Source organism: Drosophila teissieri, chromosome 3R, assembly GCF_016746235.2.
Source record: "Drosophila teissieri strain GT53w chromosome 3R, Prin_Dtei_1.1, whole genome shotgun sequence".
Classification (NCBI taxonomy): Eukaryota; Metazoa; Arthropoda; class Insecta; order Diptera; family Drosophilidae; genus Drosophila; species Drosophila teissieri.
The window spans coordinates 24789235-25348399 of NC_053032.1; the positions used below are offsets into that span (position 1 = coordinate 24789235).

Genomic DNA, 559165 nt, shown 5'->3' on the forward strand with positions numbered 1-559165 from the left:
GAGCCGCATTTAGCTGCATATATAGCCATAACTCATGTCCCACAGCGTTGCACAACGATCTCCAGAGCAACGGTCAACTGCGGGGTTAATGAGGTAACTTATTCAAAGCGATAATAGCAAAAGAGATTCAACTAAGAACTGACAGAATTTTACTCGTAAAATGAGAATTCTGCTTTAATAAAAGAGAACTAGCAAAAAAGAGATCTCACTTTACTGCACTGCATCATTATCAATTATTTTACAAGAAACCCGGCAACAAGGTGTTAACTGCTCTTATCAAAACAGCTGATGGGCAAAGCTTTGGTCAGCCACACACAAGCCGAAGCTTTGAACCACAACAAAGGTGTGATAAGAAAGCTCAACAGGGCGCATGCGTAATATTCGGAGAGCGAGCGAAATGCCAGTGAAATGCCAGCGAAAGCTCAGTAACAACAGCCAGTGACGATGATGGGCTGAAGGGCTGCAGAGAAAGGGGTTCCACAGAAAGTTACTCATATTTTGTTTACTACATGAGTAGTTACAATCGTGTTTATTCTCTGCCGGGAAGCGACGACGTGAGAAATTTTTTATTCGGCTGAGTTTGGGAACTTTGTGGCGACTGCGAAATATGAGCCAGTTACTGTGGGAACTGGTCACATTTCCGTGGAGGAAAGTGTTCAAATTGCAGTGGGTCGGCCAATTAAATAGTTGATTTCCTCATTAAATTATGCAAACTACGAATTGCTATGCATAAAACTAAAATAATAATTATCGAAAGGAAAACAACTGAAACTAAAACACAGTTTATTAAAACAGGTAATAAAAACTAACCATATATTAAATGCTACCAAGATACATTTACTTAAAACTCGTGATTAGTTAAGTAAATAATTAGCTACCTTTATAACTTAAAATAGATAAATGTTTGTTTGAGTTTTCTAGCACGTTCTTTAAGATAGCTCTATCTAATCGCTGCTGTTTACACATAAGTAAATACTCCTAATTGCGGCGCCCCAAGATCTGCCACAGATATAAACCAGATGCACGAGCCCATTTGTCGGCTGCATTCCTTGCACAGATCATTAATCAGCTGATCGAGTCGATCGGTAACTCAATCCGCTGCATTTCGAAGACACAACACTTTATTTATTTATTTAAAGGCGTGTTCCCTTCTAGAAGGCTGCATTCCCCGCCCCAGTGATTGCAACTATTTATAATACCCGCTGCTGCTCCATCTCTCTCTCTGCCAACTAAAATATATCCGTGCACAGATATCCAGATATCCGACTCTCATGCGTCGGTTTCGCACATGAAAACACGTAAATACGTAAACAAAAGCGTACCATCTTCGCCCCCGATAAACAACAAACAAATGGGTATTTACTCTCTCTCTCGGATGGAGAGAAACTTCTGCCCTTTGAATGGTCGCAATACTCAAATTCTGTTCGAATGCTCAGCGAATTTTCTCCGCTCATTCGCCCGCATTGTGTGGCGAGTGGAGTGGCCAAAACAATCAAGTGAAAGCGCTGAAATTGTATTGTATGTTGCGCCCAGCCAGCTAGCTCATAAACACACAGAGTAAAAACACAGAGTCGAAAAGTCGGTGAAAAACTTTCGTCGGATACTGTGATACTGTGATACGGCGATACCACTGTGTGCTGCACAAGAGCAAAGTGCACGGCGCACCACGGCGGAGAGAGAGTTCACAGCTCCCAGCTCCCTGCTCGCAGTTCCAAGTGGCAAGTGCCACCAAGTGGTATCTGAAAATTATTTTACGGAACTAACGCAGACCCCGGGGCCTCGAACTCAGTTTCAGATTCACAGTCACAGTCAGTCGCATGCGAGAGTCGCTGACGGGCGGAGCTGAGAAAAAATTCGGAATCGCAAACGGAATCGCAATCGGAATCGGGAATCACACAAATCGGAGACGAGAAGATATATAGCGCATAGACACTGGCACTGAAATTCCCGAAAGAAAAAATGTGCTCGAGTAGAAGATGTGCGAGTCGGCGAGTGTTCAACTACATAAATCGCAGCGGAATCAAATGAGTTTTATTCAATCAACGAAGAAAGTCCGCCCACCAAACGGAAGTGCTATATATATATACATATGTACATAGATTGACTTGCGTCTGCCAGCAACGACATCCCGTATAAACTAAGCGAAAAGGTAAAAGCGAAAATGTGTGTGTATATGTATGTATATATGTATGTGCGGGGAAGTACACGCCTTTTGGGTGCACCGAAGTGAAATGCTAACTACGAACTGCTTGTAGCCCAAAATGGCAATGCATATATTTGGTTGCCTTTCCTAAACTAAAAGAAAAGGGAAGTGTGTGTTTTGCCAGACTGCCAATGGTTTTTTCAGTCATCAGCCATCAGCTATCAGCTATGAGTGGCGGAGCAAATGTGCGCTGGGCTTTGGGCCAACTTTGCGTAGGGTCAACATCCTTTGACCCAATTATGGCCAAAGGAACTGCACAATCTGTGCTGCCAATTGGCAATGTGTCCTTCTGTTTTGTTGTGGTTCCGTCTGGTTGGCTGGTGTCAAGCCGTTTATAATGCGCCTCAATTTCCGTTTGCCTTTCCTTCTGGGCCTGGCCTAAACGCATACCCAGTAATAAACCCCCCTCCCCCGCTCCCATTATCCTTGCTTGCTGCTGACACGCCTCAGAGTTTTGCAAGCGAAAAATTATGAATAGCTTGTGGGGTTGCAGGGGGGGGCTTGGATAAGGACTCTGGGGGGCGCTAAGGACATTCGGGGGCGGGGATGCGGGTGTAGTTGGTGGTGGGCGCGGCAGAGCAGGCGCACTCCTTGCAACTCTCTCGTAAGCTTTCTCGCACGCTCTCGCGGCAACTCTCCGCGCCAGGACAACCTTTCCACCACCCCCAAGGATGTGCCTAACCTACCTTTTGTTGAATTCCATTTTCATAGTATGTAGTATGATAAACGGCCTGTGGTGTGTGTGCGTGCGGCAGTGTGAGTGTGTGTAAAACCGCTGTGGGAGTGTGTGTAAGCAGGTGATTATCTGTTGCCGTCGTGTATTTATCTCATTGAGGCATTTCAATGTGGAATGCAGCCCGCTTTTAGGCGCTTTCAACGTGCTCTATCGCGTTATATGGCGACGAGTCCTTAAAGTCGGAACCATGGGCATAATATGGAGTTATTCTGCGCACAATTTACGCCCAGTCAATTGTTTAATCAACAAGTGACTGATTCGTATCTGTATGTCACATATCACAAGCTGCAAAAAGTGTAAACTTTTGTATACTGACGTGACAGCGGATATGGCTATAATTAGAAATGATGACTATTATTTTTACAAGCTTCAGCTTTACGCGAGGTGATATTTCAAGTGTTGCATGAAAGTCGGCTAGAATTATTAAATGAGTAATGGCTTGGAATTCACCTTACTTCATTGCATATATCAAGAATGTATGAAACTCCATTGATTTTGTTTCCACTGTCACATTGTGAGCAGACATTACTGGCGTTATCTGCATCTCGCAGATGCAATGTGGAATGTGTCACGTACATATCAAAGATACTCGAAGATATTCCAGCGCGTGAGAAGCACTTCATCAGGAGCAAAGCTCCACTCGACACCCACTGACTTCCAATCCCTCCACCAGACCACCCACTCTGCACACCACCCACCATCCTCCTCCACCTTATTGTGCAATTTTTTTAATGGCAAAGCCTCTGCCGATTGAGAGCTGCGCCTGAATGGGCGGTTGGGAGGTTGGGCGGTGGGTGGTCGGCTTAAATGGAAAGACGGGCTAAAAGTCATTAGGGCTAAGAGGAGAAAAGGCCTGCGAAGCCACAAAAGCCGAAGGCGTTTTAATGAAGCACACTTGACAGTCATAATTCATTTGCAGCAAATCAACTCAGGACAGGCAGGACAGACAGGACCGCTCTACCAAAAGGTTAGGTCTTGTCTTTTAGCGATTATAAGTGCAGGGAAGTCCATTAATGGAAACCCATTAGCACACAGGAAGAAAACATTGTCGTACAACGTGAAAGGGTGTGCTTCTTGTTGGGGGTTTTATCATTAAAGCATAGCGTATTTTAACTTTTGCTTTCATGAAGTTGTAATATAAAATATATACTTATATTTCAGCCTCTTACGACAATGGGCAAGGATCAGGAGTTCCTGGAGGCGGCGCGCAACGGCAACATCTCGCACATCGAGAAGGTGCTCACCCAGAAGGCGAAGAGGGCCGGACCGCTGGCCAGTTTGCGTCATGGCACCGGGGTGAATGTCCAGGACAGTGGTGGCTACTCCGCCCTGCACCACGCCTGCCTGAATGGCCATGAGGATATAGTGCGTCTGCTGCTGGCACATGAGGCCTCGCCCAACTTGCCGGACTCCCGGGGATCGTCGCCACTCCACTTGGCCGCCTGGGCAGGAGAAACGGAGATTGTGCGGCTCCTGCTGACGCATCCCTATCGACCGGCCAGTGCCAATCTGCAGACAATAGAGCAGGAGACGCCACTGCATTGTGCGGCCCAACATGGTCACACGGGAGCACTGGCCCTGCTGCTGCATCACGATGCGGATCCCAATATGCGCAATTCCCGCGGCGAAACCCCACTGGATTTGGCCGCACAATACGGCCGACTGCAGGCGGTGCAAATGCTCATACGTGCCCATCCGGAATTGATAGCACATCTGGGCGCCGAATCCTTGGAACGGGGCACACCATCACCATCGTCGCCAGCATCGCCCAGCAGAGCGATCTTTCCGCACACCTGTCTGCACCTGGCCAGTCGCAATGGGCACAAGAGCGTGGTGGAGGTCCTATTGTCAGCCGGAGTCAGTGTCAATCTGCTGACTCCTTCGGGAACTGCTCTGCATGAAGCGGCGCTGTGCGGGAAGGAGAATGTGGTCAGGACACTGCTGAAGGCTGGCATCAATTTGAATGCCACGGATAATGAGGGACGCACGGCTCTGGACATTCTGCGCGAATTTCCGCCGCATGTCACCAAACACATTGTGGCTGTGATCAACAGTACGTATGCGTAATTTACTCACTCACTCATACACTCGTGTTTGCCTTCGTTTGCATTTAAAAGCAGTGCATTAATACTGTGTATCAAGCTAAAGTAATATGCACGCAGAGCTGACCCAATTTATACCTCATGCTGATAATGAAATGCATATAACAACAGGTCTTTTGTTGTTTTCTGTTTCGTTGGAAGTCTGATTAACTCTTAAGTAATCACATAAGAATGCCTGTATACCCTTTACTCAGATTTTATACTTAAAGGAATATTCTTAAAATACATTAAAAAATTCAATACATTTACTCTCATATTTGTTAATATATTCTGTAATTTTTTTTATTAACTAATATTTCTGTTTCTTATCCTACAGACTTCCGTAACCAAATGGATACCGATGAGGGCGACGAGGTGATCTACAGACAGCACTCAGGACCACCGAATTCCGGACGTGGCCAGAGCAAGCACCATTCGCAGCAACAGCCACCACTTAGCAATCACTACCATTTCAACTCGAACAATCACTTGCTGAATCACTCGCACTCCATGCAGCAATCCGGATACACCAAACAGCGACTGAGTGCCGGAAACGGTGGCCCGTACAACGGCGGCAAGTCCTTGGACAGTGCCCTCCAGCCGGAGGATCGTTTCTACCAGGATCTCAACGCACACTCCCCACTGCATAGTCAGAAGTAAGTGAAATCCTTCTATCTAAAGAAAATTACTATATATTTTTAAGTACACTTCTTAGTGAAATGGGTGGTGGCTACAGTGTGAGTCCCTCCTCATCGCTGAGCAGCTTTGAGCCGGCCTCGGTGTCGCCCCGCTCCCGCTGCTCCACTGGTGGCCTTGGCCAACCCATGCATATGAGCACCTTTGCACCGGCTGGTCCACCCAAGAAGCCACCGCGGCGCAACCTCTCCGTGTCGCCAACTCACGCCGGGCCGGGCCAGCAGTTTAGCTACAGCTCACCATCCAGTCAGAGCCAGAGTCAGAGTCATGGTCATGGTCAGGGCCATGGCCAGAACCAGGTGCGTCGCCAGCCGGCCAGCGAAAGTCCCTACTCCCATCAGAGCCATGGCAGTGTGGGCGGCATGAGTTTCGATGAGACTCAATTGAGGGAGCGCCAACGGAACGATCGTCTTTATGCGAGTGCCAGGCAGAGCACACGATCCGCCATCGCCGGCGGAATGAGCCTGAGTTCGAGCAGTAAGTTCTGGAGAGGATTTCAAGTCGGTTACATCGTATAACTCTATTTATTACAGATGACATGTTGGACCGTCAGTGCAGCAGCTCGGAACTGAATAGCGAGACGAGTGTGCCCAATTCTAGTGGCGATTCCCCGGCCACCAACTCCATGAAGCGACCCATACCAGCTCCTCGAAGCTCGACCACCAAGCTGTCCAAGGAGCTCCTCAAATCAGCCGAGAGTGCTACCCTCAAGTCGTACAATCCCAATCGTAAACTAAAACGCAATCGGAACAGCAGGTGAGCTATGAATGTACTAAGTTAGTCTAAGTTACTTACGCTTTTCTATGGTTATTAGTATGAAACTGGTACTTAAGCAGTATTTTCGAATATTTCAGTGGTGCAAATGGAGCTGCCAAATCCAACGGCGGTGCTGATGAGAATTGCGAGGCCAAGCAGCAGATACCCAGCAGCCCCACCCACTACAAGCAGCCACCCACGCCGGATCACCCGCCGCCGAGCTCCAGCCAGGCGGAGCGGACCATCCACGAGCGGATCAGGCCACTCAGCCAGGAGTACAAGCGCAGATCCGCGCTGCTCCAGCTCCAGGCAGCCCAGCAACTTATGATCGAAACGGGCTCGTCGCCTTCGAAACTGCTGCCCACGCTGAGTACTCCGGGCTATGATTACGATGATACGGTTACGGTGGTGCCACGCTGTCCGGCGCCATCCTCCGGATCGCTGAGCTCCAGCATTTCGTGCTCGGATCACAGTCTCTCCCATTCCACGGACTATGTGGAGGAGTTTGTCAGCGATGTACCCTTTGCAGGTTTGTTGAAAGGCGCCTCTCAGCAGCTCAAGGAGCAGCCCGAGGTGAAGTTGAAAATCCAGGAGGAGAACAAGCCGCAGCAAACTTTGCCCAGAGTGCGTCCTCCCATTCCCACCAAGCCAGCGATACCGGAAAAGAAGTTCGCCAAGCCGCCAACCACACCAACCAATCAATCGCTGGAGGCCAACGGGAATTCCTCCAGCGATGTAGTAATCAAACCACCACGATCCCCTTCCAAATCACCGAGCAAATCCTCAAACAAATCGCCGGCCAAGTCGCCAGGTAAATCGCCAGCCAAATCGCCAGGAAGTGGTCATTCGGCAGCAAGGAATTCCATCAATCTTCTCAGTCCCTTCAATGCGGAAGAGGCGCGCAAGAAGATCTCCGAGATTATCGAGAACTTTGGCAGCGGCATCCTGAACACCAGCATCACGCCCACCCACGACATCGAACTGGACTTTGAGGACATGGAGGTGCCCAACGAGCGCAGGGAATTGGCCACGCGTCTCCGCGCGGCAGGATTGCTGCATCTGGAGCGGATACTGTTCGAGAACGGTTATGATAACTACAAGTTTGTGGTAAGTGCCTCAAGTGGAATTTATTTGGTTGTTTATTGAGCTAATTGAGTTGGGTTTCTCTTGCCAGCACAATGTCTTTGAGGAGCCCGACATTCCGCTGCTCCACATTCCCGAACGCGATGCCCCCAAACTGCTCCGCTTCGTGCAGAGTCTGCCGCCGGCAGAGTTCCAGCCACAGGTGCCAGTGAAGACGCAGCAGGAGAACAAGCAAATGGGTGTGGCCACCCTTCAGCAGTGGCTCAACACCATTGCCCTGCCGGAGTACCTGGAGTTTTTCAAGTGGGTACCACCACAAATACCTCCATGACCACCCCACTTCAAACATTTTTCCTGTTTATAATAACTTGCAGTAAGCATCTGTACAACACCATCGAGAGTGTGTGCGGAGTGTGGGATGTGGAGCTGCAAACGGTGCTGGAAATCAACAAGCTGGGCCACCGGAGACGCATCCTGCAATCGCTGGCCTATATCCGCCAGATGCGCGACAGTGACTCCAAGTCGCAAAAGACGCCGCTGGGCGAGAACAATGAAACCAATCAGCTGACAACGAATGGCAATGGAACTGCCAGGGAGGCACCAACCCGGTTACCCGCCAATCCCGTACATCATCGCAACTCCATCACTGGCTATCGCAAGAGTCGGTAAGATATGTTCACTAGATTTCGGGAAACACCTTTCTCTAAGCCAGATGTTTTCTATGCCTTCAAGACCCGCACCACCACCGCCGGCTCCGCCAGCCAGGAAGACAGCCGCTCTGCAGATACGGGCTCCATCGGAGCTACTGCTGGGTCTGCCGGCCAATCTTAGGACCACCGAATGGCGCCACTCGGCGCAGACTTTGCTCAACGAGCACATCAATTACGAGGTTCAAGTAAGTGTGCAAGCGATTATAGAGCTTCCTTTGCGTAAAAACGCGAATTCTTAAGCAATACAAACAGTGCCTCAAAATAATAATACTAATATGCTATACCTTTTGTACTTTTTTGCCTTGACAGTACCTCGGCTCAACGGTTGTGAAAGAACTACGTGGCACAGAGTCCACCAAGAAGTCCATTCAGAAGCTGAAAACTTCGGCTGAGGGTGAGGTCAAGTTGGGGTCACCACTCTCGCTGGCAATTTGTCACCGTGGCGTCGAGTTCAAGGACGTGAGCACTAAGGTGGGTGATTTGCAATATTAATGTAGTTTGTGAAAAGCCCTTACTAAAGGTGGTATATATGACACAGCGCACCATTTGCGAGCACGAGATTCAGAACATCAATTGCGCGTGCCAGGACTCGGAGGACTTGCGGCACTTTGCCTACATAACCAAGGAGCAGGATCTGCACTACTGCCACGTTTTCCTGGTCGAAAGCACTGTGAGTATAAATGCTTGATTGCCGAGGAAACTGGACATACTAACTCCTAACTGTTGCAGGACCTGGCCAGCGAGATCATCCTGACTCTGGGACAGGCCTTCGAGGTGGCCTATCAACTGGCGCTGCGCGATGGAATCTCGACCACGCCAGCACTGCTCCTGGACAATGGAATGCTGCAGGGCGAGTATTGTGGCGGGAAATAGAGCCAGGACCTGGCCACAGGAAAGCAAGCACAGCCGACACCAGCGGCATCACTCAGGCCAGGTCACAGTCTCAGTCACAGTCTCAGTCGCAGTCACAGTAACAGTCACGGTCGCAGTCACAGTCGAAGTCGCAGCCTATGCGCCAAACTATTTTGCCTCACCAACTATGGGGCACTGTTCAAGTTGTAGTTAGAGGGAATTTTTTGTAAGGCAACTAGTAGTTTTGTAGTCCTTGCGCATTTGACTTTTATACGGGAGCGGGAAAATGGGGGTTTTTTTCTAATTATTTAACTATTCAAATGGCCAAAGAAGAAAGAACAAACTACAAACGAAACGAACAAGAAAGACTCACAATCAACAAAAGGCACAATTTTTTTATTTCCAATTAAGAGAAATGCACCAAATACAAAAATGAAGACTTTATTAGAGCTTCATCAATTCCAAGTTTAACAGAAAGCTTTCCTTTCCAATCGACTAAATTATTAGAACATTTTGCAAAGAAGAATCATCATTAGAACATTTTGCAGGGGTAACAATTGCATCCCGATTCCAAAAACATATTGAGATATTGCATTTATGTGGTAAACAAAAAACGATAAACAATAGTAAATGAAAATGTTTTAGCAAATTTTAACATATTAAAGAAATGGAAAATCACGTTTGGCGTACGAGCGAGCAAATTAAAAGATATTGGCTTATTAAAACAATTTTATTAATGTTGAATGCTAAAGGCAGAGAATTAAATTGATACAGAATTAATTGAAAGAGCAATGCAAAATCATATCCCGCATTCATGAAGATCTATAACCTATTGGCTAATCACATTTACCATATATTATACATATGCATATATACATACGACTAACTCTAATATTGAATATGTATGCGTGTTGTTATATAATTTTTAATTGAATATGTAAGCGAATCGAATCGAATCAAATCAAAGGACAGACAACGCATCAAGTTATAAGCAGCGAGTTGCTTACAAAATGGTAGAAATGTATTGACGAGTCAGCCGCATTTGAAATATGCTTTTGAGAATATTTTACGAATTTTAAAAATAACTTTTAACTAGTCCCTTAGTTGTTACGTAAGCATTAATCAAACCACACGTGTATTTGCATTTATTCGATTGTAAAATGTGTTTCTCGTTTGAGGCCAGGCCTCGTTGTTATCGCTATCATTTCGACTTGATTTACGTAGAATACTTATGTATTATGTAATTATGACTTTGGATCTAGAGGCGTTTTCTCGACCCCTTTCTATCGATGTATGCGAACGCTTTAAATGTTAGCCTGCTTGTGGTACAAGAGATTCCATTGAGTACCTACCTAATCAATACAAAATCGAAGATTATTACAAATAAAAATACAAACTCATCTTAATCCAACTTTCTCTGGGCAGCAGTTTGTTATGCCATAGACACGCGCACACGGAAAATAAATCAATTTTATTAAACTATATATACAAAACTAGTACTCAACCAGCCTAGCCCATAACTAAAGAAATTTAATAAAACCACAAAACAAAAGCAAAAATCCACATATATACGACATGCAGATTGCAAAGTTGTGACAACGCAAATTCAAAATTTTCAAGTGTTTATCCGCAGCAAAAAGAATGAGCAAAAACTAAAAATGACGGAAAAATACTAAATAAATACATAATTAACTGAGGCCACAAGTTGTTTAACTCTTAACTCTTTTTTGTTGGCGGGGTCAGGCGGCAATTTAAACGCCTCGTGATGTCAATTAAGGCCCACTTTCCCACAGGCCACGAGATCCTCGGAGCCAGAAAGAAGACAAGAATTGCTGGGGGGAAAATCAGGGGGAAAAATCAGGGGGAAAACCTCTCGATCAGTTACACAAAGGCAAACGCGTAAATGCGAATTTAATGTGAGCCGGTTTGCGAAGCGGCGCGTTGCCTTGTTGGTTTTTTCTCCGGCTAAATGCGTTAACCATTTGATCATGCGAATATTAATTGGCTCTGGCCAACACCGCAGCGCAGTTCGGGCCTAATGTTGTTGGCCATCCAATCGAGGCGAAGATTCAAGCCAGCCAGAATGACGTCGCATCGTCGTCTCGAACGTGAGCTTCACATTTTGTCTGCCAAAGAGGCAAGTCGTGTATGTGAATATTATGAGCCACGAATATTTAAGACCTTTTACCATTTGAGATAAAATCTGTTGAAAATGATTTCGCGCATAAAATCTGTAAGCGATTAAATATTAAGCATGGCTATGCACTTTTGATTAAATCTTAATGTGTTATTAATTTCCATGCTAATTGGAGAGGTACTCCACTCAGAGTCGACTGCCTTAAATTTGGTTACTGGTTTTTTTAAAGCTAACTAATTCATAATAGTTATTGATTTAAAAAGTTATTAGTTTTCAAAACCATATATTAATGTAAAAGTACCACTTTTCAGCAAAATTATTTGAATAAATTTTTTGTTAATTGGCATAAATATTTTTGTATCAAAGAAATATATATATAGTAGCCATTATCTTTCTGTTACCAATCGTGTCACGAGTGCATCGCTGGTCGGCTGCATTTGATGCCTCATCTTGAGCCAACGGCTTAAATTATTGTCTCTGCGTCTCACTCGCGTGCAATTTGTGGCGCGCAGCTTATCACAATTTCATTATTATTTTTATTATTATTATTACAATTACTATAGCTATTGCCAGCATCGGGATGCCAAAAGTCCCCCCCTATCAATGGCCATTTCACCGTCTGTGCGTTTATTTGTAATTGAAATTGCGTGACTTTATTCTTTGATTTCGCTATTGGCCAATTGCGATTGCCATTCTGGCCGTAATGTGCTTTTTGCGTACGAGCTCGCGAGTCCAACCTGTAAACTTGCACATTTTGGCCTCTCATCCGGTGATTTATGCCTCTAACGGCGCACAATAAAGCCCAGAGAAATGAACAACAGAAACCAAAAAACAAAAAAAAAAGCATCTGGCGAGCAAACTTTGCCGGCGAGAGCTTTCATTGCGCTACTGCCAATGCTGTTGGCCTGGTCCAAATGCCAGCAAGCAACGAATATTTGCCCAGCCCTTGACAATCTCAAGTTCCGCCCCTGTGGGGGAGTATGTTTGTTTTTTTTTTGTTTTTACCAGGGGGGTATTAACTATGTGCATACATGGAAGTGGAAGTGAGCTGGTGAGAAGCTTTCCACTGCTTGTTCTGCCCTCCAGTTGTTCCTGAGCGCCGGCTACGAGTTGTACCAAAAAAACCGCCAGACGCCAACAAAATGTGGTCAAAACGAAAGCGTTTTAGGTGTGAACATTTGCACTCAACTTGTAAGTTTTCGCTGCGACAGCTGGTATTTGTTTCAAGACAATTAAAATACTGCATTTAAAACTATTTTATAAAAAATTAATTTTTTTAAATTATTATTTATTATTAAATGAAAAAGAATTTTAAAGTGTATAGTCCATGCAAGTAAAATAACCAATGAGAGAGAAAGGCGAGCTACAAAATTTGGTCGCAATTCGCCGTGAGCTTTGGTAAAAAATCGTTTTCCTAACAGGAAAATGACTATTTCATTCCAAAGGAAAGTTGGTAGTTGTAAGTGAGTATAGCCAATAAAATGATGATAGCTTCGTTGGTTTATCACTTGTATAAACAGATTTATATTTTCCATCAAATACTATACAGTAAAGAAATAGAGATTGAATTTGGGCGCAAGCTTTCGCACAGTTTTCCTTGGAACAGAAGCGATTTTCATTACCGCCACAACTGGAGAAAGCGAATGGAAGGCACATTTGTTGCCTATTAGAAAAAGCCTACATAACGCAATGGCCTTCACATTTACCCAATTCGTGGGGCAGGTAACAAAAAGCTGTAAAAAGGTATTAATGAAATACTTATTCCCTTTTTTAAATAAAATACTTAAACTTACCCTTCCGCTTTCTTGCACTCTGAACTATTGAGACAAAAAGTCTCAAAAGGCACAATAACTCTATAGGCAGTTCCATTTCAAAATGTGCTCTGAAATTTATTTCATTGGTTATTTATACTCTTTACAGCTAATGGAAATGTGGTCTGAACTACACAGGACTTTAAGAACCAGTAATTTCAATTAAATAGTATATAGATTTTTATTATATTCAAGTAAATAATCGTAGAAAAAGCCATTCAATTTCCATTTTTACTTCTAGGAGCAGCTATACGTAGACGACCTGACTTTCGAGCCTTCTTCCAGTTGTGTCTGCCACAATACTCCATGCAACTGTCCTTGGTATAGAAAAGGTTACCATTGCCCCCACAATTGGAGTAGATGAAAGGAAGGCAATTGGATTTTTTGGTATTGTAGAACCAGAGTTTCCGGCGGCCCCTGCACTTTCCGTACTCCGAACTTTGAAGGCAAATCTCTGCGAATCAGGACTAATGTCAGTTGATTTATGGTTAAGATAAGTTATAGTTAGCAAACTTTTGCGTATAAGGTATTGTTCCTTTTCGTACTGCTCCTGTAGGGAATCCGACTCCATGTCGACAGCCAGGATCCCAGCTGCCAGGCAGAAAATGCAAATTATTGTGAAACGCATCTTGGTATTTGATACCAAGAATATGAACAAGAACCTGGACACAAGCCTTTTATATAGCCAATGGAGTGCACTGCAGAAAAAATAGAACAACTAAAACAGCATAGCTAGCAAATAAAACTGTCAAAATCCTTATAGTTCATCTTAGACCTTCTCTCAGTGTACTGTCATAAAAACACCTGATGTATTGTTTTCAAAGAATAATTTTCGCCACCAACTGTTTTGCGAAAATAATGTGAAAAGTGTTTTGGGCAAAACGTATGGGAGATCGAGTAATTGCACAATGTGTAATCGGGTGGACAAAAATTATGCGACCGGTTGGCGAGCATGCGAATTCAATTAAATTTCTCAATAAATTACAAGTGCAGAAAGATACATACATACAGAAAGAGAAAAAAATGTGTAAAAATAATCGCACGCGTTTGCACAGGCGCTTCAGTTCAGTTCAGATGCATAAAATATCTAAAAACCAGCTAACTGGTCTGGGCCGGCATTTAAACCGGTACTTAGCACCCCGCTCGGTGATCTGTAAACTGTGATTACGCAAGTGCAAGTGCGGTGCAAGCGGCGAACACGAAAACATCACCTTAACTCACCTGAGATCGCCCGAGATCACAGCGACGCACATCACACATACGCCGCGTTGTACGATAGCGAAAATCGCAAAATGAAAATCCAAATGAAAATGAAAATGAAAACATCGGAAAAACGACAAACGGACAACGCACAACTGAAATTCTAGATCAAGGCCACGCCCGGCTAGGCCCATAAATATAAATCCACATCGCCTATCAATGTGCGTTGGCACACGCAAAATGCGTAAACTAGTTTTTTGCTTTTGGCTCCAGGAGATTACATGGAGCGGGAGGATTACTGGGGGCACCTCGCAATCAAAGGAAGCAGTGCGTCGTCGAAACGGGCAGCAACACGATAAATTGTCAGGCGAATGCATTTTGTCACATTTGGCTATTTTGCATTTGTAAATTACAAGACAAAACACTTAGCAGTCGCCCAAAGAAAATTTGGGTTGCACTGGCACTGGCACTGCACCCAATTACACATGAAAATGTAGCTGAGTTTTTTGCTTGTGGAGCGACTGCCAAATGTGGAGCACTTTTGCTTACTTAATTTATTTATTAACAGCAATTCTTGGAGTAACAGTAGCTTAGAAAAAACTATAAAGGTTTACGAGATCTTTAGTAGTAGAGATACTTAGATACATTTTAAACCCAAGATACTTTTTTGAAATTACATGTGTTACTTGTTAATAACTTTTTGCAAAGTAATATTTTGCCATTTTAGACCAACAAACAAGTAATTTTTCTTCATAGCCTGATACCTATTTATTTGCGCAAAACTGTGTCTGAACACAGCAACTTTGTAAGAAGTTTGTTTGGAATACTATACGACTGTTGTTATTTCCGAAACGAATTATGGTTGAAATGCCAAATAAATTATGAAAACATTTAATTATTTTCAATGCCAGCAAATGGATTTTTCCTTAGGGTTCTGATTCGAAAGCAAACTGGGCCATTAAGTTATGGCACAGCATTAGCCAAGTGAGCAGCATTGGCCTTCGCTGGAGTGTCGGCCTTCTATAAACAAATAATATAAATTATTAAATAAATACAGTTAAGTTTGGACTTGCGGCTGGCGGCCATGACAATTTGCACTGAAACCTTTAACCGAATTGATTGCACATAATTTGAATTATTTAAATGTGGCATTTGACTTTTCGCGCCACCTCGCAATTATGGTCATTTGGAATTGACCCTTGGGGCTGCCAAGGCCAGGAAGTTGGCTTATCGCCACCTTATGATTGATGACAGTTGGCTTGCGAAGCTGTTTTTTTTTTTTGGTTTTCATCCTGTTATTTTCGGCTGACACGCAAATGAACCACATGGAAAATTGTGCAATTATTGCTAATAAAAATGTTTATGAACATTACCTGTTACCCGAGAGTCCGCTACACCGGCTAGTGATATGAATCACCATAAATCTAAGAGCGGTATAAATGTTTATCGCAATTTTATAATCATCCCCAGTCCAGACCTGGCCAAAAGCGACCCAAAACAGCTCACTCTGCGTGAATTGGCCAGATAACTGCGCGTGAGAACTGCACTCGCATATGAATAGTTGAAAAGTGATGTATCCTCGAGATACTCTTTATTTTACAGTTTAACACCAAAATATAAACTTATAATCTAGATTAGTCTTCTATTACAGTAATGTCTGTGATATATAAAATCCGATGCATTCGCATCAGTAACTTGTTTCGAAACTTCAATAAAGCCAGTTGGTTCGGAAAAGGCAACTCGAAGTAGAGTATGCAACATAGTTAGGCTTTGGCCAATTCCGTATGCGTTTTATGATAGGGAAATTTTTACGGCAGCGATTGGAATGGCTGAGGATAGAGAGCCAGTCTGGACGAGCAGTGGGTTAATTAGCAGGAAGCTGGTGGAGGAGGAGGAGGAGGAGGAGTAGGTGCCCCACGACGAATTGCGGGGCAATAACGCATCGGAATGGCCAAAAAAGCTTAAACTGCAGCAATGGAAGAGGCATTGGTGGAATGGAGTGGAATGGTATGGCGTGGACTGGACTGGATTGGCCTGGCCATTGGCATTGGTAACGAAATCCGTTGCGGACATGTCCAGGACTACTGGCCTCTGGTCGCCTCTCGACGACGTCATGGTTAATTGGGCATTCAAATGTCAAGTTCAATTTTGGGCCACATTAGCGTTACCTATAAAAGGGCCGTTCGCTGTGCGCTCTGCATAAAATGAGATTTATTGTTGCATTTTTCTGCTACTGGTGGCAATGGTCCGGTGATCTGGGCCTGGCCCAAAAATAAACAAAAAAAAAAAACAATTGGCCAAAGAAGAAACTCGTTGCCTTGGCCGCCGCCAGTTGTTTGCCTTTTATCGTTTTTGCGCCATTGAATAATTCGCAAGCAGGGCATTTGTATAAATTGGAATATTGTTAGAAAAAAAATGCAAGTAAAATTTGCGAATTGCATTTACATTTGGGATACTTTTTAGTTATTTATTTATTTATTTTTCATAGCCATTGGCTTAAGTGCGACGTTGACGTGCCACTTCCGCTTGATCTAATCGAGCTCAAGTTGGACTGCTTTTTTATCAGCTCTCAAATGCTCGAAGTGCATATATAAAATGCTTGCAATTAATTTCAGTTAAATAGCCTGGCTCTTAACTATTCTAAGTGCAGCCAACTGGACCACCGAAAACTGAAATAAAATCAATAGAAAAAAAAACAAAACGGCTCAGTGGCCGACTGAGCTTTAAGTCAAAAGAAGTATTTCGGCTGCAGTGGTCGGGCATAAATCAAACGATAAGTAAATTAAAAGCCATAAATTTGCAATTAATTTTTAATTTGTGCAAATTGATAGCCATCAACGTGTTGCAACTGCCAATAAAAAAATTATGCCAAATAAATCATGAAACCTAACAAAAATCCGTGATCTGACATGGGAACGCCTTCAAATAGTTGGACGCAAATTATCAAATGAGTGTAAAAGTATTGAAGGATATTTAAGAAGCTAAAAGAAACCAGATTAATGTCGATAAGAAAAGTACAACATGATATGGGAAAAGTAGTGAAAAAACGACTTTTGATGTATTAATCAATGGGAAAGTCTTAATTAAAGTAATTACTTCAAAGGAAGTTGTAATATAAGAAACACATATATATTATATTATTATAATTGCGCAAATAAGTTGAAAAATGTTTGGCTTTTACTGTAGCAATTTCCCAGGATTATTTCTATTTTCATGGCATTGCAATTATGAATTATACGCCAGCGTTATCATCTGGCTTCAAGAAATTCGTCTTAGTCAGGCGAAACAGCGGGCCAACAATCAAATTGCATTAGCCGTGGAGTCTCTAGTTGATCTCTCCACCATTTCACGCATTTCAAGCCATATAAAATGCCCCTGGCTACAACCTACGCATTGTGGCCAATAAACAAAAGTGTGAAGGTCTCGCGGGAAAGGTGCAACACGAACTTGTGACCCTGAGTGGACTCTGAGTTGCAAGTTGGCCATCCTGCTGCTGCTGCTGCTGTTGTTGTTGATGCTGCATTGAAGTCAGCGAACATTATTGGATGTGATTAATTATACTGACATTAATTCGGCTAATAGAAATATATCTCGTTGCGTTGAAAATGATGTTGACGTGATTGTAATTGAAGTTGTTGGCCCATGGTGTTGTTTCTGTAGTGCCTGTTGTGCCTGAATGGCTGTTGTTGCCTTTAACCTGGCTGTAAGAAAATTGCCTTCGCCGCTGCGTGCTGTGCAGTTTATTGCAAATTTGTTTGTATTTATGATAATTGATGGGAAGAAATGGTGAAAAGCGCTTATGAAAATACATTTTGGCAGCGCGCATTTATCAAAACGATAATTGGCGACTGTTTGTATCGCCGTTGTTTGCTTTCACGCCACCTCCGGAGCCATCGGATAATGATAAGGCCAATTGCATGGCATAGTCACTTTTTTTCTTCTTTTTTTCTTTTTTTGCATTGGGCCCGAAGTGCTAGGCCATTTTGAGAAAGTTCTGTGGGGTTGTGTGCCAACAATTAAGCAGAAATGTCCGGGCCATATAATCAACTCGACTCGAGCAGCGGCCTGAGTTATTTGCCACGCAACGTCAACGTATTTAAATCAATTACAAACAGCAATTTGCCGCCAGCCCCAACACCCCTCCACCCCTCCACCCCTTGCCCCACAATCAAGGCATGCGTTTGTATTACAGATGGGATGACAACCAGAAACAAGCTGCATGGCCACAGTGCACAGTGGGCCAAAAACGATGCCTCTAAAGGCACTTGAAGTATTCTGAGATATTCTGAAGTTATTCTGAGTAAGTTTGTTTCTTTCTCACAAAGTTGGATTCCTTCTCCAAGTTAGCAATTAGAAATGCACTTTTTGTGGCATAATTGTGCTGGCATGCCCACAGTGCGCTGGTCGTGTTAAGTACGCGTGAATTAATGTGTTGCCCGAGTCAGTTCGTCTTTGCTCTCGCGGGCAGCATCTGCCCCAGTCAGTTGGCCACGATTGCGGAGATCGCGCTGCCCCCCTTTTGAGCCAAGAATTTAACAGCCAAAGCGCCGCCTGGCCAGGCTAACTGGCAGCCTGGTAAACCAGGCGTCGCGTAATTTACGTCGATTTGATGTTGCCAACATAAATTTATAGCGCGCACATTTTTCGCCAACGATTTGTTGCAAGCGTCGCCTTCATGTTGCTGCTGCTGCGGCTGCTGCAATGTCGCTGATGATGCTGCTGCATGTTGCTGCTGTGCATCTTGCTGCTGCTGCTGCTGTTGCTGTTGCCAATTGCTATTGCTGCGCTGGCGTGCTTTGATTTCGCAGAGCAGCAGCCAACGCAAAAATGTCGCAATACAATAATGAAAAAGCAAGAAAACTCATGTTGGCATGCGGTGGTTGTTGGATTTTTCGCAAGCAACATTTCTGCCAGAGATTTTTATTGACTGAAGAGGCCGCTGAAAATTAAGCAGCAACCGACTTTCCGAAGAGGCGCCTGCGTGCATGAAATATAGTGCTACACCGAGAGAAAATCATAGATTACCATTTCCATATGGTAAACTTCTGCAATGGAATGTATGTTTTTCTCCAAGTGCACTTGTGGCACATGTGTGCTTGTGTTGCATGACATGTTCGAGGAGCAGGAAGTCGTTTTGCGTTTCGGTTTGCCCCGTGTTTTGGCCACATTTATGAGTTGCTCACGGCCTGCCAGTTGCTGGTGTGTTGCAAGCGGCTGGCAAGCATGCAACGTGCCACTTGTTGCGGCCCAGTCGCTGGGCCAAAAGGATAATGCCAAATATGTTGAATAGTGATGATAATGCCAAAACAGAACCCATCCCTATGGCGTACTAACCGTCGGTGTCTAGGCCAACAAATGATGTCATTAGTGGCAGCTACAGCACGCAATGGGAAATTAAGAAATTAAGTGGCAACAGTTAGCAACTCGGCGGCATGTTGCTGCTGTACAATGGCCGGCCGATGTTGCCACCGATGTCCCGAGGGCAGCACGCCAGTCTAATTGCAATTGGATCAGAGATCCATGCAAATTGTTTTGCCATGCAAAATAGCTGGGAACTTTGTATATAAGTAAGTAGCTGCCACATGGAGGAAGTTACCAATGGCTGGATGGTGGATGGTGGGTGATGTTTGGGGGCACAGCTCCGCCTTACCAATTACAGGCTAGATACGTATTGCCAATTGACAATCGGGGTTGATCGCAGCCAAGAGCGAGTGATTTATGCACCGCACCATTTAAAGTCCGCGGCGGTTCCATAAACAAATTGTCGCCGTGCTCTCTAAATGGCCATGGCTCTCTGCCGCTGCCATGAAATTGAGCTGTAATTGAATTGCAGTTGCACTCAGGATATTGGCCACTATACGATGGGTTAGGAGTCCACCTTTGTGCGGAAAATAAAATAAGTTTCATGTTTCAGAATTTGTTAAGTCCCTCTTTAAAACCCAAAATTGCAATTTTAAGAATGATAAAATATATTCTTTCATTGAAAATCCTGCTTAAACTATTTATATTTGTAATATATGCATTCATAATTATTTAACAAAACTTAAAGCCATAGCATTAAACAATTGAAGTTGATACTTCAATTTCTTGCCACAGTGCAATTGTTGGCTCATTCGATTTTTTGGCCATCTTGCAATTTATTGCACAGCATTTCACAATTAAAACACCGACCAGCGAGCCACGTCATTAGTTTGGGCCCAAACAAATATGGCACACAACTGTGTTGTGTGTGTGTGTGTGTTTGTTACGAATTCAAACATTTTAACATTTGTTTTGGCCCGCTGATAATTTGCTGACTAGCTGGTTGGCAATGCAACAATGTTGTGTCGGCCCAAAAACATGCACCCATTTGCCCAATCATTCCAGTGGCTGGCAACAAGATAAAATAGTATTAACTATATGTATGCAAGTATAGTAACGTAAAAGAGCACACTTTTCCAATGGCCTGGATGTTGATCTATAATTACAGAAAAGCGAAAACTGAAAACTGAAAACCAAGGATCGAGGACTGAGGACTGAAAGCCGAGCCCAAGTATAAATATCATTGTCAAATGCGCTTTTAATTGATGTAGACAGGCAGCGAACACATTGGACAGCCGAGCTGGACACTCGAGTTGGCCAGGCTCAGTCGATCTGACAAGCTCGCATTAGCAATAAAATATCTAATTGGAGTTTTCCCCCCTCTCCCCATGGAAGCCCCCCCTACCCCGTCGGATTGCCTGGGCCAGATGAAAATTTCATTTACAAGCTGGCCGGGGTAATCGAGACTTTTGTTTAGTTGAGGTTTCTGTCGCTTTTATTTTTTGTATTTTTTTGTATTTTTTGCTCGCCATTCGTGTGGCTCTATAACGTGTACCGCTCTATAAGGCGTGATTTATGCCTTCCCCTGCAAATTTATATCGCTTTTAATGAGTAATTTACACAAAATTGCATTAATTTGGCGGCCAAAGCCCAGACGCACGACAAGTCATGGCAAATTTTCTGACATTTCCTTGATTTATTTTCCCAAAAATATATAAATAGTAGAAAAACATCCAAATGGTAATTAAATACCTGTTGAGATTTTTTCGTAATTGTAATTGTTCAATTTGAATTGACTTCATTCTTTTGGTAGGCCGAGCTACCAAGAAAGTGTTTGCCAATTAACGCAAACATAGCTGGCCAGTTGACCAGTTAGTTGGCCAGTTGGAAAACTTGGCCTGTTGCAATGATTACCATATGCGAAAGCAGTGCAAAGCCCGTGGAGATGATTTAGTGCCCCACCATCTACGGCCATCTACAACTACCCATGCGAATGTATATATGTATGTACGTATGAGCAAGTGTATCTGCGGGATACACATTTTAATTAATATGTACAAGCATCACCTAATGAAGCCGCTGCTCCAGACAGCCGGCCAATACGTGACCAACACGGCTGTCAAGTATTTTTGGTATTTTTACAACACCCAAGCTGCCACGCGAGATGCACTGAAAAAAACAGGGATTTTTAATTGCTAAAATAACTAACTATATGCTGGTAAAGTAGTTATGTGGAAGAATTCTATAAAGAACATATAACCATAGCCAAGATAGAAAGTATTCATTAGTAGCTCTTGAAGATCATCAAAAGTCTCTATTTATATGGTAAATAATATTTCTATTTTATTCTATTTTGTTTATCAAATGATGTGTTATAATTTCCAGTGTATTAAATCAGAGAGAAAAGATGGAAGGCATTTCCATAGCCACTGCGAAATGCTGGAAAATGGTGCGAATGCGAATGCCACTGCAAGGTGGCTTACATTATATGGCCAAAACACCTAAGGCCATGATTTATAGTTTGTGGTAAATTAAGAAATTAAAATGCTTTTATGGCCAACTGGCCGATCCGCAGCTTCTGTTCGCGGCTCAAATACCCCGCATCACACCCCTCCGCCGTTTTTGTCAGACTGTCGAGTTAATTGCCAAAATGTTTGATTAGATTATTTCTGTGCAAAAGCCGCCCACGCCGAATAAAAAATGAAAATTAAAATAAAAATAAAAAAGCAGCCCCCAGAAAAACACAACCACCCCCAATAGCAAAATGATTTTCTTAATTAAAATTTTGGTTGCATGCCAGGCGCAAAATTGTGTGGCTCAAAAGGCAGCAAATTGTTGCCAGATATTAATGTGGCTTTGTAATTGGTTTTACTCCAAGTCCAAGTCACGTTAAGTCAATTAAGAGAAATGAATTTTCGTATATGAACGGATTGGTTGGATGGATGGATTGCGATGGTGTAGCAATTGCATAATGCCATGTTATGCAGTTGTAAATTGAGTGAGAAAACTTCTCCAAAGCGCCGCGTGTTAAGGGTACATTATAAATCAAAATGGTTTCTTCAAATTAAATGCATACCTAATTATGTAGATATGTGTATATGAGATGCTCAAATATTCTAGCTGCTTATAAATGATTTGGAAATAGGTTTCATTATTTTAATAAATTGAAATTATGTAGTGTAGACAACTCTTTGACAGTTTTGCGATAACGTATGAATTTGTTTAATGGCATCAAATTTACGCAACTTCTTGGTCTAGAAAGATAGCAATGTAGCCAAAGAAGATGGCGGTGGAGAAACCTTGGACCACATTACCATTTAAGCTCCATTAGCAGCGCCAAATATTCGAGCACGATGAGTTTAATTGGTTCCCGAGCTGGCAGCCAGTTGAATCGAAGATGCAGCAACTCGGCGACATGGTAACATGGTAACATCGCCACTGGACTTGCAACCATGTTGCGCCATCCACTTGTTGCCAACGAGGCGATTGCCCGTCCAAATTTGGACCGCTCTGCGTTTGCGCCGCTCGAGAACAAGCTCGTTAAACGTTTTCCTATTGCAATTGCGCTATAAATTCTACCAAAAATGCAACTAATGAAGTGTTATGAAAGGTGATCATAAATCGTTGACTTCGATTGCCCATCGGCAAGATGCAGGGGATCAGCAGCCCATACAGACCCGCTTAGAACAGCAATGAGATGAGAATCGTAAGCTCGATGAAGAAGCTAAAGCGCTTGAAGCTTATCACATGCGACAGATGTCGATGTCACAGACGCAAGTTCAATGATTTTTGGGCATACCCTGGAATTAGCATGAGAATTTCAGTACTTTGTACGCACCGCAGTTGTTGAAAAACTAATATAAACTTAACTAAATAATTTGTTACTTAAAAGATATATACTTGCATAACAATACCCAATGGCACCTCTGTTATGTACAACAAGCAATTCATTCCCAGGTATCAATCAGTCGACTTCTAAACTTTCTAAACCTTTTCTTATCGCCATTTCATTTTGTGTGCTTAAAAATTTACATATACATTTATATGTCAATCGCCGCTGTGAGACAACGAAATGGAAAAATGTTATACCGATTTCAACCTTCGGCGAATCAAGATGTTACCCAAAGGATGGACTCCTTTGCTACTCTTCCTGCTTGTTTCCACTGCCTGTGTCATCCAGGCATCCGTGGCAGCTAGTTTCTGCACCAAGGCAGATCAGTGTGCTCTGGAGGAGGACACCAAGACAGTGGCAGATTCGGTGCAAGCGCGCTACGATCACACCCGCATCTACCAAGTGGAACTGGCCAGCGAGGAGCACGTGCGCATCTTTCAGGCTCTCGAGCAGGCCAGTGACTCCTGCTCCTTCATGGGTCATGCCCGACAGCCGGGTCAAAAGCTCACCATTATGGTGACGGGTGCCAAGGTGGCGGACTTCGATGACCTGGTGCACAGTTACAATGTGACCCACCGGGTACTGAACCACAATTTCCAGGCCCTGATCGATGCCAACTATCGCGACGTGGCCCCCGAAGACACCAAGCCCGATGAGTTCGACTGGAAACGCTATCATCCGCTGGAGAGTATCAACGCCTGGCTGAGGAATCTAGCGGAAACGCATCCCGCAGTGCATTTGGTGGATTTGGGCAGCAGCGCCCAGGGAAGATCCATTCTGGGCGTGAAGATCGCCTTCGACAACGAGAATCGAACCACTGTCTTCGTGGAGAGTGGCATTCATGCACGCGAGTGGATTGCACCGGCCACGGCCACCTATATCATTGACCAGCTGGTGAACTCCAAGGATCCAGCTGTCCAGGCACTAGCTCGCTCCCAAAACTGGTACATTTTCCCCAGCGTTAATCCGGATGGATATCTGTACACCTTCAACGGCGATCGCATGTGGCGCAAGAATCGAGCTCTCTTTGGCATCTGCCGTGGCGTGGATCTCAACCGGAACTTCCCATTTCACTGGAACGTCACCGGAGCTAGCGGAGATCCCTGTCGCTATGATTACTCGGGTCCATCGGCGGGCAGTGAGGTGGAAACCCAGTCGATGATCAAGTTCATAGAGGAACGTGTGGTCAGTGAGCGCATACGTACATTTTTGGCGCTGCACAGCTACTCGCAGATGATCATGTTCCCCTACGGACACAGTGCCGAGCGTGTGGACAACTACCAGGATCTGACGGAGATTGGTCAACTGGCAGCGCAGAAGATCAAGGATGTGAGCGGCAGGATCTACAAGAGTGGCAGTATCTACGAAACCATCTATCCCTCGGCAGGTGGCTCCAAGGATTGGGCTCATGGCCAGCTAAAGATACCGATTACCTTCTCGTACGAGCTCCGTGGACCAGCGGACAGCGAGGATCTGTTCATTTTGTCCGCCAAGGAGATCGAACCCACCGCTGGCGAAGCCTTCGCCTCCATCCAAACGATCGTGCAGGAGGCAGGCAAACGTGGCTATTACCAATGAGAGCCCTAGTGGGGGCACTAGCTGCAGCTCCGGCTCCAACTGAAATACCAACATCAACTAGAAATCCGAATACGAATCCGAATCCGAATCCATGCACCAGCACCAGCACCATCTGATGGGGATGATGATGATGATAAATGTCGTCTGGCCTGGCAGTTCACATGAAAAACACATTACGCGCCATCGTTTCTTAATGCTAAATAATGATGGCAAAATCATGACACAAAACCTCATAATAATGTTGGTAAATCAAAGCAAATATAGTCAGACTCGAACAACCTTACAGAAATAGTTGCAGGCATTACAGTTACGATGCATTGTTATAATACACTACGTTTGGGGGAGGATCTTATGGACTTTGTGATTGGTGCGGTAATTCGAGTAATAAATGGAGGTAATAAAGGAGTTTTTGTGGAATAATGGGGCATTAATAAACTATTTACAGGTGATGCTTTTCAGAAAAAGCTAGTAAGTAACTTACAAAGCTGAAGTAGAAAACGCGAATTCTTAAGCATTTGACTTATAGGAACTAAAACAATATAAAAACGGTTTGAGCTAGCATTATGATTTGTTTTATGTATAATTATAGAGTATTGGAGCAGCTGACCTACCCGATTTAGTTGGATTTGTCAGAACGGAGCCTGGCAGCTGACAGGCGAGTTATGAACCTGCGCAGCCTCGACAGACAATATGCATGTTGCACTCTGGCGCACAACTGCAACATGGACTGGCAACACCAGCAACACACATTGCCGCCGCCGACATGGCAGACTTGTTGACGGCAATTGTCGGGTTTTTGTTTTGGTTTCGCATTGTTGTTATGGCCATTATAATATATATATGTAGTTAGTAGGAGAGCTATGCCTGCCACACATGCCCCACACTGGCCGGTTAATAATGTTGCTGCTGCGGGGATGCCCGTTGTTGTTGTTATTGCTGCCGCTGCTGCTGCAGATACTGATGTTGCTGGCGATATTGATGTTGCCATAATCACGATCTAATTTATTTACAAATTGTGTTGAAATCATACGTTCAAAGTCGTGTTTAAAAGGTTCTTTATGATTTATGCCAGCGCTGAAATGCGCCGCAACTACAACAATGGACAGAACAATTGCCGGCTGGGAAAATATTTCTCACAGTCGTCGCAGCGACGCGATTGCCTGCAAAATTTGTATTCGTCTGCTTTTATGTGCACCTAATTGATTGGGGCAAGTGGAGGAGCCAGCCAGCCAGCCAGGCAGTCAGCAAATGCAACCAGGAACTGCGGCGGTTCCTACCACCAGCTAGCTAATTTAGATTTATGGCGCAAATCGCAACTTGATGCGTGATGCCGCCGAGACAAGCCGCCTGTTCCTCCTCCTAAATTTGCTCCACCTCCTCATCTGACCCAAGCGGCAGGCAGGAGGCAGGAGGAGTGTTGCATGTGGCCATTTGTCATCGGGATCGAGGATCGTGTGCTGCAGCTGCGATTTCAGGCCGCTCCAAACGGGCACGAACTCTCGCCGAGTGCAACAAATACAAATACAAAAAAAAAGGAATAACAAGGAATCTCTTTCTCCCGCGCCGACTGTTATAATCGCGCAAATGTTGATAAATTGAACGATTGCTGATTTTCACGCTGCAATTGCCCGGGGCCGTGTCACTGTGCCAGCTGGGAAATAAACATATCAACATGATAAATAAGAGGAGCGGGTTATCAGCGGTCCCAGGAACGCGCGCAGTCACACCGGACACTCTCATGTTGCCCGAAGGACAGCCTCATAAATCAGCGGGCAACTGGACAAAATGTGAGCCGTTTTAATCGCTGATTTCCGCTTCACAAGAAATGGATATATAAAATGCGCCAAGGCGATGCGAAACAGGAAAGTGAGATGAAGTCGGCGAGCCGAAGTCATGATACCCTGGACGGTTTTTAAATGGATGCCGATACTCTATTCTACAGACATCAAAATTTAGATCAATCGATCTCTACAGTTAGCATATTATCCTTCTATGTTTGGGATATTCATCTAATTTCAAATTCTAATTCTGATAAAATTGGATATTATGTTCTAGTAGTAAATAACCACCATTACAATTTTAAAACAAATAGTAAATAGTTGCAAAAGTGAATGATTTAACCGACTCCTAGCCTGAGTTCTATAAGCTATGCTCATCTTACAGCCAAGTGGTTTTGGGAAACAGGTTTGCATATCGGACAGAACGGACAACTTTAGGGCCGACCCTCGCACTCTACACTGCACTGCACAAATGGGTTATTACTTAGTGATTTTGTTTATTGAATTATGTGTTTTTGTTTTGTTTCTGTCGTTTTGTTGTATTTGAGGGCAACTCTTTCAGCTAGTCGCTCATTGGATGAACAGTAAAACTAGGTTTACAAAACTTTCGCCTCGGACAGATCGTCCAGTGGCTTGCTGGGCGGGGGGATCTTGTACTCCGTCTCGGGCGTCTCGTAGATCTTCTCCTCCTTGGGCTCCACAACGGACACATTGTCGGGCAGCGGCTTCTTGGGGCCGATCTTGTTCTTGGGATCGTAGGGCAGCATGACCTTGACCTTGATACCGAGCACTCCCTGGCGCAGGAGCACATGACGGGTGGCGGTCTCGACGTAGTCGTTGCACGGATCTCCCGAATGGATCATCAGGCCATCGACGAACTTCATCGACTTGGCACGCTGACCACGCAGTTTGCCGGACACGACGACCTCGCAGCCCTTGGCTCCGGACTCCATAATGTAACGGAGCACACCGTAGCAAGCACGACGGACGGCCAGTCCTCCGGTGAGCTTGTACCTGAGCGACTCAGCCTGGGCAATGGCGCACAGACCACGAGTGGCAACCTTCTCGGCGTACAGCTCAATGCGTCCGGTCTCGAAGTTGAAACGCTTCTGCACCATGGCGGTCAGCTCCCGGATGCGACGGCCCTTCTCACCCAGCACCTGCTGGGTCTTGGTGGCCATGATGATGATCTCAGTGCGGGAGGGGGTCACACGGACCTCCACGCCGGAGTAGCCATCCTCGGCGAGTTCGCGAGTCAGGAACTCGTTCAATTCAGCCTTGAAGATGCCATCGGAAACGAACTGTATTTGGGGGAAGAAGGAAAACCATTATAATCCGCATTCCATATCCATTGCACATAAAGCAATCTGCCTCCTTGTTGTTGTTGTTTCACCACGCGTTGTTGAGCTCCACAATTTTTTTTGGGACGCCCATCTGCTTTGAGGTTAACTCCGAAGCCGAGGAGTTTTCGCACTTTCCGGCCGGGTTTTTCACACAACTCCGGTGAAACAACGAACGTACGGACACTGCATTACATCCTGGTGCCAATCGTGGCTCGTTTTGCCTCATTTACCTTGCGTTTCTTGGAAATCGGAAGGGTCGCATTCATTTTGACGTCGAATCGGAAACGTGGTGCGCAGAAAAGAAAGATGCCGGTGTGACCGCGCGACAGACGGTGAAAAATACCATGCGGCCTCAAAATAAATACCACTATATACCAACTCGGTTTTACAAAATTACACTTATTCACTTTTGAATTTAAAAGTTTATTATCATTATTTATAACTTGAAATATTATTTTACTAATTTCTAATTCTGCTTAATCTTTTCCGACATTAATTCACAGTAGTTGATATAGCAGACATGGTTCGTGAACTAGATTGCTATTAATTTGTACACAAACCACCAAACGTAGACTGTCAAAAAAATTTTAAAATTTTAATCAATGTTTTTTGAATTTTATAATAAATTTGACTCCAATAGGTTTCATGATTTTACATTTTATTATTTTACCATTAAAAACAAAACAAAATTCTAGTTACAATATGCAAATCCATTCAAGTAAACTATAAAAACGTTTAAAATTTTAGCAAAAAACTGTTTTTACAACTTAACATAATTTTAAAACATTCAAATAAAACCCCTGAAGTGCAAATAAATATAAACCGACGCCAATAAACTAAGCAGCGTTTAGAGGGGGCACACTAAATCGTATTTCGTATATATATTTGTAAGATAACACTTTTAACCACGACATCAGCACGACAATATTTCAAGGCTGGCTCAGTTGGATAGTTGCGAGTTGGACAGGTTCGAGCTGTGCTCCGAGTCGGAGGAAGGACCTGGATGCGATGGCGCCTGTTGCTGGTGCTGTTGTGGCGCCTGCTGCTGCTGGGAGTGGGAATGGGGAAGGTGTGAGGGCTGCTTCGGCTGGATGGCGGTGCCCGATTCGTAGTTGATGCGGATCCATTGGCCTTCCGTGTTCTCCTTCCACAATGTGACATTGTTGTCGCCACCGGTGACGGCAAGAATGTTGCCGGTGGTTGACCACGAGATGCTCCACACGGCATCTTCGAACGTGTGCAGCACCGTCGAGGTCCACTGTGACAGATCCGCGTTGCTGCTCCACACGATCACATGACGATCCTGCGAAGCTGTGGCAATCTGCGACCGGGGCAGTCCGATGTGCGCATTCGGTATCTTCTTGGCATCCCACACACCGTACTCCGTGTTGCAGGTGAGCACCGAAACCGAGCCATCCGAACTGGCGCAGGCCAGCACCAAGCCGTACTCGGATGGCGCGAAGTCCACAGAGTTCACCGAGGAGTCGTGGTTGCTGTATTCGTAGCTGAAATGCGGCAAGCACAGTGGTTAGATGTGGCATTCTTTAAATGATAACGGCAGTCTAAACATATGTATGACATGGCGCTCTGCTACCCTGCTTTCTCGGGCATAAGGGAGTGTTTAAGTTATGACAGTTATGCTACATAATAGAGCCGAAGATATATAGATATTTTAGAACAAGATCTGATTACTTTCAATGACATGATTTAAGCTATTGTAATTGAAATTTCTTTTTTATTTGTTTACTTTAATATGCTACGGCCGGCGAAGGAACAAACAAAAAAGGTTTGGCATAAATATTGAAGCATTCATGATTTTCAAATGTATTAAAGTATTTCTTTCATTTATGGACCTAACAATGGGTATTCTCTAGTCGATTCCTTGAACAACAATCACTTTGTTGGTATGGGTGTGCCCGTTTACTTACAGTTTAGTCCAATCCCTGGGCGTTGTGGACTTCCAGACGATCACCTTGCGGTCGTAGGAGCACGAGGCCAGGATGTTGCCGAACTTGGGATGTGCCCAGGCCACCTGCCACACGGGTCCCTGGTGTCCCTTGAGCTCCGCGAGCGCCTTGTTGTTTTTGCGCGAGTGGAAGATGCGGACGCTGCCGTCCGAGGAGCAGGTGGCCAGCAGGAGGCCGTAGAAGTCCAGCGCCGCATGGTGGACCATGTCCTCGTGCTCGGTGTCGATCTCTTGCAGCAGGCTAACCATCTTGCTTGAAATCCGTTCGTCCGGTCGCCAGATAAATTGATTAAATGCAAGTCGTGTTTTTTTTCCGGCGCTTGACGTGGAACCTGGACGAGCAGTGTGACCAGAGCGCGACAGTCACACATCTTATTGGCCAGATGGTCACTCTGGTCCAGAAACGAATACAAAATAATTTAATGTCGTTTTTCAGTTAATACTATTATTTAAGAACATATTAATCAATGATTTATATTAATCATAGATGTTGGCTTTTGTGTACAGCTCAGGCTAAGTTTTGGTACACTTTAAGTGCAGTTTTGGTTTTAGTTACAAATTTATTGTACTCTAAAAGGACTGACAGAAACTAGTCGCTGAAGTTAATTTACGTTGTCATAATTGAAAATTGCAAAATTTTGTATTACAGAATGTTTGTTTTATTTTCGATAGAGAAATATCATTCTTACTAAGAATGCTAGTAACTACTCTTGTTTGAATTTATATGACAAAGCTGACAAATTTAAGATTAATCAAGATATGCGCTTATCAAATACCCTTACTATTTAAAAGCTTATCGTAAAACTCAATTACGATACTATTGCATACACCTGTCACGCGCCCATCACCAACACCAACTGCTATTGTGAACTGACAATTGTCACTTTTCCGCACGAAAGTTAGCATTTGCCAAGATAAATAAGGTGAAAATGGGATTTAAAATACATAGAAAAGGATTGAGGGAGTAGAGATTGAATACTTGTTAAAGTACCTAGCAAAGGCAGCTTGAAAGCCGCTTGGAAAACGTCGCAACAACAAATCGTATTACATAACCTTTTTAAGGTTACCTATGAAGGAGGCCAAATTATGCTGTTCTAACAAAGATCTAACCATTCCAGATGCTGTCGCAATCCCTGCTGAGTGGCATGCGTGTCCTGCGCACAGAGGCTCGCCGCAACTTTGGCATCGTCGCCCCCGCCCTGAGCAAGGCCTCCGATCCCATCCAGCAGCTGTTCCTGGACAAAGTGCGCGAGTACAAGCAGAAGAGCGCGTAAGTTATGGATCCTCATACTCCGCTGAAGTGGCTCTAATCCATGTTTTGCTCACCTCGCAGCGGTGGCAAGCTGGTGGACTCCAATCCCGATATCGAGCGGGAGCTGAAGACCGAACTGGACCGTGTGGCCAAGCAGTTTGGCAGCGATGGCAAGACCGACATGCTGAAGTTCCCCGAATTCCAGTTCCCCGATGTTAAGGTGGACCCCATCACCCAGGCCCCCCAGTAGAGATCGCTCCTCGCGAATGAGTTAGTGTAATTGCTTTAAGTTCAGCTGCCCACAAGAACCGCGGGCGCGTCAACAAAGATCAATAAAATCGGGAAAACAACAAGCGATGCGTATGCGAAAGCCATTACAAGTGTGTGAATCTCAATGGATTATAAAGCGCGTATATCCCTTAACGCAGACATAGGATTGTCATGTTATCAGTGTTTATAGCGTCGAATTAATGGTGGCATTGATTTGGCATGACATGAACTCAAAACTCATTAAAATCTATTCAAATTCCATTATAAATATAATTATATTTAGGATCAAAACTTACATATAAGCCCTAGGATATACAAATAAGCAACAAAAGGACCTAGCGTGGCGTGGTCAGCGCCTGATGCACAGTCTGCTGGAGCAGCTGCATCTTGTGGTTGCCCGCCACCTTGTTGAACGTGCTCAGCAGCGTTTGGATGTCCTTGCCGCTGATGAGGGGCACAAAGTTGCCAGCGCAAGTGCAGAACTCGGCAAGATTCTCGCGCTTGATCTCGCTGCAGCGCGCACAGCGCAGATCCTGCAGCACATAGGACATCATCTTGCGCTGCAGGGCATCCAGCATCCTCATCTCGATCTCCTCGTTGTCGTAGGCCACATAGCACTGCGCACACAGCCAAACGGGTCTGAAAAAGCCAACAATCAATAATTTGTAGTACATTGTAGTACTGATTTGTGCACTCACACTCCATCTTTCATGGCGCGATGCTTGTCCTTGCAGAGATCCAGATCCCTGCAGTGATTGCAGGCCTTGCAGATGACCTCGTTGATGATGTGACTGTCGCAGGGATCCTCCCACTCAGCCAGATCCGAGAACTCGCCAATCCCCACCAGACGCAGCATATTTCGGCGCAACTCATTGATCTGCTCCGCCAGCGTCTTGTCCACGCTCAACGCCTTGATCAGAGTGCGGATGAGTTCCAGTCCCGGACTGGGCTTGCCCTTGCCGTAGTTCTTGTGCAGCTTCAGGATGAAGTCAAACGCACAGTGGGAGATGTCCTTGATGGCCTGCTCGGTGGTCTTCTTTTCGGCCAGCGATTGCATGAAGAGGGTCAACAGGGATTCAAACTTCTCGCGGCACTCGTTTTCATCGGGCAGGTGCTCGCCAATTGTCCAGTTCAGCTCCAGCGACAGCTCGTCCTCCTGATCCGGATCCTGCTCAGCCTCGTTGCTCTCCACCGGATCTCGGTTTTCCGAATCCTCCTCTTCGTCCTCCTCGTCGTCTGGGTTGCGTTCCGAGTCGCGTATCATTGTGGTGGAAACTATTGAGGACACTGTCTCATCAATTCCCTTTGGCAGCTTTCCCCTGATTCCCGAAAAATTCGCCTGGTCCATCCAGAGCATGAAGTTCCAGCACTGCTCGAAGCTCAATTGGATGGAGTGGAACATCTCCTTGTTCCTCAAGCTCTGCACAATGTAGTCCACGTAGCCCAGGGCATCGGAGACGGTTTTCTTACCCGAGCTGAGGATAATCCTGTTGAAGTCCGCATAAATAATGGTGGCGCCCAATCGCTTAAACTCGGCAATGATGCGCAAGAACATCTTCCTCATCAGATTGTTCAGAGATCTTCGCAGCGCGGGATCATAGAGTAGTGCATTACTGGAGCGCACCCAGCGATAGAAGTGCACGATCTGGAAGTCCGAGAAAATGTTCCTATTGATGGACACCTCTCGCAACCAACCATTCACCATGGAGCGCATCACGCGGAAGGCGGCGGAGCAGAGCGCCGTTTCATCATAACTTGGCAAGGTGGCCGCCGGCACTGTGCCAATCATCTCCTCCAGCGAGGCCTGCGGCATCACATCGAAGGTGATGGCCGAGGAGGCGCCCTCCATTTCTTGAATCCGGGTCGATTGGAGCAGGGCACTCACTGCCAGGCTGTCCAGAGCCAGCTCCACGCAAACGTCCGGATAGAAACCCGCCTTGTTCTGCACCACACTAATGCTCTCCTCGAATTCCGCCAGCAGCCGACTGTCGTCCGCCTCCCGGCCACCCAAATCGGGCCTGGTACTCGCCGACCACCACAGCACAAAGTTATGCCGCTGCAGCAGCCGAGCGAAGAAGAGATCCGCGCCAAAGAGCACAGTATCCGGCGGCATGTTGCCAATGGGCACATGGAAGTAGCGACACTGGTCCAGCATCAAATCGAGCACATTGTTCAGATTCAGGAAGTGGCGTATCACTGCCCTGGCGCCCTGACGCTGCCAATCCAGGCCAGAGAGCAAACTGGCATCATCGGAGATGTGGATCTGGGCCTGTGGGAACTCCAGCAGTATCGGCATGGCCAGGCTGAGTTTACGCGCCGCCAGCGCCGTTTGCAGGCACAGAATGGTGGGTCCCTGGTGCTCCTGCTTGTAGGTGGTCAGGGCGCGCTGAATGTGCCGGTAAATCTGCTTAACATCCACCTCTATGAGCACCTCAAAGGTGTAATCCTCCACGGGAATCTTATCCTGCTCCTCGCGCGTCAGATTCTTGAGCAGAGCCAAACGCTCGGCGGTATACAGTTGCCGCATGTTGGGCATCTGATTGGCGCGCACTGTATCCAAGGCGAATATATAGGCCTTCTTGCTGGGCATCAGGATCATGGACCAGATCTCCTTCTTGGCCGTGGGTGTGTTGTGCTGGTAGAGGTAGATCTTGCGCAACCGATTGTTGGCACTTGCCAGATACTTGACCTGTGTCTGTGGGCGCTGCTCCAGCTGCTCGATGCTAAACGTTTCCAGATCCTTGGTGGCCAATTGGGCCAAGCGACGTGCCTCCTCGCGCTGCACGCCGCAAATGCAGCCCATGTCCATGAGGGCGCGGAACTCCAACGTCATCTGCGTCTCGTAAATGCCCTCGATGTCGGGCGTGGCCAGATCCGCCAGCATGCCCAGCGAGTTGTCGCGGAAGAGCTGCTCGGGTACACTGTATCGGTAGAGATTGAAGACAGGTCTGGATCGCGGCAGAACTCGGTTAACCTTGCGCCACAGTTGACCCTCCTCCGGTGGAGCGGCACTCCGCTGATTTACGTAGAAAATCCTCGGCACCGTCAGCTTGATCTTGTGCAACTCCTCGCCGATTAGGGCCCACACTGTGAAGTGGCCCAGGTCGTCGACGGGCACCAATTGTACGATCTGCCACGGCTGATCCAACAGCGTGCGTTGTGCTCGTCTCAGGAATCCGCCCAGAGTGGCGGTGGAACCTGTGGCCCTGACCACCGGAGGTTCTTCGCCTCGAGTTCGCTTGCTGGCTTGGCGATTGCGCTGGCGCTGATCCTGCTGCCATTTCCATTTCTTCTTCTGAAATCTCACCCACTCAACGATGCTCTTTCTGGTCTCGCCGATCGGCGGTGGAGCGCCCAAGGCCTGACGCCAGGTGGTGGCCTGCGGCTGTGCCTCCTCCCCATCGTTCTCCTCCAGCTGGACCCGCTTTCGCTTGGTAACTATCGGACAACCGGCAGCCCCCTCTCCGCCATCTTTACCCGCCAAATCTTCCATATCCGCCAGCTTGTCCTCCTCTGTAGTGAGAGGTTTTGGCTTGGGTCTGCTGGTGAACATCTCATTTATGCGGCGCTGCTTGAGCACATCGTTCTTCTCCAGCATTTTCTTGTGCAACCAATCCGGATGCTGAACCCTGGGCACTGGATTGGCCAGGCCCTGCAGTGCCGCCGGTATGGTGATGATCTTCTGGATGGTGCCACCCAATCTCTCAATGTAGTAGTTCCAATCGAGCACATCGCGTATGTCCGCATCGCCCATGGTGTTATCCTTAAGCCAGCGACGCAGGTGATGACGCCGCACACTCGGCTCCGATTGGAAAATGGCCAACGGAATGGCTCTCTCGGTGACGGGTGCTCCTTCGGGTTTCTTCGATATAATGTACTTACAAGCCAGGCCCGCATCCTTGACCATCTGCTCGCCCAGGAACTCGGCCAATCGCTTGGCAGTGGAGATGGACGTACTCTTTTGGGCGCCATACTCCTCCAGCTTCTTGGACATGCTCTTGTTCTCCGAAATGAGTTCGAAGAGCTCAGAGTCGGGCAGATTGGAACCTTTGCTGTAGAGCACATCCAGCCAGTAGTCCGCCACCTTGGCCACAGATGCGTAACACTCCTCAAGCGTGCTGCCTGCGAGGAAAGCTTCGAAGACGGAACTCTGAAAGTTTTTGATCAGCTGCAGTTCACCACGTCGCTTCACCTCGAACCCCTTGAGTTCGGCCAGTGAGCCATCGAAGTTAAAGACGGCATATCTTTTCTTCAGCTTCTTGCCCTCCTCCTTGGCGGCGGGCAACACCATGGCCAGGTAGGGTCCATCCACCTCAAAGAATATAGAGTTCTCATCGCGCACATCGTACTTGGGCAGATTGTTTTCCTTATCCTTCCGCAACTCGTGGTACTGATCGTTGGTAAAATGATCTTTCACCATTGTGTTCAGCACTGCATTCGGATAGGATATGTTGATCTTCTTTTTCTTCTCATGGCTCGTCTGAATGGTAAACTCCTGCGGAAAGGAGCCCGGTAATATACACCATATACCATCAGTGTCCAATTCCAGAGGGCGACCAACTCGCTCGATGATCTCCCTCGCCTTGGTGATGATGTTCGAGCCAGTGAGGCACACAATGCCGGCCATAGGCATGGAATGCCAGCGTGCTCCTCGCCTCATCACGTAGCCGTAGAAGGAGTTCAGGATGCACTTGTGGGCCAACTGCAGGGAATCGTAGAGCACCTCCCTGCCCTTGGCTGCCTTGATCTCAGCCGCATCCCCAGAAGCCACGGCAGCATTCACCGATGCCTTTGCCACTTTGGTGAGTCCTTTGTACTCGTACCGACGATCTCGGAACGCGCGCACTGTGTCCACATAGAAGCTGTTCTCCTTCTGGCAGATGGTCGAAGTGCGCGTTTCCAGCTTGGTTAGCTTGGTCTTTTTGTAGGCCTTGCGGCAGTAATCCGTGAGTCGCTTCTTCTCGTACGCCGCCTGATCCTCCTTGGACAGCTCGTGAAAGGCACGCTGTGGTCCACCAGGGAAGAGGGGTGGAAACTTTTCGGTCTCCAGCTGCTGCTGGATGCGCTGGAACTCGTTCCTGGAGGCGGGCAACATCTCGCCGCGCCACAACCAGTCCATGGAGCGCTTGCACCGAACTCCCGGCTTGTTGAAGTCACAGGCGGCACAATCCAAGTCACTGACCATGGCCGAGGGCTGCAGGCGATTGGTCAGGATAATGTTGGGGTACATGGCACCCACATCCAAGTGATAGATGACCGGCTGCTCTAGGCGATTGGGTATGTCGTGCAGACCCTGCAGTCCCTGCACAATCTCCTGCCGCACTTCATCCAGATTCAAGACCTTTTCCAGCGGAATGCCCTCCTCCACTTCGATGGCATGGCGCAGCACCGCATCAACCTGCTCCTGGAGTTGCTTAACCATAGCAGGATCCAGACGAAAACGGCAAGGGATGTCCGCGCGGAAGACGCCCGATTCCAAGGCCTCCACATGACCACCCACATAAGTTTCCGAGTCCAGGACATGTCCCTCGCTGGAGAGCTTGTTTAGCTCGCTCTGATGCTTGTTGGGATACACAATCTGGGCATGGTAAGCCTCCACCATCAGCAGCGTTTCACAGAGCGTACCGGAACCCTTTCTTAAGATCTCATCGGGCTCCATGGGAATAATCGTGTTCAGGGCGAAGATAAATGGATGCACATACTTCATGTACAGATAGTAAGTGGCAACCGCATCGGATACAGAGTAATTGGCCAGCACCTGGGGCTGCTCCACGGCCATGCGGCACATGTCCTCCGGATCCAGTTCCACGGGATCGTAGCGTAACTTCGCCTTGGCCACCGCCTTTAAGCCTTGAGATCCAACGGGCAAATAGGAATCTCGCTTCACCCAACAGAGGCAATCCATGTGTATAGCGGGACGACTTAGGTAGTTGCCATCCCGCAGTTTGGAGAAGCCAATCTCTTGCTTCATGTCCAGGTCGTACACGGCAGCGCGCGTCTCCACGAAGGGCCAATCGAAGAAGTCGCCGTTGTAGGTAACTATTATGTGGGGACGCACCTCCATGATGTGATCGAAAAAGCGCTGGAGCAGCTGCATCTCGTTCTCTTCGTTGAATACTATAAAGTTGCCCTCGAACTCCGGCTTGGGTGTGTACTCGAAGTCGTCCACATTGGAGGATATAATCTCGCGATTGGTTATCAGGTAACCCTGACCATCGATCATGTACGAGATCATCATAACCTGATCCGTTTGGGCATCGGGAAACTTCAGCGGCAGCTTGGTGGTTTCAATATCGAAGGCCAGAACCACAGGCTCGGGTCTGTCCAGGATATCGGGTCGGCAGGTGATGGTGGGCAGTTCCACGCCACTTCGGCACCTGATGTTGTACCACTGGCCACAGAAGATGCGCAGATCGATGGACACTCTGACGTGATAGGGCACATCGTGCTCCCTTATGTCCACAATGCAGTCCATGTAGTCCTGCTGCCTCTTGCCCAGCGCGGCATCCTCGGACCCTGCGGAGGACTGGGCCAGCGAGGTGGCCAGCATTTGCATGTAGTATGTGTTGGATTTCTGTCGCTCCTGGTTTCTCTTCACCGCCGACACGAGTTCCCTTCGAACCTTGGTCATGGCTGTTTGATTGAGAAACGATAGCTTTATGTACTGCTGCTGCAATCCGGACAGATGATTTGGCAGATCCAAGTCCTCCTTGGTGATGTGCTCCAGTCCGGAAATCTGGCCGGAATACTTGCGACCCAGAAACCGGGCCACCTCGAGATGCATATTGTCCTCCGGTCGGATGAGCAAGTACGGCTGATAGGCGACCGTGCATTTGAAGCGGGAACCATCCATTTGGATGAAGAACAGGTCCAAGGCGGCAATCAGTCTCCTGTCCTCATCCAAAACCTCGTTCTGCATTGGACATACCCATTAGTACCCATTAGTTTATGCTTTGATGGCGTTCCCCACTTACCGAGTGCATGTTGATGAGGTAGCCCGTCCGCTCCTGGCTGTCCTTAACCCGATCGAAGCCATATTTCGAGTCGATTTTGTCGTTCTCCCGCGACTGACGATAGCCCGCCTCATTGAAGAAGTCGTCGCTGTGGATGGGATTGGGAATTCTCCTGTTTAGCTTGAAATCCACGGACTTTCGCCACTCACCCTTCTGTGCGATTCTCGCTGACGAATTTACCCGTATTTTGCAGCACTTTGCTCTTGCCGGAGTCTGCCATTTCCGTGTTGTTTTGCGGAAATAAAGTAAATAAATGTAAATAACTTTGTTGCCGCCAAAAATCTGCAACCTCTCTGAAAGGTACTAACGCGTTTTAGAGAATACCCGCATTTGGCAGTTGCACAGCACTGGAAAGTTTGATGGTAGGCGCCAAGTTGGAATTTTTTTTGAAAAGTTGTTCATCAATCAAAAACATAAAAATCATTATAAATTTATTAAATACAAATGCCACTGGCTTAAAGATTGTGTTATGTATTTTGTAAATGTAAATGTAAATTATGTAATATGTAAATATTATTTTTTCTTTGCTGTCCTTAGAAATAAACATAGATAGTTGTTGAACTGTTTGATTTATGAGTTAGTGAAATCTGAAAAAATCCCTAAAGGAATACATTTTTGTTTCTTTTATTACCGTTTGACCATTTATGCTTTAATTCCCGTGTAATGGGCATTAAATGCCCTATTTGTTGTCACCCAAAGGACAGCTGCTGGCCACTTGAACCGGCCTGTTGGCCATGTGTGCCCACTGCGCCTTTCCCACTGCTGAAATGTGAACTTTTTTCTACTAGTTCGCCGCTGCAATGGCATCATGCAGTCACGCACACAGGCGCATTCATTCATAAAAATCCGGCTCACCTACACGAGTTGTAAGATTCCAGCGCAGAGAAGCGAACGAGAGAGAGCGAGAGAGCGGCGCGCATGCGCTCTTTAAGTTTTTTTTTCGCTTGTTGCACTTGTCGCCCCCCTTCTCATGTTTTTTTTGTTTCAGTTTTACCTCAGTGGCAGCAATTAAGTTGCAGCAGAGGTTGACAATCAGCCATATTTTTATTGCACGTGTTTCGTTATGCAAGGCTGGTTAACTTTTTTTTTTATGTGTATACTCTCTCCCTTTGGCCGGGAAAATCGGGAACGCCGTCAAGTTTTGTTATCCCGAATCTTATTGCCCTTTTTCTGGGTGCAGCTGGCTGTTGTTTGACTGCCGCCCCTGCACTTGCATTCGCTTATGCTGTGTAATTTGTTATTTATGCGAAATGCGTTGCCGGAATATAAAAACATTGCAGTCGTTTCGGTTCCAGATCGCCGCTCTCTGTCGCACCCACTCTGCGCACACATAAACCTGTTTTTGTTTTTGATTTGCGGGAAAGAGAGAGAGAGAGAGAGAGGCTTTCGAACGCACAGTGGTTGTCATGGCCACGGTGGGAAAATAACTTCACTTTTTTGGGGGTGTCCAAAGGTATTTTCCCACACAATGTGTGCAAACTTTTATCATTAATCAAAATTGAAACGAATTTCAAAATTTACATTCTATATATTTAAGAGGGAAAAAACTATCCAAATTTGGGACGCATTTGTATGACTACTATTAAAGAGATTCAATATTTTTGAAAACATTTTACAATGTAATTTTTATTTGCCTAAAATTTGTATTTATTTTATTCATTTTTATATATATTCATAGATTTTTATGTGGAATATACATAAATAAACGTATTTCTATCAGTGTACACACTTGAAAGACTTTGAGTTTGCCAAATTTTAAATTTATTTGGCTTTATTATTCCGCCCCCTTTGCATATTTTATATTTAAATATACTAGCACACTGTTTAAATGCTTGCCAAAAACGATCGCCCGCACAACCACACACACATACACACGCACACCCACACACTATCTCACATATTCGCACTTACACTGAGTTCTGAGCAAGCAGATTTTTTTTTAATTTGTTGCTATTTTTTGTCGCTGCAAACACTTTGTTTTTGCTGCTCAAAATATGTAATTCTGATTTCCATTTTTTGCCTGCGCCCATGATGCACGCTCTAGTGCGAGTGCGAAAGAGAGGGCGCGATGGAGGTTCGCCCACGCCTTTTCGCTCTCATTCCAGCGATCTCTGGTGATCGAGTAAAATAGCGAATAATGTTTATAAGTCAGATTGAAAGAACTCTCGATTTTCATAATTTGCGATTTTTGTTATCACTTGCCAGAGCAACAAAAAAAACATATCAATCTTAGCAACGGCGAGAGAGAGAGGGAGAGACACAGAAAGAGCGAATGTGCGTCGGCGTTGACGTCAACGCTGCGTCTGCGTCTGCGCCAACGTCGGCGTCGCTGCCGCCTGTTGCCGCCATCGGTCAGTCTGTTTTTGTCTTTCTTTCGGGCAGCGTGCACTTGCGCTACGGTAAATTCGATTTGAATGAATTAAATGAATCAACTAACAAATAAATAACAAATGCAAAACACTTTGCAAGCCAAGCAAAAACCAAGTGTGTGAGTGAGTGCAATAGCAAAGCATCAAAAGATCTGCGCGCGCAATATACAGCAAAGTAAAGAAGAAGGCAAACAACAACAAAAAATCACAAAAAAAACACGGTTCAGAAACAGAGGAAACCAATTTCTATATACGAAATCCATCATAAAACCACAAAAATCTCCTCAAACATCGCGTGTGCGTGCCCGTGTGTGTGTGTGCGTGTGTTTGCCAGCGATCCGTCGGCCTTTTTTCCGTTTGTTTCTTTTCGCGTCTTATAAGCCGAGCTAAACCGATCCCCGATTTCTTCTTCTTCTCGAGTTGTTCCTTTCGGTTTTCGGCTTTCGGTTTGTCGGCACGTAATCCCTCTCTCTCTCCCCCTAATCAACCTGCTGATCCCACCGGAGGGTTAAAACACACACATATATAAATATATACACATATATACTACAAGTACGCAAAGAGAGAGAGAGAGAACGGGCGAGAGATAGTCATCGGTGCTGCGAAGTCCATCAAGATTGTGCGCCTAATTTGAAGCTGTAATTAATTAGGATACCCTAATAAAAAGGCAACCGAAAGACGGTCTTTAGAACCTTCAGCATCCAGCATCCAGAACCTAAAACCCAAAACCCACAACCAAAATAATCAAGAGCCCAGTAGCCCCCGCCTTCTTGTTCTCGAAGGGGCGCTATTTTATTGCCCCGCACCGGTAAGCAAAGTGAAGTGTTGAAAAACAGTAGTTCAAGTATTAGTTTTTGTTATTCTCCCTGCTACACTCGGCATAAAACTTTCAAACTTTTTTCCTTAAATAAACATTGTAAGTCTTTGAGGATTATTAGCTATTGGGTTGAGCTACAGTTTTGAAACAACATTTCAATATCTTTAGTATCCTAGAAACTTGCAACACATGTTGAATAATTTATAGAGTAGTCATGGCTCTTTCTTTCGAGTGTATGTAAACCCTTTCTGTGTTGGTGTTGCCTGTTTTCTTGAATGAATCTAGGAGAAAACTGGTTTGGCTACCGCTCGGTAGATCCGCCGATCTCGCGATCTCGCCTCGATTCAGGATTGCTGCCTCTATAAACTCGTTGTTGGCCAGGCCGACAGAATTTGAATTGGTTTTTCTACCACATCATAGCCAAGCTAGTTAGCCGCCTGTGTGCGTCTGCGTGTGCCTGTGTGTGTGTGTGTGTGTTTGTGTGGGGCACTTCCACAACCCTTGTGGGAAACACGATCGAAATTACTACTGTGTTCCTTTTACAGCTTCCGGTGCCGCAAATGAGCTTCGCCTGCCCCTCGATCGCGTTTCGAACCATAAGGCCATCAATCCATGGGGTTTTGGTAATCGAGAATGTGTGAACGCTATTTGATTAGGGCCAAGAATCTAGCACAACGATCGCATTAGACAATTAAGTATCAATAAAACCGATGCACGGGAGTGCTGCTCTTTTGACCTTTGGGTTTTGAAGAATGCATAATTGGTGCTTTCCTGTCTGCACTTTGTTGTGTTGCCTGAAAGGGTTTCAAAAGGATCTTACAATTTGGGTTGTAAATTAAAGTAATTATTAGGGGAAAGAAGATCAAAGGATAGCCATGAAATAATTAAGCACATGAAATAAGTTATATTTTTTTATTGATCAATAAGACTTACCATATATCATCATCATCATTGCTGTGGTTATATTTTAGTTGGTATATAAAGTTAATTTTTATCGCAAGAATCCAAGTCCACAAAAGATAATTTAAAGAGTTACGATCATTGAACTACTCTAAAGATATGTTAAAGATTCCTCGGGCTATTCGAGAATACCAATTTGCGAGCAAAATACACAAGGGAATGATAAGAAATTATTGCCATAATCGCTAATTTGATGTGTGACGATCGTTGGATCATAATTGAGCACAGCTCCCGGCCCCCTCTCTCTCTCTTTGCCTGCCCAAGCGTCTCCCCCTAAATGAAAGACCAGTTCAAGATCCTTTTCCATAAATACCCACAGACAATTACAGTTCAGTGGATCTTCTGCGCACTGGTTCGTTGCCCCATGCCACGTTAAACTCGGATTCTGTGCCCGGACCGATGCTAAAAGTATCAACCTGCTGCAGACAGGCCGAGATCAAGATCGATCCCATGACAAGACAAGACGACACACTCTCACACAGATACTCCAAACACACACGGACACACACACAGATACTCCGCACAGACACATGCACATGGAGTGTTCGGCGACAAGAGATAGAACACATGTGCACAGGCAGGCATCTCGAGGATCATCAGCGGATCGCAGATCCCTTCTTTCCAACCAGCGAGGAAGAGGAAAAAAGGGCCCAGGCGCTGGGAAAGAAAAGAACAGCGACTAAATGTGTATTCTACCGTTACGTACACACCGAAAAATTGCACCCCTATTTGTTGCCGCTGCAGGTTTGTTGTTGCTGCTGTTGCTGTTGTTGTCGTCTGGCCGAGGAGTGCGCACCATATCAAAAGATCATATTCGTTTACAATCTGTTCCTTGAGCATCTGCTGCGCCCAGACCCAGACTCTCCTCCAGACCTCAAGAACTCGGACTCCAGACAATCTACTCTTTTGGTCCACTTACCATGGGTCCTCCCAACAACAAAATGTTGCTCTTTTCCAGGGAAAACATATGCTCCGAATTTCGCTTCGATTCAATTCGATTCGTGTGGTTTTTTTGTTGTCGCCCTCCCTCACTATATGTACATATATGTATATAATATTTTATTTTATTTTTTTGTTTCGGTTATCTACGTGTCTGGGGCGATAAGGTTTTTTGTTCAGATAGTTTTAGCGATTGCGACTCGTTTTTGGCACCCTGCCGACTGATTTTTTGGTGCTCGAAATGCTGCCATTCGAAATTGGTTTTTGAAACATGTGCCACTTTCTGGGAAACTCGATTTTACCCCAGCACTTATCTGCATTTGAGGAATTTGTTTTCAAACGAATGATTTGTTAAGTTGCTAGTCACAACAAAGCGTGGAATTCGCATGGAAATATTTGCGGATCGATAAGAACAATTGTCAAGTCACTTTTAGTTGATTGACTAAATAAACCCTAAATTAATCTCCGCCACTTGGAGGTCTCAAATTTATTTTCTCCTGACTTGTTTACTTGGATAATCTACGTAGAATTTCCTTGCAAACGTTGTGCTTTTACGATCTCTGTAATTGCTGTATAAATAATGCTTTGGAAAATAAACTAATTTCATTCACAATTATTTTAGCTGAATGCAATAACTTTTCATAGCCAATTTTGAGTGACTATAGGAACTGAAATATACGTATTTGCCTCGGGCCAAAAGCAAGAAATCAATTGGACTTGCCAAAAGTTGCCAATTATCTTGGCCACTTTTATGCGTCAATGAATTATTTTCGTGTGAAAAGTGCACTCAGTGCACTGCTGCCATATTCAAAATCATATGCAGTCGAGTTCTAAATATACATATATCCACTGAACTGAAAATGCATATAGATTGTGTGCAGATTTAGTAATGCTGCTCTGTGGTTTCTCTTATTGCTGCTCTACATCCAATTGATTGCACTGGGGCGGCCAAAAGAAACTAGGAGAGAAATAAATCAACTTTTTGTGAACTGCAGTCGCTGATTTTGTTATCCATTTAACTGTTGATTAACTTAAATTCGTTTTTAGTGCACTCACTTGATCCGCACACTCAAACACTTATATATATGTATATAGGCAGTATATATATATTGATTTATATGTGTTTATATCTGGTTCTTGTGAACGTGAATACATAACTGCCCAGCTGGGTGTTTCAGTTGATCGGCAACGACCACGGACAAAATCAGCAAATCAAATCGAAATTGATTTCGCAACAGCTCGAGCTGTTGAAATTTATGCAACGCTTTCTCATGACGATATTGCCCTAGGCAAAGGGGTATTCCTTTAATTTAATCAAAAGCATTTTATTATACATTTCATTACTCAAAGCGCTTTATAAGGGCAATGAGCCAAGTAGAGCAATTTATAACCACAATATCGTTCTGAAAATCGCCTTAGAGCTGCTAAAAGTTAAGTATACTCGTATATTCGGTTTTCCCCCTTTTCCACGCGTTATTTTGGTTCAGTTAGATCAGCTTGAATTGCTTCAACCCATACATATGTATATATGAATATATATATACCGCCGATTTACATACATACATATGTGTTCGTACATGGCTGATAAGGCGGATAGATAACTGTTGGCCACACATTCGCCGAGTGCCAAAGAACGAGAGCGAAAGAGACGGACTTGGGTGGAAGCGTCACCGATGCGACGACAGTATCTACACATTTGCATAACGTATCTAATTAGGCAGCCAGTGCTCAAAGATACTCCTCAGATGTAGCTTGAGATACTATATGTATGTATGCATATATGGTGACTTGGTGACTTGGGGGCGTTTACCGTAGCCAAGAATAACATTTGCTTATCAAGAAGTATCAAAGAGCAACTCAATCTTATGCGATATAAGTCGTAGTGCTATCATATGTAAAGATTACAAGATTCTTTAAAAAATTAAAAACCTTTTATTTAATATACAAACCTGTAACATTTTGATGGATGTGACCGTTTTTCTGTAACTGATCCATCTCTACTTCAGAAACTTAGTTTCATCTTCAGTTTAGTATATGCCATTAGATTAGGTTAGACTTTCTGTCTCCATTTATCACTAAACAGCTTTTATCATTGAGAGTACATTCAATGTAAATATAATATATTTAATGCGTAATTTCTGAACATTATCGCAATACCGCGTTATTTATAGTGGCTTCTGGCTGGGCAATTGTGGAAAGCCCTCATGAGAGGCATTGGAGATTTCTGAAACTGCTCCTCTTTTCTCTGGGGCTTATCTAGCCCACTTCCGGTGATAACATTTTCTAAGATTTATTGTTATTCACTTCGGATTTGTATGCAATTACTTTTAATACAGCTTGTAGTTTAGGGAATGACCGAATCTAGTGCAAGCGATACAATGCCATAAAGACATGGGCACATGGGAACCAAAGCCACCAAATGGGAAAGATTCAGGGAAAGAACCTGAAGCAATCCGTGTGATCTTCCTGCCCAAACTCTTTGTGGCGACACTTCAAAGTAACTTTTCGTGTTTTTTTCTTTGAAACTCACATCACATCCATAGCTCGGTGATCATCAACCGCTGCTTGGCTAGGGCAAATATTTGAGAACTCCAAAGAGAACGAAACGGAACGAAACGAAACCCATTAGAAATATATTTAGAAAATTGAAACCCTTTGAATTGGCTGTGTGCTGTGTGCTGTGTGTGGACCTGGTACATCCTATCCCATCCAATCCCATCCAATCCCATCCTATTCGCCCCAATATGATGGATGCTGTGTAAACAAAATAAAAGCGTGCTCATATGCAAACTCTGCCCCGTCGGCTCCTTTTGTTGTGGTCTATCTTAAAGGTGGCGGACACTTTTGATGTTGCCCCGCTTCGTTGGGTTGTTGTTAAGAAAAACAAAAAAAAAAAAAACTGTCATAATTTCTACAGTCAATAGAGCTGGTGGATTGAGCCAAGAAAGAGGTGCGAACGCCAGAGTGGGAGGTGCCAACGAGGTCTAATAAAGCGCACGGGGGGCGGGGCGGTGAGGGTGGGGGGAAAACAAGCCAATAATTGAGCGATAATTAAAACACCTCACGCCCAGACGCCGTAATAATTGCAGCGATATGTTTATTGGCCAGCCAGCTAATTGTTTGTTTTATTAATTCGATTTTTTTTGCTCTTCTGCAGATGCCTGCGCAATATGGAATTGGCGATTTGTAAAACAGATCTGTCTGCCACGAAATTTATGCTGCCACCCGCTCTGCCCACATCAGCGACCATTGGTTCAACGTCGGCGGTCGCCTCCACGGCCTCCCATTTCCTGGGCAAGGCGACCCACGAGTTCATCCATCTGAACGCCATCAACGGACACCTGTTCAAGTCGCCGGTCAGCAGTCATCACAATTCGCTCGGCAGTCCTCAGTCGATCCTTAGCCAACTGAACGGCATTGGCAACAGCGGCAGCCATTCGGGCCAAGTTAGCACCATGAGGCTCAAGAAGAACCGCAAAGTCACCTTTCTGTCCAGCCTAGTTGAGGTGAGTTGGGGCATTTCACAATCGTATTAAATTACATTGTTAACTGAGCAAATTTCACCAACCAACCAACAAGTGGGAGTAAAGTGTCTTAGTTCATGATTGCTGTAATATTAGATATCTAATTATATTTAAAATACTTAATCTAGGCCAACTTAATGATGACTAGTAGCCGCCTAACTGCTCGGCAGTTGGCTTATTCAAAACTAGGTAGCAGTGACTGCACGTCGTTGATCGATGGCTGCATAAATCTATAATTTCTATATATAACTACCAATAACTACCAATAAGCGAATTTGCTGATCAAGTGATCGATAGGCTGTCCATCGGCTTCGTTTCTATGCCAGTTTGACAGCCACTGCAGTGGGAGTCCCAATGACAGAGTGATTCCCCATCGCGAATGCAGATCACGTAGATCGCATTCTAAATTTGGTAGACCAAACAAAAACGCAATTATTATGTATTATGCTTTGTTGCGTTTTTATTCGCAACACCCTGCTTTTCGGCGGCGACTTTGCCATTAAGTATATTGTATATTTGATGGAATAATCTGTCACTGATCACTAATCATCCAACGGGTGATACCCAAAGTGAGGGTGTAGCCAATTCGTGTGCATTCCATGGGCATCTTTTGTGTAGGCCATCTTTTGTTTATTCGCCATAAAAGCGATAAGCGTGCCACTTGGCTCATGACGCATCTGCATAGACAAAAGGCAGAAATTGGGAACTGCTTGGTAACAAACGCCTTGAAAAGTAGGAACCTCAATGCGAAACCGTCCAAAGAAAGTGAAACAGGCAACAATGGCATCCAAGATCGTAGGGCTTCCCTCTCCTTCAGGCAGCTTGTACTTAATAATAAGCTTACCCTTTCTGATACCCTTCCTTTTTATGACATCTTTGGCTATGCAAACCAGTCATTCCTTTACTTTTTTCCACTCCCTAAAATCCCAGAGTAACTAATTCTTCGGCTATGCAAACCAGTCATTCCCTTACTTTCCCACTCCCTGGACTCTTTGTGCCCCCCAAGAAATTGACGACCGCTGACGGGTAACGAGTGAAGGCATTTGACACATCGCCTGCGGTAAGCATATCCGTTGGCCCGCCGAGCCGTTGACCACTTTCATCCGGTCTTTCGGGGCCAACAGCCTGACCCCCAGCTGATCCTTTCCCCGCTGCCCTGCCAAAGCCCCAAAAAAAAAAAAAAGACAGAAAAGGACATGCGCATGCGCAGTCGCTTGGAAAATGCAGTCAGGTAATCCGATCTGGAGTGTCTGGCCTTTAGAAGGAGCCAAGTCTTGGGTTTCCATCACTCGTCCAAAGTGCAGTAACGTAACTGAAGACTTGTGGATCGTAGAGCTCCAAAAATTGGGTTCCAATTGGTGTGAGTGTGAGTGAGTGAGTATGTGAATTCAGCTGGGATTCGCTCGGCAATTGATTACGATACTATATTTACGGAGCATTCCGTTTGACTACTGTGACCTCCATTATCATTAATGGCGGACCCGCAGACGCAGACGCAGTCCCCTCGGTTTTGAGCAAGTCAAACGTACAATTCAATTTATTAGAACGCGTTCAACACGATCGGTTGGACCCATGGCACAACATTGGGGCAGTCCGCCGCAGCCTGCCACTTTCAATTGCCGGGGCAATCTATGCCACGACTCTGCGCTATTGTATCTCTGATTATAATGCCCACCGCCGCCGAGTCGAGTCGAGTAGAGCCTCAGTTTTACATTGCACACACACACACTCGATTTGTAATTGGGTAAAAGTGGCTTGTTTATAAATATGTACAACACACAATCATGGATGCCTCTTGTGTTGACTGTTTGCTCATTGTGCTGCAGCTGGGGGGTTGGGCATAATGGGGGTGGCAGGTGGAGAGTACCTCTTGGGGGCGAAGATTAAAAAAAGAAGCAAATGGCATCGGGGGAATTGGTGTTGGCCAGGGAAACAAACAAACAAAGATCGTGCTAATTTATTGCCTACTAATTAAGCACCAATGTCAATCAAAGCAAAGGATCTGCAGTTTAAGAGAAATTAAAATGGATTGCTTTTAGCTAAGAAAAGCATGGTATGTACCATGAGTAAGCAGTGTAATGGTTTATACATTGAAAAGTAATGCATATGGAATGCCAATCGTTGAAGGAACTCTAATATGACATCAAAATGATTTATGTGTAAAAAATAAGTTTATAGAATTATGACGACAACCATTGAAATACAAATTAGTCAGTAAATGAATCAGTCTTGAATTGAAAGCTAAAAACCTACACTAATAAAACAATTTCCTGTTCTTTGCAGTCGAAAAATATATTCATCAAGGAGGAGCCGATCCATGGATGCAAGGATCTGTGCAGTTTGTCGGATATTTCAGATCAAGAGGCGTCATTAGGTGAGTGAAAACCCCATCGTAACTGTGCCAATATATCATATTATATACGGATTGTTTACATCGGCCAAGTGCTAACCCTATTTGCTATATCGGTTTCATATGGGCTTTATGACTCTTTTTTTTCTGCTCTTTCACTTCATATTTTGTTTGTTGAATGGCATTTCGAGGTCTGGCGAGCTTTTTGATAACAGATTTCCAAGAAATGGGAATAATTGAAGAGCAAAATGTTGTTGATGAGCAAATGTTCAACAATTATATAGTTGCGGAGCGTAATGGTCCTATCTCGACTCACATACGTGGTGTTTGTATATCTTATGTATATTAGTCAGATAGATTAGCTTTGTTTATATACATATGAGGGCAGATATTCCATAGAAACGGAATTATTGAGAATTATGAATTGTTTTCCCTTAGCTCATTAAATTGCACGACTATTCATTTAGTTTATTTACCTTACCGGCTGAAAAGAAATCAATGAGGTGAACAAATATTTCATAAGTTTATAAAATTAAATACAGAATGAATTAATGCAGAAGGATATGTGGCAGTCGTCGCAACCGATCAATACATGGCTCAGTTGCTTTTGCGACTTTATTATTATTATTTTTGCCTTTTGAACCGCGCGATAAAATGGCAAAAACACACTGAGAGCGAACGGGCCAAATAATTTGGCGATAAGATAAGCCGACAAAAGCGTGTTACTGCTACAAAAATAAAAAATAAAAGAACTTGAATAAAAGGGAATAATGCCAGAGGAAGATATAGCCATTGTGTGTGTGTGTGTGGGGGATCGTCTGTGATTATTATTATAATGTAGTCGTTGAAACAAACATAATTCCCAAGCATTCGCATAGTTGGTTTAATATTTCAGTGAAAAGTCACGTCGTTTGTTTCCGGTGGGCCCAGCCCCCCGTTCCTGAACTCCCAATCCCCACTCCCCACCTATCCCCATTCCCCACTCATCCCCACTCCCCACCCAAATGCCCCTCGGCGAAGTGCCAAGTTAACTTGCGGACACATATTCATTCAGTCAGTCACTCCCTCACTTATTCATTCAGCCATTCATTCACTCATTTGCTCCTTTAAATGCTCCCACAAATGGAAAACGCACAGAGATCTCTGCGCGCGGAATACATTTGCATTTGAAATACTCTCAAAATAAATATATCTCAAAATGTGCAGCGCTACCTTTTCCCTCCCTCCGCTGCCCCTGCTGTTGCTGCTGCTGCTGCTGCCGCTGTCAATCAGGCAATACGTCAGTCATTCACTCACTCACTCACTCTGCCAACTCTTCGTATACGTAATGTGACAAAATATCGTTGTCGTTGCTGCTGCTGTTGTTGTTCTTGTTGCTGTTGTTGTTATTGTTGCTTTTCGTATGGCTTGTGTCTAGTATATTTTATCTATTATTTCACACACAGTCGCGGGGCAGAAAAAGATTTCATGTATCGGACAACGTTTTATGGTAATTTGTTATGCATCTTTTGCCCTGTTGTTTGCGAAGCGAGAACAATGTACCGAGTATGTGTTAATAATGGGAATTTCTCGGTTTTTTTTTTTTTTTTTTGGATAGTACTTAGCTTTTGGGGTATGACGATAATGCCAGTTGGAGCACGATGTCGCAACCCAAACCCAAATTTAATATCTCTCAGAAGAGCACTGCATTCATTTGATGAAGATTCTCTGTGAATTAAAAGAATACAAAATAATTGTCAAGACATGAAATATAATACTTTAATGAACAGTATATCTTTTAAATCCATTTTTACCGCAAAGTTAAGCCGTCTGAGATTTTACAAAATATCTCACTGCACTGCCATATGTCCAAATCGGTGGGACTAAAGCGATTTGAAAGCTATTCAATGTTTATAAAAACAAATAATACAAATCTGTTTGGTGTTTTTTTTCTTTTTTGGTTTTTTGCCGTGGCCCAAAAATCGAGGCAGTAACCGAAAGAAAAGGAACCCGAAAACGTAAAAAGTATTTATGTATTTATGTCTTATCGCTGCGTTGAGATCAACAAAGCGCAAACAATTTCAATGTCAACGCAAACCCAAGACTAAAGTCAGTGCCCAACTAAATATACAAATGTGTGGTGTGCGAAGGGTGGACCTCAGTTGGCTGTAAGAATGGGGATTGTAAGTGTGCACGATGGTCTTCTCAAATATCACTCATACGCAGTGGTGGCAATGGTATACATTTAAATTGTAAATATATTCAAATGAATATATGACTTAATAAGCAGCTCGCAGTGCCTGGGAAAAGTCTAAAAAACAGCATTGCTCATACGCAGTGTGGTACTACATGGATAAGCAGGGGTCACATATTTGGTAATTAGTTTTGGCAATTAATTAAGTTGTAGTTTCTGGGAAGGTCCACCCCATTGCGCCTATATGGTAGCACATACAACGCTACATATCTGTGCATGTATTTAGACATATGTATGTATGTATATACGTACATACATACATTTGTTTGTGGGACCCAGGCGAATCCCTTAGCGAACACAACTGGCAGCCTGAACTTTTCGCTCGTCGCTAGAAGATCGCGGCCATAAAATGGCAACAGAAACAAAAAAATAAATATAAAATCACAAAAACTAAAACAGAAACAGAAAGGCGGAAAAAACGGGGGAAAAAACATGCAAAAACGGCGACAACTGCGCAGATGCTGAATGGAAAATGGGGATGGCACATAAAAAAAGGGGGAACATCGCGGGGCAGAAGAAGCAGAGAAAAGATCGGGAGCCAGGCACGTAAATTTAGTTTACATTATGCGAACGAAAGATACACTTAGCATAAGGGTCGCCCTGAAATCCAAAAGTATTCAAAATGCAGGAAAATGTGTGAAATTAAATGAAGAAAGAATTTGTAGGAAAATTCAATGATGGATAAAAATCTATAATGTACCTTGAAAATGTATTGCAAATGCCATTAAATCTCATGAGTAAATAAAGCCTAAATCTTAGAGATTTTCAAAAATACGTCCTTATTTTTTGCTAGTGTATGCAAAAGGCTGCCCTTATTTTAATTATACGCGCACACAGATGCAAAAGTACACTCACGCACGCACACTCCCACGCCGTAATCATCTCTCATTAATCATAAACTTGGAAAATAACAAGAAACAAAACGAAACGAACCAAATGAAACGAAACAATAAATAAAGCAAATTATATTTTCGCTTATTAAATATGTGCGCTATGATTTGTATAAAAAATATAAAAAAAAATGCAAATTCTCTCCGCCAGGAGAGTGGGAGAGTGGAGATCGGAAGAGAGCCTGGCGTCGACGCTGGCAGCGACGTTGACTGCGCGAGCCCCACAACTTTCATTCATTTTGCTGCTCATTTCATTCATCCCCGCGCTGCCGACGTCGCTATCGGCGTCGCTGCTCCCCAGCGCTCTCCCGCTCTCTTTTTGGGGGCTCTCGCTCTCCAAGAAACACGTTCGTTTTCATTCATACTCGCCAGGCAGCAAAAACAACAAAACTAGTTGGTTCTCGAATAATAAAACGAAGAGAAAAAAAAACAACAAAACGCAAAGACAACCAAAAAAGAATTAAAATGCAGTTGATGAATGGGGGAATGGAAATGGAACTGGGATGGGGAGTGGGAAGTGGGGAATAAGAGGCAGCGACGAGTGGATCTTGTTGCGCTTGTCTCCCTTTCTTCCACGGCCGTTTGTTGTTGTTGCTGTGGTTGCTTCCTCTGTCATTGGGGCTTGATGTTTGTTTCCTTCCTTTTTTGCGTGTGCCTGCACTGCTTCGTCCCCCTCCTTCGATGCTGCTCTTCCTTCTTCCTCTTCTTCTAGGCTTGTTCCTGCAAACCGGCTTCTTGCTCTTCTTCTTGCTCTCCGGCTTTGTCTTTGGGGCTCCTCTTTTATCGCTGCTCCAGCTTCTCTACTTCTTCTGTCGCTGCCCGTGGGCGCGTCGACTTTGGCTCGAAATCCAAGTGCAGTCGTCGTTGCCTTTCCATACCCTGCAGTGTAGGGTATTATGGTCCCAATAGGATTTTGTTACTTTACTATTTATAAGATTCTGAAAATCATGAATATTTTGTATTTAAAAAAAAATAGTTCTTTAATTCAGCAAATTGATATTTTTAAGACTTTGGTATATAATAATACGGTTTATACGGCTTTATACGGTTTAATACGGCTAGGGTATCTGAACTTCTACTGCACAAAGTTCTTCGCCATCCCAGTTTTGTTTTCATTGTTTTTGTGTATTTGCTTTGATTTTTAGCTGTTTGCTCTTGGACCAACTTCTTATTTATTCATAATTTGAACTCCCCTCCCTACCCCACACACCCCCCCCCCCCCCCCCTCCATTCCGGGCACCACCCCCTTCCAGACCACCAGCCCCCCGCTCATCACCACTCCCCTTCGCCTCCACTCGACGCACAATTTGTGGGCAGCTGCTGCATATGGAAAAATGAAAAACTGGAAAACGAGTTGCCAACACACACTTGCTCGTGTTTCTGATTTTAAGTTTTTTGTTTTAATTTCAGTTTTTTGTTACCTTTCAAATTTCTTGTTCACAGATCTTCTTTTCCCCCCGTCTTCTGTGGTTGTCGTTGGTGTTTTTTTTTTTTTGGGGTTTTCGTCTTTTTTTTTGGTTCGTGGAACTGCTGCGTTAACAACTTATTGTTGTTGCTGTTGCGGTTGTGCTGCTTCTACAATTTTTCATTCATTCATATTCAGAGGTAAACACATACACACATATGTACGTACATACGTACGTGTGTGTGTGCTATGTGTGGATTTGTGCGTTTGTAGTGGAATATATCGCCTGTTTTATATTTCATATGCACGCCACTTTGTACTCACTTACTATTTGTGATTTTCGTTTTGTTTGCTTATTTCACTTGCCTTTTTATTAATACTTTTTTTTTTTGTTATTTTTTTGTATTTTCCTCTGTCTTGCCTTTAGTCGGGTTTTCGCCTGATTTTGCTTTATTCATTCATAAATTTTGATAGCCCGACGTTGAGTTTTGTTGTTGTTTCGCCTGGAATTAATCGCGCGAGAACTTTTTTGATTCATTTGAATTGAGGCCTTTATGGCGGTATAATTCGATGCATTATGGCATTCGTTTTAGCCCCAATGATATTTTCATATTTTTTCAATTTTATGCAGCTAATGCTTGGATAATTTGTTCTCGAGTTTATTGCTGATTTATGAATGCAAAATGATAAATTAAGTTGTGCCATTCATTTGTACTGTAATGCAAAGCAATTAAACAATTCAAGTTGTAAATTAAGTATTCAAGCATTGAGCAAGACTTTTGAACCTAATTTCTCTCCGTGTAGATATGCAAATATGTAAATAGCTTACAAAAGACATAGAGACTTTATCTAATCACGTTCCCTCAACGTTTCTATTTTCATTCCCATTCATTCACACCGAAAACAATGTTATCAAAACAAAAGCGCGTTTCTCTCGTTTTTTTATTACATGCACATGTACAATACATATATGCGTTTTTTTCTGACTGTGTAGAACGGATGTGTCTAAATTGAGTGCATCCCATGGACAAATTAGCAGCATTTATTGTAATAGTTGCAGTTGTTGTTTCTTGGGATTTTCCGAGCCGCCATAAAGCCCAGTTCATGGCTAATCAGCACGCTCCGAAATGTTGTAATGCCGCAAAGAAAGGGCGAAATCATAAGAAAGCAGCAGCAGCCGAGTTAATTAAGCCATAAACAACTGACCCAGCACAATAGTCATAGTCAGGGTGAAGAACTTATCGGGCAACCCTCGCACGCGTGCGACCTTCACCAATTTGAACTCTACCAAACGCGAAACTCACTTTCCATCGCCCCAAACAACTTGGAGCCCAAGAAGTAACCAATGAGGTGGACGAAGAACAAATATTTGTGGCTGGCCGATAAGAACTGCTCGTTATCGATGGAGGTGGGGTTTTTTTGGGCGGTAATATGGGGAATATGGGGGGAGGCAAACAATCTAATATTATAATGCACTTAGCCTACACCTTGAAGTGTCGGGAACTGAAAAGACACAAGGACCACTTCTCCATTGCCAGTTACAAAGTGAACAAGATGATAGGGGAATGTGAACTTACACAAATTGCTTGCACCAAATTAACATTACAAAAGAAGCAAGGTAAGGGTATTTGGTAGACCGACCATTTAGATTTAGCTTTTCGTTAGAAAGAAATTCTTTTGTTATCAGCTTTCTATTCAATAATTGCTGATGCCGTAAAACTATTGGTATAAATAGAATTCAAGTTCCTTATCAAATTCGGTATGTGTAGTGTACTTATTTTCGAATTTAAATTTAGGGTTGTTAAATATAAAAAATTTAAGGGGATTGTGCCTTAAATTATTGACTTTGACGTGTATTATTTTTAAAGCTGTTATATTTTAATTAGGTTTAAATAATTCGTTATATTTCTAGTTTAATTTTCTCTTTTTTTTTATATACATGATTTCTACATAACTCAGTGGCGACTCCTGTCGGCAAGTAGCAAACTAAGAGTGTGTTAACTTATTGCCTACTTTGCAGCGCGGATACGAAATTGAATACACAAAAACTATTGCATACCACGAGGGGAACTTAATTACATATGTCTTAAATAAATTATATATGTTTACGCTTTTATATAATTTGAAGTAAATTAAAAAAAAAAACATTTTCAAATGAATAATATATCAAAGATATTAATAAAAAACCAATTGGCAATGACAGACTTTATGTAGCCTTGGATCTGAAATACGCATTTCATTTAATGATTGCCTCCTACAACAGAAAAACTACACAAGTTTCTGCATTGCCTTTAAAGTAAATCGTTTAAAAACAGAAACTTGAGCGCGTGCCATAAACTAATTATTTGATAATTTAGCCAAATGAATAAAAAGCGAATTTTTGAAATCCACTTTTGCCCATTTTGGGAGCAACTCAATTAATCATAAATGCCAAATATGGAGCAAAAATACATATATCAGTGGCGAAAAGGAAACCGAAAACCCATTAGGAAATGCTGCAAGACGCGACTAACAAATATGAATCAATTAATGCAACAAAAGGCAACCTGTCCACGCACAAATACTCGTGCCAACCAACAAACAAACTAACTCACACAGATGCAGATGCACTCGCATCCAGATTAGATGTGTGGGGATGTTGGGGCAACAAATTGCGGCAATGGAAACCCGTTCTTGGGACAGCTTCAATTGCATTTTATGATTTACCAACCAGCCAACCGAACGATCGAGCGAACAGCCGCGCACTCGAGCTCTCGACCAATTGATAATGCAATCGATGAAAAATTGAATCATACAGGATCTCGATCCATATAAATATCTTTTTGGCAGCAGCAGCAGCAAAGAGGGTCGGATGAGGGGGGGCGCTGTCGATTGGGAACACCTGCCTTGTCATAATGATTGTGTCTGCACAATTTTCCAGTTGCCTGCCCCTGGCCCCAGTTGGAAGAAACTTTTCCAGGAGTAGTGCGTTTTTGGTTCTATCGATCCGGCGATCGAATGCGATCGAATTCGAGCGATGATCATCAATTCAAGCGTGTCCACCTGGGCTCTTGTAGCTATCACTTTTTCATTTATTTTTTATTCATTCTCTTGGCCAATTTAACGCTGCTGCTACCCCTTTGGCCAATTGATAATTTAACGCTTCAATTGGCCCAAAATGTAGCGGGCTGCCTAAAACAATGGGCCATATTCATACACTCGTATGTGAATTGGCCCATTGCCCTTTGGTATAAAGACCCTATTTTCTGCCATGTCATAATTTGTTCAGCATTTTAAATTAAAGTTTTCACTCTTCTTTGAGGCTCACATAATGTCTAATGGGTTTTTATTTTTTTGTGTCTTAATGGCTTTTCTGCAATTGTCATTTGAATTAAAAGCCGCTTCGTTGCGCTACTTTTAACCCGAATAATGGAACTTTTAACTAAGTCCATTGGCAGATCCTATCCTATTAACTGGGTTTTGTGATAGAGAATGAAGTGGCAAAGTCCATCAATTGGAACCGTTTTTCGTTATAAGCCGATCTATTGAAAAGTTTTAATAGAGCAATTTCGAACCAAGTACTTTAATTGTTTCTACTATAAATGTATGTTTCATCTTGAATTATTTGCCAGATAAATTTATGTAACTGCCCAAAATGTACAGCTTTATTTCGGATATCATCCCATAACTTTCGAAGAAGGAGGTTTTTCTGATTTGTGCACAGATCACGCAGCTAATCAAAGTCTGTTCAAATGGCGGTCCATAACTAACATCTATGTAGATCCTCAACTCTTTAGCACCCCCCAAAAATCAACGTACATATCTACGAACAGTGTCGGCGGCACTGGCGCTTTTGTGTCTATTCGAACCGAAAATTCTCTAAACAAAAACAATCGATAAATTTCCATAGAAGATTGCTGCAAGTGGCCGAGTGGCTGAGAAATTTTCGGGAAGCGGGAATGGAGCGGTTGTAGCGCCATTCGCACAGTGGGTTACCTTTGATGCCCGGCGCAATTTATCAACGCATTTTATTGAGTGTTTTCGTTGCTCGCCTGCATTCGAAATCCTCGCCGCCTGATGCTGACCATAACACCCACAATCGATTCGATTTGAATCGCCTCGAATCGCTTCGCACTGAATCGGATCTGAATTCGGAATTTGTGCGAGAATCGAGAGTCGAGAATCGGTGACTGGCACTCGAATTTGTATATACAAGCGGGAATATATTTATATAAGTACGTACAGTGCGGGATGGTTACTTAGTTTGTTAAGGCCTAATCAATAATTAGTTCTCTTAAGTATAATTTACATATGATGTGAAAAGAAATGGATAAAAGGGTAGCCTTTTTACCCTCCATCTCTTAAGCTCTTTGATGTTCATCTAGCTTGATTTAGTACTGTGCCTCGATCACTTGAGCATAGCAGCCACACAGTCATGGCACGCACTGTACTTGACTTTGTATATGGTGTGCCTAAGATCGGAAGTTAATTTATTCGAGGGTTAAGCATTTAGTTTTGTTTATTTGAAACCCGCAAGATTTGTGGCTCTCCACATAAATTTGTTTGTCAATGCACCTTTCTTTGTGCCCCACACACCCCCTGCCCCCCCTTCCTTTCCCCCCAATATATCTAATTTTCTTTAATTTTTACCGTTGGCTGTTGAAATCCATTTAGTTATATATTTTAATTGCGTTGGGTTCAGTTCAGTTGTTTAGGTAGCCGCAGCATCGGGCTGAAGGAGTGTGAAAATTGTGTGGCTGCAACTGCTGCAGCAAAAGCAACAGCAACAACAACAGCAACAACAACAGGAACAGCAACAACAACTGCAACAAACATGAAGGGGCAATATCATCAGTCTGTACTTGGTCCGCTTATTTTAGCCATGGCTAATGCCAACAAACACTCGACTCGATCGCACGCAAGCTGCAACTGCGAGCAGGTGAAACTTTTGCCGATTCACAGTCAAGCCAGGGGAGGTGATGGTGGTGGGGGGGTCAGGAGTTTCGGGGGAGGGGGGTGTGGAGTGTCTATTTGGGGGAGTGGGCAGGCGGCTGGTTGGTAGCAGTTTGAACAGCTGACCAAACCGCTTTTGTGGCGGCAGTAAAACACAAAACTGGTTGACTCGACTCTATGGGTCCTGCTTTCGGTTGGGGTCTATCCCCAATCCCCCTCTGATTCCCGGCATTTCCCCACCCCCCCCTCGTTTTCTGGTATCTCTCTATTAAAAATGGTCTAATGATCAATGCTTTGGATCTAGCCGGTGCACTAAGAACATGAGAGGTGCCTAAATCTAGAAATTAATAGTCAAAGAAGAAGTAATTCCCTTTGAGCACAAGCTATTCCTATTCTAGACTTGATTTTATAAAGAATCAGGATCTATTCTATCTTATGAAGTCTTATTTAACTTTCATTCTTAGTATTGGTAGCATTTTTGCTCACTGCATTTTATGCAAATGCCGCAGCAGCCGGGCCAGTCTAGGGTCCAGTTTGAGCATCCTCGCGATGAGCGTTGTGGTCCTAGGGTTGGCAGGCCAGGTGCTAAGATAAACCCAGTAAACCCGGGGCAAGTGAGGGGGGTGATGGAGGCTGCAGATCGGGAAGTCAATCCAGTTGTATGGCACCCAGCGTGGGCTTATTACCAGCAACAAATTGCATCTTCATTTCGAGCTGCAATCGAAGGGAAAGAGTTATCACCATGACCCCAGCCTCCAGTCTCCAGTCACCAGCATCCAACAGATATCTATAGTAACCAATTAGGTGGCCAACAATTAAGTTAATGCCGTGTGGGCTTCCTCGTGGCGCCAGTCGTTGGTATCTTTTTAAAAAAAAAACAATTAATATTTTGCCTCTTTTGGGGCTTTTAATTCGAATTTTATCATCTGCCACGCAGCGGGATGGCTAAAAGTGCCTTCCGTCACACGTTCCGGGGCCATTTTCGAAATTCAGTTATCAATTAATGGCCAAATATATTTGTTCAAATAGAAATAGGAAAACCAAAATGCCGAAAACGTCGAGACAAAATGTTTTTACAGCTTCTGATACATTTCATTTCAATTTAATTCATTTCGATGCGTTTCGTTTCGTTTCGTTTTTTTTTGGCATCTTAATTTATTCAAAGCCGTTACCAAATGGATACTTAAGGCCACCACGCGATTGAGATAATGGTGTCTTATGTGAGTTCCTTTTTTTGATCGGGGTCTTGAGTTTGAGGTTTCACTCAGGTTTATTCCTCTGCCCCTGGAGTGTGTGAAAGCTATTAAAATTATTGCCGGGGAAATGGGATATTATTTAGAAACGGGTTTAGTTTTATAGCGCCAGCTTACGTTCTGAGAAGAGTCGAAGATCTTCAATCGTTTGCATTTAGTAATCAGTATGTATTTTATAGTTTGTTTAATTTCCATGTCACTTGAGTCCATCATCTGGATTCAATTGAGCTTCAGTGAAATTTCCATGGACATTTTCCCCCTCTGGCAATGCAGGCCAGCGATCTTTACTACGCTGCATTATCATTCTGGTCGCGCTTCGTAATGAATAATTATTGCTAATTGATGCTGATAAAAGTGAATTTATGAATGCGTTTCTGCCGCTCTTGCGGTCACTCTTCTCTATCAATTAAATTGGCTCGACTCGGACCTGTTTCGATCAGCCATCAAAGATGAATGAAAAGGCGAATATCCTATTTATACGCAGCCATGAGAAGTGGCTAATTTGGCCTTGCCAACAGGCGAGAAATTGGCCACGGTTATCTCTGGTTGGGCCAACTCTCGAATAATATACGATATTTGTGTACCGAGATGCGTCACTGAACTGAACTGAGCTGAGTTGAGCTGAGTTGTTGTCCGATAAAGAGGAAAAACAAAAGCAAATTTTCATTCATGATTCAAGATAGGCCGTTTGCGAAGGCTTCGCTTTGGCGAGCGAGCGAGTGAGTATCTGACTCTGAGTATCCGAGTGCGCGGGACTTGTGTATATGGACTATAATCTATCTGCATGGCAGGCACACAAACAAAAGATACACGCGCACACACATGGAGCATATTTAATTTGAGGCAAACTAGCAATGATTAGGAACATCCGGTTTACTAACCGAAAAACCAACCGAGCAACCGAACAGCCGAGCAAACGAATCAGCGGAGCCAACGACGAATCCAACCCGGACTGTCCAGGCTGTCCCATTCCCATTGAACAGTAGCTGCACTGCCAGAAAAGCCATGAACTTGCGTAATAAGGGTAGCATATACTAAGGTAAAAAGCCCACACAAGGATGTACATCATGAACTTACATCTCTGCATACAATCAGTTTAATCAATTGTATCCTTACTCAATAAGATCTACAGTCTTACCTTATCCTTTTGTAGTATGCACTAGTATTTTCTCGCAGTGCTTTTGCGACAACAGCCTCGACACTAGTCCCATTCAACTTGATTCGTTCTTACGAGTATATGTCTACGCCACCGTCACCATCATCATCATCAACAGAAGCTACAGAAGCAACGTGATGATCATCCGCCGTCGCAGTTGGGGCATCATCTTCATCATCGTCTCTTTCAACTGCTGATGGTGAACTGCTGGAGTTGGTGGAGCTGGAGACTCTGGGGGGATGGGGAGGGGGAAGGGGAGTGCCGCTGTTGGACACTGGAAGCGCCATCCGTCGAGGCCAAGCCTCTTCAGTCTCCGTTCTGGACATAAAGCAGATAATAATGTTGTTCTTGTTGTTCGGCTCTGGATGCTGTGAAATCTTCTGTTTGGAGTTTGAATTGTGTGTAATTTGTTTGCTGGCTACTGCGCGGCTACTGTATTTTCCATCGCAGCCTCCGCCTGAACATCTCTACACGATCATTTCGAGATCGGGCTGGTGATGGGGCATGGTGATGCGGAATGGGGATGGCTATGGCTATGGGGATGTGTATGGGGGTCTCAAGAGGAGGGCTCTTTGTTTGTTGTAAGCCGCGACAATCGACGGCGCAACTTCAGCGCAGCTTCAGCTTCTCTTTGGAGCTGCTCTTTGGGGATAGCCACCACTGATCCGATCGGCATCCAATCGCTCGTGTTTATCTTGCGCTTTAAAATGTGGAGTGGAGTCTACCCACTCGGACTCCTGCCCCATGTGCATGGATGGGTTTTAACGTGCAGCCGCTTCCTTTCGGTGCTTCATTAAAGCTGTGGGTTATTGGGGGAATTTTCTTTGGTTACGCTCAATTATTGATATTCATATTGGTAAATTAAATTAATTTGAAGTTGAGAGCTTTAAAAACTCGCTCGAGCTGCAGGAGATTTAATGCTTCTCGGGGTCCTTGTTCCTATTTATATTCTTCTAAATAGGCGAGTGGTCGGTAATTACGCATTTTTACGATGATTACGATGGGTTAGTTGATTGGTTTCTGCGTGGATAGCTTTTGAGAGGAATAAAGGCAGAGAATAAGATGAACTTTGTCAAGAAGTTTACATTCTCACAGCTTAGTTTGCAGATGAAATCTTCTTCCGTTTATCCTAAATACAAATTGGAACAATTCCCGTTTCATTCATTAATGCCAAGATATATCCGTTTCTTTGCCAAATCGCTGATTAAAATACTGAACTTTATTGAACTTTACTTTATTTCCGATTATGATCCGTTGTTTGCCCCTCTGATTGGGTGAGTGACCGCATTAATAATGGTTGAAATAACCCCAAATGCCGCTTCCCATTGATATCTGCCTATCTAATTTATGCGTTAACCATTGATTTGATTAGGAGGAACTTGTGAAAACATCAAACCGAACTTCCCATAGCAATTAAAAGCCAATTAAGACGATACTCGTATCATCCCATCATAATCGTGGCAAACATTTGCCAATACACGCAGAACGAACGAACTAGTTTTTATTTGTTTTTCGATTCCAATTCATTTTTCGTTTTCTCAGCCACAACAGGTCTCTGTGGGTCTGGCAGTTTTCTACACATTCATTGATTAAAACAAATTGATAATTAATAACTTCGATGGGTGCAGACAGGTAAAAAGCAAAAACAACCAAACTAAAATCGAGCGGAGACGGAGAAACTAGTTTGGCCCGGAAACATATCCTGTGTCCATTAACTGTTTTACGTGCTTGACAAACTTCCGCAGTTGGGGGGAAAAAAAAGAGTTTGCTTTAGTTTTTTTTCTCAGCCCACTCGGCTTCCTTTGCTGCTGCTGCTGCAGTTGCTGTTGCAGTTGCTGCTGCTGCTGCAGTTGCTGCTGCGGATGCTGCAAATAGGTTGGACCTGGGCCTGGCCTGTCCCGTCGAAAACCCCACTTGACCACTGCAGTTGCAGTTTTCTAAGCCGATTTGAATGTCAGATAGATGCATGGCCGTATTGCCGGGCAGCAACTTTCGCATTTCATTTGGCACGGTCTCGAGCTCCCCAACGCCACCACATCATTCACTTAGCCTCGCTTTGCACTGCTCAATATCTGGCCAGTTGATCGGCTCCCCCAGCTCTCCATGCTCCATGCTCCATTCTCTCCATGCTCCAAACACCCAGCTCCAAGCTCCCAGCTCCAAACTCCATGTTGCAGCTAAAGTCCGAATAGAAACTGCTAACAAACCCGAAAAGAAAAAGTTGCATGCGTTTCTGCCATGACTTTTTTTTGCATGGCTTGTTTCCTTATCATTGGATACCATAAACTATTCCTGCGAGACATAAACGACGATTTTATAAAGGAACCTATAAACTATATTATTATTATAAGCAGCATCCCTGAAAAGTAGATTTATAAAGTAATTAAAGACAGTTCTTGGTTTATTACCCTGTTTATTTATTAAATTATAAACATGCTCTATAACTGTTAGCTCTTTATTAGAAATATTCTTCTTAAAAGCTACTGCTGATAGTGAAATGCTTGGAAAGGGTATTTCAGATTCGAGACTTTTCCGCCTGCATGGAAATTTGTTGCGTTTGTTTTAAGTTTTTTCTCACATTGACCGGATGAGCAGCTGCTGGGGATCAGGTGAGGATGAATATAATAACATAAACCCCAATATCAACAACGCCAGCGACGGCCGATCGATCGAATGAAGTGAACTGAACTGAGCTGAACGAGTCGAACTGACGAAACCAGTTCCCATTGAGAAAACGGCGAATGGCCTGGGGGGCCAAAGGAGGTGGCTGGCGGAGATCAGGGGGCTCCACCGGCCACTACATGAATTAATCACCATTCGTTCGTTTGTAGTGGACCGATGGGGAGATCCAATCCAATACAAACCAAACGAAACCAAACCGATCCCAGCGAGCGGAGCAGCGGCGGGTGGCTAGTGGACTTGGTGGACATGGTTGGTGGAGGAATGGAGAGATGGAGGGGTGATCTTGTGGACTTACGGACTGGCATTAACCCAGCATGTGCGGATGTGGATGTGCGAGTTTTCCAGATCAGCGGATCTCCCCGCTCTGTGTGAATGGAACCGTGAGTGTGTGTGCGAGCGTGCCAAGATTTTATGAATGAAATGATCGACAGCTGAATTGCAAAATCGTTAAACAACGAAAAGCTCCACTCGCTCGCGCTATAGATATTAGATATTTGTTGCTGCTCTGGGTGTCCATTGATCCAACAGGTCGTCCATCCAATCGCATCCCATCACTTCGCATCGCAACTGATCATCACGATCACGATCGCAATGATCATAATCATTTTAAGCATCATCTGTGGTCGACGTCAACGTAGCGCCGATGGAAATCTAATTTCTCTTAATTATATTGCCAGCGATCTTGCAGACTTAATGAGTGTTGATTAAAATTTCGCTGCTGCTGTTGTTGTTGTTGTAACCCCATGATCTGGCTCGAGATTTATGGCCATGCATATAAAGTTGTATATATATAGCCGTGGATGGCCATAGATTTATTTGTGATTTCCTTCGCTGTCAATTGATAGTTTTGGCAAAGATTTTATGGGAGTTCGTTACGGAAAGAGCTGATTCGTTGGCCAGTCAATTAATCAATCAATCGTTTCAGTATTACACCTCTTTGGAGGGGGGAATTACTGATTGCAGAGTTGCTGATTTGTAAAGCCAACTTTTCTTTAGTCCATTTATGTTTAAAAATCTGCTTAAAATCGTAGAGCTTTGCACATGAACTGTCATAATTTGTAACATCATTAAAAATGGAAGAAATTGGAAGCGTTTTGCCATAATTTGCATGATTGAAAAGATGAAAGAGAGAAGTAAACATATATGGTTAACCTTAAGTGCAGGCTCTACGTCATACATGCCACATATAGGCCATATAACCTATACTTAATGATCGGCTCAGATCAGCAATCACTTGCCTAAACATTTCCTTTCATAAAACACTCATAACATATCTTTTCCGAAGCGTTTTTGGAAGCATTCGCTCTATATATAGAGTGCCGATCGCGAGTACGAGTATGTCGATTGCACTTCAAACAGTTGCCAAAGTGTCTGTTTGATATCAGACATTCGGCGATGCCTTCCGTTGCAAGCGCGGCATGTTGCACGTTCCTCCCCGATCCCCAGCTTATTTCACACCTTGTGGGCATTAGTACGAACCCCGCAGCACACCCCCTAACCCCCTAACCCCACCACACACCACCCGCTATTAACAACCGAGTGCAATGGCAACAAACACGGGAGTCGAGCTCTTTGATCTTTGATCCAAAAAGAAACACCATCACAACCCCCACCCCCCAAAGAATATCCCCAACCCCCAAGACAACTCATAATTAGGGGAAGAGGCGGGCAGGAAGAACAATCGATAGCATATAGTACATATATAGCATATAGATAACCCCCACCGATCATAAACTTTAGTTTTTGTGGGATATTTTGTTCTAACATTTTCATTGGGCCTTTTTCCCCAGTTTGTCGTTTGATGTTTTCCCCCAAAAACGGAAAATAAACAATGTTTGCAACCGGGAATTTATTGTGCCAAAAAAATAAAAAATAAAAGAACTGCGTTCATATAAATCGGTTTAGATAATATGGTATTCGATGTGGTAGTACACACAATATATGTATATTGGTAGTGTGTTTGTTTGTTTGTAAACATTGACAAGTTCCGTTGAAGTTGCGATTGCAGTAGTTGGAAAATTTGGTAAATTTCGAAAATTGAAAATGCCGCGCTGTCTGTTTCGGTTTTTCTCAGCTTTTACCAGCTTTTTATACATATATATACATACATACATATATCTGCTGTTTGTGTTCTTTAATGTCTGGGCGTTGTTTTTCTTGTTGAAACAAAATACCCATAAAAATTTGAAAAACACCATTTTTTTCCGCCGTTATTTGCTGCCTTGAATTCGGTTTCCTTGGAGCATATTAAAAATGAATTTATTTGCTTTTAGCCAGAATAACCAACCAATTCGGGTATCTGGGACATACGATTGATCTCAGTTCCGTTTGGCATTGTCTTGCCTCTCTTTCGCACCCAGTGCCGGCATAGTGCTCACCCGCTCGCACTCGAAAATGTGAGAGTTTTCGTTTGATCATCAAGTTTATGGCTTGCAATTGTTATTGGGGATTTCCACCGATTGACTTTGGCCTGTCCATATAAATTTGTATTCTCCCGTTGATCGTTTGCTAAATAAACATTTTTACACGCTGCTGCTAGTGTGGATGGAAAAAACAACAATAGCCGGCGATAGCTGCCAAACGTTTCTCACTTTCGAGTCAAATAATTGCGGCCATAAAGTTATGTCGGATACATATATGTACATACATACATATATATATTGTCTGTTGGTAATTTTCATGTTCTCGGAAGTGCATTTCAAGCGGAACATTTCGTAGAATATTGTGTAAAACATACTTTTATCAGCACAATTTTGGTTAAATCAAGTTACAGTGTAAAAGTATGCTTGCACTTCTTGCTTTTGGTTTTTTGGTTGCAGATAACCAAGTTGGCACAAAAACACGTTCATAGTTAAGCATTAAAAAGCGCAAAAAATTACAGCACATCTTGAAATATGTGTAACTTGCATCACGAAGTACAACTCTAGAATGCGATCCTTAAGTTTCCCAAGATCTTCACTAATATCTTATACAGATCTTGTCGATCAAAATCTCCACCGCACACTTAAAGCTCGGTCAATTTACTGGATTCGTTGTAAACTATGAAAGCTGATGTACCATTGTGAATAAATGCAATTAGACAAAGTGTCCGTCCATGTCCGCCCACCATCAATTTAGAGAACAATTAAACAAGAGATCTCGAAAAGGAGGCTGGTGAATTGGTTTTGTATGTATGTTGTGAGATTTCCATGGGCTAATTGAATGAAATTAAAATTGAAAGAACCAAATTAAAGACAGCACTTGGCGACACAAACTGCGAGATAGGGGAGCCCAAGCTCGAAATGTTTCCTAGAAATTCCGACTTTATCGGCCGAAATGAGTCATGAGGCAACCATGGCCTATCTACTATTAGTGAGTAATACATATAACATGTGTACATAGTCTAAACACAACTATCGCTGGGTCAAGCTGTCTGAGGACTTTCGAGGGCTACTAGACAGCGGGTTGCCTTTGTTATCAGCCATTGGGTTTCACTACCTGTTGCAGTGACTCAGTCCAGTTCGAGAAATCCAGACAGCGGCGGCGGCTCCCCTTCGAAAAATCAGCGCAGAAATTATTGAAAGGGGGAGACAAGATCTCCGCGCGGCTTGAGAAATATATTTTTTTTGCCGAAAAAAAAACAAAAAAAATAAAAAACAATATTAAATGGGGGAAAAAAGAGAAACCGAACAGAAGGAGCGAATTTTGGACTGATTTTTCCCACGCCACAGACGCCAAGCGAGTAGAGTCCTTGATGGTCCGCAGATTCAGTGGCAGTGGAGGGGGGGAGGTGGGGGTCAAAAGCCGCCAAAGGACGCAACAAGTCGGACATGACCGCAGCGAGGAGAGGGTATGCGCGGCCTTTTCGGGGATCATTAGCAGGTAAAAGCTGCAGGACACAGACATATTGTGTGTTAATCTTTCAGCAGTCGGCACTCGGCAGTCTGTGTGTGAGTATCTGTGTAATTTGAGTCTTTTTAAACAGCCCATTTGGAGCGCAGAGCATTAATATATGTTTGCATATGAACTTGTGTATTCGAATCTGTCAAAATAACACAGCGAACAATTCAAGTTCAAGTGCGTGGGAATTTTATTTTCTGCGAATTTCGCTTTCCATCCTCACGATGGCACACAAAGGACGTTCCAAAGGGTTTGAATGTGAAGAAGCAATTAAAATTTTATATATTCGGGAATGTTTAATTAAATTAGGAAACTAACATTTGAAGTTGTTAAGGCGTAATGTTTTGAGTGCAATGTAACTGGCAATGTATCATCTTCTGATTGATATTATTATTGCAATAAACCAATTGAAGACCCTTCACTTTCATATCCTGCTCAAAATTTCACTCTGTTGATTTTGGGATTTTCTTCGCCGTTTTGCACCCTTAATCCCTCTTCAAATGCCATAAATATAATCCGCTTTATAAATCATCCTCTCGTGCAGTTGGCTAAATAAATATTCCCATAATTATGGAACACACCTGAGGTGCAACACTTTTCATGTCCATTGAATGTCGAATGGGGGCTACTACCGACTGCCTACCTACCAACCTTTCAAATTGGGCAATTAATTTGCGTTTCCCTGCCCTTTGCCGACCATAAAAAAATAAAAAACAACCAAGGAGAAAAGGAGATGGGATGGGGAATCGGTCAAATTGGGTTCGATAGTTTTGCACCCTGTAGACGTGACGCACTGCATCTCCACGCATCTCGAAGAATCTCAACTGCAGCATGCAACTCACTCACACACACAGTCGCACACTCACACATGCCATTTAAGTGTTGAGTGTGTAATTTTATATTTCCGGTGTAGTAAGTTTCGTACGACAACTCCTCGCTTCTTTCTCCTTTTCCCCCCCATCTTTACCAATTTTTTTTTATTTTTTTTTTTTCCACCAGGGTCGCAGCTCTCTCGTCTTCTTCTTGTTAGCCAGCGCACTTCTCTTTTACACTTGCTGCGCCCCCTCTCTTTCTACTTCTGCTGTTTCAGCTGCAAATGTGCAACAAGAAGCAGCCGATCGTCTCGCTGATTTTTTCTTATATGGCCTTTTATTTTTGTTGTATGCATTTTTTTTCCTTTCGAACGTCGTCGACAACACACAATTCCTGCAATTATTTTTATATCGAAAACTCCCCCCACACACACACAGAGACACACACACACAGAGACACTCACTCCCCCTTTTGAAGAGCCCAACTCCAAACTCCTCCTGTCATGCATACGTACATATTTATTTATACTCGAATGTGTATTTTGTCGTAATTTGGCTGCACATTATTTGATTTATTTGCTTTCAATATAATTTTCAGTTGGCCTGTCCGTCTTCCATTCTCTTTCCATTTTTTATCCAGAATTTTAAGTTTGTTTTCCTCGTTTTTTCCTTTTTTTTCCCGATATTAAGGAAACTTAAGGTGCATTTACGGAATTCGAAGAAATCTTGTGATCTCGAGAGCTTGCAGACCGGAATATACGTTTGCGCTTTAAAAGTTCTTAATCAAAAAGAAAATATAAAAAATGTACTTTTAAAAAACATATTACTTATGCATTTATAAAATATGTTTAACTTGAATTATAATAAAATACATTTGTTACTTTATTAGATTTATATATATGATGTTGCAGGGTATTTTGTGTTCTTAAGCAGACCGATGCATTTTGCGGCTATGCTTTTTTTATGTTGACAACATTTTCCAAGAACTTGTCACATTTTGCCTCTGTTTGAATTTGTATTTATTTAATTCCTCTGATGACGCCCCTTTTATTGACTTAATTTACGATTTAAGCACTAAATGAGAAGCGTTCATCAAACCCACACACTCGTATACAACTACGTATACCTACGTATATATCCTCACATACAAATTCTCTGACAATCGAAGTTAAACTGTTGGAATTTCCATCAAATTAGTTGCCTTGTTTGGCCCGAGGTGCAAATCGTTTATGGCCGACTGCATGTCAAAGGACCTTCGAAAGATGGTAGCACTGCTAGGAGACAGAGGACTCCTTCAAAGACCTACATATACCACAAACGCTTTCATTAAATTCTAAATGTATAAAGGTACAGTACCGGGTATCGATTGCACTATATATTTTGCCATAATTACACCGCCATCACTGGGAATCTGCTGCCTGCCCATCTGGTCTCGATTGCATCTCGTATCTTTTCGCCTACCCAGCAGCCCATCATCGAGACCGCCCAGGCTAGTGGAAGGCGGAATATTATACAATTTAATAGAAGAGCTTGGGCAGAAGAGCAGCCCACCTCCAGGGATCCAGAGTTGAAGTCGAAGTTGGTAATGAAATATCTAACGACCGGAAGTCAATGGCAAATACTTAATAATGTTGTTCGCTGCCTTTGTGGTTGCCAGTTGTTGTCAGTTGTTGTCAGACTTTCGATGCCTGCCTTTTGGCTTTTACTACACTTGGGGAAAGCATTTCTTAAATATATTTTAGGCCATCAAATATTGTTAAATATTTAACACATCAAGAGACTGCTTTTAGAGACACTTTATTTTAATAAAAGTTTCAATTTCACACTTAAATTCTCCACTAGTTTCTAGTCAGTTTTTCCGGTGCAATTTCGCTTGGAAGAAAATTGCGTGCCGCTTGTTGCGCCTTCAGGTGAACTGAGGCAAGGTGGAAAGGTGAACGCTAAGTGTGCGCTTCAATTGCCTTTGATTCGATTCGATTCGTTTCGATTCGAATCGACAATCAGGCACTCCATTAAAATTGAAATTTCTCCGGTTATCGCATAACGATAACGATCTGATCACAACAGGAAACGGAAATAGAACTTCACTGTTCTCGCTTACGCGCAGAAATACGCCGATCGCTTTCACACATTTTATGAATGAACTTACTTGGCGGCACACTCGATGCTCATATGTTATCGGGAGGCAGGTCTGCAGCTGATAAGATGTAATGGGTTCAAAAATAACCTGCACTAATAAATTTCAGCTAGCACTTCTTTCGAGTCCCATTTCTAGGAATTGCGATAAGATTTCTCCACCCTCGTGTGCTAATTGCGCAATTACTCACACTTTGAGATTGGCACGAGTCCACCCACGAAACGCAAACAACCAACACAGTGTTCAATCTCCATTTACGTAGTGCCCGATGAACTAAGACTAAAGTGGGTGCCTGGTACAAAATGGTCTTATATAGATTGCCATTTCGTAGCCATAACGTCTAGCATTAAAGGGATCTGTACTTGCAATGCACCAGCTTCCCTTCCGTGGACTACGTGACTTCAATATCGCCGTTGAGTCTGAGTCTTTACTCGTAGCAAATCTAAAAATAATCGCGAGTTTATTAAAAAGTTGACTGGCATAGCTCTCGATTTTCTCAGCTTTCCTAGTTGATAAAGATGAAAACAAGTGGTTAGTAATGTTTCAAATATTTGCTTAGATTCTTGTTCCACTATAAGTATAGAAAGTCATAAGCTTATGAGTAAGTACTCCATGGATTAAGCCTACCTCCACTGCAGAGATGCATATTTATCAGCTAAATCAAATGCCACCCAGCGCAAATATAAATATTAAATAAATTAAATGAAATTAATCAGAACTGAAGTAATCCGAGGCAGCTCAAGGGGAATCTCAGCTAGAATTAAGACACCATGACGTGTTTGTGGATCTGGATGTGGATGTGGATGTGGATCTGGATGTGGATGGGTCCATCTCGTGATCTAAGAAGACAGCAGACAGACGGGCGGTGCTTGGAGCTTGTTGCTTGGTGGTCGGCGTGATTGACCCATTTCCAAGTGGAGCTGCAAAAAGTGAGGCAACTAGGAGCGAACAATGAACACCTCGTGTGATTGTGATTACCAACCGCAGCGCATCGACTGGAGTGGAGTGGAGTGGCTCCAATTGAAAGATCCCTGGCCATGTGTGTGGCCCAGAGGTCCACAAAGGTGCGCCAACTTGGATGGTTGGATCCCCTCGTCGACTTTAGACGGATCGCATAATGAATTTCGAACACGCACAGACGTTTTGTAATTTCGAGTTGTAAGTGCTGGGCTTTGAAGTGCCTCGCGTCTACTTCTACTACCGACTACAAGTCATAATAATTGTTATAATACATATGTATGCAATGCCAAATATGTACGGAGCCCATACTCATGGCTATGAGAAGTCATTTCTTTAACACGCAGCCCACCTTGGGACTGAAACATACACTGAAAGAATTGAAAAACTTATTCTATGGGTTAGGAAGTAAGCATGTTGATGTTATATAAAAAGTAAAAAAATAGAAAGGAACTGAAGATGAAATATGTGTATATAGTCTAATAGTAATGCTTAATATCATTTCATTAACTACTTGAAGATGCTAGATAATGAAATGGATTTCTCTGGATCATTTCTGACAATCTGCCCAAGTAGATTAGTTATTTTTTCCGGTGCCGTTCAGGTAAACGTCGTGGCGTAGATAAAGCCAAAGGGTTTCCCCTGCATTTGTCGCCAATTATGCGGTTTTGTGATAATGACCAAATGATCTCCCTTCCCCTTCCCCTTTCCCGTCCCCTTTCCCTTCTCCGTCGCCGTCGCACGTAATTTCAATTCATTCATAGACGTAAAGCCGCGGAGTCAATGCTTCGCGTCCCGTCTCGTCTCGTCTTCTCTCGTTTCGTATCCCATTCATAAATTTACCTGGTCGCGTAGTCATCATAATAATAGCTTTATCTTATCCTCCTCTCCTTAGCCCTGGCCACCTTTTCTCTCTCTTTTCCCCGCTGGCCATTCGGCATCTAGCCATCTCGCTTGCACCCTATCAATACATCGAACGGAAGCAGCGGAAGCGGCCTCTGTCGACGTCGACGTCTCGATCGATTGTTGTTGTTGTTGTTGCTCCTATCGCCTGAGGTATTGTATCTTCGAAATACGAAGCGTTCCCTTACTACAATATCGGTGTCTTCTTCTTTTTTGTTGTCTGGAGTTTCTTTGGAGAAGAATGCGCGTGTGAGGCAACACAAGAAATTCATTCATAAATTGCCTGTGTGCCTGGGCATTTTTTTTCTTCGAGTCATTGCAGGGGGCAGAAACATGAGTAGATTTGCCATATGTGCTGCACAATCTGGTTAAAAAATTACGAAAAAGAAAAAGATACAAATTATGATCAAACAGGAAGATAGGAAGTGCACCAGAAACTCAAAAAGCAAGCCACTTACTGCAATAGGATAAATAAAAAATACATATAATAATTTTTAAAAACTTGTAAAGTTTAGTTTATTTTGTTTTAAGGATCACAGTTGTTCTCTGCTTTCAATTTCATAGTTATAAAAGTAGTATTCTCTATCGAATTCATTTGAACTCTAGATCTTTTTAGCTTGTAATTAAACAACTAAACAAGATTTATACTTATTTGTAATGCCGACTTTTTGAAGCACTCTTCTATGTGGCGCACCTGTTACACCCTGTATAATCGCACATTTGGTCACCTGTTGCTAATGTTCCGAAAAAGAGTGCTGCCTGCTTTATTTGTGTTTGTTCTCTTTCTTGCATTATTTTTTGCTTTAATTTTTTCGTGTGTCTGTGTGTTTTGTTATTTTTTTGTCTTTTCGTTGCCTTTTTGCCTTCTACTCTCGGCTAAACAAACAACCTGGCGTTGTTGTTTTACTAGCTGTAGTTGTTGTTGCTCTTGTTGTTGCTCTGATGATGGCCGTTTCCGTTCCAAACACACACGCACACTTCCACTCACACACACACACACAGACGCCGCCGAGAGAGCGCACGCACGCACACACACGCACACGCATCGTTTTATGAATGAATTCCAGTTCGTTCCGCAAGAGGGTTTCGAGATTTACGAGTTCCGTTCCCACTTGTTGCGCTCTCCGGCGCTCTGTCTCTCTTCGCTTCGCTCGTTTTGCTTAGGATATGCAGCTACAGCTACGGATACGATCGTTTCGTTTCAGTTTGGTTTCACAAATCCAGCAATCCGATAGATACACAGAACGAACGACGAGCGAATTACAAAATATATTTTTCCGTTTCGTCTTTTGTTTCTATCTATTGCATTAAAAATAAGAACAAATTTCAATAAATCTCAAGAAAGGAGTCCGTGTGTGTGTGATTGTGTGTGTTTGTGTGCATCTGTGTGTGCTCTGTAAACCCGTTTGCTAATGCTGACAATCTGTTAATGGCTAAATGGTGCTGTGATATATGCAATTAACGTTCAATTACCACAATTAAGGCGCGACAATTGCACGCCCAAGATACATTCGTATCTGACGGATTCGAGCGCTGTGAAAGGGTCGCGACTTTCACTGACATTTCGGGTCAAGATTGTGCCGCACCAATCAATTAAGATCAATTGTACGATCGCCGTCCCCCTTTTTAACCCCTGACACCCAGTGCGTAAACAAACACTACATACTACATACGTTCAACAAGATCTCAATTGGCCCGACTATGACCAATGAGTGGATCGATTGGAATGACAGTCGGATGCTGCCGCCGCTGCGGTCGGCAAACTATAACCACCACCACCAGACCTTCTTGCCCAACAATTATCAGTGCTTTACGGGAAAATTCCACCTGAAGGGCCAAAAGCTGCAGCAGCTGACCACCAATCATAGCAAGCTCAAAGGTTCGATAAAGTTTACAGTCCGCTCTTTCATAGTTTCTTATCCAAAGCAAGTTTTAAGTTCTATTATAATGTTTCTCTAATGCTGTGATTGTTTTTGTGTTTTACAGAAGTTCCCACCACCTTGCCACCCCTCACGCCGGGCACCAATCGCAAGGTCAACGAGGTACTGAAGGCCTCCTTCGCCTCCTGGGAAAAGGAGGTGCAAAAATACAACATAACCAAAGGTAAGAAAATATATAGAAAGTGATTTGATAGGTGCGACTATAACTTATACATAGTTCATAAAAATCTGAAGAATTCGCGTCTCCGTCCAATTCCTTGTTACAATTGAGTTACATTTTTCTAAATCATCTTCCTCAATTCCTGCTGACCGCTGAATCTTTCAGCTTGAAGAACGTAATCTTAATTATCCTAACTAACCGTGAACTATCAATTGGAGTTCCGGCCCGAGTGCCAATGAATATTAATAGTTTCCCACAGCAATAACAAAGTGCGCTCCCACGCCTAATTAAGTCGCCACCGAGCTGGAGGCATTAGAAAACGATTAATTTCCATCTCTCTATTTATATATACATATATATTTCTATTCCTATTTCTATTTCTATTTGTACTTACACTCCCCCTCAACGCTTTCTTTGTATTATTTCCCATGCAGATCCGCGTGAATGGACGGAGGAGCATGTGATCTACTGGCTCAACTGGGCCAAAAATGAGTTCTCGCTGGTCTCCATGAACCTGGACCCCTTCTACAAGATGAAGGGCCGTGCCATGGTCGATCTGGGCAAGGAGAAGTTCCTGGCCATCACGCCGCCCTTCACCGGCGACATACTGTGGGAGCACTTGGACATCCTGCAGAAAGGTGAGTAGAGTGTAGAGTACGTGAGCCGAATGCCAGTGCGCCGACGGCAAAAAGAGTAAGCCCATAGTAAGAGCCATAAACATGGACACGACTGGCGCCACTAACGAAATTTACCTGCCCCAAAGAGAACCAGGTGGCAAACGGGGCAAACCGAGGCAAACCGAGGGAAACTGAGGTAAACCCAAAACGGAAGCCTGTCTAACAAAGTCAAGGAGTCCATCATGGTGGCTGGGGTGGCTCTATTGGGTTGCCATGGAATGGGCGGCGGTGTGAACCGGTTCTCTGACCTGTTGAACAGTCTCACACCCTTTATATTAAACTTTTTTTTGTACTTCTGAAGCTTCCTGTCCAGGCTGAAATTCGATTTGAAGTACAGGTCGCAGTTAGCCCACACTTAAAACAAAAACAATGTTTTCCGTGAATTTAAATAGAAAGTTTAAAGCTTAACACAGATACATTTTCTCATTATTGCACTAAGCTAAGCGGATTTATAAAAGAGATTGTAGAAATGCAACTCGTTCTGTTTGAATTTGCTTATTTGTATACTATAAAGTTTGAAGTTGAAACTCAACTGTATGGTTGGGGATGCCTGTAGAAAAAATAAACTCATTTGGACAGTATGATTTTTATAATTTATTGAGTTTGGCCCGCTCTTAGTTTGGGTAAAACCCCATTAGTATTTGTATGCAACTAACTCAATTTGTTGTCCACCTTTTCACCGAACCCCTTTTGCCATTTCGACAAATTTCAGATTGCGAGAAACCAAATGAGGACATTGTCCATGGCAATTCCTTTGAGTCGGCCACCACGGCCTCGGTCTGTGGATCGGACCACCAGGTGGCCAATTACCCCACCGAGCCGCCCGCCAACAGCAACAACAACAACAACAACAACAGCAGCATCAACAGCCGCCTGTCCATGGATTATGTGACGTCGGCGGGGAACAGTGATAACAAAAACTTCCACCGCGCCACGCCCCACTCCCACAACGGTAAGTGAAGCAATCCGAAAGATACTAATTTGGGCGTATTCATAAATATATACACACACTTAATTGAATCGAAAGTGAATGTCCTTCAGCGATGAGAAGGTGAGAGGCTTGAGTCGTAGTAACCGTCGTATGTAATTCCGTTTCCGTTTCCGATTTTTAAGTAGTACATCTTATCAATCAATACGTATTATTTCCTTCTACAATCAAATGAAGTGCTTAGAAATGCAGAACTTCAAGTGAGACTTCAGCAATTCCAAAGTGCTTGCTTATCAAGCCACTTACAAAGTCGCCTTTTTCGTGCAGCTAATTGCCCCTTTGAGGAATCTATTCAAGTTATTAAAATGCTTAAATGCCCCATTGCTAAACATCTTATCATTAACTAAGCATATGACACTTGGTATTTCATTGAAATTTCCTAGAACTGCGAAGCCATAAACTTTACAGATGCATGACCTATAAAGATATGATGTGGGGGCTTGGTTTTGCAAAATAAAAATAGTTTGCAATTGATAAGAAAATTGCCTAACTGCGCCGTAAACTATTCGTAGCAGATTTCATTCAGTTTTCTTTTCATTTGGCCAAAGACTTTATGAATGGCCCAAATCATTCAGCATTCCTGAACGTAATGCCCCCACGTAAAATTACACACAATCGATATTGATATTGAAATTACAACGATGGATGGGAGATGGATATGGGAGCTCATTAAGCGATCACTTTTATTTATTGCACATCCTCCATCCTCCGCACCGATTTGGCCAAATGATGAACAGTTGTTTGGCATGTGTTTAGTGCATCCGGCGCAAGACTCTAAATCACGAGCAGATCCATAACTAAATTCAAATTGAGAGCCAATTTAAACAATTCATTTGCACAGATACAATGTTTTTATTATATCTTTGGCTTCCTTTGCGTTGATATCTGTGTCTTATGGGGGGATTGCAGTCTTTAGTGTATCTGAGTTATATTTCTGTGATTTTAATTTATTTATGTGAAATTGAAACGGAAATTAAATTTTAAAACAAATAGCGGCCTGTCTGACGGTGTGAGCTTGGCGCCAGCGTAGGCAGCATATCTAAATATCTATTTAAATTGTTTACATATTCAATGGCATGAGGGGGGTCTTGGAGTATGAGGAGCAGGAGGAGGAGGAGGGGTGGAGTCGACGCCAGGGCACAGCTTGAGATTGAGATACATTTATTTAATGCGTCGCCGTACAAATTGGAACACAGCAGCAACATCATCACCACCGCTGCTGTGATCACCATCATCATCGGGCTGCATTGTGCTGCGTTTTTGTGCTGCGTTTTTGTTTCTCCAACGAAGTTGCAGTGTCAAGATGATGTAGTATGCGATACACATTTCTGTCTTATTATTAATCAACTGACCCCCAGCATGGACACGTCGTCTGCACTTTGTCGATGCTCCAGAGAAACCACGACCACTCCTGCCATTCCAATAAATTAATTGAATTTATGGTCTTTGACACATTATGACCATAAATGTTCAAACATTCACATATTTACATATCCCAGTCGCAGACGTGTGCGCGGCTAATGAAACAATCAATTCAATGGCCAAGTCAAACATAACAAACAAGAGGCACTGCATATTTTTTGGGACTTTTAAATACTCTTTCTTCTAGTTGCTTTGTAGAGTGATATGATGCTTATGAGTCACGCATGAAGCTTTCATGACACATTCTAAAATATTTGTTTAAAATTTAGAAAGATATTATTTTTCTGCATAAGTTGAACTAACTTGAGTAAAATTCCCAAGATATCTCCTAGTTCTTAGCACAACCCAAAAGTCACCAGCAATGTCATAGTGTGATTGGACACATGTAAGTCCAGCACGATCGTTTCAGTGGCTAGGCTCTGGGCATCAAATTGATTCAATCATTCGCGTGGTTGTTGTGGAAGCAGCCCCTGTTGTCAGCATTGTTATTATTTCAATCTTGCGGATAAGCCACCGTCGTCTGGGTACCGGACCCCGTCCACCAAAACCCAGATAGTCATTGTCCCTGCTCGGCCCGCATCTACGGAAATTATGCGACTCCAATCGGATTGGATGGGATCGGATCGGATCGGCGTCCAGTGGTTTGTAGGCTGGTTTTCTTAATTCGTTTCGATTGTCTTTTTGTCAGTCATTAATTTGCTGCATTTGCATATTATTGATGTTTTTTTTTGCCCTCCCCGATCATTTGCATACAAGTAGTGTGGCTTACTCTCTCTGTTTTGTGTGTGTGTGTGACTACGACGACGAGGGCTGTGTGAAAAATTGATTGACCCCAGCTGGAGAGGATTGCTATAGAAGATTGCCGAGAGGGGTCTTTAAGTCTGGGATCCTAAGTGCGTGACTTGTTGACACTTTTAACCCGGCTCCTGGCACTTAACTCCCAGGCTAGGCTCCCTGCGACAGGCAATTATGCAGATGAGTGCCCTGCGTTTATGGCATCCAGGTGTGCCTACTTGGCTTAAAAGCAAACCAAAAACTACAAAAAAAAAGAATCAAATAATAAGCAAAGCCTTCACAACTGGGCCTTAAAAGTCAGTCATTAAAAGTAAAAACAAATTATGATTAATTACACACATTAAGAATCGAGTTCATGCCTTTGGCAAACGAGTTTCCAAATCTCCGAAAATAATAAAAACAGTGTCATGAACACGCTTCACTTTTGCTATGGCCAACGAACTGAGTCTTTTCCCATTTTTACTGTGTATTCTTCATTTAATTTGACCCTCCCACTGGTGCAACACCTACAAGCGAAATCAACGAAGCGCAAAAAGGCTGAAAATGTTTCAAAGTTTCATCATCGCTTCAAGATTCACGATTCACGACGAGGGGGAGTTGAATGTGGTAGTTGAATGATTTACGGTGTTGCACTTTAACACAGCCGGAATTTATGCAGAAGTCGGTCGGGTGGCTATACGTTATTTGAGCACCCTCTTAAATATATATTCCTCCATTCATATGGAAAGTATGTTACGTTTAAATGGTCCCTGGCAATTATTTTCATACGCATTCGATCAATTTGCAGTATCTAACGCTTAGTCAGCGGGTTAAAAATCTTTGCGCACATCGCAGATACAATACTGCACAGATACATATGTGAGCTGGTTGGCTGATTGTTCGACGGACTATAGACTATAGACCTCATCATGACCAGGGTCTTTCGATGTTTTGGTTGAGAGCGTATCTAGGCTAGTGTATCTTAGATATTTGCACGCAAAATTGCCGCTGCCTTTTTTGGTTGTTTTGTTTTTTTATTTTTCCAGCGTCTCCTTTATTTCATTGTTCTGCGCCTCCTCCTCCGAAACACAGTTTGTATATATGAATCTGTTCAAATTTGATTTATTTTTTTTTTGTTTTACACTCGTATGATGTCATTAGGCTGTGGAACGAACCCTTAATGAAACCCAAGTCGAAGTGGAGAGAAATCAAGTTTATTTACCTCTGGGAGCTCTGCGGTGAAAATCCATTTTCAGTCGGCAGTCCATTGTTCCACTAAATTTAGATTTGCGAAAATCACCAAGCTGTATGGCTGTATGGCTATTCCTATTCTATGATTTGGCCATTCATGAAGTTTTAGTATTCGTATTTGCTTTTATACCGCTGTTTTGTTTTCTGTGTGTTTTTTATTTCTACATAATAAAATGCCTGATGCGTGAAATGTTTGTCCAAGCTTGAAGAGTTGCCATTGTTGCCTCTTGCCGGCTGTTGATTCATCATCGCTATCATCATCATCATCATTCTCATCATCATCATTATCATCATCATTATCATCGTCGCAATATCGTAGCTCCATATAACCTCAGCCCAGGCAGCCAACCAACCAACCGACCGACCGATCAACCGACCATAGAACTGTTTCTGTTTTCAACCTCTTTGGATGCCCCGATCTCTGTTGTTGTTGTTGTTGTCGGTTGCCTCACAGAATGACACATTTAATGCACATTTGACTTGTAGATCCATCCGACTGAACAAAGCACCTCCAATCCACTTCACTCCACTCCACTCCACTTTAGTCACATGTCTTTGGAGTTCTCGCATGTGACAGTTGGTAAATTCTCCATCTCACTAGCTGGCCAGGCCTACGTCAGGTTTAGTTACAGTTTGTTGGTTTTGAAAATGACAATGGAATGACAATCTTTCAGTTCTCGTCAAGACAGACATGTGGCAGACAGTCATCGTGCGAGGTGTTTTCACTTTCATTCGGCAGTGGTTTTGATGGCAAATTTATCGCAGAATATAAATACAACATTTCTATATCTAAAAACACTGATAATATGGTTATAAATAGAACATTTCTACTTGTTCTAACCAACCACTTTCATCTTTAATTTTCTTTAAAAAAAATGCTAAAGTCATGCTAAATGTAGCAATTTATGATAATATGTTTAGCTTGAAAATTTAATAAAAGATTAGCCCACAAAGCGAAACCATTTTCGATGTTTCCCGGAATTTAGAAAACTCATAATTATACAGTAGCCCGAACCTTAAAAAACAAGCGAATACATAAGCGGCACAGAATTATCGGGAATCCAGTTCATATATGAAATTAAAAACCTACCAAGAAGAAGGCGGCGATTCGAAGCCAATTACCATACAATGTGAGGCCAAATGGGAAATATGATCACCTCGGCTTGCTGTTTCATACATCGACTTCATTTGCGGCTCCAACGTATTAATTACGCTAAATTCAACCATTAACGCAAGATAGTTTTCACCTCCCACAAAACTTGTGGGTCCAACAGAGCAGAACAACAAAATTAGAAGAATAGTTATAGTAGATGTGTTCTTACTCTGCGCTTTTTGGGGCTAAAGAAATCTGTTTCGATACGCAACATAAAACCTAAAGAGTCATAACATGGGGAATTATGTTGATTGCAAATTTGTTAAGGTCATAAAGTGGAATTTCATTTTTAATTTCAACGCCATTGTTTTGCAAATGCACAGGCGAAGAAGAACCAAAACCAGAGCCAGAACCAGAAGAAGAAAAAAAGAAGCATATTATTAAAGCATTTAGCGGAATTTAAGGCAACCCACTTCAGCCTGAAGTCCGCTTTCAGTGCCAGCAAATTAATCATTCGCCCCGTTGGCAGCTGAGGTGGGAGGGGGCGTGGCAGCGCCTTGAGGGCCAGAAATCACATTGTCACTAATTAACATAGTCGACGCCGTTGGGAGTTTTTGGACTACGACTACGACTACGACTACGACTACGCGCCTGCGCGCTTCGCTGCTCAGAGCAACTGCTACTGGAGCTCGGCTTTATGGCGGAGTTATAATACAGTGTTGTATGCTGATGGTTAAACTGGCGGTGGCGGTGGTGGTGGTGCTAGTGGTGGTGGTGCTGATGGTGGTGCTGGTGCTAGTGGTGATGATGATCTAGGAACCGCTTTTTGGGGACGGGCTGGGGGTTCCGTGGGTGCCAGAGCGCAGAGAGCTGTGAAAAGTCAAGTCAACGTTTTCAGTTTTCTGCTATTTCGCACTCGTTTTTATACCCAGTTGTGTGCTTTTAGCCGAGTTTTAACTGTCATGTGTATTGATTTGCTATCTTTATGATTTTAAGCACAATTAAGCATGATAAAGCACATTTTTACAACTAACTAATGTTAACCCTGGAACATATTTGTTGAAATCAAGGTCGAATTTGAAAGGATATTTAAATAAATATATACCATTTGTTTCATAAAATGATTACTTTTTTGTCTTTTCTAAGTTATAACTAAGATCCTAAGTACCTCCAAGTTTCCCTTGCAAAACTCCCTGGTATCTGCATTCTTTAGCTCTGTTTCTACTTCTGTGTGCGTTTGGCTGCATTCTGCGGTTGGTCCGCTGAGTGGCTTGCATAACACCACACACCACACACCACACACTACACACCAGCCACATCATTCGGTGGTGCAGCCTATGTATGCATACATTTATCTATCTTGCGCGGATTTCGTTTAATTTATTACCATATTCAGCTGAATCCGACGCGCAGCCAGCCAACCGACCGACATTGGTTCTAATGCGGCCTGCACTTAACCCCTTTTCAGCCCCCTCCCCCCTCCGCCTCACACCCCCGCGCCTCACCTGAAATTCAAATGGGATTCCAGGGCAGAGAAGTGAATCCGCGGATTGGAACTGTTGCTGATGTTGCCGCTGATGTTGCTGCAGGCACATCAACAACAACAACAAGAACAACAACACCATTGTTGCCGCCTGTCGACGACGGCGGCGGCGTCTCCTCGAACTTTAATTTTTTACGTTTCAGTTCTGTTCTTTTCTGTTTTTTTTTTGTGTTTCTTTTTTTTATTTTCGTATCTGACTCTGATGTATTTCCATTTTATTTCGTTACGTACGTAGATGTAAATTTACGCCATAGAAAAGCGTTACGGTCGAGTTCATTTAAAACAAAGAACGCTCAAAAGAACAACAGCAACGACAGCGGTGTATAGAGTGTATATGTAGAGGGAGAAAAAATTAAACATTAAATTTGTATAATGCAAAAGCCGCTAATAGTATGGGGGAGTATGGGTGAAAGAGAGGCTCGATTTGGATTTGCTTTTGGAGGCCCGAAAAGGCAACGAACGTAACGTACAAACGAAAGAGACAAACTGCATTTGATTTCAGATGCAAATGCATTCCATATAGAATGATATATGCATCTGTGCACTTTGGGGTGGCGCACTACCTTGAACTATAAAACTCGGGCTGACTTATGGGCTCAAACCGTGTGAGAATGCGTATATCTGTGCTAGATAATCTGTGCCCCATAAATATTATTATTATAAACCAAAAATGTTGAACAAGTTTGTTACAAAGTTTGTAAAGATAGATATTAAAGTAACCTGCAATTATTGGATAAATCGATACAGATAACAAACTATGTATCTTAAAGGTGTAAAATATAATCAAATTAGCGTTCAAGCGCCTAATTATTTATTTTTTACTGCACCACTAATTTGACTGTATTTCACTATGGGTATGGCTTGCAAATTAGATCATAAATCGCGACAAAAAGCTATAATTAAATGGTAATAATACATTTAAGAATTCTTAAACTCAGGCCGGAGGTTTGCGGGTGTGGGCAATTAATTTGCAATCAACTTTCAAAACTCTGTTTGCAAAGCGGCGACGAGGCAAAGCACTTTATGCATCATTAAGAATTAGGCAAACAAAAAGCCGAACGACAAAATGGAGAAATAGCCACATAGATACAAAAGTATCTTTGTATCTGGAGGCTGTGCCAACCACAGCCAGCGACTTGCCCAACGAGCGAACGCCAATTCATAATTATTAACTCGCTGCAAACGGCATACGAGTACAAACGAATCAAATAAATAAAATCAAATCAAATCAAATCTCGGAGCTTGTTGTTTGTCTATCAGACCGCTGGAGGGGAAGGGAGAGGGGAGCCATGTAAAGAACTGAGCTGAACCAACATCTGTTGGATGAATGGAGCAAAGTTGAGTTAGGTTTACATATTATATGTACATACGTACAAGTGTAGGAAATCTGAAAAGCCAGGCAAAAGCCGGTTGGGCGATCGACTGAATGAATGGCCCAGCCAGCGAGTGAATCAATGAATGGGTGAATGAGTGGCGAATGAATGAACTGTAACTTGTTTTGGATTTGCAGACAATCTGCCAAGACTCGAAGACTCCAAGCCAGCAAGACTCGGCTCCAGGCCTCCAAGAGACCCCCATCTGTAATTTGGTTTACCTCTCTGTTTTTTTTTTTTTGTTTTTTTTTGTATTATTATTTATTTCGTTCGCCTTTTGAAAAGAGTTCACATGAGCGACAAAATGTTGACCGGATGTGAGGCTGCGTTTTTTCTATCTGCCCGCCTTGTCGCTCCTTCGCCTGTCTCGCTCGCGCTTAATTATATTATTAAAGCAAATTTCAACGCTAAAAATTAATAACTCTGATGAAATTATGTCTCAGTCTGTGCCTGCTCACACTGCTGCTCTTTTTTTGATTTTTCTTCACCTATCTTACCTATTTTATGGCTTCTGAGGACATTTTGTTGTTGCCGCAATTTCCGTTGCATTTGCTCGAAAATATCCGCCTAACCTTTGACCTCATCCTTTCATTCATCCATCTACCCAACGATTTCTTAGTCTTAGAGCGACCTCATCGCGATTAATCGGCTGTCAGCGCCTTGGCAATTTCCTTGCATATTTCCGTTTTGAGGCGTTTTTCCATTTTCCATTTTCCATCAGCTTTTCTTTCGTTCGTTTTCTCCACTGCAAGATTTGCAATTCGTGTTTATTTACTTTGGCGCGCGGCGAACAGGGGGTCATTTTGCAATTTTCATTAACAATTTCGGTTTTTGATTTTTGCGGCCGCGTGTGCGCTAATTGAATTGTGTTGAAAATTTGTTTTCTCCTTTTGAATTGTGGGGGGAATCACGCGCGATTGATGAGAAAATCAATGGGCATAGAGAACTGCAAAGAGATTCGCCAAAGGAAAAAAAGAATTATGAATGAGTCATGGCTTAAGTCTATCAGAAATTTACATTAATTTTAGCTATTAAAAATGAGTTATATTTAATTTTTCAAAACAGAATACCTTTTGAACACTTGTAATTCCCGAAAACCATGTTTCCAACCTGTTCACTTCCGGTTGTAGCTGTCGCCACTTGAAAAACCTCAAAGCGACACGAAATTATGATGCTTAAATCAACAAACAAATACTCGAAACCAAGATAAATCCCAGGCAGGGAAACTAGTTGTCCTAAAACCACCCTCTATATGCTACCTCTATAAAACATAGCTCTACTAACCCAAAACCTTGGGAACTGACAGGGAAAACAACAAAAAGAAAACATTCTGGTTGCCGCACTTGTCGCCGCGCAGACAAATAACGAAATTATATAGAAATGCAATTGGTAGATGGGAAATGCAACAAATCGGAAAGGGATGTGGGCGATAAGGGTGCGTGCACAGAGAGAAATATTTGTTTAATTATTTTTAAGAAAATATCTGCTTTTTCTAGCTAAAAAGAACTATAAATGGCCAAGCTTACGCCTTTTAAAGTGCAGTGTTTCATACTGATAGTTTAGTAACTAGTATAAAGCATTGTTTTCAGTGTAAGGGCGCGCACTCTCTTTTCGAGAGGGTGAGCCAAATTCCGTCAGAGGGCAGCAGCTAATGTTGCACTCTGGTGATAGGGGGTGCAAGTGGTACTGGTGATGGTGGTGGTGGTGCGATGCCTATCAGTGGATGCAACCACCGTGCACAGGACCTGTGTGTGAATGTGTCCTGCGAGCTGGTTGTCCTGCGACTCCTGGTTGTGCTGGTTGTGCAGTTCGTGTAGTTCGTGTGGATTGCCCACATTTGTGGCAATCATTTGTCCAACTCGAACACCTGAGTTTCCAAAGTCGGAACGTGGGAAAATTCTCATTTCACCTCATTTCCAGCCCCGCACACCAGCGGCTAATGCAATTTGGCCGGGCTCAAAGCGAACTCGTAAATTCTGTGCAAAACTTGAACATTTCTCAGTCTCCGTTAATGTTGCTGCTTTGGCTTTAACTATTTTCTGTATTTTCTGTATTTTCTGATCTTTATCAGTTTGAGACCTGGCTGCCCTGCTTAGTGGCTTCTCTCTCTCTATCTCTCTCTTACTGGCTTTTATTCATTTTCATTTAATTTTCACATCGTTATAGCCATTGTTGTTGTGTCATTTATTTGCCTACATTTGGCTGTTCTCTCTTTTTTCGTTATTTTATGTTTTTTCCAGACTTGTTGTGGTTTTTGTTTTTGTGTTTTAGTCGTATTTCAGTACGGGTATCTACCGCTCTCTTTGTTTTAAATGCGTCAAAGTGTAAATAAATTTGAATTTTCAGCTTGCTTTAGCTTTAATTTTCGAGACCACCCCACCGCACTCTCCTCTTCCCCCGCCATCTTCTTGCAATTTTAAAAGTGTCGAGCCGCTTTTGTTGTTTTTGGCTTTCCTGAGCTGTCGGCTTTTCGGCATTTTGGCGTTTGATCTGTGCGCTTGCGCAGCTGATTTGTTTATATTTTTTCTGTCCACGTTGTTGTCTCATTGTTTCATTCGCTGCTATTTGCCCTTGTTTTTGTAGTTGTTTACCCGAGAGGTTTTACTCTATTTACTTAGTCCCTAGTAAGTATCTGTAAGTATCTGTAATGCCCCAAAGTTGTCCACTCAATGCCCATAGATAAGAGATGAAAGTGTTGGGGCAAAAGCGGCTTACAAGGTGTTTTTCTTCAGTTTTGTTTGATTGGTTGCTATAAAGCTTGTGTAAAAACATCGCAGGTATTAATAAACAGATGATAAATATTTAAAAATTAGTATTCTATGGTGGGTTGTGAACCAATTGGAGTTCTTATGTTCAAGAGATGATATAATGAGCATTTTGTTTAGGAGTTTACATACATGACACATTCAGTAAGTTAATTGCTACACATTTGCCACCTCTTATCGCCATGATCGCCTCGACTTGTTTCATAATTAGTGCACCGTTTAAAAGTTATGGGCCATAAAGCAATAAACATTGCCACCACCCCCCACCCCTCGCAGCTCTCCCACGCTCCCCTCCACCCTCACAAGTTGTACGTGTCCTTTAACGAGACATTGCGACGCAATCAGCCGGAACTTGCCTCCTGCATTTGTTGTGCAATTAATCAAACATGAAAATTTAGTAAAAAAGAAAAACGAAACTATACGAAACTATATAAAGTTAGTTGGTGCAGCGTGGGAAAGCGTCAACTACCGCGTTGGCCCAACAACAGTTGAATGGCAATTAAAAACTCATTGCATACGTGGTGTGCAATTAAAAGGGCTGCCCAGGATATCATGCCATTCGATACCCACTCCCCCGAAAAAAGAAAAAAAGGTGTATCCCAAGGATTGGCAAAATGTTTTATTGGCTTGCATTATTCAGCTCGTTGTGTTCGCTTTGGTTTCGGTTTCAAGTGAAAAATGAGCAACAAGCAGCAAGGTCGTCCCACAAAGGACTGCCCGCAGGACATTTCGATGAATCAAAGCAAAAAAAAATACAAAAAAAAACCAAAAAGGGCAGAGGGAAATGCGAAATGAACAACAAGCAAATGAGTAGACAACATCCGGTAATTTACTTCCTTTAGTTCCGTATCGATGCACCTTGAGATTCCTTTCTTCGGCTCCTTCCAAGAGCAGTTCAATGCCTCGCCAGGGTAGAGATTTCACATTTTATGAATGAAAACTGCAAGAACAATGCGGCGGCGCGGCGAGGGCACAAGTAAATTAGGCAAGCCCAAAGTGGCCCGGCAGGTAGATTCCCTCTTCCCTCTTCCCTCTGCCCTTCCGATCTTCCGATCTTCTGATCTTGAGATCCATAGATGCCCGGGCTCCGCATGTCGGGCATTCTAATATCCCTATATCGCTTGACTGCATCTTGTTCACCAGGAGTAAACACACACACACACAGAGTGGAAGGGGAGGAGAAGGAGTAGGGGCAGAAAGTGGAATAAGGAACAAGGAAGAAGGAACCAGGAAAAGGGCAGGAGGCAGGAGCATGGAAAGGGAGCAGGAGCAGGAGGAACACAGGCTGCCTGCAGTTTCTCACACTCACACTCACGCTCATTGTGTGGGCGATACCTGCAACTGTGTGCGTAGGCTCACACACAATCTGACCAGGGCAAAGCTACACGGCGAGAAAAATGTGTATATGGGTTAATGCACTGAACGTGCGGCAGCTGTGCAAGTCCATACTTATCTTTAACTTTAACTTTAAATTAAATGAAATAACATTTAAAGTTTGAATTACTATTCATAGTCTTGCTGCTTATTAAGGATGTTTAATGTGAAATCAAAGATTTACTATTTTTTGCAACAATTTTACCTTCTATATAGAATCTTTTATTGCAACTGCCCGATTATTTTTGGTTCAGTATAAAACTGGGAAAAAAAAGAGCGAACGCAGTCAGCGGTGCACAACAGTTGTCCCTCGCTACAGCAGCAACACATGTTGTCGCTGTCCAAAATTCTGTCGACGCACGCAGTTTTTTCATTACGTTTTTTTTCCCCCCTATATGTGTATATGGCGTATATATGAGCATTTCTCCCTCGGCCCTGATGTGAGGTTGCTTTTGTTGGCATGGCGATAGTCGGACAGGTGCAGAATACACTGACATTTAGTCAGCCGCTTGAGTTGCAACTGCCACACCCCCGCAGCTCTCTCGAAGGCTCACACTCGCACTCACACTTACTCGCATTCGCATTCACATTCACATTGAGGTTCACATTCAGTTTCAGGTTCAGGTTCAGGTTCATTCGTTTGTGCTTTGCGGTACACTAGCTGTTGTTGTCGTACCGCTTGCCGTTGTTGTAGTTGTTGTAGTTGTCGAAGGTGACCGCATGCCACATTTCGGGTGCGTTGTTGCCGCGCAGTGGGAAATGGCCATAAATGAGCCATTTAGCGAGTCACTCTCTGTCTTCTGGCCAACTGTTTCCTCGGCTGCACATCTGACAAACTCAAGAAACACCCATACACACACATGAGCACACAGATAGAGGATCCTGGATGGTTGTAGGTCCTGATTCTTCAATCACTTGATGGCCAACATGATCATTTCCGGTTTAACGGAAAGTGTTGCTATTGATCTTAGATCTAATTACAGCTGCGATCCCCCTCAGCGATCATCTTGTGGCGGAGAATTAGGACACCTAGGCATATATGTGCCAATATCGAGGCCTCTACATGAAAAACATTTTCAAACAACTATTGTATAGTTTATCGTCATATGTGAAGCACACATCAAACAAAGATCCTGAATCAAAGAACCCCTGATTTATGACCCAAATAGCCAGCAGCAGCATCATTTCCGGTTTCGGTGAACTGATATTAATGATGTAAGATATATATTGATTGGATGTCAGGGAGTCTCACGATCACTTTAACATGATCAGGCAATGAAAGAATAAATTAATGATAGATTGGAATATTAAAGATCCTTAACGGATTTGTATTCCTAGTTCAAAACTAAGACAAACTAATCTAAGCCTTAGAGTTTGCATGTCTTTAACAAGTGACAGCATCAACATACTGAACACAGATACACATCTGTCACATTAGAAATCAGTTTCTCACGATCACTCAAACCAGATAAGGTTCTCGAATGTGCACTTGATCTGCTCTATTACCTGAGTATTGGTCGATGACAAGATCTTCATTTAAATGCACTATCTGTTGGCCATATCTTTTAGCAGCATGATCGCCTAATTTGCGCTGCCAAATCTTAGAACCTGACCCACAATCTTGATCCACCTGTCGTGAAGCTCCGGTTTCCTCCTTCATTTCCCAGGCAGCATCGGTTAGTGTCTCATTTTCGCACAAAAGTCAGCCAACTTCTCAGTTTTCAGACGGCCATTTGATCGATCTCTGTTCAGATCAGATCTGTTCAGTTTAGATCCCAGATCAATGACATCCGCGGCATTTAGCAACTGCAGGATCATATCCTACTTCAGCAGCCTCGATCGAAAACTAAATCAAGATCAAGAGCACTTGGCAGCGTTTTGCTTAATCAAGATCGATAAGTACATACCCAGTACATATACGAGTACTCCTCATATACGTACGTACATGTGTGTAGAGTGAGTAGAGATCTTGTGGCCCAGCTGCACATGCGTTGCCATGTTGCTATCAAAGTATCTGGTTTCATTTCCGCTCTTCTCGGCCAGGAGCTGTGAAACGCATGCGGATCTCGAGATCGTAAGATCGTAAGATCGTATGAATCCAGCGTTATTATGATTATTGTTGTTTGTATTTAGTGTGTGTTGTTTACGGCTCCCAACAATCAGAGGTAGCTAGATAGCCGCTGCTGCTGCTGAGATCAGTGTTTATTTTGTTGTCAAAATGCAGGTATTCTTCCCAACCTGAAATTGCAGTCGAAAGATGTGGGGAGGGGGGGTTGGGGTGCGTTTACATAGAAAATTGATATTATTCTTGGCCGCTGCACGGAAGCATCAGCTTCAGAACAGAACAGGTGGGCAAGGTGGTGGGCTGGATGGCATAGTAGCTCCAAGGGGGCGTTGCTTTTGTAGGAGGGGGGAAATGGGCATTACTGGGAGCTGTAATTATGATAGTATGCGTGTCAAAACATCAGCAGCAGCAGCAACAACTACTGGCTTGTGTTTACGATTTCCTTCCGTTTTGCAGCCTAACAGTTTATTTATTTATGCGGCTTGTCTTCTAACAGGTTCTCTCTGGCATTTCGCCTCTCACTCACTCACTCATTCACTTACTCACTCGCACTCACTCGCTCTTTCGACCGCCTCGTCTTTTAATTGATATGCCTCACGCGCAATGCATTGACATCCGATTTACATTAGCGGGATGGGGCCGGAAGTGCTTGCAGCTATATGGTACAAAGCACAGAGCACAGATCCCAGATCACAGAGCACAGGGCTCAAGGAACAGGGAACTCGGATCACAGAGCACAGGGCTCAAGGAACAGATAACTGAGATCACAGAGCACAGGGCTCAAGGAACAGGGAACTCACTGAGATCGTTGAGAGTGCAATTTGCACACGTGCAATTGGGTAAGCGAGATCTCCTGGCAGGCAGGGATCATCCTACTCCAATTTGATATCAATTGAATGGCCGCTGATGCTGATCTCGAGTGTCAGGCGACAGCTGTTGGCAGGCCAACAGAATGCGAAGGAATACCTAGATTCGGTGGTCTTTGTTCTGCCCGAAGGCGCTTCCTGCAACTCCTCCTCCCCGAGATCCTTATTGCATTAAGTGTGTAAGCCTTTTGTGCGAGCAGAACGAGTTTTAATTGAAATTCAACTGAAAGTATGAAAGTATGCTTATTCCATTTTGCTCCTTTACTTTGTTTTTTTTTTGGCACACACCATCTTATTATTTGGTGCACAGCAAGAAAAGGTTTGAGGTAATGCCATTTCAAATTGAATAGGAATATTCATAATTCCCAATTATTAAGAAGATATTGTTTAAAAGACTAAATGCTTTCTTTGTTTGTCTGGTATACTTTCAAGTTGAATAAATGTAGTTATGCATATTAGTTTGATCTGATTTCTCTGCGTGTGCATTTATTCAAGACAATGATAATTATTATGTTAACCCTTGGCTGCGAACGTGTGCGTTTTCGGCAAGTAGGATCTACAGTTTACTCCCCTGAAGACGAAGGTGAAGAGGAAGACTCGGCTTGTGGTGTTTTGTTTTCCTTATCCCTTTTTGGTGGAGAAGTGTCGCCGGTTTTATGAGATTGTGATTGGTTTTCTGCTTTGGTGGTGGCTTTTCATCGGGTTATGTGCAGCCCCGGGGAGGAGGCGCAATGGGAGGAGTGGCAGGGGCAGGGGCAGGGACTGGGGCTGGGGTTCGATGGTTACGCTCGCTCCTCTTCAAAATGTGCGCACGTGCTTCAACCGGAAATGGTCGTAAGCGAGGCGCATCATCTATCTCGCTCTCGGCAGCAGCCCCTCTCCCTCGCTCCCATGGCGGTAGCTCTGCTTCTTTCACTGCGTTTTTTGTATTTCCGCTTGTGTTTTTTTTTTGTTTTTTCTCTGTGTGTCTCTATTGTTCTCCAGCACTTTGCGCAGCAAATCAAAGTGGAAAAAAACAAGAAGCTAACGAAAAAACAGTTTTTTTAAATATATTTTACATTATAAATATGATTGTGCTGCATGAATTCTTAAGTGGCCAAAAAACCAGAAAGAAGCCATCCTTTTGTGGCCAACACCAAAGATGGTCAACAGCTGTTTGGCTTTTGGGGCTTCCTTATGCGTATTTATTATGTATGCCGTTAAATTGGCAACTTTGTTTCGTGTAATAACCCCCAGCGCAGCGCAGCGCATAACTTTTGTGCTTTATCAGCGCGCGGTGCATTGGAGTTTTCCAAGAAAAGACGACCACTTGAGGCCATTGCAATGGCTATCAGTGGGCTGAGAATCAACAAGCGATTCCCCCGCCGATAAGAGCAGCTGCCCCCAAAGCCTGATAAGCGAAAAATCCACCTCACCTACGCTATGGCTGCTTTATGGCGTTCAATATCATTATCCACACGCAGCCATGGGGATCTATCTTTTTTTTTCCAAGTGGAAACGTGTCATTCTGGATTTCACGTTTCGGACTCGTATTTAGCCCGAAAATCCAAAGCAAATTGTCATTGGCTAACGGACAGCGGAAAAAAATGCCCCAAAACACGTTTCCAGAGCTATGGCCACCATTTTTTCTTATTTGTTCGCTGTTCATTAGCCAAAAGCAAAAAATTATTTATATAATACATACAACATATGTGTATCTGAAAGTGGGGCCCACGTCAAAGACACGTACGCCTTCGGTTTGGAATAGTTAACTAATTTTTAATTTCTTGCTGCTCTGTTTTTTTTTTTCTTCTATTTTTCGTTTTAATTTTATTTGTGTTTTTTTTGTTTTTGGCATGATCTCATCGAGCGAATGTGTTTGTGAGAGGCGGCAGCCAATCCCACTTTGGCTCATTATGCGAGTATCTGTGAGATACATTTGCTGTGTGGAGCTCGCTGATGATGATGTGCTGCCCACTCGATCATCATGGTAATGATCGCCAAGAGCCCAGCCAACAGCCAACTGACCAGTGGGCCGAGATACTTTTGTATCTTTTTATTCCGTTCGTCGCTGCTCGCTGTCTTCTGATTTGCTGAGGGCCATTTTGACGGCTCTTGCGAGTTGGCGTTCTTAATGATAAAAAAAAAGAAACCTAATTTCGACTATCCACAGTACTGCTGCGGAAAAACACATCTTGAACCAAGAATAATTCGTTAAAAAAGCTAATTTCATTTGATAAGAGCTAAAATTCCCCAGAAACAATAAAACATTTGAAACAGATAAGAATTTTATGCAGAATATTTTGGTTTGGAAACAAGTATTTTCGGGTAATTATAACATGTGTTTAGGCTTTTCTCAAAAACGCTATCTATCTGATATAAAACATATTAAAATATGTCGATAAGCGGCGCTTAAGGTTCCAATTCAACAAGTAGTATTTGGAAATCATTCACAGAAACAAACGATTAGGGAAATGAAAATATATTTAATAGTTTTAATCTTACGAAAAACATTTGTAACATATAAGATGCTTATATAGAATATTTTCTGGGTTTAAGCTTTTCTCAAAAGCTGATATTATTAAAATATTGCGATAAACTGAACTACGTTTAAGGTTCCAATTCAACAAGTAGAACTACGAAACTCTTTAAGCAAACGTTTGCCACAAATGCGCAGCGGCGGGCCATTTAATTTAAGTCGCCGTGGCTTTTTTTTTTTAGTCACTGCCACTAACTAAGAGAGCAGTCGATGGATGGCTGATTGAGCGAGAGCGTGTGAGAAACACCCTGTGAAAGTATTCTCGATTCTGGACTCGACTCGATTATTATTATTTGCCATTGGCACATTCGTATCTGTATCTCGGTATCTCGGAATGCGAGGCGAAGTCGGCGAGCCGAAGCGCACACACGAAGCGGTCTCTCCCACACACGGCCGCACGAGTGCGAGCGAGAGGTGGCGCGGCCAGAAAGAGAGAGCGAGTGCCGAGCTGGTCGGACGAACAGCCAACAACCCGAGTGCAACTTCAGAGCAACTTCAGTTCTTGAACGGATGTCGAAGGTGGCGGAGCTGACGTCGCATGCTCATTGTGTATATAGTAAACCCCACCATCTCTATACAGTACCATACCATACTCTCTAGTGGTCCCAACTTGATCTTAACTCGATCCCTACGTACGGCGCATTCTTTTTTTATCGGCGTCAAATACATAGTACACAATAACGATAAAACAAAACGAAACGAAATAAATGTGAATTTAAGGAACGGGAAAAACAACAGCAAACATACTGATTGTGTAGCGCGGCATGAAAACAATGTACATATACTCGTAGTTACGATATGCGCATTAATTTATCGCCCGTGCCAGAGCGACGATCGTGAAGTGCTCACAATTAATTGCCATTAATTCGCAAAAGTGCTAAGAATTCGCGACGGTGTGTGAACTGCGAATTCCGCAAATATATATTTCAGTACATATATGTATAAATATATCTGAACAAGTGCGATCGTAAATACACACATGGTGATTAAAAGAAATCACGCAAATTAAGCAGGGATTTTGGTAACATCACACCCTCATACTTAAAACTTATCAATTGTCCGGCGGACACTCCAATTGATTAGGAGGACCCGCATTCAAAACACAAAAAAAAAGAAAGAAAAACCAAATTCATAAACCACACAAAACGACCAAAAATTATTCTCTGGGGTCTGGACAAACACAAACTGACAGTGCAAAAATTAAAATAAACCCCCCAAGCATCGAAAGTGAAGTGAAATCAATTTTAATACAACTGCAAGTACCACCAGCATAAGGGGACACTAATCCATTCGAATCCATTTGAATCCATTCGCATCAATTGAGAGCTGATCCCGCAGATTTGCCCATAGTTCCAGAGTCAATGACGTGCACTTTGACCAGTGGCGAGGTGGAGTTTCCGTTTTTGAGTACCGATCATTTTGAAGCGAAGAAATGCCGCCCTCTGCGTTTTTAGTGAATGCCAGCATAATCAGTGCCGCCAACGCCTTGGACAGCGATAAGGAGCAGCAGCTCCAGGAGCATTTCATCAATCAGAGTCACTTCACCACCAACACAACCAAGACCACCAGCACCAGCAGCAGCAGCAACAATAACAATTGCCACACGGCGCCCAACTACAACATGGTACTGCAAAGCTATGAGAACTATCCCAGCTACCACCTGGCTCAGCATCATCATCATCATCACCACCACAGCCATCACAGCCATCCGCATCACCAGTTGGCGCAGCAGCCAGGACTGCACAGCCATCACACGATGCAGCAGCAGCAGCAGCAGCAACAGCAGCAGCAGCAATCCCTACTCCTGCAACAGCAGCAACATAGCCACCAGCAGCAGCAACAGCAGCAGCAACACGGATACGGATCATCGGCTGCCCAGCTGCCCCATCATCGTTTATCCGGCGGCAGTACGGGCAGCACCACCACCACCTCATCCGGCTCCAGTTCGAGTGGCTCCACGTCGAGTGCCTCCTCGCAGGGATTCGCCACCGGGAGCGCGACTGCGAGCAATCTGGTGGGGGCGTTGAGCAGCTCCACGGCTGCATCGCTGGGACTGGGGTACTTCAATGATATGGCGCCCTTTGTGGGCGATGCGAATGCCTACTACACGGACTCGGATGTCAACTTCTTTAGTTCAGGTACAGATACAGGTCAGCAAATATTTACCGACATCAAAAACGGTGCTTTTAATTACGATTGCTGGGGTGTGAAAAGGCAGCAAACCAGAAGAAGACGCGTTGCGGTGGCATAATTAAATTCGTAATTTGTTTTTAAGTGTTTGACACGCAACAAGTCGGGGTGGCTAAGGGGAGGGACTGCGACATACACGCAGCGAAAAAGTTAAGCTACTTGGTACTAGTAAATACTATGCTTAGTTTTTACTGCAGAAAAATAATTCTAAATTGAGTTATAACTGTAAAGTTAAATTAAGTTAAGTTAAAATCACTAGTTTCTTCAAATGTATCTGAAATATTCCTTGCACTATCCCCATTTCGCTGCGTGCATCAGATTGAGCTGGGTGATAAGTGGCTTGTTGAGCGCCAGAAGATGCCCCTGTGGCCGGCCTCAGATGTATCTGGCAGATACGGATGCTCTTGCGCTCTCTGGAGGCGGCACCTAAAGAGGCGCTGCCAACTCTTTGGCCAGCCAACGGGGGGCTGTATCTGTATCTTTGTGTCGCTGTATCGCTGTATCTGCGAGCGAATGGGAATCGAAACGAAGCGCTGTGAAAGCTTTTTATTTCTTTGCTGTGTGCGAGCGGGACGGCTAGAGGGCTGCGCGTGTGTGTGTGGGTATGGGCCAACAGGTTTTCGTGTATCCCACAGATACACGAGTGTACGCGTACATCGAAATGTGTTAAATTTCGCTGTATTCGCAATTAATGTAGCGTGCACACCATTAGATCGGGGTTGTTGTGTCGGTGTGCGTGTGTATCTGTGTGCTCTGGGGCCTGTGCTTGTGTGTGTGTGCGCTGTGATTTTGATTGGTTTTCGAAGTCTTTCGCTCGATTGAGAGACGCCCCATTTCTATGAAGAGCATTTAATTGAAATTGCGAGCAATCTGTAATCAATGTGTTTTGGCGTGTGAAAAATGTATCTATCTTATTTCCCACGATCAATTTGTTGCTTTCTATAAACTTTCATATAAACTTTTATATTTTATATCTCAATGTATAACTCAGACTTCTCTGTTATAAAAAAGAGAATACTATAGAATTATTATAGTCTTAATTTCCAAGTAATACAACGTTTCATTAAAAAGTTCTCAGAACTATGATTATCAAATGAGTAAATAAACTAAAATGAATCGGATCGTTTACTGAGTTTACTTAAAATATAAATATGGGTATTCTAGCTGAACTACTTTGATTTTCTAAATACTTATTTCATGTCGTAAGTGGATTGAGTGGCCACTGATTATACTCATACCCATATCCATACCCATATCCATATCCATAACAATGTCTAATCCAATTACCATCTCTTATTTCGTATCGCTTGCAGGCTACAACACCAGCAACACACACGACCGCATCAACAGCAGCCCGCCCCCGCAGCAGCAGCAATCGCAGCAGCCCACTGTCAATGGCAGTGGCAGCGCCAGCAGCAACAACAACAACAACTCCATGCTACCGCCCGCTGTCCAGCAGAGCAACAACAGCAACAACGAAAACAACAACAATACCACCAGCAGCAGCAACACAAACAGCAGCAGCAACAACAATAACAACAACAGCGGTGGCAGCAACAATGCGAATGCGGGCAGCAATAACAACAACAATAACAATAATAACATTAACTACATGGCCACCATGGCGGCGGCGGCGATCTTCCAACATCACCTCAAAGAGGAGCCCGGCACCCAGAACGGTAATCTTGGTGGCTATGGCGGCAGTAATAGCCAGAACGATCCCACGGATCTCAGTAGTTACGGATTGCCCGCCCACCTGGCCGCCTATGGGGGTGGCAGTGGCAGTGGGCCAACCGGCGGTAGGAGTTCGGGCGGCGGCGGCGGTGGTGATGAAAGCGATTATCACAGCACGATCTCGGCGCAGGATCACCAGAGTCAGCAATCGAGCGGGGGGAATGGCAGTGGTGGAGCCAGCGGCGGCAGCACCGGGAACAGCAACGGTTACATGGACAGCAGCTCGGAGTTCTATGGCACCTACGGGGGCAGGAGTCGATTCCACGACGCCTATCCGCCGGAATTTACGCCCTATGATGCCCAGCCCTTCCAGTCGATGGGTCCCCAGCCCACGGCCATGGATCAGTGGGGAGCAGCACATGCCCACCAGCATCCGGCAGCGTACATGAGCACCTTGGGCCTGGATAAGGGCCTGCTGGGCGGCTATACGACGCAGGGCGGTGTGCCGTGCTTCACGGGCTCGGGTCCCATTCAACTGTGGCAATTCCTGCTCGAGTTGCTGCTGGACAAGACGTGCCAGAGCTTCATCTCGTGGACCGGCGATGGCTGGGAGTTCAAGCTAACCGATCCCGATGAGGTAAGTCCATTCGTAATATAACTACTTTTGATTGCCTAACTTACACGTATCTATCTTAATCAGGTGGCTCGTCGTTGGGGCATACGTAAGAACAAACCCAAGATGAACTACGAGAAGCTGAGCCGCGGACTGCGCTACTATTATGACAAAAACATCATCCACAAGACGGCTGGCAAACGATATGTCTACCGCTTTGTCTGTGATCTCCAGAATCTAGTTGGGTAAGTAGTCGACAGAAGTAAAATAATCCCAAAACTCTTATTAATAACATATATATTTGTATATACAGACACACCCCCGAGGAGCTGGTGGCCAAGTACGATCTTAAGATTGAGAAAAAAGATGTGGACTAGCAGCGGAGCAGCGGAGAAGCTGCCTAAGAGGGGAACAGTTCCAGGAGAACTGCGCTCCCAGCCACGGATTGTACTCAACCAACCGCAAAATACTTTCGAGCGTTATTGTTTACCAAGCGTGATGTTAGCTTTTAAGCAGCGACCCCCGATCTGCGATCTTGCAACGAGATTAAAGTGTTGGCCAACTCCCCAAGTCCCCCAAAAGTCCTAACTTCCCACACAAACAACAAAAAGAAAACCCCCCACCCACCAACCTGTCAAACCGATTTGCTTGTAATTACCGTGTAAAAATTAGACTTTTAAATTAATTTGAAATTAATTTAAAATACTTCAGATTTAGTTGTAAGCCGCCGATCTATAGCAAGAGAACCAGTTGAAGAAGATAAACCGAATTAAATTTGAAATTCTGTGTGCAATGCGATGATGTTTCTTCGTTCTCACATAGTCTGTAGAAAGATGTCAGCTGCAAAGGATCGAACGTTGATAGAGGCCATAAAGCATGTGTCCCAAAAGTGATATTAGAGCGCAACATTTTGTTATACTTACATAATCATTTTACCCGCACGGGGCACCCCAGAAACATTTCAAAATCATGCATGTATATAGCGATGACGATGTGTATGGCATATAAGTAGGTCTCTAGTATTTATGTTGTATGTCTAACCTGTAATCTGTGCTACTGGTACAACTAAGTTTTCCACTTCACGAGCCCCTCTCTTTTTTTTCTCTGTACTTCTGTGCGCTTCCGTGCGATCCCAAAAGTTTTAAACGTAAATCGGCACAACAGTTTATCATGTTTCATGTATGTATGTATGTATATGATGAAACATTGTTATCGTCTGCTATCTGTATACTTATAGGCTATTCCTAGATACATAGGATCCATAGTGTTTCCCTAGTGCGTTAATCGACAGTTCAAGAAGTGTTTATTACCTAGTATGTGTGTGTATAGCTATTAACTACTTAAGTTTAGCTCGTAGATGCATAGCCACGTATTACACCCATAAACATAACGTTATATTGATTACATAGATACACATACATTTGTAGAGCAATTTTAAAATATTGTATTTATACAAGCGTACATCGTAATATTAAAGCTACCATTAACATTGCTAAGATAAAACCAACAATAAAAGAAAACCAATATGAAAATACAACAGCAATCGTAGTTCTCTCTGGGAAATATATCAAACTGATCGAAAATCATCAAGTATTTCACTCATACGTTTTTCTTCCAAATTCGAATTAATACCTCTTTGTGATACGTTTGTGTACAATAAATTAATTTTGCATTATGCTTCGTTATGCGGAACGGCTTCTTAAAGGGGTTTATCCCCTTCTGTCCAGGCAAGTATTACAACGTTACGCACACCAGGTGCCCGAGAAACTGAAGAAGGTCGAAACGGACAAGGACCCAGAGTTCTCGGAAATGGTGCTGTACTATTACCACAAGGCCGCCCAGACCATGGAACCGGCATTGCTCAAGGAAATGGAGAAGTATCCGCATATGAAGCCGGAGGAGCGTCAGGCTCGTGTCACCGCCATCCTGAATCTGCTCGGTAGTGTCTCCACCTCGGTGGAGGTCAATTTTCCCATTGTGCGCAAGAATGGCACCTACGAAATCATCAGCGGCTATCGTTCACATCATGTACGCCACCGATTGCCTCTCAAGGGCGGTAAGTGTGTCACCATCTCATCCACTCGCGAATTCTTTAGCAACTAAGGTGTTATAGGGATCCGATACGCTCTGGACGTGAACGAAAGTGAAGTGAAGGCCCTGGCCGCCATCATGACGTTCAAGTGTGCCTGCGTGAATGTACCTTACGGTGGATCCAAGGGCGGAGTTTGCATCGACCCCAAGAAGTACACGGTGGATGAGCTGCAGACGATCACACGGCGTTACACGATGGAGCTGCTCAAGCGTAATATGATTGGTCCCGGCATCGATGTGCCGGCGCCCGATGTGAACACTGGGCCGCGTGAGATGAGCTGGATTGTGGATCAGTATCAGAAGACCTTTGGCTACAAGGACATTAACTCGTCGGCTATTGTCACCGGGAAGCCCATTCACAATGGTGGCATCAATGGTCGCCATTCGGCCACGGGCAGAGGCGTTTGGAAGGCAGGCGACCTCTTCCTCAAGGATAAGGAGTGGATGGATCTGATCAAGTGGAAGACCGGTTGGAAGGACAAGACGGTCATAGTGCAGGGCTTTGGCAATGTGGGCTCCTTTGCCGCCAAATATGTGCACGAGGCGGGCGCCAAGGTCATCGGCATAAAGGAGTTTGATGTGTCTCTCTACAACAAGGACGGCATTGATATCAATGTAAGTGGCCCATCAATTGCGAAAGTAATTAATCATTCTTTTCTAGGACCTTTTCGAATACACGGAGGAAAAGAAGACGATTAAAGGATATCCGAAGGCTGAGGAGTCCAAGGAGGACTTGCTGATCGCCGAAGCCGATATCCTGATGCCCTGCGCCACCCAGAAGGTGATAACCACCGACAATGCCAAGGACATAAAGGCCAAGCTGATTCTCGAGGGCGCCAACGGCCCAACAACTCCATCTGGCGAAAAGATCCTGTTGGATAAGGGAGTGCTCCTCGTTCCCGATCTCTATTGCAATGCTGGCGGTGTAACCGTATCCTACTTTGAGTACCTCAAAAACATTAACCACGTGTCCTATGGCAAAATGAATTCCAAATCCACATCCGAGCTAATCATCGAACTGATGAACTCCATTAACGAGTCCATGCAGAAATGCCCCGATAATGAATTCGTACGTACATCCTTACCAATGAGTATTATTGATTTTAAAAAAAACCCTATCTTTACCCCTTCAGCCGCCTATATGCCCCAATAAGAAACTGAAAAGGATAGAACAATGCACCACCGAGGCGGATATAGTGGACTCAGCTCTGCAAACCGTTATGGAATCTGCGGCACGTGGCATCAAGGAGATGGCCCACAAGTTTGAACTGTGTAACGATTTGCGGAGGGCCGCTTACGTTTGGTCCTCCTTCAAAATTTTCCAGGCCTTGGAAAGTTCCGGCATCTCTCAACAGTAGTGATTTTCACTGAAGTACATATGAAATTCACAGTTTTTTATTGCTTGCATAGTAATTTTTAATATTTGAGAGTTTCAATAATAATGTTTAAATAAAATATTTACTATTTATTGACATAGAAAATATGCATTTATCTGAAAATCGACAATGGCAACAAAATTAGAGCATTAATAGGGATGGTTTATAGCTTTTTAAAAATTTAAAAGTTATGTTTTAAACTGAAGAAGCATTGATGTAGAATATATAGGCCACATACGCCTTGACATACTATTCATATCTTATTTAAAGTTTTGTTTAACCAACATACTGAAACTTTTTAAAGCAAACATACAAACACGAATAAACTGCTTGATGTGCGTTAAGTCCCCACTTATACATATATATATTTAGTGGACCTCAGTTTTGGGTCACTGATTAAGGAAAGCATTCGCCATGGAGGAAATCAAGAAGTTCGACAAGGTTGCCTTTCTGGAAGGCTACCTGCTGAAGCACAAGGAACTGGGCAAGCGCCAGCGCGAGTACAAGAAGATCCTGTCCAGTAAGCTCAAGACCCGCAAGGAGACCATCATCGAGGCCAGCTATGAGACGGCCATCGACCAGCTGGGGGAGGAGAAGAACGATCTGCGGGCCCAGATCTGGGTGGCCAGTGGCACAACACACAAAAAACAGAACAATCGCTGGCTAGAGCTGATACGCTGCCATGTCGAGTGCCAGGAGAACCTGTCGCAGGACATAAACTCGCTGAAGACGTCTATTTCCAACATGGAGAAGGAGATAAGTCGCATGTCCAAGCAAATATATAACCTGAATCGCTTAACCATTCCGGATCAGCAACATCAGGCCTATGTGATGAGGGCCCGGAAACGGATGACCATTCTGGAGAACTCCCTGGAGGTGGGAGTGCGTCAGGAGTGCGGTTTCACGGCAGCCAATGCGGATCTGCGGGAGCAGCTCATCCGCATCCTGAACCACCGAACCTTCTTTAATGATTCATACACCAAAATGGTGCAGAAGCTGAACAGCGAGAAAAAGTATCTCATCGATCTGATCGAGTACGCACTGAATACCTTTGATGGCTGCATTGAGGTGTACGAGAAGATAGATCTGTTGACCAAACGGGAGGCCAAGGAGCGCGATATGAGGCGTGTGGAGATGCAGGGTATTATGCGCAAGGTGGCCGCCGATGGTGACAACACCGCATTCCTCAATTGCAAATCCAAGCCCCGCGAATTGGCCGACTTGCAGCCCAAGGAGTACAAGCGAAGGGACGAATTCCGACGGGTGCACAACAAGAAGATCAATCTCTACAACTCGGTGCTGCAGAAGATCCTCCAGTATACAGACTCCAACAACATGGACGAGGTGATCGATAAGTTTCAGCAGCAGGAGAGTCTCTATTACTCGTTCTTCAACTATGCCAACGAAATGAGCTACCACATAACCATGCTGAATAACTCGGTGAATCGCCTGTTTGAGGATATTGTGAACCTGAAGAAGGATAACACCAACACGCTGCAGGACCAACTGGACCAGATCTCCAGCCTGGAGAACAAGGTGCGCACCAAACAGGAATCCAACATGGAGCTGCACAAGGCACGGGAGAACAACGATGCCCGGCTGGAGAATCTACTGCAGGGCGTGGAGACAGTTTGCGATATGTGTTCCATCGATGCCAGTCCGCTGACCAAGCTTCTGGGTGACCACGCCCATGTCAATCTGGTCAATGTCAATCGATTCCTAAAGCTGCTCGAGACCAGGGTCCAGGAGCTGACGGCCAGTGTGTATGTGATGGAGCGCCAAGAGGAGGGTCGCTTCGACTATGTGGTCAAGCAGATCGAGAAGATCTGCGAGCTGCCCACCGATCTCAATGACATTGTGCTCACCCAGCAGTGTCCCGAGTGTGCCGAGGGCGAAGCCTTCAACATGGATGAGGGCGGCGATGGTGTGCTCGTCCACACGGTCACCGAGGCCAAGAAGAAGCTGTACGAGAAGGTCACGCAGCCGGAGATGCAGTACCGCCTGCACAGCATCAGCCAGTGTCGTCTGCCGCGATCCCGCCTCCTGGCCGCCAAGCGCAACATGTAGTCCTGGAATACATGCTGCAAATCGCATGTCCTTTTTTTTCGGTTTCAAATATGCATATGTGCAACATTTTGCGGTTGGATATCTATACTTTGAATCGTGTGAACCTCGTGTTTCGGTTACAATTACAATAAATTCCCAAGTTAACCTTCAGCATACAACTAAAATCGGTTTTTTTCAATTCATGCTATTATCTTTATAATTAACAACTAAACATATTAGCTACAGATTCAATGGTGCTAGTTTTTTGGTATGTGGAATGCGTTAAATACTTTCGAGCGTTGGTGATGGTACAAGCTAGTAGATTCTACGGATTAGTTCCCTCTAGGAACTGGTCTCCTTCTTCTCATCGCCCAAGCCCAATCCGCTGATCAGGCCGCCAAGGAAGCTATCGACGATGGGATTGCCACTGCCAGCAGCGGCGCCAGGAGCAGCACCAGGAGCGGGTAATGCCGGGGAAACTGGAGCAGCGTTGGCGGTTCCACAATCGTACATGCGATTCAGCTTCTGGATATCGAAGTCAGAGAAACCATTCCGCTGGCCCATTTTCTCGGCGCTGTTGGCTTGCTGCGGATGCAGAAATAAGAAGAGTTAAATTGGATCCCAGAGTCTTCGGTACCCTTCTACTCACCATGGCGAGAATGGTGGGCTGTCCGTTGATGGAGAAGGCGTTCTTGGAATAATGCATCACGCTGCCATAGTCGTAGGGCACCCCAAAGGCCTCCGTGCGAGCGGCCTTTTCGAAGTTGTTCATCGCCGACGACTGGACATTGTTGTACTGGATGGCCACATAGCCGTCGCGCTCCATGCGGTTCTGTTCGTGGAGGAAGCCAAGGGCGTGCATCAGCTCGTGCATGGCGGTTCCTGGACGGCTGAGACAGCCGGGCGACTGCAGGTTCACCTCCTGCTTGCCGCCCACTCGACCGACGGAGGACCAGCAGCCGGAGTTGTCGCCGCGAATGGAGATGTAATCCCTCTCCGAGCTGCGCTTCACAAACCGAATGCACGTCCGCCGATGGTACTCAGCAATGGCATTCTCGATTGTGGCCATATCCCTGGCATTGAAGCTGCCTCGGATTTCATAGGGCACCACACCGTTTGGCCAACGGGAGGACTGAGTGGGCAGGCCGTTCTTCATGATCAGATCCGTTTGCGGCACCAGCATGTCACCCTCCAGGTAGCTGCCCAGCTCCTCAGGATTCATCTCATCTGCATCGGCACTGAAGTTGCCCACACGATTCGCCGTTAACTGCTCATCCGGTTTGCCAAAGAGCGCCGTTCCCAATGGTGTCAGATCGATGATGTCCTTGCCGACAGTGGGTGGTGCCTCCTCGACTCCATTTCCAGGCAGCTCGATGACCTCCGTGTCATCAACATCATCGTAGGATACATAGGGCAGCGCTTGGCAGGCTGATAGAGCCAAAGCTAGGACTAGAAAGACTTTGTGGTTCATTGTTATTCTTAAAAACCGCTTTTGTTTGAGTGATTGGATTGCCTCTTGAGTGAATGGCTGGAATGGAACTGTGCCGAGTTGTGGCCTGGTCGGGATTTATATATTTTCCAGCATAATCTCGTTGCCAACGCTTTATCAAACTTCGCCGGTGGCGGTGGCTTTCATATGCATAAACATGTTTTCCACGAGGAAACCTTCAACGGAGCTGCAATCGTCATCGCTGGCTTCTTGGTTTGTCACACGCTTTATGGCCTGGTAAATATTTGGCCAGCACTCTCGTTAAGCGGTTATACATATGGGACTGTGTCTGCTTCGCTATTGCCATAAAGTGTATCAGTAGTTTGTTTGCATATCCAAAGTTTAACGACTTTATACGTAATTTTTCGCCCCCACAGCGATAACCGATAAGCACTATCGCGGCGACCTCTTCTCTTTATGGATTTATACCGCCTGCTGGGTAAAGATATTCCGGAATAATTTGCCGGCTATTTGGAGTGGAAAGACACGCGAAACACTTGTATAATTTGAATCTAGGAAACTTTGTTCTACGCTAAATAAATCTAACCCAATGACATTGAAAAAGTTCAAGTTTTGGTTGCCGAAAAAACTTTGGCGTACGTGCTTATTGAAGGAAGCAAACTCTTTTTTGGTTACAACTTTAGTTCCTTGCACAGGCTAAGCTAACTTTAATTATAATTATATGGTGTAAAAGTTACAGAATGATTGAGAGAACGTGGCTAGAACCACTCGGGGCTGGCCGTACAATTATGATTCAAATGAGACTTTTGCGTTTTCTTAAATACTTAATGTTATTCACATGGCGGCGACTTCGATTGATAGTGGGAAAAACAGAGCTGAAAAATCCCAAGACTTTGCTCATTAGCCAGACGACAATATACAAGCATAAACATCTGTATTTGCTCTGGCCACGAATTAAGTTCAAGTGCATGGCATATGTTTGTCTGGCTAACAATCGAAGCTAACATTAATGATTGACATAAGTTAGTATAAATGTTTTCTAGGTATCGAAGCTCATTTCCACTACCATGTTGGAGTCGGAATTGGCGAATTCCTCCTCCTCGTCGAACTTTAGCTTCATCCCATTAAACTTGTCCGAGTTTAACACCCGGCGACTGTTGGCCGTGATATTCTTGGCCACATCTCGCAAGGCGGCACTGCAAATCTCATCAATAGTGGCCGAGTCGTCCATAAGGTCTTCGATGCAACTCTTTAGGATGGTAGACGTCACAATGCAGTCTCTGTTCAGGGCCAAGCTCTTGTGGAAAGCTTCGATGGCAGGGTCTAGATTTCCTAGTAGAGCATGTATAAATCCTATGGAGGTGTATGTAGTAGGACTCTGCGGCTTCAAAAGAAGTGCCTGAAAACCAATCGTTGAATTTCAAGGATAAAATATTTATAGTATATAGATATACTCACATATTGAAAGTTGTATAGAGCTTCCTCGTACTTATGCACCTTGCGCAGCGAATGACCTAGGTTTATAAAAAGCGGTTCCCAGCGGGATGAGATCTCCTCGTTGTTTGTCTTTGCCCGCTGCTTCACAATATCCACGGTGCACTGGAAGATTGTGGCGGCACCGTCAAAGAACTCATACTCGTACTTTATCACACCCAGCTCATGCAGTACATATACATCCAGCGGAGCTATATTCATAGCCTGTAGGAAAAACTTCTCAGCTAGCTCAAGGTTTTTGGTTAGGCCGCACTCTACGCCAATGTAAAGCAATGGCAGATGACAACCTCGCATCAGTTGTGTGGCCTTAAAGTAGGCCGCCATTGCTTGCTCGTGCTCGTTCTCATTGGCAAAGCTATGACCATAAGCTAGCCAAGCGGGGCCATAAAGTCGGTCCAAAGCAGTGGCCTTGGAGAGATAACGCCGGGCAGGATCACTTTTGCCAATCATGTCGTAGTAGCAGCCCACCGCGTACCAAGAAATCGCCTTGTCGGGATAACGATCCACCAACTTGTGGGCCACGTAAAATAGCCGATTAAAGTCACCATTTTCCACCAGGCAGGCAATCTGAATGGTCAGTGCATTGTTATGGAAGGGATCCACCTTAAGGAGTCTGCAAGATAAACCAAACCAAAAACATTTTGATTCAATATAAGTCTTTTACTCTTTTTTTTATTTCTACTTACTCATTAAGTATTTTCAGGCACTGTTTGTAGTCGCAATCGTAGAAACACTTCTCCGCCTCAGCGGCCATTATGTCCGTACTGCGCTGTACTCGATCAAGACATTCTGCGTAAGGAATTAATGTGTCCGTGTCGTGATCCCGCGATCGCCTTCTACTGGAGGAGTCGAACATAGACCGATGAGAGGCATCAATAAGGGACGAGGCCTTGGAGAGACTAGTTTGTAGAGAGAATGTGGGAGCCTTCAGATCTTCCAGGACTCTAAAATGAAAAGCCATTTTAAAATGTACAAAATACAAGGCAAATCGGTAGAACTGACTTCTGAGCGGGCGACATGAACTGGCTGGGTGTAAGCGGCACCTTGACGGCGCTCACCTTGGGCATTTGTGTGTCTGACGACCCAGTCTGCTGCACTCGAGCTGTAAATTCCTTGATAAACTGCAGTATATCAGGATTAACAATGGGAGATATCTCCTCAGCATTGCGTGCGGAAATCAACTCGTAGTACTTCTTTAGGCGAGATTCATAAAGTTTCAGTATAAACTTGGCATCAGTTTCGCTGGATTGTTGTGCCAGTGGCAAATGGTGCATTAGCTCAAACTCTGCAATGAATATACTGAGTATACATATTCAGTAAGAAGTTGTGTGCTCACCTTCCCAAGCCATTAGCATTTCGTGTTGCACCAACGCCTCCAGAGCCTCGAAGCAGTATATGGATTTGTGAAGGGCCTGAACATAGAAATCCATTGCCATGCCGCGATTGTCCAGTGCTTCGTAAACCTTGCCCTTCATCAGGTAAATGGATGATAGCAGTTCATTTCTGTGATTCTCCTCGCCTCCAAAGACACTGTTGCTTTCCAGATAGCAGCCACTGCCTGCATCCACGGGCTGGTTGATCAGCGATGTGGTCATCACTTCCACCTCCACATTCTGAATTACATTGGCCGCCTCCGTGAACTCCTTGGCCGCATACAGACTTTCCAGGAGCAGGTTAAAACACGGCAGTGAGTTCTTCTCCAGCTTGTGGTGCTGTATTGTGTGGGCAGCACGATGGTATTCCCCCAGTAGGTACATGCACTGCGCCTGGTAGTAGATATCCCTGGGCTCCTGGCCACCAAGCACGGCCACCTTCTCTGCCCAGAAAAGCGCTGTGGAGTAGCGACGCTAAAAATGGAATACAATTTTCACTGAGGCTCCGCTAGCCGGCATTTGGTTTTCGGTCTTACCATGTCTATGAACTGTTTGACCAGCTGCCGGTACAAGGCCAGGTCGATGTGATCATTGGATGTGTCTGTACTTGTGTTTTCTGCGTCCCCCGGCATTTTTTTAGGCAAAATTTTATTTTTGTTAGGAATTTGATAAAAGTTCTCCGCCGCTGGTATTAACTTATTTGAGCATGTCTGGCAACGCTGTGCAACACAGCTGTGTAGTTGCCATTCACTGGAAACAGTTGTTTACGCCACTGAAAGAAATTAGTTTGCAGTTAAAACTATACAAATAAGCTAAAATTAATAATCTTAATAAAAATATTATTTTAAACCCCAACTTGGATTTTTAATATAAATAATGCAAATATAAATTAAATAAGTTACTTAAATTGTTTAGCCATTTTTGTCAACTATATTAGCTGCTTTTTTTCAATCGTAAGAACACGAGCGCTGTCAAACAAATGAGAGCTTTTCGGTTCAAGAGAGCGGTTGCATGCGGTTGGTTCGACAGAGCCTGGCGAAAAAGGTTATTTAAGCAGCGTTGCAGGCCGTGGCCTGCCCATAATATCAAAAAATCCCGACAAAAATTCCAAAAGAAATGATATCACGGGATGATATTTAGTTTGTTCTATTAATTTGTATTGCCGCGGCCGAGTCCGCTGAAATTTAAGGCTCAATTTTTTAATTCGAATTAAAGCGGTGCCATTCAACAGTCGCAACAATTTTCAACAATCAAAATAGTTTAATAGTAAAAAAAATGCATCCGTGAGTGAGGAGTTTTGGCGAAACAGCAGCGGAAGGAGACGAAAAACGGCGAAGGGCGTGCAAGGCAGAAGTAACGGTTCCTGGCGGCGTGTGTGCGAGTGTGTGTAAAAATGTGCTTGCCGGACGACAAAAGAAACGGGATGCGATTGCGGGTGCGGAATTAAAATTAAATTCACACGAATTTATGTGCTAGCCGCGTGTTTTTGCGAATCCTTGGTATGTATTAGTGTATCAGTGTTAGCCGGCACTACAAAGTGTTGACCGAAAATCGGTGCTGTGTAAATTAGTTGGTAACAAAAACTAAAGGAAAACAGGGCAGCGGCTCATTTTTCGTTCTCTCTCATTCTCACCGTGCGTATTTTACAACTTTACAACCACATACTACTAGTATGTGCCGTTGGTCCTGTTTTTCTTTTTTTCTGTTGCTCACGTCATCTCTCCAAAACTACATACAACAATCAATCGCCGCCTTAGCCACTCAGAGAAAAAGAATCTCGAAATGCGGGGTTTTGATTTGCGAATAAAATGTAAGGTGTGCATAGTATACTTATAGATTGTTTGGATTGTCCACTTTCAATACAAAAAAATATAAATAATGAAATTCGTGGGAGTATAGCAACTTTTGTTTCTGTGTACACACTTATTCTTACTACCCATTATTCTACGCACAGAGCGCGAGAGTGAGATGGAGAGTGTAGAGAGAGGGCGAGACAGGGCTTGGCCCCATCTCCATTTTACAACTCCAACTTCGCTGCCACTGCCACTGCTCATTTCATGCTGATTTATGGCTCTAATAATAGGTTCGTTCAACACACAGCTTCCGAAAGGATTACCACCCAAAAGGATAATGCATAGTTTGTGTTATTGGCGGCCATAAAAGGGGACTTTTAAAGTAAACGACCCTGGATTACAGTTAATTACAGTTAGCCGGGGCCAGCAGGCGATGGAGTGCGATAGAGAGAGACGGAGAGAGAAAGGGAGGGATACGCCTTGATCGATTTACGGCATTTAACGCTCAAGTGCGTACGCGTGTGTTTTCTTTAAACTCCAGTGACTTGGAAACTACAAAGAAGTGTACTCTTATTATTAATTCATGCTTATGATATTTTCAGGCCTTTGGAAATTTGCATCGTTGACGAGGCGGAATGAATCGATGACAATTTGCTGCTGATACGGCCACATCTGCCAGCTGTCTTGGTTCGCCTTCGCCCCCTCTCGCTCGCTCACTCGCATTATCCTGTGGAGCCCCAATAAACAACAACAAAAAGCAGACTTCTTGCCCGAGGCTCGGCATCCAATTCAAACTCCAACCAGATCCAACTCGAACTTGAACTCAAACCGCAGCGAACTCCAACCGGAAAGCCTGCGCAGGAGTGAAAGAGAAAGAGAGAGCGGGAGAGAGAGAGAGAGACGGTGCGCGACCAGGCTCTCCGCCGGCAGTAGGAGTAGGAAAGGGAAAGGACGAGAGGCGGAAGTGGTGACATCTGTTTTGCCGCTTTGTCAGTTTGCGGATGCTGCTCCTGCCGAACACGAACGAACGCGAACGAGCACGAACGAACAGGCAGCGCAACGTGAACAAGTGTGGAAATTGGAATTTTTATTCAAAACAATGCCCCTGCTGCAACAGGTATGTAAATAATAATAAAACCCATTCGCACTCCAGAGCGGTAATTGAAACGCTCACGTACGAATAAAGTCGGATAGAGAGACAGCGCGAGAGAGAGAGGGAGAGAGAGAGAGAGAACGGGCGTGCGAGTGAGAGAGCGCTACATCAGCTGGCTTCTTCAGCTCACCTTCCCAATTGGGATTCGTGAGTGGCTGGCCCGGGATGATCCTAATAAGATTAGTGCCCAACTTAACGCCTACACTTCTGAGAGTTCTTTGCACCCCACCACCCACTGAAACACCCCCCATCCGTCCACGTCTGTTGCACATTATGAGTAGTTAAATTCGATTAAACTTGCGGCGTTTTGTGCGCCAGACACTGCTGCGCCTCCTTTTCGTCCTTTTTGCCGCCGGGTGGGCGTTTAATTGTACTCTTTGTTGCGCAAAATAGTTGCGTGATTTAATTTCGCTCGCCTTTATATGTTTTTTAATTCACTTAAATGAGATGATTCGATTAGGACACTCGGCGGTACAGAAAAAGCGCAGAGAGCAAATGGAAGCTCCGTAAAAGCGGAAAAATACAGAGCTTAAGTTGTTGGACACGCTTTACAAGTGCTATTATTTGTATTTCAAGATTTGTATGTCTTAAAATATTCGTAATATACCAAATGATAATCATAAAATTCCAATAGGACTACTAACATGGCAGCTATTAGCCTCTTATCGCTCGTAATATTACTTGTCCCTTCATGGGTTTTTCTTGATCCTCTGGAAAATTAATTATCTGCCTGACAAGCCGCTTCATATCAATACACATCAAAATTATGTCAGATGCGGCAATTGCCCTTCACCCCCAAATGTGAATTACATATAATGATTACGATATCCTTTATGCTGATACGCACATGCTAACCATGATAACCATGCACCCCTCCGACCTCAGACTTGATTTAAGCGATCCTAAAGCGACTGTCAATATGTGTGACAGGTTTTTTAAGACGCTTCCCCTCGGCGGAGCACTTGGTCCCATTGTTGGCTACGCCGCCCGTTTGTATCCTTGCCACGTCTTCCGCCTTTTGCAAAAAGTTGCTCATTGTCGACTGTGACAGGAGACCCGGACTCGTCTATTGCTCATCATTCAGGCATTTGACGACAGACGACGCACAGGGGTTGAGGAAAAGCCGCCTTGACTACGTCAATGGATTGGGGATGGCTTTCAAGGAGGCGGAGATGGGAACGGCGGACCTGGAGGAGTAGGAGGAGGAGGAGGGTGCTGTGCTGCATCCATGGCCCGAGTTGGCTGACAATGGAGCTGCGCATTTGTTACAATGTTTACACAAATATTTAAGGATAATCCGACGATTTCAAAGGGGTTATTATGCAATTTTTCTTCTCATTTTATTGTGGCTGCCAGCAGCGGCAGCAAAATGGTAGAAAAAAGATCAAAATAGACCCAACTGAATAACTAAATGCAAAATGTCAATTTCGTCGTGTAAGCAGAGTCTATCCCCCTTGCCGTATTGCTGTACATTCATATTTATTTGCTGGTAATGTCTAAAATGCGTCTACTTCATGCCAACGTGGCGTATACTTAATGTCCTTCTCCTTCCCTCGTATTATTTATATATTTTTTGCATTCATTTCGCATCCATTGCGCCATTGCCTGCTGTTTAAAATGCCTATAAATAATGGTGGGGGCCACAGCGGAAAATTTGTCGGTCATAAGAAATGTTGTACATTTTATTTGCCATTTTAAGCCGTAGGATGTGTGATGTCCTGCTCTGCATACGTCCATATCCTGCTGTGACATCGTTTCGTACAGCATTTTCCTTTATTGTCCTTGGACCCAGCGTCTTGGTTCACTCTCCAAGTGCAGTTCAGTGCAGGTCAGTCCATCAATGGCTCCGGGGAACTGTTAAAAGGATCTTTTGGCCTAAGACATCAGCAGTTTCTGTGTAGCAAGAAGTCTGGCGTAAGAACTTGCCAACATTACTGTATTGTGCATAAATCATATACAATGACCAGTGGAAAATTTAAGCACCATAAAGTAATGTTTAATGGTAAACTTTTAAGGAACTTTACTATTAAATTATAGGGGAAATGGTTTAAGCAAACTAACCAACCTGTTGAGTGCACACGCCCATGAATATTTCACTTAATAGTATAATTAAGTGTATACTTGGCCACTTTCCCTAAACGACTGCCTGCAATTGCCAGTTATTAGCCGTCTCAAATTTGATTGCCAGCGGCCAAATCATTGGCATTATTCAAAACCCAAATTCGAGTGAATTCGAGTGGTGAAGAGTGGGCGGCAATCATTTCGAGCAAATCATTGTGCTGGGCGGTGGCGGCATTAACAGTTGGTTATGTACACTTAAGTATATGCCGCAGGCCAGCTCGGGATGTCCAGGCCGCCATTTCCATTTCCACTCCCACACCACCACCCCCCTCGCACTCCGGCTACTGCTTCTGGTTCTGATCCTTGGCAGACGACTATTGGAATGTCTCGACATTTCGCGCAAATGCCAAAAGTACAAGGCGGCCAAGGCGTCCTCCAACAATGCGGTGGCAGCAGCCCCAGGGCACATCATTAAAATGTCGATACCAAGCAAATCACACGCCCGCCGCCAGCGAGAAGGATAACAACCAAGAAAATATCAACCATGGTGCGTTTGTTGCACTGCCGCGTTTTGTGGATTGTGCATTGGGTGGCAGTGCTTGGTATTAGGGCGTAGCCCATTGCAATATGAGCCTCTGGCATTTAACAAAAATGAGAAAAGAATACAACAAACAAAAAAAAAATGAAAAGGAAAACAAAAAAGGAAGAGTGCGGAAAATGGCAGAAAAAATGGAAAACTGAAAACAGAATACGAGTGCAAAATTCAATTGAATTTACTCCGCCAGACGTTGCACACACTACTGGGCTCAACTAGCATTTAATGCATTGGCAGTGGTGCGGCATGCGTGGTTGTAAAGCGGCACCGCCGACACCACCCGCCGCCCATCGTCCACCGCCACCAGTACCAGCACCACCCCCTCCCTTTGTGACCCCCTGAACTCCGGCTGGTGCACACCATTATTGTGGTTGAGCGGATGACGAAAGGTGGCCTGGCCGAGAGGGTATCAGGCCTTTTCGGCCAATGGAATGGGCCCGAGGATGCGGAATGAGGGGCCAGGGGGAGGGGGAGGGGGATGCAGGGTTGGCGGTGGCGGTGGCATACACACAATGCTGTTGCGTTATCATTAAAAGCGAACAAAAATGCGGCAAAAGAAAATAGAAGCAAACAGCAATGAGCAACAGCAACATCCAGTCGGAGCACCAACAACACCACCACCAACAACAACAAATACAAAAACAACAATAAAAGGCAAACCACAAAAGGGCAGCAGCCAGTTGGAGTCGCCTCTTGTTTTCTATATCCTCGCAAAGGCTCGCAGCAACTCTGTTGTGGAGCGTTTTGTGAAACGCCCGTGATGGAGCAGTTTTGTCCTTGCGAACTGCAGGCTGCAACCTCTGTTGTCAGAACTTGTCACGAAATAAGGGGACTATAAATTACCGCTCTCAATTGCAGTGACTAATTTATCTGATTTAGCCCACAGGACTAGTATTAAATTATTAAATATTATTAAAGTCAGAGCAATTTACATTCGATGCGATGAGTTTGCATAAATTACTTTTTTCTATACTTTGTATAAAGTCCAGTCAAGGACTGGCTGTATTATGACTAGGAATTTGTTGAATTAGTTTACTAATCAGCATAGGTCATGCCAGCAAACTGTTTTTTATAAAGACGTAGCATATTTATGAGGGCAGTCTACATTTAAAATATGGAATAATTTATATTCAATTTCTTTTTAGTTGTAATTTTTGCATTTCGTAATGCTAAGCATCAGTCAGTCGAGATCATTTTGGGGCTGAAATTGAAACTGTGTTGTGTTTCTGTTTTTAAATAGGCCCGGAAAAGTTGTGCCTTTTCGCCTCGTGGGCTGCCTAAAAAATGTGCAGCATGCACCCCCCGCTGGTGGCAGCTTCTGCTGCTTGCACCACCTTCATTTGGCAGGAGAAGCTGGAGAAGCTCTAGCACCACCACCAGCAGAAACAGATCCACAGATCCAGCGGCAGTAGCAGTGGCAGATAATACAGTGCGGAAAAAGCGCGTGTTTTATTTCCACTTAGCACTCACACAAACGTGCATGTATTGAATGCCTGTTGACGGCTGCTTGGCCCATTCCCGTTCCCATTCCGCCTCCTTTTGAAGCCACCGCCTGGCCGCCTATCCGCCTGTCCGCCTGGCCACCACCCACTGGCGCCCCAGAGAAACAATAACAACGGCAACAATGCTCCGAGAATCGGAAATGTTGCCGTTGAAACTGAAATGTCGCTACGCTTCTCTCGTTTGTTCGCCAAACGGAGGAGGAGGGCTGGCTACGCCCATGTAAAGGCTGGTGCTGTCAGTGACTTGCCTGAATTACGATATTGTTATTATTAAATGGATGGGCTGCATGCGAAAGGAAACTGCAACTGCGACTGACTTCGCTGAAAAGAGGATGAGGTGGAGGCTGAGGTGGAGGCTGAGGTGGTGGTGGTGCTGAAGGCGATGGAGAAGGGAGGTACTGCAGCCTGCAGCCTGAAGCCAGCGAAGACGTCTGCATGCGCTTTGATAGTTGAGTTCTGATCCAGAAAGGCATTTAATGTCTTGTTTTCATATTGCACAAAACAGAGGACACAAAAACAAGCAGGCGAGCACACCCATGGAAGGCATGCAGTTATGTAAATATGATGGCGACACATCGCGTAGTCAAAGCTGATGAAATGGCACTCGACGACATGCTCTCAAAACTCAATTTAATTTGCCCAGCCATTGGCATTTAATGAAATGCACAGCACAACACAGCACAGCACAGTTCAGCCCAGCTCAGCTCAGTACAACACAACACAACACAGCACAGTACAAGGCAGCATCTGCAGGACGAAGTGTGAGGAGTGGGAGTTAAAGGCGAAGGATGAGGGTGAGGATGAAGAGGAGGATTGGGGTTCAGGATGCTGGATATGTAGGCGCAGCAATTACGTGCCACTATATCGGAAAGCAACGCCAGGCTCTGCTTGCTGTCCTGCAGGCATTTGCATCTTATCGAATCCTTGTGCCACCCACCGACTCCAGCCGGCCTGCGGACAAAGTTCGAAGTCAAAGAGCTCGAGACTCCGGTGAATGCTTTTTAATTTACAAACATTAAACGCTTTCGCTGTACGCCGCCACTGCATTCTTGGGCAATCCACTTTGTTGAACTTTTACAACACGTACACACATATACAAATGAGACTTATAAACATTAGCACAGGTTAATGCTGCTCAATACCCGATTTTTCTATATCCCCAGGGGTTTTAATTGAAAGTAGGTTGAAAATATTACTTTAAAGTTCCATTTTGCGTTAGAATTAAACCTAGCGACACTGGTATTGGCTTCGCAATGACCTCGTAATTTGCCAATTGTTTTTTGGGGGAAATAAAAAGTGTCGTAAATTGAGTTGCATTTACTTGATTTCCCCCTTGGCAGTCGGGCAATCGTTTTTCTTGCACCCAAACCAGCAGCTTATAGATCAGAGCTCCATAAATTGTGCATCCCGAATCCTTTCAGGGGATTTAAGCACTCGCCACGTAATATGCAAACACTCTATTACCGCTGGCAAATTCAAATGCATTCGGCCATAACTCTTATCCTTTATGGACTTGCCAACGTCGCTGTTCCCGCCGCTCGCTGCTCACTGCCCGCCTTGCGATTCCGTTTTCGCCCACAAGTTGGCAACATGTAATCGGCCATAAAAAATTACAACTGTGCATTAACCTCTGGCTGCGGTCACTGGAAGCGGGAAACGGGGCGGTGGGCAAAGGGAAATCGAAACGAAACGAATCGAATGAAGTGGCCCTTGTGAGAAGGATGCAGGATACAAAGGGGGCACGGGGCAAGGAGCAGGAAGGGCAATGGCGTCGACAAGGACAACGTCGTTATTGAACGCTTATCACTACATGCCATCAAATTTTAATGCCGAAAACCCCTTTGGGGCCGGAGCACCAGAAGCATTGGAAAAGGATGGAAAACAGGAGCAGGACATCTAATAAGTGTTGTAAGCGATGCAAACATAATAATTTGTATGACTTCTGAAAGCAGAAACTTGTAATTTTACAGCGGCTCTGGCCCCGGAAACGCTTTCCAACCCACTTCCAACCCCCCCACTCTGTACGTCGACCAGCATGACCACATCATGTGTGTGAGTGTATCCGCTAAAATGCAGGCCAGGCCCAGGACGAAATCCCAGCCAGACCCAAAAGCAGCCGAGGCAAATCGCTTGCCAAAAAAAAAGGAAATGCAAGAAAAGCCCAAGAAAATGGCCAACGGGGGTAGCAGAGGAGGCAGAAGTGGGGGAACACAAAAGCCAAGTCCAATGGACATAGGATAAATAACTACTGAGTTATGGGTGGAACGGCTCCTTGGCCCCTTGGCCGCTTGGCTGACATTTTCGGATCGGACGCAGAGAGATGCCGAATATCTCCATGTAGCCATCAGCTGGCGGAGAGTGTGGATGGGGATGTGGATATGGAGAGAAGGAAGCACGGACACAGCAACGCCATTGAATCAAATTTTGCAAATCCTCGACGGCAAAAGACAAGTCTTAGGAGGAGGAGGAGAAGGAGCTGAAAATGAAGCTGGCACTACGATATAGGGGAGGTCCTGCAACCGGGGGGCGAGATCCTTGGAGGTGGGGCGTACGGAATAGAGCAGTCAATAGGCCAGGGTGCAATCTATGCGTGAACGGGTGGTTAAGATTTTTTGTCGTATTCAATTTCGTTGTTTATGGGATTTTCCCCGGGACGAGCGAGTAGAGTAGTTGGTCGGGTATTGTCGCTGGACTGAGCTGTTTCTATTGTAAAGTGGGAAATTGAAGTTTCGTGTGCAGCTAGGTGGGAATTTCACTTTTACACAAAATCTTTTCAAGTAGTAAACGTCTATATTTCATTGATGCATAATACTTTTACATTTTTAAAAGCAAGTCAATCGATTTGAATGCATATTCCTAAACCTTATATTTTAATACCAGTTTTTTACTGTCTGGTCATTGAAAAGGGCATCTTCGCTTTCTTTTAAGGGCGGCGGCCTTAGGATTCTCGTTAGTCTCTTTGACGCCTTTTCTATTTCCGCCAGCGAAAGCTTTTAGCGTCTTACTGGTATTTCGGACGACGGATCTGGGGAGGATGTGGTTGCGGATGCGAATACGGATGTGGTTGCGGATGCGGATACGGACGAGGACGCGGCCTCGGCATTACAAAATAGCTTGAAGACTATTTGTAATTTGCATTCATTGACGCCATTTTTTTTATCGCCTGCCACAAGTTGTAACTGTGGGCGTGCAACGGGCGTGACGTATGTAGGCTAGAAACAAAGTCTGAAATCTCTCTCTCTCCCTCCCCCCACAAAAACACACACATATGGGCCACAATGCCGCCTCTCAACGGAGCCGAGTTGTCCGGCACATCCCCGCATCCTCCTCCATTCATCGTGGATAGGAGGATGTGTGATTGCCGTGCGTGCGTGGGTTCGGATGTTCGTGCCATTTCCGACTTTGCACGTACCTTCATCAAGTTGTCATTCAATTTTTAAATCCATAGCAAGTTTTGTACTTAACATAGTTGTGACATCTTGACAAAGACTAAGGAAGCCGTCGACTGTCGCTCCGTTACCGGCATTCAAAACTTGCCAGCGGATGAAAGTTCTTTTCGTTCCCCCGCCACTTGTGTCTTGTGTCGGTCCTTTATGTTGCGGTATAGATCTTTAACTTGTGCCCCTTACTGTTTACTGGTTTCATTTTGGCCAGGAAAAGCGCATCATTTCCACTCGCTGAACATATGAGCAAATGAGTTTTCGCAAGTTAATTTAAGTTCTTATGGAATTCTTTGTCTGCCATAGATCACCTGATAACATTGTGGCGCTGCTGATCGGTGTAAATTACATGCCTTACCTTCTTTACTTTAAATAATGCAGATCCATGCTTACCTCCTAAAGTTGCCACATTCATTTCACTAACCTACTAACTGCCACAGGCCAACAAGGACTCGTCCGAATCCTTTTTAGGTGACTAGAACAACTCTTTCGCACCCACTCAACAGCTGACCGTCAACCATTGACCGTCGTCCTCCGACAGAGACTTGTTGCCTTGGCTTTGGCACATTTTGCTTTATCCACATCTCGTCTCCCAGTCCTCGTCATCCATGCCACATAGACACACTTCCTTTTCCCGTTTCCGATTGCTGTCATTCGTCTCGATTCGTTGGCTTTCATTCCGTTTCGTGGGCTGCATTAATCCGGCGTAATGAGTTGTACGCCATTTTGCGCTAAATTGTTTGGTGAGTGCCTGATAACAATATTTGCACTAATTTGGCATTTTTAAGTGTGCTCCACTGACACTTGATGCGCTTTTAATTGCGCCCAGGCGCTCGAGAGTGCTTCAGAGGAGAGCGAGGAAGATTCGGAGGAAAGTGCGACACAAGGGTCGGCTGCTGTGGGTGCTGTGTGGGTGCTGCAAACTGCTGAAAAGTGGGTGGTGGCAAAACTGTGAGGGCGCGAGAGGGAGAGGGAGTGGCATTGTCTCCTTGTGGCTGGCCTCGTGCGGTTGCCACATTGTTGTTGCCCTCCTCTCGCCCTTGCCGTGGCGGCGTGTGGCAAGAAATGTGAAAGATAAACGATTCATTAGTTGCTGCTGCCATTGGGTGGGTGGCACACCAACAACTCCTTCCATCCGCATGACACACCTAAAAAAAAAAAGAAGAAGTAGACAGAAAGACAATAAAAGTTTCAGCAACTGTCGTCCGTTTTTATTGCGATTGCATTTCAAATCTCTTGCTTGATGTCATCGTTTCTACAAGCACCTCTATCGTTTCATTTCCAGTACGACACCCCTGATTGCTCCGGTTCTGGTGGCAACATGCGAGCCCTGAGCGGAGGCTCCACCACGGAGCTGCTGCAGAAGCACTCGATAAGCTCCTACCTGGACCACCACCAGCAGCAGCAACAGCAACATCAGCTGCAACTGCAGCACCACCAACAGCAGCAGCAACTGCATCACAATCTGCTGGACAGATGCAGCGACGATGGATTGATATCCTTCATAAACGGTGAGCTTTACGACTAGAAGAATATATAAATAAAGTCCTTGTAGAGAATCATTAAGATCTAAAAGACATACAGTCAAATTCGTGTAATTACTGAAAAAACGGTAGATTATTCTTTTACTTTGCTGTCAAAACTGTTGGACGCAGGAATGTCGGAACACAATAGAAAATATTTCAATAGTTTTTTACTTTTAGAAGTCGGCACACATAATTCGTAGACACTGTCATTAATTGTTATTAACTTAATTTAATCATACACCCCTTTTTTCCATTCGGACTGCACCACCGTCGTTTGCAGCCAAAAAAATTTGCATTTACATTTCCATTTCAAATTGTCACAACTGTGCCCGCAAGAAGCGCAAATTAAATTTTACAGTACCAATCGAAATTTTAAATAATATAGGCCCCCCCCCAAATTGTTACCGTCCAATAAGCAAGCGCAGACGCAGTAGCAGTCCGTTACAAAAGGCCAAAATCGAAGGCCACGATTCCATCAGGATCAGTACATCGTACATACAAAGCCATGTTGGGAGTCGAGAAGCCATATGTGGTTGAGCCAGCGATGGCAGTAACGCAGGACTCGTTTGAGTTTGGCAGCAACGGGGATGGTAGCCCGCCCAGCAGCGACAGTAGCCTCAGCAACACACACACAAGCAGCAGCAACGCCAACTCGAAGGACCTTGGCAGACTGACTACTGGCGACGGAGACCAGAACTTGGCCGAGGAGCACAGCAGTGCCAACAGCAATGACCAGGGCAGCACGGACAACACAAACAGCAACTGCAGTACGCTTAATTTATTAGCAGTTTTGTCGAATATTTGCAAAGTGCTTGAGGGGCAATAGTTTTGATTTATTGAGGGCTGGGCAAACTGTGCGATAATTGTTGACATTGTACTTACTTACCCCCCACCATCTTTTTACCATCCTTTCACTGCCTGCAGATCCAATCACACTGAACGATCTACTCGGCTTGTGCGGCGGCAGCACTGCCAATGGAGGAATGGTCGGCATTGGCCAGACCCCATCGACATCAGCGCCGATACTGGGAGCAGGAGGAGGAGGTGGAAGAGCAAATGGAGTTACAGGAGTGGGAGTTGGAGCTGGAGCTGGAGTTGGAGCTGGAGGTGCATTACCTGGGTCCGGAGTTGGATTGAGCCAGAGTGGCGGAGGAGGAGGTGGAGGAGGAGTTTTGGGACAAACCAATGCCTCGGGCAACCCATCGGCGGCTAACCCATCCGCCAGCTTCGGTGGCAACGGCAGCAGCAGCGACGTCAATAATCTGCTGCTCGCCAGTGCCGCTGCCGCTGCCGCCGCGGCTGCCGGTGATGGCGTTCAACTGTCCGCCAATGCGGCGGCCTACGCTCCGCTGACGCCCAGCTCCACTCAGTCGTCGGCCTCGCCGGGCACCAAGTCCAGTTTTGACTACTTCCAGGTAAGGAGAGGTGTCGCCTTTGCGAAGTCCGCCCGCCCGGTTGATGCTGTGGCCCACGGGCTGTGACCTTTAACTTCTCTCTAACTGCACTCAAATTGCACCGAATTCTCCTAACTTTTTGCTTGTACTCTGTATCTATCCCCCGAAAAGCCCAACCTGTATTTCTCGCACGGTGGCCGTAACCGTCTTTTGATTTTCTAACTTTCCCCTCTGTCTATGTCTCTGTGTGTTCATGGGTGGGTCGAGAAACAAGTAATTTATTCAAATTAAGAGCCACATGTGGCAAGTTTAGGTCGTAGTTATACAAGTTACAAAAATAATGTTATTTAATGCAAAATACTAGACATCTCTTATAGTAATGTGTTATCAAATTACATTGCTTTTACTATTTAAATGGTAAATCAAAATGGTAAACTCTGCATTTGTAAATATTTGTGAAGATAATCGACCCACTCTGTGTTTGTCAAATGAGAACAACCTTGCAAGGACTTGAGCATGCGAAATACCTTTACTATAAACAACAATAAGATCGTAAAATAAAGAGTCCTTCATGGGTATACCAACTTCGTTTTAGCGAAGTTATCTGTTGTCGTTACCGTTTCCTTTCCTCATTTTAATTTATTCGTTTGTTTCCATTCTTTCTTTCTTTTTGGGTGAATTGGCGAACTTAGTTTGAAAATGTTGCACAAAGTAACCCACTTAAGGCTTTCCAAAGAACAAACATCAGCTTCGATTGCTCTGCACCCTTATCGCCAAGTACGCCTACATCTATTTACAATCGCTCCTTTCACAGTTCACCTTTAGTCAGGTAATAACCGAAATATGATTATGTGGCACTCTCTCCATTACTTGTACACTGTAATTAATCGTCTTCCACTTGCAGCGACAGCAGCAACTCGTCCAGCGGCATTGGCCTATCCATGGACTCCATCAACATGCTCTACCACAACCAGCAACAACAGCAGCCGCAGCAGCAAGGTTACTCCAGCCTGGGCAACTCCATGGGCAGCGGATTGGGACTTAGTTTGGCCAACGCTTCCACACGCTCCAACTCGCCAGAGAGTCAGAACAGCAGCCAGTCAACCACTGAACCCAACCTACTGGACATGATTGTAAGTGATTCAAATGTATCAAGGTGGAAATATTACTAGTGGGAATATTATTTAGCCTATGAAGATTATTATGTTCTTAAATTATTTATTTATTTATTACCCAAATTAATGAAGCCAGCATAGATTTTTCTTTCATTTTAAAAATAATATTCGAAGGCGTAGGTTTTTAATACAATTTATATTTGTAGATTTTTCTTTCTTCAAAATTGCAGTTAACAATAGGTATAATGGCTAAAGTTTTACATGTGGTAAGACCAATTTCGTAGCCATATAATCATATAGGACATCCTCTAAACCATTCTATAAGACGAACTATTTTTTAGCAAATGAGTAATATGTTGCTTACCTACTATCTTTTAGAATTTGCTGTCTGTAAATAGCAACAAAGTGCAGCATCAACAACACCATCATCAACAACAGCAGCAACAACAACAACAGAATCAGCAGCAAATGCAGCTACAGCAACAACATCAGCTGCAGCAGCAGTACGTCAACCTAAACAGGAACTACGAGCAGATAGCTGCCAATTTAGGTAGCCAACAGAATGGCTATGAGCACAACGGCGTGGGTGTCGGATCTTCCAGAGGTGACTGCCTTAGCCAGTACAATGTGGAAAGCATCGGCAGTGTGGACATGGAGCTGGCCAAACTGCAGAATTTGCAACGCATCAACACGCTAAAGCTGCTGCAGGCCCAAACGCAACAAATGCCGCTGATCAATCAGCTCCTGCAGAGCTATGCCGGCAGCACCATAACCAGCGTCGCTGGAAGCAATCTGAGCAGCCTGATGAGCTCAGCATCGTCACAAGTGACAGATATGTCGGGCTACGTTGGCAGCATAGGAACCATCAACGATAGCCACCTGGATCGCGTGGCCAAGTTCCATAGGACTTCGGCTGCCTTGTGCGATGCCACATGCACATGGAGTGGTCAGCTGCCGCCGCGTTCGCATCGTATGCTCAACTATTCTCCCAAGGTTTTCCTCGGCGGGATACCCTGGGATATTAGTGAGCAGTCGCTCATCCAGATCTTCAAACCGTTTGGATCTATTAAGTAAGATTATATACACACTGCTAAACCTACTAGTCAGTAACTAAAAATCCGTAATTCCGCAGAGTGGAGTGGCCCGGCAAGGAGCAGCAGGCGGCTCAGCCCAAGGGCTATGTTTACATCATATTTGAGTCGGACAAGCAGGTTAAGGCGTTGCTTTCGGCCTGCGTGGTTCAGGTGGATGACTCTCACAGTGGTAACAACTACTTTTTCAAAATCTCTTCGCGGCGTATTAAGTCCAAGGATGTAAGTGCACACCAAAGTACCAAGGGAGCCACATTTAATACTTCTCCTTTTCAAGGTTGAGGTCATTCCGTGGATTATCGCTGACTCCAATTTTGTGCGATCCAGCTCCCAGAAACTTGACCCAACGAAGACCGTGTTTGTGGGCGCCCTGCATGGTAAACTGACTGCTGAGGGCTTGGGAAATATCATGGACGATCTTTTCGACGGCGTGCTGTATGCTGGTATTGATACGGACAAGTACAAGTACCCGATCGGATCGGGACGTGTGACTTTTAGCAACTTTCGCTCCTACATGAAAGCTGTCTCGGCCGCCTTTATCGAGATTAGGACCACGAAGTTTACTAAGAAGGTGCAGGTGGATCCCTACCTAGAGGATGCCTTGTGTTCCATATGCGGAGTGCAGCACGGTCCCTACTATTGTCGGGAATTATCGTGTTTCCGGTAAGTTTAATTAATTAATATTATAATACTTTATTTTCATATATTCAAATATATATTTACAGATACTTCTGCCGCAGCTGCTGGCAATGGCAACACAGCTGTGACATCGTCAAAAATCACAAGCCCTTGACACGCAACTCCAAGTCGCAGAGCCTGGTTGGCATCGGACCATCCGCGTCGACGGTTTCGTTATCCTCCTCTGGCCACAGAAGTAACAGTGACAACAAGATGGGGAATGGTCCGCAGTATCAGCACCAGCAGCAGAAGCACCATCAGCTGCAACAACAACAGTCGCAGCCCCACAATCTCAACCAGATGGGAAACTCAGGAGCTACCAATGCCGCTGCCACACCAACGTTAACTTTTCAGCAGCGGCAACTTATGAAGGAGCGGCAGCAGCAGCAGCAGCAGCATTAGGCGATCTAGACTGCTACGGCTTTTATCCGCACCGTTTTAACGGATGTTTCTGCAATCTAATGTGCGAGACTTTGGACTTTTAGGCAATGTAGAAATATGGCGGAGATAGTTTTCTTGCAGCCGATGGAGACCCGGGCTCATCATCGTCATTATCATTGTAAACACAGTTTTATTGATGTGTATATTAGATCGGTACGATACGAAGCTTACACTTTCGAGTTTCCTTTAAGGTAATTAGTGTTAGACGACTTCCCCAAACCGAACACCCTCGAATCGAAACAAAAGACCCCCATTCATAATATTTTTTGATAATCATGCTTACATATCAGCATTTGGAGCTGGCATTCGAATGCTAAACGAATGATACATGAAATGAGCAATTTCATTTACTCACACCCCTCATACAAATACTACTCAAGTTACTTTTTGGCTAAGAAAGCAGTTATTAATTCATAATTTGTAAATGTCTAATTTTAAGCGAACGAAACCGCGCGGCAAATGGCTATTGAACTTGAAGGTATCTCGACCAATTTTCCGCGCTGCGAGTTTAGAATCACGATTTTTGTTATGTTTTGCGCTATTACTGAGGAATTTTATGTAGTTTCTTTTTACATAGCCAAGCCCCCGACTCGAGTTAATATGATATTATATTATTTGGATTGTCCGTTAAGCGTTTATCAGGGAATTTCAATTTTTAAGAAAACATTTTAAAAATTGTAAATTCGTTTAACTCACCAGTCCCCCAATTTTTGTTACTCATTGAATTGTTACACACCTGAGTTATTATTATATATACTGTTTAGTTTTTTTTGTTTCGCATTAGCTTTAAGCGTAATCCTTGTGAACATTAACGCAATGCCTGATTGATTGTTGAACTTTGTTTTAAGCATTTATCATTCTTTGGCTTTTTTGGCTGTTCCAGTTTTAGAGCTAATCGGCAATAAGCATATAATTTATGTCTACATTATTTTTCATGTATTTTGAGAAAGGATCTCTCCAGCGCTTATCTAGAAAACTATAGAAAACACACAAAATGTATGTATACAAAAATATTACATATTGTACATTACAAGGCTTTATATAATTTAAATCTTTATAAGTTTGTAAACCTACACAGAATAGGAAAAAAATTACCTAAGTCTATACCTTAAACGCGAATTGATCACTAAATGATAAAGAACGCAAACACGTATTCACCAACAAAACAAATATACAAAACGCTATTGAATTCGCCTTGGTTTCATTTGGCATTTCTTAATCCAAGCTTCACCCAACTAAACACTAACCTGCGCTTCCCATGCTAATTGTTAATCTTAAGAATTAAACCAAGTTAAGATACTTAGTCGAATATCAAAAGTTAAATTCAAACGAATTTAAGCATAAAAACAATCAAATTACTTTACCAAGCAACTGAAATACTCCAAAAACCAAAAGCAACCAATGTAATCGAGTAGTTCAGACTTTACGAAACTAACGCGGCGGGTGTTAAGTGACATTTTAACGCATTACTACTCTCTAGGCATAAATTGTTTTTAGCATTATCTCAAAACATCACACACTCACACAGGCATTACGATGAACCTACAGGGATTTTATGGTAGTCTTCGAAAGAATCAAATATGAAACCAAGTAATTATAACAATAATTGAGGGACGAGTGTTAGCAGAGGGGTGCTAGACAGCTGCAGACTAGTTGAATTTGTTTAGTTATTGATGGTATAGATTTGCGGGAATAAGCAATTTTTAATTAACCAATACGAGAACTGTGGACGGATTGCGGGTCTAGGGTAAACATGGATGCCTCTTAGTGTAACGGTTTCTGTTGTAGCGCCTACCTAGCTTAGTTTTCTTTTGGCCAGGTCAGAGGATCCACGGGAAATTCTGGCCAGCGCCTGGCCGGTGTATAAGTAGCAATAAACCCACAGCCAAAAACCCACAAGTGCTGGACAAGTGCATTGTTACTAACCATTTACCATTTACCTAGCTATACTCACATACATATTGCCTTCGATTAGGAGAGAGGAGAGAGAGAGAGAGAGAGGAGAACCCAAGCAAATCACCCACTTAAATCGCTTTAATGCCAACCACAAATCAAAAAGCTTATTGACTACTTTTAACGCAATGTATGTACTGTATATTCCACATCCTTTGCCTACCCAGCGAAACCAGCCTGGAAATAAGTATAGATCATAGATTGTAAATGTATATCAGGGGTCGCGTGGCATTACAAGATCAACATTTAAGACTCCACCACAGATCCCGAATATGATGACCCACATATACATATATTTTAAAGACGAAAGTTATGAATGAATGAATGGGAATGGGAATGGGAAATACCTTAACCTAAGCTAGAAAAGCTGTATAGATATACAGATAAAATGGTGCTTTAGCTGAATTATTAGTAATCGTAAGACTTACCTTGATAGGGAAACATAAATGCTCCAACTGCAACAGCAAGAGAAGACCTTATTTCACTTCACTCATTGGATAGATTCACATTTTTTAGCCTTAATGTTTATTAGGTGGGTGTTGATAACAGAAAACAGTAACATTATTTTATTGATAGAACCAGCAAAACGTTTAAAGCCAAAGCCTATTGGAAACAAAGTGTTTTTAGCTCGCAAAAATCATGCTCACATTTCAAATACACATACACTAACATACCAACACTAGCACACAAATATACACACACACACGCGTACATATTCGTGAAACAATTTTAAATAACTATACAATTTACCATAGTTTTATTAACCAAATGGAAGAACAAATGAAGAAACGCCCAAACAGGGCGACTTTTAAATGGAACTTTTTAAGGCTATTTCGGCAAAAAATTAATTGGCGACCCAATCTCGATCGTATGTTACACAGTTTTACTTTAACGTTTTTAACGCTTTTACAAGCTTAAGAGCCAAAGATAACGTGAATTTTAAATTAACACATTAACAGCATGTGTCAGGCAAACAGTTTTAAACTTTTCCATACTGGCTTTTCCATATATTTTTATTTAAAATTACATTTTCTTTCCTATCGAAATAAACTAAAACTAATGAGCAGATGAGGGAGATTAAACAAATGTATCAAAGATTAAAACCAATATGTGACAAGACACAAGAAAATAAAGTTTAAACGAAATGTAAAGGAACCAAAATCGAACGCTTCCCACGCAAAACCGATAATATTAAATTTTAGCAAAGTAAAAACAAAAATGGAACATTAAGAAAAATATGCAAAGCGTACTTAGGTAACAATATATATATAAATAATTAACAATCCAAATCCAAATACATATATTTCAAAAATAACACATATTTTACTGACGCAAGTCATCTGATTATATCCATACGTCTACTTTTAAGCCATTCTACACTATACAGAGTAATTATTTTTAAACTCAGCTAAGGTGCAAATCAATGAGGAAGTTCTATCGATGGAGGAATATCTTTACTTATGCCGATATCTCTAGCACGCATTAACTAACCTATTCTGTACTCTAAACTCTAAACCATCATACTACTCGTATTCGAAACCCTATACCAGATATTTTTACTATCGTATTACTGATGTACTGTCAACTGTATTCAAAGACACAAGCGAACATGTGAGACACATTTTGGGGGAACATTAGCAAGAACTTTGCAAATTGAATTTTAAAGCAACAATATTTGCCCGGCAAATATGTTAAACTTAAGCGTAAACCAAACCTAGCGTGTAAGGATAAGAATGCAATAAGAACGGTTTTTAAAAAGACTATTATACAACCTATATATATATAAATATATATATATATATATATATACACCAATGAATATATAATAATAATTCAGAACGGAATACTAAGCTTTTAATGCAATAATCAAATACCACATATACTATATACATACACGTACATATAAATATATTTTAATAATTACTTGCGGGGCAACCAAATTGAGTTAAGAGCCCCGAATTCGTATACTGTTATAGCAGAGGATGAGAGGAAAGGATATTTAGAAGAATATTTAGTAACGACCGTCGTCCTTTACCCCCAATATAAGGGGGGTTTGGCGTTGGTCCGACTAATTGATTTTCCCACCTTATATAGGAATATAAACAAAAATTACTGCAGTGCCATTTTAAATAGCTTCCGATAAGAATAAATATATACATAAATATATAATGCAAGACGTAAATTGGTACATAAATACCTAATACAGTTGGTCCTTAGTCCTTGGAGGCGCCTACAAAAGTCCCCACTTCTTCTCTATGGGAAAACCGTACTCCAAATTGGAAGATTACCGCATATACAGTATCCCCAATTTGGAAAATCTTACAGTTTTCCTGTAGAAAAGAGTTGGAACAAACATTTGGGAGCCCAACCAATCAACTTTGGCCACTGTTCATGCAATATAAATACATACAAATATGAATATATACCTATTTATGTACTAAATAATTATTATATATTGTTATGAGCAAGAGTTCAAATTGCATTATGGTTATAAAGAAATACAGATACACAACTATAAAAGCAAATGGAACAAAGTTGAACATATTTTGAGTGCATGAACTCTTTTTGGGAACTTTTTGAGGCTTTTTTTTTGTAAGTGAAGCGAAGAACTTCGATCGAATATCCAATGATACTAATAACAAACAATAACAAAAGTATAAAAAGTATATAACTCATGTAGCTAGGTATATTATCGAAAATTAATAAATCCCAAAAAATATCTATATCAAAATAACAAGAATTTTAATGAACCCCGTTACATAAAGAGCAAACATAAAGGCTAAAATAAAATGATAAACACCACTTCATTCATACTTCGTACATCTAAAGAGCTTACCAATGGAAGCAGTCAGTCAAGCAAGAGCAAACTAAAAATGATAATAACTAGTAATTGTTAATATTTATGCGCTTGCGACACACAACAAGCAAATAAACTATGTACAATGAAAATATATTTACTAACGAATGTTATTTTTAACCAAAGCCACTGGTCAGATCTTGGGCTCCAGCCCGAGTAACTGTTCCCCGGTCCCTCATGTAATCTATAAATCCAAGTATTTAAACTGAAACCATGCATAACGAGTATAATATCAGACATATGAGTATTTTAAATATGCCTAAGACACATTGTATACAATGACTGCTAAACCGACAGACAAATCGTTCGCGTGAACGACAAATAATACGAATAACTCTGGTAATGAACCCTCGCCAGAGGGCTGACAATATAAAGGAGCGAGAGCCTGTACATTAAGTTAAACATTTTGCTGGCTACGAATGGAAAATAACAATACACAAACTGACATACATGTATGGGAATCTAACAACACACAATAAAAGAAGTAACAGATAATAAAGGACACACAGACCAAAAACTCTTGTTCTACCATTATTCAGCGTGTATTTTGTGCTTCTTTAAAGGACTTACAGGCTAAAACACACTTGCGAGTGCCGTACAAAAACGATTACCGACTAGCTTAAAATTCTGTTCAACAAATACGAGTACACGGATTGCAAATACGAAGGCGCAGCGACTACTTGTTCAGTCTTCTCTTGGCAAAGATCTGGTAGATGCCCAGGCCAGCGGATAAGGTGCCTATAGCGCCCACCTGCAGCGTGGACAGCTTGCCTCCCCACAAATATCCTTTGGGCAGCGTACTGACGGCGTGCACAAAGTCGAGTGAGATCCGAGCGATGGACACCATTTCCAGGCGGTGCTTGGTCAACGTTTTCACGTCCAATCTATGGGTTTTGGAAGGTGTATTAGTTTTCATTGGAAAAGTCATTATACTTTTAGGGGACCACTTACTCGTTTACATTTTTCGTTCGGTTCAGTTTGTCCTGATTCAATGAAAAATTACGCATTGTCCTCATAAGGTTAAGGTACACCGAAAGAACCCAGAATATGGAGTTGACATTGTCCCAGTTATCCGCATTCTTCACATCCACAATCTTGTGCTCGGCCAGCCAACACACCTTCTCGATGGGATAGTAGAGCAAGTCCACGATGTTGGCCGTCACACCCAGCACTTGCATCACGCGATCGGGCTCATTCTCGCCCAAGCCATACTCCAAAGCATATTGGATCATGGGTATGTCGTCGATGAGGCGCAGGGTGGCTCTCGCACCAGAGATCTTGGAGCTGGCGGTGGCGTATCGCTTGGCGAGATCCGGATTCCGCTTGGCATGGTAGCCGGCCACCAGTTTGGCACTGTAGCACAATGCCTTCATCACCTGAAAAAGGGTAGTTCATTTCGTATATTAAAAAATTGTTCTGCGCATTTTGTTAAGCCTTGTGTTTACTTCATCACGAGAGTTGGCATCGCTGTTTACCTTTTGCGTCTACCTGACCCCAATCGCCAGTCAGCCCTGCAATTTGTGGAATTGCTTGGTTGTGACAAACAGATAAAATACTATCAGCGATAAAAGGAATACAACGAATGCCACAATCATCTCGTTCGATGGTCGCCAGTGGAGTGCTCCTGGTCGTCCTGCCGCATGGGTATGGGTTATGGATAGTTTCATTGTTTACCCATTAGTGGTTCAGTTTGCTTGCTTTGCCATCAATGAATTAATTATACGATTTGGTGAAGTATTAATGTCGCTACTCAGAAGGGAGAACTTCTAATACCTTACAGCCATATAATATATTAAATATATATTTTTAGGTAAATATCCGATGGAAACAAAGCTTTAATGAATATTTTACCATTGCTAAAAAATTTCGATCACTGTTTTAGATAAAATAATATATGTAAGTACATCAATCAAGATCTCTGTTTTCCCTGAGCCTTATATACTCCTTGAAAGGGTATACAAACTGGCGGTGGTGAAAATGGGTGGATCGCGTGTTTCCCGATGGGCTGTGGGCCAAACAAACCTTTCGCTCATAACGAATTATCCGCTTTATCTGGCAGCGGGTTAAGGGTTTGCCGGCTATAGTATTGAGCATTATCTTGACGCGATCGCCGCTGAACTGCGACTGATAAGCGCAAGGCGAAATACATAATCCATTGCGAATATGAAAGAAGTAAGGCAAGGTCCAAACTGCGGTGGTTTCCTTGTTCGAGACCCCCACAGACCAATGCCAACTTCGATGCCACAACAACAACATGGAAAACCTGTTGGTTCAGTTTCGATTTCAATCGAGCCCCTCAATGGACCAGTCCCCAAAACGGAAATACATGGAAACCCGTCAATGTGCCACGATGCATTTTTTAAATTTGCTAAAACACTCGCTTGGAAACGTAAACAAAACAGGTGTGTGGCCAATTAATTGGAAATTTACTCGGTGCGGGCGTTGTTTCCACCCTTTTATGTTACCTTATCTCGCCCGCCATAGGAGTCGATAATATCACAGAATTCGTTCACAAACTTTGTAGTACTGCCCATAATGGCTCGTTTTTCAAGAACAGGTACTGTTTTATATCAGGCAAAAACTCGAACTGAAACACAAGAAATTGCGAAGCGCGGTCGGGAATCCAACAACACAAACAGCTGACTTTCATCAGTGATGGCGAAAGCCAAATAAACTAGCTATCTCAAGTTAGAGAATAAGCTAAAAAAAAAAAGCCAAAGAAACTGTACATGTAAGGCAAATGTATTGTAGCTTATTTAAAAGTAAACTCATTTTTATATTTTTAAATTTTTTTTATCAACTTATGGAATTATCAATGGTGTTATAAAATTAAAAGCTAAATGAATAGCCAAATGGCCAGCACTGAAGAAAACAAACTTGATACAAACAGCTGTTGCAGCCGCCTAAAATCGATTAATGCATATCGATAGCACAGCCCATCTCCACTGTCAGCACTATAATCGAACGCATATCGGACGCACTGCAGGACGGGATCAGGATACGGATATAAAGACGGGTTTCAGCGAGGATAAGACGCAACGATGAGCCTGCCCAGCGCCAGCAGCCACGCGCATTCTGCCTCGCCCGTCTACACTAACAGCAATAACAACAAGTCGAGTGCGAGCAGCAAAAAGACATCCTCCAAAAACGATTTGCTACGCTGCGCCGTGGGCCTTTTGCTAAAGCAGAAAAACTACGTGGTAAGTGAAGGATCCCCCAATATCCAATTCCACAGAGTGTTAAAGTATTTAAATCCGTAGAGCAACGAGCGATTTCGGCGCTCGGATTTTCTGTTGCTGCAAAACAAGCAGCAGTTTGCGGTCAACAAAATGCTGGACACGGATTTGCACGGCGGCAATAGCTTCACCTTCTCAAATGTCCAGGTTATCACCAACAACCAGCACACCGTGGACCAGCAGTTTGGCCGGTTCTCACAGTTCGTGGAGGCCCAGGCCGAGTCGCTGCGCCTGGAGATGAAGCGCTTTTATGGACCCATGCTGTGTCATTTCTATCTGGATCTGCTCAAGGCTCGCGAACCGCGTGGCGCTGTGGAGTTGTTGCGCAAATACGCGCACTTGGTGGCCCCCGTTGATATGTACGATGCACCACCGCCCACCAAGATAAACGGCTGCTCCACTACGGCCAATGAGTCCACTTTTAACATACGCTTCGCCAAGGAAGCCCAGGACACTGGCGACACGGAACTGGACTACTTCATGCGCCTGGTGCAGATCCTGAGTGGCTACACACGGCTGGAGGCAGCAGAGTCGGACGACACAGTGGCTCATTTTCGATCTTCAAAGTACGAACTACATACTACAGCTCTAGTTGTGGATAGGATATGCGTTTATCTCCAGCGGCGGGGCCATGTTTTAATTATGAACCTACTCTACACCTGGCTGCATGTCCATATAGTGGAGAATGAGCAGCGCGCCTTTAGCGAGGATCACCTGCTTGGCTTGACGGATGACCTGGAAGGTGAGGATGCTGAGGACGATGCGGTGGCCAAACCAGCAGTATCCCTTAATACCCGCGGAGACATAAAACCAAGCAAATCAGTCGCTGAGAAGTCAAACCGAAAACGACCCGCTGAGGAGCCAAACATAAAGCTAGAAACAGACATCAAACAGGAGATAGATCAGGATGAATCTGCGGAGCCTAGCAAATCACAATTGAATATAGACGCGTGCATGGACACCCTTAAATCGGCCACTGAACAGATACTCAAGTCGCAGGTGGAGTTGCCGCGATTTCTCAGAATCAGTGAACGTTCGCGGGGCCTCACCTCCGCCCACCTGGATCCCAGTGAGTGCCACCTGTTGGGCGGCTTCGACAATTCTGCCGTACAGCTTTGGCAGCTTAACCAGAGCAACTGCCGCGGCAAGAGCCTATACAGACGCTATCCGCAAATGCAGTGTCCCTGGGAGCTGAACAACTGCGTGAATGAGGAGGAGGAGACGGAAGAGAACAGCGGCGACGAGGATGTCAAGTGCTCTGAGGAGGAGAGAAGGGAACGCAACAGGGCGCGACATTGCAAATACACCGACAATTCCTAGTAAGTTAATCGTCCACGTACAGTATTGGTTTCATTTATCACTTTTAATTAACTAAATTTCATTTTAATTAGCAACGAATACGGCGGCTTGCAGCTGCGCGGTCACACAAGAGGAGTCACCGGTGTGCGCTTCTCCGCCCACTACCCACTCATGTACAGCGTGTCCAAGGACGCGACCATGCGGTGCTGGCGTGCCCACAACCTGCATTGCGCCGCCATATACAGAAGTCACAACTATCCAATTTGGTGCTTGGACGAAAGTCCAGTGGGCCAGTACGTGGTAACGGGCTCCAAGGATATGAGTGCGCGCCTCTGGTCGCTAGAGAAAGAACATGCGCTCATTATTTATGCTGGACACACGCAGGATGTTGAGGTTAGTCGTTTAACTTAAAATGTCTTAGAACTTGCAGTTACAAATAAAATGTTTTCAGTGCGTTGCGTTCCATCCGAATGGCAACTATATAGCCACTGGTTCGGCAGATCACTCCGTCCGTCTTTGGTGTGCAACGAGCGGAAAACTGATGCGTGTCTTTGCCGACTGCCGTCAGGCGGTGACCCAGCTGGCCTTTAGTCCAGATGGAAAGATGTTGGCCGCCGCCGGAGAGGAAACGAAGGTGCGGATATTCGACTTGGCCGCCGGAGCACAGCTGGCTGAGCTCAAGGATCACTCGGCGAGCATAAGTTCTCTTTCCTGGAGCACGCACAACAGGCACTTGGCCACAGCCTGCAACGATGGTACACTGCGATTGTGGGACATCAAGAAACTGTCTCCCATGAGGTTAGCTATTTGTGGAAACAACGTTGCAATTTGTACTTATTTATGTTTGCTCCACAGCGACAACAGTAGTGCTGGAAGCTCGTCATCAGCTACAACGAATCGTGTGCTTACTCTCAATAGTTCCTGCCAGCGCTTGGTCGATGTTTTCTACGGGACCAGCAAGACGCTTTACTGCATCGGCACCTGAAGAAAATGGATAGAGGTGCAGACCGAATTTTGACTTTCTAATGACTTATGTTTGAAAATAATTTATTTGTAATAAGTCTGTATAATATTATTGTTACTACCGTGTGAAACAACTCTTTTATATGAATAATTCTCTCGATACAACAATCCGTGATGTCGTTAAACAAGATTGATCTTTGAAAGCTACGTGGTTTTGTTTCTATTAGCTTTCTAGTGGAATAAAACGAGTTGGTTACAGTGTAATGCCTTTAACTGCATCGCCTACTGGTCACAGCTAAAGAATTTCTTTCAAAACAAAGACATGGCATAAGTAATGAGTGTTAAAAATTTGTAAATACTAAAAGTAAGACGAGCATTACAGTTCAGAGTAATCGAATTTCAATTTTGTATTTTACCTAATATTCTAAAATTATAACAAATATGATGGTGCAGTTAAAGTAATTTTTTTCTAAATATAATATGAACATTTCACCCAAAACTAAAAATTTGCATAACTAAATAAATCTATAAGTATCAAACTAAATATAGAACTTTTAGATTGGATTTAAATAGCGATGCATTTAAAGACATTTGACTGTTCTTCAATAATTTAGGTAGTTCCATATAGGTTTAGGATTGTGTAACATACATTTATATACAATTATTTAGCTTGGAACCTCTATGATTTTGGACATACGCACAGCCCTTTTGGACAAAAGAACATTGAACTTAATTTTAAATAATGTTGGAGTGATCAGCAGTCTTCTGATCGTAGGTTACATGCAATTAATCAATTGAACAACTATGTATAATCAAATTTCATAACTTATTTAAATGAGCTTGTCTACGACCCAGCGGGATGTAACAAATACGTTATCTTTATCCAGTTCGCTTACATATAGATACTTATACAGCGTAATGAAAGTGGGGAGAACATGAATAAATAATAAATAGCATGCATATGGTACGCATGTCGACAGCAGCATTCGCATTCCACAGCACACTGGGTAGCTGAAGGCCTAGTATCACAGTGTCTTGTTATGCAGAACCAAAAGTTCTTGCCAATTAAGTTGGGAGATAATCCCACCGTGAATGCCTCATAGATCAAGGTTGCTGCTTCTGCTGCTGCTTAAGTTGTCGCTGAATAAGTTGAGTATAAGATTGTAGCTAACAAGTATAAACGCATCTATCGCTTAAGACGTCCGCGCATAAACTGCAAGGTCTTCGCCATTAGAGGTGCCTTCTTAGAACGCGCTGGACCAGCTCCTTTTCAATAAAGAATAATACGTAAGTATCCATCTTCACCTCTATCATTAGAATACTTACCCACTTGGGCCGTGTCTCTTGTAGCGGCCAGCACACGTAGTCGGGCATCGCCCACCTTGGCTGCATTTGGAGTCACGCTGGACAGGGCGGCCACTCGGGCGGCTGGAGTGGCAATGAGTTTGCCCTTGGTTCCATATTGCTCTTGCTTGCGTTGCACACTGCGCGGCGGCTTCACCATTGAGTCCACAAAGGCCAATTGGGTCTTGCGTACAGGCGCCTCGCTGATCTTTTGCGATGCCTTGATGCTCTCGGCCAGAATGCTAAGTTTGCGATCCTTCTCCTCTTGGCAGCGCTAGAAGGAAATAATGTAGCCGGCTTAGTTGATGCATTATTAACAGAGGGGTAATGTGTCTCTACCAGGAACATTTCGCGCCACGTTTCCATCTCTTCACGGCGCTGACTGCGGCAGTGACGTTGGACATGCTGCTGCCACAGGACATCACTGTCATCCATCAAATAAGGATTGTACTCCTCGAAGTTGAGCAGCTGCTGGGGAGTGGCGCGCTCCAAGACGGGACGAAGGACCTCAAACGGCACACCGCCCGTATACTCCAATGCTGAAAAATGATAAAGATGGTTATCTACATTCGATGTCCTTTAGTGAGCTCTTACCATCAATATTCTTTTGCAGCACGCGGGTGCAGAGATCAAAGAGGGAAGGTACCTGCAGAATTTGACCAGTTCTCACACCCGAGTAGATCTTGGTGCTAATAGTAAGGAAAGTTGAAATACTTTGTGCAAAGCATTATAAAATCCCAGCTCACCGCATAGTTTTGGAGGAGATGCCCTGCGCTAGAGCTTCTGACTCATTAAAACGTGATGCTTGCGCCTTATGTGAGCCACCCTGATTAAAGACGACGTCCATAACTGTCTGATTTAGCGGCAATGGCTTGTAATTATTGGATATGGTGGGCAGTTCTAGTGCAATGTTTGGATCCAAGGGCTCCAGCTTAGCCGTCGATGCCAGCAGTTCGGGTTTCTAAAGAATGATCATGTGTTAACACGACTCTTAAAACTTAATTTATACTAATTACTTTGGTGGAAGTCGGTCGAGTGCTGGCGGAGAACGCCTCTCTGGATGATCCAGCAGTCGCGGGTGCTGTCAAAACTGACGAGGAAGGGGCTGTAGTTGGCTTGGCGACAAACTTGCTCTTGCTGTTGCTGCTGCTCTTCTTGCTGCTCATGGGCATGTTGAGCAGACCAAGAACATCGTCAAAATTGGCACCCATGCTGGAGTCAAAACCATCAGCGGAATCTTCCTCAGACTTCGATTTGACTTTTGGTATCTTGGCCTTTTGGGACTCGTCCTCGTGGCGTTGGGGACTATGGGAGCGCTTCGATGACTTGGAGGACGATGACTTGTGTTTGCTCGACTTTTCCTTGTCCTTGTCCTTGTCTTGCTTTGACTCGCTGTGCGAAGTCTTGTCCTGAAAAATATCGTATGAAGAGATCATCTTGCTTTGATCACAAGGAAAGCTTACCTTTTCGTGCTTGCTTTTGGTGTGGTCGCTCTTGTGGCTCTCGGATTTGCTGCTCTTGTGACTGCTACTGGATTTGCTGGAATCCTTTGACTTGTGCTCGCCATTCGACTTCTTCTCTCTGTGCTCCTTGGCCTCCTTGTGGCCCTCCCTGTCTTTGTCTCTATCCTTGGACTTGTCGTGGCGACTGCTCTTGTGCTTCTTATCCGAGTCAGACTTGCTCTTGGAGTGAGATCGGCTGCTGCCGCTATGCTCATGCTTGGAGCTCTTGGCATGCTTTGACTTGTGCTTGCTGGTGTTCAGGTCCTCGCCGCTGGATGAGTTGCTGCCCTTGTTCTCCTGATCGGGATCCTCATCGCTGGACTTGGACTTGCCCGAGTCCTCCTCGTTGTTGCTGGCTGTGGGCGTTGTTGCGATCGAAGGATCCTCCTCCGCCACCATGGCCTTCCACTTGGTTACCAGCGTCTTGGCCGCCACGCCAACTTCCCCGCTGATCTTGCGCAGGGCATTCACCGTCTTGCCAATTCCCGTCTCCTGCAGGTGCTCGAATTTGATCGGCAGGTTGAACAGCTTGGTGATGCAGTGCAGCAGCTGCTCGGCGTTAGAGCAGGTAGCGAAAGAGGTGTTTTAGAACGATTAGCAAAAGAACGTGCGAGTGAGTGAAAGGTCAGCGGAAAAGAAGAGCGACTTGAAGTCGCGAAAAGTGACCTTGGCGGGGGTACATATGTATGCAAATTTCACAAGGTTAAGTAAGGGAAAGCCAGGTCAGGTCAGGTACATAGGGGTGAGGGTACATGGCTAGGAAAATGAGGGAATTCATTGAAAAGACGATTGTAAGCAAGGGATCAAAGGGATGCGAATGCGATGCGAACAGAGAGTAATAGCTCACCCGTTGCTCGTCCTCGCCGTGCTTCTCAATGCTGCGCTGGTAGTGGCGCACCACGTCCACCAGATTGCTGGTGGAGGCCATCGCGTCGTCTCAAGCAATTCCGCACGAAATTAAATGAAAAAAAAAATGGCACGCAGGCAGACTTTGTCGTCTGTTCCAGTTTTCTTTCACACTTTCAGTTTTCAGGGAATCGAGGTAAACACACGCACGCACGGGCCTACACACGCACAGGCACAAGTGCGCACACACACACACACACGCGTAGATGCCTCCGGTCGTGAGGCAATTGGTTTTAAGTTATTTTCAACAGCATTACGGGCCTTTATAACAATTTATTCGACTTTTGCTTTTGCCAGGCCAGCAGCGTTGGAAACTAAATGAGATTTGCTTTTGACGGCGTGGCGTTTGTCAACACTGGCTGAACCAGCTGTCTGCCAGAGTTGCTCTACGTGACAGTAGGCTTGTACAAACATTTGCTGAATTCAATCTACTTTTGTTAAATTATCTTTACAAACTAGAAATAAAATTAAATTACTTGTTAGTTACGTTTTACTACTTTAGAATTATTTTGATCGTGTTTACGTGTTATGCGGCTACTCTGGTCACCATTGTTATCGTTTATCGATTGTCCTTCCAACAGCTGATTCCATTTGGCGTCTTTTTGGTTTTGGTTTGAGATAATCATTGTTTTGGCGCCTTTACTTTTAAGAACCTAGGATAATCAGTGAGTGTTACTGGGTGCCCAAGATGTCCGACGACGACTGCGATATATTCAGTGCTGCTCGCAAGCGTTTTCCCGTAAAAGGTAGGCTTTAAACTGAAGAAATACATGCTTTTAACTTACACCTTCCCTTTGCCAGCTTTGCCCAAGGAATCCTACAACCTTAGCAATGATTCCTTCTCCAAGGAGGTGGACTACGATTTCATTGAAGACATCCCCAAGAAATCAAATAAGACCAGCAAACGCAAGCCCCCTGCAGCGACGCGGGAAAAGCCACAGAAAACTGAGGATGGTGCTTCGCCTCCGAAACAGAAAAAACAGGAGGCTGTGGAGCCAGAAAAGGATGAGAGAACCGAGCGCTCCCTGTCACCGGTATCCCAGTTGATATTGGAGATGGAAAAGAAAAATGCCAACGATGCCGCGGATGTGGAGAAGCATGCCAAAGAAAATGATGTTGGTCCTGTGGCCAGACGCACGCGGTCATCGCTGAATAAGGCGGAAATGGCGCCACCAACTGTGGCAGCCACTGTGGATAAGCCCACACAGGTGAAACCAAAAAAGCGCGGTAGAAAAAAGGGAACATCATCGACAATCATCAACGTGGAAACTGTGTCCGCTTCAGTGGTGTCCTCATTGGCAAACATTGTGGCTGTAAGTTGGAAATTTCCAATAGAGATCTTAGGTATTTACATAACATCTTTGTAGAGCTTAAACAAGAACAACGAAAACATCAGCAGACGGCGGACGGTGGCCGAAGTTGCAGCCCGTTCCAAGGTGGTGGACAGCATTGATCTGGTTTCAGCGGTGGCTCCGCGAGTGGAGGGCTTTGTAAGTCCTTACAAAGGAGTTAATGCTACCCAATAAGGCTAATAATAAACTATGTTCTTAGGTTAATCTCGACTCTGAAGGCGAGGCTGAAGCACCTGCTGCCGTTGAGGAAGAAAATATTTTTGACAATGCCAATCCCACCATAGAAGTAGCTTTGTCTTGGTAAGTGATAACAAACTGGTCTTATTGCACGATTAATATAAATATTTATACGCAGGCTTGGCGAGATCCAGATGTATAAATTGCGGCAGCATCAAATGTTCAAGCATCTGTTCAAGGAAGTGGCATCACGCAATGGGGTAGATGAGAATGATATTTCGGTGGATATGTACTACAACTTCGTGGGACCCGAGGATACGCCTCACAGCATTGGTCTCAAATCATTTCACACGCTCAGTAGGTGTCCTCTGTTCATAATTATATTTGTTTTTGTAAATTACAAACCTTTTTAACAGCTGGCCATCCAACCAAGTCCCATAATAACGTAGCTGCCAAGAATGACAACAATCCAGAAGCTCTTAGCAGGAAACCCAAAAAGTTTCAAGTCAAAGTCCAGGCGGATAAATGGAAGAATCCCTTGGTGATGCCCATGAAGAAAAAGGATACTTTCAAAATGTTATATATCAAGTGTGCTGAGGAGCTGAACTGTGATGCCCGACTCATTAAGTTATTGTAAGTATTAAAATCTGTGAAAAGTAGATAGAATCCACTGAATTGGAGTTGCTTTCAGTTTTGACGGTGAGTTGCTGGATCCGGAGGATACGCCCAAAAACCAGGATATGGAGGGCAACGAAGTTATAGATCTTAAGATGAAGGTTTAAATTTTTTTAGCAATTTTCTTAAAAGCAATTATTATAATGTTATTAACCAAAAGCTTATTGCTGTGCAAGATTTCTAGTTATAGTATTTTATTGTTAAAAGTGTCTATGTATGATTGAATGCTTCTACTTTCCTTTAGCCCCAATAGATTGTATTAAGTGTAAAATAAAAAATAGTTTTATTTAATCTAAGGAAATTCTTCCTTTCGTTCGTTGGTAACTCAGGAAATTCCCTTACATTGCATTTAAAGAAAACACAAGCGTATTCACACTTCGACTAGATCAGCGCAATTTGTCACCAAGTGGAGCAGCGGGCAACTTCCAAAAACCCTCAAGCATTCATTATACACCCCTAATATTTTGTTTATCTAGCATATAGCGCACTCACACAGCGCTGGAAACAGATCCCAAATGGTTGTTTATATTGACAGGAGGAGAGCGGATGCTGTTGTGGGGGATGGTTTGGGGTGGTGGGCAGTAGTTGCCTCCTGCCACCGGCTTTTGCTCCCTCTCTCTCTCTCTCTCTCTGTGGCTCTCTCGTTGCTCGCTGTTCCTCATCCTTGTGCAGTTTTCCTTGGAATTTCAGTGCACAAATTCTGACACACCAGGATAATACTCTCTCTCAACGGAGAGCAACTGTGAGAGGAAAGCTCTGAAGGGAAAAGCTCTCGCCAGTTGAAGGGAATTTCCTCACTTCGCTTGCTTTTCAATCAGAAAGAGTTTATCCTTCGTGCTTGATGGACGCAACATTTAATTCGCGCTTCTTCTATCAAACAAAGAAAACCAAAAAGTCATTTTCAATCGCATGAAACTCATTGTTATTGAACTCCGTTTGTTTTCCAATTTGTTTAACCCCAATTCCGCCGCTCGTTGTGTGTGTTTTTTGTGACGAATGCAGTGAAAATCAAATGAAACGTCGTATATTATATCGTGGTATACAAAAGTGCTGCTCTATTTGGCGCCCAAAAACGGAAGGATACTCGTGGCTTTAAGCATCAGCTCTAGGTAAAAACACATCCTCCTACTCGTGTTGTTTGCATAGCCGCTTTGTGTGCCCTCGGAGGCATTTGCTCACTCCAGCCAGGATATCCAACCATCCGACCATACAACCATCCGACCATCTATCCATCCATCAGAACCGCTGGCATTGACAGTGACGACTGACTCTGACAAATGTGTTTGTCATGTTTACCTTGTGGCTTAAACAAGTTAATTGCCGTGCGCCAGACACAAAAACCAACAGTACACATGAAACAGCCAACTCCTTCCGGCTCCGGCTCTGGCTCCACTCGTACATGTGTCCATCAATTATTCAGCCCGATTGTGAAGCATTAAATATTGAAGCTATGTCCTGCTTATGAGCTAGAAGATCGCACACTCCTCAATCACGCTACATACTTACATACATACGTGCATAGCTACACAGTTCATATGGGCTGGTGCTAAAAATAAAACGTGACACCTGCAAAAATGCTGTGCGTACAGCCAACCAACCCACCTTAGTGAACCCAGTGAATCCAGTGAACCACCCAGCCTAATGGCCTTGGGACTGAGCTGGGACGGTGGACGGTGCCTGTTACTGGCTTCAAATGGGACTCTGAGGGCTCTCGATTCGGCACTGATTGCTTTAGTCGGCAATCAACTGTGCGCCAACCACCCCACCACCCACCCACACACACACACTCACATACACAGCGTCCAGCCAAACGAGTGACCTTCAATTTGCCTTGCATATGCTCGAAATTAATAATGCCAGATTCACCTAAAAGCTTTGCACAAAAGCTGCACAAATGCAGCTGCGTAAAAAGTTGGCTGATGAGCAGGGAGGTGAGGGGTTGGGAGGGGATTGTGTACTATCATAAAACATCCGCTTGGCCATTTTTATTTATATTTAGCGCCGTGCGACAGACCGGAAGTAACGTAAAACGTAACAAACGACACATTGGGGCACAATTTGCACACGTGTCGTATGCGCAACACTCATACACTCATACACTCACACACACACGCAATGGCCAAGTTAACTATTTTTGGCTGCAGTGTCCTTTTGGCCCTGGCTATGTACACAGTATGTCCTGGCCGCTCCTTTTTCGGCTGCTTTGTATGCAACGGGCGCAACAAGCGCAAAAAGAGGCGAAATCACAAAACAAACTGACGCCATTTTGCCATTAATCCCGACCACTTTATGGCCAGGCCACCAAGCAAACTTTCCCCTTTCCGGTTATACCCTACCAATTTCGGGGTACTTTGGTGCACTTGGGAGATGTTCTTTTGATTAAAAAATGCAGATATCCATGGTGCTTAAATCAAATCATCAGTTTTCCAAGTGATAATTGTTGGTAAACAGCCCCAACTAAAATGTATCTTGGATTATTGTTTAATAATGTGTGTTGTACTGTAGTGTCCTTCTGTTAAAAATCAAGATTCAAAGCTTTTCATTTTCAAAGAAGTAACTTTAAATTAAACTCGAATATCACATCCATTTATTGCTTACCCCTTAAAATCTAGAATACAGGGTATCCCCAGAACGTTGCTTCACTTTCGACTTCGGCTTACATATGTATTTCTTTGTTTGCTCTATTCATTTTGGCTTTTTTGCCCTTTGTTTTTTCGTCCTTTGTGCTTTACTTTGTAGCGCCATGCTTATTTTTTGAGTTGGTCCTGACCCCACCTCCCCCCTCCCCCTCCCCCGGAATGGAGGAGGATTTGCTAATGGCAGGAGCGTTTTGTGGCCAGCGCTGGTTACAAGTGCTTCAAATGGCTGAAAGGTTTATGGCCCGTCCAGTTGCGAGTTCTCCGGTTCACCCGGCTTACCAGGTCGCCCTTCCTATAGTTCTTTATTACGTTGTGTGTTTTGCCAAACAGCAAACACAATTGCCCAGCCCCGCCTCGACTTTTGTTTCAAGTGCCGCCCCATCAAATGGAGTGGCCATCACTCGGTCTCCGGATCCGCATTCGCATCCGCATCCGCATCCGCGTATTCCCTGCTCGATTTAACTGGGTCTAGTGCTGGGTCCTAATCCTCAGGGCTCTTAAAAGTAAGCTGCACTGGGCGAAAATATGGAATAATATATAGAGAAAATTATAGTAAAGTTTATATTTCTAGATGGCGTTGAAAAGGAATTATTCTAAAACTGAATCATATAGTTTTGTGACATATTACTAAAAGTTTGCACCTAAAACTTAGAAACAGCTGATATCCTTTGCAATTTAAGTAATCAAATAAATTCGAATTTAAGTGCCATAGCATTTTTCTCAGTGTACTCGTGCATTGAACTGCTGTGGCGCACCTCTTCGATACTTTCTCGCTAAAGGAGAGCGATGGGAAGTCCCTGACCAGGCGGCTCCTATGGCTCCGTTGGCTTCTTTGGCTGCTTCGTGCCCGTGGATGCCTCTTGCAATTACTGTCGACTAGGCAACCATGCACCGCCCACCAACCACCACCCACCGCCCACCTCTGGGCCACTGTTCACATTTGATGTGCATTTGCATTCGTGGCCCTCCGGCTATCGAATGCTTTTTAGCCCACGACATTGTCATTGTTGCAGCTCGCCTTTTTCTTCTATTACTCCTTTTTTCTAGCCGGGCCACAAAGGACACTGGAGTGCAACCAGAGAGGAGGGTGGTGGAGTGCGAGGGCTTTTATTAAAGTTTCGTTTTGTTTGACTGGCACAACAATGTCCTGGCAGCGACACCCGCCGCCACAAGTGGCGACATCAGTTGCAGGCTCCAACTGCTCCTGTTTTTTTTTCTATTCTGGCCAGCACCGGAAGTTGCAGTCTAACAATAAGTCGAAGAATTGTAAATGTGGGAAACATTTCAAATATATATGTTCCTGCCCATTTCTTATTAATTCCTGCGCAGCCAAGTGGAGTCTGCAAATAGATCTTCTGAAACTGGGACTGATGGTTTCTTTTGTCCGGCAAAAACTGAACAAAACTACTTGCATTGTATTGTTTGCTTGACACAGATAGCTCTTAGTAGATACTTTCTTCGTTTGGTATGGTTATCTTTAATTCTCTCTTTCACTTTACAGAAAATTACAGAAGGACATTAACACCAGGAACTGGACCAATTTTAGACCGAAATACGAATAATCAAGCACAACAATCAACTCTACTCACCGACCTTTCTAGTCTTCTACATACCCGTTTACACTCGAAGGACCTTTTGTACCGTCCCCCTTTTTGGATAAACATATCGCTGGAGAGGAAACACGAGGAGATAGTGCCCTAAAACCCGCACCCATCCACCCGATCCTGCTGCCCCCGTGATCCACGACAGGATCAGTCGTAACCCCAATAACAAATACCCTGTTGACCGTTGCGTGCCCCGAGGCAAAAGGAATCCAAGACGGCGCCACTTAAACCACAAGCCTATAAAATTGGCCGAATGTTATGTTGTGGCTTCTGCTGTGGCAACATGTCGAAGCGCGATTACAAAGTGGCCACCACGGATGGCATCGAGCTGGAGCCGTTGGGCGGCGAAAAGTGCGACAAGGATAAGGACAAGGACAAGGAGAAGCAGACGAACGGCGTCACTTTCGGTGAGTATCGTTTCTGAAAATCTCCCTAAAGCATCTTCCTGCACTTGCAATTGCCTGGAGCATCATAAATAATCAAAAAAAACCAAGTGCATAATTGCACTTGTGCATAATTCGACGCTTCACGCAATTTAAACACCTCTTGCCTGCCAATTTTGGGCGTAGCCATTCGCTCCTCTGGGATTTATGCATCCAGTTGTTGCCTTAATTACGCCGAATGCAAAACAAAGGCATTAAGAATGCCACGTCCTGCAGCCGTTACTCATACGCCTCGTTGGCCAGAGGCAAAGTAAATGAATGTCAGCAGCAGCATGCAACCCCCTCGTTACTTGCCACCATGCCCCATTCCCCATTCCCCCTTTCATTTTCAACATATTTTTGCATTTCCCTTCCGCCGGCAGTCAAGTTTGCGAAATTTTCCGCCCTGACAGATGTCCACCGGTTCCGGCGGGCTGCTCCGGACGGAGAGACAGACGGATTGGCGGTTGGGTAGGCGGCGCAAATGTTCCCGAGTGCTTCTTAGGCTGTCGCCGATTTTCAACCATTTTACGCTCGTCCGGAGTTTGGCAATGCTGGGAGCATTAATCCCCCGGGGCCATCGATTGTGGTAATGGGATTTCAATACAGGATTTGACTGGGAAATCAATTCTGAATTTAGAATTCAGCGGAATTCAGTGAAGCCAGGAGTTGATAGGACTGTAAAAATACTCTTATTACTTAACTTTAAAAGCGATATTTAAGAGATAAAGAAAGCTTTACTTGGTATGCTACCCAAAAAAGTATGCTATCATTTTTGTCTATGTAAAGTAAGTAGAGAAACATCTCTATGTTGATTATTTGCCTCAAGACACAAATAAATAAAGGAAAACTCCTAATTATCCTGTATTTAATGACAGCTTAAGGCAGCACAAGTAACTATATACATAAAAAGGACTAAGATATTTTTTCCCATGCATTCCCTCCTCATCGTCACTTTCAAATCAGTGTCACGGGAACAGGACGTGGACGTGTGCTCGTGTCCCAGCAGCCAGTCGAGCAATTAAGGATGCACAAAGTGGAGTAACCTCTTGACTCACAGCACCAGCAACGGTGTGTACTTTAAGGGAATCCAGCTTAACCTCCTGGAGCCATCAGGTTCACGTAATGCCAACGATATTGGTATTTGGTTGAATATCAGAATGAGTTAGTGCATATGATTTCTATTTAACCCAAGGAAAGTGACATATATCTAAAAGTAACAGCCATGTATTACTTGCTTACTGCGAATGAGGCCTGAAATCCTTTTAACCCCCAGCGATTTGTGGCACTTCTGTGATGTGGCGTCATTTGGGACGGACGCCCGTCAAAGGGTTAATGGTGGAACAGGCCCACGAAGGCGGCTGATGTTGATAATTGCAGGATGCGTTGTGTTGATTGCAGGCTGAATGGGCTCACACACACGCAAACACGCACACACACACGAGCACTTGGGGCCGGGGCTTGACTCAAATAAAGAAATCCTGCCTATCCTGGACGGCATCAGCGAGATAAAATGGGTCCACAAGAAACAATTGAAGCGGCAAGAGCCTTGCGCTGCATGCCACCGACTTTCTGCATCCCCCCCCCCCCCCCCGTTCCCATTCCCAACATAGATGTTTGTGGGTGAGTGAAAGTAAAGGATACATATGAAATGAAATGTGTTTTTGGGTCAGGCAACTTCAAACTCAACCAGAAAAGTGGAAGCGACAGGAAGAGGGTCTCTACCAAAAGGAAGATGGAGCGGATGAGAAGTGCGACTGGCAAATGGAAAATGGAAAGCGGAAAATATGAGTAACTGACAAGCGAGCGGGCCAAGTCAACCCGTCAAAACGTCCGGGCGAGCAACAATTTATTGTAGCGAAATGGCGCAAGCGAAACACAATTAAATGCAACTACAAAGGACACAAGCATACAGATCCCCCTACCCCTTCCCCTCCCCCCGACCACCCACTTCACCCGTTTTTCCCACCACCCACTGGGCGCGTAATTAAATGGAAATGGAAAATATGGCCCGCGGTCCCCCTTGCAACACAACACTGGTACTTGTTGAGGCACTTGAAGTCCTGCCAAGCCGCGTGCATTTGGTTGCATTTGTGCTATATAGCATACCCTTGCCCAGAAGGGCTTCTATATATAGTCCTGCGCTGCGAGGAAACCAAGCTGAGAGCAGCGACATCACAGCCTACCAAAGTAACTTCATGGAACCTATCATAGTTGCAAATTTATAGAGCACTTATATGGAGCATGGCATGGAAATGGGGAATGTTTGCGTCTGCCATGCTGAAGAATCTTACTCTAAAGAGATCAAGAAAATGTTGGAAAATTTACCAGCAAGAAGTGGAAGAGTATCCTTTGTGTGCTAGCTAGGCTGAGCACTCCTTTCTGCACAATTAGTTCGCCAGCGGGATTGATCCGCTTCAGTTGAGCCCAATGCCAATCAAATCGATGGCAGGCGCTAACCCCACATGCCAGTCCCAAGACCCACTTATCGGGTCGACCACTTGGGCGCAACTCCTTCGATTGGCATTATTTGCAATGTGCAACGAGTCTGCAAGTGGTCCTCGAACACGGTCTGCCAATTAATTAAAACATAGCAAATGCCTCAAATTGAGTGTGCAAATAACCCCAGCCGGACCTCAGTCTGCATTCTTCTTATCGCTGACTATGGAATGGGAAGTCGGATTTAATTCAGATTCGTTTATTTCAAAGCGTGTAGATAGAATTGTGATTACCAGACATCGCATTTGATGATGGGATTCAAGCCCCCCGTAGATTGGGGACAATTAAAGGCCTGTCCAAAGCCCCGCAGGTTGGCAAGCGTTTGATGGAGACGAGTCCTATCCGTATCCTGGCCACCGAAGTCCACGTACTCCTCATCGCCAATCAGATTTTGGGCGTAGTTCAGGAAGAACAGTTGCTGTAGCGGCAATCTGCTAAAGCTGGGCTGCAACTGGCTGAACCTGGAGCCCATGCCGAAGTAGGCCTCATAGGCCAGCTGAAGAGCCGACACATCGAGCACTCGCTGGTCCAGATAGTCCGTGGAGTTTCCATTGAGGCAGTTAAGGGCCGCCACATAGTTCTTGTTATCACTGAGGTCCAAGAGCGGCGAGCTGGGATTGCCAGAGACATCGTAGACCAGTGCCTCGGGCAGCAGGGCCTCCAGCATCTTCTGCAGGATCATGAAGCCCAGGAAGCTCACCTTGAACACATCGTGGCCTTGGGGCACAAAGTAAGGACTCTGCAGGACATCGGTGGGCAGTACAATGGTGTTTTCTCGCCTCACGTAGAATGGCTCCGGATTGTTGGTGGCTAAGCTGTCATCCAGGGAGTAGTAGGCATTCCCCTTGGCCGCAGGCTGATCCAATAGCTCCAGGTTGCGACGAGCGTGGACTCGTAGGACCTTTAGCTGGGCATCTGCATAGTCCTGATCATTGGCCAACTGTAGATCCCTGTAGAAGTGGGTCACAAAAGTACGATGATCTTGATTGCTGGGCTTGTTGCCCAGATTGAGCTTCATGCCCTGGATCTTCTCCTTGACCTGAGCGCCCTGCCGACGGCTCAATTTCAATTTGTTCGCGTCGATCCTGTTCAGCAGCGGACCGCGCACCGCATTGAAAAGATCCTGGACTTCTGCATCCAGGTTCGTGGTGTACCTGCTGTCGTAAAGGAAATTGGTGCCGAAAGCCATGTAGGCGCGCACATCCTTGACACATTCAAGAGCTCCGTTATCCTCGTCGCTTTCCATTGTGCCCTTCATGAAGCGGGCAAACTTGGCCATCATGTACGTCGCTATCACCTCGGTATCGTACGACTTCAGCAGTTTCTGCAGCTGCACAAAGTAGTCCACATTCCTGATTTGTACCTCAAAGTTTTCGGGGAAGGTGCGATCAAAAAGAATGGAGAGGTACCACCGCCACTCGAGTCCGTTCTGGCTCTCCAACTCGCTGAGGGTCAGATCATCGTTGGGTTCCTCCTCCCCTTCGGCCAACTTCCTAATGGCAAACTCCAAGCGCTTGATGCTCCTGGCCAGCGACATGGCTCGCACACGGGACACACCCAGGCGTGTCAGCAGCTTCTTGGTGTTGAAGTTGTTCTGCAGCTTGTCGGTGGCGTAGTCAAATGTGGGTCTCTCTATCGTAATCATGTACTTGCTGCTGTCAACGAAATCCAATTTCACATTCAACTTGACCAGCAGGTTATCGAAACCATAGCGTCGCATCCGTGCCAGCGTCAGCATCCAATTAAACAGACTTTTTGGCCAGGCCATTCGCGACTTGTTGAGCTGCGGCCAGGGGTATAGGTAATCCGGACGCACCAGCTCCAGGTAGTGCTTCAGCGAGCGGGACTCGTTGGTGGCCATGCGACAGGTCTGGTAGAAGCTCAGCACCTTGGCCTCCACGCTGTGCGGATCCAGACGGCTCTCCTGGGCGCTGAGCGCTTCAAAGATGGCGAGGTATCGTTCCTCGACCTTCTGCTGAATCTCGCTCAACACCTCGCTGTAGGTGTCATTCTCGTGCTTGTCCTCGTACTTGCCACCGGCATATTTCTGAAAGTCCTGGCAGGGATCCGCCTCGCTGTCCATGTAGCCCAGCAGTCGGTTCACGATCGCATCGTTGGGATCTGATGCCGATGGTGATTTAGCCTCGGCGGTGGCCAAAATCACCAGGAACGTAATCCACTTGGTCGCTTTCGATCGCAGCATCTTCAGTCGCGAACTAATGGAGCCGCCTGCTGGCGCGCTTCCTTTAAAGGCATTCTGGCTAACTGATAGTCGAGGTCACCAGATGGACCCCTCGATTATCTGCCGCAATGCGTGATAGGCAAGGCGATGGTGAATTGAAAATTAGGTGACATTGATAAAGATGGCTATTTACTCAGGGTTATGCCTGATAAGATTTTGCGAATTGTATTACGTCATTACTTGCATTGTATTTAAATGTTTAATTCAAGTTCGAGGTTTCTACTATCAGTAAATGTCAAGTTTTTATCTCCTTCTCTGCAGCATGGCACACGATCGTTTATACTTCGATTTCCCTGCTCGAAGTCAACATGCCCCTTAAATGGCGCAATTACAAGCATCGATTACAAGTGCCACCCTCCACTGACTTTTGGCCAAGTGTTTGCGCTGCAGCAGTGGCGGTAACAGCTTAAATTTATTGATTGCTTCATAAACAGCGATTATTTAACCACCGCATTTCGATCCGTGCTGCAATGCCCCACAATGCCCACTGCCCCACTCCCCCTTTTTTGCCAATTACCCTGCCCCAACGCACAGTCTGGCTAACACTTGTGGCCATCTTCAACCAGTTAGGACACAGAAAGCGGGGAGGGGGTCACTTCCCTTTAGATGCTCAATGGGATCAATATGTGCCCGTGTTTGTCTGTAGGGTGGGTGGTGATTGTGGGTGGTGATGGGTGGGTGGGTGATTGTGATTGTGTAGCACATGACAAGTCACAAGTGCGGCCAGTAAATTTGCATGCGACAGCAAATACTCAATGGTCGGTCACAGAAAGCGGGAGGCGAGGGGGGACATGGTGTTGACTAACTCAGTTAGCATGGGGTGTGTTGCTCGGTGGCGGTCAGAGTTGAAAAGGGAAAACAGCAGAATCGAACCGAATGCTCGGGCAATGTGTGCAGCGACTTTTGTCTCAAAGAAGTCCAATTCCGCACCGGTTGCACTTTCGGTTGCACCTTACACTGCTCAGAGGTATACCAGCTATGTCATAATAGTTGCACTTTAAGCTAATGCTAAAAGATTAAAAAATGCCCAGATATAATAGAATTCCTATATATTAAGATCAACTGAATCAAAAGTTTTAACTAAATCAAAAATCATTTTTAAAGAGTATGTATCTTCGTTATAATAAACTTGCAAGCAGATTGAACAGTTTTAATTAAATCAAAAATCGATTTTGAAGAGTATTTATCTTCGTTATGATCGAATTAAAAGTTTGTCCCTGCAATTGGAACGCTTTAAGCCAACTATGCGACCAGCGAAAAGAGGGCGTTCGACGAGGCGTGGCACCGCCTAATGAACACGATTCAGCTCGATTCGGTCGACAAGCCGCGAAGGGAAAACTTTACACTAACGTGACGGCGAATTTATTGAGTTCAGCCGGCGTTGCCAGCGTCGCAGTCAGTGGTTTGGGAAATTGGGAAAAACTGCAAAGGAAAATGGAAGGGATGCGGGCACAAGGAGCATCCCCAATTTTTCCGGCAAGTCACCGCGAACCGGTGGTGTGTTTCGTTTTCTTTGTATGTGTATTTATATCCCCCCCAAAACAAAAAAAAAAACCATAAAAAAAGAAAACTTTCGTCGCATTGCCGGAACAAAGAGGCGAAAAAGGGAAAAATGAGATTTCATTTGCCGGCAAACTTCCTAAAGCGAATTACCATTTACGTTTCGGCTTTGTGCTCCATTTGTTGATTGTCCTGCCCAGTTGCCATGCCGGCCTAAAAGTAGGCAACACGGCGCAGCATCAGGAATCCTTAAATTCCAATTGGAACGCCGTACGACAAAAAGCCGAAAATTTAATCATAAAAATCGCATCCCCCGAGGTTGTAAACTCTAATGATTTTAATGACAAATTCTCCAACACGTCAACGAAATAATTATAATTATATACATAAATCAACTGTTATGTAGCAGGGAACTCATCCCTTAAACGGGAACATCTAATGATGAGCCGCTGCCAGATTGAACTATTTGGCCAACACATGATAAACAACACAACATGGAGTGGCACAACAAGAACAACAACAAATGATTGCATGTGGGCGAAATGAGGGGGTGGTGCCGGGGGGTTGTGGGGTCTTTTAAGGGTTGCTGCGCTATTGATTCGCCTGGCAACACTTCACTATAAGCTTTTCTTTTTGTACCCCGGCACTCGGGAGTTCAAGGGTATGCCGAAATCGTGGAAATAGTTTTGGGGATTAAATCCTTCAATTTAAGTAATATAGTTAAGGAAAAGTTTATCCACCTTACATTTGAATTGTTGCATATCCTTTTTAAAAGCCTTACTATATAAACAGAACTGTTTACTTAAAGGGTATTTAGTAGGTCCATAGCTTTCCTACTGGTATTTGTTTTTGGTTGTATCAAAACAAAAATCCAATCAGCGGGAGGATATAGAGAGAAGGGGAGGGGTTGGGTGGTACATCAAACACAAGGGCTCTCCAAAGAAATTTCATTTTCACTTTTGCAGGTGAGCAAAGCTCAGAGAGGGAGAGCGAGGAAGAGAGAAAGCAAATTAAGAGCGGGTAGACATGCGCAGAACTTTCTTGGGGTTGCCACCTCCCATCTCGCAGGGTTGCTGCACGCCGTTTCGCTGCGGCAGCATCCAGTTGGAAAATGTACGCGCACTCAAACGCATCGAAAAGCGCGTGACAAAAGGCGGCGTTCGCAAAAGGAAAGGACACTAGCGATTCGGTGTTGACTAAAGTGCCATACACACTCATACACACACATATACGCAGGCGAATGCGTCGCGTGCTGCCCCCCTTAACCCCCACCTCCCTCACCCGCTGTGCGTGTCTGTGAAAGAAAGCAGAAATTGCCAAAAAATATATATATACATATATAAAGAAGGAAGAAAGTGTAGTGAAGGAAACCAATTGTTGGCTATAAAAAAAGCAGCCAATTAAAGTGTTTAATTTCGAGTCAAAGCTCCGAGTAATTAGTGTATGCACTTCTTTATTGATCTCTAAATTGACCTTTTTGCCCAGAACCCACTTCGAAAAAAAAGAAAAAAAATCAGCAACAAACCTGTCATTATTCATTAATTGGCTAACTGAAATGAAATAATAAACCGTTATGCTCTGACGCCAAGTAAAATGCAACTGCAGCTGAGAACCGCAATTCAGTCAAGTGGCAACAAAGCGAAAAAAGGGAGCAGCTGAAGGCGAAAAAGTGCGAAAAAACGGGGGAAAGGTGTGGGCGAGGAGGGGATGGCGGTGGAGAAAAGGAGAGCGGGGCCAGCTGGAAAGCGCACTATTGACATATATACGCGCAGATTGGAGCGAAAGAGAAGAAGAAAATCGCCGCATAAGACAAAACAGGAAATTCACTTATACACGCGCACCAAGGAAAGGAAATTCGCGCTGTTGAGCTTTGCATTTTGACATTTCATTTCAAAACACAGGTTCCAGTGAGAGCGCTCCAGCCGCTCACTCATACTCACACTCACTCTCTCCACTCTCACTTCCAAGCTCTTGTTCTCTTACTTCCATTTCGCTCTCCCTCTCTCCTACCCGAATTCTTCAGGTCTTTTTTTTCGTATTTTTTCTTTATTTTCGCTGAGCAAATGGGAATGTAAACAAATGCCAAATGGCGGCCGCGTTAACAAAAATGAAATGGAATTGTGATATATGCATTAACACGTTTCTTGCGTGGCATGTGGAATACACAATTGGAAATGGCTGCAGGAAAAGGAGAGGGCAGCTACATAGGTGCAGTCACGAAGACAAACAAAGCGGCAGGCACAACAATCGCATTCGTTCTACTTGGAAATTAGGATTAGGTCTCGTTCTGACATTGACATTAAACAAAGGGGGAAAGCCAAAAGCAAACAGAATGCGAAACCTCATTAAAGACCAATTTGGGCAACAACAACAACTGGCTGACGGCAACTAAATAGTTAGCAAATGTTGTTGACACCCACGGCACTTTTTATGGCCATAGTTTTGTCTGTTTTGTTAGACGATTTGGTTAGGGAAAAACGAGTATACATTTCATAACTTTTTATGACAGATTTAACGATCTCAATTTGTACATCTACGTATACGCGATTTTATGCATTTACAATGTGAAATCCATAGCCTACATCAGGGGTGACCTAATGGTATGTTAAAAATTAGTATCTTTTTCATTAACATTCAGATATTTACTGAAATAATGCTGAATCGTTTTACATACTACAACCTAATTCATACTTCATAGCTGGTATTTTGATGAAATTTAGCTTAGCACCAATAAGATAACAACCCTGATTCACAGCCACCTTAAAGCTGTGTTCTTTAACTAAATCTTACCAATTGGCAAGGCTTTCCAATTTGCTTCGGTTTTGTCCAAAATTGCCGTTGCTACGCCCAACAAACCGTAGCCGCAAATTATGCCTGAATGATGCTACAGGCGGCCAACTTCAGATTCAAGAGCTCCTCGAAGGCAGACGCAGCGCGGACATTAGACATCATATACAAGCATACAGCATCCTCACAAAAGCCGGCTACACAGATGAACCGAGAGTGAGAGAGAGAGAGACGGAGATAGGCAGAGAGAAAGAGACGAAAGCATATTTTTTGGGGGGTTGATTTTCGGGCGTTGAAAGCGCTTTTCACTAATTCAATGCGACATTGAAAACAGTGAGCTTGAATGCGAGAAGTGCAGACTCTCAGAAAAGGGACCCATCGACATGGACATGGAATTACGGACGGACGGAGGCGGACGGAGGCGGGCAGCCGTAGTCTGACTAGACGGAACCGGAAGGGCGTCAGCGTCTGGCTTTCGGCCAACTTGGGGTGGGGGGTGAGGGTGGCGAGAGGAAAAGCCGGCTGAGGAAAAGCCAAATGAAAGTGCTATCTGCATAAATTATGTATGTATATTTCTGGTCGCTCGATTATCAACTCGTCAAGGCGTCTCAATTTTTGGCAGTCGATTTAGTGGCTAAAGGGTGCAAAATGAAAATTCCATGAGCACTGAATCATAAAAGTACGCTTCCTCGTAAAATATTCATCGTTCGGTTCAGGGTTCTATAAAAAATGCCTTAATACCTTAACATAAAAAGAGTATTTATTAATATTTTCGGCAGCCCGATTATGAACTCATCAATGGGGCATCACTTTTTAACAGTAGATTTATTGGTAAAAGGGGTGAGCACGGGAAAAGCCAAAAGCAGAGAAATCCAAAAACCGATTTCGGCCATTGGTGGTGAATAAACTATGAAGAGCACGTGACTGGAAAAAATGAATGGGGTTCTGGCAAAAGGGTTCGACCTGTATTGGCCATAAAGTGATTGTGATTTCCCCCTTTTAGAGCAAATAAGCCGGCAATTATTTGCGGTGTACCAGATTTTCGAGAGTGTGTGTGATTCAACGGGTTCGCTGCGGTCTCAGTTGCGATTTCGAAACCAAATTCGTTTACGGCCACGGGTTAGCAAGCGTACGTATTGGCCGGAAGACACAGAGACACCGGCCCCGTTAAGATTTCGGTCGTCGGCGGTGGTCAGAGAGGCTCGAAGATTTGGCGTCGCGAGCGCATCGAGATGACAAATGATCCGGACCTCGATGACTGTGCCTTTCTATCCGGTAAGTTGGCTGTCAAGGATGTGGCAAGGATGTGCCAGAAACTATTAGGATGTTGGACATGCCTATACTTAAAGGCCAAGCTACAAGTGCGATTTACATAAAAACGTAACTCAAATTGATAGTTTATAGCCACCAATAAGACAAATATCCGTATATGCTAATAGAAACAAATAAGGGAACACAAATGTAATTAATCATACATACAATTTGGTGTTGATGAAACTTATGATTAAAGAGTATGTTCCTTAAGAAAACCTTTTATTATATTTGTGAGCCCTACACTTTGATGATTTTTCATGCGGTAACCAAGCACTCAATCTTGAGTCTGTCATTTTTTCCCTTGTAAACTGACCCCCATTTTGTGTTATTTTTTGGTGGAGCTGCACTCAACTCCAGTGGCAATTGCAACGCAACCCATCCGGATGAATTATTTGCACAGCCCCACTGTGACTTTTATGCGGAGTTTAATTACATTTTGGCCGTTCTTTCTCCGTTCCATTTCGACAGGTGGCGAATCGAGCGGCGGACGGCAGACGCGCACCGGAGTGGCCGTCTGCTCACAGCGCCGGGCTCTACTTGTGGCCGGAATCGTGCTCGGCTCGCTGCTGCTGACGGCCATCATCATCGCCTACGCTGGACCGCAGAACGGTAGGTTTGCCCCGTGCCCCATGACCCATGCCACCAGATTCGTGCCCCAGAAGGCGGCGCCATTCTCACACCGTTACGTTACGTTACGTTCTTTTCTTTCACTTCCCTTTTACGAGACTTTTTTCGACCATGTTCACCTCGTTCGTTTTTCGTTTTCGCCCCCCAGAAACAGAAACAGAACAGAACAGTACATCGAGTGGTTTGGGGTCACCCTTTGTGTTTGTTGTTGTTACTTGATTACGCCTTTATTGGGGGCGACAGGATATGTAGTCAATTGGACGGGACAGAAAGGCGGCTTCAAAGGGGTTCACGAAATTTGACAGCTTTAAAATGGGTATTCAGTTTGACGTGAATGGAACAATAGAGCAATGTAATTCGGTTTTCTGAATGGATGTCTCTAGCATAGGAAAAGGGTTAATATGGCTTTTAAAGAATATGGATGAGTCAAATAGGCGAAGTAATCAGTCATATACGGCATAAAAGAAAGCCACAATCTATGCAATTCTGTAGATTAAAGTATTACATTAGAGTTTGAAAGTAAACATTTTCAAAAGGATCTTTAAGGTGAATCTATAAGGATAAGAAGCATTTACCTCAAACAGACTCGTTCCAAGTATGGGTGCACATACGATTGAGTCATAAATCAACGTGTCGTGGGGAATCATGAATAATGTAGCCCATTCTCGGTTCGAGCCAAGTATCTATGACTAAAGCCGCCTCAAGGTTCAGAGTTGCGGCCCAATAAATCCGTATAAATGGTAATTGAATTCCTTGACCGGCGGCGATTGAAGCGGGCCATAAACCACGTGGGCAAAGCAATCCATTTAGAGCCGAGTAATATGCTTTTAACCATATTAAGTGGGACCATAAAGGAATCATCCGCTATTCGCGTATAAATAGATGCAACTGCAACACCAAACCCCACCGCAATGTCCCCAATGGATCCGTAGGCCTCGACCTGGTATTCTGTGTGCCGCCGCCTGGCGAAATTGAATGGCAGAATTATGCAAAGTGCAAACACTCACATGCTCGCGGGAAGTTTCTGTTGCATACTTAATGGGGCTAAATGCATTGGGGGATAATTGCATTAACTGTCCAGGGAAAGGGAAAACAAGCCGCACGAAAGTGTGTTTGTTTGCGGCTTGGATTGGTGGAGGAAATGTGCACGGACACATGTCTGGTGGAAAGTTAATTTTCCACCGCCGCGAGGTCGATTATCAATCAACATTGTCCACCATGTAGCTTTAACTTCTGCTTCCGCCGATCCAATTAGACAGTTTGATCAGCTTTTACATACACATTTTCCACGACCCTTCTATCCAGTATATATATACATATATATATCCATTAATATATCTATTTGATTTCGTGATCATCGTTTGTTTGTTTCCCATTTTCGTTTCCTTTTGCCTTCGACTTTGTATACCAAATGTTTATTATATATATATATGAATCTTTGAAAAAATATGAAATATTTCTCTTAAATGCTTGTTTGATTGATTGGTTAAAATGTGAGTAACAATTATGCCAAAACCTGAATACTTCTGAACTGGTAAATAGCAATGACACTCTATTTAATCCTTCGGCATGTTGATGTCATTGATCATCCGTTGTTTCTTACGTATACTTTTCTGTTTTTCGTTATCTGTATACTTTTCTAACTCTAGATGTTAGATCTTTTATTGGCTTTATTTCGATTGTGGAAGAAAGGTTAGATTGTTTTTGAATAATAGTGTCCATTGTAAATACGAAATATCACTGATCACTAGGTATTCGTCGTTCCGAAAATTGAGTTATATACTTTTAATGAGAAATGCGTCGAGAAATTGCACTCATACTACTTTTTTAAAGGACATGTACATTTTAGGTACAATCTATATACACACACCAAAAACTTTATATAAATAGACAACATATTTTCGGGTGAAGTTTTAAATCTTTGTTTTCTCTCTTGTTATATGAACTTACTTCTATTATTTGAGTTGATAATGTGGTAGATTTTTAAGTTGTATTCCTGATGGCTTATGGATAATATTTGTTAGATCTTCCATCACTTCCACAGCTATTGATATGACTTCATTCGAATAATCGCGACATTCAGCTAGAAAGATATCCCATTTGTGAGCCACCCCATTTGAGTTCCGTTCACCCCACTAGATGTGCTAATGACTTGAACCGAATTCAATTATTAAACCGATTTACTGCTAGCTTTTCTTTATGCTAACCCCCAACCCCGTCTTAGATGATATACCCCTTAACTCTCTCTCTCTCTCTGTTGATTGTGTATAATGCAATTTGCTTTAACGAACTTAGCTACGAATCCCCGAAAGAGTCGTTCGCGAATAAGAAGAGTAACGAGTCCTACAATGCAACCGATACTGATTACGCACGTTGACTATCCTTGCAGACTGCTCCTGCGGATCGAAAACGGTGTCCGGTTACGAAACGGATGAAGAGAACAACACCCAGCCCTTCAATCCGATTGCCACTAACGGGGAGCCCTTTCCCTGGCTGGAGAAGATGCTGCCCACCAGTGTGCGACCGCTGCGGTACATGGTCACCATCCATCCCAATCTGACGACACTGGATGTCAAAGGTGAGTCCACACTCAAAACGTCCAGTAACAAAATGCTTGCATTTAATATTTTCAACTGTGCTTTTCACCCCCATTTCGTTCGATGATGATGATTATAATTTGATTGTCTGACACTTAATTCTTATACTTTCCACTTTTATGATTCCGTCTGGCCAGGCCAAGTCACCATCGATTTGCATGTGGAGAAGGAGACCAACTTCATTGTGCTGCACATCCAGGACCTCAACGTCACCGAGAAGGTAAGTCATTACCGGATCTGTTCCGCTGCCATGCAAATTAAGCCAATTAGCGTCTGGCTCGAGTGCGTCCATTGATTGCATTCCCCGTTTCGATTGCAGGCCATCGTGACCCCGGGCCCCAAAGGCTATGCCCTCAAGATTGTCAAGGTGCTGGAGTTTCCTCCCCGACAGCAGCTGTACATCGAGGTGAAGGAGAGGCTCAAAAAGAAGTCCAATTACACCCTCAATCTTCGCTGGTACTCCAAGCTCAATCCGGAGCCAGAGGGCTTCTATGTCGACCAGTACGAGAGCTCCAATGGCGTTGAACGGTAAGAAGTCCCCATTGAATGCCTCTTTTGGTAAAGTAAAGAAATAAATGTATTTGACTCATATCATTTGTCATTCCAGATTATTGGCTGCCACAGTTTTCCGACCGAATGGCGCAAGAAGAGCATTTCCCTGCTTCGATGAGCCGCACGTACGAGCACCGTTCCGCATCTCCGTGTTCCGCGATCGCTTCCACATCGGACTGTCCAACTCCATAGTGCACACCACCGAGGACGTAGGCTTCTACATGGGCACAGGATTGGTGCGTACTAATCGAAATGTGTACGAATATAATTAAAAGTTAATATAATTATGTGCCTTCCACAGCTGCGCGATGATTTCATAGAGACTCCACCACTGCCCGCCGATGCGGTGGCCTGGGTGGTGAGTGACTTCCAGCGCGAATCCCTGCAGCCCTCAGCGGCATATATTCCCACGACGCCAGCGCCCCCGGGATCCGGAGTGGGTGGCAAAAAGTCCGCCCAACTGAACAATTACACGCAGCTTAAGGGCAAAAACCCGCCGGTACGAAACATCACTGCCCTCACTCATTCACTGAATGTCAACCTGACGCCACGCCAAAACCTGACTGTTGTTCAACCCACGACGACGACAGCTTGGCCAGTGAATCTCAATGGGAACGGAAAGCCAACGAATCTAACATCACTTTCCCAGTCCACGGGATCGTCGATAAAGAGAGCTCCGTCGTACACCTTCTATGCACCCAGGGATCTGCTGATTCGCTCCTCATTCATTCTGCACACTTCAAGAGACGTTCTCGAGTATTTGCAGACCTGGTTGGATATCAGTTATCCCCTCACGAAAGTGGACTTTGTGGCTTTGCCTTCCCTGGATCGTAACATGATCTCCTCGCTGGGATTGGTCACTTTGAAAACCTCGTTCTTAACGGATCCCAGTTCAATAACCTCTGAGCAATATCAGTTCAGTGCACTTCGCATTGCCGAGGCGATGGTAAGGCAGTTCTTTGGAGGAATCACTTCGCGAAAGGTGCTCAAGGATGTCTGGTTGTGGGAGGGATTAATCCAGTATTTGGGCATCCACGCCTTGGCCCCGCTCCAGGAAACCTGGCCCTTGAGGGAAATGTACCTTCTGAAGATGGCCACCGCTGCGTTGGATATCGATGCCATTCAAGGTTGGGATAGCATCATGAACGGCACCAGTCACGATGGCAACAATGAGGAGTTCTTTGTTCAAAAGACAGCGGCCATATTCTCCATGCTGCACACGGCCATCGGTGAGGATCGATTCAGGGGCTGTCTGGGCTCGTTCCTTAAGGTGAATCGATTCCGGACTGCTGAGCCCACTGATCTGTGGACCATTTGCACGAAGAAAGCCAACGGCTCGAAGAATATCAAGGACATGATGACGCTGTGGACGCACCAGCCTGGCTTCCCCCTCCTCACGGTCACCAAAATGGGCAACAGCATTTCCATCTCGCAGAGACCTTTTCGACCCGCGGAATTCCTGGCCATCCATGACGACTCCTACGATGGGAATAACTACAATAAAACGACGCTGAATGCCACTGACATGCCCAGCACAGTGGCACCCACCACACAGGGTAGTAAGCATAAGGTGGCGCCGCACATGAAGTGGATCTTCCCAGTCACCTATGTGACAGATATCAACAACGTCAGCGAAACGCTCTGGATGCAGAATGTGGATGGTGAGTTCAAATAACTCTATATAAATGAATAAATTATTTTAAATATTTCTGCAGTAACCTTCAACGTGCCGGAGAACGTGAAATGGATCAAAGTGAATGCCATACAAAACGGCTATTACCGAGTGGTCTACAATGATGATAATTGGGCAAGTCTGATCGAGGAGCTGGCCGCCAATCCCAACCGATTTACCAGCGAGGTGAGCTGCCAAAGATACTCAAATGGGAAATAGCATTAACGAAACTACATCTTTGTATTACAGGATCGCCTGGGTATGTTGTCGGATGCCTTTACGCTATGTCACGCCAATCTGCTGCCCTGTGAGATCACCATGAACATGATTCAATATCTGCCCAGTGAGACGCACTACGGTCCAATGGCCTTGGCATTGAGGCATTTGGAAAAGTGGCGACGCATCCTCAAGTACTCGGAGTGCTTCCTCATGCTTAGCGAGTTCATCAAGATGAAGATATCCACGGTGATGGAGAAGGTCGGCTGGTCGGATGACGGAGATGTGGCCACCAGGTAAGATGGATTACAATAAAGTCGTAGGAAAATGTTTAAAATGTATTATTCTTATTCAAGATTACTGCGTCCCGAAGTGCTGTTGGCATCGGTTCTGTGGGAAGACATCGACAGCATCACCAAGGCGAAGAACATGCTAAATCAGTATCTTTACTACAATGGCACCGCCATTCCACCAAATCTCAGAGAGGTTAGTAACGCCACACATCTCTTGTTCTAAAACTAAGTAATAACACTTTAAATGTATTACCAGGTGGTTTACACGGGCTCCATTCTATCGGGGGAGTACATTTACTGGCAGCATTGCTGGGAGCGCTTTGTTAACCTGCAGCGCACATCGGAGACATTCGTGGAGCGGATGCAGTTGCTCCGAGCCTTGGGCAGAACCAAGGATGCCTGGCTGCAGAACCGCCTGCTATCCCACGTTACCATGCTGCCCACCGAGGAGGTGGTGCAGGTGCTCAAGGCGATTGCAGGAACGCCGACGGGCGGTGCTATGGCCTGTCGCTTCCTGCAGGCCAAGTGGTTCGAGCTGGAGAAGCGCCTGGGACCTGGAACAATCAGTTTCGCCAAGGTCATATCGGCCATCACCCAGTACGGGGCCACCAAGTTCGATTACGATGAGGTATGTTTGTGTATTTATTGTAAATATTAAACATTTAATAACTTGCATTTCCCCATTTTCAGCTGAAATCGCTGGTCCATCGATTTGGCCGGGGTCATGGCATGTCGGTGCTGAACATGACCTTGAGCAGCGTGGCCTCCAACGTGGAGTGGGTGGCCCGGTCACAGACGTCGCTCTACAAGTGGGTGGAGGGCAACCTGCACTCGCACCGATAGAGGAGATAGGGCATGCGGAGGTCCTGGTCACAGTTCTCTCTTCACACTCATTTGTAATTATGTTCCTCTCTCAGACACGAATCTTAAGTGAGCTTTGATTTCGCCAAGTTAACTAACACAATGGATCTATGTACTCTTTACCATATCATTGCCAATTCGATCGATCTCCTTGGTTTTCTCTGTAGCTAACCTATGATTTTAGTATACTTAATGCTAGCCAACTTAACTGTAAAATACGATTGCTATGATCAAGCAAACAGCTCTTATATATGTGTATATCTATCTATCCAAGTGGAGAAAACCTTTTCTAGCACATACGAACGTGTATATCTACAACTGAACATAAGGATATATCTATATATGTATATTGTATATGTATGTATATTTTACAAACCAAACCAAACAAAACAAAACCAAAACATATTTAGAGCAATGGATAATTGTAGATTGTAAGCGAAGAACAAAGAACAACATATTTTTTCATAAAATCTAAAACGTAACAAAAGAATCCCCAGAATCGATAAACTAAATCGCCTATGAATGCATTCTAGTAACTGTATAGCATATGTATATTAGTATTAGTGAGCATTGCGCTCGTGTGTGTGTCCGTGTATGTGCGCATCGAAATATCACAGAAATCTTCCTTTTGCCCAAAGATTATGTACTTAAGTACCCATATATACTCTATGCTGCCTGGCCAAAAAAACCCATTAGTAAATAACCAAGACCAAGTTTTAAATATCTTTTGATTTCTAAATGTATTTTAAAAGTCAGTGTTAGCTTCCAGTCAACAATTTATATACATACATATTATGTCAAATCAATAGAATTTTGTCTGAATGTTCATTACATATATTTTCATATATTTCAAATGCTAGTAATAATTTTAACTTGAAATAATGCATAAATTTCGAATCCAAATCAGTTTGAAAACAAGTTTTGATCAGAAAGATACGTTCTGGCAATAAAAAACATGTCGGCGAATCGAAATATTTATCGCTAGGCCAATTAGCTTAAAATCTGTTAACGATATCGTATGGCTGCCATAGTAATTAACTGGTCAAAATATCAGTATGGTGCCATGAACTACATAATGAATGTAAAGTTCGCGTCTATCAAGCTCTAGTGTGTGGTCTAAGGTCAGGCAGGCAGATATAACTTAGGAAATCGAGATACGACATACCAAATAGACACCCCATATGTACATACATGGCATACATGCTGTAGTTTGCTAGCAGAACAAGACATGTTCAACACTTTTTATTTACGCACTCGCCTATCACACTTAAACTGTGTACCAGATTACAACGTTCCGACTAGTGTCTTATTAAAGACATTTTACCATCTAATTTACTACTTAACCATAACGCTGCTTATCATTTGATTGGCGTTGGAACGCCGCTCCCAAAGATAGCCAGATTATACAGCCCGAAGTGTTTGTGCAAACCGAGGGAATCCGTCGACTTCTGACCACTTATCACTACGGTTCCATGGCACGCCGGTTTTGTCATTAGAAACCAAAGAAACGTGTAAAAGTTGAGCCATTTGAGCAGACCGCGATAAGAAAGTGCCATGCGACTAGATTAGCTTAGTGGGCGACATGAGCGTAGATGGGTCAGTTATCGAGGGACGACATTTTTCAACCATCAGAAAGAAATATTAAGCTATCGAGGAAGCAGAAGCTATACTTTTGAATACTTTCCATAAGAGCTAACACATGAAATATCAATCGCTCGAAATGGTTAAGCAGGTTCAGAGTTAAACCTTCAACCGCATTTGACTATGCTAATTTGTAAAGGTGTATTTGCATTAGGCCATTTGAGATCTTTGATTTCGTTTTTGGGAGGAATAGGTTGATTTGCTTGGCTAAGACACACTAAGACTAACTCAAAGATACTCGAAGTCAATCGCTCAGAAACCCCGAAACTGTAGAAACACGGTCAGAAAAATAAGAGAGAGGGAGAGAGGGCAATACCAAATGAAACCAAAAATAACTTTATTAGCGACAAAGTTAGATCACAGAGAAAACACAAAAACAAGTTTTGGAGCGATTTTACGGATTTTTGACAAATGTATAAGCCAAACAAGCAACTAAAAATGAGAAACGAAAACAAACCGAAATAGAGATAATACAAAAGGAACACAGAATAACAGAGATACTCAGAGCCCAGGAGAAAAAAACAAAACAAAAATCGGAGAAAATTAAGAAAGTTTGTCAGATCAACGGACTAAACAATGTTTGTTTTGGTTACAATAGCTCTTTATTTCATTTTTAGCCCATTCATCGTCTAAGTGCATTGTACAATGCATATCCGTCCACAGCTTTGATTGACTTACAACATCTCATTTGGGTTCCATTAAGTTTTCCAAAAACAAACACACAACCTATCCCCAATCCGTTCCTGGCGCCTAACCCCGCTTTTGTCCTGGAGTTGAAGAATGGCCTTTTCGAAATTCAAGGATCAAATATCAATTCTAGTTAATTTTATTAGACGAAATTTTTTGGCAATCGGCATCAGTTTATACAAAATTAGTAATTATGCATTGTCTATTAGGTTTTATGTAAAACTTCGCGTATGGAAAATAAAAAGTGTATCTAGAATGCAATGGAAAGCAGGCAGAGCAACTCTAAAGACGTAAACCAAATTGTATGCTAATGATATATACACATCTATATATAAATATATATTTACATAATATAGTTTAAGTCAAATGGGAATATTAATAAAAGCGATAACTAATCTGTAAATATCATGGTAATATAATTTCACTTGCTCGTGGTTCAATGTGTGTGATCCGAGGAGTGGGATGCGTGGTGCGGTGTGGGGTGCAGATAACACCTAGATAAAATAGCCATCAGATAAAATAGCCCAGGGTGAGGTGTGCGGGGTGACCCAACACACCCAACACACCCTAACATCCCATGGTTGTTTCCGAGGGTACCTGTTTAGGTTCCACCATGTGGATACAGCGCAATGCCTCTTTTGCATAAACGCGGTGGAAACAGCAGAGCACATCCTCAGAGCACATCATCAAAAATTGGAAAAAAAAAAATTACATTTTTTCTGTAAACACAGTTCGATTGGAAATTTAGTTACAATTTCAACGAGATATTACATTCCATATTTGGACCAATATTTCGAATGTTCTGATCAAAATACTGAAATTTAAATCGCAAAAACACAGAAAATCAATTTTCGGCCAAAATCCAAAAATCATCATCAAAAATTGGAAAAAATTTGAAAAAAAAATTTAATTTTTTTTGTAAACACAGTTCGATTGGAAATTTAGTTACGAATTCAACGAGATATGACATTCCATATTTGGACCAATATTTCAAATGTTCTAATCAAAATACTGATATTTAAATTGCAAAACACAGAAAATCAATTTTCGGCCAAAATCCAAATATCATCATCAAAAATTGGAAAAAATTTGAAAAAAAAATTACATTTTTTTTGTAAACACAGTTCGATTGGAAATTTAGTTACGAATTCAACGAGATATGACATTCCATATTTGGACAAATATTTCGAATGTTCTGATCAAAATACTGAAATTTAAATCGCAAAAACACAGAAAATCAATTTTCGGCCAAAATCCAAAAATCATCATCAAAAATTGGAAAAAATTTGAAAAAAAAATTACATTTTTTTTGTAAACACAGTTCGATTGGAAATTTAGTTACGAATTCAACGAGATATGACATTCCATATTTGGACCAATATTTCGAATGTTCTAATCAAAATACTGATATTTAAATCGCAAAACACAGAAAATCAATTTTCGGCCAAAATCCAAAAATCATCATCAAAAATTGGAAAAAATTTGAAAAAAAAATTACATTTTTTTTGTAAACACAGTTCGATTGGAAATTTAGTTACGAATTCAAAAAGATATGACATTCCATATTTGGACCAATATTTCAAATGTTCTAATCAAAATACTGATATTTAAATTGCAAAACACAGAAAATCAATTTTCGGCCAAAATCCAAATATCATCATCAAAAATTGGAAAAAATTTGAAAAAAAAAGACATTTTTTCTGTAAACACAGTTTGATTGGAAATTTAGTTACGAATTCAACGAGATATGACATTCCATATTTGGACCAATATTTCGAATGTTCTAAATGTTCTGGCCAAGACCCCGAACAGGCCCCGCACAGCCCCGCACAGACACCGCAGCCCAGAGCCCGCACCATGTAGCCCGCATTTTACATTTACATTTTTTTTTTACGTTTACAAATTATTTCCAACTTGTTTTGGTTTAATTTTAGTTAGATGTACCTTGATCTACCCAGACCCCGCACCCCGCAGTCCAGACCCCGCACAGCCCCCGCAACCAAGACCCCGCACCCCGCAGCCCAGACCAAGCACCCCGCATTTTACATTTTACATTTGACATTTTACATTTGACAGCCCAGACCCCGCACCCCGCAGCACAGACCCCGCACCCCGCAGCCCAGACCCTGCACCCCGCATTTTACATTTTACATTTCGCAGCCCAGACCCCGCACCCCGCAGCCCAGACCCCGCACCCCACAGCCCAGACCCCGCACCCCGCAGCCAAGACCACGCACCCCGCAGCCCGCATTTTACATTTTACATTTGACATTTTACATTCGACAGCCCATACCCCGCACCCCGCAGTCCAGACCACGGAGCCCAGACCCCGCAGCCCAGACCCCGCACCCCGCATCCCAGACCCCGCAGCCCAGACCCCGCACCCCGCAGCCCAGACCCCGCACCCCGCAGCACAGACCCTGCACCCCGCAGCCCAGACCCCGCAGCCTAGACCCCGCACCCCGCATTTTACATTTTACATTTGACATTTTACATTTGACAGCCCAGACCCCGCACCCCGCAGCCCAGACCACGCACCACGCAGCCCAGACCCTGCACCCCGCAGCCCAAACCCCGCACCCCGCAGCCCAGACCCTGCACCCCGCAGCCCAGACCCTGCACCCCGCAGCCCAGACCCTGCACCCCGCAGCCCAGACCCCGCACCCCGCAGCCCAAACCCCGCACCCCGCAGCCCAGACCCCGCACCCCGCAGCCCAGACCCCGCACCCCGCAGCCCAGACCCTGCACCCCGCAGCCCAGACCCCGCAGCCTAGACCCCGCAGCCCGCAGCCTAGACCCCGCACCCTACAGCCCAGACCCCGCAGCCCAGACCCCGCATCCCGCAGCCCAGACCCTACACCCCGCAGCCAAGACCACGCACCACGCAGCCCAGACCCCGCACCCCGCAGCCCAGACCCCGCAGCCCGCATTTTACATTTTACATTTGACATTTTACATTCGACAGCCCATACCCCGCACCCCGCAGTCCAGACCACGGAGCCCAGACCCCGCAGCCCAGACCCCGCACCCCGCAGCCCAGACCCCGCACCCCGCAGCCCAGACCCTGCACCCCGCAGCCAAGACCACGCACCACGCAGCCCAGACCCCGCACCCCGCAGCCCAGACCCCGCAGCCCGCATTTTACATTTTACATTTGACATTTTACATTCGACAGCCCATACCCCGCACCCCGCAGTCCAGACCCCGCACCCCGCAGCCCAGACCACGCAGCCCAGACCCCGCACCCGCATTTTACATTTGACATTTTACATTTGACAGCCCAGACCCCGCACCCCGCAGCCCAGACCCCGCACCCCGCAGCCCAGACCCCGCACCCCGCAGCACAGACCCCGCACCCCGCAGCCCAGACCCCGCAGCCCAGACGCCGCAGCCCGCATTTTACATTTTACATTTGACATTTTACTTTTTACATTGATCTACCCAGACCCCGCACCCCGCAGCCCAGACCCTGCACCCCGCAGCCCAGACCCTGCACCCCGCAGCCCAAACCCCGCACCCCGCAGCCCAGACCCCGCACCCCGCAGCCCAGACCCCGCACCCCGCAGCCCAGACCCCGCACCCCGCAGCCCAGACCCCGCACCCCGCAGCCCAGACCCCGCACCCCGCAGCCCAAACCCCGCACCCCGCAGCCCAGACCCCGCACCCCGCAGCCCAGACCCCGCACCCCGCAGCCCAGACCCTGCACCCCGCAGCCCACACCCCGCAGCCCACACCCCGCACCCCGCATTTTACATTTTACATTTGACATTTTACAATTGACAGCCCAGACCCCGCACCCCGCAGCCCAGACCCCGCACCACGCAGGGTGCGGGGTGCGGGGTGCGGGGTGCCTAGATCAAGGTTCATTTAATTAAAATTAAACCAAAACAAATTGGGAATTATTTGTAGCAATCCAATAGTAGTATTGCATACCTTCAGGATCTGACGGAAGACGTTGATCAGCTGATCGTAAATTTGTCGTTGCATACATTTGGGCTGATGGATGGTATGAGCCGATAGTGAATTTTTGTTTTGTGTGCGTGGTTTTGTGCGGGGTGCGGGAGTATTCATATCAAAAATCGCATGAGAGATTCCATATCAAAAATCGCATGAGAGATTCCATACCAAAACCGGTCTTTTGATCCGAGTTCTGTTAAGAAAATTGATAAATTCTGGATTTCAGGAAACAAAACAGAAATGTCAGTGTTGGGTGTGTTGGGTGTTGGGTGTGTTGGGATAAAATATCAGCCAGACAAGTTAAACCTCGATTAACTAACCGGCAGGCAAATTTACTTCCAGATTTAAACCAAACCCACCTCCAGATAAACAAACCCCCAAATAAACTACCAGCAGATAACTAACCTCCAGATAAACTAATAGAAACGCTAGGACGAACTACCCACCACATGAAATAGCCAAGGCAAATAAATCCCGACATGAACTATCTACACGATAAAATAACACAAGACAAATCAACCAATAAGCTTAGATAATCTAACGCCCAGGCAAATTCACCCACCCCCCCCCCCCCCCCCCCCCCCCCCCCGATAAAGAAACCTCCCGATAAAATAACTCCCGGTTAAAATTACTTCCCGAAACATTATTCCCGTATAAAATAACTTACATACATATAAACTATAGCCCAAATTACCCCCAGAAAAACACACCCAATCCTTGGACAGCATAACCGCCATAAAATGTAACCGACAGATAAATTAGCCCCCAGACAAGATAACCACCTGGTAGTGATCTGGAAACTTGATAATTAAGTTCAGTAGTAAATTAAGGCAAAAGGTAGCAATTTAAATTGTAAGTAATGCCGATTTGGTTACAGCAATCGTGGTGATAAGCGCGGATCAATAAAGGCAATTCATAGTGCCAGCAGTCGCGACAAATGCCGTGATTCAGACTCTCAGCGAATTGGCGCCGTCGAGCGGAAGAAGTCGTTTGAATACCGCAGGTGTTTTAGCGGATCAATTAAGAAGCTGCCGCTCACAACAACAATAACAACAACAACAACGAGGGCGCAGCACTTGCCCTGCGCTATCTGCTCGCGATTATTTTATCAGCCCGCTGGGGCCTCTAGCCCCCTCCTTTTCCCTCTTCCCCCTCTCCCTCTCTCTCTCCCTCTATATCTCTCTCCCTCTCTCTCTCCCTCTATATCTCTCTTTCTTACGCTCCCCGCTTTTGTCGCTTCCTCTTTTACGCTCTGTTTTAGTGGCGACGCGAACAGCTGAAACGGCGAGCGGCGACCATCGGCTTTTCAGAGTTTTTGTCAGTGTTTTTTGAACAGCCGTTCAGTGAATAACAATCGACCAGCCATTCGCTCGCTCGCTCACTTATCGCACCTCCCTCGCCACCGCTCTGTTTCTGCTTCTGTTTCTGTTTTGTGGCCCCAACCAGCTGATATTGTGGATGCTCTTAAGTGCTTCGTACTACACGTCGTATACGTAATATCCGACGAGGCTCTCTTTTTATCGAGCAAGTGTTTCGTTTCGAGTGTGGCGCGCTTTTCCAAAAACCAAAATAAAAACGCAAAGTTTTAAACTTGCAGGTTTGAAGCCTAGGTAAAAAGAATGAAATAGTTGAATAAATTACATTTACGGGTGCGAAATAATTACACTTAATGCCGGACAGTTGAAGGGGCACAACAATTGCGTCGTTAAGCCCGTCAAGTTAATTTAAGCCCCACCACACACCCCGTGGAAATGAGTTTTTGTGGTGTGTGGCAGTGTGAGTGCGCGTGTTTGCCAGAGTCTGCGTGTGTATCTGTGTTTTGGCATTCTAGGCATTCGACCCAATCAACAAGTTCAATTTAATAGTAAACTTTTGGCTTTTCCTCCGCATTCGCCCGCATTGCAAATAATAGTTCACATATGTATATATAGAATATTTCTACGGAAATTTTGCGCAGAAAGCATTTCGCATAAATTTACCGGCATGTGGTCATCAGTGCTCGTTCTCTTAGGCTCTCTTCAGCCAACTCTTGAACAACTAAAACCCAAAAGCCTTATGTGTATATTGACATTAATTACCTGGCTGTGTGCGTTTTTTGCTAATGATAATGATAACGAAAGTTCCACTTGTTCCTCCTCGGCAATTAAATAATATTGAAAACAATCAAATGACCGTGCTACGCTTCAGAGATTCCAAGCAATATATACAAGTGTTTACAAAAAATATATACCTACTTGGTCAACAAACCCCCAATTGAGACGCCTCGTCTATTATTATGTGCGGCTGCTTCTAAAGACTTTGTCACGACATTTTCGTTAGTTTATTATTAAGTATGTACATCCCCCCACGCGAATTATAAACTCAAACTGCATGACGATCCCTAGCCACTTGCTGGCTGTCTCTTTCACGCCCCTCGCACTCTCTCTTTCTCTCGCCCACCTGTTGATGGGAGATTGTCAGGTAATTGCTAAAATCAATATGTACCGTGTGTGCGGGGCAAAGAATACTCGAGATCGGCCGAACAACAAGGCTTGTTTTGAACTTTGCCTGCTTGCCTGTTTGGTTTTTAGCTTTTTTCTCACATTTTTTCTCGCATTTTTTCCTGAGTTTTAATTATGCCCAGCGTTGATTCGAATTATAAACTGCGTCAAGGCATCAAACGACAGCCTCAGACGACGACTGCGACTGCGAAAACAACAAGCAGAGGGTATTTATTAAAATCAAGTCGGGGAAATCGACTTACACACGTGAAATCAGCAATACTCTAGCTTTATTGAAGAGCAGTACTCGCAGACAAAGAAAACTTGTTCTCTTGAGCGATTGTGAAATCTTACTTTAGAAAATATACACCTAACTATCTGCATAATCTACTAGATCCTTGTTAAGCTGACTAAAATATTTGCTACAAATCAGATTTTGATATAATTTGATTTATTATCAATAATATTTCTTGAAATATATCCGAGTTTATTTATTCATTTTCATTATTTGTATTCTATCTTTCTGACAAAATGTCTCGAGAAGCGCATCTTTTCCTCTCCAAGAGTATAGCCACTTATAAAAACCTAAAGAAACTGGTTTTGTTTTTATTATTTTTCTCGACTCGAACAGATTTGCAATGTTGACTTGGTTTCGGGGAAAAAACCGTTCGATATTAACAAAGTTTGTATTGTGATTTCACTGTTTACTAATATGAATACCTGGACCAGGATGATTTGCATAATATGCTCAAGATATGGCATTTACCTAAGCACAGGTGCAAAGTACATCATTTGATTACATGGATAGAAAATTTAGCAAGATCTTCAATGAAATTCAGTCTCGTAATATCTAGTTTCTATTTCTATTGATTGGCTATATGCGATAACGATCTCACTTGACAACTCAATTAAGTCGTTATTATAAATCAATATTATTAAGCACTAGATTGTTCTTAATTACCTTGGCTTTAATAAGCTCAATCACCTCTTCCCACAACTTTTCCTAAAGCATTAAGTTGCCAAAAAACTAGCAGTTCTAAATCGCACTTTGTAACTTACAACTTTCATCGCCAGTTTTATTTTAGCCAGACGGCTTTTGTTACCAACCCAGACATCGTTTTCCTCCGCTTTTGACCACTTCTTTCTCTCTCTCCCACTTCTTTCAGTACCTCAATCACATCTTCAAAAAAGGCAGTGCTCTGAACCGTCGAATATAATCATTCGACTTCAATTGTTTTTTGCTTGCCTTTGTACTTGGTTATTTTTTCGCACATCAGGTTGAGTCATGGCACCAAACGAAAGATCACAAGTTTCCGAACTGTTAGCTTTAACCATTATTCAAAGCGTCGGAATGGTATTCCCAGAAATTCTTAAATCTAGCGAAAATGCCCTTCAATCACGATTTGCTTAAACAATTATAGAAGCCATTTGGCGGGTTGCAAACTTCAAAAATAAAGTATAGATATAGTTTCTATAGATAATATGTTCATATAGACAACCAAAGCGTTAAAGGTCACAATCGTAAATGCTGTGAAAAAGAGTAAATAGATAAACTAATTTATCAGTCTACAGATTGTATTTGTAATGCCGATTTATAGATTAAAAAATAAGTATAATTCTTTTGACAATTTCTATAACGAACATATCGATTGAGTTTATTGCACTGACTCGTGTCAATTTAGAAGTGCGACCAATTTCACTTAGTTTATGATTCATTTATGGTCGCAATCTAATCGGAAAATTCAACGTGAAGCATTGGCTGATGTAATTTGCATGCTTTCAAGGCGGGGCCCACTGTACCGTGTACAGGGATAACTACCATTAAGAAATCCCTCTATCGTTAGTGCTAGGTAATACATTGTTTCCAAATCAACTGATAGAAAATGAATGTCGTTTCCACATGGTTATCTTTCTGTACTCGCGTGGGTGTTGGTGTTGTTGTCGGGCGTCTACTGTACTTATCTGCGTTTGAATTATTGTGAATGTGTGTTATCTTTCCAATAAATGGCAAATAAAACAAACCATTTAGGTTTGCTATATCTCATTTTTGAATTCTACTAGTCGCAGTTTGCTTATCAGTATTTATAGCTCGTTTACAGTGAAAAATCGATTAAACGACTGAAATAAACTGAGAATTCGAGGAAATTATAAATAAAAGCACACTGCTTGATATGATTAATTAATTCATGATTCTGACTAATAAAATATATATTTGTTATATTGAAAGACACATTTTCGTACTGTTTTTGATATAAATATCTTCCTTGAATGCTCGTGATAAGTCGAAAACATTTGGTAAGCACTGTTTATGTTTCAAGACGGAACAGATTTATTGAGTTCAAAGCCACCGTCCTAAAAAAAGCCTATTCAACCTGGTGACCTATCCTTATCTGCGTGTGTTCGCTTTCGTTCCAGTTGACATATTGACTCATCGCCATTCGTGCCAGCTGATAAGCAATCATGATCGACTTAGAGGACCTGCCCCGGCTGCAATCCTTGTCCCCGGCAAAGGACATCGAAGATACCTACCACCAGACCCAGTTGCAGACGCCGAATCCCAAGAAGAAGGTCACCGTGCGGGTGCCCATTGGACCACCCTCGAAGTTGGCCAAGTTGATTAAGCCCACGGTGGCTTCCACGCCCGCTGTTTTGCCCACGACCACGCCAGCCTCTCTGGAGACGCCGCCCACGCCGCAATCGACGAGCCCAGGTAACGCCAAGAGCAACATTTGGCGCGGTGGCTTCCATTTTACCACTCTGGTAAGTATTGAAAGGGTTTGGGCTTAATTACTTTAACCAAATGCCAGCACAAATGCTCCCAGGTCAGGCATTCGAATTCGAAGTATCTTTCAGGACGCGTTATATCTCTAAATTGCCCCCATCAATCTAAATTAATTTTTATGTGCAGGTCTTTCAGATAGATTGATAGTTTTCGGGGCATGTTTTTCAATTCACGTTGTGGTTAATGTACATATATTGTTTATTTAGTAAGTTCGATGCAATTTATTAAATGTTCCTGTCCATTTGTTAAATTAATAGCTGCAGGTAATGAAATCTATTAGGTATTTTTACAATATCTGTTGTACATACATACATATGTTTGCGTAGTCAAATTTGGATATAAAAAAAATGTATTTGATAAAATGGTTTTGTTTTTAATACCAGTTGAAATTTTTTGTAATCTCCAACTAGTTACAAAGTTACTATGCAACTTAAGTGAACAATTTGCATGGACACGTGTTCAAAGCGTGTAAACATACACCATATCTACATAAAGTAGCCTTCTCTTAATATTTATAATATAAGTAAGTTACTGTTAAGGTATATATGTATGTTCTTTGTATTTTTAAGTTATTCTATGTAAAAGAAAATAATTGTGCCACATAGAAATAACAGGTAGGTAATAAAGATAATTTTGTCCCAGAAATCTACATTTCTAGCACTCCAAAAAAGCTCTTGCTGCCACTGTTAGCTAAAGCTATACTTAACATTTCTGTTAAAAGCACAACGATTATGGTGAGACCGCACTCGTTAGCCCCGAAAAATAACGCAAAAGCACAAAACTCAACAAAATCGGCTCCAAAGCGCCCCACTGGGCACACTTGATGAAAACACCGCGCTGAACAGACGTTTTTTGCCTCAAATCTTTTGCGGCCGCAATCGAAAATTGCGACCAATTTCGACGGCGGAGAAATTGCCAAACGCGGCGTAACAAACAAAACACGTTTTTGAACCTCACCACGTAGGTACGGCGAGAGAGTAGCAAAGCGGACGCGGCGATAATTTGCCAAATAACAGTGAAAGAAGACGCGTAAAGGTGCGAAGTACACGCCGCCAAAGTGTGTTTGTGTGAGTGTGTGCCTGTGTCTGGCTGCGTGTGTGTTTGAGTGCCGGAACAACAAATGAAAAAGTTTCGTTTGCGCGTTAAGCAGTACAATTGCGAAATGTTGCATGCCCCACTAAATAAGTGCAACTCATTGCGGGGTGGTGCTGCTGGCGGTGGTGGGTTAAAGTCAAACAAAACAACAACGACCAACAGGCTAGCAACAACAGTTATTCAGCAATCGCCCCCTCTTGCTCACGCGCGCAGTCTCCCTCTCTCACTCACTCTCCGCCGCTCAGCTGACAGAATGCAATCGAGAAAAACATCAAGTTAAAAAGAGTAGGAAAAAAAAACGAAAAAGAACTCGCAATTTGATAAATAATTTGTTGATGCAAAACGCAGAGCGAAGGTTGAAATGCTGCCGTTGCCGGTTATTCTCCGCTCATTCTCGAAGCTTCCATATTCCGTTTTTTCTATTTGTTTTGCTCTCCGTGATTCTCAGCAAAGATTCAATCATTTTGCATTTAATTAATTGCATTAATTGTGGGCACAGGCGAAATTGGAATTGGCAAGAAAAAACAGCAGTTTTATGCTTCAACGTGTGCGTGTATTTTTTTTTTGGTGTGAGTCAGAGAGGCACGAGAATCGGGCGATAAAAGCAAACAAAGGAATAAAAAGCGATGTGCAGGCAAAACACATGAAAATATTAGGCAGTGCAAGAACAACAAACGAAGCGAAAATATTATTGTTTTAACCCTTGATGGACTTGCAAATTTTGTGTACCCTAACGTAGTTAAGTAATTTTACAGCGGTGGCTTACTTAAAGCTCTTGATCACATAAAAATCACTTTAAATGCTAATTTGAGTTCATTTTTTGTTATTGAAAGAAAGTGAGCTTACAAAGCACATTCTTAGTAATAAACACTTAACCGACTTTTATCTTATCGGTTATAAATAATTTTTAAACAATTTATTAGTGTAATCAAATAAAATAACTACTTAGGACCATTATAGGGTTAACACATGCATAAGTGACGATTTCACCACGTAAAACGGCAAACACACACACACACGCACACATACACAAAAGTGCGTACCAGACGGCGAGAAAGAAGCAGCAGCTGTCATATAATCAAATAGCAATTGTTATAAATAATTAATGGCGCTTGAATGCAAATTGGTTGCAAAAGAGAAAGTTCAAGGACGCACACAAGCAAAATTTATATTTTAAGTTGTTAAATAAATAAAACGCGTGTTTTGCAGCAATTAAAAGTAAAAATCGTAGAAAGTGAAACATAAACAAATAAGGTGCTGCACAGCAACAAAAAAAGAGTGAACGGTAAACAATAAACCATCATTCACCATTGTGTGTGCAGCAGTTAAGAAGAAGCAGCGAAGAGGAAAAGAAGATCAAGCAGCACCAGCAGCAGCAACAATAACAAGCAGAACATTTACTGCGCCGCAGCTTTTTTACCGTTGTAGTCGGCTCTCATCATCCAAAAAAATTTTGAGGTGAGTGCACTGCAATACACCCACAAGCATACACACACAAGAACCCTCTCTTGCACGCACATGCACACGTCATCTCTACCCCTCTCTCTCTCTCATACACATTCACACACACCTTTTCATTGAGAATTGAGGCAAAGTTTGGATTTCTGTTAAAATGGCTTTAAACAAAGAAAGTTTATATCGTAAAGAATTGAAAGAATTTCGCACACAGTTTTTTCGGCCGTCCTTGAATTGGGTGCTTCACTTCGCATTGCGCACATTTCAAACGCTCGCGAAAGACCTTGAACAAGTTCAAGTTCAAAGCCATTTCGTCTGGGTCTGGGTCACTCCTTCCCCTTCACGCCCTCCCCCCCATTTTTCGGGTGGGCGGTTGTCTGTTAACCCGGATGAAGGGGGGCGGGGGGGTGGAGGCCGGACAGGATGGGCATATTTAATGCGTTGTAGATATCAAACTGAATTTCGATAGAATAGCAAGCACATTTCTGATAATTCGATTCTTGACCTGCTTAATTGCCCCTGAAAATCAAATTGCTAAACATCAAATGCTAAAATAACGAAGGTCGTCATCATATCAAACTTCCTAGGCTATCCACTTTGGTTTCCTGAATCTTATCTTTTTATTTTTAGTGATTACCAAAACACACTATGCATTTCTGTACCAAAGCATTCTTTATCTAACTACAGAATAGGTCAGTATTCCCGCACATTTACCACTTCAAGTTTAAACAATAAAAATAAGGGAGTTCCCTAACTACTAATAGCTCTCATATCTTTTAAAATCTCTTAAACATATTACTTACCTTGAGAGTAGAAAAACATCTTTGTGAACTGTTGGTTAAACTTAAATAAATTCTGAGTATAATCGCGATGAGGGAAATCTTAATTAATAAATTGTGCTTTTAATAAAAGACGTTACGCACCCGGAAGTTGAACTTTCTTTGGTGCACTTCCTCGTGCTTAGCGATTTATAAAATCGACTGGCAAACAAAACAAAGGCCGCACCACTCGAAACAAAAGCATTTTCATTTAACATTCAAACTGCATATATGGCCATGCGGCAAAATCGCATATAAACATATGTATCTACATACAATGTATGCATTTTACACTATTTACATACGTACATACATACATACATATAAGTATATTTTGCAAATCGTTATGCTTACTAATTCCATTCTATTTGTTGTCACATCTTGATTTGCTTACAGAACGAACCCGAGGACAGCCATCAATTAAAAGCGAAGAGCATTGGAAAATCGAGGAACGGCAGTGGAAACTGCGAATTTTCAGCTTTTTGCGCAGATTTCGGAACGCCAAAGCGGAGGAGCAGAAGAAGGCCGGAAGGCGGGGTAAGGCGACGTCATTGAACGCATAGATCCCGGACGACGCAGCCGTAGAGCTGTTGTCCGGGACGGAGAACAACAAGAACAGCGGAGAAGGAGGAGGAGGTGGAGGAGGCGGGCGGAGGACGGACTACGGACTACAAGAGTCACCCACGCACCTATTCTCTCAAGTATCGAAACCTCTTAGAGCAACACAATGATCTCAAACAAAAAGTCGTACGCCATGAAAATGCTGCAGCTGGCTTTGGCCCTGAGTCTGCTGCATTACAATCCGGATTATCTGCTCCATCGCTGGGACTCGCAGCTGGAGCTGGGCACCCACGGCGATGGATGGGAGCTGGAGATGCTGCGCACGGTACACCGCCTGGATATGGACCAGAATCCGTATGGCAATCGCAAGGGACTGAGTCCCCGGATTGAGGATCTCCTGAACTTCGACGATGACTCCTTGGGCGGCCTGGCCAATGGCATGGGCGAGTACAAGCTTCCACCGCGATTCAATGGCAGCACCTTTGTAATGAATCTGCACAACACCACCGGGAATAGCAGTGTCCAGACGGCCGCTCTGCAGGATGTGCAGAGCACTAGTGCTGGAGCCACTGGCGGTGCAATGGTGGTTGGTACCGGTGGTGCACCCACGTCTGGTGGTCCAACCAGTGGTTCAGCATTGGGCGAAATCCACATAGACACCGCCTCGCTGGCCGCTGGAAATGCCAACCATTCGCTGCTGCATCCAACACCTGAATTGGACACTTTCCTCTCGCCACATGCGCTGCAGGATCAGCGTTCCATTTGGGAGCAGAATCTAGCGGATCTCTACGACTACAATGATCTGAATCTGCAGACTAGTCCCTATGCAAATCTACCTCTTAAGGATGGCCAGCCACAGCCACCGAACAGCTCTCACCTGGATCTCAGCTTGGCGGCGCTTCTACATGGTTTCACCGGCGGCAGTGCCCCGCCCCTGAGCACCGCCGCCCTCAACGACAGCACACCACATCCCAGGAATCTGGGCAGTGTCACAAATAACTCGGCTGGCAGGAGCGATGATGGCGAGGAGAGTCTCTATTTGGGTCGTCTGTTTGGAGAGGACGAGGACGAGGATTACGAGGGCGAGATGGCCGGCGGAGTGGCCAATGCCTGCGAGGTGGAGGGTCTGACCACCGACGAGCCCTTTGGCAGTGCCTCCTTCGCCAACGAGGTGGAAATCGGAGATGACGAGGAGGTAACCCCAAAAACACTAGAAAAAATCAAACAATGAATAGTATATTGCGTTAAGGTATGTTCATCTTAAGCCGAAATACGAACAGTGTCCAAACCAAAGGTGCGCGTTAGATGTAAGCTCTACTTTTTGTTAATGGATTCAGTTGACTGTCGTTTTCTCCGAGTGTAGTTGTAAATGACTTTGATTTGACTGATTAGAAGGCACTCAAATGGCACCACCAGCAGACCTGTGCTTCGGTGTGTGTTTGTGCCCATTATCAAGCAAGCAGTGTTGCTGAAAAAAAAAATGAAAAACCATTTTGCATTGCTAATGAAGATTTGCGAACCCATCGCTTGACCCATTCCAGTCCAGCGCCAGAGTTCTCCCCTTGGCCGGCTGCCTCTCCATTTCTAACCGTTCAGCTTTCTTTATAATTATAGTTTGTAGGTTTCCCCGCCGCCAATCGATATTCGAATGTGGCTTTCTGTCATGATTGGTCACCTTGCGTGCGGCGAGTCTGCCACTTTTTCGCCTTATCAGCAGATAAGGGTTTCAACTTTGTTTACACATCAGCATGACTATTGCCACGGTTATCCACTCATACACTGTTGCAATTGCTATCTGGGTTGATTCATCTAATTGGCGGATTAATAGAAATCGATAGAGAATGATAGGTTGATTTATATCTGATATATACGCTGCACGAATCCCAAGTCATTCTGATAACGTAGGTTAATCTGCAAGAAGTATTTCTTCACAAGACAATACTTATCTTTTGTTTGGTTTAAATTCTTTTTTTCGAACCGTGCGCAACAACTTTCACCGTCACTCGTTCCCAAAGTTTACATATTATATGCAAACACACAAAACAAGCGCGGCAATTAGGTCATTAAACGCTTCGAATGCGCAAAAACCATTTTAACTGGCGGGAGAAAAAAAAAACAAAGATGATAAATTCGAAAAATGTGCAAAGGGATTTTTGTGAATATTCAATTAAGCAAGGAGTTAATGGGCAATTTATTAAATGAGACTGCATATTAACGAGCATTTGATAAATCATACTTTAAATTGGGGATTCTTTCGGCCAAAATGGCGAATGCAAACGCACTTTCCATATAGGGGATCATACATTTGTTAAATCGCTTTAATGGCATACCAATTGCCATCTATGTGCATGCGATTTTATAGATATGAATCTCAGATTGTGTGCTCGATTTGTATTTATTTATAAAAATCGAATTGAATGTCGGCGACAAGTGTGCGGCGATTTCATTATTTGTTCTTGTTTTTTTGCACTCCTGATGCTGGTTGTGCGTTTGCGTTTGCGTTTGCTTTTTGCAAATTGCAATTTAAATATGCATAAATATTTATACTTGGCCTGGCCAAAAGCGACAGATCGGGGGAGATGGGAGATATGGCCGAGACAGGAGCGAGATGACTAACTCGGTGTTATTTTCGATTTATTCAGCCAGAGCTCTTTGTTGCTGCAGCAACACACTCGACTTGCCTGCAATTCATTTTCGCGATTTTTATGTTCTTTTTTTTTTCATTTGGTTGTTTTGCTTGCTTCCAACATGTCACGAATGTTTTCCATTTCGACCGATGACGGTTTTATTTTTTCACTCCGACTGACTGACTGACTGTATGTTCTTGAGAGGAGGCAGCAGCATATAGAAGACATACATAAGTATGTGCTTTTGATATGATCTAATTAGCTGCACTCGGCATTCGCATTGCATAATCATCGCACAAAACTGGCGATAAGTGCTTCACTTTTGTTCTTTGTTCTTTAGCTGTGATGAAAACGATGGAGTGCGAAACTTCCGTCATTTAATTTATAAGGGGATGTGATGATCAGGTGTTGAAAGATACTTTTAACTCAAATCAGGAAAGTTTCTCTTCTCATTTTGTTTAAAATGCCTTTGAAAGTTTCCAGTAACTGACTTTGATATATGGGTGTTATATCTTATAGTATATACCAAAGAAAACTGTCATGGACTTAAGATCTCCATAGCAGCATTTCTTGTTTGGTAATTGCAACTATAGTTCCAGCTGCTCGCCATTATGCCATCAACGTATATGGTAACCAGCTCGGTGGTTCTTCACCCCCCACAAAGAACCCTCCATCTTGGACGCAGGTGTATCGGTTGATGTGTCACCTTCTCTCCGCAGAGATCAGCTAGATTATGTCTACCTGGTTTTACTGTTCTCTCGGGTGAGTGAGGTCGCCACATTGCGTACATATGTGTGTGACCTCAACACGCAGGCTGGCAAAAAAGCAAAGGCAAAAACAAATCAGAAATGAAGCTCACAACACAAAACTCCACTTTGTTGAATGTCGTCTACCTCGCCGTCTTTCGTCTTTCCACTAATTGCAAGTCTACCGAGCTTTGTAGCTTTTTACGTTTCGCTTTAACTCATTCGCTTATAGTATATATATGTATGTATGTATGTATACACTCGGTCAGCGATTTTTTGCTGTTGTTGTTGTTGCTTTGGTTGGGTGTTATTTTTGGGGTCTCGGTCTCGCATTTTGATTGAGATTCAGAGCAATGAAATAAAACTCGCCAAAAGCGAGCACAAAGATTCGTTGAACTTCGTCGCTGTTGCCCTGCCAGTGGGTGTCGTGGAGTTATGGTGCAGTATATGCATTTCAAATCCTATAAACTAAATAGTCGCGAGTTTATTCCCAAAAAGTGCAAACTGCGTTATACGATGAGCCGTAATGATGATCTTTTATATCATCTTATATACTAGATGCATGTTAATAATTTGAAATTCAACATAGATCATACATTTATTATCCAAAATGCTCTAAATATACTATTACAGGTGTATAGACTTATCGACTGTATCCATATGAAATATGTAACTTTTTCGATTGAGTCACGGCATCTCAGTTGTCGTGCCTCCGACTCTCGCCGTCTCTTTCGCTCTCTATTAACCATTTTCCCTTATTAAGTCACTTAATAATAGCTCCACTATCATTCGTTAATGCATTTCTAATCTCAGTGTATTTGTGTGTGTGTAAAAAGGGGGTGGGCAAGGAAAACTTGAAAACAAAAGCAAAGAGGAAAAACAGCTGATTTGCCGGCATTTTTTACACACCACACTTTTTGCAATTCACTTTACATTCAGCTCGCGCTCTCTTCACCTCATTTCAGTAAGCTAAATTCACCGACAGAAAAATTCACCACTGACTCGAAAGCTACGTAGTGGAGAAATCAACCCACCACTAGCTGAGTTACGAACCAAGTGCTTTGCACACCGATATCAACTAATATCGAAAATTAATAACACGTATTATAATCGAAATTTAAAAATTGATAACGTAATAGTAGGCTGAATACTTGAACATTTAAATTGCTGATAAGGACGAGTAGGTAATCTACTTTTAAGGTTGTACTTGTTGTCTGACCACTTGGTTTCGCTTGCTTAGGACTTATCAGTCGCTGGTTGCTGGTTCGAACTTTTCGAAATTTGTGCAAAACAAACTTTATCAATTGAAATTAATCAAAAGAAAAAAAATATATACTTTATGAGCCCCTCCAAACTGCTAATCAGCAGACACATTCTCGAGCGCAACCAAACGCAACTTTCAGTCTGCGTTATGCCGATTTACAGTGAATACCTTTACCCGAATCGTCTGTATCGCCCCAAAGAAAACAAAATCGTATCGAGCGGAAATCAATTTTCAATCGTCTACCAAAATGTGTCTCAACGAGGAGTACAAATATATGCACATTTACCTAGCGGTCCGTCTCCAACTTCCTATATCTAGCCATTAATCTGTGTTTACTGCGAACAAACTTTCTATTCACATGGCCGCAGTGCAAAGTGCTGGCGAATAAGTTAAAAAAAAGTTATAAAGAAAAAAGCAAATATATGTAAAGGCTGCAAATTGAAAAATAATTTGCCTGTAATTACGTTGCATTTTCCCACTTAATTACCCTGAGCCAAAGAAGCAATGAAGAAGCATTCACTTGGATATAAGAGTTTCTACATATACAATTTGTACTTCTATTATTTTTGCCTAAAATTTTATTTCCCACAAATTTTGTTGTTTAACTGCCATAATTAAATACAGTTAATTATGGTTCGCAAACTTCTGACAAGTGCCGGTGCCATACACTTTTCAAAATTAACGACCTAGAAACCTAAGAAACTCTAAAAACAAGTTTATATTTGCCTGTGGTTTATGCGAGTGTGTTATTCAGTGAGCAAAAAGTTCAGATGTCAAATTGATTATAAGGTGAATAGAGCGGCCAAATCGACCTGAGCTTGAATCGAAATTGATAATTGCAGGGAAAACCGTTTGGATGACACAAATGAACTGTTATTAAGGCCTAATAGCTCGCCATTGTGGGGTTGTTGAAAACGCAAACCGCAAAACAGGACACTTCACTTGAAACACAGGGCTTGAGCAATCCGTCAGATACAAGTGAGCACATGCACGAGTAGATACATACATGCATACACAAGTCGGCATTGTTGGTGGTACACCATCCACAATCCACAATCTGGCCAAGTCTTCTGAGGGCTTGACGAGCTCATGATTAATATGCGCCACACTTGCTGGCCGCATTGGGATCTCAAATCTACTTACTTCTCTCGTATCTTGTATATTGTATCTTGTATCTGGTATCTGCGATTGTATCCCACAGATGCGATGCTGAAGTGATCGCTCCGTTCGTGCTGCGCTGTCAGTTCAGGTGTCATCAGAAAAATCTTTTCGCCGAGGCTTTATTAATGACTCTTGCTAACCTGAGCCTTTCCTTTCCCCTTCCCCCCCCTTCCCTTCCCTTCATGGTGGCTTCCTTTTGAGGCCCCTGTCGCTGTCGCTGTCCCTGTTCTTTTCGCTCGCTTACTTTCTTTTGCTTTCACTCGACTTTCATCATTTGCCGCCCCTGCAGGATCAGAAACTCATTTATCTTGCTATAGCATTTTGTGCATTATGCGTCGGTCAAGTTCTGTGGTCAACTTAATGGTTCAAAATCGGCTCAGTTAAGCGGACTAATTGCCGCCACAAGCGGTTACAAGTGTCAATATTTTGATGCTACATGGGGGGGCACAACAGCAACTTGATTGATTGTCACCGATCGCTGGTTGCTGCCTCGCACTGAAGCATTACTCAGTTTTATAGAGAACTAAATAGCTTGGGTATATGTGTGCTCAGAATTCCCGCCTCTTATCTGCCACTTATCAATGCTTGAATTCGTCAGTCGCCCGATTTGGCCGCTCATTCAAATGGCTGTCTCGAGAGCGGCCCACGTGTCGCTGGCGGAACTTAAAGGTTCAGCGAACACCACAAGGTCGTGGAGAGAGTTTTCCCGGCCCTAGCGATAAGAATTGGCCCATAAATATGTCGGCGGTTGTACATATGTGGATCAAGGCATTGTACTAGTTCTGAAATCTATGAAAAGGGTTTCGCGTTTGGCAAGTATTGTAGTTCATTGAACCCTGCGATCATGCTCCTAAGTTTTCATCTAATTCTCATCTGAGTCGCTCTTTTCCCTACTATCTCTTTTCCGGAATTTCCAAGTTATATATCTTTATTTTCGTTTGTGCTGCTCCAACTGTTAAAATGTCACGTATTGCGCGAAATTCTATAAGTACAAGATAAGGTCGTATTTTCGACCCCAAGCGATAAGAACTGTAACTGGCTACACTGTAAGAAGTCAGATATATGTTGCATAAATCTATTAATATTTCTTTACCCTTTGTTTTACCCGCCCTGGGAAAGTAAAGAAAACTTTAACGACGAAAACTCCATTCAACTTTGCTCTAAAGTTTAATTAAAAACCAAGTTTCCAATCAACCGCCTTAAATAGCTATATACCTATATGGATATGTATATGTGTGTGTTTCAAACAACCCTCCGAAATGGAGAAAAAAGTGTAATAATGAAATGCCAGCAGGGGAGGATTCGGTTTTTTGGGTTTCAGCTGGGATCCCGAGACCTTCTTCTTTGCTCCGCTCAATTTAATTGCTCATTTCTAACGAACATGCGCAACGCACAGCAGCACACTTTCAGCCACAGTGGAGCTCCCAGAGGTTGAACTATGAACACCAAATTATTAGTAAATTTACAAGCTAAAAACTTTAAATCATAAAAGAATTAGTACTATGTTAATATAGTTTACAATCAGTTGCTTATGAAGATATAACTTTTTCAAAACGTGATTGCTTGTAATTTACTTTCTTTAACCTTTCTTTTTATTCCCTTAACTTTGTATATCTAATAATTCTGAATCGTCTGATTCGATTTATAGAGGCTTCACTGTATTTACGCGCACTTGGTCCCTGGGGAATTGGCTCTGCCGCCGCTCCGCCAGCTGCGCAGTCGACGTCGCTGTCAGCGTTGGCGCGGCAGCAATTGATTGGGCTCAACACAGTGGCCCTTAATTTCCCCCGTCGGTTCTCAGGGGTCAGGAGTGCAAGGGAGATGGCAGATGGCGAGCGGTAGTGCGGTAGAGCGGCAGAGCGGAGACCAATGATGCCGCCGCCATATTCTGCTGACTAATCCAGGAGATAGGCGTGGCCACAATGATTGATTACTTTTTGTGTTGCCACTGTGGAAAAGTCCAAGAAAGCCTCACGAAGGGCCGACCCAAACGCGAGGAAAGCGGGCAAAGAAAATGCACGCTACGGGAAAATGTCACACGAAACAAAAACCTCGAAAAAAAAAAAATGAAAACGTAGAAGGGCAAAAAGATTTCAATTAAAACATCAGCAAGTTCTATGGCCGCACTGCAATTGTATTGCTGGCTGCTAATGTCGACCATTATCCTGTGATTATCCCTTCAGTCCAATGGATATTATGCCTCAGCACCGAGCACTCTGAATTTTACCTGTTTTGAAAACCCGAAAACGGTTTTGCCAGGGGCTTAAATGTGGGCGACAACGCCCCCGGTTGCCGGGCCAAGCCCAAGACTTGACTTGGCCAAAAAAGAAAAGGATTAAAGTGGTTTCGGCCAGCAGCGTTAATAATGCATCATTAACGCTATAATTTGAGCTCGAATTCCTCTTCTTAGTCACTCTCTTCCACCGCATGAATTGGCAGAATTCGACCAAACATCTTCATTGGCAAATCAACGGCGAACCAGCGATCGACTTATGATGCTCTTTCAAAAGTTTTCGCCAAGTGTATGGCCCGCTCTTAGCTGGCAAATTTACAGCCGCAGAATATTGTTTACAGTGTGGCGTGGCAGGCGGCGGTTGATAAGAGATCCGGTCTGGCGTTCGTTCGCTACGGCGTAAACAAGTCCCGGGCCGCAAAGCACGCCGTAAGAGAATGCTTCGGCCCCCCGCCCAAGTTCCGCATACGCCACCCCCCCTGGAATCGGTGTTATGAATACTTTATGGACCCACTAACTGGACTCTCTGTGCTGTGCCATTGATAAGATTCGCCACTATCGATCGCCGTTGGCCACAGAGCGAGCACTCTTCGAGAGGCTTCCGCGGGTTAAGGGAGCGCTCGATGGGCTGTGGGTTATGGCGCGGATCTGATAACAAATTGTGAAATAAGAGAATCTATATGTAGGTGCCACTGGGCTGCCAGCCTATAGTGCTATAGTACACCTCGTGTTATGTGTTATGTTTAGTGCCCAGGTTTACAGCACTATCAATTCAAACGTGACAGCCAGTCGGATATAATCTCCAAAGTGGCATTATGTCTTACAGTTCATCTGTATCTTGTATCTTAAGAGAGCCCAGTACAAACTGGATTATAACTCTTAAGGAACTAGCTTCCCTACTGGGTAATATGTTCTTTAATAGTCCTTAAACTTTCAGGATAGGAGCACATATTATTATTCTTATTATTCTAATAAAATAACTTACTATAAGCATTAGTCTTACACTAATTCATTTGTTGATATAATTTGAAACTGGCAGTAATATAAGACCATAACTAAGTGCTTGTGATAAGTTAAATTCGTAGAGTATCCACGGTTCATCGCTGTCCATAAAGCGCTGACGTAGTTTTATCTATGCAGAAACGACTTTATCAGCTGGGGCGAAATGTAAATCGACATTATCACATTAAGTAAAGCGGCGCGAAGTGGGGAAGAGCAAAGAAGAGCTGGCGAGGTGAGGTCCCCCTTATGGACTATGACTCGTGGGGCTCTGGGAGCCTTCAGTCTCTCTTTGGAAACTAGCAAATGCGGATGACGTCGTGATCGGGATCGTGAATAATACAAACAATATAATATAAACACCAGATAGACTGAAAGTGCAACTGAGATAAACCAGTTAGAACCAGCAAAACAGTTGATGAACTGCATAGTGATCCTTGCGAAGGAACAGTGGATATGAGAGTGTTTATACACAGGAACTTTATGGTCAGGCATTTGTGCTAGCAATTGATTAAACTTTTATCTATATTATCTATTGAGATATTGAAGTGCCAACTTACTGACTGGAATTTTCGCTTGCAGGAGAGTGAGATCGCTGAGGTGCTCTACAAACAGGATGTGGATTTGGGCTTCAGCTTGGACCAGGAGGCTGTCATCAATGCCTCCTATGCCAGCGGCAATAGCGGCGCCACCAACGCCAAGTCGAAGCTGGAGGATGAGGCCAAGTCCGCGGATCCTTCTATTTCGTCGGAGTCCAGCGGCTCCAAGGACACCAATGTGGGCGCCGAGAACGAGGCCAGTGCCGCCTGTGCCGACGATATTGAGAAGTTGAAAGCTCTGGAGGAGCTTGAGCAAGATAAGGTAAAGTGAAGTAAAGTAAAGCAAAGCAACCTTTCGACCACGATTTACATACGGAATTTCACAATATTTACAAAGAGATAAAGCCAAAGTCGAATCGGTGATGCTTATCTAACAGCTATCAAAAGTGGGCGGTAGCTCTAGCCCTCCATTCCATACATTTTATCCAAACTAATTGTGTTTTTCCCCCCGCAAACAGGACAAGGACACTGAGAACCCACTGGAGGACATTACCAATGAATGGAACGGAATACCCTTTACCATCGATAACGAAACTGGTGAGTAGCAGCTGCAATTACGAATCTAGTACATCTGCGATCTTCTGCTGGTTACATTTGGTCCGTGCGTATCTTATCTAGGATAATATAATTTCACTTTCAAAAATAACACGAGATAAGCTCTGCAGCAGCAGGAGATCTCTTGGGGGACAAGAAGTAGTTACAGATATATATCAAATAGCACGTTTCGTTGTTAGATAAAATGAATTAAGTTGGATTAAGTTGGCGTATTTTTAAGTGTCTGGTCGCCTAATTATTCAACTTATCCACCTGATTGAAAGTGATTAAAAAGTAAGCATAAACTGATTTTGTAATATAGAAAAGATATTGCTTTTAATAATACTAAAACTTGGCAAAGACTGTCAGTGGTTTGCTGATAACAAAGGGAAGTAACGAAATAAGTCAAAAGAAAATGGCCTGCCAAAAAGATGGCGGCTGCTCTAATATAAACGAAAATTGATTATCCTGGCTTTGTTGGGGTTGGAGTTTTCTTATCCAGCGGGGGAGGAGGGGTGGCATACTAAAACATATTGTATTTCGTATTGGTGTGCGTGTATTTTCGAGACGTTTATAAATGAATGTAGGCATTTTGAGTTGACAGGCACGAAAATTAAAAGAAAAATGAGCTTTTTTTTCGCTCGAGTTGTGTGGCAGCCAAAGCCACCCACTTCCACATCCACTACCACTGCCACTGCCACCATCACCACCACAAAGGCCAGAACCGATGGCTGCTGCTAATCTGCCACAAACCGCGCCTCCCACCTCCCCCCCTTCCCATTTCCCATTTCCCAGGCATCAGCAAGCGGCTGCCTTTCAAACAAACTTTGACACGCACACGAACTTTTATTATTAACCGTGGGGGAGCTGGAGAACTCATGACTTTGTGGTGGGAGGGGAGGCCGAACTCGTCTGGGCCTCTGAGACTGGGTCGTGCCGCCTTTTCTGGACGGAATGAGACCACGACTGCTGAGCCTTTGTGTCGAAGGGGGAGGCAGGGCAGATACCGAATCCAAATCCAAATCCGAGGCAAAGGCAAAGGCAGTGGCAGTGGCAGTAAAAGTAGCTGCCACCGCGCGTCGCGTCGCCTCGCATGCAACATTTTTCTTTTGAAAAATGAACGAAACATGATTCGCCAAAAATAGCAAGTAAGAGCCAAACACACGAACTCACAGAAATAAATATATATGTATATATATATAAATAATATATGTATAGAGAAAGAAGTGCTATGTACACCATATGGCATGGAACTTGAGTTCCGGTGGGGCAGCAAACGGGGAGGTACGTGCTGCAAGGTCTCAACTTTGGCCTATCAGCTGTACATACGCTGATCAATGAGCCGAAAACAGTGAAGGAGTCCGAAGAGGGGTTATGTATATGTCCAAACTATTTTTGAAAAATAACTTACCTTTTGGAAATTATCGATATTTTTGACTCCAATTCGAAAGGGGAATACCATATTTGAGTTAATATTTGAAACGGCCTTACTAAAATGACTAATCAAAAATGGTACTTGGTATCGATACCTCCTTTTCTGTCAACTGCGTTAAAGTAAAAAGTTTTGTGGCATAATTGCGTGTCCTTAAATGAGGAGTGTGTATATATTTTAAAAAATTACATTTCAAAAGTGCGCTTTTAGAAACCTTGAAAGTAACCAATTGGTATTTAAGACGTCTGGTTATGGAACTTCATGAATGTTCTCGAACCCTCAAAAGAATCTCAAGTAGTAAGTTACCTTCATAGCGATGCAATTGACTATAATGATGCATTTCTAAAGTTTGAGGGTCTAGATTGCTATCCCCTTCCGGCTGAGCCGCTGTGTTTACCCTCCTCCTCCTCCTGCTGTGCACTTCCTGCCTCATCCCCTGTGGAACTGGCTCATTGGGCTGGGAAAACGAAGCAGCAGGAGGAGGAGGGAGGAGGAAAAGTAGCTTCTATCCTGCCCCTCGAGAACGGAAAGTCGCAAATCGCTGGCCACCATTTTGTGTGCCAGTGGAATAAGGGAGAGAAGCTGAGGAAGAAGGGGCAGCAGCAGCACAGCAGCCACCATATTGGATATGTTTCCTATTCACGAGCATTAAGCAGCAGCTTATATTGATTGCTTCGTTTGGCCATTTATTAAAAATCCATTGATGCGCACCCAAGTCCGCTAGATAGATTCATATCGCATTCACACGCACACTCGCCATTGTCTGAGAACGAGCCCGGAGTTTTTGGGCCTCGATCTCGGATTTGTGCGTATCCAAATTCCCCACGGATTGAACCCAACGATTTTCTAAAGTCCACAGCCTTTGGCGGCATTATCTGCCATTGTTCGCCCTTCGAAACTATAAACGAGCAAAATGAAAGTCATTTTTCGGTTGCTGTTTCAGTAAATGGTATTTCATTGCCTAAACTATTGAACAGAGTTTTAAAGGAAAAACTCATAAATTCCATCGTTTGCACGTTCAGGTGCTAGGTTTTAGAGCCGTTGTTCCTGACTTTTCACAAGTAATTCATCGTTAATTTCGAGCCTTCGCAATGAAGTTGTAACCATTCGACGGGCGACATTTTCCGGGCATTGTCCTGTCAAGGTTGCCTTGTCATGAGGGGCATGTGTGTTGCTCATTGCCCTTCTAGGATCTGAAATCATGGCAATTAAGTTGCAAGTAGCCCTCGGTTACTCGTTCGTCTCGCTTTTTGTCGCCTGTCCTCCAATCAGCTTCGTTTGTTTTCAACAGTTCTGATTTCTGATTTTCTATATCTAGCTGTCTCTCTGTTTGTTATATATACTCGTACATATACATACATCTCCCAATGAATCACAAATCTGATTACATTCGTTGCCTTTCAATTCGATTGGGTTTGTTCTTTTTCCACCTTTTTGTTATTTGCTCTTTTTTTATTTATTTTTTTTATTTAGCTTCTCAGATCGTTGACAACTTTTGGAGCAGCATGACTTGGCCAGAAGTTCGGCGTGGTATCGCCGAGAAATGCTCTTATTCTCAATTATGCTATAGATATTTTGGTTTTGATTTCGGTTTTCGGTGGCTTAAATTCCATTATGCAATCAGTTAGGCCGCTCTGGCTGCTGCCAAGCTACGCAAGTTTATTGACCACTGGTTTATGGAGAGGGGATTTTCGGTGGGAAACATGAAACTAAATTCTATTAAGTTTTTGAAAGGCACGTTCGTAGAATTCTTGGGCAGATAGTTTTATAGATTCTTAAGAAACCGTTAAGGAACTGGGCTTAAAAAATGATCGATCTAAAGTGAATAGTTAAGATACTTAACTTGCTAGAAAAGGATCATTTAATTGAAGTGAGCTGTGCTCATCAGATAAGTAAACTGGAGTTGTTCTTTCATTTCCCGCCCATCGATGGGCACATCTGGTGCAGTGGCGGTGCACCTATCGAGGATCCCTATTCCGCATCTTTCTCATCTGTCTGGTGGCCTTCCTTGACCCGCCTCTTCCACTCTGCGCCCTGCTGTTGTCTGGAAAAGCGAGGGAGTGCTGGAGGAGATGGTGCGGACCGTGGAAATTGTTCAAATTCTACGTGGTCAGCATTACGCTACAAATTTACAAAATGAGAAAAGAGAGGAAAAAAGGGAAAATTTACATGCTGACAAAATAACAAACAGACAGGGCAGAGGGGCATCGGCATAGGTGCGAGGGGCTGCAGTCCTGACCGGCTTTATTTTTGGTCTGGTCTGGTCTAGTCTAGCCTGGCCTGGCCTGGTCAACGATATTTTTTTTGTGCTGCATAATCGTATCACTTTCAAGTGTTTTCGCGTTGCGCAACCTCAGCCGGCACCTTTCTATGTCTCAGTATGGCCAAAACTAACTGAGAATTGCATAATAAAAACAGACATATGAACCTACATAAGTTCGATGTTTAATTAGCCAGTGTAGTGTAGTGGCTAAACTATACTTGACCCATTGAGTACGCATGTGACTTTAAGGATGATGAAAGTTTCTCATTTTCAACGCTTGTGTTGCCCAGTTACTCCAATTGATTTTCCAATGCTGTGCTATTCAAATGAGGCTATTCAAATGGGTAGCCAGCAGCGAACTCATTCATAAGCTTCATTCAGCTTCTTCGGATTTTTTGATTTGGTGATTTTGTGGCAACTCATTAACAACAAAAAGTGGCGTAAAGTACAGATAATGTTGCCCACCGCCACCGCCATCTACACACATGTCTGTTAACAATAGTGCTGTACCAGCCCCCCTTCTTGCCCAAAATCTGACTTGGCTTCTTTTAGCAATTTCATTGTTGACACTATCCGCTGCCGCGGATCTGTCCTGTCATAATTGTTGCTCACTGGTTTTCTGTAACAGCGATTGCTCTTCTTTCGAGGATAGTGAAAAGTCATTGGCGAATTTGAATTCAATACCAGCAAAACCTGCACAAATACACTTATTTTCATTGTCGCGATGCGTTCGTGAAAACTGTACCTGTGTTGCACATTAAAGTGTTGGAAAACGGCTTGTAAAGCAACAACTGAGAACGAGTTTCCAAGTTCAGATGGCAAACTTTCAGTCTAGGGAAAGCAAATTGAATGTTAAATTTAAATATGCTTTGTTACCGAAAATGTTTTAAAACAGCCTTTGATTGTCTTTCACCGGATACGACCCTGCTTCTCTCTAAACCCCCTCTAATCTCCCGTAATTATTTTCTCAATCAGCATCGGCTTCTTTGTTATTGTTTCTTCCTTTTTTTGCGCCGGCAACAATTTAAACTAATTAAGTTGTAATAAAGCACTCAAGAAAACGCTCAAAAAAACCATTGAAGAGAAGAAAAAAAATGATTAACCAGGCGAGTTTTGCTTGTTCAATATTTCTGTGCTCTTTTTCCTACTGTTTTCTAGCGGCGATGGAAAAAAATTATACAAGCATCCAATCGAAATGCCCCCTCCTCACCTTGTTGATGATGCTGCTAATTTTTTAAGACCGAACCCCGAGCATTCAGCAAGCAATTTGACTTTTTTCCCTCTATTTGCTGGATTTTTGGTATTTTTGAAGTTTGAAGTTCACCAAAAGCGTTTTTTGGGCTCTACGGTGTTGGCCCGGTCTATTAGTTCAGTGGCCCATTAATGTGCATATTGCCTGCTCTTTTACCGACTCTCTTTTGGGTGATTCCATGATTGCGGTAATTGTGTTAATTTTTTTTCGGTAAATAAGTGTGTGTGTTTTCATTGGGCGGCGGTCTGGAAATCGTGCGGCTTTAAAGGCTGTGCATTTAGTTGAAAGGTATTGGGGTCAGTTTAAAATTGCAGCTAAATTGTGTCATATTATGCAGGAATTAAATACGTGTTTTAACACAATTAGCATGTTCATGGAACTAAAGTAATATCTTATAAAATGGAATTTTAAAGACAGAAAACTAGATACATATCGTTGTGAAACATTTACCCAAGCTCCTTTTATCAAAGCATTTTATCATTTGGCATGTCACAACCCCTCAAAAAGCGAGTCAAACAACATCGTCTACAGTTTCCTTCCTATATTTTATAAATAAATTGTTAACATTCTTTGTTATATTTGAGAAAAATGGCGGAATCAGACTCGGGAGAAAGTACGTCGTCGGTGTCCTCATTCGTATCCCGCTCGTCGGCGTCCTCGCGATTGAGTGAGTTTGTGGACGCCAAGACGGAGCTGCAGGATATATATCACGATTTGAGCAACTATCTGTCCAGTTTTCTAACCATTTTGGAGGAGAGTGTCCTCTTGCGAGATCGACAAATGCTGGAGCACCTGTGCGCCTTCTCCAGCAGAGTGGAGGCCATTGCCAAGGTACTGTCGCGCGATCGAATGAAGGTGGCATTTTTTGGACGCACCTCGAACGGCAAGAGTGCCGTGATCAATGCCCTGTTGCATGAGAAGATCCTGCCCAGCGCCATGGGCCACACCACCAGTTGTTTTTGCCAAGTGCAGGCCAATGGCTCTGGTGACACCGAGCACGTGAAGGTCGAGCAGCAGGAGCAGCACATGGAGCTGAGTGCCCTAAAGGAGCTGGCCAGTGCTCATTCGCCCAGGGCCCTGAAACCCTCGACGCTACTGCAGGTGAATATGGCCAAGAACCGCTGCTCGATCCTGGATTACGACGTGGTTCTGATGGATACACCTGGCGTGGATGTCACCGCGCAACTGGACGACTGCCTGGATAGCTACTGCATGGATGCGGATGTATTCATCTTGGTTTTGAACGCAGAGTCAACGGTTTCGCGCGTGGAAAGGCAGTTCTTCAAGGATGTGGCATCCAAGCTCTCGCGGCCAAATCTCTTCATACTCAACAATCGATGGGACAAGGCCAGCAGTCTGGAGCCGGAAATGGAGCAGAAGGTCAAGGATCAGCACATGGAGCGCTGCGTCAACCTGCTGGTGGATGACTTGGGTGTTTATGCCAATGCGCAGGAAGCCTGGGAAAGGATCTATCATGTCTCAGCTTTGGAGGCCCTGCACATACGAAATGGTCACAATCCGAAGCCCACGGCACAAACACAAGAGCGATATCAGGAGTTCCTGCGTTTCGAAAATGATTTTTCGAATTGCCTCGCTGAGTCTGCGTTGAAAACCAAGTTTGGGCCACACTTGCTGAGTGCACAGAAGATTTTAACCCAGTTGAAATCCACGCTGATCAGTCCTTTCATAGAAAAAGTTAGTCGTCTAATAGAGGAGAATACGGAGAGGAGAGCAAACTTGAATGCGGAAATGGACGACTGGGTAATACTAATGCAAGATGACAGAGAAGAGCTGCAGATTTGGTTCGAAGAACTAACTAATATGACACAACGTGTGGGTCAGAGCGTTCTAAACGACCAGATCAACACATTAATACCCTCGGCTGTGTCATCCTTCTCGCACCCATTCCACCCCGAGTTCCCAGCTCAAATTGGTCTCTATCAACGCTCTCTAAGTGCCCATTTGGATGAACTCCTTGAGGATCGAGTGCTGCAATGCCTCTCTATGCCACTGCAGGAAAAACTATTCCAAATGGAGAATGAACTGGAGCTTCAGACCACCGACAAATCGTACAACTGGCAGGTCATCTACAACGCGGATTGCCAATCCTATATGGCTGACTTTCAGCCAGATCTTAGGTTTATGTTCTCCCTGGGCTTTACTGCCCTGTGGCAGCGTCTCGAAGGAAATATACCACTGCACGCAAGTCCATTCCGAATGCCAAAGTTGCACAATGGCCACAAGAAATGTTTGCCATTGCCACCTTTGATACACGGCAACCATTGGCAGATGCTGGCATCGTTGGTCAAGTCCAAAGGTAGCTTTGGAACCGTATTGCTGAGTGCCCTGGCCATCCGCTCGTTCAGCTGGCCAATCGTGCTGATCCTTGGTGGCCTCGTCGGATCCTTTTACCTCTACGAGTACGCCGCTTGGACGACAGCCGCCCAAGAGCGGAGTTTCAAGAGGCAGTACGTCAGGCTGTTGCAACAACGTCTGCGGGCGGATGTGCAGCAAACCGTCAACGGGTTCGAGTTCCAGTTGCAACAGCACCTGGCTAAGGTCCGAAATGGCTGGGAGGCCAAGTCCAGTGAAACGCTGAGTGACCTGGAAGTGAGGACCGCCGAGCTGACCAAGCAAATAAAATCGATGGAGGTGCTGCAGCTGAAGCTGAAGAAGTTTCGGGACGAGGGACAGCTGCTGGCCAGTCGATTGGCGGAGTTTCAAGAGACCTACTTGAGCAAGGGCTGCAAATTATGAGAGGGTTATAGCAAATTCCAAATGTTTTTAAAAGTTTCCACTTTTTTTTGGGTTACCTAATTATTTATTGTAATTCCGTTCTTTTACTTTAAAATTGCTATGTTCTTGTTTGGTTATTTTAAAACATTAAACGATTATGGTCTCTACCGTTTTAAAGTTACTTCGTACCACGAGAGTCTTAGCCATGCAAATTTAAACAGTTTTTACTGCTGTTGACTGTTTAAATTACTTGATTAGATTGTTTTTCCTTCCTCCTAATGGCTCACACGCACACACACACGCACACTTTCTCACTGAGCAACATGCACATGCTGGGAATAAGAACGAGAGAACCAGTTTTGGCTCTTTTTTCTGTTTTTTTGTATTGTAGAAAACATCGGGCTTAAACAAAGCGTCCATGTTGAAGCGGCCAAAAGCAAAAGTACAACAGATACAAACAGGCCAAGCTGAACTCTAAGCTCCGCCCCTTGCTCACACACACACACGTACACACTCATACCCAAGCAGTGCGAGTGCGAGTGCGCATGAACAAAGGCAGCTCAAAACGGGGAGGAAGTGCATACGGTTGTCTCGCTCGCACGCATGCACTGGGTCCGCACTGAGAGCGCCATTTCTCTTGCGCCACTGCCGACGTCGACGTCGACAGCGAATGGCGGAGCTGCGACCGCGGCAGAGGCTTGAGCAGCGTTTTAGAATCGTATTTGAATTTTTATAAACGCTCGAGAAACGCTGGACGCTTGACGCGCGCGCAGAAAATCGCATAAGGGTAAAACTATATATATGTGAATGGATAATAACGCCACCGACTTCTTCTTCGTGGGCGTGGACAAGCAAAAAGGACTCTGCTCCGGCGAAGATTCGTTAACAACTCTGTGAGCCCGGCAAGGTGACGCGGCATTCCGATTCCGACAGTTCGAATCGCTCGTTCTGGCCAAGTCAAGTGTTTCGGCTCTTTTTTATGCCATGCCAATTAGATGATTTGAACATATTCTTGTTCGACTGTACACACAACTAATCATCAAACTGTGTCAAACATTAACCAAATTTTGTAAACTATTACGCGTCTGCATTTGTGCAAAAGATATACTACAACAAAAGCAAAAAATAAAAAAAGTGAAAGTTACCAAATCCAACAAAAATACATACCAAGCTCCCCATACTCAAGTGACCATTGTGCGATTCTAAAAAAAGCCCCTTACAATAATCAAAGGCATTGCAAAATAACTTAAACCCATTTTCCACACATACAATCGAATTGTGCAAAGCACAACAACAAAAAAACCAACAAAAAAATCAAACATAAAGACAACACAATACAAAGTCTGTCTGCAACGGAAACGGCAATATCGAAGTTGCGATTGGATTGCTTTTGCTTTGGCTGCTTTTAGTCGGCACGCCATTGTTGATTCTGCAACATTTTGGCTGTCAAAACGTTACATAATTGTCAAAGTGTTTGGCCAAATATCAACAACAATCAGCGCTTTATTGCAACGATTTGTATTCAATCTGCTCACAAAAGCCAACTACAACGATCTTTGCGACAATCAACGTCGAAAAAAAGCAACTAAAACAGCCAAGACCCATTTGACTTTGGCTCTACAGACGTTTGTGTTTCTTGGATTATAAACGCGAATAGTTCACAGATATCAACGGCGTCATCATTGCAGCATCCCTTGAACTAATAAACTAAACTAAAGGTTCGTAATGGTTCACTCTTTGTTCGATCATAATACCGAGTGTAGAGCTCTAGTATTGGCGCCCAACGTGGGGTGGAAGTTGTTGGGTAGATATGCAGTATTCTCTTTCTTCTATTTCGTTCTATTTCAAACAATAATTGTTTTTCTGTTTGTTTTCAATCTCTACTATAACCACCATTATTAGGACAAGTCAAGCCGTATTTACCGCTTCGATTAGGCTTATAATCTGAACAAACATAAGGGTAAGGGTACCGCCCAATACCACCCCAAAACTACACTCGTTGTCACCCCTGTGACCATATCAAGTAGCCGTCGGTGTTTAGTGCTCAATCAACCCCATTAGCGGCTCCATTACGGAACGCTCCCACAGTATTCCTCACTTCCTTCCGAGCGAACTTCCTGAAAGGTAACCGAAAATTGAAGTACCCACACTCGCATACCAATATGGTCAAACAATGCGTGGCCCCATCAACGCCTTCTGTGAGCCTTGTCGCCTAATTGCTGGTGACAGTTGACAGTTGCTCCTGGCCAACCGGACGACTAAACAAAGACCAGCACACGAACCCGAGTCTACTAATATTTTCGTTATCGTTTCGGCCACAATGCGAGCTGCGAGCTGGAAACCCACGAAACGAGAGGCAAACAATCAGCCCAAAGACCAAAAACGATAAGTAAACAATTCGAAACCCACACGAACGCATTCCAAAATTAACGGACCACGAATTGTTACCAAACGAGAAAAAAAAGGAAAAAAGAAGTTAAGCAATGAAGGGAGAACCCTAAAATAACAGGCTATAAGCCAGCAAGCCGAAAAAAAAACATGGCCAGAAGAACAGGCGAGAAGAGAAGAGAACAGAACAGAACGGGCCCAAAATGGTTGCGATGGAAATGGGAAAAGCTGGCGGGGGAATGAGTTGTTTTGTAACCAATCGTAAGAATAACAAAGCATTTGCTAGAATTGTGTTGGCCGGGCCCACAGAAGAACCACCAAACTGTTCCATCTCTGGTGTTTATTCTAATTTTTTGACCCGACTCAAGTGCCCCGGTAAAGGTCGTCGTCGTCGTCGTAGTCGTCGTCACACCACTTGAGTCTCTACTCTTCTCTCCTTTTGGTCTTTCTCGACCAAGTTGCGCCCTCATTTGAGCCTTTATTTTTTCGGGTTTCCATTTTGGCTTTATCTAGATGTGTGTTTGCCCACCTTGGGCTCTCTGCGTTTTCCCTCTTCGTGGAACTCGATGCGATGTTAAGTAGTAATTTTCTGATAATATCCAATACCCCCACTCAGTTCTTGACTTGGTTTGCTTTTTCCCGAGAATTTCCCAATGCAAATATTTGGCTGCCATCAATATTTGAGCAGGAATCAATTGTCTGCGAGTCAATTGTAAGCGATACACTTGAGGGAAGCTTTCTCATTGTTGTGCCTCGAGTTTAGTTTGTGTTTAGTTTGCCATATCTGGGAGCTGTCAAAACTGATCATCAATTAAGTGGAGATGGGGAATGGGGGTGAGACCGCAGGGAGCTTGGGAAATCGCTCATTTATTGCAATATTTCAATATTTTTCAGCTGCTTCCGTCAGTCGGTTTGTGAGTGAAGGAGATCTCTCAAAGATCACGTTTTTATGATTATGATTAATGATCGAGTGACTCTAGTTACTGTCCACTCTGTGATCTCTCCGCTGATCTTGCGAACTCAGTCTCGGTCTCCCACAGGAAAGTGCTACTGTTTGGGACGCTCCTTATTTACTTTCCTACTTTCCTGCCCCCCTGTGAACCTTTGAGCCTTCAAACTGTTTTTGTAGCAGAAAATTGATCACTCTCTGGGGAGTTTCGAGGCAAAGTGGGCGAGTATAATAGGGCATCCAGCTATTCCATTCAAATGATCAAAATATTTTCCCATATTTTCCATGCTATGATATGCTCACAAAGACATTAGCTCTGGGGAAATTGTAACTCCAAAGGGAATACAGTTTATTTATTACAAATATTGTGGGCGATCAAAAGATTGGATGCTTCCAATTCCTGGTAGTAGTAGGGATAGTTTTTAAAACAACAATACCCAAAGACACAGACCATTTTGACCAGAACTAAGAGCAAATCGTGAGGAGTTGGATTATATTGTTAAATGTTTCATTCTTCTTACTTCAGGTGAATACATTCGCTTGCCCCTGGATGAGTTGTTGAACGACGTACTCAAGCTCTCTGAATTTCCGCTCGAAGACGAGGTAAGTTCAATGCACCCCATCCATGGCTTCCTAAATCCCTTATCGACTTCTCCGCAACCACGTAGTTATCCAACGATCCGGCGGCCTCCACTTCGCAGGCAGCTGCCGCATTCAACGAGAACCAAGCACAGCGGATTGTTTCGGAGACCGGCGAGGATTTCCTCAGTGGCGACGGCATCCCGAGCAAGCAGCGCAGGATCGGAGCGGAGAACAAGGACAACGAACCGGAGAAGGTGGACGGCGATAGCTTCTCGGTGAGCGACTTCGAGGATCTGCAAAACTCCGTGGGCTCGCCCCTGTTTGACTTAGATGAGGACGCCAAGAAGGAACTAGTCGAGATGTTGCAATCAACGGCTCCGCCATACCACCACCCTCATCCGCACCACGGCCACCCTCACGCTCATCCCCATAGCCACCACCATGCGTCGATGCACCATGCCCATGCCCACCATGCTGCCGCTGCAGCTGCCGCCCACCAGCGTGCTGTGCAGCAGGCCAACTATGGCGGTGGAGTCGGTGTCGGTGTGGGCGTGGGCGTTGGCGTCGGAGTGGGCGTGGGCAGCGGCACGGGCAGCGCCTTCCAGAGGCAGCCAGCTGCCGGCGGATTCCATCATGGCCATCATCAGGTATGTGTGCATCGATCGTAATCCTCACCACAGACAAAAAGCAAAAAGAAGGTATATTTATTTATAATTTGATGCGGATGCTCGGTTCAAGTGCTGCCATCCGTCGAGCGCTCCACATACTTACATGCATACACGTGTATGTACAGCTGCGGTCGAAATAATAGGGACTTTGAATAAATTCTTGGGTTCTAAAACAAACATATTAGATAATGTATTTGTTCAAAAGATAAATTCTGTAGGCAGAAATTTCGTTATATTTTACTTGGAAGTTTGTAAAACTTAACCAATCAGTTTACAGAAGTTTAAATTATTATTTTTAGCATGATTTAAAAACTAAACTTTAACCATATGACTCATATATCAACCTCAGTTGTACAAGCTGGTGGTGTATACATATGTATTCATTTAAGGATCATTTGCACGTCGCTTTCGTTATTCTTGGGCCGCTTCTCGTTCTGGAGTGGCTCTTTTCACTGTTCGGTTTTATTATTTGGTTTTTCTTTTTTTTTTTTTTTTTCGTTCTTCGTGATCTGCCTTCCATTTCTTCTGGCTCTTCACGTGGTTTGGCCTCGTCCGCCGACCTCCTTCCTCGCGTTCTGTGCTGTTCTGAAGCACTTGATCTTGGGGCTGCTCTCCTCAAGAGGAGCCGTGTTGTTGCTGTTTGTACAAAGCTTCAAATCTGGTTGTACATATGCTCCCCACCTTGCCGCCAATGTCTCTCCTGGCCCGAAAGTCAAACGCTTTTATTCCGTTTGCAGCCACAAGTTCGTCAATCAAGTTCCCAGTCTTCAGTCTTCCCTCTCTCCCCTGAACTCTTCAATCTTCGCCAGCTTTTTAGCCTCTTCTTGACGGACGAATTCTTGTATTATTATTTTTTGGCTTTTGTTGTAAGCGCTCATCAAAAATGTACGGCAACAGCTACAAAATCATGGCAGTGAGGCGAATGCGAGCAATGTTGAGATAATATATACATATAACACACATACACATAGTCTCCCATCTTGGTTTATACCTCGACTGGGCTGCTTTTCAATTTTGTTACGTTTTCTAAAGATTTTTCTTAACACGTTTCTTTTTTAATCTCATTGAGTACTGATCTTGATTAGGTAGCTTTGGACTATGAAAATTTGAGATACATATTTTCTGTCAGAGATCTCGTGTTTTGAATGAATAGAATGTTATAATATTGCTTTCTGCGGAGCCAATAAAACTAATCCACCGCAAGTCTGAGTCGCACAAGTGCTTCCTCAATGAAGTGCTTCCTGAACCTGTGCTCAACCTTTGACCTGCCTGCTCTACCCGAGAAAGAGACGGCCATAGAGTGGACAAAAGAGACAGCAGAAAGCAGTCACGAAGTCAGCGGCAATTACCGTAAAGCCATTTCGCCGGTAGCAAACTCATGAACTCAGACACCAGCTCGCACAAAGGGAAAACCACAGTGGTCACCCCGAGTTGGTGGATTAGGCCTAGTCCGGCGTGTTTGATGTGGTCCGTTCAGTTAGTTTTCCCCTACGGTTTTTGTGAATGCCAGCGGGTTGTCGGCTCTCGGCACTTGGCAAAGCCATTTAATGAGCCAGATGATCGGTTATTCGCAGGATTCCGCAGAACTGCAGTCGGCCCAAATCCTTTGCCGACTCTCTGGGGAGATTTGCCAGTTGCCATTTGCCATTTGGAAGATTCCGTTCAACGGAAAGTGTCATTAGGCGGCTTTGAGCTTTGTTTTTCCAGCACTTCTTGCAGCTTGATCCTAGCGCGAATAATCATTATGCAACTTCCTGATCGCACTCGATTTGCCACATTTGCCATTTGCATTTGCATTCATTGATGATGTGCCTCATTGCAGTGGCTACCTGTGCCCTAAGGTGGCTAGCTATCTCTGCACCGCGAGAAATTTCGTAAGAAAAGCATCAAACTGCTTCAAGGAAAGTTAGATGATTGACAGAGAACTATAGCTATGATTGATGTTTGAGAATTCTTGCCAAATAATTGTTTCATTTTATAACTAATAACTAATATCTAATTGCAATCAGTAAGCTAAATTTTTTGGCAGTGAGGAGTGCGAAGTGGGGCGGTGTTTCGTTACGTAGACTTTTTGCTGGGGGCCTGAATATTTGCATTGTTTCTTTTGGCCTCTTGTCTCTTGGCTCGCAACGCTTGCAATGCGCCACTTGACTTTTCCGCATGGGACCGAAGTGTTTATTGAATTCGGTGGCACTTTGCCGCGTCGCCTGCCCTCCAATTTGCCGCTCCACCCCCTCCCCCTCCCCCCTCGCAGCAGCTTGATTGCATCTTTTGAGCTCCGCTCGGCGGTAGCCCCTGCAATTAAATCCCCATTTAGCGCGCGCGAATTACAAAAAAAAAAAAATTTATCTCCTAATGTCCGTCCCTTGCCCCCGCTGCCCCCCTTGCCCCCTAATCGCCCCTTTGCACGGCTTTAATTATGTGAATTTTAAATATTTGCAAAAAGCTTAGCGCTGCAAAATCAGCGCAAAGTGAAAAAACAAAAAAACTTTATTAATTATTTTACAGCATCTCTGTTGTGCTGCGTTGTTTTTCTTCGCTGTAGTTTTTTCCCTGCCCAACTTTTTTGTATTTTTTGCTGCTGTACGATTTTAATTCAATTTATGTAAACAGTTTGATGGCTGCGGAGGCTTCAGTTGCGCCTCGAACTGCGAAACTCAGACTGCGGCTGTCATGGGACTCGATTTGTGCACACACATAAATCAAGTTAATGACAAAAAAACACACGAAACTACCGCTCAGGTGTGATGGCTGGTTTCTGGCGGGGATTTGCTGGTCGTTGGTGGTTGGCAACAGGGACCAAGTGGAATCCATAATCTATAGAATATAGTAGTTCAAGTCGTCTGACGTCGCCGAATATCGGTGAATCCCGGCTGGCCATTGATGGATTGGGAATTTCGCGGAAATATGTTCAGCAGCTATCGAAAACAATGTGTTTGTTTTGAAGATTAAACAGCCATTTTGGGAAGTCGTTTAATTAAAAATAGGGTTTTCTTACTAAATGTACTTGTAGCTTTTAAATTTCCATTTAACTTTATTTTGAGCATCAATGTTTTTGAGGAATTGCCTGCCATTAATAATAATTGTGTATAAATGTGCATCATATTTTGTATAAATTGAGCAAAAATGATCAATGAGCTTTGAGGTAATTTACGGTTCATTTAAAAATAGTTAGTTGTCTTATAGGTATTATTATTCACAGTGAATAGCCAATGCAATGTGATTATTTGCACATTAAAGGGGAACTAGAAAAGGCACCTACTTGAATTAAAAGAACTAGAAAACGTACTTTCTTGAATTTAGAGAACTAGAAAATGCAGCTTCTTGAATTTAAAGAACTAGAAAATGTACTTTCTTGAATCTAAAGAAAAGCCGCTTCAAATTATAATCTTAATCTAGCGAAGCCCGCATGACAACCGTTAATGGGATCGGCAATAATGAAAAACTCTTAAATGATAGTAATTCCCCCTATCAAATATGCCATCTAATGCACCTACCTCCCATTTCTACGCCGTAACGGTTGAGGTTGAATTAAAGGTTCCGAAGAATCGATTCTTGTGCCCACAAAAGCCCCTAGACGATCGCACTCTCGATGCATCCAGATCGATGCATTACTGCATGTGTGCAGTAGTAAGGAAGGAGATGGAGATCGGCTACCGTGTCTAAGTCGGCGGTTGGATTTGTTTGCGTGTGAAGCGTAACAAACAATGGCCAACACCAGAAGTTAATGACAAGACAGTGACAATTCAAATTACACATGCGCGATGCGCGTTGCGCACTCACAGATACAAAGATACCAAGATACAAAGATACGACCCATACATACAAGCGATACAAGCGACTGCAACTGGCTGAAGTGAACGCCCAATGGCTCCTACCTACCTGCCACCTCCGTTTTTGGTCTGCCACACATACACACATACCTGTTTGCGTTTGCGTTCAGGAGCGTGTTGAGGCATTCATTAGATACACATGCGAATGGTGAGATACAGGTTGTTTGCACACACACACATGGTTGCATCTCCTCGGAGTATCTGTGTGAGTTGCCTTGGCTACTGTCATTCCGTCAGTCAGTCAGTTGATGCTGGTCAAACGACAACTCAACGTCAACGCGCAAAGGAGTTCGATCCGAATCCAGAATTTGGATTCTTTTGTCGGAATAATCGTTTCTCGGTTTCTTGGTGTCTCGGTTTCTCGATTTTCGATCCGTATCGGCAATGTCAGTGTCAAAGTGCATCAGCATCAACGTCAGCCAGATATAGGTGTCCATCGCATCCGAAAGATCTTAATTGCACGCGGCGGCGGCATTTAGCATTAAGAACAAATTGGTGCCGCCAAAAGGAAGGGAAGAGTCGAGTCGAGTCGATAAAGGATCGCAGTTCGAGGAATATTGATTATTATTATTATTCGAGTGTGAGTGTGAGTGATTCAGAAGAGAGTCAAATATGAAATAATAATACCCTTGCGCATTCGCCCACGCCACGCGGTGGCTGCGGAATTAGTTGAACAAATAAATAAACCCACCGGTAATTAACAATAACAAAAGGCGGCCTAATGAAGTCGTAGTGGTAGTCTCACGATCTCCGGCCATCAGTCAGCCCAGTCAGCCAAGTCGGCCCAAGATGCCCAGACTTACAGAGCCAGCTTTTTACAGAGGAGTCTTAGGAAAACAGAAATATAAAAGGGGCAGGGGGGTAAAAATGAAAAATAAAGAAAAAACTGAAACAAAAATACAACTGGCTAAGACCGCTGGCTGAGCTGCCGCGAACCCCGAGCACTTGTCAATTTGAAAGATACGAATTTCATTTCAATTCCACATTGATCGATCTGGCAGTCAAATCGCCAGACCGATACATTGTGCACGTTTTTTGGCTTTACACACCGAGAGTCGTCGACTCTGATTTCGAGCTGGAGTTGAAGTCAAAGTCGGATGGCAGAGTGCGGAGTTGGAGACTCTGACAGCCGGGAGATTGTTACTTGTAGCGCAATTTGAATTCGGTTTATTGTCTGGCCGGCGCGGCGCGTTTCTAGAGAATTCCCCTGGCGGATGATTGATCGGTTATTGAGTTATAAGTTTCGTAATTCCGAACCCTTCTCACCTTGTTAATACATCAACGCGGCTAAGCGACGAGCGCCGTATTAATCACTGTCTTTAACCACCACCTTCTCCCCCTCATCTCCCCCCTTGCAGAGCCGCATGCCGCGTCTGAATCGCAGCGTTTCGATGGAGCGTCTTCAGGACTTTGCCACCTACTTCAGTCCCATTCCCAGCATGGTGGGCGGGGTATCCGATATGTCGCCGTATCCGCACCACTATCCCGGCTACTCCTACCAGGCGAGTCCCTCGAACGGAGCACCCGGCCCGGCGGGCCAGCATGGCCAGTATGGCAGTGGCGCCACTGCTGCCCTGCAGCCACCGCCACCACCACCGCCGCACCACGCGGCCATGTTGCACCACCCGAATGCCGCACTGGGCGACATCTGCCCCACCGGACAGCCCCACTACGGGCACAATCTGGGCTCGGCTGTCACCTCCAGCATGCACCTGACCAACTCCAGTCACGAGGCCGATGGAGCTGCCGCTGCTGCGGCCGCCTACAAGGTGGAGCACGATCTGATGTACTACGGGGTAAGTGGGATGCACCTCAACTCGCCATGCAGCGTCTATAAACGTTGATTCCCTTAGAACACCTCATCGGACATTAACCAGACGGATGGCTTCATCAACTCGATTTTCACCGACGAGGATCTGCACTTGATGGACATGAATGAGAGTGAGTATTCTGTTTATATAGCTTTAAAATTACGAAAAACTAAAAATTACAAAATATTGTAACAAGTTTATTAGTTAGATGATATATGTTACCTACCTTAAGTTTCTCTCAGTGCTGAGCTTTCTGCTTGCCAAAAAGTTCTCTTGAATGATGAACGAGCTTTGGGTCCGTTAAGTGGATTGCGCATCGGTGCCGAATTCCCCATCCACTTACCGCGAGCTTTCACTCAGAACAAGCGGAAGAGCGAAAAGCGTAAAGCGCGTGCACAAGCGACTCAAGCACAGATCAGATCCACTCGGCCCATGAGCTTTTTTTACAGTTTATCATTCTTGCGCGATTAGCATACAAAATTTTGTACAATTAGTTCACAGTTGAGTGTTTAGAGTAGAAGGGCGCGGAGCGGGCGCTCAGGTTTCGCGATTGCCACTCACTTGCGATTCAGACGACAACCAGCGAAAATAACAACAAAAAAGCACTCACTCAAGAGGCAGGGCGGAAAGCAAAGCGAAAAGAACAGAGCGCGAGGCAGAGGCAAATCAGTCGAACACGAACAATCGAATACGATAGTAAAGTAAATATTAGAACCGACGCGACTCGAAAATCCATTTAGCCATACATATCTACAAATATATATATATATATATGCAGTAAATATCGCAACGCGCAACGTGCCGTAAAGTTAATGTAATTAGCATAACCAATTTGATAAAATAATGACGCATTTCGATTAAGTGTAGCAGATATACCAGCTACCTATGCACATATAAGTAGCTATATAATTCAGCTCAGTGTGTTTTTTTAAATTCGACGAGTGTCGAGCGTTCTGTAGCGCAGCAGCATCCCAAAAACGGTGAACGGGCAATCCAACAGGTGAGAGTGAGTGATATCGGGGAAATGGAAATGGATCGGAAAATGCTCTGAATCGCATGAGGTAGTGGGTGGTAAGGGGGTGGTGTTATTTTCGGTGTTGCCAAAAACGAAAGAAGAGCGAAAGCCCTCAGAAATATTTCACTTGTGACCGCGTAACAATTTTTTCATTAGTCATGCCGCACGGCGATCTTTGTTGCTGTTTTCTGATTCCGTTTCTGATATCAGCGGAACGTTCTTAGCTCTCGCTCTTTCGCTCTCTCTCTCTCTCTCTCGGGCAGTTTCCCTACCGCTCCCACTCCCGCTGTTGCTGTCGCTGCCTAATGCCCGCTCAGCAAGTTTTTTCTTTTTTTTTCATTTCGTTCATTTTATTATTCGCCCGCCTGTTTGCTGTTTACTATTTTTAAACTGCTGAGTCATCGCTATTCGAAACAATAACGTTAAAAAAAGCTCAGAAGAGCATAGGAGAGTAGTGCTAATATCTTGAATAGTTGTTAATGTCTGGACGCAGAATTCCAAAGGAGTTCCTGGTGGAGTTCACGTTCTTCACGTTCTCGTATATACGTAACGTAAGTGGGTTACGTCCTAACGAAACAAAGACGTTCCCAATTTGGATTTTCATATTATTATTAAGCTCTTTATTTTCTGCACATCATGAAACGTGTCACTGGCTTTAACGGTTATCTTTATGGTTTCCCTTATGTCTTGCGTTCAGTTCGTCGCTGATAACTCTCCTGCACAGTTACAGTGCACTATCGCTATAGAGAACCCTCACTCTTTACTGTTATTATTTCGATCAAGTTGATAATGCATCTGGGAAACCTGAAGCAAATAGCGCTATAAAGATCATGATTAAAAATACAGCTTATAATTGTTAAAGGTTCATAAAACAGAGCTTTCGCTATAGGCAGAGTGCGCCGTAATCTTATACGTGCTCATACAAAGTATCGCATTTTGTCAAGTCATCAATGTTTATGGTTTAAGCTTTGACCTTGCTCACAGAGGGTATAAATACACGAGAGCTCGCACCAATCAGCTTACGAATTGATTTGTCTAATTAGTTGCAGGCGCGCAATAATGCCAGATTGCACATGGAGATTATGTGTTTTTGGTTGGATCAGAAATTAAAAAATAAATATGTTTATATATGCCCCTTGGGCGTGTCTCATTTTCCCCGTTTAGACTGTGATTAGATATACTCGGGGGCAGCAGATCTGACTCCTTCTTATCAGCAAGATGTGGAAAAGTGGCCAGGTATTTGCGAAACGCACACGCACACGCTTATTCCTTATCGCGCTAAGATAAGATAAGTCCAGTGAAATATAGAAAATGACTGCACAGTTTTTAGTACCTCTGCTCATTCCGAGCGGCGAAACTGAATGCTGAATGCTGGTCGTAAATTTGTGCTGAATAATCGAAGCTGCGAGTGACTCAAGACGACGTGTCTTGCGATAAGGGCGATCCCTAATCAACCCCGTCTACTTGAAGTGGGTCAGGCCAAAAGCAGCAGCACACACCACTAGTTGGGAAACTAGTTCGATTTCGATCAATTGAGAGGATAGCCTAAGTGAATATTGCACTCGTAGTGTAGGTATTTCCATCACACGATTGTAGCCATAAACAGATATGTATTTAGTTCAATGGAAAACTTGTTAAGTTTGGTGATAGCACCTTAAGTATGTACTTTGATTATGAGCTTAGGTAGCTTACTTTGAGGTAGTAGGATTGCAGCCCTTTGGCTCGCTTTAGTGATTAGGGCATACGATTGCAATGAAGTAACAGCTTATTTAATAATAGACTCTATTAACTAACCCACTATCTTTTTAATTGCAGGCTTCTGTCGCATGGTTGACAACAGCACCAGCAACAACTCCTCGGTTCTGGGCTTGCCCAGCAGTGGACATGTTAGCAACGGCTCCGGTAGCTCGGCACAACTTGGGGCGGGAAATCCGCACGGTAACCAGGCCAACGGAGCGTCCGGCGGCGTGGGCCCAATGAGTGGCTCAGCTGTGGGCGCTGGAGCAACAGGAATGACCGCCGATCTCTTGGCCAGCGGCGGTGCAGGTGCACAAGGCGGTGCGGATCGCTTGGACGCGTCCAGCGACAGTGCTGTCAGTTCGATGGGTTCCGAGCGAGTGCCGTCCCTCTCCGACGGCGAGTGGGGTGAGGGCAGTGACTCCGCCCAGGATTACCATCAGGGCAAGTACGGTGGCCCCTACGACTTTAGCTACAACAACAATTCGCGGCTTAGCACCGCCACACGTCAGCCGCCGGTGGCGCAGAAGAAACATCAGCTGTACGGCAAGCGGGATCCCCATAAGCAGACGCCCTCGGCTCTGCCACCAACAGCTCCACCAGCTGCCGCGACTGCAGCCCAATCGCAGAGCATCAAGTACGAGTACGATGCTGGCTACGCCTCCTCGGGAATGGCCAGCGGTGGAATCAGTGAGCCAGGTGCAATGGGACCCGCTCTATCCAAGGACTATCATCATCACCAGGGCTACGGCATGGGAGCCAGCGGCAGCGCCTTTTCCGGCGACTATACCGTACGACCATCGCCCAGGACTTCGCAGGATTTGGTGCAACTAAATCATACCTACTCGCTACCCCAGGGAAGTGGATCCCTACCCAGACCCCAGGCTCGCGATAAGAAGCCTCTGGTGGCCACTAAAACCGCTTCAAAGGGATCGAGTGCCGGCAATAGCAGCAGTGTCGGCGGCAACAGCAGCAGCTTGGAGGAGGAGCATCTGACACGCGATGAGAAGCGCGCCCGATCCCTGAACATACCCATTTCGGTGCAGGACATCATCAACCTGCCCATGGACGAGTTCAACGAGCGCTTGTCCAAGTACGACCTTAGCGAGAACCAATTGTCCCTGATTCGCGACATTCGTCGGCGTGGAAAGAATAAGGTTGCTGCTCAGAACTGCAGGAAACGCAAACTGGACCAGATCCTGACCCTCGAGGATGAGGTGAACGCGGTGGTGAAGCGCAAGACCCAACTCAATCAGGACCGGGATCATTTGGAGGGCGAACGCAAGCGCATCTCGAACAAGTTTGCCATGCTGCATCGTCATGTCTTCCAGGTAGGTGTCACTCAAATGCAGAACTGCATGGAATTGATTTTAATATACTAATTAATTTCTCTATCTTGCAGTACCTACGGGATCCCGAGGGAAATCCCTGCTCGCCGGCGGACTACAGTTTGCAGCAGGCTGCCGATGGCTCCGTCTACTTGCTACCCCGGGAAAAGTCCGAGGGCAATAACACGGCTACGGCTGCCTCCAATGCTGTTTCGTCGGCCAGTGGAGGAAGTCTGAATGGCCATGTGCCCACACAGGCGCCCATGCACAGCCATCAGAACCACGGAATGCAGGCGCAACATGTGGTCGGTGGGATGTCGCAGCAGCAGCAACAGCAGCAGTCGAGGCTGCCTCCACACCTGCAACAGCAGCAGCAGCATCATCTGCAGTCGCAACAACAGCAGCCGGGAGGACAGCAGCAGCAGCAGCACCGCAAGGAATGAAAGTACCTGTTGCGAATTGCCGCAACTAAGAGTTGGTTCACTAGTTTCCAGCGCGGGCAGCAGCATCGATCCGAGCAGCAGCAACGACAACAGTTTGATTACCGCTACGACATGTTGAACAACAGTTATCTGTACTACTGAGCGGCGATTTGGATATTCTTCTTCCTGCATGTTGATGCCGCATGTTGCTGGCAACACTCGATGCACCTGCTGCTTTCGGCCCATTGGAGCTCTTTCATTTATCGCACCAATCCTCCCATTTTAATGGTTTACTCATTTAGTCAGCATGATTGTTATTTATTTTTTAATTAATTGATTATTTGGACTCGTCCAAGTCCTTCTTGCGCGCTGTTGTCCCTTCTGGACAGCGCATGCGAAGCCTTTTACTTAATTGCAATTACTAAAAACAATACTTGTGATAAAACAGCTCTTGAACTCCGAATTGTATGCGCTGCGAAGCGCTAGCTGACAGAAAAATACGCAGAAACAGATCCGAAAAGAATGTAATTAAATATGCTTCAGATGAATTTGTAAATCAGTAAACAAATCACATTCACAACCAATCCCACACATCCATTTCTCATCAACGCGTCGTCCAACAATATTTGATGGTGAAACCGCTTACATCTCTATAATATTAGCTTGTAAAATATGAAAACATACGGATGGATGAAGAGAAAAAAATGTATAAAATAGACGATAGGAAATCACACACAAACACAAAACGATTGTAAAGGTTGGAAATATTGCTGGACATTTCATGAATTACGGGCGTAAGACACTTACTTGTAAGCTATCATCTAGTGAGAGATCTACCACAGCGGTAAATAGTTGTAAATCGTTCTAAACTCATAAGGCATTTATCAAAATCCCATACACAAAAAATAACACAAATTAGCCTATCACGTCGAGCTAGCCCATAGCATCTGTAAATACATAATTTAATCTTAGCTAACATTTAACCAACCAGCGCTAGGCTACGGAAACTAAGAGTGTGCTAACACACCTCAAAGAAACTAAAGAAAATACTAAAAAAAAAAAGGAAAGAAACGAAAAATTTAAACAAAAATAATGGCTCGTGCTAGAGCATACCGTTAACTGTCTTTGAAACGGTTTAGTAGATAAGCGATTAAGAGATATTAATATTTAATATTCTTAAACATGTCCTACAGCATAAAGAGTTTAACTTTAAACTAAGCTACAGCTACAGATACAGATACGATATCAACTTAAACAAATCCGATACGAAAACAAAACGTAGATCTATTGTTAATATAGGCATATGTATTTTAATTGTTGTAATGAATTTCGCGCACATTTGGAAGTCGATTGTTGCAAGTCGAAATCGAGAACTACGAAATTCAATAAAAATGCGCAACTTTAATAAAAAGATTATTTGTTGTAAATGGAAATTGAACTAATTACCTACTAGTGTACTACTACATAACAAATACATAACAAGAAACCCCCTTCGCATATTCTATTAACATAAATTGTGGTACGAGAAGTGCTTAGACACCAACAATGTCCTTGATGCGCTATCGAGAGCTTCCAAGGATCTCTGAGCACCTTTGACCAATCCCTGTACTTGTATGTCGCTATATATTTGTGTATGTTTCATATGAGAAATTTGTATGCTTTAAAAATGATAAACTTTTCCTCAGCTAAACAAAGAACGTCAAAATTAAAGAAAAACACTACAAAAATATATCTACTGACTTTTATTATTCTTTCTGTAGTGGTTGTGCGAATCCCCAGATTATGAAACTATAATCTTAAAGTGAATCATTTCATCCAGTAGCCGGAGAATCCCAAATAAAACGCATCGGTTAGTTTCTGTTCTTTCCATCTTATGGTATATTCACCGTCTTTCATTTTCACAATCTGGGCGAAGCTTAAAAATAAAATTCATATATCAATCACTCACATACTCATACAATTTTATTGTCCACTCATTATGATAATTGAAGCTCTTTGTTTTTGAAACAGTGTATCGAATAAAATGTACATTTTCTATCTCATTGCAGTTGAGTAATGTTAAACAGTAATCGGGTTAAAGGGAATTTTCAATTCCGCTGCGTCTTCGCATAAATTTCATGTTCAGTGAGCCGTTTAAAGATTTCTCTAGTTGTCTAAGTTGCAGCATTTTGGTTTCCGGGTCTCACATCTTACTTTGCGTTAATATCAATTTGTAACTTAACTATAGTAAATTCAACACAAGTAAAGCTAACAACGTGAATCATTCATCAGCTTAGCCTAGACATATACAATCGTTTCAGGGTTAGTAGTAAGTAGGTGCTAGGTGGTAGGTAGGTAGGTGGGGTAGCAATCAGATTGCCTCCACTTCAGCAGGAAAGGGGGGGATTTTTGAGGGGTGTTCACAGCTGCAGCAGCTCTATGGCTATGACAGATGAGCTCTCCATGGAATTTCGCTTAGCTTAGTTTGAGTTAGAATTATGTTGGGAGCCTATGCTTAACTAGAATACAACATCAGCTAACTGACGCACAGGGCAGGGTAGCCAGCCACTCAGTTAATAATATCAACAAATGGAATCGATGGGCAGCTGATCCTGCTGATCCTCCTGACGGCGGGGATTTGACTTGTGTCTGCCGCCGCCGCCGCCTCCTCCAGAACCGGCCACAATGGTGATGCCTCCACCGGGTCCGCTGGCAGCACTTCCTCCTCCTCCTCCGGTCAGCGTGCTCAGGCTGTTGTTATTGCTGTAGTTGCTGCTGTTTATGGAATTACCGGAGTTGGTCTTCTCGTTAATACTGGATAGGTTGGGGATGCTGGGCGCCGTCGTCGTGATGGTCAGGCCGCCCATGGTGAACGAAGCGCCATGCTTGTTGTTATTCAGCGGCTCCAGCTCGCTGGCCAGCACGCCGTTGGGTATGGAATGGGAGCGGATCTGCAGGCGTCCAGAGTCGAGCGATTCATCGCTCGCCGGATCCAGATGATCCACCGAGGCGGCGGAGGCGATGCGCTGGAACAAGCTGGCCGAGAGCGTGCGATCCGCAAAGGGTGCGTTAACACTCTTGGCGCTCCTCGTGTACTCCGACTTGAGCTCGTCCAGCTGCTTGGCGCTGCACAGCGGCGTGTCCACGTCGTAGGTGTTGTTGAATAGCGTGTAGTCCACCTCGTACTCGCCCGTCTCCTTGCGGAAGGACACCACATTCACGAAGCGATGGCCCCACAGCACCTCCGAGGGCAGGTAGCTGCTCCTCGCCTGCGTGGTCATGCCAGTGGACTCGATGACACCCTCTGAAATCGCACAGCTATTAGTTTACATTTCTAGGAAGGAAGGGATATTAGGAAACTCACCCAGCATAACCACCACTTCGAAGCGTTCCTTCAGCATATCCGAGGCGGACAGCATGTACAGCGGACTGTTCCTATCGATCTTGTGCACTATGGTCGTGGGCCAGATGAACATCAGCCGATCCTCGCCGCCATCGGCTCCGATGTGCAACTCCTGCTGGTAGAAGGGCAGCACCTCGCCCTCCTTCGTCACCTTCTTGCGGATGATCTGGGCCCGCACATGGGCCTCGATGATGTGCGACTTGCGCATGTCACCCACGCGAAACATCAGACATGGCACTCCATCCCGGTGGCAGATCACAGCATTGCGGGAGAAGAGCAGCGTCTGGGCACGCTTCTTGGGACGCGACAGCTTGGCAAACACAATGCCCACCATGAAGGCCTGGATGAAGACGCCCGTGATGCACTGGATGCACATGGTGAATATCGCCTCCGGGCACTCCTCCGTCACATAGCGATTGCCGTAGCCAATCGTCGTCTGCGTTTCCACGGAGTACAGGAAAGCGGACATCATATTGGAGACCTGCGTCACGCAGACCGTGTGCGTCATGTTGGCCACCAGATCGGGCGACTCGTTCTTGAGATTGGTGTACTCCAGATCATTGTGCGCGTAGGCGATGATCCACCAGATGAAGCCAAAGAAGGCCCACGAGAATACGAAGCTGGCGGCGAAGACGAGCAGCGTCCAGCGCCACTGGGCGTCCACCAGGGTGGTGAAGATGTCCTGCAAAAGGTAAAAAGTTGAAACGTTAGTATCAAAAGCTTATAAAGGAAACCACATTTGCCAATATTTGTGGCACTCATGTACAGCTGCGAAAAAAAAAATAGCACCACTGGCCCAGTAAAACTTTGAATAAGTCTCCTACCTACAATTTAGGGTTTAAAAGGAGCTGAAATACCTTTTTAGAAAGGTTAAACAATTCACTTTTTAGAAAATAAAAAAAAATCACAATTGTTCTATGAATTCTTAACTTATTTAAGGAACTTTATGAAAAGTGACAAAATTAGGCGAAAAAAATAATAGCACCACTTCATAAAAAATGCTTTAAACATAAAATATAAACTTAACAGTAAAAAATTCCTTAATAACAAGTGATTGTATATTAAAACTACGCCCATCCCATTAATTTAATATTTGGTAGTGTATCCTTTATTAGAAATAACAGCTGCGGAACGTTTTGGCATGTAGTCAACCAGGTCCTGGCACCGTTTGAGGGATATTTTGCACCAGGACTCCTTAATTATACCCAAAGTTATTCGTTGTTAGTTGGCTTTGAAGCTACAACTGCTTTTCTCATATCTGACCAAGAATTTTTGATGGGATTACGGCTTGGGGACTGTTCAGGCCAATCCAAAACAGGAACAGATTTATTTTGGAACGAATCCTTGGCTTTCCTGCGGGTCTACTTGGGATCATAGTCTTTTAATTGTATTCGGCAAAGGGTAGCATCATCGTCACCAAAATACGTTCTATGAATTCTTAAAATACTTTCGACACACATTTTATTTTGGAATTCCGCGTGAGAAGCACAAATCAATTTACATAATTGCCGCCAAAGTCGCGCGGCGACAGGCGTTATGCAAACCCGCCAAGGAAGTCTAAATATACATATACCCCACAAATCGAACGCAAGTGGGCCGGCAACTTGTAGATATTGCAACGCCCTGCCACGCCCCCGTAACTCCCGCCGCCCAGCGCTCACCTGCAGATAGCGACGCCGCCTCTTGGCCACATTTCCCTGCACAACGTTGCACTCGCCGTGCTTGAAGACCACACGTTTCCGAACACGCCGCGAACTGAAGCGTGTCTGCCGGTACCTGAAACGGAACAACAACATTTAGATTGACACATTAGTGGTGTGGCACAGAAATAGATGCTAGCGGTTTATTGGGTAAGCCCTCCTCGGATTGCGGATTTCACTTTCAAGTGCAGCGGATGGCTCTTATCTATTGCGGAGACGTTTACACAATCTTCAAGGGGCTTAAAAGCCCTATGAATATTCGCGTACCTAGTCTATTTGCATTTCTGATAAGAGCCCATTCCTTATCAGCCACTATTTTTTAGGCTTTAATATACAATTGGCAACTTAGCAGAGCTGGGTTTGTTGCAAGGCGTTCTATATATACTTAATAGGATTTATTTTTAACTGATTAACAATACAATTCCACCCACAATTCGATAATAAAAAGGAATAATAATATACAACCTTGGATGGTTAATTGTGGTATAACAATAAGAAGGAGAACAGAACTGGGCACAATGCACACACATACATATATCGGATGATTATAGCCGGCCTTTGTTCGGTTTGATAAAGGATGGCAACAACAGGAAGTGGGAAGACAAAAACCACTGACGCCTGTCTCCCACCGATAATACCAATATATGCAGTTATCAGTAGTGCGGATTATATAGTATTAAACGACTATCTGATTGATTTACCAAATCATAGCCTGGAGCAATATGCTCGAGAAGCACACTACGAACACCAGAGCGATAAACAGCAGCAAGAGGAGCATTTGGCGATTATCAATTGATGAGATATCGGCTACCACAGGGTCACACATTCGCCACGAACTGAACTTTGAATACCCTGGAATTTGGGCAGTGCTTTAGTTAGAAGCATGGAAAGTTTGGGGATTGTCAGTTGCTGATACTACGAGTACCAGGTATGCGCCAGATCACTTGACAGAGCACTTTCGGTTTATAAGTTGCTGATACTACGCGTGCCAGGGATCCGGATCCACTGGATCCGCATGCGAAGATTATGAGGAGACCGTAGTCGAATTAGTACTGAGTGGACCATCGGAGCGGATCGGCAGTAACTGTAATTTGTATTAATCGCTAACTGTGTAGGGCACACTCTTCCCCAAGCAGCTGACTTTTGCAGTTTGCGGTTCACTTTGCTTTACTTTGATATTTACATGTCCATTTATATTTCGTATTCATTTCATTTACTCGGTTTATCAGCTCGCTCTGCTTTGTGCACTGAAATCCACTAGGGTATTGTATGTATGTACGTACACATATGCAAAAGTCGCCACACTCTTTGGGGAACTGAGCTTTACAGCGATTATCAATTGTTCCAAGTGGAGCTTGAGCAGATCGGAGGAGGTGAAATCCATTCAATTCCAGGGCGAGAGGTGAGAGGTGGCGATAAGGAGGCACTAATGGCACGATGGAATCGAAAACTAATTGAGCTGCTTGCGACGAATGGTTTCGAAATGGCTATTTGTTTGCCATCGATCATTAACTATAATTGCATTTAAATCGGATTTTTATTCCAAACTATAAATACCCAAACAGTGGTTATATTCTTGAGATATATGATCTTAAGTTACAAACTAAAAACTGGATAGAAATATCTGGACAAATATTTCATTTAATAAACAAGATTTATAAATATATAAAAGTATATTATTTTATTGACTAATTGTTTGTTTGGCGAAGTGTTTACTTTTTGCTGATAAGCAAATCATTTAAATAGCCACTGTTGTTGGCCAATAACAAACATTATCTCTGAACAAGAGTAACAACATTATTAATACTTGTTATTTTGAATGCTTTAGATTGCTTAAAAGTTCGTATCAAAAGTCAAAAAACATTGTGGTTATGCGTCATCGAAATGTGAGTGATTTAACATGTACATGTACATGTACATGTACAACCTCATTAAAAATAAATGAATAAATAAATTGATAAAACATAAATGTGAGAGAAATTCTGAGAACAATGATATCTGCCAGGTGAAACTCAGCCGAAATTCGTAGAAATCTCCGGGCGACAGCAGTGCCATTAGAGTTCGTTAGTTTAAATCTGATGTTTCGCTCATGCAAATAAACCGGCTCCATTGTTATTGTTATTATTTTGTTTATAATCGCCTCGTTTTTTTTTTTGTGATTTTTATTTTGGTTTGCCAAATGCAATAACCGGTTGGCGACTAAGGGGTGAAGTAGCAAACAAGTTCAATGGAACAGGCGACACATATACTCGTCTGTATATGTATATGTACATATATAAACTAATGCGTCAACTCTCTCATGATATCAGCTCGTATTTAAGATTTGCAAGATAGGGAAGTGAGTGGGAAAATGACGAGCATGCGAACAAAGTCGTATTACATACGTATATTCAGGGGAACTCTAAGCAGCCGGAGGCCAGATAAGCGCTCCTTGGGTTATGGCCTGCAATTAAAGCTCAGCCTGTGAGCTAATCGAGGCAACTGAAGCAAAAACGTGAAAACAGAACTAACCTTGGTCAAGATGAACTTCGGCGAAAGGTGGGGAGGGCTGGAGGTGATGCCCCCTTTTTTGGGTTGCTTCAATGGCATTTCAAATAGCTGTTCAATCAGCTGGCTATTGGCCAACAAATTGTTTGACGAGTGCACTGCGATTGGGCCATCTGCTAATGCAAGTTTATATAGCGAAGGTGCAAATAAGTTGACCATGGTCATGATCATAATCGAAACCGATCTGTGTGTGTTCAGCTCGTATAGCAACAGCAACTGACGTCATTGATCTGGCTTGGATCTGGCGTTTTATGGCCCAGAGGAAATGCATTCTGTGGAGCTGTGCTATACATATACTATACTATACTATACTATGAAGTGCATACAGACGACTGGCTGCAATTGCCATCCATAAATCATGCTGAGACAGCCAGACAAACTTACAACACGTTTCGTAATAAAAAGGCGTGCTGAAAAGCAACTAAATCCGGAAGCCCCAGTAACCTTAACGAATGATGATTCAATTTTCCACCTAATCTATTTAATGCTTTACGCTACGATAACATGGATACATTTATTTAACGATGATTTACCTTTACAAAACGTACTGTACCTGCACTTCTGCTGGGTTCTCTTGCTTTGCCAAATTGCAAATGGCAAAAGTGAAAAGAATAATTATGAATTTGCATATATATGAGAATATTAAAGATGTCAACAGACAATTTGGCCACTCAGCTAGTTCGTGCACATTGCTAGCCAAAGTGGAAAAAAAACAAAGGATTGTGGCAAAGAAAACATCCTTTCGTGCATCTCAGGTGAACTTTGATCAGAAGGCATTATATATAGAACGGATACTGTGGATATTGTGTGCATACATTAGCAGAGGTTGCTGTATTGCCAAGAAGCAAATGGAAATGCCTTTCGGGCAAATATTTATGCCGCCTTTGATTAAACATTATAGATCCGATTGCGCAGATGCATATATAGTATAGTATAGATACTGTATGTATTTATGTACAGCTGTGCACATGAACTTATGTATAGCACTGAGATCGTGGCGGGTTTCAGCTGTTTAAATAACCTTCAAGGGTGACTACGTAAGCCATTATAAAACCAGGTAAAGTTATGGAATGTGAACTGTAGACAGCATAGGTTTCTGTTCTGTAGAACCGGTACCAGAATATAGATATAGAATAAGTAATTTTTTACCATTAATCATATAATACCTACATATAAGCAGTACGACAAACCACTTTACAGGGTGTACTGTCAACTCTGAAGAGCCAATCACTTATTGAAAAGCAATGTTCTACAAGAGTTGCCCAATTTCACGCTCACTTTGATCAACACTCTAAAGCACCTAAGTGATCATCTTCCTAAAGATACCCCCATCGATGATCGATCTTGTCCAGCTGGCTGTTACCTGAGGAGCTCCTCCCGCCACGACTGCTCGCTGGAATGGGTGGCTCTGTAGACGATCATCGAGAGGCGACTCAAACTGCGACGCAGCTCAGACATCTTGGGGCCTTTGATGGATGATGTGCGGGTATGTATGGGATTGTCCGGGGATTGCGAGACTTGTTTGAGCGAACAAGGCAATACTGTTGGTTGCGATCAATTGGTTGCTGTTCTTTGCTTGTTTTAAGCGAATTTATAAAAAACACAATCAAGAGTGTTCTCTTGCTCTAGTTTGTCATTGTTATAAAAATAAAGCACAGGCAGTGTTTCAGCAGAAGGCGACGACGTGCCGAACAGGTCAGTAAATCACAGAAGCGAGATCTCAGCATTTCGAGGGAGTTGCGTTGCAAAGATCTCCGTTTGTCAAACTTTCAATTTGCGCCACATTTCAGCCGGTTAATTAACTTGTATGCCGCGTAGAATTTCACGCCTTTTGTCCTATTTGTTAAATAGTTCTTTTCTTTTCGTTTATTGTTTTTTGTTTCTGTTTTTTGTTAACGTTTTGTATCGGTTGTGTGAACTGTGCGATCGAACAACTTTTTGCCAACTGCTCGACGAGCAAATTGAAATTCGCCCTCGTCGCGCTGCAAACAAAATTCAGTGTTGATATTAGTACCGCTGCCAGTCCCCTCACCCCCTTGCCAATCCCCTCACCCCCCTCCCAATCATCAATATACATGTTCTACGCTCACTGACAGCGGATTGTACAGTTTTGTTGTTGGACGGCCGCCTCATTTACTCATTTCACCTAATTACACATGCATGTACTCGTACCCGTACTCGTGTGTCTGGTAGCTATAAACAATTGGAATGCCAGTTCCTATTTATCAGATACCCCGCACACATACAGCCGCACGTGGGCTATCGTTTTGCCTCATTAACCGTGTTTGCCCGCGATTGACACATGCCACACCTGATGGAACCCAATTGATCACATATTTGCATTATGCCCATATAGCACATATAATATAGAAAGATTTTACTATTGTGCGTCAATTCGATGATGGGAAATTTTGCTTTTCTTAGTTGGCGATTTAATTTGGAAACGCAGAAAACGACCAGGATCGCCAGTGCCAGATATATATGCATGTATGTACTATATGGCATATAGAATATGCTCCGACTTATCCCCCATGAACCGGTTCGTTCTGCCAACGCCTCGCACTTTGCTCGTTCGAAAATAGCCAGAATTTCCCGCATGGGAAATACCAATTGAGATCGCTCGCAAGTTGAATGAACCAATTTTGGGTTGGAGCGGCTCGCTCTCTTGCTGAAGTTGGTCTGCCAACTCGAGTGCCCACTGTCATCTACACTGTATCTTATCTCCGCCGAAAAATAGTCCAAGGCAAAAGTAAAAGATTGCTGACCGAAATGGAAAGAACCCGCCGTCTGAGCCAATAAGACCCATGAGTAATTTCTTACAGTGAACTGCGATTTCCCAAAAACAACTTCCACCGCTTATCAACCAGTATCCAATGACGTCAAGGCTGTGACGCATCTGGCCGGTAATCGCCACCTTTGTAGTCAAGTGTTGATATTGGTGTAAAGATATACAATCTTATAAACATGGCCGGACTTATTTAGTGGCGACCATAACTATGACTAAACGTTTGACAGTCCAAAGGAAGTGCGGCTATTTTTGGCAGCAAGTAGTCAGCAGAAGATTCCATAAACTTATGGAAAAATCATAAAAGGCCAAGTGACATAGTTGTGAGTTGCGATAGGCAGAACCTTGTGGGGCTTGAAAGTTCACTGACTTAGCCTCGAAAGGCTTTCTTGAGTTTATGATGCCTTAAAACTAGAAAACTAAGCTGACAAGATAAACATAATCTATGCAAAGTCTGGTCGCAGATCTTTTTACGTTTTAATATGATAAAATGTTTTGCGATCAGTCACGCCGCATTTTGATATGAAATACCAATAGCAAACTCGTGGCTCGCAATGGATCGCTAAACGTTTATAAGCCTCATTATCTGCAGAATTTCCCCGGCTAAATCTTAAAGGAAAACATTAATTTTAGCACCCACAGAGAGATATTATTAGCTTTGTAGTCACGCCGGGATCGTGTGTCTCTGGTAAACCAGAGCAAATAAATTGAGCAACCAATTAGCAAGTCTATTTATCAACCGCAGTTTGTTAGGATATATTGCCGCCGATGGCGTCTAGTAAGTTTCCACCTTGAATTGCGATCTCAATTAGTGTGCAAATAAAGGAATTAAGCACTCCTTTCTCTCCTCCTCCGCTCGCAGTAAATACCAAACAGATGTCTCGGTGTAAATATTAGCCAGAAAATGCGAAACTGCAAAACTACGGATATTTGCATATGAAGTTATCGGTGAAATATTCATCATTAGCTGGAAAAGTATCCGCTGTGTCTCTGTCATGGTCGGCAAGCGTGTCTCAAGTGAGTCATTTGGCACAACGCGAATTGTGTAAAAGTTCCGAGCCCAACTCGAAGATACAACCTCGATTCCAGGTGCTAATTGGTGGTTCATTCGGAGAAGGGGGGGGGGCCTTATCATTCGCAGTTTCGTTTATCTGCCGCAATCGTGGCCTGTGGCGGCACACTTGTAAATAATGCCAAGAAGAGTACACAAGAAATAAACTGGGTAAATATTATGGCCATGTGACAAACGGACCGCTCTTGTCAACAGTTTATTTCGAAAAAGTTGCCCAAGAAATCCCAAAAAAAAAAAAACAAACAAAAAGGAAAAAATGGCTAGAAACCATCAGCATGCGCCGCTTGTTAAGCTAATGATTACACGCTTTCTGCATCCCAAAAATGCTCGACGTACAGTCTGCGCAAAAGGTGCGACGCGATCATCAGTTATGGCACTGGAAAGTGGCTTTTATTGTTGAAAGTTCCGAAATTGGCGGAACATTTACTGCCAATTTATGGCAGGGAATTAAATCGCAAGGCTGTCGACTTTTACTTTTACTCCAATATGAATGGCTTACCAGTATTAACTTGCATCTTTCAAGTACAGTCTATTCAAAAGGTGTACCTTGTATGTATCTTGAAAACTTTGTGACAGTTAATTGCCTTAGTCGGCACAGCTCTTGCTCATTAAAGGAAATCTAGAGTCAAATATTTATTTAAATAGAATTTTCATAACGCCCTAAGTCTTGACCTTCTTTGCGGTAACACCCCAAAATCCCCAGATAAGCAATTTCCTGATATCTTTTTTTAACGTTGTTTATCTTTGGCGGTTAGGCCCTAATAGTTATAAATTTCGGCCAACACAAATACACTTGAAGCTTTATAAATTGTGCAAACAAAGAAGCGTGCAGCGAACTCGAATATCTTAAGGCTTTAAACAGGTAGAAATCCTTTGGCAAGCCCCAATTGTGTTTTTTTTTTGTTTTTTTGGTTTGGGTCTGTTTGTGGCATATCGCCAAATTGGTAAGTAAATGCACGTTAAGCATTTCTCACCCGGCCTCCATTTTATTCATAAAGGTAAGTGCCGGCATTTAAATTCCACAGGCAACACGTGCACAGGAAGAAAATACAGTTGATATGATGATCTATCTAAATGCTAAGCTATCCTGTGCAGAATATATAAACAGGTAGTTTAAAGGAAACTGTAATGATACATTTTAACAATACATATATAATATAAAAGATTACTAGTTAGCTATCGACATGGCGAAACAAGTTGAGTTTGTATCTTTTTTCTCTGTGCAGATGGATGTGAGGGAGACAGGGTCACGTCACCCGGCTTCCTGTGTGAGAGTGAGACAGAGGGCGCCGGAGAGAGAGAGCTCCCTTGGGGTTTGGGATTGGTGGTTGGGGGGGAGATGGATCCCAAACACATGTGCCACTCTTATACGCAGACAGCAGCAGCTGATGCAGCAGTTCATTATAAGAGTTCGGTTGCCATGCCATGCTCATTACACACGCCTTGTTTTGTTTTGTTTTGTTTTGGTTTCTGTTGGCCGTACTGTACCCTATATGCCACACATACCACATACCAAATACCACATACATCTCACGATGCGTCGCCTTGCTCTCTGCTCTGTCACAAGTTCACTTTGCTCGCGAGTTCAATGCAAGCAAACTAGTTTCGCTGCCATTTGTTATGTTTTTCTCTTGTGGCGGCCAGCACGTGCTGCTTCTTCTCGCTTTCAAACAATGCATTTGGAAACCCGTCCATAAACTCAATAGCCGCATGTGATAAACGAAATCGTTTAGCTGGGGGGCACTTAAGCCAGGTTTTTACACGGAGCCAAAACAGAGTGTTGTTTACTTCGAAAAGATACATATGTGGCAACAGTTCAGTGACTAATCGCTTAGTCATCTAAAACTATTTATGGTAATTGCTCACCATTTAAGATTTACGAGGGTCGTTTGATAAGTCCGTGACTTTTTGAATAAAATATATTTTTTTCGTCAAAGAAGCGTTTTATTTCTCAACATAATCTCCTTTTAGCTCTATACATTTAGTCCAGCGTTTTTCCAATTTTTTTATTCCTTCCAAATAATAGGTTTTCTCAAGGCCCTCAAAATAGTCGTTTGTTTCTGTGATGACCTCTTCATTTGACCCGAATCTCTTACCGCCGAGCCATTTCTTCATGTTTGGAAACAAAAAATAGTCACAGGGGGCTAAATCTGGAGAATATGCTGGATGGGGTAGCAGTTCGTAGCCCAATTTATGAAATTTTGCCATGCTGACTACACACGTGTGCACCCGTGCATTGTCCTGATGGAACAAAAAATTCACGAGATCGTCTGCTTTCAATGCCTATAAAACGCAAACCAAAAAACGCAGCTTTCTCAAAATTTTACAGTCAGCTGTTAATCGATAACTGCTGACAGGAGCAGTGTTGTATTTAGAGCAGGTGCGCGGCAAATACAAAAAGTCACGGACTTATCAAACGACCCTCGTACTATAATAATATTCTAAAATTCGTAAGAAAATTCTAGCTATTCTAGTACTTAGGTGTATTTTTGGTGAGTGTACAGGTGGCACTACCAACTTACTCATACATGGCATCCACGAGATCGCGCTCCCAGGTCATCAGACGCTTCATTATGGCCAAAAGGAATTTCGTGGTGTTGTTTGGACGTGAGGATTCCGATTCTGGGTTTTGGGGCTTTTGCACTGGCACGCGCTGCTGCGTTGTGTAACGTGTATAATGCTATGTAAATTTGCTGTTTCTGTCGCGGCTCGGGGATCTCTGTTTGGTTTTTATGCGATGGCAGCAACTGAAATGTAACGGCAACAGCGACGTCGGCAGCGATGTTCAGTTGACAGCTCCTCCACCACCAGAAGCAGAAACAACAACGAAGCGAAACTGTGCGCGGCAGCCTTGGCAACAATTGCTGTTGTTGTTGCTGTTGTTGGTGTTATTATTTATAATTTGGTTTTGTAGTTGTGGTTGTTGTGTTTATTACAATTATGACGATTGAAAACAAAAGATTCGAGCACTGTTCAGATTAACTTTAATACTGTTGGCAAAGCGGATGACGTTATCGTTGGATAAACTCGTGTGTGAGGCAGGTTTCGGTTGCGGGTTTTTATTTTTGCGAACTTTTTTGTTTTATGTATTTTCGATATTTATGAGGCACTTCTCTCCTTTCTTATTTTTTTTGGTTGTAGAGGGTGCTCTTTATCACAAATGCGTTCTTTTTGTGGTGGGAAAGGCGAATATGGTTTTTATTTTGAAGTAAACAAAGGCGAGCATAATTCGTTTTCGAAACAAATCGCTGCAGAGAGCGGTTGCACAGTTAGTTTCGAGTTAAAAAAGTGACACTTTGTGGCTAACGGTGAACGTGGCTAGCGATGACAGAACTGTTTCTAACGGTGTCTTTTCTACCACTGCGCCAATTGTGGCACGAAATGCGTTTTAAGTAGCTCCCTGCTGCCTCTCTTTTTGGGGATCTTGCGAGAGAGAGAGAGAGAGAGCTAGCGAGACGAGAGGAGAGCGAGGAAGAGGAAGAGCGAGACGAGAGCGCGGCGCAGGTGTATAACTTTCTGCGAAGACGGCTGAACTCAAACTGAAACGTTCGGTTGACAGCTTTGTTGCTTTTTATTATTTTGAGTTTAAAGTGGAAGACGCGATAGCAGCAAAACAGCAATGCGGCAGCACAAGCACAAGCACAGCCCCAGCAGAGCAAAAGCAGCGGCAAAAGCAGCGGCATAAGCAAAGGCAAAGCAAACAAACACACACAGAGTGACAACAGCGTGTTGCTAAAATCACACATACGCCCGGTTGGCAGGCACTCTCAAGCATGAAATACAACAGCTGATAAATTCAGCTCACTTCTTTTGTTGCGAGAGATTAACGGCAGGAGCGCGCGAGAGAGGGAGAGAAGGAAAGAAGGAGAGGAGCGCACAACAGGAAGAACTCTCCTTGTGCACGGAGAGAAACAAGAACTCTCTAGCTATTAACTATTCTTTCATTCACCATTAAGTTGCAACTACAGCTGTTGCATTGGATAGTACTATATATGTGCTACTTTGTAGTTATTTAAAGCTAGTATTAAACTTTTCGCTCTCTGTAGCACTTAATTCGCCCTTAAATCAGGCAATTAACGTCCCGAATTCGCCGCGTGTCCATAAACAGTTACATCGCCTGACAGCCGATCGTTTTCATAAATCGCCAGAGACAAAAGACACTTAAACAATAAAGATATTCATAAGTCGGAAACTGGCGGGCAGGCAAGCTAAGTCGAGTGTACGAGTGACAATCGAGTTTAAAGATTTTCGCCAATTAGCGCGCATAAAACTCAATTTATAACTGCAGTTTCATTAGTGCCATCAATGTGTGGACATGTGTGTAAATATTTATATTTATGCATACCATCCGCCATCAGACAGACAGCGAAATACTAATATCTGCACGTCTGTATAAATATGTGTATATTAGCCACGATATGCGATAATCAAATCGAGCACGCCTGCTTATTCAATCACCATTCGTTAGGTGATTAGCGGCCCTCCAAAAAATAGACTCCGTATCTCTGGTGTCCACAAATAGATTCAATAGATTCCGCATGCGATGCATGTGACTCCTGACGAACATCCCGTTGAAAAGTTACGTTTGCGTTTGCATTGCGACTAATTTATTGGCGGCTCTCGATTGCCCTGATATTTGATATCAGCGCTACGACTTTGCACACGACCAACTCGTAGTCTTTCCAATCACCTGCTGGACTCATGGCCAAGTCAACAGATGGCTCAAGCCATCAAGCACACACTCCTGCTCTCTGCCATTAAGCTCAAGGATCAACTAGTGCTGATTGTGAATGGTAATCCTTTGAGCAGATGTCATTGCAAAGCATTCCCCTTCAGACAGCACTTACTTCTTGAAGTTTCACGTAAAACTCACTAAACGATGAAAAAGTCGAATACGGATCAATTCATCAGTCAACCCATCATTTCAGTTCATTTACATTTTAAACAGTCTGCTGTAAGGTATTAACAACATGATTTTTAAGTTCGTACGACACTTTAGTCTTACATTGATTGATCAGAATAAGTTGAAATAATAATCTACTATAGTAAATTGCACGTGCCACAAGGTAGCAAAACTTATCTAAGAAATAAAATTATAGTACTAGGCATCTTTGGTCAGATAGGATCCTTAAATGCTATAAAACATACGAAAAAGTTAACTTTTGTAGGGTAACTTAAAATAGCAGTAATATTGTTTAGGTACAGTCTAAGTATTAGGTGAAAAAATGATAGCTGAAGTTACCCCTTATTTTGCTAATTGCAGTGGGTTGCGAACACCTAAATGTTAAGTGTAAGTACTTAGAACCGCTTGTAAAGCGATTAAATAATTCCAGTTCTTTCCGCAGATCAATTTACAGCGTATAGTATCGGCGATAATTGACCGTTCGAATCTTGCCCAGCCCACTGCCCACTGCCAAGTGGTTGGTCACAATCATCGGGTCGTTGAGCGGTGATTCCGCGGCGCCTTATCGAATGGATCTATCATCATAAAAATAATTAATTTCCCTGAATCGTGAGCAATCGGCTGTACTCGAGCGCGGACAGGCTCGAGTGGCGCACGATCGGCGACTATTGGCGACTATTGTCGCAGTATTGGCCAAATCAATTGTTGGCGGAAATGAGGCAAATATCAATCATACGCACCGTGTGCCGCAGACCAAAGATTGCGCTCCTCAAAAGAAAGTGTGTCGCATTGTGCTGCAGGGCATTAATATCAGCATCGAAAGCACTCAATTTCTATTAATAGAGGGTGTGTCCGTGAGTGGCAAGCATAATTCTTGGCATCCACATAGGAAATTCCCGCGGATTCTCGCTTCTGGCATTTGGCCAGAATTTTCCGAAAAAATGAGTGTAAACCTTAGCAACCGCCCGTCGAGCAGTTAACACGTTTGTAATTAACTTATGGGCAAGTGAATTAGTGGACTGCCAAATCGACAGCGAGAATTCGAGGCTCCGCGGCGGCGCATTATGCAAATTTATGTCAAGGCAGGGGCAGGTGCAAGTCGTTGACTCGGTTATCGTTGGACACTCGGTTATCAACGGCTGGTTCGCTGGGAGAACGTTCTTATAAACTCATAAACAGCGTGGAGTTTGCCACGGCATTAATGCTCGGTAAACAGACACATGCGTAATGTCAGGGGCGTTCATTGCGGCACGGGAGGTACACAGTACACAGATACCTCGGTATCTGTCTCTATTCCCAATTAAGGCAGCCAGCATCTGAATCAGTATCTGCACACATGTGTATAGCACATGTACTATCTAAATCGCACGCTGAGCCAGAATCAACAGGCGGAAATAATATTTAATTGTCCACCCACTGTCGGTGCTCAAATCAAAATAATTCAATTTTGTCATTTCAGGCAATCAAGTCAAAAGGTTTATCTCGCTCTAGTGACTCGATTCTCGGTTCTCGATTCTCAGTTCTCAGGTCTCCATTCTCAACTGACCAACAGACGTCACCTCCATTTGCATATCAAAATCACATATGAAAAACAAGAGTCTTGAGAAAAAGGCCACAAAATCCAGTCAGGGGGAAGTGCAGCAAATGCTGTTTGTTTACCGACAACACATTGCCATCGAGGTGTGTGTGTGGGCACCGATGAAGTGGATATATTCGTAGTTGTGGTGATTGCATGACTGCAAGTTCTTGGAAATTTCCAGTAAAATTCCAAATATTGCTAATAGTCTACTCATGTAGAGCATTGCTTTGATCTTGCATCGCAAAGAGCCTCTTGCAATCAGTTACACAACCAATTTACACCGAGGAATGAGCATTTGGCCATTTAAGCCACAAAGGATAACTACAAATAACTCACGCTGAGATTCCCAAAAACATTCCATTTGATTGTTAGCCAGCTTGAGTCCAAAGTATTTTGGGATGCAAATAAATAAATAAATTGCTACATAGCAAATTTCTTTCGCTAATAAAGTTTGTTACTTAATATTTACCTAAAATTAGCGTAGCTTTGGTTACCAAGAGCATATGAAAGACACCCCTTGTTTTATAACTCAGCTCTCAACAGGGCGTATGAGTAATGAAATATTACTCATACGCCTAGTGGGCCGCAACTTCAATGGTCTTATCGCACTCACCTCGTAAGTGGGCCGGGCGACTCGCTAACCGCTTTAATGGATCGCCGGATCTGCCGATGGAAGCTGCCCAGGAGGGACTCCTTGCGGGAAAGTTGGGTGCCACTGCCGCTGGACTCGCCGCCGGTGGAATTGATGTTGGAGGCGTAGGTGGAGGTGCGCTTGTAGGTGTCCTCCAGGCAGACGGCACTCTGCTCGCCCGGAGCTGCAGGATTGGTGGCGGCCACCAGTTGATCCACGTTGAGGGGTGTCGTCTCCTTGGAGTCGTTGTTATTGCTACTGCTGCTGCTGCTGTTCATCTTGACTATGATGGCCTTCTCCTTCGCCATTTCCTTCTCCTCGGGCAGCAGCTTGGCCCAGGCATTCTCGCCCACCAATTCCGATTTATCCACTATCATTTTTGGCATTGACTAGTTACGGCTAATATGTAGTTACGGACTAACTAACTGGCTGCACTGCGATATCTTTGGTATATATCTCGATTGGTCGCCGACTCGAAAATGGGTGAAATTATTCGTTATAAGGGAAAATTTGAATAGCTGTTGAGGGCGCGTTTCTTTTGCAGTCTGGAAAAGTGCGAGCCAATCATGGATGGTTCTTTGCTGGCGGCCACGTTGTTCTCTGCAACCGAAATGGAACGCGAATGCGGGTTAGACTTCAGTTACAGTGCACATATATGGGGTTTAAACATCTGGACTCTATACTGGATACTGGGAATTGTCACACCGCCCACATCTTATTATAAAGTTCACACTTTTCAGCGTTTTCATCTCGCTTTCCGCTTTAAAGGCTTTAATACACTTAACAAACTCCTAAAGTTTATTTCAATTTGTGGTTAGACAATTCGTGAATTGTACGAACTGCGGTTTTCGTTCATTATCGTTATCATTATTATCATATCGTGTTGGGGTGCTCGTCTCGAACGGGACCAACTGGCGATCTGGTGTTCTACGGCCCTACGGAATTTGCTATCTCAATCAATCAAGTTTTCAACGGAATATTTTCGGTGGCGGGACTTTTCGCAGACGGTCATAATAAGTTTATGAGTTTGAAACAACATAAAAATATTCACATATTTTACTATGTAAACAGAAACTGTCTAGAAGAAAATATATATTTTATTGCATTATTACTACTGCTAACTAGTTATTAAGTCACATTTCATGTGTTTTTTTTGAAAAACTTCCAATAAAATTCAAAAGAAATACCACATAATATTCAAGCACTTGGTAATGTTTTGTTCAAGCAGCTTGAGCTCATGACACACTCAAAAATAATCAGCATAAATATTTGTTTAATCTCTAAACACAAATTCTGAATCATTCGGTTCACTTCAAGTAATTTATACCTTTATGTTTCTATATATTTTTATTTCATATTCTTTTCACACTGATTATCCCGCTGTTTTTCCCACTGCGCTCAAATATTTTTCAGAACAACTTTGGCTTGCAATATATGGAATTTAATAAACAATTGCAAAATATACTGTCTCGTATTGTTTATAAATTTTCAGCCAAATGAGATGGCGACCGGAGCTTATGCTCATAAAATGTATGAGCGATAATTTGTTGTATGCTTTTGTTGGAATATTTCCATAATTTCATATTTCAGCGCTAAGCTTATTTTTTTGTTTTTTTTTCGTTTTTTTTATGCAAATTATATGAAGTCAACATTTTATTTTGGGGTTCTCTGGTGCGAGCGACCATAAACGGGAAACACATAAAATAATAACAATGACAACACAAACCGTTTTCACTCGAGAGTTTCCCCAGAAAATTTGATTTCTTTTCTATTTTTCTTTTCTTTTTTTTTGTTTTGTTTCAAAACTAAAGCCACACAATTTTTGGGAATTATTCCGTAGTTCACGCGAATTCTTGAGCATCCACGAAACGCCCGCGACTTTCGTTCGAAACTTTGGAAATTTCGAACTGCCAACCGCGAAACGCGCGATTTTCGAAGTGGACCTGCTGTGGACGAGACGCGTTGGAGACTGGCGACTTATTTTGGTTTTGGTTTTGGATTTGGATGTCGGATTTCTGATTTTGGACTCGTCTCGTTTGCTGCTCTGCTCGCGCACGCACGCGCACAACGTGGGAACAAAAGTGCGAGCGGGATGGCCGACGGCTGGGGGGTAGTGGGCGGAGTGTTTGCGGGGGGGAGGGGAAGGGGTGGTAACTGAAGAAGAGCTATTACCGTTTGTTTTTATTTAAATTATTATAGATGTTTTGCTTTTGTTGTTTTTTGCGCCACCGTTGTGAGCGAGCGGCGTTCGCAAATTGACTTGGCGCTCGAGTGCGCGTTGCCCGTTTTATTATCCAAAAGCGAGCAGCAACAACAGACGCCGCAGCAGCAGCACCACCAGCAGCAGCAGCCGCCGACGCAGCAGCAGCAGCAGCAGGAACAACTACAACTACAACTACAGCAAGCACGAGCAACCGGTAGCGTCATCTAGCACACACAATTCTGTTTTTTTTCTGCTGTTGTGTTTTATCGAGTTGGCCAAACGAGGCGTCGCTGCTGCTGCGGCGCTTGCCTGCTTGTTGCTTTTGCTTTTTGCGCTGCCGCCGTGCTTTTGCTTTGCTTTACAGCATTGCCAAATCTGTCATAGGTTCGCCGGCTGCGCTGCCGCTGCGCTGCTGGCGAACAGATGTTGGCGCCATGTGATTGCCGGCAGAAGTTCCACAGAGAAAGCGGGAAAAGCGGGGGGCGGGTGGTGAAGTGGTGGGCGCAACAGGTGGGGAATCCTTTAAAGCACGTTTAAGGGCATTGCAGATGTCTGCTGTTTGCTGGCAGTGCGCAAAAGGAGATTCCTATCTGCGCCAGAGACGTGGTGAGGATTTCTTCAAAGGGGTTCGTAGATGAGGTATGTTTATATTTGTAATATTTTCCATTTCAAACTGCTAGAAGTAAACTAGTTGAATCCCCTTTCGCGCGCCCCTGCCTGCTGCCAATCAATCAAATGGCAGCAGTAGCAGTATCGTAAATTGACAACAATGGTTGCGACCATATTAACATCCCCCCTGGAAAAGTTCACCCTGATATATGGCCCAGTGATAAAACAATGTCAGCTGATGGTGTCGCCCACAATTTGCATCATAAATCCATCACTTCTGCCAGCACCTTCTTCTCTGGTTTAACATCTCAATCGCTATTTTAAGGAGGAATAGATAGTATGATACTTAACTAGTTTAATGAATCATCTTCACTATCAACACTATCTAAGATCTAAATACTTATAATTACACTTGTACTTCAATTTTGTATATTGCTATTTAGAAACACCGTAACTGTTATATATTGCGTTTTCTTGCAAAAACGCTTGCGTTTTCCCCCATTTTCTCTGTTTTCCTCAAGTGAGCATCTGTAGATGGATGTGAATGTATCTGAACACACTTTACACCTGTGCAATTGTGCTCCGAGCTGAGCGAATGCAAACACAATCAGTGCAAAGTGCACGGTGTCACATGCCCACAATGGGTATGAATAGAAATGGAAATAGCCAGCCAGTGAATCATTGTGTATTCACTTTGGCTATCTATTCAAAGTGCTCACTGTACATGTAAAGCGGCCATTACGATAAATGGGTAATTGAATAGGTGTCCGCAGCATCACGTTTGCAATTTCTGTTTCTGTTTCGGTTTCGGGTGAGAATAATGTAATAAGTTGACCGTGCCCAATTTAGAGTCCCATAGAATCATGAAATGGTACTTGTTAGCCCCATAGTATTTGATTTATAACTAATTTTAGCTTGCACAGCACGTGGCTCGGAGATCATTAAAGTTTTGCTGTAAACAAAATGAAATTTTCGAAAAGCAAATGGGAAGTTAAACAGAATAATGACTTTTTGTTACGGCGAGTGCCATGGAAACAAATAAAACGCAACACTATAGATAATATTTACCCATTATAACACAACTTACTGTTGTCAAGGGATTGTGTAAAAGATTTTTTTTCTCTGTGCATTTTCTGTTGTTATCCCTTACACATGTCATAATTCCTTGCAAGCGGCTTTCATAATATTCTGTTACTAAACCACGAAAATCCATTTTCAACATAAACGCATCCTAATGCACAGTTGACCTCTGATGACGTCAATGCCTTGATATATTTACCCCAAATTTCTTCTGCATTTGCGTATATAGAAACGAATCCCACACACAAGATTAAATATACATTTCTTTTGGAATGCCACTGAAACTGCCCTGTCTAATAACTGGCACATTGCGGTGAACAAATGCTCAATTGCCTTGGATATAAATCTTGTTGTATAATTGCGAGGAAAGGGAACACTTACAGCCGGAAAATCAGTGTTTCATGTGCCTCTGTTTGCCTTTGCGTGGGAGGGCAAAGAACACGAACCAGTTTCAAGTGTGCCAATTAGGTATTCCAACTCAAGTCTCGACTCCCCCAAGAACTAGGTATTCCAAGTATATGAGACTCTGCGACATGTGCTAAAGTTGAGCAGCACTTGTGTACACTGGGCATTAAATGCCATTTAATTCCATTGTGCAAGGAATTGTATAAAAAGTAAATGTAGAAGTGGGCTTTGAATAGTACTTACAAGTCAGAGGAAAGCATATTCGAATGTTGCATCATAATGGCATATTTAGCAGAATGCTATAAGAATAGCATGCTTTAATAATGGAATCAGGCATAGGAACATATAAGTTTTTAAGCTTATTAAACATATTTTAGTTAATTACCCAATTTAACAACTAATTTTTACTGTGTACATGTAGCAGATCTATCATCTTCTTCCTCAAGGTCACGATTAAAGGGCGGAGAAATTCATGAGCTGTTGTTTTGGTAAGTCGCTCTTGAGCGAAACCATCAGCCAAATTGAATTATTTGCATGAGCAGAGACAGACACACGTGGCTGCCACACGTGGCTGTGCTTGGGGATAATGTGAGTGATGTGCGCTTGGGAGTCCTGTCTTTGGTCCTTCGAGTTTGAAGTAATCCCACGACACGCTCCCCTCGATTTCGTGTTGTTCTGCTGCAGTTTCCTTTTAATGGACGACGACCCAGTTGCGAGGACCAATGGCGGTTATTTTTAGCCAAGTTGCAGGTGCATTCAGGCCTTGGCTAACTGCATTTGCCGCTGGCCAATAAATAATTACGGGCACGTACAGCGGATCTGCTTGATGAAGGGGGTGGTTGGGTGGCATTGGGTGGCATTGGGTGGGTTAAGTTCTGCGAAGCCCAACGCATGTCAATGTCATTGCGTGCCCAGCATGGAAAAGTGGTTTTTGGGGCCGGGGGTCAACCTGCTGACGTCCTTCGATGACCTCTGGCCGGCCAATGAACTGCAGGTTGCATGACACACAGAAGCACAAAAGTGGGCTAACCGCCATTTGCATGCCAATCTGGCCAGCGGTGACCTAGGATGCGTTTGGAGCCCCAAAGAATATCCTTCTGCAGTCGGTACGTGCCGCAGCTGCAAGGAAACCACACAAGGCTCACCTCGTCCAGAAATAAGTAAAGGTATATAAATAGCGTGAGCTTTTAAAAGACGTTCTATTACCTGAAAAGTCGAAGATTTATTGGCCAAACAAAAGACTAAGCCATCACAATTAATTCCGCAGAAGAAATGGTGTCTTAGGTTAAACTCCGCGTTCTCATAGTGCATCAATCTGTTTTTGTATTTATTATTTATTAAGTGAAGAATCCGTACATCATACATCAATCTATGAAATCTTACAATGCATTTAAAAAGAGGAGTTCGCCTTGAAGTAGGCAATAGTTTTTGAATAGCGTACTTTTACCCTTATTGGACAAGTTAATATAATCCGTATTACTTAAACGATTTTTCTTGATATCTAAGTTATTTCCTTAACTATTTAAGGAAATGACATAATTATTATGGTAAAGAATGGAAAGGATTCCTATATAGTAGGTTTTATGTCAGGTCCCGGTTAATCAGGTCTTGAGGGTGGTGGCCATAATAAAACGATAATCTCTGTGCACTAATGGGAAATTAATCACTATAGGTTTATTAGGTTACTCTACAAAGTTTAGACAAAGTATTGTGTCCGATTAGCCACTTCCGGCGAAGGTACTTTCGTTTATTAGCCCAGTTGCTTCGAATCTCAAGTCCTTTCGACTGCTATCAGCTGATAGTGCCTGATATTGTGTGACGTTAATGGCCAGTCCCTGGAAGTCGACGAACTGTGCCTAATTAGCTGCCAATGGGCGCCAGACCGGCCAAATCCCCAGCGCCCTAATCCAAACTTATCTGGAGTGTGCTGTTTCCCCTTGTGACTTAGCGGTCACTTTAATGTTAAAGAGCCATCAAGTGGTGGCATTAAGAGCTCAGTGCACTTTTATGATCTGAGAATCTACTATAGCTGACTCAAGTGCTGGCATTAAGATCTTAGTGCACTTTTATGATCTGCGAATCTACTATAGCTGACTTTGAAATGTATGATCCGAGAATCTACTATAGCTGACTTTGAAATGTTAGTAGCGCGAAGGCAGCTAGTTCACCCAGAGTTCCATTCACGAATGAATATTATCAGCTGAAACGGGGGGTTTATCCTCGGGCAATGTTTAAACGGTTATGACATCGCCGGTGTTTTGGCTTATGGTAAACTCCAGTAGGGAGACATCTGATGGCTTCCATGTCACGCTGGTCAACAAAGCTGTCCATAAATTCTGCCTCGCGACCGCACCGGGGGTTTTACGCTATCACATTCCTATCAGTATCTTGTATCCGTATCTGGAGCAGTATCTGTATCTGTCGCTGTATCCGTATCTGTAGCTTCACCTGTTTCTGTAGCTGTATTCGAATCTGGATCTTTGCTGGCGCATGACTCCTGTTGACTCAGCGCGACTTTCGCTGGCGGATTCGTGCGCAAATATTATTTACGACAGTTGACATTGACTTATCTCCTCCAAAAAGGGGGTTATTTGGAACTATAGCTATGTACTATGTGGGATCCATGTGAACTTGGCTGTGACTGGGGGTAAACTGGATGTGTTTGGCCAGGTCTAGACATTAGACTGCGACAGTTTATCTAAAATGGGGCTCTATTAGCCAGGAAAAGGCAATATTAGATCATGACATGGGAAGCACAACCACATATTTGCTATAAAAACCTAATCAAAATATTTAAATAATTTAGAAATAAGTAGAGAGATGAAAGTGACTGCCCACAAACTGAAGATAATATAACAGCGTTGCTGGCTTAATGGCTAGCCATTCGTTAGCCGTTGGTATCTTTAATTAAGTTAGTTTCTCTTATTTATGGCTGTTTTATTTGATGTGCTCAGCCATCCCTCGTAGGAAGTTGAACCCGGCAGCGATTCCTGCCATCTATTGTCCTCTCCAGCTCATTAACACACACTCATTAGGGCGGCCATCCTGTTGTTTTACGGCCCACTTTGACCCCGGACGGAGAACAATGGCAATCGAAGTGGGGGACAGGAGCAATAATCCATCACATGTCACCAAAGTTATTTCGAGTTCGTCTGGTGACCGGCATTTTCTAGGGCAAAATAGCGAGATTTTCCAGGGTCAGGAGCAGAGGTCAGCAATAGTTTAGAGTCGGATTTGGATTCGGTTCAAAGTTGAGTGCTCCCAGGGAGTGGAAATAAATCGGCGTTGATTGCCCGAAACTGATGTAACCGACCTGCCGCAACATCCGAAGGATACACCAAAGGATACAGCGAAGGATACAGCGAAGGATACCCGTGATTCGAGAGGCAGAGAGTGCGTTAAACCCACCTCGTGTCTTTGACCGCCACTCCTGGCTGATGGATGTGAATTTAAATCCACTTAAATCCACTGAAATCCACTTAAATCCCTTTACATCGCCCATGCAAACGACTCCCTTGTATGCAAATCGGATAATGGATAATGGCTAATGGCAGCACACTAACCACTGAATTACAATATAAACAGTGTGCACGGCATTTAAGAGATTCGCCGTGGGCACTTCCAATAAAAGTGCCCCTGGCCAGCGACTTATAATTGGGAATCGATGGCCACAAAAGCCTCGAGTGCGCTAGCATTTTCCTGGAAGTGAATCGAGGGGGAAAACTTTCCGCAGCTGCACTCAAAGAAAGCCAATAAAACTTGGTCAACTCTCGAGTGACGATCAACGTGTTTGTCAAGGTTAAAGCGAGTCCTATTGCTCCTCGAACGAGCCAATGGTGGGGGAAACTGCAGTCAAGGTCAGGCAGGATGGGTGGTTGGGTGGTTGGGTGGCTTGGGGTGAGGTTGGCTGGCTTTGGAGCCAAGCAAACAAAACGGTCGCCCATGGGAAGCGGATGCCCCGACAAGGCAATTACCATAATTGCCGTACACATGTGCGTACAAGTTGGCTGCAAACCGATGATATGCATGCATACATAAGTTCAGCAGCTTTGCTTCAAGGACACACTTCCGATGGCACCGAAAGGATTGGGATTGGGATTGGGCTTGGGAGTTGAATTGCAAATAGTTTCGCCATTAGTTGTCGTGCAATTTGCATGACCAGCATCCGCACACTAATGAGCTATGTATGCGACGAGACGCACATGTCAACCTGTCGAAGTGGTTGTGGTATATTGACCCGATTCCGAACCGAACTTGGCATAATTCTCATCATTCGCATTATGTTCATTATTTTCACGCCTTTCTCGCTGTTCGCGCAGCTGTTGGCCACTTGGATGGGGGCCAGTTCTCTGGCAGACCAGAAACTTTGGCTAGAACAAGACCAAAGCGGGCTATTTTGGGATGCCGCGATTTTCACTTGGCAACAGCATCTAGCCAAGCTGATCGAATAACCATACAAATGACCAAGTGACCAAATGACCAAAACACAAATATGGCGTCTTCTTTATCGCTCGCAATTATTTATAGACCAGCTGGTTTTAACTGATAACAGAGGCTGGTCTCAAATTTGCATGATTCACAGGCAAAGCAGTTCAAAATATTGGATAAGTGTACAAATTCCCTTTTCATTGCTTTATTTTTAGGTAGCAAGTCTGCTGTGGGCCAACGTTGCGTATGAGTAATGTTAGATAAGATTATTAATTTAAAGCGAATGTAACGGCAAAGCTGTATGGTAATCTGAGTACTTGTTAAATCTTTATGGGTCCTAAAGGCTTTTCTTATGATTAAGTGATGGAATGGTACTTCCCCGCAGTTTTCTGTGACCTCTAAATTAAAATAGGTGACCAAATGCGCAATATAATTGTGAAATATTGACAACCAAATCGTGAATGTCAATGAAACTTCCCAAACGATTGATTTGTAGTATTCTAAATTTATGAATTGCTGGCAAAATAACTTTGGTAAGGAAACACCCGATCCCCTTGAAGTCAGCTGACCCGCAAATAATCTTTGGCTATAAATCGAGGGCGCGGTTTTTGAGTCAAGTGTGTCTATAAAAATCACGACGTTGATTGGAGGACTTTATCGGTCAGATAGCTCTCCCCGAATTCCACCGTCTGGCTAATTACACATATCTAATCTCACGGAGTTCTTTTTCCAGCTACTGATGTGGTTAGCTTTAGACTTATTACTATACAGTCATATAGCCATGTCGCCCCAGTCATGCGACCAGATATTTCTGCCTCGCGTGGTTGCAATCTTTATGTCCAGCTAAAATTGGATGTTTGCTGATCACTTAATGCCCCAAATGACACGGCTTACGGCTTGTTTTTGTATGTCACGTTTTATGGGAATCATATTATTTAAAAAAAGGGATTAAAGATAGACTTTTGCTATTATTATCTGACTATTGGTATCAAAGAAAATGTAATTTAGGAAAGCAATGTCAGTTGCTTTCTTATCATAAACCTATTGAAGTAGGCATAGAGTTGACAATCCCCAGTAAAATATAATTGAGACAAGATGATTGCCAAGCTGCGCAGGATTTATCCCAGTGGAAAGGCGGTTAGACTTTCCAGCGAACAGTGCTGCTCCAAGGACCTGAACAGTGCGGAAAAGGACTCCAATGTCAAGGTTAGCTAATTGAAATCCTTATCCCAAGTCCACTTAATTCCCCCCCAGAAAATGCGAGCCGAATATCTCATCGAGCGAATGCAGCGGCTTCTGCTCTTCCTGACCGTCTTTCTCCTCTTCCCCGTGGTGATCTTCACCGCCTTCAAGTTCCTGGTAATGGAGCCGCTGTACGGGATCAGGGATAACAATGTGACGATTGGTTCTGGCATGGCCACGGTGATAGTGATGCATGTGCTGGTCACGGGCTATATCCTGCGGCTGGTCTTCATCCAGGAGTTCTCGAGCATGGAGAAGCTGGAGGTGTGGGCCGAGTGGGAGGTGCAGTTGCCAGCGCCCACCCAGATGCATGGGCCAGTGTTCATTGTCCTGCTGCTGATGTCCTACTGCTTCCTGATCATTGGCTTTCCCATAGCCACCTTCTTTGCCCTGAAGTTTGTGGTGCTCAAAAGCTTTGCCCACATCGATGCCGATATTATCTCGGCCATTTGCACCGTAGTCGCCGTTCATGCAGCAGTTGGCTTTTTCATTTACCGCGCTATCTATGCAAAGAGTGCCACCGTCAAGAGCACCAAAATATCGCTGTAAATAAATTGTATCTCTACCTTTTGACCATCTTCAATATAGCAAATGTACATCCCAATACTTTCTTCTCACACAATGGTTGTGTATATAACTCAAACACTTCCTGCTTTCATCATGTGGCTGACATATTTCCGTGAAAATCGTATTGGGCAATGCAAAAACACCACCCACGCGATGATTTCTGTTTGGGTTGAAAGCAATATGAGTTGGAAACGCATTTCAGCTGTCACTCGTCCATCCCGCGATTTGGACTTCTTGACGGGCACATGTCCAGCGATTTCTTGGTGGACAAAGAACGACTGCAGCCTAAGACTTTCCGCATGGAAAGTTTACGCGACATGGCCAATGCCAACTTTAAACTGCACAACGTGATCTTATTTATTGCCCATATCGGCAGATTTTTGTCAGCTGCCATAAATATATCTAAATATTTTTAAAGTCTTTGACGACATTGAAAAGTTGCAGGTGGATCTTGTGGTTTAGGTGCAATAATGGCCAAGAGAGAGTTAAATTGTAACGCGTATTATTTCTATTGAAGCAACTCTTACCATTTCTTCCAGTAGATTTACGACTTGATAGGGCAGAATTTCTGTGGTGACAGTTCCATTATCCATCTGCCAGCAGGAATTAGCTTAGTTTGATCCTAATGCAACGTGAAGATGAGTCTTTACTCGCATTGACACCCCTGTGATGGGCAATTAAGTGCTTGGACGGCCATAACAAATGTCGCTTTATTGCCACATTTATGCGATGCACACGCGGCGACACTAACAAGGCACAGAAATATCAAGAAAGAAAACAAAGGCCCGCCGAGAAATTCGCATATTTATTTGTTCTAGATGAATGGCCGCGTATATTGTAACAACTTGCAGTTAGAATGCTGTTGGCCCGAGCGCAGCTAGTGGACTGAGTAAACAAACAGTTGGCAGCAAGTAAACAAATGGCTCAGAGCAACAGGTCCGATGCTGTCCAGCATCTTGCCAGGCGCATGTGCGGAAATTGCGGGAAAAAAGACCGATAAATCGCTATTTTAAGTTAAAAACAAGCTTTAACTAAGTGAATTAACTTATATCTATCTGATTGGTAGCGCTTTAAAACAAATAACTAAACAAATAAGAATCTTTCAAATTCAAAGTTAAAATTGAAAAACCGTTAGTGGGCTGTCATAAGGGATAAAAAAGGATAAACGAATGGCAGCCTCACATCATCGGTTGCGCCACCTAGCGAGCTTGAGCCGAACTGCAGCGCATAATCCGGCAGATGTCGCCACCGCAAATTCAAATATAATCGTTACTTATATTTGTAGCCAGCTTAACTATAAAATATTTAACAATATTCAACAATATCTGTAATTTGAATCACTTTTTCCGAGAAATTCGTATCACTAAATGTTCAATCGATCCATAGCTGCTCAGTCACAAGTTGCCTGGTGTGAATTTCTCATAGTAAGCCTAATAGTAATCGAAAAACAATAAGCCAAAATGTCGATGATGTTCAATGCGGAGTGGGGCTACCTGGAGGCCCTAACGCGTGGCTTCAAGAACGGCATGCTGAAGCACTCGGACTATCTAAATCTAACCCAGTGCGAGTCCCTCGAGGACGTGATGATCAGCATCCAGGGCACCGACTACGGCCTCATCTTTGGCGGCGAAAAGTCAGAGCCATGTGTGGAGGTGATCGAGCAGTGCCTGAGGGACCGCCTGCTGCAGCAGTACTCCTACATACGCAGCCATTCGACGGAGCCGCTGACCACCTTCATGGAGTTCATACGTTATCCTTTCATGATCGATAACGTGGCACTGTTGGTCGCTGGCCTGAACAACCGCCGATCCATGAAGCGGCTGCTGAGAATGTGCCATCCGCTGGGCGAGTTCGATCAACTGGGCGCCATCGAAGTGGCCACCAATTCCGCGGAGCTCTTCGATGCCGTCCTGATTGACACGCCCATTGCTCGGTTCGTGCCACCCGATCTGCCCATGGAATCACTGCGTTACCTCGACGTGGAGATCGTGCGAGCCCATCTGTACCGCTCTTATCTGGAGAGCTTCTACGACTATTGCAGCCAACTGGGCGGCAACACCGCCGGCGTGATGACCAATCTGTTGTCCTTCGAGGCGGATCGTAGGACGATCACAATAGCAGTGAACGCTATTGGCAGTGATATCAAGTAAGTATCTTGATGTAATTCTGAAATTCTTTCACTCATATCATAACACTCAGTCCAAAGGATCGTCTTAAGATGTTCCCCACCTGCGGCTACCTGCCCAAGATAGCCTTGGACGCCATGTCCTCTTTGAATGACGCGGAAAAGATAAGGGATGTGTGCAATGTGTTCGACGGCTATGGCAAAATGTTCGACAACTTGGAGCGCGACACGGACGGCATGATCACGCTGGAGGACCGCTTTCTCATGATGGAGGCCAAGAAGAATGTGCAGACCTTTCTGCAGCAGTACCACTTCGGCATCTTCTACTCGTTCATCAAACTCAAACTGCTGGAGTGCCGCAATATCGTCTGGATCAGCGAGTGCATTGCGCAGCGCCAGACGGACAGAATCTATGCCTACATTCCCATACCTTTGGACTAAGAACTTATTTCCGTTCCTTCTTCGCTGTGAAATGTTTTCCGTTCCTTTTGGTTTTAAATCTTAAATGATAGTTTAAGTTCAGGTTTTGAAGTGTTATAAATAAAACAGTTTAAGTTCAGGTTTCTAAGTGTTATAAATAAAACACAAGCATCACTATTTAGCATTGAACTGTTAACACTTGTTGCAATTTTGTTGTAGTGCATTTGAAAATTGGCGCCAAATTGATTTCGATTGGTTTGCGTCCCAGCTAACCGCCACCAGAGGTGTGTGTATTTGCTAACCAATCGATATCAACGACATCATCGAAATGTATCGATAATAATCGACTTAAGGCCATCGATGCCAGACGCAGTGATGTTTTTTGCACATCACTAACAACGATGTTGGCAAATGAAACGAACAAGCTGCTGCTTTCCTCGCAGCAGGAAAAGCCAAATCACTACACGTAAATAGATGAAAACTAATGCAAACGATGTTTGAAGTGACGTGCCAACTCTCTGCGTACCGTTTCAGCTACCTGAAGGAGTTCCGCGTGGAGCAGTGCCAGTCGTTTTTGCAGCACAAGTGCAACCAGCATCGCCCCTTCGTCTGTTTCAATTGGCATTTTCAAAACCAGCGTCGGCGTCGTCCAGTGCGAAAACGCGATGGCACATTCAACTACAGTGCGGATAACTATTGCACCAAATACGACGAAACCACTGGCATTTGTCCCGAGGGCGATGAGTGAGTAGAAAATATTGTGAAATCCCTGGGCTTCCAATTCCCCGTGAAATCGCTGAACGATTGCAGCAGTAGTCAGTAGTGGAGGAGAAGGAGGATGAGACAGCAATAGCGAACGACGTAGTATTTTTTTTTTGTTTCCTCTTTGCGCTCTCCTTCCTTCGCGATGTGTGTGTATCTCTTGTCTTCGTGTTTACAAACAAAAACCAAGGTGCGGGTGTGTGCAAGGGGCTGAGGGGGGCGGTGGCAAGGGGGGCTTGGCGTTGTCTGTAAAGCTAAAAGTGAAAATGTAAGTGCGTATGTGGGCGTGCTGATTGGGGTGGTGGTTGTTTTGGCTGTATCTGTGTGTAGGCGAGGTCACCACCGTGCAAAAGTGAAAGTGATTCCAGCTCTATTGGGCTAGCAAATTCTTATCAGCATCCGTTTTATGGTGGTTGTTGCTCTCTTGTCGCATGTATGTATACATGCACAGACGCGCACACACACAAACACAGCGACGCACAGACGAACGGCATCGCTACAAGTGTGTGCGTCATTGTTTTTATTGCGTTTCGCTTTTGCGTGTTTTCTTCTCCGTTTATTTTGATTTTCCCCCGGCAGCTTCGAAATGTACAGTTATTGTGGCTGGCGAGCTTTGGAGAAAAGCTCGGCGAAGCGCAAGAACGGGCTAAAAGTAAAACGCAATTACGCTCTGCGAGAAACAACAAGAAAGTCTGAGTTTATGACCCAGACTCGAGGCCCGACCTCTGACCCCGACCCCTGTTCGATATATTATTGTTGTAGTCTTCTTACAGGGTATAAACGGGTATACACCTGCGTAGGAGATGGAAAGAAAGCGGTTTTAGTTTGGAAAGTGAAAATACTAAGGCTAAAACTATTCATTTGAACTATAAAAATCAATTAAAAACTGGGGTACTTATAGATTAAAAATATATTTATATAATCTAGGTATGTTTAAACATAACTAAAGGTTTTCGATTGAAGATATAAAATGTTATTTATCTTAGTTTTATTTCAAATTAATGGGTATCACATAGCCCGTTCACTTATCCTTAGCGCATGCTTTGACGTCACTAAAACTCCCTTTCTCCCAATTTAGATGCCCCTACTTACACCGCACTGCTGGAGACACCGAAAGGCGATACCATCTGCGCTACTACAAGACATGCATGTGCGTCCACGACACCGACAGCCGTGGATACTGCGTCAAGAATGGACTACACTGCGCCTTTGCCCACGGCATGCAGGACCAGCGCCCACCGGTTTATGACATCAAAGAGCTGGAGACCCTGCAGAACGCAGAGAGCACACTGGACAGCACTAATGCTCTGAATGCCCTGGACAAGGAGCGCAATTTGATGAACGAGGATCCCAAGTGGCAGGACACCAACTACGTGCTGGCCAACTACAAGACAGAGCCCTGCAAGCGCCCACCGCGCCTGTGCCGCCAAGGATACGCTTGTCCACAGTACCACAATAGCAAGGACAAACGTCGCTCGCCCAGGAAATACAAGTACAGGTGAGCTTTACCCTTGAATTCATCTTAAAGTCAGTTTTAAACGACGATGTACCACTGCTTCAGGTCCACTCCTTGCCCCAATGTCAAGCACGGCGAGGAATGGGGAGAACCGGGTAACTGCGAGGCCGGCGATAACTGCCAGTACTGCCACACACGCACCGAGCAGCAGTTCCATCCGGAGATCTACAAGTCGACCAAGTGCAACGATGTCCAACAGGCCGGGTACTGTCCGCGCAGCGTCTTCTGCGCCTTTGCCCATGTGGAACGTAAGTATAGAGGATTCGCTGTGCTCCACAACCAGTTGTAGGGATTTCTTTAGGGCCGAGTTCCGATTTACCCGTTCTAACTTTATGTTTGTCTTCTACTCGCCTCATCAATCAACCCGCAAATCTGTTTCAAACTACCTATCGAATCCTTGAATCCATATGCATCAATCAATGTTTGCTCGGTGTTGCTTGTCCATGTAACTACTCCCAATCCAAATAAAGCATGCTCAATTGACGAGAAGGCGCGGGATCACACGGTGTCCCTAAGCGAGCTTATTTCCAATGCGTATCCTGATTTAAAAGCCCAGGATGCGTTTCAAAGGGGCGATAATGTACGTATTACCGAACCAATACACTCACCCAAAATAACGCCATCGATTTGCATCGCCTAAACCCAAACATACTACCACACATCGTTTGCCGCTCTAATCCAGCTAACCATCATCAACTAACTGCTTAACACCGTCAATAAGCCATTTAATCATGTGTCCTGCTCTCCTCGATTTTTCTTTTCGTTACGTTCTCTTAGTTGTTGAACATTGATGGTAATAGCACCAATAAAATGTTGGTAGACGCTTTGGAAAACACAACAAATTTCAGCAAATTTTTAAGTTTCTCACGACCCCTGGACAGTCGTTGTGAGTATCCAAGAGTCCTGATATGCGTACGCCTAAGTTATACACTAGAATTACGTTGGTTGTGGACGATGAATGTCAGCGCTAATATAGCAATTGCCTCGCCCACTTGCCTAACTGAAACTCAATAATTTTTTGTCTTCACTCTTTGCAAGCAGCTTGCTCACTGGACGATCCGCGCGAGAACTCATTGTCGGCGAGTCTGGCCAATACTAGCTTATTAACACGTTCCTCGGCGCCAATTAACATTCCTAATACGACTCTAAATAACTCAATTAACGGTAAGTTATCAACGGCCCACGAGTGCCAACTAATTGCTAAAGCTAATACCCATTCCATTTGCACAGATTTTAACTCAGGTGGCTTCGCCGTCAACATTCCCAGCAGCTCGCTCCCCTACAGTCCCACCAACCATGCCAATCTCTTCAACGTGGACGCCTTCAACTATGGCGGCTCAAACAAACTCAGCAATTCCCTTTCGGCCACCCAGAATGATAGCAGTCTCTTCTTTCCGTCGCGCATTATATCGCCTGGATTTGGTGATGGCTTGTCGATTAGTCCTTCGGTAAGGATATCCGAATTGAATACCATACGCGACGACATCAACAGCAGCTCGGTGGGAAATAGTCTATTTGAGAACACTATTAATACGGCCAAGAATGCGTTCAGCCTGCAATCTCTGCAGTCGCAAAACAACAGCGACCTCGGCCGCATCACCAATGAGCTGCTCACAAAGAATGCTCAAATCCACAAGTTGAACGGACGCTACGAGGACATGGCATGCAAGCTAAAGATCGCGGAGCTCCATCGGGATAAGGCCAAGCAGGAGGCGCAGGAGTGGAAGGAGCGCTATGACTTAGCACAGATACAGCTCAATTTGCCAGCAGAGCTTCGGGACTTGTCCATACAGAAATTGAAGCAATTGCAGGTTAGTCGCTATATTATATTTCCAATTTAATGGATCTAACATGCTGCCATTTTAGTCAAAGCTGCGCACCGATTTGGAGGAGGTCGACAAAGTATTATATTTAGAAAATGCCAAGAAGTGCATGAAGTGCGAGGAGAACAATCGCACGGTAACTCTGGAGCCGTGCAACCACCTGTCTATCTGCAATACATGCGCTGAATCGGTCACCGAGTGTCCCTACTGTCAGGTGCCGGTAATAACCACACACACCTAGAACATGTTTTATCAGCAACAGGACCACAAGTGGCCCTTTGGCTGAAAATCGGATAGGAAAGGGGATTCCGATAGGATATGAATGGATCATGGGGATCAAGACCGCGAACAGCATGACAATGTGGTACTCACAAAGCAAACTTTAGTCATAAGCAAAACGTTGAAACTTTTGATCAGTTAGGATTTGACACAAGCCTACTACTTGTGCAAGTGGCAAGGAATATATAATTTATATTTTCAATCTACGCAAAATATGCAAATTATCGTCATGAATATTAGCAATTACTAGGCACAAACTATTAATTGAATTAGATAGCAACTCTAAGCAAATAAGTATATAATTTTATTTTTGTTTATTTTTTCTCAAATCGAATACAGGAAAAAACATTTTAAATTGATTTTTTACTATGCTTTATGTAACCAACTCTTTTAATTTTGTTTAATATTCAGTGTTTAGGCATATATATTTTCTAATTTACTGCACGAATTTGCAATGTCTCATTTATTTTTTTTTTACCCACATATATTTGTGTATCTCTATATTTGTATTTAAATATGCTACACTTTCAGTCATATTGTACTTTTCACTAGTATTACATAAGAAATTATGAGAACTAAACCATTACAAGAGGTAATTGGTTGAAGGATATAATAAATATATAATATATTAATTTTTCTAGACACTTTTAGCAATTGACTATTAACAAATTTATAGAAACCAACAAATTTAACAATATATTGTCGCATAGAAGAGCAGAAAACAACCACAAACAAACAAATACCACCAGTGATTTTATATAAGCCGATTTTCAAACTGTATTTTTTATGTATGTGTTTCAAACTTGTGAAAGCAAACTACAACTAAAAGCCAAGACAATGGTCATAAAATCAATGTAACTGACGGGTAATCAATCTTAGTCAGTACTCAGCCCTTTTTTTTCTTTTTCCAAATGCACAAGAGTAATTATAGACGTTGAAACGAAAAGTAACTAAATGCGACGACGCTTTTCCTTATCAAAAAGTAAATTTTGTTTTCTGAAAACCAAGTTGAATGTATTAAGACACTTTGCTTTTATTTAGGTTTTGGTGGGTGCAGCGTATGTAAACCAATGCCATTAACCAGTCACAAAATTACAAACTTACGTATATTCTCTATTAGGTTACTTTGTGATTTGTATAGTGCTTTAAGTACTTACTTTGCAGTTGACTTCAATCTTCATTTTACTTTCATCGTCTCAACTGGACGCTTCCAATTTAGTAAAAGCAAAAAATGAATCGTCAATGTCAAAACGTAATATTTAAGTCATATAAAATCAAGCATTTGGCTGATGGTACAAGAACGAATATGAATAGATATATATTTATGGAAAATTTGAACGCAGATTCGATGAGTGTGATGTAGAAAGCATAAACAATAAAAGTAACTCGATACAGCGAAATGAACAGAGTTTAATGAAAATGTTAACCAGAGTTAATGTAAAACCGTCTTCAAAAACCATTGTATTTTTCTGGAAAAATCAAATTATCAAATGTAATCAATTGGACAATGTTGAATGAAACTGAAACGTGTTGTTAGCTAGTTGAGTTGAATTGATAAAGATGTAATCAAAATGAAACTGTTCTGGAAATGAATTGAATTGAATATGAATATGAAATGAACATAGGCATTTATTGGAAACAAAAGCAACACTATGAATATATACAAATGAAAAACTGAAATATATTATTACAAAGCTAACTAGGAAAGGCAGCGCAAAGGCTCTTATCTCTGTGTGTGTTTGTACTGTGTTTTTTAGAAGCCAAATCAGCAAGAAATACAAATAATTAATAAATATAACAATAAACAAATGTGTGTTAACTTATAAATGCTTTAATAGTTTATGATACAAGTGTACACAAAAAAACTAAAAATCACGAGAACAAATGATGAGAAAATTGGTTTTATAATGGAGCTGTTGAGTCGCAAATCTATTGTGTGTAATACCAAAACTAAACTGAATGCATACCTCTCTCAGAATATCCTTGACTCTCATCAACGGGCACAGTTTAAAGATTTGCTAATTTACTTTATAAATCTCCACGATATACATGGGATGTCTATCGACCTACACGTTTTTCAACCCCATTCATTCCAAACCAACCAATGCAAAGCAAAGCAATTTTACAACATGTCAAGAAATCCATTTCACGCCATCTCAACTGTGAAGAATTAAACAGAAACCAGATCGAAAAGTATATGTACGTTACATACATATATATTTATAGATGACACATGTATTTTGTATACGCTACTGTAAGAGTGATTTTTATGTGATTTTGAAACTACTTGAATATGTGATCCAGAAATATATAAAAAACAAAAAGAACAAAAAAATACAAATATTTATATATATTAAATGCAAGCTCGCGACAGCAAACAGCAATAAAACAAATCAAATTGTAAACCAACTTGACTTTATGTACAACAACAATGACGACAAGCAAATATGTTGTACTGCTCCAGCTCCATTTAGAAAACAAAAGGCAAGAGAAGAAGGAATTTGGTAGTTGAAGAGATATGGACACACGTAGAATACTTAACAAATTGTCAAATGAACACGTAGACCAGAAAAAACATCAAAATTGTAATGACAAACCAAAAAAAGAACAAGTAAATAAATGTCTAAAATATCTAATTGAATTAGTAGCTAGCTTATAGGGTTCTCAAGTGAAAATTTACCAAAAGGAAATACAAACGAGTAACAAAAGCAAAGGCAATTACTTCTCTAGCTCTAGAACTAAGAACAAATGTTTGCTACCAATTGTTTCAACTAGTTAATCTATAATAAATTAACAAATTGTAGAAAACTGTAACTAAAGGTTTAACAAGCATAGCAACCAACAAAAAAAACATGAAAACTCTGAACACCGAACAGGAATTTTAAATATGAAATCGCGGAGACCGAGCAATTTGCAATCGAAAGTACTGTCTAGTATTTTAAACTTGTCTACGAATTATGAATCAAATGGATATATGCAGTTTTGTGCGAACCAAGCCCACACAGACACACACAATAAGTGAAACACGATGAACTAAGTGGAATCAATATAAAAAGATTTTATTTTTTTTTCTAGAATACTACAAATGTGTGTCAAGACCTAAATGAATTAAGCAGAATTTGAAACTTTTACTAGAAATAACCGCTGAACTAGATTCGAACAAATTCAACAGCTCTGTATAAGTTAACTTACAACTAGCCTAGGCTATAGGAAATATGACAAATATATTAATCTATATAGAATATCTATGCAAATTTTATATCTAACTTGCGGTTCATGTCTCGGCTAAATCTCACTTCAGTTATATCAGTTTAAACTTATTCATCATTTCTTTATTGGCCCCCGTTTATATGGGGATCGTCGAATGATATTAATATTGATGCACCGATATTGGTCGGATGCAATAAAGCTCTTGACTTATACAGTTTCTTATCGGGGATTTATTGGCGCGGAAACGCGGTCATAGCAATTAAATTTATCACTTGCAGTATACATTATACATTAAAGTACGTTGAACATCCCTTGATATTATAAAACCTAAAGACCAAAAACAATATTTGCTTAACGATGTTAATTTGCTTTATTATTTCCTTTTTGTAGTGACTCGCTTTATTTCCTCGCCTCAACGGGCAATGTTGTGTGTTATTGCTAAAGTTATTGTCAAGAGTGAATAATTATATATATTTAGAGAGAGACAGAATCAAGAAATTAGTAATTGTAATTGTAATGTTTAAAATGAAAAACAAGATACAAACAATAGACTCGGATTCAAAAACACCCTTCCACATTGTAGAGAATGCAACCTTAACAAATCAATTATTGAACTAGTTATGCCCACAGTGGATATGAATGAATACAAATATTTGAATATTTATATACACATATTACGTATTACCTATGGATAGCATTATCAAATTATTATCAAGCAAATTGTGTAGCAATTTAGTTATGTATTTCGAAAACGAGAACAAATGTTTGTCCAAGGCGACCACACAAAGCAACAAAAGCATCTGCCTCAATCCGAATATACACACCTCTATATACATACTTGTATTTACGAACCTAAGTGTTGGCAATAATCGAGCGGACAGCAGGAGTTTCTATATAGGCATTTGCTATGGAGAGTTACTACTATGTAAACTATGCAATTAACAAATTGATAAATACAAATTACTATTTAAAAGAAAGATTAATAAAACCGTGTTTAAAGCAAGCCACTCTCCCCCTTCACCGACTTCCTTTCCTAATTTGCTGATGAGAATGCCGCAATTTTTGCCCAGTTCTCTTTCCAATTCTTTTTTTTTTTCGATTTTTTTTTTATTTTGCAGTCTGCAGACAAGACAAAGCCAAGGCGCTTGGTTCCCATGCGTGATTTCAATCTGGCCCAGCCACACAACCACAACAAAGAGCAGCAGAGAAGCAGAGAAAAGGGCAATATAAAAGGTAAAGGCAGTGCAACATCGGCATCAGCAGCACAAAACTCGTAAGAATTTTAAAATGCACGATAATCGTTCAGTGATAGCTAAGCAAGCCGACAATGCCCCGGCTGCCTGCCTGCCCTGCCCTTGCACTGATAAAAAATCACCTCCCCAATTCGAATTCATTCAGTTTTTCTATACTAATATAAAAAATCCTTTTTTTCCGAATTATTATGATTTTCTTAATTTACGAAGATATCTTTAGATGTTTTTAAAATTGTGTTTACTAAACACATTTTATTAATCCACAAATTAGTTAATCCATGCATTCTGGGTGGTCTCCCCCTGCAGATTTATTTTGTCAGTGCATCATCTCATCTCTGCCACTGCCACTTTAACCTGAGCCACCGAGGTCCAGGGAGCCAGTTTGAAACAAGGTAGGATGCTGCCGTTGTGTTGCTGTTGCTGTTGCTGCGATATCGCCGCGTTCGCGCGTTAAACACAAGCGCAACAATTTTTATTCTGTCAGCGAACGCGTGCCTGTATTTGTGTGGTCCCGGCCTCAAACTGGACTGGACCGTGGCTCCATGGGCTCCTGCTGCCTGCTGCCTGCCATCCTTACCATTCCAACCACCTCCACCTCCGCCTCCATCTCCTTCCTCTGCCTTCTGATCTTGCGTGGCGATCTCACGCGCTTGCGCCTGCGCCGAGAAGCATTGTGAAGGAGCACACTGCAGTGCAAACTGGCGGGCATATCGGTGGTTGTGGTGATGGTTAGCCAACTTGCCCTGGTAGCTCGCTGGCTGGCTTATAAATAGGTTTTATGAGCGCAAAAGTGTTGCCATTTTTCATGCTGGCAAAATGCATGCCACCGACCCGCCGCCACCATTAAACCAACTATTTTTAGATGGACATTTGCAAGGGCGGCCCGGCGGAGGAGATCTGCATCAGCGTCAGGCTTTCGCCTCGATCTCGATTCGTGTCCATGTTCTGCAGTGTTTCGCACGCTGCACGCTACACGCATTTCCACTCGAAACTTGTTCTCTGCGCCCGCTGCCATCGCTTCCCCCGCCGTGATTTGTAACACGATACATTTCGCCGCCGCCGCCGCCGACCGGAGGAGTAAGGGTGTATATATAGGACCTACGATCCGATCCGATCCCATCCGATCCGATCCCTGCTGCTTCTAATGCATTTTTCAGCTCTTTTGCATCGCGACTGGGTCCGAGATCAGCTCATTAGGCATTTTTAATTTGACATCGCGCGCAATTTATGTGGGAATTTCACGGCGTGTACTTTGACTCATCCCAAAAGAGTCGCAACGAAACGAAACGAAACGAAAGACTTAGGCAGCGAACTTGGCGCGCCAAGCTCTGCTCAAAAATCAATTTTCAATTTGCTGCAGTTGGTCGGGTTGGTGTGTGTGTTGGTGCGAGGGGAAAAGGCACCGGACGAGACGGAATGGGGCTCGTGTGACTACCTCTGGGCCCGGACTGACTGACGGACTGACTGACTGCCTGCCGTCCTGCCTGCAACATCCGCAGATCAAAGCCAAGCGATGGAGTGCGCAAGGCGACCCCAAAATTGAATGACAAGGAGACTGGCTTGTTAGTGGGACAACGAAGCGATGCATGCCCTTAGAAATTATAGTTGGTGGCTTTAATGAATATTATTTATATTTTTATATATACCTTGGAGTAATAAGGCAGGATATAAAGGATCACTAGTAAATCAATTATTTATATAAAGTAGTTAGCATGAGCTTACAAACCAACACACCAAAGTGTACATGCCACTGGAATAGAGTATCGTAAATCTATTTAGCCGGCACAGGCGTTGACGTTGATGTTGGCCCCAACTTAACGAAGTGTTGCTCGACGGTCCCCGCCCTCCGGCCCTCCATTTAACCCCTGGCTGCCGGCGGTCTCTGCATTCCGCGTGCGGTTTTTGTGGCCGGGCGGCATTTGGCCACGAGCGGCGCATAACAAAAAGGGAGTACTGCCTGGCTGACTGTATTGGCATTTCGAAATTGAAAACCCTGCGAAGATAAAAAAATGTGCAATTTTCTAAGACCCTAAAAGCACTTGAGAGGGAACAGCTTTCCGATGTTTCACCTATGATGGTGTTTTACGTGCTGTTGCTGGTCATCAACTTTCCATAATCGGCGCGCAGACAACAAACAACTTGAGCCTTCGACGCGGCCCGCCCGCTGGGTACCGTCCACAACAACAACGATACTAGCAGCAACAGCAACAACAACAACAACAACAACAACAGCAGCAACAATAACAACAAGAGCAACAAGCGCCACTTTGCTGTCAATTCAAAATGATAAAGCAAACAAATATTAACCCACTCCAAGTGGACGCATGTGGCTGCCGTCTCATGGCACTTTCTGACAGCCCAGCGACACTCGAGTCGTTCCGATCCGATCCGAGCCAAGCCGAACCGATCCCGGGATCTTTCACTGAGACTCTGGGACTCTTGGACTCTGGGACTCTCGGACTGTGGGAATGTGCCACGGCCTGCGTCGCCGTCGTTTCCCCACATTCAGAAAGACACACACTCGCCTTGCCACGGCTTAAATGCTGTTCCAGGCCATAATGACTTTTAATTTTTATGGCACTGGCTGCCGAGGATGCCGATGCCGATGCAGCAACAGCAACAGCAGCCGCAGAGCTTAAGTCGCATATAATTCAAGTCCATCAACGCATGCGCTTCACTTGACCACCGCCATGATACACATTTAAATACGAGAGCCCATTCCCCTCGAGAAAATCCCCCTTGAACTGTTCGCCTGTCGCCTGCACGGCCACTTGAGAGGGCATCCATGTGACTCGTCTGCGTCTGGACTGAATCTATGCAGCTCCTCCAACTCTCCGCACTCCACGAATGTGGATCTCCAGATGCGCGGTGCTCGGTGCCCCGATGCTCGATGGTCGATGTTCGAGAGGGCAACAACGGCTCAGCGTTGTTTAATATTTTAAGTAAGTGCTGCCGCTTGGCTTGTGGTGAGCATGGATGAAGCTCGATGGGATTGCTATTCCTTCTAAGATGCAGTCCAATTTGTTAACAACGAATCAGGAGTGCGGGCCCTTGGGTCGAAGTGGGTTATAACCTTTGAACAACAAAGACTACTTTCTATTAAGTAGTCCTGGGAAATACACAAAAACTGAACTTATTTGTTGTAAGAGTTGCAATATATGATGTTTCTGTACTTTTATAAACAAACCGTAAATCTTATTCCCAGAAAATGATGTCAGTTATCATAGTATAATTTTTTTCCACCGAATAACTGGCATATGTTTCCATATCTGCCGACATTTGATTTGTGTACTGATTTGGCAGGAGGAACATTCCGCACATTTAGCTGCATTTTTGCGGTTTGTCTCGTGCAAAAACTGTTGACCAAATACGCGCCGCATGTGGCCGAAATGCCTTTCCTGTTCCAGCCTCCTTTTGGGCCAGTGGGCACTGCTTACTCACCGTGTTCTCGACTGCTGCTCGGCCGTTCGACTGCTGTTTAAACCGCATCGATCGCTGCCAGCTGATAGCACAATGGACCCACTGCACAATGATAACTATGCCGCTTACGACTTTTTGACTCTCGTGCCGGTCAGGATCAAAAGGAGCCCGGTTGACAAATGTTTGTGTACACGCACACACTGAAAGACTGAGACACTTGGGATGAGACCCTTTTTGTGCCCAGTTACTTGGACTCTGGCTGTGAATGTTTATGTTACAAGCCCCCGGCCCTTGCCACTGCCCCTCTATGTTTTGCTCCTGAACTGAAACCATTCAGTGGCTGTTCGTGCCTTTGTGGTGGCGAATTCTCGGGAATACCGGAGGCACATCCATCCATTTGCCTAATTTCTATCTCGGCAGCAATTCCCCAATGGCATTTCACTTAGATTTATGTGAATTAAACAGCTTGGACACAGCCACTTCCCTTCCCTTCGCTTGCACGTCCCAGTCCCAATCCGAGTTCGAATCCCTGGTAGCCGTAAATGTCAACATCCATTAGAGACCTCAAACCGTTAGTGGCATTTGTCGCACGCTATGAGGCAGGCCGAAAGCAACCGCCGCAGTCACAACACAAGAGTCTCACAACTCGCAGCATGATTGAGTGCCTGATTCTCGGAATCAAATCGAAGAATCGAAATCAGCATTGACTTCATATGAGAGAACTGAACTGTGCCTGTTTCGATCGTTGTTAGTTTGCTGTTGAGGCAACGAGCCATTTTAGCTGCCATTAACATCGGGCCATAAACAATATTAATATTCTCGTAAATATTAGTTGGTATCAGTTATTAAATTACCGCGACCTTCACAGCAGATAACCGAGCAAACCGGTGCGACGGGCCAAAGCACGCGTTATGGCCATTATTATTTGTTAATTATGTGGCCGCTCATGGTTCTCTCTAATGCCAGAGCCGCGCGACTTGTGCAGCCAAAACAAAAGACTTTGGCAACAAACTTGCCAGCAGCAGCCACAGCTAGCTCAGTGACCATAAAGCACTTCCAAAATTCAATGAACCCCAAGCGAGAGCGGCATAGTTGTGGAGTCACAATCGAAATTGGCCTTTAGATACTCTATATGACAAAAATTCAGTAACGAAACTGCTTACCTTTTAATGGTCAATTGCACTTTCTTTAAAGTGCCTTAAAATACCTTTAATCAAGCTGATCGTTTTATATTTTAAATTAAAAAGTAAGAGAATGGCTTTTCCCCCCTCATCCACCCCAAATCACATTACATAAGCCACATACCCGCACCCCGGGAAAGCGCATAAAAAAAAAAGAAACAAAAATTCAAGTTTCATATCGATGTTTTATGATCGAAACACCAACGAAAAGTAAGAGAAACAAAAAGAGCAAATCAGCCGCAACCCATGGCGTTGGTGGGAATGGTGGGATCCAAGCCGAAAATCATCCGCAGACCAGCAGGAAGGGATCGACGAGGACGTAGAGGTGGAGATGGAGACGATCCGGGCGAGGCAGCAGCAGCAGCAGCCATGTTAACAACTTCCATTAAAAGAAATTAAAAGCAGACGAAGACGCCGTTGGATGCGGACGCGCCATGGCGCACAGAAAATGGCGTTCCATCTGCTCTTCGGCATCTGTCCATGGATTCCATGCCGCGTTGGAGCAAAGGAGCAGCTTGCTGGGCTCTCGAGCATCCAGTTGGCCAGCGAATGGTCTGGATATTTCCGGTACGTCTATCTGGAGGCTCTGGCCCACGGAAAAAGTATTTATCTTAACTTGGTAGATGAGTAATTCCGTTGATGATATAGTTTCTCAACATGAAACTTCTCCAAAGTTCTTTAGAAGTGGTATATAATGTTCTTTGTATCTTAATAATAAGTGATCTTAATAATAAGTGGTGAAAGTACTATAAAAGACTAAGCATTTAATTTCTAGAATGTTTTTTTTATAAAAAACTGATATTAAAACAAATCGTTAAGTACTCATATAAAAAACCAAATTTTATGTACTGCCTGAAAGCAATATTTTTTGTATCTTTTTTACATTTTTCCCATGCAGCAACCTGTAGGTTGCCATCAAAATTCAATTTCAGCTTAGAACTGTCTTCCCATTGATATGCACATAAATCAATGCTGAACGAAATCTAATTACAGAAACTAATCTGCGGCTTTTTATCTCGAAGGGCCTGCAAAAGCATTTTTGTTAGTTTATTTATTTAGTGCTTTATTTTTTTTTTTTTAGCTTTTTAGCTCTTTTCTGTGTTTTTTTTGTGAGCAGTTTCGGGCAAGAGCTAAGAGCGCGATCTATATGATCGTGATTATGAGGCCCGCTGGCCGTCTCGCTTGCTCCACGGTCTGCGATGCCATTTATTCATGCTCATTAAGTGCTGGAGCGATTGTTGTCTGCCCATGGGATGGCCGGGGATGGCTCGCATCGGTCTTCGCATCTGTGGCTGGCTTGTTCGCGGTGTGTTGTGTGTTCATTCACAAATGAGCGCCTTAAGCAGCTCCGCCCCACAGATACAGATACATTTACAGATACAGATACAAATGCAGAGGCCCAAACTCACACGGACACACACAGCGGCGAACGTAATGAGTTCGCAGCGCATACAAAGAAGCCAGAAATTTATGTGGCAGCCACATAGACTCTCGCACACAGACAAACACACACACACACACGGACACATGTGTGTGGATGCCCCAGCATCCAAGCCTCGTATATCGAATACCCCCGCCACTTCAGCTTCTTCATCTTTAATTTGGTTCCGTGTATCTTGTTGATGGCGTTTTGCCTTCTCTTATATCTTTTGCCGCCACGACCAGCTATTGAATGTATTTCTTCTGTATTTCTCCTCATTCGATTCGTCGTTTTTATTTTTCTTTCGTTCGATTCATTTCGGTTTTTGTCGAAATTATGCTATGCCTTGCATTCCAGAGCGCTACCCAAAAGGAATAATGATATGCCCTCCCCCTTGGAAGCCGTTAAATGGGCAGGTGCACCTTGGCCCTTGGTTCTAGCCCGTTGGGAAGTGACAATTTCTTGGGCACACACTGACGGGCGTATTCCACGATTCGCGCTTGCCAAGTGACAGTGCAAATAGACCTGGTGCAACCGCAAAAAAATAAAATAAGAAAAGAAAATATCTGGAAAAGACCCAAAACAAAAGATTAGCGCTTGCCACAGATCCAGGTTCTGGATGTGCGAAAAGGCTATACTCGAATTGGAGATTTCCCAGTACGGGGGAATTTTGTATTAGCCAAAGTCAACAGAGATAGAACTGCAAATTTATTGATCTCCAGAGAGCGGCATCAAATCGCAACTTAGTTATTTGCTGTGCACAAATATAAGGTACCTAATTGCAAATTGTATTTGCCAAAAACGTTATCGGTTTTTTGCAATATATATAGACATATTTGCGATTATTGACATGGCGTTGAACGGAACCGCTGGCGGAGATTAATTTCCTTCGTGAAATTAAGCAGTAATTTGTAGGTCCTATGGCGATATCTAATCGGAACATGGTCACTTCCTGAGGGGGGCCATAATAGCAATGACTCACTGAGTGGCATACAGTAAGCTCGGAGCCTTTGGTGGTCACACACTACTCTTTAGTTGAAGCACCTTTTCCGCTCAGCGAAGATTGCCAAACGGAAGCAGCATTGAACTTGCAGCGCATGTACTCCACATACCATGCTATATACCATATAGTGTGCATATATATAAGGCTGCCCAGGAGTCACACAATACACAAAAAACCGGAACATTATTAATTTACAAGCAATAAAGCGAAACGAACAACAAAACGAAGAAAGGCAACGGAAAAAAGTGAACAATGAGTGCCGGAGATGGTCGGGATGGAGGAGTTGCTGGGCCAGAAGCGGCTAACAAGCCACAAGAGTCGAGTGAGGAGCAGTGCAAGTGTTAAGAGAAATTGCAGTTGCAGTTGCAGTTGCAGTTGCAGTCGAGGATGCTGCAGCTCTTCTGCACACAAACAACACACAGCAACACACGGACGCACACCAGCACATCGAATTGGCAACAGGCACACACTTTCATCCATGGCCATAATGGACCATGGACCACACCACTCCATACCACTCCATACCCTGCCATCCAACATCTGTTGCCAACATCGCTAGTACATAAGAGCCGAAGACCCAGCCAGCCACACTAACACTAGCAAGCCAGGCTTGTGTGAGTGTGCTGCATCAGCTGGTTGTCCCGCTCGCACATACACCGCGGCAAGGCAGCATAAAAATGAACACCAGAGTCGAGCGATCGTCGAGTGGCACACGCACACCATCAGCACTCGGAATGAACTCGACGGAGTGGTGTGTGTGTGTGCGCTGAAAGGCCTAGGGTTCTTGAAAGCACCCTCGTACTCGTACTCATACTCATACTCATACTCGCACTCGTATTCGTATTCGCCGCCGTACTCGTACTCGCACTCGAACACTCTGCGCGCACGATACTCCGCTCGGAAATGTCATTTGTCAATCACAGTGCGAGCGCAACGGTTGTCCGATCCGAGAGCTAACTGCCAGTTGAGCGGAGTTAACAGCGGAACAGTTAAGACCGTAAGGCCGTTAAGTCAGTTAAGTCAGTTAGGACTCGCCTCAATACCGACTCAAGTATTTTGATTTAGCCAGGTTAAATCCAAATAATACCATAAATCTACACAACAAACGTGTCGCCAAAAAAGCGTGTCAGTGTGCCAAAAGTGAAGTGCTAAATAACCAAAAATAAATAAAAAGAAAATACAAAATCCAATCAAGAGAAACAGCAAACAACGAGTCTTAGACAAATCATGGATAACACCAGCTCAGTGCCTTGGGCCAGTGCCGCCAGTGTCACCTGTCTCTCCCTGGACGCCAAATGCCACAGTTCCAGCGCCAAATCCACAGCGAGCTCCATTTCCGCAACGCCAGAATCGCAAACGATGCGCCACATTGCGCATACGCAGCGTTGCCTCAGCAGGCTCACCTCTCTCGTGGCCCTGCTGCTGATCGTCTTGCCGATGAACTTCAGCCCGGCCCACAGCTGCGGTCCTGGCCGAGGACTGGGCCGTCATAGGGCGCGCAACCTGTACCCGCTGGTGCTCAAGCAGACCATTCCCAATCTATCCGAGTACACGAACAGCGCCTCCGGGCCACTGGAGGGTGTGATCCGCCGGGACTCGCCCAAATTCAAGGACCTCGTGCCCAACTACAACAGGGACATCCTTTTCCGCGACGAGGAAGGCACCGGCGCGGATCGCTTGATGAGCAAGGTAAGCCAAAGCCCTATACCCTATACTATATAGTATAGTAGCCACAATTTTATAATACATCATAGAGAAATATTCGCTTATCGGAATCATTGTGACAAAGTGACTTTGGGAATCATGAGGGAAAACCAAAATATTGACTGAGTAATCTGTTCGTGATTAATCAAAAATTACTTACACAATGTTCAACACTAAACATTGTTACCAACGTTCATTAAGTGAAAACCCAAAGGCTTGAGCAAAATAGGTGACTAAGTCTATGAAAAATCATGTGCGATCGCCACACCAAATGGAACTTTTATTGCTTGAATAGTAAACCACTATTTGATATAGGTATTACTTAGTGATAGAAGTAAGCCTACTTTGATGTAGGAACCCAATGAAATGTGTGTTAAATTAGCTGCCATTTTATGGCAGATATTGTTCCGAATTCGTCTGCAATATCAGTTAGCTGAGTTCCGATTTGCGGCTAGGCTAATTCCGCGCTTATTGCGCACTGCACTCACATTTTGCCACCAGTGGCCGCAAATTCAATTGTCAAATTAGCGATCGCCTATCGCCGGCACAGTGCTCCATAGAGCCTATCTAGCGATCGCCCGATGGCACGAGATTGTGCCACTCAGTTCCCATTGATAAACGCTACGTGGCGTAAAAGTGCGCAATCATTCACTGTGGCGGGCATTGGCTATTTCACCAACTTTATGGTGGCGATGGGCCATAAACCAGGGCCCGAAATATCGCATTAGTTTTGAGCATTGGCCATTTATTTGATTAATTATGCATCTTATCGCCGCACTGCACTTGTGTGGCCAGTGCAAAAAAACAGGAAGCCCGATACTCGACGAATCCCAGATAGCGACTGAATTCCATCGAACTAAGCCATAACTCCGCAGAGCCGCCAAGCTGCAAAGCCGCCCGAAATCCAAACAAACTGGGCGCGTTCAACAACCTCGAGCCCAATCGATCCCCGGATCATCATTGCAAATACATAGTTTAAACAACATTGTGTACGCTCCACAAATGCGTTTCCCATTTCGCGCTGCCCAACAAACAGGGTATCGAATGCGGGGGATTACGAGCCCAGGTATTTATCAGGTTTTACTCGCCCTGACCACTGACCACACCGCCCACCCCGCCCACCTGTCCACGCCCCAAAAGTGGAGGCACGCGAGCATTTGCCGCTTATCGCCGGCGATTGTGTGATAAGCGGACTGCAGCCAAGTAGCCCGTTCGCCAATACACGGATACTATCTCCCAGATAGTGACTCGGTATTTGCCAACATGTGTAGCTACATGTTGGCACTGAAAGAAACTGGGTGCTCTTGGGATAGTACTACTTGCTAGCCAGTTTGTTATAAAAGTTAGTCATCTCTCACCTATTTATTATAATACAATTTGTCTTAAGATGTAGAAATTATTTTAGGTGCAGGCACTTGTAGGTTGCCAGTTGCGCTATATTGGTGGCAAAAAATGTGTGCTAAGACACCAGCTAAGGCGATGAATAGCAGTATCTTATCGCCACAAAAAGGGGCAGGGGCAGTGAAAGTGGAGTGGGTGGCGGTGGGATGACCACTCGGTTGGCGGGGGGGGGTGTGAGCGGTGGTTGGGTTTCAAAGTGCGAAACAGCTAAAACAAGTGCGACAGCATTTCCAATTAGCCAACATTGCATTGCGGCCCACCACAGTCATGCCCCCCTAAGAGGGTCGACTTTGAAGTTGCTGATATAGTCGTATATAATCGGCACGCTTCCCGTGGACGCAGCAGCTTATCTGCGCGTTACTTTAATGAAATTTTAAGTGGCGAGGTGTAAAAATAGCCTTGTTATTGATTAGCGCCATAAACGAGCTATTAGGCATTTATGGCGGACTTCCATTTTCCTTGGCCGATTTGGTTCTACTTGTATTGAACAACGGACCACTAATCAGAATTGTGGGAAGACAGATTACGCCTGCCACCCGACAAATAAAGTTGATTTAACACCATAGGATAGCGCACACAAGTGTTACAATGACTTTCAATTCGTTGATTTATTAGTCAGTGGTTGGTGTTTTCGCCGAATCGCTTTGGATCTATCAAATCTGATTTTACTGTACTGTGAAGTGCAAACGCATTATCGAAACAGTTGCTCGCCGGCTAGAGTTTCACGTGGAAACTTCAACCAAATTGCATTTGGCAACTGCCACGCGCCCATCGGGGGATTCTAAATGGTCGCAGCCATTTCAGATGTTACCTTGAATTTGATATGCAATCAATGGGTATCGCAGCCTTTCCAGAAACTGGCGAACAATTAACAGTTGCTCGCACGGCAGCACAATCGCAGTGACACCGAAGGCCAAGGTCCTTCGGGCGATTGACTACAGGGCCAAGGACACTCGGCGCACATAAAAATCCTGTTGTTCACGGCACAAATATTTACAACGGCAACTGTTCCGCTACCGAAGTCGTATACCGAGTATTTCCAGTGACATTGAGATTTTTTCTCAAATTATACAAGGAGCATGGAGTACCAGCAGAGCGCGACTAAAACGCATTTTATGTGGATTTGGATCTGGCTATCAGACCGAGTGACTTTGCTGGCCGCTGTGCGTGAATTTCAGCTGCTAAACAATTCGTTGTGGCCATTTAAAACGCTCGCAAGGCGGACTGCTAACTGCGTGGCCCTGACTGTGTCTGGGTGTGAGTTGCACTACACCCGCAGTTGTTGCATAAACAAATTGCGAAATTTCAGCAGTCGCTGTACAATGCAGCTCCTAACCGAAACGAACAAATGCATCGTAAAGTGCCGGAGCTTATGACAAGTCATTGGCTCAGGTAATTACGGGCGAATGTGTCTAGGGCAACACTTTTCAGCCTTTTCAGCGCTGAACCGATGTATCTGCATCTGTATCTGTATCTGTGGTATCTGAAGCTGAATCTTGAATGCCACGGGATTAGACGAGCAGCAGAGCAGCAGAGCAGCAGAAACCGCAGCGGACAGATGGATATGGATGTGGACAAAAGAATGCGTCAAAAGCCGCAGCATAAGTTCTAAAATTTCATAAATTGTAGCAACAATGGGGCTGAGGGCAAAGCCAATGGGTAATCCGATATGATTATTGACATGCATGCAGCAGTGCCTCAGTCCTCAGTCCTCAAAGTCCAAACCCCAGCTCCTCGCTCCCTGATCTTCCAGACATGCACATCAACATCTCCACCACCAACATCAGCATTCACCATCAAATCAAATCAACTCCACTCAAATCAAATCGAAGTAAGCCCTCAGCCGAGCCATTCTAATAGAGCATTATGACTCAAAATTGATCCTATTATGACAAAATGATAAAAGACCTAAGACAAAAAAAAAGACAGCAATCGCTGGGTGGGATGATGTCAGAGCTTCAGTTTCATTTTCCCTTTGCCAAAAAAAACCAACTAAAAACCAAAAAAAAGGAACTCAAATCAAATCACGTCAAATGCTGCGATAAGCAAACATCAGCCAATTTCGTGGGAACATTCCTGCGGCCAAACAAAGTAATCAAACTTATCAAACAAACATCAGTCAGCCAAAGTGGACAAATCGTCGTCTCTCCGCGAAGAGTCCCCATATATCATCATACTATATAGCCATGTATATACAAGTAGACGATGTGGATTCGCACTGTTTGTTTGTTTGTTTTGCTTTTGTGCGAGATGCTTTTATATTATTATTATTAATCAATTTGATACTTTTACGAGGGCACTCAGGCGCGAATGTTCAAGGATTTGTTGCCCCAAAATGCCATCGATATTTGCCTTTTGGATCTCCTGGCTTTTTGCTTTATTTGCATAAAACTTTTATGAACTTGCGCCGCGAGAGGGAAGAAGATCGCGATCAGAGATCGCGTCGCGGCTATCACATTACTGCTGGGCGAGTGACTCACATTTCACATGGCTCCTCTGCTGCTCCGCTTCCATTCCTGCAAGTCATTTTGGAGCGGGGCATCCGGAGATCGGGAATCGGGAATCGGGAATCGGGAATCGGGGATCGGGGATCTTGGAAAGGCACCCCTTACTATACCTCGCTGCCCCATCAGTGCCAATGTGCGGCTCATAACTCATCATCAAAGTTAATCACACATCAGGGATTATGGCGCTTATCATTTAAGACCCGGCCCGAACTCGGCTCTTACCTGACTCTTGGCCTCTCCAACCCAACTGCCAACATCCAACTGCCAACTTCCAACTCGAAGCTCCAAGCTCGAAGCTCGAGCTCCAAATGACTTTTTGCTGATCGCCGGGGGGACATTAAATGTGGCAGGCAGGTGGGGCAACGGGCAATAGGCCACAACTGAGATTTAATTTACGATTTCTGCAAATTAATAGCATTTAATTAATAACAATAAAATGACGCCTTCCCCTTATGGACATTTATTTGACGCGTGATTTACGAGCATTTGTAATGCGTTTTTGGGTTTTTTTTTTTGGTTTTGTGGTAAGCGGTTGTAAGTAAATGGAAATAGTAAATGGAAATTTGTAATTTGCATTTTTTAAGTGGGAAATTCAATTACTTAGGAAACTGGGCTTATCTACCACCCATTGACTTGAACTTCTGGCAGAGTGGTAAAAATTCAATTAGCAGCGATACCGAACCCTTAATCCCCCATTAATCCAATAAAGGTTTCAACTTTTTAATGCCCTGCCATTTATAAGGGGAAACAAAATGCGAAAACAAACAGACAGGACAGGAGCAGACTTCGGACCCCAGATGATCTCTCCAGATTCCGTAAACACAGTGCCATTCGTTTCCAATTAATTAAAACTTCAGACTTTTGCTGGCCTTATTTCTTCTCCCATTTCCCGATTTCCGATATTTGATTTGATTTTTGCGCTGTAATAATTGCGCTGCCAGCGCATCGTAAACAAATCAAAGACCGCCGCTAATTCTAATGAAGAGATGACGAGCTGTGAATAGATTGGCAACACAAATAAACAGAATGCGATGGAGCTGCGGATTGGCATTGCACTTGAATCCATCAGGGGATCCATAACACCATAACAGTTTGCCAATTAAGTGAGGAAAACTGTGCGCTCGAGTGGGCCACACAGGGCGCTAAAAGGCCCGCTGACTGATGGCAAGGGATTCTGGGATTCTAAGATACTGGGACTCAAGATTCGAGACACGAGACAAGACTCCAGAATCCGAGAAACCCTAAGTTGCCACCTAAGTGGCGGCCCTCAAGTGGCCCACCTCAGACCCCGTTGACACACATATCGCATATAGAATACACACACATGTGTGTGTGCATATAGGTGGGTGACGTGATTTCTTCAGAGTTTCAACTTGTCTTTTTTCGACTATATCCTGTGTCGCTTCCTCAGTTGTAAGTTTTCGCTTCCTCTGCGATCTCAATCAGTGCCGGGAATCAAAGGATATGCCATATCTGCTTACACCATAGAGCACGTGCATCTCAATATATTCACATATATGCTGTATATATGGAAAAAAAAAAAACAAAAAAGGGGTGACTCCCCTGGCAGCCGTAACTTAATGCGCACTTGAATTATGTCGTTAAATTGTGTCGTTTCCTAATCGTCGGTTTCCCTGGGGTACCCAAGTAATCCGAGACCCTCGCAAAAAAGCCCACATATGGGAGATGGTATATGGTATGCTATGGTATGGTATGGTGTGGCATGGTGGACATGGGCTTTGGGATGGGCAAAACAAACAAAGCCCCCGAACTTGTCTCCGGCTGAGAGCGGGCTATTAACTCGACCTGACTTGGCCAACTCGGACCACTCGCGTCTTGACTTGGACTTGGACGCGGGCTAATGATGATGAGTGCCTAATAATCTTCGTGCCATAATAATTTCGCCCGACCATTAAGAGCGTCAAATTGGCAGCCAGCCAGCCAGACAATTTAAATCAATAAAACTGCAGTCGCGCGTCCATTAAAAACGCATCAGAGGCGAATAAAATGGGCGAGATATATAATAAAAAACATAAAAAACACAGAAACCGAAATAGCCAAAATCAAATGCAGTTACTCCTCCACCCTCCCGCATGTAAACAAAGAAACACACAATGGGGCGTGGTCGGATTTTCGGGGATCTCAGATTTTCCCCTTTTTTTCGGGGTAATGGCTGAAGAAAAGGCAAAATTCACACCTTGTTGAATGTCTAATTAATGCAGCTTTCCTAGGGGGAGATGGCATGGGTATGGGTATGGGTATGGGTATGGATATAGGTATCAGTATGGGTATAGGGATTGGGATTGGGATTTTCCGATACACCGAGTTGCCGGGGCACGGGCTTATTTACACTTGACGCTGTTGTCTAACGGCCACTTACAAGGCACACACATTATTTAGCCATCTTTTTGGGCCGCCGACGCCGTGTATCCGTAAATGTTTACCTTACGCACCCGTCGGCAAACGAACTTGGACGGCGGAGTGCCGAGTTGCTGGGAGTTCGTCGTCGTCGTCGTCGTATGTGGAATATGGGATCTGCGGAGAGATCCCAGTTTCGAGATCCCCGAACCCAGATCCGAGATCTCAGAGATCTGAGACGGCCGTTGTTTGTACATTGCGCGTCCAGCGCGCATCGATTCGAATTCGAGCTCAATGCATTAGCATGTTGGGTAAACATCGTTGGCAGTGCTTAAGACAAAAGCGTTTGTCTTTCCCCCAACCATGGCTCCATGACTCCATGACTCCATGGCTCCATGGCTGCATGGATATATGGATATATCCAGCGATCCTCTGTTTGTCGTTACGCTTTTGTGCTCATTAGCACGACTTGGCTCTCGCCTCTTAAGTCTAAACTCTCGACTGGTTAAGCCTTTTAATAAAGCAAAGTTGCAGCGCGTTGGGCAAATATCATTGAACTCTTCTCGGAATGCGGCCTGCCACTGCCACTACCGCTGCCACCTCAATCCCACAATCCTCAATTTGCCACAGGGCCACAAACTGTGTGACAAATTTGGCCGCCCTGTTTTGGCCAAATAATAGCAAACAGTTACCGCTACAGATCCACACCTCATCAAAACATCAGCCCGTGAAGGCAAAAACTGATCGCTGTGGTTTGCCATCAAGTACAAAAAAAGAAGAAAAAGAGAAGAAAAGGATCTCCGTGTCGCAAATTGATTTTACGGCTCGCATTCTGTTTGCCCACAAAGGCAACATCCTGTCACCCGGACTCTGTCCGTTGATAATTGATTTTGTGGCTGGCTCAATCTTGAAGACACTCTGTTGCCGGTCTGCGTTGAGTCTCATGTTTTTTCCTTTTCGAATTTTTGAATTTTTGGGATCTCAAATATTTGCATAGACTTGTTCGAATCCTTTTGCTGCTTGGCTGGCATTTCATATCCACTAAAAAGAAATCAAATGAAAACGAGCCGACAAACGGATGAGCACCCACCACATTGGCAAACAAAGCGTAAGCATTTTCATATTATCGACAGGAAAAACAAAGAGTGAAAAGGGAGAAAATAAAAGGTCTATCTGCGAGCGTGGGTTAGGGTCACCATCGACATCATCGAGGGTCAGTGTTTGAACTGCGCGTAAGCATGGGCAAATAAGCCTTTGGCCAAAAGGGAACTGGGCAAACAAGATCGCCTGTTTGTTGAGGTTGCAGCAACAGGTTCAAAGGATGCGGCCAAAAAGGGCAGACTCACAGAGCCCAAAAGGTACGAATGCACTCGGAAAAATCCTGCCTTCTTTAGCTGGTTATTTTTTGTGCCAAATAGGTATTGGTATATTCTTGTTATCTACAAAGCTAACGTTGTTAATTGAAAATTCGATTGACAATATTCCCTCACCACTTTTGTCTAAAAAATGTAATCATTTCACTGTCAAAATGCCCAACAATTTTCCTGAGTGCACTAAGTGGGCAAAATGAACGCGCTGTGCCCTTTGGGCCACCGAAATGAACGCCCGCATGCCACGCCCCCCCGACAGCACTGTAGCCATCCCGCTCCCTCGTGCGTGCTGCGTGTGACTCAAACATGGCGTCTGGCTATTAACAATACCTAATCGATCTCTCCGTTCTCTGCCCCTTTCAGCGCTGCAGGGAGAAACTGAATCTGCTCGCCTACTCGGTGATGAACGAATGGCCCGGCATCCGGCTGCTGGTCACCGAGAGCTGGGACGAGGACTACCACCACGGCCAGGAGTCGCTCCACTACGAGGGCCGAGCGGTGACCATCGCCACCTCCGATCGCGACCAGTCCAAGTACGGCATGCTCGCCCGCCTGGCCGTCGAGGCCGGATTCGATTGGGTCTCCTACGTCAGCAGGCGCCACATCTACTGCTCCGTCAAGTCAGGTAATTGTCCACATCGCTTACTTAATCGCTGTTTTTATATGCATTATATGCTCATTTTTCATAGTAAATAGTTTTTTTTTAAGTTAGGTAACAGTTGAGTCGTTAATATCAAATGCATACATCATGAATATTAACAAACTGTGACTCATAGTGTTATGATATTAAGTTAATAAGTTCATAAATATACTTCCGGCTTGATAGAGACAAATATTCACCACTTTACTTAGACTGCTTGAAGTTAGTGCAATCCGTAGGATGCAGAAAGCCGTGTCCGAGGTGCTGGGTAATGGGTGCTGGGTGATGGGTGGGCCTGGTCAGTTAGCCAGAAGTGACACTAACAAGCGTAATTTCGCATGTTTCGTACTGGCGATCGCTAAGCTGACAGGCGTTGGCAAATTTCAGCCGCTCGCAGCTCGCAGCTCACAGCTCACAGCTCGCCCTGCACATCGCATCCGTCGAATTGGCCACGGCTGCAGTGCCAGTTGAAAAGACTCGACTCTCGAGATCCGAAAGAGGAAGAAAACGGCAACAAAGTACGAAAACCGGACTGGCCAAGTGGATGGTCTGGGGTACGAGGACTGGGGACTGAGGACTGGGGACTGAGGACTGGGGACTGAGGACTGCGGACTGAACCCGAAAAGTCGGCTCCAGAGGCGGCAACCACCACTACTAACCGCATGGCTGTTGTTTTGACATGTTTAGGTTTGCGCCTGTCAAATTAAACGAATTGATGATACGACACCCAAAGCGTTTCTCAGGCAGCACAAACTGGCCAAGATTGTTGGGAGAAGCAGGCAAAACGGGCAACAGGCAAACTGGCAACTGGCAACTGGCAAACTGGCAAAGAGGCAAAGATGAATTAAATGCCGGGCTAAAACCTGAGCGCGGGCCTAATTGAAAAAAAGCAGACAAAAAAACAAAAATACACCGAACGGCCAGCAAGTTAGCATCATCAGTTAAGACAAGCCTGGCCGTCAAAGTGTGTATCCGTGAGCTGCCATTATGGCCAGCAACCAGTTTTCCCCGAAACATAACGAAACTGCCCCAAAGACCGAGAAGAAAATGCTTTCGGCCCGTTCAGCCAACCAAAACGGGCCAAGACAATTAAGTTTTCTTGCCAAGATTTGCTCTCTCTCTTCGCTTCCTTTTTGTATATTTCATTTTCTTCATTTTTGTTGTTTTCTTTTGGTTTTTTGCATTTCTTTAGCGGCTCTGGAGGGATTTTCCCTTTCAAGTTTCCCACACATACGCGTACAGACAGATAGACACTTTGGGTGCGACCGGCTGTCAGTTGTTCATTTAATTTCCATCTACAATTACAAGATGCCACGCCTCTTTCCCACACACGCAGTCGAGTCACAATATTGTGACTTTTGGTGGCGGCCCATAAAGATTGCGGCAGGACAAAAGGGCGAGTGAAAAGGAAACGGAGCCGAGTGTCCTTGCTCATTGATTCTAATTGCTTATGAAAGGAGCCGCCAGGCTTTGAACCAACATCCTGCTGTCATCCTCCCCCATCCCACTCCAGCGCTCTCTCTCTCTCCTTGGGCAATATCAAAAGGTCGGCCGACGGACGAACAACAAGTGGCAAGCAGGTCATCATCCAATGCCCATCCTGCAACATGTGTGTGCGTGTGGTCCAGCGGGTCCTGAAAGCCATGTGTTTGCTGGTTGCTAGTGCTGCTGCTAGCTATCAATAAATTACGGGGCGATTGATTGCTGATAGCCGGCTGCACATAAACCACGGGCTTATGACAGTTTTGGCACAGCATTCGCTGCGCCTCGAGTTCGCTGCCTAAGTCTTTCGTTTGTGGGGCCTAAACGGCAGCAGCAGCAGCAACAACAGCAACAGCAAAAGCAACGACAACAACAACAACAGCATCGGCACGACGACGAAGAGTAATGGCTGTAAACCTTTTTGTCGACACTAATTTTTTTTTTTCGTTTTTTTTGTTTCGCTCTTACCAATGTTGCTGCTGTCTTTTGTTGTTGCTGTTGTTGCTGGTGTGTCGCGCGCGCGCATTAAAGGCCCCAAGCGCGTGTTGTTGTTGCATGTTCATGTTAATGCTGTCCAAACGATCAGTCACCAAGCCAACAACAACAACAGCAACAATAACAACAACAGCAACAAGAAGAACAACAACAAGAGCAGCAGCACCAGCTCGGCTGTCCTCTGTTTTGTAATAATTTATCAGTTTAGTCTTCACAACAAAGATAAAATAACGATAATTTTAACCACTTTAATGGTTTATTAATTTATGACCCTTCAAGTTCCTCACTTTCCACTCACCGCCAACAACGAAGACGGCCTGAGATTTTTCTTGTCCCTCGTTTTTATTTTTGGTCTCCGTTTCTGTTTCGGTTCCAGTGCCTGCTTTTGGTAGAAGGTAGATTTCACACCAATTTTTCTTGTTACTACCGCGCTTCCTCTCCATCTCCCCTGAATCTTTTGTCCATTTCGTCTGTTCTTTTCGGTTCCCGATTCCGATTCCTACTCCGATCCCCCAGCCACATTCCCCTTTGCCATCGCCCCATCGATTATGGGTTTTATAGACCGCCAGCCATATGTATTTAATCCGATTTTTATTGTTTCTACACTTTTGTGTGTCCGCCTGTCTCTGTTTACCGAAATGCATCAATGGGAATTTCGGGCTGGCCACTGGGAAGGTGCATTTTCTTTGGAATTCCAGCGGCAGCGGCAGCCGCAACAAGGCCACTTTATGGCCGCTCATTATAATAAAGCGCACGGTTAGTGGTCGCATTTGGTCTGGAATTTTTAATTTGAATTTTACAAGCAGCATCGGCGCTTCGAGTGTGAAGGCCCCCAGAGAAAGTTCTACAAAGTGCATCCCGTGCATTTTCCAGATGCATCTGGGTGGGCCCCCTCTCCCTGCAATCCGATACCCATTAATGATGATTAATGTGGCCTGCAGTTCGATTATTGTTTAGGTGGGTTGCAGCATGTTCGGTAATTGCCAACAGGTTGCCAAAAAGGTTGGGAAAACAAACCACAAGCTGCTACCTGGCCCATCCCCTTTTTATTTCATATTATTTCTTTGCATTTTTTTTTCCTTGGGATTTCTAAGCGGCTTTGGCTCGAGTTCGGCTTCGGATGTGGCTGATGCTGATCCCACGGCTAATCTTGTAGGGAAAACAAGATCACAATTTTTGTGCAAGCCGAAACAAAAACACGCCGACCGCTTGTTATTGATATGCCTGGCAGATCGCAGATTGCTGATCTCCGATCTCGGATCTCGGATCTCGGTGCTCTGTTCCACGAGATCGCATTATGTTCCTGGCTTGTTGGCGAGCCGCAAAAGGCAGTCCTTTCAGTCCTTTCGGGCCCATTGTTTCACATTGGGCTGCAACGGGCCAGCCCCGGATCTGTGAAAACCTTTTTGACTTGTTGGGCTTGGCAATTGGATGCTTAACGCCAAATTAGATTAGCAAACTAATGCCATTACCTGGGCGGCCCTCGGTAACCAAACAAGCAATCTGCAGATCAGCAATAGTGTTTTTGATTTTAGATTGTGTAAAGTACATGAACACCCTTGCTAAGAGATTAGAAAACTTTAAATTAATCATGAAAATACCCTGGTGTTCAGTATTTATTAGATGCATTTAAGCTATATTACAATAGTATCCAATAATTTATTTGAAATTCGATTTTCTAACCGAACTCTTTTCTTTCCTACTTGCAGATTCGTCTATCAGTTCCCACGTGCACGGCTGCTTCACGCCGGAAAGCACAGCGCTGCTGGAAAGTGGAGTCCGCAAGCCGCTCGGCGAGCTCTCCATCGGAGACCGTGTCCTGAGCATGACCACCAACGGACAGGCCGTCTACAGCGAAGTGATCCTCTTCATGGACCGCAACCTCGAGCAGATGCAGAACTTTGTGCAGCTGCACACGGACGGTGGAGCTGTGCTCACCGTGACTCCGGCTCACTTGATTAGCGTTTGGCAGCCGGAGAGCCAGAAGCTCACCTTTGTGTTTGCGGATCGCATCGAGGAGAAGAACCAGGTGCTTGTCCGGGACGCGGAGACGGGCGAGCTGAGGCCCCAGCGAGTCGTCAAAGTGGGCAGTGTGCGCAGTAAAGGCGTGGTGGCGCCATTGACTCGGGAGGGCACCATTGTGGTCAACTCGGTGGCCGCCAGTTGCTATGCGGTGATCAACAGCCAGTCACTGGCCCACTGGGGACTGGCTCCCATGCGCCTCCTGTCCACGCTGGAGGCGTGGCTGCCCGCCAAGGAGCAGTTGCACAGTTCGCCAAAGGTGGTTGCCTCAGCGGAACAGCAGAATGGCATCCATTGGTATGCCAATGCGCTTTACAAGGTGAAGGACTACGTACTGCCGCAGAGCTGGCGCCACGATTGAGGAGCAATGCTGGCGGAGCGATCCTGATCCCAACGATCCTGTATTGTATTATATCCTGTAGTTATGTATATGCCTAATGATTGATGTATTTCAATGTTGAATATCGTTAATAATCGATCGATACTATTTATTTACCACAAAAAATCAAAATCCCACACACACAAAACACCCCACCCAAGCGATAAAGCAAAGAGCAAATGAGTATGAAATCAAAACGATGCGAAACGAAGCGAAACAAAACGAAAACACTGTTAAATGTCCTTGACTTATTGTTTTTGCAAACATTTTAGCTGTAAGTAGGCAATCCTCGGCGCAGATCCTAAATCAACGTGAGAAAATCAATCGGCAAACTCCCGGAGAACACAGACGACTGTTACTGTATATTATCATGGAATTGAATTGCATAATTTATTGAGGTGCGGCGGCGAGTTCATGCCCTTTGATATAATATATATCGTACTTTGTATATAGAAGAAGCATTATAGTGACTGAATATTTTATTGTAATTGTGTATATAATACTTAATAGTTAACTGCGTATTTATACTTAATATTTAATGAAATATAATGAAATTGTTTGATATATGAATGTGTGTTTTTAATCTACTTGAAGTTTCCCAAATGTGACTTGCACTCGATGCTACTGTTGTAACTTTTCAAATATTTGAAGTTCTCCCGCCAGTTGTCTAGCATAAACACGGTCACACTAAGGGCAGAGTTGCCAGCCTCGAACTACTAAGCTGCAAAACGCAGCTGAGCGGATGGCCACACCAAGACTATCGATAAGATATCGGCTAAGCCTGTTGATGGTTGCTACGTCCCTAATTTGTATTTGTTTGTATTCAAATGGTTTTATGTTTCATGTTCTAAATTGGCTTCTTGGAAAGATTACCAAAGTATTAATCATTCCGAATAATACCCAATCAGGTGTCTGGCTGCCACTCTCCGAAGTTCCTGCGCATACAACATGAATGTTTGTCGCCTGTGCTTGGCAAAGGACGCCAACTTTCCTGTTTTCGGCACAAATGGAACGACTGCTCTGCGGGTAATGGTCTGTACATCGCTGGAGATCGAGCCCGGAGACGGGCTGCCACAGCACATATGCACCGTGTGTCGCCTCCGACTGGAGGAAATGCACTGCTTCCGACGACGCTGCCTCGCAGCCGATCGGCGGTTGAGGCGCCACAAGGCGTTGCAACGCCAGGGCGTCAAAAGCAAGCTAACCGAATTGGAGGAGGAACGGAGCTCTCTGCGCGATGTGGAAGGATGCACGCCCACTGCCTGCTCCGAGAACAATGCCCAGTGGCGCGTGCAGGCTGCCCAGCTCATTCGCAGCGAGATCGACGCCTATAAGAAGGAGCTGCTCAGCACTTGCAAGCAAGCGGTGCGGGCGGATATCGAGCTGGAGCTGCGGGCGGAACTCGAGGAGGTCGTCATAGCCGAGGCGAAGCAGCAGTTGCGTCTCAGTGTCCTGGACGACGTGTTCGACGAACTGGAACGCTACTTTGTGCGCAAGCGCAACGAGGCGTCCTACGAGATAAAGTTGAGCTCAAGCAGTCAGCTGCCTGCTGACCAGACTGGTGGTTTCTACGAAGCAGAGTTAGGCGAAGAGCTAATGGAGCAGAACGATGATAGCGTGGTGGAATTACTGGGTAAGACCAACCGTTCTTTCACAACACCAACCTATATAATCAAACCTAAATTATCAATTTGTACACTTATTAAATAGACGATGAACCAGAGGCCAGCAGACAGCCAGCTGCAACGCCACTAGTTGCCGTGCCCATGGTTGAGATCAACATGAACGATCCCCAGCTAAGTCATCTGCGCGACGACTTTAACAAGGACTCCTTTCTGGATGCCTACAAATCTCCTTTAAAGGATGTTCAAACCCAATCGCCCTGCCGCAAAAAAATCCGCTTTGTGAGCCCTAAAAAAATGACCGAGACCCTCTGTCGTAAGCACAGCTCCTTCAAGAAAGCAAGTCCCAAGTCTTACGCAGATTTTAATAGTTGTGTGCGCTGTCGTCTCAGAGGAGCGGATAAGCTAAAAAGCACCGTCACGTAGCCAGTAAAAGTCCGCCAACGAATTTACATGCAATATGTATTGAAAGTGTTCTATGTATTACTACAGTAGTTTAATCCTCTTTATTATAAGAATACTACTTTTTTTTGTGCACTAAGCTAAGCCATTACCATTTTTAATTGTCATCGTCTTCTTGAAATCGTCAAATATGCATTTCATATGCCATCCAATCCAATACTACGGTTTTTAATGCATAGGATTTTAATAAATATCACTCGTTATGAAAAACGTTAAAGCCTATTTTAGCATGTATATCTATAAATAACTTTAAACTAAAAGAAATAAAACAGGAATAGTCTTATGGATCGTTATGGAACCAAAACAAAAGCGTTTTAAATTGTATTTCAAATTTTGTTTTTTTATGAACAGTGTGTTTTTGCTTTTGCTTCGAAAGTAGGTATTTTTTGCCGCCCAGTCTGCGGTCACACTGCTTGCGATGCAGAGACGCCACCGAGTAAATACGTTGATTTACCAAAAATAGACGACTCTATGGACGCGCTGCCGTCGTATCCCGATTTGGCGACCCTGTGCCGCCTGTGCCTCAAGGAGCACCAGGATGCGTACGCCATCTTCGACGAGGACGACGCCCAGCTCTCGATTCCCGTGCGCCTGATGGCCTGCGTCGCACTGGACGCCAAGGCGACGGATACTCTGCCGAAGAGGATCTGCCAGGAGTGCCGCTACCAGCTGGAGAAGTCATTCCTCTTCCGGCAGCGCTGCCAGTGGGCGGAGAAGAAGCTTCGCAAGCATGTCCGGCTTCTGGGGCTCGGAAAGCGAAGCCGCGTCTTCTCCAAGGATCCGGACGACTATGACGAGGACGAGCTGGAGTTCGAGGATTCGATAGCCTTCATCGAGGCGCAGGACAAAGTGCGCAAGTTGGAGGACGAAAAGTGGCGAGACGAGTTCAAGGAAGAACAGACAGCGGAAATGCAAAAGCGGTTGGTCAAATCTCGTCTAGAAATTCGAGCGAAGCTGACCACCGAGCTGCGAAAGGAACTGGCGGAGGATGTGCGCAGTGAGGTGCGCAAGGAGCTGGCCGAGGAGGTGCGCACCCAGGTTAAAGATGACCTGCGAAACGAGGTTAGCGAGGACATACGAAAGGAGCAGCTGGCCATGTTGTTAGGCGAATTGGAGGTGTATCTCACCGAGAAGAAGGCCGGTCGCTGGGAGTCCTTGGATGGGTCCGAGCCGGAGTTTAAGACGCAAGCCAATGAAGATGACCCCACCTCTAGGCCAAAACTTAAATCTCTTCCGAAGCGACGCCCCAGCTTGGTCGTCGCCAATCAAAAGGTGATACAGCCCTCGAAGGATGCAAAAGAAGAAGAATTTATATTGGGGTGCAATTCCGAACCCGTAAATACTAGCGATGTAAACATCGATGGCCTCGAATTGGAGGAGGAAGTGCCTGCGGATAGTGGTGAAGATTTCAGGGAGATCAACATGGTTGGATCAGGGGATGTAGTGCACACAGATAATGGAGAGATCTACATCATAAACTCCGCTAGCTCGGAGGATCAAAACCAGGACTCTACTCCCGAGTTTGACCAGGACAACGGAATAACCTCCTATAACAGTAAGTGGGTATATTTAAAAAAAAAAGAACAAATAAATTCTTACTTCATTAAACTCTTTGCATAGTCAAGGAAGATGGCGAAATTCAGTTCAGTGGCGAAAAGCCAGAGGAAATAGAAGACGTGGTGGTGTTTAACCTGGGCGAGGAGATATCTCAGGAGCAACAGGTCTTTAGCTTCCACGAAAATGTCATTATAGTGGTAACTAAGCATATGATTTAAAATTAAACTCAAATGTAACTTCAATCCTGCTATTTATAGGAAAAGGAACAGAGCGATAGAGATGAGCAGACGCCCCTCAAGCGAAAAAGGTCGAGTGAGTTGGTGTTCAAGCAGGAGTCCAGTTGCCCACAACCGAAAACCGGGCGCATAACGGACACGGTGAAGTCGTTCCAGTGCCATTTGTGCCCGGTGGCCTTTCCTACGCAGAAACTACTGACGCGCCACCACAATACCCATATTAAGGGCTTGAAAAGTGGAAAGGGCGGCACGCTAAAGTGTCCCAGCTGCGCACTGCAGCTCTCGTGCGCCAGCTCCCTCAAACGCCACATGATTATCCACACGGGCCTGAAACCGTTCAAGTGCAACGAGTGCGAACTGTCCTTCTCCCAGCGCGAGGTGCTTAAGCGTCACATGGACACCCACACGGGCGTAAAGCGCCATCAGTGCCCACAGTGCTCAAGTTGCTTCGCCCAGAAGTCCAACCTGCAGCAGCACATTGGCCGCGTGCACATGGGCAACTCTCGGACGCACAAGTGCCATCTGTGTCATAGTAGCTTTTACCATGTGTCGGGCCTAAGCCGCCATTTGGTCACCCACGCTGGTGTCATGTTCTCCTGCAAGCAGTGCGGGCGACAGTTCAATGATCGCAGTGCTGTCCAGAGGCATGTGACCACAATGCACAAGGTGAAGAACAAGCTCACAGACTACATTTCCGAGACGAACGAGTTTAAAGCTGTGTCTTAGAATAGCCCCTGGACATGTTTAACCATTACACCACCGGAGGTTGGACCATAATGTTACACCTGAATAGATCAACTTTGATCTGAATATTTTACAACTTTATTCGCGAACTTAGAGTGCTCACAACAGTTGGCACCAAATATCATCAACATGATAGTGTTAAAACATTTAGAAACATGCAGCGTTAAACAGTTTAGCAAACAAATACAAATCGGAACATTTGGATCAGCTCTGTAACAGGATACCATATAGCTAGACGTACATTTTACAATATCGTTTAATAAATACCACATAAGACGATGTACAATTTGATAGGCAAATATACGTATTTTTAATAAACTCAACTGCTCTACGAATACTTTAATCTTAAACTAATCGCCAAAAAAACGGGACTCAAAATGCGCCTAAGAGAAAACGAATGGTCTTGCCTGCCATTCGCATGCAAAATGCAATGAATAATATTTTCTTGTATAATCGGAAGCGCTTTTCAAATGAGATTACCAAGGGAAACAAGCCCGCAACGACATCCATAGAGGTCGAAACCGTTTAACATTCCTGGTTAATGCGTTATAAAGCCAATAACAATCCAATATCACGCTATCCTACTAATCGGAACAATTCCCATAATATCCAGTAAGTTCCTAGCTCTGGCGGCTCTTGTGCCACTGCTAGTCGGAGTTTGTAAGCGAGCTGCGCTGCGATTCGAGTGTATTTGAGTCATGCCGCTGGCGCAGAACTCGCGTCTGGCTGGCTGGTAACTTGGAGAAGTCCTTCATCACGTTCTTGTACGTCTCATCTTCCCCATTGTATTCGTCGTTGGGTCCAATCTCGTCATTCAGTTGTGTCAATCGGAGTCTAAAACAAGAATGGTTATGTATCTCCCGGACTGAAGCTCGGTTATCCTACTCACAGTGTTACAATGTCGGCGTTTTCCTGGTCCACCGCAATGTCCAGAGCCTTCTTTCCGTCACTGGAGGAGAGGTCGTATGCAGCCTTATGCTTCAACAGCAAATAAACCTGGGCGATGTGGCCTTTGGCCGTGGATATGTGCAGGGCGCTGTAGCCCATTTCGTCCACAGCATCGATGGCGGCTCCGTTAAGTAGCAAAAACTCGCAGGCCATCACGGAGCCGGAGATCACGGCCTGGTGCAGGAACGATCGTTGCCGGTCCTGGGGATTTTTCCACATCTTGTCGGCCCCCAGTGCAAAGGCCATGCACATCACTGGCAGATTGTGTACCACCGAAGCCATGTACAGCAATTGGTTGGCGTCTAGCTGCGAGAAGGGCAGTTCCAAAGGCGACTCCACATCCGACTCGCCATCGGTGCTCTCTTGATCGCTGCCTAGAATGCCGGGAGTCTCTAATCTGTCAAGAGCCAGGTCATCGCCGATCACAAGCAAATCATCGCGTGAAATGCTTAGTGACATCGAGGGAATGTTGATGGATTCATCATCATCGTCATCTTCCAACTCGTCGCCGGTCTTGGCTGTGTTATAGATGCTCGGATCATCGCTCAGCGTTTTTGGGATCGGGCGCTGCTTCTGCCTTCGTCGAAGTTTCTTCACCGCCCACTTTCGAGTGCCGCCCAGCGACAGAGTGGCCCGCTTCGCGATTCCACTGCCTCCACTCTCTCCGTCCTCTACCACGCCACCACTGTCTATGCTCAGGACTTCGGCTGTCTCGCTGGCCAGCAGCTCCTGCGGTTTGGGCATACCGCAAACGAACCGCCGCTCCACGTACTTTGCCTTGATCCAAGCCTCGCGCACTCCGATCTCGCACTGCTCCGTGGGCTTTTTCAGCGCACAATCATCGCCAATGCGAGCCTCATAGATGCGGTTAACCACCTCGTTGCCGAGCTCCATCATTACCTTCACGTTCTCCGACTCCCAGGCATCCAGCGTCAGGGAACGCACCTTGCTGTAGTGCACGCCCAGGCTCCTATGCACACCGGAGCACTCGATGCACAGTGTGATGCCCAGGTTAATGGAGGCCCAGCGTGGTTCGGGGCTCCTGCAGTCACAGCAGTATGCGTTTCCCGGTATTTTCAGAAACTCTTCCCAGTGGCTGCAAAGTGGAAACATTTTCGTTATGATTAAACTGCATAATACGAGTGATTCAAACATACATTCTACGCTTTGCGGGCAGAGAGTTGTTGGGTGTGTTTGTCGATTGTGGTCGCGAGTGATGCGTGGAGTCATGCTGTATGGCTGCACCTATGCTGTGCTGTAGCGCGGAAATCCACAGGGAAAGCATGTCGGCGGAGTCAGCCTGCAGGATGTGAGATCTGCAAATAAGAAGAAAGCAATTATTATCGTTATCAATGACAAGTAAAGCATGAAATACTCACTTGGTCGGCGAGATGACCTCGAAGCAGAAACGGCGGTCGCCCTCGTTCACCGGGCGCACGCTGCAGATGCGCAGATCCTCCTCCATGACCGAAAACGAGTCCTCGTTGCTGCGTTTTCTGCAATGCGAATCCAAATCACTTCAGCGTACGGCCACAACACATCACATTACACACCACAACAAAAACATCACAAAAATCAAAAGTTGCAAACGAAAAGAAGACGATTGATTAACTAAGCAAGCAGATGGGATGGCATACGTATGTATCTGAATGGACTAAATGAATAGCAGTAGTAAGGGAGCGTGCACCCACCTATAAACAAGCTGGTTGTCGCTGAGGTAGAACCATCGTCGGCACCAGGTCTTGAAGCCCTTGGACTTCTTCTTGAATAGATAGCCCTCGATCTTGTTGGATGTGCTGTTGGTATTCGAGTCGCAGTAGCGATTCACGCTCATATGGCGATTTTGCATGGCCTTCTCTAGCTGCTGATAGTCCCCGCGCAGAGCGTTCAAATCCTCGCTGATATTCTTGAAGAACTCGTCAAAGTCGTTGCACAGGTCGAAGCCCTGGTGGTAATAGGTCACGCACGCCTGATAGTAATCCAACAGCTGCCGAAATAAAAAAGAGCAGAGGAGACCACCATGAAAACGTGCCAAATGCAAAGAATAGCAGCTATTGTTCTCCACCCTTCTCCGATAGCGGCACACCAGCTCCACGCACTCCCGATAAACAACTGAGCGAATTGGCCAGCGCACCGACTGACTCAACATGCTGATCATTGCTTTTAGATATGAGACCCATACATGCTTACATTGATATCACAACAGTGACGTCATAGCAATAACAAATCACCGCATGTTATGTACTTAGTGCATGTGGGGCACTTCATTCATGGCAATCGAAAGCCGATAAGCAATATTATGATTGGCCCCTTGCCTTTTCTTACCGTGGATAGTATTGAGGGGACCTTGCGAGCCTGCGCCAGCGTTATATAGTTGACATAATCCAGAGCGGTGTGTTGGAAGCACGATTTGGAGGCAGAGAGGATATTGGCAGCCTCCTGCATCTCCTGCGGTCGGTTTTTGCTGGCCTGCAATGCAGACAGAAATCAAGGATAAAGCTACAGGAATCATCATATCTCTATTACTGCAAGTCAAGCGTACCTGAGCGTTTTTAATCAGCGCATTGTCGTAGCCTTCGGAGACCTTGAGAAAATGTCCCTTGTAGTCCTTCACCTGGTTTATGTCGTCCTTCACGAACACACTGAGATTTTTAAGCACCGTGCGACTAGCCTGATCTAACAGGATGGTGTGGAACTTGTTCATCTCCTGAAAAAACAAACAGGACACAGGGTTTATATAGCCTATTAGGACGGCACTGAAGCGCTAACCTGGAAGCAGTGAATCAGCTTGCCCAGCGCATTGTGCGCGTTCTTGTTGTCGAGAAAGTGCTGCTGTAGATCCCACAAGGACATGGCGAAGGCGCTAAAAAGACGAAAATATGGAGAATCGATGCCAATGAATATGAATGAGGTAGGATAATGGCGCAGTGAGTTGTTTACCTCTGGTTCTTGACATACTCCTTGCCCGAGTCCACGGCCACATTGCACAGCTTGATGATTTTCTCCAAACGCTGCTCCAAGTGCTCGATGTCGCTCTCCTCCTTGGACACAAATTGTCTGGGGGGGAGGACGAAAGCGAAAAACAAATCGAAAACGTTAGCACAATATCGTCGAGATGTAAACAAAAGATGGGCATCGGCTTGAGTAAGCTGGTGATTAAAATTGCCTTTGACTGGCTGAGCAGGGTAAATATAATCTGCTCGCTTAATCAAAGAAGTTATCGCTGGGGCTCTTACACTCTCACTCCGCCTCTGTTTATGTTGACACTTTTAATTTATGTGGACTTATTAAAGCGCTGTTTGCTCTTCCAATTGAAGACGAGTCGCCACGAAATAGGGAATACCCCCCTCCCCGGGGACAAGTTTTTGTATCACTCTGTTGCGTCTTCCTCGGGCTTTTCTCGCCTTTTCCCCTGTGTCATCATCCATCGATTAGTCGGGCACTGCTTTTGTTTTAACTTTGTATTTATTTTCTTGGACGTACTCTTTCCGAGGCTACATGCTAATTTCAAATGTTAGTCTCTCTATTGCAGCAGTGTTTTCATTCTGAGCGTTGTTTCGAAAAGTCTGTTCTAAGATAATATTTCTATAACTTGCTGTTTTTATGCTGAACAAATTGATTTTGAAAACTGTATCTTTAAATATGTGTTCGTCATTCAAGAGATTAGGCGAATGCGCAATAGTTTAATGTTTCTGATAAAAATTATATAGTTTAATTCTACAGAAAACTGGAAACTAGTTTAATCTCTAATACATACTATGTACATATGTATAAAATTTCTATACTTTTGGGGAATATGTAACTGAAACGTTGTATATATCTACAACGAAAATATCTGCCTAGTTCTGGAGCATTCAAACTGCCTTACTTTACAGATCTTAAGCCGTATTTCTGATATTTCCTATTTCCTATTTCCCTATTTGTTATTTGCAAGGCAGAAATGTTTGCAATATGATTCACATGGTTTATTGTAGTGTACTTTGGATTCGAACAGCCAAGGTCAAGTTCGTACTTCTACACTTGATAAAAAAAGTGCAGAAGAACCCAAGATAGTCTTCATTTCCTGTTTTCCTACAAGTGAAGCTGCAGCAGCAGGTGCTAAAAAGTGGGGAAGTTGGGATGGGGCTGTTGGGCAAACAAGTTATCGCCGCTTTTGTGCACCGTTTTACGAGGGAAAGCTTTTGTCTTTGGACACGATTAGTGGAGAAGCGGCAATTTGGGTGAAATCTTATCAATCAGCGGCGAGCATGGAAGCGTTTGCCGACGGAGACGAGAGCATCGGCAATTTAATTGCGGAAATTAAGGGGCAGGCACATTCCACAGTGCTGACGGGACAAAGTTTGTTCGATGGATGATTAAGCCGCGTTTTCAGGTGCCCCTGCTGGGGGTGTACGCGGTGTAGGAGGTGGGTTCTGGGTGGTGGTGGTGCGGTTGTATCTGGTTTTGGATAGTAACCAGTCACGCTACATGAAGCAATTCAAATCTCAGTCGAAAAGCGACTTGCAATGGGAATTCAGAGGGAGGGGGGCGGGGCTGCAGCTTATATCCACCTGAATCTGGGAGAATCCTTCAGGCACTCCTCGAACTCGATGGTGGCGCGCATTTTGGCCACCACGCACGCAGCACCTGCACTGCACTGTTGGCTATTTCGCTCCGCTAATTGAGGCCCGTAGATCTTTGTTGGCCTGTTGCTGCTGCGCCGCTGCTGCTCTGCTTTGCTTTCCTGGCTGAAGTGGGGATTTCGATACGCGATTTTCGAGGGCGGCTCTGTGAGAACCTAATTGCGGGCAGCCGGAGCTATGGGGATGAATCGCATCCCTGGCAATCGACGGCCACACACGTTGAGCACTGGCCCTAATTAGCGAAACTCGCCAATTTACGCGATTCGGGGCCAAATTAACCAAATTTACACAGCGCGCAGAGACAACAAATTAAAACGTCTCACTTTCTACTCGAGCAGATCGGTGTGCCCGCACTCGATGCGAAAACAAATCTAGCTGCTACGAATGGTCACACACTTTGGCGGGCTTTTTTGCTTTCGCTGATTTTTTTATTTAAATTGTTAAGTTTAAGCGCATGATATAAGACTTGATACTAAGGACTTATTCTTTGCTGTTTTTCATTTAAAAAACCTGTAATCAGAAAGATTTTGATGTAAAACCATATAACTCTCTCAGTTCTTATTGTTAGTGTTGCGAACTTTCGTAGCTAAGAAGTAGCCCAATAGCAACTTCAAATTGCTAACAGAACAGAAAGTACAACAAATGTGTTTTCTAACTTCAATAAATGTAGTTGGGCCAAAAACTGCTTAAAATATAAATTGGTACATTTTAAGAAAACCAAATTAACCAAATCTGATTGAAGCTGCCGCTAGCCAGGCCAAATCTAGCTACAAAACAGATCATCTGACAGCACCGCTGGATTTCGGGGTGGCCGCCTTTTGCGATAAGAATGCGAAGCCAGTGCTGCACAAGGCCATTTTTCATTTCATTGTTCTGTTCTCTTTCTGCTGGTGCTGTTTTGGTTTAAGTGCAATTATCCACACAAGAACGCACCGAAACCCGATGCACCTGCCCCGTGCGCCAAGTGTGGGAGTGCCCAGTGCCAGTTTCATTTATAAAACTATGAGTTTCGCACGGCTACCAGCGCCGCTGTCCGACTGACCGATCAGAGTCTCACGCCCCCTCATGTGTTTACCCCTTGCCCAGCGTTCTATTTGCGTTTCGTGTCCGCTTTAAATCGCCTCATTTGCATACAACTCGACGACTTTACGTCACAACTCTCTAAAATCGGAGGAGGAGTGAAACACGCCCATTCCCGGAGGAAGCATTAGCCCGGACCTGTTTGGAATCCAGAATGTGGAAGTGCCACAAGTGCGGCAAACCCGTTTACTTTGGTAATGCACCCACACTCATACGCACAGCGATCCGTAAATAACTTGTAAATTATATTTATTTATGCCCCGCACAGCGGAACGTAAACAATCGATCGGCTACGATTGGCATCCGGAATGTTTGCGCTGCGAGGAATGCGGCAAACGCTTAAATCCCGGCCAGCATGCTGAGGTAGGAGCATCACCTGTTAGTCAGCCGATCATGTGATCTTGATACATCTTTGTTTCCCTTTCAGCACAAAAGTGTGCCCTACTGCCATGTGCCCTGTTATGGCGCCCTTTTTGGACCGCAGCTGTTTGGCCACGGCACCCGGGTGGAATCCCACAAAAGCTACGGGGTGAAGGGAGCCCAGAAAGCAACCGGAGCTCAGGCCAATGGCCCGCCACTCCCGCGTGATCACCTGGAGTCCAAGCTTAAGGTGCAACACACCATACGCAGGCAACCCATATCGCATGACTCACTAAATTCCCTTTTAATGGGCAGGTCTACAACCAATTCTACGACAACAAAAGCCTGGAGATACGCAGCCGCGAGGTCAACAACCGGTTGGTGCTGGAAGGTGCGCTTCGAGTTTACTGGGGCGTGCAGGGAGTGATTCACCTCAAGGAGGACGATGATCAGCGCATCTTAGTGCGCAAGAGGAACTCTTGCCGTGTATCCAAAGCTGCCAATGTAAGTTGAATTTATAAAATAACAAAACGCAAATAATGCAATTCTACCCACAGGAAAGCAGTTCGGATAAGGAAAACGAAGCTAGCGAGTCGCTGGCTCCGCCCACCACCACCACAGCCGAGGTCGATCAACTATCCACGGATGTTTCCCTTTCCGAGAGCATGACGTTCGACTCCTGCAGCCTGAACGAGATCTCCGAGCTGCCCACTACCCCAGAAGATGCCTCGGCCAACACCACAGCCAACAGCAAAGAGCAGACCAATGGTAAGGTGTGCAATGACGACGAGGATACGACGACGACGGACTCATCTGGTACCCTGGTGGAGGCTCCTACGGCCAGCACAAGTTGTGTGTCAAACACACTGCCTTCCAAATTGGACCATCTGGAGAAACTGGATTGGGACGACATAGACGATCTGCTGCAGGTCGAGAGACGTCACAACGACAAGGATCGTATTTACGAAACCATGCCGGTCAAACTGCCATCGTCGCAATCCTCCAGCGACAGTTCGCCTAGTAAAACATCCACGGAGACCACTACGACCACTGAATCAAGCTCGACCCAATCGGCATCAACAAACACCACCAGCACGGATGATTTTATGACCGCCACGGGATCGTTGACCGCCAATACCAATACGCAGAACACCACAACGGTGTCTACTACTGAGACCTCCCTGGATAACTACGAGACTTGCGATGACGCTACCCTGAAGCCCATTGATTTCGAGGACTTTAAACGAAGTGTCCACCAGGACTATGTGAATGGGGCCAACTCGTTTACAGAGCCCAATGAGGGCACCCTTAAGCGTAATCAACCAATTGATCCCTCTCGCATTCATGACTCCCTTAAGCTCTACGGCGAGAATTCAGTGATGAGCAAAAGCTTTAATTGTGAGCATGCGTTGCGCTCAATAGATCCCACTTTAATTAACGACACCATGAATCTGCGCAGCAGTGTGGGCTCTCCTCACTCCGCACAACGTCAGTACGCCTTACAGAAGAGTGGATCGGCCACAGTAACCAGCAGGGATCAAAAGAAGCCATATCAGCAGGGGCGGCAGTTGTTCGAAAAGGGCATCAACCGCTCCAAATCGGGACCCAGCTGTTTTGTGTACTCCGACAGCGATGACGACGACGAGGCCACGCTGCGTCCCCAACGTTTGGCCACCATTAGACGCAGCGACATACCACCCCGGTACATTCAAATCCAGATGGACTGTTATCCCAAAGAGAATGTGGCAGCTGCCAGCGAAGGTGAGTCCAGTCGGACAGATGGTCCTTCCATAACCAGTGGAGCAGCTGCCGGTGATGAGCTTACGCAAACCGAGGATTTGTTTACTGCGAGCGAGGGCGTTGATGCTCCAGACGGAGAGGGATCGGCTGGGCTGCATGTGACGGAAGATGGAGTCGTGCTGAGAAGACCCCCGCGCACTGGAGCTTCTGCCATTAAGCGACGCAGTGGCAATCGTCGGTGAGTTACTCAAATTTTTAATGAAGAAATTGAGTTGTAACTCCAAGTTGTTTATCAATAGTTCTCGTACCAAGCTGAAACGTCGGTGCTCTATCAATGGCCACTACTACAATCGGGAGACGTCGTTTTTCACGCCGCCCTACGGTTCTCAAATGTCAGTGTGGGTCTCCTCGATGGTGACCACCACAGAGGTTATCAACTTGGTGCTGGAGAAATACAAGGTGGACAGTTCGCCGGGCAACTTTTCCCTCTTCATTGTTCGCGACAATGGTGAACAGAAGCGTCTCAAGGACGACGAGTATCCCTTGATAACGCGCGTCACTTTGGGACCTCATGAGGATGTGGCCCGCATATTTTTAGTGGACTCTCGGAAAACTGATGAAATCAGGCAAGTTAATACAAAACTTCTCAACTGAAGTTCGCTCACTTTATTGTTGGTTTTCATTTCAGTAATGAAGTTGCTCAATTTTTGAATTTATCTTTGCCCGAGTGCCGTGCTATTCTGGAGCGCTACGAACAAGAAGTTGACCGGGAAGTGGCCAAAATAAAGGAAAGGTGGGTTCTTTAAAATAATGAAACAATCGAAAACTTTGCATTGAATGAATTACTTTTCTGCAGATACGCCGAACTGCGTCGTCGTATTGTGAGCCGCATGGAATCTCTTAAAGTGCATTTGTAAAACGTAAACGGAATCTCTGGCATAAGATCAATTTTTTATTAGCCATAACTTGAATGCGGCCAAAAAGAAGTGTCGGCAGCAGCGCAGCTAATAGTATTCACGTTTTTATACAAGATATATATATTTTTATGTAGGATCTAGAGAAAATTACGAACTAGCAACATTAGGCGCCCAGTGAACAAAAAGCAGCTGCTGCACGTCGCAAATACATATATACATTACGTTTAGGGTTCGATTCTTCCCAGCCGAAACTAACAATCAATTCCAGGCATTTCCATTCGTTTAGAAAGCGTTTAAGACTTGTAACTAACCAAAAAATAATTATTAATCCACCACATTACCATACAGTTTTTGTTTTATGTTAATAATCAAAGCATGTGCTTTATGCAGTCACGTTAAAAGCGGTGTCATGTATCTATTGTACAATGTTTAGCTTTTAAGCCGTAACATGAAGCACAGGTCCTGCTAGTAGCGTGTAGTCGAAAGCCATTTTATCGAGTCATTGAACAAATGTGTGAAAATCAATTTGATTAGCAATTGCAATGCCTGCGAAACAATAACAATAACTGTGCACATACTACATATTGCATAACATGGACTTGTTGATTGAAAATCATTTGGAAATCCAATAAAATGAACATTTTACAACAGAATCGCCGCCTCTTTCTGTGACCAGCCAAGCGGAGTTTAAGGCCCCATGGTCGCCAACAAATTTCGGCAACTAACGCGCCCCTAGTGCAAAAGGGCGGACCTGAAGGCGGCAGCAGCAGCAGCAGTAGCAGCAGCAGTAGCTGTAGCAGTAGCAGCAGCAAGTGTGAGCCGAATATTCAAAAAAAGGCCGCAACCGGCGCCAGCCGTCCGTGCCCAAATGGGGATCAAGTGGAGGTGGACGCCAGTCCCCCACACACACACACACACTCACACACACCCACACCCACAAGAGAGGAGGCCAACCGATGCCCTGTCCTGGCCAAAGCAGCCATCAAAGCACAAGTCAATGATGCCATTATAATAGAGAAACGACGGAGGAGCAGCGCGGAAACGGCGACGAGGACGAGGACGAGCACGAGAACTAGGACGAAAGTAGGCAAGCATAGGCTCACTCACATAATAAATGCACACCCCACAGCGGCACAGAGTGAGTGTGTGCGTGGCTATTAATTTGAAACTGACAGAGCCTACGGGCCCCCATTCCGGCTACAACGTGGCTGGGACTCCGCAACTAGAGGGCCTCGCTCGCCAGCTTTGGCCAGCGTTGGCCAGCCTTTGAGACGCTCTGATGCTGACGCGTTAAATGGTTTTGGGGTTTCCCGGCCAACAGCAGCCGCGCTGGCCCGGTCCAAGTGTGCCAAGCGCCAATACATAAAAATCAACAGCCAGCGACACTCGAAAAAAAGGAGAACTCAAGTCCATTTGGGATGCGAAGTCGCATTGGGCGCCAGTGGCAGGTTCACGACCCGCTGCCTTGGCTCCAGCAATTATCGCGTAAGAGCATTTCGAGTCCGCATTCCAGAGCTCTGGCAATGCTGGTGGCCCTAAGAGAGTCCAGAAAATCGATTTTAAGCCATTTCTAGTCGCTGTCTGCCTTGTTGGTGGTGGCATTCTGGAAGGGACTGGCAGTTGTTGCGCCAACGGCACGGGGATGGTGGTGATGCCAGAGCAAGAGAGAGCCAGGACACATTGCGCATACGCAGTGGGGTACACTGGAAAAACGGCTGGAGAAGTGTTTGTATGGGATATACTTCCAGATGCTATCGCTTAAAGCTTTTAAGTGTTTAAAAATATGAAAACTTACTACTTCCATATACGTAATTATTTGGAATTTAAGTTATTTTAAAACCTAATTCAAATGATTCATTGAAACTTAATTCAAATGATTCACTTTCGTCAACTGCGCTGTGACAACCCTGCTGCTGTCCAGGCATTCCAGCGACTCTCTTAGCGCATCCTTCTGCGCTCTTAGCCCTCGGAGCTGGTGTCGCAAAATTCCAATGGTGGCTGTCACTTGGCAGCTCGTCTCGAAGGCGCTCAGTTTACGTTTCGGCCGCGTCGCCTTCAGTTCCCCAGTGTTTCGTGACCAGGCTGCACTTCATCCGCGGAGGCGCCTGCGATTGCAAGAGCAAACACAGAAGCAGATTCACAAAACAGAAACTGGAGAAACAGAGCCAACTCATTGTCATTCATAGCCTAGCATAGTTGCTGCGTGATTGTGTGTGCGTGGTTAGCGGCAGTGCGTGTGCGTGAGTGTGCGTAAAACCGGAGGCGTCTGTAGTTTTCCACAGGACATCGCACCAGCGATTTGGACTAGCGAGTGCGCTTGAAGCACTTCCTCCATAGCCACCGCTGACATCTCCTGTTCCTGTTCCTGTTTCGGTTCCTGTCCCCCGTTCCCGGACGTCGACCATGAAGCACTCGCCGCTGATTGCCAGCGCTTGTCTGGCGCTGGTGTTGATGTCATCCAGCCTGATTGGCAGCACCGAGGCCAGAAACAAGAAGAAGTACGTCGGCGAGACGGGCGGCGATTTCGAGTTCATCGATGAGGTAAGTCCCAAATGGCTTTACGGCTATCCAAGCTATCCAAGCTATCCAGCCCCCCATTCATTCACTGTCTCCGCTTTTCAAAGACTCGGGTTCCCCGTCTGAGTCTCGGACTCGTCTCCGCCTCCCAGTTTGCCACTCTTCCTGTCTGTCTCCTACTTAATACGCCTTAAGCTGACTGCTGACATTTGCCAACGCTTCGAGGCGCAAGTGTGCGGAATGCACCGAGAAAAACTCATCCATTCCATCTTGATGTCAACTGCTAAAAGGCGCTTTTAAAAGATTATGATCTACCTATGTATATCCCCTGTACTTCAAAATCTTTTAAGAAAAGCTAAATAATCTTAGCACTCCAGTAAATCCATGTGAGCGTTCACCATTTACCAGCAAGCTTAAAAACAAATTGCTTAATTGTTTACAATTAAATCTGATCGCCATAATTGGATTAAATCATAGATATTATGTGGCGAAAAAAAGGCAGTTTTTTCGATGCGTTCGAGGACATATATAACGCAATTGCGCTTTTATTTGCCCAACTTTTTGTCGCAGGCCGTCGTTGCTGAGGTTTCACACCAACAACTTCCGGTCGTGTTGTTTGTTTTTTACGGCTCTACGTTTGCTGGCCCCAAAAAGCGAATGCGACGTGCCAATTACTCACGCAAATCCGATTTGCAGTAGCCATAGAGTTCCCTGAGCTCCCGTCTCCGAGGAGCTGACCCGGCTCAGCCGGGCTATCGTTGACTCCCCTTCTTGTTCAGGTCTTTAGCACGCACCTGTCCCGGATATCGGAGCCGATCCAAAAGCAGGCCCAATGCAAGATACCATGTACGAGTGCCGGGCAAAATGTGGGGGAAAATCAATAGCATTTGGCATTTCTGTTGTCGTTTGGCTGCGCGTAAACTATGAAGTAAGCGCTAAGCTGCTTTCAGTCGCTCTGCCCACACGCACCACCCCCCGCCCATCCGAAAGCCACCCAAATACCACCCAAAAGCCACCCAATAACCACCCAGAAACCACCCCATCCGCCGCCCCATCGATGACTGTTAGTCACAGACGCAACGTCGTCGCTTTGTTTTCTCGCCCATTTGCCTGTGTTGTTTGCCAGGCGCTTTGCTTTCGCTCCAGCTTTTCTTCGCTTTGGACTAGTTTCCTTCGTTTTTCACCCATACACTTGAAGGGGGTATTTGAATATTAGCACTAAGTTTGCAACTTTCTTCATGACCTGAGTAAATTCGTTTGTAATTGGACTCTTTATGCGTTCTACTGAAATCACTGAAGTTGAAATTTCTCCTCAAGGTGTCTTAAAGTATGCAATATGATTTTTCACACTAAATATGATCTCCACTTTGCTGCATACTTTTAGGCATCTTAACAAGAGTATTCTTCTTCAGAAGGAAATTGAATATGTTCACTTTTCTTGGAACAAATTTGAGCCAGCACGACTAGGGTGTCTATTTTTCGGTGCCCAGAATCTGGCTTCCTTCTTTTTCTTTCTTTCTTTTTCCTTTTTTTATTTTCTTTATTATTGCTTCTTCTATTTCGTTTTGTGTGTTGTGCTGTGTTTGTTTTGTTTGCCATTTTGCTTTTATTTTCCTGCGTTTCCGTCCCCTACCCCCCTTCCCATGACCCACCGAAAGCATTTGTGTGTGTGTGCTAATAGTCTGCTGAGCAAGTGTGTGTTTCTCGACACATACACACACACAAACACATATACGAACACTCAGTTTAGCGGCCTTCAAGCAAAATTATTGCGAATCGCAAAAGTTTCCATAGCAAAAGAGGAAAAAATTCACGAAACAAGGCATTCGAAATTTTTGGCAGGCACCACATACGCAGAATTTTAAACAGTCTCCAAAACGAGTCCACATGTGTCCTTGTATTTGTGTTTTTCGTGCGTGTCACCCATACAAAGAGCCAAATAATTTACAGCCTCAGCTTTTGTTTCTGCATAAATTTCACTTTGATGTCCTCAAAATCTCTTTTCGCAGCCATTTTTTTACTCCTTGCGCTTACTTTTTATAAGGTCTAATCGCACATTTTTATTTTCTCGCAATAAATTTGACATTATATTTCACCAACTTTTGGCTTTTCAAGTATTTGCAAAACGGAATAAATGATTTGAAAAGTTTATATAACCGAATTGTCTGCAGTTTACGGGGAATGCAGAATTTCACAGATTTCTGTGACACTGCATTTTCGACACACGCGACCGGAACTTTGTTAGCCCCCCTCGATTGGCTTTTTAATTGAAAAGTTTGCGGCAAAAGTCAGAGTTTACTTGCCACCGAGTTCAAGACAAATTGTGGGGCAGAATCGCTTTCGGCTTAAGATTTGGGCAAACATCTCGGGGAAGCCTGGCCGAAAACAGGCGTATAAATAAATGAAATCATATTTTGTGTATCCCAGGGTAATTTGCTCGGTTATCTGGCAGAAAGGCGGAAGTAATTCCCGCCAGTAGGAAATGGCCTGAAACCTGAAAGTATAAAAGTATGAAAGTATGCCGCACAAAATAAATAACCATAAACAGTTGACGTTAATCAAGCACAAAGGGCGATGGCTCACAGATATGTACACACGCCAAGCTGGGAGATTGGGCGTAGGATGCCATAGAATTTCGTTATGATTTATGCATGGTATACATTTCCATTTCCATTACCATTTCCCGGTCCAATTTGGATTCGTTTTGTAAGTCTTGCATTAGTCGTAAAAATGATAATAAATTAGCTTAGCAGCCTTGGAATTCGCTTGATGTGCAGACATTTCCCTCTGCCTGTCAGCTAAGCAATAATCCCCACTCATTCATAGTTTTCCACTCCCCCCCATCCATATGGATAATCAGCCAGACAAACTGGCACTCAGAGCAACTGGCTCTGAAGTCTGCAAGTCAGATGCTCTTATCCATCGATTACGAACAAATGATGCTGTGTGTTTGTCAGCACAAAATAAATCTTTGCATTGTGCATTTTGCGATTTGAGCGCTGGGAAATTGTGAAGTTGTCTGCAGCATAAAATAAAATGGGGAATAAACTAGAAATAAGCTGAGGCCCGGGGCCCAGACTTTGGCTCCGTATCTCGCACAATGGCCGTACGTTCACACTGCGTATGCGTAATGTATGCAAAACACAGCTCCCTTTGCAGTGCTGTGTGCAAACATCTCAGCTGTTGGCTTCTTGTGTGTGAGTAGGTGTGTGTGTGTGTGAAATAGCTGCCAGGCGCATAAAGTTGATATGCATAATTTTGTATAAGCGCCACTTAGTGCTGCACACACTGTACTACATATAATCCGCAGACACACCTCTATACTTTACCCAGCAGGGCAACTGGAAGTAAAAGAACTAAATCAGAATGTGGCAAAATTACAGCTTTACTTGTAGATCTAACACCTCCCCTTTTGGCCAGTGGCTTAGAGTCCATTTTTATGGGCACTAGATGGATAATGTCTGGTCTCAGCATCCGTTTGACCTCCGTGTGTAGTGCAAGTTATGCAATAAACTTTTATGTTGTCAAACTGTTGCATAAATTGCCAGCACGCAGGCGAAACTTTGCATCATGCTAAATAGGATCTCTGTTTGTCTGTTTGTGTGCAGGGATGTTGTGCTGTGTGTGTGTGTGGGTGTGCACCAGCAGGGACATCATGGCCCGAGAAGTTATAAAAACGGCTGTAAAAGTTAACGACATAAGTATTCGGCTGTCTGGCTATTTGGGCCCGGCATTAGCACCTATTTAGGGTGCCCGGAATCGCTCCAAATGCTGCAGCACTCAGCCGGAGCTTAGCGGAGTTCAGTGGTACAGTTCAGTTCAGTGTTCAGGTGCGGACAACAAGTTCTCATTCGGTGGGCACTTCGTTGCGTTGGGCTTTCATTAGCATTGCAATTGCTATAGCTACCATAGGACCATTCCCACGGTTGCCCGGCTAAAGAGATTTGCATATTGCATGCCAGCAAACCGAAAAAGCAAAAAAAGCAGCTGAAATGTCTGCAACCAGCAATTTTCTTGCCTTTTGTGCGATGCAAAATTTCCCAGGAGTGACACAGCTCCTGCTCTGAAGAAAATATGACTCGAACTAGACATACCAATTTCTCTGTTCTTCCTCGCCAAAAAAAAAACCAAAAAAAAAAAATCAAAAAAATAAGAAACCGAAACGAGCAGGAAAACTTATGAATCCGCTGCAAACTTTACTCACTTTACTCGTTTATTCACCGGCCCACGCCCACACCCACATACACGCCCACACCCACATCTACGCCCACATCCACGCCCACTTATCAGGCTTGTTGTGCATTCCGCTTTCGTCTGCTTTATGGTCTCCCCTATCGCACTGTGGCCTGCGTCCTTGCCAATCGCAACCCCATCCTTAATTTCTTTGTGGCAGGAGTCGAGTCCTGCACGTACACATTAGCAAATTGCCTGCATGTGCGTGTGTGTGTGCGTGAGAGCGTTGAGCAATGTCTACACGGATACAGCGACTGCCTGCGAATGGCAAATGGCTGGCAGCTAAGGTTAAAAACCACTGCAATCGCTTGCACGCAGAAAAAAAGTAAATATCAAATGTATGTGCACCGAAGGAATTAGCATAAAATTACTGTCCTGCAATTAAAAATTGTGATTTAAAATCCATGGAGAATTATAGATGATTAATACCCATTTTTATCTTGCCATTTTTAATGGCCCATAATTGGGAACTTCAATAATAGATTTCGGAGCCAACCATTAAATGAAAAGCTCCCCTCTTTTTTCTGCGCCTGTAATGAGCAATCATGAACACGTAATGCGATAGAACAGCCGCAGGATGCGAGTGTGGTTTTTTCCTTTGATCATCAGCGCTAATTAACCGCTTAACTCGAATTCGGGGCAAACGTATTTGTTCCGCCTAAGAGCCACTTTACATGGTTTCTTCCTGCAGCGGACCCCCATGTTTCATAAATCTTGCACTGCGACCCACCCACCAATAAGACAAATTGGTTTTGAAGCAACAAAACTTCGATGTCAGCTAAGGCGAAACTAAAATATTTTTACCCCGAAGGGCGAGCAAAAGTTGAGCAAACTCATTTTTCACTTTCATATTGTTGTGTGGCAGGCTCCAAACAGCTGGAGGATTTGAAGCAGGATACTCCTGCAAGCGGCCATTGAGATCCTCGTACATATGTGTGTGCCACTTAACTGATTATGTAAGACGAGCTTTCTGCTCATGTGTGTGGTTGTCAGTTCTTGTTTGCTCCAGCAACATCTGTATTTACTGCCGGGCAAATATTAAATTTTCATAGCCATGGAACGCAGGAGCCATAGAGCCATAGAGCCATAGAGCAGCCAAGGATGCCTGAGACAGAATTGTGCAATTTTAATTAATAGCTGCAGGATGATGGCCGAACGGGTTGGTTGGTTGGTCCAGTTACGATATCTGGCCACATATTGCAACTAATGAGTTTTCGAGAGGTGATCCCCCATACCAATACCACGTTGAAGATGCGAGCCGGTCGCCTGTCGCCTGGCCTATCAATTACAAGTCGACACAATGGCCAGATATTCGGCAGCATTTCGATCGGGGAGTTGGGGCATGGGGGCTTTATGGCAGCTAAGCACATGTCAAATGGTATGTCGCATGGTCTGGCGGTTGAGTGCCAGCCTGTTAAGCTGTCATTATTTATGGCCCCAGGACTCAAGGATTCAAGGACTCGTGGAGCGTTTGCTGACAGCCGTCTCACTGAGATTTCGGGCACGAAGAAAACCGTAACAAATTATGCATATTAATTGGTTGTCTGCGGTTGACACAAAAGCCTAGCAAAAAATGCCCTGAATGCGTAATGGTATAATGAAGTTGTACGTCAGTAAAAAGAATTGCATGTCATTTTAGTGTCTGCTTTTTTAGTTAAAAAATATATACATATATATACAGAAACAGCATGGTCTTTATGTACTTTGTCCTTTGTCGTTGATTTAAAAAGCCCTTGCATGGAAAAAAGAAGCGAAAAGTATTATAATGAAAACGCTTTCCACTCGAAAACGAAGTCAAAAGATATCCTGCGGGCCCACACAGCGTATACGTAATGCGTGATGCTGGCGACCTTGTTTCTCCACTCATTTCTCGCAGACTTTCTGCCGTCGCGACGGCCATTGGCTTCGGTTTGCCCTTGCCCTTACACAAATTTGCCCAAAAGAACTCATCTTGATATTGACTTTGTTGACGAACATTCCTGACATTACAATTTGCTATATTAAATTTCTCTTCATGTTGTGATTGGCATTTGACATGGCCAAAATGAAGCTCATGTCGCTTCGCGCAGCCGGATTTTTCCGGTGCCAAAACGCCGAGGAAGAAAGGTTGATTTAATATTTCAGCTGCAAGGTGCCATGGAAAAATTAAAAGCAAGATAAAGGGATTCGGCATGGACGTTAAACGGAACGACTTTTTGGGTGTGGTGCGAGGTCCTGAGGTATGGCGCACATAAAACTTTCTGCCAGAGACATTTTCGGCGTGTGTGTGTGTGTGAGTCTGTGTGTGTGTGCACGCATTACCATAAATAAATTATAACGTTCGCTACTTCGACTGTGAGTTTATAGCTTGTATGCGATAACTCTCACACACACACAAGCACACGCGCACACACAGAGACACAGAGAATTTAGGATCCTGGCGAGAGAGCAAGACACAGCGAACGAGAGAGAGAGAGAGAGAGAGGGAGAGGGAGAGGAAGAGCGAGTAAGGAGCCGTGAATGTACGAACGAGCAGGGAGACAGATAATAACAGTTGGCAAGTTGGTAACGAAGAGCCGGGCAGGATGTTACATCCTTTGGATCCCAGCCGAAGGGATGCGGAAAGGGGGAGGGGGGGAGCGTCCCACATGCAGGCGATAATAATTTACGGCACAAAAGCAAAACACAATGCCAAATACGAAACGTTGACTAAGGACATGGAGGAGTACAAAACTTTTTATTCCTACGAAATTGCAGTCGGCCGCAAAATGCCGCATACAAATTATGCAATTAGGCGGGGTACGTGAACGGCCAAAAATTGGGGCCAAGACGGATATTATGTTCTTAAAATACTTAAAAACTAAAAGCTCAGCCCCGAAGTTTTTCCGCCAGTTATCAAATTCAGAAAATTGTCTCTGCCGCCGCCAACTCAGCATTGAGTTTCCCCAGCACTGAAGTCTCTGCGAAATAGTCAAAAATCCCTGACAAATTGTCAACGAAAGTTTGTACTCGCTCTAAAAAGTTGGCTCCAGGCAAAGTTTTTGCAGGCTAACTGCTGACAGTTGTAAAAATAATATTGCGTATACGCAGCGCTTGCCAATGACGAACTGCTGCCTGTGGGGTAAAAAAGCAAACACTGTAAGTGAAACGGGTATGAAAGTAAAGCCCATTCTGGATGGCACACAGGCGGGCCAAAAGTTTTCCATTCAAGTTGCAATTAGCTGGGCCGAGGAGTCTTAGAAAACCGGAAACAGACAATGACAAGTGGAAAAACAAGGTCTAAAAACTTTGACAGCCTGAACAGAATCCTGGCTGATTGACTTTCTGTTGGCAGAAAGCCCAGCCAAAGGCACTTATTTTTTTGTTTTTCTATTTTATTAGTTTTGTTATCGTTTTGTTTTGGGAAAACATTGGCATACACTGCTTCAGTCCAATCACGCAGGAAGGGAAAATTACATTTTTATTCCAGCTTCATTTTGCATATTCGTGGCAAATTCAATTGCAGCTGCCGCCGCTCCCACTTCCTGTTGCACTTTGTTACTCCGCGGCAACTGCAACTCCGCCCCAGCCACTGGGAATGCATTCCTTTGCTCCGTTTCAATTAGATAGCGACTCGGCACAAAGTTTATGCAAGAATTTCACCGTATCTGCACGAAAGTCTGTGCAGCAGCCAAGTATACAAAGAAGGAAAAACAAGACCAAACAAAAACAGACACTGAAGCTGAGACTGAGACTGAGGCTGGAACAGCAGTCGAATATACATACTTATTTCTCGAAAATAACGAAAATAAACGGAACGGCGACTGCAAACACAGCGAGCAGGCCAAAAAGGGAATAAAATGCCAGGGAACGGAAATGAAATTGCAATTGCTGGCCCGCACAGACGACGATGACGACGACGCACTATGGGGCGAACGACCACTTTTGGTGGAATAAACCCATTTTTTAAAAGTCGTTAAAAAAATTTGTTGTAAATTGAAATGTATTCAAAAAACATCAATCTATCATGTTGCGTACTTGAAATTTTAAAAGAGGGCGCCACTGTTCAGTGAACAGCTGTTTAGTCAGCTGTTTCGTTTGCGCTGCCACACCGATAAACGAATTTTTGTTAATCGCTGAAAAATCTTTCAACTTTGAAGTGACAAAAAGTGCATAAACAATTATCAAAATTGTTACTTATAACATGAAATCCAATCCTTGTGGTTTGTAATATGTGTTTGTGATCGTCAAATGTTGAAATTAATTGTGGTGTCCCAATAATCTTCTGTAAGTTCTAACCCTAATAAAACACAACTTTTGTAGTGTATTCTAATTTTTAAATAGAGCTACAAAGTGAGTCCGGCTCTCTCCGGCTCTAAAACCTGTTATATGTTGTAGAGTTATCAATTCTTAGTATATGCTATAAGTATAAATGCACACTTTTGCACACTTTCTCCAAAATTTAACTTTTAAGGGACTAACCTCAAAGTGAAAAACAGCAAATTGTTCGAGAAATAGAAAGAAAAGACGACGAGTAATGCAAAAAATAACGCCCTTTTTAGTTGTTTTAAAGCTTTAATTCGTGGATGGCGATGAACGATAGGTGTGAAACATAAATATAGTTATTACAATAAAATTCTAGTTCCGTAAATTTTAGGTTTTTTGGGAAACATTAGTTTTACAAACATATTTATGCTATTTTAAAGAAAAAAACTGTGAAGCAAGAAGAAAAACTTCAATATTTTTTAAAAACAAGATAAGCAACCCCCAATTGTTACTTTATTGGTTTATTTAAAGATTATATTTTAAATTTTTTAGATCAAAAAATTTTTTTCTGTACACTGAAAAAAAAGTTGTGTTGTTTTTTTTTGGTTGAAAGCAAAACCACGCCCATTTTTTCTCAATTATATTACTATTTTTATCATGAACATAAATAAAAAAACAGAACTTAAATATGTTGCTTCGTTCTCGAGTTATTAATTAATTCCTCAAAAAGTGGTCGTTCGCCCCATAGTGCGACGCCGAGTCGCGAAGCGTTGAAGCGCAGCCGAGGGACGCAGAAAGCCAAGTTTGCACTGCTTTTGCATGCTCTGAGCTGTTTCTGTTTCTGTTTCTGTTTCAGTTCAGTTCAGTTTCAGTTGCGGGTTCTGTTTCTCTTGCCTCGTTTGCCTTGACTTGCCCCGCTTGCCCCGTTTGCCCCGTTTGCCTTGACATGCCTTGGCTTGACTTGCAACGCCATTTCCGCCACGGGCTCATATTGCGCCCTGGCGTATGCAATAAAGTTTGCTCTGCCACAGCGAATGCAGCAGCAACAGCAGCAGCAGCGAAAGAAAAGATGCTGTTGTCGAAATTCCAGCTTTGACAAGGAACAAATACAAATACTTACCACATTGCTCGTCTCCAGCGATTGTTACTACTTTGCATTACCTTTCTGAGCACCAGCATACCTTACTCAGTGCTAAAATATACTAGTTTTTAATAATTTATGTACTACTTAGTAGTTTCCTCAGTTGGAATAAAAGTTTATCAATTTGTTCCAATTTTAGCTTAAAAATACATATTATTTTACTTAGAAAGTCCATATTTTGTGAGTTACGGCTCTTGAAAGTCGGAAACTTTACGCTGTGAAGACAAATTATAAACAATTAGTCGCCGAACTGCAGTTCCTGCAACTACTAGTAGTTAAATAAATTTCCACAAGTGCAAGTGGAAATTTTGCCGAAGAGACTTTGTGGCAGAAGTAGACGCTTGACTCCCAAGAGCCATTTGCACAGCCAAAACCCACTTTCACCCCTGAAGCCTGAAGCCGCAAGGGCTTAATCAGGCGCAACTTTTTAGAAGAATTTCGCCGGCAGTCCCGCTCTCCTAATGTCGCACCCGCACAACCGAGTACTATACATTTTAGTATATATAGTAGAGTGGGGTATAGTATAGTATGGTATAGTATAGTATAGTATATATAGGAGATGGCTGTGTGGCGCACAGGAGCTCATTAGTTGGGCGGCAGTGGCGCTTAAGCTTAAGCTGCGAGCGTAGAAATGGCGCAGCTTTGGCGCTAAACAAGTTAATTAGTTTGCCTCTCTTTTTTCCGCAATGGCTGGAGTTAAGCTTAACGACAAAATAAATTATTTGCCTCACACACAAACACACACACACACACACACACATAGATGCCTTGGAGACTTCAATTGACTTTATTAAGCGTGTGAGTGCGTGTGGGCGTGCCTGCGCCTTAATGACACTTTTCAGTCAGCTGCCGCCGCTACAGGACGTGGTCCTCCTACTAACTCCTAACCCACGTTTATTATCCCAGCCACAGGATGCGGATGCTCACTCTCTTCTGGCGCGACACAATGGCAGGATGTGTGTGTGTGCGTGGTAAATGGGATCTCGTTTACGGCCTGACTTTGATCTACGGCATATTAAACTCCACTTGGAGCGCTTTATATGCTCCACTCTTTTTTTCTTCACTTAAAAATTAATTTTCATGTGGCAACGGATGAACCTGCCGCCTGGTCACCTGCGTGGCCCACTGTGCAGCTGTGGCAACATTAGAAAACAAGGCGGCGGCAATTGCCTTTGTGTCGCATTAGAACACTTTGCTGTCCCCAGCTAAATATATGTTGTACATATAATACTTGCGCTGAGAATATGGCCACACAGCTGAGGTCGAAGAAATAGGCACACGAATTTCTTTAAACCGGAATCCCTTTAAGGCAAACATAAACATGTTGGAGATGAGATATATTATATATATATGAGATATATAATATAGCATATTAGATGATTAGAATTTTGAAACATTATTATTATTGTAGCCTTTGCTGTGCTACAGATAGCAGCCCTAGCTCGTTTAGTCTGGGATTTTAATTGCATGGCCATAATGTTGAGATCCTGCCATTTCGGGACATCGAGCCGCAGCAGTCACAAGTAAATTGAATTTAATTAGGAACGAGTTTTTCATTGTGATTGTTGGGTTTTATTCGTCATAAACTTCGGATGGCAATAAAAAATCGAGGCTGCTGTCGAAATAAATGCAAATGTGAAAAAGGAATAGGGACCAAGAAATCTTTAAAGGCTCTGAAACTTCTGCGTTCCCCTAATTAGTGTGAGTGGGCCATTAAGAATTTCGCTCAGGTTCGGCTTAAGGTTTGGCATCGAGTGTGGGCCAAAGAAATTAAAATTGAAATGTAAAAGTTGCCAAACTTTCCGCTTCCCTCCCCCCGCCGCACAAACATCATGGAAGTTGGCGGAAATTTAAAATGCAAAGTAGAACGCGGCGAAAAAGAGAGTAAGCCCAGAGCCCAGAGCTCCAAGCCCAGGACCCAGGACCCAGAACCCAAAAACCAGAACCAGGAACCCAGAACTTGCTTTCAAGTGGGTCCGTGGCAGGTGGGCTGCGAAAACTTGCTGCATTAAGTGCACTCTGCAAGGACCAGACAGCAGGCGATGGAGGACGAAAATAGAAAGCACAAAAGTGGAAAGGACGAAGAGCGATGAACGAAGGTTGCAGGTTGGAGGACGAAGGTGAGGTGGACTGTGCTGTGCTGCCAACTGCCACCGGCTCATTAAAAGTAAAAATGATATGCATTAAGTTGCCAGCGGTAACGCGAGCGTTAAAGGGCTGGACATCGTCGACTGCACTCATTATGCCAAACTGGCGCCACTAATGGTCAGTGTTAATTGCGTGGAAAGCATTTGGAATGCACACCATACACTCCCCCCGAAAACTGGCATTCGCCTGATAAATTGTCATAATTCCGGGCGCTGGTCACACAAAGGACACGGGTGGCGAGATGGTGGGATGGTGGCATCTCTCCCTGGACTGCCATCAATACATATTTCATTGCCCTGACACATGCATTAACATGTCTAATCGGCACGCACGGGTCACAGTTGCAGCCAGGACACAAATGGCCAAAATGGAGGGGTGCAACAAGGGCGTGGGGGGTGTGGGGGGAGTGGTGCGTACGAAAGGGTCCTTTGGACCTTTGGAGAGCATGTTGCCATTATTCATTCTGCGGCCCCAGCATAATTTATTGCCCTTGGCACCACTCACATGTCAGACATTCCGAAGTGCTGCCCAACTGACAATTTGCAGAGACTGACATGCAGCAGTTTAACTTAACCCCTGACCCCCCTTGCTGCGCACCCAAATGGCGGGGGCCTTAAAATTTATTTTGTTTGACTAACTGACAAAACTCACTACCACCTGTCTCGTCCGCTTGGCAGTTGTGTCTCGCAAACTCGCTCTACGATGCTGTCACATCGATGACAGCCCTTAGTTCAGCGCGCAAGCTGCCAAATGGTGGAGTGGGCAACGGGGCGTATGCGCGATGCGCCGCCACTGGATGGAGCCGAAATGAGTTCGTTTTAGGAGACCGCCTGGACGTACTCGTTGTGGTCGAGCGCCAGTATCAGTACATGGTTGATGGAAGAGAACCCGGTGGGCAGGGATCCAAAGTTGTCACATGACAGGATAAACAGAGGCTTGAACTTTTAGTCCTTTGTGAAGTAGAGAACCAGTCTGGTTTGCCATTCAGGATGAAATTCCAATCTATGCACTAAGTAGACATTACCTCACCCAAAAGGTTCGTTTAGGTGGATTTTATTGGGACCAAACACACCTTCGTCTAGACAAAACTCCAAGTTCATTTCCCTGCTGCAATTTCCCTAAGGTAAAGTAAATGGTTTCATGCTTGGTTTTAAATTTTTATCTGGTACCTCGTAATTGCTTATCAAGAGAAGGCGGTGTTAAAAACCTTAAAGTGTTTGGTTCAACAAAGTTTATTGCTGTGACTGATTTATCTTTATGAATACTCATCATTAACTAAATGGCATGACTATTAAATGTGAAGATACGAACATTAAACTTTCGGTACATCCACACAGTTTTATTGGACAAACAGAAGACTTTGGCTAGACTTCAGCGAGACCGGGAATAATCCTCTTGTACACCTGAATGCCATTCAAATAATCATTAGCCCTCAAAAACTCATCATGATCATGGATTAGTACAGAGGTATTTACGATGGGTGAGAAACCAATTGCAGGGGTTCCCTGCTGGCGAATAAAACGACAATCGGTGACTCCAAAACACACTATCGGCTTAACTTTCAGTCCTCTGAAAAGGATACAAGTATTAGAGATTCTCTATTTGACACACGGTTGACACACACTCACAGTTCATCCAGAGCGGCTTTCAAAGCCAACCAAAAGGGATTCGAATCATCCAGTTTGGTGGGTGCCACATAGGCCTCTTTCAGAGGGAACTCAATATCAATACCTCCACCTGCCTCCTCGCACCAGCTCCGAATTTGCCGCTCGAAGGCAACCAAATCCAGGGTTGTGGATAGACGCATGTCAAAAATGGCCTCCAAAAGCGGCGGAACCACATTGCTCTGCACTCCGCCACTCAACTGGGTGAGATTCACCGTGGTCACATCACCGATGCTGAGGCTTTGGTCGTTTTTCAGTAGCTGGATTTGCGACTCACGGAACTCCGTCAGCTTGTTCAACACATAGTTGAACTTAACTCCGGCAGTATCGGGCAACAATAGAGAACCATGACCGGCAGTTCCACCAACTTTCAATTTGAGTACTGAAGAATGGGAAGTTTCAATCAACTGATGTGAAAGCTGTGTCACTCTACTCACTCCATCGTATACGCTCGGCGTAGAACAGGTGATGAACATCAGAAGCACTAGTGCAACCCTCGTCCAGGCTGAATCCCACATTCATTTGCTTGTAAAAGTCAGTTTGAACGAACGCTGCCATACCATCGATGCCTCCAATCTCCTCGTCGGGCACAAAGGTCACATACAGCGTCCTTTTCGGCTGAAAGCCATCAGCCTTCAAAAGGCGAATAGCTCCTAGGTACTGAGTGCCCACCGATTTCATGTCCTGAGCACCTCGTGCAAAGATCCTGCCCTCCTCATCAATGTCAGCGGAGAAGGGTTCATGGGTCCACTTCTCGGGGAATACAGGCACCACATCCATGTGCGAGTTTAAGATTATTGATGGGAGCTTTGGCTGGCTTCCTTCCCATTTAATGATCACCACAGGTTTGGATTTAACTGCTGGATATACTACTTCCACGGGAAGATTGAGGGAATCAGCCTGACGACGAATAAACTCCACACAAGCGGCTGAAAATGAAAAGTGCTAATGCTTTCAAGGACATTAGAGAATAAGGACCTTACTGTAATCAATATTGGGGTGCACAGATGGAATTCGCAAGTACTCCCGGAATATTTGAATTTCCTCGTTCTTTTCCCATTTGTCGGCACTCATCTTGAATATGAAACGTTGGAGTGATAAAGCGGGAATAAGCTGCTAAAGGCATCCGCTGGCTTTATATGCTGTTGGATTGTACCACACAAGTCATTATGCGTATATGATAACAACATCTTTATCAAAGAGCGGCACATCTCTTCGAACTCTGATGACAATGTTCGTCACTGTGGATGGCAGTCAACGTAGTGAAAACATGTACATATATTACTCGTAACTGATAATCTGCCACAGTACACCGATCAGAATGATTTAAACTTCATCAAGACAACAGGAAAGCGAAAGCTGAAGAATCGACATTAAAATAGCCTTTGCATAACTTGGAAACTGATGCTGGGATGATCATTTTTGAATCAGTTCTTAGTTCTGGATGAGATCCTAACAGTTGAGATTGCTCTTTAGCTCCCAGGTGTTCTGTTCCTCCTCGGCTTTTGTAATTGCCCTTCAGATTACCAAACTTTTGGTATACTAGAATTCATGATTTTATTTCTTCTGATAAGATTACTCTCTAAAAGATGAAGATACGAAGCACACTTTAGTAATCAGCCCATCTTTATTATAACAACGATCCATCCATACAGTTCATACATTTTTTTAAACTTGTGCTAGATTGCGAATAATCTTCTTGTACACATCGATGCCATTAAGATAGATGTCAGCCTGCAGAAACTCGTCGTGGTCATGGATCCGCATGGTGGTGTGTATAATGGGTGAGAATCCAATGGCCGGGGTGCCCTTTTCCCGAATGAAACGACTGTCGGTGGCGCCGGGACAAACGATGGGATGAACCTTCAATCCACTAAAGTACCGAGGGATTTCGATTAACTATCATAGTGACTATTAAACTGGCACTTACAGTTCATCGATGGCGGCTTTGACAGCTAACCAGTAGGGATTCGAATTGTCCAGCTTGGTGGGTCCCACATATGGTTCCTTCTGGAAGAAATCAATTTCAATGCCGCCACCCGCTTCCTCACACCAGTCGCGTATCTGTTTCTCAAAGGCAACCACATCCACAGTAATGGCAATGCGTATGTCGAAGACCGCCTCAAAAAGCGGCGGCACCACATTGCTCTGCACTCCGCCACTCAATTGGGTGAGATTCACGGTGGTCACATCGCCCTTGCTGAGGCTGGAATCTCTGGCCAGGTTCTCCACTTGCGAGGTGCGGAACTCAGTCAGTTTGTTGACCACATAGTTCAGCTTGACTCCTGCAGTGTTGGGCAGCAAAAGCGAGCCATGGCCAGAAGTTCCACTGACTTTCAGCTTGAGTCCTGCATAAAGCGAAATGGTAATGTTCCCAATCCATCATCATCATCTCGTTGAGTAACTTACCCCATCGCAAACGCTCGGCGTAGAACAAATGATGCACGTCACTTTCACTAGTGGCGCCTTCGTCTAGGCTGAATCCCACATTCATTTTCCTGTAGTAATCCGTCTTGACAAACTCCGCCATGCCCAGCTGGCCACCGGTCTCTTCATCGGGCACGAAGGTCACATACAGTGTCCTTTTCGGCTGGAAACCACTAGCTTTCAGCAGGCGAATCGCTCCTAGATATTGGGTGCCCACCGACTTCATGTCCTGAGTACCCCGCGCAAAGATCCTGCCCTCCTCATCGATATCGGCAGCGAAGGGATCGTGAGTCCACTTCTCCCGGAACACGGGCACCACATCCGTATGGGAGTTAAGAACAATGGACGAGAGTTCCGGCTGACTTCCTTCCCACTTAATGATCACAACGGGTTTCGTTTGAACAGCAGGATAAACCACCTCAACAGGAAGATTTAGGGAGCTGGCCTGACGCTTCAGAAACTCCACACAGGCAGCTAAATAATTGTATTTAAAACACATATATTTAATAATTAAAAACATATAAAACTAATCCTCACTGTAGTCAACATCAGGATGCACCGTTGGTATACGCAAGTATTCCCGGAAAATCTTAATTTCCTCGTTGTTTTCCCACTTTTCCGAGCTCATTTCCACACTCTTCTGTCGTCAGCAACTGAGCTGCAACAAAGATCGTCTGTGCTTTTATAATCGCACTGTTTGCTTTCATGTTTATGGACAAGAAATTTAAATGCTTATCAAAAATGTGTGGCTGCGATAGTAACGCCCTTATCTGTAAACCACACACGACTATTATCCGAATAGTAACCTTATTTTTAGGAGCTTTACAAAATAGAAATTAGTCTATTGTGTTAATCTATGTAACCTTAATAGAAAATAAAAATTAGTTCATAATATATTATCTTTGTAACCTCAACCTTTGAAACCTCAAGTTCTGGGTAAACTGTCATGTTCTAAGTAAATCAAACGCGATTCGCAAAAACAGTAATTTGCAAATTTGTAACAAATTCAATTCATATGACACAGCTTTGATTGATGGCCTTCGCGTTTCACTAATCAAGTGATTATTTCGGCTTTAATGGGCTTCGGCGCCTTCCAGCTTGCTATCTATAATGATATAGCAAACTATAGATACATGCATTATCAACTTGCGGTCGCAAGGATAGCAACTTGTACTTTTCAGATACAGGTTTATTAAAGTATTCGTTTAAATCAGAGGAGATAAGATAAAAAGCCAGGAAGTTTTCTACTAACTTATAACAAAATCATCAATCTTTATTTTGATAAGGTTTTCAGGTATTATTTCGATTTGGTTTTCAGACATTGGCTAGGTTGCTCAGAATTTTCTTGTATATTTGAATGCCCTTCAAGTAGGTGTCGGCTCCCAAGAACTCATCGTGATCATGGATGCGCATCGTGGTGTTTTTGATCGGGGAGAATCCCAAGGCTGGAATGCCCTGAGCTCGAATGTTCCTGCTGTCGGTGGCACCGGGGCAGACAATGGGGTAGATCTTAAGGCCACTATAAACAAAATAATCGTATTAGAAGTGGGTTTTTGTGGAGCATTCGATTCAGACTTACAGCTCATCGGTGGCAGCCTTGAAGGCCAGCCAGAATGGGTTGGAGTCGTCGATCTTGGTGGGTGCAACGTAGGGCTCCTTCTCGTCGAAGGAGATCTCGATGCCGCCACCAGCCTCCTCGCACCAGTCGTGGATCTGTTTCTCAAAGGCAACCACATCCAGGGTGATGGACAGGCGCATGTCGAAGACAGCCTCGAAATGAGGAGGCACCACGTTGCTCTGGACTCCGCCGCTCAGCTGGGTGAGATTGATGGTTGTCACATCACCGATGTTAATCGTCTGATCCGTGGCCAGCCGCTGAACCTGCGACTCGCGGAACTCCGTCAGCTTGTTGAGCACATAGTTCAGTTTCACGCCGGCAGTGCTGGGCAGCAACATCGAACCGTGTCCGGAGGTTCCACTGAAGTTCAGCTTAAGACCTACCAAACAGGAGATATAGTTTAGGTGCAAGTCTTAAATGGGGGTGAATGACTACTCACCCCAGCGCATGCGTTCGGCATAGAAGACATAGAACAGGTCTATTTCACTGGTGCCGCCCTCGTCCAGACTGAAGCCCACATTCATGTTGCTGTAGTATTCCGTTTTCACGAACTCCTGCATGCCCAGCTCGCCGCCGATCTCCTCATCCGGCACAAAGGTCACGAAGAAGTTGCGCTTGGGCTGGACACCACTGGCCTTGAGCAGGCGAATGGCACCCAGATATCCCGTGCCCACCGACTTCATGTCCTGCGTACCACGCGCAAAGATCCTGCCCTCCTCATCGATATCGGCCGCGAAGGGATCGTGGGTCCACTTATCGCGGAACACGGGCACCACATCCATGTGCGAGTTCAGAATGACGGAGGGCAGTTCCGGTTCGGTTCCCAGCCACTTGATGATCACCACGGGCTTCTTCTCCACTGGATAGATGACATCCACTGGAAGATCCAGGCTGTGGGCCTGCCTCTTCAGGAACTCCACGCATTCGGCTAGAATTTAAGATGTACGTGAAAGGTGCTGCCAGGAATTCCTTGGGGAATCCTTACTGTAATCCACATTGGGTTGCACCGTAGCTATGCGCAAATATTCCCGGAATATTTTGATTTCCTCGTTGTCTTCCCACTTTTCGGCGCTCATTTTGCGGATATGTGTTCGCTACCAGTTACCAAACTCGACTGTGCCAAAGTTGGCAAAAAATGAACTTATACAGAAATTTGTGTGTTCTGTTATTTTGGTTTTATGGCCTTGGCTTCGAATTTTTATCAAATAATGAGTTCGTTATCAACCTCGGTTGTTATAAAAATGATAACAGCGCATATTCTTGTACAAACCTCTACCAAAACAAATGTCTGATAGCAAACGGTAGCCTAATTCGATAAAGTTCACATAATACCAATAAAATTTTGCCACTGGTGTTTATGGTCTGTGGACTACGGTAATTTATTATAATTTTTATTTGGCGTGAAAAAACAGAATACATAGTAATGTAATTATTCGTAATAACTGTGTACGAGTATGTGCAAAGTACAATAATATTTTTGAGAACGATATCAATGACAGTGACGATTTATTGGATTCGGATATTAACGAGGGCAAAGTCCATGACATATACAGCTGTTCTGAAATTCGTGTTATCAGTGATTGGTTTTCATTTAGTTAGAAGCAGATATGGTTTGAAGTAGTCACACCATTTATACATTTAATTTTGGTCTTACACTCATCGACCCAAAACATTACTCATAAGAGATAAGACCCAATGTAGCATATTGATTTCCATTTACGAGTGGAACGTGCGGTTGAACGTTCTATGAATCAGCAATGGAGGGGATCAGCTTCCTGTACACCTGAATTCCGTGCAGATAGGTGTCCGCCCGCAAGTATTCATCGTGATTGTGCAGCAGCACCGGGGTGTTGTTGATGGGCGAGAATCCCAGGGCGGGAATCCCCACTTGCCGGACGTAGAAGCTATCGGTGGCGCCGGGAAAAACTCGTGTGTGGGTGCGCAAGCCTCTGCAATTTCAACAAATTTAGAAAGCGAAACTGCACAATCTCTGTTTACCTACAGTTCATCCAGTCCCCGTTTGAAGCCCAGCCAGTAGGGATTGGAGGCGTCTATCTTGGTCACCACCGAGGGGCACTTCAGCGCGAAATCCAGTGCCACTCCACCGCCGACTTCGTTACACCACTCGTGAATCTGCTTCTCCAGCGCATCAGCATTCTGGTTGATGGCTATGCGAATATCGAAGGTGGCTTCTAGTACCGGGGGCACCACATTGCTCTGGACGCCACCGTGGAGTTGGGTCAGGTTCAAAGTGGTCACATCACCAATATGCAGGGAAGAGTCCTCAGTCAGTAGCTTGACCTGGGTTTCTCGGAACTTCATCAGCTTATCCATCACATGGTGAAACTTTTCGCCAGCCGTGCTCTTGTGCAGCAGCGATCCATGACCAGAAGTGCCACTGAATTTAAATCGAAGTTCTATGGAGATGGAAAAGGGAATCAGAAATTATTACTCCTCGTACAAGTGGGAAACTTACGCCACAATGTACGCTCGGCGTAAAATACAGGATAAGAGTCATCCTCACTGGCGATGCCCTCGTCCAGGCTGAAGCCCACATTCATGGCCTTGAAGTAGTCGCCCTGCACGAATTCAGCCATGCCCATCACTCCTCCAGTTTCCTCGTCGGGCACAAAGGTCAAATACACAGTCCTTTTTGGCTGATAGCCACTGGCTTTGAGTGCACGGACTGCAGCCATGTACTGACACCCCACGGACTTCATGTCCTGGGCACCGCGTGCATAAATCCGGCCCTGGGCGTCTATGTGGGCACCGAACGGCTCATGGGTCCACTTTTCGGGAAACACGGGCACCACGTCCATGTGCGAGTTCAATATAATGGATTTCAGCTCGGGATGCTTGCCCAGCCACTTCATAATCACCACAGGTTTCGAAGGCACAACGGGATAAACCACATCCACGGGGAGATTAAGGTTGCCAGCCTGACGTTTTAGGAACTCCACGCATGCAGCTGCAAGGGAAAGGAATAGGGGAAGGATAAAAAAGGCAAGGAGTGGAAAACAAATCTTTACTATAGTCCACATCTGGATGCACCGTGGGAATGCGTAAGTACTCCTGGAAAATTTGAATTTCCTCGTCGTTCTTCCATTGTTCCGGGCAAGTGCACATTTTGAGTTGAATGCCCCGCGGTTGTAAAGAGACTGACTTGTAATGCAGCGTGTTGTTTGGTTTGAAGTCTGAGTGTGGATTGACTTAATGGCATTATCAGTTGTTGACTTTAGGCTACTTGATTAGAAGCACCCGCAATTCACGGATTTTAAAGTTTGCGGTAACAGCTTTATTTTATCTAGCAAAGGCAAGATAGTAAGCCGCAGATGAATAAGTATTCAGGTTAATTGAACGTCCTTTTTTGCTCACTACTAATGGAAATGGCTTATTTATTCATACATGGTTTGTTAAAGTGGGTTTTTACAAGCCTGCTTATGTAAAGCTATTTCAACAAACATCGACAAAGAAGTGAAGTATTTCATAATGGAATTAAGTTCGCTAAGCATCAGCAACGGCAGGTATGAGCTTCTTGTAGACCTCAATGCCGTGCAAATAGGTATCGGCTTTCAGGAATTCATCGTGGTCGTGCAGCAGGATGGGGGTGTTGTTGATGGGCGAGAATCCTAGAGCTGGAATGCCTGCGTAGCGAATATAACGACTGTCCGTGGCGCCGGGGAAAACTCGAACCCGTGTCTTGAGGCCACTGAAGGAAACAACAAAGAAGGATATTAGAGCCATGCCTTTTGTAAGAGCTTCTCATACTTACAGGTCATCGAGAGTCTTCTTGAAGGCCAGCCAGTAGGCATTCGACGAGTCAATCTTTGTTGGCTCCACAAAGGGGTTCTTCATCTCGAACTCCAGCTCGATGCCACCGCCAGCCTCCTCGCACCAGTCGCGAATCTGCTTCTCAAAGGCAGGTATGTCCACGGTGACGGCAATGCGGATATCAAACACAGCTTCCAGCAGTGGGGGCACCACGTTGCTCTGGACTCCGCCCCGCAGTTGGGTGAGATTCACAGTGGTCACATCGCCAATTTCGAGGGATGAGTCGTCAGCCAGTTTTTGCACTTGCGACTTGCGGAACTCCATCAGTTTGCCTACCACATAGTCCAGCTTCTCGCCCGCTGTATTCGGGAGTAACAGCGATCCGTGACCAGCAGTTCCACTGAACTTGAAACGCAGATCTGTTGGGAAACAAAGCGATTAAATTACTTGTGTAATAGGGCTGTCTAAAGCAAACTCACGCCAAAGAGTCCGTTCGGCGTAGTACAGAGCGTAGGTTTCATCGGCACTGGAGATTCCCTCGTCGAAACTGAATCCCACGTTGAGTTTCTTGAAGTAGTCGCTCTTCACCAGCTCCCGCATGCCCAGGTGGCCGCCGACCTCCTCGTCCGGAACATAAGTGAGATAGATGGTCCTCTTGGGTTGATAGCCACTGGCCTTCAGCGCTCGCACTGCTCCCAGATACTGGGTGCCCACGCACTTCATGTCCTGCGATCCCCGGGCGAAGATGCGACCCTCTGCATCCAGATCGGCACTGAAGGGACCGTGTGTCCACTTCTCCTCAAAAACGGGCACCACATCCGTGTGCGAATTGAGAATGATGGAGGGCAGCTCCGGCTGGGATCCCTGCCATTTCAGCACCACCACGGGATTCTGCTCGTTCACCGGATAGATAACCTCCACGGGCAGGTCCAAGCTGGCAGCCTGGCGTTTCAAGAATTCCGTGCAGGCGGCTATAAATAGCAGACACATTTTATGGCAAGGTCATAAAGATCAGGGCGCTCTTATCGCAGCCTCATAAAGATATAAGTCCATTGGAACTCACTGTAATCCACATTCGGATGCACCGTTGGTATGCGAAGGTATTCGCGGAAGATCTTAATCTCCTCGTTGTTCTCCCACTTGGCGGTACTCATGCTGCACTCTATAAATATAAATAATTAGCCGGCTGATAACAAATCAATTGAGTTGTTTGTTTAAACAAAGAGCTGTAATCAGCTGATCGGCAGTTCACCACTGCGGAGACCACACCTTTCTCAACACTGGCTCGTCGACGACTGTGCGATCGTGGTGAGAAGCGCGCGTTTAAATATCTGCGATAAGCGAGCGAAAGAGAGGGCATGACAATAAATCAGAGCTTCCTAAACCTAATTTCTTATCTTTCGGTTTTGCCTATAAACTGTTTTATCAGAAGCACTTGTTTGCTTTGTAGATGGTTAATCTACACTTCGGTAAATATGACTTGCAGTTAACTATTGCTTTTAGAGAGATATTTAGTGGGATATTCTGGGAAACTCATTTTAAATGAATTTTATTCAATTGATTACAAAAGAGACATCTCTTAATAGAACCTTCTAACTTGTCCTATATTATTTCGAAATCAAACTGCATTTTGCAGCTCATAGCACAGTGAGTGAATACCTATTCCTGTGCCATCCAAACTGGTAGAGACTCCATGCATTGGTGAACATTCTACCATCACTTACTAGTACATGTGAACCCACTTTAAGGCTCATTTACTTCGAATTCCCCCTGGCTGATGGATTTATTTGCCTTAAATGGAGGCGAAAGTGCTTAGCATTGCTTTCGAGGCAACAGGATTGCTGCATTGCTAGATTGCTGGATTGCTGGATTGCTGGATTGATGGTGGCCCCATTTGGCCCGCAGCCAAGATTTCCGATTACTGATGAATCACATTCCAATTCCAGTTGATTTGTTAATCAAGATGCACTGCACACGTTCGCACCCACACGCCCAGTGGGCTTCCGGGTAAACAAGTTGCCGCTCCTCGGGCTCCTTTCAGCCACTCGAATCCAATTCAAATCTCGCATATTAATAGTGTTCCTGCTGCACTGCGTCTGTTGTCCCAGTGTGTCAAAAGTTTGTTTCACATTTATATTTCACGCTTGTTGCCATACAGAAAAAGTAGGGGGGAGTAAAAAACAGAGCATTAAAGCCCTCTGATTTGTGTGCCCTACACCCAGCTAGGCCAAAGTTGATATTGTTTTAGTGTGTGTACTCACAAAAAGTCATTAAAAGTTCATTAACAATGTTGCTGGGATTTTAATGGCGCACCAACAGCAACAGCAGCAACTACAGGCTACACATGTCTGCATTTTAAATAACATCCAAGCCCCACACTCGTTCAAACGCCCCCCTTCAAGCTCCCCCTATTTACAGCGTCACATAAGTCAAATAAATACACAAGTTTCCTGCGCACAAACACTCGTTCGGCTGCACAGTGGGACAAAATGGCATAGTTCGAATGAAATGTCACTTGGCAAGAGTCTATAAAACAGTAGAGAAGCTTATGTAGATCATTCTTAGTTGAATATATTCAACTATGCCAAATTATTCGCTTTTTGCCCATGGTGACTTGGTTGCGCGCCTGTTTGCTGTTTGCTGATGTTGCTGCTGAGCTGACATGTTGTCGCTGGGCAAATAAACTAAATGAAAATTTTGTATATTGTAACAATTATCCGGGCAACGCCGGAAACTGTTTGCGTTGAGCACCCAAAACCTGCTGAGCTGCAGAGCTGCAGGGATGGAGGCCCGAGGATATATCCTAATCCGTTATGGGCGCATTACCTGGCCAAAAAACGAAAAAAAAGCGAAAAAAACAAAACGACAAGAGAACTGATATAATCCTGCACTGCCATTTACCATGTCCCTCGGCCCAGAGCGAACATTTTCTTTTGTTCGAGCTTTTTGCATAGCCCGTGGCAAAAGTTTCGGTGGTATGGAAATATGGGATGGGAATGGGAATTGGGATGGTGGCGGACTGACAGCTCAAGGACAATCCGGTGGGCATGCGTTTGCATCGCCAGGAGAGCTTCAATTTGTGTGTGAGTGTGTGTGTGTGCCAGGCATTAGGTGGAACGAAAAAAAGGAGCTCAGCTCTTGGCGAGCACTTTAGCAAACTGCACTCACAGTCGACATCGATATAGAAAAAGTGCTGGCCAACAGTGCGTATGCGTGCTGCTTACTGCCTGCACAAGGCGAAAGCACTCGAAACGGTTTTTATTCACAACTTGTGCGAATGTCATCAAAATTGCGGACCACTCGGCCTGCAAATTGGATGCACATCCATAAAGCTGCTGCAAATGCAATCGCAAATGCAAATGCAAATGCGTCTGTAAAAATTGTATGTTTACTTAATTAGCAGTCATAATTTAATTGATCGACATTTATCGCTTCGTTAAAGATAATTATTACACATACTCGCAATAAAAAAAAATCCCCCGGTTTTTATTTCGATTGTTAAGCCTCGAATGCACAATTCCCATAATTCAATGGCCTCGAATGCTGTTTGCTTTGCCAATTAATCGCATTCGTCGTTCAATTATGTAGCTACCAATAGCCAGATGCAATAAAGCAAATCAAATATTTATTTAGCTGTACGTCTGTGGGTGTATATATTACAATTTTGGTCAGATGCATTTTGGACCGGTGCAAATAATCGGCTTTGCTTCTGCATAAATTACATTACATTCAAAACTTGGTACTGAGCTGCACAGCCTCATCATCACCATCCAGTGGGGTTCTGTATGGGTCGAACATACAAAGTGTGGCCCAGTTGGAGATTACAAGCAAATTCCATATGCTGAGCAACTTTTCGATTTAATATTTCATTTGTTTGGATTTTGCGATATTCAGGAGCAGTAAACTTCTTACTTAAAAGTAATGGTAATATAATCGTAGCATACAAATAATAATCATTTCATCCAGCTTCTGTGTTATGCATTTGTGGGAAAATGTGCTAGTAAAGAGAATAAGTTTTATAACAAGGCAACTGGCAAGTAACTAAGCCATATGACTGCTAGCATTTAAGTCTTAGATTAAGCCTTACTTATGGTTAAAAGTCGTGCTATTTTGTTTGATGAAAGTGCAGCCGAACGAGTGGAAATGAAATCAGCCGAGGCAGAAATCATTGCATACTTACGAGCGCTGAGGGCCTCAGCAAAGTGCTGAATCTCTATGAATACGAGAACCAAAGCGTTGTAAGACCGATAAGAAGGCAACAGGCATTGCACTGGGCAATTACAGAGAACAGAGATTACAAAACCCAACGACATGAACAACAACACAAGCAGCAACAACAACCGCGGGCCAAGGCAGCGCCATCAAAGCGCAAAGAACACACAAAAGTTATGATAAATGCAGATGGAGCACGGCTAACGGCGCTATTGCCTGTCATTTCTCATCAGCGCAGTTCGACAGGATAAGAAAGTGGGCGTGCGACTGCGAGTGGGAGTGGCAGTGGGAGGGAGACACACACAGCGGATAGACAGAGAGGGCAGCAGCAACAGCCGACTTCCGGGTGCCGCCGCCATTTTGCACGGCTGTAATGGCTGCCAGGAAAACGCAGGGTGCGCCGTCTGAATGGCCTGTAATGAAAATGGGAGAGGGAATGCCGCTGGGCGGGAAAAGCGGAAAATAAAACATGATTTTTGCCTTGCTTTTATTTTCTATTAAGAGCGCAGCAGTGAGCACAGCACCAGCACCAGCACCACCATTCCCAGTTTGCCCCCTTTTGCGTGAGCGATGAATTGCAATTTGCTAAGTTTTTGTTTGCTCTGTCTGGGAGTTGCTGATGTAACTCGGAAAAACTTCATTTTCCGCTACTTCATTCGGGGTCTCTGTGTGCTTGTTGGTGCTGGGTGGTAGTGGATTGTGGATTGTGTGGGGTAGTTGACAATTTCTTGTCTGCCACTCCCGGTTTTGCACTTTCTCCTCGAGAGGCGGACAGCTGGTCGTGATGTGTGGCAATGAATTGCAGTGCCATTTTGCCAGCTTTTCCCTGCCCAAAGCCAAAGGATTTTTAATTGTAACTGCACAGGGAAAAATAAGCAATACGCTTAAACCAACGAGCGTTGGGTTATTTCAATGCCGTGGATAAAATATGGAATTCATGGATAAATAAAAATTGTTTTTAGAAAAAGCAACTAATAAAATGGTAGAATATTGTATTTAAGGAATGCCGTAAAAAGCCTAACTCATTTTAAAACTAAGCTTATAGAAATTCCCATATCACATATATAAATGAAAAGGATTCTCTACTCCTCACCATTAAACTCTCCCCATTTGCTGTGCACAAACCACGTGAGTCAGCCCGTCGGATTCGGAGTTGGCCAGTGTCATTTCCAGCTATCTGGTTTCCTGGCGAGCTTGAATAGCTGCAAACTGGCCAACTGGCAAACCGGCAAACTGGCAAAATGGGCAACTGGCAGCTGGCAAACTCGGCTCCTTCCTGGCAATCACATCACCCCCACATTCATATCCGGATTGGGATCCGCAGCAGGACTCGGGACTCGCCCTGCTAATGACCGCTGCTAAGTGCCTCGATTTGTGCAGTGCACTCCGGTCGAGCAGAACTGCAATTAACTAATTGATTGAACTATTCAATCGGTGAAAATGCACGCCACTTTGGGGGCGGCAGCGTGTGACTGGGCGTGGCCGGCTTATTAAAGGATTGGCGTTTACGGAGCGAGCATTTAACGCTCGTCTGCTCTGACTGCATTCAGTGCCATATCTGTGGCCTTTGTGGCGTGGCCCGTGCCCATTGCTCACTGGGAGTTGAAAGCTTTTAACTGCCCTCCCCCCCACATTAGCAGCTGCCAATGGGGGGGCGTGGCTGTGCCCGCATAACACAGTGAGTCCGGTTCAGTTGAGTTCCTATTTCTGGCCAAGTAATGCCTGACTGACTGATTAATGGCCACAGCAGAGGGGCAGCACCGAAGGGGCAAGCAGTTGCAGCTGCCGAATGGCACATAATCGATTTTCCGTAATGCATTTAGACCCGCTGGCTTCCTTCATATCCGGAATCCCTTCAGCATCCCAGGGCATAACTTTCCACCTTTATCGGGCACCAGCATCTCTCACCTTGGGCCGTGTTTATGTGCCGGGATTTGTAATAAACTTGTTCCAATCTCTGAGCCACACCCACACCCACACTCCCACCCACAGATGCACGATTCCGGCTACCAAATGCAGGACATAAAAAATGCCAGCAATCAGATGGTTACCACTCCGCCACGAAACAATCCTCCGGAGTGTGGCTTTTTGTTTGGTTCTTTTTTAGAGTGCTCGACGTGGTCTGCCCTTTGTTTATAAATAGGAATTGCAACCATGTAACCGAGTGTATCTCTTCCACATAGGTAAGCACATTTTAGTGGCCTTTGTTGGCCAGGACGGTGCCGCAGTCCTTGCACTAGTTGCAATTTGTTGCAGCCTCGATGCTGCTGCTGTTGCTGTTGCAAATGTTTTATGACTGCAATGCGGTTGGCTGCCAGCTGCCAGCTGCAAAATGCATTTATGATGCATAAACATAACGGCCAGGCTAGGCCTTTCCGGGCATCACGTTCCATTCCAGGTGGGCCCGGGTTTATTGTCCCACCGCCATGAAACATGGAACATGAAACATGTTACCTGATGCTCCGTGGAAAATGCGGCTTGCCATGGTTTATTTTCATGCACGAATCACATAATTCTTTTTATTGCTGTTTGCAATTTTGCAATTTACCTCCCAGAAATCGGTGTGACATCAGTTTTGACAGCTGACCGTTATGGTAATTTAATTAACCATTAAAATGAGATTATGCTGTAATTTATGCATGTGACAGCGGCATTGACAGTGCTTTTAATGAGTCGCCCATTACTAATAAGTCCCTTCCCCTGGTGGCGGATGGTGGGGCATATGAGCAATTAACTTGCCCACTCCCAGTTCCCAGTTCCCAATCACAATGCCGATGGGAAGCCAGGGGGATTTTCTCCTGACTTCTGATGACACTTTTGCGCCCAGCCGAAGAATGCAATTTCCTGGCCCAAAGTCCGCTCAATCTGCACTTGGCTTACGACACTTCAAAACTTTTGGCCTCGGCTATATATTGATGGATTCGGTTGGATTCGGCCCGCTGCCTGCCGGGGAACAGCCGGATTCGGCTACGGAAATGTGCCAGCCCAAAGTCCGGACAGGCGGCTTAGGGGCCATCCGCCGTGCTGTAATAGTAATAGGAATTGATTTACCATTTTGTGTGCACGAAAATGTGCAATTTATGTGCTCAGTCCCCATCTGACTCAGCATAGATAATAGCACGGCCGGATTGGGGACACACAACCATGCACCCCACTATATACGAGTATATATCCATCCGAATCCGAATCCAGGCGGACACATAAATCCCGGCAAGCGGGCAACCGGGCAACCGGGCAACTGGGCAACTGGGCGACCGGGCTAATGCATTTTTCAAGTGAAGTGCATAATTTAGGAGCGAAGTCAGTCAGTCAGTTGGTCATTTTTGGGGGCCTGCATTTAGCATATCAATGGATGCAGTGCCTCGTTCAATCCTGATCTCCTGCACACTCTAATTGCCGCAGATTCCCGCAGTCCCGACCACGTTCATATTTTATTGATTGACTGGGGAGAAGGATGATCGGAGGAGTTGGCTGTAACTGGAGGAGGCTGAGCCACCGCATCATTGGCAGTCATCTGATGTCCGCTGAATAATTTACAACAATTTTGGGACGAGCAACGCCCAGTTGCAATTCCAATTTCAATTCCAATTCAGATGCGGCCGCAAAAAGGCGAACATTTGCGATTTAATGCGAATTTTTGCTCCTTTTTGGCCGCGCTGATTGCCGAATACTGAATACCGAATGCCGAATGCCGCAATGAGTTATGTGCCAGGGGATAGAAAATATATGGCCATCGATCGATTCGGGCTGGAATCGGTTTGAATTAATGCATGAGTGCAAGTTAAATGGAGCACAAAGGATTTGGGTCCGGGCTTAAGCCGTCAAACGGAGATGTACATACCTACAGTAGAGTAGAGTGAAAAGGATATCGATTTCGGGGGCACGCCCAACTTAAAAATTACATTTACATAATGCAACCGAAATTGACATTCCTCCCTCGCAGCTGCAGAAGCGGCGAACTCAAGCAACCACTAAAATGTTTCTTATTCTAACCCTTGGCAAATAATAAAAAATAGGGGAAAATGTAACGAAAAAGAAATCGCTAGAAATTGCAGAGGCAGCGGCGGCGGCTACAAGAAAACAAAAGAAGATGAAATAAGCCCGCAACGAAAACAAAGTCGTAAATTCAATTTAAAGCTTGACAGATTGCCACAATGCGGCGAAAAGGGGGCGGCCACCGCCTCGGAGGGGCCGAAGGGGCGTGGCAGCTGGTCGGAACAATGCAGCTGGCTGCAGTGGTTGGTGGCAACAACACAAAACTGGCGTCAGTAACAATGCCGCCATTATCTTTCGCCCAGCAAGTCGCGCACAATGTTTCCCTCAGTGCAAAAGGGAGGGAGCACCACTCGCAGGACTCACAGGACTCACAGGACTCGCAGGACTCCCACTCAAGTCGTAGTTCTCCCATTTCTCTGGGGGACTACCCAAATTAGGGTCAAGTTTTCGATGGAAGGCGCCGGTGGTGCTCCACCACCAATTAAATGGGCTTTAATAAGCCCAGCCACTTAAACAGCCAGAAGTCTGGCAAAGAGGTTAAACGGCTGGCAAACTTTTCGCCCTGCCACGTTGGCTATGGTGGCTATGTGGGTGGTGCTGGATTCAGCTCGTTGCTGGATGCTTCCCCAGTGGGTGGTGCACATCTGTGGGTGGTGCTTGACTTATCCGCCTGGCTGACTGTGTTGCATTATGTTTCACTTGCAGCTGCTGCTTTGACCCAGTTTAGTGGGGCATTTTTAAAAATGCCCTGCTGCTGGCTCATGTCACCGTGCTGCCTTTTGCACAGCTGTGTGTGTTGTGTTGTGTGTGTGCAAGTTTATCACGCGCCCCCCGTAAAAAAGCCACAATAAGGTCAATCGCATGGTCAACGCCAGCGATAGCGGCACCACCCGGCATCCGAGCCACCGCTTTTTAGCACCACCAGCAGCAGGAGAACCACCAGCACCACCAGCACCACTAGCACCATCGACACCGCAGCAAACGCAGCGCAATTAAAGCCAACAAACAGAGCGCCACAGAAGCAGCCGCACAGATTGCCGCCCAGGCCAATCAGCGGAACACGCCGCAGATCCACATGCCCAGACACTGAAAAAAAATCAAAGATATTTAGTTAAATAAAGTAGAATCAGTTCAAAGTAGCTCTACTTCTCACATATCAAAAGTATATATGAAAGCAATAATTACAACCATTTGTGTTCCTTGATTTCATTAGACACTTTAGTGGATTTATTCTTTGAGCAGCACCAATTGGTTTTTTCTCAGTGCATTTAGGCAGTGCAATCAAGGGCGGGCGTATTAAAGCTGCAGGAGATCCCGCTGCGATGGAGAGCCTCAGCGGCATGTGCCCTAGGATGTGTGTGGGAACAGGGGCTGTGGACCAAACTGGGCGAAACTTGGGGAGCGGCATCGGCTAGCAGGATGGAATGGCTGATGAGGAAGGTTGCAAGCCGGGGCGGCAGGAACGTTGCGGCCGCGGCCAGGAAACGCGCACAAATTGCGTTTTAACGCATGCAAATTGCCTGCGTCCACGTCCAGGACGAGTTTATTGCATTACAACGAAGGGCGAAGGACGAAGGACGAAGGACGCGGGGCGGTGTTTCGAGGGCGGAGCTGGGCGTTTTGTTGCCAGTGGACGGGATGTGTGTCCCGCAATTGCCACTTCGCACTTGAGCGATTTCGCGCTCCAATCGCCGGCCACTGTGTGTGTGTGAGTATGTATGTGTGTGTGGTGTGCGTGTGTTTGGGTGCATCTGGGCAGAATGTATATGCCAGCTGGAAGCTTTCAGCTGTTTCTGTTCAGTTTGTGCCGCTCCTGCTGTCGCTTTCATTAAGCCAACTGACAGCGGCGATTGCAGTTTCCGCCGCTACAGCGAACTCCCAATAAAATGGCCAGTGGCAAAGCTGTCAAGTCCGTGTGAGCTTAATGTTGTTTCACTTATTTTTGCACATTTTTCACAGCCTATTTTCCACGTTTAACCAGCTGTAGCTGCTATTGCTGTTGTCCCAGTGGCTGTTGGTGGGATATAAATTTTATAGACAAGTTAAATATTATGCATACGCACCATTGCACTTAATAACATTTCGGTTCGCCTCACAAGGCCCAGTGTAATGGTGTGTGTGTGTGCTTTGGCATACACACACACACACGCACAGCTTAAGCTGCGTGCTGAATTGAATTAAATTAAAATAAATCTGCAAAGAGTCGCATAACTAAGCAAGTCAAGAATATGCCATAGTTTGAACATGCAATCAGATTTGCATATGTTCACTTGGACATGAATTTCCCTGCTAGGCAGAGATGCCTCTTCGGATTATACACAGCAATTTATGTTTCCATGCCAGATCGATTTACATTTTTTCCATGCTTTAATCTCTGTGAATTCCCATGCTAGTCGGCACCATTTGTTGTCATAACAGATGAACTATTGATCATCATTAGAAAGGCACACACAAACTCACAGATGTGAAACTCCCCCGTCACGTAACTATTTTTCTCCTATGACTCGATACTGTTTGCTCTTCAACTTTCCCCCTGCAGTGCTGTGTGTGTACTGTTGCTATTGTGTCCTAAAAGTCCATTTGAACTGCCATTACGCATACGCCCCGTGTGCGCTTGCTGTGTGTGTGTGCTTGCTGTGTGTGTGTGTGTGTGTGTGGATGGCAGAGAACTGCAGCAAGCCACCGGCACTCTAAGTGCACCCGGTAAACACCGGGTATTTCAGCACCCGGGTGTTTGTAGACACTCTATTTTCAGCAAAGACAAACACCCGGGTGTTTTGCCACCCGGGTGTCTTTTGCTACTTGCACAAAAACACCCGGGTGTCTGCTGAGCAACAAAATTTAGGGTGAGTGACGCGCAAGCAACGATCGGCCGCAGGTACTTTTCTGTATGCATAAAATTTGTATGGGTGGAAGCGAGACGGTCTCAGAAATGAAGGGTGAAAGGGAACACCCAAGAAAAAGGTCGTGCACATGTTTTTGCGTTTTGATGTATCTAATGTCCTAACAAAAAACCAACTTATATATTATTAAAAAATATATTATATATTTTATTACTTAATTAACACTATTATATTTCTATTGTTTTTTCGCTTGTTTTTTTTATTATAAAATTTTATTTATTATAAACTTGTATTATTCATTTTATAAAATTATAAATTTATTGAAGCAAATATTCAAAATTTTAACAAAGCAAATAATATAATATATACAAAAGAAAAGCCTATTTTGCGTTTTTTAAATTTCTGTAAAAAGAATGCAAAAAAAGGAGGCGATCTTCAGATTTTGGGCATAATATATTTCGTTTTTCAGGAATTTTGCTACCACAGGCACTCGAGTGTCTACCAGACACCCGGGTGTTTGGCGAGACACCCGGGTGTTTCCGAGAAATAAATGAGTGTTTTTGCCACTCATCCCTTTTTGGGCACTTGCCTTTTTCTGCATGTTTGCCTTCCCTATCCTTCGTTATGAGTGGCGAGTGTGATCGGTACCCGCTACCTAGAGTGCCGCATTGATTCGGGTGCGCGCACACCAGGGTGCCTGCAGACACCCGAATATTTTGAGCGGGTGTTTGCAAGTACCCGCCGTGACCGGCGTGAGTGGCACCCGATACCCAAATTTGTTGAGTGTGATTAAGGTGGCAAAAAAGGCTACCCATGCAGTTCTCTGGTGGATGGCTCAGTGAGTCTGAATGGGTTGCGTTTTGTGTGCATGTGTGCATTTTGACAGACGTCAGCTCAGTTTGGCTTGTGTGTGCGCTTTGCATTTTTTATGCATTTAAATAACAAAATTAAACTGGCAAATGTTTCACATGCAATTTATTGTACCTTTCCCCTCTCCCTCTCTCTCTCTCTCTTCCAGATAAACAAAAACACGCAGAGCAGCAAGAATCTGGGCGAGCACAAGCGCTGGATACACGATCCCTCGAGTGAGTAGAGCCAAGCAAAGGACTTGCGCACCATTTGGCCCCTGGCCACGGTCAATTAAGTTGTCACAGGACAGATATGCACAGACACACGAGTGTATATACGCAGTATGGTATGACCTATTAATAAATTTAATTCGCACGCCTGCAGGTGACCTTTGCCGACCGCTGAACTGCAAGAAGCGTGAAATCTGCCTGCTGGAGGACGAGTTCAGTGCCGTTTGCGTGTCGAAGAAGGAGCTCCACAAGAATCGGTAAGTGGTAGTCGGGGGGTCATTTTCATTTTTCGCCCCAATGAGCCAATTAAATTGTGCGGTCCGAGCCGAAGGCCATCTAAACTTAAGCACCAAACCCATGGCAAACCATTACACATTCCAGTGATGAGATAATCACCAAGGCCAAGTACTTGGAGGAGGAGGCCAAGCGGCGTGTCAACCAGCAGGACAACCAGGACAGCCAGGACGCGGAGGACATCAACAACGACGACGAGGACAACAGCAGCGATGGCAGCACCAGCAACTCCAGCCCCACGGGCCCCAACAATGCCCAAGCCAGTGTCCAGGGCAACGAGGAGACCGACGACGAAGATAAGAGCCTCAGTCTGGGCGACGACGACGAGTCCAAGGAGGACGATGTCTTCTATGAGAACAGTATCGCCGCCGGCGATAAGCAGCAGCAACAACAGCAGCAGCAATCACAGCCTCCTGCAGGACCCTCCGTTATTCAGCAGGACGACGACGAGGAGTTGGAGTGAGTACACTTGGAAAAATTCTTATTAAAATAGTTATTGCGCCTACTCACCAGTTCATTTCGATTTATAAATTCCTAACTTTAAATTTTAGTTTTAAAACATAAGAAAGATCCTTTGTGTATATATAATGCTCAATACAATTTATTTTTCGCTCTGTAACATTCGAGTGTTTAACTTTTGTGCCGATCCTTTTGTGAGATTGCCTTTGAGTGGGATTTTACATTTCATTAAGCAAATTCGCGTCCACAAAAAGGGTTGGTGGATGACGACGGCGGGCAGAGGGTCACCTTTGGCATCCGGACCACCCGTACTCCGTACTCCGAACTCCGCCTGATTTCCACGGTCGCCATGCTAATAACAAATTGTTTTATCGTGTATAAAAATTCCGCAATAAATTCACAGTGCTACAATTTTTAGCACGCAGCCTTTGGCCCGTTTTGGCGTTGTTATCGTCGTTGGCTTTTTTGGTGTTTGGTTGTTTGGCTGTTTAGCTGTTTGGATGTTTGGCTGTTTGGATGTTAGCTGGTAGCGGTGGCACACTTCTGGCTGAATGGTTCAATGGGCCGCAACGACAGCTTTACGGCCTTTACCCTTTGACGCGTGCCGTCGTCGGATCCCTTGACTTGTTCCGTGTTATCGCTTTGACCCTAACCCAAATTGTGGACTGGCACGCGAGCAGTGCCTCCATGCCATGCCTCCAAGAATGGTCCCAAAAAGGGCAGTGCCTTGGGCCATGGAGGAGCTGGATCAGGTGTGCCAGCGGCAGAGCCCGGAAAATGAAGTCAAAGTCGAGTCGGTGTCAAGGCTTGATTGGCCTGGGCTTCCACGGGAAAAGGGTTGTGAGAGGAAATTGTTGGCAAACGGCAAACAGTCGATTTCCTTTCGAAAAATATTCGGTAACATAACACGTAGTTTCTCGCACATTGGCAAGGTATTTTTATACAAAAATTATCAGAAATATTTGCAGCCTTTTTAAAACGCATAAAGCATTTTATCAACGCAATTGCTTGTTAAAGCTTTTATTAAATATATTTCCATTTACCTTAGTACTAAAAAAACGAAGGTGCTTTTTGCCGAGTATACTTACGCATTTAATAATTCAATTTAATGAACTTACTCTCCTTCTCTACCAAATTTATAGAATTTTGCTATAAATGAAATGCTTTTCTCGAGGACCAGTGAAAACTCTTTAAGCTCCTCGAATTTTGTTTACCCGAAAATTCCAACCACCAGCAAACTTCTTGGACTTCTGGCCCACATCGAAATCCTTTGAAATGCAGCCTCCATTCGAGTGTTATAAAAATGTTTTCGCTTCTTGTTTATGTTCGTCGGTTTATCGGTTGTGTTTTTGTTTTTGTTTTCAGAAAGTTCAATTTTGTGCCTGACATTTTCAGAATGTATATGTAATGGCAGGAATTGTGAGATCCTTTGACGTCCGAAATGAAAACTGAATTATCGGGAAATTCTTGCATATATGAAGAGCGAAAAAAGTGCTGCTAGTAAGGTGTTGGATTTCATGCTTTCATGCTGATGTTTTTTTGCTGTGTTTCCTCGGGCGTCTGTAATTGAATTAAAATCCACTTGGCAAACAACTGCGTGGTGGGTGGTGGTGGGTGTTAGAGTGTAAAAATCAATCTATAGGCAAATCACGCGCCCGACCACATTCTCCATTTTCATCCATCCAGCTCCCAGCGATGACATTAACAATGGCTTTTGACATATTTTCCCTCTACTTTTATGTTTACGAATTTTCCTTTTCAATTTTGCTTTCACCAATATATATTCCCCGCTTTGCATACCCCACATGTGTATCTATGTCAATGGCATGAAATATGAATGTGTCACGAAGCCGTTGGCAAAATCAATAGTTTGAGCCATAGCCATCTACCCATCTACCCATATAGCCATATAGCCATATAGCCACAGCCAGAGCATTTGCCACTCATCATGGCAGCAGGAGCTGCTCCAGTTCTCGTCTTTCCATTCAGGCGCAACTCAAACAAAGGACCTGCCTCAGTAAAAGGGTCGTCATCGTCATGGGGGGGCACTTCTAATAGACCAAAATGCGAGGCAACCTCCACAATACCCAATACCCATACCCATACTCATACCCATACCCATACCCAAACCCAAGCACATCCAGCTGGCTGGAGATGGATACCGAGTTCGGGCCATAACTCATGTGTGAGACGCTCATTGTTTGTTGCAACAATATGCCATCGCACAGTGGCCCAAATGGGAGTATTAAAGCGGTAGCTGCCTTGAAAAATATTACTATTTGATCATAAAACTAGTTATTCCATTTAATGACTTGCTCGGTAATATTTTCTCCCATGGTTTTTTGTGACTTAGTTAGGCTAGGTAGAGATTTTCTTTACTGTAAAATACTAATCAATACTCATATATATTTTTAATGTACTATCTCTAAAAATGATATGATGCTTAATTGGCTTCTGCTGCCTGCTATCTGCAACTCCCTACAAAGTGATGCGAAGAATCCGCTTGTATGGGGCACATACCATGGTTTAGATCGCACCTCAAGCTGCCACAACTCAGCTATGTGAGCGAGTGTGTGTGTGGGTGTGTGTGTGTGGGCGGGGGGTGTAGATGTGATGGCCTGTTCCTGGCAGTTATTCGAAACCACTGAGCTGTTTTGTGGTCTGTGCTCATGAAGCTGTCGGCTCCAGCCATTTTAGCAGGTGGAGCAGCCGCTCAAAGGAAGACCAACAGGATGGCGAAAATTCGGTCGACGCTGGGTTGGGGCTGCAAAATTGAAAGCAAATATTTGAGTAAAAATTTACACATTTTTCACAGAGACACGGAGGCGGCATTTGATGGGCAATTTGGTCAAAGCAACCGCAGATGCTGTCCAGCAGGACATTCAAGATGCCAGCGGCATCGGCATTGGCATCAACGACGTTGGCGTTGTCATTGGCCAAGGATCGCATTATCAAATTTATTCGGCTCACTATTTACTGTTGGTCCTAAGAATTTTCATTAAACTTGTATAAACAAGCCGGCGAAGAGGGACAAACAAAAGCGAACAGGGAAGCCTGCAAAAGAACATGCGAGAGAATTTTTAATTAAAAGCAGTGAAAACACACACACACACAGCGGAAAGTAAAGGATATGCATATCCGAGAATGTATTTACTTTGGTTTTGGCCATTGGCTCGTTTACATTGGCACTGCAATGAAATTGGACAGCTTAAGAGACCCATATGCGGATACATGTGGAGCTTTATGACAAATTCAGATGTGTTTACATTTTATTGAATTTTCCATTATTTTTCTCCGTTGCTAAACAATTTTTTGGCCAAGTCTGGCTGACATTTATTTAACAAACGCATTATAGTGACAGGCACATAGAAAAAGTGTTGCAAAGCCGGGCTTGACCCGAATAGTTGGTGAATTTTCAATTAATGTTTCCTTAAATTATAAAACCGAAAACCCGACGAAATCCACTAATTAAGAATGCCAAATTGGGGCAATTAGGCAAATTGCTTTTCATTCATTTGCAGTCGGCGTAGTACAACCAAAAACAAATGTGCAAATTTTATCTGAAGCCAAACAAAAACTTCAAATAACAGAGCCCAAACAAGGGAGAATATATGTATATATATATGTCTAAATAATATTTTGATATAGAGGGAGAGAAAGTGGTGGCGAATCCACGACAGGCCAATTAAAGCGACATCGAAAAGGATAAAAATTCTCGCGGAAACCTTTTTTTTACTGAACTGATGGCTTTTGACAGTAGCAACCAATAATTGGAGTAATCGTTTTGTTGGTTTTGTTTATTAAATGGAAAAAGAAACGCTTAATTGGAAGTAGGGTTGAGCTGTTCTTTAGAGTTTAAAAGTTTCAAAGATGATTGATTGACGCCAGCTTAAGGGTCGCGGCAATTAAAAGGGCATCAATTTCACGAATCACAAGGATAATGGTTTTGCTCCTAATGGATTCCACTCATTGCTGGAATGGAGTCATATATATGAAACGCTAAATTATTTGCCTTGCCCAAGTGCCTTTTGTTTGACGCTGGCAGCTTAAATATTTGCTCAAATTATTAAATAAACTTTCGTCCTGCGCCTCCCTTGCCCCAATCCGCTGGCCAATCTCATGGCTCGACTGTTTGCCTGGGCGTGCGTGCAGCGCATTTTAAATAAATATTTAAATAAATGTATAAGTCAGCCCCTCTTTCCACCTCTCACCTGTCCAACAACTTGGCCACCGGAGCTGGGAATGTGTGGACAAAGGCGCTACAGAAAAATATATATAAGAAGGGGAATGGGGAGAGGACACAGAATTCATTTGCATAAAAATTAATTTTGCATGTCATCTATTTGTTGTCGTGGCGCCCCTTGAGTTTTACTTTTCTGATTTCAGACGGCATTCTAACTGCGCTCCTTTTTTTGTGTGATTTTCTCTTCCCTGCTTCATCCTTGTAGCAACTGCAAGCCGTGTCCTGTGGCCAAGCCGACGTTCCTGTGCGGAGCCGACAACAAGACCTACTCATCACTATGCAGATTGGATTATCACAATTGCATACATTCGACGTCCATACGGATCGCCTGCAAAGGATTCTGTCCCTGCAAGGGTGAGTCTACCCTATATCCTCCATATCCTCCATTCCCGGCCATAACAAACGGACTAAGACAAATAATACGGCCTTGCTGGGAGCCGAATCAAATGCTCCGCATAATGAGCTCCAGCCTGGCAGTTGGCCAGAGTCGCAGGACTCGACGAAAAGTACGAAGGACCTCCCTTAACTGCAAAATAAATTGCATGCATATTTTGTGACAGCCTGAGTCGCCGCCAGTTGCTTGCCCATGAAAGTATGCTGCAAAAAACTGAGCCAGCGGCCAAACGCGATTTGTTAGAGGGGATTTAGCATTCCCCACTTCGTTGGCAATTAAAAATTCCAATTACCAAACAATGGCTTCGGCTTTAAATATATATTTTTGCCCCGGCACATCACTTGTTAAATATTTAATAGGCCGGCTAACAAGTAGCCGACGCCATTGTTCCACCGCCCATTGTGCCCGAAAGGGGCCCGAAAAACCACTCAGTCAGTTCAGCCAGCCACGTTAATTTTCAATTTTGTGCTGGCCGGAAAATAAAGCAAAAGTAGTGCCTGCAAAAAGTTGGTCTGCTTCAGCGATTTTTTTTTTGTTTTCTGACCGCCATTTTGCCTTCTCCACCGCCTCCTGCAGAGATTGTCGATGGAAAGCGGCTGCAGCGCATCTCGGGCTACAACAACAAGTACAACAAGAAGATCAGCCTGGACCAGCAGCAGCAGCAGCAACAACAACAGCAGGCCTACAAGGACAGCAGCAACAACAACATCATGATGAACAGCGGCAACATCATGGGCGGCAACAACAACGACTTCAACACGATCATGAATGTAAGCCAATGGCATACACCTATACATGTATATGTACATGCAACAAAGTGGAATTTTGGTCTCCTTGCAGGACAAAGAGGACAATAACCGGCACAACAACCACATCAATGCCCAGTACACTTTCACGCCCGAGGAGATCAAATATGACAACAAGCACTACAAGTACCTCAAGTACACGGCCTACAAGAAGGTGAGTGAGTGGGTTAGCCAGCTATAGATATATTCTGTAGTATCCTGTGGCATGTATCTCACGTATCGAATTATTTGGCAATTGGCAGGACTCCAAGTACCAGGAGGACAAGCACAAGATGCGCAACTACAACGAGGTGGTGGAGAAGCAGCAGCAGAAGTTCAACAAGAACAGCAACTTGAATGGTGAGACATTGCCCATTAACACAGAGTGCATGTGGCACACATTTTGGCTGCCACTTGCGATCTGCCTTCCACTTGTTACATTAAGTTTAAGATAACTATTCCCTAAGAAATTGATGTATCCTTTTGATTCCACAGCCTATCCCTCGAAGTCGGCGGAGTGCAAGCCGCAGCAACTGACGGCGATTGGCAACCGGCTGCTGGACTGGTTCTCGGTGATCATGGCGGACAGCAAGAAGCGGCGCCAGCACAGCCAGAAGTCGAAGGCCCACTTCCCGCCCGCCTGCAAGACGGAGGCCAAGTGGATGTTCGGCCACCTGGATTTGAACAATGATGGGCAGCTGTCGCTGCAGGAGATGTACGACCTGGAGCACGACCAGAACGAGCGGTGCATCAAGCCGTTCATCGACACCTGCGACTTGGACACGGATAGCTCGATCAACACCAGGGAGTGGTGCAGGTGCTTCGAGAAGACGGATCGTCCGTGTGCCGCTGTGCGCCGGAGAATCGCCGGCGACTTTGCAGGTGAGATAGGTACAGGTGGACATTTCTCTGGCTACATAACACTAATACTTCTATGTTCTCTCTATATATATTCGTATGAGTTGTGCTGGGGTCCTGGGCCTAATTTATGTATATTCCCTCTACCCCCGAACAAACATCAACCTATAGTAAACAGAAACCAAAACAGTTATTAAAATACTCGTACAATTGAAAGAAAACCAAAGACAGAAAACCTAAAACGAGAAACTAGAAACCAAACGTAAAGCGATTGTAATCGCGCGATGAGTAATTTGGTTTCATTGGGTTTTCGTTACCTTAACTTTCACTTTCACTCAGCCGCCTCTATTGCCATCTCTTTCGCTGCCTCTCTCTCTCACTCTCTGTCTCTTTCTGTCGCGCTATCTGCCATCTCTTTCGGACGGCGCTTTGTTGCCCGCTTAGTGTTTGTTTGTCTGACACTCTTTGCTCCTACTTTACACGCGTTGGAAACCTTTTTCAAACTATAATTAAGCGCCTGACAGCTAAATAGAAACCCTGACACACTTACACTTACACACTTTTGTTGAAAACACCCTAACACACACATACACACACTCTAACACACAGCAGTTAACAGAAGTAACCTTTTTTTCGCGCCGCTTTCGTTGCCAACTTTCGTTTTGCGCTCGCTACCCCGTTTTTTTCTATATCTTCAACTTTTAAGCCAGCAAATTAAACACTTTTAACAGCAACACACAACTTTTCCGTAACCTCTGAACCCCCTTTTCCAACTCCCCGCTGTAGAAACCGCCACTGTCCAATGCTTTTTGTGTTTGCCTTTTTGGAAGACCCCCTCTATACTGTACTATATATATATTTAAATACGCAAACCCAACTATATAATTTCTTATTTTGTTCGCCCGCCACACGACCCAAAAAACCCGAAACCCAAAACAAAATAGATCCAGCAACAACTTGCTTGCGCCGCTTCTCACCAAATCTAAAAACTAACCCACCCATTTGTGCCCCACCAAGTTGCCCCACTAAAACGTTGCGCTTTTCTCTTCCTCTCCGGCGTTTGTTAACTAATTAGGAGCCTACGCACCGGACTGCGACATCCAGGGATTCTACAAGCCCACCCAGTGCCACAACTCCGTGGGCGTTTGCTGGTGCGTGGACAAGCACGGAGTGGAGTTCGCCAACACACGCACACGCGGCAAGCCCAACTGCGGTGAGTACTCCTGCCTGGCTAGATGGTTGGGTTTGGATTTGGTTGGGATGGGGGGATGGTTGGATAAGTAGGATGGTTGGGAGCAGGATGCAAGCACTTAACCCGACCACTTGGCGGGGGTCATAACAAAGGGCCCGCAAAGTTGCAAAAGGCCATAATCAGCGGGGGGGAAACGGTGGAAATGGGTTAAGCTGGTCAGTTGCCGCACTTAGCCCTCTGTGCGCGCCAACAACTGGCGTTTCTGAAACACACACCCGAAAGTGGCCAGCAACACAGTTCACACACAGTTTCCTAGCAATCTGACCAAACTCAGTTTACAGCAGAAGCCAAACCATTTAGCAAAAGGCTCACATCAAAATGGTATTTAAGACAGAAAGTGGAAAGTTGTGGTCCAAAAATAGTACCAAATTTAATCAAAGCTTAAATATAAGTGGTTATTTTTTTACTGCATCAAAAGAACCACATTGCTATATTTAAATACTATTTTCAAGCCCATAGACCCTAATACGGAGCACTAAGACCACCGATTATGCGGAATAAATGCTCATGGGCAGGCAATAATCCTCGGTGGTTTGCATTCGCTGCAGTTGGTAGCCGCTGCCAATTAATGCGAAATCCCGCTGGATGAAATAGTCCGGCACACAATACTCGTGTTTCCTTAACGATTTCCGTGGCAATCGAACTGTGTCAGGCCCACCCACGGCTTGCCACCTGAGTCCGCCACCGGGCCCATCCAACCGGATTGAAATATCAGCCTTTAAGCCAGCTTTTATGGCCCAGTGCTGAGTTATGCGCTGCCGCAATGCTCCTGCCACCTAACGGCATCGAGAACACCTCGCACTCCGGTGCGTATACGTAATCTGCTTATCTCTGCCGCCCCGTTTACTTGTCCCATCTCCTTGCATTCCCGGGCATCCCGGGCCGAGCTGATTTAACCGAGCACTTAAGGTTGTTAAAGTTGTCAGGAGCACACGGACAAGTTGGTTTTGGTCAGCGCGGACATTGCGGGATGCAGGGGATGCAGGGGATCGGTAATTGAGTTTTCCTATTAATATCGCACATACGCCATGCATAACACATGAAATGGCAGCACTAAAATTACAAAGAAGGGCGCTCTGCGGCTGACCGCCGCATAGACATGCATGGCGATGGCGATGGTATGGATTAGTGGCGGGAAATTGGAGGAAAACGGGGAGAAGCACCACATAAATTCCAGCACACATTCTAATTTCATGTCCAATCCAAACAGAGTCCGTGGTTAATAACGCCGCATCGCTCACATCCGACGACGAGGACGAGGGCGCCGATGACGAGGACAGCGCGGAGGGCAGTGCCGATCAGATGCTGGTCTTCTAAGCGAACCCACAGCTCCTCCAGCAGCTGGGGCAACCGATGGCGATGACCGTGGGCCCCGGCGCATCATCCAATCAGCGAGCTAGCGTTATAACAGAAAATTAATATTATTATTATTATGATTGCAAACAAACCCGAGAAATGTGGAAGTAAAAGCAAACGCAGCAGCGAAAACCCAAAACCCAAAAACAGAAACATAAATGTGCAGTAGCCAAGTAAGCGTTTTTGAATAGAACTACGAATAGCAAACAGCAGAAGCAGCAAAACTCACTCACACACACACATACACACACATCACGCCATCAAGGATAACCAAAAGGAGCCAGCAGGACGCGGAAGGAGGGCAAAACTGTAGCATAGTTGAAGGCGCATCGCACGCAAATTGGCAAACCGCTGATGCCAGCAGTAGAAAAAAAGAAAAAAAACGAAAGAGAGAACCACCACATACTCACCCATCCAAGGCTCAAGTTATTTTCCCCCTTTTTTCGGTCAATCAGCACAGCCCAGTCAGCCACGATTTTGCCTTTGTTATCCAACTGTTGTTTGCACGGATGGGTGACCTCAGTTATAGCCAGTAATCCGTCTATTTTGGCCTTTCGCAGCTGTACTAGATCCCCTATCCTCTCATACACACGTCCTTCTCTGCTTTCGCGACACACAACACACGCTAAGAATTCCGCCCAAACAAAAAATATATTAAAATTTATGTGATAAGTTTTTGAAATGAATGAGAGTACGAACGAGGAAGGCAACTGTCCATCTGCTAGCTGCGAGTCCAGGGCGCTCAGGATCAAAGGATCGCAGGATCTTGAGATATTGGGATCTTACGAACTTAGGATCGTAGTATCTTTAGGATCGAAAGGTCGAAGGATCATAGGATCGTGGGATCGAAGGATCTTAGTATCTTACGCTTTTATGAACGTAGAATCTTAGGATCGTAGGATCTTAGTATCTGATGATCGTAGGGTCGTAGAAGTTCAGAGAATGGCTTCGGTGGAGACACAGGAACGTGTGGCCAAAACGAAAGTAGTTCGAGTGGGAATCGAGTGGTGGGCAAGTGGCCAACTCATAGTTGCATATGTACGAAACATAACCGCGTTCATTTAGTGTTACTTACCAGATATATAGTGAGAGATCCGGCGCTTGCAAGGCTTCGTCAACGTCGGCTAACCAACGTCGTTTGTATCAGCACCTGCCAGGGCAAAAGAAACTCAGCACCTGCTTTTACGTAAACCGATTGTCAGTAACACAGTAACACCCACTCGCCATTGAAGCACTCCAGGATCTGGGAGCTAAGATTAAAATTTCCACACACTCGTAGGACATACGACATTAACGTAAGGAAAGGACTCGGCAAGAGATTCGATAAATGGCAATTCGCTTATACATGCATATATAAATAAATATATAATATGTTTACCGTGTAAGTATATAAGAAGCATAATTAAGTGGCAGCAAATAGCAGATCGTCGAACCGTAGCTCATCCCAGATTTTTTTAATTCCGCCCTTTGATATTTTCCAGATGTGAAAGAGTAAAAAAGTAAAATTGGAGTTTTAAACACACATTTATGAGCGTGGAGGAAACACAAAAAAAAAAAACAAAAAAAACATTGAATGCTTGCAAAATGACGAAATTATATAGCCAATTGTAGTAAACAAAACCAATGCATATAACAAAACCTTTTAATTATAGCAAAAATTTATAACCAACAATGAACATTAATAACAATCATTTGCGATCAAGCGAAGAGTGGAGAAAAGTATCTGTTTTCGGCTGCATTTAAAGCAAAGAGCAAGAATAATAAAATATAACTGACTATGTACTACGATTACGATTGTATTTATGTATGTATTTATTAAAATGCGAAACTGCATTAATTCTAGGAAGCCATCACAGTTTTAACCCAATTTACAGACCTTTGGCACTACATCTTCCTTGGCAAATATTATAATTTCTCTGCATTTCCTGTTAGTTTTTGTCTGCTCACAAATACCCATTGAATCATGGTCAAGATACGTAATGCATTTTGAAAACTTTTACTTGATTCGATAGCACAGGTTTTCGTTTCTACCAACTACGATTCGTTTATGTACGGAATGATGAAATCAATAAATATTATTTAATGCAATTCAAGTGTTCACTCTTTTCTTCTCATCAATCAATCAGCAGGTAAAATATCCACTTTAGTGTGGCTAACTACTTTTCTGTTCGCATTAAACAAATTGTGGAAACTTGTGACATTTAAGCTCGGTAACAACGCAAAAGCGACAAGAATGCGAATGACTAACAATAAATTTACGAAGCTAATTTTATGCGCACACAAGCAGCAAAAAGCCAAACAAAAAGTTGGCCAAAAGCGAGAAACCAGAAGAACTCAACGAGGGCGACGCGCAACAGGCGCCCAAAACAATTATGGCACAGATTTAAATAAATTTCAGTTTGCCGGGGATGTCTCGATGGCTCTTTTCGCTCTTTTCGCTGGCGGGGGTCTAAATGGAGCACACCAGTTCACACGCTAGTTGCAAGCGGACCCCACATCGCCACATACCCATCCATACATCCATACAGCCATACATCCATATAGCCATACAACCATATAGCCTTATAGCCATATAGCGGTGTCAAGGGTGCCGAAAGCGGCGGCAACTTTGGAACGCCGTGCAAAACGGAAGTTCTCGGCGACAATTAGGCAACACACACCACATCTATTATATACGTAGCATACTATATACTCTGATGTGTGCCCCGGCAAAGTTGCACTCGCATTCTAAGTCAAGTCGGTTAGTCAGTCACTCAAAGTTCACTGCTGCACTGAAAGAAGAAGATGTAAGTATTAGCATTAAGTATAAAACTGGTCTCAAAAATTATTATTATTATTTTATAACTAGCGAGAAGGTAAAATTCCATTAAATTTGTATACTTTTACTGCTGTTACTAACTACTTTTAACGATATTTAAACTGCTGTTTTTACCAATATTTATACTGCTGTTTAGAACTACCTTTACCGATTTTTTCTCTGTGTAATCAGTTTGCTTGTGTTTAGATATTTCACTAACTGGCTCCGGCTAAATATTTGGCTACATCAACAATCCCGGCTGAGTCTGCGTCGGCTCATTTGCATAATTCTGTGAAGCAGACAATGCGACAAGTTGCACTTGCAACGCCTGGCTGCACGGCTCGAGCAGCTGCATGCCCCTTGTGCGAGACGGAGACGGCATGGTCTGAACCAGGCCAAAAGGCTTTCATGTCAGCCATGGCTGCAGACGGTTTTGTTTGGCGGTTACGGGTGCTCCATTGTTCCGGCTACGTCCCCCACCCGGAACAGCCGTGACTTTTTGGCATTTTTAATTAGTGCTTTTGATATGTGCGCTGGCTGCTGCCACTAGTTTGTTGCATGCAGTTGGTAACTTTTATTTTTATGCGTCATTCAGGCGTCGTCACTTGGCCCCTGTTGTTGTCGACACCACGCACATGCCCACTCGCTAGTTTATAGTTCAAGGTGAGCATACGTAAGAGTTTTGTGGGACTGTTAAAAAAGCTGGAAATAAGCTGGTAGTCCTTTGTGTGCGGTCATAGCGTTAAAAATTTAAGCCAACCCCACTCGTCCTGCGACGATGTTGCTGCAACTTTCTGGCTTCGTGTCGTGCCACTGAATGTTTGACCCCTTTATTTATTTTTTTTTGGGTGGCACTGGCCAAAGGTCCATGGGTGCCGGAAGAAGGGGGAGGGGGAGGGTGGCGCCACTCTGCAGGGGCGTGTCCTGCAGCTGCTTGCAACGGGCAATTATTGCGCAGTTATTGCATGTCGTGTGCAATGCCTATGAATTATTACGTATACGCAGTGTGTCCACGGCGAAAGCGAAAGTTGGGGCGGGGCGGTATTCATGCTGCAGTGGCTCATAAATTCAATGAAATTGCTACAGTTTTTATTTGTAATGACCGGGCCTGGTAAGTTTACATCATTCTTTTTACTGATTAAGTGGCTCGGCTTTAATTATTGAAGTAAAAATAATAGTTTGAATTTTAAAAGGAGTTTTGCAGTAATTGTATAAGTTTTAAATGTAATTTTGAAAATGCAAAGGCTAGTGATAGCAAGTTTACAAGTACTGTAAATAGAAACAAACAAAGGCCAATTAGAAACTAGAAGAATGATAAGCTTATGCAGATAGCCCACCACATTCTGAACTATTTCTCAAACCTCAGGCTCTGCCATTTTCGTCATCAAATCCGATGGTGTTCATTAAATTAGGTAATCGCATGTGCCCTTATGTCAACCATATCGCCGCTCAACCAAGACATGTCGGTCGCTGAGGTCGCAATCGAGATATAGAGCGCCTCCGACCTTGGCCAACTTGCTCCACGTTGGGCTCCAGCTCCAAGTGGCAACCGCAAAGGTCACGCACATTTCGCCATTGCGAATCGCATGCTGCCAATGGAAACTGAATTGCGGACCTGGGGGCCCTTTGATGGCGCTCTAATTAAAGGCTACCTGCCACTAATTAGCGATAGACAATCGACGGGGGAACTCGGGCCATTGGTCGCAGCCACTTGGCCCAAGAATGGGGGCCAACGGCATTGGATGGCCATTTGAAGCAGGTCGGAAGCAACAGTTGCAGGGGGGAAACAAACGTTGTCAACGCCAAAACCACTGAACTGTTAAAAGTGCCATTGAATCCAACAACGATGCTGGGCGCAACTGTGCAAACAAACAAACTGTCGGAAAGACAGCAGCAGCACACGGGCATGCATGGCTAGACACTCGGAGTCTGTTCGATGGATCCCACCTGAGCTGAGCGGAGCTGAACTGAACTGAACCGAACTGAACCGTGCCCCCAGATGCGGCCCCACCCTGCCGCACTCTTAGGAACCCCCAGCCCTTTGCACGCGCTAAATAGTTTTGTTTATTGCACATTGAAACCGAGCCAGCGAGCAATTCGGTGGCAGCTCCGCGCGCGACACACTCCAGCGATCTAATCAGCAATCTCGACGACGACGACGTCGTCGACCAGGCTGACATGGGATTTCTCATACGCTCGGTTAGCCGCGACGTCGACGCTCGATCGAATATTTTCCCAATGCACTGCGAGAAAATGTGTACATAAATGATACTTAGCTCAAGTTAGTAGTACACACAATGTGAAAAATATTACTATTTATTTTCTGCCAAATTGTATAAACTATCTTTCTGAGTATACATAAAAATGGCTTAAATTAACTTTGGAAGTATACACGTTTAAACTCAAAGAAATATAAAAATGTATATTTAAGCAACCTGTTGAAGTGCTATTAAAATGCATATGATAGAAAGGTATTTCATTCTGTAATGATATTTCTGCTAAACAGCTATACAAATATTGGATTATGTTCCTCTACATTTCGGTGTAATTTGTGTTGTATGTTATATATCTGGGTAGTGTGTTTCCCGCAGTGTACCGCTGCGTCACTGCACATTCGTATCATTTACATACGCAGCATTTCGGCGTGAGTCGCCGAGTACCAGACGCTCTGGGGTCTCTGGGTTTGGGGATGGATCTCGGATCTCGGAGCTCGGAGCTCGCGACTGGTGATCTCTCGCCTGGGAGCCCAGATCAGCGTCGGCTATTTGCAAGTGGAGAGTCGCGCGAGTCGGACGTGCAATCGCCGCATAGGAATAAAGTGTGATAAGAGTGAAGCGAATGAAACAAAGTGCACTTGGCTAATGGAAGTGGTGGCAAAAGTCAAAGCCACACGATATACTCGTGCTCGTATTCAAAAACAAATAGCTAAATAATGCATAAACAAGCGGGTTTGCAGTAATTAGCACAGCGATGCTGCTGGCGGCCCACATCTGACCCACATCGGGAAATCGCTCTAATTTATATTTGATGTCAAGTGGTCAGTGAGCGTGGCAGGATAACACGATAACACGTAAACAGGATAACAGCACACTCCTGGCTCATTTGCATTTGCCTACCAGTGCGAGTATATGCAAATAGTTCGATCTGCAGGCGATTGAGTGGCCAGCAAAGCGTGCACGTGCCGAAAGTGTTGAACTGTGCCAAAAACCATAGCCAGCTAACGGGCAAAAAGCCACCGAATAAATGGCCCTTGTTCCTCGTGTTCGTGTAATGCGTCTACGAGTTTAGAGCGTGTTCTGGCCCGAGAATCAATTAAAATTTATTGCACGAGCATGCCAAACAATTCGCGGTTGCAGCCACAAAAACGCATCTGAAAAACAATGCCACTCCAATCATTTGTGACCGCCCCCCGGCTATGCAAATTAGCCATTGCAGCGATTTCGCTAATGCTCCACCTAAATGCAAGTGGTGAGTTCTCAGTTCGCAGTTCGCAGTTCTCCGTTTTCAGTACTTAGTTCTCGACCGACCTCGTCGATTTGGCTAATATATGAAATCGAAAATGGGAAAACCCCGTTCAGCACTCTTAGCCGCTTATACCCATGATGATGCCAATTCAGAGAGCGTTTTGAAGATGCACTCGCACTCGCCATTTGCATTCAATAGCAAAGCGGGTAAATGGAGAAGCAAAACCAAAACTGAATAGATCAATTTACAAGTCGCTTTGCTGCCTGTGCATGTCAGCTGCTATTACACATTTATTTATTGGCAAACACCCTGAGAACGAGTTTCCTTAGGTTTAAGTGGGAAAATCACCCATTGGAGCCCTTAACCAAACAACCAACTTCTGGGAAAGCAAAAGTGGAGAAATTAATTACTAAATATTGTTTTATCTCTATAAATAATCACTTATTTCCTGATGTTTGCAGTATTATATCTTAGAATCATGTAATGCTTAGGATTAGTATTTCAATTGTAAATTCAGCCTTTTAAATAGTTTTTTAAAGTAAACATTCCTATTGGCAATCTCAGACATTCCTAAGCCCCCACTTAAGGGTTAATCCCGCTGATGCTTGATTGATTTTCTCATTGCTCAGCTATGCATAAAAATATCAAATTAATTGATGAGCACAAGCTCAGCTACCAGGCATACCCATCGAGTGGTAATCAATAGGCGATCCCTATTATGATTGAAAAATGCTTTGGTTCCCAGTCATGCGCATCCCGTTGGACTGAAACCCACATTCATGGCACATTCCGTTCTGCCCCCCAGTTGCGCTGCTGCTCAAGTGTCCGCTGCACCAGTTGCAGCTGCAGAAGATCGTCGGATTCCGGCCACCGCTGGAGTATCTGAGCGAGGGCAATCGGATCTACGGCCCGGAAATGGTGGGCAACTCCAAGGATCATAACCGCGAGCAGGAACTTCCGGTCAGCCAGGTGTGCTGGCGCATCTGCAACGAGGATCCCGACTGCATCGCCTATGTGCATCTGCTGGACACGGACGAGTGCCATGGCTACTCGTACTTCGAGCGAACCGCGCGTTATCTGGCCATTTCGGGTGAACTGCCTCTGGTGGCCGACGGCGAGGCCGTGTTCTACGAAAAGACCTGCCTCCGCGGTGAGTAATCCCCCAACAGCCAACAGCCAACTGGCGGAAGTGGCCGTGATCCGCCCCTAATCCATTCCGACCTTGCAGTTCCCGATGCGTGCCGGGGGCGTCTCTGGGCACTCACCAAAATCCCCGGCAGCACGCTGGTCTTCCACGGCAAGAAGACCATTCCGACGCTGGTCACGCGGCGTGAGTGCGCCGAGCGCTGCTTCTTCGAAAGCCAATTCAGATGCCTCTCCGCCTCCTTTGCGCCCTCGTATCGGAACAATCGTGAGCGGTAATTGACTGTTTGCTGTTTGCTGTTAGCTGTTTGGTTGTTCGTTGTTGGCGGTTGCCGGTTGTCAGTGGTTGGTTGGTTGTTGTAGTTGCTTGTTGCCCGGACAAGTTAATAGCCTTTGTTGTGCATTTTTAATGCATGGCCGAGGCTTTGCGCCGGATTATGACATCACTCGAGGGTGGTGATGGGATAGGTTAGGACAGTTCAATCATTTCCAGCGAGCTTACAGCACAAATTCGAATTTAGTAATTTACAGCATAGTTCTATGTTATATCAAAAGACGTATTAGAAAAATTGGTAGAAACTAAACTATGCTCTTTTCGAAATAAATAACGACAGTATTCAAAAATGTCACAGAATTAAATATCCGAATTCCATAACAATAAGATGAGTCTATTAATATATTAGATGTTATATGTACACTTTGTATAGCTTTGAAAAGTGAGATCATCCGCAATTAATAATATATTTTTTAAATTTTAACTTTACATATATCGGATTATTTTGAAATAGCCGAAATTGGAGTATAATCAATTCCGACTGGGTCATATTAATCACGTAGCATAACATAACCCTTCATAACCTTTAACCCTTGTTCGCAGTTTCCGTGGCGAGGCGGGTCCTGGCCAGCGTCCGTCTCCCCGCCTCGGCAGGTGCATGCTGAGCGACAGGGACAAGACCGTCCAGCCGGACGCCTTCCGCGCTGCTCCGTACGACGAGGAGTACATGGAGAACCAGTGCCACGAGCGGGCCGTCGAAAGTGACAGCTGTTCCTACGAGCTGTACGCCAACAGCAGCTTCGTCTATGCGGAGGCCAGGTATCTGGGCCTCTCCCAGAAAGAGGTGTGTCCGCCGCGCTTCGGATGTCGCGCATTATGATTGTAATCGAAATGGATGGGGGGGTCGGATGAGTGATTGATGACTTCTACCTTCGTGTTGCAGTGTCAGGCGCTGTGCTCCCACGAGGCGAAGTTCTACTGCCAGGGTGTCTCCTTCTACTATGTGAACCAGCTCTCGCTGTCCGAGTGTCTCCTCCACTCGGAGGACATTGTGTCCCTGGGTCCTCGAAGCCTGAAGCTCCGCGAAAATTCGGTCTACATGAGGAGGGTAAAGTGCCTGGATGGTAAGATCTTCTGGAAATGTGGTATAACCAATCTTAAGCGTTTCCTTTTCCCGCAGTCCGTGTGTTTTGCACCCGGGATGAGATGTCCATCAAGTACAACCCCAAGGACTGGTTCGCCGGCAAGATCTATGCCAGCATGCACTCCAAGGACTGCCTGGCCCGGGGATCCGGCAACGGGAGTGTCCTGCTGACGCTCCAGATCGGCAGCGAGGTGAAGGAGAACCGCTGTGGCATCCTGCGCGCCTACGAAATGACGCAGGAATACCAAAGGTATGGTTAAGTCTATTATAATACAACTTTCCTTTTATTATATCTCTTATATTGTCTAGAACGTTCATATCTGCCCTGGTAGTCATCCAAAACAATCCCAATGTGCAGACCCAGGGCGACCGGCTCATCAAGGTGGGCTGTATACAGAGCAATGCCACCACATCGCTGGGCGTTTCAGTACGGGACAGCAGTGTGGATGCCTCAGAGCCTGTGCCCAGCGCCATTGCACTGGAGTCCTCCTTGGAGTACGCAGAACAGTGAGTTTATTCTTAGTTCTCTAATCCTTTAAAATCCATTTACTATCTCAATTGGTACCCGCAGCATGTTCCCACACGAGGGTGTGGTGCACTACAACAGCAGCACTGGCCCCCATCCGCATCCCAGCATCTCACTTCAGATTGTGGATCTGTCGCACCAGCACGAGACCAACGATGTGCAGATTGGACAGAACCTGGAACTCCAGATTGTGGCCGAGTATAGTCCGCAGCAGTTGGCACAGCACATGGAGTTGCAGCTGGCACCACTACCGGACTTCCGTGCTACCTCGCTGGTGGCCAAGACAGCGGACAATGAGAACTACGTGCTGCTGATCGATGAGCGAGGCTGTCCCACGGATGCCAGTGTGTTTCCCGCTTTGGAACGGGTGCACACAGCCACCAGGAGCATGCTGCGCGCTCGCTTCCATGCCTTCAAGTTCTCGGGCACAGCTAACGTAAGCTTCGATGTGAAGATCCGCTTCTGCGTGGAGCGCTGCTCGCCCAGCAACTGTGTCAGTACATCCTGGCAGCGGAGAAGGCGGCAGGCTGAGCAGCCAGAGCGAAGACCGGAAGACCTACGAGTTCAGAACCCTGTGTACATCTCCACGGTTGTGGATGTTGCGCCACAACAAGACAAGAGCAACTACACCAGAGCGCAGGAGGAACTGCCCCTCAACTACAACATTCGGGTGCACGGTCCGGACCAAAGCAATGCCAACAGTTATCTGTACGGCGAGCGGGGAGTGCTACTCATTGCTGGCATAGACGACCCGCTGCACCTAGATAACGTTTGCATCAACCAGAGCCTGCTGATTGCACTGTTCATCTTCTGGCTGATCTGTCAAGTTGCCCTGCTCTTCGGCTGCGGCATGGTGCTGCAGCGCTACCGCCGGCTGGCCAAGCTCGAGGATGAGCGTCGCAGGCTGCACGAAGAGTACCTGGAGGCGAGGAGAGTCCACTGGGCGGACCAAGGCGGATACACACTCTAATTGTCGGCTGGAACGCAATGCGTACAAAATGCATCTTAATTTAATAAACATAAATCTATTCAAATCTTACAAACGAGTGCAAACGATGAAGAGTTCAGGAGTTCTTCTTGGGATGGTAGTGCTCCCACTTGCGATGGTTTAGCGAGTTGAAATCCGGGCAGTGGTGAGCGATTTTGCGCAAGTAGTCGGACAGCTTAAGTAGCTCAGTGTCCGTGCCGCGGTTGAGATGGGCCTGCCGAAATGGGCGGATCTTTAGGCCGGACTTGGGATTCATCAGGAAGTTGCGGCGGATGTCATCAAACATGATGGTGTTGGTGGAGCTATATTGCTTGTACAGGGCCCAAATCACGCCGAGCGGCTTCACATCCACCACACCGCGCTCCGGCACATGAACTGAGATCATGGCGGTGGAGTCCAGGTAGAACATCACCTTGTAGTTCTCGTTACTGGCCACGCCCAGCAGGCGCATCTTCTCCTCGATCCAGCGCATGCTGGTGGCGGACCAGATGACGATGTCGTAGTCCTCGTAGGCGGAGGCCAGAAACTCGTGCAGATACGGACGCATTAGCTCCGTGCCCGTTTCAGCCGGCGAGCGGTGATCGAATAGGGTATAGTCTATGTCCAGGACAAGCAGCTTCTTGCCCTCACGCGGCGGTGCTAGTTCCTTGATCTTGTAGTCTCGCACACGACGCTGCACCTTGGCCAAATAGACAGAGGAGTGCTCTACGGATTCCTCGCGTTCATCGGCGTCGTCGAAGTCGTCGACCACCTCGCCAATATCATCCGGCAGGCTGCAGGCATCCTCAATGTCCGCCTCCGTGGAGCCCACCATCATAAGCTTGAAGTTGGGCTTCAGCTCCAAGGCGCTGATCTTCACATTGTCGGCTGCTGTCTTTCCTGCAAGTCATTGGATCTTACAACTGAAATTTCACGAACCTAGGATTTACTTACCTTTGTACTTCAGGTTCAGCAGCTTCTGGCGTTCGGGACGCACCTGTGTCTTGCGGAATATCTCGTGGCGCAGCACTTCCACGGTGTCCTGGTCGGTGAGGTCCACCGGGTACTCCTTACCGCTCCATTTTACAATCACGACCACTTCCTTCACCTCCATCTTTGTGCCCAGTTGGTGCTTATTTCGCTATAGATCTATCACACCATCAATGGTATGGCAAGCTAGTTGGACAGTATCCAGTCAGTGGTTTACAATAATGCACCTCAAAACTATTAACTTATTTTTTAGATGACCATATAAACAGATTCACCAGTCGAGCTGTCAGAAATCGATAGTTACTATCGATTAAGACGACCGGCGTTATCGATTGCAGTTGGTTTACAACAAAGGCATCAAGAAGAGTAATTTTTTGATTACGTTTTCCCAGGTTTATTTATAAACAATTTAAATGTTTCAAATGAAAACATATCTTGCAAGTAATTAAATACATGCGGACATGAGGAATGTCCCCAATTTACCAATAAGCGATTGTTCCGCCACTGCATTGGCCACACTGGCCACCAGCTGAAAACAAAAAAACCGATCGTACAGCACAAATTTAGCTCGAAAATGGACTAAACAAAGACAGCGATCCGGAATCCGAGCGGAAACAGAGTCTGCATGAACTATCTAACGATCCTGCTGTGCAACCGAAAACCGACGATGCTCTCGCGCCGGAACAAGGAGAAGTCCCAGCACAAGGAGGGCGTGGTGGGGAAGTACATGAAGAAGGACACCCCACCGGAGATTCCGGTGATCAATGTGTGGACGAGCGACCAGCGTGCCAAGAAGAAGTCGCTGCAGCGCTGTGCGAGCACCTCGCCCAGCTGTGAGTTCCATCCGCGCAGCTCGAGCACCAGTCGGAACACCTACTCCTGCACGGACTCCCAGCCGGACTACTATCATGCGCGACGGGCCCAGAGCCAGATGCCCCTGCAACAGCACTCCCACTCGCATCCCCACTCCCTGCCCCATCCCGCCCATCCGCATGTGCGTAGTCATCCCCCCCTGCCGCCCCACCAGTTCCGGGCCAGCAGCAACCAGTTGAGTCAGAGCAGCAGCAACTACGTGAACATCGAGCAGATCGAGCGGATGCGTCGGCAGCAATCGTCGCCTTTGCTGCAAACTACATCATCACCGGCGCCGGGAGCCGGTGCGTTCCAGCGCAGCTACTCCACCACCCAGCGGCAGCATCATCCCCATCTGGGTGGTGAGAGCTACGATGCAGATCAGGGCCTGCTCAGCGCCTCCTACGCCAACATGCTGCAACTGCCCCAGCGGCCGCACTCGCCCGCCCACTACGCCGTCCCGCCACAGCAGCAGCAGCATCCCCAGCTCCACCAGCAGCACGCCTCGACGCCGTTTGGCTCCACCCTGCGATTTGATCGTGCTGCCATGTCCATCAGGGAGCGACAGCCCAGGTACCAGCCCACTAGGTAAACTTAATTTCGAATTACTTAATTTTAATATACAGAGCTCGATTGATAAAGGCGCTATTGATAATAAAGCAGCGCTTGATCAGCAGAAAGGGAAAGTGAGGAGGCTTAGGAGGTATAAACTAGAATTTGTATAGTTCATGTACGAGTCAAAAAGCGCTGACTTTAATAGCTAATTGACTGCCCATTCTATTTATATTATTATCACTTTAAAACAATGACAAGCACAATTTGCCATTTTCGGAAATTTTATTATTCAAAGATTTCTTAGAAGATAATAGAAATACGAAAAAAAACAAAATATACAAAACGGCGTTTTCCTGGAAAAATATTATAATAAGAACATTTTTATGTTGTTCGGAACTGGAAATTTGAAGAGTAGTTTAATATATTGGCATATATTCAATTGCACCTTTTTTAAGTACATCTTCTCTTCTATTTCCACAGCTCTCCAATGCAGCAACAACAACAGCAGCAGCAACTGCAGCACACGCAACTGGCACCTCACCTGGGCGGCAGCTACTCCAGCGATTCGTACCCGATCTACGAGAATCCGTACCGTGTCAACTCGATGCGCGCCACTCAGTCGCAGCGATCGGAGTCGCCCATATACAGCAACACGACGGCCTCGTCGGCCACGCTGGCCGTGGTTCCACAGCATCACCATCAGGGTCACCTGACGGTGCCATCTGGAAGCGGGGGTGGATCCCTGAGCGGCAGCGGTCGTGGCGGTAGCTCTGGCAGTGTTCGCGGCGCCTCTACCTCAGTGCAATCTCTGTACGCCCCACCCCGAACTCCGCCCAGTGCAGTTGGCGGAGCGGGAGGCAGTGTTAATGGATCACTGCAGAAGGTACCATCACAGCAGTCGCTCACAGAGCCCGAAGAGCTGCCACTGCCGCCCGGTTGGGCCACTCAGTACACGCTACATGGCCGAAAATACTACATCGATCACAATGCGCATACCACGCACTGGAATCATCCACTGGAGCGGGAGGGTCTGCCGGTGGGCTGGCGCCGGGTGGTGTCCAAAATGCACGGCACCTACTACGAGAACCAGTACACCGGGCAGTGCCAGCGTCAGCATCCGTGCTTGACATCCTACTACGTGTATACGACGTCCGCGGAGCCACCGAAAGCGATTCGACCGGAGGCGTCGCTTTATGCTCCACCCACGCACACTCACAATGCTCTGGTGCCGGCCAATCCCTATCTGCTCGAGGAGATCCCCAAGTGGCTGGCCGTCTACTCCGAGGCGGACTCCTCCAAGGACCACCTGCTGCAGTTCAACATGTTCAGCCTGCCGGAGCTGGAGGGCTTCGACAGCATGCTGGTGCGGCTCTTCAAGCAGGAACTTGGCACCATCGTGGGCTTCTACGAGCGCTACCGGTAAGTGAACAGCCCCATTTTCCGCTCCGAGAAGCTACTACTCTCTTGTTATGCATTTCAGTCGCGCTTTGATACTCGAGAAGAATCGACGTGCCGGCCAGAACCAGAACCAAAACCAGTGACCAGGTGACGACTGATTCAGACCACATACTCGCCAGCAGCTATATACATCATAGTGTCCTGTAATCGACCTTTAACTTATTTAACCATCGACTCATCGCGAAATCAGTGTCTTAGACAAGACCAGACGAGAAGGTGCCAAGCAGATCCATGACATGATTTAAGTGCCTTGATTAAGCGTAGATGTGCTACGTTCTATATACCCTTAATGTGATTTGAGCTTGGCGTTTGTTTGTAAAATGTGCAAATTAAACTGGTTTACTGATCATCTTACCTGCCCAGCGCAATTGTAATCGACGTGCAACGTAAACCCCCACAGGTATTTTACTTTGACTTCAACTTATCGCCGGATGTTATGGAAAAATTCAGCCCCAGAAGTGCAAATAAAGAGCAACAGTTGGTGGCCAAGTCTTACTTGACATGGCTTGGCACATATTACCGAGTTCCATGCCAAGTTTTCGATTCGCTTGCAAAATTATGCATTGGGCACAAGTGGATCGTGGCCGATTCTGCATCGGCAAAAACAAAGAGAGCTCCAATAGAAAGTGAATCTTGTGTTTGTTTTCGTTTGGCTACGCTTATTTTCAGTCGCCCATGGAACGCTCGTCTACCATTTAGTTGAACTTGATAATTCAGAGTCGTCGTCCCTTATCGAACCCTAATAAAACTTTACTGGCACTCCTTCTGCAGTACCCTCAAAAACAGTTTCTACTGCTGATAAGAAGCTTTTCAATTCTTGTTTGGAATGCTCTTTTAGGCTGCGAATTCAGCTTGCATTAATCGAATGATTTAGCTTATGGCTACAGTTTCATATCTTTTGTTTCTTCTAAAGACCAAGAGGAAGTCATTTCATGACTCGCTGAATTCATTGACTATTATTATATATTTGGATGTTTGGTATGACTACTGTTTACCCCCAAACTGTGAGATGCAATTTCCCTTACATTTAATTGATATTAAAATATCATAAATAAGTAATTAATTTTTTGAAATTGTATTTTAATGCGTTTTCTTTCGGCAACCTGTCGAGTCAAAACACTTGGCTGTTCCCGACTGAAGTGCCCACCTTTTCGGCCGATGGGTTCTCAAGTGCAAAAATAAAGTATAATGAGACCCAAGAAGCGGCGGCGGTCCGCTCTCGCTCCACTTGTTGTTGTTGCTACCGTTGGGGCGTCGCTGCCGCTGCCGCTGCCAAAGTCGGCGACGACGTCGACTCCACCGCTCCAATATTTAAACGGATCCATCGGATCGCGCACTCAGTTGCTGGAGAGTCGCCATCGCCATCATAGCATTCCACTTGTAGCCATTGACAGTCGCCTAATCGCCAGTTGGACACATTGTTTAACTTCATTTTTTACGTGAGTGATGTGTTCGCAGGCGATCATGCATGTAGCTCGGCAAACAAACTGTTCTAATCCGTGTATCTTTATCTTAATCCAAATCGGGCGGTTTGTACAGATGTTTTGCGCTGGCCGCTGAAACCTCTGTTTTCCCAAACGCCAGTGAAAGTTCTAATCCGGCTCAAGCAGCCGCATAACAATAGTATCTCGTGCGTGGAATCATGAATGAATGAGTGTCTCTGGAACAACGGGCTTTTCGAAACCCATTTCTATCACAAGAATCCAACTGAAAGTGTTTGCTGAACTCTGCCATCTAAACTCAAGAATTAATGAATAACTTAAAGTGTGTATATAGTATATAAATCTTTTATCTTAAAATAGTTGAACGGTATTAAATGATATGATACTTGACTTTAAATACCCCTTGTAATTTACCACACTTACTAGATCGGCTTGTGACTGATTTATATAGAACCAAGTTCACCGGCGGATCGTGACTTGCGATTACAATGCGCGCAGTGCATTGCCCAATCTATTGATTATCTGCAACTTGTGGCAGACTGCCGCAATAATTCGAATCGAACCGCTTGACACTATCAGCTCCATTGATTGAGATAAGCCCGTTTCTCACGCGGTGTTTTACACTTCTTCGCAATCGCCAAGTCACGGCCCTCCCCATTAAAGCCCCCTTGCCATATAAATAGTATAAATAGTCGGGAATCTTTTGGTTTTACGATCGGCCGACAAAGCCGTGTATATTTCCTGCTACGTCCAATAGACCATATAAAGTGGGTGCTACATCGTGTGCCGTGCGAAAGTGTGCTCCAATTGCAAAGTTGTAACATTGAGCGACATTTGGTGAAGGTTGCCGACTTTTATCTCGACAAAAACACACGAATTCCAGATGAAGCGAGCGTGTGCGTAGATTGCACTGAAAGCTTTTTAGAACAAATTGCTTATCGAAAAACGTATACTATATCATTTTAATTTGGGCCCCTTTAACATATCATACTCCTCTCTTGCTGAGCTGCTGTAAGTGGGGCATCCATCGAATCGCAGTATACAGCAAGGTGGCAGGAGCTGCATTCCACACTCCCTAGATATCAATTTCACCCGTCAATTGGTCAATTGAAGTAATTCACAATTAAATCAATACCATGTAGGGCTTCATTGAAGAAGATGCCAGCAGGACTGGTAGCTCATGCATGAATAAGAAGACGTCCAACGAAACCAGAATGGACCTCACTCTGCTGCTCCTCCTGGCCACAGGTGAGCTTCCCATTGCCCAACGTCGCGATCCAGAAATGCGGTTTGATAATGAGGGAGTTTCTCCTGCCCACAGCTGCCCTGGGAAATGCCCAAACCAGTCTGCTCACCGTCGATTCCCATGACATCACCGTTCTGCTGAACACCAGCGAGACTTTTCTGGTCTTCGCCAAGTGAGTTGCAATTGCAGGGAAATCCGAGCGATGTGGCGTCATAACCGATGTTCTTATTACAGCGGATTGCTGGCCACTGACGTCCCAGTTACGCTGGGAACGGATTCGGAGGATTACTTGCTCATCGATCCCGCGTCATTCGTGTATCCAGCGGGCAGTACGGGGAATCAGTCGGTGGTGATAACTGGTCTTAGAGCCGGCAATGTCAAAGTGGTCGCCGATAGCGATGATGAGCACAAAGAAATGTGAGTAACTTCTCGAACTTCGCCGAGTTCTTAGGAAACTGAATAGAACAATCCATTTGTTCCAGTGTAAAGGATGTGTTTGTTCGCGTGACTGTGGCCAAATCGAGAGCTTTGATATACACCTCCATCGTTTTCGGCTGGATTTACTTTGTGGCCTGGTCGGTGTCCTTCTATCCGCAGATCTGGAGCAACTATCGCCGCAAGTCCGTCGAGGGCCTGAACTTTGACTTCCTGGCCCTCAACATAGTGGGCTTCACCCTGTACAGCATGTTCAACTGCGGCCTCTACTTCATCGAGGATCTGCAGAGCCAGTACGAGCAGCGCTATCCGCTGGGCGTGAATCCTGTGATGCTCAACGATGTGGTCTTCTCATTGCACGCCATGTTTGCCACCTGCATTACGATCCTGCAGTGCTTCTTCTATCAGGTAATCATATTGCCAATTTTCCCAACTTTCAATGGCCTTATCAGCACAGTGACAACAATTGCTGAATTGAACACTAATTGCCATCAATCAAAATACCAATTAATTTGAGTCACAGTGGATACTTTTGATATGAAGCGCAGATAACATCTATCATATAGTTTTTGATTTTTAATTATGGGTATAAAATATTTCGTTGAACTTATGCAGAGGGCGCAGCAAAGGGTGTCGTTCATTGCCTACGGAATCCTGGTCATCTTCGCCGTGGTCGTCGTCGTGTCCGCCGGTTTGGCCGGAGGCTCCGTCATCCACTGGCTGGACTTTCTGTACTACTGCAGCTACGTGAAGCTGACCATCACCATCATCAAGTATGTGCCGCAGGCTTTGATGAACTATCGCCGGAAGAGCACCTCGGGCTGGAGCATCGGGAACATCCTGCTGGATTTCACGGGAGGAACTCTGAGCATGCTGCAGATGATCCTGAATGCCCATAATTACGGTAGGAGATGTCCCATCATCTATGAGTCTCGAATGAAATTGAATATGGTTTCCAGATGACTGGGTGTCACTCTTCGGGGATCCCACCAAGTTCGGACTGGGTCTGTTCTCGGTGCTCTTCGACATTTTCTTCATGCTGCAGCACTACGTGTTTTACAGGTAATTAAAACATTCTGTGTACATAAAACTCAATCTAGGACTCTTGCATCTCCACTGTACACTTATCATTGCTGTGCTGTTTTCCATGTATCCACAGGCATTCGAGGGAGTCCTCGAGCTCTGACCTCACCACTGTGACGGAGGTTCAAAATCGATCAAATGAGTCGCCGAGCGAAGTGACGACTGAGAAATATTAGAGCTGCATTATCATATGTCTGCTGTAGAGAAAGACTTTTGTGCCAGTAGCGCTTCTTGTACATTTTTAGAACTGTAAATATATTGTACGCCATAGCTTTGTATAATTCGAGTGTTTTAATTTAAATATAATAGTTTGGCTTAAATTGGAACAGCGAATAAAAGTTAAAATATTATTCCTTTTAGGAGTCGCAAATCTTACGGTGTTTTGGTCGACCATTCAAAGGGCTATGCTGTGAAACCAATTTGTTGTTTGTGGCATGTAGTTTGCAAGCAAATAAACAGATTAAAGTATTGAACAACTTTCGAAACAGAAATTCAAACTTGCCGCATTATGGGCATCACTGTTCGTTCGCAGCAAAGTCTTAATCGATAGCTCATCGATAGCGATTTACGTGCTGAGGGCCCATAAAGACACCCAAATTGTGGATAGTCGACAACCCTGAAGCACGCCAAATTTTTGCAAAAAACACGCACCTGCTAAATAAAGTTTATTTAATTGAATGCGCAGCCATGAGTCTTCAAAGGTCCTCGTCGTTTAGTTTGACTTTTAACCAGTAAGCGGATCTGCTATTTTCGGACTTACCCAACCAAATAATGCCGCACGTTTTTGCAGAAACACTTCGATTGTTTCGCGTACCAATAGTCGCACCGTTTTTGGAGCTTACGGGGAGTTCCTGGATCTGTGGGATATCGGCAACGAAGTCTTCGCAGAGCCAACAGCTCGATTCTCCAGCAGCGGAGGTTCCAACTTGCCGCAGAGTTTCGGGGCCAACGGATATCCCAACCAGATAATGCATGGGGAGCAAGCCTCTGGAGGATGCAACATGGCGCAGCTTACCAACAATCTGGAAAACTCAGGCAACAATAATGCCGATGCCAATAATAACATGAAAGCATGCAACAAATTCATCTGCCACAAGGGGTGAGCAAATTCAAAACACGCGCTCGATTCGATAAACATCGGCTGCAACGATAGTTCGCGTTGCGTGGCGAATGCCAAAATCTAAATCGTCAGTGGCCATACGATTCGGTAGTTTTTAGCGAATTTATTCTAATATTTAGCCTCCTTCCCCGACCGATCGCTTGATCAGATATAGCTGATAGACATGTATATATCACAGCCAATGTCGTGGCACAAAGTCAGGTACAGTGCGGCCACAAACTGAAGATCAAACCACACAAACCATGCATGTAGCAACACGCTTGTACTTGCATCATTCACGCAAGCAACTTGTTTGTGTTTGTTCATCTGGCTAAGGCGCAATTTGTTACTAAGTTTTATTTCAATTGACACTGCAGCACCGATTCCGAGGATGAAATCCAGGTGGCCAACGAAGCCTCCTTGGGATCGGCCGACTCCACAGTGGAGGATATGAAGGAGGACATTGAACAAACGGTGGCGGTATCGGGATCGGAATTGTGGGTACCTGGTCACAGGTGGTTTTCCTGGTTGCTAACTCTCACTGTTTTTATCCTTCCAGGACCACGGAACCCATGGCCTTTTTGCAGGGATTAAACGTGAGTTGCGCTGACAATCTGCGAAACTATAACTTGCTAATTTTTAAATATTATTCTCCACAGTCCGGGAATCTGATGCAGTTCAGCCAGGTGGGTAACATCGATAAGTTAGTACATCTTGAAGCGCTGGTACAGATCGGCCTGCACGAGGATCAGCAGGAAACTGGCCACCGCCGAAAAGACATTGCTGATCAGTCGCATGTCCAGCTCGATTAAGCCCAAGGGCTTAATCTGGTACTTGGTCACCGTGACCAGCATGGTGAAGTTATGGACTGCCTGACGATAGCGACAATCCGCATACTGCAGGTTCATCTCCTGGAGGATAACTGCCGATCTTCGGGTGGCCACCAACAGGTGGTTGCACAAATGCGAGAGCAATGTGATCTCCGCCAGCGAGATGAACAGGAAAACCAGGTTGATCAGCGATCCAAGTCCATCGTACGGCTTGCCCATGATGAAGGTGTCCGCTATGGCGTAGTACAGACTGTAGAAGCCCACCGTTATGCCGAGCAGGTTGCAGACGAGCGACAGAATCATGGACAAGGACATTGGAGTCAGATACTTTCCGGAATGCACATATATCAACCTATAGCGATACGCCAGCTGGTCCAGTTCATCCGCCAAGGTGCAAAATCGCTGCATGCGATAGTATTTGGTGTACAACTTTAGCTGGTCCTTCCTCTGCAGCAGATTCACCTCCTGCAGCTGTGCATCCAGCCGTCTGTTCAGTGCATACAGCATCTCCTTCACCACCACCATTGCCCCAAAGTAGCAGTTATTCAGAAGATTGGAAATAACCAATGGAAATAGCCGGTACAAGGTCCAGATCAAGCTGATCTCGGGATGTTGCCGCCTCTGTTGCAGTATAAGAGCCACTTCAATTGTGAGCGGAAAAACAACGGTCTTGACCAGGGCCAAAGCTATGGATTTGTATAGCGACCTGCTGTCCAGACGTAATGTTTTTAGAGTCTCAAAGAAGGGCACTCTGCTCATCATTTTGGCCACATGGTCACTGATTAGCATCTGTGTCACATAGTTAATAACGGCCACTATGATGTTCATATAGCTGTACAAAGTGGTGGCGTCCTTCAGGTTGATCTGGCCCTGCTGGTAGTCCTTGTAGATCTGCCGTCCGTAGACCAAGCTGAATGCAGTTGTCCATAGCGAAGCGAAGGCCAGATAGGCCTTTGAGAAGCGGAATCTCTCACGACGGCCCGAGCGATATCGATTGGCCAGGAGTCCAAACGCGGTCATAAAAACAATCAGCGTGATCGTAAGGAATTTCACCATACGCCGATGCGCGTAGTCGCTAGTGAAGTCCATTTTTCTGGAACAATTAATGAAAACTGTGTGTGCATTTTCCGCAGCATAAATATCAGCTTAATTGTTTTCCAACCATCCAACTGATGGCATCTAGAGGACCTGTCAAGTGGCCCGACACTATCTGGACACATCACGAAACGCATGTATTTCGCCGGCCGTCTAAAAACCAACTGAGCATGCGTTGCGTTGGCCACAACAAAAGAGCAGAAGAAGCGTGCGGGAAGCGACATTCCTTGCGTGACTCAGCTGGTGCCTGCAATTTCATAAGAGCAACATGACGTCAAAACGGCTTTGTGGTTCACTTTCAGTTAGAGGACAGAACAAAACACTCTTATCTATCCGATTAGCAGGGCACACTCCTACTTGTCGTCACCGTTCAGCGAGAATTGCAAGCACTTGTGAAAAAATAGAACAAAACAAGTCGGCAGTCCATTTGTAATTCGAGCAAGTTGGAACATGAAGCTCTATCAGCTTTATGAGCGCAAAGTGTGAACCCTAATATGATTCTAGGCAAAGTTATCATTGAAATAATATGTTGTTTTTGCTTACAGCAATCCGTGCTGCGCGAGATGATGCTGCAGGACATCCAGAGCCAGGCGAACACGCTGCCCAAGCTGGAGAATCACAACATCGGAGGCTATAGCTTCAGTATGGTTTTGGATGAGCCGCCCAAGTCTCATTGGATGTATTCGGTTCCGCTGAACAAGCTCTACATCCGGATGAACAAGACCTTCAACGTGGACGTGCAGTTCAAGGCTAAGATGCCCATTCAGCCGCTTAATCTGCGCGTGTTCCTGTGCTTCTCCAAGGATGTCAGTGGTCCCGTGTTGCGCTGCCAAAATCACCTGAGTGTTGAGCCTTGTAAGTGGATATTATAACACAGAACGAGCAGCAATATTTAACTATCATTTGTACAAACCTTCAGTGACTGCCCATAACGCAAAAGTCCGCGACAGCTTGCTGCGCAGCGAGAATCCCAACAGTGTCTATTGCGGAACTGCCCAGGGTAAAGGCGTTGCCGAGCGCTTTTCCGTGATAATTCCTTTAAACATGAGTCGCTCTGGGAACCGCACTGGGCACGTGCGCCAAACCTTGGCATTCAAGTTCGTTTGCCAAAATTCGTGCATTGGGCGCAAAGAAACTTCCTTAGTTTTCTGCCTGGAGAAAGCATGGTAAGGCTACAGCAGATGCTCCAGAAGCTTGGAACAGAACTTAACGTGTTTTCCATCTTGCAGCGGCGATATCGTGGGGCAGCAGGTTATGGATGTTAAAATTTGTACGTGCCCTAAACGTGATCGCAACCAAGACGAACGCCAGCTCAATGGCAAGAAGCGCAAGTCCGTAGCGGACGACACCGATGACGCTGAGCCGTACGTAAAGCCGTCGAAAGTCCGTCGGCGCAGTGCTATAAAGATGGAGGAGACGGAGAGCAATGACAGCCGAGACTGCGACGACTCAGTCTTAGAATGGAACGTGTCGCGGACACAGGATGGCGAGTACCGTTTGGCCATTACGTGCCCCAAAAAGGAATGGCTGCTGCAGAGCATCGAGGGCATGATTAAGGAGGCGGCGGCTGAAGTGTTGCGCAACCCCAACCAAGAGAATCTGCGTCGCCATGCCAACAAATTGCTGAGCCTGAAAAGTAAGCAAACTAATCGGAAGACTAAGAGATTAAGCTTTACTTACCCAACTTTCCTTTCAGAAAGTGCCTTCGAGCTGCCATGACTTTTAAGCTGGTCAACAATAACAAATGTATAATTTACACTAAGAACCGGTCAACACCTTTAAAATGTGTTGCATCTGTGAGGTATAGCTATAAATCTCTTAACTTTGTATTAGTCCTTGTTCGTGAGGCGTTTAACGGTGATATTACTATTTTGGCATGTTCGATGGCCAAAAAGAAAACATTTTTATATTTTTGATAGCATACTATTGTTAACTATAGTTGTATGAAACTACGTAACTTTTGTCTACCACACGGAATGAAAAATGCATACTCTGTACAAATAAGCCAAAAGTAAGTTGATTAAAGAGAGTTGTCATATTTTTTTGCAAACGGATCCTCGTGGTGTACGCCAATGCACAGACCCTACTGTACCGCTACCGCGGAGCACATGCTATGCGACATGTGTGGCTTGTGTGCGGTCAATGCTCTCGGGATGCAACTCAGCTAGCTAGCTGCTAATATGTCAAAATTGCTGGGCCGCATTTACATACTTTATATTTATACCCGTATCTGCACGTCTTCGGTTTTAGTTCTATGCTTAAAAAAACAACCTCAAGCAGGGCGCATGCGTTGCGCCAGCGTTGCACATGTGCGAGGATGCAAAAAGTGCAAAAAACACCAGATGTTGACACTGTGCCGCAGCTGCAGGCGACTTTAGCTTTTGCCACATGCGGCAGCTAAATGTTTACCCTAGCCCACCGATCGCTGTTCATTGACCTAGGGCAGGGCATTAAGTATGCCCCAATCGTAACGGAATGCTAGCCTCCGCGGCCAAAATTCAGCCAAAGCGGATGCATCGACTTCCATTTGGGGCCAGTCCTTTTTTGCCCGGCTGCCACTTCCACTTCTTCGGCCCGCTTACCAGTTTGGCACCTCGAAAATGGGTCGACCAAAGTGCTCAAAACCCAGCGGAGCGACTCACTCAATTCTCGTTCGACGAGCGCCAAGAAAAGTGGTTTCTGATTCGAGTTGAGTTCAATTGTGATGAGAGACCTTTCTCCACTGGGAACAAATATGAACTCAAGTTGTGCTGATACATGCAGCTTTGTGCAACAATAATAAAATATGCAAATATTTCTGTAATACTTAAACCTTAAAGAGCAAATAGAAATGTATCATATTTTGTTTATTAACTTAACCGAATTGTTAAGTCTGATAGCAGAATGTATAGAAGGTAAATGCACTAAAGTGAGATATCACCCACTTCTCCGCATGAACTAAGCTGTATGACTAAGCTATAGTTATTAGTGTAGTTTTTCTCCAGCGATGCATTCGCCCAAGAATCCCAATTAAATACATTTCTTCGATTGGCGGGTGCCAAAAGGTTGACAATTCGAAAGTGGCGCACAGTGGAAGGCAGTGAATCATAATTAACATAATTATTTCGGGAAGATTCTGAGACTCGTACTAGCAAGAAGAGGTTTATCATGTTAGCCAGGCAGATACCCCATCTTTCCGGACCAGATAAAGGGAAAGCAAACACGGGAGGGTTCTTATCGGCGTTGATCTTCATCCGGCAGTTCCCACTGTGCGCGTGGGGAAAACAATACAGCCAAAGCCTATAAAAAACGTAAAAAAAAAACAGAAAGCCGGGCTACGAAGTCAGGTGAAACGCAGTAGCTCCACTCGCGCCACTTCCACTCAAAGGTGCTACGCTGCCCACTCGAATCTGCAGTCGTAGATACGAAAACCAGATATCGTCGAGCGCCCGGCGATCTTCACTCAATGGGGGGAATACTGCCATAGAGTCGAAAGCTTGTACACGTAGTTTGGCACTCGCAGTCGCTGGTTGGCGTTTTTAGTCTGCTGCCTGATCTTCGACGCGCTGCAGCTGTTTTGGAGTCGCCGCGAGTGCCATATCTGCTTTGACCGCGAAAATTTCTCGGCTAAAAACAGAGATATTTATATACATACTCATATATATATATCCATATATCCCGCACATATTAGCCAATTGTGAGTGCAACAAGCTGTGAGTGATGGTGGAGACGGCAACGACAACTACCATAACCCGCACCACCACGGCCGTTCCGGCTGGTGCAGTAACGGTAACTGGACCCACTGCCTCAGCCACGCCCACCGCGACACAGGCGGCCGCGCAGGCGCATCGCAACGATGAGACCACCCGGGCCATCTTCAATCTGAAAGTGATCATCTTTCTGCTCCTGCTGCCACTGGTCTTGCTGGCCGTCTTCCTCAAGCACCTGTTGGATTACCTATTCGCGCTGGGACTGAAGGAGAAGGATGTCAGTGGCAAGGTGGCACTGGTGAGTTGCAATCGAGTGCTCATTCGGGCTAACAAATGGCTGCAATGAACGCCTGGCAAATGAGCCATTAATAAGGCAGTCAGATACACATCGGACTTGGGTGCACTTGGAAAATGCAGTAGGCTTTCACGTTAATCGTAGCATATGTGGATTATATTGCCATAAGATGTATTTAGGGTTCTGGTATGTAAGCTGGCATCATGTGAATCTCTGTTCCCTGTATCCGCTTCTAAGCGATCTTGTATCTTGTATCTACTTAGCCAACCAGAAACGTCACGCACTTTCCTTTTCCAGTGGCTGCCTCCGGTTTCCACGCCCACCCTCGCCACACCCACCTTTTCCCCATTCCCGCTTTTCTTTTCATTTTATTTCTTCTCGTTTTTTTTTTGATGTCACTGCCATTAGGGTGCGGTCGATCGCTTGGTGTGGTGTTATTAATGTAAATATTTATGCGTTTGGTACCCAGCTTGGTTAGTTGGCCAATTGTTTAGTTGTGTCCACAGAGACGAGACTTTGGTGCCACGGTCAGCTAATGTGACATAATTTCGCTGTAAGCGCTGCAATCAAAGTGAGTCTCCATCTCCAGCTGAAGTCGTGCTCATGGCAACCATATCGCGCTCCAAAAATCACATATGCATCTTGGGGCGTCGAATTATGGAAAAGTCAATTACCAGGGGCCACTGGACAAGGTCAAGTGATGATTCGGATCCGATGGTGATGCTCCATATCGTAAAGAACCTGATCGAATTCAGAACCCATTAGCATGCTTTTCAGGCTTTTTATCGTGGGCGTGTGCCGGCCATAAGCGTCTCACGTAGCGCATTAATGATTCACAATGGCCCGACTTTTGTTTTAGTCTCAGCTTTTTCGATCGTTCCCTCAGATATGGTTTTCTCAGATACAGATACAGATACATACACAGATACAGATAAAAATACAGATACCTTTTTTGTTGCGGTTGCACAGCGGTATTTTCGGGTGGCAGGGACTGGAGAATTCCCATGGAAACTGTTAGCAGCAACTTAATTATAAGATTGACTTTCGTTGATAAGTTCTATTGACATCATTGTTGCGGAATTCGAGTTATTTCAGCTCTAAACGATCCCCTTTTCGACTCCAAACTGGTTTTGCGTGTGTCGCTATATTTATTCCAAGATGAACAGAAAGAGCGCAAAAATGCAAACCTCAGGAAGTTCACTTTTGTTTTCAGTCCGGCAAGCGAACGCTCTCTGTTGTTTGTAAACAACCACAGAGTGTAGAAGTTTCGGAGGGCCAAAGTATCTGCAACTGGGAAGCATGCCGGGTATCTCTCAGATGCGTAGATAAAACTCAACTACTGTTGCCGCTGTTAATTTGCATATGATATTGAAATTCTTCGTCCGCTTCATAACCACAACAACTGCGCATTTGTTATTGTTTTTTTCCCCTTGCCATATGGGCTAACGTGCCAAACTCTGAATTGAACTCATTCCGGGTTACATTCCGGGTTTCGATTCAAGCAACCACCTACCGCACACCCAAAACGGCGGCTGAGGTCACCCAGTGCGCTTCAATTACGGTCAAAAGTCACTCAATTGTGCCCCAGAGGGTCGGCCCACCGAGCGTATGAGTAATGCCATTCATAAGTCGCCTCTGCCGCTGCTGCTGCTGTTCACATAATTGTCCGTAAATGAGGTTTTTGTTCAATGCGAAGTCACATTAGCTCGAGTTGATTGTTTGCAAATTAAGCTAATTAATTTACCTGAGTATACGAGTGCAATGTGAGTAACCTGTGATTTAAACCCAGGTGACCGGCGGAGGCAGTGGCCTGGGTCGCGAGATCTGCTTGGAACTGGCCCGACGTGGCTGCAAGCTGGCCGTCGTGGATGTCAACTCCAAGGGATGTTACGAAACAGTGGAGTTGCTCTCCAAGATTCCACGCTGCGTTGCCAAGGCCTACAAGGTGAGCTTTCAAATTGCTTCGCTATTCAATGGTTGCCTTACGAGAATTTGTATTCCAGAACGACGTGTCATCGCCGCGCGAACTGCAACTGATGGCCGCCAAGGTGGAGAAGGAACTGGGTCCCGTGGATATTCTGGTCAACAATGCCTCCCTCATGCCCATGACTTCCACACCCACCCTGAAGAGCGATGAAATCGACACCATACTGCAGCTCAACTTGGGCTCCTACATAATGGTGAGCGTGTGCTTCTCTAAATTGGGAAAACATGAAACTTGTTCCTTTTGCAGACCACCAAGGAGTTCCTGCCCAAGATGATTACGCGCAAGTCCGGTCACCTGGTGGCAGTAAATGCCTTGGCGGGTAAGTCTACTTTGGCAACATAAGTCTGTGCCTCTAAGTTGATATCTTACATTCCTGATTCAGGTCTAGTTCCGCTGCCAGGAGCGGGCATCTACACGGCCACCAAGTACGGAATCGAGGGCTTCATGGAGTCGCTGCGGGCTGAGCTGCGATTGTCCGACTGTGACTACGTGCGCACCACGGTGGCCAATGCCTACCTGATGAGGACCAGCGGCGATCTTCCACTGCTCAGTGATGCGGGGTAAGCAAAGCTATAACCGACTAGATCCCTTGCTCTCATGTGGCTCCTCCATTTAGCATTGCAAAGAGCTATCCGGGACTGCCCACTCCATATGTGGCGGAGAAGATTGTCAAGGGCGTGCTGCTGAACGAGCGCATGGTGTACGTGCCAAAAATATTCGCACTTAGTGTGTGGCTGCTCAGGTGAGAATTGAATTAGCCCAGGTATCCAGCGATTATTCCTAACGATTATTGTTGTCGCCTTTTGCCGCAGACTGTTGCCCACCAAGTGGCAGGATTACATGCTGCTCCGCTTCTACCACTTCGATGTGCGCAGCTCCCACCTGTTTTACTGGAAATAGGGGCAAGAGAAACATACCCATACAGAAGCATTTACGCGAAGAACTCCTGTTTGTTTCCCATTTGCAGTTCTTAATTCAACTGTTGCTTACGCTAGGTGTACATGTTTAGCTATTTATACGAATCTTTAACTTAAATTAAATCTATATCCTAACATTAGAAATACGCCTGCTTGGCCATTCCCATTTTATTTCTATTGAGCCGAAGCTTCTCGGAGTAGCACATCTTCTCGGACTGCTGGACGCAGGACCTGCGTTGGTAGTGCCAAGTGTAGTTCAAGGGACATCGATGGATCAGCTTGGAGCCACTGGAGCAGTAGTAGAAGTAGGCGCAATGCCGGGGATGTGGCATAAACCCATAGACTCCCTCCTGGCAGTTGATGATGTTCTCTCTGGATTGCATACGGTTGCAGGACACAAGATGGGCAGGAGTACAGGCCTTGGCCAGTCCAGCTCCTTCGTAGCACACCATGTACGGATAACAGGGTCCGGCATTGGGTAGAAGTCGCAGGGTAATCGCCAATGGATCCGCTTCCTGAGCTGGTTTCGTAACCATCGAAGGGAATTTGGTGGAGGTGTCTACAGGATCATGGCATCGCGTCACCAACTTGCGATCCAGGCAGCGTTCCAATTGCTCATCGTAGTAGTGACCATCCAAGCACTCGGCCTCAAAGGATCCTGGACCGGCGCAATATATGTATTTGGAGCAATTACTAAAGCTGGCCACGTAAACTCCCAATTGTGGGGCACTGGCACACTCCTCGAATTCCAGGGCACCGGTTCGGTGACCCAGCAAGGTCACCAACATAATTGTTAAGAAGGTTATAGCGCTCATTTCTGTTACTACCGAAATACCGGGTTGACTTCTGTGGACTGACTTCATCGATGATGGGTTGAAAGTAATTGTGCATGTGCGCCAACTGATAAAGAAGACAAGTTATTCCATCGATTATTGCGGTGGTTATCGTCTAGTAGATACCGCTAATGAGTGCGGCGGAGTTACTGCCACGCCCACTCAGTCTGGTCTCGGTAATTTGCATTTTCGCTGCATACTTCGCAGCGGTGAAGCTGGAGGAGGATTTAATGATACCACACCGCAGCATAATGCTCGACTGGGCGCAGTTCAATAAAAATTGAAAACGCACTCAATTCGCAATTAAGTGTCGCCACTTCCGCACGGACAAACGGACGGATAAACGGACATACGGACGGACATACGGACGGATGGATGGTCGACGAGCGATACCATTCAGCCCATTCAAACCATTCAACGCAGCCATGCTCATTATTATTTCCATCGTCATCGTGGTCGTGGCTTGTCGGAGTTAAGCGACGGCCATCGATTTAATATCCGATGAGATATTCATAACTTGCAATTAGGTTTGGTGGCTCTGCGCTTTTCCACGCGCCTGCGATTTACGTAAATGATTGCGAAGCTGATTAATGAAGAATTACCAGGGCAAATGGCTGGGATCTGTGGGCATTATCCAATTGCCCAGCTACCCAACCACCCAGCCACCATATACCCCACTACCATAACCATGGCCATAATGTGCAGCGCTGTCATGGGGCGGACTTCAGTGTTCAGTGCCAATTGCGCGCATATTAAAAGTTGCATTAATTGTCAATTAAACGCAGTCGAGTGCCTGTTGCCAGCTGGCACAGCAGCTTTGTGGCATAATTTTCGGCTCAATCCACATATCTGATTAACAGGTTATACCGCTCGGTCTAGGTCTATATGCCATGCACCACCAGATGCCGCTGCCACACAACAAAAAAAGTAGAAGAAAGGACCCCATATGGTGCCGACGCGTCGGCTCAAGTGATTAAGTGCACGACGAGATCTTCAAATGCAGTGCAACATGTGCACAAATACAAAACACACACACACACATAAGCACACATACTCTGGTTCGAAATGTAAATTCTAATTAAGATTGTGGAGGAAGACCCCCAGCACCTGATTCATCCGCGTCCGCGGGGCACTCAATGCGCATTGCGCCTGCGCAGCCGCGCATCCGAAGATCTATAAAAATAGCTCACTAATTATTTGTGTGCTAGGGTTACAGTTCTCATAAAAAACAAACAAACTGTCGGCCGTTTTATGGATCTTCTGCCGGCCTCAATGCCCCCGCGAAGTTTCTCGATCCCCATTTCGATTCGAAGCAGAAGAACTAATCGCTTTTCAATTCTTATGCTCACTGCAGCATCAAAGGTTTTCCATATAAAATGTACATAAATTTATTGAAATATTTTGCGCATAATTTTCGCTTTTCAATTCTTAAGCGCACTGCAGCATCAAAGGTTTTCCATATAAAATGTACATAAATTTATTGAAATATTTTGCATAGTTTAGAAATTTATTCCAAGCAGTTTGCCCGCCTACGCCCTGGCATCTGGATCTCCGCATCCATCGTGCGGACCCTGTGCCGCCGGTATTCCCGAGCTGATTAGCCTCCGAATCTCGACCAGAACGCGCTCCGTTCGACTCTCCAGGTTGTCGAGGGCGGAGTTGAGGGCGTCCAGGCTCGAGTTGACTCTGGCCATCAGACGCTCCGAGTTGTTGGTCAGTTCCATGAGGTCATCGAAGTTGCTGACCTGGCGACTCTCCATCGAAATCCCGTCCAGTTCCAGCTGCAGCTGCTCATCTGTGCTGTCCATCAGGGCTTTAAGGGCAGGAAACACAACTTTCACTTTCAATTTGGAATTTTTTCACCCAAAATCATGACCAAAATAGTTTTGGTTGTTATTTTCTGCCGTGCGATGAGAAGTGTAAAGCAAATTTAACTTGGTTTGTTTTGCTATCAAACATAATTAAAGTTGCTTACCAAAAACCGATTTAATTTAATTGAAATTTCAACTAACTGGCTTTGGGTACTTTTGCTTTTAACGGAAAATGTGAATTATTAAGTATATTTTATTTAAACTAAGGCACCTGTAAACTCTGATTTAATGGGTATATTAAATGAGCGAACTTGATGCAGGGCATCAAATAAAATTAATTTCTTGTACATGGTTTTTGGTTCATATTTCATATGAAAGTAACTTTGAATAGATTTGAATTAAACTATAGATGTCCAGGTAAATAAATAAATAGCAAAATGTTTGCCCTTTCTGAAAGAGTATTCTTCGAATATCGATACTAGTTTTTAAATAGATTAAATGTTTGGAAAAATATTTTCGCCCAGGGCACCTGAAAGTCCACTCCACTTTTTAGACGACTGTTTGTTTTGCTTTGTTTGTAATTGGCGACCTATTACAAGAGCTACACTCGTTCATTTCATTAAACCCATTTACAAAATGGCTTTGTCCATTATTTATACATATCAATTATAAATTGTGCGCTGCGACTGCGACTGCAATATTCATATTCACTTGTCAAAATGTCAACTCAAAATAGAATATTTATGAATTTTTATGTGTGCATATCGGTCCGTGATTTGTTTGTTTTACGCTCTCTTTTCGAGAACTCTTTGTTGGCATTCAGGATTGGGTTGAAGTAAAACAAAAAAACCAGCAACCAACAACCAGCCACCAGAAAAGAGGAAAATGACAATTCAGCCTATAAATACGCTGCGGCAACCGAAGTTGAAATCAATTTTTTTGGCCCCATACTGCGGTGGTCGCGTTCCCCCGTTTCGGTACCAAAAAAATTGGAGTGGGCTCCACCGAGTGCGATGGCGATGGCGATGCCACTATTTAGTTAGCCGCAGAACAAGGTGCCTCAATTTATTTTTAATTGAATGCAAATTGAGCCAATCGGCCGCCCGATGGCTGTGGTTTCTTGCCCAACGATGCGGTCTTTTTCGGCTATTAAGAGGATCAAGATGCAGCCTCTTTCTGTTGCTGTTTCATCTGCTGGCTTACGCATTTTCACTTAATGAATTTTCATTCAAAGTGACTGCAGCAAGGATGTGTCGTCCTGGTTGCGAAGTGAACTTCCACTCAATGGCCACACTCACTGGCCATTAACCGACCTGTTTTGGTCAGGAGCAAAAAGTATGCCTCTGTGTTGACGTTTTCTTTGTGGTTGGCTAAAATCTGTTATTATTGCCATTAAGCAGGCTTTTGTTGTCACCGCTCCGGCCTTCCTTCGTACTTCTACATACATACATACATACATGCATATGCATTTTCCCTGCCGATATCCTTCACTTCGAGTGGTTGCCTTGTTGCCTGGATTTTCCTGCTCTTTCCCTGGCTTACTTGGATCTGTTCTTGAGGTTGTTATCGGTTGGTTATTGAATTTTCCGCACGCACTTTACAAGCCCTAAATCTAAACGGCTCAACTTGTTGCCGCCGCCCAGTTTGAATACGTTTTTGTTGCTGGTCGTCGTCATTAGTTGAAAAGCGCTTAGTTTGCCTCGTTTGTTTGCCGAAAGTCTCATTGTTGCCACGTCTTTTGCTTTTGCTTTTGCTTCGGTTTCTGTTTCTGTTGTTGCATTACGCAGCCTGTTGTTGTCATCAGGTTGCACTTGCCTTCTACACTGTTTTGCCTAAATAAAGGCATATAATTTATGTGTGTGATGGTAGTCCTGTTCGTTGTGCATACGCCACGTTGCCCGTGTCCTGTGTGCTTATGTATATCCGAGCGGAGAATACTAAGTGAGCTGCAGCTCCATTGTGGTGCAAAAACTTTGTCACGGTGTGCAGGCTGCTGCCACTGGTTGTGGCCATCCTGGCCGAAGGACACTGCTTTGGAGGCGATTGCTCAGGCAGGACATGTGTGCCCCGCATCGCTGCCCTCTGCCCGTTATTGTTTTCCAACTTTTCACTTTGGTTATGAGATGTCCGAGCGCCGCAGTCAGTTGCACGCTCGCCTCCATCAGCGTCGTCTCCATTCCGCTGACCACAGTGGCAACGTGGACTTTTTGGCCAAGCTGGTCGTGTTCGTGCCCCGAGTGGCACACACCGCCAGAAAATGTTGTACGAAATAACAGATAGCAGTGACTAAAGGTAACTGGTTAGGAAATGGACATACCCCAATTCGTTAATTCCCCCCTACACTTCACAACTTTTTATAATTAAGTGTAGTGAAGCAGAAGACTTGCTTATTATCACTGAATAATCTTAGTGAACATAAATGAAGTTAGGAATATTCATATACCCATTTCGAAGTATAAATCCGCAAGACTGTAATGATAACTCAACATTTTCTTAAGCTTAAAACTTGACATGTATGCCATTCATCATAATAATCCCCTCTTTTTGCGCAGTGCAAGGACGTGTGTGCTGGTGAGTGCTGCTATGCTTATATCCTGCGGCTTAAGCATTTGTTGTTTTACAACGTTTCAGTCTGTTTGCCAAGTAAATAAAAGCTGTTAACTAGTTTTCACACACCAAAGCCGAAAAGGTGGTGGGTGGGGGCTTGGGATCGCATCGGATTGGGATGGGTTTGGCTGGGATTACATGGTTGGGTTTTTCCGAGACGGGCTGCAACACGTGCTGGACACTTTTTTGCTCGGCTCGTCCTGTTTCAATTCCTGTTCCTCTTCCCGTTCCCGTTCCCGTGCCTCGGCCTGTGCCATTCTAAATGCTTTTGTGCGTAACACTCGTGTATGAGCAATTATTTAATGCCGTCCGCTTGTCATTGTTGTCTTTGGGCCCAGAGTGTTGCCTTTGTCTTGGCCCGAACAGTGGAGCCGTAGTAGTAATGGCAGTGGCAGTGGGCCAAGTCAGTTGCAGCCGAGTTGTCTTGCCTTGTCTGCCCCTTTTGTGTCGCTCATTTATTTGTGTTTATCCTTTCGCTTTTAATTGCGGCTCCGTCCTGCTCCGGCAGGACCCTCCCACCACCACCACCACCACCGCCGCCCTTTGTGTAATTACAAGTGTTTGTTGTGTAAATAATAGCGTTAGCTGCCTGGGCCGAGGACCATCGTTGACGCATCGTTTGCATGCTCAGTTAATGCCGTGCATCAGGACATGCCATCCTCTATCCTCCATCCTCCATCCTCCATTGTCCCTATTCCATCGTCTGTGTGCTTATCTGTGTGTGCGAATACGTCTGTCTGTGGCACGGAAAATTAATTACAAGAATTAAGCAGCGCAACGCCCGATCTGCCGGCATTGACACAGGTGTTGGCCGCCCGCCGTAACGTATTTTCCTAGGATAATTCCCACACAGCTCGACAGCCATGTGCTGCACCTTGAACTCGAACTTAGAGTGCTGGCAGTGCTGCTGCACGGAGGAAAATTCAAAAGACTTGAATCAAGTCAAATATGGGCAAACTACTACAATTCCATACACAGTCACTATGTAAAATGTAATGCCTGCGCTTCTAGATACCCTTTAAAACTATAATATAGTTTCTTAACATTTCTAATGCCTATACATCGATCCAATTTTTTCGTGTGAAAACCCTGAGGAGCGCTGGAGGCGGGACATTAATTCATTCACCTAGAGACACTTACATGTGGTGCCCATTAGCCCAGTGCCACGCCCCCGTGAAAGGCGAATGCCAGCGAGCCATGCGACGCCAAAAATTTCCATTTCGTTGCTTGAACCGTGCATAAATATGTCAATAGGGATTATCCCATCCCGGGCGGCAATAAAATCTTCGGGAGCTATAAAAAAAAAGAAATAGAAAATAAAAATGAAAATGGAAATGGGGAAAAGGAAAACCTCAGCTAAACAAACAGCAGTGGGAGCTGCAACTTGATTATCCTGGCAACCTGCCGCGCATTTTCCCCCCGCTGAATTATGACATTCGACTGTCAGTGGTGGGTTCAAGTGGATTTGGGTTAGACGGCATCCATGTAGCTCGGCTGCTCCTGGCAGGCGTGAGAATGCGTTATCCTTGCACCTAAACAAACACATTCGTCGTTCGGCTGCATCCTGACGTAGCAGTAGCTGCATCCTCGCATCCTCGCATCCTGGCCGGGTGTCATGTTGCAGAATGTTTTCGATCCTACGGATTCTTGCGCATTACACGACCGGCTAATTTATTTACTTTACGGCCCGCGGTGCACTTGTTGCGTTGCTGTCTGTACTAAACTAAAACACATGTTGCAAGGATCATAATCGAAATGGCCTGTTATCCGTGTCTCATTATGTCCTGCACTTGCTGCTGTTTCTGCTGTCGCGGTAGCACTTCAGATTGGTGTTGACAGCCCCGCTGAGAAATTGCCTCGCCTTTCTCCCATTCCACCCTTTTTTTGAGTATTTTTTTTATTTTTTTGGTGCCTTACAAGATTCCTAAGCTCTGAGTGCTCGACATGCTAATGTGAAATATTACAAAACTAATGGAAAAAACGGAGAGCCATGCCATCGAGATTAACGCGTTTGAGCACTCAAACTCCTCTCGACACATCTCCTTTTCGTCCGCCAGCTGCGGCCCGGGAATCTCATTCCGTTTCCATCCTGCCAGCAGTTCATCCGTTCATCCTTTGCCGTGGGAAACTCCGGTGCACAGGTTTAACCACCACTAATCCTTTACCTTAAGCACTTTGCTACATTTTTTGTGCGTCTGTCGCTGCGCAGTGCAGTCAATTGGGATGATTTCCCCTCGAGTTTGGCTTTTTTTCAAGGTAATAAAGTGAATTGTGTTTAAATTGCAGATATTATGAAAATATGTTCTTTATTCAAGATACTAAATAAATTACAATAATTATAGAAATCCTTAAACATAGTAACTGCATATTCAACAGCAATGAAATAATAAAGTTATAATTTATCGATCATTTCATAATATTTTATAATTGAGTATAATATATATATAATTCCAATATAATCACAAACTTGGCTAGTTTTTTTTGGGTCTCCGAGTTGGGCAGCACTAGCCAATCCTCCACTCCGCCGTCAGTGTTCTTTGAGTACCCTTTGAGCTGGAGCTGAAGTGTTGTTGGCGGGACAGCGTTGAGTGGCACGGAGTTTTGACAATTAAGGGGGTCGCAGGAGGAACCCTCGAGTATCGGTATCTTTATAGCTTGCCACCGCAGATAGGGATGGCAAATGCAAGGGATGGGGCAGCCAGTGCCATGTGCTCCTCCTGCTCCTGCTGCTGCTCCTACTGCTGCTACTCCTACTGCTGTTCCTGCTGCTGCTACTCCTACTGCCACTCCACCAAATACGCAGACGCCTCGCCCATAAATCATCGGAGTCCAATAGCCGCAAAAAAGTCGCATGCAAAGCGCGGCGGCACCACGTGCACAAAGTGTGACCCGATTTTGGCAACATCCGACGGCGAGTGCTGCGCTTAAATAAATACAAAATTGCATCACGTGCAGCGGAGTATAAAGTAGTGCAAAAAAAAGAGAGCCGCTGCCAGTCCTCGTCCTCAGTTAAGAAGTAGGATTCGTAATTGCGCCAAAATGCATGGAAATGAAGCCAAGGAGGAGAATTCCAGGCCGCATATGTGTGGCTAAGAGGACGGGGTTGGCGTTTTTGGTTTTTGGGGTCGTTTTCATTTGCAGTGAACCAAAGCTATTCCGCCAGCGATCGACACATGCCCTCGAGTGCGCCAAGTGCAATAAATTGATACAAAACCAAAAGTGTCGCAAGTGCGGGCTCAGCGGGGAGGGGGTGGTCGAAGTATGGAGGGGGGTGGGGCTGTTCGGGTGAAGGTTGCACGAAGGGGGTTAACCTGGCCGATGGCTGCACCACCTTGGCCCGGCTAAAACTCTATTAAAATGCCATTGCCAGAGCGCGAGAAGAAAGGGATGTCATGGGTAATATTCTACTAATGCCTGCGGTAGCGACTATTGGATACCCTTTGCTGTTAGAAAACAAACTCCGACATACCTCGACATAGTTGTAAAAGTTATAAAACAAACTGCAAGTAATAAACTATAAATTCTGCTTTATACATTGTCAACTTCTTGTTATACTCTGATGAATCTATTTCAGTTTTTCACAACTATAGTATATGTACACCTTAATTATTTTATCGCCCAATCACGACGGTATATATAATACATTGTTTTTACACTTGTCTCAATCGGTAATATTTTCATTACCCTCGATATTAATGGCAAGCTTTATCGAGCAGCTGAAGCACCCAGCAAAAAACTGAATATGAAATATACGTTTTTTCACGAATCTCGTTTTTGTCGCTCGCTCTCTGTTATTTTTAACTAAAACCACAGCCGGCACTCGCCCCAACCCCCTCCATTTTCCATCCCCCCGTCCCCCTCAAAAAATATAAAATTATCCTTTGGCTGTCTATTTTGTTGGTACTCCCCCCATACGTTTCTATATGTGCATATATGTTCTGGAGCTACGATTTGTTGCCGCTGCCCGTATTCGTTTATGGATATCCACTTTATTGTCAGAAAATCATTTTTTCGCTGGCATCGCGCTGCTTTTTTCCGTTTTTATTGAGCTGCAGCACTGTATCACTGAACGCTGGTGTAGGTACACTCGAGTGTATGAGTGTATGTTTGGATATGTGGAGCTCCGCTCCACTCCACTTGTAGTTGTAATGTAGTCACAAAAAATTGCTTTTATTTATTACTAATGGGCTGGTTCGGTGCTTGGTGTTCGGTGCTTTGGTGCTCGGGTTCTGTGCGCTCTGTGATGTGAGCATTACTTACCGCGACCGCGACTGTCTCATCTGTATCTGTGCAGGAGGTGACTTTTGTGTTTATTTGCTGACAATGCCCCCGCCTGCTCCAGAGCTGCCAAACATTTTTCGGGAGGAGCTGGGGCTACAGGGGTTGATATAGGTGAGTACGAGTGTGCATATGGTAAATGGGCGCTTGCCACACGTTCGCATTCATTTGGGGGAACTCCGCTCGAAGTCGCGGCTAATTGCCAAACCCCGCGAACCGGGTCACTGTGGACACACTCGAACTGCAATCTCGACGGCAAGCCAGTTTTGCCGATCGATCCGCTCGAGATTCGCGACTTGCGATTCAATGCGTTTTCAACATTCTCTCAACTCGGTCGTGGCTTGAAGTAAGCGGAATAATGTCGGAAGCTCTACGAACCACTTGGGTAAAACTGCAGGCCTTCGTCGCACTGGTCGGTTTCGCGGCCATAACGCCACTACTCATTTTGGTAGCACTTCTCAGTCGACTGATCGCCAATCTCTGCTGCTGCTCGGCGCCGAAATGTATCGAGGGAGAAGTGGCCGTGGTGAGTTTGGGCCAAAACCATGAAGATGAAGATAGAGATGGAGGAAAACAAAAACCAATAATAACAAACTTTAATATAAACTTCGCTGTGGAAAGCGTGTTACATGACGGTTGAGAAGTCAGTGAATCGTATAAATTTCACACAATGTATAGATATTTTGTAATATGAGCGGTGTTTTTTGTGCTTGTAATCAGATTTTGTGCTTATAAAAAGGTTTTGTGCTTATAATAAGATTTTGTGCTTCTAATCAGATATTCAGATACAAATGCATATGCCACTTTTAACCTTCGAAAAATCTAATGAATTTTTATAAAAACCGTAAGAGGGTCAATGGTCACAGACATTAATCTGCTCTTAAGTAGAAAATTGCATTTTTTAATTCGCAGCAAAAGGTCTGCATCCATTATTATTTCATTTGGCAGAATTTAATTTGGCTAATTTGGCAGCTTATGTATACAATTATATTTCCATTTGCTCACACTTATTGACTTTATTCTAAGTGATCGTTTTTAGTTTAAATCCACTTACAAATGGAAATGGGTATTGTGCAACCGTTACTGTGATTTATTGAACATGTAATTAACTGAAATTACCGGCACAATTTGATTCGAAAAAAACATAGATTAATTGATTCAATTATTGACGTAAAATTAGATCGGGGTATCTGCACCGTGGGACTAACAAATGATTCTACTTTAATATATTAGAAAAAAAACTTTTTAAATTAACATTCATTTAATATTTTACTCAGATGTCGTAAGATTTCGAGTTTGTCTGCAACTTTGACTATAAATTCATTTTTAAGAAGTAGCTTTCACATATTATATGAGATAACTTTATAACTTATAACTTTTTAATTTGGATTTGATGTAACCTAATTAACAATTTTAAATACATCACTCATTGAAAAAATTATTGCAGTGTTGTGTGTGTCTCTGTTTCATTAGCTTGTCATAACTTAGAAATTGAGTGATAAGCTCGATTGCGTGCCGTTAGGTCAATAACTTGCAATGACTTATATAATCAGTATGTTCATCTCGTTACGATCTACATACATAGGTCACTGGAGCTGGTCATGGACTGGGTCGTGCCATATCCTTGGAACTGGCAAGGAAAGGCTGTCACATCGCCGTGGTGGACATCAATGTCTCCGGAGCGGAAAGCACTGTTAAGCAAATCCAAGATATCTACGGGGTTCGCGCAAAGGCCTACAAGGTACGTTTTTTATATGCTTATATATTATATATATCCCAGAAGTATTTATAAATGCTCTATAATTGCCAACAATTATTTCATTAGCCACAAGTAATTACCAGTTAATTCAAATGCAAATTTCCTAGGCTAATGTCACCAGTTACGGCGAACTGGTTGAGCTGAACACCAAAGTGGTTGAGGATCTGGGTCCAGTGACTGTCCTAGTCAATAATGCAGGTCTCATGCTGCATCGCAACATGATAAATCCGGATCCAGTCGATGTGCAACTTATGATCGATGTTAACCTTACGTCGCACTTCTGGGTGAGTTGTCAACAAACAAGTTTTCTTAATTAGGTAATTGAAATACTATAAATACTTTTTCTATATTCTACTCAATAAAACTCTAACATACTCTCTGTATATAATTAATACTACTCAATAGAACTCTATCATACTCTATGTATATAATCAATACTACTCAATAGAACTCTACTCTATGTATATAATCAATACTACTCAATAGAACTCTATTATACTCTATGCATATAATTAATAAATTTACTATCTTTCCCTTAGACCAAGTTGGTTTTCCTGCCCAAAATGAAGGTACTGCGCAGAGGCTTCATAGTTACAATCAGTTCATTGGCAGGTGCGCAACTTACCATCAAATATCTATATTCCAGGGTATATGACACATCCGATTGTGCACTCGTTTCAGGTGTCTTCCCATTGCCCTACAGTACGAGTTACACTGCCACCAAGGCGGGCACCCTGGCCCACATGAGGGCCCTGCGCATGGAGATGGCTCTGGAGAACCAGAAGGACATCCATGTGACCACCGTGCTGCCCACCTTCCTGCGCACCAACAGTGAGATAACGCAGCTGACGGACTCTATGGGAATCGACGCACTATATCCTCTGGTCACCGGTGAGGAGGCGGCCCATCGAATCGTGGCCGGCATGTTGAGGGGTGAGGCGGAGATCACCTTGCCGGGATTGGCATCCCTGCTCTATCGACTGATTCATATTTTCCCGGCTGACTGGCAAGATCGAATGATTCTGATGTGCAGCAGCAGACGATTTAAGCAGCTGCGAGATGAGCGCTCCTGATGAGGATTCGTCGGCGGGGTGGAGGTGGATAAATATATAGTCCGGTTACGGAAAAATAAGGAATACATGCTCTACTACACCGGGGGGCTTACAGGTGGCGGCGCTGCTTAAAAGCGTTCCATTAAAATCCGATTAAAGACACTTTCTGCGGCCGACTGGTCACGGACAACTGGCCACAGGCTCCGCCGGCTCCACGGGCTCCACGGGCTCCAGTCATGTGTATTTCATTTAATTTCAGCCAGCATTGCTTTAATTTTTCCAGCTCCGTCTGGCTGGCGGAGCCTGCATTTGTCAGTTGGCAGGGGCGGCGGAAAAGGGGGCGGAGTGCCATCAACTTTTCAGCACTCCCACTTTTCGGCCCCTCGTGCTGAATCTCATTATGCAACTTTTATGGGGTCATTGAGGCTGTGTGATTTATATATTTTGCAAAATTACAAAAAATATAACACCTCGTGAAAGGTGGAGAAAAACTACAGGGCTTTAGGCGCTTTCCACTAAAATATTCAGGGTTTTCAGAGCAATGCGGTGCAGAGTGGTGCATATGCAAGCGTTTTTTGCCACTTCAAACGAAATTGTTGTCTAATAGGGTCGAGTGAGATCCATTAGGAGAGAGTGGCTTGACAGATTGTATTCTGGTTAAAACGAATCCTTGCGCACAAAAAACGAGAAACGGGCTAAGAAAACGTAGTCTTTTTGTTCGCCTCGCAGTTCCTCTTTTGTTCCTTTATCTTTATGCTGGCGAAATTAATGCAACACATTAAGAGAAATATTGCAACAGTGCTGGTGGCGCGGCGGCAGACGAGGAATTTTCCATTTTTCTTATTTTCCTCAACGCGAGCTTTTCACACACACACACAAACACAGCAGCACAAATTTACTGTATATACGTAGGTATGTATGTGTGCAGCATGAATTTCTTGCATATTTCCACGTTTTCCCTCATCTTTGGCTTCGTCCTGGCGCTTTTATTTTATTTATGCTATCACTGCAACCTGATATGCTTTAGCCGCACACATACGCACTGCAGGATACTGCATTTATGTGGAATTCCTTTCGTGCTGCAACTGGCTTTTCTTTCTGCGCCCAGGACATATGCATGGCAACTTTAGTGAAATTAAGAAAAATATAAAAAGACATTCCGGCAGTAGGAGTAAAAGTAGCAGCAGCAGCAGCAGCAGCAGCAGCAGCAGAAAGAAACGCTTTAGGAAAATGAAAAAATAATGCAGCCAAATGCAAAAATAACATCGGAAAATGAGTAAAAGTCCCAGGGACCTGCCACTTGGCTTTTCCGGCAAGTAAGAAGTAACTAGAGAAAATATTATGTCAGCAAATCAAATCGATTGTGTGGGAAAGCATTAGTGGAGCACTCAGCCAAAGGGCTCCCAATCGCAGTCTCCCCTCAGCTTTCCCCTTAATTCCCAATTAAAAAGCCGTTAATGATGCGTTGCAACATTACAAGTTGCAACCCCAAGGGGCACAGACGTGTCGCCTGTAACGCCTCAATGGCGTCCTGATTGAAAACTCCAATGTGGCACTGGCACTCGGTTCCGCCCCCGATATTCCACTTCCAATTTGGATTGGGATTCGTATTCGGATTGGGATGCTGGTTTATTGTTTGTCTTCGCCACTGACGAGCACTTTTTAATTTCGATGGCTTGTCGGCGGACAAACGAGGCATTTCCGCGTGTGATTATCGAGATCCATGGGGATACACTCGCATCTACATATGGATATGGGAACTTGGCTGCCGTCTTGCGCTTAATTATGAGCTGCGAGTGAAGTGCGTGGGAAATCGGAAAGAGTTCCTGTCCCGGAGAGAAGCAGTTGTTATTATGTGGCACCTGTGGCCCCTTGTATCCATTCACATGCCGATTTACAGGCACCCGTAATCCCATGGACATTTCAGACTTGGGCAATCGAGCAGTCACATTGGTGAGCAGTCCATCAGCTGCGTACTCGCGAAATGAATTTAATGAAGAGTTGTATGTCCGTGTCAGGTTGCTCACAAAATTTCATTTGCCGCGTTGCATGCACACTCGCATTCGCATTCGCATTTGCATTTCCATTTCACACATCCGGATCCGTATTCGGATCCCATTTTCGCTAACCTTGCTGCGCAAAATGACGACTTTTGACTGTCGGGCGTCCAAAACTAATTAAAATGCTGACCAGGCCAGCAGTTCCACGTTCCACGGCCATTGCCATGGCTAATGCGAATGTAACTAATTTTGATGGTCCATTGATTTTGGGTGCACCAAAAAAAAAGCCAACAAAATGTCAAATAAATTAAAGAAGTTATACCTACTAGCTTATTTAGTATGTTGTAATGGTAATATGTTAGCATTTAAAAAGTTACCACATGTATCCACATGTATTTTGTGTACTTCCCTGCCATTTTTCGCAGTGCATGCAAAGGACTAGCCTCCTTGTTTACGAGAATTTCACAGACCTGCTCCTGCCGCGAATTGCAATAGGATACGGTGTGCCTGGGGTGCATAAATCACATGTTTAACTAATTAAACGATACAGTAAATAACGGTCTATGGCCGGTCAGGGGTTTAATGAGTAGACAAAATGCCACCGTAAATGCGAACTTGAAACGCCCACGAGAGCAGCGATCGTAAAAACTCCCCATTCCCCATTTTCCATTTCCCATTCCCCATTCAGAGATGCCCCCTATGCGAAGAAGTAATCATAAAAATTGCATATTAAAATTCATTCGGGGGGCGTGCACTGCCTCGGTTTTCCTTTTTAGTATACTTCTTGGATTTGATTTTTTTATTGTGCGACGCCTTTAAAATGTTTATAAATACAGTCAATTTGCTGTCAACTTTTGAACTTGCCACATGTGTTCGGCTTCGGTTTTCGAGCTGTAAAATGTCAAGGGGTCAGCGGCAACGACAACGGCTCAGCTCATTACAATGCAAACGACTAACTCGAATATGAACTAGAGTGAGTGAGTGACACTCACTCCATCCATCCATCCAGCGAGGCACCACAAATCGGTTTCAAATCGAATTATGCTAAAACACACACATATCGCCGCGATAGCGACTACTCCGGCATGCATGTCAACGCAATCATTTGACATTTTGACAGGACATCGCGGGGAATGAGCCGGGGGACTTGTGATTCTGGATTCGGAATTCTGGATTTTGGGATCAGGGAGCCTGGGTGCGGCAGGATAGTTCAAGTTGAATGTCGCGCCTGCGCGGCTCAAGTTACAAATTAAACAGCCACGACGGCGGGATTTTCCATTTCTCTTCTTTGGCTAAACAAAATCAAATTACCGCCTGACAAATTTACTTGTTGACTGCGATGAGTGGGTGCGGTGAATAAGTTGTGGGCTAAACACCTACAACACAGGAAAATTGCCGTTTTTCCGCTTTTCTTTGGAGATCTTTTGACTTCTTGCCAAGCGAAAATTACAATGGCTATTCATCTTTCCCTATTGCTTTCTAGGGTATAAGAAATATCTTGCCATTTTAAATTAGTTAATGAAATCATTTCAATAGAGATATTATAATTGAACATTAACTTTAAACTATAGTTTACAGTATCTTAGTATTTTATAATATTTAGTTAGAAATTTCCTCGAAAAGATAATGATTCTATTTTGACAGACAATCACAGCACAACCTCAACCTCAACCCTTTCCCTTGCTGCTTTATTTATTTATTTAAAGACAGTCCCGAATCCAAAGCGCACACATGATGTCTGTGATTGGAAATAAACAAAGCAATAACCATTCCGTATAGTTTCCACAACAGGAATTACCCCAGATATGTTCTATGTTCTATGGTCTGCAGTCTGTAGTTTGTAGCCTGTAGTTTATAGTGGCATCCCAAAATGCGACCCATTGCCACATCAGCGGCTCACTTGATGGAGAATGTGGAGTAAATAAACGCGACCATTTGCAGCATTGTCAAGTGGAAAATCATTGACAAATTTTTGAACCCAGCCGCCATACATATAGTACCCTCAACGTGAACAAATACACGAGTGTATATGTTTACATATATATGCATATATTTATTTATCCTCGAACCGGAGAGCGGAAAGCATAAAGTTAAAAATTTCATTAACAAATCGACACAGCAGCGCCTCATTACTTGGCAACAAATAAATTTTATTAAGTACGCCCGGTTTTATTTACGATGCTTTACGATTTTTCATTAAAGCCATTTGCTGGCTGGCATGCCGCATAATTTCCACCCGCTAAAGTTGACCAAACCAAACATTCGGTATTCAGTATTCGGCATTCGCCACTCGCCATTCGAGTGTATCCATTAATGTTGCGGCTTATTTGTTGCACTGCGCCAAAGGAGTATTACAATCTGATCGAAATAATGTTTGCACATGCACGGCACAGGGCAAGGGTCATTCAAGCTGCTGCTGCTGCTGCTTCTGCTGCTGCTTCTGCTGCTGCTTCTGCTGCTGCTAATTAATTGGCTGGTTTTCCGATCAGCAATTTTCCACAAGCTCAACACAAATTGCCGGCGCGGGGTGGTGATTCACGGCACTCGCACATTTAATTGAAATCGAATCCGAATCTTGGGCCAGACAAATCATAAATTGGACGACAGCAGCGCTGCCCACGCACAAGAAAAATTACCTTAAATCTGGGAAAATTGATAATCACCAGCGGAAATGGCCGAGTGTTTTCCCCAGAAACGTCGCCGCGCGTCATCGCCACTCATAAAAACATCAACTCGCATTGGCATCAGGTCTATAGGTCTTGGCCAGAAACGCGACTGGGATGCACTCAAAACAATTATCAAAAATCTACAAATCTGTACTCTTCAACATGAGATTATGATAATTGATAATCTTGGGGAAAACTATTTAATTCGAGCCATTAGAATGGTTTAGTTAACTAGTGATTACAGCTTCATTCAGTCATTAGTTTTCCTCACACTACATCTCATTTTCTCCCTGTGCACTTGACGCGAAAAAGTGCTGCCAAAATCGCCTAATTTTAAGAATGATGTAAGTTGTCGCAATCGTGCGACAACAAAGGCGCTGGCCGCACAGTTTTGGCCAGCAGCCCAATCTTTTGGCCAGCCCTCCGACCGATTCGCAAATGACGAGCGCGCAAGTGGCAGGAATTGTGTGTTAAACGTTTCTGAATTGACTTGACGCGTTTCGGGCCGAGAGCAGAAGCCCCCAAGGCAGGGGCAGCTGCCAACCTATGCCAACCTCATCCAGCCCAGCCCAGCCACACCGATCCATTCCCAGCCCCAACACCCTGAAATACAGCAAAAACCCAAAAAAGAACAAAAAAAAAGAAAAGCGAGTCGCCACAATCATCGCATTCGGGTGAACGTGCGCCAAATCGCGACGCTTGCCAAAAATCATAAAAAATATATGGCGATTATAGGGAGATGGCATCATTTAATGATGAAGTGCCGCGTTGGGCCAAAAAAAAAGGGATTGGGAATGGGAATGGGAACATGGAAATGGATGTGGATGTGGATGAAAGGAAACTGACTCATGCTCCGGAAACGTCACTATCGCAATTGCAGCCACAATGGGCAATGCACTCGAGAGGACCTAGGACAATGCAGCACTTGCATGGGGCGAGGGGAGCAAATAGTTTTGCAATTGCATTTTTGTGGCGTAAATTAAAAACATATTGTCAGGCATTAGCGGACGAGCTAAATGCGCTAAAAATAGCGCGAGGAGAGCGCGATCTTTGAGATACATTCTGCAAGATGCACTGGAGAACAGAGTGTGCGATGCATGCGCTATTTGTCGCACTGGCAAATGAGTTGCCACAATAAATATAGCCCATGTACTCGTATGTAGTACAGTACTTACGCCCGCCTGCTGCTTCTGATTTCGACTGACTCTGTGCAGCAAAAAAAAGAAGAGAAAAACAAAAATTATGTGGCAATAAAAAATAGTGCTAAAACATTCGACAGCCTAGCTGCAACTGCAACACAAACAAGCAGCGGCAGAAGGGCATCGCACACTTGCACACCATGTGTGCAACGTGCAACAACAAGATCGCACAGTGCACAGTGCAGCACCAGCAGCAACAGCAACAGCAACAGCAGCAGCAGCAGCACGGCTGCAAATGGAAAATGGGCGGGGAAATATGCTGGAGCGGGGAAATGGGCTGAGGATCCAGCAGATCACCACGCCGCACAGCGACACTGCCACGGTCAAGTGCACTGTGGAAAATGCGACGATGTGATGGGTATACGAGTATAGCAAAATCAAAGTAGAGAGCGGGATATAGCACTTGAGTTATATATTTTAATATTTAAAAAAGAAAGTATTTATAAGTTTCAGCAATAAATTATTGTCCATCTAGTCTGTCTTAGTAATTGGAAACTTGGGGAACTGAGATATGTTAAAACGAATTCAGGATCTTTAAATCCACATTTTCATTTCCGTGCTCAAATGTTCAAACTTCTTTCTTAGATGAAATTTGGTTACTTATGCATAGTTTCTGCGTTAATCTATGCATTTATTTAAAATATAAAAGTGCTCTAAAAATTAATTTTATATATTCCTGTAACATTTCACCTCAGTAGTTCGTTGTAATGCTCCCATTTGCCACAGGGCACTTGTAGCTCACGCATAATTTCTATACGCAAACATAAGCCTAAAATAACAGTATTAACAAGAACAACAACCACAGCGGCAGCACTGCGACTAAAACCAGAGGAGTACAACTACACCAAAGACCGGGAAAACCTGGGGAGGGAGGGGGTCTTAAGTACAGGGGGTGCAAGGGGTGAGGTGGACTGCGGCAGCGGCGGTAGCACATGTGCGTGCCAAAGGCGAAGGAAAAGCGGGCAGAGATCGCCCAGATCTGCGTCGACTGCGACAGCGGCTGAGGCAGTGGCAGCGGCTGAGACAGAGGCAGGATCCAACGCTCCACGTTCCCGCTCCCGATCCCGTGCCCCCTCCCTTGGCCGTAGAACATCCCGTTCCGGGCGTTTAAATAACGTGCGGCAGCAGCTCTCCGGTTTATTGTCAGCCAGATCGCGGTGGCGTGAACAACTCAAGTGTTGAACTAGAAACTAGAAAACCCTCGGATTTACGTGTGTGTTTGAGTGTTTGATTTTCTTGGGATTTCCCGCGTTCGGTGGCCGTAAAATACAAAAAGAAAACCAACAATTTATTGGCAAGCTTCCCAGACAACTGCCGGAAATGCGAAAGTGAAAGCGGCCGGCCAAGAAGAACGGACGACAGCAAATCACCAGAGACAGAGCCACCACAATATAGTATGTCATCCTCGCTGAAGACCAGCCAAACTGGCGGCATGTACGTCAAGACGTCGGCGATTCCGGGGATTTCATCGATTTCTGGCAAGGAGGCGGCCAGTTGCTACGGCGGCTTCATGTCGCCCCCGCTGAGTGCCAATATTACGGCCAATAATGGGGAGCGGGAAATGTTCCGAGTGCCGGGAGCCAAGGTGGAAACGAGTGGCGGCTACGCCTGCGGTGAACTTCAGTTTCCGGACTTCTCACACCTCTGCTTTGCCGCCGAGACACCCAACTCGGTGTTCAGTGACTGCCACAACTATGCCGGCCAGGATCAGCAGCAGGATTCGGATCAGGATGACATCGTCTGCGCAGCGGCGGAGAACACGGGCATGCCCTATCAGCAGGGACAGTACACGCAGCTGAATCGCGAGGACATCTTCCGCTTCGAGCCGGAGGACATAGCGCGTCTGACGGGGGAGTCTGAGCTGCCCGGCTTGCTGCAGCATCCGCAGACGCCGTATACCCCATATACCCCGTACACACCCTACACACCCTGCAGTGCGCAGAGCAGTCAGTATGCCGTGCAGGCGGCGGCGGCGGCGAGTGACTCCATTAATCTGGATATCGATTACTTTAATTACGACGAGATTAATTGCCAATCGAAAAACCAATCACCGTGCTCATCACCGCATCTCGACGCCTGGCTGAACTTCAATCTCGGCGAGATTTCAGCGGCCACATCATCGTGTGCCGCATCCCCCAAGTTGGGCAACGTGTTCGAGGAGCAGGTCAAAGAGGAGGCCTCGCCCGCCAAACTGCCATCGATGAACTCCACCTTCGGCACCCCCAAATGCATTCCCATGTGCGCCAGCAACTACGAGGACTACGCGAATCTCTACCAACAGGGCTCGGGCTATTCCACGGAGAACTACCACAACAACATGGCCCAGGCCATCGAGAAGCCCAATCGCGAGCACAAGGCCATCTGGACCATCGATGAACTGGACGAACTGATGCTGGGCGAGCAGCAGCAGTTCTATCAGCAACACTTGCAGCAGCTCCACTTGCAACAGCAACAGCAGCAGGAGCAGGAGCAACTGCAGCAGCAACAGGAGCAGGAACAGCAAGCGCAGTGCAGCAAGGACGATCTGGCCAACTATCTGTCGGATGAGTTCATCAAGGCCGAGGAGTTCCGGAACCTGGACAGTGACGATGATGAGAACTACAACGAGGAGGAGGATGACCTGGACAACGACGTGTTTGCCCCGCCCACGGAAAGTGATCCCAAGCCGGATTCCACCTGCTGCGATCTGGAGGCGGAGCCCGAGAATGAGGCCGTCCCACTCATCTGCCGCTGGACGGGATGCGACGAGGAGTTCCCGCACCAGCAGGCCTTCGTGGAGCACATCGAGAAGTGCCATGTGGATGTGCGCAAGGGCGAGGACTTCTCCTGCTTCTGGCTGGACTGCCCCAGGCGCTACAAGCCCTTCAATGCCCGCTACAAGCTGCTCATCCACATGCGAGTCCACAGCGGCGAGAAGCCCAACAAATGTCCGGTAAGGATAAATAGATTTTACCTTAAGCTATCCTTGTAGAATATTTTGCAACTTTATTCGGTAGTCCATCAATTGAGTTACATGTGTATCTTGGCTCTGTTTACCAACCAACCTTTTCCATCCCACATAGAATATCATTTTTCAAAATCAAACAATAGATTTGGATTTTATCCATTTTTTTCCCCCTGGCCGCAGCTGGCGCATTTGTTTATGCGTCCAAACAAGACTTTTCCGCCGGAGGATCCCATTTTGTGCGTTTCGCTCTCCTTTTTGTTTGTAGTATATAGTATACCATCGTGGATGGTATGGTATGGTATGGTATGGTACGAGTATCATGCACGTGTTGACATTTGATGCGCCATCGCTGGGATGATGAATTGTGCGGCGCAGGGCAATCACAGAAATTGACAGGGCGAAAGGGAGTGAGAGAGCTGCGAGGCGGAATCCACAAGCGGAGTCCACTTGAAATGGAGTTGCTGCTAATGTTATTAGGGCCAACACTCGCTACATCTTCTATCCCTGCCTTTTGGCATGCTCTTTCATTTTGATTTTTGAGTAATTGATGGATTCTTGCCGGCCTTTTTTTTCGATTAAAATGGCTCGGACATCATCAACTTGGCCCACTGATGCTGCTCCAGCTGCCATTTGCCATTACACATGTTTCCGTTTCTGTTTCTGTTACTGTTGCTGTTGCTGTTTCTGTTGCAAAAACGTAATTTGCCCGCCCTTTTCAGGTGGAGTGGTCGAGTGTTGCGAGTGGGGCTACGTGCAACACCTGCGGGCATCGGCGGCAACCGAAACATCTGCATCTGCTGTGAGGTCACAATTTTATGCGTCCTTCCAGTGCCTCATCCTCATACCTTTATACCTTTATACCTTTTCGCCATTCCTTGCACCCCCTTGGTAATTGCAATTTTCGATGACACCTTTCCACCTTTTTGTTTTTCCATTACAGTTTCCCGGCTGCAATAAAGCATTCTCGCGTTTGGAAAATTTGAAAATTCATCAACGCTCGCACACGGGCGAGCGGCCTTATGGCTGCCAGTATAAAGGTTGCCTCAAAGCGTTCAGCAATAGCTCGGATAGGGCGAAACATCAAAGGACCCACTACGATACGGTGAGTATCCCTCTATATGCTATGCATATGAGTGTGGCTGTATAAGTGGGTGGATGTGGGTGGCTGGGTGCGGGATGGGTTGGCCTTTTCTCTGGGGTCCCAGCAATTTGCAGTGCGTGTCAAAAGGAAAATGAAGAGCTCGCGGCGGCCAAAGATGCAGCTGGGGTTTCCCGAGCAGCGCTGAGCGTTGAGCGGCTTTAAGATTTAATGGACTCCAAGGCGCTTAGCGGCCCAACCAGGAGGCACTCTAAAAAAAGAAAAAAATAAAAAGGAAAGGGAATGGGAAAGGGAAAGGGAAGGGAAATGGACGAAGGAGCCACTGTTGCTGCTGCCAGCATGACATGTGCACATTTCGCATTTCGCTGCCTGAGTGATTTATAGTTTTGCGTGTGTGCTGTGCTGCGCTGTATCTGTGAGAGCGAGCAGTGGCCGCTGGCCAAAGTAACAGCAGCTGGAATAGGAATACGAATCCGAATAGGAATCGGAATCGGAACGGAATCAGGGGAGGGGGGCGCAGGAGGGGCAGGGTGCAACAGCAGCCGCGTCAGCGCGTACGACAACCGGAAAAAAGGTCAAAACCAGCTGAAAAGGCCAGCGCTTTCGGCCAGCAGCAATGGCCAGAATAGCCAGAATGGCCAGAACAACAGCAGCAACAGCAACAACCGCGGCAGGCAAATCGAATAAACTAAACGAGTTACTTTCGTTGCCTAGCTGAAGGGGCAGGGCAGCCAATCAGGATCACAAAAGGATACAATGTGTGTTGGCTCGGCGCGGCTGCCAATGCCAGTGGCACACTCAGAAAAATGGCTGCTGCAAATAGGAGAGTTATCCGAATTTAGGTGAAAATGGTTCTATCTATCTAAAAAGAGTTCATAGTTATGACAAAGGTGCATTTTTGATAAATATAAAGCAGTAGATCAATTACAAAGCTTAGAGCACTTTAGCATAGAGTTTCTCGTCCTTAGAGACAAAGCTCCAACACCAATGCCCTTTTCCGAGTTAATAAAGGTCCTTTTTCGAGTTAATAAAGGTCCTTTTTCGAGTGCACTGCCATGGCTGTTGTCGCTTTCGGCCAGCGGCTGCTGCCTGGCCAGAATAAACAAAATGCAGCATGACATTTCAAAACGATTTGACTTGGCAAATACGCTGGCCCATCTGTTAGCTGCTGTACGTTTGTATGGCTGTGTGTGTGAGTGCCATGTGCGGGTGTGTGAGTACCATGTGCGGGTGTGTGTGTGTGGGTATGAGTGTGAGTGAGTTAGAAGCGCCTGCAGGGCGAACGGGAGAAATCAATTGCATAGTTTTCGGCATCGGCATCGGCACTGAGCCGCTGCGGTTTGATGCGAATTCGCATCTGAGGCAAATACTACAGTACTAACGCAACGCTCTACCGATTCTCGCTCTATTTGGTACAGAAACCGTATGCCTGCCAGCTGCCAGGATGCACCAAGCGCTACACGGATCCCTCCAGCCTTCGCAAACATGTCAAGAACCACGCGCTGCGCAACGCCAATGGACAGCTGCGCCGCAAATCTGCCGGCGGCGCCTCCGTACCGCCCTCCGGTCCAAAGAAGGCGGCCAAAACCCGCCGTCACTCCGAGTCGGCACTGGTGCAAAGGGGCGTGGGCGTGGGCGTGGCAAGTGCTTCGGGGGATCAGCGACAGCACCGCAGCAATAGTTGCAGCGAGGCGTTGTTGCTGCAGCAGCAGCAGCAGCAACAGCAGCAGCAGCTCGACAACGACAGGACGACAGACCGCAGCAATTGCGGCACCGGTGTTGCAGCTAATAACAATTCAATGAACTTTAATGAGTTGTCAAATTGCATTGTCATCATCGAGCACAATCAGAACGCAGGTCCTGCAGGACCTGCAACACTGCCAACCGCAACGGGTACAACAGCAACAGCAACGGCAACGGCAACAGCAACATATGGCAGCGGCAACATGGCGCCCGCACCGGAAACGGAAGTGCTGAGCGTTTGCAGCGGCGGCAGCAGTAACAGTAACAGCAACAGCAACAATAACCGTTACAATGCGAATATTAATCAATTAAGCGAACTCGAGCAATTGCTGACGACGGCGAAGCCCACAGGTACGCCAGCCACAGCTGCTAATGGAATTAGCCTGGCCAACAACAATGGCCGCGCCAATGGCGCCAATGGCGACAGCAAATGCCACTTGAGCGAGTTTGTGTCGTTCGAGTACGTGACTAAATACCTGACGGATGTCTACGAGCCGCCATGCAAAAGCCCACAGCCACAAGCGGCTAATTTCCATTTGCAGCCCGAGTTTGACAGCAGCTTCGACATGCTGGACTTCCCACAGTTCATTTAAGCTAGCTTACTCCATAGATTGTAGATTGTAGACCCAATTAAAGATGCCCACCTGGAAAAGTCAGCGATTCAATGCCCAAAGATCTCAGTGCCTGAGCCCTTATAAGAATGCCTACCATTAACTAAGTCTCTATACGTGTACATATATAGTATATATCCTCTTAAGTAGTAGTCTAAGCCTCGCCAAAAGAAACGTTCCTGAATTTGAAAACATAATCCAGTGATTAGTCGCGTCTTCCCAAAAAACTCTTACCACTCGTATATTTAAGTAGAATACTCTCGGCTAAGCACTACTGGTAATTGGATTGTTAAGGTTTGTCAACAAACTTATTGACCACAATAAATAATTTAATTTGCATACTTTTTTCTCACCTAATGCATTTGAATATTAAATTTGATTTTAAATATTCATTTTAATCACTTGGCAAAACATGCTAATGTACGTTATGGAGTACAAAAAAAGCCAATGAAAAGATTGTGGGCACTGTTAATGAATTGGATTAAAACGCATTAAAGCGCAGCTTCATAAAAGTGTAAGTTTAACGAGTGCAGGCGGTTTTTTATTGCAGATCTGTGTTTTAAAATTATATTAACTTAATGGCTTTTTTTGTGTGGCTTAAGTTTGCATCGGGCGTTGAGTACACTGCAATAATTTTAGAATGTAATTCAATTTCGAGAACCTTCAGGCATTAACCCTTTGAGCGGCGATAAAAACCCGTTTTAAATCCCCAGCTGTATACATAATTCCTGTTAACGCTCCGTGATTACGCCTATCCATTCGATTTCGATTATATATCTCACACCTGGCCATTTCTGCGGAAAATCGGACCCAACAACACACAACAACACACAGCGACATGCACAACATGCTGGGATTTCCGTTTCATGTTTGCCCGCCTGACTTTACTTAATTGCTCTGCATTCAAAAAATAATTTACAACGTCAGAGCGGCGCATTTATGTATGCACATAGTTAATTTATTATTCGCCTTTAACACATTCTCAGCTTTTTCATTTATTTGTTTACATATATCGAATTAATTTGCATTGCATACTCTCGTATACAATTCATAAAAATCGGCTTAAGTCTTAAATTAATTTGGGTTCAGGTCGCGCACGGATTGCAGTTCACTGCAGTTCAGTTCAGTTAAGTTCAATGGATTAAATCGCTGCTACTCGTACACTCGCCTAATTTGATTTAAATTGTAATTTAGCCCCTGCATTACATGATACCCCGCATATACTGGAAATAACCGGGAGTGCTGGCTGTTCTGTGTCTCATTAAAAATGATCGAATTAAGAATTAAGCCTTGACATGCTCCTCAGTGGCCACGAGTGGGAAAGTGTTGCACTGTCGATGCAATTTTAGTGACTTAATAAGGCCCGAATGGCCTCTTTCGTTAACTGGTTGCAAATGGCCATGGTTGCGGTGCACAGCGGGCTGTTAATGTGTAAACAACTGCCGACATATCAATGAGCAAAACCGGGGGGCGGATGCTGCCAAGGGGGGCGTGGCCGGCAGTCAGGCTGCGGAGCAGTCAGGCAAAAATAAAGTGGCCAGAAGCACGGCCCCGTTAAATGAGCAGTTAACATTGCCCGTTATGAACTTTAATATTAATAACCATTTATGCTTATGACAGACAATGAAAGCCGTGCGCAAATTTACTTGCCGCTGCCGCAGGCCCTCTTCCCCTCGAATAACCCACCCCTCTTGGCCATCCCCATGGCTCGCTTCTGTTTTCGCTGTTCAACCACGGCCCTAAAATGCTTAGGGCGGGTGGTGCAGAGGGGGGTGGTTCAGTGGTGCAGTGGGGGGTGGTGCACTATGCATTTAAAAATGCTGCAAGTGTGTTCCAGTTAATATGCAGACCGACACGGGTCTTCATTACAGCCCGCAAACACAGACAAGGACATAAACACATACACACACACACACAGACACACACTCACTCACACACACACATGCAGAGAGGGAACTGCAGGGACAGCACAGCGTCAACAAAATAAACAAAAATGTAAAGCAATTAAAAGCAGCCCGGCAGAACACAACGGAATATCCCACATAAAACATGAGCAAAGGCATGATTTTGACTTTTTTGCTTGCTTACTTTCTATTACTCCTTCCCCGACTCCCGAAATACTCTCGCATACATACCCTGTGGCAAAGGATATGCCCCATTCTTGAAGGGATTATCCAGAAATTGAGTTAAAAACGTATACTTGATTTTATAAAATGAAGGTTAACTTGCTGATTATGTGGCCAACAAAATGTAGTGTATCCAACTGTTTAGCTAATGAAAATTCTTTTGAGTCTAGGTTGCTAAGGATTACATTTTCAGAGCTATAATTCCAGTGTGTGACTTTCTAGTTTATTTTTCAATTCCCAACAATGAACACTTCAAATTTGTCCCCAGTGCCAATACACCCCACTGCTACCCTCGCTTGCTGCTCATCGAAATGACTGCTGGACTGCCTGCTGAGGGCTACAAGTGGTCATTGGCTGGCTCCTGGCGCTCCGTTCGAGTGCGGATTTTAGTTGGATCCGAAATGAATTTTTTGCTTTTGAGGTTAAAGGGCAAAATCTGTGCAGCTAGGCGTCGGCGAACACAAGCGGATGGCAGCTAAATATTTACAAGCGAGTCCAACGAGAACACATCCGCAAACAAAAAGCGCAGACAGAGGGAAGCACAGAGGAGTTTTATGAAAATGGCCATCCCATGTACGCATACATGCAAACGCATGTGTGTGTGTGTGCACATAACCACATGGTGGCGCAGTAATTGTTATGCCAAAGTACCGCTCACAATTTATTTTTGTTAATCAGCAAACGACCATTTCAGCCAGCCACGCCCACCACCCAACGCCCACCATCCAACGCCCAGCACGCGTGGCAAGTGGCAACAATTCGACAATTATGTGGCATTTCCACTGCTGCCCCTCGCTGTTCGTTTTTATTTTAATTAAAAAGTCCCCCGCCAGGATGCAAAAAGCGAACAGGTTCGCGGATTCCCACACCTGCAGGTCGAACCAAACCAAACCAAAACCAAAGGAAAAAAAAGGAAACCCATTCCATGTGTTAGAATTTTTGATATTTATGGGCAGTGGCCACTGGTCGGTGCAAAGTTACAGCCCGATAAGCATCTGCAACAGCCGGAGGCACCAAGGGGCACCAGGGGTCACCAAGGGGCACCATGGGGCACCATGGAAGGTGCCCCAAAAACCACCGCCCACTGCAGCTGTTGTGGCGGAGATTTTGCAGATTTTCGGTGCGTTGCGACGGTTTGGTTCGCAATTATGCAAATCGAAAGATCGCCACACAGCGATATCCGGAAATTCCATGCATTTACAATTTTCTAATCAATGGAATTATAATTTTAATTTCCAAGGCTGCGCGCCGTGGGCGATGTATCTTTTTTTTTGGCGGGGGGAGCGGGTTCTGGTTATTATTATTCGCCACGAAAATGGTTTCATTTGCTGTCGTTTAAGGGCTGCACTTTTCGATTTAAAAGAGCTGATCCGGATGTTTCAATTAATTGATTCGCAGTGTGAAATGTGTCACTCACATGTCGGCCATTGAGTCGCTTTGTTGCCTATTTACAGGCGAATGTGAATGTGAATATGAATGCAATTCATATTCGTTTTAATTTAATCAGGCTCTTGCGACGTCGCTCAACCGTAATTAAGTTTCTTTGCCGGGGCCAGAAGCTTTGCCAGCGCAGTGGGAAAATATAAAAAAAAATATATATATCCTTTACAGAGCCCCCGAAACGGCGACTAATGCAATAAAAGATGGCCGCAGCACGTTTTTTAATATTTAATTAAATAAATAATTCCCATTTGCCGTTTGCCAGTTGCCAGTTGTCGTTTCAAATATTCGAACGCACGAATTTAAATATGGAAATACTTTGCACGCAGCCGCTTGCATTTCCGGTGGGCGACTCGTCAAACTTTTCTGCCCGAGATGCACACACACACTCATACACCACACACACACACACATGCAGCATGGATGGGCAGAAAGTTTTCCCTCGGAGTAATTAGAAGACTTAGTCCCCTGCCAGGCGCTCTTTGGCTGACTGCTTAAAATGCTCTTTTGGCGTTAAATTTATGACAACCGCACATGTTGTTTGCCAGCTAGAAACAATAACAATAACAGCCCGCCCGGGGGCAGCGGGGGGCGTGCAGCAAAAAAGAAAAGGGGGCCAAAAGGGGGGGGGGGGGGGGGGGCAGATCGCTGAGGGGCGGGGGAGGGGCGGTGTGCAGAATGCTCGTTAGAAAGTTTCTAAGGTTGCGGCCGCACACGAAACAGCTGCGCCGCCAAAAGGGAAGAAGGATTCTCCAAATTGTTGCACGCTTTCCTTCGCTTTGGGGCGGTCACATTGTTGCTAAGCTATACGCACACACACACACACACACACACTTTCCACAGACGCTCTCTGTTGCAGGCTGATAAGCTGCACTGCAAGAAAAAACAGAGCTTTGAGGCAGGCTAATAGGTTTACAACTTACTAACCCAAATGAGGTAACAACTATGGGTTTCTTTGCTCTGTAATTCTAACAATGAGATTGGCGCAAAAATTACTTCTGCTCTATAAATCTTGAGAATAAAGCTTAGTAAAATGCTAAAATTTAATAGTTAAATTTACAACCAAAATCTCTCTGTTTTTGAGCAAGTGCACGCTGGATACCCATACCCATACGCCGCGTGTTGCACTGACGTGACCTCCACTTGTGCGGCAAGTGCTCGAGTGGGCGTGGCAGAGAAATTCCCGCTCCAAAGTGAATTTATTGTTTTTACCATTACCACTTAGCCGGGCCCGTGCCCGTGGCCGAAACTTCGAAGCCAAAGAGCCGTTTATTTTGATGCAAAGCCAGAACTTAAACGGCCAAGGATGCAAATTGAAAGGCGATGGAGGAGCGATGCTTTAAGAGCTGAGAGCCCGTGTTTACCCAAGGTAAATTGCACTCGATAATGAGTGCTTCACATTAATTAAATAACCAATAGATCGGTCTGGGTTTCCCATTGCAAATTATGCCGGGAGTGGGGGAAAATGGGGGGGGGGAAATTGAAAGCACAAGCACACTTGTCGCGGTTTTCGCAGCGATTTCTTTTACCCGCGACAGCGAAATTAATTGCATTGCCGCGCGGAGATTCACGTGGAGGAGCACTTGTTACGGTTGCCATTAGCGGTGCCATCATCATCGACCCTCGAAATCGCTGTAATTTCCAATAGATAATGAAATGCAATTAGAAAATGTGGGGTGGCAGGGTCTGAGCCTGTGGGCCACAAGACTTGTGCAGAATGTGCAACAATAACAGCAATTTAAACAGGTTTTCCCCGGGCGAACGCGCATCAGACGCGCATAATGGCGCATAGAAGTTTGTAATTAAAGTTTGCCGACTCTGCCAGGTGGCGACACCACGGGATACGGCCGCTTATTCCGGCCATTCCGACTAATCCGCGCCCACAATGCTGCACCGCCATCAGAAGTGGCAGCAACAGCAGGAGCGGCGGCAAATCAATTTCTGCATCGCACTCGCCACGGATCTGGACTACTGACTATGGACTACGGACCACGGACTACAGGCTATGCACTGTGGACTCCGGCTTGGACTTGGTCTTCCGGCCCGGGCTTTTGTCGGGCACATCAACAAAAGCAGAAAATAAAATTCAATTAACGCGCTTAAATTAAACTGCCACTTCCTGTTTTGATGACATTTTCATGGCAGCCCCGGCTCCGGCGAAGGAGCAGCGGGTGGCTATTCTGCAGCGATAAGAATGCGGTTTGGAGCAACTGGCTCCTGTTGCTGGCGTGGCTCGCTGCTTCATTGGTGGTGCGGTGGTTCGTCCTGCGTCAATATTAAATGGTAAACGGCCGGCATAATGGCTGTCCAACTGCGGCTGTCATAATGGGACCACCAGGCACCATCAGGAGCCGCCAGGCACCACCAGGCACCATCAGGAAGCAGGGACAGGACAGCTTCCACGCCTGCTCCCGATGACAAATAAAGCTCATTACGCGCTTGTCCAGCATCCTTCATCCTTTGCTCCTGATTGACCTGCATCTGCGCGTGACATCGCCGTCAGCAGTCATAAGTTGCACTGCACTGCGAGAAATGTTTCTATTCTACACTTATATAACTTACTTCTGCATACTCCTAGAGACCATTGATCATTTGCACGACATCCCAGTTCAATTGGCTTTAAATATTTTTATTCTTTTGTTGATGACTTCGAGACTCGCAGCTATCGAGCGAAACCCCCCGGATGCAGTGCGCCCGGACTTCATTATCGAGCTGCACAACTCGGACGCCAAATGACACAAAGTCATTGGAGCGTTCAGGAGTGATTCAATTAGAACTCAACTTGGCCAAGAGTTGAACTCTTCGCTGCAGTTGGCTGGACCAACTTCTTTGCATCTCCATCCTGGGCCTTTGTCCCGGCCTGACACCCATGCAATTCCCTTTGGCCGGGTTCGTTTCTTTGCGCGATAAGCAACTTTGGCCAAGCAACTGGCATTTAATTTAATTAGAAAGGAAAACAGTGGGGCGGAGCGGGTGAATGGAGGAGGCGCCTGATAAGAGGATGCTGTTGATTGAGATGGCGGCGCTCAAAGCAGACGGAAAGCGGATTTGTAGCAGCAGTTCTGTTGGAGGTCCTTTGCAGGATCCTGTGCATCCTGCAGCTCGCAGGGACAGCGGTACATCAGCACGGCCGGCTTAGTTTGGACAACCTGCTGGGGCAAATCTCGGCTCGGAGTGACAGGAGGTATGCGAACGGGTTGCAATCCACAGGATTCAGAAGATTCATTGATGCCCGGCCTGTCGGAGGAGGATGGTGGAGAAGGTGGAGAAGGAGCATGCAAGGCTGTGGCGTAGTTGTGGCTGCTGTCCGTTCCGGATTCCTCGTCAACGCCCTCGGCATTCGGCTTAACTCCTTCCTGCTGTAAATCATTCGTCGAGAGTGAAGGATGCGCCGCATTCCCGTCAAGCGTGGCATGCATTGTTGTCCTTTCGGGGGGCGCGGCTGTCACTGGCGATGTCCCGGCCGGGATTTCACTGGAGTCGCCAGCGACATCCGTGGCACTAGTCCGCAGCAGGGTAGCGGCATTCGTGGCACTGAGGTTGTCCGTGGAGTAGGCGCAGCCCTCGAGCAACTTGGTTAGGAACTTGTTCGTTGGCAGCACGGGCCTGCGCTTTCGCCAGGTGTCCTGTCCGGTTATCCTGTCCGGTCGCCCCCCCACCACTGGCCGTGTTATCCCGGCAAAGAGCTTCTGCCGCAGCCTGTTCTCCGTGCGGCACATCTCGAAGGCGTTGGCAATGGTCAGGAAAATCTGCTCCGCCAACAGAGCCCGCCGGGGAGTGTAGAAGTCCCGGCAGACAGGACATCGCTCCGAGCGGATGCGACAGTCCACGCAGAGCAGGTGTCCGTTCTGGCACTGCATCGCCGGCGGAGAGATGGTCACGCCGCAGACAGGACACTCGACGAGGCGCAGGATGCTCTCCAGCACGAGGGACAGGCGGCGCAAACTGGTGGGCATGGGGGCGCAGCAGATGCTCTATGGATTTTGGATTTTGGAGAAAACCCATGGGTCAGCAGGATTTTGATGGCGCACGGATAAGTTAGCCATGGCAAAATGGCTTAAATAGCTGAATAATAGTTGAAAACACTCACATTGTTATTACAGTCCTTGTCACACTCACTGTTCCAACAGAGAATTGTGACGCAGTCCTTTTGACTCTTGACCATTTTGGCGATTTCAGACACTCTCAGGCCCAAAACATCGTGGCCATTTACCTGGAAATTAAGATTTATATACTTTTAGAGGAAATATCTGGTAGTAGATAAGCTTAGATTGCAGAATAATGTTGTTATTTATTATAGGAAAGAATGGCCGTGCAGAAAACAAGAATCAAGTATCTAAATATCTGGTTTCGAAGAAAACGAATGGCCAACTCATTTCCAAATTCCGCGCACTGCTTGCAGCTGTATCGCGCGCACTGCTTGCGGATGTTAACCTCAGCGAGCACTGTTAACGCAATGGGCTGTTATCCGTTATCTGATAACTCATGTTTGCTGTGAATATTTACTCTGCGCTAATTAATCTTTGTCATCAACTAGTCGTTCTACTACGTTCGAGTTGTGTCATTAGTTTTGGGGGCGGGCGTTGCATTCGCCAGCTGTTTCAAGTGCCCACTGCCCCCTCCCCACCCCCACTTCACCTCCCACAAAGGTGCTGAATAAAGCCGATGCCGAGCAATTAAGTTTTACTGCATTGCTATTTTAAGCCAACAATATCCACGAAGACCAACAAAGGCGGCTACAAAAGCGGCTGCAAAGTCCAGACTCGGATATACAGTCCAACTTCCACAGCTCAAACTATTCAAGTTTGTTCTTGAAAATTCAAATCACTATACTGAAATGCTTTCCTCAATAGCATTTTTTTATACTGAGTCACAATTCGTACAGATTTCAGAAATTATTGACTTGAAAACTCACAAAAACACTTAACTAGCTTTACAGCAAAAAGGCGTAGGTAATTTACTTGCACAAGTTTTTCTTTCAACTAGGGAGATATTAGAATTCAAGTGTGTTCTTCAATCCCTTCCTCTTTCTAGTCAAAGTTGCATGCAGCTAGCTTCAACATAGTTGAGCAGCCGAGGAACGGTCACAATAAGCCTTTAATAGGTTTACAAAGTAAATTCCCCATCGATATATTGTTAGTTTTGTAACTGAAGTTCAGGCGCAGATAGAGTTACCATTGCAGTTGGCCTGCGCTCATTTCTGCAACTGGAGGAACTGAAAAGGGGTGGCACCAACCTGTGGCACCCACTTCTACCACTTCTACTCACCTCCAGAACACAGTCGCCGGCTTTCAGGCCGCAGAAAGCGGCAGGTGTGCCGGCTGCCACCTCGCAAACCTGTCGGTGTTATGGGGATATGGTAATTAGGTGGGGGGCGTGATCTCCAGCCGTTGGCTATGCGTATTACCCAGGGATAGGGATCCCACTTGCTGCGAGTCAGCTGGAATCCGTAGTTCTCCATCGCCGGTGCGGCCCTGGGGATCCTCAGCAGTCGCACGGAGGAGCCAGCGCCAAGCTGTCCATCTTCGCTGGGTGGGGCCTGAAATCCTCCCGATGATTTCCTCATTTCAGGCTGGAAAACTCACACACAGGTGCTGGCTGGGATCGTTGTGAGCCAAAGTAAAGTGCGGCTAGCGAGCGACGTGTTCAACGAGCGCTCTCAGTTGGCAAACTGTTTTTCGTGAGTCTGTTGGTTTTTTTCGAGCCAGCTGGCGATATGTGGGCCGGCTGAAAAGTTGCCGAGTGGCGCTGCTTTTGGGCCGACGCAATCGGCTACGACAAACATTTTGGCCAGCTCCCCAGCATCGCCACACTTAACCCCTTCCCCAACTTAATGACTCTGGGCCATCCGCCAGCTGACGTTGGTGTTGTAAGTGCTCGGCGCCAAAATGTGGCTGCGGTTCAAGATCCGAGATTCGAGATTCGAGTTCCGAGATCGGAGATCTGAGATCTGAGCTCCATGATCCAAAGCTGACAGCCAGCTGAGATCATGGAAATTCAACTTGTGAAGCTAAGTAAATATTTGAACTTTCGGCTGGCAGCGGTTTTTGGGTGCGCTATAAAGTTGCAGGTATACACATTGTGACACCTTCGAATATACTGAATAAACAAACGAGTTCTTCAGCGATTAAGTCATGGGGAAGTTGCTCGATATGGTAAATATGGAAAATAATAACTTTTGGTTCGAATGTGCAGCCTGCTGTAAATGTGCGGAAGTGAAATCGAGAACATGGCTAAATGCAATGGCTCTTAAATTAAAAACACACAGTAAAAATATTGTGTTTGTTTAAAGAGATTAAAAGTATGAAATTAAATGTACCAAAACAGCGCAGACAAAGATAAATAACCAATATAAACTGAACAAGACCTGCAAATGAAGTGTTAAATTGTATATTTATACAGTTGGGTTACAGCCTGCTCAAATTGTAATCAGATAAAATCGCTATTAGCAGTAATGCACACGAAACTTAATCAGTTTAATTCCCATTTGTTGGCTTTAAAACTTTTGCGACTGTGTAATTAAATTTGAAAATAAACATCACTATTTTTCGGCTTAATTGCGTGTTGCGTGTTGGCAGTGCCAAATGGCCAGTGCATTTGCGATTGAGTGGCCGGCCGGCCAGCAAGTAAACCAAAATATTATTATTCGAAATGCCAAAGAAATTAAAACAACAACAACGACGACGAGTGTGTGTTTGGCACCACATCAGGGTGTCAAGCTGCGATAAACATAAACAATGGGGCCCTAAATAAATAATCGGGCCTAAAACCAGCTCGTCGATTAACCCTAACAATGATAACTGATGCAAATTGGCAGCTGACAAATGGATTTGGCATGGCCAACCAACCAACTCAAACCAAACCATAGCCATCCGTTTGACTTTCGCTTTTTTGTTGTTTCGTTATCGCCGGTTTAACTGCCATTGAGGCGGTAATTTGAGTTTGGCGCTGGTCGTCTGAAACATTGGCCAAATAGCCAAATAGCATTGAAATTGGTAATTTCATTAAAATTTGCGCCCAGCAACACTGACCCTGGGCTTGGTGTTGTGGTGTGTGTTGTGTGTGATTCGTTTTTGGCTTTTCAATTTGCCAGTTCAATTAGATTTAGCCGAATTTATGTGGCACACAGAAGCGCGCGGCAGCCAAAAGCCGTCAGCAGTGTCAAAATTAGAGAATACTTACCCAGGCAACAACATCAAAACTCATGTTTCCCGTACAGCCACCCACCTAAAAGGTAATTGACTTTTATTAATCGGCCGGCAATTAGGCCGGGCCCAAAGGCAAATGGCCAAATTCAAGTGCAATTCCGCCTCTCCAATCTATTGCCTCTCGACTTGCTTGTGGCCAATGGATGCGGTTTCCAATCACCAAAAAAAAAAACAAACAAAAACAAACATTCAAAAGCTCGCTGGAGCTCGGTGCAAAGCTCTGCCCACAGGTGGCGCTACGTTTGAGCCAAGTTAGGAGGTCTGCTGGTCAGCTGTGCAGAAGTCGAGGCTCAGTTTCTTCGCAACTGGCAAGCGGTTAAGTGCGCAAGCGCCGCAAGTTCCGCTGGAAAACGCGAAGTGCGAAGCGCCGGCGCCAAAATAAAGTAATTACGATCGAAAATCATCAAGCGTGGCCGAGAGTTGTGAAAATTGATTAACCAGCTGGCTCACAAATCAAAAAAAAAACGGTGGAAACAAACGGTGTGTAATTGCTAACACAGCGTGGAAGGGCTAATGGCCCAAACGACCTTACGCTCACCCCACCAACTGCCAGGCCAAGTTAGTAAGCGTTGCCTTAGGTCAAGGTCCAGCTTAGATCCCAGATGCCCAAGCAGCAAAAGGCGCGAAACGAGAATGAAAACGCGGAAGTGTAACGCACAATTATAAACGCATTTGCTGGATACTCGCATAATTAAAAGCGGCAAACAAGTTTGCTTCCATTTCCTAGCGCCCGAGCAAACAAACGGCTCTGAATTGAATTAGAAACAGCGCATAAATCATACGTATTCATACGCAATGCTTGCGCAAACACTGTGCGAAAAAGGGGGGCCGAAGCGAAGGCAACAATCACGTTCCAATTGGAATTTACACGGCAGTGCCACAGTCCCACAGTTCGCTAATTGCAGAGCTGCAGCGTCAATGGCGCATGCGCAACGCTTTTGGCCCGCTTTTGGGTTTCTGGGTCTCTGTCTTTGGGGCTTTTTATTTCGGTTTCTTTTATTTTTTTCAGTTTCTTTTAGTTTTTTTCAGTTTCTTTTAGTTTTTTTTTAGTTTTTTCGCTTGCGGTTTCTCTCGTGTAATTGTGACGCAATTTTCGTGCGAGTTTGTCTTAGTCTCGCCTCGCCAGTTTTGCCACTGACTCAACTCAATACACTGAAACCGAAAGCGGCCATCAAGTCGACTACTTGCAAGCAGTGTGCAATGTGCACCACCTTCGGGCGATTCAGTTGCAATTCACACGCGTTTAAGCTCAGTTCGCTTCCTACACTCGTTGAGCTAAAGATTCGCAGCGTTAACTTTACGGTATAAACATGGCTGTGGGCAATTAACAATTGAGTTTGGACCTTAATTGGAGCGTTACCAGTGGCAGTCATCCTGCGTTTTGTGGTCAGCCAATTGATGCGCTTCATTGGCCTGCAGCTGAAACAATGGAGATTCTTTTCTTTCCATTGGATTCGTAGTGGAATTAGTAGTGGGTGCAGCTTTAACTTATTGCTGCGGTTTTGGCAACTAATTAAATCGAATGCTGAATGCTGAATTGCCCTTACAAGGGATAGCACAGCGCTGGCTGATGGCCAGCTTGTTGTTCAGTGATTGCTTTAACTACGGCTGTGCCCACTTCAATGAGCCGACGTCATAGCGATTTCATGGCCAATGTCAGTAGAAGTGAAGTGAAGTGATTTGAACAAGTTTGCCATACTCGCACTCGAACTCATGCTCATACTCATACTTAAACTCAAACTCACATCTGTATCCGCGTGCGTAGACAGCCGAGGAGGAAGCTATAAATTCCCAATCTGCTCCAAGTTCTCGAGTGCAAGAAACATAATCAATTTCGCAGCGAAAATCTTCTAAACTGACAACCAAGCGAATCTGACGACTTCGATAACGATTTGTGACTCAGCTAAAGAATTTCAGTCCGTAGAACAGCTGCTGAGTTCTGGTTAATACAAAACATATATAGTATATATATATGAGTTCCTGCTTGGCTTTGTTGCTTAATTGATTTTCCTTGGTGCTAAAAAGTTTGAAAGAAACCCTTTCTATTTGGTTTTTTCTATTTGGCTAGGCTCCGCAAAACTTTTGATTTATGTGCGCAAATTTTACGCCTGGCAAACGTGGCGTATGCGTAATTACGACCACTTGGCACCGAAACTTTCTGGCTAATTAATTGGGCAGCGCCTCGAAGCTGCCGAAAGGTGAAGGAATCGCCCGTCGAAAGGTGCAAATGATTCGAGTGCCTGGACTGGAAATCAGAGGACTCCGGTCTTCGGTCTCCGGCCTCAGGTTGCCCCAATCACACACACTCGGGGGCATAATAAATGCGGGTGTGTACGTGATGGGCATGTCAACTAGAGTTGGGCCCCCTTCGCCAAACGAAATAAAACAGTTTGGCAACATTTCTCAAAGCTCCCCTCCCCTCGTCCAGGTGTTTATGTGTGTGTTAGCCCAGGTAATTAGATGAGCGGCGAGTGGGGTGAGTGTGTGCGTCTTCGGTATTGAAAATTGACCAAATTTATGTGCGACCTTGTGGCTTAAGTGGCGCTTTTGATTTCAATTCTCTCTCTTTCTCTCTCTCTGTTGCAGGCAAAATGCTTCAGTTGTGCACCATCTACGCCTGCGCGAACGGCACCTTGGGCCTGAATCTGAGCCGTGCCCCCTGGGATCCGTATCCTTGGGTCAGCGGGGTGCAGGCCAAGTCGAGTGCGGAGAGGGGCGGAGTTCGCATGGGCGACACCCTGCTGGAGCTGAATGGAGCCGATGTCCTGGGGCTGAGGATCAGTGAGCTGGCCAGTCGGCTGCAGGATCACTGGCAGAGCGGCGCCGAGGTCGTGACCCTGATGATGTGGCGCCAGCAGGCGAGCATCGACCCAAGTGAGGATCCTGCCGAGGCATCACACGCTGTGGTAAGTAGTCGCATGTGGCATGTGCTCTTGAGTGCCCCATATAGTTGGCCTAATTGGGCCGAGATGAGTGGCGGAGTGTGCCATTGTCTTGCATGAGTGCGCCACTGAGCGTTACGTAACTCTGATTGGCTTAATGACTGCTACTGCTACTGCTAATTAGTAATTCGTAATTCGTAATTAGTAATTAGTTTCTGCAGCTTGGTCCGCTTGCTTAGTGGGCCTGCTGCAGTTTGGCGGGCAAAATAATGGAGCCCCATTCCAAGGTTACTTGGCACAGAATACAAAAAATGCCTGATTAGTCTGCAGCAAATAATTCATGCATAACCGCACGTAATTGTAATTGACTGGTCATCAATTGATATTTACTTAAACTTAATTGCGTAAAGAGCGGCTTTGTTGCACGGATTATGAGTTCAGATGCGGCCTTTACATAAGTCAAATCGAGTTATAAACTTTATATTGCTGCAACTTAAAGTGCTTGTGCTCTGAAGGTTCTCCTTCATTATTTATTGTTTTTGTTTTAAAATCAATTCACATAATGATTGCCAAATATACAATATCAAGCCTCAAAGTCACACCGCAGGACTTTTGATTTGCCGAAAGTTTCTCAATTAAAAAGTCAACGAATGACCTGCTCGTATATTTGGAGCACAAGTGTATAGGTAAAGTGAAAACCCAAGGTAATCCTTGAGGTGTTCAGCCGTGCAGATGTCCTGGCGGCATCGGTGTAGTTGCAAATTGTTTATCTGCCAACTTTATTAAATGCAATTGAATCGAAATAACGCAATTTCGTTCTCGACACATTATGTGTACTTTATTACAATTCAATTGACCTAAATGTCCTCGCCGAGGACAGTCCAAATTTAAGGCCAGCCAGGACATTCGCACACACACACACATAGCACACTAGTGCAGCTGCTACACAGGTGGTTGGCATGGAAAGTGCATTTCAATCAATGCCGGAGGCATTGAATCACAGAATGTGTGCCAGATTGACCCGTTAAACAGATTAAACTTGCAACCGCACTAGGCCATAGGACATTATGAGTCCTTCCCATGCAGGCGAGCCTCACGATTTTGATTATCGACTGCTAAACTGAATGCAAATCGGCTTAAATCAAAAGGCTTTCATTGGCAGTGGAGCGTGAATTATTAACGCCACCATGTGGGCCGCCCAACACCAAAAATGTTTATATAATTAAGTGCAGGCGTCGGATCAATTTGATTGAATTTCCCGAAGTGTCGCTTAACCTTGAAGTGGCATCCTTCATTTGAGCGACCAGTGATTCTCATCGCTTCTCTTTATGTATTTGCAGCAGCACGGCATTAATCAACAATCGCTGCAAAAGTTTGCAACATGCCTGCAACATATTTCCCAATTACTGGAGTGTCCTGTGTGCCTCGAGGTAAGTGCAACGAGGGCGCTGCGGGATGCGATATGGGGGATTGGATGATGGGTGGTTGATGGTAAATGGTAGATGGATGCTGGGCCATAAGGACATTCCGCTGCCTGCATGTGCATTGCATATCGATGAGGCTGGCTTTAGTTTTAGTTCCAGTTCTAGTTCGTCATTATCTAACTCAGCTGGGCTCAAACTCTCGGCCCAACTCGCTCGAAACTTAGTTGGCCAGTTGGCCTCTTGTTTGCCTTTGTGAGCCGCCGCTGTCAGTCTCACTTTGAGAAAAATTTCTAAATATTAAATCGAGGTTATATTTTCACTGCATCTCACTGCCATTTAGCACTGGGCATTTAAAGTAGCTTGAAAGCATTTTATGCCTGGCTCTGCTTACATATTTCGACCTATTACTATTCTTGTACTGTAACCTATTCATAATCCAGCATATTACCCAGTTTTTTGTTCAGTGCAATGCTAGTTCCATTGGCAATCCCAGTGCCATCCTCTTCCGGGGCTGCGTTGATTTGGCTGCGCAAGTTTGTTGCTAATCACTTGACTGTATATAAAGTTTGCAACGTCGGGCTGCCGGTGATTGCGTGCCCCATGCTTCGTGCCCCGTGCCCCCGCTTGGCAGTTGCCCACGTCCATGGATCATGCCTCCTGCGCTGCTCCGCTCCAGGGATGCCAGGATGCGGGGCTGCTGGGATGCCAGGATGCTGGGATGCTCCTCCCTGCCCCGCAGGTGTGCCAGCTTTGTTGACTCAATTACTCAAACGACGCACATGGCCAGATCCATGTTGCAAGTTAATAGCCGTCGGTTATGTTGCCTGGCCAAGTTTTTTATTCGGCCGACTGCTTGGCTGTTTTATTTTGGCCCATATTCGAGTAGGTTTTTTGATAAATGTTTGCCCTGCCATGTGATTTGATTAGTTTTGCACAATATATACACATCTATGTTATATACACGGCCCATGTGATTGATTATGTCGTTTAAAAATCAAATATTGACGATTAGTGTGTGTCGAGTGAGCGGTTGAGTATATGTGAGTATGAGTGTGTATGTGAGGGAAGGGTGTGTGTGTGTATGGGTGTGGCGGAAGTCAGTGTGAATAATCGTGTCAATCGCCTGCGGGCCAGCTTCTGATTCTGATTCTGATTTGGATTCAGATTTGGTCGTTTTTGATGCTTCGCAGCGCAGAGCTCGTTGTGCATTTAAATTAAAGCTGCTGCCGAGGGCCGGACTTTAAATTTATATTTATATTTATGCATTATATGTATGCCCGGCTTGTCAGCAAAAACATAAATTTAATTAATTAGACAAGATAAAGAGTGAGCAGACCGGTGAGCAGGGCACCAGGCACCCACCCATTTCTGGGTTTCTGGCCATTTAAAATGCAGAGTTATTTTCAAATGAAATTCTCGCCTGCAGCAGCACATCTCGTTTGCAGTGGAGTGGAGTGGAGTGGAGTGTCAGTGTGTAACCATAAATTAAGCATGTGCCGGGCGGGTCAGGACGGGCAAGGACCGGGAGCAGATATCCTGGACACGGCCACGCTGCAACGCCTTCAGAGCTACAGAGCTTCGCAGTTGGCCACAGAGCAGCTTGAACTCCACTTGCAGCTGCACTGAATAATTTGTTTATTAACCCGAAATCAGTTTATCCTGCTCCGTCCTGCGGCTGAGTTGCCAAAGAGAGAGAGAGAGAGAGAGAGAGAGAGAGAGGGAGCGAGCGAGCGAGAGAGAGGCACTAAGAGTCCTTCGGATTTGGCCATTATTACTCTGGCACGGAGCTGGCATTATATTGTATTATGAGCACATTGCCATGTCCTTTGCCATGCACGTGTGTGTGTGTGTGTGTGTGTGTGTGTGGTGTGCTCATGTATGCAAACACGCACACATGTCCATTAAGTTATTAAGGGATTTGTTTTGCTGGATTTTCAATAGTTGTGCATCCTCGATTCCCTCGAATGCTAATCGCCTGCATTAGCCTGCATCCAGTTGGATAAGGATGGCCTATGTCCTTCCCTTGCATCCTTTGCTTTCCTCTGCTTTCCTTTCCTTTCCTTTCCGTTGCGTTGCGTTCCCAGACGTTCCGTGTTTGACATTTAATCGGGCATGAAATTGTTTTTGTTTCATTTAAATATGCATAAATTTGCAGGCCATTTAATTTTCATAAATCTTGCAAACAAACAGCTCGGCTCTGGCACTGGCACTGGCACTGGCTCTCCTGATGGCATTATGATTAATTCATTTTCGATCAGCCCTGCGGCGCTTTAGTTAATTTAAGCAATATAAACTGGCCAACTCAACGAACGAGTAAACTTGCAGTAGAATCAATACTGCTGATATAAAACTGAGGCCTTTACAATATGCCTAAAAGCATGCTATGCCAATTTCGATTACTCGGCGACAGATGCCGAAAAGTGGGCCAACTCACTAAACCCACTCGGTTCTGGCCATTTCCGCCGCCACTTGCAGTTCCACATCCAGTTCCCCTTTCCCCTTCCCCTTTCCGCTTCCCCTTTCACTGCCACTTCCGCTTGGCCATTTTGTTTTCGCTCAGCTGCATTTAATTGATTTCTATCACTAATTGGAGTCTTTGTTTATGCATGCTGGGGTATTAAAATTAAAAGCATTTGCTCATGCCATTTAAGCCAATTAAAAACAATAAAAGACGAATGGCATTAAAAATATCTGCCACACGTGCATGTTCCTTAAATCCCTATTATTCTGTTTGTCAGACATGCTTAGAAATCTGGCCAAGTTGCTGTACCTTAAACTCTATATACACTCAGAAAATATCTAGTCGTTAGTTCTTCATCAATCAAACCTATACTTGAAAAGTTATTAAACAGCTTGGCAGTGACTTCGATGCTACGTTAATGTGCAACCAATTTACCTGGCAGTGCACTGCGTTCCTTATCTTTTGGTTTTTATCTGGTCAGATTGCAATCGAATCGTTTTACATTTGTAATACTTCGATTGCAGTTTTGCCAAATCGCAGCAAAAACTATGAAAGCTGTAGTACAGAAATTGTTTCTTTATTCAGCTCGTTGCAAAATTTATGTTCGCCTGCATATTTACAACAGTTTTTGGCCAAATACACGCACAGACAGCCAGAGACAAAAAGCTTTGGCCAAATATGTAACATCGATATACATATGCACTCGTGTATTTATGTGTGCATACAGCTCCTTTCGTCCTTTAGTCTATTTTTCGTGCTCGTATTTTTCGTATTTTTCGTATTTTTCGCAGTTTTATTTTATTTGGTTTTATTTTGTTTTTCATATTTCCGCATTTGTGTTTTTGTGATGGACCGACTTGAAATGCGCAAAAGTATTTGGGTGCGCATCAAACACAGTTGTATTATTTTAAATCCGCTTGCAATATTTTCAATTTGATTTTCAATTTAAATGGAAAGCTTGCTGCGCAGCATAATACATTTTTCATGTCGATTCCTGTCGAGAGGAGCCATCCTTGCTGCACTGCATCTCCACTTGAGGATGCCGAGTTCAAAGGGGGAGGTCAGACCAAGAAGCAAATGTGGGCAATAATCAAATTTGGTTGCCGTTTGTGCATTACGAACGACAGACTTGAAATTGATTTTTGCTCAAATGCAATTGGGGAAAATCATAATGCAGCAATCAGGCTGCTGAGCTCAATATCAGCTCATGGGCACGTCGGCCTCGATGGCCATGATATGTATGTATAATTAATTGAAATAATTCCCCCTCTAAATAATTACTCTGCCTCTCTTTTTTATGTTCACCTCTTGCTTTGTGGCGGAACCTGGTAAACTGGCAACGGAATGGATCGGAAATCAGGTCATCAAGCCACCTGGCTGGCAGTGCTGCAATGGACACGTGCTCTGCAATAATTGCCGCAGTCGCTCCGTAAAGTGTCCTGTGTGCCGCGTTCCTTTGGGGCCGAGGGGCCGCTGTCTGCTGTCGGACAAGTTGTTCACCCTGCTGGCGGAGAGCTTCCCCTGCGACGGCGGTAAGTGCCACTGCTCACTGCTCACTGCTCACTCTTTAAGGACACACATTCGCGACTTGTATCCACTTAGTCCGGGTCTGAAAGACAACCCAATTGGTGCTGTCATTAGGCAACAGATGTCTAATGTTTCTAGCGGGTCCTTAAATGGCCAAAAGCGGAGGTCTTTAGGGGGCACAGTCTGCTGATGACTTTAATACAACTTATTATAACAACTTATATACCTTCAATGTCAGGCTATAACTATTGGGATTTTTTAAATCCAATTTGCAATAATTACATTTCATTCGATTGAACTTTAGTTCAAAAGGCATTTCATTTCGGGGGCGTTGCTGTTTGTAATGCAACACCCTCTGGAAATAACCTTTGTGCCCGCCTCGCTGTAATTTATCCTGCGCCAATGGCAACATCCTGGCTCGGAATACTCATTTGTGTGGGCCAAAACTTTGCGACGGCGGCAAGTGTCAATGTTTCACTTAAATCTCGACCGAGATGCGGCGCAAATGAAAGAAAAATGTGACGGGAAAGCGGAGCCGAGTCAAGAGTGCTTGAAATTGAGCGCAATGGCTCATCTTCGCTTGTTGTTCTTTTTATGGCATAATTATGTAACATAAATTGCTAAAGTTTTTCGTGCTTAGCTGCGTTGCCATCTTGCTGGGATTGTTGTTGCCGCCGCTGCTTTTCTTGTTTTTCTTGCTTTTCTTGTTTTTCCTGGTTTTCTTGCTTTTCCACTGGGCGGCTTCGTTTAAAGTTTAGCCGCCCCTGTTGCCATTTTCAATCTGTGTCGGCCAAGTTAACTTGGAGTGAAGTTTACAGCGGAGGTAACAAGCAGCAACAGAATTTTCCGCCGTTGTCTGCATTTGTTTTTCCTTGTTGGTCTTCATTTTTTGCCACTTTTCCCGCACTTCAGGGTCCTTGGCTTTGTTTTCCCCAGATTATGCTGTGCTTAGTGCGTTTTTATTGCTTCTACATTAAGTGTGCATTCTTTATGATTCGCCTGGATTCACCCATAGTTCGCCCATAGTTCACCCATTTTTATACAGATGCAGGTGGGTACGTGGATATTTACTTACTTTCCGCTCTATTTTCATTTGCCACTTGAGGAAGTTCAAGGGAGTTTCAAGTCAAGAGACTTGGATTTGGGGGCAAAACACAAACGAGCGCAAATGGACAACTTGCGTGGATCTGCAGCTGCCCTAGTTGTATTTATTATATTTACATTTCGTACTTTTTGTAATGCTCCCCCTTCTTACGGTGCCTCTTTTCAGCGAAAACCAACAAGGTGACTGCCGCCCAGGGCCATGGAAAGCTGAGCAGCGTCAACAAGTGCACAAATGAATATCATAATCAACCGAAAATGGCGCTGGCCAAGACGAGTTCCGGCAAGTCCAAGTGCGGCAAGCAAATCTCCAGGCAACTCGAGCCAGCTCTGGTGGACCAAAGTCCTCGGGAAATCAGAAGGAAGAGCTACGACGAGGGGGAGGGGGAGGCTGTGCTGCCACGTTGCACGCTGATAAAAGTGCAGCATCAGGAGGCCGCTGTCGAGCACTTTTCGGGGGAAGGTCACAACAATATGCTCGTTAAACCAAAGTTAAAGTTGAGTAAGAAAAGTTGGCGGATTACAGGGCCAGATCAAGACGGATTGCGCTGCGATGAAGTTGCCACCATAAATAATGGTGGCCAGGTGCAGGAGCAGCAGCACCAGAAGCAACTGGGGCATGAGGAGTCGGCCAGCGGCGAGAGCGAGTATCAGAATTATCATTGCCCGACTGGGAAATCATGCAGCAGCCACAGTTACCAACTTGGCCAACTTGGCCAGCCAGTGGCCAACAAATTGTCAACAGTCGCGTTGCAGGATGCGGCAGTGGAGGACTCGGGCGGCGCATCCTTATCAGCGGGGAGCCATAAACAGGCGCCGGCAGCCGGAGTAAATCAGGTGCGGCCACTGGAGGCGGGTTCAATAGGTCGGCGGGAGTGGCAGTTGCTGCGACATTTGAGCGGCGACCACCGGCTGGCCGTGTTGCAAATCTACGGCACGTTCGGCGAGCGGTTGCATGTCCGCCCCCAGCTGCCCCTGGAGGGCGTGGCTTGCCTGCGGCTGAGCGAGGACTCCACCACTTTTGGCCACGTCACTGTGCACACATTTTTCTTGGCTGTCATTGCGATCGGCGGCGGCGGCGGCGACGGCGACGAGCACGCCGTCTTCCTGTGGCACCTGGACCCCCTGCCACATGGACCTCCATTCGAGACTGTCATCGAGACACAAGGCCACCGGTTCGTGGGAGCTGCCCACTCGCTCCGGCGCAGCTGGCCGGAGATTAGGGCATCCGGCCAGTTCCTCACCTGCCGCAATCTGGCTGCCACGTGCGAGGTGACCATCAGAAACAGGTAGACCGCATTATGCACGAAAGACTGCTTCCAAAACTTAGGTATTAAAGCTAATTAGGCAATTAGGTAATAAGGTAATTTAGTAGTTCTCGTGTTTGAGAGCTTTAAGGCAAAGTTAAGAACTGATGGCTGCAAAAGCGGCGATAGAGCAAACCAAAATGCAATGAAAATAAAATGAAACGTGAATTGTATGCTTTGTAAATTATATTTGCATTTTTTTCCATCGGCCGCGTATTTATACGAAAAATGCAAAACGCAATTTGGAAATGTGTTTAATTTGCAATATTTTTAATTAATAAAAACATTTAGAAATGTGCTGGTCTGGCAGTTCGAACCCATAGATGCTGCACAACCCATAGATGCTCTACAAAAGAATGGTTTGATATGGTATATGCACACTTTTATGACAAAATTAATACCTTTCACGCGGCACATAACATTTTTGTGGAAATGCCATGACCCATTTCGAGAGTATCTCCATTAGGCCTTGCGTCCTTGTGTGGTGGAATAATAATTCCGATGTTTGTGCAAAAGAAAGCGAAAAACTGAACACTGAAAACTGAAAACTCAAAACAGAAAAGCTGAACACTGAACACTGAAAACTGAACACTGGCAACTGGTAACTAGCGCCTGTCTGTTTGCTGCCTCCTGATAATTGACTTGCATGCAAATTAATGTTTTTTGCGCGTGGGCGTAAATTGCTGGCCTGTCTGACAAACAGTAAACACGGTCAATGCAGCGGCGAGTCATTTTCATCAACGCGGTATCAACGCGGTGCTGCACTATACATAAATCTCTGCCCCATCGATGTTTACCATATTTAACGAAAAAATTCCAATTTGATGCAACAAAAATCACGGCACTGTAACAACATGTGTGTGCGTGGCAAATAGAGCGAGCCAGTTTTATTATCCTTTTTTTCCAGCACCCACCTCCTGTTTGTTTTTGATGAGCCATCATCATCATCATCGTTATCATCATCATCGTTATCATGGTCGTCATAATGGGCATCTTATATATGTACTGAGAGTGCGACTGCAACTGCACACAGTGCAAAAAAGTGCGTGTGCATAGTTAAAATAAAATAAATATTTTCGCCGAACGACACTTTTTTTGCGCTTGCACGTGGCGGCTGATGAGGAGATGATCTGACTGGAGCAAGGATAATGGCGGTGACGTCACAGCGATTGGTTATCTTTGTCGTGTGGGGCTGGTTGTCCATCAGGAAATTAAAAATATTCCAGCGAAGCAATTAAATTACGGCCACATCGAGGGAGTGGGAGTGGAAGTGGGCGTGGGCGTGGCCATAAGCCCAATGTGATGAGCACGTCAAAATGCAAATTTGTCGGAAAACAATTTACAAGACAAGCGAAACTCTTTTTACCCGAAGGAAACCCAATTGGTTTCCACGCTCATCAAAATTAATAATTGATAGCAAAACAAATACAAGGTAGCATTGCTATATGCGTACAGCGCCATCTATTGTTCAGGAAATGGGACAGGTCGCGCACATTTGCCCGAACAAAGCGAAAGTGAAGGCGTTTAATCATGAAATAGTTGTGAGCTGCCCATTTGACAACCACACACATAAAATGGGGAAATGCTCTGCGATTAGAGGTCTATTAATAACGCGGTTATTCGGCGCCTTATCTCGCTTAGATAAATTATGATTGCATGACAATTATTTATCAACTAATTGGCTGGGCCATAGAAAACTATGGGCATATTGAAACGCAGATAAACGACCCCCTTATAAATATGTAAGTGCTTGCAACGGCTCCCCATTTTTCCCCCATTTTCCACCCATTTCCCTCCCCCCAAAAACCAACTCATTCCGCTCTCTTCGCGGAACGGAAAAGAAAACAGAAGGTTTGCTTGGCGCAGAGCTTGTTTGTTTGCCAATTAGTTTTAATCGAAGAGCGCTCGCTGGTGCTCCGCTGGCGGAATCGGCAATCGCTTGTTTAAATTGCTTCTGCTTTTGCTTTTCTAATTAATGCGTTTGGCAAATATTGCCAGTGCATGTGCTGTAATAAAAAGCAGCTCGAAGCCCCCAACTTCCTGGGCTACTACTATTCCATTCCGCCTTTCCGCCGGTCGTGTCGTGTGTGTTCCGTTCGCCATATACCATATATGCGCTATATCCACTCGATTCTCGGAGTCGGTCAAGTATATTCAGCTACTCAGTCTGAGTCTCCGTCTCTTTGGACCGCGGCGTCGTTCTCTTTGGCTGTCAATTTGAGTCAAGAACAGTCGTCTGGACTACGTCATCGTGCTGATTGCGTCAGCAATTTGTTGCTCTTTGGCTTTATTTTCAGCATTTTTTCACTCATTCACTGGGTTTTGTTTTGTTCTCCGCATTTCGCCGACATTCGACATGAGCAGCGATTCCGGTAAGCTCAATATTTGGTATCTATGGCCATTTGGCACTGGCAGCTTTCGATTCTCACTTTCGGCGTTAATTTACGAGTTTATGGTTAATCAATTAAATGCCACTTTTTGCCCAAGTGCCAATAAATAAATCGTGTGCAAATACGTGTGTGCTTTCACAAGTCGATATGTTGGAAAATTAACTCTTTTATTTATATACTTGGTATGGCGAAAACAATGGCAGAATGAAATTACCAATGTTTTTTATTAACAGCTGATTGATTAGCAATCCTTAGGCTTTAATTAAAAATATTACCAAATAGCCTGAGACAATTTTATTCATGCTCTTCAACATATGAATCAATATCAATGAATTTTTAAATTTTGTATTATTTTGTAGATGTATTGGATATAGTGGCAGGGAGCGAGGGTCCGCCCTTACAAGCCTTTCGCAGCAGCAATCCCTTCGAGGAGTCCTATCAAAAGTCATCGGATCGGGATGCGAATCTGACTCCATTGCATATGCTGCGACGGGCCAGCGAAACGGTGACCGCCAGCATCCTGGAGCCGGAAAAGGAGCACCTCCTTGGCGACAAGCCACAGGCGCCACCTCGTGCCCATGGAACCAGCACGCCAAGCGCCGCCGAAGGTGAGTAATATGTTTAATTGCGCCATGTTGTCGTGGGGAACGCGAAGAATGCGGAGCCAAAGTATTTGTTCCGGGAATTCTTGCCTTTATGCAACCAGCGCCCGGATCAGTTGCCACACAACCGACAACCCGCAGACAGGCGGGCAAAAGGATGCTGAAGACAGAGACATCCAGAGGCAGGGGCACAGCTTCATGCCAACGCTTTGTTGGCCAGCCAAGCGAAGTGGCTCCGACAGCCGAGAGCCAAGTGCACAATGCGTGCTCAGATATGCACATTTGCACATATGCACTTCAGCACATATGCACATACATACATACGAGTGTACTCGTATTCATAGTTTGTTTATGCAAAGTTTTTGTTTCGTCGGCGAGATATCCTGGCAAAATCACAGCTCTTTCTCTCAGCAGAGCGCTCTGGCAGGAGCTGATTGAGGCATTTCGATTTTAAGTGAACCGCACAATCACATCTTGCACAACGGCGAAGGCGACTGCGAAAGCGGGTGGTTAGCCGGGGCGTATACGTAATATTTCCGCATATTGACGCCAGAGTGTCTGCGATTGGCAGTGCAGTGCATCTGCTGTCCCGGCTCAAACTCAAGCTCAAAGGCAGGCGTTTCCTTACACTCCTTCTGTATTTCTGGAAATTTGCAATGCAATGTGTGTGTGTGTGTGTGTGGACCACTTTCGTTGGCCGAGGTTTTTGTTTACGCTGCTCTGTTTTGGCAGGTGGTCCTTGCTGGTTTTTCGCAACCCACACAACCGCCGAGTAGCTAGTATTTTTGAAACTCCCGGAGCGGCAATTGTTTTGCATCTGTTCAAATACGGGCGCTTTCGCACTAGCCATTGCCAAACTTTTTGGTAGAAGGATTTCCCCTGGGGGCCAACGCCATTCTGCATTGTGGCATTTTCACACGAATAATGAGCCGTTTTAGTTGCGCCCAAATGCCCACAATCACATAACTAACACGAGTGGCAAAAAGCCCGCGGCTCTCGGCAAAGTATGTTCCCATGAATATGCATTAACCGGGGCTCATTTCCTGTGCATTCATTTCGCATTTGCTATTTGGAGTGCAGCAGCACTGATTCTGATGCTGATTCTGATTCAGATTCTGATTCCTATTCCGATGCCCGGTTTGCATTGCAGGCGGGGTCTGACTCTGATTTGACTGTGGAAGTCATATTTAAATAAGTTTGCGCACCGCTGCAGGCAGCACTAATGCTCGCATGTGCAGGCAGGCACTCGTTTATATTAAATAAATTCCATTTAAATGCAGCGTTTGGGGCAATTCCTCAAGCTCAGCCTTGAATGGCGGTGCCAGCCACCGCCCACTTTTCACCTGTCGCTGCTGCTTGTGAGTGAAACGGCGACATTTCTGTTAACTAAGGCCAACATGATATACGCTTGGCACACAACCACATTCACTCGTCTATTGATAAATGCAGTGCATTGCACATTCGCCCCATGTGCCCCATGTGTGTGCCCCATGTGTGTGTGTGCAGCTGTATGCAAGTCAGTTCATTACGTATACGCAGTGTGCGACATTTATAAATGCCAGCGCGACTGTGACTCAGCATAATGATTGCCAAATGAATGGGAGAATGTTAAGCGTCACGAAAACCCTTTAGACGCCATTTCAATTGGCGCTGGTGCGTTCTGCCCAACAGCATTTCGCATTTCGCAATTCGCATTTCGCAGCTGTTGGCCCACTTTGGAGGCTTGAATACTTTGGCTAAATCTGAAGGATCTCGAGGATCTGCAGGCACTTGCACTTGCGCCACAGCTAATTACTGAAACTGCACTCCCCCCATTTAACCTTTGACCACCTGCCAGACTTTGGCCGCTTATTTGCTGAGCTGTAAACGGGGTTTTTTTTCAATTTGTCTCTGGCTCTTATTTGCCAGCTGGGTGCTGAATGGCGCTTTGTGACCTCGTTTTTTTCTACCACTTTGTGTATAGTTTACCAGCCGCGAGCCAAGAAAGTGCCAGTTTCCACTGATTTGCGATGTATGAGCACTAAATTAGATGCGAATCGCTGGGGCGTGAGTTCATCTCTTGGCAGGAAGTGCGTGACAACGGAATGCAATCTTCTGCCACGCAAAGGAATTATTTTCCGAATGCGCAGCATGCAGCATGCAGCAGGCAGCGTGTGGAGTTTGCAACTCGGAATCAGGAATCAGGATTCAGGACGCGTCAAGGATGCCGGCTGGCACAGTTAAAAGGTGGTACGCTTAAGTAAACATAAATAAAATAAATGTGCGCCGAGTACGGGCAAAGTGATTTGATATATAAGTACGCCCCAGACGGCAAAAGAGTTTCAGACTCCAGACAGCAGACAGCAGCAACTCGCAGGATCCTTGGCGTGGAAGAGCAGGAATAAGGAGTTGCAGAAGTCATCAGCGAGTGCAATTTCACGTTTAAACATATTGAAAAAGCACCTAACGCAACGTTCGCCTGTAAATAATGAATAGTTGAATAACTGATATAAATTACTGCAGCACTACTCGTATATATGGTAGATCCCCTTGTCAAGCAATTTATGGCACTTTTTGCTGAAATAACAATCTAAATGTTAAGTGACAGCGCAAAAAAAAGAAAACTTTGCGCAACTTGGAGCAGAACTATAAATTCTCCATCAGACCCTGGCGAACTTTTTCCAAGTTGTTTAGTTTTCGGGCCGACGTCGTCTGGAAAAGTGTTTGCCTCGCCTCCAATTAACACCTCAGATTCGCACTCGCACGCAATAGTCCGCACATGACAGGCGAATGACAAAAACTTTGGCTGCAACTGCAGATGCAACTGCAACTGGAACTGGAGCTCCATGGATATGGCCATTACTTTTTTCCATCAGCACATCCTGCGGAGGAGTCCTGCTCCTGCTCCTGCTGCGCTTCTTGTGACCAGTGGCATAATTTGTGTGGAAAGTTCTCGGGCAATTGAAAAGCGAAATGCGCAAGGCAGCCCAGTGCCTTGGCTTAAAATAACTTTTGCATTATTTTCGTGCCTGGTCACTTGAAAGTTGCAGGAAATATGACAAGATAAAATGCCAAAAAAAGTGGCATTTGCCCCCGGCCAAGTGGGCGCAGTGTACAGCGATAGGGGGCGTGGCCGTGCCCCGGGAAACTGCAAACTGCAAACTACCAAAAGGTAATAATCAATGGGGCGGCCAAAGAAGCCTTAATGACCTGCCCAACTTGCAGTTCAAGTTGGCTCAACGGCTCCCCCGTTTTTCTCGAGTGCAGCGCATGAATGTGAAATATGAAATATCACAGCAGCGGCAGGACCTCCGAAAGTCCTGCCTCACAATACCTGAACGCTATCTTCGCCGACACCTTTGCGCAATTTATGCACCATTTTTTCGCACAGGCAGCGACAGAGAAAAAAACAGAAAAAATAGTACAAGTAAGTGCCGCAAAAACTTTTAAATGAGCCACATAATTCAAAAAGATGGAGAAGAAATCTTGCCTCTGTTATCATTTCATACCCACCCAATTTCCACCCACAGCCGAGCGCCATTTGAGTTTCAGTTTGTTACGGCGGAGATATTTTAAATTAATTAGCAGAACTTAAATATTTGTTGTAGTTCAAACGCGAACTTCGCATTGAACTGGTAAATATTCAATAAGCTCGCAGCCATAATGAACTCAACCGAAATCCAACTGAACCGAGAGCTTAGCCCCACTGAAATGGCAAATATTTGCGGGGCGCACATAAGTTTCCCATTGGTTATGGCTAATTAATTGATAAGCAAATGCTTCGGGCCAAATAAGTGTTTATGTTGCAGAGTGGCGGGGCTTAGAATTTCCCGTCTTTAAGATTACATCTCGATGTGATGTACAGATGTTCCTGAACAGCCTAATCTGGATTGGCTTTTCGTAATTAGCACCTCCGATGCCAGGGTTCCATCTAATAATCCCATATGTTCTCCTTATCACACCAGCTCTCTCGCAGTTTGCTCGCTAATTTAAAGTTATTAAACAAATATTTTGCCTGGCTCACTCGCGTGGCTGCGAGAGCGTTCTGAACTTTCAGATATATGTTTTTTATTAGCATAAGATAAAAAATATATATGTGCCAGTGCCCGAGGCTGTGGAACTATCCGCTTAAGAGAGCTGGCATCTCAGTTGTCCGCTGCCATTGAACGCGATTAGTCGGCGATCGGCATTAAAATTGTGCGGTTCGCTTGTAAAACGGTTTCAATAAAATTGCACTTTCCCTTGAATTGGAATATGTGATGAATGTGAATATTGCCAGTTGTATGGGTGCTCCGCCTAACGCAATCTAATTTAATTATCCGCCAAACAGGTAAGCGCCCACAATGTCGGGAAAAACCATCATTTTCCAACTCTCATCATTGTGTTTATTGTTGCAATTCAGAATTTCTATGAGCGCGTTGAGCTTTTCAGCATTTTACCGCGCACATAAATTGCTAACATGTTCGTTATTGTTTTAAAAAGTTTGTGTATTTATTGTACACTCTGGTCTTGCGCCATTCCAAAGCAGATTACTTTATTATTTTAAATGAAACTATAATTAAAATTATTTTCCGTTTTGCCCGTTTCACTGTGAAGAGAATCTGCGTTTTCCCCTTTAGTTGGAGATTATTTCGATTGCCGGTGTTTTGCAATGCGTTATCTCTTTCAGACGGGGAATCCGTGCTCATCAGCTGTTTAATTTATTTATTTATTTGTTCAGTCTGAGAGGGCAAAACAAACGAGGAACTGAAGTTGATAGTAGAGCGACCTTGAAATAAAGTAAATAAATAGGCAGGATTTGAGACTTACCTTCGGTACACACGTTTTGATACTTCAAATCATATTGATTAATATTCATATTTAAGCCTGATTTGGTTTGAATTTGGTATATGAAACAATTTACATTGGGAATAATACAGAATAAGTTATAATAATATTCCGTAAAACTTAACGTCAGTTGGTAATTCCCCCTACGAGAATAATCACTTTTCTCCCTGCCGAAGTTCAATAAAAATATATCAATCGGAATTAGGCAAAGCTCCTATTTCATTTGCGGCTGTAATAATCCGAGCTCTATTAGTTGCCACTTCACAGCAGAGACCCAATATTTGTGCCCCTGCATTATGACACCCAATTAGCATTGGCAATCAATTTAGGCGTGTGTGTCAAAGAGTCGCATGACGCGCTGAATCACAAGCGACACGTGATCGATGGACCAATACGCAAATATAACATATCTATCTACATATCTACATATGCTGTAGCTATAGAATCGAACCAGTGGAACATTCAGATTCAGAGTTCGCACCGGCGAGAATTGGCGCTAAATATTTGCGCACAATTAACACGTAGCCAATTCGAGTGGTGACAAATCACAAGCAGATTGTCTTTTCAAATCAAATACAAACAGGGATACAAAAAGAAAAAGGGCAAAGAAGCTGGCAGCTGGAAGCAAATCGAATCAAGTGCTGATTGCACAGCCTATGTGGCAGCAACACACTGGCAGGCAGTGTGAACTCTGCATAATAATTGAGCTGTGAAGTGGATTGTAAATTCTTGTTATTAGAACGGCGCTTCAAATGCAAATATCAGTCTCCACTCCAATTAGCCCGCTGTTGAGGAGGCGTCAATTGCTCGAACTCTGAATGCTGAATGCTCGAAGGCACTCGCAGCTAGCCGGCATTAAGTGCGCTAATTATAAATGGAAATATTTATGTATTTCCTAGCACCTGTACCCATCTACCTACCTAGCGAACATCTAGCGACTTTTCCGCCTTTCGCAACCTGTGAAATTGTCGCGGCAACAATGAAGCCAATTATGGAGGCACCTGTCTGCTGTCTACTGTCTACTGTCGTCTGGCTGCCTTGGCTCGCCTCATCCTGCAGCTCATCCTGCAGCTCGTCCTTGTGCTCATCCTTGCGCTCATCCTTGTGCTCATCCTCGTGCTCGTCCTGGGCCAGGTGAAGACAGCTTCCTGCCGGCAGCGGTGCTCTCCTACCCCCTTCCCCACCCCGACGCCTTCCTCGACGACGTGCCTCCTCGGCGGCACAATCAACGGTTGTCAATCTTTGTTGCAATCTTCATTTCGCCATCGCCTCGAGTGGTGGGAGTGGCTTGTGTGTCGGCTGCACTTTGCAATTTAAACGATCCGACTGCTGTTGGGCCTTCGTTATGCATGAGCAGCGGGAATGAATGCCAAATGGGCTAAATGCACCAGTTTGGCGCTGCTGCTTATAAGCCAAGTCGATGGTCCTGCTCTATTTTGTAAGGACCCTCGAAGTGCACAGAGGCAAGTGCATAGAAGAAATAAGCAGTAAACTTATTTATTTATGGTCTCAAGTTAGATATTGCAAATCAAAATAAAATATATAATCTAATAATCTAGTAAATATATACTAAAAATGCCTAAGAATTAGCTATCAACAGCATGTCTATGTTTTTTCGACTTACCCTTTGCTGCAAAAGCTATTTGCATGCCTGATTTTAAAGCTCTATTAAGCTGTATTAATAAGATTCCCACCAAAGTCCTTTAAAATCTGGTCAAACTCCACATATGTGCCCCTTAAGCCTTAAGTACTAGCAAGCGATAACCATTCTTCCAGCGAAACACATATCTATTAAGGCGTTTAAATCTGTTTGCCACTTGCAGCAAAGCGCAGCAGACAGCAACCGTATCAGTGGCAGCTGCAGCAGCAACAGCAGCAGTTAGGCAACAGCAACAACAGCAACGGGGCACTGGCGCCAGGTGACAACATGACACAAGGAGCAGCGCCGCAGGACTCACAGGACGACAGCCTGCCCACCCGCCCGCTGCATACCAAATTAGACATACAGAGGATCCCGGAGGATGGGGCGGCCGGCGACGCCACACAAAACGCTGCAACAATAATTTTAACGCCGACATCATTAAATTTAACAAATACAACACAGAATGTTGCCGCCAACAATGCGGGCAACTCCAGCTCCAGCACCAACGCCAACTACGGCCCAGGATCCGGCTCCGTCTCCGTCTCCGGGTATCCAACTCCGAACGCAACTCCGGGCGGAGTCCGTGGCGACGAGTACAAAGGGCCCAAGTGGTAAGTGAAAAGCTCATGTGGCCAGCTCCACTCCGGTTGGGGGGTAGGAGGTGGGGGGTTGGAGGTTGGGGCTGCCATTGTGCGGATTTGTGCTTAACCCTTTGAATGCACTTCCGGCGGGACAGCAGCGCCGCCATTCACACTTGCATTGCACGCGTTTTTCGCATATCCGTTGGCTGCCTTTCCTTACTTCTCGTTTCGTCTCGTTTCGCATTTTGTATTTTGTATTTTTGTATTTTTGTATTTCTTTTGTGCGCCAACAATGTCGTCGTGGAAGTTGGCGCTGCACTAGGCAGCGGCGCGTGCTTCCGCTGGGCTTAAACAGGGATGATGGAGCGGGATTGGGGGGTCCTGTTGGGATCCTGTTAGCATGGCATATCTCATGCCCATGTCCCCCGACGTCTAGTCGCAGACTAGTCCGATTTCTTGTTCCCTTTTTTTGGCTGCGACACTTAGTTTAATAGCTGGCGAAATGCCTTGTTGGCTGTCGGCGTTTATTCTCCATGTTCACAACAACGACAACGGGGCGTATGAGTTACAGTGTTACGTATCCGACCCGTGGGTGCGTTTCCATTGTGGCGCCGCAGCAGTCGGGGGATCCCTGCTCCTGTTTCGCTCTACTTGGATATCTTCAGCAGCAGGGCGAAGAAGCTGTAGGCATTGTTGATGGTCTGCCAGAAGTTGGGGGTTACAGAGCAGAAATATATTTAGATTACTAAGATGAAAACGTTCATATTTCCCAGAAACTTTCAAGTTAATTTATATAATATCTTAGTTGTGGGCGGAAATCCTACCTTCACAAAGATGGGCAGTCCTATTTCGAAGAACACCCCGGCTCGCACCTTCACCGGCCGCTTGAGGAACTCCATGTAGCAGTTGAGCAGCTTCCGCGTGCCCACGGAGTACTCCAGCCAGTTGGTGGCGAAGACACTGTTGGTCAGCGCATTGGCGTGAAAGGTCAACTCATTGCCGTAGTAGCAGGGCAGGAAGATCTGCACAATCATGACGGCCACGAATTGCACGGTGGCCACGAAGAGTCCGGGTCGCTGCTTAAAGCCCATGTGCACCAGGCGATAGGCACTGAAGCAGATGATGAAGGCACTGAAGACCACTTGCGATAGCACATATGGCGACACTAGCACTTCGCATTCCCCCGTCAATCGGCGGACTCTGGAGTGCAGTTGGAAGATGCGGCGCAACTCGGGCTTGGCTTTCTCCTCGGTTGCACTCTGCAAGGCCTCCAGTCGCATGCCCAGCAGCCGGAAGAGCGAGGCGATGTGGAACATGAAGTAGCAGCCCAGAGTGTCCAGCAGGATGTTCGATAGACAGCACAGGGTCATGGCCACCACATTGTAGCCCCAGGCGTAGAAATACCGCTCCCTGGAGCGCCACTCGAATGGCACGTAGTAGCCGAAGGGCAGCTCGTAATCCTCCTGGAAAAACACGCTTATATAGCCCATCACGGCCACGAAGAGGCTGCCTCCAATGTACCAGTAAAATATTCTCCTAAAGTCCCTTTGATTTCGCTGCCAGAACTGAATTTCCTCGGCAGTGCGCAGATTAAATGCGGGATCGTGCTGCAATTCGTGGATTAGATTAGCAGCCTCATGGCGTCGATACCAAATATTCAGGAGTTTAGTGACCAATGCCAGTTCGGTGATGGACATGTACAGCACTTGACCAGCTTCCTCGAAATCCGACGAGGCAATAGCTTCGTACCACATGAGCGCAATATACGTGAAGGTCAGTGGAAGGTGCAGCACAAAGGGATATACACGTTTTAGCCAGGTTAAAACTCCATCTTCTGCCTCGTTTTCCCATTTCAGAAGTCCTATCCAGCGTTGGATTACCAGAAGTGGCTGGATGGCACTTAGGCGATTTGTAGACTCCATTTTCAGCAGCTTAATTTTGATTTACTTAATGAAAAGTTCGAAAGATTTTTAGGCCTTTTATAACCATTGAGTTTTAATAGCCTTATGCGTAACCTTGTGGGAATTTGTTTTGATTTAGGGTAAACTAGGGCGGTATCAATAAACATTTTGCTGGCTGAACCTGCTTTTTACGTCCTAGTTCCTTGAAATTACTGCTGGAATCTTTAAGAGAATATATATTTGCTGGTGATTATATTACATTTCAGGGAACCGGTTCATTTAGTGAGCTTAGTTCTCAGTACGTTCCGTCCCTGATTTCCTTAGCTAACCAGCCAAAATATTTACATATACAACTAATGAGCAGGGCAATTACAATAATTAGCTTGCTGACATTACCATACGTTAATTGTTGCCCGTTACTAAATGGATAAGACACGCAATTGGAGGCAGGAATGTTTGGGGCACAACTCTTCATCAAAAAGCCTATTCATTACCAAGTTCTACGATTTATCATCAGTGCAATGAAGCCTGTGCAGCGGTAAAGATGTTCACATTTGACAGAGTTTCATATGTTTTCAATAAATACTTTTACTGGAATAGGATTGAATAATAAGCAAATAAACTTTGACGACTCTTGTGATTTAGTATCCTTTTGTGTCATGATATACGTTCACATGCTTTGATTAATGGTGTTCCATTCGTACATTTCAATCAACAGGCTGTATTATTTCAGATACAATCAGCAGTATTTATTAAGGGTTTGACATGTTACTTTGATACATTCAGTAATAAAGCTAGGAAACTGTAGGCGTTGTTAATGGTCTTCACAAAAATGGGCAGTCCCACGGCGAAGAAGTTGCCAGCCCGGATGGTCACCGGTTTCTTCAGGTGCTCCATGTAGGCATTCAGTAGCTTGCGAATCGGTGGACGACACTCCAGCCAATTGGTGTGGTACACCTCGTTGGTCAGCTGGTTGGCATACACGGTGATCTCGTTGCCGTAGTAGCAGGGCAGGAAGATCTGCAGGATCATCACGCTGACGAACTGCAGCATGGCTATGAACTGGCCGGGATTATCGCGAATCCCCACGTACTGCAGGCGGTAGCCACTGAAGCAGATGATCAGGGCACTCAACACGATCTGAGAAAGTATGTAGGGAGATACTATACTCTGGCAGGTCAGGGTCAATCTGTAAGGTATACCTATATATTAGCAAACGAAGGTGTGGAATGTCGCAGGATACTGCACCTTCTAATCCTCCGATGCAGTATGAAGATGGCACGCAACTCCTGGCCAAAAGTGGCATCATCCTGCAAATTCTGCAGTTCCCTCAATCGAAGACCGAGCAGTCGGTAGAGAAGGGATATGTGGAATAGGAAGTAGCAGCCCAGGGTGTCCAGGGTGATGTTCGAGATGCAGGTCAGCGTCATGCCCGCCATGTCGTAGCCATAGGCGAGCCAGTACCTCCTCTCATTGCGCCACTCGAAGGGCACGTAGTAGGCGAAGGGCAGTTCGTAGTCGTCCAGGAAAAGGACCCCAGTGCAGCCACTGTACACCACGCCCAGGCTAATCAGGATGTAGATGTAGAAGAACCACTTGAAGTAGCGCTGCTCCCGGCGCCAGAAGTCCATCTCCTCCTGGCTGTGGAGCTGGTAGTCCGGCGCGTATTGGAACTCCTGCATCAGCCGCCAGGCTGCGGTGCGATGATGCCAAATACTGAGGATTTTCACCACCAAAGCCATCTCGGTGATGGACATGTACAGCACCTGGCCGGCCTGCTCCAGATTGCTCGAGATGAAGGCCTCCAGCCACATGAGGCCAATGAAGGTGAAGGTAATGGGCAGGTGCAGCAGGAAGCGATAGTGGCGCTTCAGGAAACCGGTGAAAGTCCACTCCTCTTCCGATTTGAGGGACCAGGGCCAGAGGCCAAATAGTTGCATGACCCGAAGAATCAGGCGCATGGATTCAATGCGATCCTTGTGGCTGTCCATGGTGCTTAGTCCTGGCTCTGTTTTCCCAGGGCCTTCAGCTTTTATAGCTCTAAGTGGGCTCGATAATTAGCGGCAATTATGTGTACATACTTAAGGAACAGAACACATGATACGGATAACTTGCTCAGTATATGGGAAACCTTTGTGGCCGTCGGTTTAACTCTCTTTTCGTGAACTCTCCTTTCAGGTGGCTTTACATCCGTACGCATTGGGTGAACACTTCCGAGCTGGTGGCCCTGCTGGCCATTTTCCTGGGCCTCTGGGCCATGGGCTGGGTTCTGCTGCCGGAGTACGCCCAGCCAGCGACCGTCATCATGCGCATTGCATTCCTCTTCGTGGGCGCCCAGGTATCCGGCATCCTGGTCACCTTCGTCCACCTGCCCGACATGCTGGGCATGCTCTTCTTCGGCGTGCTGTATGCCAACCTGGGCCTGGCCAACTTCGAGGGCTACCAGAAGCTGGAGCTGTTCCTCAGGTAGGATTAAGGATTTCATTTAAATCCGCATTACATTTAATCTGGGTTTGTGCCCTTACACATCTCCAAAGGGAGATGGCGCTGATCAACATCATGCTGCTGGCTGGCCTGGGGCTGGATGGAGACGCCTTCAAGCGGCTGTGGTTCATGATACTCCGGTTGACCCTGCTGCCCACAATTATGGAGGTTGCGGCCATCGCCGTGCTGGCCAACCTTACACTCTCGATGCCCTGGCTGTGGGGCATCGCCCTGGGGTAAGTTGATGAGCTAATGCAATCCTTGGATTATCCAACGCCTTAATGGGTGCTGGTGTGCTGATTACTTGGGGCAATGTTGCAGCCTGGTCATCACCGCCGTGTCCCCGAATGTGGTCGTCACCGTGATGCTGAAGCTGAAGGAGGACCGACTCGGCCTGAACAGCGGCATCCACACGCTCATCTATGCCATGACCACATGCAACGATGTGGTGGCCATCTTCATGTTTGGCGTGATAATCAGCGTAATATTCTCAACGAGTGCGTGCCACCCGTCGTGACCGGGCATCGGAATCAGAGTCGCAGCCAGCGTTAAATAAACCCCCCCTCCCCTCCTTCCCACTTGCAGCCTCGCTCACGCAGCAAGTGCTGCAGGGTCCCATTGGCATTGGGATTGGACTCGTTTTTGGCTATCTCTACGGCTCGATGCTCCAGTACTTGCCATCCCGGAATGCGGTAAGCTGCCAGACAAAGGCGCGGCCCTAGACGCAGTTCGTCCTTCGCGTCCTGCTGCTGCTCTTCTTCCTGCTGCTGCTGCTGCTCGTCCTCGTCCTCGAGCGGGCTGCACTTAAAATGCACATTCAGTGAACACTTAGACACTCAATCAGCGCATTTAATGATGCAAAACGCGCGCCACTCTCCAGAGGCGAGGAGCTGGGCGGGGAATGTGGGCGCGGTGCCATATGTACGTGGGGCTGCAGACGAGTGCACTGCGCGAAACGGGTGGTGCTAGCGGAGAAGTCACTGCACAGGGGGAATTTCGGTTAAACTAGTTTCTGAACAGCCGAACGTGTCAACTTAATTTGAAAGTAGTACAATATTCTAGCAGTAACTATTTAGCTTATCCAATAGAATCGAACAGTTAACTTTCTCTAGCAGACACTGTAACTTAACTTTTTCTAGCAGACACTGTATCTTAACTTTTTCTACAGACACTGTATCTTAACTTTTTCTAGCAGACACTGTAGCTTTACTCAGAGCCCCTTTTTTCGCGCAGTGTTGGCTTCCGCACAGTCCCCTCTCTCGCGGTTGTTTGTGTGGGTGCATTTTGCATAAAAAGACACTTACATGCATAGCGGCAACGGCAACGGCAACGACGACGACAACGACAACGACAGCGGCAACGGCGAAGCTGGCGACATTTGCGACGACAGTTACTGCCAGCATCTATGTGAAGTTATGCCGGGGACATCGAGGCAGCCGCAGCCAGAGCCACAAAACTCATTGCCGCAACTTACACCGCTAATGGCGCGCATAATCAAACGCCATGGGTGGTGGCTGGTGGATGGTGCAGCGCATGCAGTGCACTGTGCAACATGCACCGTGCCCCATGCCCCATGCACCACCCATCAGCCATCAAAGCCACCCGAAAAGCACCCACAGCCACCCACTGCAACCTCGGTGTACACACACTCCCGTCGAGTTCTCATAACTTTTGTTTTCTGCAAGTCGCGCTCGCCTTTGCCATCGTCAAGTGGCATCCACATCCGCATCCACATCCGCAGCCACGCAGCGCTGCAGTTTGTACAAAAATTTCACGCTGAGCGCCGTTGAAGTTGCATCCTTGCATATTTTACACACCCACTCACCCCCAGCCCATCAAGCACACTCCTGCCATGTACATATATACATAGCATACATATACATATATACATCCTGGGGCTATTCACTGTCATCTCCCGAAAGGGGTAAGAATGGGGAGGTGGCTGTCATCAGGCCTCGGTTTTTGGTCTCAGCATCTTTTCGCATGTCATTGCTACCGCCTTTATTTTATTATTATTACGCAGTGCTCTGTAATTTTGCATTCAACGTCACCTTTTGCCACTTATTTCACTTTTTTTTTTTCCTTGCGCCAAAGCCAGTTGACAGTATTTTTCAATAAGATATTCGCGCAAAAGTTTGTAATTCAACGAGGTGGCAGAAACTCAAGTTGCAAAATTAAATGGGAAACTTGAGTTTCCCCACCTTATAATAAAGACTGGTACTGGTCGCCTAACGATGGGCTGCCAAAGTCAATTTCATGCCATTTTACTAGAACGAGCCGTTTTATAGTTAAATACAAATAGCTGAGAAAAATTGAATTGCAGCAATTTGCGGCATAGTAGCAAAATCACCGGGTAAATTAAAAAAAAAGATTCCAATCAGCCAGCAAAACTGACAACTCTTGACACTGCAGATAGCACAGAATGGCCAAAAACTCACGGCTAAGAAAACATTGTTGCAGGCGAGAGATTTATCAGATCTAAACTCTTGTAGAAGTCATTTCAGTACAATTTTTGCGAGCTTGGAAAACCTGGTATACTCGTATATGCAAACGAAAACAAGGCGACAGGACGAAGGACACAGGACAGTGGCTTTTTTGCTCGATTTTACTTGACTGCAGCACACGTTGCGTATACGCAGCTGACCGCACACGCAAAACACAAACAAAGCTGTCGATGGATGAGGGGGAGGAGATTGGGAAGGGGGAGGGGGTTAAAAAAGGCAGTTTCCATCAGAGTTTTGTAAAGTGATTTCGCCATTTTTTCCCACTCAGCCCGGCTAACTCACCTGTTTTGCCATTCACTCGCTTCATATCTGTGCCGCATCCTTGTTTTTCACCCCAACCCCCCTTGCATCCTTGCATCCTTGCAGACGTACGCAAATGGGCTCCGCTTCGTCCTCACCGTCTTGGGCGGCACCATCGCCGTGATGGGCAGCCGCGTCATCGGCTACACGTCGGCCGGAGCTCTGGGCTGTGTAACGACCGCCTTTATTGCGAGGATTGGCTGGCGGCGGGAGGAGATCAGGCTGACGCCCCAGCAGCTGCAGGCCCAGCAAATTGTGAGTATCCTGCACTGGCAACTATTTTCGGGGCCTCTTTATATGTGAAATATATGTATAATATATGTGAAACTAATAACAGATTAAATATCAAGACTAGGAGTAATGATTTGCATTCAAAGTAATCTATATGAAGTCACTAAGCTGAGTGACTATAATTTCTTACTCTGTCCGGAATCGAAACCAGTCGAAACCAGTTGGCCAACTCTCTGAGCTGAAGACTTTACCTCTGACCCCCACTCTTGCCTTTCTGAGTGCTTTTTGGCTCGCTCTTTTGCCGCCTGCTCTGCTTTCGGGTCAAGAAAAATGTTCCCTCACAAAAGTGCCATTTTTTATGTCTGCGCCGCTGCAGCTGCAAAAAGCGGCTGTGTGTGCGGGATTTTTGCTAGGTAATTTGTGACATCACGTCCTTGTCCCATGTCGGAGTTGACTGCCGGCTCTCGATTTGTTTCGAGCATGTGTGTGTGTGTTTCTTTTTGTATTCCTTTCATTTACCTTTGCCTTAAACTTTTAACCCAGTTGGTTCTTTTGCATGCACTTGAGTTGCAGGGCAGGCGCCTCATAAGCCGATTGACTTGCTTCCCCCGTTGCAAGTCAAGGCGTCGTCTTTTAACTGGGAAACTGGGAAACTGGGAAACAGGGCAACATGATGAATTGGGCCACGATCTAATAACAACTTATTGATTCCCCTTGCAGGCGAGTGTGCCCAAGCGACTGGACCTCATGTGGAAGTTCCTCAAGCCCGTCTCGTTCGCGCTCATTGGCAAGGAAATTAATTTCAACGTGCTGCAGGGCCATGTAATCGGTTATGGCGCATTGTTGGTGCTCGTCGGAAGTTTGGTAATTAAAATGGTCGCCGGAGGCGGGAGGCGGCAGGCGGGAGGCGTGGCATGGCCACTTATTTAATTTCTTTCTGGCCCTCACGACCAGTTGGTGCGGGGAATGCGCCACGTATTCCCGACGGTGTTCACTGCCCCCCATCCATTCATCCATTCTGCTCGGAACAGAGACGACCAAGAGACCAAGTGGAGATTCCGGTTGGCGGGGTGAACCGAAATGAAAATGTTCCGGGACCGCAATGCAAATGTTACCTGCCAGCACACGGAAAAAACGGGGGGTGAAAAAAGGGGGTTAAAAAGGGGGGTTAAAAAAGGGGGTGGGAGAAACAAAGCAGAAAAAAACACCTAGAGATGACCACTTTCTTGTTCTTGTTTCCAGTTTCGCCTGGCTTTTGCATATTTATCCACATATGGCGGAAATCTGTCGAGAAAGGAACGTGCCTACATTACAATTTCCGGTTTTCCCAAAGCAACTGTCCAAGTAAGTTTCCCGTTCCGCGTGTCATGTTGCTGCGGTTCTACATTCCCCACTCTCCCTTCCCAATTCTTCATTCCCAATTCGAGTCCCACTTTTCCCACTGCCCGTTGCCATTTTCCATTTCCCATCCGTTGTCTCCCAGGGCTGGTGGCGCTTTTTATTTCATTGCCGGCCATTTCACTCGCTTGCCACGAGCAGACTGACCATCGTCCTGGTTGTCCCGCTTGTCCTGCTCGTCCTGGTTGTCCTGGTTGTCCTGGCTGCCCTCGCCTGGTGTTTTCCCCATGCTTAAGTTATACACGTATTTGCGGGTCATGTTCTCTTGGCCGGCGACAGAGTCAGACCCAGAGTCAGAGTCATCGCAGGACCTGCTCCTGCGGCTGCAGTTGGCATGCCAGCCTTTTGTTTGCAGTTTAACCGCAAGCGGACATTTTGTTTATGTCGCCTGAGCAGGCGGTGTGTGTGCGTCTGTGGCTTACAGAAATTTAAATGTTACGCTGGCTTACTTACTTACCCAAAAAATCCAGTGAAAGAAAGCCAACAAACAAAAAACCAGGACGGTGGTCACATGTGTGCGTCCGTTCTAACTTTGCCCTAATATGTGGTGCATATTTCAGTGTCCACCTTTTTCGTACTGATTTAATTAAAATTGCACAGCAAACTGCATTTAATCTGGTCCGCTGCAAATCACACATCACTCATACGCAGCGGTGGCCGCCTCCTAATATGAACCCTCTCACTCCCTCTCACTCTATCCCTGTCTCTCTCTCTCCCCTTAGGCCGCCTTGGGTCCAGTGGCTTTGGACATGGCACGTGCCGCCAGCGTGGCCAGTCCGGAGCAGCTCGCTCTGGCCGGGAATGTGCTCATCATCTCGGTGCTGGCGATCATATTCACCGCCCCGCTGGGCGCCATTCTCATGCTGCGCCTGGCGCCCTATTGGCTCAAACATGGCGATGCAGTGGCGGCAGTTGTAGCAGTTGGGGCTGGGGAGTCCTCCCCAGCCACGCCCAGTTCCTCGAAGGGGACATAGCTGCAGGTTGATCTGGAACCGGAACTTTTAATCCATGCCGTGTACTTACGCAGCCATTTCAGTCGTACTTATACTTACGTGTACTTAGGCATTACGCTGTTCAAATAAAAGTAAATGCGAAAAGTTAGCAACATATTTCGCTCGAAGGCCTGCCTGGTTTTTCAATTCATTCCCAATTCGAAGTACCTTTTTTTTATGGTTCGGAAATTCCCAGTTATTTGCTTACTTGTACGGGCCGGGTTCCCAAATTTCGGCGAATTAACAAAGTTTGGCCCTAATCCCGCAGGACTAATGCCCCCAAATGGGCAACTTGGAGTTTCTGGCCGACTGGGATTTTATTGTTTTTCCAGTGTCCCGGCAAATAAGCGAATAAGAAAAGCTTTTCGGCACCTAATTATGACAGGATCTGTGTTAATCCCGAGCTGCGAGCCCTTGCTAATTGGTTTTATAATTAATTTTGGGGGATTTAAACGCTGCTTCGTGTCAATCTGGCGCGAGTTTTTGTGACATGTCGCTGTCAATCCGTATTAATGATTGACAATTGAACGAACGGGCTCTTGTTTTGCGAGTGGAGAGCGATTAAGTCGTTTATGCGACGAGTTGGTCAAGTAAATAAATGAACCCGAAATGATTTCGTTAGTTTCAAAGCGAAGTTGTCCGCTTTTCGCATTTCACCCCTCCAATTTGAACGCCTTCTGCTTTTGTGGCAGCATCATTTCGCTCGAAGCTGGTGGCAAAAGCTAGAGCGTTGCATGGAGCAAAAAACACAAAATAATGGCAAAGAGGAGGAAAGAATGCCATTTAATTGAAAAGTGATTGTGGGGCCAACCAACATCGAGCTTTGGCCCTCCTTCCCCCGTTTTGGCCAGGCGATGCAGAATTTGCAATGCAAACGGCTTAGAATGAACTTGATGTTCTGGCCGCCTTTGAAGCTTTTGGTTCTTGTTGCTGCTGCGGTCGCCTGACAACCGATGCTACTGCGAAAAAAGCGAATATTCTTTCCCAAATTGTGACCAATTTCGAATCGGGGCAGTGAGAAAAATGTGGAATATTTTGGAAGCTATCGAACTAACTACACTTCTACAACCAATCCAGCAAGTATGCTTTCAAAGAAAGTTTCAGGATTCAAGGATCAATGATTCAATTCTGGTTTTTTGTGCCTCGAATCTTAAGCGGTATAAAGAATATAATATCAAAGCTATCAGCATTTTTCGCAGTGTAATAGCTGAGCTTCAGCTGTGGCCGGTTGAGTGAATGCTGAAAGGAATGAAATTAAAAGACGGCAAAAACGGGCGAGAGAGAGAGAAAAACTTATCATTTTTATTATCCTGCAGCTGCGCATATTTATAACCGTATGTACCCGTCTCTTTCGCATTCGCATTCGTCGTCTCTTTCGCACCGCCGCCATCATCGGTGGCCTTTGTGTGACTCGAAAAAGAGTTGGGAATTGAAGGTAAATTAGTGTTATTAAAATGGCTGCACAAAAATAATTGCGCAACTAAATGAAAATTTTAATGAAAATTCTTTGGTTTCTTCCCTAGTTTACCTCTGTACCTGTATACCTGAATAACTGAATACCAGTATAGCTGTGTGCTTTTCCGCTTTTCCGCTCTTTCGCTGCGATTGCCCTCTGTGACTGCCTTCTGTTATTAGTTGCATTGTTTCCGCAGTTGATGTCCGTGCAATTAGCATAATGAAAGCAGCTGCAAAAGCATACTGCCGGCATACTTTTAGGTAGGCAACTAGGTGGGTAAAGTGCCAGGTGGATAGAGCATTGGATGGTCGGCTAAGGGCCATGCTCGTAATGGAGTGCGTAAGAGGCGGATCGGAGATTGGAAGGAGCGCAATTACGCCACAATTGAGTTATGTTCGCATCACATCAATTATGCTGCCACCGGCATAATCCTTCAAAAACTCGTTGCTCTTATCGCGGCCATTGAAATGCCACCGGCCATAGATCAACCTTATCAGCGCAGCCAAAAGCATTTCCCTGCGCCAAATAAATTCCAGCAGTTTATTATTCTAATTCGCATGCCGAATTCCGGGCTGCAAAAAGAACGCCAGGCACGTCACTGCCTTACTCACCCAGTCACCCACTCAACCACTCAACCACTTCACCCACCTGAAACCACCCAGAAAACCAGCCAGAAAACCACGTGAAATACCACCCAAATCCAATCCAAGCCAAGCCAACCACCCACAGACAGGCAGCCGATACGGCGAAAAAGGAGTTGTGCGAGTGCCAAACGAAATCAAATCAAAAAGTTCACAAAAATGCCAGACCAAGAGAAATTAAGTTATAAAATTTTAAGGACTATGCGCAGTTTAATTTCCAAATGCCATGCCACCACCCACCCTCACCCCACCTCCCCCAAGACACACAGGTGGGCGGGGCGTGGCGGTGGCAGTGTGGTTTTTGTTATGCGCCGATTACCATAAAAACAAGCCAAAGAAAGTTGCGTCCTTCTGCTAAACCGACGCTCGGAAACGGAAATCAAGAAAACAAAAAGAGTGGGAGGCCCAAATGAAGTCAAAGCCTGGCTAAGGCCCGCTCCTTCAGTTAATAAAGTTAGTTGCGTTTGGCTTGACGGCGAAACTTTTGAGTTATAAGCGCGCAAATTATGGCTTACAACAAAGCAACGGCATTGCTTGTGGCGGCCAAAAGCAGCCCACAATGCCGAACAAAGGAAAACAATTAACATGACGAAGACACATAAAATTTCCACCCATCCCCATTCCCCATTCCTCTCGATCCCCAATCCCCATAGTTGGGTGCGTCGAATTAGCAGTTGTATTCGCTGGCTCGAAATGTGCGTCAATCACGTGATGGAACTAGGCTCCAAAACCGGCACAAATCCACCAAAGAAAAGGGGGGGCCAAAAGGAGGCGTCTCTTGTCTGCGTCTTGTTGTTTTGTTAATTTTAATACATGTACTTTTTATCGCTCGGCATTCCGCAGTCAAGCTGCTGGCTGAATTAAGCCATTTGTTAGCTATATCTGTGGCTTCGGGTTTTTGGGGTTTTTCGACAACGCCTCCTTCAATCCAGGACCTCCTTCTCCAGGACCTCCTCCTCTTCCTCGCTGTTTGCCAGGAGGCTATCAATGCCGGGGGCTACAGGTCACAGCACATCACAGTTATTTTCGTGCAAATGGCATATTTTTTATGGCTTGTCGCTGGCTTCTCGTTTCTACCGTTGTAATTAGACAAAATTGTTGACTGCCACGACTCCGCCCAGTGCCCCGCCCACTGAAAGGTAAGCCCCCCCACTTCATCCAGCCCTTAATTCCGCCACTCATGTCTGAGTCCACCAATTCCCCCCCAATCGCGCTTTTCCCCGCTTTTCCCGCTTTTCCACTGGAGGTGTGTTTGACACTTGGCGTGTCGGGACAGCAAAAGTATTATTCTCGCCCAGTGACCACTCACCGGGGAAATGCACTGGCAAAAAATAGGCACTCAACTGATCCAAGTATCTAATTAGGAGTTTACATTTATTCATAGAAAATGTTTGGTAATCATTAAATGCACAATCCACATTAATGCACAATCCAAATTTGAAAGAAAGCAAACAAGTAACAAGTTACAAGCAGCATACGAAAATTAGTTGAGACTTGTAAATTATGAGCTATTTATTTATCATTTTAAATTCAGCCTAGATTTTAAAATATTTTTTTAAAATTAGCGTAGAAGTTCATTCTTTTAAATCTACATTTTTCCCACAAGTATATAATTAAAATATTGGATTTGATTTAATTTCAAATGCTCAGCTCACTGATAACACCATCTCAAAAACCGATGTCATTTTTTGTGGCTAGCAGATTAGAGGTGTTTACACCGCCAGACTTATCAAATTGTTCACTGTGTTCGAACTTCGAATACACGGGCCTGATCTTTTGGGTTTTATTGTGATTTGATTATATTCAGCGCAGGCATATGCATATAAAAACAAAAAATTCCACAGGTATATAATTATGCAGCAAACACGTGTCACGGAAGCCAACAGAATGGAATGGAATCACCAGATCTCCCGACAGCGACCACGATGGTCGGGCAGATAGCCCGGCTGGCAGGGGAAGTCGATCATGGCCACCATCATGGGCTTCTCGGTGGTGGCACTGCCGTCGCCCGGCGACGCCGTGGCTGCCACAAGGGCTGCGTGGACCTGTTGCTCGTCGAGATCGACGCACTGGTTGGGCGTGCCCAAGGTGTTCTGGTCATTGGGACAGCTGATCCGGTGGAGGCAGTACTTCACACAGGGTCGCGGAGCCGGCACATCGGCCAACTTCTTCTTGCACTTGAACTGCGCCGAACAGTCCTGCGGTATGACGGGCACATTGTTGTTGATGAAGAAGGGTCGGCGGGGCTCCTCCGTGGTCGTGGTTGTTGTAGTGGTGGACTCCTTGTGGAAAATCCTGCCCAGAATGCCGCCCTGGACGGCGGCCACCAATAGGGCGGCCAGTAAGGCCACCAGGAACTGCTTCATCGCCGACTTCTTCGCACTGCGACACTCGCTCGACTACCAACAGTTTTCAAGCTCTCAAGTGCTCCGCTCGCCGGCCACGCGATAACCTCTGACCCCGCAGCCGCGACTGCGAGATAAACAGACAACCCGCATCCACACACACACACACACAGCGCACACACTCTGGAATATACGATTATTCGTGTGTGCACATTTAATGCCATACAGTTTTTCGCTCATATTTGGTCGGCTTTAAATTGGTTTATCGCCAAATTGAATTGCATTTGAGGTGAGCGATGGGCTGAGCCAGCCAGCCACACGCACATTTTGCCAAATTTGACACTGGAATTGAATTATCTGCATTCTGTGAACCGCAAAATTGTATAAATAAATATTAGTCAATTCGGTATTTCATACATGTGCACGCATAATTCTGCGCGCTGCCAATGTGAAAAGCGGGCAGGGTCAACCAATTTGCTATTTTGCTATTTTGGTATCATAGAAAATAAACGGGGCAGGAAACGCGCTTGATAATCACAGCGAGCTTTCAATGATATTGTCGATGAGCGGGTGGTTTGTAAATTGTGTGCTTTAGGTGGATTCAATTGATAAGAGTTTGTTTGAAACAGACATATATATGAAACACAATCCTCAACAAGTTTGGCTTGCTTTGCTTTTGCTCTTAATCATCTCGCCCGAGCTTAAGTTTCTCTTCGTCCTTTATGGCAAGTTTAATGCATATGTAGAGAGGGGAGGGGCAAGTTTTAGATAGAGCCCTTTGGTGCAATGTTATACCATGGTGAACATTGTCTTTTGAAATCGTCTGGGCCCCGGAGCCAAGAGTCCTTGAAAGCCAAACCTAAGTCAAGGCATTGCCAGGCGTCCAAGGAACATGGCCAACACTTGGAACGCATCAGATATCGCTCACTATCGGCAACAAAGCATCCGCATTCGCCTCCACATTCGCATCCGCATCCTTATCCGCATCTGCATGTCTTTGATAAGCGAAATGGCAACAAAAGGCGGATTGGCTGCTGGCACTCTGGTGACTTAGGCAATGGGCAGTAATGAAGCAGCTTATTGAGCTCGTCCGTCAGCTGGCTGCGAACTATTTGAATAATTGATATTAATAGCTGCCGAGAGCTGTCAAAATTAATTTGTGATGTGTTTTCAGAGCCAGATTATTGATGATGATGATTATGGCCAGGCCAGGCCAGAACAGGCCAGGCTGCCTAATGAAGGCAGCGGCTAATGGAAGTGCTCCGGAGTCGGACAATTGAGCCATTCCGCCACTTCGACAGATGCGCCGAGTAGTTGCGTCTAGTTATGGTAGTCCTGGTAGTCCTGGTAGTTCTGGTAGTTCTGTTAGTTCTGGCTGCTGATTGTCCTGCCGCAGTGGCATTAATTACACTTTGACTCGATAAATTGATTCGCCATGGACGTGCCGCAGCTCGAACTTGGACTGCACACCCATTGACGGGATGGGAAATCGCTTAATATGTATTAACATTTATTGCCGGCGGCGAAAGTTTCGCAGCGAGAGAGAAAAGAACGAAAGACAAGGGCTGGCCGGAAATTGCCGAATACTGATACTTCCGCCGGAAATAAGTTCAGTTCTTGTTGTTCACGCTGCTCGAGCTGTCGCCCCATCCTGTCTGCTCAGGAGTAAATTAAGTTAAGGTCCTTGCCACTCTATCTCTATCTGCCAGTCGATCAAACACGAAGGACAACGCCTAAACGGCGCCTCCATCTCGGCTATCAATGGCAACACATTTTACATTCACATTCGAGACTTAATTGCCGCCCAATCCCCGGTTCACAGCACTTTGCACAATAAACAGATCATAATCTGGCTAAAACTATCAATTTTGAAGTCAAACAGAAGGGAATATCTCAATCTCTATCGCCCAAGACACCGAAGGAGTGGAAAGCGACAAAAAACAAATGAAAATGCTTTACAACATAAAAACAAACTGGAGAACGGGGCGAAATCGGGACGAAATCAGGACGAAGTAGGGATGTCGGGATGTCGGGGCGACGGCAACGATGTGGAAGGACGAGCGAGTGGTGGCCGGGTGACAATGGAGACAGTCGAAATCCTTAGATGGGTTCTCGAGCTGCTGCGGAGGTCCTGACGACTGGGACGACTGGGTGTCCTCATAGATTTACGCACACTTAGGCAGCATTTACTCAGTCCTCCAACTTCAAATAGTCGTATAAATTGTTCGGCAGGCGCAACTGTATCCCCTTTTCAGCTTTTTGTTTCAGCTCCTCTCTGTCTTTGTCTTTGTCTTTGCCATTGCCTTTCGGTTCAACTGCTGTCCGGACGGAGTTTTCCACTGCCACGGGAGGCAGCTGGGCTGGGTGGTACGTAGCTGGAGTGGGCGGGGCACTTCCGGGGCGTGAATGAAGTGCCATGTTCTCACGCTCACTCTCACGCATTTGCCGCCGGCCCACATGTCGTATGAGTTTTATGTCCCTCTGTTTATATGACTGCCTCTGTGCGCTCAATCGTTTCGGAGACACATTTATTTGCCCAGCTCGTCGTCGTTGCTGCTTCTTTTGTTAGTATAACAAATAAAATTAGTGCTATAAACATTCGTTTCTCTACGTGGCATCCAGCATGGCCAAAAGGAAGCTCAATTAAAGTTTTGCTTTGAAATAGGTTAAACAACAGATTTCGTTTGAAAAATTTTAAAGTTATTACTATTTTAGTTACCCAATGACTCCAATTTCAGAGCCCCTTTCAACCTACACCTCTGACTTCTTCCTAATATATTTGTTTACACAATCGCAACTCTTTGCCACTTCATGATTTTTTTGCTTTTGTTGCGCCACCCACTTCCTTGGGGGATTTATTGCCACAGCGAATCCGTCGGTATTGGGGATCAGGATTCAGCATTCAGGGTTGAGGGGTCAGAGGAGCTGGCAAGTGCAGAAGGAAGGACCAGACAAGGACCCAGCTTGTATCCCATTTCCGGCTGATGACTCGGATGTTTGTTCTAGCGGCGGCATTCCACTGTGCTGCAACTTCGAGCGACTCGGTTGTGCCACATCGCAGCGATATTTGCACTGGCGATTCGGTTTAAGTATCTATTAAATGTGTTTTATATGTGCGACATATCGAAAGAAAATGCATTTGGCGCACAAATAGCCAGCGGGCGACATAAAACATAACAAAAGATGAGAGGTACACAAAGTGATAAACGTGCAGAATGTCGGTGGTGCGCAGTGAAGGGGTAGACTTACTGATATCCTTTCATATATACTATGCAATAATGCATGCAATACTCAAATTTTGTTGATTTTATAACACAAGATGGCTTAAAATAATTGAAGGAAATTTAATTCACTTGCCATCATATTATTCATTATTCTACATATTCAAAACGGAGTTTTAGAAATTCAGTTGTGTCTTCGATCCTTCCTTTCGGCTGTAATAAAATCTGTGTGTGTGAACTCAGAATAAATAGCATGACACTCTGCCCTTTTGATGACAATAAGTGGGCCCCTTCAAGGTTCCTCCCATTGAAAAAGGAGAACACGTGCTGAGGTGTCCTTGATGGGACATTTTCGGGTGCTAGTCGCTTTTTATTGTCTGTACCCTTGACAAGGAGCCACTTTGTTGGCCATTAAAATGGCAGCCACATTTGCGATGGGATCGGTGTGCATACATACATGTATATGGCCGCTGGTGTATGCGATTACATAATTTCAATTTTAGCCAAGCCGAGGCAGTCAGGCACATGATTATAATTTGCTGTTGGACAGCCACTAAATTGCTGAATTCTCGCTTAGTAAACAGGGAAACAAATTGCTGCGAATAAATTTTATTATTATCGCAATTGAATTGAATTTGCGATAAACGTAAAAATAATTCGCATGTTGCACATGACCGCAGCAGGCGGAGGGGCGAATCGATGCGGATTTGGATGGTCAGTCGGCCATCGTCCATCGGCACTCGGAAATCTCAGCCAGTAGGTCGCTTTTGGCCAGGAGCATGGTGCATCGAAATCGGAGTAGGAATCGGAATGGGAATGGGAATGGGAATGGAAAGCTGGATGCATAGCATGTTCCTGTGTGTTGTAATCCCTGCGAAAGCGATTATAGTTTTTGTTTGAATTTTGAATGTGCACACGGGAGTGGGCGGAGCGCAGGATCTGCCGCATTTACATTGATGCACTTTAGCCGCATTTTAATTGGATGCTAACTGCCTAACTACCTAGCTGCCCAGCTGCCACTGCCGCCCACTGCCGCCCACTGTTGGCCGATTAGGACGCAATGGAGTCCGCAGTTACTCTATTTCCAATTCGAATGCAAATGTTGCTGGTCGCCGGTGGAGCAGCGATAACAATGGTTCTGGTTTATGCCCGCTAATTTCGCTGGCATGCGGTAAATGGTAATAAGCGCACTTTCGCAGTTGCAGTGGCAGTGGCAGGAATGGCCGTGAACCGGCAGCTGATTGTTATTTATTTTAGTTTTTCCACAGGCAGTTTACAGTGTCCTGCAATTTGTCATTGCAGCGGGGCCATAAAATCAGATATATATATATTCGGATATACAAATATTCGGACGGCAGCTAACAAATTGGTGTGTTCTATGGCCTAACGTGCTGTTTAAACTGCACGTTGGCTGGCTTAAAAGCTAATTACATTTTATTTGCGCAAATATTTGGGCCCGCTCATTAGTCCGTGCCACGCAGGTTTGCAGCCCACTTTCTACGCTTTCTCCCCCAGCTTTCTCCACTTCACACTTGCCCGCATTCATGTAAAAATCGAGCGGCCATTCAGAGCTCAGCCTCACTTGAGTTCAATTAAAACCGCACTTGTACTTGTTTGCATAACAAACACACTCGGCGCACTCGACGCACTCGGCCAACTGGCCAAGCCACCATGCCACCATGCCACCATGCCACGCCACTCCAAGCCATGCCACGCCATGCCACGCCCCCTCGTGCTGGCCCGCTCGGCCGCCCATAATGCAAAACGAACGAACTCAGTCAAAGGCGGCTGAGCGCAGTCATTGTTGGCCATTGTTTAACAATTAACCGCAAATTGAATGCAATTAAATAAATAACGGTGTTGAACCTTTGTGCAAACGATGTAGGCACGTGTACGCGTCGCCGAAGTCGCTCCTCCAGCCCCTATCCTTCCTGCCCCCATATGCGTATGTATTTGTATATATGTATATGTATTAACCATATAGCGTAGTGTGCAGGATCCCTGTGTGTGTGTCCTTCATTGCCGGGCCAACGGTGAGCGCAGTGCAAACACACACAGTTCCCTGCATGCGTGTGTGCATGTGCGTTGTACAAATGAAATGAAATATTACGTATACGTCACGTCGGTCCATTGGCCAGCAAACAATCACACACACACACACACACACACTGCAGTTGCCTGCTGGCCGGCGTATTTGCCAAAGTTATTGTTGTACTCGATCCGCAGAGCACCAGGCTATTTGCCCCACCTATTTTCCTTAAAGGGGATTACGCATATGGAAACTGGCTGATTCTCTTATTACCGCCAGTGCAGTTGGAATCGCAGGGTAAATTTTCATATGCGAAACATAAGACGATGTGGTAATGCTACTTAATCCATATTTTGTATAAGGTTACACAGTATCTTTAATTTAATAGCAGCATTGGGAATTCATCATAATATTTCAATAAATCATCACTAATTTGGTTAATGTCTAAACTATCAGCGACTAAACGATTAATTACTAAGATATAATTATTTTTTGGTTGTGCTAGTCAAATGCTGATTTATTACATTCTTTCTGTGCAGCTATAGTGGCACTTAAAACACTTTTATTACTTTTAAAATGCAATAATATTTATTACATTTAAGAAGTGCTTAATGTCACACCTGATTCAACTTTCAGCAGAAGGTTTGAGTTCATGTGCATACAATTAATTCCAGTAATCACCTTCAAGATAAGAGATGTTCTATTATGTATGGAAAACAAGCCATTAGATTGATTTATTCGAATATTTATTTATTCTTTTCCAACACTTCAGCCTGATTGTTAACCCCTGTCAATTGCAGTGTATTTAGAACTTATTGTTACTGCATTCACCGTCCGAAAGCGAAACTCGGCCAATTAATCGCAGCACCCAAAGGGTCAGTCGATAAAAAGCCAGGACTCGAGTGCACTTGCAGCGCATAAATGAGTAGTTAAAAGATTGCCACACTCTTTGGACTGATTGATGGATTTGCTTTTGTGCCCATTGAGGCCATTCGAGGGCCAAGTGCCAATTGCCGAAGTTTGACTGTGCCCCCCATTTGTTGCGGCAGATGGGGCAGCTGGGGCAGGGGGCAGGGGCTGCCCAATTTGACACTTTTTATTGAGCTGTTTTGTTTTGTGATCGGTGGAAAAAATTTCAATTTGCTATCCGGCTGGGTTGCCAGGGACATGTGCACGCAATCTAAAACTTGTATGACAACGACACACTGCACTACGCTGCACTGCCAGCATTGCTTGTGTTTCAATTTGGCCCGCCCGTCGCGCTGATTGTCTATTTGCCAGGACCAAAAAAATCAAAAAACAAAAAAAAAACAAAAAGGAAGGATGAATAAAAACGGGAGTATCTAGCGTAGGGGGTATTTTGCAACTGCAAACAGGACTCACCGCGAAGCGAGTACGAAACACGACACACGAAACGCAAATGTTAAATGTCAGTAAGACATGCAAAGATACTGTCACACATTGCGGCCTGTTCGATGGCGGTTTGCCGGAAAGGATAATGCAGGGCTCCATTATGTTTGGGGACCTCGCATTGATTGACTTTCTCATACCACACACATATCCTTTTGAATCACAGAATGCTGCCGAAGGGGGGCGCTGTGCCACACCAAAGGACAAAAGGTCCTGGCTCCGTGTGTTATGACAATTTATTGCCTGGTGTTTGACGAAATTGAATAGCCCCGCCGTTGGATATTGTTGCTGGCCGGCCGACGACACATCGTGCCGATGGAAATTGGAAATTGAAAATTGTTTGCAGCAAATGGAGTGAGTGGCAGGCAGTGCCAAAGGACTAAGCGCTGAAAGGACTGCCGCTGCAACAATAGTATAATTGAATTGCCTGCCATTAGGCCACATCGCACCTTCACTTGTTTAATGATTTCTGCAGCTCAATCCGAGTGAAATTTAAATTTCCCCTCAACCATCACATGACCAATCCACCTTCCATTTTGTGCTCGTCGACCAGGTCCTTTCTTATTCATGCGCAACTTTCGCATTTCGACAAACAAGAAGTCAAATTGAAAAGTTTTTATTTTGTCAACAGCTGAGGAGCAGGGCGGAGATGTGGGGCAAAAAGCGAAATTAGAAGCCGCGAGTGGGAAAGTGAAACAAAGTTGGCATCGCAGTCCAATTGCCGAGTTGTGTTTCCAACTCGAGCTGAACAAATAGCGGCGCAAACTTGGGGCCACACATAAAGTTGGAGCAAGGATCTCATCTCGTTTCGTTTCAATTTAAATTGAATGTCTTCTCTGGAAGTGGATTACCACATAATTGTGAGATATCGATTGGCAATTAGTTGTGCACTGCATTTGCATTACCAGTATCCATTATCCATTATCCGTGGCCTGAAGTTGTGCGAGAAGGCAGCGGAGAAGTGATGGCCAAGATAGACGAGCGAAAACTGCAGCCTGCTAGGTAATTATTATTCTTAATTATCCACGGATGGCCAAGGAAGTTCCACAGAATTCGCTCCTTGGCGGGCCAATTATGCAAACGCTGGCTGGGATAAAACAAAACAATGCCAAGATAAGTACAGATTTTCTTCTATTTCGTTCTTTACTTTTTTTGTGTGTTTTTTTGACCCAGCCTTTGCGCTCGTTAATTGTAATTGAAGTTTGTAATTAAAAAGTTTATACGAAGCGCGGCGTCATTAAAAGGAAATGATGCCGGCTAATACAACTAGTGGATGCGAAAGGGCAACTTGCTGGTTCAGGTGGCATTAATTTTGATTTAAATGGTGTGTAAACGCTTTTAAACTTCCGACATTGCCGAGATTTGTGTGGCCTTCGTTCGGGGCACTTTATTTGGCCGCAATTGAGTTATTGGCCTCATTAGCCCGACAGCGGATCTGCTTCGACTAATTACCACTCTGATGAATGGGTAGGGCACCTTGCCAGGCATCCTGCGGCAGGACTTTCAGGACTGCTCCTGTCTCCTGTTTACCACCACCTTGTCAGCCAATCAAAGTGCGTAAACACCACACACACCACACTCACACACACACGCACTCGTGGGCACACAAAACGACGAGCAAACGGCCTCAACCTAATCATGAATAATGTGCCACATATTCACACAATAAAATCAAGAAAAAGGCAACACAAATATCATAACAAGCTGTCTGCCCCGCAGTTCGCCACCCCTGGCTTTTCAGCCGATCCTATCAGCCAAAATGTGACATGGGCCACGCGCGTTTGAGCCACAGAAATAGGGGGTGACGCACTGAGAAAAAAGAAGGCTTCACAATATAAAACAAGTCCTTAAGTAAGTCAAGAGGCCTTGCAAAAGCATATGCATCGATACATCATTAATTAGATTGTAGGTAAACTAGATTACTTAGATACATTTAAGTACATATTAAATTGTTCTCAGTGCTGCTAGGCAGACTCTGGTATTAAATATGCGTGTCATGTCCATTTATTTGGCTTTGTTGTCACCTTCGGCCATGTTGACTTTTCAATCTCGTCCTCCAGCGACGAACGGCGATGTTCGCCTTGGCAATCTGGATAATGTTGAGAACATATTTCGCACATCTGCCGGATCCCCGTGGCTTGACTTGATTGAATGGGCCTAGACCAGTTCCAGACATCTAAAGTGCACACACATGACTTGCTGCTCGCTCGCATTGCATCCAATCTGTTGTGTATGTGTGCATATTAGAAACGACGCGTTCTGCTTTAGGGTGAGACAACAACTGACTTTTTTATTTTGCTTTGCTGATCAGGAATGATTTTTGGTATACTAGGGTTAGTGTTGTATATCGTAGATATTAAGAGGATAAGTAGAGTAATTTCAACAGAGTGGTGAGATGTATATTTGAATTAACATATATAACACATCTCTCCCCTTAATTTAATGGCATTTTTTTGTTAGTATGGCGCTTCCTGAAGTTCGTGGTCTGATAGCGGTTGACTTCTTGGCGTGTCCGAGAGCTTCTACGAATCGGAATACCTGAACGGCGAGGCTGAGGATTCTTCTGAACGTTGGGCTGTGACTCTTCAGAAACTCGGCTTGGCTGAACATCCTGTGACGGTTCGGATATCGGATCTTCTTGTTGTGTAGCCGCTGACTGAGCTTCCAGCTGAGTTGTGGACTGATTTGGGAGATCAGGTGCCCACCAATATGTAGTGTTTTCTTCCTTAGAATCCTTGATGGCATCTGGGCCAAATCTTGGCTTGATTTGATTGATGTGACGCTTGATGACACCTGTTTTGGTACGAAGGATGAATAGCATATGTCCTACAGGCCGGTCGATGACAGCTTCTATCCACTTTTCCCCTCTTGCGTAGTTTCGAGCAAATACTTTCTGGCTTGGAAAATACTTCGTAGATGCTAGTGGCTTACTATCAGATTTCTTCTCTAATAGTTGGCTTAAAATAGTGCGAACTGGGCGACCGTGTAGAAGTTCTGCTGGAGATTTACCTTCTGCATTTGGTGTAAAACGATACGAACTTAAATATTTCGTAACGGCTGCTCTGACAGATAACCCATCTCTGATATTTTTGCCCACTGCTGTTTTGAATGATTGTACGAATCGCTCAGCAAGACCATTTGATGCTGGATGAAATGGTGCAGTGGTGATGTGGTTTATTCCAAAGTTCTTGCAAAATACCTTGAAACTTTCTGCTGTTAGCTGGGGACCATTATCGCTAACTAAGGTTTTCGGATAACCTTCGATGGCAAATATTGTTGTGAGTGCTGAAATAGTATTTTCTGTTGTGGTGGACGACATTTGCGTTATAAATGGGAACTGAGAGTAAGCGTCAACGCAAATTAACCACATTGAATTAAAAATCGGACCCGCAAAGTCGATATGTATTCTTTCCCAGGCGGATGTAGTGTTTGGCCAGCTAAAAAACTCTTTTGCAGGAGCTGGATTAGCCACTTTGCAGATGTTACAATCTTTTGCTAATTGGTTGATATCCTCGTCGATCCCTGGCCACCACACATGTTGACGTGCTAGTTGTTTCATACGTACGATTCCCCAATGACCATCGTGTAGGAAATTAAGAATCGTTTTACGTAGCTTGCTTGGAATAATAACTCGGTTTACTTCAGAATGAAGGCAAAGAAGGCTGCTGTTGAACGTGAGGGCAAATCTTCGGTTAAAATATGGCATTAATTCTCTTTCTACCTGTTCAGGCCAGCCATTGTAAACGTATTTATAAACTTCCTTTAGAATATAATCGTGTTCAATGTTTCGCTTGACTACATCGACATTTATCGGGCAAGATACTTCGACTATGTTATAGCATGCCTCCTCCTGATCAAATTTATCATCAGAGTTGACTGGAAGACGTGAGAGTGCGTCTGCATTTCCATGTGCGGTTGTCGAACGATATTTTATATCGTACTGATAGGCCATCAGAATTATAGCCCAGCGCTGGAGTCGGTTTGAAGTCATCGTTGGTAGATGCTTGCTTGGTGAAAATATCGTAACTAAAGGCTTATGATCAGTGATTAGGATAAATTTTCTACCGTATAGATACTGATGAAACTTTTGTACTCCAAATATAATAGAAAGTGCTTCCTTTTCTATTTGGCTGTACCTGACTTGGTGCACATCTAGAGTTTTAGATGCAAAAGCGATTGGCTTTTCTCTGTTACCCGGATGCAGGTGTGACAACACGACTCCTATACCGAATGAAGAAGCGTCGGTAGCTAAAACGAGCGGAAGGTCCTCGTTAAAATGTACTAGCTCTGTAGCGTTTAAAATATGTGTTTTAAGTGCTGTGAATGCCCGTTGCTGGTCTGTTCCAAACTTGAATAGTGTGTTTTTTCTGCGCAGCTGATTCAGCGGAGCTGCTACTTGTGAATAATTTGGGATAAAATTGCAATAATAGTTTACTTTACCCATAAACGCATCTAACTGTTGTAGATTAGTGGGCGGCTTCAATTCCTTGACAGCTTCTAGTCCTGAGGTATCCGGAAGGATGCCCTTACTGCTCACTCTTCTCCCCAAATATTCGATTTCTTCTTTGAGGAAGAAACATTTTTCTTTCTTACATTTTATACCATTCTCTTGTAGAATACCTAAAATTCTTTCAAGGCGAGCAAGGTGTTGCTCAGTCGTAGGCGCTGAGATAATTATGTCGTCGAGGTAATTCCCACAACCTTCTATGCCATTTAGAAGTTGCTCGAGATGCCGTTGGAATATAGCTGGAGCGCTGGCTATTCCATACGGTAAACGTTGGTACTGGAAAAGTCCTAACGGCGTGTTGACAACCATAATTTTCTTCGTTGCATCATCTAGTTCCATTTGTAGGTATGCGTCCTTCAGATCGATTTTGGAAAAATGTTTTCCATGGCGAATGGCATGAAATAGAGTTTCTCGCGTTGGCAATGGGTATTGCTCGATGTCCAATTGGGAATTGACACCTTGTTTAAAGTCGCCACAAATACGTAGTGCTCCACCCGGCTTGGGTGCTAGTACTATCGGAGATGCCCAATTGCTGAATTTAATGGGTTTCCAAATACCTGCATTTGTGAGACGCTGCGCTTCCTCTTTAAATTTGTCCATTTGTGCAAACGGAATCTGTCGGCTTTTGTAGAATTTTGGAACCGAATTTGGCTTTAAGTATATGCTTGCCTTAAAGTTTTTTATAGTTCCGATAGCAGGTTCAAATACTTCCTTATATTTGGTGCAAAGGTCAGTCATTTGAGACAGCTGTGCTTCGCTTACATTTGAAATTTGCTGAATTTCGAAATTGAATGTTTTGAACAAATCCAAACCAAAAAGATTGTTTGAATTTTCCACGTTTGCCACGATGATCGTTACGTTTGCTGATTTGTTGCCACACTTTGCCTCAGTGTGCAGTTCACCCAAAACTGGAATTTCGCTTTGGCCAAACGCATGCAAAATACGAATACATTTTGCTAATTTAGGGCTGCCAACTTGGCGGTATGTTTGCAAATTCATCACCGACACAGTTGCACCTGAATCCATTTGAAACGGAACGATTGTATTTAGAATTTGAACATCAATCATGGTTTTATTGATTTCAAACCTAGCTAATTTTTCCACAGTGTATACCGTTTGGATAGTATCGGTGTTTTTGTTTTGGTTCTTTTTGTCACTATTTTCCATCTTCATTTTGCACTGTTTTGACATGCATACAACAGCTATGTGTCCCTTTCTTCCACATGTATGGCAAATGGCATCACGAAATTTACATTTTTCGCGCATGTGTGAGTTTCCACAGCCGGAGCAAGATTTGAGCGCGATCTTGCCTCCTTTTCCATCCCCACTGTTACGGTGTTTGTGATTGTTTTTGTGTACGTAAACTGCGTTCATGTCTACTGATTTCTTGTCACTTTCCTTGATAACAGCTACTGTTTTCATTGTTGCCTCGTATGTTTCGGCAATAGAAATTACATCTTCTAGCGATGGCTGAAGCTTTTGCAAAGCTGCTGTGCGAATTGCGTCGTATGGCGTATGCACTATTATTTGATCGCGGATCATCTCATTTACATAGTTTAATGTACACCCTTCTGATTGGCATACAAATTGGCATTCGCGAGCTATGCCACGTAGATCAGCTACCCACTCCTTGTGTGTTTGTGAGTCCCGCATTTGCCGTTTGAAAAATTCATAACGAGCAGCGACAACATGCCGTTTTTGCTTGAAGTGCTCCGTTAACTTTTCGGTGATTTGTACATATGTGTGTGTGTTCGGATTTTCACTCCCGAATAGATTTTTCACTAGTTCGAAAACATGTGTACCTACCCAAGAAAGAAAATAGGCTTTTTTCTTCTCTTCGGCTAGAACTGAGTACGCTTTAAAATGTTGCGTTAGCTGTTGTAAATACGTCTCCCAATTTTGGCTATCCTTACTAAAACTTGGGAACGGCGGACACACAACGATTTGTTCTCCTGCTACGGGAAAGTTACGTTCCCGTTCAAGAAATGCTTGCATCCATTGTTGTTGCTGCTGAAGTAATTGTTGCTGTTGAGCCAACAACTCTTGTAAATTACTTTGATTCTCCATTGTTTTTTCGTTCGATCTCTTGCAATAGACTACCGACACGAATTTCTGTTTTTTTTACTCGTCGCCAATAATTGTTGTGTATGTGTGCATATTAGAAACGACGCGTTCTGCTTTAGGGTGAGACAACAACTGACTTTTTTATTTTGCTTTGCTGATCAGGAATGATTTTTGGTATACTAGGGTTAGTGTTGTATATCGTAGATATTAAGAGGATAAGTAGAGTAATTTCAACAGAGTGGTGAGATGTATATTTGAATTAACATATATAACACAATCCAGAACCAAAACCATATCCAGACCCAGCAACCCAAAAACCCATAACCCAAAAGCAGAACCAGAACCAGGGCCAAGATCCCCGAACTGAGTTCGCCAACTTGGAGCACTCATGAGAAAATATTTTTTACCCCAGTCGGCCGCTTAATCAGCATTTGTCAAATGAAAAACCTTTCACCAGCTCCTGGCCAAAATGACAATGACATTGCAGAGAGAGAAAGAGGCTGGCAAATGGCTTTCTCTCTTTGTGTATATTAGTCTGTGCATGTGACTGTGTGAGTGCGACTGTGTGACTGTGTGAGTGCGACTGTGTGACTGTGTGAGTGCGACTGTGTGACTGCTCCTTAACAATGACACCAAAATGCCTGGCATTATGCGGGCTGCTGGCTGCATTGAGTCTAACGTCAACTGTTTCTGTTGACAAATTAGAGCAAAAGGTAAAAATCTCTCCCATCCGGCAGACAAATGTGGTTCAAAAAGGAGCGGGGAGGGGGGAGATTTTTCTTGGGGGGTGGTAAATATGAAGCCAAGTGAAGCAGTCACCTGGGAAACCGGCAAGCCTGGGAAACACACAAAGGCGCTGGCAGCAGGTCGAGTGCTTTTCCCAATGCGAGGCTGGCAAATTTCCATAAATCATATTAACCCACATTTGACATTACCCATTCCGCCCTCCTCCCCCTGCCCTCCACCCCCCGCCCACCGCTTTCCGCTTGCATTGTTTGCCTAAAAGTTTTCATTTTGCACATTTGGCATAGTTTCGCCTTCCACTCAACTTTGTGTGCAGCTTCCTTTCTTGAGCTCGAGCTTGAGCTTGTTGCACTTAAAAATTTCCCCGAAGTTGTCAGGCCAGAAAAAGGTTTTTCAGGGCCAACGTTCGTAATGAATATCGAAGCTTTTACCCTGTGAAAAGTCCTGTTCAACGCTGAGTGCAGCTAAATAATTTGGGCTAAGTAAATTTTGATGATTCACCTTTACGCGGCGCAGAGAATGTGTTTTAATTTTCGCCGCTTCAAGCTTCCAGGAATCACATGCATTTTGTATTCTAATTACGCCCCAACGAATTGGAAAACAAAATACCCAGCAGAATCACATGCTCAAGACTTTCGATGGTGGCCTTTGTGGGGTCATAAATCATTTTTATTGCTGCCACTTAAAAAACCATTGTGTTGCAATAAAGTCGCCGTAGTAAAACACGGACATTTGCTACGAGAGCACAGCACTGTGAGTTGGGCCCACAAAAACCGAACGCTGACCTCCTACTGGAGTCCTTAAGTCCTAGAGTGGTTATCCTGGCCGCAGGAGGAGCCTAATTGAATCGGGATGTCTGGCGGCTGCGGCTTGCGTCATTAGTTTTAATTTCTATTTGGGGATTGTGGGCTTGCAAGATCTGAAGCCACGGCGCAAAGCTTCCCGGGTAATTATGCAATCTCATTTTGGCATGACCTCCAACGCGAATACTGCTTGCATGTCCTTTTGTGCCAGGACTCTCACGTCAAGACTTCATGCGGCCTTCTGGCATTACAAATTGCCGCCGTACGCGAGCTAATGCTTTGCTATTTGTACAAAATGCTAATTTGATTTATCCGCATTTCATTTTTATGAGGCCTCGCTTGTTTTGCGTCACATTGAATCCATTTTTTAGCTTTTTTTTTAGCTGACTCGCGTGCCGTCACCGAGGTGAATGTAAATATTAAATGGAAAGCGGCGCATATTCCACATCTTTGGCCAGGACGAATGACGAGTAGGCGAAGGCCGGCTCGCAATTAGGATAATCGTCGGCGGGAAATGTTAATTTAAATGTGAATGATTGTGGCTCTGTTTTCTGCTTGCTGTTTATATTCCAGTTCCTCATTCTGCTCCTCCTGCTGCTCCTGCTTCTCCTGCTCCTGCTGCTCCCGCTCCTCCTTGCTGCTGCTCTGGACATTCGTGCCGCCGGTTGCGTGATGGAGTACATGTGTTTGGGCGCGGAACTCACGGCGATTGTGTAACCGCTTGGCTAAGCTTGATTCCGAATTGGATTCTCACGTGACAGGCGGCCATGCGTGGGGCATTGATTGAGTGAAGTGGGTGACATGATGACTGTACTGTAAGATGCCTGCTACAAGTCCATGTTGAAGATGCCACGCTGCTCCACGTTCATATCGCTCCACGCACTGACAGCCTCTTTCACCGCCAAGGACTTTGGCATTTCGCGATGGATCTCATGGTAGAACTCCATGAAGTTCAGAAAGCCATTCGAGGGTAGCAAACTTTCCCTAACTAGCTCATTCTTCGAGTTCCTCTTAATGCCGGAGATGGGAGTCCTGCTGCCGATTAGCGGCTTATGAGCAGTGACATTATCGCGAGCTCGTCGCTGAGGAACTCTCTTCGCCTGGGGATTCTTTTTAACCACCTTTTTACGAGCCACCACTTTCTTCGTGATCTTTTTGGCCTTCTTAGGAGCCACCCGCTTGGGCGCACCCATTATGATCTCGGTTGCGGAACCCTTTTATAAAGTGTGGTAGTGTATATGAATAGGGATCTTATTGTTTCAGCTACTCCACTTACCATGTGAGCATATCGATTCCGCTGAGCCGGCGAGAACGTGCCCCAAACACGAGCTGCATTCAAGAATGCATCATTGGAAGGCATCTGCCTGTGCTGGTTTCTGTAGAGTTTCAGGAAGTTTCTGTAGGCGACGATGGACTCTCTGGCCTCGACTGATCTACTTATGGCGTGACCCATTGCGGAAAACTTGAGATTTAGTTAGAAAATATATAAAGGAATCCAATGTGGATGCACGAGTTTATTTTGTATAAACACAAATTTAGAGCTCTTTGACACAAAAGGCCATGTTTAGAGTCATGAAAATAAAATACTTGTACAATACAATATACATATAAAATACCTTTACTTGTACAAATAAATAATATAATAAACAATATTCGTTTGCTTGCATAATCTTGAATAAGCAATGTGGATTCATAAGTTGTTTTGATTTAAAATGTGGCAAAGTGAGAACATGCTTTAATCATTTAGCAGCAGCCAAAATTGGTTTCCGATGAATAAATATGAACAACAATACTGTCTGCCCGATTCCGACGACTTTGCTGAGTAGAGTAAGCCACAACATGAACACGGCACACTTTTCATAATTAAAGAGCTTCCTGCTACAAACATTGGTGATTGTGAGCGGTTCCCTGCCGCACAACTCCTTCTTGCCAATCTTATCGCTTGGCTAACGAACTAACGCCATTAGCCAACGCGGCCAGTGCGACAACCACTGACCAGCTACGTCATAAAAAAAGGGCAACAACCCACCATTAGGCTTTTGGTCAAGTGGCGGGAGGGGAAGGACTGGTGGCAGGACTCGGGCCACGACGAGGTGAAGCCTAATGAAATTCCATGGAAACATGGAAACATGTTCTCGCCTGATAAGCAGCCATTGGTCAATTGGCCAGTGGAGGGAGGAGCGAGGAGGGAGTGGGGATTGGGGCAGATCGCCTCCAAATGTGCACCACACAGGCAAGCCGGAGGAAGCGAGCGTGACGCGGTACGCAAAACGCAAGCCAACTCGCCGCACGAAATATGAAAAACTGCAGGGGCGAAAAGTCAATGTCATTTGCAATGCAGCTCTGTAAATTATTTTACATGGCCGACTTAAGGCCAAAAAGTGAATGGAGTGAGTTGGCTGTGGCTTTAAGGACAAGAACCGCGGCTGAAACTCAGCCAGGTTGAGCCGCACTTGGCCGAATCTCCGCTAGGTGGAGCTGCAGCAGCTTGCAGTTTAACTGCACTGCGAGAAAGTTGCCAGGCCTCTGTATAATACCTTGTACTGATGCTTTGGTTTTAATAACAAGACTCCTTTTTCCTTCTAATCTACCCATTGTATGTGTTCTGGAGCGTAAAGTAACTACCAGCTTATTGTTTCCAGTGTAAGTCCACGTGTTTCACCACGCCTGTTCCAACTTTCTGGCATTTATCTCCGTGAAAAGAAATCGCTCAACGCCGCGCGGTCGGCGGGGATTCTTTGTCTTAGCCAGGAGCTGCCAGGCTGGTGGCTGGAAGGACGAAGGAGTGGCCATCGCAAAGCAGCGTTTCCGCCGCGTATTCCTGTGCAGCGGCGAGTCCTGGTAAGGAGGATGACAGGACGTGGGGGGCAGGAGGATTCAGATGGTCCGCCTCTGCTTTGGCTTTGGCTTTGTGTATGCAAACAAAGTGCGAGATAAACTTTTGTTCTGCCTGAACTTTGTCGCGGCTTCGAGTTCGAGTTCGGGTGGCTTCTGCAGCTGCCGCGTTTTGCTGTGGCTGTTTTCGCATTATAATTTCAGCTCGCTCTCGCACAATTCCCGTATTTTGCCGTATTTTGCCGTCTCTTTGTACGCGCTTTATGAAAATGAGTTAAACATAATACAAATCTCTGGGGCGAGTTTGGGAAATTGTTTTTAAATTTCACCAGGAGGCCCCCTAATTCTCGCTCTGCACATTTAGGTTTTGTGTCACACGCGCGAGGCGACGGAATTGAAAATGCCAGAAACAATATGTCATTAGAATATAAATTGAAATTGACGGGCCAACTTGTTTGCCTTTCGTCGGCATTTCTTTTGCGGCACGCAGACAGGGTAACTGTCATTGGTTTTGCATGTTGCAGGTTGATTAAAAAACTATACGAGAGTGTTTTTCGCTCCACTCACGTGCCGCACGCAGATGGAGGCGAAAATTATCCGCTCACAGATGTGGTGGCTTCTGTGGCAGGCAGCAGAAATGCCGGCAATCCTGCGAGGGACACAAGGAGGCACCAGGAGGCACTGGGTGCCAGGCCATAGACATACTTTTCCAATTTACCCCCACCACCGCTGCTGCGGACTGTGCGAAATGAGCCACTCAAAGCAATCAGGCAGATACATCTCTGGCCCCACCCAATCACTCAGCCTGACTGCCCCACTCACCCACTCCCGCACTCCACCACTGCGACCTCCAGTTTCCGGCCGAGCAGCCCATCCCGGAATCCTCACCAGCCATCAGCGCCATGAATTATGCAAATCTCTTGCGGCCAACTCAACGCAGAGCAGAGCAGAGGCGGTCGAGCTGGGAAAAAATCAAACAAAATCGATTGATGTACAAATTTTTCTTAGCATCCGCAAACAATTTTCTCCGAGCGGCGATGGAGATGGAGCCCGCCTTTTGATTTGTGCGTCAATGACAGGCGGTGGGCTGGAATGGCCGGTGGGGGGGGGCTGCTTGAGTGGAAATGTTGTCTTGTCCTGGCAGCCTACTCCTAAATTATGTAGATTTGTTTTAGCATAATGCTTGCGCTTGTGTGTGTGTGCAGGGAGAAGGAAGCGTAGGGCAGGGAGCGGAAACAAGGATCCTACAGCGATTTCTTTTCTCCTCGCCTGCAACGTTTTAAACCGCCATTAAGTTGCCCCCATAAATATCAGGCTGCCCCGTTCCCGAGTTTGCACGAGAAGAATTATGTAAATTCGGTTGGTCACAGGACTGCGTGGTGTGCACACCACCCACACCCACATCCCCTTGCACATCCACATCCACATTTCATTGAATTATTGTGCGTTGCCCAGGACAACTGATGGTCCTGGACGAAGGCAGGACTCGACTGGACTCGACTCGCCTTTTCGACACATTCCCCCGTTGCCATAGTGCTGGTTGGCACTGTGCGGTTGCCTTTGACCCGGCCAATAGCATGCGAGTATATGAGAAATTCTTAAGTTTCCACTTCGTTGTTTGCCCGGGCTAATTTAATTTATTGACATTCACGGCGCAATTTAGTTTAATTTGCCGGACATTCTGTTTGTTGGGCTGGTTGGGCAGAAAGTGTAACTTTTCCATCGACAATTGTGGAAACTTGCGTTTTTAGCAATAACTGCTCGCAGAAATCAAATCAGCTGAAAATTAATTTAATTCGCACTTGAACGGCAAAGTTTGGCTGCCATGTAGCTTTATGATTTGCTTGCGTTTTATTCTCCACCAGGCAGCGCGAAAAACGCGAATAAAACGCGAAAAAACGCGAAAAAAGCGAAAATACCGAGCTGCAAAATTTTAATTATAAAAGTTTGGATCTTGCTCGCCTTGACGCCTGCTTGCCAGCCAAACAAAACTGCCTGACTGACTGACTGACTGGATGGCTCGTCCTGCTCCTTTCGCCTGTTGCCACTCCTGTCTGCGGATTGCGGGTCCTGGTGCAAGGACCCAAGTGGTGGTATTAGTGCCCACCCCAACAGCAGCAGCAGCAGCAGCATCGTGCGCTGCACTTTGCCAATTTCACCAATATTAATTATGATTTCATTTTCGTTAGTTAACAGTTCTTTTTCTCCTTTCGCAGCGATTCTTTATTGCTGCCACGCTGCTTTGAAATGAATACCAATGGAAATGAATGGGGTAAGTGAAAGAGTTTCCTTGTGGCGCAACTTAATTAATTTTACATTGCTGCGAGTGCACTGCTACTGCTCTTCTCTAGCTGGCTGTCGGAAAAGTGTTCAAATGATAAACGAGCTAATTAATATGCGCCAAAAACTTGTCCCTGGGCCAACTGAATCCAACTGAGTCCAACTGAATCCAATGCAAATGGCTGGAAAGAGTCGCTTGTGGCCCGCCAATTATGCGATATGATTTGCAAAAGTTAGCCCCACACTCCCAGCTCCCAGCTCCACAGAATATTTCTGCGAAATGTCCCCCATTTTCTGGGCCAGTTCAACGACACAGTTTTCATTAAAATTCATGTGCAATATATTGAGACTTGCATGCATAATGGTCACTAAGTTTGCACCCGGCAAACTTGGAGGGTGGCATCAAGTGGGCCGCCAACATGCAAATACACCGACATTCCTGGCCCAGGAGCATCTAGGCACTGGCAACTGGTTACTGGCAACTGGTAACTGGGTACTGGCAACTGGTAACTGGGTAGTGGTAACTGGAAACCAGTAACTGGCATCCGGACATCCTCTGCGTTCCGTTGCAAATGCAACTTGCAACGCTAGTATCCGCCTGTGTAAAAACGCAGCTCAAGTAGTTTGGCCGCCCTATGAAATTTCATGCATAAACTTTTGCCAAATGCAAAACTTTTAATAATTTAAGCCGTGCACGTATGTCCACGCTCCTGGGTCTCTCTTGTCCTTTGGTCAGTTGGCTTTGAGTTGGATTTTTGAAAGGGCTTAGAAGTGCTTAAGGCGGAGTCCTTGGGAGAAAATCGACAAAAAAAGAGCCTGCAGTTCCATCGATGATTATGTACTTTCATATAAATTTGCAAAAAGTTTGCGAGTCTGCCGACTGGCACAAAGGATGTGACACATTTAAATTTCATACTTAGGACTGGCATTAGGGCTGGCAAACACTTGAGGGCCTCTTGAAATTGTACAAAAATTGGAATGTATTAAACCATTTTCCAGGCTAAGCTGCAGCTGAGCACAATATTTGCAGAGAAATAATAAAAGTATACGCCACAAGAAAATAAAATGTATATACCCCTCTCGTCTTTGTGAATGCTGATGATTTGCAAACATAAATATTGCTTTTGCCGGAAAAATGGTTTCTAATAACAAGCTGAAACTTGGGATAATCAGAGAGCATGGGTAAATGAAAGCAATTTGCATAGTTTAGTTTACATCTAATGCTTTATTTTATTTTTGAATATTTTAGGGTTTCTTATGCGCATTAATCATACAATTAGCATCGTACTATGTAGTTAGTAATTAATGAATTCACTTTTTATGAACACGTACCGGTCACGTGCTTAGCTATATCTGTTTAATCTGAATTATACTGGTATTTAGCTGCAGACTGGGATCCATTTCGGGGAACCCCTTCTCAACTATATGTTATCTGTAGTAATGCCTGCGATTCGTCCTGCATCCTGCATCCTGCATCCAACTGGCTATGTAAGGTACACACACATACACATTTATGTAGATAAATTGTAACGCTTTTACTTTTTTACTTTTCTATTCGACTCGCACTCGATTCCCCTTTCTGAATACGGTTTTGGTTTCTGTTTCAGTTTTGGTTTCGGTGTTGGTTTTGGTTTTGGCCTCGTTCGATCGATCGACATGCTGAGTACAGAAGGTTGTGTACGAGTTCGAGTTGTAGGCCGCGGCCTATCAAATATACAAGTGACCCTTGACCTCTATGGTGTGCCCTAAATGAAACAGTACGGTTACGGATTCGGATCGTACAATTGGAAAGGTGCAAAAGCTGATAAAATGCCTGCTGGGTTCGCAACACTCAATATTATTCACGTATTTATGTATTTATTTACAGGTTCGACACTCGTGACATTCACGTGCCGCTAATATGTATGCAAAGATTCACATTCAAATACTCCGAATAATATTCCGATTTCGATTCCGATTTTGAGTGGGGTATTATGTTTTTCGACCTTTTGCCTTCCTTTTTTTTTGGTGGTACAACACGTTTGCTTAAATTCTAATTTACATCGAAAAACATTACATTGAATTGCTGTTACGTTGTTATCCTTTTTGGTTATGGGTGCGCTTACTGGCTAAAATAAGACTACAACTGCAATCGAGAAAGTGGCAATACAAATGAAATGAACTCGAACTCGAACTCGATCTCGAATTTGAATTTGAATTTGCATCCGAATTCAAAACGGAAACGTGGCAATTACTTTACATACTAACATTTTGCGGTGTGTGTTTTATTTCATCTCCAATACGAGTAGTTTGTTATTTATGGTTTCGCTCGAAACTAAATAATATCACTATATAATGTTTGCTTAATTTACATACACATCCCGCACATCCTGCACATCCTGCACATCCTGCACATCGGGCCGCATCAGCCCAACATTTATGAAGTAAAATGCAGTTCACATTCAGATATCTAATGCTTATTTACATGACCTAGTTCGACTTGCTTACTCTACCATGGGGATGGAACTGGGGGTGGGCTTTGGATGTTGGAATGGTGGAATGTTGGATTTGCCTCCTCCAATTGCAATTTCCATTAACCATTTTCCGGCTGTACGTGTGATTGGGTGTGTGCTAATTTAATCGTGGACAAAAACTCTTGAAAAATTATTTACATGGGTTACTCGTTCAGCTTTTTGGTTTGCAATCTCTCTTTTTCTTTGTTGCTTAGTGTAGGTCTGGATTCACTTGCTCTCTTGGTGGACAGGTTAGGTGTAGAATAAAATCGTATATTCTTCTGCTGGATTTCTATACACTCCATGTCTCCGTCCTTCCCCGGCAACTGCCTCCTCCTCTAAGTGCGAGTGATTCCCCTTGTCTTGTGCTGCTCCCGATTTTGATCCTGATCCCGATCACGATCCAGACCAGGATTGTCTGTATCAACCGCTTATCCCAGGCCCAGTCGGCGTCTGTCGAATTGGCAATTACTCAAGGCCAGGGCCAGGAGGAGTGCCGTGTGAAGGAGCGTGGATCCCGGCAGGCGGCCTGTGGAGGCACTATTGCTGCGCGACTTGGAGCTGGCCACCACCTCGGCGTCCTCGGGGCCAATGTCCTGGCTGCTGTTGGCGACGACAAATTGAAATATATCGCTGACCTGCGGGCGAGAGGTGAGAGGAGAGAAGAGCAGACGGGGTTTGAGCAAAGAAAAGTGGCACAAAATCAAGATTAAGTAGCCGCCCTGTCGCACCGAGCTGGAGTGTTGGGGACACTCGCTTCGATTTATGCCACAGCTTTTGGCATTGAGCTATATAGTAGATAGTATATAGAATGTGTAGAGAACTCACCTCATTCCAGCCGTAGCGATTCTTGGCCTGCACAATTGCCTCGTAGTAGCCGCCCGGATGCAGATTCTTGATGGTGTAGGACATGATGTGTGTGAGGGGCTCCGAGGCCGGTCGGTGCTCCGGGGTGAGGATGAAGTCGTGCCACCTGCCCGGCTGCTGGTACGTCTCATTCATCTGTACCGCCGAGAAGCAATGAGATAAAGCGAAACGAAGAGCCAAATTAAGTGCCGGATTCTACCATTGACAGTTTTCCCTTTGATTCCTTAATTAATTTTATGTCCTGCGCGAGGAAACCAAATGATTTCCGCTGCGAGCTGCGAGCCCGATCAAGTTATGACAGCTATCACATCAATTAAGCCACCTCCACCACCAACTTCTCCACTTCCACTTCCACCTCCACCTGCTCCTGCTCCTTCCTGCCACTTGATATGCCGCTCCGGCAGAAAGTCCTCCAATAATTGCACTTCAATGGCGCATGAATGCGGAGAAGAAATTATCTCCGCCCAATCAACGGGGCGTGGCAGCCCACTGCAGCTCGACATTCAGCGCCAAGTGTCCGTGAGCTGAAATCTCATTAAATTCGTGACCCAACTCGCCGATTTGCCTGTTTGTACAGCCCAGAGTCGCAATTAAGCGACATTTTTGTGTGTCTACCCTGACATGAGTATTGAAAATCACTTTTCTCTTTTTAGTATGTGCCTTTGCTACATTGAAAACAATTTTTGCATTTTTCTATATTTTCTGTATAACTCCTTCTGTTCCCACATAATTACCCCACTCATTTCTATCTGTTTCCTTGCAGGTTCAGTTCCTTTTATCTGCGTTTTGGATGTCGATTTCTTAAGACATCGCTGTGAGTGTAATTTTAATCACGTGCTTCATTAGTGGGCACAGTGCTCCCCCAGAAACATAAGCCCGCTTCCAGACAAGATGTCAAGGTATCGGATTGCTTGTGGCATGGAGCGTGGGGCATGGAGCATGGAGCGTGGAGCGTGGAGCATCTCGCAGCAGATTGTCAAGATGTCAGTCTGGCGGGATCGGGCTTTGTGCATGTTTCACCATTAATTAATTGAATATACTCCTTTCATATCGGATTGCCAGTGGCTTCCCTCCCGCCCATTATCCACCCATTATCCAGCCCGCCCGCCCCCTTGCCACTCACCTGCACTCGACGGTAGAGTAGGCGGACCTCCTCCAGCGGCGGGTAGCTATCGATTTTCCAGGTCAGATTGTAGCTGTCCGGCAAACGACCCCACTTGGGTGAGTAGAACTCGGCGGCGCCGGGACGTCCGGAGAGCTCCATGTATTTGCGGGAGCGTCCCAGCGAGTTGTCCGCCACGCAGCTGAAAGGGATTTCTAATTAGCATATGGCTTGAGTGGTTAATTGACTTAATTGGCTTTTGGTTTTCGAATTTTGCAGCTCTCTTTTTCATTTTTTCTGCTCTTGCTGTTGCTGTTATGTGTGTGTGTTTGTTTGAGTTGTTAATTTCTGGGTGCGTCATGTTTGCCTGCAATCACTTTTGCACACGGCCAAAAATGTAATTTCCTTTTAATTTTGCATTACACTCTGTCAGCATTACTCATACGCCACGTGGGGCGTGGGGTTGTGTGGCAGCACAACCACCCGCCCCGTGGGCCACTGGCCGCATCGATCTGGCGGCAGTCGGCAAGTGGCAAGTGGCAAGTGGCAAGTGGCTGGCAACCGACTGGGGAACTCGACTCAACTAATCCAAACACGTCGACACGTCGTGTGCACAAAAGCCACTCACTGTGGGTGGTGGCCAGGTGGCACGGTGGCAAGGTGGCATGGTGGCATGATGGTGGTTCAATGGGCACCACTAGCACCATCACCATCACCCACATCGCCCCCATTCGGAAGATGGCTAAAACTTTGTGCATGAAATGTTGTGTCAACATGGCGAAACTTCCGCTTCTTTAATATGTTTCAGACAGATTGACATTGATGTGGAAAACTTGTTTGTCCGCAAAATGGGCGGGGCACGCCCCCCGCACAGACTATTCCCCAGAAGCCAGCAGCCAGAAGCCGGACGTGGCTACACGAATGTTCGAGTGTTCGAGTGTGGCAAATACGGCAACAGCGACGGACTAAGCCTCGATCCCAGACAAGTGGGAACTTACAACTTGCTACTACGGCTAACTGGCTGACAAAAAGTGAAATAAGTTGTAGTCAAAGTTGCCAAATTGACTAAATCAACGCTGGCCGGCAAAGTTCGCAGTAAGCCACAAGTTGTCCTCGTCGATTCGAGGATTCCATTGAACTACCACCAGGAGCAGGACTCACCTGTAGTTGCCAAAGTCCTCCTGCTGGATGTGGCGGATGGTGAGCATGTGACGGTTGGCTCTGGTGGCCATGATGCGCCTGTCCGTCGATTGGATCGGAAATGAGTTCTGGTACCAGGACACCTGCAGCGAGAAGTGACTGGGATTAGCTTGCTTTTCAATGGCGCTGCTGAGGATGATGATCACGATGGAGATGAAGATGAAGCACATGTCGATTGACTGCAGCAACGGATAAGCAACTAATAAATTCAACTCAAAATTTGACCCACTTGCAGTAACTTCTGACTGCCGACTGTCCGCCATTCGAAACGAAAAAAGAAACGAAATGAAATGAAATGAAAGTTGGGCAAATAAAAATGGCATTAATTTGCCACAGCAAGAAATCGGAAAAAGAAATTGCAAGCCAGCCTGGCACAAAGCCTGTGAGAACGAGAACGAGAACAGGACACAATACAACAGAACAGGACTCAACTGAAACGAAAAGCTGAATAACTGAAAAACTGAAATACTGAAAAACAGGAAAAGTGACCTGGAAAACAAAGTTCTTGCATAAACCAATGGCGATGGCGATGGCGATGGCGATGGGAATGGAGAAGGAGGAGGCAGGATGACTCGCTGGCAGGGAGCACTGCATGCTTGCTATCCTGGCTGCCCCCATTCCTTTTCTGCCCATGGCCCCGTAATCGTAATAATCTAAAAATCCACGAAAAATAACAAAAACTGTCTGGGCACAATGGAACGAATGAAACGGTGCATTCAAAGAGCCAACAAACCGTTGCGACTGGATCAGCGAAAACAATGCAAACGAGCTTCGCCTCGAATCCTTCGCCCGAGTGTATCCAGGATTTCTCCACTTGTATATCCGGGGGATCTGCACCCAGATACCCAGGCATCCGTCAGGTTGCAGGATGGCAGCGTAGCAGCAAAGCAGGATTGCAGGATGGCCAGCAAGGACACACAGAGAATGAAAGCAAGAAAGAGAGAGAGAGAGAGAGAGAGAGGGAGAAAGAATTTAGCACACGAAGCAGCAATCTGATTACAGTCAAAAATCAATTTATATACAGTTGCTAAGATTCCGTTTCGTCTCGGCTCTCCTTTCCCCTTCAAATTGTTTTCTGCCCGCCATTTGTCTATATCGAATCAGTCGGCGGTGCCGATGGTGCATTGTTGCATGCATCGAGTATCTTGTATCTAGTATCTGGAGTCGTGTATCTCTGCACAGCGGTTTCTCGGATTTGCTTTCGCGCGGCAGTCAGCAGTTTTAAGGCACTGATTTACGAGTCCCGCGTTACTCTTTTGCTTAAAACACTTTTCTTCGCCTCCAAACTGCATCTGCAGTTTGTAATTTGAAAGTTCTGATCTACCCCAAATGGAACTCAAGCTGCTGCTTTATTCACGCCATGATTAATGACAGAAGTTGCGGCAGAGATACTAAGAAGTTGCAGATACACTTCAATGCCAGGCACTAAATACAAACAAAGCGTACAAACCCACTTAAGATTGGTTGGCACAGAAAGTACAGGCTTATGGTAGCATATCCTTTTGATCATACAACTTATTGAGTTAGATACTTTCTAGAGTTCATCAGAGTGCACTTACACAACACATCCAGCCGCATGTCGACTGTGACCGGATCACCCACTCCGTTGTCGGCGGTGCACTGGTAGACTCCCGCCTGCTGGCGCTCCAGCTTCTCCAGGGTCAGAATGGGTCCGTCTCCGATCCTGGCTGACGACTTGTTTGCGCCGCTCTGCAAGGATATGCCAAAAGGAAGAGAATACGTATATATAGTAGTAGTACAAAAAGGTCGGGATATTTTGTAACGCTTTGTAAACAGAGTGGCAACAAATTGAATCAATCGCCGACATCTTTTGGCCCCGGCTAAAATGAAGTCGGCGAGAGTGCAAGTAGCAAATGTCAAAAGACAAATGCTGTTGGCAAGCGAAAAAGTACGTAGACCAAATGAAACGAAACGAAACGAAACAAAACCCAAATGAAGACATCTCCAGCGAAAAAGTTGCTCCTGCTGCAGAGGAGGCGGAATAGGAGGTCAAAGGGCAAGTTGCACAAATATTGGATGTGGAGCATGCAAACTGGATGTAAACACAGACATCGGAGCGGGTCTCAAAGGGCCAAAAAGGGCGTTGTAGCAAGTCAGCTTTTTGGCTTTCTGGCTCTTTGGCTCTCTGGCTGCGAGCGTCTTTTCTTTGGCAACCGGCTTTTGCCATGGCTTGGCTTGGCTTTGCATTGGATTTTGAGGGGGGACGCTCCCCGGGGGGAACACGTGTCAACGTGTGCTGCAAAGACAGCCGAAAACACGACGGAAATGCTGGGGCAGATTGAAATGGAACGCAGCTCTATGGAAAGATACCCAGCCCGGCAGTGTCTCCTGGCAAGGAGCGGGTGGAGCTAGAAGGACCTCTCCATTAAGGCGGAGTCGAAGCAAGTCATAGTACCTGCCTAGGAGCAAACAAATCGAACGGAAATGTCAAATGCGCCAAAGTGCAGCAATGCAAACGAGACTTTTACCCAAATGCAGATGCTCTGACATGGACATATATGGCACACACATTCGTCGAGTGCTAACGACGCCGACACTTGCTTTATTGAAAGTTTGCGAGTGAATTCAAGTGGTGCACTCAGAAAAAGCAATGTTAATATCATTAAATCAATATCAATATCAATATGAAAATATGCACAAGTTGTGCAGGAAACTGCCAGGAAATGCATCATATATTAATATGCACTATATGTATTTGATAAGTAGCCCTGTTTGGTTTCTGTACTTTAGTAAGTTGAAATGCCTTCCTGATTTGTTTTCCCCTTTTCCAAGTGTGGCCACTGACTATGTGCTAACTGGTCGAGTGACACTGACAGGGACTGGGTCAGTGGACTGGTTGCCAAGCGGCAATTTCTTGGGTCCATGTTCGGCCTTTGCCGGGTGGCAGTGGAATATAGCATACTTTTGAGGGCCTGTGAATCGCATTAATTACGCTTTGAGTGCGAGCCAGCATTTCTACCTGGCAACCTGCAGTCCCCGAGTCTCTGGGTCTCTGAGTCTCACCTGCTCGGCATTTGCAAGTGGCTGTCGCTGACAGTGATTTAGTGTAAATTCCCTGGCAGCGAATCAATGCCAGATTGGGATTGGATCCCGAATATATAGACCTACTAACTGGTGTATAATGGCAAATGTGTAAGCCAAGTGTGGCGCTCCTTTTGTGTATTCTGTGTATATTGGGTAGTGTCTGCATGCTCTAGTTGGCACAACTTGATAAACTTCTCGAAATTAGCAGCGAAAACTAATTGCCAACTCGCATCCGCATTTGCAAGTCATAGAAGTCGGCATAAATTCATGTGTCCCCCTTCCCCTTTCCACCCCTTGTGGCAGCATTCGTTTGCCAGCCCGTTTTGGCCCACTTTGTACGGCCCAGTGGCAAATATGTTATCCCTTTGTTGGCTCATGCGTAAAATTATGTGTTTGTTGAATTCATAATTGCCTCCCATTACTGCCACATGCCGCAGTCGTAGATGGTTGTGCCTTGCGATTTATCATCTCACTTTTTGTTTGCATGCTCTGATTTCGGCGGCAATGTGTTGAAAACTGTGAGTGATGAGATATGTTGTTGATTTATAATGTAAACAGCACAACGCATTCCTATCTAGACCTGGCTTTAATGTGGGAGCGAATCGTTTTTAATTAATAACGCCCAACTTTTGGCCATGCAAAATGGCTGAAAAACTTTGCCACTCCCACTTACACACCAACTCACTCCCACCTCATTGCCCCACTGATGGCGAAAAGTTGGCGGGCTCTTAAGAGCTTAAAAGCGAGTGAAAGTGAAATTTGAAAGGGAAAGTGCTCAGCAACTGACCCCACGCAGTTTTCCAGTTCCCAGTTCCCAGCTCCCATTGGGAATGAAGAACGCAATTTAAATTTACATAACGATGCGAAACAGTAGCGAAGCAGTTGCGAAACAGTTGAATTAAATTCAATTAAACTAAATGAAATTCACTTAAAACGGCTTCGAATTCTCCGGAGCACACAGACACACAGGCACACAGACAAAGCGATGTGTAACGAACCTTCTTGGTCCAGTAAATGGATGGCACCGGATTACCAGATCCCTTGCACTCCAGCGTAATGGGTCCTCCTTTGCGGGCCTGCAGTTGTCCGGATGTGGGAATGGCCCGTACACTGGGCGGAACTGTGGCGAAAAGGGGGTAGAGATGGCAGTTCAGTAAATCAGTGGCTAATTGATGTGTGTGCGCCTTAAGGAGCAGGAGCAGGAGCAGCAGCAGGAGCACTTGTCAAATGCAAATCTGTGTGCTAATGCTGTGCAAACATGTCGACGTGTACTCACCCAATATCTCAACTGTGTGCACTTGATCACGATTTATTTTGTCACTGATTTGACAAACATAATCCCCGGCATCTTGAGGCTCCAAATCGGATATCTCTAAATTATAACCATCTATCAGTCTTACGCGCTCATCCCTTGTAACCATAATGTTGGAGGCAGTGAGCACATTTGTTCCCCGTCGCCACAGAAGGACGAAATTGCCTGCAAGAGATAGAGAAAGAGATAGAGATACAAATGTAGATAGAGATAGAGATGGAGATGTAGCAAAAGTGTGGTCCTATAAGCAGATGAAAAATATATAGAGTGTGTGTGTGTCCTCTTGTTGGCTGCGAAATTTATTGTAAAATGCCGCAATATAAACATGAAACATTTTGCTGCCAGCGTAGACATATACTTTCAGCTGTCACTGTGGCTGCGAAAGTTCGTTGTGAAGAGCGGCAGGCGAGTGAGAATAGTTTTCGTCCTAGCAGATACATATCTATCCTTCCAACTTTCCATCTTTCCATCTCGCAGCTGTGAAAATTCTGCAGATTCCTTTCTGTTTGTCTATCCGGAGCGAAGGTCCTGCCAGCAGCCAGAGTAGCAGATATAGTAGCTGGATATGTGCTGGATATGTGTGGGCTGCTGTTTTCATCTATTTTTTAGTATGTTTGCCCATATAAATGACATAATTTTGCAGATGTTGTTGGCATAATTCTTTGCTCTGCCTTTTTTATTCTTTGTAAAATATGCATACCAGTCGGATCGCTTTTATTGTCGTCGTCGTCGTCGTCGTTTTGGCCACAAAAAGGCAAACGAGAATTTGTTAAATGAGATTAAGTGGCGTATAATATGTTTATTTATTTTGTGTGCTTAAGTCCCTGAATGAGAGACCCCGCATTCAACTGCGCCGGCCTCGAACAATTTATGAACTTGTATTTATTATGGAAATATTAAAAAAACAAACGTGAAAAAGCGCCGCACACCCACATTACGTATACGTGCTGTAAAACCGAAATCAGAGTTGTGTAAACACGACGTCGCCAGCGTTTATCCAATGTAAAAGTGGGTGGCTGGTGGTTCGTCCTTTGCCAACTCAGTTCGCCTCAGTCCAGCGGGCAACGGTCAACGGTTTGTTGGCATATGATTTTCAGCATTCGAAATATGAAATTTTAATGAAATGTGTTTATTTTCCCGACCTCCGAACTCTCATGTGTGCGAACCCACTGGCAGCTGACATTTTCCCGACCTTAAGCCGCCATTAAATAATCACAGCTTAAAGTAATGCATTATTAATGCCGCTTTCGAAATGCATTCGCGTCTGTAATGAGTGTGCTCAGTTGAGCATTTGCCTTCCATCCGCTCATTAAGGGGAGTTCACAGCGACTTCCAAATACTCGCTCAAGTTGCGCACAAAACGGGGCACAGGACCCCTTCGAAAAGTCCTCGCCGAATCCTGCAGCTTAAACCCAGGCAATCATCATTTTATTGGGGCTCGATTATTATTGAATCGACTCCCCGGCCGCCGCAGCAATTGCCCGGCAGTTTGTGGATGGTGAGCAGGTGGTGGAGGGTTTTATTTTGATTTTATATTAGTCCTTGCCGGTTTCCGGTCCTGCATTTTATTAGAGTCTAATGGCTGTATATTGATATTATTGGTAGGGGAGAGGAATGCCATAAAAATTTCATTTTATTGCTCGTCAATATTGACATGTGAATTCGCTGCTGCCCTTCTGCCTTTTTAGAGCACTTTGTGGCTCATATTTTTCATTGGCCTACAAGATGGGTTCGATTCCTGAATTTCTACATTCCTAAATTCCTAAATGAGTGAGCCACTTTGCTCGTGTGGCCCCAACTCTCAATAGATTTTGGGTAAAAGCAATTTGGTAAGTCAATACGCTGGCTTGCCTTCGGAGCAATGAAAATCCAATTTATAACCGCGCTCAATATTTATTGATCAGCGTTCTTGTCTGCCATTCACTCACCGGGTGACAACATGACGTATACGTATTTGATTCGCACATATGCGACGACTGGTACATACATATGTACCCCCCATATCGTCCCACAGCGAGCACGGCAATCAATGAACGGCTTCATAGACCATTTGATACTTAATTTCTTTTATTGGATTAAAGGCTTGCCACGTCGCTCTCTTTCAGCTTGACCTCGCCGCCGGCTCTTGGGGCATGAAAGCTGCAATCAAACCCTCGCCATGTCACCCATCGTTAAAAGCTGAAGCGGATTGATGACAGTGCAGTGGAAAAAGTACACACACACAGTGGCTGTTGGACCGCCAGAAAACATGGCCAGTGACATGGCCAGAACCGCAGTGCATCGGGGAGGGATTTCCGGTAACAAATAGAGGAAGCCCGAGCATTGTCTACATATCCAATTACTCCCTGCTGCTGCAGACATTATCATGATTATTTAGCAACAAACTTCAAGAGTTGCTCCAGTTTAATTACCACCAGGATGCACAGGACTCACAGGATGCACGGGATTTCGATTGTCAAAGGAATCATCGAGCAGTTCACATCACCGCTCGGCCATCTGAAGCGTATAGAGAATTATAAAGTCGACGAAACTATAAACTATAATCCCCAGCTGAGCTCAAATGACAGCTTAAGGCGCAGATTGCAAATCTGTGTTGGCCAGCTGCACATTTGTCTCTACAAAGCAGGTGAAAACGGCTGCAAAAAAGTCGAAACATCAGGCGTTAATGGGAAATCATTGCACTTTAATGCCTCGGCTAGGAAATCGAATTAAATGAAAATATTTTTCCAAAGAAAAGGCTACGCACCAACAAGCTGCTACACACGGAAATACACGCACGGCGTTTGTGGGACATGCACTCGGCGAAATCGGTAGTTAACTAGATGAAAAGAAAGGCTATGTTCTCAGTTGGAGATAAATCTCACATATATCAATGGCGCACATATGTAAGATAATCCTTAGGACAGTTTCTTGGCTCTTACTGATACATCATCATATTCACGCATTTGGTCCAGTAAAAAGTGCGATAAAAATTACAATTAAATTACAAGTGTGACTTTTTCTGCGAAAATGTCATGTTTTGCGCCGTGTAGCATCCGTTTGATCTGCATTGCCTTTTCCACAATCACGGAGTGGAAAACTTTGACTGATGTCAATCTGTGGAGCCGTGGAGTGCATGCTGCGCGGACTGTCGTCGCTGCCATCAATGTGCAATTTATTTTCATTTGCTGCGAACGGTTAATTGCATTTTATTTATTGGCATGTCAACAGCAGTCGCAGTTTGAACTTTTCCCCTCTCGTTTTCTCGTTCAACTGGGTCAGAAAATTAAAGCGCTTTCCGCCGATAATGACTGGCGCGAAGGAAAGCCATCAGCTCGGTCAATATTAGTGGAAACTGTTTAGTCCCCGCAAATATACCACACCATACCATTCCATGCAGCTCGCCTTTAATTGATTAAAATTCGAGTCGATTTCCATCGGCGGCGTCGCGTTATCCGCAGAGTAACTTCCTGGCAACTTTGACTTGTTTGCCAACAACGCCCAGCATGTTGACCACTTTGATGGTGGTCAAAAGTTTTGCGTCACTCAGCGGAATAAAATAGACTATGATAGACTAAGCCCAACCGATTTAACCCACATACAGAGGTGCTTTTGACGTTGATCTGCCAGAGAGATAGATATCTTTCGCACTTGAGTGAACTCTGGAATTTCATTAATTAAGATATTCATGTGCGAAATACGGGCAATCAAAGCGAATAAATGGCAATGCATTTAGGCATTTTTGCATCAGTCCTGTCTAATTGAAGTCGAGAGCGATGTGGCTGGCCTTGCTGCATATTTTAATATCTCTCACTCGATAGAAAACAGCAGCCATTCATGCATCCATGGGCAATGGGCAATCAAATGTCATTTTATTTGCAGCCCAGCTGCATTCACGCTTCGCTTGCATTTCCATGCCGTTTGCTGTTTTCCCGTTTGCTGTTTTCCCGTTTGCCATTTGACTGTTCCGACTCGCTGGGAAAATCTATCAACTGGCGGCGAATCAAGGCTAAACTAAACTCCATTTGGCCATGACAAACGGCCATGCGGCTGGCAAACGTTAATCAGCCAAATTTATTTGCTGCCAATATGTGTGAGGTTGCATATTTGGCCAGCCGATTTATAAATGCGAAGGGAAAAATGTGTCGATGCTTTTCTGGCCAAAAGCGAGCGACAGGCTGTTGACAGCTGTTGTTGGTTGGTTGGCCAAATGTGTTGGCGCCCTGGCCATGTTGTTCTTGTTGCTCTTGTTGCTCTGGCATATTAAATTTATGTGAAGTGACATTTTGCCTAAACATATTTGCATATATTTTGCATAATTCACACCGACTGCCTTCTGCCAGCCGTCGAAAATATCATCATCATCATTATTATTATTATTATTAGTATTGTTGTACGCTGGCAGCTGCATTTATTTTTATGATCGCATTTTCACATCGCAATACTAATAACGCCGGATTAATTATACCAAAATGCCGAAACTCACCCAGATTCTCCACCTGGCAGGGCAGGACGAGCGTGTCCCCGACGACGGCGCGGTAGGTGTGTCCTCTGGACAGGAAGCGGGGCAGGGTGGCGGTCAGCGTGGAGGGTGCCACCGCCGACTGTTGCACGTTGCTCATCGAGCGGCTGTTGCTGCCTGGAAAATGGGAAAGCGGAAAAGCGCACAAGCGGGTTAGGTTGCGGTCGTACACGGCTAACAAGCAGAGCCATATCGTATTCGAATATGGCAAACATTACGCAATATATATATTTTATATTTCATATATTTCACAAAACCAATTAGCACCCACAGCACCATATCGATTTCACAAAGAAATGCGCCACAGCGGCACATCACAATAAGCTCAACTCATAAATTTGAAACCCTAATACATTTCAATTACTAATATTAGACAATATGAAACTGTAATATTTTTGTTTTTTGCCAAAATTTGAATATTTTATTGGATATGATTATTGTTTGCTATTTTACCAGCCGTAACCAAATAAATTATTTATAATTAGCAGTCAAGCGTAGCTGTGCAATTAATTGTCTTATAAATCAAACCAAAATTGTAATTAACGCTGATAATAAAATGACACCACAGCACATATAAATTGTTAAAAAATTATAACTTTGTTTAAATGGAGGGCTAATACATATTTGCTTCTAGCTATAACTTCTGTTCTTAAGGCACCTAGTATTTCTTCGAGTGCACACTCAGTCCAGCTTGGAGGGCACATCTATCGATGGCAATTTGTTGCCAGTCGAATGGGTTTCAATTAGCATAAAAATGTAACAGCGAGTCCTTCGCGTCTACGCCGAGACCCCATGACTCCCAGGATGGCAATAAACGCGCAGTACGCGCATACCGGAACGTTAGCGCGTTATGTGAGTTGGCGCTGGGGCAGGACTATGTGGAAGGACACCGAGCTGGTCCTGCGCCCCCAAACCCACTGACACCGCGCGGTGCGTGTGACCCGTCAGAGTGTGTTAACGCACTCGCCGGACCCTCGGGGGCATCGTTTCCGTGTCCTGTCGTGTGCTGTCCTGCCAACATGGCCAACGTGAAAATTGCTGTCGCCCAGCAGCAGCAGCAATAGCAGCAATAGCAGCAGCTTAAAGCCAATTTCTACACTTTCTATGGGGCGCCGAGAAAACACGGCACTGAGAAGATGGAACAGTCTGACCCTGCTTCAGTATTGCCGGCTTTTGGGCGACAAATGAGCGCAGCGAGGCGAAACTAATGTTCGGCCCGGCTAAATGCAGTTCAAGAGCAGGTCCTGCGCGGTCCTGCGCTGTCCTGCAAACAGGACACCAACGCAGCGTAACAAATTTGATTACAGGAAGTGCGGAGCAGCAGACTTGCAGTAGGACTCCTCCTCCTCTCCAGTCCAAAAGACGCCCCAAGGAGTCGCCAGGAGCGCTAGGACAAGAGAGAAAAGCAAGAGAGATAGCTAAACGGCAGCATCAGCAAACAGGCCAAAAGTCCTTACTTTTGGGCCACGCCCACTCCTGCTGCCGACTGCACTTTTCCGCTTTGTGTGTGAGTCTGTGCCCCCTCGTTTTATCTTTTACGACACCCCTGGACACGGCCATCTTCCCATCCAGCCAGCAACTTTGACCCACCTGTCTGCTTTTAGCCGCCTCCGCCTTCTTAAGAGACACTTTTACAGGTCCTTAGCGCCCGGCGAACATAAAAGGACATTTTCGCAGATCATCATTTTACGGGGGCTGGAGTGCGGTCGGGGGTGTGGGGGGCGTGGCCGTGGACAAAGGAAGCGGGCGAAAATTGGTCAGGCTTTAATGCTGGACATGGCCCGTGCGAATTTGTCGACCCTCAGATTTTTTATATTGTCTCGGGACAAAGACGCACGCTTGTGTGAAATTGCACAAATTTTGCAGTCAAATGAACTTTAAGACGCAGTCGCAACAGGAGTAATGTGATAGGGGAGTAGTAAAACCGAATAATGGATACTCAGGAGTTGCGAGATTTTTCAACATTAAGTGCTTAGAAAGCAGAGCGAACGAAACAAACCAAACTAAAGGATACTTCTGTTGGGTGGATATAGAAGTCTTGATCTCTCATTCCGGTAACCCACACATATATCTCTTGTATCTCCCAGCTAACACAAGTCTGCACCAGTCCAATCTGCCATCTGCCCACAGGACCCACGTCCATGTGAGTGTTCAACGGGTCCTGGGGCAGCACTTTAAATCTCTTTTATGCCCAGGACCCTTGGAGTCCTGTCGAAATACGAGCCGACCCCTGCGTTAATATCTCGACGTGCATAAATATGTCTGCGTTGTGCAGTCGACGCGATATGCACCTCGTATCCTTTGCGGCGATGCCCGAAATTAGAGTTGTGCATATGAATTTGGGGCCAAACTCTCCTTTCCTCTCACTCTTCTGGCCAGTTGGCCAGTCACCTCCGTTGGCCGGCGGTCATTCGGGCCAAAAACGACCCAAGTGCCACATGTCGAGGCACCAGCACATATTTTTCAAATGACCAAAAATGCAGTCGGTCTTAAATTGCATGCATGAAATGCATTAAACATGCAAACCACTTCGCACCGAGAAAGCCCAATGGCAGTGAGGTGATTTGTGTGAGTTTCGGTTTTGGTTGTGCGTACCCCATTTTTCGGGGGGCGGTGGCAAGGCCAAAAATTTGTGGGCAGGGCGTAGGCGCATTAAACAATTTTAAAGTGGTTGCCAACTATGCACAAAATTTCATTAAAAGTGGGCAAAGCTGGGGGAGCAGTCGAGAGGCAGAGGAGCTGCAATGGAACGGCAAACTTTATTGCTGTTTCTCGACCAGAAAGTCTGTAATTGTGCACTGAGCAAAAATGTGCGCCTTTAAAACAAGCGTATGTTATCGAAATAGTTAGTAAGTTGGTTGCCGAGATATGAGCACATATGATTTCATTAACTAATAAAATTCTTTGATACAAATTTCCTGTTTGAAGTACAAATTCTCTCAAGCTTTTTCTGCGTGTTGAAAAATCCCATAAGACCAGGAACATGGAGAGCTGAAGTTTTCCTCTCTACTAAGCTTTTAATCCATCAAAATAATGGCCATAGTTGGGTGTTAGACAGCAGAAAATCTCCGTTTCTGTCTGTGTGCTACTTAAAATCGAGCTCAAATTCACGAGTTCTTAAATTTATCCCCTTCACTGACTGCCTCACGTAGCAAGTCGCGTGCGTTGCACAAAACGCAGAAACTTTCGCCACTTCCGCGCCGAACACTTTCTCTCTGTCCGTGCTGAAAAATGAGCTCGAATGTGTTTTGTCCTTGCTGTCGCGGAAACTGTGTCACACGAGTCCACCGTACAGTGCGCACTCGCACTGAGGAACACCCCCCCATGCCACATGCCCCATGCCCCTGTAAACTCGCACGCACGCGGAGCACTTACATCAAAAATGCATACAACACTGCAGCTGCACCGCACAATAAACTCGATTTGAAAGCAGTCCGCCAACTCGACCGTGTGATATCCATTGTTTTGCGAGACACTCGCAACTATCACGTGGATGTGCAATACCCTGTCGAGCCGATTGATTTCCACGTGGCAGCGCAAGAGCGCTTTACCTGCAGCATGTTGCAGGTAAAGTGGTGCGAAAAGCACAGTTTGTTGCTTAAATAATTTATCTCGTGCACAAACACACACACTTTACGTGGCAAGCGTTTTTAGCAGCTGACGACAATGGCTTGGTTGCTGGGCGGCGGGAGGAGGGGGCGGGCACATTGTTGCATAAACAGTAATGCCAGTTGCAGTGAGGGGCACTGAGAGAAACATCAGTCACAAGTCTAACATACATATTGTTGATGTCCAGCAATTATAAGGGAAGTACTTTCGATTATAACCTACTAATTACTTAGGCTTAAGATTATTTGAAGCATCGCTCTTAACACAAATTGAATGGGTTTAACTCGACTTTTCTTTCTGTGTACCCTATCTTCCGTTCGCAGGCTGTTCCTGCCCCTTAACCAGGTAATGGCGGTTGAGCCTCGCGAGCAGCGGTGACTGTGGCATTTGCGCCTGCTTTTGCAAACGAAGCGCATTGGCATACTTTCGCTGTGGACCTTTGTTCCCCTACCGATTCAGATACAGATACAAATACAGTTGCAGATTCAGATGCAGTTTCAGTTGCAGTTTCAGGTTCTGTTTCAGTTGCTGTGGCCGCTGGTAGCTGGCAGCTGGAGGCAAGTGGAAAAGCTTGCTACGCGGCTGAATTGTTGAATCGATTCAATGCGAGGCATTTGAAATTGTTTTTGCCAAAATCTGGAGCTGCATCTGCGCTCGGCTGCGGCTGCGGCAGCGGCAGCGGCAATAGTTTTAGTTTCAGATGCACTTTCGAGCGATTCCAATTGCGACACGAATTGTTTTGTGTTTGGAAAGCGACATTGTGGTTGTCAATGAGGAGCAGCCAGCAACCAGCAGGCAGCAGCTGGAAAACGCTGTCACCGGCGATTGATATATGTATGTACATATGCATGCACTCCATTCACCATTTTTCATTTCCCAGCCAACGCACTAAATTTGTTGCATTATTTTCGGCGGACACAGAGCCCGCACATACATGTACTTGCAGCATTTTCTCATTTCCGTTGCGTGGTTGCAGCTCCTATGGCGACTTGCAACTTGGCAACTCCGCTTTCGGTTCCGCGGTTCCGTTTACAAGCCAGAACATTTTTCCCACGCTTCTGCTGGCGAAAGTGGAAAGTGGGGAGTGGGGAGGCGAGTCAGGGGCGGATTCGGTGGTTCTAATAGCTCAAGGACCTCCCAGAAATCATTTCAGCAGCATAAAAGATAGGGTTTTTATTTCAAAACAGAAAGAAAAGAGCTGACGCAGCAGACAATGCATTATTTATGGCTGGAACATTAGCTTTTTACTGATTTTTTTTAAGGGGTAAACAAGCTATTAAGTTTTATTGATATCTATAAAGGAAACTGTTTTGAAAATGATTAAAATTTAACTTAACTCACTTCCCAGTTCTTTTTTCTGCTGAGAATTTTACATGTGCAGTCGCTAAAAATGTTATTTCAGAATGAAACAGGAGTTTGTACTTCTAATTTCAGTAATTCTATTCCTCAACGAACTCCGCCCCTGGGAGAGGCAATGGCTGCATCTGCAACACCGCCAGCAGAAGCCGTACTTGCAACAGCAGCAGCCACACTTTGTTTCATTAAAACTTTTGCCACGTGTCGTGGGTACATGTGTGTATTCGCTGTGCTGGTGTTGGTATTAGTATTTGTGTGTGTGTGGGCTTGTGTTTGTATATGATCAGCATCTTTGCTTGTTTTGCCATTTGTTTAGTGTTTACTCGCCACCTGGCACGCCCACTGCCACTCCCACTCCCATCTGCCCACCTGGCGCGCTATCTGCATTTCAATGCATTTTAAAATATGCATTGCGAGCGGTGGATGGGAAAACCAAGAAAAACTAACCAAAAACGAAGCGAGAAACAAATATTTTAGTTTACTGGGTGAATGTTCATTACATTTCGCTTTTTTCTTTGCCCCATTTTTGGCAGCTTCTTCGGCGCGGAGTTGGCTTGTTAGCCGAGATTTCCATGCATATGGAGCGCGGAGAGCCGCGGGATACGTAGCCACACCTGGCAACTGGAAAATCCACACCCCCAGCTCCACGCCCATCGCCACCTTCAGCATATTGCATTTTCCGTTGTTCTACCTTGTTGCATATTTAATGCATGCAAATTATTTACGGTGTCGACTCTTAGCCCGCGGCAGAATGTTGTTTTTAAAGCGCAGCTAGCTGCGGCCAATTCATTTTTATTGCCTGCCATTTCTCGCCCACCCTTTTCGGCCATTAGAGGCATGCTGGTCCACCCACAAAATCCTACCAAAAAAAAAGAAAAAGGTAGCATCGCCAGCTAGTAAGCCCCACTGACTTGACTGACTTGGGAGTCGTAAGTGCATTTATCAAAATCCTCTTGCCATAGAAAAGTGCACGTCAACGGCAGAGGCGTGGAGAACGTGCTACGTCGGCACAGCAATTTCCCAGCAATTTCGCAGAAAAAAATGACAAAAAGCGTACGAGTGAAATGTCATTCAAGCAGCGAATGCCATTTACCCGAAACCCCAATCCCCCCCTGGAACAGCAACCCCAAAAGCCCAGCGAAAAACCCACCGGCTTCCATCATTGCCAGGTGGAGAGAAGTCCTGCCATTTGACACCCGAAATATGCAAATGCTGTCAGCTCGCCGGCGTTGCTTTTCCCTGCTTACTTCCGCTGCTTTTCCACCCAGATTCGGTTTTCCACCCATCGGTTGATGCAGCGCGGTGGTGGGCGTGAACTCGTCAAGCTTTCGCGCTTGTCGATAGTCAATCTATTCATCTTTCTAACTGGTTTCACATGTGCTGCCAGAGCTGCCAAGCTGCCACACATTTTCCAGCTCATCCCCGCCCATCTCTGTTGTTGGGGGCGTGGCCGCTGTCGGGATCGAGCTTGACTTTTATGCACATATCATTTGCATAACATTATTTGAGCAGAGTTCGCATTAAATTCTGAAATGCCAAATAAATCCGCAAGCGAAATGCTATTTTTTCGAGCTATTTTCGTTTACGTTTGCACTTAGCGTGCACTGCCGAGCTGCACTCTGCACTCTGCACTCAGCATCCTGCATCCTGCGAGTCCTGCGACTCCTCCTGCGACTACTGCGACTCCTCTGATTCCTGCAATTCCTGCGAATTCTCCTTTGCTGGCGCTGACAGTTTTCTCAATTTGCATTTCCAGTTGCAGTTCCATTTTCAGTTTGAGCTCGAGTTCGAGTTGAGCCACGTTTGATTTACGCTTGTTGACGCTGCACTTGGCGTATGCGTAATAAGCGTGTGACTACTCACTCGCCTCATTTTCCATCACCCATTCACCCCTTCACCCCTTTCGAGTTCGAGTTCCGAATGGAAATGGGATTGGGGTGTATCGAAAAGGGCGTCGTAAATTGTTTTATTGCCCTGTCATGCCTGAACATCCATGCATCTTCTTATGGCTCGGCCATAAACTTATTATGAATTCCTGTTATTTATTTGGCAATTTATATTTCATCCACATTGGCGAACCCTTTAAATTAAATAATAAAAACAATACTCGAGCGGCAGAAAGCAGAAAGCCCCCAATTCGCTGAACCAGCAAAGAGGAAAGAGCAGAATAGCAAAGGAGCTGAAAAAATCCGTTCGCACAAACAATATTTATACGTATACGTTGAGCGCATAAGGCAGATAAAAGGGTCCTGGCAACTGGGCGTTATAAAAATATTAAAGCCGCACAAACGTGTGGACTTGACTTGGTAGTTATGGCATTTGAGGAGAGAACGTTATATTTCGGGATACGCTGGCAATTGCCCCAGAAACACGCTCACAACCGCACGCACATGTTCGCCTAATAAGCGGAGAAAGTGGGGAGAAAGCAGCCATATATCTACCACAAGGACACATGCACATCCTCTGCCGTAAATCAAACTTCTTAATAGACAGAAATGTTTGCGGTTATATATTGACAGGAATTTTCACTAATATTTCAGACTCCCACACCCACGCAGGAACACAAGTTCGAGAAGTTCTATGGGTTGTGTATGAAATGCGAAAGGCGGAAGGCGTTTGCAGCCGGAATAAAAACGTACCATCGCCCACACGGCGTATGAGTAATGATGCCAGCTTACGGCTCTCGTGCACCGAGCTAATTTGAATTTTAAGGCCATTTGCAAGCAGCACTCCAATTTCAATTGCTCGGAAACTTGCCGCAGCCATGACTTCGACACTCGAGTCGCTGCGGTGGCCATTAATTTGCAACGCCTCAAAATTGTTTACGAAACATTAAGCAATTGCAGTGCCAGCGAAAAAAGAAATGGCATTAAATATACAACATAGTTGCCCCACGAGTTAGAGGCGACGCAAGTGGGTGGCGTAAGATATCACATTAAGAATTTAAATTAATTAAATTAAAATGCGTGGCGCTTTCGGTTTGCTTGCTGCTGCGGCTTTTGGCCAACCATCCAACCAGCCAGCGAGCCAACTTACCACCCCCGCATCCGACGAGTAGGAGCCGGCACACCGTGCCGAGCAGCTTTTTCCCGTCCTGTTCCTGTGCGGTTGCCACGGAGCCTGGTGCGGAGGTTTGTTAAAGCTGCCACAAGATTTGCATAAAGTATAATGGCCATCTTCCTGGTCCTAGCAAAGGACGACAACGCTGGCACAATAAAGGGGGGATTGGTGGCGGAGGGAGGAGCAGGGCGGACGAGGGGGAGCAGAAGGTGGAGGAGAACATTCTCGCTCCAGGATCCACGATGAAAAAACCAACCGAGCGTGGCCATTCAATTTTCATTTTTTCTCTGGCCCCGTCGTCTTTGAACTTTTCACATTTCTCGTTTTTTTGGCTGTCGCGCAGCATTTGTAGTCGTACTTTTTTCGCCCAAGACATTTCCGCGCCGCATGTCCAGTTCCTGTCCAAAAGCTTTTGGTAGTTGGTAGATACCAACGACTGGACGCCGTTTTACAGCTCGCTCGATTTCTTTTTGGCTTGATTTTTCCCAGCCATCGCCTTTTCCTGGCTGCTTTGCTTCCTGGCCGCTCCTTTCTTATTCTTATTTTTCGATGTCTGGCGCAGAGGAGCCGAGAAATTTCAATTTGATTCAGCTCCCACGATCGTTTTGTTTTATTTCCTGCAGATATCTGCAATTTCGTGTATCAGATTTGCTCCTTTTACAAGCGGCGCCCAATAAAAACTGACTTCGCTCGCTTCCGCCGCCAACGAAAAGTTGAGCATTTAAGCTGCCGCTTTTCGCTGCCAAACGAACTGATAAATTTAATGCGCCGTTATGAGCGGTCCTTAAAGAAGGACTAAATAGCCACAGGGCTCTGGTTATTACTCGCCAAAAATCCGTCCCTCTTCTATTCTCTGCTCTGCTGTGCTGTGCTCTGCTCGAGCTTAACCTACAAATTGCTTTTAATTGCCGCTTCAGAGAAGCGGTAGTTAGCTTAGCTAGTCACCTCACGAGCGAGCAAAAGGTGAGTGGCTTTAAGTGGGGAATCAAATCGATGCTACTTGCCCGCCCTCCCTGCACTTTTATTTCCAGCCAGCTGGCTGTGGAATGTTTTATTCAGCAAACAGCCCGGGGTGCAAGAAGTTGGGAAAATTCATTCGGCACACACAGAAACACACCCACCTACTTCATTCGCCAGGTTTATGCATGGTGTTCATGAAGGTCAGACTTGAAAATAATCTAAAGGGTTTTAAAATCTCCTCTTTACTAGAATAGCTTTTCCTGCTTTACACAGTGCCACAAGAATTACATTAAAATTTGTTCTATTTTATTGAGTTGTATTTGGAAGTATTATTGAAAAGGGTTAAACATTTTCATGTTTTTATCTCCGCATGAACGTGGCCAAAGGCTGCGGAGGAGCTGGCCATGTGGGCGAACGACCTTTGTCTTTTGGCCCGCCTCATATTTGCGTTAACTGTTTGCCTATGCGAGTGTGTTCTTTGAGGCCAAAATGCAAATGTTTGGCCGCCTCGCAAATCCTATTATTTTATTATGAGGGTCAGCCGAGTGTCGTCGGGCGCAATATTGTTAATATGAAGAGCAAACAAAGGCCGTCGCCGCCTCCTTTCACACCCAACCCAGAAAATGTTTCGCATGACGGCCTTTGTGGCCGTAAACATTCGGATATCTTTGGATAACTTTGGCCAGTCATATAATAAATACATTTACCACCCCGAAGATCATGATGCCGAAATTGTTGTATAATTTAAGGCGCCTAATCGGATTCGAGTTGATAAGCCGACAGCATCCCTTTAAAGAGCTTTTGGCGTGGCCGCATTTTCCCTATTAGTCGGTGTAATTACGTGCATTTAATCACAACGGGAATGCGGCTTAGAAAAAACCAAACCAAACCAAAGCCCCATGCCCATTTTCCTCATTTTCACCATTCACCATTTCACCATTTGTACCATTTGTAGCACTTTCCGCATGTGAGTTTTTGTGTGCCATTGGCCAATTTTCAGCTAACTAATGTTTGTCTGTTACTTTGCATTGCGCTTATTTCTGCTCATTTATTTAAAAGTGTTTCCTCTGTCTGTGATTGCTGTTTCCCGTCCCTTGTTTGCTGAGTGGTCGACTGTTTTTCCGCTTTTCCTAGCTTTTCTTTCCAGAGTTGCGAGTCGAACGGGTTGGGGTGAAGTTTGAAAATAAATTAAACGGGATAATTTGTGGTGCGTTTGTTAGCAAAATGTTAATGAGGTCGGTTGTGGGGGAGGGGGTGGGTTTCCCCTCCTCTCATAAAGGTGATTTCCATCCCTCCACCGAAGTGGCCGACATGGTGACACTGCAAAAGATAAAGCCCGGGGAGCCGAAGAAGCATTTAGCAATGTCAAGCAAGAGGGGCAGTAAATTTCAATTTGCTGGCAGGACCAAGAGCATCATTTAGATTGTTTAAATACCAGCAAACGTGAGGCTGGAGTCGTCGTACTCGAAGGCAAAATGAAAATGCATATCCACATATACACATCCGCATCCACACGCAGCCAGACAAATTGGGCAACAGTTTTTCAGTTCAGATCCCTTGACTTTTCCGGCGGCGAAGGAGGAGTAAAGGGTCGTCCTGGGCTGTCCTTTGCTGTCCTGCTTGCTTGTGGTTTCATTTGCTGGGCATAAATCAAGCAGAAATTGCAGCAGGACCCTCCTCCTTCTCCCCCTGCTTCTTCGCAGGACAAACTGTCACCCCCGCAGAGCGCTTAGGTCGTCTACAATTTTAAAGATAAACACTCGCCAGACTGCTCGGTGTCTCTTTGGCCCGAAGTTATTTCATATTTAAGCCAAATTTAATGGCCATGTCCGAGGCGACTGGACAGCACGACTCAGACGAGGCCAGTCAAATCCCTGCTTATGTATGCATGAATTTATATCCCAGTGCCCTTTGCTCTGTCTGGTATCCATGCCCAACTAGAAATCTCCAGCCTGCATATTTGCCAATCAATTATGGATGGGACCCCATCGGATTTTGATATGTGCCACTGTATTTCTTGAAAGAGATTCCCCATTCCCTCTCCACTCAGTGACATGGGATGCAGGCTTGTCTTCTAATTACTTTAATTTCGAGTCACAGGACGAGTGCGCTGGATAATGGGCTGCAATTGAATGGGAATGCCGAATCAAAGTCATTGCAACTGGGTCGAACAGCTGCGAGTGTGCCAACTTGAAAGTTATCGGCGGCCAAGTGGGGGCCAAGCAAATGTTGTCTGCTCCGGAAACGGAAACAAGCAGTGCACAAGCAGTGGAGGCGGCCAAAAGGAAGTAAGCCAGCCAGGCAGGCAGGCAGGCAGCTTTTCAGCCACACAGATCCTGGCAGCCAGAGATTGTCGTTGCCTGGCTGGCTGGATGGTGGTGCTGGTGGTGCTGGTGGTGGTGGCACAGTTAGTCAGCAAGTCGTTGCAGCAAATGGGGCGAACAGAAGGAAAAAAGCCAGCAAGGAATAATCCTGCGGCAGCAGACGGAATGCTGCTTAGTCGACTCGATATTTCGTTTCGCCGACGTGGAAGGACTTGAGCGCCTTTCGCTCCTCCTTCCCCGGCAACTTACATGTGCCATGCATTCGAGTGTAGTTTGCTTTTAATTCAGCATGGAAAATGAAATTGAAAACTGTGCCAAATGTGTGCACACAGCACAGACACACACAAGCCAACACTTTGGCGTGCTCAAATAGACGAGCTTACTCCGTGGCACTGCGAACAAAATGTCGCTTTGAATAATGCATCACTTTCGTTTTGGGAGTCGAAAGAGTTCAGTGACGAAATGTAATATATATTTAATTATATTTCGTAGCAGCTCATGTCTCCCATCTAGTTTGGGGTATTAAAATGTTTTTATATTTCATTTCTATCCACTTTTAATCCCCCTTCGTATTTTCCGGTGCACGTCTGATGGTGCTGCAGCTGGAAACCAAAGCCGAGGATGCCTCTCTGCAGAAGTGACATGTAATAAATTTTATTGATTTTCACTTTGCACTGGAGGCGGCTGCAGGCGCTCCGAGTTGCGGCTTTAATGCATTTTTAAGACTTTAATTTTGCGGTCGGACTGGGACTGAAACTGGGAACTTGCTACTGGCTACTGGGCTACTGGGTGTTGGGTTTTGGATTTTGGGTGCGGAATTTTTGGGGGCGATGAGATGGCAATTATAATTGAATTAGAAATGCCAATCTGAGTTTGTGCCGCTGCATTGAGTGGATTTGGATGGAAATCTATGGAACTCTCTCTGTGTGTGTGTGTGTGCCCATGTGGGGGATGCATTTGTGATTAGTTGGCCGGGAGGATTTTCCTAAGCAATTTGCTTGAAAATAGTTGGAAAACCAGTTTTCACCCCCGCAGGCATGGGAGTTATTGCATTTTTCATGCATTGCCTGTCACACACACTGAGCACACGAAACAGACATGCGAGTGTAGCCCAGTTTGAATTTATTGCATTTTTAATCAGTCGGCTTGGTTTGCTTCTCTTTCGTTTGGTTTCGTTTGGTTTGGTTTGGTTTCAATCGAGAGGGCGTGTGGCATTTTATTCCGTGTTTTTAAATGCAGCTTACACAACACAAGGTTCAACAATAAACGCCCCATTAATAAATAACAACAACTGGCACTATTTGTTTTGCTCTTTTTCTGCAATTTATGTTTACCCATTGTTTTTTTCATGAATACGTCCAGTCGGCGCAGTTGGAACTCACCTGCAAGTAAATAAAATGCAAAATGAATCAGAAAGGGTTTGCCATTGTTTTTAAATAAGTAATTAATTAAATATTGTGCGCTGTTGATAAGTAAACCGAATGGTCAGGCACAATATTCTGCGGTATTTAAAGTGCGCACTCTTCGTTGGCAGCTTTTCCACTTCTATTTTCCGGGAACTTAAATCGTGCCAGTAACTGGTAAACTGGTAATTTTAGTCTGCGACTTATCTGATAAAATATGAGTGCTGAACATGCACATCTAATTTGGAGAAAGGAAAAATTATAATATATTGTTGTCGTAGCCGCTCTTTTTTTTTTGCTGATTTCACTATGCGATTGTTCTGTTTTTCCTGTTTTTTTCGTTTTCTCTGCAGCTGGGTTAATGTGTGTGGCTCATTTATCAAAGCGCAAAATGCCGCTCTTGTTTGCCGTCAAAGGGTTGAGGAACGTCCTTCTGCCCCAGCACCATCATCACTAACAACACCACCACCCACCACCCACTTACCCCCTGCCATGTGCGTGTACAGCACATGAAAAATCCTGCGGCTAATAAGTGACACGCGTCGATTAATAAAACTGTACGCGACGTGCAAGGCTGCCGCCCACTGTGCGGGGGGTGGTGGGTGGTGGTGGGCGTTGGTGTGGGGGGGGGGCGTGGCTCCAGGGGGTGAGGGGTTGGACGGAATGCCACTGCGTGTGTTGTACATTAAAAGGCCATGTCACAGTCAACGATTATGCAAAGCAGCCAGCCAACCGATCTAGGATAAGCCCAAGACCCTGCGAAGGACCTCCCTGCAATTGCGCGAGTCCTTCAGGGACATTTAGCTGCGTAGTTCTGACCCAGTGCTAATAGCTGCCCAAGATGCCAGATGATGACCCCCGAATAACTTAACCATTGCGACCAGGAACATCCTTTTTTAGTACTGTCTTGTCCATGAATCTTAATGATTATGATTATATGATGTTTCCAGCAACAGTATGTGAGTATGCAAAGCAAGCGATTGAAAAACAATCTGATTCAACCATATAAACTGTAAAATCGTATTTATTACGACAGCTAGTTCATAAACAAGCCACGTCTGAGCAAATATGCGAATTTACATAATTCTTAAAGTGTGACAGTATTACAGATTACTTCGCCCGGCGAATGAAGTTTGCGATTCGCTTTCGCCTTCGTTTGAGCATGTGGCAAGTAAATCAAATTTTAAAACATGCCAAAAGCAAAAATATGAAATCAAAATCCATTCAATTTCCATCTGCGGGTCGGGGATTGCGGGGGGGTTGCTGTCCTGTGGCTTCGTTTTTCTTATTTTTTGCACTCCCATTCTGTGGCCCGTATGGAAATGAGTGTGCAGGATTCTTGCTCCACTCAGTTATTGCTCCTCTTCATTTTGAGAGCGGTAGAAAAACAGATGCAAATCAACAAGCTGCCAGCCAGATAAGGCAAAAACAAGTGTCTCCTTGCTGTCCTTTCTGTCCTGCGTGTCCTGGATATCCATCTACCCCACTGCCATCCATATTTTTCTCTGGCATATCGTACGTATTTACAATCCGCATGCAAAGATGAATGATGCTGCCAATGAGCGTGTGTGTCTCGGATGTATTTTGACAGCATTTTGCTATTAACTTGCTATTCCTCGTCAGATATTTGTTTTTCTTTTCACTTTGCTGTGGGGGTGGCATGTCTGCTCCTTGGCAGTGGAGAATCACCATCAGATTCGCATACAGATTACGGGACAGAGTCAGGGAATCGAAATGGACTTTGGCTGGCATTTGGCATTTGGCCTTTGATAAGCCTTCTTTTGCGACTAAATGACTACTATGTACTTGGAGCTCGGGGAAGCAGATCGCCAGATAAGTGATTTATGCATTATGTGCCCATTGTTATGGACATAAATCGTATTAAGATTGCCCTGCCCTTCCCCCATTCCCCCCAGTCTATCTCATTACCGCCCTCATCCCCGCCAGCGGCTCCAGTTGGCCTCTGCCCTCAGCTCCTTTTGAAGTTTACACCTGCGGCATCTCAGAGTCGGCTGAAAACAAAAGCCGCTTTGTTTGCCGTTTGCCAACCTTGGGCAGAGCTGTTTGGATGGCGTCTTTTTTTTGTTTTATTTTTTATTTCTTCCTAACGAGAAACTTCAATATTGTCCCTTCTGCCCAGGCACCAAACAAAAAGTGAGCTAGAAAGAAGGCAAGACAAATATTAACCCGGGGCTATTCATTAAACAGTCCTTTGCTCATATGTTTTCCTTTCGCCTGCTGCCACTCAGTGTCCTTTCATTAAACAAGCCCTACCCTTACCCCCTCCCCCCCCCCAGACTTTTCCCCTTCGGCAGCCACTTGAAGCGCTCATTGTTTGCACTTGATGATGCCGGGTTGACAGCCACGCCCACGTGGCAGCCAACGCCCCCGCCCCACCCACGCCCCATCGCTGCTACATCGAGTTGCAGACATTTATGGCCATATTGCCGGGCATCTTCGACAGCACCTGCTGTTGTGTGGGAGTCACTGCACTCGGGGAAATTGCTTTGCAGGTCAATAAAGTGGAAAGGTAACAGTTTTGCGAAATTAATGTGACTAAAGGGCAGCTTATTACCTAATGGAAAAGGACATTTAAAACAACTATGTCCTTTAAATCTACATAGTTGTAGTTTGAGTATATAACCTAGTCACCTAGTAACCTAGTAAACCTAGTCATGTTGCAATATTAACAGCATTAAAGGTAAAAGAGAAGAGATATCTTTCGACTTGAGTTGCGTGTGTTTTAAAGATACAAAATGTAAAGTTCAGATACTTTTCTCTCTCTGCATCTTGCTTAGCGCCATCTTGGGCAACGGTTCTCGATTTCTCATTTCAATTTCGGCACTCCTGGCTTGTCCATTTTAATATATATCCCTGCTCTGTGGAAAATTCTCACTGCTCTCACTCGTTTCTCTGTGTGCCGGCAGCTTTTCTCATTGTCTCCGCTGACAGCAGCTGGTTTTCCCGCCGTCTGGCGGCAGAAATTGTACATTAAAAAGCTTAACGACGGCGCGCGCTCAGTTGTCCTTGTCATTAGGTCCTTGCCTCCTGCGACAGGATAACAACACAGTCAGCCGCCCCGTTTGACCGTCTGAGTGGCATAAAACGCACCTGATGTGCAAAAACTGCTTAATTGAAAGCATAAGCTTCTATAATTTCGTTCATGTTGCGTTCGCCCAGCCACGCGGTGTCAAGGAACTCAATTTGAATATTCTAATTTGTGCGCCTGCATATTAAAAGGCGCGATCACGTAGCCAGGACCTCCATCCAATCCATTCCATCCATCCCGGGCAACCACTCCATCCATTCGAGTGGACTGTCTGCTCAGATGGAATGACTATGGCCTGTTGTCTGCAATTAAAAGCGCTTGAATCAATAAGCCCACACAGTTGACGTTCCATTTCTCATTTGGCCAAAACGTGTTCGCTCTTAGTATGCAAAGCACTGACGGCGGATGGCGGATGGGGAATGGCAAATGGCTAATGGATCCGTCATCCTCCTTAGCGGCATCTCTGTGACTTATCGCCTGGCATTTGGCGCCGTAACCGATTGCCGACGGGCGCAAAAGTGTCCCAGTGGCCTTGTTGCGATATTGTGATTGGCATCCCGGGACTTCTGGCATCAGCGTCATATCACACAATGCCAACTTTGCCCGTTCGCCCGTCGCCCCGTTCGCCGGCTTATCAATGTCGCTGCTTCAAATCTGCCAGCGCGACAAATTCGCGCCTTATCTCAATCTTGGCAGCAGCGGCAGTCGCTCCAATCTCACCTGGCACCTTCATTCCGCTCGATGCGAAAATATGGCTGTTAGAGATGCCAAGGATTCGGCTGATTGTACACAGGTACACTCGCGACTAAGGGTACACTTTAAAAGGTGGGTAAATAAATAGTACTCCTTTGCCTAGTATTGTTTAGTAAGTTTACCCTCTCGCCACATATATCTTATTTTATATATAAGAACAGCACCCTTCCCTTCACTAATAACCGTGTGGTTGGATTGAGCTCCTGCGGGGTGGTCTTCATTATTTCTTTTCACGCAAGCGTTTCTTGGTTTTTGCGGTGAAGCAGGGAGGATTCGATACCGGCAAAACTTCATCCTCCTGCAGTCATTCATTTACCCCGGCGAAGTGGTCCGCCATTGTTGCTGCTCGTAATTTATCTACCGCTTTTGTCTACCGCCGGCGTCTCAATGTCACCCGTTTTCTGTGTTCTGAGTTCTGGATGCTGAGTCCTGGTTTCTGGGTCCTGTGGTCTTGGTCCTTGGCGGCATTCCTGGGGCACAATTCGGAGCCCCCTGCTCCGGCAAATGGAAAATCTCGGCGCAGTGCTTAGCATCTCAATTCGGTTTTTGGTTGGTTGGGTGGATGGGGTGGGTGACTGTGTTGCTATCTGTGGGCCGATAATAAAAATACCACCGCCAAGGTCCCAGGGGTGTGACAACTTCCAGCTTTGATTCTTCCTTGTTTTCCTCGTCCTTTTGTTCCCCCCTTCCCCTTCCAGGACACGAATGTCTTATCAGCAGCGGCAAGTGTCGCCCCCAGAAGTATGCAATGCTAAATTATGTCAATAGGTAAATGAATTTGGGCTAAATTCAGATTTTAATATCAGCGGCGGATGGTGAATGGGGAATCTCGCAGGATTCTCATTTCATTCAGCCTTCTCACTTATTCATACAGCTGGAAAAAAAAAAGAAAATACACTCGCACACATGTGGGTTGTTTATTTGTCGTTTTGATGACGACTCCTTCCGGGAGGCGTACACATGCGACATGCCACGCCCACCACTTTGTACTTGATTTTAACAAAACTGTCTGTTTAAAGGAAACAAAGTGAAATTGTCTCCTTGGGGAGCTAAAAAAAACCAAAAAAAGAAGAACCCAAAATGTGATGTTCCTGGAAAATGTATTTAATATGCAAATCCTGTGTGTCCTTTGAGATGATTATGGCGCACATTATGTCCCAAGCAGCAGCACATGCTGTAGAAGAAAAGTGAGTTTTCCCAACGCACACACAATTATCGATTCAAAAAGCCGCTTTCCACTCGCTTTGTTGACAAATTGGCCACTAATTTGGGAGAGAAATTAAAGAAGCTTTCAGGCCGTTTGGAATTTAAGCACGAGCGAATCGAGCTGAAAATTAATATAGATGGGAAATGGAAAATGGAAAATGGAGAATTGAGAATAGAGTTCTATTTTTTCTTCTGCTTCGACGGATTTGTTTTGTGAGTGCCGCGTGGAACTTTTCCAATTTGTGCACCACCGAAAAAGGATAGATAAACAGAGACGCAGAGACGGACATTAACTCTAACTCTAACTCTGCCTTCAGTTGGAGTCCAGACATGGGAAAACATGGACAGTGCACCTGGCCAGACATGCACACCACCTCCACTGACCTCCACCGACCTCCGACGACCTCGTGGCGGCCTCGTGGAAAAGCCGGAAAAAACTAATCGAACCGAAATACTCGAAATGTTTGCCTGATTTCTCGAGAGTACGCGCAGCTTGAAATTGCAATCATTGAACAGAATTATCCCTCCTTTCTCTTTGCCATGTTATTTTTGCAGCCATCCTCCGATCCGGAAACTTCAACTTGTCGGGGGAGCAAAAAAATCCAAAAAAATCAGAAAAATCGAAAGCAAAAAGGACTCAACTATCCTCGATAAATTAGCTCTTTAGAGCTCCATGGCCCGAAGGATTGCTTGGTGGTTAGTCTCTGCTTTGATTGCATTTAATTCGATTTAATGCGACTACGGTTGTTGCGGTGCAGCAAGCACTTTTTGCCCCGAAGATGGATATTTTAATTCCGTGCAGAAAGTTCCCTGATGACAGTGGGGACATCTATATACATTTTCTTTGCGTCTGGCGTTTAATTAAAATACAAACAGCGATTCTCTCACAATTATCCTTTTTCTCTTTCTTGGCCTCCTCCTTTTTTTTCTCTGCGATTTTTTCGCGCCCTGATAATCTCCATCTAAATGATGGCAAAAAATTATGCTCGAAAATTGTGGTTTGGGTGGTTTTTTTTGTGTCTTCCCAATTTCCCCGTTTCGTTCTAATTAAATGTGTGGCATTAGGTGGCGCACTTTGGCACCAAGCCCATCTTCTGGCCACAGATTTGTGGCCAGCGATATGGCCAAATGGAACATATTCCCGCCGAGCAGATGATGTCAATGCCATGGGGTTATGGGTTAGGGGTGTGGGGTCAGGGGTCAGGAGGTTGGCCAACGCTTTCAGCTGCCAATTTGCGCCGCCATTATTGAAGTTTTTCATACACATTTCGGCGACCATTTCCGGCCACCGCAGCATCTTGTCTTCCTTTTCCGGTCCTTCGTCCTACGTCCTGCGTCCTTCTTCATTTAATTTTTTATTTATTTTCCTGCTTCTCTGTTTGTTTTGTCCTGGCCGACCAAAAAAATAATTCAGCACGCCGGCGTTGTACCGTCATTACGCTCGCTCCTTTGGCCGCGGCGTTGCAGAGTCGTAAAGTAAATTTTTTAATTAGAGTCACGAGTAAAACAAACCAATTAGTAAAGCTGTCAGAGCAATCCTTTCGCCGCTTTCTCCTTTTGGCCAAGCCGTGTTGTATTTTTAATTTCTTGGCCATGTTTTGGCCGCAATTTACGCGTGCTGCCGCCGCGTTGCTGGCGTGTGAATTATTGAAGGAGTAAATTATGTAAAAAGGGCAAATTAAAGCGCTTTGGCTGGGGGCTTACTACACTTGCCACGTTCCATGATTTCTACGGCTATAACACTGCCATCCGGGTTGAATGATTTCGCTTCCCATTTGGGCGCATCAAGTGGGAATCCTCTGCTGCTCGAGACCCGAAATGTAGTTTTAATTAAATAGCACAATTGCCACTGCCGCCGGCCACCTTTCATCCTTCGAGAAAAACTTCTTGGTTCGCTTCGCTTCGTTTTGGTTTGGTTCGGTTTGGTTTTGCCTGGGCTTTGTTGTTATTTAGTTTTAGTTTTTGGTTTTGGGTTTTGGTTTATATTCGTGGCTACGTGAGCTGCATGCCCCATGAACGGCCATCGGAGTGGAGGCAAATAAACACAGTGTGCCCCACTCACTGGGCGAAAAGTGCGACGGACTTGGAGCCCACAAAGTTTTGAACTTGGCCCCCCGTCGCTGCCAGGGCTACGGGCTACAATAATACAAAAGGCACAAAAAATAAGCATGGAAAACAAAGCACAGCAAAAAAAAGTGGGGAAAACCGAGGAGAAAACTAAGTTATTAGCACCAACTGTGCTCGGTCGATGGGCGTTCTGTTCCGGTCGTTGTTGTGGGCGTGGCACTGCCTGTCCCGGCACTTGTACTTCATGTTCACTGCACTCCGAGTGCAGGCGTGCGGCAAGTATTTTTGGGCCACCATCTCGACCATTGTTGTCATTCTCCAATGCGATCCATGCTCGGATGGCATATGGCAATATGTAAGCAGATTGGACAGATGTGGAACAAGATCCGGGCACTACAAGTTTATACAGCTAGCATTTATCTTAGAGGTTTGGTATTGCAATATAAAATACAGCATCTTATAAAAATGTATCTATAGTTTTAGTGCTTTGTATCTAATTGCAATTAAAGCGATATTTTCACTGTATTTTTCCATAAATATTGTGCTCTTCTAATATGCTGTATTCAAACATAAACATCTGATAACTTATTTTTCTTGCAGCTCCACTTCCCTCCGCCTGCGTTGAGTTTATTATTGTTGCACTTTGTGGCACAATATTTGCGGTGGCTGGTGGTATTAGCATTTTATTTTATTTGCACTAATGTTCTTCCGTATTTATTTTGGCCAAGTTTGCCCAATTGTGTATCTGTTTGTCCACAGCTCGTTTCGGGCAATTTCCCATGTTGGTAGTCGATAGATATTGCCTTTGTCGGCGCCTCTGTAAACACACTCGACCTGCCGAGGTGAATCGAGGGTTGGGGGCAAGGCGTATGGGGCAAGGAGTTGGGGCAAGGAGTTGGAGGCACATTCTGGCAGAGCCATGTCCTGGCACGCCAGCACCTGGTCATGCCCACCAGCCAAAGCAAAAGCCTCACCACCTGACTGGGCCACCTGCCTGGGCCTAATAAAAATAAATAGCCATATAAAAGCGAAACAAAATTCATGGCCACGCCTGGCGATACAATAAAGCATATTATTTCGACATTTATTTCGCCGCTTCCATCTCCATCTCCATCGCCATCGCCATCCTGGCAGCCATTTGGCAGTGCCAAAGTGTTTTCGCACTCGGCATCCGAATGTTGGCACCACTCCGCCGGCTAATGAGTGCAAGTGCTACGTGATTTACTCCGATACAAGGAACTCTGTCTCCCAGGATTCCAGGATCCCCGTCTTCCAGCTCCCCGCCATTCACTTCGGATGCATCTGAAAGGGCGTTTGTTTCCAGCTGATTAGAGTTCGCTGCCTGCGCGTCTCCTTCTCCATTACCATTACCATTACCATTACGAGATAATTCCTGGGAGGTGAGGGGAAGTGGGTGTAGTGGCTCTTCGCAACACAAATGCTTATTTATGCCTGGGACTGCTCGAGTCCTTGGCAAAGTACTTGTCCGTTATTTACTCTGCAGGAGCACTCGACTTGAGTTCGAGTCGAATGCATCCGGCTGAGAGGAATCGAAATGTATTGATTTATGACTGCAACTGAGCGATGGCAAGGACTCCACTCCACTCCACCCCACCACTTCTGGCTGAAAGTTGGTCCTGAATCCGGCGACCGTGTAGAACTGTGAACTGTGGCCAGCTCGAGAAGTTCAATCAAGTGAACTGTGTTGGCTGTGGCTGGAGTTCGGTCATTGATAAGTCATAAGTTGCTCGCCGCCACACAAGTGCGCCCCAAGTTGCGTCACAAAGTTTGTCAAAGTCAAACACACACATAAAGTTTCCCGCTGGCCGGGAAATCGGGAAACCAGAAGACCGGGAAAGCGGGAAACCTGCCAATGGCTCCAGATATTAGCAGTGCATTAGTGGCCAGTGCATTATTAATGACCAGCTGGGCATTGATTTTTACACTTGCTCCTCTGACAGCCGCACATTTTCCACCTCTTTTGTTTCTCGCTTACCGCTCCATCAATATTAATTGAGTTGATTGAACGGATGAACACGAAAAGGCTTTCCGCTCCGCAAACGAATGCCACTTGCACTCAGAGAAATGTCAATAAGTTTTAATGCCCAAAAAACCAACTGCCACTTTGAACCACTGATGTCCTACCCTCTTTTGAGGCTTAGAAACACATGAACCCCAAAGCATATGTATTTTGTCAAGTGCTGGGAGGCAGCTGACCCACCCCGCAGTTAACCCAGATATTGATAACTTTCCACATTAACTACGAGAGTGCCGCGTGACCCCGTGACCTGTTGCATGTGCGCTCGTGCAGTTAATTACTTTGATTTATTCGAGAGTCATGCATACATGCGTGGTCCGCCCGTCACATATTTCAAATCGCGCTTAATTACGCCGCCGTGTCCTTACAAATTAACAAAATCGCCCAACGCCCAGATAGGTAAACCCGCCCACTGCCCACTGCCCACTCGGCCCAAAATTTATTACAACTTTCAACTGGGCTGCCAGCGAGCGATTCACCTGCCACTCGAGACCAAAGCGCTGGATTTATTGTTTTGTTAGACCAAAAATTACAGCGATAAAAAGTGCTACAAAGTGCTTAAGTGCGACATTCGCCAAGGAACAAGGAGCGAGTAACAAGGACCAAGGAAGAAGGACCAAGGAACTGGCCGAAGAGCATAGACATGGGACATCGATAAGGATCGATAAGCATCGGCAATAAATTGCCAACCAGAATTCAAATAAAGCCAAATGCCGGCTAATCTCCATTAGGCAAATACGTTGAGCTCACCGAAAATGTTGTGACCCATTTGGGGGCCTCGTGTTATTGTTGTTGCTCTTATCTGGGGGCGGGGGGCGTGGTGCGTGGAAAGTACGTGGGATTTTCGGGGGGAGGGTGTAAGGTGGATGGTGGAAAAGGTCAATGTAAGTGCTTTTCATTGAGCACTGAACTGCGAACGAATGCGGACATAAACTTAATGGAATTTAGATTTCTTCATTACGGCAACAGGTGAAGGGAGCATCAAAATGTGGCCTTTTTATACCGGCTTGATTACCCGCACACATGAAAGAGATTCCAGATTTGGGTCGCTTAATATTCGGGTTCATTTTCATTGGATTATAAAGAGCTTTTTGGGTCCCAGGGCTAAATGTGCGAGGCCGAGCATCAATAGAAAATTGATTTGCGCTTGATAATTCGAAAAGGTAAACAGGATTAGCCTACATTTCTGGATAATTGCCAAGGGGGCCGAGTTACACTCACCCATTCACTCTGGAGTGTAAGAACACACATCGGAAGTTGTTTAGCCCAAGGGGAATCGATTGGAGCGAGTGCCCACTGTACAGCATGAATTAATGGCAACGTACGAGCCCGTGCTTATTATTATTTACACTCGGCTACAACATTGTCACAGGACTCGAATGGTCACCACCCAGTCGCTATTCCGTGCAGTGCACACAATCAAGGAGCTGCGTCCTTTGGTCCTGGCCAAGTTTTATGCTGAGTAATGGCCATGGCCACTGCAGAAGCAATGCTGCGAGTGGCCGTAAAGAATCGCACTCGCACTCGTAGTTTACATAACGCTTTTACGGCCAGCACTTAAATGCCATGCGAGTCATAAATGGCGGGCAGATATCGAGTATACGCCATGTATGCCATGCACGCCATACGCTCGGCCAGCAATCATTTTGGCCCAATTGATATCCTTGCAGGAAGTACGGCGCGGTCGTTGAACCCTTTTTGGCAATGATCGCCGATGCTGCTCGTTGTGCTGATGTTAATGATGACGATTCGGGATGCTACATTGTACCAGCCCATGCATATATGAATCCAAACCCGGACATAAGTTCCCAGTTCCGAGCAGAACATGCACAACATCCGCCGACCAACTTCCGTCTCGAATGTTTACGCTCGGCTTCAGTCGCAGAAGTTCGTTATTAGAAAAGTTTTAATATGGCTCCCAAACGCACAACAACAGCAGACACTCTGAAAAAAGACTACAGCCTAATTTGGTTTGGTTGGCAAAAAGTGACTGTCAGTCTGGGATTCAATGAGTCTATGTCTGATACATTATTTGGAGGGGTTCTTCAGCTAAGTAAGAGCGCCAGAAAAGCTAGAATTCAGGAATGACTCTTATGGTTTGTAAAATAAAGTTTTGCTTGTAATCTTAATTTTTTTTGAGTGCAGTCATGCATTATGTGATCCGGAGTTGCTGGTACTCAGAGAATCCTCTGCCCAGCCACAAATATGAGGCAATGATCTGCTGTTGCCATTTAATAAGCTCCATTTGCGGCAGCCACGAAAATCAGACGACCTTCGGACTGTTGGCTTTTAATTTGCCATCGAAGTGAGGCATCGCCCGAGTGAGCGGCAAAGTTTTGAGGGACTTCGTCGCCGGACTGGGCCAAGAATTTACATAACTGAAAAAATATTGTGCGGGCGGGCCTAAACGAGGCACAAACGCTGCCCTGCGGCTTGCCACTTTCCACTTGCTGCCCTGCTTACAAGCATTTTTAAAGCGGTTTCCCTCATTTCGCCCCCTTTGCCTTGCATATATTTTGTTATATTTTTTTTTGGGAGCGAAAGCAGATGTAAAACTTCTGGCCAAGAAAAAATGCCGAGGCAAAAACAAAAAACCAAAAAGAAAACACAAAAAATGGGGGAAAATATGAATAAGCCGTACATGAGGCAGCCTTCTAGGCAAATGTGTTTAACATGGGGTAACACTGTGGGTGTGTGCTGGCTGGTTTTTCCACTCTTTGGCTTTGAAAAGAGGGCCAGAAAATAACAAAAAAAACACAACGTTGGCCAGAAAGTTAAAAGGTGGCCCAGGGGCCCAGGCGACACATGGCCGCAACATATAGAAATGTGGGCCTGGAACACGTGGCGGCCATAACTGGTGCCGACTTCATCGATATTTCATTTAACCCTTTAATAAAAGATATGCCCGGCTAACTTACTTCATAACTTGTCGCCGCTCTTCGTGCTCCACTTTCCATTTTCCCAGGCGAATAGGAAGTTCTCGTGAAAAGTTTAAGGAGCCTCCGCATTTAGCCGCCGCTGGCAAATTGAAATTGATTACCAAAGCAAAACAATTGAGCGATATGTGTGGTTTGGTGGCGATGAAACGGAGGGGTTGGGACTGTTGGCAATCCGAAATGTTTATTTATACCGGGCATTTTGGGTTCGATCGGTGCCCATTTACATAAGCGACCGAACAGCTTATTACACAATTTAATATGGAAATGACTTGAACTTGAACCTCACACTCGACGGCAGTACAGCTCAGCTGGCATTCAGCTTGGTGTCCGCCGATTTGCGCTGCCTGCGTATGTAGGTCTTGTAGTAGAAGTCGAAGAACATGGAGAACATGAAGATGTTCTGGATGAAGCCGATGAAGGCGATGAACACCGGAAACTGGCACGGATTCCGCACGATAACAAGCAAGAAATGGAAGGTGAGGTAGCCAAACTGCAGCAGCTGCAGCTGTGTAATCCGCTGCTTCCACCACAACAGGTTCTTCACCGCTCCTAATGAGGCGGCGTAGTAGTAGGCATACATCACCGTGTGCACCAGCAGATTGATTACCCCCAGCATGGTGCAGTGGGAGCCGCCCAGGAAGGTCATGAAGATGGACACGCCGAAGACCATGCCGCCGTGGTGGTACACGTGCAGGAAGCTCACCTGCGAGTTCTTCTTCCGCAGCACGATGAAGACCTGGCAATCGGTATTGGTATTGGTATATAGAGATGGTATGGTACAGTGAGCACCCAACTAACCGTATCTAGGAGATCCAGGTACTTGAGCATGTAGTACGCATACGAGGCGTACAACGTCTTCATCATGGCCGGCGATCGGTCCGCGTGGTCCACTGGCTGGCAGGTCCAGCTGTAGCCCGGCTGGAGGTACGTGTTGGTCAGGCCAATGACGAAGATGGTGGCATTGGCCAGCACCTGCACCACATTGTACACCTGCATCACCCGCTTCAGCTCGAACGGAGCACGGTGCTCCATCCAGCGGGGTCCGTAGTGGAGCACAAAGGCCACGTAGAGGGCGACAATGGCCAGCACGATCCACAGATTGCCCAGCAGGGGCAGGTGCGCCACGCGGGGATCGCCGTGCTCGGCGTACAGATCCCTGACCAGGCAGTACAGGTAGGCCACCATGTTGTGCCGCATCCTGGCTCTCGATTCGATAATACTCCCTGCCAAACTGCCGGTTAGCCGGTTAGCGATTTGCAGTCCACGAGACACGAGGGTCTTCAGTCTTCTGAACGGAACTGCTCGAAGCCACGGGCTATCCGGGCATTCCGGGCATTCCGTGTGTTCCGCATATTCCGGGCTGGCTATGGTAATGACCGATAAATGAGAAGCACCACGCATACCGGATTAACCCGAGTCAGGCGTTGCACTGCCAGAGAGATTCGCGTTCTTTGTCGCCGGTTTATAAACTTGTAAACTTGGAATTGCTTTGGTTTTGCGCTCAGAAAAACACTGAGGGAAAATGCGGCTTATTTTCCAGATCAATTACAGATCATCTCTTGCATAATCGAAATTCCCTAAAAGACCTTAGCTATTTTGCTAAGAAAAGAAAAGTTGGCCAAGTTGTGCAACATTTTTTCTTTATCTCCATGAACTTGTGCCTGTCAGGGGGTAAACAGCGTTTAGCTATTACTTGACAATGTATGAGAATTTATGGGCTATAACCAGCTGCTACGGAAACTTTGCTGAGTGGGAAAAAATGATGTTCCAGCGGGCCAATGTGGGTGGTGCTGGGTGGTGGGCTGTTAGCTGTGGTGGGCTGTGGTCGTTGGGTGGTGACATCAATTTGGGTTACTCAACGTTAATCGTTTGGCTCGCAGCTTGCGGCTGCGAGATATATGCAACTAACCCAGTTTACAAAGCATGCCAATAAATTTGCAGCATAACTGCCAATATAAGCGCAACTGTTTTGAAATTAAGCCAAAAGCGAAGCGAAGGAAAAGCGGAAGAGCGGAAAACGGGGAAAATGGGCGGCAACGTCAGCTGCAGCAGCTAGTAACCAGGCATCCGGCATCCAGAATGCAGTATCCAACATCCAGCATCCGCCAGCCGACATCCGCAATCCAGTGACCCACTGAGCGACTCCGCCATGCTTGATAAATTCGCCAAGTCTGTACAATGGCTGTAAATAGCCGCGGGCATCGGACAAATGGCTCTTAAAAACAACAGCAAGAGCAGCGGGAGCTGGAGGAGCTGGATGAACTGGAGAAGGAGCTGTAGCAGGAGCTGGAGATCGCAGTCGAGGCAACTCATCGAAATAGGCAAAAGTGTTTTACGACCTGGCTTCCAGCGCAAACCGAGGGCCATGCAAAGGAGCAAAAGGAGCAAAGGAGCAAAAGGAGCAAAGGAGGTGGGGCTGCAGGTGGGCAATCAAGCTGAAGCAGGTGCAATTTGTTTGCGCAACGTGCAAACTTGACTAGCATTTTGTGGTCGAAAGTTTGCAGTTGCGGAGGGGCTTCAGTTTATTTCGATAAGTAAATGTGCCAATTTATAGAGCAGAATCAATCAAGTGGCCGTACGAAAAGTTTACCTTATTGGCCATTAAACAAGGCCAGGTGGACTATGTTAGGCGAGGCCATTTCACTTACTTTCACTCGCGTGTCCTTCAGCCGCAAGTGATGCGATGTGTGTACATCACACACACACTACACACACTCACATGTGAGTAAGAGCGTCCTTGGGGCTCCTGCGGTGACCTTGCTGTGCGGCAGACATTGAGCCAGCCAGCGCCAAAACAATCATTTGCATTTCACCTCCCCACGGACAATGTAATGGACGTCAGCTCATTTGCACAAATAAGCCATAACCGTCGCACGTTCCCCTCCGATTGGCGGCCATTTTCGGAGCTTCAGGACGACAGGACGACAGGACCTCAGCAGCGAGGACTTCAGGAGCGAGGAGTCGCTGCGCTGTTGCAATAACGGTAATGGCCGCGGTAACGACAACAGCAAACAACAGAAATAATAATGATAATCATTTTGCGCGCACCGGAAGTATGCAAATATACGACTCCAAGGACCAAGATGCGGATGTGCGGATATCCGTATATACGGGCATGTGCGGATTCACGGCAATAAGGCTCTTTGGCCGGCCAAAGGAAAAGGAAAAGAAAAAGGAAAAGCCCTGGCCTTAACAGCTCGCCCTGAAAATTAAAAGGACGCCGCGAATGAAGCGTTAATGAAGGCGAGTAAGTAAACAGTTTTTGGGGGCGACAGCATAAATATGAAAACGAGTCCTGGCCACGCCCCCTTATGTCTCCGCTTAATATATAGTACATAGTGTTCTCTGTGTCGTCGTCGTCGTCTATGGCCATGGCATGAAATGAAAATAATAATCTCTTTGGCCAGGAAATGAAGGGAAATTCAACAGGAAACTTTTGTGACGTGCCGCAAACAGTCCGTGCAAACACACTCGGCGACTCTTAATGTGTGTGTGTGAGTGTATGTGCGAGTGTGTGTGTGTGTGTGAGTGGGTGTTTGTATTTAAATTGAAAGGCCCAACACAAACACAAGCCGACCAACACTCATGCAGGTGTTAAACTGCGCGCCGTCTCTTTGTGTGAGTTGCCAATGCAAATTACAGTCATTTGGCCAGATCTTTTTTTCCAGCCAACTTCCTCGGGAATTTTATTTAAAAACGCTGAAAAATATATAGAGCTTTTCATTGGATGGGAAACTGCACCCCTCTCCCCACTCCTCGCTCCCATTTTTTCCCGCCAGTTGCTGGCCAGCAGTGTCAATGGCATTGTTGCTTGGCACGCACTCGCACTGCGAGAAAAAAGTAATAGCAATTTTCGTGATGGAAGTGATAAAAACTGATTGAGAAAAAACATCTCGAAAAATTCCTATTTATTTTTTAATAACCAAATGAAAGGCAGAGCATTTCCAATACATTTCTTTGAAGGTACTTAATCAAAAAAAGGTGAGGAAATGCATATGCAAAAGAATTATCAGGTTTACAGAGGATTTCACAATTAAAAACGTTTTAATGATATCAAATGCGGAGTTTTTGTGTAATACCCTGAGGTATTGAGTGCAGGTTTAAGTGGGTACCCGTTTTTTTCCGTGCACCTGGCAACGGCTCACCTGTTTCGCTCGCTGTGCACTCCGCTGGGGAATAGCAATAAAAGTTTATGTGCACTTATTATGCGCCCAACCGACCGACCAACCAAAACATTGCACCTCTGAGGACTGTCATTAGTGAATAGTGCATAATTTTCGGGACAGCCGACAATCTGTGCACGGGCGTCTATAATTATCGCCCGGCGAGTGAATGGGGCGATAATGGCTTGATTTTCAGCTCGGCAAAAGAAGGTAAATGGGTATTAATTATTATGATTATGGCCGGTCCTCGCTCCAAAGACACTCGATGCGAGCGTGGGAGCTTTGCTACCATTGCCATGGTAGAAATGCTTCCCCATTTTGCCCTTCCCTATTTTGGCAGCGGCTCGTTCGAGCGGAATTCGGCAAATGCCGAAAACTTCAAGGGTATTATATAAATGTTGGCCCTGGCCACGTCTTCTAAGCATATTTTGAATGCCAAGCAAATCCACTCCACTTCACTACACTCCACTCCACTCTTTGCCACATTTGCCCCATGTTTTAGCCATGAAAGTCACTTCCAAAGTTCAAGTCAATGTCGCAAAATGTTAACGGCGCGTTAATAATGCGATTAGTGGATGCTACAGCCCCATTCCGATCCAACGATCCTGGGCTCCGCCCCCTCCAAACATCCCCCATGCAAAGCCAGGAACCAGCATGTATCCCCGCCGGAGGAAGGAAAACACATTTGAATGCGACCGCCCCAACTGAAGTAACATGGCGAAATTGGCTTTAATTGGCAAAATAAATGGTGGGAGTTGTGGGGCCACAGAACATGAGTCCCCCCAGTTCTTCAGCTCCAGTGCTAATTAATAAATTTCTTGTGGATTTCTCGCTGCGTCCTTTTCGGATGCGTCCTTTTCGGGACTCGCCTGCCATAATTATCGCATAGCAATCGCCCAGGGGACGCAGCGTGCAAATGTGTATTCTGTGTATGTTGAGTATACTGTGTATGCTAATATATACTCGTACGAATTTATGTGGGATATGGGATAGATGTGGGGAATGTATCTGCATAGGGAAGCTAGCCTAGATGATCCTGCCAAATCCCCGCTAAGTGAAGCCTTCAATTACAGTCGTCGGTGTGGCGCTGTCGGCGTCAATCCCCTGGTAATAGGATATTTTCAATTTCCATTTGCCCGCTCGTATATTTTGCAGTTTCGTATTTGTTTTAAGTTATGCGCCGCCCAAGTCTCTCCAGGGGCATCGTTCACTTCTTTTTCCACCATTTTTTTCACCTCCTCGACCGAACATCCAAACATATTTCATTGATACGCCGTTTCAGTGGCGCTGGCGGCGGAAACATGACAGGGTACATATATCCAGCAGGATATACATCTGGGCCTAGCTGGCATAAAGGGGAATATTGTCAAACCGGCGAGCAGAGCAGAGCTGCCACGGGTCGTCCTGGTCACGTAATTGAGCCCTACACCACGGGGCAGCAACGGCGAGTGCCGTGTCTGCTGGAGCTGAGTCGATTTCTGGGCAATAGAGAATGAATTGTATGCACGGAAATATGACAAACAATCAAAACGAATTCGGAAAAACCGCAACGCAAACCAACAAATGCGCCAGCTGAGCCCGAGATTTGTTTCCCCAGTAACCAGCAGCCGAAAGGATGGGTCTAGATGGGTTTCAGTGCTCTGGATGGGATGGAGGCGATGGAGGTGATGGGTGGGCAAAGGCACCACTGCGAGTTAATGGAAATGGAGGCGCGGTCGGCGAGAGGCTGGAAAAATCCTGGCCGCCTGGCACAAGCGACAGCGACTACGGCGTCTGATGGAAATTTATTGCTGGCAACATACCCAAAGGGATTCACAAATATAATACTATAGTCGGAGCGATGGAGCAGTGGCAACCATACACTGAGCAAATAGCTAGCTGAATATGGCGACAAATCTGTACATACAGATATTTGTTACTTTTGGATTTTATATCAAGCTGTACAATAGTTTATTATCTTTTTTATTTTCCCCTGAAACCACTACCCAATTAACTGCGGTTTTCCCTCAGTGCGGGATCAGTAAATGGAGGCGAGGACTGCATACAAACACGTACTCCATGTCAGGACGTTTGCCAGCCCCGAGCCTGATCCCTCCCAGCTTCGAGCCACCGTCGAGCTAACATGGCTCAGAGTCGGCGGAGTGGAGAGCCAGCGAATTGGCGGGCGGGCAAAACTAACCCTATGAACAATTTCCCAAAAGCATCTGCAAAAACATACAAAATGCGGTTTTAGCCGCTGAGAGGAAATCTGCAAAGGGAGCGGGCACGAAAAATCTGTTGAAAAAATATATGACAGCTAGAACATGTTGCCAGCATTTCACCGCCCCGCGTCCTTGCCCCTCCCCCCTCACTCCACCCACTCCCCCCACCGCCCCATTCGCCATGCGGCAAACAAAGCTGCTGTGTTGAGCCAAAAGTGAGCTGCAAGCACGCACTGTGCATATTTTGTTATGAAAATTTAAGTGAAATCACTAAAAATGCCAAACAAAACAGCAAGCTATGCAAAAATGCAGCGTTAGTGGGTGTGGCAGTGTGGGAGGTGATGGGCGGTGGGCGGAAAAGCCCTCGAGGCGGAAAACAGCTGTTGTTTGTGTTTGCTGCTGCTGCTGCTGCTGTTGCTGCTGTTGCTGCTGTCTGCTGATGATGCTCGTCTGCCGCTTCTTCCGCTCCCGCAGTCTTATGAAAAATTGTTGTCAGTTTATAAAATGGTAGCTAGATGCGAGGCACTGCGCATCCTTCAAGTGCATCACGTGCACCAGATTCCCAAACAGGCAACTGATGCCAGCAAATGGGGGTCTGGCTCACGGCCCCTGGCTCATGAAAATGGGTCAGAGCTGAAAGTTGGTCCGGCGGACGGAGCTGGATCGCTTTTCGCTTGCAGTTTATGGCTCGTGTTACTCAATAAACATTTGTCAAGGCGATGCAACCTTCGCACCCAGCCACCCACCCACACCCACTCCCACACCCACTCACACCCACAACCCTGCGAATGTACCGCCAATTTGCTGCTATCGGAGCCAGCAGCATCCCATTTTCCTTTCGCTTTTCCTTTGCCAACTCGGCTCCCTTTTTGCAGCGTTCCAGTGTCAATTGTAACGTTTTATTGCCTCTTTCTTCGCATTGAATACACGGCGGGAAAAAAGGGGGTGAAATGTAATGTTGGGGGAATTTCTTTAGCATTAGTCAGCAGAATAGCTTCATTTATGAAATTATAAACTAATTTCATTCTATATGATTGGCATCTCATTGTTAACACAATTAAGTTATTTGATTCTCGTTTTAATTATGAGTTTGGCCAACAATGCACTTTGTGAATTATGAATCCCTTTGTGAAATGCTTGGTATTTATTAACTTTTCCCGAATTCCTTACACTTATTTCCTTACACTTATTTCCTTACATTTATTTCCTTACATATATTTCGTTACATTTATATGCTTACATTTATTTCCTCACATTTATTAAGCAATGTGCTGCCAGATTGAACTCATATTCCTCCGCCTGTACAAGGACATACATAAGCGCTAAAGGTAACTGGCGCACGAGGAAATTTATGATCAGTGACAAAAGCACATTCTCACCTTTGATATAGCTTTACTGCCTGAGCCCTTTTTCCACTCTGCTCGTACTATATGGCCGATGTAGCCTGGGATAAGAACAGGTCTGTCTTTGGTTTGTTCTGTTTTATTGTGCCCGCCCTTTTGTGGCTCGGTGGGTGGTTGTGGGTGGCTCAGCATCTCCGCTGAAAACCACCTAGCCCGCTCTAAGCCCCGCCCACCTTGGAAAAGTCCGAAACCAGTGCCACGCATCGATGGCTCTTTTATGCGCTCCGCAGTTTTTCGCTTTTCGTTATTCGTTTTCCGTTGAGTTTGGCTCATTTTTGTTTTTTTGCGACCCTCGGCAGCGTTTTTTGCACAGTGTTTGCCTTCGGATTTTTGCGATAATGGAGACAAATGTTGTGCTCTTAAATTTATCGATTGGTTGGCAAAAGTTGCCAAAGGAAAATATAGCCCTGGATGGCGAATTTGTTTTTATGGGCGCGCCCCCTTGTTTGTTCATTCGTTGTGTTGCGTTGTGTTGTGTTGTGTTGTGTTACGTTGCGTATACGCCCCGTGTTCGGCATTTTCGCTTAGCCTTTAAGTTGGCTGGCGGCGCACCTGAGTTTTCAATTTATATGATGTTTTCCATGGCCTAATAGAAGAAAAGCAAAGTGCCAGACAATGGACTTTGAGTCGCAGATAATCTTGTGCCGCGATAAGCCAACTATTTGTGCAGAATGTTTGTCTGTTTCACCCACTTTTCCACTTTTCCCCTTTGTTTTTTTGGGTGGAAAGCGTTGGACAGCGAAACTTTGCAATTGAAAGTTCGGCGCTTAAATTCAGAGAGAAGGAGGAAGGGAACTGCTTAAGTTTCCGCCGCCATAACGAGTTATTAATTGTGGCTGGGGTTTTGGGGCTTAGTGGGGGGGCGTTGGGGGGGCGGTGGCTCAGCTGACCGCTCTGCAAATGACCTCGGTATGCCGGCATTCTCTATCTCGCGGTAAGCCTTCACTCTATTCCTTTCGCTGCGCGCTCCTCGCCAGCGGCTTCAGCATTAAACACCACAACGTGCTCGAGGACCTCGGCGCCTGGATTTATGCAGCGTTACATTGGCATTAAAATAGCAAAAAGGGATTACGGCAGAGCACTGCGGGCCAGCTCTCGTATTTTATTATATTTTTACATTATTTTTCCTCTTTTTTTTATTTTTTCCTATCCCCGCCAGCGCTTTTGGCCCCACGCGCTTATTGCCCCCGCATCGCATCGCATCGCACTCTCTATTATGTAAAAACATAAATGCAACTTGCGTTGAGTGCTGTGCGAAATAAAATGCGATGACTGCGAAGCGATGCAGAAAAAGCTGCACGGCAAAATATACATAAGTTGCTTTGGATTTGGCCAAAAATGTGGCATACAAGAAGATTATATTTTTACAGTTTTAATTCAATGGATGTCGTAGATGAAAAAGGTATCTATGGCTGGCTTATTAGGTGGGATTATACAAGTGGGAAGTTTTATAAATCAAATTGAGGAGCTTAAATGAATAGAGTTCATGTCCTGGTTGTATACATATTTGTATGGATATTTACTGACTATGTTAAAGTACTGTAATATTTCAGAGGTAACTGCCACATTTCTTTCAGTGCGCTAGAAAAAGCTGCGCTCAGCTCACCCAATCCACATCGCCATTGTTCAGATGTGACTCGAACCTGGGGAGCGTACTCCGTATATATAAGGCATAGAATACAACTAGGGAGGTGAGTAAAGGGGGGGTTGGGGCGGGAGGCGCCACGGATCCGAATCACTTACCTCGATTTGAAAGGGCGGCCTCGACGGCGACCCCGCCGCTTCCGGCGTGCGCGTGCAGCAGCCATCCGAGGCTAATTACAATCAGAATGGGGCAATTCATTTGGAGCGGAGCGCGGTTGCGTCGCTGGCTGCTTTTCCTGATGCCGCTGGCGCTGGCGGGGGCGGTGGCAGTGGCGTGGGCGCGGGCAGTGTTGGTGGGCGGGGCCAAGGCGCCTGTACGTATGCTACGCGAAATTATTTTCATTGTTCCGCGCTCGGCGCGTATGATGTGGAGTTTTTAGGTTCCGGAGTTCTCCGCTATTTTCGACGCCTTTGTTATTAAATTTACTGCAGCTGTAGAGTTGCAAAGTGCTGTTCCGCTTATATTTTTTTTTTTACTTTTGCCCGTTTTAAGTTTTCATTTGGTTAAGCGCCAACATACTTTGCATAGTCGCTTTGCCGCTTTGTTTAATTTACAGTATTTCCAGCTTTTCAGTTTTTCCGTTTTTTTTTTCGAGCTTTCTAATTAGAAATCGAGCGAAGGACCGCAAGCAGCAGCGAATGTGTAGCGCACTTTTGTGCGCTTTCCCTTGACAAATTGCGGCTGTGTTGCGCGAAATATTTTCTAATTAATTTCTATTGCACAGCTATTTGTTGTGGGACCGAACAAACTAATTATCATTGTTTGTCTGCCGCTTGTCCAAGTGCAAATTTATTTGTGCCGAAATATCTGCAACGGAAATGTGGAAAACAAATAAATAATTATTATTTTTCGGTTGCAACATGGCACATGCAGAGGTGAAACTTTCTCACCCGCTGGCAAAACCAAACAAATAAAAACCAAAACCAAAAAAAACAAAAACTCCACTTGGCTTTTTGCGATCTTTAAGCTAAACTCCGTTTCCACTTTGGGCCACAAAACTCTCAAGTGCAGTGTGCTCGGCAATGTTTTTGGTGCTCAAAGCGAACATTAAAGCACAGGATATCTCGATGCGTGTGTGTGTGTGCGTGTGGCACTCGCATGCGCTCCAAAAACCCACACACACACACACACATGCACTCATGCACCGAAATGCGTCTGCGAAACTTCACTGACACGCAAAATTACCCCACAAAGTGCAATTAGCACACAAGTTAAATTATAAAAGTTCCGTTTTTTAACCTTCTCCCCCAGCGTTGATCCTTCGCCCACCCACACACACATGGAAATTTGGGACAAAAGGAGGGAGAATGGTGAATGGCCGGGTAAACAACACTTCAAGAGCCAAGTCCAAAGCCAAATAACAAATTGTTCCTAGGGCGGTGCAACCCCACACCATGATGCCACCACCCCAACCCCAACCCCAACTTCCAGCCCCTTGTGCCATATTTAATGACAAAGTTTTGCATAATTCCATGAGTTTGCTGCGTTATCCTGGCCACATGAGCTCGGGTAAGCCGAAGAAGAAAAATCAGCAAACTGAAAAGTTCAAATTATTTCATTATCGCTTTCGTGCAGGGAAAAACTACGAAAAAAAAGCGAAAATCTGGGCAGGAGGGAAGATGAAGCGGAAATGTGCTCGAAAAAAGCCATAAAAACAAACTGCGGCCCGGCAGCAGGATGTCGTGGTCAGTGGAATGGGTCGCGACGGCTGGGTAAAAAAAAAAGAAATGAAATGAAGTTATAAATTTAGATTAACCCCATGCAGCCGATGGCGGCGACTCACTTTCGCTCTCACTTTGGGAAACGGGGCCTGAAAAGTCCATTAAAAGTCACAAGGCAGCCGGGCCCATAATTATCTATCGCTTTCATTATTACCCTGGGCAGCCAGTGGCGCCAGATATCAAGTATACGTGGCTCATGTCCTGGAGGAGCAATAAAATATTTGTATCTATCCCGGTCCAAGGCTCCAAGTAGGTCGCGTAGGTGGCGTAGGTGGAGCGCAGCTACAAATCTGCACCGGGCATATAATTACTCAAAAAGTTACCTCGCTCGCTGGGATGTGGAGGCGGTGGCTGTGGAGATTCCTGGTACAGGATAGCCGGGATGGCTCCGGTTTTTATGCGCGATGATGCCGGCGAAAAGGCTTTTATCATGTAGGCGGTAAATAGCCGTAAATAAACAGGACGGCGCATAAAACGGCAACAAAAGACGCGCCCAGGTCGCCAGGCCGCCGTTGTCATCGCCACCAGTGGAGGAGGAGCATTAACCGAAGGACATGGGCACTTTTAGAAAAACCATGGACTGAAACCAGTTCAATCCTCAGCGAATTTCAGGTATGACAGCAGAACATTTAGATCAATAAGCCATGAAAGCAAGTTATTTAATATTTAAATTTGTTTAAGTGGCTTAAGTTGGCTGAAGCTGTTGGCAGCTATTTGAGCCTGTTCTTTTTTATAGGATCCTATATCCTTTTTTCCCTGTGCATCCCGTGTTGTCATCCACTGTTGCTGGAGGACCAAGGTTATCGGTTTTATGGGGCTTTGGCCTACAGATTTTTATATGTGTGCCACATGCTGTGCACTGCTGCCTTTATTTATGAGGCAGCCTACTACACAGGCTACAAATTTCTGAAGTCCTGCAATTTGATCTCCGTGTTTCAGTCGGTGGTCAGAGAGCTCTGGCTAAATGCTTTAACAATGTTTTTATCGGGCTCTTGTCGAGCCTTTTGCCGCTGCGGTGACTGCGGTCGCCTGTTAGCCAAAAAAAGTCAGAACCATGACCATAAAAGTTTAATATTCTAATAAAGCGGATTTAATTATTTAAAAACAACATTGCCACGTCCGAACGCCGACGGTTTTTAATTTTTACGCGCTCTGTTTCGCTGTCGCAAGGCAACTTGAGACGACTTTCGTCTAAATTGCACTTTGCGGTACAATTTCCAGCTGCAAGTTTGCCAGAGCAAGTCGTAATTAGTTTTTGCTGGTTTGCTGTGAAACTGATTTTCGCTTGACGGGCGGCAAAATGGGTGGTTGGCCGTTGCAGCAACTGAATCCGAGGGCAAAGAAATAGCTGCGTCTTTTGTCAGCCGGGGTTTTACGCCCCCCTCTTCCGACCCTGTGGTTGACTGGCGGAACTTTAAAATGGGTTAATTGCATTGTAAACTAAACGAACAAATGGCAAACAAGTGGCACAAGAGGGCAACAAGACAGCAAAAGCGGCAAAAACACCAACGAGCCAACCAGCCAACCAGCTTGCAACTGCAGATTCGATTTGAGCTTTGGCTTATTTATAAATCTGCAATTTCACCCTCCTGCTAAGTTTCTCATTCTTTGCAAGTTGCGCTTGGCAACCGACGAGTGCATCATTAAAACAAGTTTCCCAGGGATAAGTTCTTGTGCAACGACAGCCTGGTTACCTGGTATCTGTTTCATCAAAGTTCTGCACTGATCCAAAGTCGCTGACCCTAAGGAAATGCCATCTCCGTTGCTGTCAGGAGAATATCTTAAGATGTGTATTAAAAGTGTAAGCAAAACACATAAATTCCCCAACTAGAAGCAGTTATACAGGGTATAATTAGTCAGTTGAAAGGAGCCAGTAAGCTTGGCAAAACTCTTTTTAAATCGCAGCAGCCTGCGAGGCGTGTAATCAAAGAGGGGAATATGGCTAAAATATCTAATAGAAACGCACATGCGGCAACCCTTTTGCCAGTGGAGAATTTCCATGCAGAAGCCTGTGGCAGTGAATTATTTGCAATTCTGCGAGAACCAAGCTGACAGCGACCATGGGCGCCACATTGTCATCGGAATGATTAACAAGGCGGGCCACAAAGTTGCCAACTTGCTGCACAAAGGCGGTTGGTATTGGAGGCAGAAAAAAAGAAAAGAAAAGAAAATGGGTATAACCCCAAAGCTCTTCACACACAAAAGCCCGTTGCGTGGAAAGTTCAAGCCGAACACTTGCCACAAACTCCGGCGGATTGACACGGCAACAATGTGGCAAGATGGTGGATGCTAGATGGTAGCCATAGCTCCACACGCACGGATTTTCCGAGCCCCAACCTAATATGCAGTTGACAAGTTTTAATGAAAAAAAGAAGAAAAAATTCTGCATAGAGAAGACGAACGACGGGATGCTAGAAGTGGTAGAAGTAGTAGAAGATGTAGATTCAGCCGGCTCGATAAAAGATTATTAAAATTTTCCAAACGAATGGCAAAAGTTCACTGCAGCAGTTTGTCAAAGGTTCAAAAGGTTATCTGCAACACACACTCATACACACACACACACAAGCCGAGAATCTTACGCTCGGAAAAGCGGTGGAAACTCACTCACTTGACGGCCCCTCAGTTCACGTGTGCGCGGGTCTACAAAGTTGACAGACATTTTCCACAAGCAAAAGTCAAGCACCCATCCAGCACTCGACTCGCATGCGAATTTCCCAGGCACAGATGGGGTCAGGAAAGTGGTTCCTACATCGAAGTCACATTTTATTTCATAAATTTCGTCATGTTTCTAACCCATTTATAGCACTATCATTTAGTTGAAGGACTAGCTGTGCGTTACTAACCAGGTGACCACGAGTGTGGGGGCTTTAAGTTCGACGTTATCTGCTCGCAAGCAGTGCAAATTAAATTCTGGGCTCACTGGACAGCGGAGGTGGCACCGTGAATGCCCGTACATGAAATATGAAAGTAATCTCCGCATATATTAAGGCTTTTGACGGCTGCTTTAATATGCAGCCAGCCGGCAAAAGGAGGCATCTCCTAGCTCCTAGCTCCTGGGCCCTTGATACTTTGCATTTTTGCTGAGGCAAACATAATTCGTCTATTATGCAGGCTGCCACAGAACAGGACGAGCACACACACACACACACATGGGATATGAAAGGGGGGATAGGACATGGGGGTTTCCAGCCGGAGTTCATAGATCCTGACTGCCGCTGTATTCACTTGGCAATTACTGCTTTATTTATTATGCCGAAATGGATTATCCCTTGCAGTGCCCGGGGATGCAATTTCTGCTTGTGCTGCTATTTTGTGCCGTCAACATTTTTCTTTCTCTCTGCCCCACCAGCCGTGCTGCAAATTTTCCGAAGCACTTGTGTCGTCCTCGTCATCGTCGTCGTCGCTCCCAATGGAAAATATTTGCATGGAGGAACTGTGTGGCAACAAGGCCTACGGCTGCATCCATCCTATCGAGTATCTAATCCAGTGGCTGTTGCACCGTTTAAAGGGTAAAATGCCCAGCGTCGAAACATCCTGTGCACGCAATTGAATTAAGCAAAAATAATCCTTTGAAATGGCATTTAATGGCGGGGCTCTGAAGCCGTTTAAATGCAAATTCCTCGGGACGCATTGTTCGAAATGCCAACCGGACGTGGCTGGCCTCTGGCACACGGCGAAATTTGTAACAAATTCGATGCACACGAAATCCATAAATCAAATCAATAAAATGACAGCATGAAAAATTGCCAACACAAAAAACCGCAGGCCAAACCATTATTTTGGAGTCAAAAAATCGACAGCAAAATGGCAAAAATGTCGCCGGTTTTGTGCCATTTTTTGCGATTTTGCCATTTTCAGAGCACGAACAATGCGCGGATTCGAATGAAATCCGCAACCGCATTTTGAATGGCAATCAGCAGTTAGAAAAAAGCCAAGGCAACAATAATAATAATAGCAACAATAATAATAATAATAAAAAGAACAATAGCGACTGCGAGTGCGATATGCAATGGAAGCTAACCTTTTCGACACCTACAAATAAATAAATGGCCAAGTAAATATTGAAAACAGCGCCAGAGCAAACACCCAAATGCAGAAAACAAAAAACGAAAAAAGAAAAAGGCGTTCTGAACTGGGAAAGCAAACAGGAAAAGGCTGTATAACACGATTGTTTCCCACGGAGGGCGTTTTGGGAGGCTGCCACCGGGCAACGGGGCGAATGGGTAACGAATAAAATTGTTGACTATGCCATAAAGCGACAGCCAGAGTTGCAGGAGCAGCAGAAACCGAAACAGAAACAGAAACGGCAACAGAAACAAAGACAGTAATGTAGAAGACAAGGAGATTGAATGAAAATCCTCGTATGACATAAAAAATAATACGCAACATGCGAAAGCAGACAAAAGTGCACACACAGACAACAAATGGCAGCATATCGCAGCCAAAGGATTGCGAATCCAAATGCGACTACAAATACACGAATACACGAATATACGAATCCGGGGCGTATTAGTTATATTTCCCTTCGCCTGTCACTTCTCCTGTGGCGTCAGCTGGCCAGGCTGAAGCCCAAGTCGAAGTGGAAGCCAAAATCCCAATCCGAATTCGCAGCGAGAGGAATGCCAAGTGGAGAGGAGCTGCCAATGCCGCTGGCAGGAATGGCAATAATAATACGTTATTGGGAATATTGATTGCTCGTATTAGGGAGATCCGATCCCATTCCGAAAGCGTGCTAGGATTTCCCCTTTTCCCCGTTTTTCCCCGGCCAGGAAATTCGCATGACAGCGTTATGACGGGCACGCACTGATAAATGCCCCGAAAGTTAGGAGGTAAAACCAAAAGCAAAGCCAGCAGCAGGTGTTCTTTGTTTAACGCCCAAATGACTTTCGCATTTCTGCCCCACCAAACATCCCACTTTCAGTGCCCGAAAAGCACACTCAACTGGCAACTGGCGGTGGCAAGGTTTTTTTCCTGCCCCCGGATATCTGATGACATGCAACGGTTCTGTCAACAGGAAATCCAAAGCCAAAACCAAAGCCAAAGCGAAAGCCAGGGCAAACGAAGACAAGTCAAGCCCAGGCGCAAAGACCAGCTGTGATTAATAAACAAATTGAAATACCTTCGGCTAAATAAAGAGCCGAGCCGAAGACGCGACTCAATAAATCACCGGCTTATCCACTCCCACGACGACTGGGCCAAATCAATTATAGCCGAGCACACACAAAAACATGGCCTTAAACAACGTGGCAGATAATTTATTGATTACCATTAACAAACAGCATGTCAAGTAAGTGTCATTAGAATGTCAACGCATGTTGACGAAGACGCTGCCCCCAGGACACTCCTCCCCCCCCCATCCTGCTCCCCATCCTGCTCCTCATCCCGCTGTCCTTGTTGGCTGTCTGAGTTGGCCAACTGCCTGATGGACAGTGCCGCCCTTTGACCCCTGACACCCGGCACCCCTCCGCACTCTAGGCCTTTGTCACGCTCATTAATTTGCGCCGCGTGGTGTGTGCTGTGTGTGTGTGTGTGCGAACAAGTTCATTTCGTTTGCAATTTCCCGCCAAAGGCGTTGGGTTACTGACCGCGACTCCATCAACCGTTGACAACGCAAATTGACCAAGTTGGCGGGCCAAGAAGCTGCCTCGCCATTTCAGCCATTTCAGCCACCACCTTTGCCAGCTGTCTGCGCTGACAGGTCGTCGGGTCGAGAGAAAAAAGCACACAAAATACTGACAGTTTGACAAATTGTTTATGTAAATGGAAGTGCAAGTGGTTGAGCAGGGGCACCTCGGATCGCCAGAAATTCGCTGGGGCCAAAAGCTTAGGCATATTGGCTTAGTGACACGTTTTTCCCTATTCTCCTCTGGCTCTCCGCTTCTCCAGTTCTCCGGTGCTCCGGTTCTCTGGTTCTCCAGCTGGCTGGGATCCATATCACGCTGGCCAAGAGTAAACATCTAATTTACTGTTTGTGCTCTTTAATTGTTTGCCAGGCCCAAGGGGACAGCAGAACGCTCGAGATACGCTGACAAGCTGGGCAGTGAATGGCTTTGTCGGCCCCATAAATGACAACGACCTTCGCGGGTTGGAGAATTCCGAGAGTTTCCCGAGTTTCCCGGGTTTTCCGAGTTTCCAGGGGCAGCAAGTGGGCGTCGCCCTAAAGACTCTGTCCTGGCAATTAAAAACTGCTGCTTTCTTGGAATTTCAACTGCGGCCAGCGTCTGGCCTGCAGCGAGTTATATAGTTCAGGTCCTCAGTTCTTGGCTCGCAACACCGAGAGAAATAATGGGAACTAGGAACTAGGAATGGGAACTAAAAGAAACCATATGAAGATATTTTGAAGGGCAACTGCAAGATAGTTTTTAAAAACTTGAGAGCTTGAAGGAGTATGTAAAGTGAGGTATCATTAGCGCCAACTGTACTGACATATTCTCGCAGTGTAGACCCGGCCAACTGGTTTAAGTTGGCTTCCTTCTGGCGGTTAGGCCGACTTCCTGGGCGTCGCTCTCGTTGGTGGCCAGCAAAACGCTTTGCCAGCTTTCCTTCGCCTGCTAGTTTTCATTTGCTTTATGAATATGCGTGCCCTGCTTGAATGTATGTGTGTTAGAGTGTGTGTGGGTGTGTGGGTATGCGGGTGTGTGTGAGTGGACACAAAAGCTGTTGCTTGATTTCCAGCTTTTCTGCTTAGTGGCAGGCGGAAGGCGGCTGGCTGCTGAATGCTGAATGCCTTTCCGCCAGACTTGCCGAAGGGCAGAAAGTTTTCCTTTTGAAACTGAACTAGCTGCGGCCCGTTTCCTTCGGGGTCCTTTTAAAGGGACCTTTGTGGGACGACTTAGTGATACAGTTTTTTTTTGGTTTTGTTTTTGCCTCTTCCAAGCCGTTGCTCTGCTTTTGGCGTTATTAACTCTAATTACCACATTAAACGACAAAGTGTCTTAATATTCAATTATAAGTTTTTTCCCTTCGGCCGTACAATATCCTTGCGTGTCCTTTGCCGTTTGCGGTGGACTATTGGAAAAGTTTTGCCGATATTCGTATTCGGGACATCGTGGTGTGTGCGTTCGTGCTCCCAATTTATGTGACCCACAGCTACTGGCTTTAATGATGTCTAAGTGCTTACAAATTCCTTCACCAAATCTGTTTAGTGTTTAGATTGCTTTTGATTTTGTTCCTAGGACGTTGGACAACGGAAGGCCTAATGTATGATACCCTGGTGATGGCTTGGCTGCGGAATCAAGTCGAATTGAATCGATGAAATGAATTGCGCTTATTGCCTTTTTTGACCCGCACCACTGGCAATTAACTGTTGCTAATAGCACTCCTCGTTCGTAAAGGTGCACAGAGAAAAATGCTGTAGGAAATATCCAGATAAGAGCTTTACAGAGCATTGAAGCATATGTATACACGTATCTAAACAGGTTACCTGCCAATCTGATAGGGGGAACTTTTCTCCCTGTGTACGCACTGAACTCGAGTGCAATTTGAGCCCTGCGATGGCTTCATTAGGGAAATGCCTGACGCCACACAGAAAAAAACACACGCTGTCGTGTGACAGCAACTCAATAAACTAATGAATGCTTATAAAGTCAGCGTCGCTGACAGAATTTTAATTAAAGAACCGTGAAGCGCTAATTTCGCATATTAATAACCGAGACAGGACTACCACTGCCACTGCCACTGCCACTACCGTGCACGCCATGACGAGAAGGCCACAAAGGATGTCTAGCTGGGTACAACTAGCTGAAAGGCAGCGACTCGTCCTGCAACTGAGACTCCCACTGAAACTGAAACCGACTGAAACCGACTGAAACTGAAGCGGAATGTGCTGCGATCTGCAGCTGGCACACACAAAGGCAATAAATAAAACAGTAGCAGGAGTCGTCTACTCCACAGCCATTTAAGTAGTTCAAATTAATTTCAATTCAGCTCGCACATGTCCCTCCACAGCTCCACCACATCCACGTCCACATTCAGAGTCCCACTCAATCCGGCGGATGGATGAGGTGGATGGGTGAGGTGGATGGGTGGGTGGGTGGTGTTGGGGAATTTCTCGCCTCACCTCGTCTCCGTGGAGTATTTTATTTCGACGGCACACGTTGCAGACATAAAAGTCGCCGCGCTGCTAAATTATAATATCAATTATTTTGCAGCACAAAACACATAGGAGCAAAGGACTCTTCTGGCGACAGGAAGAGGAGCAGGTTAAATGCTCGCCGGCAGCAGGAATCTCCTGCCATCCTGCCAGCCTGCCATCCAGTCACCCAGTCATCCAGTCACATCCAGTCATCTGAAATGAAGGCTCCTCCGCCGGAGGCTGCAGTAATTACAACTCGGTATGCAAATGGCAGCTAACTAGCTGTGTCAGGTACGCAAACAAAGTGACAGCTTCGCACCGCTCGTCTCCTGTTTTCCCATTTTCCCATCCTGTTTAACTGTTTTCAGTTTTCAGTTTACCGTTTTCCAGTTTATGGGCGCTCGGCTCATTTTGTTACGTTTTGATGGCTTTTCAATTATGCGCTATCAATTAACCAGGCCACAACCCATTTACCGACGGCCCATTAACTTTGGCTTTTGCCCGCAAATCAACTTGTGTTTGCGTTCTGCACTGGCAAACTACGTGTGTCTGTGTGTGTAACAAGAGGATATCCTGGCATGCGTGTCCTTGAAAAGTCAGCTACTTAGCTACCAAGTTTACCGATTACTTTCTTTGCAAAACCATAGAGTAGCCTTTCAGATATGGTTATATTTCAATTTTCCCCAGTGCAGAATCTTACTTTCTCCCCGAAAATGTGTGTTAAATCAAAGAGCATGTCAAAGTCAAACTCGGCCTGTGGCATTTTCCCTGTCCAGTCCTTGGATTCATTACACACCAACGCCTCGCCAATCTGAGGAGCTTTGCAACTTTAATTTAAGCACAACACGACGTTTCTCCTCTGGCCCGATGGAAAAAACTCATTAAATCAATTTCACACCAGACCGAAAGCCAGACCAGTTAGCACTTTTCAGGGCCGATACAAAAAAAAATACAAAAAATATACAACAATTTCCAGCTAGAGCGGCTGTTGGCCAAAACCTTTCCGGATTTTCCGCACTCCCCGTACCGCCGCCAGAACTCAAAAGGCGCGTCAAAAGCCGCCGCCTGCCGCTCCAGATGAGTAGGCCCGGAAAATGGGCGACCCACCGAAAATGAAAATAGCCGAGCGACCGACCGAGCGACCGCCTGGTGGCCAGCCATTGTTTGGGGAAAATGCTTTTCACAGCCCTTTGTTTTCCATTCCATTCCATTCCGCTCCTTGGGGCTGCTTCTCGCCTTTTTCTCTACCAGAGAAATTGTTTCTGCGTGATTGAGGTTTTCCGGCAGACCTTTTCTTCAATTCGCAGCTGCTTAGCTGCGGCCGAGGACCAAAAGAATCCTGGCGAGCATTTAAAGAGGACAGAGCACAGAGCACAGAGCACAGAGGACCTAGTGCAAAATGTCTTTGTGGCCACAATTCATAAAATTTGCAATCGCCCCACTGGCTATTTTTAATATTTTGATTAATTTGGGCTTCCCTTTGTGTGTGCCACCCACGAAAAGGAAAAAAAGTAGATGTTTTGCCACAAAGTGTAAATTGTTATCAGCGCTTGATCTTTTTCCACAGTACAATGGAAAACCCTTTTCGCCAAAGATAAACTTTTTTTGTGTTGGAACGAAATAAAATCCAACAAAAGCCATGGCGGAAATCAAAGGAAAGGGACCTTCACCTGGCAACCCTCACAAGTGCTAATGGCGAGCGGAGAATTCGTAGATCAGGGCCAAAAAATAAAGGAAAATAATCTAAATGCAAATAAAACTATTTTCATGTCACAACAATGCCTTAAACAAAAAGGGGGAAACAACTGGAGGAGCAGCAAAGAAATTCAGGGCGCCGAAAAGTATGCAACGGAAAGGAGAGCGAAAATAAACACCAAGCAATGGCACACATTTTGAATACATTTATTTGCACATTTGGCAATGCAAACAGCGGGAAAAGTCTGAAAAGCCGGTCGAGAAAGCCCGGCCCAAAAGGAAAGAACCCTTTTTGCGCAGCCAAGATGGCGAAAAATGATGCTTCCCCCTCCGCATCCGCATCCGCATTCGCATCCGAAGTGAGTGAATTGTGTAACCCTTGCAATGATTTGTTAAATTACAAGCAAAGTTTTTCCAGTTGCCAGGGGAGCTGCGAGCTGAAGCTCCATTCAAGTAATTAGTGAAAACCTTGGCTATGGCAATGAAAAATTGCCTGAAATTGGGCGTGAAAATGGCTTTCAACGTGGGGTTAAAGCAACTCTTTTCTTTGGGCTAATGCCTAGGAAAATTCCCCAAAAGTCACATTAAACACTCCGGTTTTCATTAGCGTTGCGTTCTATCAAGATCAAGTTCTATTTTTTTTTGTTTGGCTGAGCCCTCGTAAGCCATTACTAATGCAGATAATTACAGTTTTAATGTGTGCTTTGCATTCAGCGCGCAAAACTTTAAGGACAAATTAATGAAACTTATCGGCGGCGTGTATTCAGGCAATCTCAGCCTTGTCTCTGTGAAACGGCAACTTTTTAATGGATCTCCCCCGCAGATTGAGGCAAAGTTGTGCCAAAACTTAATCCGCTCCGAAAACTCGCAGCCTGGACAAACATTTCAGGCATCCGCATCCCATGATCCAAGTATCCAAGTATCCGAGTATCCGAGAATCATCGACGTCCGCCTAGAAAGCTGCTGCTTTCAATAAACAAATTTGTACGCAAATATTTTGGTACACAAATTTCTGCCAAGCTACTAAATATTTTGTGCAAAGTCGTTGAGCATTCACAAAGATTGCAATAATGACAGTCGAGGCTCAGAGTGGGCGTGGCCGGCATTGTGGTGGGCCAAGGGAGGAGGGGCTAAAAGGGGGGGCGCATCCATGGCGCAGAGTGTGTGTAAACTGGAGCAAAAGGCGGCATACATTACGGAAACGAAACGAGGCGCACGAACCTACGGAATGGAGCTCCGCTCCAACTACGGAATGGAGCGGGACGGACACAGATACAGACACAGATACACACATACAGACATGCAGACATGCGGACACACACCAGCACACAAAAGTCAACATAAAATTTAATTAAAAACTTTGCAACAACTACAGCGATGGGGCGTGTGCCGCCTTCGAAAATGAAGCAACATAATGCAGCGCCAGCGGAAAACGTGAGGAAAACAGCCCAAAGACGACTGACTTGCCGGCGAATTTTGTATCTTTGCGCTACGGCAATCCGAATTGCCAGTCGCAAGTTGAGGCAGTCCAAAATGGGCACGGGGAAAAATAAGGAAACATACTATTAAAGAAATATTTTAAAATTCTTTTTCAAATATATAAATATAATAAATATTATACAGCCTAATATAACGAAATCACTAAACTGATGTCCTTTTAATAAAGCACTTACGTGCTCCTTCCGCATTTATTGAAGAACATTTTTCTTGCCCTGTAAACACTCCACTCGATTTCTATGCCAACGAACGAACTATGAACTTGGAGTTAGTTAAATTGGCCAGGAATATTGAGCAAAGGCGTGCCTAAACACAAATTTTCTAAGGCTGATATAAAACAGGCAGCGACCGAAATTTAAATAAATAAAATGGCTGAAAATAGCGATGCCAAGGCAGCAGCAGCAGCAGCAGCAACATCTTCACGATGATTCCGATGGCGATGCGGCAGAAGGAAAACCAATTACGAATTCAAATGAAATTCATGAAATTCCAGCCACTTTGTGCCGAACTTAAACCACGTCTTTGTAATATATATCACATTCAGAGCCTCCCGGAAAAAAAACACAAGGAAAAACAGGAAGAAGGTGGCATAGTTTCGTAGGGCATCCTCGAATCCGAATTGTGGGCGTACATGTACATGGTACATACCCACACCTCCCGGGAGACTTCGCTTCGAGACTGGAAGCTTGAGAGTTCTAGAGGCATTTAAATTGCCGGCATGATTTGAAATACAAATTGAGCAAATTGGCAGGAAAAACTGTGCAAAGTGCCCTTCGACCGCAATGCCAAGTGAATTGAGGTAGGATGTGGCATGTGGCAGCGATGCCACCGGGAAACTTCGAATATTTCTTAGCAATACACCACTTAAAGTACGCCATCTCTGTCGTGAAATTACTATTGATTTTCCAGCTTTATCTCAGTGGCCCGCGGAATATGAGTACGCTCAGATAGTCCGATATCGAGTTACGCCAAAGCCATAATTAAAATGTTAAAAATGTGGTCACGGAATCTTGGGAAGCCTCCGCTTTCTGGCTTTTAATGGGCGATGTCGTAAATGATATGGCCACCGCATTGAATTTCCAATGAATAGCGACCCAGGCGGGTGGTTCAAATGGTTTTTGGTGGCTCCGGCGGTTTAGATGGCCTGGGGTGCTGTGTTGTTGTCACCTTGACAACCACCATGGCGAAGAGCTCGTTAGCCAGCTTAGCTACAATTTATCTCCTGCTGCAATTGGCGACCCACAACCACAGCCATCAGCACTCAGCACAAAGCTCCTCTGGCCGCCTAATCGCATTCAATTAACACACAACACACACCACACACAGCAAGGCAAAAAGCCAAGGGGGGGAAAAGAAAAGAAAACTGGACTTGGACGCAACTTCTTGCCAAAGGCAAGACAATGCTGAGCTGGAAACGCTCGCAAGAATAAGAGCAAGTCCAAAGTGCATGGCAGAAAAGCAAATCCAATAAAGTTGTTATTGCTTTTGTTTCGGCTGGTCGAAAGGCGTTTATAAATTACTTAAAGCGCTTAAGGCCGGAGAAAAGAAAACCCATTTGAAGGCGAATGGAGAGTGGCGAATGGGCCAACAACTTGTGGCGTGACCGAGGCTTCGAACTGGCAAGCGAAGTCAATCCCGGCAATATGTTCGCTATGTCCGCTTTTCCTATTGCCTTGGCCATCTTGGCTGCTGAGCAGATTAAAGCGTATCGTGTAGCAGCAAATCCAAACCGCAAGCGGCCAACAAAGGAGGAAATCGAGGGAAACTGGCGGTGGAGAGGGAGTGCAGAAGTGGAAAAGCAGGAAAGCGGGAAAGCACTGGGAAAGCCTACCAATTGAATATCAATCAACTTTTGGGGCGTGCGTGTGCGTCGGCCAAAAGGAGCTGAAACAAAGGAGGCATTCAAGTGGCTGTGGGTGTGGATGTGGATTTGTTTTGTGGATGTGGATGTGGGTAAGAGCCACCACTTCGTAGCTCCCTCCCACTCCCATAATGGAATTAAAACTGGCAATTTCGGAGCAAATTACTTGATAGGCTGTCTTGTCTTGCAAGTGTTATGGCTGCTGCACGGGAAAAAACCATAATCGGCTTACGCTGGCATTCATAAAGTATATTCCAGCACAGGTTCATACTCCGCTGCTAATTGCCAAAAATCGAGAAGAACACAGAAGGCTCTGGCTTTTCTTTATCTATTTAAAATCATCATTGTTTTGGGTTTAAGCAAGAAATGTATTCAGTGCTTGTAGACAGCTTTAGTGGAAAGTCTAAGGTTGGAGTCCCTAAGAAATCCCTTGTGTTGAAAGTCTAAGGATGGAGTTCCTAATAAATGAAAGTACAATATTTTCTCTCAGTGCTCCGATTCGCTGGCACATTGGCATTGCAGGAGCGCGTCTAACCGAATTAGGCAACACAAATCAATTGCATTAAATGGCAGCTAGCGCGTGTCTTCGCCCCTTTTCGGCTGCCATTGCCTGTGTGGTTAGGACTCCGGCTTCCCTATCCGATTTTGCGAGCATTTTAGCATACGAAATTGGTGTACACGTCTCGAATGCGAATGCGAATGCGAGTGCGGAATACTTTCGGGCCAACCAAATGCCAGAAACAATTGTGATGGCCTGAAAAGGCAGCCGAATAAATGCCGACGAACAGCTGCAAACGACTTATTTATGCCACAAAGAACTCGAAGCCCATTCCACAGCGCCATCGTATGATATCCCTATTATCGTTTGCTTCTCGGGATTAAGTCTGCCTGGATCTGGATCTGGATCCTAATTTACACAGCTTCTGGGTATTTACCTCTTCTTGCTGGGGCGCAAAAAAACTTTTGCCCAAATGAGAAGTCGGTTGGAATGCCTTTCGGCAAATGCTCTTAAGTATTTAAATTCAGCGGATTTTTATGAAGCCCGCGCATTCCTTTGCCTCTCGCCATTGCATGTGTTTATTTCATTTCTCATTTTCACAAACATTTTCCCACCAACACACCCACCCACCCACACATTGTATACATATACAGCTAAGGACGCCACATGCCAAGTTCTACTTCATTTCATGTCGGCATTTGCACATTTTCCTTATTTTTCCCATTGGTTGTGTGAGTGTGTGTCTCTGTGTGTGTTGAGCGAAATTTTGTTATACTTCTGGTTTCTGAAGGCGGGAAAAAAAAAACAAGTGCGACTTGGAAGCCACCGCAAAACAATGAAAATTGGTTTTGTTACTTTGCTTACTTTCGCAGACTCTCTTCGTTGGCTAAGACCGTTCTGCGACTTAGCCCCCTTGGCGGTGGCTTTTATTGCCCGCCCTGTTATTGTTGCTTTATTTATTTGGCAGCTGGCGGGAGTAAAGGAGCCACAAAGCCACCCAATCCCACCCATCCTGGCATCCTAGCAAGCCACCAAGATACCCATATACCGAAGCTTCCACTTCTGCCGCTGATGGCGTTGAGTATTATCGCATAAAATCCAAAATGTAAACACTGGCTCAAGTCGAGTCCTTGCAGCACGTACACGTTTATATTCTAAGCGACATTCGCTGCCAATTTGAATATTTCGGTGCGAACAGCTCCCACAAGAATTCACTAATATGCTGCAAATTATTACCTGGGCCAGGCGCCACTGCAACTCATGTGACGAGCGATCGTTTCCCGTTTTTATTATCCTTCAAGTTTGCACTTTTATCTCCTATTGGCTTAGTTTATTCACTTGACTCATTTAAGTTAGTTTAGTTTAGCAGTCGGTGAACTGCTTGTTTTTAGTTTAGCACACTGCACAAATAACCACTAGCCTGCTGCAAGAATCCTTTTTGCTGGCACAGCTGATGTCCTGCTGGGGCTTTTGGGCTTCAGCTTCAGGATTTCTGCTCCTGCTGGAAAGAGCGAGTCGCGCGCGATTCGTGTCAACTGCGTCGAAGGGTTCACTTTCAACTGAAACACTGCTGGCCGTTCGCCGTCGTTTCTCAGCGCCCTGCATTCGGCTTCGGGTCAGCACTTCGGCTGGCCTCGGCTGCCTTCGGCCACCCACACGAGGCCAGCCGAGCGGCGGTGAGAGAGCGCGCTGCTCAGAGAGCGAAAGGTGGCTGGTCTCTCTCCCAGTTCGCCGCAGGCCAACTGTGCCACGGCGAATTGGGCATTACCAACTCAAGTTGTTAGACTTGGCTGCTTGGCTCTGCATTGCCCTGGCGTTGGCCATAAAACATAATTAACAGTTTTGTTTACAAAAGACCATATCGATATAAATGCAAAAAGACATTGTTTCGATTGTTCTTTGCACTTGAATTCGTGTATATACATAAACACTTTTCTTTGAAAGTTAAGCTTAAAAATCTAATTTAAACAGTGTTTTTGGGGAGGCGGGGCATATAAACCCTTGAAATTCGAACTTTAAATTATCAACTAAACATAGGTAATATTTACTTGAATAATCTAGAGTTTGTATTACTTTCGAGCTTTAAGGTCCTTCTATTCACTGTTCAGCATAAGCCAAGTATAATAAATTGATCATGTAAAGCTGTCATATCATGTTGTTCACCTGTCGCTTGAAGCTATTTGAGCTCACCAGTCACTCTTCGTCAGTTTTTCGCACAGAGAGGCAAGTGGAAACTACCCCTGCCATATATTCGCCACGAATGCCACTCCGAATTTCGCTCCGAAGCGAAGGGGTGACTTCGGAAATGTTGCTGGCTATGATATATGTTGCTGGCAACATTCGCACTGCCTTGGCAACATTTCGAACTGGGAGACAGAGTGCGGCATGTCCTGTGTCCTGCTAGATGCGGTGAGTGAAAGTTACGCGGCAAGTTCCCAGGTGTACGCAGCGCTGTCACTTTTCACATGAGGAAAAGCTGGAAAAGCAAGTTGCCGAGGCGTGACCACCGAGGGCAGGCTCGCGTGTAATTAAAACTAAACAGCAGGCACAACATCAGCAGCAACATTTGCACCAGGGGCATTGGGCAACAACCACCCACGGGTCATCCGGATAACCGTAAAAAGCGATTCAGCAGTTTGTCCGGCGGAAAACAAAGGGAAAACCAACCAGCCAACCATCCATCCAACCAACCAACCTACCAAACGACCAACAGGCATTACGCTGATGACGAAACCGAATACGGAAGTCCATAAGTCAGGATTAAAAACGACGGCAGCGGCGGACACGCAAAATATGGCGACAACAACCTGGTCAAAAGGAACTTATGTCCAACAGGAGATGTCCTGAAATTAATTTGAATATTTTCCAAACGCTTTTCCGTCCCCATTCCCTGCTCGTGGCCCTTTGTCGCTGCTTTTGTTTCAGCTTTTGTTTCAGTTTCCGCTCTTGTAGCAACGGGGCTTTTGACTTCATTAGAAGTAATGGCGAAATCTGGCTGAAAAGTGAAAAACAGGAATCTGTCCGCGTTCCACGCTGCCCCCTCAACTGTCAGCGACGCAACGCAACGGTTATAAAATTCCAAAATATGCACATAAAGACATAATCCTCCGCATTCTCCGCCTTCTTCGCCCTCTCCACCTGCCCCACCGAAACGATTTTCCTGGAAAATGGAAATAGAAACAACTGCCGCCGAGTCAACGGTCAACAGGCGATGGCGGTGGGTCAGTCAGTTTCAATTTATTGGGCGCGCTTGAAAATAAATTTGTTTTTCGAAAATGCGAACATCAAGCACACAGAACGCCATGGGCGGTGGGCAGTGGGCGATGGAAAGGGGGAGGCAATACAGGTGGGCGGGGCTGGGCTGGGCTGGTCTCAGGTATGGACCAACTCTCAGGGGTCCTCGCGGATGAAAAACGATTACGCAATCTGGCCCGTGCCATGTCCACTAAAGCAAGTGGAACAATCCTGGGGGGCGGTCACCGTGAAATGAGCTGAATTTATACGAATTCGCCGAAAGAAGCACTCGTCCTTCGGGCACTTTAAAGCTAAAGTTTGCCGCATTAAATTAAACTGAACAATTCATTTTTATTGGTACTTCTTTGACTTCAATCTATTAAACATTAAATTCATACTTAACATGTTTATTTCGAGTTTTTGAGATAAGTTTAACAGTTGTAATAAAGTTGTGTTTAAATAGAAAATGTAAAGTAATCTGTCATTACTATTATCAATAAAAGAATGTTTTATATTGCCATCAAAAGTTGGTATTAATTTCTTTGATTTTATTGCTTAGATATTATCAATAACAATGGTTATCAAATCTATAAATGCGCGGATTTACCACGCAGCTGCTGCCGCTCCTCCCATTTTTGCATCCTTGCAGCTATTGCAACATTCCTCAATTAGTTGCAGACGCACGATTCGCTTCAGGTTTCGGCGAAAACTCAATATTGAACATTAAGATTGGTCACCTGAATGCAGTATTGCATGTTTGCACAACATGGGCAGTGGGTGTGGGTGCAGTGACTCATTCGATGCACTCAGCTGCCGCCGGACAGGCCAAGCGGATTACGATTCGGATTCGATTTACTTTGCCAGTCGCCAGGAAGTCACAATGCGGGTGCGTTACAAACAGGCAACAGTTGAGGGCTGTTGAGACTCTGGAGTGGAAATGGGTGAAAGTGGGTGGCGGTGGGTGGGATTGGGCTGGGTTGGGTGGCAGTGGGGTGCACTTGCACTGCGGGACCTACAAACAAACAAGCAAATAAACAAGCGGCTGGCTGGCAAACAGGCCGCGTCGTGATTGCAGGACATTTGCGCAAAAAGGCAAAACAATTGAATTGAATTGACAACAACGGACCACCAAGTCTGGGTTCTGGAATCTGGGTGGTTGGGGTGGTGTGATATAGGTGGTGCCGCCGCCTGAGGGCCGCTCACTCGACCGGTAATGGTGTTGATAGCATTAAGCATGCCTCAACGAAGTCCAGCCAGGATATGCGTACAGGCATGATTCCACCGATGGCCAATCTGTTCCAGGCCCTTAGCTGCTGTCTGCACTCGTCGAAAATGCGCTTAAACTTAATTAAGACAGCATGCTTACCCTTAAAGCCAAAAATCAAATCAAAAATCCTTTAGAAACAAACAGGTTTAGAAAATAATTGGTACTAGCTGCAATATGATGAATACCTATTTATATTATTCAACTGAAGCCTTACACTTTATTAGCAACTTAGAAATGCAGAAAATTGTAATGCGATTTTGGAACTTTAAGTGTGCATTTTCGTGCAGTGTAGCTGTTGTGCCGTGTGTTGTTTTCACTGCACTTCAATGCTTTTTGCAATGTAAACAGCCGCCGCAGACGCCGCCCTCGGCTTTTCACCGACACTCGCACATATTTTCACATTTCCCATTTCCTCACTTTCCTTTTTTTGTGCATTGTTTATTTGCTTTACTGTGGTTACTTTTGCTGTTTTTCCGTTTTGGTTTTTTTTTTCGTTTTCCTCCTGTTTTGAACCCCAGCAGCTGGTGTTTGTTGTTGTTTGTGTGCTGGCAAATTAGTTGAATTTGGGCAAGAGCCCGGCCCGAAAAAAGGGTGTGTGGAGGCTGTTGAAAGTTTTTGTTTGACACTTTCTGGCATAAGCCCCGACCACATGCGACATGCAACAGCAGCAGCAGAAGCAGCAAAAGGAAGCAGAGGCAGCAAAAGCAGCATCGACAAGGACATCCGACAACTGGCAGGACACTCTCGTACTGCTCGCACTGCTCGCACTTAAATGTCCTTCGTTGAGCCTGCTCCTGCAGCACTTAATCCGCTTAAACGTTAAAAGTGCTAATAGTTTTTCATGTTGCAACCCTGACTTCTTTATGGCACAAATGGCAAAAGGGAGGGGGCGGGGAGTCGGGGAAAAACCCACCACCGGCAGCAGGAAAAACAACATTTTCCCCAGAGGAGGGGGATGAAAAGGTGTTAAAAGGCAATAATTTATATGCTTAGAATTGTCATTTGTAGATGTTTTGTGTGCAGGACCCGTCTGTCCCAGTATTCATCTGTTTATTTGCTTTGCTCTCTCGGTGCGGTAATTGCAATTTTGTTTTGAGGTTTTCCCCTCATTTAATGGCAAATAATTACACGCTCCTTTTTTATACGCTCCCTCGACTGCAACAATGCTTGGCTAATTCGCAGATCAATTAAAGAGACTCCCCCATGGCGCAGCTCATCAATCAAAAGCGGATCCAATAAAATCGCATATGCGCGTAACGCCCACCGTACTCCTAAAATCCCCATTCACACATACATGTGACGGGCGGAAATGTCCTGCATCAATTAAGGACGACGTACCGTCTTCGATTGGAATGTTATTGTAATGCGTAACCCCCGGCTGAATTATTAACCAAACTGATTGCAAGCGGAACTATGAATTAATACTTAATAAGACCAAAGTTTCTCCAAGGATCCGAGGACATGCAAAAATGCATTAGCATCGATTTATGGCATGTGTGTGGATGACTGGCCAATTCTCATTTCCGGCGGGCGTGGCTACATCATTCCGACAATATTGCCATATAACACTATTCATATTCCAGCACTGGACCCAGAAATCAACGAATGACCAGAATCTAGGCAAAGTTGCCACAGCCACCCACTGAGCCACTGAGAATGAGGAAGGACGTCGGTCGGATGTCCTGCCGCGCATTGAGCCATTCCAAGCTGCCTTATTATTTATGATAATGTCTGGCCATTCGTTTGGTTTATTGTGCTAATGTGCCGCAATTAAGATTAAGAAGACGCATTTTCCCGCTTTTCCACCAGGCGGCAGTACGTGCCAGTGCGCCTATGTGAGATTTTCCGAGGCGAGTCACCTATTGAAATGGGGTCGCAGACCTTGACTTTAGCTTTAGTTAAAAAAAAAAGGAATTTAAACTTTCTTCTTCATAATTAGTGGCATGCTCAGATGAAGCATACATGCTTCGCCTAAAATAAATATTTTATTTAAGAAGCTCAATATTTAACTTAGTTTTTAGTGGGGAAAGAGAAGCAATTGCTAGGCACAACTACTAATTCAAGAACTGGCTTAACTTCTTGGACAGTTGCATAATAGTTTACGCCATGCCAACAATTAAAAGTTGAATCTTCTTGTGTGAGTGTCCTGGCAATACAGTGAGTGTCCTGCCACCGGGGAAATGGTGGTACAAATGGCATTCGTTTTTTGGCTTCTCGCTGTGCCGATTTGTGATTAATGACCTGGGCAAAGGAGGCAAACGAGGCAAAGAGGTCGTCGCAATTCAAATGGAGGAGTAGGTCGTACAAAATCGTGCGATAAAAATTCTTAAGCATCAATATCCATCGGTTTTTGGTGGGCCACCGTTCGGCATTGACCGCTTTGCGCTTTTATTTATGACAATCATTTATCACAGAGCGCGGTACAAGGCAAATTTTACGCGATTACGCTTTTCCATTATCCTGGCGCTGCCATTTCCTTTCCTTTCCATTCGATTCCTTCTCCCCCACCAACTCCCCACACTCGCCCACTTCTTGTTTTCCATCGCAGCCTGGCCTTGTATTGCACAATGGCACTTTGATCTCTGGCAGGAGATTTCCCAGAAGCTTTCCTCCACTCCAAACCACCCGAAACCACCCGAAGCCACCCACCTCATCCTTCGATTGCATTGATTTTCTCGTCACTCCGCTCGACGGCGAAAGGAGCTTTTTTGCGGTTTTGCATGACAGCTGACACATGTCGGTGCGATAAGTTCGAGTGAATAAAGATGAACAATTGCCGTAAGAGATTATTAAATGTTGCTTAAAAATAATTAAGCCGCCGCCGCTCAAGTTCGTGGCTTGGGTGGCTTCCATTTGGTATGCAGACAACGATTGGGTCAGCGCCATAAAAAGGAATATCAGCGAGTGGCCATCAAGTCGGAAGATGTGCTAACTTTTTTCCGAATATTAAACACTTTTTTCTTTTCAGTTCCGCAACCCCCCAACTGCCAACTGCATTTTCCCAACGAGACGGGGACAATTTCCGCTGGCGACACGAGGTCGACATTGACGCGTCTGGGGATCTCGATTTTATGCAATTCACGTCTCGGACATTAGGCGATGTCAAGTTCTTGCAACGTGCAGGCATCGTCCACTTGCCACTTCCCGAAGTGGGTGTTGTTGTGGGTGTTGTTCGTTACGTATTCAAAATAGACACCCCACCTCTAAGATAGCCAGCTAAAGCTAAATGCTAAATGCGTTCCTGAAGCAAATCCCTTGCTTATCCTGAAATCCAATTAGAAACCTCTCAGTTGCAAGAGGACGTTGCCTCAATCTTCGACCTGTCTTCGATTTGTTTTCGTTCCATTTGGCCAATTTGTTTGCGGCCGGATTGCAGGCAAAGTATTTAATTGATGCTCACATCTCACATCATCCGGGAATCGAAAACAGAGCCCCGGCATAGATTAGCATAAACATTTGTAATAAATATACGAAACGCTCGCAGAATTCCAGCTGGCAATAATTCCGGTTGAGATGCAGCATGGAAATGCTCTGCCTAATTGTTTGTTTGTTTGTTTGCCTGTAAGAGTTGCTTTTCCTACCCCTTTCCACCACCCACTTGCCACTTGCCACTGCTCCCAAACAGATGTGTGCGTTCGGCTCGGAATGAAACATAAATATTACGCATACGCAACGGTAGACACACAGGCCATGTGGGAAATGCAAAAGTTCATGCAGCAGCAGCAGCAGCAGCAGCAGTTATCTGCATGATAAGTTTAATTGATCCGAGTGCCAGTTGCCCCAAGTTCGGTGCCAGGGATAAATAGAAATCGAATAGTAGTGCTGGCTGACTGGGAAATCATTAAGTTTTTGCCTAGCTGTCTGCCGTTGCCAGAGAGCAATCACAAAGGAAATGGGAAATTAAAACGTGCGGAAATGTGCCGCTGAGAGCTAATTAGCTTTGTGGTATTGCCGAGCGCACCAGTGCACAAGTGCTCATCCTTCGACATCAACTTATTCCCCGACTAAGTCTGCTCCTCCACCAACTCCTCCTCCTTTGCTGACCTCATAACTGGACTGCTCCAAGTTGGCCACTCAATCAGAGCCAGTGCGATTTGGTCGAACCCCGCGATTGGTGGCCACTTGGCCGATCTGCTGGCGATACTCGGACTTGGTAGTCGGTTTTGGACATAGACTCCTTCTGCTAATTGCGCGTCATTCGGCCTGCTCATCGGCTTAAATCCAAGCTCTGGCCAGGCCATCGAGATTTAAACGCATCCGCATCCGCATTCGTATCCCTCGGCGCCAAATGCGCAACTCATGGCGTCCAATCGTCAAATGCTCCGCACGTACGCGCCTTCCATATGCGGGCCAGACGTCTATCCATGAAGCGATTGTCACACTGAGATTTCAGATCGAAATAAAGCACAGTCACTTATTTGAGAAAGAATAATGCGATCCTCTTCACTCAATGTTAAAATATTAAGCTATAAAGTTGAAAATGCCTACAACTCCCCTTTAACTTGCGAAAGTAAGATATAAAGTCTCTAGGAAGATAAGTTTTGTTAAATTTTATAGTTTCCAGACTTTCTCCCCGTGCAGTTCCGCCTGAATCTCTCCTTCCCAACTGCTGGACTCCAATATCGACAGTCATTCCGGCCGACGGAGAAGTGGGTGGAATGGGTGTTTTTTCGCTGGAAATCTCGGGAAAAGGACGAAAGGACGACAGGGCACGTGGGCCGCACTTTGGCCGCTGTTAAATAGCATTGACGAATTAAAAGCTGAATTGGCAAAAGGGACCGACAGCGGAATGAAAAAAATACAGAGGGAGTATCCTCTGACGGGGTGTAAAAAGGCAGGCGTATATTTTGTGCAATATCATCAACTATAAATTACGAATATTGAGGCACACAACGACTTCGAGTACGTGGCGTGATAATGGATATTTGTCAGATATGTGAACATTTTAAACTTCCGCCCCGGAACCAAAAAAAGAAAAAAACGAGCTGGCCGAAGGTTGGCTTGACTCACGGAATCGGATTCGGCACTTTTTGCCACATAACATAAACATAAAAAAAGGTAATACGGCACCGGGGACTGAAAGTAACCCAAATGTGTGGTGTGGCACACGGATGCGAGGCGTGTCCCCTGCAAATTCTGGCGAGGATGGAGGATTCCAATTGCGATTGCAATAAGGCAAAACACCGACGGGGGTTGTCCATGGCAAAATGGCAGCCAGAAATGTTTTGCAATGATGCGGCAGGTTTCCTTCGACCATCCAGGCGATCTCGTTATGATTAGCCCACGTTGGGTGGAACTGGGCAGGGATTCCATGCCAGCGAAGCATATAAGCGATATAAGCGAAGTGCGGAGTAAATCCAGGCCGGGAAGGAAGTCAATTTCTTTGGCCGAGAAAAGTGTTGGGCCCATCCCCACCCCCACCCCCAGCCCAGGCACATAAAAGTGAATTCGAAAATTATGCACAACACTCAGACAGAAAGTTGTCCTGCCAAAGAGTTTGAGTTTGAGTTGTTTGGGTTTTTATGCGCAATGGGAATGGGGATACAGCAGAAAAGTAAAAAAATAAAATACAGGAAAACGAAACTTTCATTACGAACGGAAGTTGGGGGAAATAAAAGAAACAAACTGTATGCGAGAGACACTTGGACCTGCCTGTTGTTTTGTGACATTGAACTTTTTGCATTAAACTTGAAATGTTTTTAATGAATCCCGCCGCCGACTCTCCTTCGCTACGTTCAATCCGACGTTGCAACTTTGGCCCCAGTTGTTATTGTTGTTGCAAGGGCTAAGATACCCTCCACACCGAAAGAATAAGCGAAATTTTTGGATGCAAAACTTTGCATTTCCTGCATATTCTTCTCCATATTTTACAGCAGCAACTTCCGGCTTCCGCTCGAGCAGCATAAAAATAAAGCCAGACTCCACTCCACTGCCGCCCAAAATCTCCTGCAAAATCTCCAGATCCTGGCCATATTCCTCGGCCGACTTGTTTGTTGCAGGACGCAACGCACAACTTTCCCAGACATTCTGCTATTCATTGGAGCCTGGCTTGCTGGTTTTTATTTGTGGGTCCCCTCGACTTGAGGCCTCGCTGTTCGGCTGTCAGCGCCAAGTCTCCTGCGACTCGCTGATAATTGCTAGAAAATAAACTCGAGACAATTGGGAATCAAACTTCGCAGACGCGCGGAGTTCTCTGCTCTTAAATGGGATTACAATTTCATAGCAGCGACTTCGAGGAACCAGCGCATTTCGCCCATTTCCATAGAAAAAACCCCGTTTGTGTACAAATGCCTATCACTTAGGCCGAATGTTACGCCACATTCATCACATTCACAAGCACGCGAGTTCTGGGAAAAGCCGAAATATAGAAGGACCCCCTTACAAGCACGGCGTAAACGATCCACAAACAATATTAATTGAAACGTACCGCTCATATGACATTTATGAAGCGGCCCGAAACGAAAAAACACGGCCAAACAAGTCGTAGAGCTGAAACTGTCGAAATGTGGCAAGAAACCATCAGGCTGAGCAGAGATGGCAGCTTAGCTACTTTTTGGATAGCTCACTTCCAATTAGAAAGGTGCTTAGATAGATGGATACATAGATAGATAGATACATAGATAGATAGATAGATATGTAGAAAGATAGATAGATAGATAGATAGATAGATAGATAGATGGATATATAGATAGATAGATAGATAGATAGATAGATACATAGATACATAGATACATAGATACATAGATACATAGATACATAGATACATAGATACATAGATACATAGATACATAGATACATAGATACATAGATAGATAGATACAAAAATAGAATCTTCATAAGTTCAGTTGTACAATTATATGTTTAGATAGGTGCATGTAAGGATAGATAGATAAATATATATAATGTTTATATATTCCATTTCAAATTAGATAGTTATTTAGATAGATAGAGAGATAGATAGATAGAATGTTCATATGTTCATTTGTTCAATTTCAAATTAGATAGATTTTTAGATATTAAGATATTTACAAAGAATGTTCATATGTTCATTTGTTCCAATTCAAATTAAACAAATAGATGTTTAGATAGATAGATTTATAGACAGATAGATAGAAACCGAAGCACATTGATTTATCCTTTGCTGCTTAAGTTTGTTAACAACTTTTTATATATTTCGGTTATATTTTGGTAATAGGAAAATAGCTATATTTAGTAAAATTTTTTGTGGCACCACTGAAACCGGATCAACATCGACTTCAACCCTTGGCCCGTGCGCCGTGTGCATGTCCAAATGCCAAATACAAGCGTTAAGCTAAATGAAAACAAATTACCGTTGCATGTGAGACACCGTCCAAGGCGCTGCCGTCATTCCTTCATTCAGTCACTCTCTCAGTTCACCCCCAAATAGTATGTGGCCAGCCACCCCCTCGATTTTCCGTCTGGTGACGACTGCTGCAATATGCTGCCGTCATAGCGAGACCAACCTGCATTTGCCGCGCTCGCATTTAAACATTTAAACACGCACCAAACCCGAAGCAACATAAAAAAAAGGATATACTGTAGATAGAGGGGGAAAAATGCAGACTGAAATGGGAGACAAATTAATGAAGGCCGTAATGAAATGAGCTGTGTGTGCGGGTCGGGCCCAAATGATTGTCGTACTAATGACAGGGCAGTTAGGAAGTCAAATCAAGTCGCGACTGGAATTCGATATTACTTGAAAGGGTTGCCAACGGAAATCCAGAAATCCGCTCGTGTTTGTCGTAGCGCAAATAAAATTAATTAGTGCTGAGGGCGATTTCCGATTTTTTCCGATTTTTTTCGATTTTCCGTGGAGTTTTACCATAATTTCGTATGCTTAAAGGTGAGCCGATGCAGCATGCTCATCCCAAACTGGCGGGGAAATGCTCATAAATCTCTTCGTACAGCGACTACTGCCATGCTGCGCACATGTTCAATAAACCAGAGATTATACGCAAACATAGACAAAGTGAATATAGAATTAGAAAAAATCACTCAGTCGCTGCTGAAGTGTGAATACCCTTTGAAGGCGCCGCGAAAACTAATCAAGTTGCCAGTCAGGTGCGCATCTCACCCACTATGAATGAATTCTTAATCGCGGTTAGCAACTCTGCAGTTTATTAACGCCCTCGTTGGCTTTCCCCCCCTCCCAAAAAAGAAGGGTATTTGCGAAAAATGCGAACCGAAAAAAAAGTACCTGCTCCACGGGGGTCGCTGAATGCACGGCGCCTCCCAATGAACTGCAATAAATCTCAATAAAAGTCGCACAACAAACCGAACCAGCAGCGAACCAGCAATCCAATGCAAGCGTCGCAAAACAAACAACCAGCAAGTGGTCCTGCAAAACTCTGCGAGTCCTGTGGGGGGGTGGAAAGTCCTTTCCCATCAGAATGGCGCTTTCGCCCCACCAAGAGCGAAAAATGTGTAGAAGGAATATTTTAAATTTGATTATTGAAAGTCGCGCGACGGCAGCGATTATGTGATTTGTAGGGCGACAAATGTTTTTGCCATATGAAAAGGCACTGAGCGAAAATATGCGTGAGTTGGAAAATAAGAAAACTATTACAAATTAAATACAAATACTTTTATATATATTTCATTGGCTTATGATATACACTTATATATAAGTAAAGATGGATGAGTTATTAATTATTTTCATTTTACATATAAAACTTATTTATTGTAAACAAATGTTATTTATTAATATATTTTAATGGATTTCGAAGTGCCGATCAATCAGAGCTGATAACTACTTGCTTTGACACTAAACAGATTACCCCGAAAACTTCATGGGAAACACGAACCCAAAGTGATTATACTTTTCTCCCCGTGGAGTTGCAAACGCGAAGGGCGCGAAGAGATGACAGGGGGTGGGTGGCTTTTTTAAGGATACTTTGTGGGTGTGTACGTGCGTGGGTTTTTGTGCGCGGGGGTTGCGCGCATAAACTTTGTTTATTTTATTAACAAGTTATGTGGAGTGTGTGTAAGGATGGTAAGGGTGAGGATGCGGGGCAGGCAACCCTTTGTTACTTTCGCTTTTCGAAAACCTCGACCGCGATCAACTCAGGTCGCAACCCTCGTTTCGCGTTTCGCTTTTCGCCTGGCTTTTCCTTTCAGCCAGCTCTTTTGCGTGCGGCGCACAATTCAATTTTCATTGTTTATCAATTTTCTGCCTATTTTGGGCGCTTCAAAGCGACGCTTTGTAATTAAATTTGGAAAGCCGCCAGTGGGGCATAAATCAGAGTTCAACAATGAGAAGGAGCCCCCCCTTGATTATGATTGCATGTGAATTTGAATGTGAGTGGGAAGGAGAAGGAGAAGGCGATGCTGGCAATGTTTTCGTCTGGCTGGTAAATGTCTTCATTCAATTTGCGAGTGTAAAGTGCGTGGTTCTGCGCTTTGGGCGCAGATCCTTTGTCTTTCCAACTTTCCTCTGCCAAAAAGTGCAATCGAAGCAGCGCCAGGAGGAGGAAAAGAAAGCCAAATTATTATGTGTGTGTCTCATATTTCAGTCTCCGCGCACTCCAGACACATAAATCTTGCCAAACAATAGAGCCTCGCACACATCGCGTCGGGCCAAAACTGATTTGAATTTATGGCAAACTGATTATTTTTCCACACCGCCCAGTGGCGACAACGAGACAATGATGCTGTGCCAAGAGCTGGTATCCGTTTAAGCATCTGCCGGAGATAGTTGATCCCAGCGGCAGGATATACACGCAGATATAGTGCGTGCCACGTGACCGCGGAACGGGAATCGCCAAAGATAACACAGGCAAGCGGCCAAACAGCCAAACAGCCAAACAGCAGATGCATCCGTTCGCCGACAGCACTTGGCCAAATCCCATTGAAAGGTCAAACAAATTATGGCAGCACAAGGCGAACTCCCGCTGTTGCTGCACCAACTCCCCTTTGCTTTCTGGCGGCACTCACAGAGCACTGAGCGAAATTTCTAAGCAGAAACAATGCTCTTTCACAAGTATACATGTTACTATGCCAATCTGAAAACGTTTAGTGTTATAGGTTGATATATAACATATTATTACTTGGCATTAATCTGAACAGCATTTCTTTTCCAGCATTGTCAATAAGAACTTTTTGATACTGGTTTTTCCCAGTGCAGCTTTCGCTTTTGAAGACCACTCGACAATCTGGAAGTCCTCGGCGCACGCCGCCACTTCATTAGACGCGTGCTGTGGTCCATGGCAACCCAACCCTTTGTCACCTCAATCCAAGGACATCACGGTATCTGTTGGATTGTCCGGGAATTCCGCCCCCTATTGTTGTTGTGTTTTCGGCCGTGGGCGCTAGCTGCATTGCACTGGTGGGCTGAGCAAATTTGAAATTGATATTCGCACGGCGTGAAATCCGTTTCAGTTTTCATTTGGCCCCCTTTTTATTTGTTGTGCCTTCGATTCGTATGGCTTTCCTTTGTTTCGTTTCGTTTCGTTTCGTGCCGTTTGCAGCGGGGTCCAGCGTATCCTGTGAGTCCTGTGAGTCCTGCGAAGCACTTAGCCGTCGGATGGGGCAATGATTTATTGAGTTGCATAAACAGAAACGGCAAACGCAATCATGTCGCAACTGTGGCCCAAAACTTGTGGCACGGCAACGATGGCATTCGCCCAGTGAGCTCAGCTTTCAACTCGATTGCTTCACAAGTCGTTAGGCGTCATCGCAAAGGGGAGCCCTCATCGTCCGTTTGCCCGGATTCCTGGGGGTTGACCTGCACTTCATGGTCTATGGTTGCAGCACCGTCTTGTGGTCCTTCCTTTCAAACCCCCCCTCCCGTTCACCAGCCAGTCCAGCTATGTACCTTTGCCCACATCATGCCATCCCCATTCGCCTCCTTCAATGGCAGCCGCAATTTTGGTTATGGGAGTCATGCAACAAAAGGGGCAGCAAGTTGTGCTCCCCCCTCCACTGCCGAAGTATAAATCACAAATAGATTTCCTTGCGAGACTTTTTGGCCAACACTCCCCGGGCTGCTGCCTCCATTTCCCAAATGGGGCAACTGGCGCCTGCCACGCCCCCTTCAGCTGCCTCTGTTCCTGGTTCGAAGGCCTTAGCTCTTTTCTAGCTATTTTTAGGAGTATTACATGGCATCACTTTTATTTAACATAAATGCAACTACAATTTATGTTTGTAAATAATAAAGTATCAAAAATTATGATTGATAATCATATTAAAAGTATTCTCAACTTGTAAATGTTTAATTGAAGAATTCTTAAGCTTACAAGAGTTTATAGTTTAAAACTCCTCCCTTTTAAAGTAGTTTCCAAACTTTAGATTTGTGTTTCATTTTGAAATTTCTGTTAAATTCAATCTGATTATATGAGATTTGGCTTTTTCGTGATATCTAACGCACAGCACTGTCCATCTCACGTCGAAGTTTATGTTGGCTTGCGTTTGCGGCATTGGTGGCACTTTGTGCTGCTTTGTGTTGCGCTTCAATGAGGTCGAAATGGCTCAAAAATAATGTGAAAAGTTCCTTTTAACCATTTTTCCACAACCAGCACGCTGGTGACGCACAAACACAGAGGAAGAGTCGAGCAGTCGAAGAGCAGAAAGGATTCGCGCCACATTTCCTACTTTCCTTTCGGTTCGAATTTACTCCTTTGGCTGTAGAGACCGTACTCGCACTCCGCCTCCTCTGATTTCTATCCTCTTTTTCCTTTTTTCTTTTTTTTGGCTTGCACTGCTGCCTGGTTGGAGTTATGCGACTTTGGGGAATTTCTGACGGCCCTCGACTCCATCCTCTTGGCCGCCTTTACGAGTATATCCCTGTGTCTCAACCCGTTTGCCACTTTGGCTTCCTTTGACTTTTCGAGAACTTGGTTAGCAGCATCTTCCCATCTTTCCATCTCACCATCACCATCTTTCCATCTTCCCACTTCCATCTAGCCATCGTGCCATCTTCAGCCGGGAAAACTGCCTTTGAAGTTATTGCGGCTAGTGCAACGCCTGCTGCTGTCGCCTTTGATGTATATATCGATAGTGAAAACTTGGAAAACTCGCTCTGGCTAATGTAGCGAAAGACATATCGTCCTAGCACCAGCGCAATCGTATATCCTTTTAAAAATTTGGGGTGATTAACCCATTTGGTGACTCCCTGGTTAAGAAACACTAAAGTGTGGCACGAAAAAAACTTTAATCACAAAAATAGACAAGAAATGAAAGCAATAAATTAGTTGATTAATTCATTGCTTTATGTTTGCTTTACAAGGACTCTTTGCGAAAAAAAAGGTATGAAACAATATTAAAAATCGCACAAATCAATAAATAAAGTAGAGAATGGACACAATTTAAAAAGAATTCCAATAAAGAGGAATCTGATTTTACCTTTAGGTGCAATGCTTGACTAAATAACAACAAATTACCCTCTTCAGTTATATAAATTTCTGATGTTGATATTAATAGGCTAAAGGCAGGCAGAGTGAAAATCACAACGAGCCCAGAGGTCGCCCCAAATGGATGCAATTAGCCGGAGTGGCTGGAAAGGAGCAATCAGATCAGGACAAGTGCCAGGACGAGGTCGACGGAGTGGCGAAAGGCGAGTTTCCTTTCGGGAGCAGACGGCATTTGGACTGATTTGTTCCCCCAAATGACTTAAGTAATGCAGCAGCAGATTGTCAAATGCCGCTGCCAGATAAGCGAGAGAGCCAGCTGACAGGATATTCTGGCTATACCAGAAGGAGCAGTCGGAGCAGCAGGAGTAGCAGGAGCAGCTGGAGTGGCAATAAAACAAAGAGCCCGAGAAAGGCAAAGTAGAATGGTTGCAAATCTGTGCGCAGGATGCGGGGGCGCAGGACCTTCCCAGCAGACTGATGCTGAGCTGAGCTGCGTTGAGTTGAGTTGAGTTGAGCAGTGTCCTTGTGCCTGGCACGCAACAACTCAATTAAGCCGCTTTAATTGGTCTAATTAATTTGCGCTCAAACGCACTTCAAGTCTAAACGTGTTTTTCCCCAGGACCAAAAAGAAAAGGCGTCCCAAGAAGGGTTGCCTTCGCCATCGCCAGGTCCTGTGCCTGTTTCTGTGCCTGTGTGCCGCCTCCTTGCGCCGTCGAGTCGAGTCCTGAAATATGCATTAAGCCGCAGATTTGCGACGCGCCGGTAATTAAGCCGCGCGGCACAGGACTCGGCGGCAATCGTGGGACTATTGAGTCCCCAGTTGTGGACAGGACGCCCAGGATGGCAGCTGATTTTTCAGATTTCAAGTGATGCGTTTAATGAGCGGCACGTGACTCGCTTCTTCGCTGCTTCGCTTTTTTTGCTCACCAAACATCATTCATTTCGAATTCTATGACAGTCCAAACGCTGACATTTAATTTGCAACAATTTTCGATAGACAAAGCTCTTTCCTAATACCCTTTTTCTAAAATCAGACATCTCTGCCAGTGAAATGATAAATACACAAGTGCAGTGCAATTATCCTTCGACTAGTGAAGTAAACTTTTATTCATTTCAATTTCGTGTTCAATAAATTTTTATTTCGTGTGCATTTTACACCTTTTCGGTCTTCAGGCATCATTAATTTTAATTCAATGAATAGATGGAAAAATGCCAAATGAAGCCCATGGAATGGCATGGCATTAAGTTAGCTCGAAAGGAGTATCCCACAGGGCAGTGCTATTTTAGGGCCAGAGATTATTGTTCTAATGCCGTCATGTACTCGGCATAAATACTTATTTACAGCAAAACCTCTTACCGGCAAATCGACTCTTACACTCGGAAAATGTGTGTGCCTGCCTAATGGTGAAATATGCCGCAGCATAAAGCAAGAAATTGCTTTTAGGACAGCATCTTCACTTTCATAAGCACTTGCAAGCCGATTCCGTTTGCCTATTTAACAATTACAAAAACCGAAGGCAAATATCCCCGGCAAACGTGGCATTCCCCAATGTCGGGGATGGCGACATATGTATGGATGGCAAAGATGGAATACACTCGGACTTGGCCCCATGCATAAATTTCTGGGCCGACAGGAGGTGGGTGGTGGGAGGTTGGGGGGTCGAAGTTGGCCAGAAATGAGTGATGTTTATTTGTGCGCCCGGCAAAGGCCATTAAAATGAAAAGCAGCCACAGCAGCAGGGAGGCCTGCTTCCGCCCTGTCCAGCCTTTCCTTATGGCCAAGATAGAGATCATGAATATGCAACAGCCAGGATAAAGCGCAGCCGCCTTGAAGAAGGGAAAAGCGGGAAAAGCGGGAAATCGGTGGTGAAGTTGGCGAGTGGGAAAAGCGGGGAGCCAGGAAGTGAAGCCAAACGCGCCATCACAATAAAAATTCATTACGGCAAGCGACGGATGGCCAGACGGACGGGGAGGGGCTGCCAAAAGACCGGAAAAGAAATCGCTATAAATTTTCGACGCAACCAAAACAACAAAGGCGCGCAAAAAAAACAAAAAAAACAGAAGAGGGAAACCGAAATAACAGCAACGCCAGTTACATGAAGAATTATTGCGGCGGCGAAATGCTGTCCACCTACTTAAAATTAATTTCGGCAAGGATTCGTCCTCGTCCTCGACCAAACAACATCAGCTAAAGCTACAGCGCAGCTATAACTTCGTGGGGCATATCAGCACTGAAAACCACCCAGTGGCAGTGCAAACAGCAAACGACGGCGAACGTCAGCAGTCGCCGGGAATATCCCGCGGCGTCTCCGGCCAAACGTAATGAGGGGTTTCAAGTGCACTGCGAGAAATAGTTGTAGTTGAATAGAAAATAAATCTCATTTAAAGAGGCCATTTTGGAAAAATGCAACCATTTTTGAGGCTTCAAAGTTGTAGTTATCATCCCAAGATTATAAACCACCATCAGCACAAGAACATACTGATTTGCCTCAGTGTAGCTTTCGAAAGTGCTACTAGCGCAGTCACAGGGTGCGGTCTTCCCCTTTCCCAGGAGTGGGGGGCAAGGCGGGTCCTGACTTTCGGCGCGTATGTCAAAATATTGAAATATTGAAACAAACGACGGCAGCAACAATAAAGACGAGGCATTGGCATTGCCATCGGCATTGGCCAGCGGTCGCTGCTCTGCCTTCGAGCCACCCCCGTCCGTCCGCCCGCCCTTCGATTTTGGCCAAGTTTAATGAATGTGCGATGTACACGACATCCTCATACAGCCGCCCCGCTGCTGTCGCAACCAAAAACCAAATTAGTCGCAGTTTATAATGGGGAGCAGTGTCGATTGCAGTTGCCCGATAACCCAGTCGTAGGGGTGGGTTAATCCACGGCAAAGGGCGGGGAGAGAGTGTCCCGATAGACAGGACATGCAGGACATGCAGGACATACAGGACATAGCCCTACTACAGACCCCTAAGCACAACGGCAGAACAGTCAACCCCCGGGAAGCTCATTAGACAGGCGGCGCTAATGACTGCAGCATTCGGTTGTGCAACTCCATCCGACAATGGAACACTCTGCGCTGCGCTGCGGCCTGGTAAATGGTCATGTGAACTCCAGGAACTCCTGCTACTCCCGCTCCTGCCGATCCTGCCACTACTGCCTATCCTGCCACTACTGCCGCTCCTGCCACTACTGCCGCTCCTGCCACTACTGCCGCTCCTGGAACACCTCCTGCTCGTAAACATAATAATAATGCCTCGTTTGCCGTTTGGCCCGTGGCGCTCATAAAGCCATTAAGGCGCTGAACCCTTTGGCGCGGCGCGCAATTCACACAAGGATACGAGGTCCTGGAATGCGGAACATGGCACTCGCTCGATTTGTATCGACTGAGCTGCTATAGTTCCATAGCCGTGCCATGGGTGACCCTCATAAATTATTTTTACCAAAAATGTAGTGCGGCAATATAAGGTGCAGCAACCTGTGAAATCGATGCTGGATTAGACCTATTCTAATAGCCCGATGGCCATGGTAAATATTTCATTCGGTAATTTTCGGATTTTGCGTTTGAAATTTCACTCAGTCTAAAAGGGTAGCAAATATGCTAGCTGCAATGTTTTCCACTAAACAAAGCAAAAAACCAATTCTGTAGATATAGAAAAACTGTACAAAATACAACTCACGGCACTTGCCAAATTTGAGTGCCGGCCTCTGGTGGGGTAACCAAAAAAAAATATATCGAAGCCCACATATCCTGGGGTTTTTTTCAAAAAACGTGCCCACAAAAAATGAATCAAAAGGCAGCCGCGACTGGCCAAAAACCACTCGAAAAGGGCCAACAAACTCTGGAGCGTGGTATTCCCATATGAGTACGAGTACGAGTATCGAGTATATCGAGGCAATTCAATTATATTTTTGCAATAATTTTCAATACACTTAAGTGCACCCCCGCAAACACACACCACACACACACACTTTTCGCACAGCTTTGGCGGCAGTTTAGAAAACAAATAACATTCGATGGCAAAAAGCAAAATGTAAACCCCCCAACTGTCTGGCGCATTTGCTTATGCTATATGTGGTTGGCATTTCTTGGTCTACCTGCTGCTGCTGTTTTGTAGTATTGCATATTTTCTTTATTTTATTGGCCCACTCCGTGCCGTAGATGTTAATGGAAATTGAACGAGCACTTGGCCCTTTTGCTTGTGGCCCAAACCCAACTTTGCAGCAGCACTTGAATCGCAGTGCGCCGCTTGAATTATGAAAGTTACTGAAATTGTTTTGGGGCTTAGTTGGATGCCTGCTGCTGCTGCAAGTAGAAGTACATCCAGAATAAAGTACAGAAGTATAGAAGTACAAAAACACAACCCAACCCCTTGTCTCTGGGCAATAAATTCCAGGCAATCGCTTACAAATCGCTCGAAAATTGCCTCAACTCGAGCACGGTTCTGCATTAAGTGCGGAGAGCTCTCTGCTCACATCATTCACATCAGTTAGGCGAAACTTCACCCTCATCCTCAGATCCCATATCCCTGGGCCAAAATTGACATTGACATTCGATATTATCGCTGACAAACGATCGGCAATTGAAAATTGCCAGCGAACGGAGTTTGCAGCAACTTGGGGTTATTTAGTCACAAATTCACGACTGTTAAGTACTCACTTCAAACTGAGAAATGAGTTTAAGCATTTTAAATAGATGTAAGATCCTTTAGTTCTAAGTACTTACAGGAATAATGAAGATAGTAAAGCACTTTAGTTAATATACATAAACAAAATCTCTGTTTACTACACAAGCTCTACAACCACTAGTTCTACAATCTAGGTATTAAGTATAAATCAAAGTAGAAATTCACACACTGAATATACCCCTCAAATGCACAAATACCCTGTAGAAATTCACAGAATTTGATGACTGCGGGAGCGCACAGCTTAGCTTATCCAAGTGCAGTTTGTCACAGCTTATCAACATCTCTGGGAAGGAAGAGTTGGGGGTTTTCAGCACAGATAAATCCGGAACACACGCGCACTTCAAAGACTCAAGTAATTTACAGATTGAAGGCGAACCCATGGCTTTTCGCATTCAATAACTTTAAACTGCAGGGGAGAATACACGCGGTACAAGTAGAATACAAGTAGAAGCTCCCATATGAAATGCAACCACTTGGAAAATCCAGTCAATACTTTTACGGCTATTGTTTCATGTGAGGATGTCAGGGGGGCCCTTTTATTATCGGGGCTTGCCAACAGTTTGCAGTTGCGATTTCCAATTTTTCCGATTTTTTTCGCAACCCCCGTGTGCAAGTATTTCTTAAATATTGCCAGTGAACTGCAAAAGTGCAGTAAATCGCGGGAGGGGCGTTAATGTAATGGCCCTATTAACTGAGCGGCAAGAACAACAATGACAGGGCAATAAAAGTCAATCAGCATTTATTTCAGTTAACCCCCCAACAAGCAACAAGATGTGGAACACCAAAACTGGGGTAAACAGAGGGCAAAGTTGAATTGTTTAGACTCATTTGCCATGCGAAATGAGAATTTGAGAATGTCTCTGCAGCAACTTGCAGCATGCCACGAATTCGGAGGGGTATTTATCTCAATTAGCCGGGGAAGCCCTCCAGCTGCATTCCATTTGGTGGTGAGGGGGTGGAATTACACCTTTCAGCCCGATTTGATTGATGCCAAAATCCGGCTTAGGGTCACAACCAAATCCCATATCCCAGCGGCAGCAGTTCCAATCCGTGTTGAACTTCAAGCATAAGTGATTAATTCGAGGCGCCACAAATGATTAAGGCACAAAAGTTGACATTTAAATGGCCACAACAAACGTTGGACAGGAGACCCAAAACTATAGCCAAAATATGCAGCTGCAAATGTGCGTACTCGGAATTGCAAATTTATGGGAAATAAGCCGGCAGCGCATAAATCACTGCCATCGGGAATTATTCAATTTCAGCTCGTTTAGTAACATAAAAAGCGCTGCCATGTTGACAAAATGCCAATGAAGCAGCGATTCCACTTGAATGATGGCCAAAACGGGCTGCTCGTGTGTGTGCTTAGCTATAAGTCAACTAAATTATTAAAGCACATAAGCGTATATAAATACATTTATATATACACATATATGTATAAATGTGTATTTTGGGGGGGCGAAGTGTTTAGCGTGATTGGAACTGAGGGGATCAGAGAAAAAACAGAAGGGGATGCTATCGAAGTGTATGGCCGGATTTTTGGCAACATATGGCCAAATTAAAATGCAAATTAAATGCAAATAAACAATTAAAATTTCCAACTGCGTGGCGCTGATTGTGGCGGAAGCCATATCGAGTGGGCGTGGCCAATCAAACGGAAATGTTGACACCGACTGTTCGAGAGCGTCCCTTTTCCTGATGGCGGCGCAAAAATGCATAATTAATAGACAAACAACTCAAACGCACACACACACACTACACACACCCTACACACTACACCCGCAGCCAAAACGCTGCCACTCAAATTGCCTTTTGGACAAACAAACTGTGCAAAACGCACAACAAACATGACAACAATACCGGCTCTAACAGCCAGAGCTGCACGAAGGACTTTGGCAGCAAGGATATGCGGCATGCATGGGTATTATGACTAAGGGATACCTGGTAAAAAGAGAGAGAAGATATTTGAATGTCTTCTATAAAATATTGTTTTTAGGAAATATAGAACAAATGGGAATCTTAAGAATAATTAGGCCTATTAGGAAACTCAAGATTCTATAATATATGTCAAGATTCAGGTTTACTCGTGTGTTAAATTTTATATCTACCAAGGATTTCATTGCAGTTTCAATCCCAAAAAGATCTTCGGATACACAAGAATTCTCTTTAATCCTTTCTTCATCCTGTCAACCGAATCCCTGCGCATTCAATATACCCCGAACAATTCATTTGCCGCGTCTAACTAACCGGCAATGGCAATTCAAACAGCAGCCGCATTCAAATTCAAAACAAATGAAACGAAACGAAATTGTGAGGCGGCTGCGGGAGAAGCCCTCAAGACATTTGGTATTTGACATGCCGGGAACAACAAGCAAACAACAAATGGCAGGCGAAGTGCACAAAGGTGCGAACTGCTCGCCTTTGAAGTGCCGGCGAAAGGACCAAAAAGCAGCACTCAACTGGTTAACACTGTCTGTGGACAGGACGAGCTCAGCACTCGAACAGCGCGCAATTATTGGACTAACAAGTGGTGCAACAAACCACTCCCACTTTTTTTTTCTTTTTGTGCCCCTCCAATTGAGTGGCAGCGAGTACTAATGATTCAAGGGTGACATCTGCAAGGGTTGCACTTAAAAATGCGCAAACTTTTCATCATCACGGCGTGAAATCCAATTGTAGCAATTCCCCGGGCCCAAAAAATCTGTGCAAAAAGCAGAGCAGCAGGGCGCTGGCATCATTGGCATCATTAGCCATGTTGGAATTCCGGGCCCCGAGGGTACTGGCAATTATTCTGAAAGCGAAAGCAGGACGCCGATGGAAATTGTCATTTGCTGATATGGCTAATCTATTGCATCAGCCGGTGGCTTGTGGGTCCTGTTTCATACTGTTGGTACTCTGCGTCCTGTTTCGTCCTGCCGCAGTAACTGGCGAGTAACGGCGAGTGACGAGCACGCTAATGATACATTGACAACTGCTGTTATTCTTGGCCCCGCTCCGCCGCACTGCCTCACTGCCACCACATCCTGGCGATCCTGGCGAGGATATGGCGACTCCGCTCCTGCTGCTGAAACTCCAGCTAATAGTAGCTGACCCACGCTCGCCAGCAATCTGTTTGTTTGCGCATCGGGTTTGTATGGCCTGCGGACTCATTAGGCCATTAGAGGAATCGCAGCCAGGTCGGCTGACTAATGGCGGCCACGCGGGGCGGATGGATCGGGGCTCCAGTGCGCTTCATTAACGCATTATGTGCCACGGCGGCTTCCGTCTTTCGGCCGTCGACTAACAAGTGTGCACCGGAAAAAATACGCACTGCTTGACGTAGTATAAATCAGACGCTCAAATTGGCTAATTCATTTTAAAGCCGAATAATAAAATGATTTCAACGCATCTGTGAGTTGACTACATAATTAAGAACGTGCACTGGAAAAAGACACTGTACAGTTTGTATTTAATTATGAATTCAAAACCAACTAGCAACTAAATATAACCAATTTCAATGTCTCTAGATGTTGGTTTCTACAATCTAATATTATTTTTTTAATATTATTATTGATATTGAAATAATTCTAATAAACTTGAAATATTTGTAAGATATTGTTTTTAAATAAATAAGAATTAATTAATAAATATCCATGGAACACATTTTGCAGCTTGAAACAGATTGATACGACAAGACTTACTGCAAACTCAGCAAATGTAATACAAAATTATTATTTTCTTCAGTGTACGACGGCTACCATCGCATAACTGACCGCACAAACACACTCGCACACATGTAGACGAACATGCGTGGCCACACGCATACATAAACAGTCGGCTGACAACATGAAAATGCAATTAACGCGTTAATGTTCAGTTGAAATGGCTCTTGACCACTCGCCGTTGTTGGTCGCTGGTCGTTTGCTGCATGTTGTTTGTCGCTGGTTGTTTTCGCCGGCATCAACATCAATTTTTTGGGTTCCGCGGTTAGAGCCCACAAACATTTTTTGTTGCCTAACGCAGGGCGCACTCACACAGACACATCCGCAGCCGCAGCCGCATAGAGATATTGAATCCGTATACGTCGGCGGCCATTGTCCCCACTTAATGTTTAACAAATATAACGCGAGTTTGTATTTTGCGCGCCTTTGTTGTGGCCACAGAAACATACACATACATACATACGTATTTATTTCATTAAGAGCAAATGGCAGCGGGAATGCGTGCAAATGCAGCGCTTTATGCACTAATTACATTGCAACCTGTGGAGCGCTGGAATACTAAAATGAAAGAAATACTTGCATAACTGCGCCTTGCACGCCAAATTGGTCGCTCGAAAACCGCTTGGTGGCTTCTGCCCCCACTCCCCCCTTGGCCCGCCATTAACCAGGTCCCACTTGCCAGTTGCCAGTTACCAGGATTCCACCTACCAGTGGGTCCTGGGCGGAACCAGTTGGTCCTGTTGGCACTTGCCAGTGCCACAAAACGTGGCCAACGCAACGAAATTATGCCGTAAAACTGAGGTTTTGCAAGGGCGGTAAAGCGGTTGGGAAATCGGGAAAAGCGGGGAAAGCGGGGAAAGCGGGAAAACGCTGGGGCATGCAATCTGCTACCAACGCTCCAGTCTGCTCCTGGTCGCTGTGATTTTCTAATTAGGCAAAGTTTTGCCGACACATTTTGCGGTCGCTAACGCTGCGGCAATTTACGCATAATACACGACTGAGAAGGGCGAATAAAAAAAAACTAGAAAATGGGGCCGCTGCCTTCCACACCTGCACCTCTATTTCTGTAAATTAACATAGAAATATGTAATTTCCGCTATGGGCAGGTAAAAAAAAAGAAGAAATAAATGCAAAAAGAAAGCAAAGAAAAGCGAAAAGTATAAGCGGAAAAGACGAGTTACTTTATGACTCGGCGAGATCCTGCAATACATTCAAGCAGTGCGCCAACCGCAAAGACCCTTGCCTACTTATAAAAATATTACGCTGCCTCCCCAATCCGGGGAATTGAGCAGTGGGCGGTGGGCGTGGCTGGTTGGGGGTAACCTGCCAAGCAACTATAATAAATTTCATGGGCTCAGTGAGGCGGCGTTCACGGATCTACGGGAAGAAGCGAGAACGCTCGATTGCACCGCGAGAAAACTGCAGCTGAATGCAGTTTTGAATGCAATGAATACAAATTTAACCTCCCATTAAAACATTTCCACCAGATTGTCATAATTATAAATATAGAAGAAACATACAATATTTATTACTTGATATTAACTCTTTAAAAATGATTTGAAATATACCTTAAAATAATTTAAAATTAATTTGCACATTTAAGCTGCTTTCTTTCTCCACTTTAAGTCCGGCGTTTTTCGCTGTGTGCGGCTGTGCGTGCGAGAATCGGAATCAGTAGCCGTGCGTCCGTATTCCGCAAAAGCCGGAGACCGAAGACCGGAGGCCGAGAGCCGGAGTCGAGTCCGGAGTTACGGTTAAGCTCCGGCGGAGGGCAATGCGTTGGCCGGCCCAAAAGAAATTGCGTTGAGTTGTGAATGCCGCGCAGGGATTTACGTTTTCATTACGTTTGTAACCTCACAAGTAAAGACAGTCATCCGCATTTGAGTGTGTATGGTTGTGGGTGTGTTTGTGTGTGTGTCTTCCGCCATAGGTGTGGGTGAAGTGTGTGTGTGTGTGTGTGAGTGGGCTGGTCGCCACCTTTCACCTTTCACCCAGCACATTTCGGGCGTAATTTATGCGCTTATTGTCTTTTGCAGGGCCAACCTCCTGCCAGCAGCAGAAAGCCGTACTTGCAGAAAATGTATTTTACTGAAACAAACAACTTTTCTCAAAAATACTTAACGATTGAAAAATATTTAATTTTTGTGAAAGTATATAAAATTTTATGAATATTTCAGCATACTTACAATCAAGAACTCACAATACCTATTATTACTTACCCCAAAATGAAACTTTTCCCCGAGTGTATCGACCTCATTTTGAGCCCTGATCTGCTGGCTCCTCTGCCCCATTTGCGCCCCCTGCCACGCCCCCGCCTCGACACCGTTTCGAGGACTCATTTCGGCCATGCTTATTTGCTCACTCGCGCGTTCGCACGCCCTTCAGTCCTTCAGGCCAACTCGACTCTACTCAACTCGCCCTGCTCCTCCTCACTGCTCGCAGGACTCACTTGTCGCAGTGTCTCGGCTCCTTGAGTCCTTTCATGCTGGTAATTTTTCATAACCGTCGACGAGTTGTCCGCCGCTGCCAGGTCGCTTTGATCCATGGCGACACGTTGACTCTGCCGGCGCACCTGAACACTCGATGGAATGGGATGGGATGGGTTGGTGGTAGCCATGCCACACACATCTGAGCCTCCCGCGCAACAAATTAAATATAAACTTGCTGCAGCACTCTGCCCCTTGGGAGTGGCATGGAGTGGAGAGTGGAGGAGCCTTCGTCCTGCCGCCTGTTCGGGCAATAAAAAGTCCCTAGATTATGTTGCTGCTGCTGCCGCTGCTGCTGCCGCTGCTGCTGCTGCTGCTGTTGTTGCTGCCTTGTTAATGTGGCACTTGTGTTGCTGTTATTGTTGCTGCTGTTACTAGCTAAGTGGCAACTTCATCATCTCGCGAGGGAGGGGGGGAAAGGCGGGATTTGGAGCCGCCTCAATCTCCGCCGGGCTGCCATAATTGTATTCAACAAGCTGGTGTCGCTCCGGATCCAAGATGTATCTAAATGTGTGTGTGCGCGTGTATATTTCATTCCGTACTTTTGATTATAAAATTCCCCCGGAGGCGTGCAGTCGAGGCCAAGCGGTTTGCTTACGTTTTTTTCTCTCTTTTATGCAGATTATGAAATTTATTAGCCCCGCCCGCTTATCCTTCTGCCCACCCCCTCCCCCCTCCTTTCGTCAAATGAGATATTACCCTAATGCGCTTGAGTTTTAATTCGCCGACCCTCGTGATTTACGGTCCTCGAGTTGTATGTATCATGCAATCAGTCAAAGCCCAAGCACTGCAAACTCACATTTGCCGTCCAAACGCCCAAACGAGCTAAACATTAAGTACTTACCCACTGTACAACTACTACACCGAAAAGCGATGCACTCACTACTGCCTCAAATTGTTGATGAACCGGCAACACACATAGGCACACTCACACACACACACACATAATCACACTGGCAATGCTTATCGGGTGTTCCCAATTAGTTAAGCATTTCCACAAATTCCAGCAGAAACTCTAGCGCAGCCCCGTCCTTTTGCCGGTTGTCTCAGATGTCTCGGCAGTTGTCGGTTGTGGCCATAATGATTATTATTGTGCCAGTTGGGCCTGCCAAGTTACACGTTAAGAAATAAGGTATCACCATTAAAAGCGTGGAAGAAATTTAAGCAAAATAACTATATAATTATAAGAAGAGAACGATCTCTGTTTGCAAACTAAGGAATTGAATAAGTCGTCTTTCTATTTTCCAATTTTCATAAATTTATTTGTAACATTTAATATACTAAAACACTGCATTCTATAATATTTAATATATTTGTATATATTTTTATATATAATAAACTATTTCTCTCAGTGCACGAGTACAATTTCCAGGCTTGTGTATTGATTTGGCTTGCAATGCAATAATTACATGGTTACATGAGCGCAATTTCCGTAACATAACTCACGGAGGTCGTATGCCCCCGCTTTACGCATGCAACATGTTGTCTGCCACAGGACCTCCCTCTCTCTCTCTCTTTCCCTTACCCTCTCTACCTTTCACCCCTGCGCCTCCTGCTCTTGTTAACTAACCATCGAACTACACACACATGCGTGTTTGGCGAGAGTTCGCCTTGTTGACGAGTTGATGAGATGTTAAGATTATGTTAATGAGTTCATTAAATCACAAGGAACAAGCAACCGCATAGAGTTACAGACATTTGGGCGGTTAGACTGCTGAGCACTCTGGAGTTTCCGAGATCTCTGAACTTGGGTCAGTTCTCCTTGCGGTGCTTCGCTGGACATCGATCTATGGCACTAGCTACTCACTTTGTCACTTTACGGCTAATTAGTCGATTTAAAGTGCAGTTAATTGATGAATTGAAATGCGAAAGTTATGCATTTATCGCAATACTGCATAAATAGCACAATGCCATTAAGTAGCATTCCAGTTTTCAAGTGCAGTAATCGCGGAGTTAAACAACTGAAATCACGTTCGTCCCACGTTCGCCACTCGCGGAAAATTTCAATCTGATCGATTTGTGTATTTGTCAAACTGATTTATCGAGTGTCTCGATTTGATGGCGTGGAAATGACGACCTCCACACACTCGCACACACACGTGCACCTGTGTGCCGTAATGATATGCAAATAGGATGCCCTTTTCAGCTGCACCCGCATCGGTTCGAGGCTGCAACGGCATTGGCATTGCTATTGCCACACGCATTCCATCGGGGACACACGGCAAACCTCATTTCAATCTCGGCTGAGCCGCTCTGAGCTCCTGCAGCCAAACATCCGTGCACACGCCGCACAGTCCGGCGAATGGAGACGGAGAGCCGCAGCCGGAGCTGAAGCCGTAGTCATTTGGCACACTTCCACTTCCATCCACCCACACACTCACCAATATACACAGCCATTTGGAAGGATTCTTCACAGAGCATTGCTATGGTGCACTGGAAAAATCACAGATACTAATCTGAGCTGATCTAATCTCATTTTCAGTGATCCCATCAACACATATATGCTATTTCATTAAAATGGTTAGATAGATTTAGGTACATTATATCACTTGAGATATATATTCAGATATAAGTTTATTTAAGCACAAAATGTCCACACTTCATATTCTGTAAGCAGTTCTAAAGAACCCAAGAGGACTCATAAGTCGGACATTAGGTATTTTCCCCGAAAGTGTACAATGGCAGCACCCTTTTCTCGCAGTGCCCCGGCCAGCTTTGATGGGTAACTCCTGCTGTGGGAATGAAAGTCGAATGCATTGGCTCAAAGCCTTTGCACTGTATTGGCTGCTTTATGCACATTCAATTGGTGGTGTGGCTAATCTAGCGAAATTCCAGCCAGTTGAGAAGCGCCAACCGACTAAAATCCGAAACGCAGCTTATTTGAGCAGCAAAAGAAAAAGAGGAAATAAATAAATAAATGGTGAGCGGGCACAGAGAGCGGAGAATAATGCTTGTGCTTATCATATTTGCACCTTTTTAACCTTTTGCACAGATTTTTCACCCACCGACCGCCGCATTGGGGTCAATTTTAAATTATACACTTCCGCTTCCGTGCTCCGACATTCGCTCGATTGACGACGATGGCGATGGCGACGGCCATCGCCAGGACGATGACGATGACGATGGACTTCGGTGGTCGGATGTGGAATACGTACGTCTTGCCTTGGACTCGACTCCTGTGTAAATATTGAAATCGATTCAGTTTTCATAAGCCGTCCGCCTTCGTGAGTCAGGTAAAGCTGCCTGGCTGCCTGGCTGGCTGACTGGCTGGCATCCTGTTGGAGCAAGGACTCCGCACCAAAGGAGCAAGGACGAAGGACTAAGGACGACGGACGACGGAGATTCGGTCTGTTCTGGTCTGTGGTTTCGCCAACCGCTTGTTATGCTTCATGTTTTTGCCAAGTTGTTGTTTCAGCGCTCCCCCTTTGGCTCCCAGGCGGGCCTGTTTATGCAAGTGGATTACGGTGTTTGGATCTGATTATAAATCATCTTTATAATCCGTAAATCGTGTTTGGTTAACATAATGGAATAAATTTATTTTATTTATTGCAGCTGTAAGTTTTAATAAGATTTCCACGACTCGTCGTCGCTTATGGCTGGACGCTTCCTACTTCCACCCACCGTGCTCCATTTCCTGGCGGTTCCAGCAATCTGGTCACCAGATTCCCCAGAGGGCCTCCTCCACCGCCACCACCACCAACCAGTTAACTGTGCCGGCTGCTTAAGTTCAAGTGCACTTTAAGGCATCTGGAGATGGAGGCAAGGTTGGCCGTGTTGGCCTGTGTTGCGCTGTCTGCCAGCAATTATTGTAAATTGCTCGGTGTCATTTACACATTTTCCACGCATTTTCGCCATCGCAGTTGTCGCTGGGCCGGAAGTTGTTTGCCCTTCGCTTTGCCTTCTCCACTCGTAAATACATATAAACCAAGTTCTTTCTGGTTTTTTTTTTTTTTTTGGCTCTTCTGACTGTTGGTGTCGTTAGCGTTGTTGTCTGCTTGCTTATCTGCGCACTGTTGACCTCCTGGCTCCGGCTCGTCCTTTCGACCACTTCAAGTCCTTGTCGCGCCTGTCGTCGCCTGGCCCAAATAGCTGCCTGCACGGCGAGTATTTAACCAAACTGCCCACAAAATGGCATCCGAGCTGCATCGCGGCAGCTCATTAAACACATGCACTGCACTGCAGGTTCTTCCCTCACTCAATGGAGATGCCAAATCAACTGGTTTTTGGCTAAGAAAAAAAATCTATCAGTAACGCAAAATAAGAAAATGTATATATCATGTAGATCTTTATGGTATTTAGGAGACTACATTTAACAGCTTTCTATAAACAAAAGTATTTTAGAAAGATACCTTTAAAGAAGTCAATAATAAAAAACGAAATAAATGTAATTGCACTTCTATCTCCAAAAAATACAACAAAATACTCTAGAGCCTGTTATAATATATTTATTTCTTTATTATATCATCGTATATTGTTAAATTGCTTTATTTTTGTAAATAAGTAGCTTGCATCACTATAAGCCCGAGCCCAAAAATGCGATTGCAACCACTCAGCTGCAAGAGTGTGGCATGCGAAAACCTCGAGCAGCTCATCGGCGCCTCCTTGAATATTTTCTTTGGAGGGTTTTCCAGAAGCCAAGGCCACAGTGCCCCTCCTCCCTCCGCCCACTGCCCCCTGTCTACGCCTATGAAATATCGCACTTTAACGTCGTTTCTCGGGCATTTTTAAAATGATAATGCGAATTTCGCACAGATAAATAATGCAAGTCGACTCATGAACCACCCAGTGAATGTTCCCTACTGTTCGCTTTTCTCCTTCGAGAACATTTCTGTCGAAATTTTATGAATATAGGGATTTATGGCCACGCGAAGGATTTGCTACGTGGAATGTTCAAAGACTGTGAAATATGAAGGCGGCTCTTCATATATCTGTTAGAAAAAAATAGTACAGTTCAGTATGAGAACTTTCAGATTTTTTGCTTTGCTGATTTAATCAGTTTTTTAGCTAATTAAAGTAATGCACATGAACACTTCTACAATCTTTTAATTAGTTTGATTTTATGCAGCGCTTTTTTTTGCGGCTTTCGCTGTGATTTAAATGTGATTGCAGACAAATGATATGATTTTAATGGATTTTATTTGATGGCAACAACAGAGTACTTCTGAATTTGAAACTTCTACACTTTCGTGCTAAGAAACTTTTAATTTAACCCCACCAATTACCGAGTTATATGATGCAAGCGTTTAAGGGAGCCGCGTTGACTCCGTTTTCCGGCGATACTTGAACTAATTTACTCTCAGACAATTATGAATGTGCATATGCACAAATTGCTGGCGAAGTGCGCATTTAGCCACTCGAAAGAAATGCGCAAAAACACTTGCCACAGGAAGAGTCCCCCAGCTAGATGATTGTTATGGAGATGAAGATGATGATGATGATGGTGTTGATGATGTTGATGATGTTGCAGGGAGTCGGAATCAGGCATTTAAAATATGGTTGCAGCATGTAAGCCAAACTAAGGGGATGCATTTTTGTGTGTTGGGGGTAGCATTTGGACTTTTAGCGCAATTTAACAGCAAATTAAACCACCACACATACTCGTACATACATGTCTCACAAAGAAGTACACCATCCTATACATACACCCACACACACACTAATGCCACATGATTGGTGGGTGTGTGTGTAAATTGAAAAAGTTTCTGGCCAAGTTTGGTTGTGTTTCCAACCGAATTTATTGGTAGTCGATGTCGAAATTGATTGCCCGAACACACCAAAGTGCTTCTGCTGCTTCCAAGAGAGCGCTTGCAAGAGTATTGACCAATTTATGCAGCGATTCAATCGCCGACGGAGCGTGTAAGCGGGTCTTGAATTTATTGCCAACTAATTTAATATGTTCGCTCACTGTCGGCCAGTGTGTGCCAAACTAATTAAAAAGTATTTAATATCTGTAAACATGCCGAAAAATAAACTCTTTCGGCCGGCTAGCTCCACTTCTCCTGCTCTTGCCTCGTGCAATAAAAAACCCGCCCAAAACTATGGGCCGAAAAAGTTTGTCGTCAAAAGGCAGACACTCGCATACATCATCCTTTTCCCCCCCTCAACCCGCCATCCCCTCCAGCTGGACTTTATGGACTGCCCGGGGGCACGACTCGAGAACAACTTCAAAAGCGGCACTGCCAACGTCCTCATTTGGAGCGTGTGTTGCCTTTCGTCGTTGTCGCCTCGAACCCAGGACCAAGTGTTGCCAAAAAGTGACAAAAAATTAATAAACTGGGGCTCGACTAACCGATACCTGCTACTGAGCAGTGCATAAGTGCATGCAGAACGCTTTCAAAAATTTATTGCCTACTTTGCAGGGCATTTCTTAGCAAAGATACTCTATCAATCATAAACTTTTAGTGTTTAAATGATTACAATAACACAATTAGATGACCATTGTAATCAAAAGTAGCATTCTTTTGTAAAATACAGAGAAATACATTATTTTGGATATTCAAAAGTCTAACAAATTTACCCATGTTTTTTATAACAGCTAGCTCAATTTATCAAGTCTACTTGTATGCCTCCTATTAACTGCAGCCTATCAACGAATATACCCCATTTTCGCAGTGAGTAATCGGTACAAAAACGAAGCTTCCTCGCTGGCGTTGTCGCGTCCTCATTATGAGCTCTGGGTTTTGGGGCAGCCAGCTGCATGTTGCATAGAATGGAGGAGACCCCAAACCCCAAACCCCGCAGCCCTATTTGCTGTGTGTGGTGTGTGCCCATTTTGGGGGCTCATTTCTCATCGGCGGGGCTTTGTTTTTAGTAAGCCAACTTTTGGCAGCCAAACATTTTTAGCAAAGTTTATGCTGCTCGTTGGCCAGTTAACGGCTTTTCGCATCAGCGACGGACCTTGTATTTTGGTTCGTTGTGCAGTAGTACTTGGACTTGGGGCCAGTGGCAGTGGCAGTGGCAGTTTGCGTGCCGGTCCACGGGGTTTTCCCAACAGCAACAACTTTATTATTAGGAAAGTTGAAATATTACCACCCACACACACAGATACTTACACACACACACAATGCACAAGGAGAGTAATCAGCTAATTGGCGAAGGACAGTGAAGGAAGCGCAGTTAATAAGTGAAGAGTTCATGCAGCTGCACCTTGCGGGCATCGCAAGCCAAATAGCCGAAGATACTCATCCTGGCAAACGAACAAATTGCATGGAATCTTGAATGTGGAAAGTGAAAAGTGTAAAGTGAAAAGCAACGAAGGCCAAACAGAACAAACTTTTTAATTGTTTAATGTTTCGCAAAGTTCGCTGCCTTCATGTTCTTAATTTCGCTTGTTTGCAGTTTCGTTAGTTTAGTTTTTTAGCCTTTTTTTGGTTTTTTGTTTTTTCGCTGTTACTTCGAGCACTTAAGCTGACTCCATCCGTCAGGTTGGCTGATTGTTTGTCTTCGGTTTTCGCAGCCAATGTGGCGTATGATGAATATCAAACAACTGTGCGAACAACACTAACTGCCATGACAATCAAAATGTAAAAGGGAAAATGGCTAAAACGACGAAGGAAGATGGGAGAAGGGAGTAGGGAGACGATTGCAATGCGACGAAAGTTTGCCGGCAAATTCAAAAGTCAAATAGCCGCAACAGGAGTGCACGTTTTCCGAGCAGCACGAGAAAACAATGCCAAACAATGGGGTTACGTCCACAAGTGCATTCCATGAATTAAACATATTCGACTGGCTGTACTTGCGTCAGTTTGCATCCGGATTCGCTGTCGATCGATTGCTGTTTATATGAAACACTGAAAAAATAAATACCATGGTTTTTGCAAGAATTTTGCTAACTCCTTATTCTATATTTAATTGTAATATATATTATAAATAAGGCATCGTTTACAAATGATGTCTTGAATTTTGTTACAGTACTCTGTATTTTTTCGAGTTCATTTAGGTAGCAGCTTTACTGTGACGTAATGAAATATGCCAATGTGCAATATTTCCGCACCCAGCACAATAAATCCCCATGTCCTTTGTCTCCTGCTGGTTTGCGGTTCGCTTGCCACCTTGCAGATATTTCAATGTCAATGTGAGCGCGGATATAGACCGCCCACGCTGGGCAATGGAAAAGTTGGGAAAACTTTTGCTTTCAGCGGAAGTCAGCGCCATAAAATGGCGAAAGCTTAAAGCGGAAATAACAAAAATTCCCTAAATAACAACAATGGTAAATCGGGCACATATTTCTATGTGTTTAGTTGCAGTGGCAAAGAAAATACGAATGCGAATGCGACTTGCTACTTGCTACTTGGAATTGGAAAACACAGTCAAAGTCAAGCAGACAGAGTCGTTGCGAGTGGTTTTCCAAGGGGGGGGTGGGGAGTGTGGCAAAAGTTTTCACTCTCGACCAGCGTACGATAATTGTGAAATGTTTTTGCTGCTGGCCAAGTTTATTATTTTCTTATCAGCCCGGACAGTGCTGAGCGCATTATTCACCAACTCCCGAAAAAAAAAATCAGGCAGAGAAAAGTGCTTCAGCTTCAGCTCCAGCTCCTTGGCCCGTTGCCACTTGACGACGCATAAAAATCTTCGCACGAAGTTTTCAGCAATAAAAATTGCAATAAATTGAAATGTGCGTCTTTGGGTCTGGCCGAAAAAAAACCAAAAAAAAAAAACTAACAAGAACGAGGAACATTACCAAGTCTATGCGGTTTGAATCGGCTATCGTGAGGGTCAGCCAGTCATTCAGCCAGCCCCTTCGGACCATCATTCAGTCAGCCAGTTCACAGTCGTTTCATAAGCTCTTCTGCCAATGGAAAATACATGGTACACCGCGAGAAAGTAAGTGCTAAACAGTATTTAGTTATTAAGTTCCATATTTTACTCTTTGCAGGAGAGTGCATTGCAATATCTACTGAAAATTTAATTTTATTTTGTTAATGATATCAGAAAAGGTACGCCGCTTTCGCGCAGTGTAGGCCATTCCCAACGGGGTTGCGCACAAACGATGTCCGAATGGGTTTGTTTATGCGACCGGGCGGGTGAGCCAGTGTCTGTTTGATTTGATATAGTCCGGAGCAGCATGTCCTCGTGTCCAGAGCCAGCGCCAGAGCCAGAGCTTAACTGGGAAAACAATAAAATATCGAGTTTCCGATAGACTAATGTTTCAGTGGTTCAGCGGCTATTGAGGCGGGCACTTTTACGAGTTCGGTGTCGAGCAAATTATCATGGCTGTGGGGTCGGTGGGTCGTCTGTGTTTTGGGTGGTTCGGTTCGGTTCGCTTGCTCGCCAGTTTCGTGGTTGGGGGTGTGTTTGCATTCAAAACCACCGAACAGCATCCCAGCAACTTGACCAATTTGTGCAGCGGTGTTTCAATTAGGATGAGAGAGCTGCTGCGCTTATCGGCAAATCATCGCATCTTTCCAATTATTTGTGTACATATGTAAATGTTGTAAATTTCAAATTAATTTATGTAAATTCCCATTTCGCATTATGCGCAACAACAAAGGGGGTCCCGAACACGAAATGAATCTCTAATTGGCAACCATCTCATTAATCCAATTTAGCAAAATTAATTAAATCGCAAATCGACTAATGAGCACGCAGCACAGTCCTGATTTCAGCTGCACACGATTTTGAAGGCCAAAGTTACAGTTCGCCTATATGCAAGTAGTGTGGGTACTCCATTCGAATTCGAATTGCACTAAAATCTATTCAATCGATGGACCAGATTACACGTTGCTCTGCATAACACGCATACGCCGTGTAGGCCATTGATAGAGCGTGTCAGATAAACAGGATGTGGGAGTGATGGGGCAGGATGGGGCAGGATGTGCTCGAACAAGATGGAGAGGGCCAGGAGCGGTGTTGTTCCTTGACGGAAATCCAATTTCACTCATAGTGTAAATCGACATTGATTACAATTGCGGAGGGCCTGTGAATGCATATGCATTCAAATGCATAATCAATCTTTAGTGGTGTTGAGTTGGCTATTTTTGGGCTTATTACGGGGAATGCTGGCATTAAGTTCTTTATTTAACATTTTCTGTTAATGGACATTTTTTAAATTAATCAAAATCTCATAACAATTTAAGGAAATGCCTCTATTAACTATAAAATGAGTTGGAGCCTTTTCATTACAATATATTATTCTATATCCTGCTAATTTTTGATGACCATATCTGTTCTTGTAAGTGCGTTTCAGGCAGCAGTGGCTCTTGTCCCCAATGCACATTAGTACATTACGTTTCCATCAAAATATTCAAATGCGACAGATATGGATTAAAATAAGCCATTCACTGGGGAAAGTCCTCAACAGGAACATGCACTGAATGCAGAAATTTCAAGGCGATTATCAATCAATTTGCATAGCACAAGGGCCTCTCGTTTGAAACAGTGCAATGTGGAACACAAGTGCACATGTCGATCCATTCACCTTCATTCACCACCATTCCAAGCCAATCCATCCAACGCATTCCCCTAATCCCCTGCTGAACCCGCTGCTGTGGAGGGGGATTACGTAAAACTGCCTGCCAATGGAAGCGAGAGGTCATCAACTTCATAATCAACGACGACATAAATAATCACATGTCCCACTTGGGGTTCGTGCACAAATGCGTTCCGAAAACGAGCAGAACTTGTACTCCGGATCCAGGCTCGAGTCCATTGAGTGGCTACGATTCCACGTACGTACGCTCGGCCTGCGGCCAGCCGCACTTTTCTATGGGCCATCAGTCGGACGCTCACGTGCGTATGGCCATCGCCTCCTGACCCACCAGAGCCACCAGAGCCACCACCATCACCACCGCGCAACTCTGCCCCCGGCCACCTGGCGTTCTGGGTTCTGGGAACTGGGTTAGCCCCACAGATGGGCCACCGACTTGGTCGAGCGTACGTGCGCCTACGCCAAAGGCTCCTCCTCACTTGTAGTGCAAACACTTGGGGAAAATCAAGGACACCAGGTAGAAAGTTTCCAAATCTGTGATCAAAGTGTATACATCACATGATGGATTAGTTTATAAAGCAAAGTATAAATAATAGTCCACATCTTTTGTGCCAAATAATGTACCTTTGTGTCAATGTGCTGGGTTAAGTGCCATTTGAAGCTTCTTTCCCAGAAGTCCACACTCATTTTCAACAGTGTACAGATTGTGCTTAATTTCAGAGCATGTGCATGTATTTCCACGTCTGCAGCTATTCATAACAAACACATACAGTCCGTGCCAGGGCCAGGACTCGACTCAATCGTACTGTGACCCGTACTGTGCCGAGCACCGGACTTGTCTGCTGTTTATGGCACTTTGACGATGTCCACCGACAGTCGCACCACCCAACTAGCCAACCACCTAATAACCCGGTCTCCACCCACTACCCAACCACCCAAACTGGCGAAAACCACCCGAACTTTGACTATGCTTTGGCATTTGTGCACGTTTTATTAATGGCGCATGGTTTAATATGCATTAAGTCCATGATGGCAGCACTCGCATTGTTCCGGCCGATGAAATTTGCATTGAATTGCTTGCTAAATATTTGTCAAAGCCATTGCTGGGCATTTAATAATCAATTTTGAGCACTTCCCTGCACTTTGTTTGCCACACAAATTGTATTTGTCTTGGCCAGACTTAAAATTTACTTATCAGCCATGTTTGGTGTGTTGCTCTAATTGAATTTTGCCCAGCTTCAATGCCATCGAAGCGTTGGCGTCTTTGGGCAACCCAAGCCGTAATTATAGCCAAAAAGGATGGAGTATAAGGTGTGAGAGAGAGAAGGGTTCCGGGTTCTATTAACAATTTGGAAATTTATTTTTGGTGATTTTTCAGGCCACGAGGTTCGCCCTTTGTTGGTCCGAGAAAGAGAAATATTGTGGCCATTGTCTGAGCATTGTCCTTTTACCTTTGCCACCATCGCCATGACCATCGTTTCGCTCCTACCTTTTTGGGCCATTCTTGTGCCGCTGACCGCAGAACCGGCTTCATTTCCAGTTAGCGAGTGCTGTGCTTTATGTGCGCTCATCTATTTCATTTGGCAAAGTTTGTGGGTGTCCGGGGCCACAACGAAAAGTGTGTCAAAGGCGTCTGCCTAAATGATTTAATGAGTTTTCTTTATGTCCAGCCATTTGCAGGGGTCAAGATTTCGCTTTCGGGCGATTCGTTTGCCAAGAAAGCCCGGTCATTTTTTATGCAGCGCATGGCATAATGATCAAAGGCATTTAGCAACAGCTGTTTGTTACTCCCACACACACATACACTTCATATACGCATGGATTAGGCCAAGCGGAATAACAAAACCAAGGACTGAAGTACGACAAGGAGGTGCTCTGTACTTATTACTGAGTAATTAAATTATGTTGCATAACTTGCGGCGTTCTCCTGGCAGTGACGGACAAGTGGACTTACGGACAGCACGATTGATATGCGGACAAACTGGGCGGAGAAAGACAAATACTCGTAAATAAACCTGAGGCTAGACTGACAGATGAGAAGGCTGACAGGCAGACAGCCAGACAGCCCGACAAACAAGCGAACGACCTGCCTTTAGATCAAACGGACAGATATACGGACAAGAATTATTTATATGTTTAATTTTAAATTAAGATTTTTTGTTCTTAGTCAGTAGGTGGCATACCTTATGCTCTGCAAGTGCCAGGTATTAATGCCACCTCCTTACCTTCAGTCCAACCGGATGCAGATACACTGCGTGCACGTGATAAATACACATCGCAGATATTGTTTCGGGTAAATCTAACAGAGATTTATCTGCCAAGTGTCACCTCGAGGGGAGATTTATACGCTTCTGGTTCCACAATCGCGCGACAAGTGATCGTCGAGGCGGCTTCCTGCCAGCCGCATTCGCATCCGCATCCTCATCCGCATCCGCAGTATGGCTACGTGCGTTGCCTTGCCATTTGCATGGGAAGCTGGCAAATGGGTATTTTGGGCGGGGGAGCGAATGGAGAATTAGCTGCATGTGCTTGAGATTCCGATTCCCATGGCTGACAAGGATATTGTCGCACACACACGCACACACACACACACACACACACACACTGGCAGAAGCACAGATATGCATAGACATTCGCAGGCAGGCTGCTGTCTGTTTCCGGCTTAAACGACGCTCTGTCGCTTCAAATTTCATAGTCGCTTGCGCGCTGGATGCGTGTGTGTGTGCATATAAATTAACATAATGCTTAAGTATGTGTGACAAGCGACTTCCGGGTTTCATTCTCTGAGAATTTATGTTGCTCTCAAATTGTCGCACTCGGGCACTGCGAGCATATGCCTCCTCCTCGCCGGCAATTAAAATCATTGAAGCAATAAAATCGGGAAAGCGTTGTATAAAAGAAATATATAATTGCACGGCACCAGTAATCTCTGCGGGCAATCGATAAATTGTTTCGTTTCGCTCCACTCAAAGGAAGGAGCGCCATAAATATTTATTTACGTTACCAACGCACCCAGCCAGCAGCCAATACATCATGCCACGCCAGTGCGGGCCTGACTTGTACCGATAAACTAAACGTCAGTGCATTTCACAGATAGCTAGCAATACTAATTCGGATACCCAACCATTTCCATATCCATTCGCATTCGCATTTCAATTCCCAGTGGCATTTCAAGTGCCAGACAAAACTTCACTCATTACGTATGCGCTGTGGCTAGAACGTTGATAAAATTGATTACGCATGCGGCACGCGTATTTCATCTTGTTTGCTTGTTTGCCGCGTTATTATCGCCCAACGTGGCGTATGATTAACATAAAACGACAGCTCCCACCTGCACGCCGAAAAAGCAAATGAGCCTGTAAGCCAGCCAGCCAAAGGCACTCGCATAAAACTGGCATTAGAAATGGAAAATAGTTTTAACTACTTTGGGAATATTCAAAATGTGCTGTTTGAAATATTGTTACCTACAAACCTTCCTATAAAGATGCTTTCGTTTAGCAAGCAGTCATTTTCAAATGATGTATGTTTTAGCTGTAATTTCGTTTCTTGCAGTGTACCAACCACCTGCAATGCATCGCCGACTGATGATGATGCCGATGATGCTGATGACGGCGCCTCTCTGGGGGCGTTGTATCGAAATTCGGCATTTCAACTGATTAACATACTTTTCTGGCATTTTACCAGGAGTCGCGGGTCGCTGGAGAGTGCGGGGTCGGGGGTCGGTGAAGTGTAGATTGGAGCAGACAGGGACTGCGGTTACGTAACACGCCAGATTCGAGCCTCCGACTTCCTGTCGCCCGCACTCACGCACTTTATCTCAACGTATTTTCGCCCTACGTGCGTGGATGTAATCGTTTCGTGGGCGGCTTACACCTGAAAGTGATCAGGCCGCGCCAAGGTGGAGCTACTCTGGCACAATATTTAACATTTAAAGACCTCGAAAGGCTGATGGCCTGAACAGAGACTGAAACTGAGACTGAAGGCGACTTGGGGGCGAGGTCGTTGGCTATTGTTCGCGACGGGGGTCATTGTTGCTGCTCTCAGGTCGGCAAAGAATGGACGGATGGCATGGATGGCATGCCCGGTATGGAATGGACACAAAAGCGGACCCGCCTGGACCTGCCGGCCAATCAAGGACACATTGTGTGCGTGGGTCCTGCTGCTGCTCCTTGTGCTCCTCCTGCTCCTCCCCTAGAATGTGAAATGACAAAAAATCGTTTGTGCGAGAGCCGAGCGAGTAAAAAGTTAAAAAAAAGCAAAAAGAAAAAGTAGTAAATGGCAGCCAAAGCAAAACGCTTCAATATCAAATTGCAGTAGCAGTGCGGCGGCTGCCACAAAAGAGGATTTCAGCATTGAGGAGCAATAAATATTTAATTGAACTCACTTGGCCAGGCATTTGCCGGTGTAGCAACTGAAAATTGCCGCATTAGAAGCAATTTTCATTTTATTTTAATGCCCGCAATTACGACGATTGAACTCGGGCATAGATGGATATTTGAATTCCTTTTGCATTTGGAAAAAAGAAAACATTTTAGCAGCTTAATTGCAGGCCAAATGGAAAAACCCAGAATGCCTTTTCATATGCTACATGTAGTACTTTATGTATGTGGCAAAGTGGTGGCAGAAGGTGGAGGAATTGAGGATTAATTAACAGGGCTGCTTGGGCAAACAAATTTGGCTTCGATAAAAGTGAAATGTGCCACAGTAGTGTGTCAATGGCAATCAATTTGCGCCCAGACAGCAGCAGGCCCAAGAACTTTGCGTCACCAATAAACAAACAAGAGGGTCAGCAAGCCAGAAAACGGAGAACAGAAGGTGGCAGTAAAGCCTCGATATGGAAGCCGACTAGGATGGGGGAATGGGATGATGGGGTCGTTATTGTGGCTGCCTAACTGGTATCCAGCTATATGGCGATGGAGCTATGCAGCTAGCCAGGAGGTATTATTACACCATTACGCATGCACTCAAGGCCTTCATTAGCTCGTAGTTTGGCGCTATTTGAAAGGCAATTACGGCTGGAGATGATGATCATGATGATGCCCCGGCTCCGACGACTGAGACGCAGCTCGATGACCGGAAACGAGGCACAAAGACCCATGCTGCATTGAGCTGAGTCCCACCATCACCATCTCCATCTCCATGCCCACAGTGGCAGTGTTGTCCACAACCGATTACCCAAAGTGGCTAGAAAGCAAGTTGAAAGCCGCTTACAGTGCACTTATGGTTGCAAAATATTGCTGGCCTGCAGAGCCCATTGTCTTATTGCACTACATAGCTGTGCAATTTATATGTAATTTCAAATTCATTTTTCAGGGCTTATGAAGTTCACACTTGCTGGAAAGACAGCTTATAAAGATCTTGTTTTCTCTACAATACGGCAATATAGCTTGAATGAATGTCCGTTAAATATTGAAAACAACATTTTACAATAGATTTACCTTTGCTTAAAAACTCCAGATTTGGCGGCAATTCGGCCAAGATATCACTGCTGCTAGAAACAATGATGGGGCAAGTAAATGAGCCTTCTCGTTGACAGGCCAACTCATGTGTCTGCGGCTCAAGGCGTGTGTGTATTAGTGTGATTGTGTGCTAGGGTGCTTGGGTGTATGTGTGGCAGGGTGTGTGGCAGGGTGTGTGTCCTGTGCGAGCGGAAGTCACTTTAGCCAGTGTCTGTGTCCCCGCTGACTGCCAACCGGCACTTACAACGTTGTTTGCTGTTGCCAGTTTTCAGTTTCCAGTGTCCAGTGTCCTGCGTCCTGCGTCCTGCGTCCTGTGTCCACTGGCTGCTGGCAACTGGCAACTGGCTGCAGCTG

The 559165-nt window shown here is 45.0% G+C and overlaps 56 protein-coding genes and 2 long non-coding RNA genes across 88 annotated transcripts; 30 read left to right on the forward strand and 28 right to left on the reverse strand.

Moving 5' to 3' along the window:
- Positions 1 to 620: 620 nt before the first annotated feature.
- On the forward strand, positions 621 to 10776 carry LOC122619457 (ankyrin repeat and SAM domain-containing protein 1A). Of its 3 annotated transcripts, XM_043796420.1 has the most exons (13): positions 622 to 795; positions 1790 to 2149; positions 4101 to 4992; positions 5358 to 5676; positions 5724 to 6193; positions 6250 to 6472; positions 6571 to 7579; positions 7647 to 7858; positions 7930 to 8220; positions 8288 to 8450; positions 8575 to 8736; positions 8804 to 8935; positions 8995 to 10776. In XM_043796420.1, exons 3-13 carry the CDS (start codon positions 4113 to 4115, stop codon positions 9136 to 9138), a joined length of 4005 nt encoding a protein of 1334 aa, XP_043652355.1. In that variant the 5' UTR covers positions 622 to 795; positions 1790 to 2149; positions 4101 to 4112; the 3' UTR covers positions 9139 to 10776. The 3 variants fall into 3 exon arrangements, with proteins under 3 accessions (XP_043652356.1, XP_043652355.1, XP_043652357.1); XM_043796421.1 differs by lacking the exon at positions 1790 to 2149 and having other exon boundaries at positions 621 to 795; XM_043796422.1 differs by lacking the exon at positions 622 to 795 and having other exon boundaries at positions 1651 to 2149; positions 5736 to 6193.
- Positions 10777 to 12507: 1731 nt separating this feature from the next.
- Positions 12508 to 13138, reverse strand: LOC122621411 (kunitz-type serine protease inhibitor PILP-3). The gene is given in 2 exon segments (XM_043799262.1): positions 12508 to 12987; positions 13048 to 13138. Coding segments are annotated over 2 exon segments (375 nt in total). The 5' UTR covers positions 13124 to 13138; the 3' UTR covers positions 12508 to 12688.
- Positions 12508 to 13700, reverse strand: LOC122621412 (amyloid-beta A4 protein). The gene is made up of 3 exons (XM_043799263.1): positions 13579 to 13700; positions 13048 to 13519; positions 12508 to 12987 (listed from the first exon to the last, which is right to left on the reverse strand). Exons 1-2 carry the CDS (start codon positions 13691 to 13693, stop codon positions 13284 to 13286), a joined length of 351 nt encoding a protein of 116 aa, XP_043655198.1. The 5' UTR covers positions 13694 to 13700; the 3' UTR covers positions 12508 to 12987; positions 13048 to 13283.
- A 9917-nt stretch (positions 13701 to 23617) lies between these two features.
- Positions 23618 to 25441, forward strand: LOC122620306 (zinc carboxypeptidase). The gene has a single exon (XM_043797701.1). The coding sequence runs from the start codon at positions 23639 to 23641 to the stop codon at positions 25034 to 25036; it is 1398 nt and encodes a 465-aa protein (XP_043653636.1). The 5' UTR covers positions 23618 to 23638; the 3' UTR covers positions 25037 to 25441.
- A 1850-nt stretch (positions 25442 to 27291) lies between these two features.
- Positions 27292 to 28544, reverse strand: LOC122622604 (40S ribosomal protein S3). Its single transcript, XM_043801181.1, has 2 exons — positions 28388 to 28544; positions 27292 to 28115 (listed from the first exon to the last, which is right to left on the reverse strand). The coding sequence occupies exons 1-2, from the start codon at positions 28421 to 28423 to the stop codon at positions 27411 to 27413; spliced, it is 741 nt and encodes a 246-aa protein (XP_043657116.1). The 5' UTR covers positions 28424 to 28544; the 3' UTR covers positions 27292 to 27410.
- A 459-nt stretch (positions 28545 to 29003) lies between these two features.
- LOC122622605 (protein SEC13 homolog) lies at positions 29004 to 30488 on the reverse strand. Its single transcript, XM_043801182.1, has 2 exons — positions 30086 to 30488; positions 29004 to 29662 (listed from the first exon to the last, which is right to left on the reverse strand). The coding sequence occupies exons 1-2, from the start codon at positions 30370 to 30372 to the stop codon at positions 29098 to 29100; spliced, it is 852 nt and encodes a 283-aa protein (XP_043657117.1). The 5' UTR covers positions 30373 to 30488; the 3' UTR covers positions 29004 to 29097.
- Positions 30489 to 30935: 447 nt separating this feature from the next.
- LOC122620360 (ATP synthase-coupling factor 6, mitochondrial) lies at positions 30936 to 31728 on the forward strand. Its single transcript, XM_043797788.1, has 3 exons — positions 30936 to 31046; positions 31242 to 31393; positions 31457 to 31728. Exons 2-3 carry the CDS (start codon positions 31242 to 31244, stop codon positions 31623 to 31625), a joined length of 321 nt encoding a protein of 106 aa, XP_043653723.1. The 5' UTR covers positions 30936 to 31046; the 3' UTR covers positions 31626 to 31728.
- Positions 31581 to 38941, reverse strand: LOC122620359 (DNA polymerase epsilon catalytic subunit 1). Its single transcript, XM_043797787.1, has 4 exons — positions 38808 to 38941; positions 38620 to 38746; positions 32344 to 38558; positions 31581 to 32284 (listed from the first exon to the last, which is right to left on the reverse strand). Exons 1-4 carry the CDS (start codon positions 38876 to 38878, stop codon positions 31981 to 31983), a joined length of 6717 nt encoding a protein of 2238 aa, XP_043653722.1. The 5' UTR covers positions 38879 to 38941; the 3' UTR covers positions 31581 to 31980.
- A 2088-nt stretch (positions 38942 to 41029) lies between these two features.
- Positions 41030 to 99657, forward strand: LOC122622632 (ETS-like protein pointed). Of its 4 annotated transcripts, XM_043801220.1 has the most exons (9): positions 41030 to 41835; positions 46901 to 47249; positions 49551 to 49641; positions 74843 to 74959; positions 75391 to 75594; positions 76346 to 76585; positions 97169 to 98166; positions 98230 to 98387; positions 98456 to 99657. In XM_043801220.1, the coding sequence occupies exons 2-9, from the start codon at positions 46914 to 46916 to the stop codon at positions 98517 to 98519; spliced, it is 2208 nt and encodes a 735-aa protein (XP_043657155.1). In that variant the 5' UTR covers positions 41030 to 41835; positions 46901 to 46913; the 3' UTR covers positions 98520 to 99657. The 4 variants fall into 4 exon arrangements, with proteins under 4 accessions (XP_043657155.1, XP_043657156.1, XP_043657157.1 ...); XM_043801221.1 differs by lacking the exons at positions 41030 to 41835; positions 46901 to 47249; positions 49551 to 49641 and adding an exon at positions 74558 to 74735; XM_043801222.1 differs by lacking the exons at positions 41030 to 41835; positions 46901 to 47249; positions 49551 to 49641; ... (1 more) ...; positions 75391 to 75594; positions 76346 to 76585 and adding an exon at positions 94186 to 95815.
- A 56-nt stretch (positions 99658 to 99713) lies between these two features.
- On the forward strand, positions 99714 to 101714 carry LOC122620863 (glutamate dehydrogenase, mitochondrial). The gene is made up of 4 exons (XM_043798533.1): positions 99714 to 100198; positions 100256 to 100848; positions 100895 to 101302; positions 101367 to 101714. The coding sequence occupies exons 1-4, from the start codon at positions 99817 to 99819 to the stop codon at positions 101589 to 101591; spliced, it is 1608 nt and encodes a 535-aa protein (XP_043654468.1). The 5' UTR covers positions 99714 to 99816; the 3' UTR covers positions 101592 to 101714.
- Positions 101715 to 101874: 160 nt separating this feature from the next.
- LOC122620795 lies at positions 101875 to 103840 on the forward strand. The gene has a single exon (XM_043798422.1). The coding sequence runs from the start codon at positions 102024 to 102026 to the stop codon at positions 103674 to 103676; it is 1653 nt and encodes a 550-aa protein (XP_043654357.1). The 5' UTR covers positions 101875 to 102023; the 3' UTR covers positions 103677 to 103840.
- A 78-nt stretch (positions 103841 to 103918) lies between these two features.
- Positions 103919 to 105267, reverse strand: LOC122621687 (hatching enzyme 1.2). The gene is made up of 2 exons (XM_043799635.1): positions 104305 to 105267; positions 103919 to 104240 (listed from the first exon to the last, which is right to left on the reverse strand). Exons 1-2 carry the CDS (start codon positions 105124 to 105126, stop codon positions 103998 to 104000), a joined length of 1065 nt encoding a protein of 354 aa, XP_043655570.1. The 5' UTR covers positions 105127 to 105267; the 3' UTR covers positions 103919 to 103997.
- A 462-nt stretch (positions 105268 to 105729) lies between these two features.
- On the reverse strand, positions 105730 to 108707 carry LOC122619112 (cell division cycle protein 16 homolog). The gene is made up of 6 exons (XM_043795831.1): positions 108509 to 108707; positions 107936 to 108446; positions 107602 to 107884; positions 107286 to 107543; positions 106564 to 107212; positions 105730 to 106504 (listed from the first exon to the last, which is right to left on the reverse strand). Exons 1-6 carry the CDS (start codon positions 108602 to 108604, stop codon positions 106145 to 106147), a joined length of 2157 nt encoding a protein of 718 aa, XP_043651766.1. The 5' UTR covers positions 108605 to 108707; the 3' UTR covers positions 105730 to 106144.
- Positions 108708 to 109048: 341 nt separating this feature from the next.
- LOC122619111 (cytoplasmic polyadenylation element-binding protein 1) lies at positions 109049 to 125950 on the forward strand. Of its 3 annotated transcripts, XM_043795828.1 has the most exons (10): positions 109049 to 109471; positions 110368 to 110882; positions 119802 to 120027; positions 120967 to 121457; positions 122129 to 122265; positions 122341 to 122569; positions 122930 to 123621; positions 123684 to 123864; positions 123920 to 124305; positions 124368 to 125950. In XM_043795828.1, the coding sequence occupies exons 2-10, from the start codon at positions 110865 to 110867 to the stop codon at positions 124720 to 124722; spliced, it is 2715 nt and encodes a 904-aa protein (XP_043651763.1). In that variant the 5' UTR covers positions 109049 to 109471; positions 110368 to 110864; the 3' UTR covers positions 124723 to 125950. The 3 variants fall into 3 exon arrangements, with proteins under 3 accessions (XP_043651763.1, XP_043651762.1, XP_043651764.1); XM_043795827.1 differs by lacking the exons at positions 109049 to 109471; positions 110368 to 110882; positions 119802 to 120027 and adding an exon at positions 120188 to 120809; XM_043795829.1 differs by lacking the exons at positions 109049 to 109471; positions 110368 to 110882; positions 119802 to 120027; ... (1 more) ...; positions 122129 to 122265; positions 122341 to 122569 and adding an exon at positions 122677 to 122817.
- Positions 125951 to 130088: 4138 nt separating this feature from the next.
- Positions 130089 to 132205, reverse strand: LOC122620960 (peroxisomal membrane protein 11C). Of its 2 annotated transcripts, none has more exons than XM_043798659.1 (3): positions 132037 to 132205; positions 130523 to 130947; positions 130089 to 130455 (listed from the first exon to the last, which is right to left on the reverse strand). In XM_043798659.1, exons 1-3 carry the CDS (start codon positions 132103 to 132105, stop codon positions 130248 to 130250), a joined length of 702 nt encoding a protein of 233 aa, XP_043654594.1. In that variant the 5' UTR covers positions 132106 to 132205; the 3' UTR covers positions 130089 to 130247. The 2 variants fall into 2 exon arrangements, with proteins under 2 accessions (XP_043654594.1, XP_043654595.1); XM_043798660.1 differs by lacking the exon at positions 132037 to 132205 and adding an exon at positions 131594 to 132015.
- A 306-nt stretch (positions 132206 to 132511) lies between these two features.
- LOC122620014 (transcription initiation factor TFIID subunit 5) lies at positions 132512 to 135333 on the forward strand. The gene is made up of 5 exons (XM_043797279.1): positions 132512 to 132771; positions 132832 to 134126; positions 134199 to 134499; positions 134558 to 134904; positions 134962 to 135333. The coding sequence occupies exons 1-5, from the start codon at positions 132613 to 132615 to the stop codon at positions 135089 to 135091; spliced, it is 2232 nt and encodes a 743-aa protein (XP_043653214.1). The 5' UTR covers positions 132512 to 132612; the 3' UTR covers positions 135092 to 135333.
- Positions 135334 to 135678: 345 nt separating this feature from the next.
- On the reverse strand, positions 135679 to 139161 carry LOC122620015 (transcription elongation factor B polypeptide 3). The gene is made up of 8 exons (XM_043797280.1): positions 138763 to 139161; positions 137877 to 138464; positions 137430 to 137822; positions 137160 to 137374; positions 137008 to 137102; positions 136753 to 136952; positions 136396 to 136687; positions 135679 to 136335 (listed from the first exon to the last, which is right to left on the reverse strand). Exons 1-8 carry the CDS (start codon positions 138841 to 138843, stop codon positions 136256 to 136258), a joined length of 1944 nt encoding a protein of 647 aa, XP_043653215.1. The 5' UTR covers positions 138844 to 139161; the 3' UTR covers positions 135679 to 136255.
- Positions 139162 to 139263: 102 nt separating this feature from the next.
- LOC122620016 (uncharacterized protein CG4449) lies at positions 139264 to 141296 on the forward strand. The gene is made up of 7 exons (XM_043797281.1): positions 139264 to 139567; positions 139623 to 140134; positions 140189 to 140311; positions 140373 to 140473; positions 140529 to 140707; positions 140767 to 140983; positions 141042 to 141296. The coding sequence occupies exons 1-7, from the start codon at positions 139510 to 139512 to the stop codon at positions 141130 to 141132; spliced, it is 1281 nt and encodes a 426-aa protein (XP_043653216.1). The 5' UTR covers positions 139264 to 139509; the 3' UTR covers positions 141133 to 141296.
- Positions 141297 to 141878: 582 nt separating this feature from the next.
- On the forward strand, positions 141879 to 165544 carry LOC122621345 (endoplasmic reticulum aminopeptidase 2). 2 transcript variants are annotated; one of them, XM_043799181.1, is made up of 13 exons: positions 141879 to 142134; positions 145166 to 145675; positions 156501 to 156641; positions 159049 to 159237; positions 159394 to 159476; positions 159576 to 159784; positions 159864 to 160044; positions 160110 to 161469; positions 161524 to 161666; positions 161730 to 161992; positions 162053 to 162182; positions 162246 to 162617; positions 162680 to 165544. In XM_043799181.1, the coding sequence occupies exons 2-13, from the start codon at positions 145522 to 145524 to the stop codon at positions 162830 to 162832; spliced, it is 3378 nt and encodes a 1125-aa protein (XP_043655116.1). In that variant the 5' UTR covers positions 141879 to 142134; positions 145166 to 145521; the 3' UTR covers positions 162833 to 165544. The 2 variants fall into 2 exon arrangements, with proteins under 2 accessions (XP_043655116.1, XP_043655117.1); XM_043799182.1 differs by lacking the exons at positions 141879 to 142134; positions 145166 to 145675 and adding an exon at positions 155918 to 155993.
- A 4933-nt stretch (positions 165545 to 170477) lies between these two features.
- Positions 170478 to 212634, forward strand: LOC122619451 (segmentation protein cap'n'collar). 5 transcript variants are annotated; one of them, XM_043796406.1, is made up of 11 exons: positions 175214 to 175432; positions 176702 to 176950; positions 178162 to 179521; positions 187939 to 188217; positions 188414 to 188492; positions 200036 to 200112; positions 200178 to 200738; positions 205951 to 206388; positions 206446 to 206533; positions 209234 to 210486; positions 210558 to 212634. In XM_043796406.1, the coding sequence occupies exons 3-11, from the start codon at positions 178493 to 178495 to the stop codon at positions 210924 to 210926; spliced, it is 4173 nt and encodes a 1390-aa protein (XP_043652341.1). In that variant the 5' UTR covers positions 175214 to 175432; positions 176702 to 176950; positions 178162 to 178492; the 3' UTR covers positions 210927 to 212634. The 5 variants fall into 5 exon arrangements, with proteins under 5 accessions (XP_043652342.1, XP_043652341.1, XP_043652343.1 ...); XM_043796407.1 differs by lacking the exons at positions 175214 to 175432; positions 176702 to 176950; positions 178162 to 179521 and adding exons at positions 170478 to 170745; positions 174031 to 174375; XM_043796408.1 differs by lacking the exons at positions 175214 to 175432; positions 176702 to 176950; positions 178162 to 179521 and adding an exon at positions 183100 to 183255.
- Positions 193926 to 196353, forward strand: LOC122619452 (transmembrane GTPase fzo). The gene has a single exon (XM_043796411.1). The coding sequence runs from the start codon at positions 194025 to 194027 to the stop codon at positions 196191 to 196193; it is 2169 nt and encodes a 722-aa protein (XP_043652346.1). The 5' UTR covers positions 193926 to 194024; the 3' UTR covers positions 196194 to 196353.
- Positions 212635 to 212755: 121 nt separating the features above from the next.
- LOC122619453 (G protein-activated inward rectifier potassium channel 3) lies at positions 212756 to 231789 on the reverse strand. 5 transcript variants are annotated; one of them, XM_043796412.1, is made up of 5 exons: positions 231677 to 231789; positions 229487 to 230104; positions 215949 to 216063; positions 214249 to 214969; positions 212756 to 214188 (listed from the first exon to the last, which is right to left on the reverse strand). In XM_043796412.1, exons 2-5 carry the CDS (start codon positions 229888 to 229890, stop codon positions 213467 to 213469), a joined length of 1962 nt encoding a protein of 653 aa, XP_043652347.1. In that variant the 5' UTR covers positions 229891 to 230104; positions 231677 to 231789; the 3' UTR covers positions 212756 to 213466. The 5 variants fall into 5 exon arrangements, with proteins under 5 accessions (XP_043652347.1, XP_043652351.1, XP_043652350.1 ...); XM_043796416.1 differs by lacking the exons at positions 229487 to 230104; positions 231677 to 231789 and adding an exon at positions 224920 to 225914; XM_043796415.1 differs by lacking the exons at positions 229487 to 230104; positions 231677 to 231789 and adding an exon at positions 224914 to 225914.
- A 7477-nt stretch (positions 231790 to 239266) lies between these two features.
- Positions 239267 to 240075, forward strand: LOC122619455. Its single transcript, XM_043796417.1, has 2 exons — positions 239267 to 239435; positions 239484 to 240075. The coding sequence occupies exons 1-2, from the start codon at positions 239325 to 239327 to the stop codon at positions 240018 to 240020; spliced, it is 648 nt and encodes a 215-aa protein (XP_043652352.1). The 5' UTR covers positions 239267 to 239324; the 3' UTR covers positions 240021 to 240075.
- A 1330-nt stretch (positions 240076 to 241405) lies between these two features.
- Positions 241406 to 242692, forward strand: LOC122619776 (probable V-type proton ATPase subunit d 2). Its single transcript, XM_043796895.1, has 2 exons — positions 241406 to 242184; positions 242238 to 242692. Exons 1-2 carry the CDS (start codon positions 241499 to 241501, stop codon positions 242602 to 242604), a joined length of 1053 nt encoding a protein of 350 aa, XP_043652830.1. The 5' UTR covers positions 241406 to 241498; the 3' UTR covers positions 242605 to 242692.
- A 263-nt stretch (positions 242693 to 242955) lies between these two features.
- On the forward strand, positions 242956 to 247465 carry LOC122619775 (RING finger protein unkempt). 2 transcript variants are annotated; one of them, XM_043796894.1, is made up of 9 exons: positions 242956 to 243049; positions 243118 to 243327; positions 244424 to 244843; positions 244907 to 245109; positions 245332 to 245441; positions 245639 to 245747; positions 245900 to 246025; positions 246092 to 246672; positions 246728 to 247465. In XM_043796894.1, exons 1-9 carry the CDS (start codon positions 242985 to 242987, stop codon positions 246923 to 246925), a joined length of 2022 nt encoding a protein of 673 aa, XP_043652829.1. In that variant the 5' UTR covers positions 242956 to 242984; the 3' UTR covers positions 246926 to 247465. The 2 variants fall into 2 exon arrangements, with proteins under 2 accessions (XP_043652829.1, XP_043652828.1); XM_043796893.1 differs by lacking the exons at positions 245332 to 245441; positions 245639 to 245747 and having other exon boundaries at positions 242957 to 243049; positions 245903 to 246025; positions 246728 to 247460.
- An 11911-nt stretch (positions 247466 to 259376) lies between these two features.
- On the forward strand, positions 259377 to 273317 carry LOC122620358 (protein hedgehog). The gene is made up of 3 exons (XM_043797785.1): positions 259377 to 260139; positions 268154 to 268415; positions 272117 to 273317. Exons 1-3 carry the CDS (start codon positions 259678 to 259680, stop codon positions 272788 to 272790), a joined length of 1398 nt encoding a protein of 465 aa, XP_043653720.1. The 5' UTR covers positions 259377 to 259677; the 3' UTR covers positions 272791 to 273317.
- Positions 273318 to 273577: 260 nt separating this feature from the next.
- On the forward strand, positions 273578 to 275039 carry LOC122620967. 2 transcript variants are annotated; one of them, XM_043798667.1, is made up of 3 exons: positions 273578 to 273623; positions 273717 to 274441; positions 274519 to 275039. In XM_043798667.1, the coding sequence occupies exons 2-3, from the start codon at positions 273757 to 273759 to the stop codon at positions 274854 to 274856; spliced, it is 1023 nt and encodes a 340-aa protein (XP_043654602.1). In that variant the 5' UTR covers positions 273578 to 273623; positions 273717 to 273756; the 3' UTR covers positions 274857 to 275039. The 2 variants fall into 2 exon arrangements, with proteins under 2 accessions (XP_043654602.1, XP_043654601.1); XM_043798666.1 differs by having other exon boundaries at positions 273586 to 274441; positions 274519 to 275038.
- Positions 275040 to 275295: 256 nt separating this feature from the next.
- Positions 275296 to 277752, forward strand: LOC122620590 (zinc finger protein 480). The gene is made up of 3 exons (XM_043798127.1): positions 275296 to 276447; positions 276513 to 276646; positions 276707 to 277752. The coding sequence occupies exons 1-3, from the start codon at positions 275364 to 275366 to the stop codon at positions 277409 to 277411; spliced, it is 1923 nt and encodes a 640-aa protein (XP_043654062.1). The 5' UTR covers positions 275296 to 275363; the 3' UTR covers positions 277412 to 277752.
- Positions 277485 to 283350, reverse strand: LOC122620589 (arf-GAP with coiled-coil, ANK repeat and PH domain-containing protein 2). 2 transcript variants are annotated; one of them, XM_043798125.1, is made up of 10 exons: positions 282928 to 283350; positions 281318 to 281434; positions 281147 to 281240; positions 280920 to 281084; positions 280703 to 280846; positions 280069 to 280364; positions 279757 to 279873; positions 279535 to 279693; positions 278319 to 279473; positions 277485 to 278263 (listed from the first exon to the last, which is right to left on the reverse strand). In XM_043798125.1, exons 1-10 carry the CDS (start codon positions 282978 to 282980, stop codon positions 278077 to 278079), a joined length of 2487 nt encoding a protein of 828 aa, XP_043654060.1. In that variant the 5' UTR covers positions 282981 to 283350; the 3' UTR covers positions 277485 to 278076. The 2 variants fall into 2 exon arrangements, with proteins under 2 accessions (XP_043654060.1, XP_043654059.1); XM_043798124.1 differs by having other exon boundaries at positions 279757 to 279894.
- Positions 283351 to 283862: 512 nt separating this feature from the next.
- On the forward strand, positions 283863 to 287749 carry LOC122619534 (serine-rich adhesin for platelets). The gene is made up of 8 exons (XM_043796520.1): positions 283863 to 284273; positions 284348 to 284442; positions 284507 to 284689; positions 284755 to 284943; positions 284997 to 286417; positions 286479 to 286805; positions 286868 to 286972; positions 287036 to 287749. The coding sequence occupies exons 1-8, from the start codon at positions 284234 to 284236 to the stop codon at positions 287094 to 287096; spliced, it is 2421 nt and encodes an 806-aa protein (XP_043652455.1). The 5' UTR covers positions 283863 to 284233; the 3' UTR covers positions 287097 to 287749.
- Positions 287750 to 289122: 1373 nt separating this feature from the next.
- Positions 289123 to 334698, forward strand: LOC122622185 (proteoglycan Cow). 3 transcript variants are annotated; one of them, XR_006326272.1, is made up of 12 exons: positions 289123 to 289637; positions 322909 to 322975; positions 323124 to 323226; positions 323351 to 323722; positions 328171 to 328319; positions 328936 to 329129; positions 329200 to 329319; positions 329408 to 329504; positions 329640 to 330035; positions 331078 to 331215; positions 332465 to 333991; positions 334092 to 334698. XR_006326272.1 is itself a non-coding variant. In XM_043800434.1 (11 exons), the coding sequence occupies exons 1-11, from the start codon at positions 289500 to 289502 to the stop codon at positions 332569 to 332571; spliced, it is 1881 nt and encodes a 626-aa protein (XP_043656369.1). In that variant the 5' UTR covers positions 289123 to 289499; the 3' UTR covers positions 332572 to 334698. The 3 variants fall into 3 exon arrangements, 2 of the variants coding, with proteins under 2 accessions (XP_043656369.1, XP_043656370.1); XM_043800434.1 differs by having other exon boundaries at positions 332465 to 334698; XM_043800435.1 differs by having other exon boundaries at positions 329640 to 330026; positions 332465 to 334698.
- On the reverse strand, positions 302724 to 304109 carry LOC122622191 (aminoacylase-1). Its single transcript, XM_043800440.1, has 4 exons — positions 304007 to 304109; positions 303461 to 303952; positions 302988 to 303405; positions 302724 to 302928 (listed from the first exon to the last, which is right to left on the reverse strand). The coding sequence occupies exons 1-4, from the start codon at positions 304095 to 304097 to the stop codon at positions 302724 to 302726; spliced, it is 1206 nt and encodes a 401-aa protein (XP_043656375.1). The 5' UTR covers positions 304098 to 304109.
- On the reverse strand, positions 304632 to 306119 carry LOC122622189 (aminoacylase-1A). The gene is made up of 4 exons (XM_043800438.1): positions 305988 to 306119; positions 305433 to 305924; positions 304954 to 305371; positions 304632 to 304896 (listed from the first exon to the last, which is right to left on the reverse strand). The coding sequence occupies exons 1-4, from the start codon at positions 306076 to 306078 to the stop codon at positions 304692 to 304694; spliced, it is 1206 nt and encodes a 401-aa protein (XP_043656373.1). The 5' UTR covers positions 306079 to 306119; the 3' UTR covers positions 304632 to 304691.
- On the reverse strand, positions 306727 to 308193 carry LOC122622190 (aminoacylase-1). Its single transcript, XM_043800439.1, has 4 exons — positions 308054 to 308193; positions 307508 to 307996; positions 307030 to 307447; positions 306727 to 306969 (listed from the first exon to the last, which is right to left on the reverse strand). The coding sequence occupies exons 1-4, from the start codon at positions 308142 to 308144 to the stop codon at positions 306765 to 306767; spliced, it is 1203 nt and encodes a 400-aa protein (XP_043656374.1). The 5' UTR covers positions 308145 to 308193; the 3' UTR covers positions 306727 to 306764.
- LOC122622186 (aminoacylase-1) lies at positions 308489 to 310292 on the reverse strand. Its single transcript, XM_043800436.1, has 4 exons — positions 310098 to 310292; positions 309545 to 310036; positions 309071 to 309485; positions 308489 to 309017 (listed from the first exon to the last, which is right to left on the reverse strand). The coding sequence occupies exons 1-4, from the start codon at positions 310192 to 310194 to the stop codon at positions 308813 to 308815; spliced, it is 1209 nt and encodes a 402-aa protein (XP_043656371.1). The 5' UTR covers positions 310195 to 310292; the 3' UTR covers positions 308489 to 308812.
- Positions 310429 to 312146, reverse strand: LOC122622187 (aminoacylase-1). Its single transcript, XM_043800437.1, has 5 exons — positions 312109 to 312146; positions 311903 to 312001; positions 311319 to 311810; positions 310841 to 311258; positions 310429 to 310777 (listed from the first exon to the last, which is right to left on the reverse strand). Exons 2-5 carry the CDS (start codon positions 311991 to 311993, stop codon positions 310573 to 310575), a joined length of 1206 nt encoding a protein of 401 aa, XP_043656372.1. The 5' UTR covers positions 311994 to 312001; positions 312109 to 312146; the 3' UTR covers positions 310429 to 310572.
- Positions 334699 to 338191: 3493 nt separating the features above from the next.
- LOC122619161 lies at positions 338192 to 342990 on the forward strand. Its single transcript, XM_043795908.1, has 8 exons — positions 338192 to 338875; positions 339678 to 340022; positions 340101 to 340290; positions 340893 to 341133; positions 341233 to 341413; positions 341470 to 341683; positions 341743 to 341940; positions 342005 to 342990. Exons 1-8 carry the CDS (start codon positions 338788 to 338790, stop codon positions 342927 to 342929), a joined length of 2382 nt encoding a protein of 793 aa, XP_043651843.1. The 5' UTR covers positions 338192 to 338787; the 3' UTR covers positions 342930 to 342990.
- LOC122619164 (ubiquitin-like domain-containing CTD phosphatase 1) lies at positions 342969 to 344219 on the reverse strand. The gene is made up of 2 exons (XM_043795916.1): positions 343881 to 344219; positions 342969 to 343826 (listed from the first exon to the last, which is right to left on the reverse strand). Exons 1-2 carry the CDS (start codon positions 344038 to 344040, stop codon positions 343024 to 343026), a joined length of 963 nt encoding a protein of 320 aa, XP_043651851.1. The 5' UTR covers positions 344041 to 344219; the 3' UTR covers positions 342969 to 343023.
- Positions 344220 to 344343: 124 nt separating this feature from the next.
- Positions 344344 to 347184, forward strand: LOC122619162 (scaffold protein salvador). 2 transcript variants are annotated; one of them, XM_043795912.1, is made up of 3 exons: positions 344344 to 345341; positions 345804 to 346742; positions 346804 to 347135. In XM_043795912.1, exons 1-3 carry the CDS (start codon positions 344542 to 344544, stop codon positions 346862 to 346864), a joined length of 1800 nt encoding a protein of 599 aa, XP_043651847.1. In that variant the 5' UTR covers positions 344344 to 344541; the 3' UTR covers positions 346865 to 347135. The 2 variants fall into 2 exon arrangements, with proteins under 2 accessions (XP_043651847.1, XP_043651846.1); XM_043795911.1 differs by having other exon boundaries at positions 344349 to 345356; positions 346804 to 347184.
- On the forward strand, positions 346841 to 351262 carry LOC122619163 (cystinosin homolog). Of its 3 annotated transcripts, none has more exons than XM_043795914.1 (8): positions 346841 to 346868; positions 349366 to 349471; positions 349545 to 349641; positions 349704 to 349886; positions 349952 to 350312; positions 350520 to 350808; positions 350864 to 350966; positions 351064 to 351262. In XM_043795914.1, the coding sequence occupies exons 2-8, from the start codon at positions 349408 to 349410 to the stop codon at positions 351161 to 351163; spliced, it is 1197 nt and encodes a 398-aa protein (XP_043651849.1). In that variant the 5' UTR covers positions 346841 to 346868; positions 349366 to 349407; the 3' UTR covers positions 351164 to 351262. The 3 variants fall into 3 exon arrangements, with proteins under 3 accessions (XP_043651849.1, XP_043651848.1, XP_043651850.1); XM_043795913.1 differs by lacking the exon at positions 346841 to 346868 and adding an exon at positions 348116 to 348220 and having other exon boundaries at positions 351064 to 351261; XM_043795915.1 differs by lacking the exon at positions 346841 to 346868 and adding an exon at positions 348919 to 348990 and having other exon boundaries at positions 351064 to 351261.
- Positions 351263 to 351591: 329 nt separating this feature from the next.
- On the forward strand, positions 351592 to 356038 carry LOC122619985 (cellular tumor antigen p53). Of its 2 annotated transcripts, XM_043797231.1 has the most exons (9): positions 351592 to 351718; positions 351778 to 352086; positions 352464 to 352583; positions 352646 to 352682; positions 352746 to 352772; positions 354557 to 354866; positions 354931 to 355177; positions 355241 to 355647; positions 355708 to 356038. In XM_043797231.1, the coding sequence occupies exons 1-9, from the start codon at positions 351675 to 351677 to the stop codon at positions 355728 to 355730; spliced, it is 1524 nt and encodes a 507-aa protein (XP_043653166.1). In that variant the 5' UTR covers positions 351592 to 351674; the 3' UTR covers positions 355731 to 356038. The 2 variants fall into 2 exon arrangements, with proteins under 2 accessions (XP_043653166.1, XP_043653167.1); XM_043797232.1 differs by lacking the exons at positions 351592 to 351718; positions 351778 to 352086 and adding an exon at positions 352161 to 352308 and having other exon boundaries at positions 355708 to 356035.
- LOC122619986 (putative gustatory receptor 94a) lies at positions 352790 to 354547 on the reverse strand. The gene has a single exon (XM_043797233.1). The coding sequence runs from the start codon at positions 354003 to 354005 to the stop codon at positions 352791 to 352793; it is 1215 nt and encodes a 404-aa protein (XP_043653168.1). The 5' UTR covers positions 354006 to 354547; the 3' UTR covers position 352790.
- Positions 356039 to 357466: 1428 nt separating the features above from the next.
- Positions 357467 to 361043, forward strand: LOC122620002 (short-chain dehydrogenase/reductase family 16C member 6). Its single transcript, XM_043797262.1, has 7 exons — positions 357467 to 357998; positions 359785 to 359940; positions 359999 to 360175; positions 360229 to 360301; positions 360365 to 360542; positions 360599 to 360724; positions 360795 to 361043. The coding sequence occupies exons 1-7, from the start codon at positions 357711 to 357713 to the stop codon at positions 360880 to 360882; spliced, it is 1086 nt and encodes a 361-aa protein (XP_043653197.1). The 5' UTR covers positions 357467 to 357710; the 3' UTR covers positions 360883 to 361043.
- LOC122620004 lies at positions 358007 to 360484 on the reverse strand. Its single transcript, XR_006326107.1, has 4 exons — positions 360352 to 360484; positions 359982 to 360191; positions 359740 to 359918; positions 358007 to 359642 (listed from the first exon to the last, which is right to left on the reverse strand). It is a non-coding gene; the product is annotated as an uncharacterized LOC122620004 (long non-coding RNA).
- On the reverse strand, positions 360586 to 361714 carry LOC122620003. The gene is made up of 2 exons (XM_043797263.1): positions 360900 to 361714; positions 360586 to 360716 (listed from the first exon to the last, which is right to left on the reverse strand). Exon 1 carries the CDS (start codon positions 361712 to 361714, stop codon positions 361037 to 361039), a length of 678 nt encoding a protein of 225 aa, XP_043653198.1. The 3' UTR covers positions 360586 to 360716; positions 360900 to 361036.
- A 1479-nt stretch (positions 361715 to 363193) lies between these two features.
- Positions 363194 to 363668, reverse strand: LOC122621602. The gene has a single exon (XM_043799519.1). It carries the CDS (start codon positions 363538 to 363540, stop codon positions 363262 to 363264), a length of 279 nt encoding a protein of 92 aa, XP_043655454.1. The 5' UTR covers positions 363541 to 363668; the 3' UTR covers positions 363194 to 363261.
- A 7067-nt stretch (positions 363669 to 370735) lies between these two features.
- On the forward strand, positions 370736 to 373323 carry LOC122621363 (estradiol 17-beta-dehydrogenase 11). Its single transcript, XM_043799200.1, has 5 exons — positions 370736 to 370954; positions 372014 to 372169; positions 372295 to 372471; positions 372727 to 372799; positions 372869 to 373323. Exons 1-5 carry the CDS (start codon positions 370787 to 370789, stop codon positions 373258 to 373260), a joined length of 966 nt encoding a protein of 321 aa, XP_043655135.1. The 5' UTR covers positions 370736 to 370786; the 3' UTR covers positions 373261 to 373323.
- A 7177-nt stretch (positions 373324 to 380500) lies between these two features.
- On the forward strand, positions 380501 to 385486 carry LOC122621672. Its single transcript, XM_043799619.1, has 3 exons — positions 380501 to 382036; positions 382992 to 383153; positions 384569 to 385486. The coding sequence occupies exons 1-3, from the start codon at positions 380501 to 380503 to the stop codon at positions 385484 to 385486; spliced, it is 2616 nt and encodes an 871-aa protein (XP_043655554.1).
- A 2383-nt stretch (positions 385487 to 387869) lies between these two features.
- LOC122621494 lies at positions 387870 to 388872 on the forward strand. The gene is made up of 2 exons (XR_006326219.1): positions 387870 to 388260; positions 388325 to 388872. It is a non-coding gene; the product is annotated as an uncharacterized LOC122621494 (long non-coding RNA).
- Positions 388873 to 391718: 2846 nt separating this feature from the next.
- Positions 391719 to 395040, reverse strand: LOC122620751. The gene is made up of 4 exons (XM_043798358.1): positions 394478 to 395040; positions 394339 to 394407; positions 393161 to 393283; positions 391719 to 393044 (listed from the first exon to the last, which is right to left on the reverse strand). Exons 1-4 carry the CDS (start codon positions 394634 to 394636, stop codon positions 392097 to 392099), a joined length of 1299 nt encoding a protein of 432 aa, XP_043654293.1. The 5' UTR covers positions 394637 to 395040; the 3' UTR covers positions 391719 to 392096.
- Positions 395041 to 396642: 1602 nt separating this feature from the next.
- LOC122620667 lies at positions 396643 to 407114 on the forward strand. 3 transcript variants are annotated; one of them, XM_043798251.1, is made up of 5 exons: positions 396643 to 396758; positions 398865 to 399184; positions 400501 to 400590; positions 404406 to 404577; positions 405843 to 407114. In XM_043798251.1, exons 2-5 carry the CDS (start codon positions 398870 to 398872, stop codon positions 406964 to 406966), a joined length of 1701 nt encoding a protein of 566 aa, XP_043654186.1. In that variant the 5' UTR covers positions 396643 to 396758; positions 398865 to 398869; the 3' UTR covers positions 406967 to 407114. The 3 variants fall into 3 exon arrangements, with proteins under 3 accessions (XP_043654186.1, XP_043654185.1, XP_043654187.1); XM_043798250.1 differs by lacking the exon at positions 396643 to 396758 and adding an exon at positions 397517 to 397580; XM_043798252.1 differs by lacking the exons at positions 396643 to 396758; positions 398865 to 399184; positions 400501 to 400590 and adding an exon at positions 404042 to 404283.
- Positions 407115 to 409027: 1913 nt separating this feature from the next.
- Positions 409028 to 426939, forward strand: LOC122622541 (sodium/hydrogen exchanger 9B1). 2 transcript variants are annotated; one of them, XM_043801073.1, is made up of 11 exons: positions 409028 to 409352; positions 409730 to 409978; positions 416602 to 417031; positions 421081 to 421368; positions 421440 to 421622; positions 421708 to 421883; positions 421972 to 422078; positions 424257 to 424445; positions 425142 to 425285; positions 425664 to 425765; positions 426542 to 426939. In XM_043801073.1, the coding sequence occupies exons 1-11, from the start codon at positions 409337 to 409339 to the stop codon at positions 426791 to 426793; spliced, it is 2136 nt and encodes a 711-aa protein (XP_043657008.1). In that variant the 5' UTR covers positions 409028 to 409336; the 3' UTR covers positions 426794 to 426939. The 2 variants fall into 2 exon arrangements, with proteins under 2 accessions (XP_043657008.1, XP_043657009.1); XM_043801074.1 differs by lacking the exons at positions 409028 to 409352; positions 409730 to 409978 and adding an exon at positions 414092 to 414281.
- Positions 417649 to 419137, reverse strand: LOC122622544 (odorant receptor 94b). Its single transcript, XM_043801076.1, has 2 exons — positions 417826 to 419137; positions 417649 to 417702 (listed from the first exon to the last, which is right to left on the reverse strand). Exons 1-2 carry the CDS (start codon positions 418921 to 418923, stop codon positions 417649 to 417651), a joined length of 1152 nt encoding a protein of 383 aa, XP_043657011.1. The 5' UTR covers positions 418924 to 419137.
- On the reverse strand, positions 419671 to 420893 carry LOC122622542 (odorant receptor 94a). The gene is made up of 2 exons (XM_043801075.1): positions 420151 to 420893; positions 419671 to 420091 (listed from the first exon to the last, which is right to left on the reverse strand). Exons 1-2 carry the CDS (start codon positions 420891 to 420893, stop codon positions 419671 to 419673), a joined length of 1164 nt encoding a protein of 387 aa, XP_043657010.1.
- Positions 426940 to 430661: 3722 nt separating the features above from the next.
- Positions 430662 to 431305, reverse strand: LOC122620986. Its single transcript, XM_043798693.1, has one exon. The coding sequence runs from the start codon at positions 431272 to 431274 to the stop codon at positions 430807 to 430809; it is 468 nt and encodes a 155-aa protein (XP_043654628.1). The 5' UTR covers positions 431275 to 431305; the 3' UTR covers positions 430662 to 430806.
- Positions 431306 to 445861: 14556 nt separating this feature from the next.
- On the reverse strand, positions 445862 to 447601 carry LOC122620869. Its single transcript, XM_043798539.1, has 2 exons — positions 447308 to 447601; positions 445862 to 447245 (listed from the first exon to the last, which is right to left on the reverse strand). Exons 1-2 carry the CDS (start codon positions 447482 to 447484, stop codon positions 446859 to 446861), a joined length of 564 nt encoding a protein of 187 aa, XP_043654474.1. The 5' UTR covers positions 447485 to 447601; the 3' UTR covers positions 445862 to 446858.
- A 4801-nt stretch (positions 447602 to 452402) lies between these two features.
- On the reverse strand, positions 452403 to 465787 carry LOC122619392 (limbic system-associated membrane protein). 2 transcript variants are annotated; one of them, XR_006326078.1, is made up of 10 exons: positions 465630 to 465787; positions 461129 to 461329; positions 460851 to 460972; positions 458367 to 458517; positions 457541 to 457638; positions 456769 to 456890; positions 455629 to 455809; positions 454467 to 454640; positions 453798 to 454276; positions 452403 to 453733 (listed from the first exon to the last, which is right to left on the reverse strand). XR_006326078.1 is itself a non-coding variant. In XM_043796302.1 (9 exons), exons 1-9 carry the CDS (start codon positions 465763 to 465765, stop codon positions 454070 to 454072), a joined length of 1392 nt encoding a protein of 463 aa, XP_043652237.1. In that variant the 5' UTR covers positions 465766 to 465787; the 3' UTR covers positions 452403 to 454069. The 2 variants fall into 2 exon arrangements, 1 of the variants encoding a protein (XP_043652237.1); XM_043796302.1 differs by having other exon boundaries at positions 452403 to 454276.
- A 24766-nt stretch (positions 465788 to 490553) lies between these two features.
- Positions 490554 to 491737, reverse strand: LOC122619393 (elongation of very long chain fatty acids protein). Its single transcript, XM_043796303.1, has 2 exons — positions 491228 to 491737; positions 490554 to 491165 (listed from the first exon to the last, which is right to left on the reverse strand). The coding sequence occupies exons 1-2, from the start codon at positions 491624 to 491626 to the stop codon at positions 490734 to 490736; spliced, it is 831 nt and encodes a 276-aa protein (XP_043652238.1). The 5' UTR covers positions 491627 to 491737; the 3' UTR covers positions 490554 to 490733.
- Positions 491738 to 559165: the final 67428 nt, after the last annotated feature.

Excerpts from the sequence above, each read along its gene's own strand:
- LOC122619986 (XM_043797233.1), bottom strand. The coding sequence starts at position 354,005 with ATGGACTTCACTAGCGACTACGCGCATCGGCGTATGGTGAAATTCCTT.
- LOC122619775 (XM_043796894.1), top strand. The coding sequence starts at position 242,985 with ATGTTGGCAAATGAAACGAACAAGCTGCTGCTTTCCTCGCAGCAGGAA. Across the intron at positions 244,844-244,906 it reads CCCAGGAAATACAAGTACAG|GTCCACTCCTTGCCCCAATG; the intron begins GTGAGCTTTACC and ends CCACTGCTTCAG. Across the intron at positions 245,748-245,899 it reads ACGACCCCTGGACAGTCGTT|CAGCTTGCTCACTGGACGAT; the intron begins GTGAGTATCCAA and ends ACTCTTTGCAAG.
- LOC122619163 (XM_043795914.1), top strand. The coding sequence starts at position 349,408 with ATGAATAAGAAGACGTCCAACGAAACCAGAATGGACCTCACTCTGCTG. Across the intron at positions 349,642-349,703 it reads ACTTTTCTGGTCTTCGCCAA|CGGATTGCTGGCCACTGACG; the intron begins GTGAGTTGCAAT and ends TTCTTATTACAG. Across the intron at positions 350,809-350,863 it reads CCTGAATGCCCATAATTACG|ATGACTGGGTGTCACTCTTC; the intron begins GTAGGAGATGTC and ends TATGGTTTCCAG.
- LOC122622604 (XM_043801181.1), bottom strand. The coding sequence starts at position 28,423 with ATGAATGCGACCCTTCCGATTTCCAAGAAACGCAAG. Across the intron at positions 28,116-28,387 it reads CGATTTCCAAGAAACGCAAG|TTCGTTTCCGATGGCATCTT; the intron begins GTAAATGAGGCA and ends CCCCAAATACAG.
- LOC122622632 (XM_043801220.1), top strand. The coding sequence starts at position 46,914 with ATGGAATTGGCGATTTGTAAAACAGATCTGTCTGCCACGAAATTTATG. Across the intron at positions 47,250-49,550 it reads TTCTGTCCAGCCTAGTTGAG|TCGAAAAATATATTCATCAA; the intron begins GTGAGTTGGGGC and ends TGTTCTTTGCAG. Across the intron at positions 98,167-98,229 it reads AGCTAACCGATCCCGATGAG|GTGGCTCGTCGTTGGGGCAT; the intron begins GTAAGTCCATTC and ends TATCTTAATCAG.
- LOC122622605 (XM_043801182.1), bottom strand. The coding sequence starts at position 30,372 with ATGGTTAGCCTGCTGCAAGAGATCGACACCGAGCACGAGGACATGGTC. Across the intron at positions 29,663-30,085 it reads CCCAGGGATTGGACTAAACT|CTACGAATACAGCAACCACG; the intron begins GTAAGTAAACGG and ends GCCGCATTTCAG.
- LOC122620359 (XM_043797787.1), bottom strand. The coding sequence starts at position 38,878 with ATGGCAGACTCCGGCAAGAGCAAAGTGCTGCAAAATACGGGTAAATTC. Across the intron at positions 38,747-38,807 it reads AGCGAGAATCGCACAGAAGG|CGACGACTTCTTCAATGAGG; the intron begins GTGAGTGGCGAA and ends TCCCATCCACAG. Across the intron at positions 38,559-38,619 it reads ACCTCATCAACATGCACTCG|AACGAGGTTTTGGATGAGGA; the intron begins GTAAGTGGGGAA and ends TGTCCAATGCAG.
- LOC122622541 (XM_043801073.1), top strand. Across the intron at positions 417,032-421,080 it reads GAGTACAAAGGGCCCAAGTG|GTGGCTTTACATCCGTACGC; the intron begins GTAAGTGAAAAG and ends CTCTCCTTTCAG. Across the intron at positions 425,766-426,541 it reads TTCCCAAAGCAACTGTCCAA|GCCGCCTTGGGTCCAGTGGC; the intron begins GTAAGTTTCCCG and ends CTCTCCCCTTAG.
- LOC122622542 (XM_043801075.1), bottom strand. The coding sequence starts at position 420,893 with ATGGACAGCCACAAGGATCGCATTGAATCCATGCGCCTGATTCTTCGG. Across the intron at positions 420,092-420,150 it reads CTGCATCGGAGGATTAGAAG|ATTGACCCTGACCTGCCAGA; the intron begins GTGCAGTATCCT and ends TATACCTTACAG.
- LOC122620869 (XM_043798539.1), bottom strand. The coding sequence starts at position 447,484 with ATGGGTCACGCCATAAGTAGATCAGTCGAGGCCAGAGAGTCCATCGTC. Across the intron at positions 447,246-447,307 it reads GGAATCGATATGCTCACATG|GGTTCCGCAACCGAGATCAT; the intron begins GTAAGTGGAGTA and ends ACTTTATAAAAG.
- LOC122621345 (XM_043799181.1), top strand. The coding sequence starts at position 145,522 with ATGTTATGTTGTGGCTTCTGCTGTGGCAACATGTCGAAGCGCGATTAC. Across the intron at positions 159,477-159,575 it reads ACCTCAACGTCACCGAGAAG|GCCATCGTGACCCCGGGCCC; the intron begins GTAAGTCATTAC and ends TTTCGATTGCAG. Across the intron at positions 161,667-161,729 it reads CCAACCGATTTACCAGCGAG|GATCGCCTGGGTATGTTGTC; the intron begins GTGAGCTGCCAA and ends TTTGTATTACAG.
- LOC122620015 (XM_043797280.1), bottom strand. The coding sequence starts at position 138,843 with ATGGCCTCCACCAGCAATCTGGTGGACGTGGTGCGCCACTACCAGCGC. Across the intron at positions 137,823-137,876 it reads CCAAAAGCAAGCACGAAAAG|GACAAGACTTCGCACAGCGA; the intron begins GTAAGCTTTCCT and ends GATATTTTTCAG. Across the intron at positions 137,375-137,429 it reads CTCGACCGACTTCCACCAAA|AAACCCGAACTGCTGGCATC; the intron begins GTAATTAGTATA and ends ATCATTCTTTAG.
- LOC122620358 (XM_043797785.1), top strand. The coding sequence starts at position 259,678 with ATGGATAACACCAGCTCAGTGCCTTGGGCCAGTGCCGCCAGTGTCACC. Across the intron at positions 260,140-268,153 it reads CGGATCGCTTGATGAGCAAG|CGCTGCAGGGAGAAACTGAA; the intron begins GTAAGCCAAAGC and ends TGCCCCTTTCAG. Across the intron at positions 268,416-272,116 it reads CTACTGCTCCGTCAAGTCAG|ATTCGTCTATCAGTTCCCAC; the intron begins GTAATTGTCCAC and ends TCCTACTTGCAG.
- LOC122619164 (XM_043795916.1), bottom strand. The coding sequence starts at position 344,040 with ATGGAGGTGAAGGAAGTGGTCGTGATTGTAAAATGGAGCGGTAAGGAG. Across the intron at positions 343,827-343,880 it reads GCTGAACCTGAAGTACAAAG|GAAAGACAGCAGCCGACAAT; the intron begins GTAAGTAAATCC and ends AATGACTTGCAG.
- LOC122619392 (XM_043796302.1), bottom strand. The coding sequence starts at position 465,765 with ATGAGCAACGTGCAACAGTCGGCGGTGGCACCCTCCACGCTGACCGCC. Across the intron at positions 457,639-458,366 it reads CATGCGGCTGGATGTGTTGT|ATCCCCCGGATATACAAGTG; the intron begins GTAAGTGCACTC and ends ATCTGGGTGCAG. Across the intron at positions 456,891-457,540 it reads TCGCTGATCCAGTCGCAACG|GTGTCCTGGTACCAGAACTC; the intron begins GTTTGTTGGCTC and ends TTCTCGCTGCAG.
- LOC122620967 (XM_043798667.1), top strand. The coding sequence starts at position 273,757 with ATGAATGTTTGTCGCCTGTGCTTGGCAAAGGACGCCAACTTTCCTGTT. Across the intron at positions 274,442-274,518 it reads TAGCGTGGTGGAATTACTGG|ACGATGAACCAGAGGCCAGC; the intron begins GTAAGACCAACC and ends CTTATTAAATAG.
- LOC122621672 (XM_043799619.1), top strand. The coding sequence starts at position 380,501 with ATGTCATCCTCGCTGAAGACCAGCCAAACTGGCGGCATGTACGTCAAG. Across the intron at positions 382,037-382,991 it reads AGAAGCCCAACAAATGTCCG|TTTCCCGGCTGCAATAAAGC; the intron begins GTAAGGATAAAT and ends TTTCCATTACAG. Across the intron at positions 383,154-384,568 it reads AAAGGACCCACTACGATACG|AAACCGTATGCCTGCCAGCT; the intron begins GTGAGTATCCCT and ends TATTTGGTACAG.
- LOC122619985 (XM_043797231.1), top strand. The coding sequence starts at position 351,675 with ATGAGTCTTCAAAGGTCCTCGTCGTTTAGTTTGACTTTTAACCA. Across the intron at positions 352,087-352,463 it reads AAATTCATCTGCCACAAGGG|CACCGATTCCGAGGATGAAA; the intron begins GTGAGCAAATTC and ends TTGACACTGCAG. Across the intron at positions 355,178-355,240 it reads TTCTGCCTGGAGAAAGCATG|CGGCGATATCGTGGGGCAGC; the intron begins GTAAGGCTACAG and ends TCCATCTTGCAG.
- LOC122622186 (XM_043800436.1), bottom strand. The coding sequence starts at position 310,194 with ATGTGCACTTGCCCGGAACAATGGAAGAACGACGAGGAAATTCAAATT. Across the intron at positions 310,037-310,097 it reads GCATCCAGATGTGGACTATA|CTGCATGCGTGGAGTTCCTA; the intron begins GTAAAGATTTGT and ends TTTCCCTTGCAG. Across the intron at positions 309,486-309,544 it reads CGCCGAGCGTACATTGTGGC|AACTTCGATTTAAATTCAGT; the intron begins GTAAGTTTCCCA and ends CCATCTCCATAG.
- LOC122620795 (XM_043798422.1), top strand. The coding sequence starts at position 102,024 with ATGGAGGAAATCAAGAAGTTCGACAAGGTTGCCTTTCTGGAAGGCTAC.
- LOC122620016 (XM_043797281.1), top strand. The coding sequence starts at position 139,510 with ATGTCCGACGACGACTGCGATATATTCAGTGCTGCTCGCAAGCGTTTT. Across the intron at positions 139,568-139,622 it reads CAAGCGTTTTCCCGTAAAAG|CTTTGCCCAAGGAATCCTAC; the intron begins GTAGGCTTTAAA and ends TCCCTTTGCCAG. Across the intron at positions 140,135-140,188 it reads CATTGGCAAACATTGTGGCT|AGCTTAAACAAGAACAACGA; the intron begins GTAAGTTGGAAA and ends ACATCTTTGTAG.
- LOC122621602 (XM_043799519.1), bottom strand. The coding sequence starts at position 363,540 with ATGGACAGCACAGATGAGCAGCTGCAGCTGGAACTGGACGGGATTTCG.
- LOC122622190 (XM_043800439.1), bottom strand. The coding sequence starts at position 308,144 with ATGAGCGCCGAAAAGTGGGAAGACAACGAGGAAATCAAAATATTCCGG. Across the intron at positions 307,448-307,507 it reads TGCCGAACGCATGCGCTGGG|GTCTTAAGCTGAACTTCAGT; the intron begins GTGAGTAGTCAT and ends CCTGTTTGGTAG. Across the intron at positions 306,970-307,029 it reads AAGGCTGCCACCGATGAGCT|TGGCCTTAAGATCTACCCCA; the intron begins GTAAGTCTGAAT and ends TTTTGTTTATAG.
- LOC122619452 (XM_043796411.1), top strand. The coding sequence starts at position 194,025 with ATGGCGGAATCAGACTCGGGAGAAAGTACGTCGTCGGTGTCCTCATTC.
- LOC122619111 (XM_043795827.1), top strand. The coding sequence starts at position 120,548 with ATGTTGGGAGTCGAGAAGCCATATGTGGTTGAGCCAGCGATGGCAGTA. Across the intron at positions 122,570-122,929 it reads CCAACCTACTGGACATGATT|AATTTGCTGTCTGTAAATAG; the intron begins GTAAGTGATTCA and ends ACTATCTTTTAG. Across the intron at positions 123,622-123,683 it reads AAACCGTTTGGATCTATTAA|AGTGGAGTGGCCCGGCAAGG; the intron begins GTAAGATTATAT and ends GTAATTCCGCAG.
- LOC122619451 (XM_043796406.1), top strand. The coding sequence starts at position 178,493 with ATGATCTCAAACAAAAAGTCGTACGCCATGAAAATGCTGCAGCTGGCT. Across the intron at positions 188,493-200,035 it reads TACCATCGATAACGAAACTG|GTGAATACATTCGCTTGCCC; the intron begins GTGAGTAGCAGC and ends TTCTTACTTCAG. Across the intron at positions 200,113-200,177 it reads AATTTCCGCTCGAAGACGAG|TTATCCAACGATCCGGCGGC; the intron begins GTAAGTTCAATG and ends GCAACCACGTAG.
- LOC122619457 (XM_043796421.1), top strand. The coding sequence starts at position 4,113 with ATGGGCAAGGATCAGGAGTTCCTGGAGGCGGCGCGCAACGGCAACATC. Across the intron at positions 6,473-6,570 it reads AAACGCAATCGGAACAGCAG|TGGTGCAAATGGAGCTGCCA; the intron begins GTGAGCTATGAA and ends CGAATATTTCAG. Across the intron at positions 8,737-8,803 it reads TCAAGGACGTGAGCACTAAG|CGCACCATTTGCGAGCACGA; the intron begins GTGGGTGATTTG and ends TATATGACACAG.
- LOC122619455 (XM_043796417.1), top strand. The coding sequence starts at position 239,325 with ATGATTGCCAAGCTGCGCAGGATTTATCCCAGTGGAAAGGCGGTTAGA. Across the intron at positions 239,436-239,483 it reads AAAAGGACTCCAATGTCAAG|AAAATGCGAGCCGAATATCT; the intron begins GTTAGCTAATTG and ends ATTCCCCCCCAG.
- LOC122622187 (XM_043800437.1), bottom strand. The coding sequence starts at position 311,993 with ATGAGTACCGCCAAGTGGGAGAACAACGAGGAGATTAAGATCTTCCGC. Across the intron at positions 311,811-311,902 it reads GCATCCGAATGTGGATTACA|CCGCCTGCACGGAATTCTTG; the intron begins GTGAGTTCCAAT and ends TGCTATTTATAG. Across the intron at positions 310,778-310,840 it reads AAGAAGACTCTCGATGACCT|TGGCCTCAAGACACGGGTTC; the intron begins GTAAGTATGAGA and ends TGTTTCCTTCAG.
- LOC122621363 (XM_043799200.1), top strand. The coding sequence starts at position 370,787 with ATGTCGGAAGCTCTACGAACCACTTGGGTAAAACTGCAGGCCTTCGTC. Across the intron at positions 372,472-372,726 it reads ACCTTACGTCGCACTTCTGG|ACCAAGTTGGTTTTCCTGCC; the intron begins GTGAGTTGTCAA and ends TCTTTCCCTTAG. Across the intron at positions 372,800-372,868 it reads TACAATCAGTTCATTGGCAG|GTGTCTTCCCATTGCCCTAC; the intron begins GTGCGCAACTTA and ends CACTCGTTTCAG.
- LOC122619534 (XM_043796520.1), top strand. The coding sequence starts at position 284,234 with ATGTGGAAGTGCCACAAGTGCGGCAAACCCGTTTACTTTG. Across the intron at positions 284,690-284,754 it reads ACCTGGAGTCCAAGCTTAAG|GTCTACAACCAATTCTACGA; the intron begins GTGCAACACACC and ends TTTAATGGGCAG. Across the intron at positions 284,944-284,996 it reads GTGTATCCAAAGCTGCCAAT|GAAAGCAGTTCGGATAAGGA; the intron begins GTAAGTTGAATT and ends TTCTACCCACAG.
- LOC122620960 (XM_043798660.1), bottom strand. The coding sequence starts at position 131,827 with ATGTTGTTGTTGTGGCATCGAAGTTGGCATTGGTCTGTGGGGGTCTCG. Across the intron at positions 130,948-131,593 it reads TAATTCGTTATGAGCGAAAG|GTGATGAAGGCATTGTGCTA; the intron begins GTTTGTTTGGCC and ends ACCCTTTTTCAG. Across the intron at positions 130,456-130,522 it reads CGAACGAAAAATGTAAACGA|ATTGGACGTGAAAACGTTGA; the intron begins GTAAGTGGTCCC and ends CAAAACCCATAG.
- LOC122620751 (XM_043798358.1), bottom strand. The coding sequence starts at position 394,636 with ATGAGGAAATCATCGGGAGGATTTCAGGCCCCACCCAGCGAAGATGGA. Across the intron at positions 394,408-394,477 it reads AGTGGGATCCCTATCCCTGG|GTTTGCGAGGTGGCAGCCGG; the intron begins GTAATACGCATA and ends TAACACCGACAG. Across the intron at positions 393,045-393,160 it reads ACAAGGACTGTAATAACAAT|AGCATCTGCTGCGCCCCCAT; the intron begins GTGAGTGTTTTC and ends CAAAATCCATAG.
- LOC122622189 (XM_043800438.1), bottom strand. The coding sequence starts at position 306,078 with ATGAGCTCGGAAAAGTGGGAAAACAACGAGGAAATTAAGATTTTCCGG. Across the intron at positions 305,925-305,987 it reads GCATCCTGATGTTGACTACA|CTGCCTGTGTGGAGTTTCTG; the intron begins GTGAGGATTAGT and ends ACAATTATTTAG. Across the intron at positions 304,897-304,953 it reads AAAGCCGCCATCGATGAACT|TGGATTGAAGGTTCATCCCA; the intron begins GTAAGTGCCAGT and ends TCGGTACTTTAG.
- LOC122620986 (XM_043798693.1), bottom strand. The coding sequence starts at position 431,274 with ATGAAGCAGTTCCTGGTGGCCTTACTGGCCGCCCTATTGGTGGCCGCC.
- LOC122620589 (XM_043798124.1), bottom strand. The coding sequence starts at position 282,980 with ATGCGCGCCACCATCGAGTTCGAGGAGTGCCTGAAGGATTCTCCCAGA. Across the intron at positions 281,241-281,317 it reads GAGTATGTCAAGAACCAGAG|CGCCTTCGCCATGTCCTTGT; the intron begins GTAAACAACTCA and ends TCGTCTTTTTAG. Across the intron at positions 279,474-279,534 it reads CTGCCCGCAAAGCGTAGAAT|CCACTGGGAAGAGTTTCTGA; the intron begins GTATGTTTGAAT and ends TCCACTTTGCAG.
- LOC122619393 (XM_043796303.1), bottom strand. The coding sequence starts at position 491,626 with ATGCGGCACAACATGGTGGCCTACCTGTACTGCCTGGTCAGGGATCTG. Across the intron at positions 491,166-491,227 it reads ACCTGGATCTCCTAGATACG|GTCTTCATCGTGCTGCGGAA; the intron begins GTTAGTTGGGTG and ends ACCGATTGCCAG.
- LOC122620014 (XM_043797279.1), top strand. The coding sequence starts at position 132,613 with ATGAGCCTGCCCAGCGCCAGCAGCCACGCGCATTCTGCCTCGCCCGTC. Across the intron at positions 134,500-134,557 it reads GACACACGCAGGATGTTGAG|TGCGTTGCGTTCCATCCGAA; the intron begins GTTAGTCGTTTA and ends AAATGTTTTCAG. Across the intron at positions 134,905-134,961 it reads AAGAAACTGTCTCCCATGAG|CGACAACAGTAGTGCTGGAA; the intron begins GTTAGCTATTTG and ends TTTGCTCCACAG.
- LOC122620863 (XM_043798533.1), top strand. The coding sequence starts at position 99,817 with ATGCTTCGTTATGCGGAACGGCTTCTTAAAGGGGTTTATCCCCTTCTG. Across the intron at positions 100,849-100,894 it reads AGGACGGCATTGATATCAAT|GACCTTTTCGAATACACGGA; the intron begins GTAAGTGGCCCA and ends ATTCTTTTCTAG. Across the intron at positions 101,303-101,366 it reads AATGCCCCGATAATGAATTC|CCGCCTATATGCCCCAATAA; the intron begins GTACGTACATCC and ends TTACCCCTTCAG.
- LOC122621687 (XM_043799635.1), bottom strand. The coding sequence starts at position 105,126 with ATGAACCACAAAGTCTTTCTAGTCCTAGCTTTGGCTCTATCAGCCTGC. Across the intron at positions 104,241-104,304 it reads AGCCCACCATTCTCGCCATG|CAAGCCAACAGCGCCGAGAA; the intron begins GTGAGTAGAAGG and ends CTGCATCCGCAG.
- LOC122620003 (XM_043797263.1), bottom strand. The coding sequence starts at position 361,714 with ATGAGCGCTATAACCTTCTTAACAATTATGTTGGTGACCTTGCTGGGT.
- LOC122622191 (XM_043800440.1), bottom strand. The coding sequence starts at position 304,097 with ATGAGTGCCGACAAATGGGAAAAGAACGAGGAAATTCAAATATTCCGG. Across the intron at positions 303,953-304,006 it reads GCACCCCAATATTGATTACA|CCGCTTGTGTGGAGTTTATT; the intron begins GTAAGGTCCTTA and ends TTTCATTTTCAG. Across the intron at positions 302,929-302,987 it reads AAAGCCGCTCTGGATGAACT|AGGACTGAAAGTTAAGCCGA; the intron begins GTGAGTGTGTGT and ends TATCCTTTTCAG.
- LOC122622185 (XM_043800434.1), top strand. The coding sequence starts at position 289,500 with ATGAAGCACTCGCCGCTGATTGCCAGCGCTTGTCTGGCGCTGGTGTTG. Across the intron at positions 323,723-328,170 it reads GACGACGACGAGGAGTTGGA|CAACTGCAAGCCGTGTCCTG; the intron begins GTGAGTACACTT and ends TCATCCTTGTAG. Across the intron at positions 329,320-329,407 it reads AGTACACGGCCTACAAGAAG|GACTCCAAGTACCAGGAGGA; the intron begins GTGAGTGAGTGG and ends GGCAATTGGCAG.
- LOC122619162 (XM_043795911.1), top strand. The coding sequence starts at position 344,542 with ATGAACTATCTAACGATCCTGCTGTGCAACCGAAAACCGACGATGCTC. Across the intron at positions 345,357-345,803 it reads CCCAGGTACCAGCCCACTAG|CTCTCCAATGCAGCAACAAC; the intron begins GTAAACTTAATT and ends CTATTTCCACAG. Across the intron at positions 346,743-346,803 it reads GGCTTCTACGAGCGCTACCG|TCGCGCTTTGATACTCGAGA; the intron begins GTAAGTGAACAG and ends TATGCATTTCAG.
- LOC122620306 (XM_043797701.1), top strand. The coding sequence starts at position 23,639 with ATGGAAAAATGTTATACCGATTTCAACCTTCGGCGAATCAAGATGTTA.
- LOC122621412 (XM_043799263.1), bottom strand. The coding sequence starts at position 13,693 with ATGCGTTTCACAATAATTTGCATTTTCTGCCTGGCAGCTGGGATCCTG. Across the intron at positions 13,520-13,578 it reads ACAATACCTTATACGCAAAA|AGATTTGCCTTCAAAGTTCG; the intron begins GTTTGCTAACTA and ends CCTGATTCGCAG.
- LOC122622544 (XM_043801076.1), bottom strand. The coding sequence starts at position 418,923 with ATGGAGTCTACAAATCGCCTAAGTGCCATCCAGCCACTTCTGGTAATC. Across the intron at positions 417,703-417,825 it reads GACTGCCCATCTTTGTGAAG|ACCATCAACAATGCCTACAG; the intron begins GTAGGATTTCCG and ends AACTTCTGGCAG.
- LOC122619776 (XM_043796895.1), top strand. The coding sequence starts at position 241,499 with ATGTCGATGATGTTCAATGCGGAGTGGGGCTACCTGGAGGCCCTAACG. Across the intron at positions 242,185-242,237 it reads GCTATTGGCAGTGATATCAA|TCCAAAGGATCGTCTTAAGA; the intron begins GTAAGTATCTTG and ends CATAACACTCAG.
- LOC122620667 (XM_043798251.1), top strand. The coding sequence starts at position 398,870 with ATGCTTCAGTTGTGCACCATCTACGCCTGCGCGAACGGCACCTTGGGC. Across the intron at positions 399,185-400,500 it reads CCGAGGCATCACACGCTGTG|CAGCACGGCATTAATCAACA; the intron begins GTAAGTAGTCGC and ends ATGTATTTGCAG. Across the intron at positions 400,591-404,405 it reads AGTGTCCTGTGTGCCTCGAG|GTCATCAAGCCACCTGGCTG; the intron begins GTAAGTGCAACG and ends ATCGGAAATCAG.
- LOC122620002 (XM_043797262.1), top strand. The coding sequence starts at position 357,711 with ATGGTGGAGACGGCAACGACAACTACCATAACCCGCACCACCACGGCC. Across the intron at positions 360,176-360,228 it reads ACTTGGGCTCCTACATAATG|ACCACCAAGGAGTTCCTGCC; the intron begins GTGAGCGTGTGC and ends TTCCTTTTGCAG. Across the intron at positions 360,543-360,598 it reads CCACTGCTCAGTGATGCGGG|CATTGCAAAGAGCTATCCGG; the intron begins GTAAGCAAAGCT and ends TCCTCCATTTAG.
- LOC122620590 (XM_043798127.1), top strand. The coding sequence starts at position 275,364 with ATGGACGCGCTGCCGTCGTATCCCGATTTGGCGACCCTGTGCCGCCTG. Across the intron at positions 276,448-276,512 it reads CGGAATAACCTCCTATAACA|TCAAGGAAGATGGCGAAATT; the intron begins GTAAGTGGGTAT and ends CTCTTTGCATAG. Across the intron at positions 276,647-276,706 it reads ACGAAAATGTCATTATAGTG|GAAAAGGAACAGAGCGATAG; the intron begins GTAACTAAGCAT and ends TGCTATTTATAG.
- LOC122619112 (XM_043795831.1), bottom strand. The coding sequence starts at position 108,604 with ATGCCGGGGGACGCAGAAAACACAAGTACAGACACATCCAATGATCAC. Across the intron at positions 107,213-107,285 it reads TGCCTGAAAATACTTAATGA|ACTCCTTAAGGTGGATCCCT; the intron begins GTAAGTAGAAAT and ends TTTATCTTGCAG. Across the intron at positions 106,505-106,563 it reads CTCTATACAACTTTCAATAT|GCACTTCTTTTGAAGCCGCA; the intron begins GTGAGTATATCT and ends ATTGGTTTTCAG.
- LOC122619161 (XM_043795908.1), top strand. The coding sequence starts at position 338,788 with ATGCCACTCCAATCATTTGTGACCGCCCCCCGGCTATGCAAATTAGCC. Across the intron at positions 338,876-339,677 it reads GCTCCACCTAAATGCAAGTG|TTGCGCTGCTGCTCAAGTGT; the intron begins GTGAGTTCTCAG and ends TCTGCCCCCCAG. Across the intron at positions 341,941-342,004 it reads TCCTTGGAGTACGCAGAACA|CATGTTCCCACACGAGGGTG; the intron begins GTGAGTTTATTC and ends TGGTACCCGCAG.
- LOC122619453 (XM_043796412.1), bottom strand. The coding sequence starts at position 229,890 with ATGCCAAAAATGATAGTGGATAAATCGGAATTGGTGGGCGAGAATGCC. Across the intron at positions 214,970-215,948 it reads GGCGGCGTCGCTATCTGCAG|GACATCTTCACCACCCTGGT; the intron begins GTGAGCGCTGGG and ends TACCTTTTGCAG. Across the intron at positions 214,189-214,248 it reads CGAAGTGGTGGTTATGCTGG|AGGGTGTCATCGAGTCCACT; the intron begins GTGAGTTTCCTA and ends GTGCGATTTCAG.
- LOC122620360 (XM_043797788.1), top strand. The coding sequence starts at position 31,242 with ATGCTGTCGCAATCCCTGCTGAGTGGCATGCGTGTCCTGCGCACAGAG. Across the intron at positions 31,394-31,456 it reads GAGTACAAGCAGAAGAGCGC|CGGTGGCAAGCTGGTGGACT; the intron begins GTAAGTTATGGA and ends CTCACCTCGCAG.